Here is a 444655-nt window from a genome sequence, read left to right on the forward strand (position 1 = left end):
ATTCTCCGAATTAGATTACAAGTTTTTCAAGCCTCATTCAGGTTTGTCTATGCTAAAAAAAAGTTAAACCACCTTTGAAAAATAGGGAAAACAGATTCTATAAGGTAGACCTCTGTGTATACAGTGATGACATGGGGTTTGAACCCTGAGTCTACATCTCCTGTGTGGTGTTAGGCAAATCACTGAACCGCTCTGAGACCTTACAAAGCTTTCTTGATTAAATTAGAAAATGAACATTGAGTCCCTTTGAGACCTAGGAATTTGGGTATAAACGTGAGTTATTGGTACCTTTTTCCAAACCAGTGACTATTTGTGATACCTGATGACTTTTAAATAGTTCAACTGTTTATACTTTATTATTTGTACTTTATTATTTTGATAGTATATTATTTATCCGCTGATTTTTTAAATCAGCATATTACCATAGACTTTCTGAGGCTCTCTCAGAAATATTTGTATTTTTCAGCTATGGGGCCATCCAAAAGTGATTTTTAACTTATCAACTTATAATGTTCTTGCCCTTTTTGCAACTGTCTTAGGTAGCTTGAGTATTCTTGTCTGGGAAATCCTATGGACAGAGGAGCCTGGTAGGTCCATGGGGAACCTAGTCCATGGGGTCACACAGAGTCTGACATGTCTGACTCAACTTAGCACACACACTCACAGAACAGAAAAAGTTTGTTTGCTGAGAAAAAGAATATAGAGACAAGACCTGAAAGGCAAACAGAAAGAAAGTCTAAATTTTTGTTTCTTGCCATCCTTCTGTTCCATGAGTCACCCTATATCCTTATTTTTTAACTCCCCTTTTATTATTCAAATGATCTTGATTTGCTTTCTGATCTTTGCAATAGAGAACTCAACTAACCAACACTACAGCATATAAATTTGACTCTTTAATATTAAAAAATAATAATAACAGATTTTTGGAGGCTTTTATGCAGTATCAGCCAGTAAAGATTCTGCCTGCAATGCAGGAGACCTGGGTTCCATCCCTGGGTTGGGAAGATTCCCTGGAGAAGAAAATGGCAACTCACTCCAGCATTGCCTGGAGAATGCCATGGACAGAGGAGCCTGGCAGGCTACAGTCCATGGGGTTGAAAAAAGTTGAACAGGACTGAGTGACTAACACTTTCACTTTAAGTGAATTAACTGTTTAATAGCCATTTAGGGGTTCTTGCCTGGAGAATCCCAGGCATGGGGGAGCCTGGTGGGCTGCCGTCTATGAGGTCGCACAGAGTCGGACACGACTGAATCGACTTAGCAGCAGCAGTAGGGTTCCTCTACCTTTGCCTTCATCTTAGGCATAACAGCACTTTCTTTTCATAGAACACGTACTTTATTTTCCTAATCACAAAAGAAATACTTCTTGTAATAAATTCACATACTATAAGAACATAGAAAGCTAGGTTTTCCCTCTCCATTTGTTTTCACTCCCCAGAAGTAGCATCAAGGTTTACAGTTTCCTATGCATTCTTCATAACATTCACAATTATATAAATATGTGGTTATGATTTTCTTTTACAATATAACTTAGTGTTTCTGGATGGCTGGGCAACATTTTTCCCACTGAAAAAATATGACATAAATATCATGCTAGTCACTCCCTATCTCCATATATTAGTTTTTGCCCTTTCTCTCTGCCTGCTCTGTGCCCCAGCAGGTTGCCCCACTCACGCTCCATCACGGCTGACTGTGTCCAACCCAAGGGAGGTACCAGAAAGAGATGAGAGCCTAAGGGGAAAGAAGTAAATCAGAGTATTCCTTCCCTGCTTTCCCTCGCTTCAGCTCTCTTTTACAGTACAGGCAGCCCCTCCATATCCACAGGTTCCTCATCCCTGTGAATACAGAGAACCAGCTGTAAGCGACAAGAGCATCTGCAGATTTTGGTAAGTTTAGGGGGTCCTGAAACCAGTCCCCCATGGATACGGAGGGACAACTGTCACAGATTCCCTCATGGGCTATAGTTTCTCGGAGTGGCCCTGCCTCTATGTTCCAAATTTCACCACACTCCTTTTATTATTTTTTATTTTAGTTTTTAATCAAAGTAAAGTTGATTTAGGGCTTCCCTGGTGACTCAGACAGTCAAGAGTCTGCCTCCAGTGCAGGAAACCAGAGTTCAATCCCTGGGTCAGGAAGAGTCCCTGGAGGAGGGCATGGCAACCCACTCCAGCATTCTTGCCTAGAGAATCCATGGACAGAGGAGCCTGGTGGGCTACGCTCCACGGGGTCGCAAAGCACTAACACTTTCACTTTCATAGTTGTTCACAATGTGGTGCCTATCTCTGTTGTACAGCAAAGTGACTGAGTCCTACATATTAGGCATTCTTTTCTTTTTTTTTTGTTTTTTTTGGCTGTAACCTGTGGCTTTGGGGAGGGGTCTTAGTTTCCCGACCAGGGATGGAAGCTACGCCCCCTGCATTGGCAGCTCAGAGTCTTAACCACTGGACCACCAGATAAGTCCTCGCTGTTTATACTCTCCATCATGGTTTATCACAGGATTTTGACTATAGCTCCCTGTGCTATACAGTAGGACCTTGTTGTTTAATCTATCCTATATGTAATAGTTTGTTCGTGCTCACTCTTCGGGACCCGATCTCCGTACAGAGATAGGCACAACATTGTAAACAACTATGAAAAGTGTTAGTTGCTCAGTCATGTCTAGCGCTTTGCGACCCCATGCAGTGTAGCCCGCCAGGCTCCTCTGTCCATGGGATTCTCCAGGCAAGAATACTGGTCAAGGTGAAGTCGCTCAGTCGTGTCCAACTCTTTGTGACCCCGTGCAGTGTAGCCCGCCAGGCTCCTCCGTCCATGGGATTCTTCAGGCAAGAGTACTGGAGTGGGTTGCCATTTCCTTCTGCAGGGGATCTTCCCGACCCAGGGATTGAACCCAGGTCTCCCGCATTGGAGGCAGACACTTTAACCTCTGAGTCACCAGGGAAGCTTAAGCGTTGCCATTTCCTCCTCCAGGGATTTTCCTGACCCAGAGATCAAACCCACCTCTCCTGAGTCTACTGAATAGCAGGCGGATTCTTTACTGCTTAGCCACCTAAGAAACCCACATGTAATAGTTTACCTCTATTAATTCCAAATTCCTAGCCCTTTCCTCTCCCCCCTCCCCCTTGGCAGTCCTTAGTCCTCAGTCAGTTGCTTAGTCGCGACCAACTCTTAGAGACCCCATGGACTGTAGCCCACCAGGCTCCTCTGTCCGTGGGATTTTTCAGGCAAGAATACTGGAGTGGGTTGCCATTTCTTCCTCCAGGGGATCTTCCTGACCCAGGGATCGAAACCTCATCTCCCGAATGCCCTGCATTGACAGGCGGATCTTCACCACTGAGCCACCTGGGAAGCCCAATATATAATAGCTTACATCTGCTAATCCCAAACTCCTAGTCCTTTCCTCCCCCACTCCCTCCCCCTTGGCAACCGCAAGTCTGTCCTCTATGTCTGTTTCTGGGAGAATGTTCTCTCCCTTGTGCCTTAAGCCCTAGAATGTAGTAACTTTCCACTGTTGCTAGTCTTGTAGGTTCGTCCTCCTCCCTTTGTTTGTTTAACACTGCCCAACCTTTGTAAGTAAACTCTTCCTTAAAAGCTCTTCACTGAACCGTCTAGGCTGAGTCCTGTTTCCTTCTGGGACCCTCTCTTATACAAATGTTTTGCTAAGGTGATACATGTAGCCGTCACTCATCCTATGGACAAGTCATGATTTATTTAACCCTTCCTTTATTGATGGACATTTATCATAGTTTCTTTTTTTTTTAATATTTATTTTTGGCTGTGCTGGGTCTTTGTTGTTGCGCACAGGCTTTCTCTAGTTGCAGTGAGCAGGGGCTACTCTTCATTGTGATACACGGGCTTCTTGTTGCAGTGGCTTCTCTTGTCAGGCTCCAGTAGTTCAGCACACAGGCTCATTAACTGTGGCATTCGGGCTTGGTTGCCCCACAGCATGTGGAATTTTCCTAGACCAGGGATTGGACCTGCGTCCCCCACAATCGCAGGTGGATTCTTATCCACTGTGCCACCAGGCAAGTCCCTGCCATATTTTCAATTGCACTGCTTACTACAAACAATGGTGCAGTGACCATCCTTGTGTGTGGGTATGTGTATATGTGTGTGGGTATGTGTATATGTGTGTGGGTATGTGTATATGTGTGTGGGTATGTGTATATGTGTGTGGGTATGTGTATATGTGTGTGGGTATGTGTATATGTATGTATACCCTTGGTGAGTATGTTTGTAAGAGAGATTCTTAAAATTGGAATTACTGCAACAAAAGACATACTAACTTTATACTTGATAAATATTTTCTCTCCCTCCTGGGCAGAGAGTCAACAATTTCCTCTCCCTAGAGCATACTTATATTTAATGAGCAACAAACAAGCGATAGCTATGATGAATGAAAAAGTAAGGCTCTGGTAAAACACGCATGTTTAGATCATTAGTCCAAAAGAAATCGTGGATATTTTTAAACCTAAAAATAAAGTAAGTCTTTGTAAAGGAGTTTCTGAATCCTACAGCTATTCAGACAATGTAATCCTTCAATCAGCTTTATTTCAAGGAAAGAGAACAATTTCTGACTGTTTGAACTAATCTAACCAGAAAAAGTTCCAGTAGTCCCTAAGTGTATTAGATTAAGCACATGATTAAGAATAAAATCCAAAGAACTTTCTGATGGTAAGTTTCAGAGTACATTCACATAATGTGCTACTTCCATTTGGAGCCCAGATAACAAGGTGTTTGCTGCTACATTCTGGGATTAAATTTACAAGATTTAATATCTCAAAAGCAGACATAGATTCAAGAAGTCAAGACAGTCATTGAGCACTGTATGTAATAAGTTAAAAATAATCTAAATTTCCACCAGTCTGGAAATGGTTAAATGTCAGTGCATCCATACTATACAATTTTATGCTGCAGTTTTAAGATACACTTCCTCAGGATGGGGGTTTGGGAGAGAATGTATACATGTATATTTATATGTATGGCTGAATCCCTCTTCTGTTTACCTGAAACTATCACAACATTATTAATCAGCTGTACCCCAATACAAAATAAAAAGTTCAAAAATACAAACATAAAACACACTTCCTTGATTATGAGCAAACTGAGCACCTTTCATGTATTTAAGGTGACTTTTGTTTTGGTTTCCAACCCCTCCTATATACTCCTGTATGGATTATCTGCTCATTATTTCCTTTGTGTATGGGCTTCCCTGGTGGCTGAGATGGTAAAGAATCTATCTACAATACAAGACACCTGGGTTTGATCCCTGGGTCAGGAAGATCCCCTGAGAAGGGAACTGCTATCCACCCCAGTATTCTTGCCTGGAGAATTCCATGGACAGAGGAGCCTGGCAGGCTATATTCCATGGGGTGGCAAAGAGTCAGACACGACTGAGCGACTGAGCACACACACACACATAATCCCTTAAGTAACAGCAATTCCCTAAATTAAAAGTGAGCCACAATTCAAAATTAATTTTGAAAAGAGATTTTTAAAAAGAGGTCTCTAGTTCAGTAGATGGTTTGACTGAAAGCTGACTCAGCCTGAAAGAGAAGCCACTCTGTCAGAATAAATGGACAGTGGAGTGACATAGGACATGGGGGAATAAAGGGAAGCAAACATTTGGTGGATGGGTCTTTCTCATTGCTGCTGAAGGATGTGGTAGGCCAGGGGGAAATCCTTTAGTGAGAAGCATTCTGGAAGGTCCATACATGCTTTCTGGAGAAGAAAACGGAAGAAGTCCCCTTGAATCCATTGACCACAAAGGTCCATGAATTAATAAATGAGGGATGTCATGGTTAGTTTTACGGGTCAACCTGGCTAGGTTCTGGTGCCCAGTTGTTTGGTCAAACCAGTTTAAATGTTGATATGAAACTCTGTTTTAGATGTGATTTATATTTAAATTGATAGACTTTAAGTAAACCAGATTACTCTCTGTAATATGAGTTACAGAATTGTGATTCTTATAATAGTGTTTTTGTAAACAAAGTTGATTTAAATTAAAAAAATTTTAAAAAAAAGTTGTTGGTTTACTGCCCACTTCCAGAACTGTCCCTTGCAGGTAATAGGAGCTCAATAAACATCTGTTGAATGAATCTGTTAATGTAGTGAATTAGTCACATTCTCATTAAGACTCTTCTCGCATCTATTCAGTCATGATGCATTATTCATTCAGAATACATCTAAATTAAATCTACTTCTTGAGTGATTGAGTTTTCTGAGTTCCATACGTGATTGGGTCTGTTTCTTTTCTTAGGCTGTCCTTGTCCTTGCTGGTATCAGAGTTAAGTCGGGCTGATGAAATGAATCACATAGCTTTCCATTTCATTCTGTGCTCTGGAAAGGCTTAGAGAGCATGGGAATTATCTGTTCCTAGACTATTTGGGAGAACTCATTGTAAAACATTTAGGCTGTGTGCCTTTTTGGTGGGTATTTCTTAGACAACCATTCCGTGTCCTCTGTGGTTATTGGCCTGGTCAGGTTTTCTACTTCTTGAGGATTTGGTTTTTAAAATTTAGGTAGTCTTCAATAATTGTTCACTTTATTAAATGTATCGCTATACAGAACACAGACACGACTTAGCATGCACGCACACTCACAGCCTCCTCTGCTATCAACATCTACCAGATATGGTGGTATTACAATGGTGCACCTGCATTGACACTTTGTGTAGTCACTGAGTCCTGTCCAGCTGTTTTGTGATACAATGGATTGTAGCCTGCCGGGCTCCTCTGTCCATGGATTTTTCCAGGCAAGAACACTGCAGTGGAAGATCTCCTCCTCCAGGGGATCTTCCCGACCCAGGGATCAATCCCGATGCAAGGGTCTCTTACATCTCCAACACTGGTCTTTGTTGTCGTTCAGTTCAATCATAATCTAGTCAGATTATTTTTTAAGTCTTTTATTAAGAGACTCCAAGTTAACTACTTATTTTCCTATTGATGAATATTTCTAATGTGTTTCTGATTGTTTTTTTTACTTTTACTATGCTGTTCTGAATCCACCTACAATGGGGGAGACCTGGGTTTGATCCCTGGGTTGGGAAGATCCCCTGGAGGAGGGTGTGGCAACTCACTCCAGTATTCTTGCCTGGAGAATCCCATGGACAGAGGAGCCTGGCAGGCTACAATCCATGGGGTCACAAGGAGTCAGACATGACTGAGCGACTAAGCACAGCACAGCACCTGCTGCTGTGAACACTCTTGGCCAAGTCTTGTTGACTCACTATGCTAAGAGTTTCTTCAAAGTACATGCCTCTGAGTAGAATCCTAGGCCCTAGATTACATGCATTAAGAACCCTTCTATTTTTTTAACTGATTTTTTAAGAAATCACCAATTGCTCTCTAAAGTATCAGGACTTCCCTGGTGGTCCACTGGCTAAGATGCAGTGCTCCCAATGCAGGCAGCCAGGGTTTAATCCCTGGTCAGGAAACTAGATCCCGCATGATGTAACTAAAGAGGCTACATGTCGCAACTAAGACCTGACACAGCCAAATGTTTTTTAAAAAGTAGACATAATACCAATTTATATTCTTTCCAGGGGGCACATAATAGTTCCAACTATAATTCCATACTCTCACCAGCAATTGGTTTCTTCACTTTTGTATTTATTTTTGCCAAACTGGCTGAAAAATTGAATCACTTGTTTTTATTTTCCTTTTTATGATTCCTAATAAAGTTCATCATTTTTGTGAATTTTTTTTTATTTTTTGCCTCTTTTTCCGCAATAGGTTATTCATATTTTATTGATTTGTGGGAGTTGTTTATAAAATCTGGATACTAATCCTTATGTTACAAATGTCTCCTTTTACAGTTTAACTTGTTACAATCAATTTTTATGATATCTTTTAATAAACAGACTTTTTTTCATTTTACTGTAGTTGAAATGATCAACTTCTTCCTTTGTAGTTTGGGTTTTGGGCTTTCTCTCACCTTAAAAGGCATAACCATAAAATTTTTTTTTTCTTCTAAAAATTGCTTTTCACTTTGGGTTCTTATCTGGAATTCATTTTGAGTATATGATCTGAGCTAGAGGTTTAATTATGTATAATGAGCTGTCAGCATCGCTGATATGAGTTCATCTTTTCCCTACAGATCCTGCATATCAGTTTTATGTAAGTCATTGTTTTCGTAGATAGATTCTGCCTGACCAAGATATCACCTCACTCTGATCCAGCTACTGGGGAACGTAGCTTAGCACAAAAACCAGATGAGTTTACTAATACTGAACCACAGAATTATATAACCTTAACCATCCAGGTCCAGCCGTACCATGGGGGCAGGTTTTATCACATGGATGGCATCCTATCTTGCAAGAAATAGAACTGTGCTTTCTTGAGCTGACTGGGCTCCTAAAGAGGAAGGAGAATGAAGCCAATGATGCCCTATTCATTATTCCAGAATTTACCAATCAGATTAAGTCACCCTCTCCAAAGACACAGGAGATGTCCTAAACTTCTTGCCACCTAAGATGTATTCATGCCCTAGTGTCACCGTAACAAAGCACCACAAATACAGTTGCTGGAAACACACATTCATTCTCTTAAAGCTCTGGAGGTCAAAAGTGCAAAATCCATTTCACAGAGCTAAAGTCAAGGTGTTGGTTGGGCTGGCTCCTTGCGGAGGCCCTCAGGGGAGAATCTGCATTCTTGCCTTTTTCAGCTTCCGTAACCACCTCTTTTTCTTGACTCAGGGCCTCTTCCTCCATCTCCAAAGCTCATTACTCCCGCTTCTGTCATCCCACCGCCTTCTTCTCTGACTCTGATCCGTCTCGTACCCATCTTACAAGCACCCCTGTGACTACCTTGGGACACCCAGGTAATCCAGAACCACCTCCCTACCTCAGGATCCTTAACTCAAGCACATCTAGAGCGTCCTTTTTTGCTGTAGAAGGTAACACATTCACAGGGTGTGGGGGCCAGGATGTGGACATGCTTTGTTGTCGTTTGGTCGCTAAGTTGTGTCTGACTCTTGCGATCCCAGGGACTGCAGTCCACCAGGCTCCTATGCCCTTGGGATTTCCCAGGCAAGGAGACTGGAGTGGGGAGCCATTTCCGACTCCAGTGGACATGTTTGGGAACCATTATTCAGTCTGTGACAGAAGTTTCATTTCCCGCTTATGCCAACTAACTTTGTTTGCTCCCAGGGACACTGGTAGGAAAGAGATTTTGCTCATGAAAAGTTCCAAAAGAGTTCTCTATTAATTAAATTAATGGTTTAGTGCCATTCAGTATCCAAGGCTAAGTTTTCATTCATTTTTCTATTACTTTTCATTATGCCTATCCATGCAGTCCATATAGCATATCAGAGGATTATCAATGAGATTAAGTAAGTAAAGTCACTCAGTCGTGTCTGACTCTTTGTGACCCTGTGGACTGCAGCCCACCAGGCTCCTCAGTCCATGGGATTCTCCAGGCAAGAATACTGAAGTGGGTTGCCATTTCCTTCTCCAGGGGATCTTCCCAGCCCAGGGATCGAACCCAGGTCTCCCGCATTGTAGACAGACGCTTTACTGTCTGAGCCACCAAGGAAGTCCTCAATGAGATTAAATAACAAAATTATACTAGTCTAATAATAACATGCAAAAGGAAACTTGGAAATAATCATCAGGGAAATGCAATCAAAACCACAATGAAATATCACCTCACACCTGTTAGAACAGCTTTTACCAAAAAGACAAAAAGTAACAAGCATTGGTGAGGATATAGAAGAATTCAAACCCTTATGAACGGTTGGTATGAATGTAAACTGGTACAGCCACTATGGGAAACAGTATGGAAGTTCCTCAAGAAGTTAAAAATAAAGCTAGCATATGATCTAGTAATTTTATTCAGGTATTTATCTGAAGGAAACAAAACACTAACCCGAAAAGATATATGCACTTCATGTTTACTGCAATATTATTGACAACAGCCGAGACATGGGAGCAACATAAGGGTCCACCAACGGATGAATGAATTTTTTAAAATGGAAGATAAACAGACTATTAAGCTAAGTGAAATAAGCCAGACAAATACCATATGATCTCACTCACATGTAGAATTGTTTTTAATGAATTTATAGACAGAAGAGACTGGTGGTTGCCAAGGTGGGGGGTTCGGTGAAAGGTGTGAAGATAGTCAAAGTTACAATCTTCCAAAGATAAGTCTTCAGGGTGTGTATGTGACACAGTGACTATAGTTAATAATTGTTGCTGTTTAGTTGATAGGTCGTGTCCAGTTCTTTTGTATCCCCGTGGACGGTAGCCTGCCAGGCTCCTCTGTCTGTGGGATTTCCCAGGCAAGAATACTGGAGTGGGTTGCCTTCTCCAGGGGATCTTCTCGACCCGGGGATCTTCTCGACCCAGGGATAGAACCCGTGTCTCCTGCATTGTCAGGCGGATTCTTTACCACTGAGTTGCCAGGGAAACCCATAGTTAACACTGTATAGCATATTTGAAAGCTGCTAAGAGAATAGATCTTAAATGTTTCATCTTGAGAAAAAAAAATTTGCAACTACGTGTGGCAATGGATGTTAGCTAGACTTATTGTGGTGTTCATTTCACAATATATACAGGTATCACATCATTAGGTTGTACACCTGAAACTAATATGTCATATTAATTATACCTCAATAAAATAAGAACATCGAAGTTTTTCTTATAACCAAGTTTTTCATAGTCTTTCTTCTCAGAGCCATGATTTTAATAAACCAAGACCTAAAAAAAAAAAAAAAGAAGAAAGAAACTTCAATACAATAACATAATGCCAATAATGTTGAGGGGGGAAAAAATTTTAACATAAACCTCTTCCCTTTACTAAATTTCTTGGAAGAAATTAACATCCAAAAAATGAAATCAAAATCATAAGATATTAAAGTTCAAAGAAAGTAAAGCTCAGTATAAAATTATCTTGCCTTTATGAGTTAAAATTCAAAGAGATTAAAGTCCAAAATTCATCCCCCCCATCTTGCTGTTCTCCTCTCAGCTGGAGAGGATTTCAATGCCTGAGTGGAGTCAGAGATCATCTAGCAATTTAACAATTCATTGACCAGAGACATATTAATACCTGAATGTTTCGATATTCACTTACATAACAAACACCAGCCACAGGTGTTCGTTTCTGCAAAAATCCCCCAGTCAATAATGTGTTAAGCTGCATCTCTTTGGAACGGGGACAGTTCTTACAGGGCCTCTCAATGAGAAGATAATAACAATACCAGCCGAGTCTGTGATGTACCTTTCTTCCCTAAAGATAGATTTAGTAGAACGTACAGAAGGCCCCAGGTGGTGCTAGTGGTGGAGGATCCGCCCGCCAACTGCCAGTGCAGGAGGCGTAAGAGACATAGTTTCGATCCCTGGGTAGGAAGACTCCCTGGAGGAGGGCATGGCAACCCACTCCAGCATTCTTGCCTGGAGAATCCCAGGCACAGAGGAACCTGGTGGGCTACTGTCTAGAGGGTCACAAAGAGTCGAACATGACTGAAGCAACTTGGCATGCACGCACAAAAGGACTACGGTACTAGCTCCACACCCACCCTATTCAGAAAACAAGCCACTTCCTCGCAGGTATCTCAAAAAAAAGACATACCCAGAACCAGTTCTCCGGATTGTCAAAGACTGCTGGAGAGATTGCAGCTTCACTGAGTTGCTGGTTAATTGATACCAAGAGTCCAGATGCTGTGGTGAGTGCATCCAAATCTATTCAGGAGAAATCTCCTAGCGACAGGTTCATTTCTGCCGTAAGCACCTTGCATGCACATATGTGGAAGCTCCACCTATGTACACGGTCTCCTCTCTCCAGCCAGGTATTCGAGGTGATGTTGTCTTGCAAAGTTTAGAAATGTGCAGGAGCAACACCTCAGTCATCAGATTTTATTGAAGCAGCGGTTCTTTCCCACTCAGATATTCAAAACCTTTTCATTTTCACAGCCTTTTTCAACTTGAGGTGCCTGCACCACAGGGCTGAGGGGAAGGTGAACCCTGTCTAACAGAGCTCCCACAGTAACCAGTGAACAGTTCTCTTCCTGCACTGCAATGGCTCTTTCCATAGCCTCTTTTTGTGGAATCCTTAGGGGCCTCCCCAGACTCAGTGGGTAAAGAATCCCCCTGCAATGCAGGGGACACAGGAGACATGGGTTCGATCCCTGCATTGGGAAGATCCCCTGGAGGAGGGCATGGCTACCCACTCCAGTATTCTTGCCTGGAGAATCCCATGGACAGAGGAGTCTGGCAGACTACAGTCCATGGGGTCCCAAAGAGTCAGGCACGATGGAGTGACTACACAGGTAAACCATTACCTGGGGAGGATTTTTCTATCGTATCTAAATAACTAGTTTCTACTAGCCTTGAGGACAAAAATAGAGGGAATAATTCTTGGGCCACAGGAATTCAAACTAGGTCCATCCACCCCGCCCTCTTTTGCCCTTGAAGATGGTTCAAAACAACATAAAAGCAGAATTTAAAGTAGAGTTGTTTGTTTATCTTACCTGCCTAGGCCTAGCACTAGCACATTGAAAACTAATCTCTCACTAATGCTCTGTAGTCCAGAGAGAAGCCAGCTGCCCCGCAGTTTAAAAAATGGCAAATATTTTCCCACTCCTTTAATATCTAAAAGGACAGTGTATGAAGGGACTGTTTCTTTCTCCTTATAATTGAATCCTTGCCCCAGCTGTAACTGCTTATTAAGGCCTCTTCAGCTAGCTGGCCCCTGCTAAGTTCCTCTCCTGGTTCCTGTGCCCCTGCCAAGGCCACTTACAACCTCTGAGTGCCTTTTCCAAGGTCTTTTTCCCCAGCCACAGCTCTTAAAAGCCAACTGCACCATCAGAAAAAAAAACAACTACCTGGTCCAATATATGCCTACACAAACTGCCAAGAGCAAAATGTCCTTGGAGAACAGACTAGTGACAGCCAAGGGTGAGGGAGTTGGGGGAAGGATGGAGTAGAAGGTTAGGGTTAGCAGATGTAAGCTTATATATATATATGGAATTGAATGGAAAACCAACAAGGTCCTACTGCATAGCACAGGGAACTATATTCAGTATCCTATGATAAACCACAATGGAAAAGAATATAAATAAAGAATGTATAGGGACTTCCCTGGCAATCCAGCGGTTAAAAGACTTTGCCTTCCAATGAAGGAAGCTTGGGTTCTCTCCCTCGTAGAGGAGTAAAGATCCCACATGCCTCACAGCAAAAAAGGAAAACATAAAACAGAAGCAATATTGTAACAAATTCAATAAAGACTTTAAAAATATGGCCCATATAAAAATCTTATGTACATATATATATGTATACATATTTGTTGCTGTTGTTCAGTTGCTAAGTCAGGTCCGGCTCTTTGGGACCCCATGGACTGCAGGACTCCAGGCTTCCCTGTCCTTCACTGTCTCCTGGAGTTTGCCCAAACTTATGTCCATTGAGTGAGGGATGCCATTCAACCATTTCATCCTCTGTCACCTCCTTCTCCTCCTACTTTCAATCTTTCCCAGCATGAGGGTCTCTTCCAATGAGTCAGCTCTTCACATCAGGTGACCAAGGTGTGTGTGCGTAACTGAATCATTTTGCTGTAGAAAGGTAATGAAACACCAACACTGTAAATCAATGTTCAATTAAAACAAACAATCATGATGTCCTGCACACACTCAAGAATGAGACCCCAGGACCAACACCAATCTTTAGCCACTCCGGAAGCCTTGATCACTCCACGTGTTTTCATTTGCTTCTCCCTGACTGTTCTTATTTCTCACATATCAGTTTTCTAGTCAGTGCCTCAAACGTGGGAACACTGAAGGGGCATCCAGTAGAAAGCACCCTTCCTCCTTTTCTGAGTTAAACGCAAATTTAAAAAATGAGATAACAGAATGGAAGAAAACCAAATGACCACTTAACTCCTGATAAAGCTGGGTTGCAGGATTCGGTTTACTATGAGAGAAGAGCTTCCTGACGCCAAGTCCTAGAGCAGGATCCAGCAACTCTGATTAAAGTACACTTGTCTTGATGGGGATGGGAGGGTCAGCTGCTCCCAGAGCAGACCTCATGCTGGCTGGTGCTGAAGAGGGAAGGGGACCAGAATGAGCTGAGCAAGCTCACTTTACTCCCCACAAATGTGCCAATTAAACCATGCCCTCCTTCAGTTCAGGGCAGAGTTAAGAAAGGGACCCCCCAAACGCCAGGTGTCACACTAATGCAACTCCCTTCACCCACAAGGCTGTGTTTAAATTTTCTTTTAAATAGTAAAATATAAACATGTATGACTTGGGTGGAAAAAAAAAAAAAACAAGATGGCAGAAGCTGCTACATGGTGGGCTGGGGATGCTACAGTTATAATCTGGAAGTCTAAAGTTTAGATTTCTCTGGCAGCATACGGAAATGATTTCCTACTCTTTCAAATAGTTTTCTGTGCCTTTATGAAAACACTTGCACTTAAAACACAATTCACAATTTGTAGCAACATTTAAATACAAGTTTTGCAACCCAATGTTCATTGCAGCACTATTCACAACAGCCAGGACATGGGAGAAACCTAAATGTCCATCAGCAGAGGAGTGGATAAAGAAGATGTGGTCCATATATACAGTGGAATATTACTCAGCCCTAAAAAGGAATGGAATTGGGTCATTTGTAGAGACATGGGTGGACCTAGAGACTGTCATACAAAGTGGAGAAAGAAAGAAAAACACATATCCTATACTAATACATGTATGCGGAATCTAGAAAAATGGTATGCAGTTCAGTTCAGTCCTTCAGTCGTGTCCAACTCTTTGACACCCCATGGACCACAGCATGCCAGGCTTCTCTGTCCATCACCAACTCCTGGAGCCTACTCAAACTCATCGAGTCGGTGATGCCATCCAACCGTCTCATCCTCTGTCGTCCCCTTCTCCTGCCGCCTTCAATCTCTCCCAGCATCAGGGTCTTTTCAAACGAGTCAGTTCTTCATATCAGGTGGCCAAAGTATTGGGGTTTCAGCTTCAGCATCAGTCCTTCCAATGAACATTCAGGACTGAATTCCTTTAGGATGGACTAGTTGGATCTGCTTGCAGTCCAAGGGACTCTCAAGAGTCTTCTCCAACACCACAGTTCAAAAGCATCAATTTTTCGGTGCCCAGTTTTCTTTAGAGTCCAACTCGTACATCCATACACAAAAAATGGTATAGATGATCTTATTTGCAAAGTAGAAATAGAGACAAAGGCATTGAGAACAAACACATGGACACTAAGGGACGAAGGGGATGGGGGGATGAATTGGGAGACTGGGCTGACACACATACGCTGCTATGTATAAAACTGAGAACTAAAGAGAACCTACTTTACAGAACAGGGAGCTCTACTTGGTGCTCTGTGGTGACCTAAATGGGAGGGAAGGAAATTCCAAAAAGACGGGCTATATATATATTTATAGCTGATTCATTCTGCCATACAGCAGGGGAAAAAAATATTGTAAAGCAACTACAATCCAAAACAAATTAATTTTAAGAAAGATTTAAATACAAGTTTTTCTCAGTTACAGACACAAATGTTTTTAGCCTTCTCAGCTTCCCTCCATTACCTCTCCTGTCCTTTCTTTTTGCACCCACCACGAAGTGATGAGGGTACACTGCAATGCCTGCTTTGACAAAACCAACTACAGTCACTCCCCACTTCCAGATTTGAATGAAGTGGCCACACCACATGCTGTGAAGTTAATTTCCCAAATGGTCACAGAGTGGCCAGATTCTGCCACCTGGGAGATCAGAGGACTTAAGTCTTCCTAGGGTGAACTTTGGCCAAGGGAAAGGGAAGTGGTAGGAAGCCGGCTAACAGATGCCCTCTCCTTGCTCTTTTTCTTGGACTCCCCTGAGGAGTAGCTTCTTCCTGCAACCTTTCTGAAGAATTCCTGAGTCCTGAGCAAACACCCAGAATGAAAGACCTGCTATTCAAAGACTGCTTTGCATCCTCCCATCCGTTTCCCCTCACTCTGACCACCTGAAACCACTCAGGCTGTTTAGGGTCATCTTGCTCTTGCCTTTGCCCAGAGGACTAGCCTCGGCTTCCTGCAACCAGTCTGCCACAGATCCAGTGCTTAATGAGCGTTCCTTAGGGAAGCAAAGAGAAGACTGTTGTTGCTGCTGTTGTTTAGCTGTTAAGTCATGTCCAACTCTTTGCAAGCCCATGGACTATAGCCCACCAGGCTCCTCTGTTCATGGGATTTTCCAGGCAAGAATACTGGAATGGGTTGCCATTTCCTTCTCCAAGGAATCTTCCCAAATCAGGGATTGAACTCACATCTCCTGCATTGCAGGGGAATTCTTTACCACCCAGCCACCTGGGAAGCCCTATAGAGATGACATTACATATTACAGAGAAAACCTTCCTTTGAAATATTCCTTGAGTTTCTTTCCTCAAAAACTCCACAGCTTAGGGTTTACCCATTTCTACTTCCTCTTCTCTTCAAGATACTAATAATATTTTCTTCCTCATTCTCTGGTGGGTAAAACAATTCGGTCTCCTCTCAGCATTTTAATTCTCCTCACTGCCAATCACCCTGCTTACTTCAACAAAGGCCCTCTAGTGAGCAGAGTACACAAAGCATTCATTCTTCCTTGTGGACAAGAAGCGAGGTATTGCCAGGACACCCTTTTAAAACATTTTCCCCACGTCACACAGGCATAAAGCAAAATTCCAAGCCAGCAAAGAGCGGAGGGAAGATAAATCTATGTCAGAGTGAAGCCAGCGTGGGTCTAGGTAGGGACCAGTTTGCAGTGGTGTCCGGTGAAGGGAAAACTTCAGATCAGGAGCATCACTCTTGATGCAGAGCAGACGTGACCTCAAATGGGTTCAAGTGAGGCCACACCACCTGTGAGCAGGAGGTGGGAAAGGCTTTTCAGTAATATTACTGGCAGTGGGCACGGTTTAATTTAATACTCAGTAAGTCTTATACTCAACAAACATCATGGGACTTCCCTAGTGAGAATTCGCCTGCCAGTGCAGGGGACACGGGTTCGATTCCTGGTCTGGGAGGATTCCACAAGCCGAGGGGCAGCTAAGTCCATGAGCCACAACTACTGAGCCCATGTCCTGCAACTACTGAAGCCCGCGCACCCTAGAGCCCGTGCTCTGCAACTAGAGAAGCCACCACAATGAGAAGCACGCCCATGGCAACTCGAGAGTAGCCCCAACTTGCCGCTACTAGAAAATGCTTGCTCCCAGCAATGAAGACACAAATAAATAAACTAAAATAAAATAAACATCCTGTTAAGTTTGCAGCCACAGAACTGATCCCAGTGGCAATGATTTTGAAAATGGACAAATAGATATCCTGCCCACAGTTGAAGGTTGAGGGACCAGGAAACCAAGTAGTTCCCTACTCAATATTTTCTCGTTATGCTTAAGAATAATACATTTTCTATTGCCCCTGTAACAAATTACCACCAACTTGGTGGCTGGAAACAACACAGATTTAGTCTCTTGTTAGCAGTCTGACACCCATCTCATTGGGCTGACATCAAGGTGTTGATGGGGGAAATCCTCATTTTTAAAAATAAAATGATTATTTATTTAACGTGGCTGTACCGGGTCTTAGTTGCGGTATGCAGGATCTTTAGTTGCAGCATGCAAACTCTTAGTTGAGGCACATGAGATCTAATTCCGAGACCAGGACTGGAACCTGGGCCCCCTGTATTGGGAGCGTGGAGTCTTATCCACTGGACTACCAGGGAAGTCCCGAGAATTCCTTTTTCTTACCTTTTCCAGCTTCCAGAGACTGCTGCATTCCTTGGCTCATGACCCTTCCTCCATCCTCACAGCCAATGAGAGCAAATTGAATCCTCTCATCACTTCACTCTGACCTCGTCTGCCTTCCTCTTCCACTTTTTGGGACCCTTGTGATGACACTGGGTCCACCTGGATCACCCAAAATAATCTTCCTACTTGAAGGTCAGCAAAATAGCAAACTTAATTCCATCTTCAACCTGATCTCCCTTTTGCCATGTGACGAAACATAGGCACAGAATCTGGGGGTTAGGACATGTGCATCTTTGGGGAGTCACCGCTCTACTTACCACGTGGTGAGAAGTACTGTGGAGAAAAACAGAGCAAGGATGCGAAAGAGGGAGGGACCACTCTTTCACTGTCATGTTACCTCTGACCACAGCTGAAAAGGTTCTGTTTTTCCTTTAAGGATTCATTTGATCATACTGAGCTCACCTGTAAAATCCAAGCTCTTCTCCCCATCTCAAGATCCATAATACTAATCATGAAACATGAAGACCCTTTTACCACTTAAGGTAACATGTTTATAGGTTCCAAGGGTTAGAATATATTTTCATGCATGCCAAGTCTGCATTTGCAATTCTTTGCAACCCTATGGACTGTAGTCTGACAGGCTCCATCCATGGGATTCTCCAGTCATGAATACTGGAATAGTTGCCATGCCCTCCTCCAGAGGGTATTCCCAACCCAGGGATAGAACCCAAGTCTCTTATGTCTCCTGCAGGCAGGTTCTTTACCACTAGCACCACCTGGGAAACCCATAGACCAACGATTATTCTCCATGCCACATCTTATCTGTGATGGAATTTTCTAGGTTTGTCAATGACTCTGAAATTTCCAGCTTGTGCTGCAAAGGGTCAAAAGCACTTAGAGAGAATTCAATGGGTAGGTACGACTATTTCAATATAATCAAAAAACAGAAGTTAAAATTTCTTACTATTAGCTCCCTAGAATGCAAAAACGTGTGCATCTTGACTCAGAAGTGAAGGAGCAGTATGCCTCCATTGATACCAAGGTACAACAGAGTTGTATTAGCTCAAGGAATCTTCTAGTGTTGCCTCTGTGTAGCCAGCACATTTTGTCACACCAAGCCCCCAGCAACAACTGATCCACCTCTTTATTTCTGCTTTCTGAGAAAGTTACCTAAGTGGAACCATATGATCTGCAGAGCGTATTTGGATCTGGCTCCTTTCACATAGTAAAATGCATTTGAGATTCACCCATGTTATCGTATCTATCAATAGTTTTTCCATTTTTATTGCTGAGTAGTATTTCATTGCATACATGTGCCACAGTGTATCCATTCAATTGCTGATGGACATTTGGGTTTCCAGTTTGGGTGATTATGAATGAAGCTGCAATAAACAATCATGTACAGTCTTTCTGTGTGAACTTAAGTGTTCATTTCGCTTGGGTGAACACCTAGGATTACTGGGTTATATGGTAAGTGTATGTTCACCTTTATAAGAAACTGCCAAATTCTTTCCCAAAGTGACTGTACTGTTTTGCCCTCCTACTAGGAATGTATGGCTCCAGTTGTTCAACACCCCTGCCAGCATGTAGTACTGTCAGTTTTTTGTTTTGTGTCAGTTTGATTTGGATTGGGTTTATAGCTGTTCTAACAGCCGTGTAGTATTATTTCACTGTGGTTTTAATTTACAATTTCATTATTACTAATGATGTCCAACCAGTCCATTCTGAAGGAGATCAGCCCTGGGATTTCTTTGGAAGGAATGGTCCTGAAGCTGAAACTCCAGTACTTTGGCCACCTCATGCAAAGAGTTGACTCATTGGAAAAGACTCTGATGCTGGGAGGGATTGGGGGCAGGAGGAGAAGGGGACGACCGAGGATGAGATGGCTGGATGGCATCACTGACTCGATGGACGTGAGTCTGAGTGAACTCCGGGAGTTGGTGATGGACAGGGAGGCCTGGCGTCCTGCAATTCATGGGGTCGCAGAGTCGGACACGACTGAGTGACTGAACTGAACTAATGATGTTGAGAATATTTTCATACATTTATTCACCATTCATGAAGTACCTGTTCAAAATCTTTTGCCCAGTTTTAATTGCATTGTTTTCCTTTTGGAAGTTTTTAAAGTTCTCATATATTATACATATGTCTTCTGTCAGGTATGTGATTTGAAAATATTTCTATTAGCTTGTGGCTTGTCTTTTCATTCTCTTAACAGTGTCTTTCACACAATAAAAGTTGTTAATTTTTATGAAGTTCAACTGTGAATTTTTTCCTTCATGGATCATTCCTTCAGTGTCATATTTAAGAATTCTTTCCCTCATCCAAAGTCACAGTGATTTTCCACCTATGTTTTCTTTAGAAGTTTTATAGTTTTAAATTTTACATTTAGATTTGTGATCCATTTTGAGGTGATTTTTGCACAAGATAAAAGGTATTATTGGTTGCAGGGTTTTCTTCCTCCTTCTCGACTTCCTCTTCCTCCTTCCCCATTTCCTTCACCCTCATCTTTTTTTTCCCATATGGTTGTTACTTGTTCCAACACCACTGCAAAGACCATCCTTCCTACATAAAACTGGATTTCCTTTTTGGTTAAAAACAGGTTGACAATACATGGATGGATATATTTCTGGACTGTGTATTCTGTCCCACTGGTCTTTGTGTCTATCCTTTTAATATACATCACTCTCCCAATTACTCTAGCTTTGGTTAACAGGTAAATCTATTTCTTTTAATCCAAAAATCTCCACCACTTGAAACATGTCATCTTGAGCAAGTTACACAACTTCTCAGAACTACAGTTTTCTTAACTGTAAAAACAGGATCTTCGCAGGAGCTCTGTGAAACTGACAAGGCATGGTGGGCAAGGTGGTGGATGTTGCTCATTTTGTTTGTCCAGCTCTCCTCCTTTCTTCCAGGGTCAGCCCCTCCGCCTTTTATGGAACAGCTCTTCCTACTCACTTTAGAATACATACCCCAAGCATAGTAACACCAGCCTATACATCATGTTTCCCAATCATCTTCCTCCATGCCTTAGTGCCTTTGTGGATTCTGTTCAGCCCTATGGACTATCCTTCTACATTTTTGTTTGTTGGGTTTTGACCAGGCAAATTCCTACCAATCCTCCAATACATAAAATCACATTTCCTTAGCCAAACCTTTGCAGTTATCTTTTCCCATTGTATATGCTCACAGAAGGTTGTTCAAATCTATTTTATTGTTCATAATTCATTATACTGTGGTTTCACACACACAGTTCAGTTCAGTCGCTCAGTCGTGTCCAGCTCTTTGTGACCCCATGAATTGCAGCATGCCAGGCCTCCCTGTCCATCACCAACTTCTGGAGTTCACTCAAACTCATGTCCATCGAGTCAGTGATGCCATCCAGCCATCTCATCCTCTGTCATCCCCTTCTCCTCCTGCCCCCAATCCCTCCCAGCATCAGGGTCTTTTCCAATGAGTCAACTCTTCGCATGAGGTGGCCAAAGTATTGGAGTTTTAACTGTAGCATCAGTCCTTCCAAAGAACACCCAGGGCTGATCTGCTTTAGAATGGACTGGCTGGATCTCCTTGCAGTCCAAGGGACTCTCAAGAGTCTTCTCCAACACCACAGTTCAAAAGCATCAATTCTTTGGCGCTCAGCTTTCTTCACAGTCCAACTCTCACATCCATACATGACCACTGGAAAAACCATAGCCTTGACTAGACGGACGTTTGTTGGCAAAGTAATGTCTCTGCTTTTCAATATGCTATCTAGGTTGGTCATAACTTTCCTTCCAAGGAGTAAGCGTCTTTTAATTTCATGGCTGCAATCACCATCTGGAGTGATTTTGGAGCCCAAAAAAATAAAGTCTGACACTGTTTCCTCCTCTATTTCCCATGAAGTGATGGGATCAGATGCCATGATGTTAGTTTTCTGAATGTTAAGCTTTAAGCCAACTTCTACACTCTCCTCTTTCACCTTCATCAAGAGGCTTTTTAGTTCCTCTTCACTTTCTGCCATAAGGGTGGTGTCATCTGCATATCTGAGGTTATTGATATTTCTCCCTGCAATCTTGATTCCAGCTTGTGCTTCTTCCAGCCCAGTGTTTCTCATGATGTACTCTTCCCACACACACACACACACACAAACACCATACACCTCTGAGTTCCTGGAGGGCTTAAATAATGTGTTTGTGTGTGTGTGTTACCTAATGCCTAGCATACAGTAGGTGCTCAACACATTTTCTTAAAGATTTATGCATTTATTTATGGCTGCGCTGGGTCTCTGTTGCTGCGTGGGCTTTCTCTAGCTGTAGTGAATGGGGGCTACTCTCCAGCTGTGGTGTGCAGGCTTCTCATTGCAGTGACTTCTCTTGTTGCAGAGCACAGGCTTTAGGGTGCATGGGCTCCAGTACCTGCAATGCATGGGCTTAACAGTTGTGGCTGCTGGGCTCTAGAGAACTGGTTACATAGCTGTGGCCCACAGATCTAGCTGTCCCATGGCACGTGCAATCCTCCCAAACTAGGGATGGAACCTGTGTCTCCGGCATTGCCAGGCGGGTTCTCTACCACTGAGTCACCAGGGGAGCCCTCAATACGTTTTTATTGCAACCTAAAAGGAAAGGAAAATAAGAAAACTGACATAACAGAACTCCTTCTCAGATAGATATTTGCCTGAACTTTGTACGAATGGGCCTCCTTGCACCATGTGTGAGCACCATGGACGTGTTATTTTAGCTCTGTTAATGACTCAGTCATATGGCCACAGAATAGATTATGCCAAGCACTAATGCAGCTATATCACACCAGCATGGCCTGGTTCTCATGGTGGCTCAGCCGGTTAAGAATCTGCCTGCAATGCAGGAGACCTGGGTTTGACCCCTGGGTTGGGAAGATCCCCTGGAAAAAGGAATGGTAACCCACTCCAGTATCCTTGCCTGGAGAATCCCATGGAGAGAGGAGCCTGGTGGGGTGGCAAAGAGTTGGACACAACTGAGGGACCCGACTGAAGCACTTTCATTGTGCTTAGGAATGAGGCACTGGCCCCAGGAAGCAGGTCTAACACACCAGCCATGAAGAAAACATGCTTCAAATTCTGAGCATGGGCCACGTTGTATCAGATTATTAAGCAGTGTTACAATACGTCCCCCTCATTTTTGAATTGTTCTCCCTGTTCCTCAAGTAAAGAATAATGTGTAGCCTCCAACCAGAACAGAACCAAGGAAAACAAATACAATGCTCCAGCTACTAAAACTGAATGCAGGAATGTCTATGAATATACTATGCAAATTAAGAGAGAGCAAGGACTGATGGGAATAGATGCAGAGGCGGAACAGGGAACAGGTAGGGGAGGGATATATTTTGAAAAGTTGCCACCCACTCTTTGGGACCCCATGGACTATACAGTCCATGGAATTCTCCAGGCCAGAATACTGGAGTGGGTAGCCATTCCCTTCTCCAGGGCACCTTCCCAACCCAGGGATCGAACCCAGGTCTCCTGAATTGCAGGCAAATTCTTTACCAGCTGAGCCACAAGGGGTTTGGTTGCCAGAGAAGTCAGCTGTGTGACCAGACGGTTGGAACCTTCAGTCACACTCCCCTGACCTATGGGGGGAGGGGAGAGGATCCCCTCTAACCCTCCAACCCCAGACTGAATCAATCATCAGTGGCCAATCATGTAATCAATCATGCCCTTGTAATGAGGTCTCCATAAAACCCCCAAAAGATAGGATTCAGAGACCATCCGGGTTGGTGAACACATGGAGATTTGGGGAGAGGAGCATGCTGGCAGAGGGTGTGGAAACTCCACCCCCTTTCCCCGACCTTGTCCCCTCTCTTCCATTCGGCTGATCCTGAGTTATATCCTTTTATAATAAACAGGCAACCTGGTAAGTGAACTGTTTCCCTGAGTTCTGTGAGCCGCTCTAGCAAATTAATGGAACCCAAGATGGAGTAGGAGGAGAAGGGGACAACAGAGGATAAGATGTTTGGATGGCATCACCGACTCGATGGACACGAGTTTGGGTAAACTCCGGGAACTGGTGATGGACAGGGAGGCCTGGCATGCTGCAATCCATGGGGTTGCAAAGAGTTGGACACGACTGAGCAACTGAACTGAATATGGGATAAGACAGATGTCCTCTCCTTGCTCTTTTTCCTGGACTCCCCTGAGGAGTAGCTTCTTCCTGCATCCTTTCTGAAGAATTCCTGCTGCTGCTACTGCTGCTGCTGCTAAGTCGCTTCAGTCGTGTCCGACTCCATGTGACCCCAAAGACGGCAGCCCACCAGGCTCCCCCATCCCTGGGATTCTCTAGGCAAGAATACTGGAGTGGGTTGCCATTTCTTTCTCCAATGTATGAAAGTGAAAAGTCAAAGTGAAGTCGCTCAGTCGTGTCCGACTCTTTGCGACCCCATGGACTGCAGCCTACCAGGCTCCTCCATCCATGGGATTTTCCAGGCAAGAGTATTGGAGTGGGGTGCCATTGCCTTCTCCAGAAGAATTCCTGAGTCCTCAGCAAACCACCCCTAGTGAAAGACCTGCTCTTCAAAGACTGCTTTGCATCCTCCCATTCCTTTGCCCTCACTCTGACCACCGAAACCACTCAGGCTGTTTAGGGTTATCTTGCTCTTGCCTTTGCCTAGAGGACCAGCTCAGGGCTTCCTGCAACCAGTCTGCCACACATCCAGTGCTTACTGAGTGTTCCTTAGGGAAGCAAAGAGAAGACTGTTGTTGCTGTTGTTTAGAAACTAAGTCGTGTCCAGTTCTTTGAAATCCCACGGACTGCAGCCCACCAGACTCTTCTATCCATGGGATTTTCCAGGCAAGAATACTGGAGTGGGTTGCCATTTCCTTCTCCAGGGATCTTCCCAACTCAGGAATGGAAACTGTGTCCTGCATTGGCAGGCAGATTCTTTACCACTGAGTCACCAGAGAAGCCCTTAATAATATTAATTATATTATTACATGATGCTATAATGTTAGTAAATTATATACAATGCACAATAATGTGTCGTACACTATATATTTAAATCAGAGTGAAAGTGTGTCCAACTCTTTATGACCCCGTGGACTGTAGTTCGCCAGGCTCCTCTGTTCATGGGATTTCCCAGACAAGAATACTGGAGTGGGTTGCCATTTCCTCCTCTGGGGAATTCTCCCAACCCAGGGATCAAACCTACGTCTCCTGCATTGGCAGGCAGATTCTTTACCAATGAGCCACCTGGGAAGCTCAGAGACAGGCCCACAGTTCTTCCTATCTCAAGTCAATCAATCAAGCAGCCAACCAATCTCCTTGTTTGGGCCCTTCTCTGGTTCTCCTACCTTCATCCCTTAAGAAGGGGCTTCCAGATCTTAAAATGTCCAGTGGTAAGTGCCCCTCAAAGTGTCTACTAATCATAGCCAAGCAGCATCCCTGGTTTTCCTTCTTCCCAAAGCCGCTTTCTAAAGTGATACCATTCTTTCCATCTTGCCGGAGGAAAGACAGGTACAGAGAAACAGCGGTATTCCTGTAGACATTCCAAGCTTTGTTTCTGTGTCCAGTGAAACAATTATCAAGGATTCAGGAATATCATTTTTCCGTAGGCAGCAAGATACTGCTGGCCAGAAATATTAAATCACAAGACCGTCTTCCAATCTGGCAGAAAGTGAAAGAGAATGATTGGGGATCACGTGTCACCCTGAGCCAGTTGGCCTTGTTCATATTGAGATTATTTACAAGAACAACAAAAAAAACCTCTAAAGACAGCCTAAGAGTCAGCAGGACCTAAATTTGAGCTTTTTTCAGCGGTTTAATGTGACCTCGAGCCATAGCTCCCAGAATCCGCTTTCTCATCGATTAAGCTACTTCTCAGAATTTCATCAGGATTAAAAGAAATCATGAAGATAAGTGTCTTAACACACAGTTTCATAAATGTTGGCCACTCTTATTATTTATTTAACTTTAGAGAGAAAACATCTGCTTATCAGACTACTGGGGGCTTTTTCCTGCACGCAGGCTGTAGCAAAATGAAACCCAGGCACTTTAGGGAGGTGTAAAACAAAACCTAACATTTGAACTCGTTTTTAATATTTCTTCCCACTGTAAACTGGGAATAATCCTATGTGACTATTAAAGTTGCGTTGGTAGAAAAAAGTATGGAAGTTCGCAACAAATGGTCCAGGCTATAGCCTAATATTTATTCAGTTGCTTGCATTTTAGGTGTATTTTTTCCAAACGAGGGGAAAGAGTGGTGAGACGTAATTCATGAGCAAGAATTTTCAGGTATACTGGGCACACCAGCCCTTCCACATGCAGGGGGAGAAAGGCTGAAGGCCACTGCCTTAAGGGACCTTGGCATTTGCAGTTGTGTTATGACTTCTAATTCCCTGTTCACGTCAGATTTAGAAGGAACTTTGGAAATGCCAACCCATTTTTAAGGAAACAGAGATTGTGATGTTGTTAGCACATCTGGTTCAGAGGAAAGCTGTGTTATTATATAGCTATATTCTCATGTTTATAATCCATGTAAACAATAGTTAAACGTCCTCTAATCTAAGAGGTGTGAAATTACCTACCCAACCTCAAGGCGAAAAGTTTACATGATGAGGCAGCTGCTACTGTGTGATTACATGAAGCTCAGAGTAAGTTAAGAAAATATAAATTTCCCCCTTTAGAAACTTTTAGCACACAAAATTATCTTTTCTCAGCAAAGTACTCCAAGACGTATTTTTAAAATACTGTTTACAGTTGCTATCCAGTAGTGGATACATTTTGAATCCTGGTTAGACAATCACATGTAACAAAAGTTCCCTTCCTTGAAAATGTCTGCAGGAGTTCTGAAAAGGTGGTCTAACTTCACTTTACTGTAACACTGATACTGTTTTCCCATTCCAGTTTTCACTTGTTTCTTTTTAAGACACGGAATAGTACCCATCTTCTCAATCTCCCAAGCTTTCAGGCTACTGGACAAGAGCAGAATGCAAATGACTCAATAACTACCTATTTAAGTAACAACTATATAACTGGAGTTGAGCAGAAGTGTCCTGGGAAAAAAGCAAAACCAATGATCCTATGTAAGATCGACGTGTATTCCCCTCATTCAGAAGCTCTCCCCATAATCTTTTTTTTTCTCCCCATAATCTGTCCCCACCTGCCAAGCCAAGTTTATCTCTTTGTATGCCCCGGAACCCCCGCCTCCCCAAATCCATCTCTCTCATAGCTACCAATCAGAATCGATTCCTTCCTCAAAACTCCTCAAGGACTTCTATATCAGTTAAGCTTTGCATTTGGCAGCTAGTAACAGAGCCCAGAAATAAGAGTGGCTTAAACAAGATAAAAGCTTCTTTTCTTTTAAAGGAATTCTGGAGATAAGCGAAGCAGAGCTGGTATGGCATCGCCTAGAGTTCCTGTATCTTTCTGCTCCACAATGCACCTTCTATCCTCAGGAACAAAGGATGCCTCAAGTTGCATCCATCTTATCCACCTTCTAGGCAGCCAGAAGGCGACAGATAGGCAATATGTCAAACTTCTTTTCAAACACCTTCAGGGCCTAACACAGTCCAGCATACTTCATGAGCCCTCTTTAAATAACTGCCCGATCCACAAATGAATTAATTTGGCAGCAGTACAGAAGTAGGAGGATTTATCAGTTATAAAACTTCGGTAGATTGTAACAGTATACCCAGGGCACCATATTAGAAACTATAAGGTATAATTGTAACTCTTTATAATGCTTTAAAATCTCTCTATAACTGGTTTACCACATTACCTAAAATCCCCAGGTAGAGAATTATTCTAGGTTTTTCTTTATTTTTGTAATTGAAGTATAGTTCATTTACAGTGTTATGTTAGTTTCAAGTCAACAGCAAAGTGATTCAGATATGTATGTTTCTGTTGATGTTTAGTCACCAAATCGTGTCTCTTTTTCAACCCATGGACTATAGCCCACCAGGCTCCTGTGCGTGTGTGTCAAAGTGAAAGTGTTAGTTGCTCAGTCATGTCAGACTCTTTGGGACCCCATGGACTGTAGCCCGCCAGGCTCCTGTGTCCATGGGATTCTCCAGCCAAGAATACTGAAGTAGGCTGCCATTTCTTTCTCCAGTGGATCATCCCAACCCACAGATCGAAGCTGGGTCTCCTGCATTGTAGGCAGAATCTTTACTATCTGAGCCACCAGGGAAGCTCAATGTAGAGGAAGAGAGAGAGAGATTTATACTGTTAAGACACTATAATTCCAGTATAATCCACTGTATTATGCTGACGGAGCTGGGAGAGTTCAAAGAAGTATAAGTCAACTTCTAACAGGGGCTTCCCAGGTGGCGCTAGTGGTAAAAAACCTGCCTGCCAACATAGGCAACATAAGAGACGGGGTTTGATCCTTGGGTTGGGAAGATGCCCTGGAGGAGGGCATGGCAACCCACTCCAGTATTCATGCCTGGAGAATCCCATGGACAGAGGAGCCTAGTGGGCTACGGTCCATAGGGTTGTAAAGAGTCAAACATGACTGAATCGACTTAGCACACCTGCACAACTTTTAACACACGGAAGCTTACAGCATACACACAAACACACACACACACACACGTACTCAACACTATCCACGGAAGCTTACAGCACGCACACACACACACACACACACACACACACTCAACACTATCCAGCAGCCTAGAAATGCCAAGGCCAGGAGACATTGCAGAGAAGGATAAAAGTCTACAAACACCTTTTGGTAAATTTGTGACTCAAGTGATTTGTCAGTGCCCTAAAAAGGCCAGAGCAGTTGAGGAAAAGGAGAAAGCCAGCCCCAGAGCTGGTCAGAGAAGTTGCCTGGTGACTGTGCTGAAGGGCCCAGGTTCCCTGAGTGCAGCAGGGGAGACTGGGGGGCTCCAGAAAACTGGTGACAGGCGACCCCAGAGACGAGCATAAAGTACAAGTAAAAACCATCTTTTGCACACTGCAGACCAAGCATAGTGCAGGTGTTATACAGGAAGGGCTGGGTCCAGGAGCTCTGGGTTTCAGCCCTGCCTCAGCCACCAGCTGACTGGGTAAACTTGGGCCACTGACAACCTCTCTGGACCTCGGTGTTCTCAGAGAAGTATGGGCTAGACAAGCTAAGCATTAATGAGCATTGCTTGATACTAACATTAGCATATTATATGATAATAATACAACTTGATACTGACACCTGTGCTTCAATCAATCCAGAAGAGGTTATTTAAGTATGAGAATGGGGACTTCCCTGGTGATCCAGTGGCTAAGACTGCGCATCCAAGGCAGCAGGCCTGGGAAAAAAGATTCCACATGCTGCAACTAAAGATTCCACATGCTGCAATGAAGATCGAAGATTCTGCGTGCCACAGCTAAGACCTGGGGCAGCCAAATAAATATTTTTTTTAAAGAAAGAAAGTACAAGAGTGAATAAAGGAGTGAGAGTAGGTTAGACCTGGGAAAACAGGAGATGGGGCCACTGTGTGGAAGAAATGCGGCACACCAGAGGAACCTCTTCTGCTCTGTTCCGAAGAGCTGGAGACGCTGTTCTAGAGGGGCGCTTAGAACATACTCTAGTGAGCACAGGAAGGCCTTTTCTCATGTGCAAGGCTTGTAGCATTGTAGCATTATAGAAGGCTGTAGAATAATAATGTAGAAAAATAGCATTGTAGAATAATGCTTGTAGCCTTATTCCAGAATAAAAATATAATCCTAAAATAGCAAACACACACACAGCGATTATTTTTACGTGGGCCTTGTTCTAAGTCCTTCGCATTATTTTTTTTCACAGAAAGGTGTTAAAATCATCGATAGAGAGGAAAAGCAAGAAACAGAATTAAGGTACATCACCGGTTTGGCTCAGGGCCTGGCACTCAGCAGGTACAAATCATGGTTTTACACTGTTGACAGACAAAAGGTCTTATGGAGACAGTCCCCTTCTCCTACCACATAATTCCACTCTACATTCTGCAGTGTCCTTGGTCTCCATTTACATACAACTCACATTCCCACGGTTGCACGTTTCCATCGGAAGATGCTAATGGGATTCACAGCTCTTCTCATGTATATAACCCCAACCCTGGGCCCCAGGCCTCTAGAGCCAGGGAAGGATGAGCTAGAGATAAGAGTTTTGTTCCCTCCTTCTCACTTTCCATCAGCAGTTCTCTCTTTTGAGTGAAGATGTGTTTTATTTTATTTCACTGGCAGAGAGGAGGAAGAGAGGTAAAAAGCCGAAGAGAGGAAGGAAACAGAAGACAAGCTGTAGGAGGTATTTCAGGTTTGGGTTTTGGCTGCAGCTAACACTTAGGGCTATTATTTTTCAGAAATATGGAAGCCTAACACCAAAGACTGAAGCAGAAACGACTGTGATTGGGGCTGTTACTTAGATTAGTTCCAAAAGAACCCAAGTTGGGAGCTGAGATCATGAATAAACTGTGAGGAATCCATTTGCTAATACCTGTGAAAGCGTAATGGCCACAGACCAATGCTAGGTTATTAGACCAGTTTAACCAGCAGAGGTCTCTGTTTTACTGATCTTCAATTGAAGGCAGGGCAGGGGAACCAATCCCGGGAGTTGTCCATTTTTATTATCCCTCTTTTGAAGTCTCTTTTCAAAAACAAATATATAAATAAGGAATCACTTGGCCAAAGTATTTGTGAACACTGGATCTGGTTGCTCAGTCCAGATGAGCAACAAGATAAATAAATAAAATGCTGGCATATGGAATCATTGAAGAAGTGATTCCATGTTCATCCTTAGCTGTTCACTAGCTTAGAAGCTTCACACCAAATGTACCAGCAGAGGGTAAAGCATGGATTAGCCCATAAAACACGCACAACTCATCGTGACAATGAAGAGAATGCAAGCTGAACCCCCAGAAGGTGGAGCGGAAGGGGGTCAGTTAGTTGATCACCCAACACCAGGCCATAGCACTTGCTTGGGTCCTCTTTCAAAACCAGAAACAAATCGGTTGTGACCAGCATGTGCTCTGATGGTATGAGGACTTCACATCTCTTTTACTTACTGACATCAAAGCTTTAAAACCTTGTTTACATTGTGTGTGTTGAGCAGTGGGCTTCCCCAGTGGCTCAATAGTAAAGAATCTGCCTGCAGTACAGGAGACCTGGGTTCAATCCCTGGGTCCAGAAGATCCCCTGGAAGAGCATGGCAACTTCCTCCAGTATTCCTGCCTGGAGAATTCCATGAATAGAAGAGTCTGGTGAGTTACGGTCTGCAGGGTCGCAAAGTCAGACATGACTGAAGTGACTTAGCAAGCATGCTGAACACCCTCTCAAATAAATACAAAGGTGTGAGCCTGCAATTTTTTCCCCCCACACTTACTGGAACAATCCCAGTAGGAGACTAAGGGTTTTGACTAGAATGAGACAAAAGGAAGAAGTGAGAGAGTTTCACTGAAGCTTAAATGAAGTCTCTCTTCTGTTATCCAATGGTTCTCCATCGCTCTTGATGTAAAGTCCAAAATTAAAAGGCCATCACCATGTGGACTTGCCTATCACTCCAGTCCAAGCCCTTAGCCCTGCCGTCCCATTGGCTACATACTTGCCACAAACACCTTCTTTCACATCATCAAAAGCCTTCCTGGATTTGGGGCCTTGGGCAGGGCTCTGCCTGGACCACTCTTCTTTCAGCTGGCCCCCACCACTAGGTGAGACCCTGTGTTCCAAACAGCATCCTACAGGGCAGCCACTAAACACAGGGGGCTGCAGAAGCACACACAGAGGGATGGATTTCTAAAGGCTTGTTTCTTTTTGGCGAATACAAGGTGGCCTGGGGAAAGTGTATGGACTTCTGCTTCCAGTCTGATCCCTCAACTGGACACCTCTGTGCGGAGCTCAGAAGCTCTGAAGTCCCTTCATAGCACTTATTGTTCAGAACACTCACAGGTAACTGTGGTTGCGATTCCTTGTCCTAGCTTCCTCTAGCTTCATGAAGGTGAGGCTCCTATCTGTCATGTTGAAGACACAAAGCTTGGCCCTTAAAAGAGGCTCCATGATACTCAGCCAGCAGTGAAGCAGTGTTTGGAACCACCAAGCAACCATTACATTGTACCTTCACATGCCTTTTTCTGCTAAAATAATAAGTGTTCAGTGTTCAGGGGACTTCCAGCCCAGGGGAAGCAGGTTCCATCTTGGGTAGAGGAACTAAGATCCTGCATGCTGCACCACAACGAAGACCAGATGCAGCCAAATAAATTAACTAATTTTAAAAAATACTCTCTTTTGCTATATTTAAAATGGATAACCAACAAGGACCTACTGTAGAGCACATGGAACTCTGCTCGACGTTATGTGGCAGCCTGGATGGGAGCGGAGTTTGGAGGAGAATGGATACATGTGTATATGTGGCTGAGTCCCTTCACTATTCTCCTAAAACTATCACAACATTGTTTGTTAATCAGCTATACCCCAATACAAAATAAAAAGGTTAAACAAATAAATAAATAAATGTTCAGTGTTCAGCCTGCACTCTTGAACTACCATTTTCCTTCGACTCCGGTGAATATATGGTTTGTGGCCAAAAAATCAAGAATGTAGCTTCCTGGAAAATAACCTGATCCACAGGGATGGAAAGCGTGATCTGGACTAGGAAACAGGAATCTCTGAATTGTAAGCCAGAAGGAACCTATAAATCATCATGTTTAACTTTTCCACTTGACAGGAAGTCATGGATTCAACTGTCCTCATCTGTCTAATGAAGACTGAACTCGGTGATCTCCCACCCCGGGTATTGTGAGATTTCTAAGTTCTGCCCCAGGTCAGTCCCACGGAGAGTGACAGCTTAAGACTGGTCTACTCACTTGAAATTTAAAACGATCTCCCCAGCACTAGGTGCTAAGTAACTAAACTACGGCAGGGAGTTGATCTGTTGAATTTCAGACAGAATCCATAACTGCCAAAGTTCAAGGAATGTGAGGTTTGGGATAATATTACCAGTGGGATCCCATGTGGCAAAAAGATGGAATAGGCTCAATTTTCCATGGCTTGTTAAGTTACCCCTGAGTTAATAGGAATGATATTTATACCTCGCTGATGTGCCCTGGAAGCAAAACCATATACCCAAACTCACACACTTCTCATAACTCATTCACGGATTTAACAATATCTGAAACTAAATAGAAAAATGGAGAAGACACGAACTCTAGAAATGCCTTGTTCCCTGCTAATGTCTGAAAAGAGACTGTATGAGACAAAGAGAAACTTTCTTTTTTTTTTACAAATTTACTCCACATTCAAGAATTATAAGGAGTTATTTTTCAAATTGGCAATCTCTTCATGTTTTTGCTCTTGTTAAAATCCATTCTAAAAAATACAACCAATAATGAAACGTCCACAGCAAAATCACTTCATAATTCTCATTCTCAAAAACTGAAGAGGTAATCTTCCATAGACATGAGTCTATCACGTGTGCGTGTCTGTGCGTCAGTGGCTCAGTCGTGTCCGACTCTTTGCAACCCCTTGGACTGTAGCCCCCCAGGCTCCTCTGTCCATGGGGATTCTCCAGGCAAGAATACTTGAGTGGGCTGCCATTCCCCTCTCCAGGGGATCTTCCCAACCCAGGGATCAAACCCTGGTCTCCTGCATTACAGGCAGATTTTTTACTGTCTGAGCTACCAGGTATTTAAAAAATATTTTTACAAAAATGGGATTATACTATAAATATTTTTCTGTGCCAGGTTTAATATTATAAACTTTCCCTATTCATACAAACAAAGCTACCTGGGGTGTTTTAGTAGCTGTAATCTGTGTCTTTTTTGTATATTCTACAGTTGGTTCAATCAAATAATCAATCTTGCAATCCTATATCAAAGGGGAGGTTGTTTGGTTGTTTACTTTTTTGGTTTCCTTTTGAAGCTTAATATAGAACTTAACAACAATCATTCTGGTAAATATATACTTAGTCACACATGGCATGTGTGCTAAGTTGCTTCAGTCATGTCCCACTCTTTGTGACCCTATGGACTGTAGCCCGCCAGGCTCCTCTGTCCATGGGATTCTCCAGGCAAGAACACTGGAGTGGGTTGCCACGCCCTCCTCCACGGGATCTTCCTGACCCAGCGATCGAACCCAAGTCTCCTATGCCCCCCACATTGGCAGGCAGTTTCCTCACCAGTGTACCCCCGGGAAGCCCATATTTAGTCACACATATGATTATTTCTATAAAGTAAATGTGTAGAACTGCTGAATCAAAGACTACACCTACAGTAGATAACATAAAATGCAATATGTATGTGTGTACATGTGTGTGTAGGAAGGATTTAACCCTTTATTCACATGATTAGCTAAAACCTAGTATTTATTCCATAATATTCTCTACTGGTGGTGCTAGTGGTAAAGAACCTGCCTGCCAATGCAGGAGACATAAGAGATCTGGGTTTGATCCCTGGGTTGAGAAGGTCCCCTGGAGAAGGGCATGGCAACCCACTCCAGGATTCTTGCCTGGAGAATCCATGGACAGAGGAGCCAGGCAGGCTATGGTCCACAGGGTCACACAGAGTCAGACACGACTGAAGTGATTTAGCACAGCACAGCACATTCTCTTCTGATTTGACATTTCATATTTATCATGTAATGAATTCTGCTTGAACCTTTTTACAACAATCGAGAAAATAAAGGGAAAGCCAGAATAAGGCAACAATTTTGAAGAAACTCAGATTATCCAATGATATACAGCCATTAAAACCAGGAATGAGGAATTCCCTGGTGGTTTAATGATTAGGACTCTGTGCTCTCACTGCCCAGGGCTGCAGGTTCAGTCCCTGGCTGGGGAACTAAGATCCTGCAAGCTACATGGTGGTATGTCCAAAAAAAAAAAAAAAGCAAGAATGAATGAAATGTGTTGACAAAGGTCATTGCACCTACTTCTATGGGCAAAGTAAGGTGATGCCAAAAGCCAAAAATTAGATGGTTTGGATGAGAGGGATTTCTCACTCAACTTGAAAGGTGGTCATGGCTTCCACAAATGCAAATTCCTTGCTTGTTGATCTTCAGTGAAGCTGGGAAAAAAATCACTCAGCTTTGGACAAAAGGGAGGGAAGCAAACGTCAAAATCTCAAGCAAGAATAATGGTCAACTTTGCATCTAAGATGCTAACTGTAACTCTATTTACCCAAACTTACCTATTCTGTATATGACATATGCTAACAGTCTCAATTACAACTGAGCATGTCTTTTAAGAGTCTCTTGTATTTCCTTTTCTGAAAATTGTGGTCACATACTTTGCTTACTTTTCTACTTCGTTTGCTTTTTCTTGTTGATTTGTAGAAATTATTTATCAGGGAAACAAGGTCTTTGATATACAGGCTGCCAACATTTTTTCCAGTTTGCATTGTCTTTTGTATGGGTGTGAGTGTTACTGACTTAGTACCACAAACAAATCTATACCAGGTCCTTTCCAAGATAATAAATGATGACCCTAAATGGAGGATCCTGGTAGGCAGCAGGGGGTCGCTAAGAGTCGGACACGAGTGAGCGACGTCACTTTCCCTTTTCACTTTCATGCACTGGAGAAGGAAATGGCAACCCACTCCAGTGTTCTTGCCTGGAGAATCCCAGGGACAGGGGAGCCTGGTGGGCTTCCGTCTATGGGGTCGCACAGAGTCAGACACGACTGACGCGACTTAGCAGCAGCAGCAAACCTCCCCAGTGGCTTAGACAGTAAAGAATCTGCCTGCAGTGAGGGAGACCCAGGTTCAACCCCTGGGTCAGGAAGATCCCCTGGAGAAGGGAATGGCTATCCATTCCAGTATTCTTTTTCTTTAAGTTCTACCACTTTATTGCTACCAACCCATCTCCCTCCACCCTCACGCACACATGCTCAGTCATGTAACCCCATGGACTGCAGCCCGCCAGGCTCCTCCGTCCATGGACTTTTCCAGGCCAGAATATTGGAGTGGGTTGCCATTTCCTTCTCCCACTCCAGTATTCTTGCATGGAGAATTCCATGGACAGAGGAGCCTGGCAGGCTATAGTCCATGGGGTCACAAACAGTTGGACATGACTTAAGTGACTAACACACTTTTCAAACTAAACAAATGCCTTTTTGTTTTGTTTTGGCCTGGCCTCGGTTCGGTTCCTGGTTTGAAGGATCTCACTCATCCCGTCAGGGACTGAACACAGGCTATGGCAGTGAAAGCTAACTCTAACCACTAGGCTACCAGGGAACTCCCACATTAAACTCTACCGTTTCAACAAGTTTTTGCAATATATTCATTTTGTTCATTAAATTACCACCCTCCTCTAAAATCATTTGTTCTTCTTAAGGGTAACAATAGCAGTCATTAAAAATGAGAAAATAAATTGACAAGGTTAGTATAGTGCTGGTTGTGGTTACTTGAGAATCCAAAATAAGAACTGGGTATCCTGGGGAATTCCTTGGTGGTCCAGTGGTAGGATTCCAAGCTTCCACTGCAGGGGGCATGCGTTTGATCCCTGGTCAAGGAACTAAGATGCTGCATGCCACATGGTATGGACCACAAAAAAAAAACCAAACAAACAAACAAAAAAACTGGCTCTCCTTATTAATTGTATATATTAATACAATGATTATTATTTATTATATACCAGGTATTGTGCTAAATACTGCACACACATTATGCCACCAAACAGTATTAATAATCCTTTGAGAGAACTATAAGCATCCTCATTATATAGCTAAAGAAATAGAAACTATAAAACGTCAAAGTATTAGTCACTCAGTCGTGATCAACTCTTTGTGACTCCATGGACTGTAGCCTGCCAGGCTCCTCTGGCCATGGAATTCTCCAGGCAAGAATACTGGAGTGGGTTGCCATCCCTTTCTCCAGGGGATCCTTCTAACCCAGGGATTAAACCCAGGTCTCCTGCATTGCAGGCGGATTCTTTACCACCTGACCCACCAGGGAAGGTGAAATTACTTCCAAAATGGCCTTGCAGGGAGTAAGTTGGGTAACTCTACCCTGAAGAGTCTCATTTCAGAGCCTCAAAAAAGATGGGATCCAGAATCTTATGAGATTCTTTTAGGTGGGACACGGATGAGCTTAAAATTTCTTCCAGGGGCCTCCCTGGTGGCTCAGCAGTCAAGAATCTGCCTGCCAATGCAGGAGACATGGGTTCCACCCCTGGTCTGGTAACACCCCACATGCCGGGGAACAGCTAAGCCCATGCACAACAACTACTGAGCCTACACCCTAGAGCCGGGGACCGTAACTACTGAAACCCAAATGGTCTGTGGCCTGTGCTCTGAAACAGAAGTCAGCGCAATGAGAAGTCTCTGGAATGAGAAGCCTGTGCACAACCAGAGAGTCATCCCCTATCACCACTAGAGAAAATCCCACGCAGCTACAAAGACCCAGCACAGCCAAATTAAATAATTAAAAAAAAAAAATTAAAAAACAACTAACTTAAAAAAAAATAAAATTCTTCCAGGATGGTGGTCTCTCCTTATCCAGATTTTCAATGTTCTCAGTTTCAGTTAATTTCAGTTAACTGGGGTCCAGATATAGTCCATGAAAAACTCTGGCAGTAATTCACAGATTTAAATTGCAGAACCTTCTGAGTACCATGATGAAATCTCTCAATGGTCTGGGCCCCATCCCGCCCAGGACAAAAATCATCCCACTGTCTAGCATAGCTACTCCTTAGTTTAGGAAAAAACCGTGTATACAGGGTTCAGAAGTATCTTCAGACTCAGACATCCACTAGGATAAGGGGGGACCACTGGAGTTGCATATTTATTTACTATTATAGTTAATTATTGGAGTAGGAAATGGCAGCCCACTCCAGTATTGTTGTCTGGAAAAGCCCATGGACAGAGGAGGCTGGCAGGCTACAATCCATGGAGTTGCAAAGAGTCAGACAGACTGAGAGGGAGCGTGCACACACAGTTAATTACAATGTAACATAAGACTTCCCATCTTAACCACTTTTAAGCATATAGTTCAGTGAAGTCCATTCACACTGATGTGCAGCTATCACCACCAAGTCACTGTCTTTTGACCTTCTATGGTGAGCTTTCCACACAGAACACTTTTATGTCACTGGATTTCTGAATAAGAAGGCAAAGCCAGAATAATGTAATGATTTTGGGGAAACTCAGGTTATAGATTTTATATGTTATGTCATACTTAGAAAGACAATCCTCATTCCAAGATTATATTTTAAAAATTCTCTGAGATCTCTTCTGGTATGTCTATGGCTTCATTAAAAAAAAAAAAATCACTTTTTAATCCTTCAGGAATTTATCTGGTATGAAGCGAGAGAAAAAGATCCCACTTTATTTATATTTTAACGCAATAAGAATTATATTTGCAACTAGACAAAATTCATTTTAAATCCATTGGGTGGGGGAGAAAAGGCAAGGAAAAGAAGCCAGGAAAATTCTGGGAAAAAAAAAAAAAAGAAGTATAAAGGTACTGGTTGGGGTGTGGAGGATTAGTGTTATGAGTAATTGTAACTATTCTAAATTTACAGCAATTAAAGTAAAATAGTTCTCAGTGTTTAAACTGATTGAACTATGGAATGAAATAGAATGAGAAGAACTTAGAATATAGTGCAAAGGTATAAATTTTTTGCCATCTTTATCATGTTGAGTATTCCTACCCCAAAATATGGCACATCTTTTCATTTGTTCAAATCTTCTGATAGAGATACAATCTTAGAATGAGAACACTTTCAGCTCCCCACCATCCTCCTCTCTGCTGATAAGGGCTAGAGAAAAGTTACTAATGGAGATTTCATTTGGAGTCTAAATGTTTTTTTTCAGAGTCATTTCTAACATATTGAATTTCTCAGGTTCTCTACATAATGTGGAAAGCTGTGATCAAGTCTGATTTCTTCAGACAGTGCATGCTCAGTCGTGTCTGACTCTTCCGGCCCCCATGGACTATAGCCCACCAGGATCCTCCGTCCATAGGATTTTCCAGGCCAGAATGCGGGAGTGGGTTGCCATTTCTTCCTCCAGGGGACCTCCCAGGGATTAAACCTGAGGCTCCTGAATCTCCTGCACTGGCAGGTGGATTCTTTTAGCACTGAGCCACAGAATTGTACCATATTTCCACAGTCTGGGCTCAAAACCAATACTATGCATTAGAGATTAAACAGTAGGTGTCGGGTGCTGGCAGATTTCTTTAACGGTCCCTGAAGCCACTCTGGGCCTTGATTTAACTTGGGAAGTGAAAATGACAGCTAGATATTACCACCTACTCCTCAGAATTAACAGCCAAAGATCTCAAAGATGGGGCTTCAAGTTACCAGGAGTGTTGGTCTAGAACAGCAATGTCCAAATGAAAACATGATGAGTCACATCTATAAACTAAAACTGTCGGGTATCCACACACAAAAAAGGTAAAAAGAAAGAGATGAAATTAAATTTAATATTTTAACTCAATAACCAAAAATATGATTATTTCAACATGCAATAAATATAAAAATTATTAATGAGATATTTAACACTTTTTATACTAATTCTTGGAAGCCCTGAGTGTATTTCACATTTATAGCACACCTCAACTTGGACTAGTCACATTCACGTGCTCAACAACCACATATGGCTTTTGGCTACCACATGGATAACATAACACTAGAAGATGGTAAGGAGGGAGTTCCCTGGTGGTCCAGAGGTTAAGATTTTCCCTTTCAACGCAGGGGTGCAGGTTCCATCTCTGATTGGGGAGCTAAGACCCACATGCCTTTTGGCCATAAAACAAAAGCAACATTGTGACAAATCCAAAAAAAACCTTTTAAAACGGTCCATACTTGAAAAAAAAAGAAGAAAGAAAATGGTAATGAATGAGAAAAATTGCTTAATTTAGTAGAAATCCAGAAACTCTAAGATGGGAAATACACTATCTCAAAGGTCTGGAACAGACTTAAAAAATCACTAGTTAGTCCTAATATTCACTTGCTATTTGAATCTTTGCCGCGATGTCCCTATTAAGGGGCCATGGAGACTAGTGCTTGACCAGTACTTCCAGGAAGGAGATCACTGCTTTCTAACGCTAACCTGTCTATTGGGGTGAGGTGGGGGGAGGAATTTTAATATCAAAAATTCCTTGCTAAGGGCACAAGGAGATTGGTTGATGGTGGTCTGAAGAGCTCAGGTGGTTTGGGCTAACCTTAAGGGGTCAGTGAGGTTAGGAAGTACTGGGGAAGTTTAGTAGTTAAAAAAAAAAATGGACTGTAGGTTGGACAGAATAGGAACTGTTATACTGAAGGCTGGGGCTGGATAGCTGGTGAAAATCATCAGGTACACTGCCACAGAAATAACAGGGAAAACAACTGTATATATGCTAACTTCATTCATCTGAAAATACAGTAATTTGGAGAATAACCCGAATTATCATAAACTTTCAAAATTTTCACAATAAAACACAACTGGGATATAAATTAATGAAGGAGATCATTTGTATTAGACCTGTATTACAAATAACAGTATCCTACATGGTAAAGAAAGAATTCCCTTCAGATTCAAAAACCAAAAGCCATTTCAGTTTCAATCTCTATCTCGATTACAACATTTTCCTTATTCAAAAACACCCTAGAAATGAGAGACAGAAAGCAATTTCCCCCCCACAAATTCAGTAAAAAATGACACTGCTTGAATCTTGAGGGATTCCGACTGGATGACCTTTGAAATAATACATTTTTGCTATAGACGTACTTCTTCGGTTTCTTACCACTGCCCACCCGCCCACCCAGCCTCCTAGGAAATGAAACGGTCTACTTTTCCCGGCCACCTTCACCTCCCCGTTCCCCGCCCTTCCCGATGCTTCCCCAAGGCAGGGGAAAGGTGCGTCTTCTCTAGGGCTCCTGCCAGCGCCTCCCAGTCCCACTGGCCAGCAGCCGGGGAAACGACGCGCCCTGGACATCCATTAACGTTTTTATACTACACTGTGCCCCGCAGCCCGAGCGTCTCCAGATTGTTTACAGCGGCCCCACGCCCCCCGACCCGCGCGCACACTGTCAACCGCTCTTAGGAGGAAAATTTGGGACTAGAAATTCGGCCCACCAACCCACCTCGGTCCCGCCTACACAAAACCGGCTACAACACCCCACCTCCGGCCGCCGAAGTAGCTTTCATCACACGATCTGGGGTGCAGTATTTTTTTTTTCCCCCGAGAAAACAGGCGTCCCAAGGAAAAAAAAATTCAAACTACCCTCGCGGGCCAATGGGAAAGAAGAGAGAGGAGGGAGGAGCCAGCGGGGCGGGGCGGGCGCCAGGGCTGGTACCGCAGGGGATGCGTAAAAACACGGCGGGCGCACGGTTTGGGGTTTTTTTTTTTTTTCCTCCAAAACTAGCTAAAAGCCCGAGACTCCGCCCGAAGCTGCAGCCTCTCGGATCCACCTTAAATCTTCAGTGGACTCGGCGCCGGGGTCAGTGGGCGCAGCCAATGCCAATCAAGTTTACAACCACCAGCACAGGAGGGAGGAAAAAAAAAAAGAGGAAAAAAAAATAATCTGCAAGTTCTCGGGTCTGCACACACACTCGCAGGGAGGCACGCACACATGTCCACAAGCACACAAAAGACAGGAGCGGGTGGGGGCCGGGTGCCAAAGAGGGAAGGGGGACGTATCCGCAGATCTCTCGCTCGACGCGAAGCGCCCGTGGCCCCGTGCGCTCGGGGAAGGCGCGCGGGAAGCGCGGCCCGGCCCGAGCGCCATGATGGTGGCCGCGGTTCGGAGCCCATTTTTTCTGGCGGGGGAGCTGCAATGATGCAATCCCCCGGCCCCGCGGTCCCCCGGCTGCGCGCCCTTCTCCCGGCCTTTTCTTCGCCTTCCTTTTGAGGCGCGTCGATGTTTCGCGCCCAGCCCGCCTCTACTCCTTTTTGTACTTTTCACTTACTGATTCCTGCCTCCCTCTTATGTGTGTTCCCACGCGCGACAGGCCCAGTACGCGGAGAGCACCACCATCCCCTGCCCCCCGCTCCACGGGGCCTCGAATTGACGTGTGAAGGCTACACTTTCGGTTCTGCGGGGTCCGGGCTGGCGCTGACCCCACCCTGCCCCACCCCCACGCAAGCTGAGATACAAGCGGTGCCACCGCCCCCATGCCGACACCCGGGGGAAGGGAGGGTCAAGCGTGACCGTGGACCCTCTTGCCCTCCCCCACTGCGCAGGATTTTTACCTTAATTTTGGCCGGGAGGGAGGGGAGCGAGCATAGGGTGTGGCCCAGGTGAAAGACTTGGCAAACTTAAAAAACCTCAGAGTCTGGAAAACAGATAGCAGATCCTAGGTGAGCTTTTAAAACACTTTTCTTCCCAATCAGAAAAAGCTTCAGAAGAACAAGTGTCTACGCTAACAAGGGTGAAGACGAAATGGCGAAGGCAACGTTCCTCGGCATCCGGGAAAGGTCCCGGCGCGCGGCCGGTGGGCGCACCGTGGCCTGAAAGGCCGCGCGCGCCCCGCTCCCCTTCTGTAGATTTCCACGGTCCCCTTCGTCTCCAATCACGCCCCTGGACCCACAGTTTCCTAGTTTTTCCCTGCCCTGCCCTGATCCCCTTCACTGGGCAGCGGGGATGGGACCGGGGGACTTGGCAGAGCGGGTGTAAGCGAGGAAGCGACCCCCGCGAGCGGCAGCGGCGCTCGGCCCCTTTAGCGCGCGGCTGCTGCCCTCCTGGGCCGCCGGCGAGCCGAGAAGCCTTTCGAAATGCGCGGGGCTGCGGATCATTGGAGCCCGGGGTGGGGGTGGGAGCGGACTGCTGCCTTGGAGGGTCCACGAATTCGGAAAGGTTCTCCCATCCGCTCACATCTCCCCAGCGCCCTGGAGTTGACGGGGTACTGATAGGCAGGGTCTGATTGTGGAGAGGAAGGGGGGTTTTCGCTTCTTTCTGAGCCCAGAGGGGAGATGATGAGAGAGGCAAGTTTCGGAGAAACTGCCCAGCCCAGCTGCGCGGGCCGAGGCGTAGCAGCCCTTCACGGCCTGCGGGTGCCCGGGGCGCGGGAACTGCGCGCAGCGATCCGGGAGGTGCGGGAGCCACCGGTAGCAGATGAGGAGCTAGACTTGATAGTCTTTTCTTGCCGAGGCTCCGGTCAGCCCGACCCCGCAACTGCCGCGGCGGGCGATCGTAGGGCTGCGGCTCAGGGCGGAGAGACTACGGCGCGGTGGCCCGAGTAGCGGGGTGGGGGGGTGCCTGGGCCGACGGCCGCATCCCCTCGGAGCGACGCCCGCGGCGGGCCAGGCAGTCCGGGGTCGGGGAGAGGACGGTCAGAATCTCAGGGACACGTTCAGAGACTTGACGCAGAACGGGCGAAGGACCGACACGATGACTTTAGGGGCTGCGTTCCTGTGAACGTGCCTGGCGCGGCGAGCATCCACTTCTTTCTGGCCCTGTACTCCTAAAACGCACTCTCTAAAAATTCGGATTAACGATGCCTCTTGGGGAAAGAAACGGGGGTGGGGGGGCAGAAGCAGCTTTTAGAAGAGGATTTTTGCCCCTCATCTGTTAGAAACACGTTTTAAAGTACTCTTTTTGGCTCAGAGAGACTTTATTTCATTATTTCCTGACTCTCCACTCCTTCCTCCCCATTTTGAATTGTTTTTCTTGCTTTCTCAGTCTCTTCCTGAAAAACACCCTGCCTTCGTGTTTTGAATAGAATCACAAAAACACCTTTAGTCTTTAATTAAAATAATACCCCAACTTGGAAGATGTGGCCCAGCCACCAAAGGACCTATTTTTCCCTTCCCGGCAGTCGCAGACAGACAATCCTTTTTTTTTTTTTTTTTTTGGATAAGCAATTTCGGGTCAAAATAAGCTGAAATTATCTTAATTTATTGCCCCCTTTGAGGTGCAATAAATTAAATGCAACTATTCAAGAGAAACTATTTAATCCAAATCCAGATTTTTGCGATTTAACCATTTGCAGATTCCTAGAAAAAATAATTTACTTTTACACCTTAGCCACATTTTCTAAGAGAATTTTAAATTAGAGGGATCATCTTAGTAAATTTTACTTTAAGATGCTGTTTAACTTTTTTTCTTATTTAAATAAAAAATAACTTTGCTATGTGGATATGGGACCCCCAAACCCTCAGATTGGGTATTCAGATTAACCAGTTTTAGGTTGTATAGAGTGTAACCAGGAAATGTAGAAGTTGAGGAATTGGTGTGTGATGGCCAGTTCAATTTGAAGGATACCTGTTCTATCTAAATTAGTGTGGAATGCACACCCCCTTCTAAAGGACCTAAATACCTGAATATTTTGGAAGAGAGGTGTAGCTTAAGAGCGTCTGAACAACTGCTGTAGCTCCTTACAACATTCTGTGTGTGTAAATACAGAATTTAGAGAAGTCACCATGTTAGTTTCATTTTCAATCCTGCAAGTGTGTGATCAGTCTACACTTATGTAAGAATTTTTGGTTTTGACACATTCATATTCTAGAAGATATAAATATTACCATCTTATTAATATGAAAATGTGACTTTCCCACTTTCCACTTCTAAAGTTTTGTCCACCCATATAGAACTAAGTGGAAAAGCGTGACTACTACATTCGGTCCTACATAAACATCATCTGAGTGGTAGGCCTGAGTTATCTAGGTATTTGCCACTTCGTATTACATTTGTGGAAATGACTAGAATGCTAAGTCGAACACCTCAAGCTTAGTAAGGTATATTTACATACAGTTCAACTCAACGAATAGCTCTGGAAGTTTTCTTTATTGATTACTTGATGTGTAACAATAATTGGCATCTTTTTCACACATTACAAAAAATTATACTTGGCTCAGTATGCAACCTTTTAAGCATAGCCATATTATTTAACAGAAGAACAGAAGAAGGGGAAAAACCTACTCTACCCGATACAGCATTTACAAATGCACAAAACATGCCACTTTGGCTTGTATATTGTCTAGATTAAAAAAAAAAAAATCTCTTTTTAACATAAATAAGTTAGTATAATTTTCAGTGTCTTTACAGAGTTATGTACACAGGTACACTTCAAATGGTTTTGTTTCATACACATACACAGGCAATGTAAAAATACTGTTTAAAGATGTAGTATCCATTTCGCCAACCCACGGGTGCTTTTCTCTATATGCACTTTCCTTTAAAAATACCACTATCCTTTGGACAAATTAAGAAACAGAATGAGAAGCTGTAAATTAAAAATTATTTCATTATTTTTTATGTTACTTACAGATCTTTAAAAATATCCAAGGATTTAGAATTATTTTGTCTGTGTCTACACACACCCTGAAGTGAAAAGAAAATTAAGAAATGTTCTCAAAATTCTGATAAAAATTAAATGGTCAATTCTGTGCATTCAGAACACTCCCCACATACATGCCAGAGTGCCCAGAGGTACCCGGAGTGATTACCAGACTGATGAATACTGGTAAATTCCAATTGTAAGGGAGACTAGTGGGGAGCACTAAGCTTTTTGTTGTTGTTGTTGTTGTTTTTAAAAAAAAAGCCATTTGCTACCATATAACGGAATCATCAGAGCTCCCAAATGAGAAAAAAAACTTCATGTAAAAATAAATAGCAATTATCTGCAGCCAGTGTTCAAATTTGGGTGATTTTTTAAATGAAGTATCCATTTTCATTGAAAGGGACATTACATCTTTAAAGAAAATAATTCAAACCCTTCCCCTAAACTGCTTCTCTTCATGCAAGCCAAATATTTTTGTCCTTGCTCTAAATCGAAGCAAGCTCTTAATACCCACCCCATGCCAATTCCTCAGTACCCCCCGGCCCTCCCTTCCCCAAAGTTTATGTGCTACATAAAAAGTAAAAACTATATACACAGGTAGTACAATGAAGCAAATAAGGAAAAACCTAATTGCACAATGCTACATCCAACGCTTTTAGAGGCAGATGATTTAAGAGTGCCTAAAACTTTAGTGTTATTAAGTCTGTTGCTGTTCAGTGCTTGTAAAGGATGTCCATTCTTGGAGTCAGCGATATGTATTCCAAATTTTTAATTTATATCTTCCTTGCTTCATCAAGCAGTGATGTATCTGATAAACAAGGAAACATACTCTTAGTTCTGCAAAAGAAACAAGGAGAAAGAATTAGAAGAAAAGGCACTAGAAAAACATTGCCAATATATTACCGGAATTATTCTGTTAGTTTTAGCTAGGAAATACCTGAGCAATGGGAAAGAACGAACATACTAAAAGCTGGTGACTAGAGTCATCTCCATCCAACATTTCTCTCACTGGCTTCTCACTCTCCCCTGTGCTATAGGCTTTTGTCTAGAACAGCAGTATTCAGCAGAGGGTCATTTTGCTGCCTGCCCTCGCCACCCTCCCACACCCAGGGGGACATTTGGCAATGGCTGGAGACATTTTTGGTTGTCACACTGGGTATGACTGGAGAGGTTTCTACTGGCATGTGCTTCAAGAGATCAGGGATGCTGCCAGAACATTCTACAATGCCCGGGACAGCCTCCCTCAACAAAGAATTATTCGGCCCCAAATGTCAGCAGTGCAGAGGTTGAGAAACCCTGGTCTAGAGAATTGGGGTCAAAGATACTGAGAAAGAACAGACATGGAAAAATTCAGAAACCAATAACACTTAAGAGTAGCAGAATTTTCTGTCTGAAAAATAATTGGCAATGATATTTATAAAGGCTCTCCAAAGAAAATTCTATTCACTTTTTTTTTTTTTCTCAAAATCTTCTAGTCTTAGTCATATGTAGAAACATACACACGAATGCTTATGAATAGGTCCTTACTACGATTTCCTGTATTCTCTGAACTGGCAATATTTACTAACAAGTGCTTCTCGGTAGGTGAGAATGGAGCCAGATCAAAATTCAACAGGTCTGATTTGCTCATCTGACGACTTATGCCACAAGTCACAAACCAAGAGCCGCAGGTGTTAGGGTTACTTCAGAAATCATTTTCATCCAATTTACCTACTTCATATATATAAGCTGTGATGTAGAGGTTTCATAGCACTGTTTTATATACGCTCTGAAAAATATCACGTATATGTAGCCAAGTCCTATATATGACACTGATTTAAAAACACAACAAACTTGAACCTCACCTTCATCCTTCTTTAAAATTTTTACAAATGAGGATTTTAAAAGTTAGTGTAAACATTTCTTAGGATCTCTTTATATGCTAGGCTAGTGAGAGTGGAGAGAGAAAGAAGGACATAGTTATTCTAAGTTTACAAACTATGAATATGTGTAGTTTGATCCTTAAGACCAATCCATGTAAAGCTGGGGGCTGATTATTCAAATTAGCTTTTCATGTTGATCATATTTTAGTAAATGGCAAAAATCTCCACTTCTAATGTTGGGGGTACACCTACCCCTGCCAGCCCCGATAACTACTCTCCATTTCCTCTACAAGCACCCAGCTTCTCCTGTTATAGCATGATTAGCATACGCATGCTGACGTGTTCCTGGATTGCTTACTCTGGCAGAGTCACTTCTGCTTTGCAACTTCAGTGTTATCAGAAATTCCGCAGGGACCTTAGTATTTTTGAGCCTTCCATTTCAGTTTTATTTTTTTAAACACACAGGTTCCTTCTCCATCCTCCAAACTTATCAGAAGCCAGAGAGTGTGAGAGCATATGAAAATGATAAAGACAAAAGCAAGTCATATATTTCTGTCACATTTATAAATATTTGATTATCCAGATATGAACCACTTTTTCAGTGAGGAAAAGTGCCTCACTTTTCCCTCAAAGTTTTAATTAAATCATTTATTTGCCATTTTTGCCCATGTAGAGCTCAAAATCTGTTACTGAGTCAACATGGTCCTCTGGGAGATGAATTCTCATGAAGTGGGATGGAGGCAGACCCCTGCTCTTGGTCAGATGGAAAAAGAACCTATTGTTCTGGACATGTTTTGATGGCACCTTCAGGGAACTGACCTTCCTACTCACGGAGCCTTGGTTACAAGAACTTGCCTGGGACACTTGCTCTGATCAGTTGGTGCTTCAAAGGAAAATAATCTCAGGAGGTGAAAACTGGGAAGAACTATAGTACCTCCCCACTGATTCCCAGTCTTCCCCATTCCTACCTTTTTGTCCTCCCAAAGCATAAAACAAAAGCCCCCAAGTTTTCATCTGCCAGCCCCCACTGAGATCGGGTTATCTTGGGGCTTGAAAGCCCACGAGTTCCTGCAACCCAACTGGGGTGTCACTTATTTGCTCCAAGTCATCAACCCACCGAGTGGTTTACGTCTGACGCCTTCTGAGGCCAGGCTTCTTGGGCGTCTGCTCCACTGAACCGGCGTTGGGGGAACCGTCTGAAACATTTTCTTCTGTTCTGTTGGCTCTTTTGTTTTGAGGAGAGGAATCTAAGGGCAAGAGGGAATTTTAAAAAAGAACACACACAAACAATCTTTATTAGAAAAAAACAATGGCCGACAGAAGTGAGCCCAAGAGTCAAGGGACAAAAAACCCACTACCTCCACCCACAATCTTGGGTCCGTCATTCCCAGTGGCCTTTAAGGGCACAAAATGAAGTTGTTTTCACATAACAGAAAGTGTATTTTCTACGCTTCAAAGCTCTCTCTCCAAAGCGAAGAAGGAGGCAGTTGATAAACATCCCAACGTTGTCACATACCTACCGCTGTCTAGCTGGGAGGAGCCGCGATGTTTTCAGTTAGAGAAATGATCAGATAACACAATCTCAAGCTTCTGATTTAAAAGTCATAAACAGACAAGCAGGCAACTAAATAAATAGCATGTACTCATGTACCTCAAAGTAGGAAAGTGCGCTCCCCCCACCTCCGCCCCAAAAGCTAAGTCAGAACGCGCTGAAAAGAAAGCTGCGGTTAAAGACCCTCAAGCAGGGAAAGGAGCGCGGCAGACAGAGACAGACATTTTAGGCATCGGAAAGGGGCATTACCATCTGCGGCAGGTCGCTTCCTTATCCCAGGGCACTGCTCCGCTAACCCGGTCTGGCTGTCCGGGGCATCAGTCTTCTGATCGACCAAATGCGTGTCCTCTGGGTTTGCCTGAGACCCAAGTAAAGGCACCGCCGGGCGGGCCCCGCTGGCATCCTGGCCTTCCTGCGCCGGCACCTTGCAGGCGCCTTTGGGTGGCCGCGGGGGTCTGTAGTAGAACTCGGGCAGGTTGCCCTTTTCTACCTCCTGCCACTCGTACTTGCCCTCCAGGGGCTTGTGATTCTGAAAATCAAAATTCCACTTGCGCTGGCTGGCCTCTTCCATGTCTCTGCAATGCTTCTCCAAGTCCCGGGTTAACTCTTCGTGATTGACCGGGCCAAAGAGGTTTCTGCAAGCCGAGGGCTTGGGGTACTCCGCCTGTCTGGCGTCCATCCGCTCCAGGCTCGGGCTCCCGTTAGACACTCGCACGTTTGACATCTTCCTCCCAGGGGGTGGGGTGGGGGTGGGGGGTCTCGGCGACTGAGGCTCTTGCGCGCGCTCTCTCTCTCTCGCCAAACAAAACCGAACAAAACAAAACGCCCCGACCCAGCCCGAGCCCCTCTTTATAAGCCCTGCGCCGGCCCCTGGAGCCAAGAGAAACAAACGCGAGCCGAGTCAGCGCCCGAGCGTCTAGGCGCGCACGGGGCTGGGGGAGGGGGCGAGGGGCAGCCCCCCGGGGCCAGGCAGCCCCGATCCCGGCCGATCAAGCGGGAGGGCGGGGAGCGGAGGGGAGGGGAGCCGAGCGCCGCCGAGACAGGAGGGGGCAGAGCCGCTCCGAGTCCGGGCCGCCGCGAGCCCGCGGGTCCCGCCGCCCGAGCGCCCTCTCCAAACCTTGCGGGCGTCGCGGAGTCGCGGAGCGGCGAGAGAGTGAGCCCAGAGGAAAGCGGGGAGGAAGGAAAAAAAACACCCCCGAAAAGACGAGCCCCCTTTTTGGAGTTGCCCAATATGGCGGTGGAAGGGAGGCTGACGAAGGAGAAGATGATTGACACCGCGAGTCTATTTAAACAGAGGAGGAGATCATTGGTCGCGGCGCCGGGAGCCGCCCCGCCGAGGCTGGCGAGCTCGGCCTTAAGGTGGCCCCGCCGCGCCTCCCCGCCTCCCGAGCGCGCCGCCGCCGCCGCCGAGCGCGCGGCCGGGACCCGGGGCTGGTCGCGTGACTGCGGGAGGCGCACGGCTTGCCAGCAGACCTGCTCCGGCTGGCCTAGGAGAAATTACAAATAAGACAAACGAGCTCGCCAAACGGCCGGGGAGCCGGGGAGGGGCCTGGGCAGCGGGGCCGGCCGGCGGGTGTTCTGATCCCGGGCGCTGCGCGGACCCGCGCGCCACTGCTCGGGAGCCCCGACCTCCCCGGCTCCTCGCCCGGGAAAGCGGGGGAGAGTTCCAAGGTGCTCGGCCGCCGGTGGTGGTACCCTTGGCTGGCGATCTTGTTTTCGCTGCACTCGCCGAGCGGGGGATGGGGGGACGCAGGGTGGGAGCTCGGCCCCCTAGCTGGGCTCTCCCCCGGGGGCCCCCAATCGCTCACACGGCGGGGGAGGCGGGGAGCCCCTCGGCCTGGGTGCCTTAAGCTGGGGGTGAGCAGTGGTTAGTTCAGCCTTAACCTAGAAGTCTGCTATTTCTAGGGGAGGTTAGGGGCTTAGGAGAGAAGCCTAGGAGGACGTCTTTCTGTAAATTATCCTGGAATAGATGCAGTCTTTATTATGTATTTTGAACCCAAGGTTTCTCTCAATAAAAAATAAGAAAGGATTGCAAGATCAAAAAGTCAACTGATCTCCCAAGTCCCTAATAAACTTTGTAGCTGTCTCAGACACATTTAGTTAAAAAAAAAAAAAGCGAGGTTAGATCCCTGGCCCAGGTTCTTGCCTCCCAAGTACAGTTCACTGACGTGGGCTGCGTGTGGGAACTCGTCTCCTCTTTGTATTTTTCAATTCTTTGCCGGGTTGTAGCAGTTTCCTCTACCTGAGTCCAGCCGCCAAACACAACAGCTTCTTCCTTCCTCCACCCTTTTCTCCCACCAGACTCAACTTCTTGGAACCCACCCAGAACACCATTCAGATGCAAGTGAGTGACGCTTTTAAAGGGCGGCGGATCTTCTAAGAGTGAAAGGAATCGGAAAGTCCGGATTGCGAAGTGATTTCTAAAGCAACCACAACCGTGTCCTCACGTCTGAGATTGTTCGGTTGGTCAGAAAGTTCGTTCAGAGTTTTCCGGGAGATCCTACGGAAAAGCCCAAACGAGCTTTTTGGTCAACCCAGTATTTCGGCATTTCTCTGCTCCCCTTTGCAACTTGACATTTACCTAACTGTGCTCCTGAGCAAGGTGATGGAAGTTAAAACAGGATGGACAGGCTGTTATATCTGAAACAAAGGGTCTTTAACTGCCCTCCCTATCCTCCTTTTGTTCTGGATCAAAGTTACACATTTTACTGGAAAGTAATCTCCGGTTCTAACAGTGCCCAACAGCAATTGTGCACAACAGTTTTCTTAGGCATCTATGCTACAGGTGAGTTTGACATTTAACTTTTCTTAACCCACATAGTATTTGCCCACTTTGTGTGCCTTCCTTGCTTCAGACATTCCAGAATGTAGGAGTTAGGAGGAACCTTGGAAACCTTGTGGTTCAACCTTCTCTTTTAACCATTGAGGAAACTGAGACTCAAGAGAGGTTTCTCTGGGTATCACCCAGAGTGATTCTCCTATCTATAGTTTGCAGGTCCTCCTCTCCTATAAATGATTCAAAATGGCTCCTTCTCATGCTCTGGGCTGCTTGCAGCTGCTTCCTTGATGTGGCCTGTGGTCCCTGATATTTAAATAGGACTGTCACTGGCCTTTGGTATGACCTTGCACTTAATATGACTAAAATGCAGATTCCAAAGGGGCAGGGTGAGACCCAGAGAGCAGCGAGCGAGACAGTGCTTTCAAAGGCCAGACTTCCTACCTGATGGAGAGGAAATATTTCATCTGGCATCTAAGTAAAAGGTCTCATCTTCTTTCTTTATTTTTTAGGTCGAATGCCCCCACTTAATTTACTGAATTGGAGAAGATGGAGAAGAGGGACAGAAAAATTAGGGTAGGTCTCAATACCCTACTCCTGAAATTATAGATTATTGTTGTTGAAATCTTTACACAGTTGTTGGACTACACCAAAATTCTGTATTCTATATGAACATAAATTCAGATGCATAAGTACACAACTACCACATTTATGTAAATGGAGACATTCTAGAGTATTACACCTTGCCACAGATGTTTGATTTTATTCGTGGAATTAATATCTTCCAGAAAAGTAAAAAATGGATATTTTCATCCCCTACGCACCCTGAATATTTCTTTAACTAGTATGTAGGACCACCATTTTGTCGCTTTGTTAATCTTGAAAACCAAACGAGTCACAGTGACGCCACCTTAAGACGTCTGGCTGCCAGCAGAAAGGCTGTGCTTACTCCGACCTTGCTATGATCTAAAGTGTTTTGCTTACAGTCGAGGCACCGGAGAACTGCGGGGCAAATAGTGAGAGGGCAGGCGTCTGCTGTAGTAGCGACGAAGCGTGAAAAAAATACGACAGAGTCCCCGAGGGAAGAGAACCCGGAGCTGTGAGCGCCATCCTCCTGTGGAAAGTAGGCGGCGGCTTTAAAAGACTGAGCCCGGGAGAATTTCCAATAAACAGCCTAAAGGCGGAGCCTGGGGAGAAGACAGAAAGTTACACTCGCGCTGCTCTGAAAAAGGGGGCTCGGCTGCCCCCAAGACCCAGAATCTCGTCCTGGGTGATGTTTTTGTTGTCAGTTTCCCTCTTGGTAGTTTTCTCCTTAGAGCTGAGAAGTGGCCCATAAGCCACCCAAGATTTGTGTGTGTCCTTTAACAGCTTAGGAGGGAGACGAAGACCAATTTTACTTAAAAGAAAACACCTGTGTGGTAGCCGAATGTCCCGGCGGAGCGGCTGAGCAATCTCGCCTCCCAGGTGCAGTTCCTCGCAGGGGGAAGTCAAGCAGCCCCCAAAACTTCTGCGAAGGCGCACGCTTCCTGGCCCCATTGCCCCTCCCACCTTGAGCACAAGATTTTAATCCTTCCTCGAGGATGTTTACGGTGAGGCGACGCTCGCTCAATTTCAGTATGCTCCTAAACCGACATATTTTTAGAGTTTGGAAATTTCACAGTCTGTTTCTGACCCTTTTTATTCAATTTAATAAATACTTATTGAGCATCTTATATTAATTTGCTTATTCTTTCTTTCTACAAATATTTATTGAGTGCCTTGATATCCGAGACTCTGGGAATACAGAGGTAAACAAGATTTACACTAGGATGACCGCTTACACTCTAGTAGGGGAGAGGAGACCGAAAATACACAATAATACATGGGTGAAATATACATACCGCGGAAGGAAGTGATACATGCTATGGAGAATAACACGAGGAGGGGGAAAGAGAGCGTTGTGAGGTCCCAGTGTGACTAGTGTGGTCCAGGAAGCCTTCATTGAGAGAGTGCCCTTGGAGAGATGCTCTGAGGACTCCAGAGAGAGCAGCCATGTAGTGTCCCCATAAAGGGAACAGCAGAGGACTTCCCTGGTGGTCCAGCGGTTAAGACTTCTCCTTCCAATGCAGGGGGTGGGGGTTCCATCCCTGGTGGGAGAGCCAAGATCCTACGTGCCTCCTGACAAAAATAATAACACTAAAACATAGAAGCAATATTGTAACAAATTCAAAAGACTTTTTTAAAAAATGTTTAAAACTGGAGGATGGAGAGGAACAGCAAACACAAAAGTTCTGAAGTGTGATTTTGTCTTCAAGGAACAACCGGGAGAGGAGGGAGTAACAGCAGCAGCACCTGCTCAAACAAAGCAAGGTAGGCCTATGCAGGATTTTAATCCACGAATGAAGGGCAGGGGAGGCCACTGAAGCAGTAGGAGGTTCTAAGCACTGGAATGATGTCCTCTCACCATGGGTAAGGTATTCCCCAAGGTGGTATTCTCAGCAGTGTGGAGAATGGAAGGATGAGGAAGTCACAATTCTTGCCTTTTAGGGAGTATTCATCCTAGAAGGCTTCCCTGGTGGCTCAGATGGTAAAGAATCTGCAATGCAGGGGACCGGGGTTCAATTTCTGGGTCAGGAAGATCCCTTGGAGAAGGGAATGGCTACCCACTCCAGTATTCTTCCTTGGAGAATCCCAAGGACAGAGAAGCCTGGAGGGCTACTGTCCATGGGGCCACAAAGAGTCAGACACGACTGAGCGACTAACACTTTCATCTTAGATAAGGAGACCACCCTCTGCACAGAAACTCCATAGATGGAAAGCAAAATATGGAAGAACTTTGTTCAAAGATGGAGTACAAAGGAGAGAGAAAGAGGAAGTTGTCAAAGAGGTGATATGAGTCAGATCTTGAAGAATGAGAAAGTGCCCTTGGAGAGATGCTCTGAGGACTCCAGAGAGAGCATGAAAATTATAAAGATGTATTGGCAGGGGTGGTAATTGGGGATTGGGATCAGACAGTGGCAGGCATGGGGGTAACATGCTAGTGAAAAAGTCTGCTTTATTCAGTAAGCAAAGGAGCTTTTGGTGAAGAGAATAACATGATCACTGTTCAAACATGTTTCCTGACCAAGAGCAAGCCTGTGCCCTGAGAAACAGAGTCTAGGGACAGAGCCAAATGAAAGCTGGGTGGATAGTCCCATTATGGTCCTAATCGAAAGGGAACTGAGTTTTGCACAGAGCACAGATGTAAGGCAAAACGGTAGAAGCGTGAGCCACGAGACCAGAGAAAGGGCTTGGAACAGAGAACAGGAGGCTGTCTGGTGTGAGCTACCGAGTTACAAAGGCGTAGCTGCAGATACTTTGTATGCAGTGATCACCACCTTGACCAGGAGTGGAGGTAACAGTTAAGGGACCCAAGCTGGATAGATGTGGAGTCTAGAAATAGAGACAGATGTACAGAACAAACTAACAAGGGGGTGGGGGGTGGGATGAATTGGGAGATTGGGATTGATATATATATACTATTGATACCATATATAAAATAGATAACTAATAAGAACCTACCTATAGCTTAGGGAGCCCTACTCAGTGCTCTGTGGTGACCTAAATGGCAAAGAAATCCAAAAAAGAGGGGATATGTGTATACGTGTAGCTGATTCCGTTTGCTGCACAGTTGAAGACAACATTGTAAAGCAACTATACACCAATAAAATTTTTAAGTTGTTTATTTATTTGGCTGTGCAGGGTCTCAGTTGTGATACTAGGGAATCTTTGATCTTTAGTTGCAGCCCTCAGGATCTAGTTCTCTGACCAGAGATTGAACCTGGGCCCTCTGCATTGGGAGCATGGAGTCTTAGCCCAAGGACCACCAAGGAAGTACCTCTAATAAAAATTAATTTAAAAAATTTGGGACTATGCACTCCCAATGCAGGGGGCCCAGGTTCGATCCCTGGTCTGGGAACTAGACCCCAAATGCCACAACTAACAGTTTGTATATACAACTGAAAGTTCTCTTGGGCCACATCAATACATGTTTTTTTAATTAATTAAAAAATTAAAAGGCCCCAAGCTGTCTTGGACAGTCAGATGTTTGGGTTCAGAAATGGCATCTGACAGCAGAGTATAGGGTGGTTGTGATGAGCATGGAGGCACTGACATAGGGAGGTGACTTTGAAGGCTGATTGCAGTTGCTCAAGCAAGAGGTGTGTGTGTGCCAAGTCGCTTCAGTCGTGTATGACTCTTTGTGACCCTATGGGCTGTAGCCCACAAGGCTCCTCTGTCCTGGGATTCTCCAGGCAAGAATATTGAAGTGGGGCTGCCATGCCCTCCTCCAGGGGATCTTCCTAACCCAGGGACTGAACCCACGTCTCTTGCATCTCCTGCACTGGCAGGTGGATTCTTTACCACTAGTGCCACCTGGGCAGCCCTAAGCAAGAGATACAAGGGCCTTAAGCTGTGGCGCAGAGGAAGGAATGGAAAACAAGGAGTGAATGTGGGTTTGCTTAGGTAGTCAGAACAGATACGAGGGCTGGTGAAAGATGGAGAAATGGGGGATGACTTTAAGGGTAATTGAGAGAATGGTGCCATTAAATAAGAGAAGGAGCACAAAGGGAGGAGGCAGCAGAGACGGCTTGCTGCCCACCAAATTCCATTCTCTCCTTCCTCAGTATCAGAATTGTAACCAGGCATACAGCTGCCCAGCTACGTTAAATTTCCCACCCTCCTTTGTAGCTGGATGTGGTCTGACGGTAGGCATTTTCCAGCAGAATGTAGGAAAAAGTGATATGTGTCTTCCAGCCTAGTGTATAAAACCTATCACATGACCCCTCCCCTTCTGCTTCTCTCTCCCCCTCCCATGGACTGTTAAGGTGAATATTACTGCAACCTTGGAAGCCACACGTTAAAGATGATAGAGCCGCCATCAATGACTTGACCCAAGAGAAGAAAATGAATTTCTACTTTGTCGAACCATGTTAGTTTGGGTCGATGTTATAACATTTTATAGTCAGTCTTAACTAATACAGGAGGGCAGAAAGAGAAGGGGGGTAACAGAGGATGGAATGGTTGGATAGTATCACTGACTCAATGGACATGAGTTTGAGCAAACTCCAGGAGATAGTGAAGGACAGGGAAACCTGGTGTGCTGCGGTGCATGGGTCGCAAAGAGTCGGACATGACTTAGCGACTGAACAACAATAACAACTAATACAAATGGGAAAGTCTGGGAGACAAAGAATAGGGAAGATTGAGAATTTGATTTGTTACAGTCAGTATATATATTGAAATGAACTATATCCTTGAGGGAAAAAAGAATAAGAGGTTATGTTCCTTAAGAGGGGATTCCCTGGTGGTCCAGTGGTTAAGAATCTGCCTGCCAATGCAGGGGACATGGGTTCAATCCCTGGTCCAGGAAGATCCCACAGGCCTTGGGGCAACTAAGACCATGTGCCACAACTACTGATCCTATGTGCTGCAACTACTGAAGCCCACATGCCTAGAGCCCACGCTCTGCAACTCGAGAGTAGCCCCCATTTGCCGCAACTAGAGAAAACCATCACACAGCCATGGGGATTCAACTCAACCAAATAATAATAGTTAACTTTTAAAAACAGGCATTATGATCCCTGCCCCACACAAAATTGGGTAACACAGATAATACTGGAGACATGAATCTGGCACCTAATGTAAAGGTATGGTACGGTTGGCAGGACTCTCTGAGACCTGTCTGTATTTACAAATGTGCCAAAAGAAATCATATGACCAGGTCAGATCCCACAAGAAATTTTCAAAAGTATGGGAAAAGTATATGCGGAATGTTCTCCATATTTTTCATCACAGTTGACCTGTGCAACACTCTTTGCTTCACTGCCCCACGCAACCTTCTCAGAGAGTTTGCTCCCTTAGCCTTTTCTGCTAAGGGGTTATATGACATTACTCCCATTTTGCTTCTTGAAGATAACCAGAGAGGGGAGAGTCGGTAGCTATCTGATTTGAACTTGGCTGACCAAATCTTCTCTCCTGGATATTCGAAACCAGGTCTCAAAAACTTCAATTAGTAAACTATAAGTTAGAGATGCATAAGGTAATACAGATTCAGAATTGAAAGCACAGTTTTAATAAAGCTATCTTTGGCCCATATGTGATGGAGATGGAGATAAAGATTGCCTGCAGTGTCAGAAGAAAGAAAGGGACATTCAAAGTGAGGAGGAGAGCACAAATTTTCACATTTATTTACTTATTTGGCTGTACTGGATCTTCATGTGGCATGAAGGCTCTTTAGTTGTGGCATGTGGGATCTAGCTCCCTGACCAAGGGTTGAACCCCAGGGCCCTTTGCATTAGCAGTGCAGAGTCCTAGCCACTGGATCACCAGGGAAGTCCTGAGACCCCGGGTTTTAGAGAGACAAATAACACTGAGCACCCTAAACTCTCCAGTTTCTGGATCCTGTAACTCGGGAGGTCCAATTACTTGGATTTCAGTTCCGTGGGACAGCCTGTGTCTGTAAAACAATTCCATTTTGCTCCAAGCTAGTTTGTTACTGGTTTCTATTAGTAGAACCCAAGACATCCCTGATTAATACTTTACATATTTGAAAGCAGCTTCTTTGATTTCATCACATTTTACCCTCATAAGACCACCATGGCAAGATAAATGCCATTATCCTCTCTTGCAGATGAGGCCCGGAGATTAAGAAGACTGAGTGTTCCAAAGCCACAAAAAGGTGCAGGCAAGGCGCTAGGACCAGTGTGCCTGCCCTTTGGAAGTTGAGTCCAGAGTCCACTGTGATGACCCTTGTAGATGATGCAATGACTTAGTGAGTTTGTAAATTATATCACTGAAGTTTCATTGGCTTAGTTCACCTACTGTTCATCAATAGAAGGCTCTGGAGAAAAGGAGATTCGAATTTCTGAAAAGAAAAATAGCATCTTTGAAAGAAACGACTCAAAAAGGTTTAAAACTGAGCTAGGTCAGACTTTAGAGGAAAAAAAATTCATGAGGCATTTTTAATTAGAGAAAAAAATTCTCATTTTTAAGTAAAATATAGTAAGAAAATGCAGTATTGCTGGTTTCATAAGAAGGGGAAATGGCAAACTCTGGTTTCACGACCTTAAGTTCCATGATTGAAACATAAATGGACAACTTCTGTGAGTAGAATATGGAATTTGGAACAAAAAACATATTCACCACCAACTCACCATTTTCAACTACATTCATTGAGATGATATGAAGGAGAAAACCTCTCTCAATGACCACCTCAGTCTTCAATTTACACAAACAGACAGCTAAAAAAATACTGGAAAGTGCTCATTTTCTGTTCCTGACCACTCTCTGAATAACTGTTCACATGAATATTTGTTCATTCCTTCATTCATTAAATTTTTAATGAGCTCTTACCAGATGCCAGACCCTCTGGGGACATAGCAGAAAACAAAGACAGCCAAGGTCCTGCTTAATGGAATGGAGTTAATACTCAAGTGTGGAAGGCAGGCAATACACAAATAAGTAAGCATAGGGCGTCATGCCATTAAAGATGCTCAACTAGTGTCACTGAGGGTGCAGAGAGTGATGAAGACAGGTGCTATATTAGGAAGGACTCTTTGATTAAATGACATTTGAAGAGAGACCTCAATGAAATGAGGGCATGGACTACATAATTTTCTGTGTTCCAGGCAGAGGAAATAGCAAATCCAAGAGCCCCGGGGAATGTGCCTGGGATGCTAAAGAACAATAAAGGGACTTGCAAGTTAGAGTATATAGGGGCTGGGAGGTAGGAGATGAGATCAGAAAAAAACTAGGGGCCTGGATCATGTATACTTTATAAGATATGATAAAGACTTTCAATATTATTCCAATTGAGGTAAGCCATCTTTGAGAGGGGAGTTTTGATTTGACTTTGGCTAATTTTGATCACTTTGCTGTGTGGGAAGTTCTTCAAAGAAGCCTGAGAGAAGTAGGGAGACCACTGCAGTAATCCAAAGAGGTCATGCTGGTTCAGACGAGGGTGGTAGCAATGTATGTGGAAAAAAGGCTAGAGTTATGATATGTGGGTTTTAAAATTTTTATCTTATTTTTAGTTGGAGGATAATTATTTTACAACATTGTAAAATATTGTTTCTGCCATTTATCAACGTGAATCTGCCATAGGTATACATATATCCTCACCCCACCCCCACCCGCTTTGAGCCACCTACCCTCCTCCCTTCCGATCTCACCCCTCTAGTTTGTGACAGAGCACTGGCTTTGGGTTTCCTTCATCACACAGCAAATTCCTGCTGGCTATCTATTTAACATATGGTGATGCGTATGTTTCCATGCTACTCTCTCAAATCACTCCCCCCCTCCTTCTACCACTGTGTCCAAAAGTCTGTCCTTTATGTCGTCTCCTTTGCTGCCCTGCAAATAGGATGGTCAGTACCGTCTTTTTAGATTCTATATATATGCGTTAATATATAATATTTGTGTTTCTCTTTCTGACTTACTTCCCTCTGTATAATAGGTTCTAGGTTCATCTACCTCTTTGGAACTGATTCAAATGTGTTCCTTTTTATAGCTGAGTAATATTCCATTGTGTGTATGTATTACAACTTCTATATCCATTCATCTGTCAATGGACAGACATGTTTTTAACGATATAGCCAGAAAACTTTGCCAAATGATTGAAAATGTAGAGTGTATGGGAAAGAAAAGTCCATAATGACCCCTAGGCTTTTTGGCCTAAGCAACTGAAGAAGGTTTGGCCATATACTGAAATGGGGTTGACTGAGGGAGGAACAAATTTTGTTTCGAGTGTGCTAAGTGTGAGACAGACATGCCAAGTGGAGACATTGAATAAGCAGCTGTATATACCAGTCTGGAAGTCAGGCGAGAGAGGTTTGTGTTGGAGACACAAATTTGTAAATTTTCAGCATTTAGATGATATTAAAGCCTTGGGACTAGATAAGATCATGAAGGGAGCGAGTTTAGATAGAGAAGAGGCCTGAGCATTACAACTTTTAGAAATAAAAATGATGGGAAGTCTCTAAACAGAAGAGAATATAAAGGAGCCACTGATGGAGTGCAGGAGAGCCAAGAGAGAGGTGACTCAGAAGCCAAGTAAAACAAAGTGTTTCAAGGACGAGAGAGATCGAATGGTTCAAATGTTGCTGGTAAGTCAAGTAAGATGAGGACTGAAAACTGACTATTGGATTTGGTCACGAAGGTCATTGGTGATCTTGATAAGAATAGCTCTGGCCAAGTGGAGGATATGAAAGCCTGGCAGGAGTAGACTAAAAGGTAAGTCATGTAATGTCCCTGCATGCTGTATACCCACATGAACAAAATATGCACACACATACCTCATCTGAATAGAGGGTGGCTAGGTTCTAATAGCAGGAGGCCAGTGTGGCAGCAGGCCTGGGATGGGGCCTGGGCACTGGCAGATAGGGGGCTAAGCATGTAAAGAAGGTGCCACCCACTGACCACCTTTGCTTGTTTCACCGTATGGTTTCACATCCTATCATTCCTTCAGTGTGTTTTCTTAACTTTCCAGAGAATTGTCATGTTGATAAATTACCTTAAACTTCTTGGAAAGGAATTGCTTTTGGAGGCTGTGCTAAGAGAATTAGCACTGAATGAGCTGTGCTTGTGAATCTCATATTTCACCCGGCTAATGTTCTGCTTAGAAAATCATCGCTTTATTGTAAATTCTTAGCATAATAAAAGGACATCGAGTTGTGTTTCTATTCTTGACAAAAAGCCTTTTCTGACGTTGTCATAATGGTATTTTTCTCCGAACCTCAATAATCTGCTTAAGATCTTCCTGTGTCAGTGAACCAATTACATCTCTAGTATCTAATGCAATTTGCAATTTGTTGCCTTTTTCCTTAACTTGGGATTTGATTTTCTGACCTAAATGTTTCAGAGTGGTTTTCCATCTGGCTTCCTTCACCAAAGAAACAGAAACATCCAGAATAGTTAGGCCCTCTGTCGCCACATGAGGACAGAAGAGGGTAAGTAATAAGAATTCCCCCGCAGAGCATTCATGAAGCAGGAATGTAACTGACCTGCTGAGCTGTTGAAACAGCACAGGAGGGCAGCACAAGGCCAGAACTCTCGGCCCCAATCTGGCAAATAGTCCAGACCGTAAGCATACTTACAGCCTACGTTTCTAAATGCATACAGCAGAGTTTTAAACCCCACCAAATTTAACCGAAATGTAAATCTGCATAGACTCTACCTATTGAACGTTTTCAGATCATTTTCATAAATTCAGTTCAGTTCAGTTCAGTCGCTCAGTCGTGTTCGACTCTTTGGGACCTCATGAACTGCAGCACGCCAGGCCTCCCTGTCCATCACCAACTCCCGGAGTTCACTCAAACTCACGTCCATCGAGTCGGTGATGCCATCCAGCCATCTCATCCTCAGTCGTCCCCTTCTCCTCCTGCCCTCAATCTCTCCCAGCATCAGAGTCTTTTCCAATGAGTCAACTCTTCGCATGAGGTGGCCAAAGTACTGGAGTTTCAGCTTCAGCATCATTCCCTCCAAATTTAACTGAACTGTAAATCTGCATAGACTCTACTTATTGAACATTTTCAGATCATTTTCATACATTACTCACATAATAATTTGAATTTAACGTTAATGTAGTTTATCACAGCAGAGTGTTTTTAATAATTGTCTGCACGGTCAAAATAAGTATTATAGCTCTTAACAAGTGAGTAAGTAGAAATGAAGGAAAAGGTGGGGACTTCCCTGGTGGTCCAGTGGCGAAAACTCTGCGCTCCCAATGTGGGGAGCCCAGGGTTTAATCCCTAGTCTGGGAACCAGATCCCACATACTACAACTGAGGGTTTGCATGTTGCAACTGAAGATCTGGTGTGCAGCAACAAAGATCAAAGATCCCACATGCAACATTTAAGACCCGGCTCAGCCAAATAAGTAAATAAATACATATTTTAAAAAAGATAAAAGGAATTTGTCTCTGGTCACATGCAACTGGTGAAAAATAATCCAAGCCTGATCCTTTTCCACTAAACTACTCTTCAGACAGACACACCCTCATCCCTCTAAACACATATAGACACATACACTGCCTCCATGACATATTCACCTTGACTTCAGATATAAATATATGGCTTTCTCTTTCCTCAGGATTGCTTTGGTAATTCTGGGTCTTTTATGGTTTCATGTAAATTTTGAAATTATTTGTTCTAGTTCTGTGAAAAATGTCATGGATAACTTGATAGGGAATCACATTAAATCTACAGATTGCTTTGGATAGTATGGCCATTCTTAACAATATCTTTCAATCCAAGAGCATGAGACACTGGAGCAGACTTTTAATTTCGATGAAACTGCTTTCAGTTGGAATCAAATGTCCTCAATGACCTATATGTCCAAGGAGAAAGCACACGTCCCCCGGTTAAAGGTTCTAAAGCAGCACTGTCTGGCAGAAATATGAGAAATGTGCAATTTTAAACTTTCAAGCAGCTATATTTTCAAAAAGTAAAGTAAAAAGAAACAGGTGAACTATTTCAACATATAATCAATATAAAAACTATTAATTAGATATTCAACATTATTTTTTTATAGCAAATTTGGAAAACTCAGCAGTGGCCACAGGACTGGAAAAGGTCAGTTTTCATTCCAATCCCAAAGAAAAGCAATGCAAAGAATGCTCAAACTACTGCAAAACTGCACCCATCTCACACACTAGTAAAGTAATGCTCAAAATTCTCCAAGCCAGACTTCAGCAATACGTGAACCGCGAACTTCAAGATGTTCAAGCTGGTTTTAGAAAAGGCAGAGGAACCAGAGATCAAATTGCCAACATCCGCTGGATCATCGAAAAAGGAAGAGACTTCCAGAAAAACATCTACTTCTGCTTTATTGACTATGCCAAAGCGTTTGACTGTGAGGATCACAATAAACTGTGGAAAATTCTGAAAGAGATGGGAATACCAGACCACCTGACCTGCCTCTTGAGAAACCTGTATGCAGGTCAGGAAGCAATAGTTAGAACTGGACATGGAACAACAGACTGGTTCCAAATAGGAAAAGGAGTACGTCAAGGTTGTATATTTTCACCCTGTTTATTTAACTTATATGCAGAGTACATCATGAGGAACGCTGGGTTGGAGGAAGCACAACATGAAATCAAGATTGCCAGGAGAAATATCAGTAACCTCAGATATGCAGATGACACCACCCTTATGGCAGAAAGTGAAGAGGAACTAAAAAGCCTCTTGATGAAAGTGAAAGAGAGTGAAAAAGTTGGCTTAAAGCTCAATTTTCAGAAAATGAAGATCATGGCATCCGGTCCCATCACTTCATGGCAAATAGATGGGGAAACAATGGAAACAGTGTCAGACTTTATTTTTTGGGCTCCAAAATCACTGCAGATGGTGACTGCAGCCATGAAATTAAAAGACGCTTACTCCTTGGAAGGAAAGTTATGACCAACCTAGATAGCATATTCAAAAGCAGAGACATTACTTTGCCAACATAGGTCCATCTAGTCAAGGCTACGGTTTTTCCAGTAGTGTAGTCATGTATGGATGTGAGAGTTGGACTGTGAAGAAAGCTGAGCACCGAAGAATTGATGCTTTTGAACTGTGGTGTTGGAGAAGACTCTTGAGGGTCCCTTGGACTGCAAGGAGATCCAACCAGTCCTTTCTGAAGGAGATCAGCCCTGGGTATTCTTTGGAAGGACTTATGCTAAAGCTGAAACTCCAATACTTTGGCCACCTCATGCGAAGAGTTGACTCATTGGAAAAGATTCTGATGCTGGGAGGGATTGGGGGCAGGAGGAGAAGGGGACGACAGAGGATAAGATGGCTGGATGGCATCACCGACTCAATGGATGTGAGTCTGAGTGAACTCCAGGATTTGGTGATGGACAGGGAGGCCTGGCATGCTGCAGTTCATGGGGTGGCAAAGAGTCGGACACAACTGAGCAACTGAACTGAAGTCTTTGAAGTTTGGTATGTATCTTATACTTACATCACATCTCAGTTTGGATTGGTACATTTAAATGCTCAAGAATGGAACTTCCCTGGTGGTCCAGTAGTTAAGACTTCACTTTCCAATACTGCAGGTGCAGGTTTGATCCCCGGTTGGAGAGGTAAGATCCCACATGCCTTGAAGCCAAAAAACCAGAACATAAACAACAGAAGCAGTATTATAACAAATTCAATAAAGGCTTAAAAAATGGTCCACATTAAAAAACATCTTAAAAAACGCTCAACAGCCTCACATAGACAAAACAGACAATACAGCTCTAAAAGATTACTGTGATGTTGAGAACACCAGAGGAGATTTAATTGTGATGGTATTTTTCATTAGCCTAGTAACTTTTATGGTCCTCAGGTAACAAAACTGCATAGGTTTTGAGTGGTCTGTTCCTAAGCTTGTATTTTCTGTAAGTCCTGTTATTTCTAGTGTGCTGTTTAAAAAAAAAACTTTTTTTTTTTTGTCTGTATATACATACTTTCCTACCCTTCCTCCCAGCTAGAGGTAGTCATATGACATAGTTCTGAGCAATGAGATGTGAGAGGAAGTCTGTTAAGTCATATGGGAAAGATTTTTCACTCTGATAACGGAGGACACAAAGAGAAAGCATTTTTCTCTTTTCTTTTTTCCCTCCCTCTATCCCTTCCTTTCTCTTTGAACATTTCATATGAGAACATGATGTTCGGTGCTACGGCAGCCATCCTGAGACTGTGACAGAAGACTACTAAGTTGAGGATGGCAGAACAGAAAGATGCAAATGCAATAAAGAAGCCAGCCGGGCAAAGATGAGGATGGCAGAGAGCCTAGGGTGGAGTTCTCTAGCTGTCGCAAGAGTATTGTAGCAGAGATGATGTCCTTAATGGGCACTGCTAAATATTCACAACCAAAGTTCACCCTTTTTTCTCCCATATGCCCCTACCCCCCTTGCTAATGATTCCCTTCCATCTGACTGCAGTATTCTTTCTTCAGGTGTGACAAGTGTACTAGAATTACTCCCAACACTTGAAAGAGTGCAGGGCTAGAAGCTGCAGCACAGATCTCTGGCAGTCCCTTGTTCACCAATAAAGATTCACGCACAAACACTGCAATTTGGCTGTAACATGTTTAGTACTTTTAAAATCTTTAAAATTATGTCATGAAAAAAATTCTATCACTCAGTTAATAAGTAAGATTGAAAGTGAAAGTCGCTCAGTTGTGTCTGACTTTTGCGGCCCCGTGGACTATAAAGATCATGGAATTCTCCAGGCCAGAATACTGGAGTGGGTAGCTGTTCCCTTCTCCAGAGGATCTTCCCAACCCAGGAATCGAACCCAGGTCTCCTGCACTGCAGGCAGATTCCTTACCAGCTGAGCCACAAGGGAAGCAATAAGTAAGATTATATTGTATTGATTCAACAAATTTGGGGTAATTGGGAATGCATAGACAATTCCTAGTTCAGCAGTTCCTTATGTTGGGGTCACAATAATTTAAGAACCCATATTTACATAAATGTGACTACAAAAGGCAGCAGTTTTCTCACTGCCTTACAATGTCAGGGTAATTACAGTAGAGCATGCTCAGAATGCTGCTAAATAAATAATATGGATAGCTTTTTTTTATTTCATGGATAACGTTTTTAGCTACTGACTGTGGAAATTCTGGAAGTCTATTTCCTGAGTTGCATGACAAACTGAATGGGTAACCAATTCACTGGTGAGTTTCTTTTACTCATTAAAAGATTTTTTTTCAGTGAACAAAGATAAAAGTTTTATTTGACCAGTTACTGGTCTTACACTAACGTTTTCATCACATGTAAATGAACCAGTAGTCTCAAAGGATTGGTAGCTCTGTATCAACTCTTCATCCAATTTCCATTCTCTATTTCCATTAGCACCATCTCATCATGTGCAATAAAAGCATTGTTTCTTTTACAGTTGTTGACTGCCTTGACAAAGTAAGCAGTGTTTATGAGTCAGTCTTAATCACCTTAATAAGTGAACAAAGAATCAATTCAGCTTATCTACATTTCTTTTCCTTCATGGAAAAAAGTCAATTCAATCCTGCTTAGAAAACTGGCTATCACCTTACCTCAACCAAATGAGTGCAACCTTAGATAATGGAGCAGGACTTTTAAGTTCCTTCTGACTTTGGTACCAATTGTTGCCTTAAAAGCATCCAAATTGCTACATTTACTACATTTTACTATCACGTCAAATATGAGAAAAATCTAGAGGTTAACTTTTTAAGGTTAAGGCTCTCTGAGAACCATGGTGGAAGTGCCCAGAGCCTGAAAATTTGGCCCCATTTGCACACATGTACATACTTTTCCCTTACTTAATTTCACGACCTAAAAATCTCACCTTCCTTTTGTAGAAAGTTTCTATTACAAATTAAAGTCTTCAAATTCATTATTTGAAACCTAACAAATAGTCCCATTAAAAGTCCAAATTGTAAACATCAAACTCAAAGATACAGATGCTATTATCCAACTCAAAGATACAGATCTAGGTTTAGCTGAATCTACCAGCAACTGAAGGCCGTTTAGAGCACATTAAAATTCACCATTAGGAACTCTTCCATCAAAAATACGTTAAAAAAATTTTTACTTGCCTTGTTTTCAAACGGATCTAGCCATATCTATAATATAACCAAAGTTTCACCAGATATTATCATCTTGTATCATAGCCTTCTAACCCATTTGAAACTGATTTTGAAGGGAACTTAAAGCCATTTTTTAAAAATTTGCTTGTTGGTTGGTGCTTTTTCCGGCTATTGCTTCTAGAGTCACCAATTTTTAGTTTCAAAATTTGCATGGCTGCCTTCTTGACTCTGCTGCAAGAGATTCTTAATCATGGAGGTATTGCTCGAAATTTAAGTAAGATGGGCCTAAGCGTTAGGGTTATTTGCATCTTTTCCATTACAGAGTCCATATTTTTAACAAGTACCTAAATTCCATCTCCGCTTTGGGCCTTAGAGTTGCTGCTTACCAATTCTTAGTTATTTAAGAGTGGCGCTATCACGTTCATTACCTTCAGTACACGACAGATCTGACAAGAGAACGGTTTCTGAGTGTTCAAGAGCTTTCATTACCGCTCGTATTTTCCCTGGTTTCAGGCTTACACTTAACCTGTCCTGGTATCAACCTCCCATCCGTGTCCCCGGCTTACAACTACACCCCAGAACGTGTCCTTACACGCCAGGATCTCGAGGCGGGACCCAGCGGCCGTCCGAGGTAGTAAACAAAACCTAGCGCATGCGCAGTGGCGACAGGCGTGTAACCTGGTTTGCTAGCAGCCAATAGGATTTTTCGTACAGTAAAAAGTGGAAAAACAAGAATCTCCACACCGCTCTAAGGTGATACAGTGTGTTGGCTTCTTCTGTTTTTACATACTTCTGACTTTTGTTTCTGAGGAACTTGTGGGGCCTTCGAGGCGTCGCAAGAAGCCCTTCCTAGAAGGGAAAACAGCCGCTGGCGTGTTGCCTACTTCTAGCCTCGTTTGTTCTCGCCGTGGAGTCTTGATATTTTTAATTTGATTACAGCATTAAATCACTGCACTTGGTGGAGGGGAGGGGAGAAGAGAAAAAACTCTACGCTCCGGTCTGGCTCAAACATCGCGAGATTTGCCTGCGCGAAGAGCAACCCCGCCCCCCACAACTGTATGAGGTTGCGCATGCGCCTGACTAATTTTTTTTTTTTTTTTTTAAGCGCGGAAACGTTTTGAAACTTTTTGGTGAATAACAGTCAAGCTAGTTTGACCCTCGAGAAAGGTCGGAGGATAATTTACGTTGGCGCGATGGATTCAAGCACACAACACTACTTTGCTCGAGATTTTGCAGTAACTACTCCACATGCTCGTACGGTGGTTCCTCTTTTCCTTACTGTGCGTCTGCCGTGAATTCTCTGAGAATTCAGCGAATCGAATAATAAAGGAGTGGACATGGGAGAGTCGTTCAGGCTTGAAAACCAGAGTGATGGGCTTTATGTATTTGGAAAGATAACCCTGGGTGCGACAGAAGGAATAAATTTTTAAGGACCGTGAAAAAAAAATTTTTTTTTTTCCTGGAGACCAAGAGGGATTGTGAAGTAAGGTAATGCAGAGGGAAGGAGAAGATGGGGAAATAGAAGCGGTGAAGGAAGGCAGTAACTACACAGCCCAGTGGAGAGGGAAAACTAGGAAACAGAGCTCTTGGTAGTAGAGGAGTGTTCCCCAACACTACTTTTTTTTTTTTTTTTTGCACCAGGGACTAGTGTGGAAGACAGTTATTCCATGGTGGGTGGGGGACAGGGGATGGTTTCAGGATGAGTCAAGCTCATTACATTTATTGTGAACTTTATTTCTATCATGATGGCATCAGCTCCACCTGAGATCATCGGGCATTAGAGCCTGAAGGTTGGGAACTCCTGCAGTAGAGAACGTTTCCCACCAGATAGTGTAAAGATGTTCGTGTTTCTAAACAGAAAGACAGAAATGCCCCCATACTTAGTTCCTCTTGAGTACGGTGGAAGTCCCTAAGTGAGTGGGCCAAGGAGGATTCTAGAAGCCAGAGTCCTGAACAAGGACTGAGGTTGGGATGAGGAAGTAGAGGAGTTTGGAATTCTGGGAGCATCTTGGGAGAACTGACTAATCTGACTTCTTTCTCTCTCAGGATACGTGGGGCACCTGGGCGAGCATTCAGTTTCTTCCTGCAGTGTCCTGGCCCTGCGGGTCCCTTCAGCCACACCTCAGGCAGGATGCAGTGTGGATTTCATGGAGTGGAATAGTGGAACTGAGCTATCAAGACACCAGCTTGTTACAAAAGTACATACATTCTGCTTTTTAGCCTCCAGAGTCACTTGGTATGAGAGTCCATCTTGATATTGGCAGCAATCTCTAGTCAACTTTTGATTTTGAATATATTTTGATTTTTTATGTACTGTCTGGAATACAAGGCAGAGGAACGATGCACTATGTGATTTTAGTCGACCAGCAAAGGAATTGCTTGTAGGTAAGCAATATAGCTTCATCTGTAAGAAACACTCAGTATAGAAAGCCACAGGACTTAAGTTAGCAGTGAAGGAGAAGGATCCAGGTATCAATCAATAGAATGGAAATGCTTCAGTAAGAAAGGTCCAGTCCTGGTAGTCCCCTATCAGGAAGTTCTCCCTAGAGCAGTTCACTTCATTTTGGCAGCCTATAGTATAGCCTAGGAAACGGCAACCCACTCCAGTATTCTTGCCTGGAGAATTCCATGGACAAAGGAGCCTGGCAGGCTACTGTCCATGGGGTGACAGAGTTAGACATGACTGAGCAGTTAACACTAGTGTAACCTAGTAACTGAGCCACATGTGTGTCATTTGTGAAAATGTTCTGGAAAAAAAAAAATCTACGCATGCAATAGAATAGGGTTTCTGCATTGATGCCTTCATATTTTGGTTTTAGGGAGTGGGATCATCTAACTGTAAGAAGTGAGATCTCTTAGTACGGTGTTGCAGAAAGGGTATAGAATTGAGAATCAGACCTGGAGTTTAATGCTAAGGTATGACAGTCTCTCTGTGTGACCTCTCTGAGTCTCGATTTTCCTGTGTGTCAAATTAGAACAGTAGTGTCTTCTTCATAGGATGACTGTAAAGATGAAACAAAATATTGTTGACAACTGCATGAGTTACTAGCATAACTTATAGTGTATATTTAACAAATAAGAGTTTCTGCCTTGAGCTTCTCACCATTTATGCCTGCCATCTCCTCACCAAAATGTGCATGCTCAATGTAGCATCTGTATTCAAAGAACCTGAGGCTAGATTCTTTACCTTGCCTGCACATTAGAATCATCTGGGGAGCTTTAGAAAGTCCTAGTGTCCAGGCTTCACCTTCAACAATTCAATCAGAATCTCTGGAAGTAGAACCCAGATATCAGTATTTTGTTAAAGCTCCTCATTCTGCTGCCAAGGTTGAGAACCACTGCTCTGACTACACAAGTGGTGCTGTCGGTACTTTCAAATGAGAATAGTGAGAATCAAGGCTGTGTTTGTCGCCTTTCAGTGAGTAGAGAATCACTTGGACAGGGAAGGATGGCATGTGTGGGTCACAAATTTGAATTTATAAGAGAAAGGGCACTTTCTTTAGGTTTCTAGGGAAATAAGTAATTCAGAAGTTGAAACCACCATACTACTGCTGTTATTGATGCCAGGATATTGTGGTTATTGGCAGGCTCGGCAGTGGAGAGTTCATGGAATTAAAAAAAAAATACACACTAAGACGTCAGTCATTTCCTCTGCCAGTCGCTTCCTCCCCTTCCTTGTCCTTTCTCTTTATAATATTTGCCAATCTGTTAGAGAGTGTTGAGGGGGAAGCACAAGAGCTCTGCTCCATCGCCATGCCTCCAGCTGATTTGATCCACTTTATATCTGACTTTGTTGTTGCTCAGTCGTGTCTGACTCTTTGCAACCCCATGAGCTATAGCAAGCCAGGCTTCCCTGTACTTCACTATCTCCTGGAGTTTGCTCAAGCTCATGTCCATTGAGTCAGTGATACCATCCAACCATCTCATCCTCCATCGCCTTCTTCTTCCCTCAGTCTTTCCCAGCATCAGGGTCTTTTTCCAATGAGTCGCTTTTTGCATCAGGTGACCAAAGTATTGGAGCTTCAGCATCAGTTCTTTCAATGGATGTTCAGGGTTGATTTCCTTTAGGATTGACTAGTTTGATCTCCTTGCTCTCCTTGAGCTGAGTCAAACTGACTGCCTCCTAAGAATTTGGATCAGAATATTGAGAGACTGGGTCATATATTTTCTCCTCAGCTTTATGGAAGTATGACTGACAAATAAAGGTATACAATGTGATGTGATATATGTACATTGTAATGTACATTGTGATGACCACAGTCAAGCTAAATAATATCCCATCTCACATAGTTACCATTTTTGCATGTGTAGTGAGAACACTTGAACTCTCTCTCAGTAAATTTCAGGTATACGCTGTTATTAACTATAGTCAGCATGATATATGTATATAAGGTCTCGAAAACTTGTTTATCTTATAATTGAAACTTTGTACCCTTGACCAGTATCTCTCCCTGTAGCGAAATCCCGCAGCCCTGTAACCACTATTCTACTCACTGTTACTATGAATTTAACTTTTTTAGATTCCACGTATGAGTGAGATCATGCAGTATCTGTCTTCCTATGTCTGGCTTATCAAAATTTTCTTTTTTAAGGTTGAATAATACTCCAGTGTGTGTGGGTGTGAGGCGGGGGGGGGCGGTTTGGGTGGGTATTTGTATATCACATTTTCTTTACTCATTCATCTGTCAACAGACATGTTGTTTCCACATATCTTGGCTATTGTGAATGATGCTTCTATGAACATGGGAATGCAAACATCTCTTCTAGACAGTGATTTTTATTTCCTTTAGGTATATACACAGAAGTGGACTTTCCAGGTGTCTAGTGGTAAAGAATCTGCCTGCCAACGCAGGAGACATAGGTTTGATCCCTGGGTCGGGAAGATCCCCTGGAGGAGGGCATGGCAGCCCACTCCAGGATTCTTGCCTGGAAAATTCCCTGGACAAAGGAGCCTGAGGGGTTCCAGTTTATGGAGCTGCAAAGAGTCGGACACGACTGAGCGACTAGACAACAGTATACCCAGAAGTAGGCTTGCTGCATCATATTGTAGTTCTGTTTTAATTGAGACTGGTTCATTTAGACAGAAGCATTGAAGTTGTAAGGTCGTGTAACTTGCAGAGAGCTAAGACCACCATTTGTGCATCAGTAATCAGAACAAGCTGATTGCAAAAGAGAAGCAGGTGAATGCTGCTAATTAAGAGAGAGAAAATGGGAGAGAATAGGTCTTGTAGCCTCAAGAGAGAAAGAGATGGAGTCGGTGGCTATCTCAGCTCTGACAGCTTTCTGTCCCTTACTTCAGTCCCATCTTTGGTCTCACTGCCACTTCCTGTTCTTGAGTTCCCTGCAGTTCTTCTTCAGTCTTTATAATAAATCCACCTCCACCCGAGTGGCTTTCTTTTTTCCCCTTAGATAGCTCTCTAATGTGGCTAGTTGTGTTCTCCGTTTCCTCCTGCTCTTGGATTAATAAAACCACAATTTACCACAACAGGAACACACACATATGCAGCAGGGACACTTACTTAACTCACTATTGCTCAAATATGTCAAGAAAAAGTAGTTCTCGTTGCTTTCTAGAGTTTTCATGTAGGTATGTTATCTATTATTGCATAACAAAACTCCCCCAAACTTAGGAACTTAATAATAAGCATTATCTTATCATTTTTGTGGGTGAGGAATATGGGAACAGCTTAACCAGGTAGTTCTGGCCTGGGATCTCACAAAGTTGCAGTCAGGATGTTGTTTGTGACTTCCCTAGTGGTACAGTGGATAAGAATCCACCTGCCAGTGCAGGGAACATGAGTTCAATCCCTGGTCCAGGAAGATTCCAGAACGTAGAGTACGTGTGTGCTTAGTCACTTCAGTCATGTCCAACTCTCTGTGACCCCGTGGACTATGACCAGCCAGCCTCCTCTGTCCATGGGATTCTCCAGGCAGGAATACTGGAGTGGGTTGCCATATCCTTCTTCAGTGATAAAGTATGAAGTGAGTGAAGTGAAGTCGCTCAGTCATGTCTGACTCTGCAGCTCCATGGACTGCAGCCTACCAGGCTCCTCCATCCATGGGATTCTCCAGGCAACAGTGCTGGAGTGGGGTCCCATTGCCTTCTCCACTGCAGCGTGGAGTAACTAAGCCTGTATGCCACAACCACTGAGCTTGCACACCCTAGAGCCTGTGCTCTACATAAGAGAAGCCACTGCAGTGAGAAGCCTTTGCACTACAACTGGAAATTAGCCCTCCCTTGCTGCAACTAGGGAAAGCCCATGTGCAGCAGTGAAGACCCAGCAGAACAATGACAGCAAAAGGTGTCGTCTGGACTGCAGTCGCTTGACTAGGGCTGGAGGATCTGATACCGGGGTGGCTCACTGCCCGGTTGCTATTTGGCGCTGGTTGGTGAGAGGCCTCAGTTTTTCATGCATGGACCTCCTTACAGTACAGCATTGGTGTCCTCATGACATGGTGGCTGGCTTCCCCAAGAATGAGTAATTCAAGAGGGAGAGAGCCAGGCAGAAACTGTCTTTCTGATGATGTAGCCACAAAAGTTACAGAGAATCACTTCTAACACATCGTTTTAACTGGAAACAGGTTGTAAGGATGGCCCATGTTCAAGAGAAATATTGTTAGTTGTCACCATTTGAAGGGAGGCGTATCGAAGAATTTGTGGACATATTTTAAAGCCACCCCAACTGTTTGATTTGAAAAACCAACTAAGTGTCCAGTTCAGTCTCAAATATAGTTCAATCAGATTTCATTATTTAAGTGGTTTCTTTAAGTAGCATAAGTCTCCTTTGGATAAAAATGTGTCCTATTTCATAATGTTTCCTAAGGAGGTCCCGACATCTTCTCTGATGATAATGTCCATTTGTATGAAGGGTGGGGAGGGGTAACATACATTCCTGTGGACTCATGAGTAAGGGGTATTCCCTGGCTTCATCCTGGACCTAGTGTGTGCACCGGCAGGGTTCTTGCATGATGCCCCTTGCTGGCCTGATCACTGGGGAACCTGCTGGCCTGTGATGCTGAAACCTGGATCTCATGAATTCATGGCCCGTTTTTGGCTTCAGGCAAATCTCCCAGGGAGGAACAGGCTCTCCCCCTTAGAGACTCTGCTTCTCCTTGGCTCTTGCTATCGAGTCGCTTCACCTGACCACAGCAGGCCCTATGGCTGTTAGTTTAGCATCCATGCTTCAAAGGAACAGGAAACGCTTGGGATGGTCAGCTGCTCTGTATGTCTGTGTACGCTGTAGAAAAGTTGCCGTTGGCCCAAATGGCCATGCAGAGTTCAGAATGAGGTGTGAGGGGCCTTGGCAGCTGTTTCCAGAGGGGAGCAAAAGCAGAGATCTCTTGCCCTGAGTGCTCCTCTCAACCTGGAGGTAACTTACTGTGGTATGCAGAATTAGGACACCTATAGATATTTACCCTAGTACTCAGATCCTGTGAATATGTTACCTTCCAGAGTAAAAGGGACTTTGTAGATATGACTAAGTTAAGGCCTTGCGAGAGGAGGTTATCCTGGATTATCTCGTGGATCCAGCCTAGTGACTTTCCGATCTGAGATCAGAGTCACAGGGAGTGACTCTGGAATGGCTAAAGTTACTCTCCATTACTCTCTGACTGTGGAGTAATGGTTAAAGAGATACAGGATGGTTGGTTTTGAAGATGGAGTAAGGGAGTTACAAGCCAAAGGATGGAAACAGATTCTCTCTCTGTAGTCTCCGGAAGAGAACACAGCCCTGCTGTCACCATATCTGAGCCCTAAGACTGATGTTGGATTTCTGACCTACGATACCATAAGACAATAGAGTTGTGCTATTTGAAGCCATTGTTTCCAGTAATTTGAAAGAGTCACCAAGAGAAAATGAATACTTCCATATCCTTCTTTGGCCTAGGAGTCAGGTCCAGTGACTGGCTGCTTTATTCTCCTTTATCTCTTTCTCTCTGAACCTGAGATCTAGAGGGAGAGACTCTTACTCTCTGTGTGGCGTGTCCTTGTCCACCACAGAGCAGAATTTATTACTTTCCATTTTTACTCAGACAACAGGGTTGAAAGTACAGTGCGGTAAACACCCACAGACTCTTCACCTATATTCGCCCGCTGTTACTTTCCCTTTCTGATTATGTATGTGCATATTATTTCTTGTTTAACTATGTGTGGGTAACTTGAATTCATCTTGACCCTTCATCCTTAATTCTTCAACGTCTCCTAAGAATAAGAAAATCCACCCATTAACTACAATTCCTTTCTCACACCTAATAGAAATAATGATTTCATGACACCACCTAATACAAATCACAAGACGAATTTCCCCAATTGTCCCCAAAATATTTTAGAGCTATTTTATGTATTATATATTTTATATTTTAACTGTTTACATATTTTAACTCTCCCTCAGTCAGGATCTCATCAAATTACGTGCTTTGCAATTGGTTTTCTTTAGTCTCTTTAATCTGTCACAGCTCACCCTTCTTACTTTAAAACAATGACCTTCTGATAAGTCCAGACTAGTTCTCTTACAGAATATTCTATATTCTCAATTTGGTTGATTTTTTTCTTATAATGTCTTTGATTTGTTTCTCCAACCACTGCTTTTCCCACTCGCCTCCCCTCCCTGAGAGGCACACTGTATAGAGGTTTGATTATATTCAGATAAATGTTTTTAGAAAGAATACTTCATTAGTAATGTTGGGTAGGTTACATTGCTTTATGTTAGGCACTAATTTCAGGTTGTCCTGTTATAAGTCTGTTCATTCACATCTGACTCTGCGAACCTATCTATGGACTGTGGCCCACCAGTGTTAGTGATGCTAAATTTGGTTACTTGGTTAAGATGATGACCCCCCTCTTCCAGTCTCACCATTGAAAGTTTGTAAATAATCTACAAACAACCTGTTCCCAACAACTTTTCATCTCATAGTTGTGGTCCTTGCCTGAATCATTACACTGGGGCCTGCAAAAGTGGTGTTCTAACTATTATATTCTGCATTTATTAGCTGGCATTCTTTTGTAAGTAGAGCTTTCCTTTAAGAGAACTGTTTTAATGAATCTCAGTGCACAATCGGATAGTGGTTTGCTTTCAGCTTTGTTTAAAGCAGTTGGAGAGCTTTTGTTTTTTAAAAGGATGTGTTAACTCAAGTTAACTAATATCTCAATAGCATCCTCAATGTTTCCAGTTGTTTCTTTGCTTGGCTCCCAGGAGTTTTTTAAAATCCAAGCAATTCACCATGGTAGGATTTGAGGTAAGGTGGCTGAGAGGTTCACCAGTCTGTGGTATAAGGGAAGAAAAACTTCTAGATGGGAATCAAGAACCAGCATGATATTTCGACTGCAGCAGTTCACAGGAAGATCAGTTTGTGGAAGTTAAGGATCTAAAAATTAATTCCCATAGAACTGGCTTCAGACTCTGGGACCCTTTGGAAAATGTTTGCCTGCCCCAGTCTGAAGGCCTACTCTATGGTACCAGACAATCTGAGCAAAGTCTTCTATATTTGGTTGATGACAAATAAAGGAATTTTGAGAATGGCTTTCAAAACAGTAGCTTGGATTTCAAGCCTATTGTCTTGCTGCACACTCCTGTTTTAAATTTCGGAAGCTGAATATTTATTCCTTCTTTTTTCCTCATCACTTTGATAACTCTGAAGAGTGCCACATTCTCTATCCCCAAGGCCAATTGATTCCCCAGGCAGGCAGAGGAGAAAAAAAAAATCACATAAGTTATTTTCAAAATATGACCCCAGTTACACAAATATTACAGGATTTTATGGGTTTGGATGGAAGACAACTGTCTGTTTTTTTCAAAAAGGCTGGGAATAAGTTTGGTGATTATAAATATTTTTAATAGAATTAGTATATTACATAGCATTTTATAGTATTAATATTTCAGATTATGATTCCTTATGAAATCATTTTTATTTTATCATTAAGCTATGATGTACATGTGCAGTCATTCTAAAAAGAATGAATAATTTGATCTTTTTTTGCTCTCAAATGATTTAAAGCAGTCTTTCTGATTTCTTCTCTCAAAGGCCTATAGTACTGAATCACATCAGTCATATTAATAAGTTATTTTAAATGAATCCATTATTTATGATATAGAATAGTATAGTATAGTGTACCTGCTCTGCAGTCAGACTAAACAGTCCCAAGTCCTAGCTCCTGTACTAACTAGTGGTTGTGGGCATGTTACTTCTCCTCCCCGAGTTTCCTTGTCTGTAAAGCAGGAATGTTAATAACAGTACCTTCCTTATGGTTGGATGTGCTCAGTTGTGCAGTTGTGTCCAACTCTTTGCGGCCCCATGGATTGTAGCCCGCCAGGCTCCTCTGTCCATGGGGATTCTCCAGGCAAGAATACTGGAGTGGGTTGCCATGCCCTCCTCCAGGGGATCTTCTTGACCCAGGGATCCAACCCAGGTCTCCTGCACTGCAGGTGGAATTTCTACCGTCTGAGCCACCATAATTTGCTGAGAAACAATACATCACCCCAATCCCAGTATTTCTTTTTAACCAGTGTGATGACTGTTTTATTAAAAATACAATAATTTCTTTTATCAAGTTAGGCCAAACCTCCAAAAAGTCTATTAAATAAGAAAAATACAGTTAAGTTTTTCTCTGGTTGGATAGGAGGGTTAAATGAGATCATGGCTCATGGTATATAATTAGCTGGTTCTGTTGCTGTTATTATTATTCTTATTATTCACTCAAAGAAGAGAGATGATATTAAGTTACCATCTGACTAACTTTCTTAAGAATCTCTTCAAACACATGTCCAGCTTTCCTGATAAATTAATTTTCTGAAAGGGGCCAGTGTTAGAATTAACAGAGTTGAATTTCTCTGAGCCTTATATAGAAAAACTAGAATTAACTTGATTCTTATCCTAGAATAAAAGAAGTAAAAATGTCTTACGCTATGGACATTAAGCCAGGAAAGAGCTTAAATTTTGTGAAATTATACTGGAGCTTCTCCATGCTACCTCTTTTCTTAACAGAATTTGCATTACTGCACATTGAAAGTCAGTATTTCTACCTGAACCCCCCCTCCCCATAGAAATACAGTATTCAGAATTGCCATTCTTAGAATTCTGAGTTAGAAACAAACAGGTTATGTGTATGTCTAAAGAGACAAATGTATAGATTCAGTTCCTAACTTGGGATAGTCCAAATGTTATGCAAGGGATTGACCTTATTATTCAAATTTATGTTTATTTAAAATAATCCAGCAAGTCACATTAAACAATATTTATCTTTTCTCCTGTAAACTCATAAAGCATTCACAGTTGTTCCTAGTTCAGGTGTAGGTCTAGTGTATCTCCCACTTAAGACTGTTAGATCTAGATGAATGGCCTCATAAAAGTCAGAAGCCGCAATCTGAGAAGTATGTTTCCTGTCTTCTTCCACCCCCACCCCCCACCCCCACCCTGCCTTCTGATGGCATGCCACAGTCGTTCTGTGAAGCTGGCGTTTTCATTCTGTTGCACCTAAATAGATTTTTAAGGAAAGAAGCAATGAAGGATGGAGGGAGTTACCGTCACAGTGTCCATACTAATTCCTAGAATCCTTTCAAGATTTAGGGTCAGCAGCAATTCAGTAAAGAAGGGGCCCATTAGGTAAATTTGGCTCTGAAATGCTAATTGAAAGTCCTCCTCTGCAATTCAGTTCTGTTCCCTCTTCCTTTCTTTAGTCAGCAGGGTCCCATGGTGACTGGTTCTGAACGCAGTCATCCCCTTCAGCAGTTACCTAGCACCATGGCAACCGGGACGTCAGCGAGGCAGGAAAGACCCTGCACAAAACAGCTCCTACCAGACTCGCTCTCTGCCTCTTAACTCAGCCCTGCCTGAGGCCTAGGGATGGGGCTGAAGACATCTGAACATGCACACTCAAGAAACCTACATATTTCTGTGGTTGTGCCTGTGAGCATAGATATATGGGCATATGGCAAACTGTGTAATGAGAATTTCCTCTCCACCCTCAAAACATGGAGCATGTTTAAAGGGTGTGGATGGATGGTGGGATGGGGGTGGGAAGATAGACATTTGATGATATGTAAAAATTATATTTGTGTTTATAAATAACAGTAAGTTGACAGTAGGGGAAGTTGGAGTCCTACTTATATATGGCCAGGTGTATATTTAGACACAAAACCTCAGGGAAATATTTTTTAAATGGTTCTATTTACTCGAGAGTGAAATAGACAAATGAGCGCTGAGGGGTTATAATGCTGTCCGTGGTGCTGAACACTTGATTTTTGTCAGATGTGCCAAGGTGGCTCCGGAGGGAGCTTAGGGAGCACCTTGCCAACTTAGAGTACAGACGACAAGAAAGAAAGGGAGGGCCTGGGGAGAAAGCATCCTTTCCTTCCCTTCCAAGCAATTCTGCATGTCCAGGATAAAACGTTCAGATGAGAAATAAAAGAGATAGTGGAGAAGGCTAGAGGTTTGGATGGTTGAATCTTCCCCTTTTCATATGGAGATTTTTGGTTAGAGCCAATCAGGTGGGAGATTTCTGCCTCTGTGCTCCTGAAAGGAAAAGTGAGGGGGAAGGGAGAGAAGCTGGCCACATTCTCCTCGTGAGCCACATGATCCATTTCCCATGTGACACATTCCAGAGCCCAGGAAAGGAGAAGGGAGGGGCACCAGGAGAGTGGGGCTGGGGGCGGGAAGATGGTTTAACAGTCAACCCTGCACAGCGTCATCTTGTCTTCCTACCAGGAAGCAGGCTGTGAGCCAAGGGGAAGGCAGAGGACAGATATGACTGTGTTCCCAAGCTTCTGTGGTGGTTTATGGCATCCTCCAAACTCCTCTACAAGCGTTGAACCTGACCAAGAAGACCCAAGGAGACCGTCTCTGAAATCAAGTCCAGATGGAGGTATGTGCTAGAGACCCCGCGGTTTCGTGGCTGAAATTTGGCTCAGAGGATATGATACCTTCTGTTTTCCAGGCCATTTGGAGATTTTGTCTCGGCTTACATGCGGGTTAGGGGCTTTTGATTTGTCACAGGTCCAGAAAAGATGCCTAGGTAGTTCTGTAAAATGCATAATTCACCACAATAACTGCCTGTTGAAGAAAAATGAGATGGACATTGTATACAGTGAAAATGAATAAAACAAAGCATTCATTGCTGAAAGAGATTTTTTTTCTTTGAATCCTGGAAAGAGGGAAAAAATAATGTTACTGACACCAGCCAGATTTCATATGTCACTACAATCAAATCCTGTTTCATGCTTTTTCAGCTGCTTATTCTGTGTCCATGTTCCCAGAGGTTATTGGCTGTGGCTGAGGGAGCCTGAGTGGGCTAGCATGCTGTTTCTTTGTGCTGTGTGATCATCTTCCTTTTCATGTCCCTGATACCAGGAGTGCTTGTGATTGTTTTCAGCTCTCTGTTAGGGATGGTAGGCTGTCCACCAAATCTCGTATCTTTTAGAATAGCTACCAAGAAGGCTCCCAGGAAGTTCTCAAAGGAATCTTCCAGAGTTACAGGCTAAAAGAATCTGCCATGCACTCAAATCTTGATTCCTTTGGTTATTTCTACCCAGCACAAAGAAAGGAACTAGCAAATTTACATTTTATTTTGTCTTTATTTAACAAATACTTATAAAGTTCTTGCTATGTGTAAGGCATCATTCCAAGCACACTCAGTTATTTAATCTGTATAATAACCTTCTGTGGGAATTATTATTAGTACCCACATTTTGGAGATGAAGAAACTAAGGCACAGAGAAGTTAAGGAACTTTCCCAAGGTCACACAGCTATCAAATAGGAGAAATGGGGTTTGGAGTGAAAAAACTTGACATCAGAGTCCATGCTGTTAACCACTGAACTATGTTGCTTCCCTGCTTCTTTTATTTCAAATGATGTCAACAGTTGGTTTGGCTACAAATTGTGTTCAGCTGACACTACTAGAACGTTGAATTGGCTTGCCTGGCTAAAACAGATCCCCAGTGAAGTCTATATTTAATTTTTAATTATCCCACTAGTCACATTCTGTACCCCCAAATAACTCAGTAAAGTAATTGCCTGTTCTTCTCTTCCCTTGTGCTGTATAGATATCTGGTAGTAAAACACTGTGTTGCTATGGTGACCAAATGATATCTAAAGGGAAAAAAGAAATCTAAAATTACATCATGGTTGATTTTTTTTTTTTTTAACTAAATCCAGAAACATTCTTCCATCCTCAGGACCTAGTAACAAGACCAGCTTAACCATATATCTTTAACAGTACTTACTTGGTTTTCAAAATAAAATAAATAAAAACTTCTAAAATTATAAACAGAAACTATGTTTTATCAAACTGACTAGATTTATTGCTTTAAAATAACATTATCATACTTTAAAACAGGGAATAGACCTCTCTTTTACAAATTATCTTAGGTTTTATGGGAAAAAGAGGGATTTTTTTTAAACTTCTGGAAGTATCTGAAATATAAGGTTTGCTTCCTCTTGGTCTGTGTCATTCCCCTTCTGGCCCCTGATAAGAAAAGATGACATCTCATTCTTATATGCTGTGGGAAAACTGAGAGAAATTACTGGGTGGGTCAAAGATATAGAGAGAAAGAAAAGGGGGTAGGAATTAAAAATTTGTGAAATTCCTTAGTATAAGATGTTTCCCTTCAAGCTTTCACTGAAAAACGCTTTGAGAGGAGGGTGTCTCCCTGACACCCTGAACTTTATTGAACTTTAGTTCTTAGATTAAGCCTTTGATCCTTGCTGAAATCTACATTTCCCTGGAACAAGTACACTTAACACTATCGTAGTCATCTGAAGTCAGCTTCTGGACAGAAGGGACCCACTTCTTCCATCTCTGGATATCTAGCACTTAGCACCTGGCCTGTTTATGGTATCGTCTCAATATGCACTTGTGAATGAAGAGTGGGAAGACTGAAGACTCTGACAGCATTCTGGGGTCCCATATCTATTTTGTTTTGCTTGCTTTTATGGGGAAAGGTATTGAGGAGGTTAAAGTGTAGTAGGAGAGAACATGGCAACAGTCAATGTCTGAAATTTACATATGCTAGTCAGACCAACCCTGGAGCAGACTAGAGTTCAAGAAAGATCCATAAATTTTTTTCCTGCTGATTACCAGTCCCCCTGACATTTTATTTACATTTAAAATGTAGTTCTCTGGATATTTGTATTTACATCTAGATGGAGGCACCCTGAATAGTCTCATTTTCCTCTGATGTTTTTTTGGCCTGGCATCATCTCCCAAGTTGAGATAGTTCACTTTGAGAATGCCTTGAGAAGATCAGTTCCTGCCCCAGGCCGTCCTGTCCTAACCAACCATCCCTCCCACTCCCTAGGACATTGCACCAAGATCCCATCCCACCGGACTACAGGACTCCTCCCTAGAGAACCATGGAAGCTTCAGAGTCAGAATGGATTGAGCCAGACTGCCTTTTCCATACTGTGGTGATTAGGACCTGAGTACAAGAGACTGTCTCAGAGCATCTTTAAAGGTTGCTTGGGATTTGAATTTATCAGGTTAATGACTAGGCTTAAAATAGTTACCCCTCCTGATAGCATAAACAAATATAACCCATTCTATTTTTTTCCCCAGCTTTGCTGGTGGCTCAGCGGCAGTGAGCCAATGCCAGTGCAGAAGCTGCAAGTTCGATCCCTGGGTTGGGGAGATCCCCTGAAGACGGAACTACAACCCACACCAGTATTCTTGCCTGGGAAATCCCATGGACAGAGAAGCCTGGCAGGCTACAGTCCATGGGGTCGCAAAAGAGTCAGACATGACTTAGGACTAAACAACAATTCTTCTTCCATCTGATTAAGGAACGTTAAGAACATTAAGAGTGGGGTTTGTGGATAAGGTGTGTGTCCTTTAATCCTGTCTACTCATCCGCCCAGCCTTCAGTATGGCCTGGAGTGAATGAGTTGTGGAAAAGAAACAGCCCGGCTGGAAACACTGTACAGCTGGGCCGTTGCTGCTTGCCCACTGCACACTTGCTGGCCTCCTCAGATGAGCAGGGCTGTGCCCACAAGAGGCTTGGATCTAGAAGCCTCTCCGGGCTTCCACTCGTCCCTCTCAAATCTGAAAGGGGACAGTCCTCTCAACCAGCTAAACAGGAGCAGACAAAGAGAAAGTGGAGAGGCTCCCCTGGAGGAGAGACCTTGCTAAGAACACTTTCAGCTTGGAGGCTGGGGATGAAAGAAGAACTATGAAGAGGAATAGTGAGGGTGCGTGAAGCTTGTGAAAGTGATACCTGGGTCCTGCCTTTCACTCACAGTAACTTCCAGCTGCTAGTCCGCCCTGCCCTTAGCAGATCCTTTCCTAGGATGTGTATGTGAGGAGGTAGAAGGAATAGAGACAAGGATCAGTGTATGGGTGCAATTTCTCCTCTGAGTCCAGACAAACAGTGGGTTGAGATGAGAGGACAGTTTAAAAAGCAAAAGGACAGTTACCATCATGAATATATTTCCCTGTTTGTAGCGTCATTTTTCCTGGGCCAAACTTGGAAAACGCTCATCTCTCAGAGCCTGTCATTCAGCATATTTCCAAGGCACTGAATGACTGTCATGTTTAATCTTCATGGAAGCTCTCTGATATGTGTTACTAGACCCAATTTCTGATCAGGAAACTGAAGCTCAGGGTAACTAATCTGCCCAAAGCCACACACAGCAAATAAAGCCAGCATCTGAATCCAGGTCTTTCTGGTTCCACTGTGTCCCAAAGGAAAATTCTTTCCTCTGTATTCTTTTAAAAATATTTTTTTTAATATTCTAGTAATAACAAATACAATTCTAGAAAATTTGGAAAATATAAAGACATATAAAAGAATAATGAAAATAAAAATCAGTTGTGGTCTGGCCACCTAGAAACAACTTATTTTAAAATTTTGGTGTTTTTCTTCTGTCTTTTTCAGTGCATATAGTGATAACAGAAGTAAACATTTGTTAAGCTCTGGCTTTGTTCTGGACATTGTTCTTAGCTCCTTTCTGTGTCATTTTTTTTTTCTCGCAACAAATCAATAACGTGTGGAGACTGATATTATTCTAATTTTACTGGTAAAGACAGTAAGCACATAGATGTTAAGTAACTTATACAAGAAACAGGTGATTTGAAACCCAGGCAGGTTGGCTCGAGAGCACAGTTTCTCAGCCCCAGCACTGATCTGCATCTTGGATCAGACAGCTCTGTGTTGGGAATGGAGCATCGGTCCTCTTTACTGTAGTATGTTTAATAGCATCCCTGGCCTCTCCCTACGAGATATCAACACTTTCCTCCCTGAGTTCTGAAAATCAAGAGCGTCCCAGTATTGCCAGATGTCCCCTGGGAAGCAAAAGGGCCTCTGGACCACTAGTCTAAGAACGTGTGCTTTGAACCATGTATGGTGGTTGAGATAACATAGCCTCTTCATATTTTAAGTGCGTTTCGAGTATTTTCTTCTACATGTCAAGAAAGAAATACACCTTTGAATTTGGATACAGGCTATGAAACCTGCCTGGGATGTCAGTGGCTTCAAAGAGCATAGGTAGGAAATTAGTTACTTCCAGAAAAATGCTCATTAGCGGACTTTTGTCACAGGTCTATCTTATCCCACCATTGCCCAGTGTGGAGAATGTGTTTCTCTCTCGTAACTTTTTCCGTGGTTCTGTGCACCTTTAGCCTTCAGGAATTGGGATTTCAAGCATACGCTTATGGTATAGCAGGGCAGTGCTTATCCAAAGTGTCAAAATATGTCCCAATCAAAGGGTGTCTGTGGCAAATAATTTCTGGCTAAATAAAATACCAAAGTTTGCTGGTTATTCATTTTTTTTAAAACTTATTATAATAAATTTAAGGATGTCAACATAATTATTTTCTTTTCTACATGACTACATGACTTCTTGGCTTGAAGATTGTGGTCTGAGTGCCAAGTGTTGCACATAATTCTGGATGTGTCTGTAGGAGTATATCTCATGTATGGACTCAATGTCACACCTACCTCCGAAGAGGAAGTTGAAAATTGCTGGTGTTGGTGATTTCGGTCAGTCGTTGCTTATATGCAGAGCGGATTAAAATAAGCACTGAGAAGTGATAGCAGTAGCATTTTGACTGATAAAATGTCTAAAAATATATGGCACTAAGATATGTTATTAACCATGTGAAACATATGCAAATATGTGTTCAACCATATTTTTAATCACATCTGACTACATACATAGTTGCATAATTTGTCCATGAAAAATACATGTGCTGCACATTCAAATCTAGCTTCTCCGTGAGCTTGAGGGTCGCTTTCTTGGAAAACCATGATTGAGGACAGTGGTGCAGATCAAAATTTACCCAGAGTGTTGATGTGAACTTGATGTGAGAAAAAGAGAAGTTTTTGGTAACTCGCTATTGAGTGCTTATACTCTATTCTTAATGAATCCTTCTCCTTTTCAAAAGGCTGTAGATCGCATCCACTGTTCAGCTCTTTGCTTTGAGTGTCATGAATCTGGTCTTTGCCTCCCGACATCTCTCCTATTTCAGTCTCATAACTAAAGATGTTGATACTGAAATCAGAGATTGGAAATGAAATTGAACATTTCCCTACAAAACTTGAATTCAACGAGCACACAGCAGCTGTTCAAACAATGTTTGTTGTAATAAACTGAGTTTACTGAGGTGCAAATTCCTTGGCCAAATTATTTTCTTCAAAACTTGAAAGATCCCATTCTAGGAAGAGAGGTGGAAAAATTGGTAGAGGACAGTTAGGGTTTCTAGCAAATACTTCTCCTCCCTAAGAAGTCTGGTGTTACCTGGGATGGGAAGCAAACACAGGTGGCAGGTTTTCTTAGACCAGACCGCTTCTGGTGAGGGATCTTCTGTAGGAGATTGTTGGCACATCCAGGGTAACTACTGAGGAGGGCTTGGCTGACCCCTCATTGCAATTCCTCTCTCCTTTGGAGACCAAGACTAGTGACCTCAGACTGGACCCCAGCATCCCTTAACAGATTCCCTTTCCTCCCATCAAAGTGCACTTTCAGGAGGAGCTCTCCACCAGCTGAGAGTGGTGGCTTATAAGTTAAATGAGTGTGTGTTGCTCATTATGATGTCTGCCTGTCAGTTTTAGTACATACAGCGAACATGACCTTAGAAATCATCTGGACCAACTCATTTTTGTTGCAGACATGGAAACAGAGATGCAGGGAGATTAATTTACTTGAAGTCCTTACACTGATATAAAAATAAGATCTGGGTCTCTTGATTTGCTGTTCAGTGCTTATAATCAGAATTATAGCTTGGGTTTCTCAGCCTACAGTCTAACATTAAAGGTGAAGTAGAAAGTACTACATTCTTTAAGCTTTTGGGGGTTTCTAATATCCTAGATACTGGTAGGGTGGTAGAAGGTGATAGAATGGCTGGTATGAGTTTCATTCTTCACACTCGGTTTTATAACAAATCTATATTGAATGTTTCTGTTGCTGCTGTCACAAATGAACACAAACTTGGCCACCACAAGTGCAGCCATTGATTACGTAACAGTTCTGCAGATCAGAAGTCTGGGTGGGCTTGACTGGTTTCTCCGCTTAGAGTCTCACAAGGCTTCAGGGTGTTGACAGGACAGCACTCTTTGTAGAGGTTCCGGGGCTGATCCCCCTTCCAAGCTCGTATCTGTGGTTGGTAGCATCCCGTGCCTCGTCCTTGTAGGACCAAGGGCACGTTTCCTTGATGGCTGTCAGTTGGGGGCCACCCGTAGCTCCCCAAGGCTTCCCCCTGGTTCTTGCATGTGGGTCCCTCCACCTCAGAGCCAGAACAGCATACCAGTTCCTTCTCACTCTTGGAATCTGTCTCTGGCCTCTATTGTAGCTCTCTGCTGTCAGCTGAGAAAGTTCTATCTCTGAAAGGGCTCATTAGTTTGGGCCCCCTGGCTAATTCCAGGTCATCTTCCCATTTTAAATTGCACAGCCATAATTGTATATGTAGAGTCCCTTTTGCTATTTAGTCTGACATATTGACAGGAGTGAAAGTATGGACGTCCTGGTAGGGGGTGGCATTCTGTCTATATGTTGTCTGAGTGTGTGCTAAGTTGCGTCAGTTATTTCCAACTCTGTGTGACCCCGTGGACTGTACATGTTATTACCTTCAAATAATGGCAAGGCTCCATCCTACCAGGACAATGGGAAAGTTGGTGACAAACATTACTAGGATTCTTATCCTCTTTCTAGGACTCGGGGCTCTTACACACTACAAAAAGATAGGGTGGCCCCTCTTGGCTTGGATCCCCTCTGATTATAGTAGAGATGTAATTGTGGCCTGAACTGGTGTGTGTGCTTGAAGGCTGGTGAAGCTGCCGCATCAGTATAGCCCCCACCCCACCCCTGACCTGGAGCAGTGGCCTCTTTTCCGGCTGGGGAGCTCCATTGCTTGAACCCACCTCCCTACCTGCAAACCTCCATCTCCACCTGTCCCTTACTTGGAGCACAGTGAGGAAGTGAGGCAAGGGTCCCAGGCCTGCCTTTTCTTTTTAATTGCTTTATTTACATGCCATAAAATTCACTTGTTTTAAGGGTACAATTCAGTGATTTTTGTTAACATTTACAGAATTGTACAACCATCATATAATCCAATTTCACAACCTTTTCATCATCCTCAGAAGGTCCCTTGTGCTCATCCAGGGCTCCCCTTTGCAGGACTCCAGGGGGCACAGCCACACTCCTGTTTCAGAGGTCCTGGTTTCTCTCTCCTCCCCTGTACAGAAATAACAGAAATTCCACCCCTCCCCCACCAACCAGAGAACCCAGCACCCAGAGAGCAAAAGCCAAGGAAACAGGCTTGTCTCAGGCCTGGTAAGACGACTCTCCTCCAAGACAAGAGAGTGCTTAGCCCTGGGTCCATTCTCAGCAGAGGACAGGAAAAAAGTCCCTGCAAGGAGCACAGTGCACGCACATCAGCATCTCAGTGACTTGACCTCTCTCTATACCAGGCAGCGGGGTCTTCCGGTTGCACGTACCCGTGGGCAGCCATTGCCCCTGTGGAGCAATGACCTTCAGAGGCGTGTCAGACCTCTCTCCTCCCTGATTCCTTACCTCTCTTTGCTCACAGAGCACCTGATGGGCACATAGTGGGGAGTGGGGAGGGAGAACGGGGAGCCCCTCTGTGGTACCAGAGTGAAAGGAAGTGCCCAGAAGTACTCTGCCCCTCCAGGCCCCGCTTACTCCTTTCTGTCTTCCCTGCCCCCATGTGATGGGGCAAAGAATTCTGAGTCAGCTTAAGAACAACAGCCAGTCACAAGAGCAACCCAAAGAGCCTGAAACGTTCGGGATCTGAAAGGAAGCTGGGGATCCAGTGGGGACTGGATTTCCTTGGCCTGTGTTCTGTCTGCAGCAGGAGGCCTGGCGAGTCTACTGCAGAGGACCCTGGCCTCTGTCCCTGCTTCTCCTGCCTCCATGGCTTCCCCAGATTCGAAGCCCAAGAAAGGGCTTGCTGCCAAGCTCTTACAATAGCTCTTTTCCTTCATACAACTTTTAACAACTTACTGTCCTTTTAGGGGGTTGTGCTAGGTTTTCGTTGCTGTCTTCCTCTAGTCTTGGAGAGTGGGGGCTACTCTCTGGTTGGGGTGCACGGGCTTCTTGTTGCAATGGTTTCTCTTGTTGGGGAGCACGGGCTTTAGGGAGTGCGGGCTTCAATAGATTTAGCACGGGGGCTCAGTAGTTACAGTGCACGAGCTTAGCTGCCTCGCGGCATATGGGATCTTCCCGTGCATGCATGGTAAGTCGCTTGAGTCGTGTCTGACTCTTGGCAATCCTATGGACTATAATCTGCCAGGCTCTTCTGTCCATGGGATTCTTCAAGCAAGAATACTGGAGTGTGTTGCTGTGCCCTCCTCCAGGGGATCTCCCTGACCCAGGGATCGAAGGTGAGTCTCTTAGTTTTCTGCATTGGCAGATGGATCCTTAAGCACTGGACCCCCAGGGAAGCCTGCAACTTACGGTCTTTATTTGTGCTTATTTCTTACTCTTCTCTCCACCCCTCCACAGCTAATTAGGCTATGACCTTCATGAGAGCAGGGACGCAGTTTTGTTTGCCATTGTATATCCGTCCAGTTCTTAGCACAGTACATTCTGTTGCATGGTATGGTCTTACAATATGTTTATGGAACGATGAATGAATTAATAAAAATGGGCAAAGAATCCGAAGAGACATTTCTCCAAACTTATATGTCCAGGTGCCACCTGAGTAGCTCTGCTTGAATATCCAATAGGAATTTAATTCAGCCAAAACAGAATTGCTGATTTCCAGTTCCCCAGACTTTTTCTTTCTGCGTCTGAGATCCTCAAACTTAGGAAACATCTCCATCCCCTACCCCGTCACACGCCAGCAAATCTTGGTGGCTCTTTCTCCAATATGTTTTCAATATCCATCTACTTTTTTCCACTTACACTGCTACTGCCCTGGTCATCATGTACCTAGGTAATTGTAAGAGCCTCTTAACTGTTCTCCTCCTCTACTCTCAGCTACCCACACAGCAACTAAAGTTGTATTTTTGAAACACAAATCAGGTAATACTCATTCATCCATTGCTTAAAGCCTGCAGTGGATTTCACTGGAATAACACCTGTGCCCTACAGTGCTATATGTGACCTAATCCCTGCCTACATTTCTGATTATATCAGGTACCATTTTCTTTCTTGAGCTATGTGAAGCACTTAGCTCAGTTGGTAAGTCATCTGCCTGCAATGTAGGAGACCTGGGTTCGATTCCTTGGTCGGGAAGATCCCCTGGAGAAGGAAATGGCAACCCACTACGGTATTCTTGTCTGGAGAATCCCGCAGACAGAGGAGCCTGACGGGCTACAGTCCATGGGATTGCAAGAGTTGGACACGACGTAGCGACTAAACCACCACCACCACCATTTTCTTCCACATTCATATACTCCAGCCTCATAACAAGCTTGTTCCTGCCCCAGGACCTTTGGACTCATTCTTCCTTCTGCCTAGAATGCATTCTGATTTCCACATGGCTGGCTTCCTATAAATGGGATTTTAGCTCTAGTATCATTTCAGAGAATCCTTCTCTGATGACTATCTGAAATAAGACCCTGCATTTAGAGGCAAATAACAGAAAACTAGAGCCCCTTGGACTGTAAGGAGATCCAACCAGTCCATCCTAAAGGAGATCAGTCCTGGATGTTCATTGGAAGGACTGATGTTGAAGCTGAAACTCCAATATTTTGGCCACCTGATGTGAAGAGCTGACTCATTTGAAAAGACCCTGATGCTGGGAAAGATTGAAGGCAGGAGGAGAAGGGGATGACAGGATGAGATGGTTAGATGGCATCACTGACTCAATGGACATGAGTTTGGGTAAACTCTGGGAGTTGGTCGTGGACAGGGAGGCCTGGCATGCTATGGTTCACGGGGTCGCAGAGTCGGACACGACTGAGGAACTGAACTGAACAGAAAACTCAAAAGGGCTTAAGACATCAAAGACTACTTAATAAGTACTGTGGAGGCAGGTGTTCTGGCAGCTCCATAATGTCAGAGCATTGGGTGGTATCTTTGGGAGTCCTAGGACTTCCCTTGACCTCATAAGATACCACCAGTTGCACTGATATCATTATGTGACAGTTTACAAAGGCAGAAAGTGAGGGATAGCCAGGCTCATAAGAAAGAACCCTCCCAACATGCCCTTTTCCTTTTATTAAGAAAGATTTTTTCACGAGCCTCCCAGCACCCTACAAGGAGGCTTTCTCTTGTCTCAGTGGCCAGAGAAGATGATGTTGATATGACCACCCCTAGCTGCAAGGGTTGGTGGAAGGTGATTATCTTTGCTTGTCAGCTTCTGGAGACACGAGGGCAGGGGAGGTGTTGGGAATGGCCACTGGGTGACCAGCCAACCACCCTCTTGCCATCCCTTTCCTGTCCATTCTGGACCTTCATTCTGCTTTGTTTTTCTCCACGGCACTAACCATTTATTAATTGTGTACTTTTTCTTATTTAGCTATGTAATATCATTTCTCCCAGCAGAGGAGAGCTCTAGTTTACTTCTCTATTTCCAGCACTTAGCCCAGTCCTGGCTTCTCCTAGATGATAAAAACTATCAGATAAACATGTGATTGAGGACTGCTGTGTATACACTGTCATAGCAAAGTGTTCATCTCGTGGGGTAAAGTTTATTGCTGTTTGTTTCTTTTGCATTTTATCTGACCACAGACTTTGTGAGAACAGTAGAGAGACAGGAAGTGTTATTCAAACTTCCACATAGATCCCGACTAAGTGGCAGTTGGGGTGGGAAATACTGGATCATGTCCCTGATACATTCCCCCAAAGAGGAGCTGGTATGACCTAACATTTCCTCCTGCAGCTAGGTCTACAGAGAGTCTGGGGAGGATTGCCACTTGTGATCAACATAATCCTCCACGTGGGTGAAGCCTGGGCTCCTTTCTGTTGGACTTCTGTGGGTCAAGTATCTCTCCAGTGCCAGCCATACCCACACAAAACTGTCAAGTCAGTGAAGTTTATCTTCTTCAGCTTCAGTCTTTCACCCTCCACCCTCCCTTCCCACAATATAACACCCTATCTTCATTCTCTCTAGATCCTGACTGTTCCTTATGGCGTTTGCTTTTTGGCATCTCCTGTTTTCATTTTCACTAAGATCATAGCTCTCCGAGATAGAAGGGGTCTCAGATATCACCACTGTTCTACTGATAATGTATTCTAAAATTTACTCTTTAAGAAGCATTTACATTTTAAATGGAACTTTGGTGCTCACTTCAGCAGCATGTATACTAAAATGGGACTTGGACCCTAAAAGAATGTTGCTCTAATGGTGAGGGAAGCAGAGGGGATAGAAGCCCTCCTGATTTCTGGAAATCACACCAAGGATGCTGACTCTGTATATTTCTAATATTTTCAAATTTATGTGAAAAACAGAAAAAAAGGTAAAGGCGATAAAAGAAGAATGGTGGTGGTGGTGGTTTAGTTGCTGAGCTGTATCCGACTCTGGTGACCCCATGAACTGTAGCCCAACCAGGCTCCTCTGTGCCTGGGATTTTCCAGGCAAGAACGCTGGAGTGGGTTGCCACTTCTCCGAAAGAAGAATACAGTTCCTTAAATCTAGATATCTAGAATTTCTCACCAGCAATGTCGTTATCTGGGGATATTTTGTGATGTTGTGTGTGTGTTTAGTCGCTCAGTCGTGTCTGCCTCGTTGCAACCCCGTGGACTGTAGCCCACCTGGCTCCTCTGTCCCTGGGATTCTCCAGGCAAGAATACTGGAGTGGGTTGCCATGCCCTTCTCCAGGGGATCTTGCCAACCCAGGAATCAAACCCAGGTCTCCTGCATTTGTGATGTTAGAAGAGGCTTTTTTGAAAACCCTTTCCTGTTCAAAAAAAATCATGCTCTCCTTGAAAGCAGGACAGATATTCAAACCAAGAGAAAATGTGTCTCATCTGATCTCAGAAAACTGCTTGATCTCAGTTGGGAAACAGAGTGAAAGGCACAGACCTGGAAATATTATGAAGAAATACTTATATATATTGTATAACCAGAGGAAAGAGAGAAGGGCATTAGGGAAAATTTCAAGCTTAAAAGTCACAATGCCAGGAGTCTCAGATGGTGGAGAAGAAACTTGGCTTTCACTGGAATTATGAGGTTCTTTTGCAATTATTCAGAATTATCTAAAGGAAATAATTTAAGCAGGATAGAGTCTGTATGCTTTTGAGGAAGACCCAGTCAATCCAGTTAGATTATCAATATATATTTTGGTTCAGGGTATAAGAAAAAATTTCATCTGGCAAAAAGAAAGTGAAGTCACTCAGTCATGTCCAACTCTTTGTGACCCTGTGGATTGTAGCCTACCGGGCTCCTCTGTCCATGGGGTTCTCCAGGCAAGAATACTGGAGTGGGTTGTACATTTCCTTCTCCAGGGGATCTTCCCGATCCAGGGATCAAACCCAGGTCTCCCATATTGCAGGCAGATGCTTTACCCTCTGAGCCACCAGGGAAGCCCTAATCTGAAAATATGTCACACACACACACACACAAATCCCCAACATAAAGAAACTTGGAGAAAGATTATGTTTATTTGTTTGGACCTCAGTGACTTTCCCCTTAAAAGCAGTGCTGTCAGTGATGAGGTATTCAGGCCCTTGACAAAAGCCATTCATCCTTAATCCTAAATTATGTGACCAATGTTAGTAATATGACTCTAGGGTGTGATGTGTGCTGTGGTTACTAAAATTTGCTTGTCATATGGCTTAGAAGACTTTTATGGGCTAACAGTAGGGCTAATATTTTCAGCACTTGCTATGTGTCAGACACCAAGCTAGGTGTGTTTTAGAACTATAGTAGGATAACACTTACTGAGGGTGTTGTACCAGACAGATTGACTTGTAATAACTCATTTAACTCCTGAGCATATATTATCTCATTTAATCCTCACAATAATCAAATGAAATAGGGGCTAATTGTCCTCATTTTCTGGGCTTCCCAGGTGGCACAGTGGTAAAGAATCCACTGGCCAATGCAGGAAATGCAAGGGATGCAGGTTCAATCCCTGGGTGGGGAAGATCCCCTGGAGTAGGAAACGGCAACCCACTCCAGTATTCTTGTCTGGAAAATTCCATTGACAGAGAAAACTGGTGGGCTACAGCCCATGGGGTCACAAAAACATGACTGAACAGATTCTCATTTTACAGATGAGAATACTGGAATCAAGAGGGTTGGATAACTTGTTTTGGGTCACACAACTAGATAATGAGTGACAGAGATGGTAGTCCTGCTTCAGTCTGCTTCAAAGCCTGTACACATAACCACTTTGCAATAGTCCTATATTGTGAGCTGAAAAATGAGTGTCTCTCAGCAGAAGATTATGTTCTAGGTGTGTAGGTTTGTCAGATTTAGGTAATAAAAATATAGGATGGGACATAGTTGTGTTAAAAAATTATCTGTTATTTATCTGAAATTCATGCTTAACTGGGCTTCCTGTGTTTCATCTGGCAACCCTGTCTGCGTGGCTCATTATGAGAACATGTATTCTCTCTTTCCTCCACCACAGTCATACTGGTAGCTACCTAGGCCTTACGTAGTTCTATAAAGTGCTTAGCTCAGTGTCCACACCAGAGCCATAGCTCAGAGCCAAGAAGCGAGATAGGAACTCAGGAAGCTTCCAAAGAGCCTGTGTGACCTCCTTAGCCGTTCGTAAATTCAGGGATGTATGTAAGTTCAGGGCGTTCGGATAGGTTGGTCTGTGAACTGCCCTGCTGGCTCTGCAGGGAAAGAGCCTATTGGTGGTGCTTGTCAGTCTCGTGGTGTGACTGTTCCTACCTTGGCTGATTCATGATGCCAACATGATGTCATTGAACTTGGAATTGGGAAGGAATGTGCTCTGAGGAGCCCCATGCAAACTAGTCCCAGCCCATCTCCGTTCCAATCTTATTTCATATGTAGGCAAATCAAGCGTACAAAACAGTGAAAGGTTTAAGGAAAATATCTACCACCATCATATTTCTTAAATTACAACAGTTAAAATTTAAAAGAGAATGTCCTACTTGGGGTGATACTGAATTGTTCAGATTTTTTCTACACTTCGATTCAAACTGAAGTCTAGAGTTCTGCTTTCATTCTACATTTACAAGGCAGCAGTCAGTCATCTAATAATGAGTTTTCAACACTCTCACATTCTTTATTCTGAAGAAAGGCTGTGTTTCCAGACCAGCATGTCTGCTGCACTTCTGATGCTAAGCCTCCCTGCAGTATATAGTGGGAGTGATTTTTTCCCCCAAAATGTTCACTGTGTCACATATTTCTGAGCTAACATATTGAACAGATGTATCTGTGGGTTGCAAGAGTCTGTGGGGGAATTTTATATTCGTGTTTGATTGAGAAGTCTGTGTACAGCCAGTCTGACCCTCCAAATTTAGATCCAGCCCATTGTGGCTCCCCTGGGAGATGAAGTGCCTGCTGCTGCTGCTACTGCTGCTAAGTCGCTTCAGTCGTGTCCAACTCTGTGCGACCCTATAGACGGCAGCCCACCAGGCTCCCCCCTCCCTGGGATTCTCCAGGCAAGGACACTGGAGTGGGCTGCCATTTCCTTCTCCAATGCCCGAAAGTGAAAAGTGAAAGTGAATGAAGTGCCAGTGGTGGTTAAAAGCGTGGGCTTTGGAGCAAGGCAGTCTTGGGTGACCACTTTGCAATTGTATGACCTTGGGGAAGAACTTCAGTTTTTTCATTTGAAAAATAGGGCTAATAACATTACCTCTTGCTCTGGAAGGTCTCTGCATGTGAAATACCTGAAAGATAAAAAGCACACACACACACAAAGTGCTAACTCTTGGTGGTATTGATGCTACTATCACGCCTGTCTTCATTGCAGTTACTCTCACTGCTTATTAGCCACAGGCTGTATGGCTAATTCTACAGAAAATGTTTCCATTCATTTTTTTTCCCAACCAAATCATATATAAATTCAACATAAAATTCTAATTTGCCATAGTCTTCCTATATTATGGGAATATCTCTGAATCTGTGTAATTTCAGGAGGGAAAAATAAATCAGTTGTTAGGGTTTCCCGAGTCTGGAAGAAACCTACCCAGCAATGATTCACTTATCTGGGAATAGCCTCTGGCAAACTGTGAAGTTTATCATCTGTGCCCCTCTGATTCTTTTTTGTGGTCCTCTCATTAGTATCTAATCATTCATATACCCATCGAAATACAGTCTTCCAAAGGTTAAAGTCATGGTTCTCATTCATCATGATTCTCATTCAAGCATAGAAATGAACATAATGTCAAAAATTCATTAACTTATTACTGAAGGAACCAATGAGATAATAAGGTTGCTTCCAAGAGCATTTGAATAAATGGATATTTATAGGGATTTGGGGGGGAGTGTTCCTGTTTGTTTGTTTCTGTAAATAATGTGAGCATAAGATTGCTAGGAGGCGCAAAACTGGTTATTGTCCTGCTGCTGCTAAGTCGCTTCAGTCGTGTTCGACTCTGTGCAGCCCCATAGACAGCAGCCCACCAGGCTCCCCCATCCCTGGGATTCTCCAGGCAAGAACACTGGAGTGGGTTGCCATTTCCTTCTCCAGTGCATGAAAGTGAAAAGTGAAAGTGAAGTTGCTCAGTCGTGTCTGACTCTTAGCGACCCCATGGACTGCAGCCTACCAGGCTCCTCGGTCCATGGGATTTTCTAGGCAAGAGCACTGGAGTGGGGTGCCATTGCCTTCTCCAGGGCAATAAATCTATAACCTTTGGGGTTATTTTTTCTACTAAACAAATTTGCATGTTTACATGTAATGTCTGGGTGCTAGTCATTTGTAAATAGCAAAATCAAGAACAGATACATTCTTCCAGAGAATTAAATAATCCTTGGGGAAGCCCATGTAACAGTGTCCTAGCATGATATTAAAAAATTATGCTATGCTCTCTGTGCCTTATTTTCAAATAATGGATAATTTTTCTTAACATATCTACCCATTTATTTATTCAGTAAACCTTTATTAATATCTATGTGCTGCAGGGATTTAGAAGTAAAGACACAGTCCCTGTCCTTAAGGAATTCATAACCCAACAGGGGAAGACAGCACTCAAAATAAAAATTACAGTATGAAGTGACAGACATATTTTATATATAGACACAAGGCCCCATCATTACAGAGGTCGCTCACTCCCTAACTCTATATCATGTCAGCTCATCCACCATTTTCCCAACCTGTATATTAAAACACATCTCTTAGAGCCCAACAGATGAATAATTCCTCTCTTAGATAATACACAGATAAAGGAATATATTAATAGGGACCCTCTGTCTCAACTCGATCTGGTGTGTCATGTGGTAGTCTCAGGGCTGGTTGGGAAGAGACAGGATGAGCTGGAAAGAGGTGAAGACGGCTTTCCTGTTGCTGCTAAAATTACTGAATATGGATGACCCAGACACAACTACTAATTACGCAGCCTCTGTATTTCAGAAATACTCCCTTAAAGATATATTTATTTCCAAATTAATGGAGCAGGGGAGAGCTTTCTTAACATTTACTTTAGAATTCTAGAATTTAGTTATAATATGGCAGACCATGTTTTCTGCGAGTAGGCTGTCTGAGGTCGCCTAAACTGCCTTTACTCGCCCTTAAACGAGTTGACCTGGGTGCCTTTAGTTTCACCTGCCCTGCTCTTGTCAGGGGCCATGTTTCCCCCTGTCACCATGGTAACCAGCGTCCCAGCTCTCTGAGAACACACAGTGAGTTTTATATCTCTGCTTTTAATTCTCCTAGCAGAGCCACCTAGAGTAGGAGGCCTGTATTTCAGCTCTCTGTCTTTATGAAGTCAATTCATTCAATAGCTAATAAGCGATTATTAATGTAAAGAACTTCAGTGGAAGCTGTGGAGCATGGACAAAGAATAACGCCCTTTTCCCAGGACCCCATAGTTAATGGGAGAAGACAGAAACGTGGAAGCAATTCTAAAACAGTGACTGTTAATCCGGGCTGCACATTGGGATCACCTGGGGAACTCTTGAAACCTCCCGATGCCCAGGCTGCACCCCAGAGCAATTAAACCGGCATCCCTAGAGAAGGACCCTGGCATCAGCATTTTGTAAAGCTCCCTGGGAACGTCCAGCATGGCTCTAAAGCGAAACAAACCGGGAAAAGGAGTCACAAAATGCTCTATGAAAGAGGGAACCACAGCCATTCTGCATATGTTAATATTCTCATCCACCGGGTGACTACATTTCAGCCCATGAATGCGGAAAATGTAACTTCTCATTGTAACCACAGGAAAAATATAGGTCAGTTTAATTGTAGGGCAGAGACTATATGGTCTGAGCAGTATGGTCTGCAGAAAACTATACCTCTAAGGGTCTCTTGGACCAGGAGATCCAACCAGTCCATCCTAAAGGAGATCAGTCCTGAGTGTTCATTGGAAGGACTGATGCTTAAGCTGAAACTCCAATACTGTGGCCACCTGATGCTAAGAGCTGACTCATTGGAAAATACTCTGATGCTGGGAAAGATTGAAGGCAGGAGGAGAAGGGGATGACAGAGGATGAGATGGTTGGATGGCATCACTGACTCAATGGACATAAGTTTGGGTAAGCTCTGGGAGTTGGTGATGGACAGGGAGGTCTGGTGTGCTGCACTCCATGGGGTCGCAAAGAGTCAGACACGACTGAGCAACTGAGCTGAACTGAAGGGGAAAAGGGCCCCCTAAAGGTCAGCCCTAGAAGGATGACCCCCAAGTTATTCCACATGCTATCTCTCTCCCTTGGAATGTTTGGGACTTTTTTTTTTTTTTTTTTTCTTTTTTAAACCCTTATCTTCCTGAAGAAGGGACCTTCATCCTCCAGGCCCCTGGCTCACACCTTGGTCTCCTCTGTGAAGCCTTTCCTTTCCTTCCCTTTTCCAAGCACAATTGGGTCCCTGTTTTTCTCTGCCACTTAGCTCCTTATCTGTCAATTTTAATTATTATAGACTTTAGTTATAATATGGCAGACAGCTTATTTATATATTTACCCTTTTACTGGCCTTACTTTTCGTTGGTTTTCCTGGCACCTAGCATAGTTTCTTGGTGTACTGACTGAGTAAACAGAAGTGCAGCACTTTTAGGTCCAATCAGAAAAGTCATGCCTTCAATCAGGTGAGACCTAGACTCAACAACTCCTCAGGCTGTCGTCTCCCATTTCCTTTTCTTATTTGGCCACACCCCACAGCTTGTGGGATCTTAGTTCCCTGGTGAGGGATCAAACATGCTTCCCCTGCAGTGGAAGTGTGGAGTCTTAACCACTGGATCACAGGGGAAGCCCCTCCCTTGTCCCGTTTCCAGGAGGGTATGTGTGTGTGTGGGGGGCGGTGTGTGGGGGGCGGTGTGTGTGTATGGTGGGGGTCGGACACACTTGTAAAGCTGCAGGAGGAAGGGACAGAAGAAGGCCCCTGCAGTGCATCAGTGGTGGTGGTGGTGATTTTGAGTTTGATCTGCAGAGCTTTGCTATAAGAGGAAGAAAGAAGCAGAAGGAAGTTCAGAGGCTTCCAGGTGTGTGTGGAACTACGGGAAAGTGCCCATGCCACCAGCTCCTGTTCTATTTCGGCCACAGGCATTCCCCCACAAATTCAGAACTGCCCTTTCTCTCTGGGAATGTTGCTTGTCTCTTGTATTTTTAAGCTTTCAGTTCAGTTCAGTTGCTCAGTCGTGTCCGACTCTGCGACCCCATGGACTACAGCACACCAGGCTTCCCTGTCCATCACCAACTCCCGGAGTTTTACTCAAACTCACGTCCATCTAGTCAGTGATGCCATGCAACCATCTCATCCTCTGTCATCCACTCCTCCTCCTGCCTTCAATCTTTCCCAGCAATCAGGGTCTTTTCCAAAGAATTATTTCTTCGTATCAGGTGGCCAAAGTATTGGAGTTTCAGCTTCAGTATCAGTCCTTTTAAACTTAAAACCTTAAAAAAAAAAAATTTAGGTTTTTTTTTTCTTTTTTCAATGTTGTAGCTTTTGCACACATAAAGGTGAAAAGATGATTTTGATTTTATAAGGATGACACACATGCATTACGGATTTTCAAGGACAGTGCTAATTTTAGATCTGATGTCCTGTTTTCAGACTGTGTCCTAATTTTTTATATGGGAAGTATGGTTGCTAGTCTTACAACTTACTATCAACCAGCCAGGCATGCTTAAAGGTCTTTTAATTATTAAAATAATTAATTACTTTATGTTTCTCTTTAAGAAATTAAGTAGGGCTGCTTCATGGACAAAAAAAGCCTTGAAGGGAACATGGACCTGGCCATTGGTACATCACCCTGAGCTTCAGACTTTTGTTGAATGGGGTTTCTTGGTGAGGACAATATATATTAACATCCTCTCCCTACCACAGATCACTGCAAATATACTTCAAGGCAAAAGGGGTCATTAGGAACTGTCCTTTGACCCCACAGAAACATTTCTTGGTGAGGTATAGTGACAGCTGCCCCCGAGGAAGGGCAAGAGGCAGAGCCTGTTGCTGGGGCACCCTCCCCTGTGCCCCAGACCTGGTTATTATGGATTCAGTTGCTGTGCTTTCTCTTTCTGCTTACGAGATTCAGACCAAATTAAACCTTAAAGATGACCGCAGCCAAAGTCACCTCAATTTTAATTGAATGGCTCACAATGATACAGTGTTTTCCCCTGTTAAAAAGTGTAACTTTTTTCCCCTAACTGAATAGTAGTAAGAAAAAGTTAAAATAAAGTCTGGGTAAAGTTAGAGTTGATTGCTTATAATTATCTGAATGCCATAAGGTTTCTAGCAACCTGGTTTTACATTCATTAGGGGACATCTTGTACATTCTCAGTCAGTGTCTTTTTATGAAACAGTAACAAAAGTAGCATCAAATATGTCATCGACAGGTGGCACATCGTCTTTTGGGGAAAAATAGGCTGTGTTTTTGTGTCATTAAATGAGGAGCTACTTCTGGCTCACCCGAAAGTGTTACTTTTGCTCCATGTACTTCCACGATGCTTCTGTAATGGGAATTCTGCACTAAGTGAGGGGTCCTTCCCAGTAGCCAGCCAGTCTGCATTCAGATTCCCGTTAGCTATTTCCATAGCTGACATCTGTGTTTCCATCTGCCCAAGTTTTCCTCCCTTGCAGCCTCACTACTTTAGTGTTAGGACATTCAGGAACTTCTCATATGCTTCCCAGAATTCCATCAGTTCTTCATTTGGGAGTAAACCCTAAAAGTGAGCTAGATCTGAGATCCCTACCCCTCTGCGATCCCCAGCGCGTGAAGGGAACAAGGGTCAGTGAGGACTGGGGCTTGCAGTGTGTTCTACCACATTTGACGAAGGTCAGGAGAGAGGAGAGGCCAGGGAGACCCTGAGCTGGGCTCAGGTGAAACAGCCCTAAAATGAAAGAGAAACAGAGCCAGAGCTTTTTCTGGGTAGTAGTCATGTTTTCCTACCAACGCACAAGTCCTCCTTGACAAATGACAACTGACCTAAGCATCCTAAATCATTGTTAGCCTTAGGAATCAATCCTTGTAACACCGTTTTAACAGGAGGCCTCATTCTTCTTTCCTTATCCAGAACTAAGAGGGGAAAAATGAATATGGTTTTTGCTCACAGAATGGATAACAGCAAGCCACCGTTGGTTGTTCCTACACTGCTGGTGCCGCTTCACAACCACAGCTGCGCAGAGACAGCCACCCCTCTGCCGAGCCGAGACCTGACCGAGCTCTCCCCAGAGCACAGCTGGAGGAGCAACGGAACAGACTCACAGTATGGCCCGAGCCCCGGGGAGGTGGCCGCAGCCAGCACTTTCTTTGGGGCCCTGTGGCTGCTTTCTGTCTTTGGCAATTCCCTGGTGTGTCTGGTCATCCACCGCAGTAGGAGAACTCAGTCCACCACCAACTACTTTGTGGTGTCCCTGGCATGCGCCGACCTCCTGGTCAGCGTGGCCAGCACGCCTTTCGTCCTGCTGCAGTTCTCCACCGGCCGCTGGATGCTGGGCAGCGCCACGTGCAGGGCCGTGCGCTACTTTCAGTATCTCACCCCGGGAGTCCAGATCTACGTGCTCCTGTCCATCTGCATAGACCGGTTCTACACCATCGTCTACCCACTGAGCTTCAAGGTGTCCAGAGAGAAAGCCAAGAAGATGATCGCCGCATCCTGGATCTTCGAGGCGACCTTTGTGACCCCCGTGTTGTTCTTCTACGGCTCCAGCTGGGACAACCACTGCAACTATTTCCTTCCCTCCTCTTGGGAAGGAACCGCCTATACTGTCATCCATTTCTTGGTGAGCTTTGTGATCCCGTGCATCCTCATAATCTTATTTTACCAGAAGGTCATAAAATACATTTGGAGAATCGGCACTGATGGCCGGACAGTGAGGCGGACCATGAACATTGTCCCAAGGACAAAAGTGAAAACAATCAAGATGTTCCTCATTTTAAATCTGCTATTTTTGCTCTCCTGGCTGCCTTTTCATGTCGCTCAGCTGTGGCACCCCCATGAGCGAGACTATAAGAAAAGTTCCCTTGTGTTCACTGCTATCACGTGGATATCCTTTAGTTCCTCAGCCTCTAAACCTACTCTGTATTCCATTTATAATGCCAATTTTAGGAGAGGCATGAAAGAGACTTTCTGCATGTCCTCAATGAAGTGCTACCGAAGCAATGCCTATACTATCACAACCAGTTCAAGAATGGCCAAAAAAAACTATGTCGGCATCTCAGAAATCCCTCCATCGGCCAAAACTATAACCAAAGACTCAATCTATGATTCGTTTGACAGGGAAGCCAAGGAAAAAAAGCTTGCTTGGCCCATTAATTCAAATCCACCAAATACTTTTGTCTGATTTCTCAGAATTCTTTCAGTTATTATTATGCACCAGAGGTTAAAAATTTAACTATAAAAACAAGCTGTATATGTATTTTTTCAATCAATTTTCTGAGGGAAATGTTTTATTATACAGAATGCATTCGCTATTGATTTTAGTTTTTGTCTTTTTTAATTTAGTTGCTTTTGTTTTAGAGGAAGCTTTTCACCTTGAGCTTATTTATGGTCAACAGTCCCTTTACTATATTAGTTACATGCATTAAAAAAAAAAAAAAAGAATGCTTTCTGACTTTTTATTTACTATTTGGTCCAAAAAGCATAAACTGTTTTGATTGATGATTTAACCTGATTTTATTGTTTCCTTTTTCTCCTCCTTACTGAATTTTTGTTAACTATAGGCTTCTGTTCCAAATCAAATCTCCTGTGTGACACATTTCAGAGACTTGTATTTCTTCTGCTGAGCAACACTTAGGAAGTGTTAATATTTTATATGTTTTTACATTACCTTCTGTCCAGATCTGTTAATGGAGAGCACTCCATATGTTGGAATATACTAGAACTTGCCTGGGTAGCCTTCTGTGATTGAATTTTAATGAAGATGCTTAGGGAAAGAAAGCTTATTGGTTGGCCTAATTTCTGTCTCTTTCTGTCTCTCATTCTCATTCGGTCTTAAAACCAGCTGATGATGCCTTGAAGCATTTGAAGTTGCTGTGCTGTGGGCCTCACATCCAGGCCCATCTAGGCTGTGTCTAGGATGCTTACCTCCCTTCTGAGTCAAATTCAAGCAATGCGCAGGGAACCTGGCTGGGCAAGCCCAGAAGCTGCCAAAGGGAGTCATGCAGACGCCATTTCTCTGCGCTCTGCCTTTCAGGCAGACACCTTCGGCTGCCTGGCGCGGCCCCCAGCCTCTGGGACAGCAAGGGCAAGGAGCAGTTTTTTCTTTCTCCTGAACATGTAGACATGAGGCCGCTTCTCCAGCCAGTACTTCCTGTCCCTCATCTCTCTCTCAGGACACATGGTCATACCCTCGCCAAGCTCACGCTCTTCTGTGGCCGAGGTAACTTGAGATTTTCTTCTCTGGTTGTCGGGTCTCCATTATTTCAAATCCAGGACGAGCACATTTTTAAAATGTTTTGTTTAAACAATAACAGGTTTACAAACAAGATTGGTGTGCATGTTTACATCCTAGTTAACAAGAATTGCAAATAATAACATCCGTAGTTCAGCAACTTTACCTGCATTGTCTCATGTTATCCTCTTAAAAAAGTCTGTGATGTTCTTATAACCATCTCTGTTTTCTAGACGAGGAGATCGGACGTCAGCGTTATGGGACTTGCTTAAGTCAGAGCGTGGCTGAACTGGTTTTTAGCTGCAGGTCTGTGGCTCTTTCCTTGACATGACAGGTGTCTCTCTAGGGAACGCTTGAGTAGTCAAGCCCATCCAGACCTCTGTGGGCCTAACAGCTGCTGCCTGGGTAGAAATCTGAGGTCTAGGAGAGCATGATGTTCTTAACAGGAGAGCCTAGAAATTTGGTGAGCTGCCCCCCCCCCTTTTCCTTGGCTGTGGCTAGGTTCCTGGGCTTGTGGTGCTGAACATCTGAGATTGGAAACAAACTGGCATATCCTGTCTCGCAGACACAGGGAAGCAAGACACAATTGGGCTTGGTTTTGGGGGGCAAAGAATGAGATAAAATATTCTATCTACAAAACATAGAACTGATGTTTTCAAGTGGAGGTGCTGCCTTCGATCAACCAGGTCAAAAGATACAAAGAATACCTTGTATTTTTTCTTCCTTTTCTTTCTCCTCCACATATGATATTCAAAAATGACAAAGTGAGTCAGAGCTTGATGTCACTTGGCCCTTGACTTTTATGATTCATGGTTGTTAAAAAATAGAAGAGACCCTGCAGTACTTTTATTTATTTTTAAAAGTCAAATTGTAAAAAAATAAAATTTGATTTACGTTAATTTTATTTATGTATATGTTTTTGGTCTCGGTTAAGCTGAAAATGACTAGATGATTACTAAACTCTATTCTGCCTTTAATGTTCTGTGAGTTACCCCAGTGGGTGGAAATTCAGTGACAGGATCTTATGCAAAGTCTTACTGAGATTAGTTTTTTAGAAAAAAATCCCCCCAAATAATAACAAATAGAGTTAATTAAATCACAAAAGCAAGAGCTCTAAAGGCTCAAGACCTATGATAATCCAGCTATATTTTCTCAGCATGTTGTTAATTCACTGTACTTTTTTAGCTTAATATTTAGGATTCCTGTTGTCTCACTTGATCCTGAATTCGGAGGAAACTGGATGTAATATACAGATTAATAAAGATTTTCATAAATCCCAGCAACACAAGGGCTTCCCAGGTGGCACTAGTGGTAAAGAACTCGCCTGCCAGTGCAGACTTGAGAGACGCAGGTTCGATCCCTGGATTGGGAAGTTTCCCCTGGAGGAGGGCATGGCATCCCACTCCAGTATTCTTGCCCGGAGAATCCTATGGACGGAGGAACCTGGAGGGCTACAGTCCATAGAGTTGCATGGAGTGGGACACAAATGAAGCAACTTAGCATGCATGCACTCAGCAATACAAGAACAACATTCACCATAACTCAGATTTACCCGCCAAGCACCAGTCACCGAGAGGCAGGCTATTGTGGGGAGTAAGAAAACGACGCCAGTCTCCTTACCAGGCACATGATGAGTGAATATGGATTCATATGGCCTCAAAACAGGAATTCAAGGAAGCTAATGATGGGGAGCAAGGTTCCGAGGAGAGCAATTCCCTGGAGCCAATTCCAGGTGCCCATAAACTGTCAGAGGAAGGGGCAGGGCTGCAGCCTTTGAGGTAGGATTTGAATTTCTCCTTCTAATCTTCAGTGAAAGTGGTAGTCCCACCAGCCTGCTGCTACGAGTCCATCAGCTTTCCCATGGACCTTCCCTCACAGGTTTCCCCAGGGTGCCTGGAACCAGGGCTGGAGCTCTGGCCAGTGCTCTCAGCAAGGACAATTTTACCCCCTGGGCCTCCACCAAGCACGTGGGGAGCAGAGTCAGTTGCCAGATAAGGTCAGCACTTCTGTCCCTCCTGGTGGGCATAGTGCCTCCATTCACCCTCCAGCCTTGCTGCCACCTGCCAAACTCGCTTTGAAGCAACAGAAGCAAGATCTGTTAGAGCTTCTGGACCAGAGTCAGCTTCCAGGTTATGCTCCTCTAAGAAAACCACATGTGAAAAAAAGCAAAGAATTAGACTTGTAGAGTAGAAGGAATGGGACATTGGGAGACCTAACCCAACCCCCCCCCCATTGTTTAGAAGAGAAAATTAAGTCCCAAAGAGGTCAAATTAGGGGGAAACTACAATGCCTTCTGCCAACCAGTCCAACATTCTTTAAATTCACCATCCTGCTGGCTGTGGCATGATGCGTTCATTGGAGAAAAAAAAAATCTTCACTGTGTTGGGAAGAATATGAAGAGAATAAACAATTCCCCACTGTTCAGTGAACCTGCTGATTCTCTGGAACAGAGATGACCTTTGTGTGCTAAGTTGCTTTTGTCGTGTCCAGCTCTGTGCGATCCTATGGACTGTAGCCTGCTAGGCTCTTCTGTCTGTGGGGTTCTCCAGGCAAGAATACTGGAGTGGGTTGCCATGCCCTCCTCCTGGGGATCTTCCCAACCCAGGGATCGAACCCGCATCTCTTAACGTTTCCAGCATTGGCAGGTGGGTTCTTTAGTACTAGCACCAACCTTAGAGAGCTGTGATTCAGTTCAGCTCAGTTGCTCAGTTGTGTCCGACTCTGCGACCCCATGGACTACAGCACACTAGGCTTCCCTATCCATCACCAACTCCCGGAGCCTACTCAAACTAATGTCCATCGCTTAGGGCCATGGAAAACTTGGTCCCACCGTTTTACAGATTGACCACTTGGTGGCACTGTGGCCAGTGGGCAGAGCCCAGCAGCTCTTCACAGGACCCGTCACTCTGGCGATTTTGGGGAAAGTCCTGATCTCCTAGCAACAAAGCAGTAAGAATTGCTGAGCACCCAGAAGCAGCTGCAGATTAACTAATCAGTCAGTGTGTTCAAAATACAAAGCATCTAAACGCTGCAGGAAATGCCAAACTAATTAATACCCTTTATAGGCGTGAAGTCTTGTCAAAATATTATTTTAAACTCATTTTACAAATGGCGGCATTTTCGAAAACCTCATTGTCTCGCAGCGGCACCACCCACACTCATCAGGGACCTCTCTCTCTTTTTCTTTTATCATTTGCGAATTCATGGATTCCACAGCAGTATAACCTAGACTTTCTCTAAAAGTAAATGTTCTTGTGCTCCTGGTAAGTAGGCAGTTAAATTTATTTTAGGTTAAATTTATTTTCAGCCTGTCTCACTTCCCATAGAACCTCTTTAATTTTTTGAGCCCCTACAATCTGGGCCGTTCTGAACTTTTTGCTCAGCTGGACATTGCTGTTCAAAAGCTGTCTTCTCAGAAGACGCCTCCTTATTATTTTATTTTAATGGAAGTATAGTTGATTTACAATGTTGTATTAGTTTCAGGTGTACAGTAAACTGGATATGTATGTATTCTCTTTAAGATTCTTTTTCATTATAGGATAAGTTATTGTAAGATATTGCATATATCTTACATATATATCGGCCATACAGTAGGTCCTTATTGTTTTATATATAGTACTGTGTATCTGTTAATCCCAAATTCCTAATTTATCCCTCCTCCTCCTTTCCCCTTTGGTAACCATGAATTTGTTTTCTATGTCTGTGAATCTATTTCTGGGGGTTTTTTAACTTAAAAATTTTTTATTAATAATTCCATTTCACTTATTGGATTAAACTCAGTTTATTTTACTTGTTTTATTAATTTTTGTTGTAGTTGCTTTACAATGTTGTTTTTATTTTATATTGGAGTTGATTTACAGTGTTGCATTAGTTTCTGCTGTACAGCAAAGTGATTCACTGATACATATATTTATTGTTTCAGATTCTTTTCCCATATAGGTTGTTACAGAATACTGAGTACAGTTCCCTGTGCTACACAGTAGGACCTTGTTGTTTGTCTATCTTGTATATAGTAGGTTGCATCTGCTAGTCCCAAACTCATTTATCCCGCCCCATCCCACCATTCCCTTTTGGTAACCGTTAAAGTTTGTTGTCTGAGTCTGCTTTTGTTTGTCAACACGTTCATCTGTATCTTTTTTGTAGAGTCTACATATAACTGTTATTATATGATAATTATCTTTTTCTGTCTGGCTTACTAGAAGCAGCTTCGTTAAAAGTATTGCTTTAAATACTAATCAACCCTAATGAGCCATGGAATTAGGATTCACCTATAATTTGAAGAATGTGTGATTTTAGTTCTGCAGGAAAATGACCCCCAGAAATGCTGGGCTCTGGTGACGAGTGCATGTGTAATGTATCTGGCTTCAGGATTGTGATGCCAGTCTGGAAGCTTGAGAACATCATCTGGTTTCAGCGGCAGGCAGTCACTAGAGCAGTTCCAGCTATTTGCCCACAGCAGGTAGACATGAGATGAAGGGGGTTTTGAATGAATACTCTCTGTTCTGTTTCCCTGTGATCTCTCCCAAAGAACAGTCTCTTTAAGGAGACTGTGGTCTGCTAGTAGGACCCTAAGTGTGCCAGACAGACCTTGGCTAGGATAAAGTAAAGAAAAGAAAGAAAGTGAAGTTGCTCAGTCATGTCCAACTCTTTGTGACCCGTGGACTGTAGCCCGCCAAGCTCCTCCAACCATGGGATTCTCCATGGCTAGGATAACTAGGCAGCAAAAAGGTAGATGCGAAGAGTTATAAGGTAGAGAGATTGGAGGGGCACACTGGTGACCCTTGTGTTCTTGAGAAGAACGGATTTATGCGCTGTTCATCCGCTCAGATTCATTTAAACTTCTGGGCTATCTGATTCTCCAGGCAGATGCACTGTACTTGAATGACCCTTTAAAAATTAGTAGAAATTGGGCACAGGACTCCAGTGACACCTCCAGACAGCAACATTTTCCTTAATCACAAGTATGATGGTTGTTTTCAAGGGCTCTTGAATCAGCTTCTGTGTTGAAGCTCAGGTTCTGCTTACCACCTATTAACCAGCAAATTATTCTCAAACCCCAGCATCTCTGTTTTTAAAATGGGGTGAAATAAATGTCTACCTGTATTATGGTTCTCTGGGAAAAACAGAACTGATAGGACATAGATGACAGATAGATGGATAGATGACAATATGTTAAGAAATTGACTCTTGTGAGTAAGGGGGTTGGCAAGCTGGAAGTTTGTATGGTGGGCCAGCAGTCTGGAAAATCAGGTAGCTGCTGTAGTTTTGAGTTTGAAATCTGTAGGGCAGGCTATTAGGCAGAATTAATGCTACAACCTTGAGGCAGAATTTCTTCTTAGGGAAACCATTTTTTGCTCGTAAGGCCGTTAACCAATTAGATAACCATATTATCAAAGATAATCTTCTTTAAGTCAATTGATTGCAGATCAAAGGGCAACTACAAAATACCTTCACTACAACACCTAGATTACTGTTTAATTAAGTAACTGAGTGCTCCAGCCTAATAGAATAATTGTAGTAATAAAATGAGCCCAAATCCCTGTCAATCATTCATTCAGTGCATTACTAAACACATGGGAAGCCTTAAAAAAAGGTTTATTGTTATTTCAATTTAAGTCATTGCTAACCCAATGGATGTTTCCATTTTCAAGTTATTTAGTACCTATTGCTATGTGCTAACTCTTGGAGAAACAGGTTTTTAATACCATTCTCAGATTGTGGCATTATTTTCCTTCTATAACTGTTTTTTTTTTTTTTTTTTTTTTTTTTAGCCTTGCTAGGATTTTGCACACTGAAGGTGGAAAGAATTGGGAGAAGGAACTTGAATGGAAAGCAGGGAGGTGGGAGAGCTACTTCTATTCACTCACCCCAAAGGGGATTTTTTCCGCCATAGAACTATTTCTTAAGAAAGTACTTGTGTGTGTGCTCAGTCGTGTCTGACTTTTTGCAACCCTGTGGACTGTAGCCTTCCAGGTTCCTAAATCCATGGGATTTTTCAGGCAAGAATACTGGAGTGGGTTGCCACTTCCTCCTCCTTCGGGACCCAGGGATAGAACCTGAGTATCCTATGTCTCTTGCATTGCAGGCAGATTCTTTACCGCTGAGCCACCAGGGAAGCTCTATTTCTTAATAAGTCATGGTCTAAATTCAGGTTATGAGAACACTTGAGAATGTAGACTTTCATCATCATTCTTGAGTTGGGATTTCCACATATACAACAGAAAGAACTGACAAAGGGAAATTAGTTTCAACTGTTATTCATTGTAGTAGAACATGAAAAACCCCTGAAACAGGACTTAAGGCGCTCTTGGCCATAGTTAATTGTAGGCAACTGTAGATAAAAACATGTAACCATTGTATATTTTCAGTGGAACTGTAAGTGAATCACACTGTAATTAGAAAAACAAATTTAAATGAAATCAAGTGAAATTTAAGGTGGTGTTTTTTTGTTTTTTAAGCTATTTAGTAACTGGAGTGAAAGGGCAAAAAAACACAGTGAAAAGCCAGAGATTGAAACTTATCAACACCAATATTGTAAGGAACTTTTAGGTTTATTTTGAAGAAAAATTTAAACCAGCAAAATGATTTGTGGCTTTTTTTTTTTTTAAGAAAAGATATTTGAGTATGTATACTATTGGAAGGACAAAGGGGCAAAATACTAAAAGAATATGTTTTGTGGTTTAAAGGAACTCTGAACTAAACAAGACCACATATTAAAACTCAGTGTAATTCCACAGACTAGGTAGAGATCTCTAGTAGCATCTGTTTCTGTTCTGTTTATCTGAGCTGTCACACCTTCTGGAAGGTGAAAGTGAGACTTTGCCCTTTGGCAGCCAGGATTGCCCACAGGCTGGATGGACCACAGGCTGGAGGGACGGCATTCACTACCTGGCCTCAGGGAACTGCTGATGATCTTAGTGTGATTGTCCCAACCTGGCTTTACCCATCCCAGAATAAATTCCACAGACTAAAGTTGACTCTCCTCTCCCTAGTCATCCTCATAGGAGATTGAAGTATATTAACCAGAAGCTAATATATTCATTTACAAGGGAGTATAGTCCTTTCCAATGATCAGAAAGCTTAGATGACTTATTCAGGGCACATTCTTACTAATTTTGGAATTACTGGGAACCTGGAGGTATAACTGTAAGTTGCTTGATGAATAAGGGATCTGAAAAAAAGAGGAGTGTGGTCATTGTTTTTGTTTACTGTTATTTTGAAAGATATTTGAAACTAGCCTATTTTTATAAACTATGAAATCTGCATTTATATGAAAAAAATGAAAAAATTATATTAGTTATTATTGCATATGTTTGTGGCTCCATTGCTAGTTGTGTCCGACTCTTTGCAGCCCCATGGATTGTAACCTGTTAGGCTCCTTTGTCCATGGAATTTTCCAGGCAAGAATACTGGGGTGGGTTGCCATTTCCTACTTCAGGGGATTTTCCTGACCCAGGGATCGAACCTGCATCTCTTAGGTCTCCTTCATTGGCAGGTGGGTTCTTTACCACTAGCGCCACCTGGGAAGCCCCTATTAGTGCATATTACCCCCAAATTTGGCAGATTAAAATAATAGACATTGTTTAATCTCGTAACTTCTTGGGTCAGGAGTCTGGACATAGCTTTGATTCCCAAGGCTGTCGTTGGATTCCCAAGGCTGCAATCAGTGTTGGCCAGGGCTAGGGTCTCATCTGAAGGTCCAGTGGATGTAGAATCTTGCTTCCAAGCTCATGTGACTGATCTTGGAATTCAGTTCATTAAGGGCCTGAGGTTTGAGCGACATCATTATTTACTTTTCATCATAAACCCTATAACTTTTGTGAAATAAGTAAGCATGGTCTTTATTCCACTGAAGTGACAAAATCCAGAATTCACTATGGGCTTTTGGCCTGTTGATTCTGCACACAAGAAGTAGAAATAATCCGAACTATTATCCAAGGCTACCTAGTGGAGACGCAGGTGTCATCACTTCTAGTCTGCTGACTTGATTGGGTTTAGGGCTGTAAAGCGCTTGTCAGACATTATTTTCCTCTCAGGAAAGGGGCACTGAGGCACAGCAGGATTGAACTGGGCTCTGCTGGATCTCAGAATATTTTCGCTGCTCAAATATTTACCCTCCTGCAGAGTCAAAATAGTGCAAAGCCACAGCTTATTACCAAACTGCAGCCTAACCCTCAGCCCAGGAGCAGTGTCACAGTTGGTAAGTTAGTTCTATCACTTTGACCCTAAGGCTTGCTTTAAGAAAGAATTCAGCTGATTTGCCTCCTAGTCATTTCCAGAATTCAGCTGGGTATTTCTCTGCAACCCAGAACAGTTTCTGAGTCACAACCATCATCCATCTGTCTTGTAAGCTGAATCTGATATGGACACCAAGCTGCCTACAGACTTAGAGTCCTTTTAAGCTCCATGTGTCCTCCAGTCATGTAGTTTGGGGGCCTCAAATGTGCCTGCTCTGATCAGGGCCATTCCAGCCTACACCAGCCCTTTTTCAGTGGTGTGGTAAAAACCCACTCTCTGGCAGGGGAGGGAAATCCCTGATTTCTGTGGTGTCGATATTCCCAGAGTTACGGATTAAAAGCTGCCCATCTGATGTCACTCAGCATGCAGTGAGGTTGGATGCACACTACTGGCTTTCCTCTGGGGCCAGCAACACACCAGCCGCAGCACACAGTTGTTTTACACGTTTTATAAAAGGTACCCTCCTTTTATAAGGAGAAATTAAGAAAGGCTCCTCTCTGGGCAGACCTACACCACCTGTATGCCCTGGTGAGCAATGGCAGGTACCCTTTCCTGCACACGTGGCTTATTGAAGGGAAGGTGATTTTAGGCCCATCACTTCTTCAACTGTGTGCCCTTGTGCAGTCCACATTCAGTAGCAGTCCTGGCTTCAATCCATGTTACTCTGTGATTAAGTCAAGTGGATGGAATAAGGGAAAAATGAACCAGGTTACCTAGCAGCCTGAAAACCTGCTTTATGCAGGTGGTTACTGCCAGGTAATTACTGCCAGGTTACTGCCATTAATTGTTTTATAGTCTCATCAGTTTAGTCGCTCAGTCGTGTCCAACTCTTTGCAACCCCATGGACTACAGCACACCATGAAGGCTATTATTGCTAAAAAGAACTTCCAGCTACACCATTCCAGGGATAGACATAATGATATAACTAAAAAGGCTTCAGAAACATAATACATACAACACTACATATTTAGATTCTAGTCCATTAAATATGTTTATCTTTAACGAATGACATTTTAACAACAGTCAAACCCAGTCACACTTAATGTAGTTCTTTACTAAAGAAGCAGTTCCTCATAACTCTATTTAGCTTATCAATTACTCTGGAAAGTCATCCCCTTTTTTATAGATGAGGAAACAGTCTGACAGATTAAATAATTCAAGGTGACTCAGAAAATGGATTCAAGACCAGTTCTGCCTAAATCTCTTTTTACTATGCTTATACAGACACACCCCAGTACTATGAAACAGACAACCTGAGATAGCTGTGGTGAAGATATTTTATTTTTCATAAAAATATAATTGTACAATGCTCTTCAGAAAAAGGATGCCTTCAATGCCCCCAAATACCATGTGGTTTAGAAGTAAATTTCCTCTCTTTTAAAACTAAAAGTGTAATTAATAATATGCAACTGATTTTCTGATATATCACATTTATGTTTTTCATTTTTATTAGCCTTTAACTAAAGTGAGACCAGTTTAAATCTATACTTTTTATAATGAGTCAAATCAAGCCTATTACAATTCAAAGATGATAAAATGCTAAATGGTGATGCTGATAAATACTGTCAATTAGCTGGTAAAGAGTGATATGAATTTGCTGCAGCAAGATAAGATTCTGATTCATATATATTAGAAAGATTTTAGATAAAATAGAAAAAAATTTAAGAACGTCAACTATATCCTAAAATTTGACCTAGTCAAACTTATTCCATGTTATACTCAGTTGCTCTAATACACAGCAGGTCTGTGCTAAATTAATGACAGAATATGACAGGCCTAAATACATAAATATATTTCCCTCCTTACCTTCCTTTGGGAAAAAGGAAAAGTGCTCTGTCTACTCAGAGGGGCCTGAGCTCACTGACTCCCCCCTCTTTTGTTCTCTTTCCATCTGTCTGTTGTCCTTACAGGTAAGTAAGAGATGCCAGGATTTCAGCTTGCTGCCCCCTAACTGGAATGGGGCAAGAAATGCTCCAGCTGTCTTCATCAGTGATGTTTATTAACATGCTTCAGGTGGCCCAGGCGTGCAGCCTGCACAGTACCCAAAGCAATCAGAGCAATCTTATTTAAGACCAACGAACTTTCTCTTGGTTTGATCTACTGCAAGATACCAAATAGACCGGTTTCAGAATAAACTCAAAGAAATTATAATTTACTTTCACCCAAAATTACACATCCTCTCAGTTCAGTGAGGACAAAGTCAGTGCTCTTTCTTGTGAAGGGCAGCAGGGGAACAGCTTAAAGGAGCCAGTAATTTAAAATCACAACCAGAGAAGAAACACTTGGAGCACAATGGAGACATCCCATAGAAGAGCCACATTCATTTGGAATGTTTGCTTTGAAAACAACTCTTCTGGGGAATTCAAAAGGTACTGAACAAAGCAACAGAGAGTTAAGTCTTGGGTTGTTTTGCAAAATAAAAATATACATTTGAGTAGACCAAATGGCAAAAACATAACCCATTACAATCTGAACACTGTATTTAAAACACTTATATTCTGAATATTAACTATCTATATTTATGATCCAAAAAAGACATTAAATACTCTTAAACCCCTAGTCCTCCAGAACAGAGAGACCCAACAGACTGGGCTAGTGGTTTATCAGCTGTCACAAAGGACTGGACTTGGGATCTGAGTCTGTGACCTACGCACAAGAGAGCTTTAGAACTCAGGGAGGCACTTAATTCCAACGCATGGCCTCAGAGAAGGGACGGAAGTACCTTGTCACCTGAAACTATGTGGTCCGTCTCATGTTCCACCTCACAGACAAGCTAGACTAGAATGCCTCCTCCTAAACTATTTTGTGACAAAACACATTTCATTTGGAAACCAAATGTTTGCTTCATCAAACCAAAGAACAATTACAATTTAGCAGCAACGGAGACCACAACCTCCTTATTTAACTATGCGAAAGAAAAGAGAGAGTATTAAAGTGTCTCAGTGGGGACGTCAAAAGATTCCCAGGTCTGAGTGTATCATATGAGTGTGATTCCTCAACCATCATTCCATTTGGTAGCCAGGAAGAAAGCAAAGGCAGCTGTGATGGGAATCGGAGAAAATGCCTCTGCCCTCGCCCCTCCCACCAGGCCCCGGCTGGCAGTGCTGGGTAAGACTCTGGCTCCAGCGCTTCACTCCGGAGCGGAGGCAGGGCCAGGGCCGAACCGGATGCACACCCGCAGTGTATTTCTCTCTGGCTCAGAATACATTCATAAGGAAACTCAAGTCAGGGAAGAAACTGTGTTCTGGTTATAGCTAAAGCCATTTGACCCACCAGCAATGTGTCCCTCATTTGGTTCTGGATCTCCTGAGGCAGAAATGCCCATCTCAGCAGCTAATTTCATCCCACTGTCTTTAGAAAAATTCTCCAAATTAGTTGACTACGCAACGAAATGTATGTGAACATTCACTCCTGCCCTCCCTCATATACATATAGAAACACATACAATAGAAACACATACATACATACATACATACATACTCTGGGTTGTCAAGATGATAGATGCTGCTGAAATGCCTAACAGGTTATTTCTTGTTTCAAAATTAAAAGTTTGACTGATTATTCTCCAAGTATGGATCAGGCCCTAATAAACTTGTATAAATACAGTTTGAAAAGACAGCAATTAAAGTTTTAAATAGAAGCTATCTTAAGGACTTTCTCAATGGATTTTGTTAATGTGTACATTATTTAAAACAGGCATATCATTATGGATTACAAAAATAGAAATGTATATATTTGTTACTATATATTCACAGCTTATGCTGGAATGGCTCACAGGAGAAGTCATGGTTCATGCAGAAAATAAACATGACTCAAGTAAATATAAAGAAATCAGATTAGGTCCATAAAAGGCTGAGGACTTAGTAGTCAATCATCAGCCCATTTGGTTTCTCTTTGTAGGGCAATCAAAAACATGAAAGGAAATGACACCCACACACACATACAAATACAATTACATGAAGTACATGGAAAGAATATAAATTAACCAGTAAAGCAATGTGGAGTTGAGGTGCAAAAATACAATCTTCACTCACTCTTTCTTTTCTTGTGCTTTCAAGCATTGCAACGTGGCAATACCAACCAGAACGAGTCTGAATGTCTGTAAATTTTCTAAGTGTTGAAAATCAAAGCAAAATTCTTTGAGATCTATGATCACACATTTTGGTAGAAACTGCAGATTTACAGAGATGACTGGGGCAGTAGGTAGAAAATGGAGCCAAGAAGCACAATCTTGCCTATTCATCCTCCATAGGGTCAGAATATTGGCTTCAGTCACTGACTCATCATTTTATATGATCTTCACCCTGAAAAGTAAAGTTAGTAATATAAGAATGTTTTTAAAGATAAAGAGGTTTGGTTAACCTGTTTTAAAATGAATTTTTTAATACTTAGTATCTACAGGATGACTATTTTTAAGTATAGACTGAAAGAAAACTGAACTGAGTGGCTTTTTTCCCATTAATTCAATTTAGATTAAGGCAAATATTACTTCATATAATAAAAGTGATCAAAAAGCCAATCCTTCAACTTCATAAAAAATTCTAAAAATAATTTTATTTATTTATTTTTGGCTATGCTGGGTCTATGTTACTGTGCGTGCTTTTCTCTAGTTGTGGTGAGCAGGGGCTATTCTTTGTTGCAGTGCACAAGAGTCTCATTATGGTAGCTTCTCTTGGGGAGCATGGGCTCTGCGGAGATCGGGCTTTAGCTACTGTGGCTCCTGGGCTCCAGGGCACAGGCTCAACAGTTACAGCCCAGAGGCTAAGTTACTCCACAGTATGTGGGATCTTCTCAGATCAGGGATTGAACTCACGTCTCAGATTCTTTACCAGTGAGCCACCAGAGAGGCTCTCATAACAATTGTTTTAAAGGATAAAAAATTTATAACATTTCCTTATAAAAAGCAATCACAACGATGAAGAAATCAACACATGACACCTTCATTCTAAAACATAGCCTCATCAACAAATGGTGCTGAGACAACTGTATCTTCACATGCGAAAGAATTAAGCTGGACTTCTATCTTATACCACATATAAATATTAACTCAATAGATCAATGATATGTAAGACCTAAAAGCATAAAGCTCTTAGAAGAAAACGTTGGGGCAAATTTTCACAACCTTGGATTTGGCAGTGAATTGTTAGAATGGGTACCCAAAGCATAAACAACAAAATTAAAAACAGATAAAATGGGCTTCCTCAAAATTAAAGTCTTTTGTGCACCAAAGGACACTATCAAGAAAGTGAAAAGACAACCTATAGTATAGGAGAAATATCTGTAATCATATATCTGATAAAGGTCTAGAATCCAGAATATAAAAAGAATTCCTACAACTCAATAACAAAATGAAAAACAACTCAACTAAAACATGGGCAAGGGACATTTTAAACAGACGCTTTTTTCAAAGATATACAAATGGCCAGCAAGCACATGAAAAGTTGCTCAGCATCGTTAAGGAAAAATGGAAATCAAAACCACAATCAGATGCCACTTCACCAGGAAGGCTACATTTTTCAAAAATGGAAAATAAAAAGTGTTGACAAGATGCAGAGAAATGGGAAACTTCATACACTGTGGTGGTAATGTAAAACATTTCAGCTGCTGTGGGAAATAATTTGTAGTTCTTCTAAAAAATACAGAATTACCATATGACCCGGCAGTTCTGCTTCTGGTATACACCCAAAACAATTGAAAACAGGCACTCAAATGTATACTTATACACGCATGTTTGTAGTATCACTGTTTGCAACAGCCAGAGGTAGAAACAAATATCTATCAATGGATAAATGGATAAATAAACTGTGGTATACATGTGTAAGAGAATATTATGCAGTCATAAAATGGAATGAGATACTGATACATGCTACAAAGTGGATGAACCTTGAAGACATTATGCTAGGTCATTCAAGAAGCCAGACACAAAAAAGTCACACACTGTATGAGTCCATTTATACAGAATATCCTAGAACAGGTAAATCCACAGAGACAGAAGGCAGATTCATAGTTACCAGGGCCTGGAGGGAGGGTGATAGCGAGTAACCACTAATGAGTTCAGAGTTTTCTTTTGGGGCGATACAATGTTTTTTAAATAGACAGAGGTGGTTGCTGTACAACACTGTGAAAATCCCAAATGCCTCTCACCTGTTACTTTAGAATGATTAATTTTATGTTATGTGAATTTCTCCCTAACTAACTAAAAAAAAATCCTTATGGTGATAGGCTACTGAAAAGATAGAGCCTGAGCTAGGTGAGGACAGATTCTACCACTATAGCTGTGTGACCCTGGGCACCTTACCAAGCTCCTGTACTATTTCTTTATCTATAAAATAATAAGTACAGTTATACTTAACACAGTGATTGGAGGAAATAAGATAAATATAAGTGAATGTACTTTGTAAATCAAAATCAAAATAAAAGGTATTGTTACTATTAACAATAACTAGGGGATTCCCTGGTGGTCCAGTGGTTCAAACTTGGCATTTTCACTGCTGTGGGCCTGGGTTCAATCTCTGATTGGGGAACTATGATCCCACAAGCTGTGCAGTGAGGCCAATAATAATAATGACAACTAGACTTCCTTGGTGGCTCAGACGGTAAAGCATCTGTCTACAATGTGAGAGACCTGGGTTCGATCCCTGGGTTGCGAAGACTCCTTGGAGAAGGAAATGACAACCCACTTCAGTATTTCTTGCCTTGAAAATCCCATGGATGGAGGAACTTGGTGCAGGCAAGGGGGTCGCAAAGAGTTGGGCATGACTGAGTGACTTCACTTTCACTTTTCACTAGAATGGTACACTCTCATTTATCGACTTTTTTAAATTGCCATGAATTTATCAGCTGCTCTTTATAGACCCCATGTATAACACATTTCAATATTTAGAATATAATGCCATTTCACTTGGTTACCAGTGTATTACAAATGACATCGCCATTTTATTTGAAAACACACAGCAAGGGAAGTGGTCAACAGAAAGCCTACTTTGAGTCACTCCTCTGAAGATAAACTCTTCCATGTACCGTACTCACAGGAGTTGCTGTTAGCGTCTGTCTTCCCAGCTTTCATGTGCCTGCTTGAGTTCTGCTGAGATTTGCTCTGCTCTTCTCCAGTGAGTAGGGCCTTTATTTCAGAAGGGATTTTACCTTGGTCCATTGCCATGCACCACTGCTTGTACTGAAATATGTAAAATATAATTGAGTAAAATTCTAAAAATCCTAGACAGAACAACTCCCATAACTAGAGGTCAAACTGGCTGCTGGGAACCCCACCTGCTACTGCATTCCTATTCGTGACCTAGGACACGGATGAGGCCTGCTATCTTCAGAAAGGAGGGTGAAAAACGACCACTGAATCTCTCTGTGATGTGCTGGAGTACTGCTCAGATGTAAAAGGCCCCTCTGGCTAAAATACCACCTCCCTGTGGAGTGCCACCGGAGAAGGCGATAGCACCCCACTCCAGTACTCTTGCCTGGAGAATCCCAGCAATGGGGGAGCCTGGTAGGCTGCAGTCCATGGGGTCGCTAAGAGTCAGACACGACTGAGCAACTTCACTTTCACTTTTCACTTTCATGCATCGGAGAAGGAAATGGCAACCCACTCCAGTGTTCTTGCCTGGAGAATCCCAGGGACGGGGGAGCCTGGTGGGCTGCTGTCTATGGGGTCACACAGAGTCGGACACGACTGAAGCGACTTAGCAGCAGCAGCAGCAGTAGAGTGCCACGCATCAAAATTCATCTCTTTGTGCTGACTGTCACATTATTATTTCCACTCCTAAAGTAAGTAAATTTGTAATTTCCTTTCTCTAGTTCATAAATATTCACTAAACATCTATTTTCTACCAAAGTGTATACTATAGACTTTGGGGGTATAAAAGATCAATCAATCCAAAGATTATGTCCTCCAGTGGCTTACACTGCAGGAGGTAAAAAATAATTTATAAGTTAAATTCAGCAAATTAAAAAAAAGTCTCCTGAATAGTGTGCATCTGGACTCTCTCCATGCCCCAACTTGACCTTCTAAAAAGCTGGGGCAGCCTGTCCCCATGTTAACGATCATGTTAGTATTCTCTCTCTTTTCCAACCTATCACCTCCTCCCCTGAGCTTACAGTACTATCGAGGTTTCCATTCTCTTGAAATCTGAATTAATGAATAAAAGCAGGCCTAACAGTATCGTACAATGCATACTGTTACATATTGTTATACTGCTTTTTCCACTTAGCAATATACTGTGTCTTTCCATATCAGTACACACATATGTGCACTGTGATTTTCATGGGCTGCAAAGTAGTCCAATATATGAATGCAGGATAATTTATTTAACCAATCCTGACTGTTGAGCATTTGGGTTATTCTCCTTTTTGTTTCGTATCATAAATAATCCCTTAGTGAAATAGTCACTTTCCACTCGTACCAGGTATATATAAAAACTGAGTATTTCCCTATGTTCTAGCTAATAAATATTCTCTCTCATGCTCGTCAACTGGATAGCTGAAAACTTGTATCTTCAGGTTTTAATACAATTTAGGTTGATTGTTTCATACATTTACTGACAGGCTTTCTTACCATTTCCAGTTCCTCTCTAAGAGCACAAATGGCTCTTTCCCGGCTGGATACCAATTCTTCCAAATACTGATACCGCAGTTTTTTCCTGGCCCGGCATTCTCTTGCACTCTGCCGGCTCCTCTCGAGTTTTGCCTTCAAGTCAATTTTGGCTGGCTTTCGACCACGTTTGCCGGGCTTCTTCACTTTACCTCCAACCACCTTCAGCAAGAGAAAGAAGTAGTCATTTTTTTCCTTAGTTCTGAGTCTAGGAAAGTGACTGTGGCTGCATATTAGCAAGGAAAACATTTACAAATAAATAAATAGACCCCACAGAACTAAGAAAGCACAATCCCATCAAATGCCTTGTGATTCTTTGCTTCATATTTTTTTCTGATACTTTTTCACACCAAGAATAGTGAAGAAACAGTGTACGTGCTCATTATTTCTTCTAAACTTTTTTTCATAATAAACTTTACATAGCTTTATAGTAAACTTTGGGCTTCTCTGGTGGCACAGACAGTAAAGAATCTGCCAGCAATGTGGGAGATATGGGTTCGATCTCTGGGTTGGGAAGATCCCCTGGAGGAGGTCATGGCAACCCACTTCAGTATTCTTGCCTGCCGAATTCCCCTGGACAGGGGAGCCTGGCAGGCTGTAGTCCATGGGGCTGCAAAGAGTCGGACACGACTAAGCAACTGAGCACACATTCATAGTACACTTTATGAACCATAAGCAGCTGGATAACAAAAAACTGCCATTAAATATTTTGTTCACAACTTATTTTTATTAAGAAAGTAAACAAAAATCAGTATTGAAAATTGTAAGTTCAGTATGATCTCAATCTTACAAAACAATACACAGAAGAAAGGATCTTAACCAAAGGTCAGTGAGGACTTCTCCGATTGTGACTAGAAAAAGCTTCTTTCTCATCTGTATTTTTAATTAATTATTTTCAGTATTTATAGTTAGAAAAATATAAAATTTCTATTTAAAATTGGGTGTCTATATGAATAAGTATGTATCCTAAGCAATTTGGCTCTCAATTCCCTCTTCAAATTTGTTGAGCCCAAAGGAACACACAGGAAGACCCTGACATTTTCAGGATAATTCTCTCCTGCCATTAGCAGCCTATAATTATAACCCTGGGACTATCTCAGGAGATTCTGCCTGCTCCCACTGGTGTCATCGACATCCTCTCAATACCCCTGCTATTTGGTTACCTGCACAGGCATGGTTTTTTGGTGACTGGCAAAGTAATCTAATCTTCTTCATTGTTTAGCTTTGGAGCTTCCCCAAGTTATTACACAAGATATAACTATGAGATAAAGGTAATGAATTTGAAAATACATGAACCTGAACTTATACATCAAATGAATTTCCTTTAAAGGAGTCACTTTGAAAGGTGTCCATTTATTCCAATGAATAAGCTTTCTTGAAAGCTGCTTTTGGAGCCAGTTTCTTATAGGCCACAACACAAGGCACCATATTACTTTCAAGTAATACATTATTCTTTAAATTCCCAAGCAATCTGATTGTTCACTTTGTTTATCCAATGAGGTTCCAAATGATGTCTAGTTCTTTCTGAAGATTACCCTCAGAGAATAAAAATGTCACAACTTCAGTATACTGAAAGGAATATTACTGAGGCATTAAAAGTTAAAGAGTTAAGCCGCTCAGTCATGTCTAACTCTTTGCGACCCCGTGAACTGTAGCCCAGCAGGCTCCTCCATCCATGGGATTCTCCAGGCAAGAATACTGGGGTGGGTTGCCATTTCCTTCTCCAGGGGATCTTCCCAATCCAGGGATCGAACCCAGGTCTCCCGCATTGCAGGCAGATGCTTTAAAGGCAATTTTAAAAGAGAAGATGAAAAACTCAAACACTGGCAAACCATTGAACTACATGTAAAAGTCTTAACTAGGTAACAAAACTTAAAGGATCAATCTTCATTTGGATATTAAAACTCTGATTTGTTTTTATGCTTGAAATCACCATTAATACTATACACCAACAATGCCCAGTACCTTGCAAAGATCAGATCATTGCTTGGTATCATGGTTAGGTCAGGAAAACCAAACTTCATATGTGAATCAGCTACATTTACCAAATCCTGTCATAATATGACAGCTAACCATTGCATCCGCATTTTATAGAGTGGCTCTGAAATGAGACTGAATACTCTGAGGCTCTTGGGAAAAAAAAAATCTTTCCTTCCTACCACCATCTTAAAAGCTAACTGCTTCAGTACTACTCCCAAATTAGTTTGAACTTTTCAAAAACTGCTCTTTTAATGCTTTCCTATTCTGCATCATCACGCTTTTAAAATTTCAGTATAATAATATACATGCCTGGGACGTTTCCTTCAGGGTCAAGTATACAATTAGCAATTGCAGGGTAACTAGTTGATCCAAGTATTACTATGGGCTAAATTTTAAATTATGCTTATCAGCTGTACAATTTTAATAAAGTATTTTGAAATCACCCTTCATTAAAACAAAGTATATCTGCTATTGATAGTTTTTAAATAGCAATATGCTGCTAAGTCGCTTCAGTTGTGTCTGACTCTGTGTGACCCCACAGATGGCAGCCCACCAGGCTCCCCCATCCCTGGGATTTTCCAGGCAAGAGTACTGGAGTGGGTTGCCATTTCCTTCTCCAATGCATGAAAGTGAAAAGTGAAAGTGAAGTCGCTCAGTCGTGTCCAACTCTTAGCGACCCCATGGACTAGCCTAACGGGCTCCTCCATCCATGGGATTTTCCAGACAAGAGTACTGGAGTGGGTCACCGTTGCCTTCTCCCAAAAAGCAATATATTTACAGCCTAAACCCATGTCCTTAGTTAAATAAATGGTAATCACATCTATTCTTTATGTAGTAAAATGAGTCATTGATCACACACCATTACAAACCAGTACCTTCATATATTGCTGTTTTTAGTTAATTAATTCAGGAATGGAATTCAGGAATGGCACCTTTGAGAAGTCAGAAGGACATAGTGTACTGCACAAACTTCACTGATTTTTTTTTACACAAACTTAGTATAGTCATAAAAATCAAACAAAAGGTATAACCCTTTGTTTAGTTTTCACAGAAGTAAAACATTTAAACTGCAACTATTTCCTTTTTTTTAAATTAGAAAGGCACAGTAAATAAACCCAGGGTTCCTGCACTTTACATCATCTGTAAAATTACATTTAAGACCACATAACCACCACTTCTCTAGCTTAATTTTTCCTCAGTAATAAACTGAAATTTTGGCTCTTGGTGCCAGCTAAAATCTGATTAGTGTACCAGTTTTCAAGAGAGTCAAGCACATCACAGGATTATTGTAAATCTTAAGTAAAATAATGTATGAAAGCACTTTGTTTTAAAAAGGAGGGGATTACTATCATACAAACGCAGGTTAGTATAATAGTTGCCTTAACAACTGAACTTTAGGTTATTTCATAAGCCGTAAACCTTGGGGGATGGATAAGGGAAGTTAATTAGAAATAAGGAACCAGGAACTAAAACTGAAATCAACCCCACGAATTCCTTAAATATGTCTGAAACAAAAGTTATTCTTATCAATGTTTCTTAAAATTTTCATAAACTCAAAGGCAACCACATACTCTCGTTCTGTGAGGAAGCGCATTAATGTGGCTAAATAAAAGTACTAATTTTTGTGCACAACACCAACTCCAAAGAAAACTATTAAAATAACTCCCCAATTTAACTTTTTTTTCTGTTCTAATTTTACTTCTACTAACATAGGGCCACATAAAAGTTTAAACAGCTGTTTTAATTAAAACAGTGTACTTTATCCACCATCCACTTTACCTCCTTTTCCTCCCCAAGGCACATTTGTTAGCTCAGGACAGAAGGTCCTAGGGGAAACACTCACAGGGCCTGTGTCCCTAACACCCAGCATTAAGAAAAGCAACCTGCTAGCCAATGCTTTTTCTTGCTCTGCACAGCAAACTTACTTCACAAAGGCAGGATATTAGGGATGTTAGATTTCAGTTGCGTGTTGCATGCGCTCAGTCATGTCTGACTCTTTGCAACCTCACACACTGTAGCCCGCCAGGCTCCTCTGTCCATGGAATTTTCCAGGCAACAGTACTGGAGTGGGTTGCCATGCCCTTCCCCAGGGGATCTTCCCGGCTCAGAGACTGAACCCACATCTCTTGTGTCGCCTGCACTGCCAGGCAGGTTCTTTACCACGTAGGGTTTCACAATGAGCTCACAATAAATGTTTAATAAATATGACAGATAAAACACAAAAGACAGACTTCCCTGGCGGTCCAGTGGTTAAGACTTCACACTTGCAATGCAGGGCGTGAGGGTCTGATCCCTGGTCAGGGAACTAACATCCCACATGCCATGCAGCCAAAAAAATATATTAAAAAATAAATAAAAATTTTAAAAAACCACAGAAGACATTCCTAAGTAACCAATGAGTCATAGAAGAGATCACAAGGGAAATCAGAAAAATACTTTGAGATGAATGAACAGGAAAATACAACATATCAAAACTTATAAGATACAGCTAAAGCAGTGCTCAGAAGTAGCTACAAACACCTAAATTAAGAAAGATTTTAAAGTCAATAACCTAACTTTTTACCCTAAGAAACTAGCAAAAAGAAGAGCAAATTAAACTGAAAACAAGCTGATGGAAAGAAATAATAAATATCAGAGTAGATATAAATAAAATAGAGAATGAAAAAACAATAGAAAAAACAATCAATAAAACCAAAAGTTGGTGCTTCACAAAGACTAACGAAATTGACAAACCTTTAGCTAGACTGATTGAAGCAAGAGAAAACGTTCAAAACCCTAAACTCAAAACCGAAAGAAAAGATATCACTATTACCTTTACCAAAGTAAAAATGATTACAAGAGAAGACTATGAAAAATTGTATGCCAAAAAACCAGATAACCTAGTTGAAATGGACAAATTTCTAGAAAGATACAATGTAGCAAGAGTGACTCAAGAAAGAATAAAAAATCTTAAAAGACTTATGACAAATAGAGAGACTGAAAGAGTAATCAAAAAATTTCCCATAAGGAAAAGTCCAGGTCCAGGTGACTTCATTGGTAAATTACCAAGCATTTAAAGAATTAACACTAATTCTTTACAAACCCTTCCAAAAAAACAAGAGGAAAGAACATACCAAGTTCATCCAATGAGCCAAAATTAGCATGATACAAAAAACCAAGATATAAGAAAACTACAGACCAACATGTCTTAAGAATATAGATGGAAAAATCTTCAATAAAATACTAGCAAACCAAATCTAACAGCATATAAAGAGGATTATATCCCATAATTGGGTGATTTATTCCAGGAATAAAGGTTGGTTTAACAACTAAAAATGAATTAGTGTAATATACCATATCAATAGGAGAAAAGACAAAAAATACATGTTCATCTCAACAGACTCAGTAAAAGCACTTGACAAATACAACACCCTTGTATTATTTAAAAAAACAAACCTTCAAAAAACTAGGAATAGAAGGGAACTTCAACCTAGTCAAGGGCATCTATGAAACAAACACCCACAGCCAACATCATGTAAAGGTGAAAGACTGAATTCTTTCTCCAAAGATCGGAAACAAAACAAGGATTCTGTCCTCTCCAGTCACTTCTATTCAACATTGTGTTGGAGGTTCTAGCCACAGCAATCAAGAAAAAGAAAGAAGGCATTCAGATTATAAAGGAAAATAAAATTATTTCTATTTGAGGATGATATGATCTTATATACAGAAAATTCTAAGGAATCTGCAAAAAAACTATTAGAACTCATGAGTTGAACAAGGTTGCAAGATACAAGATCAATATAAAATATCAGTTGTGTTTCTATACACAATGAACAAGCTGCAAATGAAATTATGGAAATATCCCATTTAGAATAGTATCAAAAATAATAAAATATTTAGGAAAAATTTAATAAAAGAACTGCAAGACTTATATACTGAAAACCACAAAAATCATTGTAAGAAATTAAATAAGATATAATAAAAAGACATTCCATGTTAATGGATTGCTAGACTTAATACGTTAAAATGAGTACTCCCCAAACTGAGCTACAGATTCAACACAATTTCTATCAAAATTCCAGCTGACTTTTGCATAAATTGACAAGATAATCCTAAACTTCATACGGAAACACAATGGACCCAAAATAGCCAAAGCAATCTTTTAAAAGAACAAAGGCAGAGGACTCCCACTTTCTGATTTCGAAACTTATTAGAAAACAATAGGAATCAAGATAGCGTGGTACTGGCATAAGGACAGACATACAGATCAATGGGAAAGAACTGTAGATCACATATAAGAGACATACCCGGAATACAACACTCACACTCAACAATAAAAAGATAAATAATCCAATTAGTGAAGTGAAGTGAAAGTCACTCAGTCGTGTCCAACTCTTTGCGACCCCATGGACTAAAATTCTCCAGGCCAGAATACTGGAGTGGGTAGCCTTTCCCTTCTCCAGGAGATCTTCCCAACCCAGGGATCGAACCCAGGTCTCCGGCATTGCGGGCAGATTCTTTACCAGCTGAGCTACAAGGGAGGCCCAATTAGAATGTGGGCAAAATATTTGAACAGACAGTTCTCCAAAGATATATGCCAATAAACATATGAAAAAATGCTTAATGTCATTAGGGAAATGTGAATCAAAATCATGAGATACCTCTTTAAACCCACTAGGATGGCTGCTGCCACTGCGCAATCAAAAAGATAGCCAAGAACAAGTATTGGTATAGATGTGGAGAAATGGAACCTTCCTACATGGTTAATGGGGATGTAAAATGGTGGCCACTTTGGAAAACAGTTTGCCAGTTCCTCCAAAATATTAAACACAGAATTACCATATGACTCAGCAATTCTATGTCTTGTTATCTCCAAAAGAAATGAAAACATACATCCACATAAGAAATTGTACACAGATGCTCAGGGCACCATTATTCATGAGGGTAAAAAATGGAAACCAACCAAATGTGCAAAGGTTGATGAATGGGTAACAAAATGCAGTGGATCCAAACAGTGGAACATTGTTCAGCCATACAAGGGAATGAAGTACTGATACACGGTAAAACATGACTGAACCTTGAAAACATGCCAAGAGAAAGAAGTGGAAATACAAAAGGGTGTATGATTCCATTTATACAGACTGTCTAGAACAGGCAATGGGTCAGTGGTTGCTTAAGGCTGAGAAGGGGAGGGAGAGAATAGGGAGTGACTGCTAAAGGGCTTTTTGTTTGTTTTTTAAATGAATAGATTGTTTTTAAGATCTGTTTTAGGTTTACAAGAAAAGTCAGCAAAGGACAGAGAGTTCCTATATATCCTCTCTCTCTCTGCCCACACAGTTTCCTCTATTAACATCCTGCATTAGCATGGTGCATTTGTTACAACCGATGAGCCTCATGTTAGTATGTATTAATAAGTAAAGTCCATAGCTTACTTAAGAGTTCACTCTCTGAGTTGTATAATTCTGTGGGTTCTGGCAAATGCATCACGTCATGTATCTGCCATTGCAATATCATACAGAATATTTCCACTGCCTGAAAAATCTCTTGCACTCTACCTAGTCCTCCCTCCTTGCCCTGAAACCTTGGCAAGCACTGACCTTTGTTATTATCTAAAGTTTTGCCTTTTCCAGAATGTCATGTAGTGCAGTCATATAGTATGTAGTATGTAACCTTATTCAAACTGGCTTCTTTCACTTAGCAATATGCATTTAAGTTCCTTCACACCTTTTTGGAGCTTAATAATGTGTTTCTTTTTAATCACTAAATAATGAGTAACACTCCATTATATGGATATACCTCAGTTTATTTATAAGGGATTCTTTGGGGGTGATGAAAATGTTCTAGAGTTATCAATAGACAGTGGTGATTGCTGCAAACTCTGAATACACTAAAAAAAAAATCACAAAATTGTATACTTGTAAAGGATGAATTTTATAGTACAGGCTATTTTTAAAAATGACATGAAACTTAGAGAACAGAAAATAGCAGCAAAGGAAAAAGAAAGGTGCCACAGAGGCACAAGCAGATGAGGAGGAAAAAAAACATGACGGGGATGGAGGGTTTGAGCATAAAGCTCCTAATTTATGAGTTTAAAAAGGCTGAAAAATAAGATAAAACTACTGCATTTAGGCAAGAGGGAGGGCCTGATGCCACCGGCTCTCCAGTCAGTGGGTTTAATTTCCGTGGAAAGAGGAGGCGTGATTTAGGTGCAAGTTCTTCAGGGGCTTTTTCAAAAGAGGAAGACTCCAGCGTCCAGAGGAAGTCCTATTCCAAAGATTTTTGTATCATTTTACTTTCAGTGTTTTCAGAACAAGCAACAAAGACAAATTCAGAGCCAGCTCAAGGTGTGCAGGGAGACAGCACTCATTCTCTCTGCCGACAAGCCCTAACCCTAACCCTCTACCTGGCAGCTCACATTATTTCTCACCCCTGGAGGGGAAGACTGTCATCCTCACCTTTTTCAGGTAAGGAGGGGGAAATTCATTTCTTTATTATTCAATAACCATTTATTGAGCACTCATTTTGCCCCAAACACTGGTAAACCCTAGAAATGTTAATACAAGACAATAGGGTCCTTACCTTTAATGTATTTTGACTCGTGAAATGCAGCAGACATTATAAAGGGCAGCATATCAGAATACACAGAGGTGCTGCTGGTAAGGGGATGCGCGTGCATGCGTGCATGTGCGAGCGCACGCAGGCACACACACAACACGCACGGTGATCTCTTTATTTCATGGATGACCTAATTTTTTTTATTTTTTGTTGAAGGATAATTGCTTTACAGAACTTTGTTGTTTTCTGGCAACCTCAACCCGATCAGCCATAGGTACACATATATCCTCTCCCTTTTGAACCTCCCTCCCATCTCCCTCCCCATCCCACCCCTCAAGGCTCATACAGAGCCCCTGTTTGAGTTTCTTAGCCATACAGCAAATTCCCATTGGCTATCTGTTTTACATATGGTATTGTAAGCTTCCATGTTACTCTTTCCACACATCTCACCCTCTCCTCCCCTCTCCGCATGTCCATAAGTCTATTCTCTATGTCTGTCTGTCCATTGCTGCCCTGTTAGTAAATTCTTCAGTACCACTTTTCTATTCCATATATATGCATTAGAATATGATATTTAACTTTCTCTGACTCACTTCACTCTGTATAATAGGTTCTAGGTTCAGTCACCTCATTAGAACTGACTCAAAGGTGTTCCCTTTTATGGCTGAGAAATATTCCATTGTGTATATGTACCACAACTTCTTTATCCATTCACCTGCTGATGGACATCTAGGTTGCTTCCATGTTCTAGCTATTGTAAACAGTGCTTCAGTGAACAATGGGATACATGCGTCTTTTTCAATTTTGGTTTCCTCAGGGTATATGCCTAGGAGTGGGATTGCTGGGTCATATGGTGGTTTTATTCCTAGTTTTTTAAAGAATCTCCATACCGTCTTTCCGGAGAAGGAAATGGCAACCCACTCCAGTACTCTTGCCTGGAAAATCCCATGGACGGAGGAGGCTGGTGGGCTGCAGTCCATGGAGTCGCTAAGAGTTGGACACGACTGAGCGACTTCACTTTCACTTTTCACTTTCATGCATTGGAGAAGGAAATGGCAACCCACTCCAGTGTTCTTGCCTGGAGAATCCCACGGATGGGGGATCCTGGTGGGCTGCTGTCTATGTGGTCGCACGGAGTCGGACACGACTGAAGCGACTTAGCAGGAGCAGCAGCAGCAGCAGCATACAGTCTTTCATAGTGGCTGTATCAATTTACATTCCCATGCAAGAGCGTTCCCTTTTCTCCACACCCTCTCCAGCATTTACTGTTTGTAGACTTTTCGACGATGGTCATTCTGACTGGTGTGAGGTAATATTTCATTGTGGTTTTGATTTGCATTTTCCTAATAATGAACAATACTGAGCATCTTTTCATGTGTTTGTTAGCCATCTGTTTGTCTTCTTTGGAGAAATGTCTGTCTAGGTCTTTTTCCCACTTTTTGACTGGGTTGTTTGTTTTTCTGGTATTGAGTTGTAAGAGCTGCTTGTATATTTTGGAAATTAATCCTTTGTCAGTTGTTTCATTTGCTATTATTATCTCCCAGTCTGAGGGTTGTCTTTTCACCTTGCCTATAGTTTCCTTTGCTGTGCAAAAACTTTTTAAGTTTAATCAGGTCCTACTTGTTCACTTTTTATTTCCATTACTCTAGGAGGTGGGTCATAGAGGATCTTGCTTTGATTTATGTCATCTAGTGTTCTGCCTATGTTTTCTTCTAAGAGTTTTATAGTTTCTGGTCTTACATTTAGGTCTTTAATCCATTTTATCTTTGTGTATTGTGTTAGGAAGTGTTCTAATTTCATTCTTTTACATGTAGCTCTCTAGTTTTCCCAGCACCATTTATTGAAGAGGTTGTCTTTGCCCCATTGTATATTCTTGCCTCCTTTGTCAAATATAAGGTACCCATAGGTGCATGGGTTTATTTCTGGGCTTTCTATCTTGCTCCATTGCATGGATGACCTAATTTTAGTTCAAAGATTTTCAACATCAGAGCAGAGCCTAGAACCCAAGTCCCCTGATTCGCATCATAGCAGCTTGTCACAAGATGACTATCATCAAGCATGACTATGTCCCTTCTGGATTCCCAGGTAGGACTCACTAACCTGAACACATAATTCCCTAAAGAGACTATACAACTGACAGATGCTTTATATGCACTGCTATATTAATGCTAAATAGTCACTCATTTAATGACTGGATTCATTTAATCCAACTCACTAGTCACTTGATGGGGGGCAGTGGTGAGGAGGTTAACTAACAAATGTTTTCACTTTATGCTTCTGTGAAATTTCCCTCAACTCTCCATGCCCACTCACTGAAGTCATGCCAATTCACTCCTTTACAAAGTCCTTGGTTTAGTTCTTTTCTATTCCTCCTACATCACTGCCCTACTTACAGACTATTCCCACAGGTTCCTGGCAGGTCTCTCTCCCATGTCTCCATGTCTGTCCTGAACGTCCTCGGTTGATCTAGCTTACAAAGAACTTCCAAATTAACTTTTATTTCCCGCTTATTAAAATAACTTTAGTGTGTTTTTCTTTATTGTGAAAAACTAATACCTAGTCATTACAGAATGAATAAACTTTAAGGGCCCCTAGATCTTCAAAACCCAGATAATCACAATGGTGTGATCACTCACCTAGAGCCAGACATCCTGGAAGTGAAGTCAAGTGGGCCTTAGGAAGTATCACTACAAACAAAGCTAGTGGAGGTGATGGAATTCAAGTTGAGCTATTTCAAATCCTAAAAGAGGATGCTGTGAAAGTGCTGCACTCATATGCCAGCAAATGTGGAAAACTCAGCAGTGGCCACAGGACTGGAAAAGGTCAGTTTTCATTCCAATCCCAAAGAAAGGCAACGCCAAAGAATGCTCAAACTACCACACAATTGCACTCATTTCACATGCTAGTAAAGTAATGCTCAAAATTCTCCAAGCCAGGCTTCAGCAATACGTGAACTGTGAACTTCCTGATGTTCAAGCTGGTTTTAGAAAAGGCAGAGGAACCAGAGATCAAATTGCCAACATTCCCTGGATCATGGAAAACGCAAGAGAGTTCCAGAAAAACATCTATTTCTGCTTTATTGACTATGCCAAAGCCTTTGACTGTGTGGATCACAATAAACTGTGGAAAATTCTGAAAGAGATGGGAATATCAGACCACCTGACCTGCCTCTTGAGAAACCTGTATGCAGGTCAGGAAGTAACAGTTAGAACTGGACATGGAACAATAGACTGGTTCCAAATAGGAAAAGGAGTCCATCAAGGCTGTATATTGTCACCCTGCTTATTTAACTTATATGCAGAGTACATCATGAGAAGCGCTGGGCTGGATGAAGCACAAGCTGGAATCAAGATTGCCAGGAGAAATATCAATAACCTCAGATATGCAGATGACACCACCCTTATGGCAGAAACTGAAGAGGAACTAAAGAGCCTCTTGATGAAAGGGAAAGAGGAGAGTGAAAAAGTTGGCTTAAAGCTTAACATTCAGAAAAACTAAGATCATGGCATCCCGTCCCATCACTTCATCACGAATAGATGGGAAACAGTAGAAACAGCGTCAGACTTTATTTTGGGGGGCTCCAAAATCACTGTAGATGGTGACTGCAGCCATGAAATTAAAAGACGCTTACTCCTTGGAAGGAAAGTTATAACCAACCTAGACAGCATATTCAAAAGCAGAGACATTATTACTTTGTCAACAAAGGTCCGTCTAGTGAAGGCTATGGTTTTTCCAGTAGTCATGTATGGATGTGAGAGTTGGACTATAAAGAAAGCTAAGTGCCAAAGAATTGATGCTTTTGAACTGTGGTGTTGGAGAAGACTCTTGAGAGTCCCCTGGACTGCAAGGAGATCCAACCAGTCCATGCTAAAGGAGATCAGTCCTGGGTGTTCATTGGAAGGGCTGATGTTGAAGCTGAAACTCCAATATTTTGGCCACCTGATGCGAAGAGGTGACTCATCTGAAAAGACCCTGATGTTGGAAAAGATTGAAGGCAGGAGGAGAAGGGGACAACAGAGGATGAGATGGTTAGATAGCATCACCGACTCAATGGACATGGGTTTAGGTGGACTCCGGCAGTTGGTGATAGACAGGAAGGCCTGGCGTGCTGCTGTTCATGGGGTCACAAAGAGTCGGACACGACTGAGCGACTGAACTGAACTGAGGCTGTGTCTCTTTGCAGCTCAAGAGAAGACCTCTGGCTCAGCTCTGCTTACTAGGTCACCAAATCCAGTTTCCTGTGTCTGCTGTAACAATTACCACAAACTTGGTGGCTGAAAACAACAGACATGTATTCTCTCTGTTCCTGGCAGGACTGCACTCCCTCTAGAGGCCCTAGGGGAGAAGTCATCCTTTGCCGCTTGCAGGAGCCGCTGCTGGCCGTGAGCATTCCCTCATCTGCGGCCACATTGGTCCAATCACTGCCTCTGCGGTCACACTGCCTCCTCATTTGTCTCTCAAATCTCCCTTGGCCTCACTCTTAGGAGGACATTTATCACTGGATATACAGCTCACTCAGAGAATCCAAGGTAAACTCATCCTCTCAAATCCTTAACTAAATCACATTTGGGGCCATGTAGTATTCCCTCTTTATCCATATAAGGTGATATCCACAGGTTCCAGGGGTTAGCACATGGATATATCTTTGTAGAGGCCATTCTTCAGCATACTACACCCAGGCTCCCACTCACCAAGCCATTTTTCTCTTTCATTTACCCCAGCAAGTCATGCCAGTGTCCCTAGGGACCTCATCCTGCCCCCTGCATTCCTACTTGTCCTCACCAATTCTCTAAATGTTCCCTCTTCACACCGCCCACTCCCACCCCACCATCCAAACCAGCAAATACTAAGCTTTCTTTGGTTATAGTCAGCCCTGGCCCTCTTTCTGCAAAGCTCTTGCTGACAATCACCTCTGTCCATACATTACTTTTCTTCTCCATATTTGTGGAACATACAGTCGATATCACAGTTGTATGTTACAGTGGCCTCACAGATTTAAGTTCTGTCGCCTTCAAGCGATGTGAGCACCTTGGGCAGAGAAGCTGTGCTCTTTGTTTCTTCTCCAGTCCCCACTGCATCTGGCCCGGAGCCAGACATTTATTCAAAGACTGATGACTGAATGAATAAATGCAAAGAAAAATTAACAATATTTTGCAATTTAATTTAAGTTGGCATTACTATGACCACCACTACCGCCAGCTTATAAAAGTTGTAAAAATTTTTTAAAAAAAGAGAAAAAAGAAAACCAAACCACTCTCATAAGGGATATAAAATCTGAAAAACCAATCAATAACTCTTATTATTTTACCACCCCTCTTTCACTTATTTCCATCCTCATGCTCTAATTCTTAAGGCAACTCATAAAAGTACCAAGCTGTTAAGTGTATAAGAACTACTGTATTTACATGAAGTGGTATCATCAGCCCCAGCTAAGAAGGAAAACAGCAGGAAAGCCTGTTTCACTTTTCTTTTGAAAACATAAAGTGAAACCTTATCTGCCATCGATTAAAGAAAAATAAGACAGATATGACTGTGGCCAGCCACTGTGCTTTACCACTTTAAAGAAAAAAAACAAGCAGCTACACTTTCATTTGGGGTTAAGGCTCCTTTAACTTCCTTCACAGCTGTTGTTCAGGCTTTTTCTCTTTTATTTACCAGCTCTTCAGAAAGAGAGAAAGTCTAATCCCATCTTCCTGCTGCTAACCTCTCTGCCAGGTTTTCTAGTCAACGGAGGAATAACAAGATAAAGCAGGCATTTGTGACTGAGTGTTCACCCCTGCCTCTCCTAGCCTAACCCTTAATCCTCCCCTCCCCTTGCTGTTAACTGTTTGAAGCTAAATGTAATACGATTATACATATATTTTAGCAATCCCCAAAACTATTATAGACTGACTCAGTAACAGTGGTCTGCAGGCATATCTCATTTCATTGTGCTTCACTTTACTCCATTTTTTTTTTTTTTTCCACAAATTGAAGGTTTATGGCAACTCGGCATTGTCAGATGATGGTTAGCATTTTTGAGCAATGATGTACTTTTTTTTTTTTTTAAGAGATCATGCTATTGTATACTTAACAGCCTACCATCTAGTGTAGACATAACCTTTATTCTCATTGGGAAACCAAAAAATCCCCGAGGCTTGCTTTACCGTGGTATTCGCTTCACTGCAGTAGTCTGTAAGTGAACCTACAGTGCGTCTGAGTCGGCCTGCACGCTGCTTTCAACTCTCTTTGCCTCCTTCCCACCCACTTTTCCTCAACCACTACATTTCAGCTTCGGCGCCATAACTCTGTTGAAGCTTCTCTTGCTAGGTTCAAAAGCCACCTCCTGTTTTTGAAATTCAGTGGATACTTTTCCCCTACTTCCTTTAGATGGAATAATAACCCCCTTTTTTGTGTGTGTGTGTGGATCTCCTATATCACCAACCGCTTCTTTTCAGTTTATTTTGTTGAATCCTATTCCTCCACCTCTTCTGATCATTTTAGAGTCGGCCAGGGTTCTGTCTTTTTAGCTCTCTCTGTCTACCTTCTTCATCCTTCAAGGATTTTATGCATGCTGCATACACCTATATGCTAACAGTCTCTAGCATCGTCTTTAGCTCAAGTCTTTCTTGTAAGCAGTGTAACCAAGCTGGTGAGGAGTCACACAGAACAAGCATTTATTTTGAACCCCTTATGAACCATGTTTTTTTTTTTCTAATACATATACATTTAATTCTTACACTAACTCAATAAGGTTAACAGATCTATCTTAAAGGTAAAGAAATTCAGTTCTGATAACCTGTTCAACATAAATCATAGCCATATTTTCATTATCAGTCTCCCAAGGCAAAAGTCTCCCAAAATAACAGCAAAAATAAACAAACGGCACTAATCAAACTTTAGAGCTTTTGCACAGCAAAGGAAACGAAAAAAAAAAAAAAAGACAACCTTCAGAATGGGAGAAAATACTTGTTAACAATGTAAATGACAAGGGGTTACTATCCAAAATATACAAACAGTTCATATAACTCAGTATCAAAAGGTAAACAATAAGTGGGCTGAAGACCTAAAGGACACATAGATAGCCAAGAGGCACATGAAAAGACGCTCAACATTGCTAATTGTTAAAGAAATGCAAATCAAAACCACAATGAGGTGTTTACCTCACACCTGGCAGAATGGCTATCATAAAAATGTCTACAAGTAATAAATACTGGAGAGGGTGTAGGAAAAAAGGGAACCCTCTCACACTGTTGGCGGGAAGGTAAATTGGTACAGTTACTATGGAAAATAGTATGGTAGTTCCTTAAAAAAACAAAAGTAGAGCTACCATATGATCTGGCAATCCCATTCCTGGGTATATATTCAGAAAAGAGGAAAACTCTAACTCAAAAAGATACATGCATCCCAATGATCATAGCAGTACTATGAAAGTCCATAACCAAGACATGGAAATAACTCAAGTGCCCCTCAACAGACTATTGGTTTAAGAAGATATAGTGTGTGTGTGTGTGTGTGAGTGTGTGTGTGTGTGTTTGTATATATAATGGAATATATGTGTGTTATGTATATGTATAGTATGTATATATAATGGAATATTACTCAGTTATAAAAAAGAAGGAAATATTGCCATTTGCAGCAACATGGATGGACCTAGAGAATATTATACTTAGTGAAGTAAGTCAGAGAAAGACAAGTATTATATGATATTACTTAATGTAGAATCTAAAAAATAAGACCAATTAGCCTATATACAAAACAAACAAACAAACACAGACTCACTGACAGAAAACAAACTTATGATTTACCAAAGGGAAAAGGGAGGTGGGTAGGGATAAATTAGGACTATGGGATTAACAGACACACACTGACTGTAGCCCACCAGGCTCCTCTGTCCATGGGGATTCTCCAGGCAAGAATACTAGAGTGGGTTGCCATGCCCTCCTTCAGAGGATCTTCCCCACCCAGAGATCAAACTCAGGTCTCCCACATTGCAGGCCACCTGATTCTTTACCATCTGAGCCACCAGGGAAGCCCAGGAATACTGGAGTGGGTAGCCTATCCCTTCTCCAGCGGATCTTCCTGACCTAGTAATGGAAACGGGGTCTCCTGCATTGCAGGTGGATTAAAATAGATAAGCAACAAAGATTTACTGTATAGCACAGGGAACCATATGCAATATCTTGTAATAACCTATAATGGAAAATACTCTGAAAAAATATATATAGCTGAATCACTTTGCTGTATACCTGAAACTAGTGCACTATTGTCAATCAACTATACTTCAATTTAAAAAATAATAATCTGTCCAAAATCATAATAGCTTGAAAGTGGTAGAAATCAGACTTCCCAAATTTCTTAGCTTAACTTGCCAAGCAAATCCTGATCGGGCTCCTGGTTATCTTTCCATCCTTGTCTCTGCCCACATCTCTACTTGTGCCTTATGCTCCGCTCAGGGATCAGCAAACTTCAGCCCAGCTGGCCAGCTAAAGTCAGCAACTGCCTGTTCTGGGAAATAAAGTTTTATCAGAACACCGCCACACACATTCATTATGTTCCGCCTATGGCTGCTTTCATGTCTCAATGGCAGAGTTGAGTAATTACAACAGCGATCACATAGCCCACAAGTATTTACTATCTGGTCCTTTACAGAAAATCTCCCAACTCCTGCTCCAGCTTGTACCAAAATACTTATTTTCCAGTGAAATATGCTTTAGTATAGGATATGCCCTCTTTCCCATTTTCTGGGGCACTTCTATTCTTCTTGACAGACTCATGCCTCCTGTGTGAACCCATGTCTGACACACCCAGATAGGCATCCATTCTTGGTGACCCCAAAGCACTTTGCTGTCACTGCTCTCATTTCTCACCTCACCACACGGTAGTTATTTTTCTGTATGTTTATCTAGGCCACTGAAACATCAACTCCTGAGAATAATTATAAACTCTTACTCATCTCTGTATCTCTACTGTCTAGCACAATGTCTCGTACATATTAGGTGTCCAACAAATGTTTGATGAGGAATGGAGAAATGAATAAATGAACAAACTTTTGTGAAAATCTTAAAGCACAAAACATTCTGAATAAGGTTATTGAAACTTCAATTTCAACTGATATCTGTAGAGGTACCCCAATGTACATGGGACCTAGACAGGAAAAGGGGGCACATTTAAAATGTTAACGAACTGTCTAGTTTGGCAAAGGAGCTGGCTCTTCTGCCTTGGTCTTGTTGAAAGCATGGATGGAGCAGGAGGATAGAAAAGGTAGAAAGTGTCTGAGCTCTGTCACTGCCCAGGAAGGGTAGTTCCAGCTGTAGCAAAGGATGGCTAAGGGGCCAAGAAGAGGGACCTTAGGGGCCAAAGGACAGCTCTGGTTTGGTTTATTCACTAAGTCGTATCTGACTCTTGTGACCCCATGGACTGCAGCCTACCAGTCTCCTCTGTCCACGGGATTTTCCCTGCAAGAACACTGGAGCAGGTTGCCATTTCCTTCTCTAGAGTACCTTGCTGACCCAGGGATCGAAACTGGGTTTCCTGCATTGCAGGCAGATTCCTTACCAACTGAGTTCTGGGAATGTAAAAAAGATTTTTTGGCCAAGTAAAAATTTTTGTGAGAACCAGCACTACTCAGAACAACTGAATGGAACAAAGACCTAAGGGGTAAGGAAGGTATAAGGCATTTTAAGATAATTGTGTGGAGCTCAGGTGGAAAGGAAGTATGCAGGAGAACAGCAGCTCATATCAGTATACTAAGGCAAGAGAGGGACTCTCTCACCAGTCCCTCAAGTGGAAACTGATGCCCTAAACATCATATAGGGCATTATATATTATAGCTAGGCTATACAGAAATGTCATCTTTTACCAGCTTTGTCTGTGGCAGGAACACATCTGATCTAGGGTATTTCAAGTCACTCATTCATTTGATAAACGTGAAAGTCAAATATAAAATTGGAAATAAGAACTCTCTATGATCAAAGCCCCTGAAAATGACTCCTTTCAATTTTCTTTAATTGAATGCAGCACGTTAGGGAGAAGAGGCTTTCATAAAAAGAAACACTTTTCTCCAGTGGTGCACACATAGGTGGGCTCAAGAGACTACCATTCGCACACAATCTGACAGGTAAGGGCCATTTCATGTCCCATTCCATTGTCCCTGTCCCATTTGGGGGCATTGCTAAGAAAGGAGGGTAGTATGGGAGAAACACAGCTCCAAATAGCATGAAAAAGCACACACCTAGTGACTACAGTGAGCATCTCGGGCGCCTGCTGTACTGTGCAAAAGACCAAGGACATCACTGCCAGGTAATATAACAATGATAACATTTCTGGGTACCTAGTAAGGGCTTCCCTGGTGGCTCAGAGGTTAAAGCGTCTGCCTCCAATGTGGGAGACTCGGGTTCGATCCCTGGGTCAGGAAGATCCCCTGGAGAAGGAAATGGCAACCCACTCCAGATCCCTGGGTCGGGAAGATCCCCTGAAGAAGGAAATGGCAACCCACTCCAGTATTCTTGCCTGGAGAATCCCACGGACTGAGGAGCCTGGTGGCTGCAGTCCACGGGGTCACAGAGTCGGACATGACTGAGTGACTTTACTTACTTACTTAGTATGTGTTTACTCTGTACTTGATGCTTCATATGCGTCACCTCTGATCCTCAACAAAGCCTGGGAAGAAGGCACTGACCATTTAACAGATAAAAGAGAAGCTCAAAAAGGTTAACTCAGCCAAGATTTTTTTTTTCCTTCCCAACTAGGTTAAGTAGAGATCTGCTCAATCAGAATTTGAGATCTGCTACTCAGCGCTTCCCCAAGCCCCCCGTCTTAGTTACCCACTCTGTCTCTTGCTTTCTTTTTCCCGTTTGCTGTAGTCTGTATACTCTGGCTCAGCACAGCACATTGATGAATATTAATAAATCCCAGCTACACCTCGAGCAGTCTCCTTAATGCCTCTCTGTTCCAATTCAGCTTAGTCTTTGTGAACCAGCACTCTATGATGTAATGTACCAGGCACATTGCTAGACGCTTGGGAGGCAAAGCTGCACCCGCCATTCCAATCTGTCTCCTCTGACTCCAGGAAACCAGAGAGCAGAACATGGAGTGCTCTTGCAAACTTACTCATCACCACTGATGAAAACAACTCAGAATACAGAATCTTTATAAAGAGAGGTCGTCACAGCGTCATTCTATTTCCTGGCCTGTTCATTCAAACACTGCTTCTCTCTGACTGCTGATCCTGCCCCCTCTGTCCTCATCCTGCTGCCCTGGCCTTTCTGTTAGTCGGTTTGTCATCTTTTATGCTCTCACCGGCACAACCACACTTCCAAGCCCCAACCCTCAGCTTCCCCATACAGCTTCCTTCAGAACCTCAGACTCCATCACCCATACATAATGGGAGGGAAAATGTGTTGTGTGTGTGAGCCTGTATGGATATACTGGGAGAACAATATAACTTTGCAGGACTGTAACAATTAGAGCACAGGGAAAGGCAGGATTGGGAGCCTTTTAAAAAGGCCGTTTCATACCGCCTGACTCCTCAAAGAGTAGTCCAATCTTGCAGTACATGGCATTTAAATATTACTCATCCATAGCTTCGACATGTATTCAAAGTGAAAGCAGTGCATTCACAGAAGCAATATCCATCCACAGACATCTGAAATGGATTTCCTTTTCCAAAATCATTAAAGAATACAGAAACTGCTGGTTTCTAAATACTGTCACAAAAACAATGAACTAGTAAAGAATGAGAACTGAATTCATTTTGCTTACCTATGAACCATCTAAGAAGTTACTTGCGAATAGTTATGAATAGTCTACTTACAAAATTTAACCTCACTCTTTTAGGCAAAACCATAACACCATACCCTCCACTACAGCTTGCTTGTTTTAGAAATAAGTTCTATGTGATTTTATAGGCAGGTAAAATAACTCAAAATCCTATGTTTTTTTTCTTGAATTTATTTGAGATTACTGAAGACTTTGAGAAAGTTATTAAATATTACAAAGGTTTGAAAAAGAAACAACCAAAAGGTGTGTAGAATATACCATGAGAGTCTCCAACCAAGGAGACTAAAGACTATGTTAATTTGGCATCCTTTCCCAGCCAGCCGAATCTAGGAAAGACAATGGATACAGTATTCAGAATTAATTCCAAAATTGACACTGAAAGATCAAGCTAGCAAAGACTGTTACGGAAAATTACCTTCTGATTTTTCTAGAAAAGTTGCAGAACTCCCTCCTTCTTACTTGGAAATCCCACTTCCTATTCGGAAGGCTTTACCCCTTTCCAAGTAAAAGTTCCTAGAGGTGAGTCCTACTTCCAGAGCAGTGCCCTGGGCTGTCCCTGCTGTCACTTTTCTCAGAGCCTCCCACAGGAATAGGAAGAGGAGATAATGGAGAATAACACAAGCAGCACAGAGAAGATGGAGATTTTTTTCAGCCTCTCTAAGGATGTGTGAAACAAAAACTTAATAGCAGCAAAGTGTTACTGGTTAGGTGGAGGGGGAAAGGGTACCCAAACGAAGGAAAAAGCTCTCAAAAGCAGCATGCCAGAGATGGTGGAAAGTAAAGCAGAGGGAAGGAGTATCTGCTTTGAAAACTGTCAAATTCTAGAGTCTGATGCCTTAAAAAAAAAAAAAAAGGCCAACTTTCTAAACATTCTAAAACATCGATAAGCTGATGATCAATTAACTGAGCATCACTATCTTCATGACACATAACTAGATGACACTAACGTGGAAAGACAGGAAGGTTATAAACAAACTGTATGAATTAACCAATAATGAATATTGTTTGTTATCTTAACGTCGCAGGGATAAGTGACCAGGATGAGCGAAGAGGGAGTGGGGATAGAGTAACAAGAAGGAATTCACTTCTTTTCTTGAAGAAGGCTTTCTAGAGGTTAGATTCCAGGCTTTGGACGAATAGCAACAGGAGATTAGCAGAGTGTTCCAACCAACCACAGGAAAATAGCTCAGAGGGGGAGTGAACTGATTATATGAATGGGGCATTGAGTAAGGGAGCCTGAGAGAAGAAAAGGGGATGGTCTAGGGGAACAGGGCCGGTTCAGGGTGCCCTAATTTAGGTCTCCGATGTGGAAAAAGGCTGGTTGGGGGCAACGGAAGGCAAAAAGAAAAAGCACAGTAGTTTCTTCACTTATCTCGGGAGCACTAGGGTCTGCACCACCTGGAAAAGCTGACCAACAAGCTTGCCCTGAGTGTGATCTTTCCGGAGTGGGCCCTTGTAGGAAGAACGCAGCCCGCTGTTCCCTCAATTCTTGTCTGGATACCTGGGGTCATAGCTGGAGGCGCAGGGGTGTCTAAGGCAGACGTCTGTTGGGTGCTGGGTGGACTACGGGGCTGAGGCTCAGCGGCGGGACGGGCACTTAGCGACAAGCAGGCGGCGGCGGCAGCGGAGCGTGCAAAACCCAGGACTTACCTTACTGTCATCCATCTCGGCAGACAGGCCGGCCCTCCCCCGGCTCAGCCGGCCTGGTCCGGCCCGGCCCCGCCCCAGGGGAAGAAGGGGATATGGTTCTGACCGCCTCCTCTCGCCTAACAGTTCGGTTCCCTGATGCCACAGTCACGGGGACGAGGGACCAGTTCAGGAATGGCAGAGCGGACCCTGGAGGCGGCCCAGAACGCCTCCCTTCGCTGCCGCCGCCCCCTCCTCCTCCCCCTCCATGACAGGCTCTGGCTGTGTTTACAGACGCCCTGGAGAGCAGCCCGGACCGGAGGGTGGGCTGGAGCGCGTCTCGCGGATTGGCCCGCTCGGCTGCCGTAGCACCCTAGCATTCTGGGGATTGTAGTTTCCCTCACCGAGGTCTCTGCGCGGTGGACTGGAAAGGAAACTACAATGTCCACAGAGCCTCAGCCAGGCGGCGTCCGTTTTTCTGCCGGGGAGCGCCGAGGGGGCGGAGCTGAAGCTAGGTTTCCCACAGTGCGCGCTCAGAGACGTTTGGGTCGGTGGTTTCCAGCGGCCTGGAGACGGGGTGGCGACCGTTGGGGCCTGGCAGAGGCAACCCTGAAAGACGGTCCCTGGGAGTAGGCCCTCTTCACGGACCCTGAGAAGACCATGAAGATTGTTTATTTTAAAAATTCAGAAACAACACCCCCCCCAAAAAAAACCACAAAGAATGTGAAATCGTAGATGCTTCTAGAAACCATTTGACAGTTCCTCCCAGTGTTAGACCATAAGTAACTGAAGTCACTCAGTCGTGTCCGACTCTTTGTGACCCCGTGGACTGCAGCCCTCCAGGCTCCTCAGTCCATGGGCTTCTCCAGGCAAGAAGACTGGAGTGGGTTGCCATTTCCTTCTCCAGGGGATCTTCCCAACCCAGGGATCAAACCCGGGTCTCCCGCGTTGGAAGCAGACGCTTTAACCTCTGAGCCACCAGGGAAGCGCTAACCATATGGCCAAAAATTCCACCAGAAATTACACTGTTTGTCCCCGCAAAAACTTGCGCAGTAATGTTCAGTCCTAGAAGCGTTATTCATAGTAGTCAACGAATGGAAACAACCCAAATGTTCAACGGTGGATGAACTGATAGACCCATCCTGGTATTTATATAAAAAGGAATATTACTCATGATGAATGAGGTTCTGATACCTGCTGCAATGTGGATGAGCCTTGAAAATACACTTAAGAGTAAAAGAAGACACAAAAGATCGCATATGGTGGATTCCATTTAAACGAACTGTTCAGAATGGGTACCTTTAAAACAACAAAAAGTTGGTGAGTGGTTGGCAGGGGCTGGGGTTGGGGAATATAGTGGAAGTGGGGGGTGGAGGCCAGAATGGGGTGTATTGATGGGTATTGGGTTTCTTTTGAGGTGGTGAAACTGTTCTAAAATTGAGTTAGTGATAGCTGCGCAACTTGGAGAAGGCAATGGCAGCCCACTCCAATACTCTTGCCTGGAAACTCCCATGGATGGAGGAGCCTGGTACGCTGCAGTCCGTGGGGTCGCGAAGAGTCTGACATGACTGGGCGACTTCCCTTTCACTTTTCACTTTCATGCATTGGAGAAGGAAATGGCAACCCACTCCAGTGTTCTTGCCTGGAGAATCCCAGGGACGGGGGAGCCTGGTGGGCTGCCGTCTATGGGGTCACACAGAGTCTGACACGACTGAAGCGACTTAGCAGCAGCAACAGCAGCACAACTCTGACCATACTAAAAACTATTGAATTGTATACTTTAAGTGAATATCATGGTATAGAATTTCATCTCAATAATAAATAAGGAGGTATGTTTTGGCGTTGTCCACTTTTAGTAAAGTCAGTGGGCTTGTTTTGAACGGTGTTAGGCCATTGAGAACTTGACAAAAATGGTGCCTTCATTAATGTTCTGAAGAGTCCTTTGACTCTCTCTTCAGACTCCTACTAAGTGCTTTGCCAAGTCTTTCCTGTATTCAAATTGAGGTAGAGTTACCAAATTTAGCAATAAATATACGGGACACTCACATCTGAATTTCAGATAAATACCTGTTTAGTATAAGTATGACCATGCAATATTTGAGACGCACTTTTACTTTAAAAAAGTATTCTTTGCTTGTCTGAAAGTCAGACTCAACTGGGTGGTTTTTTTTTTTTAACTTTTTCTTTTGTATTGGGGTATAGCTGATTAACAGTGATGTGAACTAGTTTCAGATGCACAGCAAAGGGACGCAGCCGTACATATACATGTGTCCATTCTCTTCCACACTCCCCTCCCATCCAGGCTGCCACATAACACTGAGCAGAGTTCCCTGTGTTCTACAGCAGGTCTTTGTTGTTATCCACTTTAAATAAAGCAGTGTGTACATGTCCACCCCCAGCTCCCTAACTATCCCCCCCGCCCCCACCCACCGTAACCATAAGTTCTTTCTCTAAGTCTGTGAGAAAGTGTCTTCTATTTTATCCGACAACTTCAAATTGAGGAAGAATAAAAATAGAAAAGCAGAATCATCTCCATCAAATCTATGTAATGCTGCAGAGGAACTAAAGCAGGTCAGTTCCTCAAAGGTAAATGCCACCTAACAGGTCATGACGTGGGGTTGCCTGGCATGCTGCAGTCCATGGGCTTATGAGGTGAGGTCTGCCCAGCCGGGGGTCGTCTGTCACCCGCAGACCATATTCCAGGTAGAGACTCCAGCCACATCCTCTCTGACAGTTCAGGGAGTGCAAGTCTGTGCTCCTTCAGGTTCTCTTCCTCTTCCCTCACCTACTACTCCTTTGGTCTGAGTCCCTTTGCGCCTCCTTCTAGCCTCTTCAGCGCCCAGTAAGGCCTCAGTCCTTGTCCCCAGCTACCCCCTTGCCCTGCTAAGCCCCCTTTTTGGAGTGGAGCTGCCATTCTTCCAGATTAGTCCTTTGTCACACTCCCTGCATCCCTGCTGACAATCGCCAGCTCCTCAGGAAGGAGGACTAAAGACCTTTTGAGCCAGGTAGTGGAAATTTGAACATTCCCAGGGAAGTAGTGTGTAGACCAGATTCAGAAGGGGGAGGGAGATTCTCTAGGGAGGGAGAGAGGAACTAGATGGAGAAGGTCTTGGGGTGGTTAGTTGAATATTTAACTTTTTTTTTTTTTTGCCTGGGCCAGGTCTTAGTTGCAGTATGTGGGATCTATTTCCCCAACCAGGGATTGAACCTGGGCTCCCTGCATTGGGAGCGTGGAGTCCTAGCCATTGGACCACCAGGGAAGTCCCCAGACACAGCTTTTAAAGAGATGGAACAAATATATGAAATCTCTTGGTGGAGGTATGGTGTATTGTTTCCTTCATATTTCTGTATGTTTGAAATATTACACAGTTAGAATAGGACTTTAAATTTTAAAAATCTATAAACACACTTTAGAAAGTGTGGAAATATGTTAAATTATTTACTAAAAACTTAATTTATAAAAAATCTCAGGAGACTTCCCTGGCACTCCAGTGGTTAAGACTGCACCTTCCAATGCAGGGGATGTGGTTCAATCCTTTGGGAAGCTAGGATCCCACATGCCTTGAGGCCCAAAACACCAGAACTTGAAACAGGAGCAATACTGTAATAAATTCAGTATCAGTGGTCCACATCGGGAATTTGCTGTATGACTCAGGGAACTCATGGAGAAGGAAATGGCAGCCCACTCCAGTATTCTTGGCTGGAGAATTCCGTGGACAGAGTCTGTAGCCTGGTGGACTACAGTTCATGGGGTCGCAAAGAGTCGAACACAACTGAGGCGACTTAGCACGCAGGGAACTCAAACTGGGGCTCTGTAACAACCTAGAAATGTGGGATAGGGTTGGAGGTGGGAGGAGGCTCAAGAGAGAGCGGACATGTATACCTATGGCTGATCTGTATTAATGTATGGCAGAAACCAACACAATACTGTAATTATCCTTCAGTTTAAAATAAATTAAAAAAAATAAAGATGAAAAAAAAAGGTCCACATCAAAAAAATCTTTAAAAAAACTCTGAATTGTATCAAAAACTCTGAATTGTATCATAAGATAAGACTTGGTAAAGAAAATAATACTTTGGCCACCTAATGTGAGCAGCCAACTCATTTGGAAGAGACCCTGATGCTAGGAAAGACTGAAGGCAGAAGAGGGCGACAGAGGATGAGATGGTTGGATGGCATCACTGATTCAGTGGACATGAACATGGGCAAACTCTGGGAGATCGTAAGGGACAGGGAAGCCTGGCATGCTGCAGTCCATGGGGTCGCAAAGAGTTGGACATGACTGAGTGACTGAACAACAAAGGGAATAAAATGTTATGAAGGAGTGCTGTGTTAAAATATGTTAATCATTTGCTGAGAAATACCCAGAATTTGTAACAAAGAGGTGAGGAAGGACAAAAGAAATTATTTGCTTCTGTACATTTTAATCCTCAAGGAGTCTATAATCCAGGAAGGAGAAAGTCACACACACACAGGAGACTAGGAACAATCACTGAACGGTACAGACCAAGTTTAATGTCTCTGTGTTAAGTTGTTCAGGGTGGGTAGGTAGAGCCAAGCATCAGGCTGATTCAGAGGAAAGGAAAAGTGAACGGAACACTTTTTATTTTTTTAAGGAGTGGGAGGAAGCTTAGATGAAGACTCTAATCTCAGGGTCCTGGGCATATTTTGTATCCATGCTTTGCAATCTTTTTGTCCTATATTGCCTTCTCAAAAGGAACCTGTTTAGCATGCAGTTCCTTTAAAACAAGCATATAATTTTCTCCTCCCTGCCCTCCCCATCCCTACCTCCCCAGCACACATACAGTGCAACGCTTTTTCATGTACTCTCAGAAAAGTGAAAGTCACTCAGTCATGTCCGACTCTTTGCGACTCCACGGGCTATACAGTCCATGGAATTTTCCAGGCCAGAATACTGGAGTGGGTTCTCCAGGGGATCCTCCCAACCCAGGGATCAAACCTAGGTCTCCTGCGTTGCAAGCGGATTCTTTACTATCTGAGCCATCAGGGAGGCCCATCAGACAATCCACATAGAGGCACTGATGGCCTGTGGCATATCTTCTCTGTTGCTTCTGGGGAGTTCCTTGTAGTGAATTCCTAAGCACCAGGGCACACACCCACTCCCACTCGATCTGCATGCCTTCCATGTCCTCATCTCTCTCTTTCTCCTGTTCCCATTACTGCTTGGCTAAAAGAGCACAGGTGTCCAAACAGAGTCAAGATGATCTTGTTACTCCCTGGGCCACATGGGCCTGCTTGGCACATAGCCCCTGGGGAACGTCAGAGAGAAAGGAAGCTCATTAAAATAGCTTGTTGGCCTCCAACTGGCTTTCCATTAAGCTTGACACATGAGTCTAAGAATTTAAAAATTCTCCAGCCCTTTCCTAACAGTCAATGGTAATAAAAATTGATTGATTCAATTCTGTCATGCAAGTTGGTGCTAGACCCATTTCCAATCTAGAAATAGTAATAATGAACGCCAAAACCTGCCCAGAAAGAAGCAAAGGTGGCTGTGAAATCTACCATGGTAACCTCTGACCCACCTTAACACACACCATACATTTGGGGAAGTAGGTATCCTGGAGTCACCCTAGAAGTGACCCATCATTACTTCTCTGTCCCTGGCCTGTCTTTTCAAAGAGTTGTTTGTCTGTGGCTGAGTGATCAAGATTTTCAAAACTCAGCAGAGTTATATGGTGAATTTGTGGATAGTCTCAAATATGATACAGAGACCCAGAAAGAAAAGGAGGAAAACTATTCAAAGAAAAAAAAAACAAACCACTGATTGAAGAGAGGCAGGGGGTGGCATGAGATTAAATGAGGAGGGTAAAGGAACAAAAATTAACCTTATTTAGAAACCACAAACAAGGGTAACAGTGCGATATTCTGCCCTCAGGAATGCCATGGCTACGTTGATATGTAAATCTGGCACTAGAACAACAGAGTGTTATTGCCGCTGATATGGTACTCTTCAGAGGTACAGAGAAAAAGTGGGTGGTTCATGTGAAATTCATGAAATGCTTGAGGTGAACTCACTGTTGAAGTATTAGTCTTCTGTTTTGTTTGGTGTGTGGTTTTCTTTTTCCCCAATGTATTTTATAGATAAGTATTCCTCTGTGCTTTTTGTTTCTGAAAAGTTTGACTTTATTGTCATGAAGCTATAAAATATTCCATCTCAAAAGTTTGGTTTTGTTCTAAAGGCATTTTGCGAAATGCCCCCCTCCCTTTTGCCCACACGGACAAATATGCCTACATTTGCATACAGCACAGTACCTACTTACTCTCTTCACTGGCTAGAAAGTCCAAAAGAAAGAGCCTAAAGGAACATTTTCAGAATGAGTACATAATTCAGCTTCTAGCTTGTTAGCAGGAGCAGAAGAAATAAGGCCAAGAAGGACTAAAAAGTCTCTTGATGAGGAAAGAAAAAAAGCTCTGATCAGCATAAAAATAAGGAAGAGAAAATGAAGCTCAAGGAACCAAAACCTTCCCTGCTCAAACTTTCCCTTACCTCTTCCCCTTCACCAACGTACTGAAACTGTCACCTCCAACTCAACAACTTTTCTCAGTATCGTCCCAGCTACCGTTTCTATTGAAAATAACTAAATCTTATAATACTCTCAGGCAGGAAAGAATAAAGTGTGCCTATGTGTGCAGAAAAAAATGGAAAATATACTTATTTGGCCAATAAGCAGCTCTTTAAGACTAAGCTACCCCTTCTAAGAGATGACTTGCTAAGCATCACTATTAGTCATTGACACTTTAGTATGAATGTGCTGCTGCTGCTTTTTTTTTTTTTTTTTTTGTCTCATACTTGCTACCTAACGATTAGGTTTAGATTTGGGAGAAAAGAGGAATATGTATACAGTTTTGAAGAATAGGCGTTGTAAGAAGGGGAGAGATCTGGGTAGATCTGATTGCTGTGTGCTATGGCTTTGAGCTTTGAAAGAGCAGCCAAGTAGACCCTGGATGCCTATGGAGGTTAGGACAGAGACAGATGAAGAGCCAACAGTTAATGACCAGGTACCTTCTTTCACAAATCCCCTGAGGATTTACCCAACAGACACACATAAGACAAGCACATTTTATTCTACTGATTCAAACCTGAAGATGCTTAAACTTACCATGGCACTTGTGATAGAGTAAGTAAAAAACAAAACAAAAAAACTCAGCCTGCATTTTTGCTTAGAAACTTTTTTTTAACAAAAATACCCTCCATCAAAGTTCGCTTTTGAGGTTGTTTCCAGTGTAAGTTTTAGTAAACCCTGAGTTGTTTGCTGAATGGAAATCTGACCGGGCTCCTCTTCCAGGTCTTGCATTTTTAAGGAACAAAAGATTGGAATCCTGGCTAATCCAGAAGGAAGCTTGGTTGTGGTACCTGTGACTTCAGAAGGACAGCAGGGGACCCATCTCTTATTTTACAAAGTGACTTCTCCAAATTTTGCTTCAGTTTTCTCCATTTCTAAGAGACGGAAAAAAAAAAAAGCAATCAAATTTACCCCTGGGGCCTATCAGACTTACTTTAAAAAAAATAGAATTTCAAAATAATTTGTTTCTTTTTGGCTGTGCTGGCTCTTCCTTGCTGTGTGCGGGCTTTCTCTAGCGAGCAGGGGTTCTTCTGTAGTGTGTGAGCTGCTCATTTCGCTGGCTGCTCTCATAGAGCACAGGCTCTATAGCGCGGGCTCAGTAGCTGTGGCACACGAGCTCTGTTGCCCCGCAGCACGTGGGATCGTCCCCGACAAGTGATCAACCCAGTGTCCCTTGTATTGCACGCTGGACCACGAGGGAAGCCTCCAGACTTACTTATGGCCCTCCAGATGTTTTTAAAAGCCACAAACTATTTATGAGGATTTAAGTATTGATATTTCCTGTCTCTCAGTATTATCTACTGCTGGAAGTAAATACCTTTGACTCTTTCTATCATTTCTCCTAACATTACAGATATTGTAATTTTTCTATTTGGTATCACATATCTTCCTTTGGGCTTCCCAGGTGGCACTAGTGGTAAAGAACCCGCCTGCCAATGCAGGAGACACAAGAGATGCAGGTTTGATCCCTGGGTCAGGAAGATCCCCTGGAGGAGGGCATGGCAACCCACTCCAGTGTTCTTGCCTGGAGAATCCCATGGACAGAGGAGTCTGGTGGGCTACAGTCCATGGGGTCCCAAAGAGTCAGACAGGACTGAAGCAACTTAGCATCATGCATCTTCATTTATTTTTGACTCATTTACATGTTTAAGAATTTTTTACAGCATATTTTCAATTCCTTTAAAGCCTTCCTTATCTACACAAGAAGTCTTCCATTCCAGGATTTACCTTTAAACCTTTTCACTTGTGCATAAGGTTGTTTCCAAAAACATTTTAGACTGAATATGGTTAATGTCAATTTTCTCTGGTCAATGCAGTGTTACTTGAATGGGACGGCACCTAATTTTGTGAGAATATTAGGGGACTTCCCTGGTGGTCCAGTGGCTAAGACTCTGAGCTCCCAGTGCATGGGGCACAGATTCCAATCCCTGGTCAGGGAACTAGATCCCACATGCTGCAAATAAAGAGTTCACATGTCACAGCTAAGACCCAGTGCAGCCAAATAATTAAATAAAAATAAATATAACCAAGAAAATAAAAATAGAATATTTTAAATATACATATAAAATAGTAGTAGTAGTAATACCACTTGGTTTCCAAAACTATTTTCATGAAATTTGTCTCAGAGGAATTAAAGGATTGCCACATGGAAGCTGACTGACGTGCTAATGGTGTTCCTGTCACCCAACTGCAGTCTTTTGGTAGAATAGAATGACTGTCCTTAAAAATTAGCATCATTCTGCTGAGTAGCCATTTCTATCTCGGTCATTCATAAATATGTCTGAGTCATTAAAGCCTATCGTTCTGCTTGCTGTGTGAAATAATTCTTTTAAAATATGTACTGTAAGTATATCTCAAATTTCAAAGGACATCCTTTGATCCTTATTTTGTAAAAAACAAAAAACAAAAAACCATGGTGATTCTGCCTTCACTGTTTCTGGGCTTGAGTCATACCATCGGTTGCATGACTGGCTAATTTTGTCATAGGACTCATTTTAGAGTGTGGTATAGGAACTTCCCCGGCGGTCCAGTGGTTAAGACTCCTCGCTCCCAATGCAAGGGACACAGGTTTGATCCCTGTTCAGGGAACCAAGGTCCAGCATGCCACATGGCACAGCCAAAACAAACAAACAAAAAAAAAAAACACAAACACAAAATGAAGATCGAGTGCAATGTAGGCATGCAAGAGTCTTAAAATTTGGTGCTGCCCCTTTCCTGACCCTCCTGATGTCCTCACAGTGACAAGAGTCAAGGCATGAACAGCAGCCCCCTCCTTCCACTCGTCACCAGTAGTCCATACAGGTCGTTTCAGATTTTACAGATTTACTGTACATTTCAGCTCTCTCCTCTAGATGTTTCTCTACAGGAGAAGAGAAAGTAATTTTTGTCCTAAGTGACGCTGCCTTCCTCAGACCAGCCTGCCAGCAAGGCCAGCAAGATGGCCTCGCCCAGGCAGATGCACACGCCGTCAGGGGTTGTGCACGGAATGTCCGTCCTTTGCTGCAATGTCTGGCGCCTCTGGCCTCAGCGTGGACTCTGACCCTCTCCTCTGTGCCTCACCCTTTCCCCTTTCTCACATGGTTCCTGCCTGGTGTTCTGTTCTTGCTGTTTCATGTTTTCAGACAGCGAGTCCTGAGAAGGCGTTATCCTTTCCCTACACCTGTAGGATTGTCTCCAGTTTGTTTTGTCTTGGAAAACTCCAGGCCTTCTGCTGTGTTGCCCTCCGGTTGCCTCCTTTCCCGCTCAGCTTGGAAGGTGTCTGTTGATCAGCTCTGTTCTGGCTACTGCAGGTAAGACTCAAATATAGGCGGCTCCGTTCCTGCCCGGTCACAGCTCCCAGACAGGGTCACACCTCCTTCGTAGTAACCCCTAGCCTCCCAGCCCTCCCGCATATCCACCACAGAGGCCTGGAGGTAAGGTGGGAGTGATCCTGGCTGCACTGGCCGAGTTTTCTGCCCAACAGTTGCGTTTCCTCCCCACCTCCCATCCTTCTCTCACACTTCTTTTCTCCCTAGTTTCTACACCTACATCAAGATCCACTTCTCTCCTGGCCACTGAAGCAACGCTTGACATCCAGTCCAGCTCTGCCCTCCTTCAGGTTGGGGAAGAGCTAACTGGGCATCTCTCCAGGTGCTGGCAGAACAGCTCAGGCAATCAAAGGGCTAAGGTACCCACGTTGCCAGGCTTTGAAGAGGCAGTTTGTTGGGGGCAGGGTTGGGAGTAGGGAGGGGGGATGAGGCTGGTGATGGAACTTCTCAAGGGAGCTGCCTGCCCAGATTTCCCTCTTGAATGTTTCCAGCTAACAGGTGGTCCCTCCACTGGAAGTAAATTCCTGAGTATTTTTATCCAACACCCCATAAACAAAATGGCAATGCTACTGGCTATGTCATACAACCGGGCGTATTGAATCATGTCCCCATTCATCAATTTGCCAAACAAAGCAGGTTGCTATCTGAGCTTGTTTGGAGAGAGGCTAACTATGGGAAGGAAGAAAAATTCAGGCATCTGCCTACAGGTACACTGTCAAGATTTAAATAATACATGTGCTTGGTGGTATCCAACTCTGTGACCCCACGAACTATAGCCCACCAGGTTCCTCTGTCCATGGGATTTTCCAGGCAAGAATACTAGAGTGGGTTGCCATTTCCTTCTCTAGGGAAATGATACATACAGGTTGACTTGGTGCATTTTTAAGTGACCCCTTCCCTACATAAGATGCACTGGCAGCATGATTGACACTCGAGTCATTGTTATGGGAACCGCACTATAATGCCTTGGGGAGGCCTGTTGCACTGGAACTGAGGTAGGGAGGAGCTGAAACCCAAGAGAGATGCAGAGTGTATCCAGAGGATAACTGATTTATTTTTTTAAGGCATTTTACTTTTTAAAGTCTTTACTGAATTTGTTAAAATACTGCTTCTGTTTTATATTTCAGCGTTTCTTTTGGCATGTGGAATCTTAGCTCCCTGACCAGGGATCACACCCGTATCCCCTGCATTGGAAGGTTAAAGTCTTAACCATTGGACCGTCCATGTTTTATAAATCCATCCATTCATTTAAAAACACATCAAGCAACTCCTTCTCATCAGGCCTTGTGCTGTATGCTAGACACACCAAGATTCACGAGGCTTACACATTGATGGGGGATTCTCTACGTATGTGCAAGATAGTGTGTTAAGTGTGATAATAAAGGCACACATAAAATGTAGAGGGGATCTAGGGCGTGTCTTTCCTGAAGAGCTCTTTTCTGAGCCAAGTCTCAAAGGATGAGTATAAAGCAAGAAAAGATACATTTTCAAAGGCATTGTGGTGTGGAATTACAATGGGGAACCCACACATAATTTGGTGTGAGTATAATTCAGGCTTCTTAGGAGCTGGGAAGAGCAGTGTCAAGAGCTCGGGGCAAATGTATACAGGAGCTAGATGATGAAGCACAGTGAATGTCTAGCTTGGGAGTAGGGACTTAATTTGAAGGTGCTTGGGAGCCTCTGGGCTTCCCAGGTGGCGCTAGTGGTAAAGAAAGTGAAGTCGCTCAGTCGCGTCCAGCTCTTTGTGACCCCATGGACTGTAGCCCACCAGGCTCCTCCGTCCATGGGATTTTCCAGGCAAGAGTACTGGAGTGGGGTGTCATTGCCTTCTCCAGGAGACCTTCCTGACCCACGGATTGAACCCGGGTCTCCCACATCGCAGGCAGACGCTTTACCGTCTGAGCCACCAGGGAAGTGCTAGTGGTAAAGAAGCTGCCTGCCAATGCCAGAGACATAGGAGACTGGTGGGGAAGATCCCCTGGGGGAGGGCATGGCAACCCACTCCAGTACTCTCGCCTGGAGAATCCCACGGACAGAGGAGCCTGGCAGGCTACAGTCCATGGGGTCACAGAGACTAAAGCAATTTAGCACAGGAGCCGCTGAGAGTTGAAGCAGGAGAGTGACAAATACGGGGGAACTGACTGTTTCACATGCAGCTGGCAGCTCCTCAGTATCTGTCATTTTATGATATTAAAAAAAAGTAATTTTATTAACTTTGGCTGTGCTGAGTCTTTGTTGCTGTGCAGGCTTCTCCCTAGTTGTAGTGAGTGGGGACTGTTCTTCGTCGGAGTGCACGGGCTCTTCATTCCAGCGGCTTCTCTGGTGGAGCACGGGCTCCAGGCCCATGGGCTGCGGTGGCTGCAGTTCCCGGACTCTAGAGCACAGGCTCAGTAGTTGTGGTTCGTGGGCTTCGTTGCGCCGCAGCCTGTGGGATCTTCCCAGATCAGGAATCTAACTCATGTCTCCTGCATTGGCAGGCAGATTCTTTACCACTGAGCCACCCCCGCACTTTTTTTTTTTTTTTTAATATTTATTTATTTGGCTGCACCAGGTTTTACTTGCTGCACACAAGATCTTTGATCTTTGTTGTGGCATGAGGGATATTTAGTTGCGGCTTGCAAACTCTTAGTTGTGGCATGTAGGATCTAGTTCCCTTCCCAGTTAGATCAAATTTGGGTCCCCTGCATTGGAAATTCAGAGTCTTAGCTACTGGACCACCAGGAAAGTTCCTATTTTATAATATTTTATTATATTATGTCATACTTGTAATATATGTATTACACCAGATGTATATCGCCAGGAAGAAATGGATGGGCAGATAGAGAGAATGCTAGACAGAGAAGCTGAATTTAGAATCTTTCATTTATTCAATCGAGTTGAAAATATATTATTTAAGAGAGGTGAAAAACTAAAACTCTGTGTTGTCCACAGAAACTTTCCTTAAACAGATGGAATTTCTCTTTTTCATTTGTAAAAGTTTTTAAAAAAAAAAAAAGGAGCTTTTTATTTCAAAATTAGTATTCGCCCATGGTTAAAATATCCCAACAGCAAAGAAGATTGTAAGGTAAAAAGTAAAATTTCCAGACACACTTTCTAGAGTTAACCACCGTCCAGCCTTCCAGAAATGTTGAACACACTACAAAGAATAGAAGTACCTCCCTCTCATTTTCACATAGATGGTGCTGAATTACACTGCACATTTTTCCATTAACAACCTGTACTGGGCATGATTCCGTTGTCATTGTTATGTGGAACTCTCTCCTTCCTTCAGTCTTGGTTTTCTTTCTTTTCTTTCAGAATCTACTTTTTGTTTTACTCTTTATTTTTACTAGCTAAGCAATAAAAAAATACACAACTTTGATTATACATCTTTCTGTTCTCGTGTGACTGTTGTCTGTGGGACAGATTCCTAGAAGAAGAACCTCTAGATTAAGTATATAAACCCTTGAATTTTGGCAGGTTACTGACAAGGTTTCCTCAGAAAGAGTTACAAACCATTTATTTCCACCAGAAATTTCCATTTCCTGTATGTTTCCTCACCACACAACATGGTTTGTTATCACACTTTTAAAGTTTTGCCAACTCAATATACTAAAAATTGGTATCTTGTTTTTCTAGAGCATCTTTAGGTGTATAACTTGAAGGGAGATACAGACTTCCCATGTGTTACCATGCCTTAATTTGCACTTACTGAATTAGCAATGAGATTGGATATTCTTTGTGTATGTGGTGGGGCTTTCATATTTTGTTTTCTGAACTTCCAGTTCATATTCTTTTATAGGTGGTTGGTCTTTTTCTTCAGATTTCTAAAAACTCTATATGTATATTCAAGAAATTATTGCTGATATCATATATGCTAATCATTTTTTTGCCCAGATTGTTGCCTTTGACTTTGTAGGTTGTATTTTTAATTCTATTTTTCAGTAGTCACATTTATTCATCATTTCTTTATGACTTCTAGATTTTATGTCATAGTTAGGAAAAGCTTTCTCCATGACAAGATTATACAAAAATTCATTGTTTTATTCTAGTACTTTTTGCAATTTCACTTTTATATTTAAACCTTTTCTCCACCTTGGATTTATTTTTGATGTACAGAGAAAAATGGAGCTCTGCTTTTATTATTTTTCTAAAAGACTGACCACTTATCCCAATGGTGATTATTGAATATTTTCCCTACTCATTTGGAATGCTCCCTTTATCATAAAAGTTATTTCATTTGCACATGGGTTCATATCTGGACTGTCTACCTTTTTCCATTGACCTGCCTATTTCAGCACTGTACTGTTCATTGATGTGGTTTAGAATGCATTTTTTAAAAATCTAGTGGCTTTAAGGCAGTAAAAGTATTCTATATGATATTATTATTATGGCTGTATGTCATTATATATTTGTCCAAACTCGTATGATGTGCCCCACCAAGAGGGAACCCTAAGGTAAAGTATGGATGTTGAGTGATTGTGGTGCGTCAAGGTAGGTTCATTCCTGGTTAAAAAAAGAGAAAGAACCATTACAGTGAGCAGTGTGGATAATGGGGGAGGCTATGCATGTGTGGCGTGGTAATAAATGGGAAGTCTGTATCTCCCTTCAAGTTATACACCTAAAGTTGCTCTAGAAAAATAAAAAATAAAATCAAAGAATTTAAAAACGAACAGCACTAACTTCCTTTCATTACTCTATTCTCATCCTTTTTAAAAAAATTTTTCGTTGAAGTACAGTTTTACAATATTGTGTTAATTTTTTCTGTACTATATCTTCTTTTTCATGTTCTTTTCCATTGTGATTTGTCACAGGACATTGAATACAGTTCCCTGTGTTATATAGTAGGGCCATGTCGTTTTTCATCCTGTATGTAGTAGTTTGCCTCTGCTAATCCCAAGCTCCCAATCCTTCCCTCCCCTCCTCCTCTCCTCCTCGGTGACCACAAGTCTATTCTCTATATCTGTGAATCTGTTTTTGTTTCACAATATGTTGATTTGTATTGTGTTTTAGACTTCACATTTAAGTGGTACCATGGGGTATTTGTGGAAACTTCTAAAAGAGATGGGAATACCAGACCACCTGACCTGCCTCTTGAGAAACCTGTATGCAGGTCAGGAAGTAACAGTTGGAACTGGACATGGAACAACAGACTGGTTCCAAATAGGAAAATGAGTACAGCAAGGCTGTATATTGTCACCCTGCTTATTTAACTTATATGCAGAGTATATCATGAGAAACGCTGGGCTAGAAGAAACACAAGCTGGAATCAAGTTTGCCAGGAGAAATATCAATAACCTCAGATATGCAGATGACACCACCTTTATGGCAGAAAGTAAAGAGGAACTAAAAAGCCTCTTGATGAAAGGGAAAGAGGAGAATGAAAAAGTTGGCTTAAAGCTCAACATTCAGAAAACAATGATCGTGGCATCTGGTCCCATCACTTCATGGCAAACAGATGGGGAAACAGTGGAAACAATGTCAGACTTAATTTTGGGGGGCTCCAAAATCACTGCAGATGGTGATTGCAGCCATGAAATTAAGAGACGCTTACTCCTTGGAAGGAAAGTTATGATCAACCTAGATAGCATATTCAAAAGCAGAGACATTACTTTGCCAACAAAGGTCCATCTAGTCAAGGCTATGGTTTTTCCTGTGGTCATGTATGGATGTGAGAGTTGGACTGTGAAGAAGGCTGACAGCTGAAGAATTGATGCTTTTGAACTGTGGTGTTGGAGAAGACTCTTGAGAGTCTCTTGGACTGCAAGGAGATCCAACCAGTCCATTCTAAAGGAGATCAGTCCTGGGTGTTCTTTGGAAGGAATGATGCTAAAGCTGAAACTCCAGTACTTTGGCCACCTCATGCGAAGAGAGTTGACTCATTGGAAAAGACTCTGATGCTGGGAGGGATTGGGGGCAGGAGGAGAAGGGGACGACAGAGGATGAGATGGCTGGATGGCATCACCGACTCAATGGATTTGAGTTTGAGTGAACTCCGGGAGTTGGTGACGGACAGAGAGGCCTGGCGTGCTGCAATTCATGGGGTCACAAAGAGTCGGACACTACTGAGCAACTAAACTGAACTGAACTGATGGGGTACTTGTCTTTCTGTTTTTGACATACTTCACTTAGTATGATAAGTGCTAGGGCCATCCGTATTGCTGCAAATAGCATTATTTCATTCTTTTTGATGGGTGAGTGAGATTTCATTGTATATGCACCCCATCTTCTTTATCCACTCATCTGTCAATGGACATTTAGGTTGCTTCCATGTCTTGGCCATGGTAAACAGTGCTGTGATGAACATAGGGGTACATTTTCAAATGTATCTTTTTGAATTATAGTTTTGTCTGGGTGCATGCCCAGGAATGGGATTGCTGGATCATATGGCAACTCTATTTTTAATTTTTTGAGGAACCTCCACCCTGTTCTCCACAGTGGCTATACCAATTTACATTCCCACCAACAGTGTAGGAGGGTTCCCTTTTCTCTGTACCCTCTCCAGCACTTGTTATTTGTAGACTTCTTAAGGATGGTCATTCTGACTCATGTGAAGTGGTGCCTCACTGTAGTTTCGATTTGCATTTCTCTAATAATTAGCAAAGTTGAGCATCTTTCACATGCTTTTTGACCATCTGTCTGTTTTCTTTAGAGAAATGTCTGTTGAAGTCTTCTGCCCATTTGTCAATTGGGCTGTTTGTTTTTTTGTTGTTGTTGTGTGAGCTGCTTGTATATTTTGTAAGTTAAGCCCTTGTTGGTTGCATCGTTTATTAGTACAAATATTTTCTCCCACCCCATAGGCTGTCTTTTTGTTTTGTTTATGGTTTCCTTTGCTGTGCCAGCACTAGTTAGTTTGATTAGGTCCTGTTTGGTTTTTTTTTGTTTTTATTTCTATTGCCCTGGGAGACTGACCTAAGAAAACATTGGTATGATTTATGTTAGAGAATGTTTTGTGTCTTCATCCTTATATTTCCAGATGATCTGTTCTCAAGTGCCAATAAAAGATGTAATGGTATGCTCTGTTTGTGTACAGTAACAATGGTGGATAACATAATTTAATGAGTCAATAACCACTACGATTTTTTATTGTTGTTTTCATTTCCAGTATTGCAGTGTGAACAACATTGATTCATATCTGTTTTTCTGATGTGTTTGTATGTATTATAATTTCTTCTTGTGCTTCCCCAAATAAACTTTTGGCTCGAGACTGTTTAACAATGTCCCAGTGTTTACTCAGTCACTATGCTGAACTTTTTTAAACGCACAAAAAACAAGCAGTGCCTGTTGAAAGGTGAAAACCCAAGGCGTGTGCTAGAAGGTGGGTAAAGAAAGCTCATGTCCATCCTGCCTCTCCGCATATAGCCCCAAGTAAATGCGGGGTCCCAGAATTAGCCTTTGCTAGCTTTTCCTCCAAGCCAGGTATCTCCCATCTATGTAATATTTAAAGATGTATCATTTCATTCTTAGAAAAAAGAGTTACCAAGATTATTAAGGAAACCTTTGGAATCTTAGTAGCTGTAGCCATGGTAGCTGGCTTCTAACCCTTGTGTGGTTTACCGGAGGCCCATCTGCTCTCTCCCCATGCCTTCCCCTTCTTGAAGTCCTTCAGCACTCAGAAGTTCTGTTAAAACCTCTATGAATCACAAGTGGAGGGTTTATAAGTGAAAAGCCAGAAAATTCAGAAATTACAGGCAGAGGCAAGTGACACAGTGGCTCATTGGCAAGCTCTGTCCTTCCCCATCATCATTTTCACCACCACCCCCTCTCCCCGACAGGATTTGAAAGTTCAGTGCTAGACATCCCATCTATAGGGACCTGCCAAGAGAATTTCTCAGTTAGGCTCCCAACTTGTAACTCTCCATCTTGAAGTTGCAGGTGAGTACTAGAAAACCTGGGGAAACAGGAACTGATGGACTCCCTCATAAAACATAAGAAGGGGTTTTGACTGGTTTACATGATCATAGTCCAGTGGTGCAGTCGTAAAGAATCCGCCTGCAATGCAGGAGACGCAAGAGACACAGGTTGGAACCCTGGATGGAGAAGATCCCTTAGAGAAGGAAATGGCAACCCACTCCAGTATTCTGGCCTGAAAAATTCCACGAACAGAGAAGCCTGCCAGGCTATGGTCCATGGGGTTGCAGAGTCCGACACGACTGAGCGATTGAGCATGCAAGAGAACAGTCCAGAGCCCATTACCCTATGAAGACTTAGAATCTTCCTTTGATGACCTTCTACGCGGTGACCTCAGATAGACCTCCTGTATTGGGGTAGAGACTGAACTAAGTGATCTTCGAGTTGGGCTGTGTATGAGTCATGGAAAGCTTCCCCGAGGAAGCTGAGCTAAATCTAAAATGAGATGCAATGAGGCACAACAGCGAGAGGAGAAGAGAAAGCGGCATTCCAGGTGGAGGAAAAAGTATAAGCAAAGGCATGGTGATGTGATGATACTGCGTAGCAGGAGCTACAGAGAATTTAGTACCATATTTTCGCAGCATCAAATGCCAGGTAAGACACGGCAGGGGTGATGTTGGGAAAGAAGTAGGGACTAGCCAAATTCTAGAGGTCCTGGTGTACCATGATCAGAAGCTTGGGTTTTAGCTTACAAATGTTTGAAGGGCTTTTGAACAAATGAATGACCTATAGTAACTGGGATAACTCCCTATATAAATATACTGATGAGCTTAGCGAAAAAGTATACAAGGCAATTTTGTACTTGGCCTAATTAGTGAATGCTGGTGAGATTCTTGTCATTTATATGCTATGAGATCATCATATTTGTTCTTTCTTAAAATTTTTATTTATTTATTTATGGATGTCCTGGGTTTTTGTTGCTGTGCAAAGGGTTTCTCTAGCTGTGGTGCGTGGGCTTCTCATTGCAGAACATGGACTCTAAGGCATGTGGGCTCAGTGGTTGTGACACATAAGCTTAATTGCCCCGAGGTATGTGGAATCTTTCCAGACCAGGGATTGAACCCTTGTCCTCTGCATTGCCAGCCAGATTCTTTACCACTGGACCACCAAGGAAGTCCCATACCTATTCTTAGATTGATAAAATGTAGTCTCCACCTTAGCTTCTCAACCTGGATTATGACATAATTGGACTTATGTATTGGAAAGATCTTTCTGCTAGTGTTGCAAGAGACCATTTTAGGAATGTTGGGACTGAAAGGAGAGAAGTAAAGTACTGTTGGAATTGCCTAGGTAAACCATGTCTAGGCTTGAACGAGGGTTGTAGTTAGATACAACCTTTGACAGAATCAACAGATTTGCTGAAAAAGTTGGTTTACTATAATGTGACAGGGCTTCCGTAGTGGCTCAGACAGTAAAAGTATCTGCCTGCAATGAAAGGAGACTTGGGTTCGATCCCTGGGTCCAGAAGATCCCTGGAGAAGGGATTGGCAACCCACTCCAGTAGTCCTGCCTGGAGAATCCCATGGAAATGGAGCCTGGCAGGCCACAGTCCATGGGGTTGCAAGAGTCAGACACGACTTAGCAACTAACACACACACAATGTGGCAGCAATGAAAAATATACTTCTCACGAACAGTCACAATGGACTGATAACCTCAGCTTCTCTGCTCTGAAATTCAAGTCTGCTTTTTACTGAGGTCATGCTTCTCAAAGGCTGCTTCATGACTGAATGTGGTGGGGCCAGGAGGTGGGTACGGGGGGTGGCAATGCTGAGAAGACCCATTCCTGGGAAATGTGGGACTTCTCTCTTGGGCAGTGTCAGTTCCAGGATGTTTCATCAGCTTTGCTAGACTTTCTTAGACCTGCACTGCAGTCTAAGATTCTTCCACTCCACCAACTTTCTCCCTTCCCCTCCACTCCCCTCCCCTCCTCTCCTCTCCCTTCCTCCCTCCCTCTGCCCCTCTCTTCCTTCCTCCTCCTTCCATGACTCATAAGGGTCAGACCTGCATCACGGTCTGATGGCTCTCCCAGAGAATCTGAACTAAGTGGGGAAGCTTCTGGGCTCTGGACCCACAATAACCTGGGTGTGAATCTGGCCCCACCATCCCTAGATACATGAGTTCAAGCAAGTAATTAATCTCTTGAAAGTGTCAGTCTTCTCATCTGTAAAATCATGATACTTATTGTGAGGATTAAATCAGTAAGGCTTATAAATTACTTACCACAGTATCTGGCACATGATAAGTACCTGGTAAATGTTAGCCATTCTTATTATTAGATATGGAGGATGAAAGAGAGAAGGAAATCAGGGGCAATTCTTAGGTTCTGTTTACAACATATACCCCAGTGGCTCAGTGGTAAAAGAATCTGCCTGCAATGCAAGAGTTGCAGAAGACCTGGGTTTGATCCCTGGGTTGGGAAGATCCCCTAGAGGAGGGCATGGCAACCCATTCCAGTATTCTTGCCTGGAGAAGCCCATGGACAGAGGAGCCTGGCAGGCTACAGTCCATGGGGACACCACTGAGCGACTAAGCATGCATGCATATCAAATGAAATGCTTTTGGTACAACAATTTAGCTGTTAACTATGAGACAGCAAGCCCACTGCAAAATGTGACTTCACATGTGATCCTCTCCATTCCCAAACACGCTTACAAGAGCTTAAGGCAGAACCAAAATCCAAATCATAGACTGGAATATGGAGATAAAACTAACAAAACCGAATGGAAAGAGAACATGTAAATGCCTGAACAAGGTTTTAGGAAATCTGGGCTATAAACCCGGGACAAGGGAAATTGCACTGAACAGTGGTTTATATGAAAAATACCACGGATTTTAGGTGAACTGCCATCTCTCTGGAGCCAACAATGCAGTTTTTTGGCTTGTAGAGAAATGGGTGTGGTCTCAGGCTGCATAGTAGAAGTACAATACCCAATAGTGGGTAACCTCAGGTTCCTCATCTGCAAGTTTAGGGGCCTGGATGAGATGATTTGAGAGTCCCATACAACTTGTGATTTGTGAGTCTGTGACTTAATGTCCTAAACTTGAATTCCTGCATTTTGGGGAAGTGACTATAGAAAAGATATACAGCCTTGATGAAAACAAATAATTCATTTCTCTGCGTAACTCTACAGCCCCAGGGCTCTCCAGTGGGAAAAAAAATCTTTCTGCATGCTGATGTCCCCCACAGAGCCCTCCTGAAGCACACGTGGCAGTGGAACAAAATTGCATACATCTGTTTCGCACCAGGTCAAGCTTTGCACAAAACTCTTTCTCTTGAGGTGGCAAGCTTGAGCAACCAGTTTTTCCTGAAGTTTGCCTGATAAATATGTGTATGATGAGCTGTGCTGTCATTCTTCTATCTTGCCATAGCCTTGAAGGGCCCCTCCCAAGCTGACTGGCTGCTTATTGACATGGGTAATCAAGGATTTCAGACTCAGAGACCAAGGTCAACATGAAACCATGACAGAAAGGACTAGCGATCCCTAGGACACAGGCCCCCTTACTAGGCTCTGCTGCCTTGGGGCTGAGGGAGGGAGGGGGTGGGGGTCCCAGCCCAACAGGCAGCCTGAGATGGTTTTGTGAACAACCAGTGGGCTTGTTCCCTCTGTCTCTTGCTGCCATTCTCTTCTGAGTCCCCTCATCTTACACTTTCCAGCATTTAAAACATCTTTGGAGACAGACGGCAGAAGAGAGCAATCATGGGAAAAGCAAAGCTTTAATAAAAATAGAATTCCAAATGTCTCAGCAGGGCTCTCTTTGTCTAACTCCAAGAGATTTAGAGAGTGGATCAAACAACCTGCATCTCCTTGTTCTGCAGTTACCCAGGTGTGAGCCCCCGGGTGAGCCTCTCAACACCCCTGGGTCCCTGTCTACTCACTTGAAAAGTGAGGCTGAATCCCACCTGGCTACTTTGGAGAGTGGAGGAGTCATTTTAGGCAACCCTGGTTCACAGAGGACCCCTGACTGAGGCCTAGGACATACACTGAGTGGGGAAGGAACTGTGTATAGGCTTGGCGGTGAACCTTGTGAAGCCTGTTAGAAGGACCCTAGAACTTGAGTGTTTGAAGGACAATAACCAAGAATCAAAATCCCCAGACTGATGGGTTCCTGCATCACGTAAGTCCCTCCCAGGTATGGGCTGAGTTGCTCCAAGTCTCACTTTCTTCATTCTGCCAGGCAGAAGAGGTCACTGAGAGTGGGGCGGTGGCCAAAAAGATCATGTTTTGGAAACAGAGGTAGCAGAAAGGCCAGAAGAGGAGTAGCCCCTGAAAATAGCAACAACTGACCACACTGTTCTCTTTCTAGATCGGAGGGGACCAAGGGGCCAGGTAGCTACAGCATCTCTGGCTGCCTGAGTACCTGCCTCCCATCAGCAGCACAGCCACCAACTTGGGCCAGGAAAGAAAACCTTGGACAAAAAGGGGTAAGTCCAGGAAATGCCAAATTAGTTGGACTTTTACAGATCTTTGTGGGATCCTTAGACATTTATATTCTCAGGGGAGAGACCTTCCTTTTTTATTCTTGTATAATAGGCAAAACCTAACACTTACCTTTGTAACCATCTTTGAAAGTGTAATTCAGTGGGGAGACATATTTGATGACTTCAGTTCTATGCCGATGTACAATAGATTGTGTACTCTCTGCTGTCAAAGGTCCTTACTGGCCTGCGGAGTCAGACAGTAGGGTCCCATTGGTTAAGGTAGGTTTGTCTCCTGCAATAGGGAAACACCCTCAGTATACCACATACACCATGGAAAATTATCCAGAGGTTGTTTTTCGTTGATACAGGTGAGATCTCACTCACCGTTATGTCCCTTTAATTTGTATCTCTGTCTTGGCCCTAAGAACTTGTCCAGACCCGTGGCTTTGCCCTTGGGCCTGTTTTCTTTTCTTCGGCTACATTTTTGTTCTCAGCAGACTCCTGGCTTTTTCTGACTATGAAAAACCTATTCTTCCTGGGATCTGACTTGTCTGCTCCTTCTTAGCTATGGGTCTTGCATAGCTTTGGCATCAGATGCAATGCTCAGCCTCAGCTCTTTACCTGAGCTCCAATCCCACGTCCCTGACTGCCTACTGGTCATTTCCTGTGGAATGTACCACTCATCATCCTGCCAAACAGATTGCGACAGATTGTCCAAAGCGGCCTTCATTTTTTTTGCCACAAACCAGCTGTTCCCGTAACCTCTCAGCCCTTGTCAATAATAGGCTAAGTCATTCAAGCAAGAAGCAAAGTCCTCTTTGATCTAATCTCCTTTCATTGCCCTCAGTCATTCAGTCCCCAAGAACAATCAGATTTTCTTCCAAATATTGATCATTGTTTCTATTCTTCTCTCCCTCCCTTGTCCCATGCCCATTTCTAGGTCATCACCAACTCTAATATCATCTACCACTCATGTCCACTCTTTCCTAATTCAATTCCCTGTGCCAGGCCAATGCCAGACCTGTCTTTATTCATTAAGTCACAGCTGTTAACCTTTAAACTCTTCCCTATTCCTATCCTATGCTGCTGCTGCTAAGTCACTTCAGTCGTGTCCAACTCTGTGCGACCCCATAGACGGCAGCCCACCAGGCTCCCCTGTCCCTGGGATTCTCCAGGCAAGAACACTGGAATGGGTTGCCATTTCCTTCTCCAATGCATGAAAGTGAAAAGTGAAAGTGAAGTAGCTCAGTCATGTCTGACTCTTAGCGACCCCATGGACTGCAGCCTACCAGGCTCCTCCATCCATGGGATTTTCCAGGCAAGAGTACTGGAGTGGGGTGTCATTGCCTTCTCCAATTCCTATCCTATATGCTTGCCCTTATCAGGCTGTTGTGTGTGTGTGTGCATGCGCTCAGTTTTGTCTGACTCTTTTGTGACCCTATGGCTACCTTTTGTAGCCTGTCAGGCTCCTCTGTCCACAGAATTCTCCAGGCAAGAAGCCATTTCCTCATCCAGGGGATCTTCCCGACCTAGGTATCGAATGGGCAGGTGGATTCTTAACCACTGAGCCACCTGGGAAGCCCCTGTGTGCATGCTAAATCACTTCAGTTGCATCTGACTCTTTGCAACCCTATGGACTGTAGCCTGCCAGGCTCCTCTGTCCATTGATTCTCCAGGCAAGAGTAAGTACTTCAGTGGGTTATCATGCCCTCCTCCATGGGATCTTCCCAATCCAGGGACTGAACTCACGTCTCCTGCAGCTCCTGCATTACAGACAGATTCTTTACCTGTGATCCACCGGGGAAACCCCTTTCAGGTTGTTAAAATTTCCTTTAATTTTACCCCATTCTAGATAATCGCTTTGCCAGGCAGTTATTATATATTGTAATGGAAAGTTTAATGGACTTGGGATTAGTGGATCTGCTTTCAAACCCCCGCTCTGTACTCAGCAGAACCACTTGGAGGAATTCACTAACTCCTGGAGCCTTGGGTCCCCATCTGCACAGAGGGGAGAACTGTGCCCGTGCCCTATGGAATTTCACAAGGATTTAATGAGATGATGTGTGTAGAGGCAGGTTTGCATTGTGCTCAGAAAGCACGTTTGAGCTGACTGCCTTGATTCAAATCCAGGCTTTATCACACAGTAACTATGTGACCTGGAGCAAGTTCCTTCACCTGTCTGTGCTTCATCTTTTTCATCTGTAAAATGAAGATACAACCAGTGCAATACTTCATAAAACTATAGTGACAATTCAGTGAGATAATGAATATAAAGTGCTTAACATAGCGCCTGACGTAACAAAACCTCTAATGGGTATAAGCTGTTATTATGTGCCAGAGACCTAGCACAGAGCTTGACACCTGATCAGCACTTAATAAATGTTTGCTAGATTTGTTGATGAATTCATCTTATGCCTATGATCTCATTTCCTACTGATTCTTGCTATGGATGTTCTTGTGCCCCTTGTCCTCCAGACAGGCCGACTACCTTGGCTTTTCATGAATATGTCTCCCACTTTTCTTGCCTTTGGTTATGGTACATCTCTTTTCTAGATTGTCATAATTTCTCTTCCCTGCCTATCCAAAGTCTCCCTATTCTCTAAAGTCCATCCTGAATCCTGCCTCCACGAAACTTGCCCTCATCACTTCTGTACAAATTGATTTCTCACTTTTCTAAACCAGGGACCCTCAGTTTAGCATCTGGTACACTCTTAGATGGGCTTCCAAGATGGCTTAGTGGTAAAGAACCCACCTGCCAATGCGGGAGATGTGAGTTCGATCCCTGGGTCGGGAAGGTCCCCCAGAGAAGGAAATAACAACATGCTGCCGTGTTCTTGCCTGGAGAATCCATGGGTAGAGGAGCCTGGCGGTCTACAGTCCGTGGGGAGCAAAAGAGTCTGACGTGCTTTAGCGACTACACAACAACAACAACATTCTTAGGGGCTTTTTCTTGTGTATTTGCTTTATGACTTCAACTAGTTTGGAAAATATTCCTCAGTCTAGCATTGTTTCAGAATACAGAGTAAGTGTAGTGAATATTTGAACTACTAGATGACCTTATCAACTCAGACTATCTCTTCGGATAATATGGTTTTTCAGATTGTATTGAGGGTGGAATTTGGAGAATGGGACACATGCTTAGTTGTCTGAGGGTAAGAAAGGATCTGGAATTCTGAAAAAGTTTATCTTATCAACAGAATGGCACATGAGGGTGGACAGACGAATAGGGGTAGAGGTAAGAGGCTCCTAGTAGATGAGATGGGCCTATGGCCTCTGGGCCAGAGCGTTGGGGAAATTCTTGAGCCCAGGTGAGGCAGACCATGGCTGACACAGACAAGAAAGTGTCCCCAATTCAAATCTGGTTCTTGCTGTGACAGGTTTTGCCTTGAACCAGTTTCTCAAGCTTCTTACATCTTTGCACAACATTTGCCCTATTGAGAAACTGGTTTTGCATGAAACCTCCCATGGCTCGGAGCAAGTCTCCATGACGGTGTTTGCATACCGTGGGGGTTTTACTCCTCCCCTATGTGCCAATAAGGGTGAAGCGGCCTTCAGATGACGTGATATGTAGTCCATCACTGCATACTCCAAAACCAAGAATCTTTGAACTATGTGAAAGGCTCATACCAGGATTTCACAATGACAGAGGAGGCCAGGAAAGACTAGTCTAGAAGGCAAGATTAAGAACATTGTCTTTGCCCAAGCTCTCATGAAGCCGTCTCTGAGTACTACAGCCACATTGATCTCTCCTGTCTCTGGTTCCTGTACTACTGGGTTGGCCAAAAAAAGTTCCTACAGGTTTTTCCATATGATGGTATAGAAAAACCTGAGCAAACCTTTTTGCCAACCCAATACATATTGTCTAGACTACACAGTTCAGTCCTGGTTGTCTATTGTCTTCTAAAAATTGCTTTGTGTGTTAACAGTGAATTTCCTGAGAATACAGACTACCTCTTGTACTTTTTTGCTGGCCAGTTTTTGATACAGTTTAACCCAGTATGGGCATGAGAAGATTCTCTGCAATAAGTGTTGATGAATTTGTTTTTGGAAATGCAAATTCATTAAAAAAAAAATGGTTTCACCGAGGAAAATTAGAAGACCTGTTTTTTCTTCTTCTTTTTTTGGATGCCGTGGCATGTGGAATCTTAGTTCTCCAACCAGTTAGGAGAGAAAGATGCTCCCCTCCCACCCTCCCCAGTGCCTGAGACCCCATCCTAATTGCCCTTTCCCTTCCCAACCATGAAGGTCATACAGTGAGAGAGGGGAGGAGCATCAGAGACTGGCTGACTCGGATCCTTTATTTTGTAGATGAGAAAACTTGGGGCTCAGGGAAGAGCAGTTGAGGGTGGTGGAGAGAGGATGTGTAAGCTTTGGAGGCAGGCAGAACTGGATTCGAATCCCAGCACTGTCCCTCTTTAGCTGTGATTGTGAGTGTCTCTTCACGTCTTAGAGACTCAATTCCTCATCTTTAAAATGAGGATAACGATGCCTCCCTATGGTGTGAGAATTAAGTGAGATAGTATATGTAAACACAGTGCTTGGGAATAGAGATGCTCAGGACTTGTAGGCACTCTCTTGAATGTCCTGCCCAAAGTCATCAAACAATTCAGTGCTTGCCTCTTCTGATATTCAAGCTTAATATCCTTTCGGTTACATACTAAGACTAGCCTCTTCGCCCCTAGAAAATTAAGATCAATTATTAAAATTTTAAAAAATTACTTTCACTGGAGATTTGGACCCATTTATTTTGAGCTCATTTACATGCCAATAATACTTTGGCCACCTTACTCATTGGAAAAGATCCTGATGGTGGGAAAAATTGAAGGCAGGAGGAAAAGGGGACGACAGAGGATGAGATGGTTGGATGGCATCACCAACTTGATGGATAAGAGTTTGAGCAAGCTCTGGGAGTTGGTGATGGACAGGGAAGCCTGGTGTGCTGCAGTCTACGGGGTCACAAAGAGTCAGACATAACTGATAGACTGAACTGAAATGACAAGCCCACAAAGGTCCATATAGTCAAAGCTATGGTTTTTCGAGTAGTCCTGTATGGATGTTAGAGTTGGACCATAAAGAAGGATAAGCACCAAAGAATGAATACTTTTGAACTGTGATTCTGGAGAAGACTTTTGAGAGTCCCTTGGACAGTAAAGAGATTAAACCAGTCCATCCTAGAGGAAATCAGTTCTGAATATTCATTCGAAGGACTGATGCTGAAGCTCCAATACTTTGGCCACCTAACGCAAAGAGCCGACTCATTGGAAAAGGCCCTGATGCTGGGAAAGATTGAGGGCATAAGGAGAAGGGGCCAACAGAGGACGAGATGGTTGGATGATATCACAGACTCAATGGACGTACATTTGAGCAAACTCTGGGAGATAGTGAAGGACAGGGAAGCCTGGCATGCTGCAGTCCACGGGGTCGCAAAGAGTGGGACAAGACTTAGCAAATGAACAACAACATATACAGTAGAGACAGAAGAACTTAAAAGACAGGAATACTCAATTTCAGAGTGAAATTCAAAGGTATTGAGGTTTTAGCCATTTTCAACTATAGTGTTTGAACTCCTGGTGCTCCTAAAATAGGACTGATGGCCTTTTACCCCTTTAAACAAAAAAAATTCCAGCCTCTGATATATTTACATGCTTTGCTTTGCAACTTGATATTTTTCACCTGTCTTTTTTAAGCCATAGTCTGCTGTCCATTCATCATCAATTGGAGCTAAAGTGAAACACTTTAGCTCAACACTGCTGTTGAAGTTCTTCTAGAGAAATAAAAAATGTGTCAGAAATAAAATGGATATCACTTATGAAAATTAAAGATTGGGAGTTCCTTGGTGGTCCAGTTGTTGAGACCTCACCTTCCAATGCAATTGGTTGGGGAGTTAAGATCCCACTTACCTCATGGCCAAAAAAACCTAAGACATAAAACAGAAGCAATATTGTAGCAAATTCAATAAAGACTTTTAAAAAATGATCCACATTTTTAAAAAAATCTCCAAAAAATTAAGGATTGAGCATAAACTTTTTTTCCATGCTGGAGAATATTCACTGGGATCAGTATTTCTTTGAAAAATTTTAGTTAGCTACTATTTATTGTGTTTGGCTGCAAATATATCTTTCAGTGTGGAGCTGAATCAGGAGTAGACCAGAAGAAAAATCTTAGTGTGAAATACCTCCTAACTGTGACTATTACAATCTCCAGTTGTGGTTGCCAGCCCATCATTTGACGAATCAATTAGGCCCTGCAAGGCAGAGGGAAAAAGCAGGGGCAAACCTCCCTGAAATTTCCTTTTGGTCAGCAGAATAATGGCCTCTCAAAGTCGTGTCCTAATGCTCAGAACCTGTGAATATCAGGCCACATAGCAAGGGAGAATTCCAGTTGCTAATAAGCAGATTTAACAATGCAGGAGTATGCTGGGTTGTCCAGGTGAGCCCAGTGTAATCACAAGGCTCCTTAGTAGGGGAAGAGCAGGAAGAGGAGAACCAGGGGAGAAGGCTGAGGATGTGAGAGGAACTCAATCTACTGCTGCTGGTTTTAAAGATGGAAGAAGGGACCAGGAGCTGGAAAGGACAAGAAAATGCATTTCCCCTGGAATCTCCAGATGGGAACACAGCCCTGCCGACACCTTGACTTTGGCCTACTGACACCCACTTTAGAATTCTAGCACTATAAGATAATAAAGAGGCTTCCGTCGTAGGTCAGTTGGTAAAGAGTCTGCCTGCAATGCAGGGAGACGTGGGTTTGATCCCTGGGTGGGGAAGTCCCCTGGAGGAGGGAATGACAACCCACTCCAGTTTTCTTGTCTGGAGAATCCCATGGACAGAGGAGCCCAGCATGCTACAGTCTATGGGGTCACAAGAGTCGGACTTGACTGAGTGAACAAAGATATTAAATCTGTGTTGTTTTCAGACACTGTTTGTGGTTATTTGTTTACAGCAGCAATAGAAAACTAACAGTCTCTCCAAACAAAGGCCATCTTGCCCCAAAGAGCCTGCCTTGCTGTTGTTTAGTCGCTAAGTCATGTCTGACTCTTTGTGACCCCATGGACTGCAGCACTCCAGGCCTCCCCGTCCTCCACTGTCTCCCGGAGTTTGCTCAAGTTCATGTCAGATCCTGCCCGGCATTCTGGAATTTCTCACAATCACGGGCAACAAAATTCCAAAGAGATTGAGACAGAGGGAGAGGCCGAAGACCAAGGTCAAGGGGGCAAATGGGTCAGCAGTTGGTAGAGCGTGCTTCTCATGTTTGGCATCATAAAGGAAGGAGAAGACGTATAAATACAACTTATAACCTACAGGAAAGATAGGACTAAGAGCCATACTTGGTATTTATGTCACATTTTATAATGTGTAAAGAGTTTCACTTAATGTTTCCATTTAATCCTCCCATCAGTTCTATGAGGTCGAAGTTTTTATTTTCTGTTTTGTAAACAAAGCTGAAGCTTAGAAAACTAATTTTTCTTTTTTCTTTTTTTGGCCGCACCACATGGCTCCTGGAATCTTAGTTCCCCAACCAGGGGTCGAACCCGGGCCCTCACCAGTGGAAGTATGGAGTCCTAGCCACTGGACTGCCAGGGAATTTCCTAGAGTTACTTTTTATAAAATCAGATAATAGTTAAGTAGAAGAGTCAAGAGTCACAGATTTGATTCCAAAATCCAGATGTGTCACTACTTTGACATGTCTTACCCAGAGAGCCATTCAACAAGGAAGTCAGTTCTTACAGAGATTGCTCATCACTCAAGGTCATTTCTCTAATAAATGGAGGCCATGGGGAGAGGGGCAGATAATACTTTGCAGTGGGTATCCACTCTTCATAGCTCCGCTTATAAATATAATCTTCCTAGAACGTACCTGTTGTCAAAAACATCACTCGGCAGTGGTGGCTACTTGCTGAATATTTTAAATTCACTGACCACCATGAACCTAAATTTCACATGTCTAGATTATAGCTCAACCCCACCTCCCCCACCTCAATCTGACCTCCACCCTGACTTTCCTATTTCTTTTAAGGGTTTCATCATTAACCCAGTCATCTAGATTCAACATCTATAAAAACAATAACAGCTAACCCTTACTGGGAATACATTCCAGTGATTGTGCTAAGCATTTTAGATGTCATCCACTGAGTCCTCCCAACAATCCTATGAGGAAGGTACAATTGTTAACCCTATTTTACAGACAAGGAAATTGAAGTTTATATAAATTGCCCAAGGTGACACCTTACCATCATCTTTAGTGACTTATCTTCTTCACCCTTCAGAGCTCATGAGTCACCAAGTCCTCTTAATCCTCCCTCTGAACTATTTCTTGTATTTGTTGCTTGCTTTCCATGTCCATTGCCCTGGTACCAGCCTTGGCTCTTTTTGACTCACGTCTGACTTGTCACTATAGCTCAGTATGGGCTCTCTAGCTCTATGGTCTCCTTGCTTAGATCTTTCTAACATGCTTTTGTCAGATTAAACCACCTAAAATCCAACTTTTATCCCATCCATTTCTCAGTTCAAACTTTTAAATTGGAGAGGATACATCCAAATATTCCCAAAGGTTATCCTTGGACAGTGTGATGGTGGCAATATTTTTTTGAAAAATCAAATAACTTCATTATATTAAAGTTAAAAGAAAAAAATGGTTAAAAACTATAGGTTGAAATCACAGGGCAAGATACATAATAAAGATGAGCAAACACTGTACCCTTTAACTGTGTAGGTCAGACTTCATTTGTTCCAGCATCGAAGACTTCTCACTGATCATTCCAAATACATAATTCCATTTTTTACAGGCAAATCTTTGCATTTTAAAAAAGTTACCGAAACTACTTACTGTTTCCATAATTTATAAATTTCATTTCTACTGGCAAAACAACAAATGGATATGGCAAAAGAAAAGCTGAATCAAAATACCAACAAAGGATATAACAATAAAAAACTGTCTGAGACTAAATGATGAGAATGAGATGCTTATAAAAATTAACTAGTACAATGACTGGGCTGAGCAGGCACTCAGTAAATATTTGTTACCAATCCCTGGTAAAGAGAGCAAATGAGTACTCCTTAACTAGTAAGTTTAAGATGAGTTAACTAGTTCAATAACCAAGGAGCAGTGAAAGGCACTTCAGATTATTACTTATATATATTTGCAACTCATCTTCTTTATTAAGTGGCAATCTGTCATAACTTATAATGCCATTATAAGCGTTGAGGGAAGTTTTTCAAGGAATCAGAGACCTTTAATGCTTTGCTTTTCAATAGAAAATTATGATATTTGTATTGTTGTTAATAATGAAAAGTGAGAAATCTAACAACTTGTGTGTGCGTGCGTGTTCAGTCATGTCTGACTCTTTGTGACTCCACAGACAGTAGCCTGCCAACCTCCTCTGTCCATGGGATTTTCCAGGCAAGAATACTGGAGTGGGTTGTCATTTCCTCCAGCAGGGGATCTTCCCAACCCAGGAATGGAACTTGACTCTTCTATGTCTCCTGCACTGCCAAGCAGATTCTTCACCACTGCGCCACCTGGGAAGCCCAACATAGTTGACCTCAGAATATTTTAGCATTCTATACAATAAAAAGAAAAAAGCTTACAAAATGCTAAAATTGTATGTCAACATGTTGAGTAGTGTTTGCTCAAGTTCCATACTTGAAGTAAAATCTTAAGGATCAAACTCTCCAAATGTTAAGGCATAATGTGACCCAACCCACAGCAGTGAATATATTTTTCTATGTCAGTTAAACGGTTCTCAGTTAAATGTCAACCCCCCTCCCCACAAAAAAAAAAAAAAACAAACCCAACAACAACTTTTGTCTCTCTCCCAAGCATAACCATTGAATAAGGTGATTTACATTTTCTTCTTTACCCTTTTTTTATAATCAACAGACTTTTAGCAATGGACATATATTGCTTTATAATAGAAAATAAGGCCGATAAAGCATAATTTTGATTCTTGAGAGTCCCTTGAACAGCAAAGAGATCAAACCAGTTAATCTTAAAGGAAATCAACCTTGAATACTCATTGGAAGGACTGATGCTAAAGCTGAAGCTCCAAGATTTTGGCCACCTGGTGTGAACAACCAACTCATTGGAAAAGACCCTGATACTGGGAAAGATTGAGGGTATGAGGAGAATGGGGCGACGGAGGATGAGATGGTTGGATGGCATCACTGATTCAATGGACACGAGCTTTGGCAACTCCAGGAGATGGTGAGGGACAGGGAAGCCTGGTGTGCTCCAGTCCATGGGGTTGCAAAGAGTCAGACATGACTAGGCAACCGAACAGCAACAATGAAGCAAAATTTTAGAAAAGGAACCAGATTATTGATCATTCTCTGCTACTTAAAATAGAAAAGCTAATTTTTTTGATCCAGGCCCTGTTGCAATCTGGCCCCCGAATGCTTTCCAGGCTTATTATTTATGTACTGTTGAATACAAATGTTCTGCTTCAGTTAAACTATTTTAAACACCTTTTCCCTGCTGTGTCTCCAACTGTGTGTTTTCTCTTCCTGGAATGGGCTTCCCCTTCTCTTTTAATATCCCAGTTAACACTATTGTTCAAGATCTAAGTCTGTTCAATGTGCAGCCTTTCCTAAAAAGGAAGAAGTCAGTCTGTAGTGAGTATCTGCCCTGTGGATTATGCAGTGTGCTTGGTGTCTTCCTTGGTATTCATTTGAACCTCACAACAGCTCTGGAGAGTTGGTATGAATAACCGATGGTACCTGAATAAGCGATTTTTAGATGGGTTTTTCCATTTTACAAGTAAGCGAGTGTAGGTCTTAATGTGCTCCCTGGTTTTCTGGACTGACAAATGACAATGTTCAATAATAATGTATTATTATAAATGTAAGCAATACCTTTAGGAACAGTCTTTAGTAATTGAACCTCTTGCTCAACAGTGGTTAAATAGCAAGATAGAATATTCTGCTTGTGTTGTCATGTCCAACTCTTTTGTGACACCCATGGACTGCAGCCCACCAGACTCCTCTATCCATGGGAATTCCCAGGCAAGAATACCGGAGTAGGTTGCCATTTCCTCCTCCAGGGAATCTTCCCCACCCAGGGGTCAAACCCACGTCTCCTGTGTCTCCCATGTTGGTAGGCAGATTCTTTATCACTGAGCCACCTGGGAAGCCCAAGGATATTCTTATTAAATAGCCAAATACCATTTTGATTAAAAAGTACTTTTAAAAATTTGTGTAAAGCCAGAGTTTAATGTATTGAAGAAAAAGGTCTAATTCTCTTCAGATCATTGAGTTTTAGGACCATCTCAAATCACGACTATAAAGAAACTAAAAATTAAATGGAATGTAAAAATAAACTAGTATCACCATGTTAATCCAATATGGAAACAACCAGCTCCTTTGTACAAGGTATATACTGGGTTTTTAACCCTCGTAACAACAGTGGAGGAAATTGAGGAGGTCAGTAGGATCTTTGTGGGACTGAAATGTTCTCCATCTGCCTGAAGCTGGGTAGGATGCTTTTCACTTCCTTTTAACAGTTTCTATTGCCTAAGAATGCACCACTAGTTAGGGACGAAACTGGGATTAGAAGTTTCTGAAATGATAATTTCTATTTCACTGTTTCCACTTCCTTCCTTCCTTCTCTTTCCCTGGTGAACTCACTGCCATCTTGCCTCTGCGAGATCGTCTTTGGTGAAACCATCCTCTTCAGAGTCACTTATCTGCTAAGTCAAAGGAAGACTTTTTTTTTAACCGTATCTTTTTAAGCTATTAACTCACTGGAAACACACTCTTTCCTTTCTTGAGATGCTCTCTTCTTAGCTTTCTGTAACAGCCACACCCACTGCTTTTCTTTCTACTTTTCTGCGTCTCTACACTCTTGATTCAATCCTGGGATTACTCATTTTAAAAATCCTTGCCAAATTGATAAATGAAAAATCATCCAGTTTTTGTAACTTGCTGTGTCTGTTTACATATCTGCTACACAAAGATCAGATATACACTGATAACAGTGTTGTTGCTATTTGTTGGTTAGATGTCTTAATTTGACGTTGAGGTTTTTCATCTCTTTCAGAGCTGGGACTGTATGATTTTGAACTTGTTCACCTCCCTCCTTTCTGCCATTTCCTTAAGAATGAGCAGGTATTGGGTGGGCCAAACAGTTCACTCAGGTTTTTCTGTAGTCTCTTGTTTAATTTAACTGAGTGAGATTGAACACTTAATTCCCACTAGACTTTTTCAAGTACGATATGTGGTCCAGATTTTTCTGATGTGGAGCACAGAGCTCTGTACTGGATGAAAGTAAACCTGTTTCTAATCCCAGTTTCATCCCTAACTAGCTGTGCATTCTTGGGCAAGCCACTTAATCTCTCTGGACCTTCGATTTCTTATATATAAAGTGAGTGGGATGGTATCAGGTAATGACCTAGGTATCTACTAACTTTCATATCACATAGGTACAATTTTCTTCCCAGAACTTCCTTCAGAGGCAAACTCAGAATATTCTCTCCTAATTCTGACAGAATTGTGTCTCCTCCAAGATAATATCACCTCTTTGAGGCAGAACCTGCTTCCTTCCAGAACTATAATTCATTTGTGCAGGGCAACGAACCCTAGGACAATAGTAGCAGCTACTGTTCAAAAAGACACAGCCAAGACTTAAAGGTAAAGTAGGTCTTATTTAAATGTATACCGATAAAACGCTTTGAAAATCTGTTGAAAGTTAGGGACCACAGGAAAACATACATAAACATATAGTACACAATTTTAGGGGGCTCCTAGACCTTCTGAGGACTTCCCTGGTGGCTCAGACGGTAAAGCGTCTGTCTACACTGCGGGAGACCTGGGTTCGATCCCTGGGTCGGGATGATCCGCTGGAGAAGGAAATGGCAATCCACTCCAGTACTATTGCCTGGAAAATTCCATGGACAGAGGAGCTTAGTAGGCTACAGTCCATGGGGTGGCAAAGAGTCGGAAGTCCATCCATGTACTCTGTAAGAATCCATGAACCCTAAGCTAAGAGTATTTGATTTGGGAACATTAAAGGGATCCCTGCAGATTAACAAAATTATCAAAAATGCTTACTTCCCATTGGAAAAGGGAGCTGTAAAATGAAAAAAATATGTACAGAATATTATTGAAACTCTTTGCAAAACTAAACTATTATGCTTACTTGTAAATATCTTCTTCACAAATCAGGTCCTGTGCTAACCTGCTTAAATCTCCCACAGCAGAATGCAAATTCCTTTCTGTGCATTATAAAGGCCTGTATGGTCTGGGCCCTAGTTTTGTACTTTTGAGTGCCACTGACCTCCCTTATGCTCTGGAAACATTACCAGCTCTCTACAAGTCACACTGTTTTTGCTGAACAGTCTCAGAGTGACCTGCTGCCTCTGCTCAGACCACATTCCTGGTGGCTATCCTTCAGGCTTCAAGTGTCCCCTCCTCCTAAATGCCTCTCCCAATTACCTTTAACTCCTCTTCAACATGCGCTATCACAATATCCAATTTCTCCTGTAGAACTGGTCTTGTTACAGCCCTGGCTGTTTTTGTCTTCTTTTCCCATTAGAATGTTAGTTCCTTGAGAGATGGAACCTTGCCTCTCTTATTTATTCCCAGAGCCAAGGACAGATTAAAACCTTCAGGGGGTCTAAGCACTAAAGATGATGGTGCTCCTCTTCCATCTTTAATTCTAGCTAAAATATTTGATGCACCTCCCTCATGTTAAACTCTAACTAGAACCAGTACTAAACTGTATATTTACATGTACTGCAACAAAGACAGCTTCTTCCCAAATGATCTGATTCTAAGACCTCAGAGCCTCTGCTTTGCTGGTGTCCTAGCCTGCCTTTGGGAAATCAAGCACTCACTCAATCCTTTAAACATACTGGATGCAGTTTTAGGTTAAGTTGGCTATGCTTACCAAAAATACCTTGCTGGGATTCTGATAGAAACTGTGAAATCTATAAGTCAATTCTGGAAGAACTGACATATTTACTCTATTGGGTCTCCCAAGCCATGAATATAGCAAGTCACTCCAATTACTTAGGTCTTCTTTAATGTCATTCATCAGTATTTTATAATTTTCAGCATACAGATCCTGCACGTGGTTTGTTATATTTAAACCTAAATAGTTCACATTCTTTGCAGCAATTGTAAATGGTACTATTTAAAATATCTTTGTTGTTGGCATGCATAGAAGCTCTCTCAGTAGAACAAGAAGGCAAATACTCTTTAGTGAAGTAAACTTGTTCAGTGTTTATTTGCTGGACTAGTAACAAGCTATGTATTGAACCATTCATGTACCTCTTTAACGTGCTTCTACATTTCAAATTTGGCCTAATTCTTAATTGCTACACCCCAGTCCCTACTATTATTAGAGGGGTCTACTCATCCCTCACCTGAATACCTTTTATGCAATCCATCTCCTTGTCTGCTCCACCATTTCCTATCTATAATAGTCCCTCTGCTGAACCCTCTTACACCAAACTAAATCCTAACGATCCTTCCAGCATGAAGTCAAAGAGCTTAAGAAGATGCTTTCCCTGACAACCCAGCCAACATCACTCCTTTTCTCTGCTGGACTCTACTTTTTTTTTTTTTACTTAAAAAATTTATTTATTTATGTTAATTTGAGGACAATATCTTTACAATATTGTGGTGGTTTTTTGCCATACAACGACATGAAGAGTTCACTGGACTCTTTAAACCAATATTGTATGCCACTCAATCATTAATTTGGTTTTTAATTGGTTTTAATTTGTGTTGTTTCCCTAATTAGATGGTATAGAGCGGGAGACTCCCATAATAGCACACACATGGAAGGTGCTCCAATTTAATTGCGTCAATGAAGAAAGAGGAGAGAGAGGTTTCAAGATGTGTCAGAATAAGGCGACTGGAGCTGCAGCAGGTAAAGAGGTCTTTCATCCAGGCAGGATCCATCTTTTCATCCAATAGATCCAGGATCTAGTCTAGGACAAGGATTCTCTCTCTTTTCCTTCCTTCTTCCGAATCTCAGCTCCTCAACTAAGCAGACTGGAGATGCAGATCCTCTCCAACGCTCTCTTCAGTAACTGTTCTGAAAACAGCAGGCAGTCGAATTTTAGGTTTCCCGTGAGAGCGTAGGTTAGTAATAACTTTGGAGCTGCAGTAACATCCCCCGGCCACCAGAGGACAGCGTGCCGCGGAAGAGATCTTCTCGCCCCTGCAGAAGGCTTAACGAGGTCAAAGGCATAGGCAGAAAGTCGGCTCTGCATCTGTGGCCTTCAGCTTCTTTAACTGCCTCAAGGGCTCCCTCGCGCTCCCCTCTCTAGATGGACTCCTTTTCCTCTTCAAAAAGATGGGCCGGAAGTTCCTAGAGGCTTACTCTAATACTGACCTTAAATGATTATAGAAACGAATGGGCTTTAGCTGCAGGATTTAAAGGCAAAAAAGAAGTATGACAAGTTCGCTTTTCTAACAATCCTCATCCCCCCCGCCCCCAACATGCTTCTCAGTTATTTTGGCAATCCAAAAAAAACCACAAAAAACAAAAAACAAAAAACCCACAGAAAACAAGACGACAAAAAGCCTCAGGCAATGTCCAAACGGACATTTCCCAACAAAGATGTCTTCGGGGAACCAACGTCCCAAATCTAGTTCATTGCAAATGGAATATTTTATTCTTACACACAAATTCTGGCTCATGAAGCAGTCCACTCGGAGTGTGCTTTTCCGTCATTAATCACATCTCTGTTATGTGATATCCACGTGAGTACTTCTCAGTAGAAGCAGCTTCATGCTCAAATGCTCAAAGAACACTAGAATAAAGCTCCGATTGTCCTACTCAGTGATTCCAAATCCTCGTGTGTCACCAGCTCAGGTCTCTATTTCCCAAAGTGTGTAATGCCGTTTCAAAACAAAGCTATTTCAATCCCAATTTTAAAAGGCACGAAGTGTGTAAAGTAAAATCAACGGGGGTCTTGCACCTCCCAAAAGGTGAACCTCTGGTCTGACTTACAGACGATTCTGTGCTGCCCAAGCACAGGGCACACAGTGCTTGAAAAGGACACACTTTTCAAGAGCATGTTAGGCTACTCGTGCTCGTTACTTTTACAAATGTAAATAGAAATAAGTAAAGAGAAGCACAGTAAAATCATAAATGTTAGGAGCATTCTGGTGGGGGCTTTCTATGACAAACAGAGGGAGAGCTGACTGCCTGACCACCTGAGCGTGATTTTTCTTAAATTATCTGTAACTTATCTCTCCTAGAGCCCGCAGTGTCCTGCATTTTGGACTCGTCACTTTTAAAAGATTGTAATTCTCTCAAATCATTGTTTGCTTTTCTTCACCCTGGGGAGGCAGCTGGAAACAGCCCAAAGAGGAGGAAAAGGCTCTGCGCCTCGCTGGGGCGGGAACCCTGAAATACCTGTTGGGGCGCAGCCCTACGCGGCCGAGACCCGGCTCGAGGGTCGGGGATCGGGGGCCCCGGGGGCAGCCGGCGCGAGAGCGCGGAAGGAGGAGGCCGCGGGGCCGCCTCCCCCGGCCACCCGGCTCCTCCCAGCGGCGCCCGCGGAACCTGCCCCGGAGTCGCCGGGCCCCGGAACGGAACGTGACCCGACCCCTCCCCGAGCGGCCGCGACCAGGCGCCGAGCCGCGCTCCGGGTTCGGGCGGGCGCACGGCCCCGCCCGTCGCCCACCGCCCTGCCCTCGCCTGTCTCCTCCTTTCCCCCGGGCTCCGCTGAGTTCATTCACTGGGATTGGTTTCAAGTGACGCCATCTCTTTATTTTTAAACCAATGACCTCATCCGCGCTTGAAGTTTCCTGACCAGCGACTCTTTCTCTTTCCCCCCAACCCCCCACCCCACCCCACCCCCGCCTTTCCCCCTCTTTCTGGGTATCTCTGTTTGGGGCGGGGGGGCTCTGATCAGTTTTCCAAACAACTATCATCACCTCTCCCGACCCCCTCCGCGTCCCCCCCCACCTCCCCAGGTTCCTCGCCCCTTTCAACACTGTTTTTTCAAGGCTGATCGGGGGGTTAGTGGGGGGGGGGGAAAGAGTGAAGAAAAGTTGCAAACGTCTCCTCGCTTCCTAAGCCTCCCGCCCCCACCCGCCCCTCCGAGCAGGAGAAGATAATATAGTGAAAAGAAGAGGAGGCGGAGGAGAGCGCGACGGGACGGACGCGGGCGGGAGCGCAGCAAGCCCTCCCGGCTCCGCCGCGGCGCCTCGCGGGTCCGGGAGGCGAGGGGGCCCCGCGGGGAGACGCCGTGACAACTTTCGTTTCCCCCCGCCCCCCCGAGGGAGCCGCGAGGTCTGCGGCCCCGAAAGTAAGTGGGCGCGCGGACGGCGGGGCGGGTGGGCGCGGGGCCGGGCTCCCGCCGCGCCGGCAGCATGGACGCCGGTCCGCGCGTCCCGCCGGCGCTGCCCTCCGGGCGGCCGGGCCCGGGGTCGAGGGCGGGGTGGGGGCGATCGCTGCCCCGAGGGGCGAGCGCGTGGGAAGCGGAGGCGCAAGGGGTGTGTGTTTTGGGGGGGGGGCCGGCCCGGCCCGCGCGGGGTCGGGGCGGCGGCGGCGGGTGCGCGGGCTCGGGCCGAGCGGACCGGGCGGCCGGCTGCCGCCGCCAGGAGCCGCCGCCGGACGCGGTCCCTTCGCGGGCCAAGCTGCTCACTTCCAGGCGCGACTGTTACACAACTCGCCTGCCAAGAGGGGCCCCGGCCTGACTGTCCCCATTATCCCCAGCTCGCCTTCCATGTGAGCGGCTGGGCCACCTGAGTGGTGACCCGGCTGCGCTCTTCAACCCACTCGCTTCCTCCGGGGACCCCCCCTCCCCCCGAGGCCGGGTGTTGGGGGACCCGGTGCGCCAGGGACTTTTTTTTAATTTACACCAACCGTAAAACGTGAGAAAGGAAGAAGCCCCGGGAGATGAGCGAAGGTCTGTGTATATCATGTGCAGTTTCATGGAATGAAACACAGGGGAGGAAAATATTTATGCAAAACGGAAGTTTTCAGGTGCAGCTGCGTTTATTTCCTTGTAATTACAACAGCAACTACACGGTTATTGTGTTTTCTCACTTGAGAAAACTACAAATAGATATTTAAATGAATGGATCCTGCAAAATCCTAAGGAAACGTATCAAACCTCAACTTCAACCGTCCTAAATAATAATCCTAGGAGTCTCAACTCGTTTGGAGAAAGCACACCTCCAATCAGACCGTGATGAATAAAGTGGAGAGAGGAAAAACCTGTTACATAATCTCATTTGCCGTGGGGTTGCAGTACCGGCCCCTGAAATCAAGGGGAAGTGAGTTAAGATGCAGGGTTTTTAAACCTCTCTGAAGGTTTTATTTACCCACTCTCCCGGCTGCCTCTTGTGCTTTAAAAGATTATAAGTAAATACTCTGCTCTTACAAGGGAACCAAACCTATCAAACCTGTTTAGAAAATGACCAGGTATGTTTCTTTCCTTTTTCCTGTGTGTGTGTGTGAAATTTACCATCCATGAAAGACCTTATGACTAGTATTTGGGGAACCTAGACTGTCAGAAAATGCGTCTTTAAGCCACTCATCTTTTGAGCGCACATAGGTGACAACTGTTTTCCTCAGAGGATTTATACTATTCTGAACTCCATCAAGAAAAGATATTTTTGAAGTTAAGGTAAATTTTTAAAAGAAGGAAAGAATTCTTACCTGTTGAATCAGTCATTTGTGAATTATTTATTTTTCCTTGAGAAATGGTGTGTATGGGTGGACAAACAGCTTGGGAGGCCGTAGTTAATTGAGACTTGTGCTGCAGCCTGGAGAAGGTACATTGAAAAACTAAGAATTTGGGGCTTTGTCGGGGTATATTAGTCAAAGTGTGACTAGGCATCCTGAGTTTGTTTTTATACTTTAAGTAAAGTTCTGGAACTTAACTGAGTTTGATGACTGTGAAATCTTGTTTAAAAAAGTTTCGGGGAGTTAACATTTAACATCCTATAGAAAAACTTGGCCTAAAAGACACCAGCCCCAAAGTTGGCTTTTAGGTAAAATAATTTGTACTTCCCAAAGTTCTTTATGAGGGGGAACCGCAAAAATGAGTTTATTCTCAATTCTGCTGGTAATATGGTGATTAGCATGAAAAAGAGTAGGTTCAATCTCTATATAAATGTGCATTTGAATGTAAAATAATTGAATACCTGTAAAGTGAAAATAGTCATGTAAAATTGAGGATCAGGGATCTCTTTGGCCAAGAGCTCAATGGCAGAAGCTGAAAAGTGGAAAAAAGAGAAGAACCTGTTAACCTAGTTCTTCTCCTTTTTCTTAAACATTAGAAACTCATTTGTGGAGGTGAGGCAGCAGCAATCAAGTGTGAGATTGTGCAGAATTTAGGCTGGGGTCAGGAAAAGGGGCCAGGGTTGATGTATGAGTTTGTTTTGATGCTCTTTTCTATAAATGCCCGTATTGAGAATTTAATTTCATAGTTTTTGGCCTGTGGGATTATATATTGACAAAGATGACTTGCATAGCTGTTTAATGTTTTTCTATTTTTCAGCCAATCATAATAACCCACTAATATAAATTTGCTAGAATTACCAGTGTAATTTATCCTAGAAACCCAACTTTTCCTGGAGTAGCTTTAAAAAAAAAAAAAAAGAGTCTTCTATCCAGTGTTATTTGAACTGAAAATTTCATTAGACATTTAGTGTTATTACAATGCTTTTCATTCTCAAGCAAATGGTACTTTAAATTAAAGAAGTAAATTAATATAGAGTAAGCTGATTTGGATCAGAAGCCCAGGAACAGGGAGGAAATAAATCAGAGGAAACAGAAACCAGATTTTATGATAGTTTTCAACAGATTGAAAAAATGAGTTAAAGACTTCATAGGAAAAACCTCTGTTGATATTTGATTGGCTTTTTGAAAAAACTGCATCAGAATTTAAAATTGAGACAGATATTCCACCATCGTAAAAGAAAATGTTACTAACAGTGATGGCTTAAGCAAAAACTTTAAGTAAATCTTGCCTAAAGCCACATGGTATATTCCAAAGCCAGATGTCAGATTTTTTTCTGATTTTCTTGTGTTGTGGATAATCTGATATTTTTGTACATTTCATTTAGCCCAAATAACCAGGGTTTAGTTGGCTTTGTGAAGGGATGGCCAGATTTAAAGAAGCAGGCTCAAGCTTTAAGAAGAGGCCAGTCTCGTAAACAAGCTGACTGAAAAGTTTGAAATCTGATCAAATAAGTGACTAGAGGAACCAGGAGTGGCTCAGAAAGGAGGGTCTAAGGCAGATTACCAAGGACAGGTACAAAGCAATAAGGAAAGCTTGCCAGGGCTATGATCAGGAAAGAAGGAAATGGGATCCATCTTGACATGAAAGGAAAAAGGCATAAAAAGAAAAAATACCCTTCAGTACCTCAGCAACAGGAAGAAAATAATGAAACTCCAACTTCCTTCTTGACTGGGGTTAGATACTTCACTTGAAGGTATCACCAAAAAAGTCACAAGATTTTTTTTTTGTAATTACATACAAAAATTAATCTTGGGGGAGGGATGGATAAAGTGAATTATGAGCAGTTATAATTACATATATGAGAATGTAAAGCTTGAAGTTGCCAAAAATAAATTTAAACTAGAGCGGAACCACTGCAATTTCAGTTGAGTTATTGGAAAGGGAGGGTTAGGTTATAAAAAGGTGAAACTATTAACTCAATTGATTTCTGGATTAATTATAGGTATGAGTCAGTCAAGCAGAGCATTTATTAGTGGTAGACCATGTATAGGTCCTGAGGTGGATACCGAAACTTAAGGGCACGGGTCCATGCCCTTAATGAGGATTATGAGAATTTTAAGGGAGCTATATACATATGCAAAGATAAACAGTTATCAGACAGCAGACAAGGGCGGCATTCATGGTATGAAGGAGAAGGAGACTGGAGGAATGGGAGATCTTTTTCATAGAGGAGGTAGAATTTGACCCTGACCTCAAAGGACGGTTAACCTGTATATGGAGTGAAGGAAGGGGAGGGGCAGGGGGTGGCCATTCAGCCATCCCTTCATTCAGCAGATCTGTTTGGAACCTCTATGTGTGCTTGGCACTGTTCTCTGAACCCGGCAAAGAGTGGAAAGTAAGATAAGGTTTTTGCCCTTATGGAATTTACATTCTAGTGGGAGAAGGGCAATAAACAAGTAAACACTTCATGGAAAATCTGATGTCAGAGAGTGATGTCTTGTGAAAAATAGGAATGATCAGAGACAAGGAAATTACAGAGTGCTAGTTACAGCCCTACTTATTCTGTGAATGACCTGTTTTGCCTGTGATATGCCTGGTGAAATGTTAATGATTTAACTTTTTAATATTTATTTGCAGCCCAAGTCAATTTGAATAGACATCTACACAGCCATTGACTCTATCTTTAACCAATTTTTAAAAAGAAACCTACATAATATTTTATAGATTGAAGCATGCAGGCTTTGCGTTTTCAACTCCTCGTTAACAATTTTTATGCAATTCTGCTGCTGTCGTCTGCTAGGAACCTCATGTTTTTGCAGTGAGGTTAATGTCATTCTTTCCAGTTTACTTAGAGTTGTGATGTACTGGCCTGTGTACTTAGGTATATTCTCCATTAGGAACAGTAATCACAACAGGGATATAAAGGGAAGCTAAACTCCAAGGACAGTTTGTTTTGATGATACCTTGTAGGAGAGCACACAAAACTGAAGGTGGACAGAAAGTAAAAGTCGGCTCTTCAGCTTAGTTACCAGAAAATGAGGTCCAGGGTGACATTCCCTCCAGGTCTCGTCTGCATGGTACATTTGGCATTTGGGCTGCGTTGTGCTCTGTGAACTTAATCATTCTCCTTACAGGTTGGTAGGGAACTTAGTGGTCTCACTGGAAATATTATCTTAAACTTCTGCAGATAGTAGACCTGATACAAAAGTGTCAGTCTTGAAATGGGGAAGTCTGGACTCTGCAGTTGTCTGACTGCCAGGTTTTGTTGTTATTGACAAGATGTCCTTTATAGCGTCAGCTAAAAAATTCCTTAGTGACTCTTCATGTTTTGGAACACACTTATGAAGTACTTCTTAAGCATTCTTTAAGAAATGTGTTCTCTCCTTCTCCACTTTTTCTGTAGTTTTAAACGTAAAACAAACAAATAAACACAACAACAAAAAAACCTTATAGGTGGAATTGAGGTAAAGGATCCCCAAAATGATTTATGTGCCTATGGAACCACATCTCTTAACATTTTCTATATGCATCTGACCAGTTTTCATCTGCAGTTCATTCTGACACACTTGGGATAGGCCTATGGAAAAGAAAACGATTTTCAGAGGAGGTGGGAGATTCTTTAGCCTTTCCTTGATTTCCTTCTGAATACTCCATTTATTTTTATTTTTTCTAATTTTTTATTTTATGTTGGAGTATAGTTGACTAACAATGTTGTGACAGTTTCAGGTGAACCGTGAAAGGACTCAGCCATACATATAAATGTGTCCATTCTCCCCCAGACTTCCCTCCCTTCCAGGTTGCCATATAACATTGAGCAGAGTTCCCCGTGCTCTACACTAGGTCATTGTTGATTATTCATTTAAAATATAGCAGTGTGTACATGCCGATCTTCAACTAAATACTCCATTTAGAAAAGAATTGTAGATGTAAATGCTCTGAGTCTGTGATGTACATGATAAAAGCTAATGTGATATGTAATCTTGAAAAGTATTTGGGAAGGACAATAGAATTCATATGTTTTAATGTCTGGATGAGGGGTGGGCCAAATTGCAGGTTTTGCACTATAAATTGTCATGTATGTGGCAAGGTATTAATAGTAAATTTGTCCATTCTTCCCCTTAAAATTAATGGGGAAAGTAATATGTAGAGAAGTATATGCCGCTTATTGTTTCACTGAATAATTTTACGCAAAAATACTACAGCCCATATCCTTATATGTGCCTAGTAGAATTGACTTTTTTGACAAATGTTTGCTGAATAAATTGAATTGTCACAGGTAGTTTATTCTGATGATATTTGCATTGTATTTCTAGCTTAGAGCACTGTTTTTTTTTTTTTTTTTTACAATTATCTTTTTATGTTTAATTAATTTATTTTGGATGTGCCTTGTGGGATCTTAGTTCCCTGACCATGGATCAAACCTGTGCCCCCGGTGTTGGGAGCATAGAGTATTAAAACCACGGGACCACCAGGGAAGTCCTGGAGCCCTGATTTTCGAGCTCTGAGTTGAACCCCGCAGGGGGCTGCCATCCAGCCTTTTGGTTATGGGGCCTGTTTGAGTGGTGCCTTCACTCTGGAGCCCAGGCCCTGACCTTCCCTCCGGCTTGCCTGGCCATGGGGATGGGCCGACCCCATCTTTTCCTGCAGTTTCTGCCTTTCCTGATCAGCTGAGTGGGCCTCTTCGGGTCACTTCTCAGAGTACTGAAGTGTCCCCAGTTTGGCCTTTTTTGTGGTGGGTGTCTCTTGTCATTTTTCTCTGTTGTTTTGTTGGAGAAGAAGCACATTTCCCTGGAGAATAGTTCTTGACTTGATTTTGTAAACTGTGCATGTATATAGAGCATGGTGTTATTTCTACCTCCTTCTTGTCTTTAGCTGAAAATCTTGTATTACTTGTAACTGAATTGTTGAGAATATTTTGATCCTACAGAACAACTAAAAACTAATGAAGACTCTTTTTTTGGGAGACAGTCGGGAAGTTAGAACATGGAGTATGTTTTATGTTGAAGGGGGCATGGCAACCCTCTCCAGTATTCTTGCCTGGAGAATCCCATGGACAGAGGAGCCTGGTGAGCTACGGTCCTTGGGGTCGCAAAGAGTCAGACAAGACTGAAGCGACTTAGCATCGCATGTTTTAGGTGATATTTAAGAACTATAAAGTTCATTTCTATGTTAATGGTATTGGAGTTATGTTGAATTCCATCTGTTAAAAAGATACATATGGGAGTTATAGACAAAATGAAATGATGCCTAATACTTGTTTTTAAAAACATCAGAATAGGCATACACACACATAGGAAATGAAATAATATTAGCAATTTTTTGGTAATTTTTAAGAGTACATGAGTGTTTGTTACAATTTTCTATACTTCTATGTGTATTTGGAAATATCTGTAATAATTAGAATATACACATTACCGATTATAACTGTCAAAGTCTAAATCAGTAAAGTTATGTGGTTGGACATTTGAGTTAATTGACTAATCAGAAAATCTCCACCTTGCATTTTCTGTGAGTTCTGCATTTAGCAAAAAAATTTAAGAATACAGAATTTTTTAGAAATATAGTCACAAGGTTAAAACTCTTAACTTTGAGATCTTATAACAATAACAGTATACCTGTACTGTATCAACTGTTTTGACATATTTTGTCTTTTATCCTCAGAACAAGACATGAATAACCCATTTCTCAGATGAAGAAACTGAGACCTTAGATTAATTTATCCAACTCCCAAAGCAAGTGGACCTGGAGCCAAGACCTTCTGACTCATTCTCAGGTGCCTATTCTCTTATATACACACGCATATAAGCACTCTTTTTTTTGTGTGGTGTTGAAAACCAAAGGTTTTCTAACATTTTGGTGTTGGGACACTTTTGCATTATTGATGCCCCAAAGATCTTTTGTTTATGTGGACTATATCAATATTTAACATATTAGAAATTAAAAGTCTGAAATGTTTTAAAATACTTATTCACTTAAAAATGATAAACTCATGAAAGGGTAACATGAATAACATATTTTAATGAAAAAATATTCCAAAGCAAAAATACAGTGAGAAGTGTGAGATGGTTTTATGTTTTGCCACTCTTTAATGCATTGCTTAATAGAAGACCACTGGAGTTTCATAACTGCTTTTGCATTCAGCCTATTGTGATATGTGGCTTTGTTTGAAATATATGAAGAAACCCCATTTATACACAGATACATAGTAGAGAAAAGGTGGGGCATTTTAGTGTCTTTTGCATGTAATTGTGTGTGTTCTTTAATATATCGAGACTCAGCAAATGGTAGATTCTTTTTTTTTCTCCCTTTGCCTCTTTTTTTTTTTTTTTAGAAAGGTGTTCTTAAGAGTTAGTTGTGTTGAATCTGAACATTGTCAATGAATTTTTTGTGCTACTCCGTCATGGAAAAATCTACTGGTCCATCTTGCACTTTGGACGGATCTTTGACCAGCTTGTGATTGTTATAACATTGTACACTGGTCATCTAAAAAATAGTCGTTGAGTTCTACAGATCTTTCAAATGTTGACACATTTGGTTACACAATATTCATCAAATCACATTCATTAATGCAACCATTAATCTCGTCCAAAAAGTCTTTAGAATTGAGGCGCAGTCAAGATTTTGGTATCCAGTTCAAGTTTTCCAAAATTCTAATTTTTTCTTGAAAGCTCAAATTTTATCATCAGCAACAGGTATTGTCAGTTTTTTCCTTGAAGCGTCAGGCTCACTGTATCTACTTTAGAGAAAATGTCTGCCAAGTACCTAAGTCTGAATAACTATATATAATAATAAGTTGTCTGCCAGCCATTCTTTCAGCAGAAATGGTATTCTGTGGAAAAGTGTATAGTTCAGCTCACAACTCAATTGCATAAATGCTTTTCCTTAAGATGGCCATTGTATTAGGTATGTAGAAATGCTTTTTGTACATATTAGATATGATGAAATGCTCCCATTTCATCACACGGATTATTAAAAAGATCAAGTTCTCAAGAGCAAGATTTAATAATTAATAACTTTTACTATTTTATCAAGGACATTGTTAAGTGAAACTGGCTTTTTAAAAATGATTGATAGGAGAAAGAGTAACATGGAAACGTATATTACCATTTGTAAAATAGATAGCCAATGGGAATTTGCTATATGGCTAAGGAAACTCAAATAGGGGCTCTGTATCAACCTAGACACGTGGGATGGGGAAGGAGATGGGAGGGAGATTCAAAAGGAGGGGATATATGTATACCTATGGCTGATTCACGTTGAGGTTTGACAGAAAACAACAAAATTCTGTAAAGCAACTATCCTTCAATAAAAAATAAATTATTAAAAAAAAGATTGATAGGGACTTTGCTGGTGGTCCAGTGGCTCAGATTCTGTGTTCCCAATTCAGGGAGCCCAGGTTCCATCCCAGGTCAGAGAACTAGATCCCATATGCCATTCCTGCATGCTGCAACTAAGACCCTGGTGCAGCCAAATAAATACTATAAAATCAATATTTTAAAAAGTGATTGACAGACAGTGAAGAATGTAATTCCTGCTAGTACAGTTTGGATCCTTGCCATAATTGATGCTAAAGTGCCAGCAGTTTTGCCCTTCATTGCTTTTGTACCATCAGAGGAAATATCAGCATCATAGTTTCAGGGTAAATCATGAAAATTTGAAATCGCTGATATAAACTGGTGCCTTGTTCTAACATATTTTTAGAGTAGTCTAACACAGACAATCTGTAGCAATAAAATAATGTTTCCATCTTAGCTGATTAACTTGTTGGGAAGAAGGAAATATGCTATTGTGTGGGATGAGCCATGTGGTCCTGAAACCACAAGGATAGAAGATTAAGTAACCTCGGAGAGTGGTGGGTAAAGGGTAGACACAAAGGAAGTCTATAAAAGTGCTTTTGTGTGTGTGCTCAATTGTGTCTGACTCTTTGCAGTCTTATGGACTGTAGCCTGCCAGACTCCTCTGTACGTGAGATTCTCCAGGCAAGAATACTGGAACGTGTTGCCATTTTCTCCTCTAGGAATCCCCCGACTCAGGGTTCGAACCAGCATCTCCTGTGTCTCTTGCACAGCCACCTGGGAAGCCCCAATTTGCTTTATAGCTTACCAAAAAAAAAAAAAAGAGAGCATTGGTTCTGTTTTTTTTTTTTTAAGTTAAAAAAAGCATGGAGCCCACATACATCATTCATATAAATCTATATATTCATACTCATTTTTATCTGTGCTCAAACTGAAGGTACTCAGCCATTTTATTCCTTGAATGACAGTAGGGGAGAGATGGTAGCACACTTGAGAGAAGAGATGTTTGTGGCTGTTGTGTGTTTCTTTCAACCAGGGAGGCTGTGAGTGGAGTAGATGTTAGTGATCACAGAGCTGGTATAGGCAGAACGGAACTGGCTGTGGGCAGAGTGGAGATGAGCGGAGATGAGTGGGAGCCAGAGGAATATTGTGGGGTGAATACAGAAAAAAGGGACCTAGGAAAGTACAGAGGTGGGTGCAACTGGGGTCATGGAGGTAAACATATTTGACAGAGTTCCATCAAAATACAGTTAAAATAACTCTTGAAATAGCTGTACTGGGCAGTCTGACTTTTAATGTCTTATCAGTATTCAAATTCTATTATTATAATCTCTAGAGGAGAAAACAGCAATGCCATAAATTATGTGTAGTGCTGGTAAGTCTCCAGGCTTCTGTTACAAGCATCCATATGTGAAAATATTGACTCAGCCACTTTGGGGGCTGTAAATTAAAGAATGAAATTTTAATATTTAATCTTTTACTAACAGTTATGATTAAGGGCTTTCCTGGCAGCTCAGTGGTAAAGAATCTGCCTGTGATGCAGGAGACCTGGGTTCGATCGCTGGGTTGGGAAGATTCCCTGGAGGAAGGCATGGCAACCCACACCAGTATTCTTGCCTGGAGAATCCCATGGACAGAGGAGCCTGGCAGGCTGCAGTCCATGGGGTCACAAAGAGTTGGACACAACTGAAGCAACTGAAGCAGCAGTTATGATTAAAGGAGCAGAAGAGTTTAGTTCAGATAGATCTTATTCATTAGTTTGTTATTTACGTGATACTCATTTCCAAAAAGGATTTGAGATGGCAGAAAGAAGGATCAAAGTCATAATCAAGAAAAAATATGATTCAAAGTCATGTTTCTTTCCCTTACATTTTGTCTACTGATGTTTATTTTAATAGGATCATTGTTGAGATGTGCTGTAACTATAAAGTAATTGAACTGGTCTCTATCATGTGTGGCTTCTCAGGTGGTGCTAGTGGTAAAGAACTCTTTTGCCAATGCAGGAGACAAAATGAGATGCGAGTTCGATCCCTGAGTCAGGAAGATCCCCTGGAGAGACCACTGGCAACCCACTCCAGTATTCTTGCCTGGAGAATCCCATAGACAGAGAGCCTGGTGGGCTGCAGTTCATAGGGTTGCAAGGAGTTGGACATGTCTGAAGTGACTTAGTATGCATGCATGATGTTAATTATGCCAGAGAAATATAATATTGTCTTTTTTTAGGGGCATGTAAATGAGCAGAATACACCTTTTTAATGGGAGTGATGTGGCAGGAAAATTACAATAGGGCACAAAAGATTTTGTTTTATCATTTTTTTAAAAATTTTGGCTGTGCCTGCTGCTTGTTGGATCTTTGTTGCCTGACTGGGGATCGAACCCAGGGCCCCTGGCAATGAAAGCGCTCATCATAACCACTGGAACGCCAGGGAACTGCCCAGAAAAAAATTTTTTCAAAAAAATTCAGTACTGCTTTCAGCAGTAGTTAATAGAAAGCCATCAGTTCAGTTCAGTTCAGTTGCTCAGTCATGTCAGACTCTGCGACCCCATAAATCGCAGGCACGCCAGGCCTCCCTGTCCATCACCAACTCCCGGAGTTCACTCAAACTCACGTCCATTGAGTCGGTGATGCCATCCAGCCATCTCATCCTCTGTCGTCCCCTTCTCCTCCTGCCCCCAATCCCTCCCAGCATCAGAGTCTTTTCCAGTGATTCAACTCTTTGTATGAGGTGGCCAGAGTATTGGAGTTTCAGCTGTAGCATCATTCCTCCAAAGAACACACAGGGCTGGTCTCCTCTAGAATGGACTGGTTGGATATCCTTGCAGTCCAAGGGAATCTCAAGAGTCTTCTCCAACACCACAGTTCAAAAGCATCAATTCTTCGGTCCTCAGCCTTCTTCACAGTCCAACTCTCTCATCCATACATGACTACTGGAAAAACCATAGCCTTGACTAGACGGACCTTTGTTGGCAAACTAATGTCTCTGCTTTTCAATATGCTATCTAGGTTGGTCATAACTTTTCTTCCAAGGAGTAAGCGTCTTTTAATTTCATGGCTGCAGTCACCATCTGCAGTGATTTTGGAGTCCAAAAAAATGAAGTCTGACACTGTTTCCACTTTTTCCCCATCTATTTGCCATGAAGTGATGGGACCGGATGCCATGATCTTCATTTTCTGAATGTTGAGCTTTAAGCCAACTTTTTCGCTCTCCTCTTTCACTTTCACCAAGAGGCTTTTTAGCTGCTCTTCACTTTCTGCCATAAGGGTGGTGTCATCTGCATATCTGAGGTTATTGATATTTCTCCCAGCAATCTTGATTCCAGCTTGTGCTTCCTCCAGCCCAGCGTTTCTCATGATATACTCTGCATATAAGTTAAAATAAGCAGGGTGACAATATACAGCCTTGACGTACTCCTTTTCCTATTTGGAACCAGTCTGTTGTTCCATGTCCAGTTCTGTTGCTTCCTGACCTGCATACAGATTTCTCAAGAGGCAGGTCAGGTGGTCTGATATTCCCATCTCTTTCAGAACTTTCCACAGTTTCTTGTGATCCACACAGTCAAAGGCCTTGGCATAGTCAATAAAGAGGCTTAAACCTTAAGCCATTTATTACTGTGTGGTTCAGAAAAGTTCAGGGAATTTCAAAGGTAGGCGGTCTCAGGCAATTCAGCTGCTCCGCAGTGCCCTCAGCCAGGTGGTCAGCCATCTTGTGCGTGTTTACTTACAGCAGGTCACAAAATGGCTGCCTCAGTTGTTGGCATCACATGTCTTTCTGAGGCAAGAAGGAGGGAGTAGACAAGAGCCAGCAGTTCCTACTCCAGTGCTTGCCTGACGGAGAACACAATCTTTCCCAGAAGCTTCCATTCCCTTTATCTATGGTGTCTCGTTTGCTTGAATCGTTGTCTGTGTCTGTCCAACAGGAGTGGGTACGGGGGGTGGTGTGACGCACATCGTGTATCGTTTCCTAGGCTTAGATACGCGGCTCGCTGTCCAGGAGGAACCGGGACTCTTAGCAAGTGTGAGGGGAGGAGATGTCTCTTGGGTGATTGGCTGTGTGTCTGCCTCAGATAAGCAGAAAAGAAAGCACAGAGAGCAGCCAGCAGCCTGCTACAGCACCTTTCCTGGAGTCTAGAGACTATCCTGTGTGTGTTTCCTTCTTGCTCACAGATGGCCTTTTCTTTCTTATTCTAGTGGAAGGTTACAGACTTGAATCCCAGCTCGTTGTGGAGCTAATTTAGAGATAGTTAGGTCTTAGCTTCCTCAGCTGTAAAATAAGAATATCGTATTTGATGATCTTGGAGGTGCCTTCTGGTTCAGACACTCTTGTCTCTCCTTGCGTTCCTGTCTTTTGATCATTTCACATTTATATCTTTTTTTAATCAAAAAATGGACAGTATTAGAGGATATAAAAGTGTATGGTGTCTTACAGTCATCTTGATAGCTAGGCAGTATGTCTAATAACAATCTTGATGGTATAGAAGGTTAAAGCTAAAATTAGGTTTTGGCTTTTTGGCAGTTAAGTAATGTGATATTATTTATGCCCCAGATTTCCACCGAAGGTGGAAAACTAATTGCATTTTTATTTTAGTAGGGGATATATCCATATAGGTTCAGAATCTGTACTCAACATAGCCCCAGTACCATGTCTTAAATTTAAGCACTAGTGGTTAAAACCTGGTAGAATACCCCCTTTTGCTTGTTGGGCATTTGTTCTTATTTGTTAATCTTGTTTGCACTGCATATTTGCCTTAGTTAAAATTAGAGGACAACTAAAGGAGAGTGATTCCCTTCATTCATGGTAGCAACTTGACTTGAACGAGAAAGAACCTTTGTCTCATCTTGAGGTAGATTCTACTGTGTTTCAGAGGGAGTGACAGTCTGGCTCTTCCTATAGAAGAATTCCATCAAGATTTTATGAATTTGAATATACTGTGAATTGAAAATCACATTCTCAGCTCTAGAAACTTGCAAAGCAATTAAACACTGCTTATAGAATAGGGTTTTGAAATGTTAACCTAAAAATGTATTAATCTTCTGTTTAGCAGAAATCTTATAGAAGGATCGCAATGTGGTTTATTGTGGTTTATCAGTATTGGGAGACCCTGAAGATAAGCATTATTAACTCTGGCACTTAAAGGAGCCAGAAGTCATTTGCAGTTTGGAAGGTATTTTCAAGAATAAAATGGGTGTAGGTATATGTATTTAACAGCTGCTTTAAACAACTTTAGGGACAGACAGCATCTAATTTCATTACTCCAGAATATCCAAATATCAGAAACCTTTCCTTCCACTGAAACTCTTTTAACTATGTAATTAAAGCAATTGTTTTCATTTTTCATTTTGTGGATGACTAAGAGCCTCATTAATGTAAATATTCAGGAAGCTTGATTTTATAGCTTCTTGGCTTTATAACCAACAATAAAAATCATGTACAGTGGAAAACCCCTTCTTCTCTTGACTGCAATCTCAACTGAAAGATAAACTCAAGCAATTTTTTCTGGCAGTGGAGTGACCTGTGTGACTGGCTCTTTAGATGTTGCCAGTGGCCATCTCATTAGAGGATGTAATTAACAGGACGTTAATTTAAGGCAATACAGTATTTGCTGGTGGGGTGGATTTCCAGTTACCAAGTGTTAATCAGTGTGGTATCCAGTAACAGGAAGTAGTAGTTTTATACAAGTTCTTAGTAAAAATTATCGTGAAGTCAGTGGAGGTATTTTATTATACAAATGACCTTGGTTCATGTATGGAAATGAGCACTCTGACTTCTGGGTCCAGTAGACTTTTTGGTGGACAAAAGATTCATTCTTTTTGCCAGTGGTCGTTGGCATGTCTCTGTCATTGGCATGAACAAGTCTTACTGAGCAACTTCTGAGAGTGAGGTATTAGAAGAGATGCAAAGAAATATATGTAGCCTGTGGCCTTCGTCATCAGGGAGTTTATATCAATACTTGTTGCCAGGATCTCTTGAAAAGAAAAACAGCCATTTTCTTTTGTTGTTGTTGTTTTCTTTTTTAAAAAATTGTAGTAAAGGCAATGTAAAATTTATCATTGTAACCATTTTCAGATGTATAGTTCAATATTGTTTTGTATATACGCATTGTGGTGAAACAGATCTTTAGAACTTTTTACTTTTTACTTCAGCATCTGAAACTCTACACAGTAGAGTAGTTGAAATCGCCTTTCTCCCTCCCTCAGCCTCCGATGAGCCCCATTCTGTGGTCTGTTTCCATGCATTTGACTATCTTGGATAACCTCATATGAATGGAATCATAAGCATTTATCTGTTTGTGACATGTTTTACTTAGTGTGCTGTCATCAGGGTTCATCCATGTTGTCGCATGTGACAGGATCCCCTTCCTTTTTAAAGCTGAATCGTATTGTATTATTGTACGTGTAATCATGTTTTGTTTATTCATCTGTTGATAGACCTTTGGGTTACTTTTGGCTGTTGTGAATGTGCTGCTGGGAATACGTGTGTACGAATATCTCCTGGAGACTGTTTTCAGTTCTGTTGGATAAATACCCAGAAGTGGAGTTCCTGGGTCATATGGTAGTTCTAATTTTTAATTTTTTGGATAAGTGCCATACTGTGCTGTATAGCATTTATACCGTTTCATGGGCTTCCCTGGTGGCTCAGCTGGTAAAGAATCTGCCTGCAATGCGGGAGACCTGGGTTCAGTCCCTGGGTTGGGAAGATCCCCTGGAGAAGGGAAAGACTACCCACTCCAGTAGTCTGGTCTGGAGAATTCCATGGACTGTGTATCCATGGAGTCACAAAGAGTCGGACATGACTGAGCGACTTTAAGTATACCATTTCATAATCCTACTAACAGTACCCAAAGGTGGTACTTTCTCCACATCCTTGCCAGCGCTTATTTTCTGTTTATTTTGTTTTTTTTTTTTTTAATAGTGGCTGTTCTAAAGGTGTGAGGTGATAGCTCCTTGTGGTTTTGATTTGCATTTCTTAGATGATTAGTAATGACGGGCATCTTTTCATCTACTTGTTGACCATTTGTGTATCATCTTTGGGGTAATGTCTCAATCCTTTGCCCATTTTTGGGTCATTTATTTAATTTTTTATTGTTGACTTGTAAGGTGCCATTTTCTTTTAAAAAATATGAATTAGCAGAGTAGAACTCTCATAGATCAGGTGCAGGGTGCAGAAATGCAGTGAGTGGAGTGGGGTAACAGCAGAGAGATTCACCTATCTCTAACCATTATTAGTGCAGTCTGTTCTTTTTTTTTTTAATATTTAGTTTTTGTTTGGCTGCACCAGTTCTTAGTTGTGGCACATGGAATGTGGCATGTGGGATCTAGTTCCCTGATTAGGGATCGAACTCCGGCTCTCTGCATTGGGAGCAAGGAGCCTTAGCTACTGAACCACCAGGGAAGTCTCAGTGCAGCTTGTTTAATTGAGAGCTTTTACTCCCAACGAGGATTTGAGGCCTCAGATTCATCCTCCTCTTCCTCGCCATCCTCCTCCTCATTACCTGTAAAACTAGGGGATGGACAAGATGATTACTGAGGTATCTTCCAGCTCTAAAATACTGAGTTTTGAGAGAACTGCCTTTTACCAACTGACCTCTAGGTAGAGATCTCCAATTTCCTTGGAACCTCATTAACATCTGACTTCTAGACTAAGAAATCTTTGATGGCTAGTAAGAAGCTCTCCTCCAAAGGCCCATTAGATCTTTGCTAACTTTTAATCTTGCTCCTTCGGGTCTTTATAGCGTGGTGTCACCCCCAGATTCTGGGCCTACAGGTCAGTTCGTTACCTGCTGCCGCACGCAAGTCCTTCTGTGGGCATGTGGCAGGGTGCTCAGGCTTGGACTTTGCCCTGAGATATACAGTGTTGTTGTTTTTTAAGCCTGCTCACAGGCATGAGGAAATAGAAGCCAAAGTTCATTGGACAGTGTATTTGTTGTTGTTTTGATCCCATAGAGCAGGCAGAACTAGTCCAAATCTGGTGAATTCTCATTTTGGTAAAACTAGCGATATTTCTGTGTTAAGTGCTAGATTTAAAGAAATATTACCCAACTGATTTGTTTATTCTTTGTCTGTGGTTTTCACAGTGATACTTTGGTAATAGTTAAAAAAAAAAAAAGCGGCAATGTTGATTGTGGTGGTTGATGTTGAAGATTACCATAGACTCTGATATGACTTGCTTAGGATTACTTTTAGGTTTCAAGTGCGTGGTATTTAAAAAATATTTTGTATCTAATAGATACTCTCTGGTAGATATCCAGTCTTCAGGGAGCTGATCTTAGTTATTAATATATGGAGTCATGTTATTGCCACAAGACACTGTGACTTAAAATACTAATGGCAACAGTGTCCTATGAGGTAATAAGGTAAACAGGCAGAGTTCAGTAAACCACACAGGAACGGGTGAGGAACATGCGTGGTGACTCAGGAAGAGTGAGGTGCTGATAGTGCTTGAGTAGAACCCAAGATATCTAGCCCAGCAGTGTCTTTGCCCTCGAACACCTGTGGCATCTCCTTTGCCTTCTGGCTTGTTGTCAGGTCTTGGTGGAACATTACCAGCCCCTTCTTTTGCCCAAAATACTAAATATAGGTCTGTGAGTGGGGGAGGTAACACAGGGACCGAGACAGCTTCAGGGAGCTATGTTGTGAGAAGCTACAGAAATGTTCAGAGCCAGCCAGTGTCATTCTTCTTCTTTTTTTAATGTTTATTATTTATTTATTTGGCTGCATCAGGTTTTAGTTGTGGCGTGTGTGCTAAGTTGCTTCAGTTGTATCTGACTCTTCCCGACCCTATGGACTATAGCCCACCAGGCTCCTCTGTCCATGGGATTCTCCAGGCAAGAATACTGGAGTGGGCTGCCATGCCCTCCTCCAGGGGATCTTCCCGGCTCAGGGATTGAACTCATATCTCTTATGTCTCCTGCATTGGCAGGGCTCTTTAGCACCAGCGCCATCTGAGAAGCCCTTATTTGTGGCACGTGGCATCTTTAGTTATGGCATTCAAGCTCTTAGTTGAGACATGTGGGATCCAGTTCCCTGAGCAGGGATAAACCTAGACTCTCTGCACCGGGAACAGAGTTTAGTCACTGGACCACCAGGGAAGTGTGCTGGTGTTCCTCTTAATCCCGATTATACAGTCTGCTCAAGGGTTGAAAATGCATTTTGTAACATTATGATGATTTCATAGCAAAAGTTTATCGAGGCCCTGAGGGGCTTGTCATCACCATCCCTCTGATCATGTCATTGAATTGTGAAAAAACATAACCACCAGAAAACAGGTAAAGTGAAAAGACAAAACTAACGTGGGTTTTAATTAGTAGTCTAGAATCCGTTAACATCATCATTTTCAAAAGGGTGTAAGGCTTTCCCTCCAAATAGTAGCATTTCATGAATTTTATAATATATAAAACTCTCACATGTTTTCATTATTCATCCATTTATTTCTGTTGCATGGGAAATGTAACTTATTTCTATATACTTTGGTTTCTGGTTTCTTAAAGTATAAAATGTTACTGTTACTGCCACATCAATATCATTTATTTAAAAAAGCATTTGATGGTAAATCTGTTTTTTTTTTTTTTTATTTAGAGCATAGTTGGTTTACAGTGTTGTTAGTTTCTGCCGTGCACTGAAGTGAGTCAGCCACAGGTATACATATATCCACTCTTTTTTGGATTTCCTTCCCGTTTAGGTCACCACAGAGCATTGAGTTCCCTGTGCTATGCACTTAGTTCGCATCAGTATCTTTTGTAATGGAAGTTCTTTTTCCTTCTAGATGTTTCAGAATCCACATACTAAACATCAGAGCGATGCATGTGGCTCTAGGACTGTGATTTGGTCTCCCATTTCTCTGATCTGCTTTGTATTTGGTGGGGAAAGGCATTATTAGGAAGTGTGCCTGAAGGGATCATACAGTTTTGGCTAGATGGTAGCATTTAGACTATCATCAGACTTCATTTATCCATGTAATGTCTAATCTATTATTAGAATAATGATTTGATCATTAAGTAAACTTTTCTAATTGAATAGGGAATATATGTATAAAAATGTTTTGATAGGTGTAAATCTGTTAATATAATTCATCTCATTAACTGTAAAAAGGTAGAAACATCATGACTATGTCAGTCGATTCAGAGAAACCATTTGTTAAAACCTATTTCATCATAAAAGAACTCTTAACAAACAAGAATAGGGACTTCCTAAACATGAGCCAAATTCTGATGAGGATACAGAGTGAATGGAACTTCCCTGTGTTGCTGGTGGGGGTACAAAATGGTAGGCTTCTCCGGTGGCTCAGTAGGGTAAAGAATCTGCCTGAAATGCGGGAGTTCCGGGTTCATCCCCTGGGTGGGGAAAATTGCCGAGGGAAAGGAAATAGCTACCCAAATCAGAATTTTTGCCTGGAACATCCCATGGACAGAGGACCCTGGTGGGCTGTGGGGTCATAAGAGTCGGACAGGACTTAGTGACTAAACCACCGCCACCACAAATGGTCCACTATTGCAGAAAGCAGTTGAGCAGTTTCTCATAAAGATAAGCACACACTTACCACGTGACTCATCAGTCCTTCTCCTAGGTATTTACTTAAGAAAAATGAAAACTTGGGTTCACACAAAAACCTGTACACAAATGTTTATGCAGCTTTAGGAATAATCACCCCAAACTAGAAAGAACCCAAATATCCTACAACTAATGAATGAATATATACTTGGTGGTACATCCCTGCTAACAAACTACTGGTATGTGTAACAACAGGCATGAATTTTAAAGGCAGCATGTTGAGTAAGAGAAGCCACTGTCAAAAGGTAATAAGCTATATGATTCAACTTAAGTCATATTCTAGAAAGGAAAGCTATAGGCATTGGAGAACAAGTCAGTTGTGGCCAGGGTTTAGGGTGGGGAGAAGGTGCTGATTACAAAGGAGTGGCATGAGGATATTTTCTGGGCAAATGGAAGTGTTGTGTCTTGGTTGTGGTGAGGGTTACATTTTACATCTGGTTAAAAACTCATCAGAACTATATACCAAAAAAACATGAATTTTGCTTTTTATAAATTAAAAGTAATATTTTTGAAAAAGTAAGTTTAGATACTAGGTCAAATCTATGAATTCTGTATTTCTGTGTAACAGTAGTAACCAGAAAGTGAAATTTTAAGAAAGATGACATGTATAGTAAGAGCAAAAAAATATCAAAACCTAGCACTAAATCTAATGAAAGATGTGTAAAATGATTATATAAGATGATTCTAAAATTTATATGGAAACACAGATGGCAGGAATAGTCAAAGTAATAACACTGATGATAAACAAAACTGCTGAATCTATATTGTTGGATAGTGGCTCAGATGGTAAAGCGTCTGCCTACAGTGTGGAAGACCTGGGTTCGATCCCTGGGTCAGGAAGATCCTCTGGAGGTGGAAATGGCAACCCACTCCAGTACTGTTACCTGGAAAATCCCATGGACGGAGGAGCGTAGTAGTAGCTACAGTGCATGGGGTCGCAAAGAGTCAGTCACGACTGAGCGACTTCACTTTACTATGCAGTGTAGAATAAGCAAATGGGTCAATGGAATAGAACAGAAGCCAGAAGCAGATCCACGTCTTTTTTTTTTTTTTACACATGTATATAAAAGTATGTGTGTGCATTTGTGAAACTGAAAGTGATGTTTGCTCAGTTGTGTCCAACTCTTTGCAACCCAATGAACTGTTAGCCTACCAAGCTCCTCTATCCATGGAATTCTCTAGGCAAGGATACTGGAGTGGGTTGCCTTTTCCTCCTCCAGGGGATCTTCCCAACCCAGGGATTGAACTCTGGATCTCTTGCATTGCAGGCAGATTCTTTCCCGTCTGAGCCACCAGGGAAGCTCTTGTAAGTAATGTGTGTGTGTATGTGTGTATACACATACATGCACATAGACACAATTTATGATTAAGATGACATTATACAGGAATCTGGAAAGAAAAATCTTTTCAATAAATGATCCTAAACTGTTTATCCATATTAAAAACAACTGATTTTAACCCCTATCTCATATCAGACTCACAGAAAAACTCCAACTGAATTGTAGATCTAAATACAGGAAGTCAAATAGAAAGGTTCTCAAGGTGCTCAACATAATAGTCACCAAAGAATGCTGAATAAAACTATAGTTACCACTACACAGTGAACAAAATAGCTAAAATTTAAAAACAAATAACCAACACTGTATTGTAAAGCAATTATCCTTCAATTAAAAAAAAAACCAAATATAGCAACAAAAAGCTTGAAAATATCAAGTGTCAGCAAGGATATGGAGCAAGAACTCTCAAACACTGATGGTGGGAATCATGAATTAGTACAACTGTTTTGAAAATTGGTGGTACTGTGTTACAGCTGAAATTTGCACTGTGCCTCTGACCCAACAAATTCAGTCCTAGTTGTATACCCAACAAACATGTGCTTATGTTCACCAAAAGCAAGGATGTTCATAGCGTAATTCATAATTACTCCAAACTGGAGATGACCCAAATAGTCCATCAGTATAAGAATGGAGAAATACATTGTTGTGTATTCAATGAAATAACATAAAATAGGAAAAGCTATTGCTATTGACAACACCAAGGGCTCAAATACAATGTTGAAGAAAAGAGTTCAGACACAAAAGAGTTCAAAAACAAGCGAAACTACTGTATTGATAGGGGTCAGGATAGTGGTTACCTTTAGGATGGGAGATTAGTTGATGGGATGGGATATGAGGCCAGCTTCTAGAGTTTTCTACGTGATCAGGATGGTAGTTCCATGAGTATGTTAAAGTTCTTTATACATTCTTGACTTTTATGCTTTATAGAAATATGTTATATTTGAACTTAAAAAGTTTATGAAAAGAAATATTTTGAGTTAACCATAGAAGTGAATGGCATCCAAGATTGTATTAGGTTTTTTTTTGCATTGGTAAAGTTCATATTATCAGTGTTGTAAGACAGAAAATTATGTGTATCTACAGATACAAATAAATAGAGAGAGCTCCATAAATAAATACAGAGAACAGGCTTAAATTCTTTCCTAACTAAATCAAGACATTCCTAGGCTTCTTGAGTTTTTTTTTTTTGTTGCTTTTGTTGCTAGGGATAAATCCATTCTTCCTGTATCCCTGGGTTTTTTTCTCTTCAGAAAAGAATACACTGTTGGAAACTATTCTATATCAGTACCTATAGATAGACATTTTTCTTTTTTAGAGCCCTGTGAAATATAATATGTTTAGCCTATCTATCACTCATTGACATTGAGGTTGTTTCTGACTTTTTATAATCACAAACATGTTTCAATGAACAATATTTCACATAAAATGTACTTGAGCAAGTATATTTATATAGGATAATTTATTGAAAGTAGAAGTTTTGGATCTTACAGTATGTACGTGTGCATGCTCAGCTGCTTTAGTCATGTCTGACTCTTTGCAACCCTGTGGACTGTAGCCCGCCAGGCTCCTCTGTCCTTGGATTCTCCAGGCAAGAATACTGGAGTGGGCTGCCATGTCCTCCTCTAGGGGATCTTCCCAATCCAGGGATTGAACCCAAGTCTCTTATGTCTCCTGCATTGGCAGGTGGGTTTTTCACCACTAGTGCTGCCTAAATTATTTTAAACTTTTTGTTCGGAAATAATTTTACACTTAAAAGGTAACAGTTTGCTCTCTCTGCTTTGTCACTTGCTGTCTCTCTTTACATATATATGTGATACATTTTTCCATTTGCAGATAACTTGCACACATCTTGGCCCTCTGTCCCCAAGCACGTCCCTGGGTCTCCAAAGAACAAGAACATTCTTTTACCCCCAGTAGAGCTGTCAAGCCCAGTAAACGAGCATGGACTTCATGCCTCTGTCCAGTCCATTTCTGTCCCTGTTGTGTCCAGTCCAGCAAGATTTCCATAGTGTGGTCTCCCTCGTCAAGCCCAGTGAACGAGCGTGGACTTCATGCCTCTGTCCAGTCCGTTTCTGTCCCTGTTGTGTCCATCAGTCCGGCAAGATTTCCATAGCGTGGTCTCCCTCGAGTACAGGACGCAGTGGAGCATCAGATGCTGTGTTTACTTGTCACTTATCTTTTTCGTTTCCTTTTATTTGGTGTAGTCCCCTTGGCCTTTCTTTGTCTTTTTTAAAAAATAACTTTATTGGGATATAATTCACATGCCATAAAATTTATGTTTCCAAAGAACTTGAGATAAATCTCACAACTATAAAATTTATACTTTTAAAGAATACAAATCAGTGTTTTAGTATAGTGACAGAACTGTGTGACTGTCACCACTATCTAACCGTAGAACGTTTTTATCATCCTCAAATAATCCCTTCCCATATTAGCAGTCACTCACCATCACCCTCCTCCCCACCTTTTGTGCCTGGTTCCCTTCTCTTAGCTTAGTGTTTTCCAAGTGTATCCATGTTGCTGCTGCTGCTGCTGCTAAGTCGCTTCAGTCGTGTCCGACTCTGTGCGACCCCAGAGACAGCAGTCCACCAGGCTCCCCCATCCCTGGGATTCTCCAGGCAAGAACACTGGAGTAGGTTGCCATTTCCTTCTCCAATGCATGAAAGTGAAAAGTGAAAGTGAAGCTAGCTGCTCAGTGTCCAACTCTTCGTGACCCCGTGGACTGCAGCCTACCAGCCTCCTCCGTCCATGGGATTTTCCAGGCAAGAGTACTGGAGTAGGGTGCCATCGCCTTCTCCGATCCATGTTGCAGTTGATATCAAATCCATTCCTTTCAATGACCGAGTCATATTCCACTGTATGGATATAGACATATAGACTATGTTTTGCATATCCATTCTAGTCCATGGGGTCGCAGAGAGTTAGACGTGATGGAGTGACTAACACACACACACATTCATCAGCTGAAGCACTGTGGGGCTGTTATAAACAATGCTGCCATGAACAGTCTTGTACAGGATTGCGCGTACTCTCATATCTAAATTTTGACCTAGGCTTCATATGTCACGGTAGACTCTCTAGATCTTTCTTGGCCATTGTTTCCTCTAGAGTTTGAGATGGATTATGAGTAGTTTCCATATCCAAAACCTGCCGATAAGGAGGGCTGACTGTATCTGTTGTACAACATCATTTCATTTAAGGGACTTGAGCATCCTAGGATTTTGGTATCCACGGGGACTCCTGGAACCACTCCCTGTGTTTACTGAGGGATGCCTGTAGTCAGAGAAACAATTGCTAGGGGGACGTGGACTGGGCAGTTTTGTTTTTTCAAGTGGTCTATAGACTGAAAAGCCTGAGGACCGTAGGCCTAGACAGCTAACTTTTCTTGTCTGTGACTATTTAGATTGCCCAGCCCCTGAGTGCTTATGGCCTTTCATCTACCTTGCTGGACCTTCCAGTAAAATGGACTAATTTTAATAAATTCCTCTTTTTTATTCTTCCTGCTTACACTCTGCGGGTGGACAGAATGCTGCTGGACAGAAGTCAGGTCAGTGTTATCTTGTCAGATAACCGTCAGAGTTGTAAAGCGGGTACCTCCCATTCATTCTTCTCTATGTTTGTATTTGTGTTGGGAAAGGGGACTGTTTGCACCTGGGGTCTGAAGGAAGATGAACCACCTCTTCCCTCCCCGCTTCCCCTCTACTAGGTCAATACCACAGTGAGAACCAGCAGCCTGTCTGCCTGCTGAAGATGAGTTTGTTTATATTTCCTGGCAGGAAGCAGCCAGTCTCAGGGACCAGCTGAAAAGAGGTTGCCTGCAGAATTCGTAGAAGGGTCTTCTGGCTAGTGACGTCCCTGCTCCCCCCAGACTTCCTGGGGCCACGGGTTGTTCGTGAATACAGCTTGTGTAGCATCATCAAAACTGGGGTAGGGGAGCGTCCAGAGTAAATATGTACTGGTGGGATCCATCGCTGCCTCCTCGCTGACCCCCAGACGTCATCCCTGCAAGTCCTCCCATCTCCTCCTCTTGGAGCACCCCCATCCTGCTGAGCCTGGCAGTTATTAATACCCGTGTACAAATTTTCTTTCTATGGCGTTGCGTTTAATTGTGTCCTCCCAAGGTACCTGAGCAAAGAGGCTCACACAGACTGGGTGTTCAAAAACTTGTTCTGTGAATGAGCCTTGGGGAGACCTGCTGTTCAAAGGGGACAGTCCTAAGCACTTCCTCATCTAGTTTCTTCTATTGTTTATTAATCAGCTATATCATGAATAAAAACGCTGGACTCTTGGTTGAATGCCACTTTTTTTTTTTTTAAGAAACTGCTGGCAAACCTTGAGATGGGTGGGGATATCCTTTATTTACTGTAATATGGATGGTTTGGCTGGAGGCCCAATTCTTGGTGTCCATCATCAGCTTATTTAATGAAGTTTTGCAGGATTGGACTAGAGGGAAGAGTTACAAAAGACTGTCTCCACTTGTAGTGGTGACTTGCCCTTAGTAATGGGAAATTCCTGGGCGGAGATGTTTAACCTGCACTTACTCGTTTACAGGTGAACACTGAATTTACCTTGTCTCCTCCCAAACTTTAAAAACCTTTTTTGGATATATCTACATCTGAAAAAAACAGGGGAAAAGATTGGAAACTGGGTTGCTTCAGCCATAAGCTGTTTGGTTAAGCCACAGTGGGATTCTGTGTCTCAGCACATCCTCAGGGCCTTCTGTTGGGAGTCATAGTGACGTGTACTCCTTTACTATTACTGGAATTCAAGACTCTGTGGCACTGACAGCTTGATCTATTACTGATAATATATCCAGAACATCATGCCTCCAGCAGATGTTATAAAACACATACCTCAAGAAGTAGGTCAGATGAATGACAGCACTGTGCACATCACCATGTTTCTCCTGTGTTCTCTTTTAGACTCTGCCTTCCAAACGGTCTGTCTTTTGTGACCCCCTAGGAGGAGGTCAAGAATTCACCTTTAAGTGTTTGTGTAAAAAATACTGATGCCTACGCCCTTCTTCCTAGAGGTTCTGATTTATCGGTCTGAGGTACTTCGGGATAATTAAGAGTTGCCCAGGTGGCTTGGAGAAGGAAGTAGCAACCCACTCCAGTATTCCTGCCTGGAGAATCCCATGGACAGAGAAGCCTGGTGGGCTGCAGTCCATGGGGTTGCAAAGAGTCGTACATGACTGAGCACGTGCACACACACACACACACACACACACACACACAGGTGACTTCATGTTGCAGCCAAGGTTCAGAACTACTGTATTAACCAAAATACTACTCTCATTGATACTGTTTTAAGTTGTTAGCTTTTTAGTGAATGTTCCAATGTACAAATATGGTTCTTCTGCATATTGTGTTCTCACAGTGACTCCATGACGCAGACAGACTTCCGCTTCCAGGGTTCCTCTTTCTTCCCTAGTGTTCTGTGAGGCCTTGTTGCCTCACTGTCTTATTCTCCACTCTGTACATGGCTGTTTGTGGGACAGGCTGTCCCTGTGGTGAGACCACTTCTCTTCACAGCCACCGACGTCAAGCGTTTAAACGGGGTGTGTTGTTCATCTTTTGAAATCTGTTGTTCCCTTTCTGCTTTCTTTTGGTTGCAGCATGAGGCATTCAGGATTTTAGTTCCCCTCCCAGGGATCAAACCCATGTTCCCCTGCATTGGGAGTGTGGAATCTTAACCACTGGGCCACCAGAGAAGCCTCTGAAATCTGTTGCTTTCTGTGCCTTTCAGGAGCCCATTAAAATTTGCAAAATGTTTGGTAAGCTTTGTAGCGTTGTGGAAGGCTCTGTCATAGAAACTCAGGTTTCTGTTCTACCACTGATGAATTGTGTGACTTTGGGCAAAATACTTCATATCTTGTAAAAGGGATATTATTAACCTACCGGAAGTCCCACATCAGATTAAATGGAGGTCCTGCTTCTTCTGTGAGAGTGGAATGGTCTGGCCGACTGCTTGTTCCTCCTTTATCAGCTGCTACTATTGCCATTATATACACTTCGAACACAGCTTTCACACCTTTATGCCATCCAGGTGCTGCCACTAAGTTGCTTCAGTCGTGTCCGACTCTGTGCGACCCCATAGACGGCAGCCCACCAGGCTCCGCTGTCCCTGGAATTCTCCAGGCAAGAACATTGGAGTGGGTTAACATTTCCTTCTCCAATGCATGAAAGTGAAGTCGCTCAGTCGTGTCCGACTCTTCGAGACCCCATGGACTGCAGCCTACCAGGCTCCTCCGTCCATGGGATTCTCCAGGCAAGAGTACTGGAGTGGGTTGCCATTGCCCTCTCCACCATCCAGGTGAGAGAGACTGAAAATCAATTCAGTTCACTCATTCTTGTCCAACTCTTTGTGAACCCATGGGCTGCAGTACACCAGGCTTCCCTGTCCATCACCCACTCCCAGAGCTTGTTCAAACTCATGTCTGTCGAGTCGGTGATACCATCCAACCATCTTATCCTCTGTCGTCCCCTTCTCCTCCTGCCTTCAGTCTTTTCCAGCATCAGGGTCTTTTCCAATGAGTCAGTTCTTTACATCAGGTGGCCAAAGTATTGGAGTTTCAGCCTCAACATCAGTCCTTCCAATGAATATTCAGGACTGATTTCCTTTAGGATGGACTGGTTGGGTCTCCTTTGCAGTCCAAGGAACTCTCAAGAGTCTTCTCCAACACCACAGTTCAAAAGCATCAATTCTTCGGCACTCAGTAGGTCTTGACAACTTATTGAATGTGAACGTTGACTGCACTATTCTTCGTCCTCTGTGATGCTTACAGGTGTTAATAGAAATTGTGATAGGTTTCTTTAAACTCATTTAGTAATCTGGACAACGGGATAAAACAGTAGAGCTTTATGAACATTATTCTTAGGATATATGCCATGGACTGCATTGTAGAGGAGATGATGAAATTGGATATTTTAAGTCATTGAACTACTTAATGGAGAATCCTATAGTCTGCTTTATATTAAAATCACTTGTGGCAAGTCTACTATATTTGTAATCATTTTGCTTTTAACTTTAGTTTTGAGCATGTGGCCTTTGATGCTGCAGGTCACTTGGAAAAGGAGCTTAGCCCCGTACTAAAACATATATGCTCAGGCTGCTTTGTCTGCGATACATTCGAATGCCATTTGCCTTAGAACACTGTTGTCATAGAGATAGGTAATTACATTTTGAAAATCTCTTTCATTTTTGCATACTAATAAGTTGCTGTTGGATATATCCCATGATTCTGTTAATTACTTTGGTTAATGATGCCTACAAAATAATTTTCACTTAGGTAGTATAGAGAATGGATTCCCAGGTAGCTCAGTGGTAAAAATTCAGGATCCCTGGGTCAGGAAGATCCCCTGGAGAAGGAAATGGCAACCCACTCCAGTATTCTTGCCTGGAGAATTCCATGGACAGAGAAGCCTGGTGGGCTACAGTTCATGGGGTCGCAGAGTCAGACACAACTTAGTAACTGAACAACAACAACAGTCTAAATCATCAGGGCATTTAAGGGCTAATGAAAATGTAAGATCCCAGAGTAATCATCTCTACTCAGGATGACCACGTATGAAACACCACACTGGAAATATTTTACCTCTCTCCTCCAAAATAAAACTATTTTACAGTAGTAAATAACCAAAAGATTTTAAAGGTTGACCAGATACCCGAGTCCATGGATGACTACCTCAAAGCAGTCTTGAGCACTTAGGTTTACTCATTATAACAGCAACACACACAGGGCCTTGGCAGATGCTCCCGAAAAAAGAAAATGAATTAATGATAATGGGTAAACTTTAGAAAGGAAGAGGCTTCGTTTTAATCAGGAAGAGAGAAAGAAAGGTGACTATGAGGAAGAGAGGGAGAGAGGGAAACGTCAAGGCTTCTGAGAACATATAAGGGCACAGACGATGCTGTTGGTGATGATGTAAGAGTCAAATAATAGGGAAGAGCTAGAAGGAGGAAAGGACGAAGTGGAGAAAGGAACTGTGGGATGAGGTAGGCTCAGTCTGACTCCCGTCTGGGGAGCATCTGCACTGCTCTGCGGTCTCCTCCTGGGCTGTGATTCTTCAGCCCAGATCCTAGTCCCGTCACCCGCTTTGTCCTGCAGCGCAGGAGACACGAGCTCAATCCCTGGGTCGGGAAGATCCCCTAGAGGAGGAAATGACAACCCACTCCAGTATTCTTGCTTGGGAAATCCAGTGCACAGAGGAGTCTGGCAGGCTACAGTCCATGGGGTCGCAAAGAGTTGGACTTGACTGAGGAACTGAGAACAAGCAGCTTCCTGATACTGCAGCTCCCCTGGCTTCAGGAGGGGAAGCAAGAAGACAGATTCAATGACTCAGATTAGCCCAGGAGCCTGGCGGGATGCTGCTGCCCCTTCCCCGGCCTCCTTCCCTCTCATTCTTCCTTACCTGGTAGCCTAACGGCCCCAGAGGGGAATCCTGCAAACTCAGAGGCTGGCAGAGAAGCGGGAGTCATTGTCTCGGAACCAACCTTGGAAATCCCCCACCACAGAGGAAATTCTCTGCTCACCATTCTGTTTGTGGAGCCATTGTCCAGGGCTTACCCGTTGTAACTTCTGTGTTGTGGGATGTAAAGTAGCTCCTCAACACGACTGCTTAGGGATCACATCAACCCCAATGCCGTGTCCTTGTCAGGGCCGCTTACTTAAGGCCTGAGATGCACTGATGGTGACCTCATCATCCTGTTGCTCAGTTGAGTCTGACTCTTTGCCACCCCATGGACTATAGCCCACCAGGCTTCTCTGTCCATGGAATTTTCCAGGCAAGAATACTGGAGCAGGTTGCCATTCTCTTCTCCAGGGGATCTTCCTGACCCAGGGATTGAACCCATATCTCCTGCTTTGGCAGGCGGATTTTTATCACTGAGCCACTTGGGAATCCTCGATCTTATCATGTTCTTAGTGAAATAATCCTTCAGTGTTACATGATCACAGGCGAGGAAACAATAGGCTGGAAGATCTCTCTCTCTCTTTTTTTTTTGGAGGATATATCTCTTGTTATGACATTTTTGCATCTAGGTAAAGGAGCTGAAATTAGGAACAAAGTCTCCTGAGTTCTGGTCCACAGGTTGTTTTTTTCTTAATAAAAAAATTTTTGCACCCTAAAGCCCACTTGCTTCTGAGCTTCTAGGGTTAGTTTTGGCATCCAGGGGAAAAGAAACTGAGCTGGCTTAGAATGGAGATGGTTGGCATGGAGAGACAGACAGGAGCCTGTGATGGAGGGTCTTGTGATTGTCCAGCTTTGCAGCTCCGGTTTTCACTGTCGGTGGAGCTGAGCCGGGGGCCGGCAGCTCCCCCCGGCCTGGCCAGTGTCCCGTTTTTGAGGCCCCAGGGTTATTTTTAGCTTTGGGGCCTTAGAAGCAGGTGTGGTCCAGGCTTGAAGGCCGCGTCTGGAATCTGTTCAAGTCTTGTGCACGTCTGTTTTGGAGCTGAGGACAGTGATGGGGCCGCTCAGAGACTTTGTTAGAAGAATTTGTGCTTTTCCACCGAGAGGAGTAAAAGTCACATTGTGTTTCATTTGTGATGCTTTAAGTAGATTTGTTTTGGAAACTTTATAAATTAAAATACAGGTTAAGAGTGTCAGGGAATATATTAATTTTAAAGAGAAAGCTAGCTATGAATCCTTTGTATACAGAAAAAACCTGTATTGAGAGTCACACCACAGCTGACTTTTTTTTTTTTTAATATTGTTGGTCTTTTGAAAAACTCTTTGTATTGGAGTATAGCTGATTATACTCCAATAATATTTATGCATTATGTTACAACAATGTTGTGATGGTTTTGGGTGGACAGCAAAGGGATTCAGCCATAGATATGTTGCTTTTGTTCAGTTGTAAAGTCATGTCTGACTCTTTGTGACCCCATGGATTGCAGCATGGCAGCCTCCTCTGTCCTTCACTGTCTCTCAGGGTTTGCTCAAATTCATGTTCATTGAGTTGGTGATGCCATCCAACCATCTCATCCCCTGTTGCCCCCTTCTCCTCTTGCCCTCAGTCTTTCCCAGCATCAGGGTCTTTTCCAGTGAGTCGGCTCTTTGCATCAGGTGGCCGAAGTATTGGCGCTTTAGCATGAGTCCTTCTAATTGAATATGCAGGGTTGATTTCCCTTTAGGATTGACTGGTTTGATTTCTTTGCTGTCCAGGGGACTCTCAAGAGTCTTTGCATCACCACAGTTCAAAAGCACAGCCATACATGTTTGTGTATCCATTCTCCCCGAGACTTCCCTCCCATCCACGCTGCCGCATAATGTTGAGCAGAGTTCTGTGCTCTACAGCAGGACCTTGTTTGTCATCCATTTTAAATATATCAGCTGACCTCTTTTGAAAGTCCAGTGTTATAGTCACAAGTATGTGATTAAAAATTTAATTTTATTCACACCCCAGCATTATTAAATAATCCTTTGTAAGTCCTTTTGTGAAGTAGAGATTCAGCTTTTTACCTTGAGGGTAAACCTCAGTTTTCCTGTATCATTTATTCATCTTCTGTTTCTCCCAGACCGCCAGTTTTCTTGACAGCGCTGTTAAGGAGGACTAGATCCACTGAGGACCCAGGTCTGCATGGATGTCATGCCTTTTTTCTAATTTTTTTCATGCATTTTCCAGAAAGAAAAAATGGGAAAGAAAAGAATGTAATACATATTACATTTACTTCATCCAAGCAAAACTATTATGACATTTTTAATATATGTGTTTGCATGTTTATGGATATATGCACCCTGCATATATATGGGTGTTTGAGGTTCTGCTTTATCCACTGTTCTATACTTTGATTTTACTCTCTTTACGTATCATGATCTTCTCTCATTGTTGGTTGTTTACTTTGATCATAATGGTGGTAGTTTAGTCACTAAGCCATGCCTGACTCTTGTGACACTATGGACTGTAGCCCACTAGGCTCCTCTGTCCCTGTGATTCCCCAGGCAAGAATACTGCAGTGGGTTGCCATTTCCTTCTCCAGGCATCATCCCAGTCCAGGAATCGAACATGGGTCTCCTGCTTCACAGATAGATTCTTTACCGACTGAGCGACGAGGGCTTTTTGTCAGGAACACACACCTTTTATGTATGTAGTGGAATTTTGTTGTTAAGGGGAGGGTGAGCTAACTGGTGCATGAATAAAGATGATAAGTTTGTATTAGTGTGACCAACCCCGTGCCTACAGAAGTCTGGCTTACAAAGGCCTTGTGTGCATATTTGATATACCTCTGACAAGGAGAGCTCCTTGAAAACATTTTTCTTTATTTTAATGTGAAGCTCCTTTAAATGATTTCCTTGTTGTATGTGAAGTTGTTCAGTCGTGTCCGACTCTTTGCGACCCCATGGACTGTAGCCGACCACACTCCTCCATCCATGGGATTTTCCAGGCAAGAGTGCTGGAGTGGGTTGCCATTTCCTTCTCCAGAGGATCTTCCTGACCCAGGGATTAAACCTGGGTCTCCCTGCATTGTAGGCAGACGCTTTACCGTCTGAGCCACCAGAGAAGTCCTTGTTGTATAGCTGTATTCAAACATGCATCTTGTTTAACATGTCTTTGATGTTTTTACTACATTCTGTGCTATAAAGCCAAGATTCTCTTACTAGATACTACATATCTGTGGAGCTGGAGAATTGTATTAAATTAGCATTAAGAGTCGGAGAAGGCCATGGCACCCCACTCCAGTACTCTTGCCTGGAAAATCCCATGGATGGAGGAGGCTGGTGGGCTGCAGTCCATGGAGTCGCTAGGAGTTGGACACCACTGAGCGACTTCACTTTCACTTTTCACTTACATGCATCGGAGAAGAAAATGGCAACCCACTCCAATGTTCTTGCCTAGAGAATCCCAGGGACAGGGGAGCCTGTTGGGCTGCCATCTATGGGGTGGCACAGAGTCGGACACGACTGAAGTGACTTAGCAGCAGCAGCAGCAGCATTAAGAGTAATCTTTCTTGTTTAGTTTAGTCCCTCAGTTGTGTCAGACTCTTTGTGACCCCATGGACTGCAGTATGCCAGGCTTCCCTGTCCATCACCAACTCCCGGAGCTTGCTCAAACTCATGTTCATAGAGTCGGTGTTGCCAGCCAACCATCTCATCCTCTGTCCTCCCCTTCTCCTCCCGCCTTCAATCTTTCCCAGCATCAGAGTCTTTTCCAATGAGTCAGTTCTTCACATTGCACGGCCAAAGTATTGGAGTTTCAGCTTCAGCATCAGTCCTTCCAGTGAACACCCAGGACTGATCTCCTTTAGGATGGACTGGTTGGATCTCCTTGCAGTCCAAGGGACTCTCAAGAGTCTTCTCCAACACCACAGTTCAAAAGCATCAATTCTTTGGCACTCAGCTTTCTTTATAGTCCAACTCTCACATCCATACATGACTACTAGAAAAACCATAGCTTTGACTAGATGGACCTATGGCAAAGTAATGTCTCTGCTTTTTAATATGCTGTCTAAGTTGGTCATAACTTTTCTTCCAAGGAGCAAGCATCTTTTAATTTCATGGCTGCAGTCACCATCTGCAGTGATTTTGGAGCCCAAGAAAATAAACTCTGTCACTGTTTCCATTGTTTCCCCATCTGTTTGCCATGAAGTGATGGGACTGGATGCCATGATCTTTCTTATTACAGTGTTTCTTTTCATTTCTTCGCCAGATAATGCCCTAATATAGGAACCACAGCTTCTTCCTTTGTAGTTTTAAAGAAGGAACTATACTAAACTTTTTGTATATAAACTTTATATATATATATCTTATGTACATGTATCTTTTATATATATATGTGTCTTATATATCCGTGTATGTATATATATCTTCTTGTGTATATATATATGTATATATATACATATATCTTTTTTTAATGCTTAAGTTAGAAGTTCAAGTGGCTAAAAATGCTTCATTTCTAAAAGATATAACATAGTTCTGAAGAAAGACTGAACACCTGCCACATCTTTTCCTGGCGTTTACCCCATTCAGCATTACTCTGGTCAACATATATGCATTGGCCTCAAGCCCTGACATAGAGAACTAGTCTCCCAGGCATCCATGTAGCCGTCACTCACTCCCTCATGGTCTTTACTCAACCATCAGAGCAAGGCCTTCTCTGACTACTCTGTTTAAACTTTAACCGCACCCGCTTCCTTCCCTACTTAATTTTTTCTCCATAGCATTGATCACCATCTTTCATATGATGTTTTGTTGTTGTTTATTATGCATTTCTCATAATTAAATCAGAGGCTCCAGGAGGATAAGAGTTTTTGCCTCATTCATTTTTGCTGCATTTCCACACCGATGCCTGGCACCTATTAGGTACCCAGTAACCATTTGTGAATTGACTGAATGAGTTGCAGTGGTCTGGACAGATGCTCAGGAAAACCAAGATGTACTAATGACTCCCCATCTTATGTTCTGAGTCTCCTTTCCTGGCTGCAGCCCACCTTTATTGCAAATATCCTTCCAAAATGAGTTCTCCTTAGCTCTCAGATTAAATCAACCTCTGGGGGCTTCCCTGGTGGCTCAGTGGTAAAGAATCTGCCTGCTAATGCAAAGGACATGGGTTCTATCCCTGGTCCAGGAGGATCCCATACGCCTCAGGGCAGCTAAGCCCATGTGCCAGAACTATTGAGCCTGTGTTCTAGAGCCCAGGAGCTGCAACTGCTGAGTCCTGAAACTCTAGAGCTCGTGCTCCGCAAAAACAGAAGCTGCCACAATGAGAGGCCGGCACACCACAACTGGAGAGAAGCCCCCACTCACCGCAACTAGAGAGAAGCCCGAGAGCAGCAATGAAGACCCAGCACAGCCAAAAATAAACAAACAGTAAAGCAGCCTAAGGCCACATTTCTCTTGCTCAGCCAGTCCATCCAAGCATCCTTCATTCTCACTCCCTCAGGACCATCACTTCCAGTGGGGGACAGTCCTCGTTTTCAGGCAGGGCCCTGGGTGGAAGCATTAAATGCAGAAGGCGAATGCGGGAGCCCTGTGGCAGGAGTGTGTCTGGGATGGATACCTAGTGTGGCCGCGGGAGAGAGGAGGGGAGCTCAGGTGGTCAGGGAGGCGGGAAGCTAGTGGAACAGGCGACCGTGAACAGGAGGCTTCCATTGAGCCAGTGCCAGGAGTACGGTGGTCTTCATCAGTAGGACCTGGGTGAAGGCTTGTCACAGATCTGGACTCTGCCTGTGGGGGCCCGCATCTGAAGCAGAGGCCTTGGATTTAGTCTTGGCAGGATGGCTACTCTTCCAGCCTTTATCTGTGGATCCTTATTACTCAGTCGCTCAGTCATGTCCAACTTTCTGCGACCTCATGGACTGCAGCCCACCAGGCCTCTCTGTCCTCCCCTGTCTCCCGAGGTTTGCTCAAACTCACGTCCATTGAGTCGGTGATGCCTGTAAACATCCTTGAGATGCGTATAAACAGCTTGAGCCTCTCCAAGCATGGGTTCTTCCTTCTGCGCTGGGAGTTGCTGCAAGGTGGTTGGATTTTACGGTGCTGACAAGTGTGGTCTCCATGCCTAGTTCTGTCTAGACAGTGATTCAGGCAACCTTTAACCCATTATAGCCACCGCTAGTCAGGTTGGGACCTCTGCCTTGGGGTAAGAAAATACAGTCAAGGCAGGAATAGGTGACTGAAAGACACGTTAAGCTCATACTGCCTTCTTGGTTTTGCTGAGCACAGATTTTTGGTTTATTTTTGTTTCTCTGTTGAATATAATTTACTAGACCTCAGAATTTCTATCAGGGTTAACCCACAGCACATGAGGCAGACTAGCTTTAACCAATATAGAGCTAAGATGGCTGGAGTCCAGGACGGTCTTGCTTCCAGACATCATGGGCTGCTTTTTCCCCTTTTGAGTTTTTTCACTTTTTTTTTTTTTTTTTTTAATGAGGGGTGGGATGGCATGGGAGGTGGGAAGGAGGCTTAATAGGGATGGGACATATGTATACCTATGGCTAATTAATGTTGTTGTGTGGCAGACACCAACAATATTGTAAAGCAATTATCCTCCAATTAAAAATAAATAAATTTAAAAGAAAGGTCTATGTGAGGACTTTCCTGGCAGTTTGTTGGCTAAGACTCCTAGCTTCCAACACAGGGGGCCCGGGTTCAATCCCTGCTTAGGGAACTAGATCCCACGTGCTGCAAGAACCCACATGCCACAACGAAGACCCAGTGCAGCGAAATAAATAAATAAATAATTTTTTTAAAAAAAAGAGGAAGGTGAAATTCTTAAAAAATTCTGTTTGTAAATCGCTGCTGAAAGTCTATTTGTATCTTGTTGCCTATTTCTTTAGTTTTGTTGGAGGAAAAAAAATTAAGACCAGTTTGTAGTTTAATAACAGTAAACTTCTCACCTGATTTTATCCTTTCCATAATTTCTCTGAGAATCTGAACTTGAGCACAAGTCCACTGAGCAAGACTCAGTCTGGGGTTTGCTAAATACACTTGGGCTGCTGTGTTCCATCTGAAAATTTTTATTCCTGTTGACGTCTTAAAGAGATTTAGGATAAGATGAGCTTTTTGGTGTTGCAACAATCAAATACTGTGTTATCATCTTTTATTCATTTTTAAAAGAGGTTTTCCTTCTTAATGATGTATTTTTCTTTTATTATTTGGCTGCATCTGCTCTTAGTTGGGCACGTGGGATCTTTGACCTTCATGTGGGATATTTTAGCTGTGGTATGACCACAGCTGACCAGGGTGGTATGACCAGCTGTGGTATGACCAGTTCCCTGACCAGGGATGAAACGAGCCCCCTGCATTGGGAGCACAAAGTCTTAGCCACCGGGCCACGAGGGAAGTCCTGTGTGTATCTTTTAAATCCTTAGTCGCTTAGTGCTCAGTTGCTCAGTCGTGGCCAACTCTTTGCGACCCTTTGGACTGTAGCCTGCCAGGCTCCTCTGTCCATGCACTTTCCCAGGCAAGAATACTGGAGTGGGTTGCCATTTCCTTCTTCAGGGGATCTTCCCGACCCAGGGATCGAACTAGTGTCTCCAGTGTCTCCTTTATTGCAGGCAGATTCTTTACCTGCTGAGCCATCAGGGAAGCCCTTTTGAATCCTAATTGACACCAAAGATTTTGAGAGCAAACCAGTTACAAATGTGTTCCTGATCTCAGAGTGTTGACATTCTTCAGAAAGAGCAGCAAACGCAATATTGTTGGTTTCTGCCATACATCAACATAAATTAGCCATAGGTATACATATGTCCCCTCCCTCCTGAATGTCCCTCCCATCTCCCACCCCTCATGAAAATTTTGAACTTAGAGTTGTAGCACAGGGTAAAGACTTCCCCAGAATTCTGTAGCTGCAAGTAAATGAGGTTGAAGGCTACTGTTACCCCTCCCTCCACACCCCCTTGGCAGCCTCAGCCTCTTCTTAGTCACCTGGGATCACAGAAAATCAGACGTGCCCGTAAAGGTGCCGTCAGAGAGCTCTAATTGGCTGCAGTACAACTTGAAAGGTGTAACTTATCCTCAGTTCACCTTCATTCTTTGTTTCTGTTACGTCCTCATGTCAGGGCTGCTTTGACCAGACCTCTTCCTGGTAAGGAAAAGGGTCTTTTTCTGTCTTGGACTGCAGACTGTGGTCATTGTGTCTGGAGTGACTGTTTTCTTCCTGGTGGACCAGTTGGCCGCAAGCTGCCTTCAGCTTCAGTGATTTGGGCTTTTGGCTGAAGGGAAACAAACACAAGAGCTTTCTAACTCCGTTTTCACATTTTTGCCATCTTCTCTCTCCTTCGTGCCTGGATCTGCTAACCCAGATACTGCTTTGTCCCGAGTGACTTGCACCATTGAGAGGAGCCAGTCCGGCTCCGAGGCTCGGACCATTGTCCATCTGCTCCCTTTCTCGGGTTTCCACCTCCTGTGCTGCCCGGGCTCCCGCATGGACCAGACGCATCACTCCGTCTCATCGCAGCTTTGCTGCGGGAGCGGATTCTTAGGAAAATGGGGTTACCCGGGAGTAGGAGCCCTGGGAGGGGGACGGGAGTCAGGCTGTCTGAGCAGAGGTCCTGCCATGGCTGTGAACTGTGTCCCCCGCCAGGCAGGACGCGATTCAGAAACTCCCTGGGTAGGTGCTTTGCAAACAGACGTTGGTTGGTCAATGAGGACAAATGCTCTGCTCTGATTTCTTCACTTGTAGTAGAGATGACTTTTGTGCTTGACTGCCATTTAGGCTGTACTAAAAGCAATGCATTCTTGTAATGAAGATGAGAAACGGAGAAACCATGTATTACGTGGAGCTGATTTGTAAGATGTGAGGGTGGACGAGGTGGTTCCTCAGGTGCCTTCTGACTCCATGTGTGTCTTACTCTTGTGAGAAGGGGCACAGCCTGGCTGAAGCTGGACGAGAGGAACATGGAGTTTCTCTGTTTTTATCTGCTGAGGGATGTCTTTCACATTCCAGCTGCAAGGCACCTGTGTTCACCATTGGCATCTTTGCAGCATTCTCCTTCCTTCCTCTGTGTGGTGACGGGTTGCTTTCTGACTTAATCACTTGAGATTACTGAGATAATTTCATCCTCAAAACAAACTCTGTGGGGTGACAGAGCCGATGTTATATATCTGTATTTTGTATATGAGGAGAATGTGGTTGAGAGGTTAATATGATTTGTCCGAAGTTAAGGGCGAGACCTCTCCTCTCTCCATCCCACCTCTTCCTGCTTCTCCAGGCTTCAGTTCCTATTGGGTTGGCTAAAAAGTTTGTCGATCTTTTTAAGATCTTATGGAAAAACCCGAACGATCCTCTGGCCAGCCCAATAATTTGTAAGTCTGAGATTGGGAAACAGGACTCAGTGATGATTGAGAGGTTCTCAGTGCTCTCAGGACCCTTCATCATGTCCTACTCTCTGCAACCACGTGGACTGTAGCCTGCCAGGCTCCCTGTCCATGGGATTCTGCAGGCAAGAACACTGGGGTGGGTTACCATTTCCTCTTCCAGGGGATCTTCGCAACCCAGGGATTGAACCCATGTCTGTTAAGTCTCCGGCATGGGCAGATGGATTCTTTACCGCAAGCCCCACCTGGGAAGCCCTGAGGGGTTCTACTATCATTTAATCAAATATGAATTATTCAGTATCTTAAGTCATTTTTGGAACAGAATTTTACTTACTTTTAACAGTGTTAATTGAATATCTTATGTGCACAGCACTGTGGAGGTGAGAAATATAATACAAACACCTGCTGTCAGATAGTTTATCCTCTAGAAGTTGAATGCCAACAGTGGATGTCTCATTTAACGTAGCAGAGCATTTCCTATAAGCAGAGATGGACTGGGGAGATAGGAACATGAGGATAGTGAAGGTCAGGGTGAGGTCTAAGCGGTGGGCACAAAACTCCATTTAGTGTTAATAGGAAAAGGTCTGTCTTAGGAATTTAGGAAGAGTAGGGAGGCAGTCAGAAGGCAATGGCAACCCACTCCAGTATTCTTGCCTGGAGAGTCCCATGGATGGAGGAGCCTGGTGGGCTGCAGTCCATGGGGTCGCTAGGAGTCGGACACGACTGAGCGACTTCACTTTCACTTTCCACTTTCATGCATTGGAGAAGGAAATGCCAACCCACTCCAGGGTTCTTGCCTGGAGAATCCCAGGGATGGGGGAGCCTGGTGTGCTGCCGTCTATGGGGTTGCAGAGTCGGACACAACTGAAGTGACTTAGCAGCAGCAGCAGAGACAGTCAGGGACAGGGAAGCCTGGCGTGCTGCAGTCCATGGGTTCACAAAGAGTTGGACACGACTGAGTGACTGAACGACGAAAGGATAGGAAGTGTCAGGGCCACTGTTCAGAACTCTGTCTGCCTGGGTTGTTAGGTTTAGAGTCCACAGTGAAGCTGTGAGGTTTCCTGAGGCTGGGAGTCCATGAGATTCGTAAAAACAAGGTACAAGAAAAGGAGAACTGCGAGGTGCTGGGAGGGCACCAGGCCAGCGTCTTAGCTGTGGGTCTGCCGGGAGAGAAGCGAGAACATCACAGACCCCGGCAACAAGTTCAGCACTTGGTGTGACAAGCATATAGGTCATTCTGTCCCCCGTCTGCCTTAATAGGTGGCCAAAATTTACAGAACCTCCCGGGTTACTGCCTCTTCTCCCAGAGGGCAGTGTAACGGAATCTTCACAGCACACACACCCCCATTATCAGAAGAGCCTTTTTGTCCTGATAACACGGGATTGCTAACCTGATCCCTGGTTGCTCTTCTTTGTGCTCTTTTCAAGAAATAAGCAAATAAATGAAGGAACCCCATCTGGAATAAAGATACCCGAAGTGGCGTTTTATAGCTCTTTTTAATTTCATACCATAAGTCCATCAGTTCTGGGCCCCCAGGTGGTTACAATTCATGACTGTGTCTTCTTTTGTCATCCCTGAGTTTTTATATTTTGAGGTGAAAGTGAATTATCGTTAAGTATGTTTTCTGAAGCCATACCTACTTGTCCTTTGTTTGTTTGTTCACATGAAACAGTGCGTCAAGTATGGAATTAGATTAATGGAGTAAATATTATGAATCATACAGTCCCTCTAATCCGCTGCTCTTTCTCTCTCTGACCCCCGTGTTTTGTTTCCCGTCTGTCATTCTCTCTCGGTGTAGGCTTTTCAGCCCCGTGGCAAGCTGTTGGAGCGAGGGAACAGAGGTAAAGAATGATGTAATGCACTGGCCGCCCCAAAGCATCTTTTGTTGGAATGGTTATTCCAGTCATCTCTTTATGAATCAAATGTGAGGGGCTGCTTTGTGGACGGAGGCCTTTGCGAGAACACATCAACGGGAAAGAGAAAGAGACATTCACTTGGAGGGCTCTCGCCGAAAATGGGTTTAACTCTGCTCTATCCAGTCACCACCAGCCTGACCTCACACACTTCAGTACAATGGAGTGGCTGAGCCTTTGAGCACACCACCATTACATCATCGTGGCAAATTAAAGGAAGAGGTGGGAAAAGAGGACTTATTGTTGTCATGGCCCATGAGATGATTGGAACTCAAATTGTTACTGAGAGGCTGGTGGCTCTGCTGGAAAGTGGAACGGAAAAAGTGCTGCTAATTGATAGCCGGCCATTCGTGGAATACAATACGTCCCACATTTTGGAGGCCATTAATATCAACTGCTCCAAGCTTATGAAGCGAAGGTTGCAACAGGACAAAGTGTTAATTACGGAGCTCATCCAGCACTCGGCCAAACATAAGGTACATGCTTGCTTTTTTTCTTTTCCTTTTGAAAATAAATGAACATAGTGAATGGGGATCTATTTTAAATGAAGCCCCCTTTTTCAGGAGAGAACGTAATTTGGGGAAGTTTTGGTTGCTTTTTTTAAACTTTGGTACCTTATGATATCTCGAAATAATTCACTAATTCTAAATAGTGTCCCTGCTCAGAATTTTCCTGAACTGTACAGAAAGGTGTAACCTGTTTTAATTTGATCACGTGCTGTGTTTTCCTATTAATGTTAAAACAATTGTTTTATTAATTCAGTCACAAATAAGTTATGTTTAATACAATATTTTAATACTCAATTAGTAATTACATATAAATGTAATATTACATATGTGTTATTAACAATTAATACCTGAGCAATTGAGCATGCACAGCACATTGTTTTTTGTTGTTTACAAACATAATGAAAGGGAGTCATTGTTTTCAAGTGCCCTGGGAAAAGAAGTAGAAACTAATTATTTTAGAAGTACTTTTCATTTGTGGGAAGGTAATGATCAGAAGTTAAGGATCTTCAAGGCAAGTTTTTCTTAGGATACCAGAATTTCACGTTGTGATAGGCAAGGTGATTTCTTTTGTTCAGGAATAAAAATGAATTCATGCTTTAGCTCTACTAAACAACTGGTGTGTTACTATGCAGAAACCACTGTTTCTTCAGCTCAAGAGTCATTATGTTTGTGTTGCGTGCTGCTGTGTTGTGCATGCTTTTCATTCCCTTTTTACAGTGTTATGGATTTAAAGCTAAGGAGTTGTGAGCACAGTTACACAGAAGCATCATCAAGTTTGCCTTATGAAAGCTGATTTTCGCAAGCATTTAAACCATTTGTATGTCTGGTTTATCCAGTACATTGACCAGGTCTCATTTTTATTCAAATATTTTTAAATATATTTTAAAAACTTTTTAAAATTGGAGGATAATTGCCTTACAGTGTGCTGTTTCTGCCGTACACCAACATGAATCAGCTATAAGTCTACCTATGTCCCCTCCCTCTGATATTCAGGTTATGAATGAAGACAGGAAGCAGTTCACTTGCCCCAGTGGCAGCGATTTGGAGACTGTTCCTCACCCTCCTTCCTCACAGCCTCACGTTTACGTTGTAGGTCGACCTTGACTGCAGTCAGAAGGTTGTCGTGTACGATCAGAGCTCCCAGGATGTGGCCTCTCTGGCTTCAGACTGTTTTCTCACTGTCCTCCTGGGTAAACTGGAGAAGAGCTTCAGCTCTGTGCACCTGCTTGCAGGTAAGGCTTGGGGCAGGAGCGAGAGGACTCAGGATCTCACGAATCCTGTAAGCGGGCAGGATTCCACAGTGAGCTCAAAGCACTGATGGATGAAGCTTTGAGGTCATCACATTAAATGATTTTTTTGTAGCTTTTGACTGAATACGGTTGTTCTTCCCCATTGGCCAGTGCATTTTTTATTTCGCTCAAATGCCTCTTCATTCGCTGTTTATTAGCCAGAAGGCCACGCAGATCTGTGTGCCCGTACAGATGGCTCAAAGCCAGCTGCTTCTATCTGGGACTTTTTCTTTCACCTGCAGTCTGTGAACACAGCATAATCTGCATCTCAGCTTCCACCCCAAGGCAAGAACCCGACCAGTGCTCAATGTGAACCTTGGTTAAACTGGACTCTGGGTGATAAGATCGCCTGTCCTGGACATGTTGTACAACAAGATAGGAAGAGAATGTGCATAGAATATTTCTTCTAATAATTAGGGGGAGTATTTTCAAACTAATTTACGTATTTTTGTGTGGTTTGTTTTCACAACTAAGTCTCAACTTGCAAATGCTAAGCAACCAGATGACTTTATAAAGTACATGGTAAAGGCTGTTTTATATCTGCCCTCAAGGAGGGTGGTGTGGGAGTTCTGTCTCATTGAATTCCAAAGCCGACTGTTCATCCTTGGCTTCCCCTGTTTGGCAGATGGACCTAAGCCCTTCCACTCACATGGTCTCCCAGAGCGGGGAATAGAGTTTGACAGTGCGTGGTAACCTCTGCCACAAAGCTGCTATGTGTACATTGGGTTCTACCACAGTGATCGGCAAGCGTACCTTCAAAAATCTGACCCAAGGAAAACAAAATATTGACAGAAACGGTCACTTTCACACCTTTTGTCTCTTGTTGCACGGAGGTTGCGTTGACCTTGATGATGTTGGCAATTATGTGTTAGAGGTACAGGTATTTCAGTTGTCAGAAGAATCATCAGTTACTGGTGTGTTATCACTTTTAAACTCTCTGAAGGTTTAAATAAGATTTCCGCGTCTCCAGTTCTCTCTCACCAGCTTTTGCTGCTGTTCTTAAGAGTAAGCGTAGTTTACCTGTCACTTTCAGGTCATCTGTTGCCACGTGTTTCCTCTATGCTGTGATTCTTTCCTTAAGTGAAGCCAGCGTGTCTCAGAATGTAGCTCTCAGAACTCTGTAATGGAGAATTCACAGCAGTATGAATGGTAGGCGCACTCTTACTGGGAGTGTAATTGTGTTAAATCTGACAATTGTTACTTGTTCAGTCACTAAGTCTTGTCCGACTCTGCAACCCCCATGAACCGCAGCACACCAGGCTTCTGGGTCCTTCACTATCTCCCACAGTTTGCGCAAACTCATGTCCATTGAGTCAGTGATGCCATCCAACCATCTCATCCTCTGTCATCCCCTTCTCCTCCTGCCTTCAATTTTTCCCAGCACCAGGGTTTTTTCCAGTGAGTCGGCTCTTCACATCAAGTGGCCAAATTATTGGAGCTTCAGCTTAAGCATCACTCCTTCCAGTGACTATTCAGGGTTGATTTCCTTTAGGATTGACTGGTTTGATCTCCTTTCTGTCCAAGGGACTCTCAAGAGTCTTCTCTAGCACCACAGTTGGAAAGCATCAGTTCTTCGGCACTCAGCCTTCTTACTGTTACTAGAGTTCCACTGACCTCAGTTGCTGAGTTTAGGACTGCAGTTCATGCTTCCTGGGGCCACTATGTGGGACTTTACCTCGGAATCATATCATCAGTACCAAGGTTTTTCTTAAACAGGGCACACCTGGAAAGTGATTATCCCACCTGGCTCTTGTTTCAGATATTTTTCCCTGCGGGCCTCTGACCTGACAACTCGGCTGGGCAGATGCTCCCGGAGGAATGAGCTCATGTCGAGTTTTAGTTGCTCAAGTAGCTTCCTCCCCTTTCTCCAGGAATATGCCCTTGTTACCTGGAAGGTTCTTATGAGCCACATTCTTACCAGCTTTGGGAGGGGCATTCGTTGGAAAGCAAGGAAGTAAAAGGACTCATTCCGATCATCTAGATCAGCCCTAGGGACCCTTGGGCCAGTGCTGGGTCAGAACCCTCAGCGTCTCCCCTTTGCACAGGGATGTGTCCTAGGCCTAAACGGAGGCTCACTGAGGCAGCTCCAGGAACCACACATGTGTATCTCCGTGTCACCATCCACACCCCAGAATCCGGTATTTCTCTTAGCTTCAAAGGTGGCTTCAATGACTGAATGGCCTTCTCTGGGAGTTTCTGAGCAGCCGGATTTCTTAGGACACCTCAGAGAGGGTTCTGGATGATTAAAGGCCTCCCCAGCCATCCAAAGGCCTCTGGCCAGTTGGACATTTTCTTGGTTAGTGTATCTGTTCCTCAGAGTAGACAGAAGAATGTAGTTAGTGGGAGACTGGTGGGGAAGGCCGGGCTGTCAGTTCTTGGCTCTTTTTTTTTTTTTTGCCAAGGTCCAGATGGTCAGAGGACATCCCAGGGATATGGGGTAGAAGGACACACCCACACATGTTTCTTCAATAATTTTGTTTGGAAGGGAAATAACTGACAAGCACACTAGCGCCCCACAGGTGCTGCGGGAAATGACAGGGTCGCTGGAGACAGTTTTCACTACAAACTGCCCCTTGATGCTTTCAGCAGTTAGGTATGCTTGTTGGCTCCATGGGGATTTGATAATGGAAAGACAAAGTGGCTTCTTGCAGTAATCTCTCCATCACGTTAGAGCTTTTAGCTATTCTGAGATTGTTCAGAAAGAAAGTATCAGACACGTGAAATGGCTTTTTATAGTCATTATATATGAGGAGAGGAATTGTGACCATTCACAATTGCTCCATTCTCCTTTTTGGGGCCACCTTACTCAGAGAGTCATGACTCTGGAGAAAGGGAACAAGAGGACCTCCCCAAGGAGCTGGTAGAAGAAGTATCTTAACAAGCTCTTTCCCTCAAGCAAGAGGAGACCCAGACTTACCTGTGGGACCTAGTTACATGGACATTAACAGTGAGGTCTTCCTGACAGTGGAAGCAATACTGGGGTTCTGGGCTTAATTTTTCCGTATGGAACAGCAGGTCTGGCCCTGGGATGGGCTAGCTTGGTAAACTTTAGCTTCTCTGCCAGGGAAAGGGGTTCTGTTAAGCCACTTTAACAGCTGATTATCAGTAAGACTTTCCAATCCTGAAACTTTGACCTGATTCTGCAGTGAACTCAGCCTGTATTGACTACATCTGTGGGCCTGCTTGGCCAGGGACCTTGACCCTGGCCTGATCAACTTTCCCTCCTTTTAAGCCCAGCCAGTACTCTAAACCAAGTGATTAATATTTGATAGACATCTGCCACATGCACATCTTTGATTATTTTCTTAAAATCTCCTTTAAACCTGTGTTGTCACGTATCTTTTTCATCTGTTAGCCTAACTCCCCTACCAGATTCTCTTTTTCCTAACTCCCCTACCGGTTTCTCTTTTTCAAGCTAAGGACGTTGTCCTTGTTCATCTTGTGTTCCCCACAAGGCCAAGCACTTTTTCAGTTTTCAATAAATATCTGATATATAAATTAGCTCACAGCTCACAGGTAGGTTTAGACTGTTTGTATTCCATACGACTTATTTTTTTAGTTTAGAATAAGTCATTACATTAAACAATGATGAAACTAATCGGAAAGTGTAGCAAGAATTTGAAGTACTTTGAAATAAATGATAGGCAAGTTGTCTTCATTCAGGTAAAGCAAAAATATAGTTTCTCTGGTGGTCCAGTAGTTAAGAATCCGCCTGCCAACACAGGGGACACAGGTTTGATCCCTTACTCGGGAAGATCCCGTTTGCCATAGAGCAGCTAAACCCACACACCACAACTATTGAGCCTGTTCTCTAGAGCCCACATGCATCAGCTACCGAAGTCTGCGCAGCCCGGAGCCCGTGCTCCACAACAAAAGAAGCCACAGCAACGAGAAGCCGGCACACCACAACTGTCTGCAATTAGAGAAAGCCCTCGTGCAGCAACAGAGACTCAGTGCAGCAGAATAATAATTAATAAATAAGTCTTTTAAGAAATACACAGCTGTACGGGAAAGGCATCTAATACAAAAATGTTTCCATCGTTTAAGTAGATTTCAGCATGGCTTTAAGATCTAATAAAAACCCTGGTACAATTGAGCAGTACTGAAATAATGAACTGTGGCAAGGAACTGACAGCTCTAGAAAACCTAACGCCACTCACAGGAGGAGGCACGGCCTCGAATCCATATGAATTGAGGCTGGTTGAAGCAAATGTTTATATGAAGTCAATTCATTATTTAGCCACTAGTAAGTTCATAGCTCAGTCGGTAAAGAATCTGTCTGCAGTGCAGGAGACCTGGGTTCGATCCCTGGGTTGGGAAGATCCTCTGGAGAAGGAAATGGCAATCTACTCCAGTATTCTTGCCTGGAAAATCCCATGGACAGAGGAGCCTGGTGGGCTACAGTCCATGGGGCCACAAGAGTCGAACACGACTTAGTGACTAAACCAAACCACAAGTTTCCCAATGGGCTTCCCTGGTGGCTCGGTGGTAAAGAATCCACCTGCCAATGCAGGAGACATGGGTTCAATCCCTGGGTTGGGAAGATCCCTTGGAGAAGGAATAGCAACCCACTCCAGTACTCTTGCCTGGGAAATCCATGGACAGAGGAGCCTGGCTGGCTACAGCCCATGAGGTCACAGAAGAGTCGGACACAACTTAGTGACTAAACTATAAAGTCTTCCAGTAACCAAGCCAGATTAAACCATAGCATTATTTCACCCCTCAGAGGATTAAAGCATTTATTTTACTGTGAGTTGTAGCCTCATCTTAGCCAAAAAGAATGAACTTGGATCCCTTTGGAAAGTTCTTCCTCATCACTGATGGGTATAAACAGTTGCCAATATTGACTTATTGATCAACTTTTTTGGTCTTGTTAACTTCCAGGAAACTCTGTAAAAGCTAATCTTGTTTCTTGGCGTTTAATTATTCATCATATTACTTAATTCTACTTGCCTTTGTCTATTATATTTCTAAGGGTGCCAGATTGAAAATAAGTATATTAGGAAAAAAAAGAAAAGCCTCTGAATTTGGACATTTTTGTGTGTGCTAACATAATGGAGAATAAATGGGTTAATTTTCTAGAAATAAAGATCAACCTACAGATAAAAATGCTCTTCTATTATTTCCTTCTCTTTCTTTGCTCTTGTAACTCTGGGTAAGAGCAAAAGGGACCCACAGCAGTTGGTTCGTTCTCCAGCACTCATTTCGTCCCCCCTCCCCCCAAACTTTAAACTTTGAATTTTTGTATTAGGGTATAACTGATTAACAATGTTGTGGTAGTTTCAGGTGAACAGTGAAGGGGCTCAGTCATACATATACGTGTATCCATTCTTCCCCAATGGAGAAGGGAATGGCAACCCATTCCAGTACTCTTGCCTGGAGAATTCCATGGACAGAGGAGCCTGTATAGTCCATGGGGTGGCAAAGAGTCAGACACGACTGAGCGACACACACACACACCCACTCTCCCCTAAACCCCCTCCCATCTATGCTGCCCCATAACATTGAGCAGAGGTCCATGCAGCCCTCATTTCTGTCCTGTGATGAGGCACAGCGTAGTCTTGAAGCAAAAAAAACCCTGGAGCTGAATCACAGATCTCAGCCCTTTCATTTATAAATGAGGAATGACTCTCCCTGGACTTCTAAGGTGGTGCTAGAAGTAAAGAATCTGCCTGCCAATGCGGGAGATGCGAGTTCGATCCCTAAGTCAGGAAGACCCCCTGGAGAAGGGAATGGCAGCCCACTCCAGTATTCTTGCCTGGAGACTGCCATGGACAGAGGAGCCTGGTGGGCTACAATCCATTGGTTTGCAGAAGAGTCAGACACAACTGAGCAACTAACACTACTAATGACTCTCTCCAGCTCTCCCCAAGCTCTGTGCCCAGTCTTCTGGAATTCCTTGAGGAGGCTGGACTGAGAATCAGGGGTGCCCACTTCAGGTCAAGTCTGTGCTTTCTTTTCGTGGTAGCCTTCCCTTAGCTTCTTTGTGGACTTCAGAGTCATATTCTTACTTCACGTTGTATGAAAGAAGCAACATATAAAAATACACTGTATATAACATTTTAAAGCATTAATCTTTTTCAGTCAGGGGGAATCATCAAATAAAAGTCTATTCTGTTCTGAGCTGAATTATGACTCTGGGTAACAATAGAAGATACTCACCAGGGGGATCAGTGTCAAGTGTGGTGCTAAGGGTTTTTAGAAACATTTCGTCTCTGAACACAGCTAAGGTCTTCGATGAATGTCTGCTAAAGGCCAAGTATGTATTTCTTTGTTCTGATTCAGAGTTGCTAGTGTGGTTAGAGCTGGGAGTGAATAAAAATGTGCTTGACTCTTCACTCACTTCCAGTTTAACGGGAATCTAGACTCAGCAGTTCTGTGTACAAAATGTGCAGCTTTCTACTGCCATTCCACCCTGAACGTGTCCGATCCCATCTGATTTGGGAAGCTAAGCAGGGTCGGGCCTGGTTAGGCCTTTGATGGGAGAAATGTGCTGCTTTGGTTCAGTGGCACCGGTCACCGTCCTGCCACGTGGAAGCAGGGCAGGAGCTGACCCTCCCGCTTACACATTTGCTGGTGCCACCGTCTGTTGTCTTATCCCACGGGGCGTTTCTTCTGTCCCCGTGTCTAGGGAGGGGAAGTCTTCAATCATTGCATTTTCGATCCTGCTGTAGCTGGTGAAACAGATTGGTGTTAATGGGGTCTAGTCAAAGTACCGCAGTAAGTCAGGAATTGCCTCTTCTCATGTTTAAAAAGCTGCGGTGACCAAGAGCCACTGAAAACAGACTAAAACTCGGTTCCATTTCGCCCTGGTTGCCGTCTATTTGCTGGCTCCGTTTCTCAGTTTGCATGCGCTTATCCAGACTAGAGCCCCTTTTCTCCAGTTGCTACCTGCCGGTACGGTAACAAGACAGCTGTGTCACTCCCTAAGTGACCCGGACCTCAGACGTCATGCCCGGGGCTGCTTCTGTTCAACAGCTGGACTGCAGACCATGCTAGAGATGGTTCTTCACCGTGACACCTTGCACAAGCCACCCAGAGGCCCCGTGGGTGACAACAGTGACATCAGTCTTCCCCTGACCTGATCATGTCATTTGTGTCTTATCCATTCAGCCAGCCTCTCAGTGTCCAAGGGCTTCCTTGTGTGGGCCCTGGGCTGCGCCTGGGGGACGGGGTGCTGGGAAAGCACACCGCTCACCCCCGTACCTAAGAATGCAGAGTTAATTTGGAGTCCCACATTCGAAGTGGACAAAACAGAGGTGCGGTTGACAGTGTGCCAGCTGGTGAAGGGCGTGACTGGGTGTCGCCTGCCGGGCTTGGGGAAGAGTTGGTGACAGCGGTGGAATTTTGATCAGACCTTGAAAGATGAGTAAGATTTGGGGGCGAGGGGGAGGGACCTCGGTGGACTAACTGAAAGGAAGGGAAACGTGATTACAGATGTTAAGAGTGAACATTGATTTTAAGAGTAGGGAGGAGACAGAATAGACTTTTTGTGACGGAGAGGAAGGGGAATTGAGTGGAAATACGGTCAGGCTGGGGTGGCCTGGGATGCCTTGGAGACTCAGTGACACCCGTTACCTCTCAGCCACCAGAGCTTTCTTCTGGCCTCTTTGCTCTGTACTTCTGCTACCAACTCCAGCCAACACTACCTCTCCACACCTGCCCAAGGGCCTCCTTAGTGCTCACACACCCTGTCCACCGTCTCCCCCCACCCCATTACTCACTCTCTTACCAGCGTTACGTCTCTGTTTTATATTATTAATGTAACCCTGCTTTTATCACCCCCTGGCTTAATACACACCAGCACTTAGGGGGTAAATTCCATAATCTTTCCCTGACTCCGGGGCCCTGCAGTGGCAGCTTCTGCCCGCCTTCACACCTTCGTCTCAGGCCCTTGTCCGTCCTCAGGTTGCTCTGTGTGTGTATTTTAGTTCTTTGGGTCTCGGGTGCCCTAGCCTTGCAGCCCTGAGGCGCCCCTCTCTGCCCTGATGTGCCCCCCTCTCCCTCATATCTGGGTCAATCTCCCACTTGACTCACGGCAGCCCTCCAACCTTCCCTGGTCCCCAGACAGAGGTGCATGTCCTCTGTCACACACACTCCTCTGGCCACGCACTGTAGTCAGCTAATTGCTCATCTGATTGATTGGCTGAAGTTTGTCCCACCAAAGTGTCCATTCCAGAGACAGCCCTTGGCATGATCGCCAGGGTCCTGTCAACCCAGCCTCGAGTCCGTCTCTCAACCAAGTGCAGATGCCAGTGGCCTCTGGTGTTGTCTGGCTGACAGTCGGGGGCCCCTTACCTCCCTGATGCTCCACCACGTCCATGGGGAGGCTGCGCACTTGGCCCCAGAGGAGGACGGCTGCTAGAGCGGACACAGCAAAGTGGGCTCACGGGAGGGCTGCTCAGGGTGGGTGTGGGTTAGAAGCCTGAGCTTCACGGGGGAAAGGCCATTTGGGCTCTGAGGATCCCTTCTCTGGAGACCAGACTCCTGTTCCCAGAGCATTGTCTCCTGATGGGGGTGAGGGGTCTCAGGAGGCCCTGCCTGCTGGTGGTGACCCTGGGCACAGACAGCAGCCACTTTGTCCTCAGCGGGGGTCAGTCTGTCCTTGGTCCAGCTTGTCTCCTGAGGGCTGTTGCCCATGGTCCCCTGAGCCCTGGAAGTCACGGGGTCTGAAGGCCTGAGCCTGTCTCTTGAGGGAAGTTCCCTAGACAGGACAGAAGCACCTGAGGACTCACCGGGGATTCTGGATGATGCAGGCAGCATTTACCAGGTCTCCCTCCTTTTTTTTTTTTGACATCAGAGAAATGTTCTGCTTGCTCTCAGCTGCCTCACTCACCCTGAGGGTCCTCTGGGGCTTCAGAGGAGGAGTAGGAAGAGGTTCTGGCTCCCACCCAGGCCCACAGAGCTCTCGGCGCTGAGTGGAATCAGGAAATCCTTTTGAACACCAAGCATACACAAGATTTATGTCCATCAACAGCTATTCATTGTAACAAGAAAGGATTCAGTAAACATTTAGTTATATGCTAAGCATTGTGCGAAATCCGGAGATGATTGCAAACAAGTGTGAGACACAATTCTTACACACAGTTCGCAGCGTGTTATAGCTGGAGAGATAGGAGGGCACCACAAACACGGAATGAGAATTCACAGTGACCGGGTCAGTGGAAAATACTGCCATGTGATGGCTGTATATACATTCATATATATGTATATGTGTATGCTTCCCAGTGGTAAAAAATCTGCCTGCCAAGCAGAAGAGCGAGTTCAATGCTTAGGTCAGGAATTCCCTGGAGGAGGGCATGGCAACCCACTCCTATATTTTTGCCTGGAGAATCCCATGGATAGAGGAGACTGGTGGGCTGCAGTCCATGGGATCGCGAAGGAGTCGGATATGACTGAGTGACTAAACAACAAACAACGAATATGTATTTTTGGTCACACTGCACGGCTTGTGGGATCCTAGATCCCCGATCAGGGATGGAACCCGTGCTCCCTGAGGTGGAAGCGTGGGGCTGTAACCACCGGCTTGTCAGGGTAGTACTGTGGCTGTGTATTTTAAAGAAGTTCTAAGTTGGCAAGACCATATTTAGATACACTGATCAGGGAAGATTTTTGTTGTTGTTTTTTAATACAGCAGAATTTTAAGAACGCAACAGAGTACTAGAATTGAAACTAGAGAGCAGCTCCATGGTAAGAGAGGATTGTATCATGAAGCTTGTTTTGGTGGTGAGTCAGTGTGGGTGATAAGAAGGTAAAGTGTATATTCTCTTGGTCACGGTAAGAAAACCATGGCATATGCAGCTGGAGAAGAGCTGTGATCCGTGCCAGCCTCTGGTTCATAAGGACTGAATGGCCAGATGAGACCACACAGGTGTGCTGGGGAAACAGGAGGAAGACGATTGGACCTGGGATGTGGTGGGTGGAGCAGGGACAGTGAAGGTGGACAGAAGAGCGGGGTCAGATGATGAAGGGGCTTGAGTGGCTAACCAGGAATTTTGGGTTGCATTCTCTGGGCATTTGGGAGCACAGGTTACATCAGAACTATTTTAGGAGCTTAATTGGGCAACAGAGTGGAAGCCAGTTGGGGAAAGGACAGGTGGATCAAAGAGAGCTGTTCCTGAATTTATCCAGTGATGCAGCTCAGAGCTCACGGGCAGGGGTGTGGTAGGGGAGATGATGAGGCAGGGACAGACAGACAGACGTCGCAAAGGCAAATTCGAGTGTTGCCATGCCAGGAGGGTGCTGCTAACGCGACTGGGAGAATGGGGCCGACAGGTACAGGGATAGAGAGTGAAAGAGAACCAGACATTGGCTTGGAATTTATTTTTAAAATGTCAATAAGTCTTTCAAGTGCAAATGCCCAAAAGAGGGTTGAAAATGTTAGATTGGAATTTGGGACCTCAAGTTCCCAAATGCAACCTTGGAAGTCTTGACTTCCAGGTGAACTACAGAGTGGCCCATTCGGTAAGGAATCCATCTGCAATGCAGGAGACCCGGATTCGATCCCTGGGTTGAGAAAATCCCCTGGAGAAGGAAATAGCAACCCACTCCGGTATTCTGGCCTGGAGAATCCCAGGGACAGGAGCCTGGCAGGCTACAGTCCCTGGGTTCGCAAAGAGTCAGACACAACTGAGTAACTAAACCACCACCACCAGAGCAAAGATGATCTCCTGAACCACCTCAGAGGCCTTCTACATCCTGCCTCTTCAGGAAGCCCCCGGCGGCTGCTCGCTGGGCTGTGTCTTCAAGTCACCGGAGGACTCAGCGGGTGGCCCCTTTGACCCTCTCTTCTGCTTACAGTGCTCACTGCCTTCACTCGGGTGGGTTCTGGCCATAATTCCTTTTGATTGGTTGTTCTGGCTGTACTCTTCAGAACAATCTTTGTGTGAAGGGATTTATTAAGAGTCCTGCCTAGCTCTGTGTGTGTGTGTTTTAAGAGAAAGAGTCTCTGGGCATTGTTACATATCACCAGTGTGAAAGCCCAGGGACTTCCCTGGTGGTCCAGTGATTAAGACTCTGTGCTTCCAATACAGAGGGTGCAGGTTCAAGCCCTGGTCTGGGAACTAAGATGCCACATGCTGCTCTGCATGGCCAAAAAATAAATAAATAATAACTTTAAAAACATCAATAAAAGAGTTAAAAAAAAATGTCAGTCAACATCTTCTGAGAACTCTTTTACTAAACAACACTTCAGGATTTTGCCAGTTGAATCGATCTAGATAACACTATCTTAAGGAATGCAACTTTTAGAAATTATGAGTCATAAGAACTCTGATAAGTTACATTCTTTTAGTATTTAGTGATTTTTTTTTAATGCTAGTATTTTGCAAAATTTTAAGTCATTTATTGTGTTGGATAATGATGTTAATCCACAACTGGAATGTCCCATCCCTGCCGTGCCGGGTGATTGGTGACTTCATACGGAGGGAGCTTGGAAGTGTCATTTATGGGGCAGGTTTCATGAGATGGAGGCTACTTCTCAGGCTTCCTGGAGGGAAGATCTTCACAGAAATGCATGTCTGCCCCCTTCCTCTCGAGGGAGTGGAAGGGTGGAATAAGAGTTTAAAATAAATGCTCCACATCATTTGGAATTTTTTTTCTCTTCTGTGCTGCTCAGCAGACAGTTAACTAGGTAGGATATAGTTGCTGCTGATGCTGCTAAGAAAAGTGTGCCAGGCTCTCTGCCCTCCTATGTGGCTGGGTTTCCCTACACCAACCTTTGTACACTGGAAAACACTGGAAAAGTACAGTTACTTTTTTTTTTTTCACCCACACAGCTTAGTTCCCTGACCAGGGATCAAATCCATGCCCCCTCCAATGGAAGCCTGGAGTCCTAACTACTGGACCACCAGGGTATTCCCACAGTTACATATTTTTGCTTGCTTTCTTTGCAGATACGTAATTACATTGCGTTTCTTCTTCTTTTCATTTTATGTAACTAGTTTCAGCTCTCCATATATACGGTCTGCAGACCCCAGGAGAATTGTGACCATCCTTGAATATTTTTAAATGGTTAAAGAATAAAGTTGGCTGAAGCAGACACTTCAGACTAAAAGTGCAAAGTAATTATTCTTAAGAGCAGTTAACATGCTGGGTCGGCCAAAAACGTCATTTGGGTTTTTCCATGACAGTGTACAGAAAAGCCTGAACAAACGTTTTGGCCAACCCAGTACTTCCAAGATACACATCTCAACATTTCAGTGTTTGATATTAGGGTTGTCTCCTTTGCGCAGTAGCAAAGCCCAGATTTTACTTTCAGTATGGAAAGAGCTGTTGTGTACAGACACAGGAATACTCCATTTCATTCCTTCACATACATTCCAGAATAAGTAGATGAATGGGTCATATTTATGCCACAGAAAAGGGAACTTTGTTTTGCAAAAGGATTGAACTACATGAAAACTATATTGAAAACCTACGAGACTATGTAAACTGTGAAAATGATTTAATGAGTGGAACTTAAATTTGCATGTGACTTTTTAGAAGAATGTGTTTCATGAAGTGGAGATTTGTGTAAACAGATTTCTGTATATAGCCATGGACTTCATCCCCAGTGTGGGAAGGGGTTGCCTTGAATCCCACTTCACAGTTTGGGTAGCTGTCAGAGGGTTAAGAATCTGCCTGCAGTTCAGGAGCTGCAGGAGATACAGGTTCAATCTCTGGGTCAGGAAGATCCCTTGCAGGAGGGCATGGCAACCCACTCCAGCATTCTTGCCTAGAGAAGCTCATGGACAGAGGAGCCTGGTGGGCAATAGTCCACGGGGTCTCAAGGAGTTGGACACGACTGAAGTGACTTAGTGCACACAGCTGATAAAGCTCTTAGATCTGCTGCCTGTTTGAACTGAAGCATAAGTGGGCAGCCTTCTATTTCTTCCTGCAGTGAAATGTCTTCAGAATCATGGAGTTGATGTTTATCTCTGGTTTGACTTCAAGGATAGGGATGCATTTTTAGAACTTGAATCTGAAAATTAACATCACTCATCTGTAGTACAGTGCTACATTTGTTGATTATGGAAATATACTTTTAAGAAACACCGCTGTGATTTATAACTGCCAGGGTCAGAAGAAAGAGAAAGATGACCAATTAGAATTGTTTAGTGGTGTTTCTTTACGTATATTTTCTTTTACTTGGCAGTTTTTCTCCCTATGAAAATGGGATGGTGGTTAACATTGGCTCCTATAGAAAATTATATTTATGGCTGGAATTATGAAGGAGGTGTTCTTAAGAAGTGTTTTCTTGGCTGAGCGAGAAGAAAGCAACATACAAATCATGAATGCCTTTAAGCTGTACCAAATGTTTTCTCTTTCCAAAGTAATATGTATGTTTTTATTTATAGACATGCATTCTCCTGGTGAAGTAGTGGACAACAGACAGAATATGGATTTTTAACATTGCAATCTGTTTGGCTATCTGTCCAGAGCTGTAGAGGCCAGTGCTGTCTGTGTGTCTGTCTGCTGGTCTCCCTACCTCCGTTTCTCTACAGGCCAGGGTGTCTGCATATGTGTCTTCCTTCCTTTTAAAAACAAGCATTCACAAGAGGCCCTAGTGGGTGCAACGTTCCGAGATTCAGGTCTGTCTTAGGGAAGAACATATGGGTTGTCTGACTTTCTATTTTCTCCATTCCTAGACGATAAGCAGCATAAAATCCAGGGATGGGAGAAATTTGGCCAGATTGGACGGTTGAGTCAAACCTTTGACAACTTTAAAAATTATTTTAAAACTGTTTTCAAGAGCGTGACAGTTTTCCAGTTCTGGTCTCACAGTAAACAAAGGGATCCTGAGCCGACACTGTGCCTTCTTGGCATAATAGACTCTAACTTGGGATCCGGGGACCAGAGTCAGGAGCGAGGGCCGAGACGTCTCTCTACTCTGCGTCTGTCATCCCCTTGTCACAGAGAGTTCACGTAGATGAATTGTACTGTTCTCCCTGTGTGGATCTAGTTAATAGAGGAAGAGGGACATTTTAGACATATTTCAAAACTGAGTTGCTGATGAAGCCACAGATAGTTTCTCGAGGGTTTGGGTAGATCAGGAGGTGTCTCATCTGTGATTAATTAATGAAATGAAACCAGGGTCACTGGAGTCCAGCAATGAATGAAAGGTCAGCGAATGGAAAAAACTGTCAATAAAGGCGGATGTCAGCAGAGTGGAACATTGTCAGAGATAAAGATCAGGGGAAATGCACTCTTTGCCAAGGTAGACTCCTGTGGAAGTGACCAGGAGTCCTGGTTTGGGACATTTCAAGCCAGACTGAGCACTGAGTTCAATGAAATTTGTTAAATATTTTAAGGCTGTTTGGGTTTGTGCTGCTAGAGATTAGTTGTAAAAATTTGTTTAAAAAAAGGGGGGGTTCTGTTTGCTTTATGATGTGTTTTACCACGTTATTCCTGTTTTGTTTGGCTCTGGGGGGGGGTTGTTCTGATGCTAAATTGTGGTTTGTTTTCTTTCTATTTTCTGTATTAGAATTTTCTAGCACCGCACTCACATTTTACTTTTTTAGACCCACTGAAGTTAGAAGTGATTTAGGATAGCATGAATGATAGAGCTGGACTTGGAACAGCCCAGGCTGGCCACTCTCACTCTACCATTGTTAGAGACTCTATCCCCTCTGAACGTAGTTTGTTGGAGGGAACGGGCTGAAAGTCACCAAGACGCAGGACAGCCTCACCACCAGTTCACAGACTGTGACCGTGAGCCAGCCGCTAGCCCCAGTCCATCCTTGGTTTTGCTACTGGTCTCATGCGCCTCGAGCTTACAGAGCTCTTGCGTCTCTGGTCAAGCTACTTTCTCTGTTCTCTGCCTCATCAGCGCTTCTGAGCCACGTGGCTTAGGGGGAAGCACGGCTCTTCTGTCTGTTTGGGAGAGGCCTTGGCCATTTCCAGCCTAGTGAAACGACGCTGAAATGAGGCAGGACCCCAGAGATGTCAGCAGATACGTTGCTCACATTCTAGGCAACATGGCACTTAATTCCATGGCATTTTAGAAATGTGGTCTAATGCAGCCAATGAGAGTACAGTCTGAAGCTGGGCTGCCAGAGCTCACATCCCAGCCCTGTTGGTTATCAGTCTGTGCCTTTCTGAACCTCAGTTACCTTATCTGTGAAATGGGAATAACCCAGGCACCTCCTTCAAGGGGTTGTAACGATCAAACAAAACTTGTAAAGTGCTTAGAGCAATGCTTGTCACATAGTACATGTTCAGTAACTCTAGGATGACTTATTTGTAAATATGATGACTTATAAGTTTAAAATGGAATTCCTTCGATGGTCCGGTTTCTGTTTTCTGAGAACACTTCGTAGACTCCCGTTTTGTTGGATTTAAATGAGAGAGACCATCCCCTGAACTGTTCTGGAGCCAGAATAGGAAAAAAAAAATATGACAGCAGTTTCTTAGAGAAATACCAGAACCACAAAAGTCACTGGAAGTTAAAATTTAAACCCATTCAATTAAATTGTAATCAGAATTGCGGCTGTCAGTTACTGTGTTGGGTAAGCAAGCGTAAGATAGGCCAAGAATGTTGAGATTCTTTAATGTTTGTTTTTACAAGAATTACTTGAGGGGAAAAAAACTCACCTTAAATGATTGTATTATGCCATTAAGAGACTGAAAAGGACAAAACATAAATAGAAGCAAAATTATAAATCCTGAATCATGAGAGGCATATACATATGCCTGTATTAAAGGGAAGAAAGTGGACATGTTAGTTGCTCAAGTTGTGTCCAACTCTTTGCGACCCTATGGACTGTAGCCCACCAGCCTCCCCTGTCCATGAGATTCTCCAGGCAGGAATACTGGAGTGGATAGTCATTCTCTCTTCCAGGGGATCTTCCAGACCTGGAGATGGAACCTGGGTCTCCAGCATTGCAAGCAGATTCTTTGTCATCTTACCAGGAAATGCCTGTATTAACTGATCCCTTTTTGAGATAGCTGGTGGGTTATACTCGTAAGTGTGGAAATTCCAATTTACTCTATTTCAGTAGTTGCAACGGCCTTAACTTGATGTTTCCTGTGAGTTCCACCAGCTATTAAAAGATATAAAATGGGAGGGGAAATTCCATGGTCAAATAAGTTTGGGAAGCTTGAATTAAACGAAAGCAAACCAGTTTCCTTAGAGGTTTTTAGGCTCCTCAGAGAGCTTTTAATATGTGAGCTGTGAGTCTCCTAGGGAGAAATGCCGTGTGGTGTTTCAGGTCCCAGTGCCCCGTCTGCCAGCTTCCTGCTGGAGGTCAGTGCTCCAGAGCCGACTCTGGGAGATGCAGCCTTCGGAGCACTGCTGCTTTCGCTCTGTCTGAGGCGGGTCCTGCTGAGGAATAGCCGCAGACTAGCGATGGGGGAAGGCCACAGAGGAGGCTGGGGACTGGGTGTCTGATGCCTGTGCCGTGGGGCGCTTCCTCTGCAGGCACAAGCTCTCAGGCATCCTGACTGGCCCCATCCTCTCCATCCTCTGACAGCTCTGTGAGGGGGTCTGATCACTGCTCCCAGTTTAGGAACAGGAAAACTAACAGCCAGAGGGCGTCATTCACTTGTGCAGACCTGACAACCAGAACATGGTGAAGCCAGGACGAGAACTCAGTACAGCGGCCTGTGTTCTTCTTCCCTCTGATGTTCGGTCATGTGTGTGTGTGGTTCATATGCCCTGTGTTGTGGTTTGTATGCCCTGTGTGTGTGTGTGTGTGTGGTTTGTATGCCGTGTGTGTGTGTGTGTGTGTGGTTTGTATGCCGTGTGTGTGTGTGTGTGTGGTTTGTATGCCCTGTGTGTGTGTGTGTGTGTGGTTTGTATGCCGTGTGTGTGTGTGTGTGTGTGTGTGTGGTTTGTATGCCGTGTGTGTGTGTGTGTGTGGTTTGTATGCCCTGTGTGTGTGTGTGTGTGTGGTTTGTATGCCCTGTGTGTGTGTGTGTGTGTGGTTCGTATGCCCTGTGTTGTGGTTTGTATGCCCTGTGTGTGTGTGTGTGGTTTGTATGCCCTGTGTGTGTGTGTGTGTGTGTGGTTTGTATGCCGTGTGTGTGTGTGTGTGTGTGGTTTGTATGCCCTGTGTGTGTGTGTGTGTGGTTTGTATGCCCTGTGTGTGTGTGTGTGGTTTGTATGCCCTGTGTGTGTGTGTGTGTGTGTGGTTTGTATGCCGTGTGTGTGTGCTTGTGTGGTTTGTATGCCCTGTGTGTGTGTGTGTGTGGTTTGTATGCCCTGTGTGTGTGGTTTGAATGTCGTGTGTGCTTGTGTGCTTTGTATGCCCTGTGTGTATGTGTGGTTTGTATGCTGTTTGTGTGTGTGTGTGGTTCGTATGCCCTGTGTGTGTGTGTGGTTTGTATACCCTGTGTGTGTACATAGACTGTGTGGGATAGGCTGGTGGTGGTGAGAGAACAGCATGTAAGTTGACAGTGAGTTTTGTGTGGCTGGAAGGATGTTTGGAAAGGGCAAGACATGAAATCTTCACTCTGAGCAGGTGCAGACCCTGAGGACCCCGTCGGTTCCACGAAGGAAGTAGGGTTTCTGTAATGGAACCTCCTACTCTGTCTCCCATGTTCCCATAAGAGCTTTACAAGCAAACTGCTTATGAATAAAAACAGTCCAGACCCCTGGGTTGGAGGCTCGGGACGGACACTTACATTTGGCAAGTGCAAGTTATTGGCACTAACTTGCTGCCATCCAGCTGGCTGCACTGTGCATGCCACGGTAAGCACAGATGATGCACACGGGTGTCCAGAGGGTCCTGCTGACCCTTGCCCTGAACAACACGGGATAAAAAAGGGTATACTTCTCCTTCTGCAGGTGCAGGTGTCAGCTCCCTGCACTGGTGCAGCTGATGAGGGTGTATTTCGTATGTATCCAGAAGGGAGGGAAAGGTGTGTAGAATGTAGCTCAAGGAGATGGAGGTAAATATTTAATGAGATTTGCAGGTCCCTTTTAAGGCTTGTTTAAAGAGGTAAGAGTGGGACTGCTCTATCTTCTCAACAAGTGAATTGTTTTTTAATTTAATAGTATTAAAACTGTACACGCTGCTATACTTAAAATGCATCACCAACAAGGACCTTACTCTATAGCACAGGGCACACTGCTCAATGTCATGTGGCAGCCTGGATGGGAGGGGAGTTTGGGGGAGAATAGATATGTGTGTACCTATGGCTGAGTGCCTTTGGTGGCTACCTGAAACTATCACAACATTGTTAATCTGCTGTACTCCTGTACAAAATTAAAAATTGTTTAAATATACGCACACAGACATTCACATATTCTGAGTCTCTTTGGTTCCTGAGTTTGTACATAGTGAGGGCTGGATAGGGAGGGACTTATCTGAAAATGTATCAAAATGTATTCAGTTCCTGGGTTTGGATTTGCATCACAAAGAGTATTTAGATTGGAAAAACCAGTGAAGACCTTATTCATCTTTTCTTTTCCCAGAGAAGGTGAGTGTCTCCTTAGCCAGTGGGTTTCTTGTCGTTAACAGTAGCAAGATTGTGACCTAATAAAGGTCATGAATGGGTCATTATAAGGACAGGACTAGAAAAAAACAGAATTCCTCCAAGTCCAGGAATCTTCCCCCAAGGCCTCTGTATGTACCCTGAGCAGTTAGGGTCTGTCAGCCCTTGTTTATAGTGAGCGCCCAGCAAAGGAACAGGAGACCCCGGAATCGCGAGTAATTATGAAACCCTCGATAGGGAGAATATTTGTAAGAGTAGAGGGTGTATGTGGTATCTTTGAAATTAAATATTTACATAGTAGGAAGATTTTAAAAGTTCATTCTGAAAGAAACTTAAGTTGATCAACTGTGTTTTGAAGAAATAACACCTGGCCTCAGTTGAGGATTTGTTATATCCCCGTTTTACTTCTGCTTGGTTATTTGCTGCTTACTTTCCGTCCTCTTTAAGTTACACAGAAAAGGGCGGGGGACTTTCAGGGCCTGGGCCCCTTTGGAGGCCCTGCAAGCCAGGGCTGTTGCTGGCCTGTACCCCAGAGCAAGCAGCTGTAGCCAGGGATCCGTGTACGGCAGGATCCACCTGCATTTGTGGGATTTGCTTTTTCTTTTCAGACAGCTTTATTTGATTGGTTACCAGAAGGCTGATTTTCATCTCTGTGCATGGCATAACTTTACCATGTCTATCCTTAGGTGGGTTTGCCGAGTTCTCCCGCTGTTTCCCTGGCCTCTGTGAAGGAAAGTCCACTCTAGTCCCCACCTGCATCTCTCAGCCTTGCTTACCTGTTGCCAACATCGGGCCAACCCGAATTCTGCCCAATCTCTATCTTGGCTGCCAGCGAGATGTCCTCAACAAGGTGGGTGCTTTGAAAATATCCTTCATTGCAGGATTTCTTGACAGCAGCTGGAGAGGCACCGGTGGGCCATCCTTTCAGATACGAATGTTCTCAAAGCAGCTCCCCAGCCAGCAGCCCAGCAGACTTACCTCCTCTCCCGTGCCGTCGGCTGTGATGTTCTGTTTGCCGTCGGAGACCTAAGCCATTGTCAGGTGTGCTGTTCTTACAGGTCCAAGAGAGCTGCAACAGGACAGGGATTTTCAGAAGTTTCGCCCCATTTTCTTAGATGTTCTGTTACAGTAGCCGGGCACACTCAGGAAGGCCAATGCCATCTAGATTATTTCACACTTAGAAACGTGTGCATTCGCTGCATCAACTGGAAAAGAGCTCAGAGTGGCTTGGATTGAGGAAGAGTTCATGATGACTTTCCCCTTCCAGAGGGGCAGGGGAGGGGGTCAAAAGATGGTGAGGACCAGCGCTTAGAGGATGCAGTGGCGGATCCCCTGCCTGAGGTTCCTTGACGCAGTTTGGTGGAGACAGAAGAGGGAAGAACATGAATCCTGGATGTAAAGGATGTGGGCTGTCCTGAGCCAGGTGCGCCCAGCAGAGGAGCCATGTTGATTGGCTGAGGCCGTTGTACTTACCGGTACACACATAACAGCAGTAAACTAAGGTCTGTCTGTCTCCACAGTCTATATGCTCTTAACCAGTGTTGCTAGAACACAGGCCCCTAATTGCCTGGAAAGTGATCTGTCTCTCAACCTCTTACTTGGTGGTGGTTTAGTCGCTAAGTCGTGTCTGACTCTTGCGACCCTATGGACTGTAGCCCGCCAGGCTCCTCTGTCCATGGGATTTTTCCAGGCAAGAATGCTGGAGTGGGTTGCCATTTCCTTCTCCAGGGGGTCTTCCCAACCCAGGGATTGAACCTCGGTCTCCTACATTGCAAGCAGATTCTTTATCTACTGAGCTACCAGGAGGCCCTAAATGTCTTATTTACACCACCTCTAATTGAAAAAGCATTCAGAGATCTTAATTCAGCTGCTGGTGATTTACAAGCACTGCTTTCTTATGTGAAAATAAATTTCTCCTTGAGTAGCTGAAAGAATTGGATTGGCTATAAAAATAAACTTCCAGGCGGGCTTGCTTTAGCACGTGGAAAGCAAAAACATCCTATCATTGGGCAGGAAGGAGGCATTCTTTTCACTACTTTTTTTTTTTTTTTTCTCTTAAAACCCCTGCATCTTCAAAATTTTGCCTGGACATCATTGTTAATACATCTGCTCTTACCATGAGGCATTTGAAATTTGATAACGCATACTTGCACTGAGCCTTTCTGGTGGGGTCATGATGTCTTTGAGCATGTGATTCTTATTAGTCCTCTTTGAGAAATAAGCAAAGTATGTCACAGCGTGCATGCTAAGTCACTTCAGTTGTGTCCTACTCTTTGCGGCCCCATGGTCTGTAGCCAACCAGGCTTCTCAGTCCATGGGCTTCTCCAGGCAAGAATACTGGAGTGGGTTGCCTTTTTAGTCAGACTTAGAAGATGAAGTCTTTGAGAACAAACACCACAAAACCACTAATGTTATTAGTTGTCTTATTTATTTATTTTTAACAGAGTGCCACCTAAGTATCTTAAAAGCATGTCATAGTAATTTTCTTAGGAGGATAATAGTGTTTAACATTTAAAATGCTAGCCTCAAAAAAAAAGAAAAGAAAGTGCTATACTCTTTATGTTATTGCATTTAACTCTCATAATAGGATTTAGAGGCAGGTTGGCCCTGAGTTGTATGATTTGCTTACCCACAGTTTTGTGACTAGAACGTCATTGACTTCAGAGTTAGTCAGTGGCCGAGATCTTTCTCAAACCTAGTCCACTCTGGCTCTGAGTCCTATGTTTACAGAACACCAGAAATCCTCATCTCCTGCAAATGGAAATCTCCATAACAGGCTGTTTACAAAGGACTGAGATTCTAATGGTCTATAGAATTTAATTGAAATTTGTTTCCCCTGCTTTTTCTACAGCGTAGTCTATACCAGAACCATCCCATAGAAGTAGAATGCAAGCCACACATATAATCCAAAATGTTCCAATAGCCCTTTTTTTAAGAAGTTAAAAAAAAAAAGTGAAACTAATTTTTAAAATATGTCTATCTACTTTTTATCTTATGACCGCACCACTTGACATGCAGGATCTCAGTTCCCCCAACCAGGGTTGAGCCCCTGCCCCCTGCATTGGGAGCGCAGTCTTAACCACGCGACCACCGGGGAAGTCCCGTGAAATCAATTTTAATAACATTTATCACCCGGTATCAAGAGTATTATTTCAACCTGCGATCAATATAAAACTTACAGGCGCGTTACGTATTTCGTTACTGGGTCTTGGAAAGCTCGTGTGTGTGCTGTGGCCGCTGCTGCTCTTGCTGTGGATGAGCCACACGAGCCAGCTCCCCCCTCAGACCCTGCAGGCCCATGCTGTGAGCGTGTGACCGTTTTCACTTCTGTCTCAGAGACCTGGCTCTTCTGTAGGAGGCCGTAGGCAGGCATCGGTAGTGAAAAGAACACCCTTCCCCTCACACGTGTGCTTTGTTCCGACACTCTCCTCCTCTCTGGTCTTTGTGCTGGAGTTTGAACAGGAATGGCAGTTGTACTAAAGCAGTTTGCAGCTGCCCAGTTCTTATCTGACTGACTGAGCTTGGAATCAGAGTCCTGTAGTTAAAATGTTCAAGACAAAAGTTCGTGATGCTTTCTCCTCCCTTATCAGTTAAAATTCGAAGTGGACTTCTGTTTCGCCCTTACACACGGGATGTGTGATGGAGTTACCTACTGTGCATTGTTCTTGAGCCTGAACCTGTTCAGCTTCTTCACCCCTCAACTCTACCCCTCTTTCCCCGTTTTAAACAGGCTGCTGCCAGCCTTCTTTGGGCAGCGTCTCTTTGTTAATATTTATTTATTTGGCTGCACCAGGCGTTAGTAGCAGCATGCGGGATCTAGTTCCCTGACCAGGGATTGAACCCAGGGCCCCCCACTTGGAGCCTTAGCCGCTGGCCCAGCAGGGGCATCCCTGGGTAGCGTCTCATTTCAGTCTCCGGTGTACAGAGCTGGCTCTCCTGTGCTGCCAGCACCAGGGCTGCTGCCGCTTCCCCTGGTGTTTCCATCTGAGAGTTAGGCAGGAGCCTGGTACCCTGTAGCCAGATACCGCTTTCAGGTTTCTCTGTGATCTAGGAAGACAAAGGGTCATGTCGTCAAAGCAGGCAGTAAAAATGTTTATTGTGTCCACTGTGTGTAGAATGCCATGTAGAGTGCAGGTTGGATAGACAAGACCTGTTCATGAGTCAGTGATTCATGAGACAGGTGACTTAGGGCTTGAGTGAGGGCTGGCTTTGCACGGGGTGGATTTGCATCCCAGCCGGTTGGCCTCACCAGGCAGAGCACCTGAGCCAGGTGACGGAATCCGCTTCTTCCCCTGCAAACTGAAATGACTCCTGCCTCCTCCTAGTGTTCACGTGAGGCTCCAGTGACAAGGCATTATGCCAGGCACTGAGCACAGTTCCTGGTTTATAGGGGACTCTGATGTTGTCACCAGTGGGTGGAGTATACCAAGGTCTAGCGTGGGTGGCAGATACAGTGGGTATGGCTGGTTGAGGAGGGCTCACTGGAGGAAGTAGGTCAATGCTGAAGGCAAAAGGAGTGGCGAAAACAAACTTATTCAATTGGCTTCAGAAAGAAAGATTACAGTCCCTTTAGAGTTGCAGTGCCTGCATGATTTAATGAGACCTCTGTCCTCAGCCTAAGTCAACATGGGAAACTTGACCAAATAGAGCAGTTTAATTAAGCTATATATTAAATCTATAGTCCATACAGTACTCCACAGTCTATGTCACAAGAGCACAGAGCCCACGTTTAGAAATTAGTCCAACTATTGGGGAAAGTTTATTTCATGATTTAAGAGAAAGAAACTTAAACGGGAAAAAAGTAGTGACTGCAAACCATAGTAGTAAAATGATTATTTTTTTGACTCACAAAAAATTATTTTTGAACATTTTCTTAATTGTGCTTTGAAACTAGAATCTTTTATTAGGGGGTCATCTTTGCTGCTTTACAGCTGAACTCTTTTTTTATACCCAACCTGCGACATTCAATGTAATTTCCCTTTGTTGTTTAGTCACTAAGTCGTGTCCAGCTGTCTTTGTGACCCTGTGGACTGTAGCCTGCCAGGCTCCTTCGTCCTTGGGACTTCCTGGGCAAGAACACTGGATTGGGTTGCCATTTCCTTCTCCAAGGGATCTCCCCCACCCAGGGGTCGAACCCACGTCTCCTACATTGACAGGCGAGAAAACAGGGAAGCCTGTAATTTCCCTAGTGAAGGCCAATTAGGAGGAGGGACAGTTTGAATTAGTGAAAAATATACATTACAAGCTTTGGGGGTTGAGGCGTGGGCAACAACTTTATTGAGATATAATTCATACACCCTATGATTTACAGACTATTTTTTATTGAGATATAACTGACGTATAATATTATATTAGTTTCAGCTATACAACATAATGATTAAATATTTGTATAAACTGCTAAATGATCACAATAAATCTAGCTAACATACACCACCATACATTGTTACATGTTTCTTCACTCTGTTAACCACTTTCAAATATATAATTCAGTATTATTATCTATATCAGTATACTGTACAGTACTTCTCCATGACTTATTTATAACTGGAAGCTTGTACCTTTTGACCACCTTTCACCCTCCCCTCCACCGCCTCTGGTGGCCACCAATCTCTTGTCTGTATTTATGAATTCGATATTTGTTTGCTTTTCAGATTCTGCATGTAATGAAAGCATATGGTGTATTTGTGTTTCTCTGTCTGACCTACTTCACTCACCATAAAGCCCTCAAGGTTCATCTGTGCTGCCACAGATAGCAAGGTTTCCTTCTGTTTGAAGGCTGAATAATATTCCACTGTATAATAATACCATGTCTTCTTTATCCCTTCATCTGCCAGTGGCCACTTGGGCTGTTTCCATGTCTTGACTTTTGTGAATTGTGCTGCAGTGAACACAGGGTTGCATGTGTCTTTTGGAGTTAGTATTTTTGTTTCCTTCAGGTAAAGACCCAGAAGTGGAATTGCGGAGAAGGCAATGGCACCGCACTCCAGTGTTCTTGCCTGGAGAATCCCAGGGATGGGGGAGCTTGGTGGGCTGCCGTCTATGGGGTCGCACAGAGTCGGACACGACTGAAGCGACTTAGCAGCAGCAGCAGCAGCAGCAGCAGCAGCATGGTAGTTCTAGACATCCCTGGTGGCTCAGATGGTAAAAAACCACCTGCAATGCAGGAGACCCAGAGTTGATCTCTGTGTCAGGAAAATCCCCTCTGGGAGGAATATCTACCCACTCCAGTATTCTTGTCTGGAGAATCCCACAGACAGGGTTGAAAAGAATCAGACATGACTGAGCGACTAAGCACGTGGTAGTTCTATTTTTAATTTTTTAAGGAACCTCCGTACCGTTTTCCATAGTAGCTACACCAGTTTACATTCCCACTAACTGTTTTAAAAATAAGATTAGGTGGGACTTCCTAGTGGTCCAGTGGTTAAGACTCCATACTTCCACTGCAGGGGGCCCAGGTTTGATCCCTGGTTGGGGAACCAAGATCCTGCATGTCGTGTGGTACAGCCAAAAAAATTTTTTTTAAATTTAAAAAATAAGAGAAAGTAAGGGAACTAACATTTAATGAGACTTGTATATTGTGCATAAGTCACTTCATCCTCATAACAGCTTTACAAAATAGTCATCATCAGCTCTGTTTTACAGGTAAGGAAACTAAAGCTGAGGGAGGTTAGTGAGATCATTCGGATAATGAACAGTCCCACGCTGAGCCTGCTCTCAGTTTCCTGGGCCTGGTAACTGTGTGCTGGCAGAAGGGATGGTGGTAGAGGAAGTTTATTAGAGTTTGCTTCTAGAGGTTTCCATTATCTCAGAGTAGTAGGAACCAAGATCATCCACGAGCAGAGAGAGAGGGCGAGGGAGGGCGTGTGGAGAGTTGGAAGAGAAAGGGCAAGGGGTGGAATGGCATCCAGGGAAGAGGCCAGGAGAAGACTGAGGGAATACTGTGCCTGCCGATGCGTGGGACCCAAGGGGGCCCCTTGGCAGCGCGGCTGTGTTGCTCTCGGGCCCGTCCGGCTGCCCAGTGCAGATGCAGGCTCAGGGACGAGACAGATTTATCCAGACTTATTGTGATCTTGCCAAGTGAGTGCAAAGGAGTGACAGAGGGACACCGGAATTGAGGGTGAGGGACTTCCCTGGCAGCCCAGCAGCTAAGACTCTGTGCTTCCCTGCAGGGGTGCACGGGCACCATCCCTGATCAGAGAACTTAGGATCCTGCACTCGGTGTGGCTAAAAAAAATACTAAAAAGTTGAGGTTGAAAGTGAGGGAGGGATTCTAACTGTCTCTTGAGCAGTGCAGGGGTTAATCCTCTTATTGTTTATGGCCAGCCCTCCCCATCTGCAGGGTCTCTGCGTCCTCCAGTTCAGCACCAGCAGATTCTCTAATACTGCAGTGCTTGCGTGCATGCTAAGTCACTTCAGTCATGTCTGACTCTTTGTACCCCCATGGACTGTAGCCCACCAGGCTTCTCTGTCCATGGGATTCTCCAGGCAAGAATACTGGAGATGCCCTCCTCCAGGGGATCTTCCCCACCCAGGATTGAACCCATGTCTCTTAGGTCTCCTGCATTGGCAGGTGGGTTCTTTACCGCTGAGCCACCTAGGGAGCCCAATGCTGTAGTACTTACTGTTGAAAAATATCCATGTGTAAATGGGCCTGCGCAGTTCAAACCTGAGTTGTTCAAGGGTTAACTGTGTCATGACTGATGATAGAATTTAAGTTGGGCCCAGAAGGAAGGATAGACGTTATAAGATGGAAGGACAGAGGAGAGACGGTAGGAGCAACAGATTGTAGGTCCTGAGGGGACTGAGGGACTCCAGCCATGGTGGTGGAGGAAAGTAAGCTGGCGGGAAGGAGGCGCAGTCCTGCAGTGGGTTGTGTGTGGTTGTGGTTATTAGTAACAGCAGAGACCAGACCAGGCCCCGGGGAGGGAGTGGTCAAGGTGAGGTGCTCAGAGAACTCAGAGGCCAGGGTGTCAGAAGGGTATCTGAAAGGCCAGAGAAGACAGATTACGTTATCCGTAGGAAACATGTATTAGCTAACTGAGCACAGAGTTGAGCTAAATATTAAACAGAGTAAGATGACTGCTCTCTGGAAGCCTATGTTTAACTAGGGGACAAAGGACTGTTGCGTTGTGTATGCTTTCCACAACACATGGAAACAAAACTGAGTGAGTGACATGAATTCCTCATCAGTTCAGTTCAGTCACTCAGTTGTGTCTGATTCTTTGCGACTCATGGACTGCAGCACGCCAGGCTTCCCTGTCCCTCACCAACTCCTGGAGCTTGCTCAAACTCATGTCCATTGAGTTGATGATGCCATCCAACCCTCTCATCCCCTGTTGTCCCCTTAGGAAATCACATTCATCTCTGAGTAAAAATCATCATTAGTCTGTAATATGTACACACTCTTCACACTTGTGGTTCCATCCCAGTTCTGCTCTCAGGAACTGTGACATAGGACACACTCTTGAGCACTTACATGCCCGGCCATAAATACAGTCGGGAGAGAAGGGAACAGAACAGTCATGTGACTCCTCAGCTAACAGCAGCTGCTGACCCTCCGTTTGGCTGCCCAGGTGGAGACGGGTGGAAGCCCCCCTCCCGGCCACAGTGGGCCCTGGGCTGCAGTGGGCTCTGGATTGTCACAGGGCTACTTGCCCCATTTGAATAGTCTGCTCACCAGGAGGCAATTGTGTTTGTTCTCAGACTGTTTAGGCCAGTGTACTTGTTGTTATAATGATGTACATTCATGAAAGTATCACATATATGAATGAAATATGAATGGGGAAAAAGAACTATTTGTCTATGCTCTGAGCTAAATGTTTTCAAAAGATTCAGGAAAAACAAATTGCTCTATGTATTTTTTCTGTCTTAAGAGATGGGGAAAGGCAGCTGTAGATCTAAAATATTCTGTCCTGATTTATTAGTTTACTAGTTCTTGCTCTTTAAAGAATGGAAACTATAAGTGGTAGATGCATTTGGTTATAATTTTCTAAAGAACTCCAGTCAGCTAAGCTATTGAAAAAACAAAAACAAACCCAAAACACCAAGGTCCTGCATCAGAAGTTAGTAAATTAATGTACATGTATTTGCATTAAAATGTTTTATGTATATGTAACATCTTTAGTGATTTCCTCCTTTAACTCAGTTTTACTGACGTAGTAACTGCCACTTTTTTTTCTCATTTCATTTTGCATGTAAGTTGTTATCACTCCATTTCAACACAATAATGTCCCCTTCGCCCTTAGAAAGTGTTAGTCACTCAGTCATGTCTGACTCTTTGTGACCCCGTGGACTGTAGTCCACCAGGCTCCTCTATCCATGGAATTCTCCAAGCAGGAATACTGGAGTGGGTAGCCTGTCCCTTCTCCAGGGGATCTTCCTGACCCAGGAATTGAACCTGGGTCTCCTGCATTGCAGGCGGATTCTTTACTGTCTGAGCCACCAGGGAAGCGTGTCTCCCTTACGTCAGTTATAAATAAAGCTACTGCTTACATGCATCTTTTATGCATACTGTCTTATACATGGAGAATATTGTTGAGTATAAACTATTGTGGGCTTGGATGACTGTTTCCTACATGAGGTCTGAACTGCCCCCTTTTCATGTTTCAGCCATGGCCATTGGGCACCCGGCAGCAGCCTGCCTGAGGCTGGGAGACGTGCATGCCGGCAGCAGGGCCACGCTGTGATGCCCGTGGCTGCAACCGAGGCAACAGTTGGGAAAAAAGGGTCAAAGTGCAACTGATGAGTCTCCTTCAATAGCTTTCTAGTGTCCTGAGTTACTCCAAGAGTCTGTTCAGAGAGAACCATGCCCAGATGGGTGTTCCTGTACTTTCTAACTGGTTAGAGTTTAAAAGGGTAAAAAAAGATGAAACTATATTACTTCACTTGGTTAAACAATAAAAATCTGTGTGTAGGCTACTTTACTTTATTGCTCCATCTTTGTTGTTGAGTCGCTCAGTCGTGTCTGACTCTTTGTGACCCCATGGACTGCAGCACGCCAGGCTTTCCTGTCCTTCACCATCTCCTGTAGCTTGCTCAAACTCACATCCATTGAATCGGTGATGTGATCCAACTATCTCATTTTCTGTCGTCCCCTTCTCCTCCTGCCTTCAATCTTTCCCAGCATTCGGGTCTTTTCTAATGAGTCAGCTCTTCATATCAGCTGGTCAAAGTATTGAAGCTTAAGAGTCAGCATTAGTCCATCTAATTTGCTCTCAAAAGAACTTCAGTGGAGTGCAGCAATAAAGAAGACATACTCTAGAGATGAATATAATTGGATTTGACTTTTGACACTGGACTACTTGGTAGCTGTGTAACTTTGGAAACATGTAAACTTTCTAAGTCTTAGTGTCTTCATTTTTAAAATGAGGATAATGATAGTACCCAAGTCAAAGGGTGGTCGTGAGGATTCTGTGAGATGATCCATTTGAAAGTTTAGCACAGGGGCTTCCCTGGTGGTCTAATGGTGCGGAATCTGCCCGCCAACACAAGGAACCCAGATTCGATCTCCCGTCCAGGAATATCCCACATGCCGCGGAGCGGCTGAGCCCGTGCTCCACAACTCCTGAGCCAGTGCCTTAGCGCCCACAAGCCGCACCTGCTGAAGCCCATGTGCCTAGAGCCTGGCTTTGCAACAAGAGAAGCCGCCGCAGTGAGAAGCCCGCACACCGCAAGGAAGAGTAGCCCCTGCTCACCGCAGCTGGAGAAAGCCTGTGCAGCAACAAAGACCCAGGGCAGCCAAAAATAAATCAATCAAAAAAATAACAAAGTTTAGCACAGTACCAGGTACATAGTAGGCATTCAACATGTTGGATGTTGTTGTATACGTACCATGCTCCATAATAGTGTATTGTTAATAGGCTTATAACAAAGGTGTCCTACAGATTTTTTTTTTTAATTTAGGTTAAGTGATTATTTCTATAGAGTGTGAAAGTTGTTCAGTCATGTCTGACTTGTTGCCACCCCATGGACTACACAGTCCGTGGAATTCTCCAGGCCAGAATACTGGAGTGGGTAGCCTTTCCCTTCTCCAGGGGATCTTCCCAACCCAGGGATTGAACCCACATGGCAGGTGGATTCTTTACCAGCTGAGCCACAAGGGAAGTCCTGTGGCTGCTTGTCAGAAGTGTGCGTGGTTCCCATCTTTCTGTGGGGAAATCGTACGTGACGCTTGCCCTGACTCATTACAGCTCAGTGTTGTCCTCGCTGAGCACTGCCTGTGGTTTTGTGATTGTATAGAGTGGGTGACATTGCCTACGTCAGCCTCTCTCCTCAGAAACGCCTGTGTCTTTACTGTTGGACTACTTTTCATTTAATAAAGCTTTGTAGTACTGTTGACAGAAAGGAGGAGGATATTTTAAAAGGTTCCTTTCTTTAAGGAGCAGTGGTGAGAAAGGCCCAAAAGGCTTTTATCTCCAGCTCCTTGGTCGGGAACACTGTGGTGATCAGGTGGTGGTAGAAAGCCTTTGCTCATGTACAGATGTCGCCATAGTAGATGCTGAGATCGTCACAGCCTGACTCTTAGCCCCATGGGAGCCCCTGAGACCTTCAGAAGATGAGGGTCAATCACTTTGAGGTCGCTTAGCTCCAAAAACTACTTCTTGATGTTGTTATCTCCCAGTTGAGAGGGCTTCATCCCTGATCTGGATTTGCTCAGTCTGCCTTTTATGTAAAACAGAATATATTCGTTGTGCCAAATGTGGTAAATGGAGGGATTAGGGAGTTGGCAGGAGGCTAAAATAGGAAGAAAACCACCAAATTCAAGACCATGGCTGAAAATGATCTAACAAAAAGATCTGTAGAGGAGGTCGCATTCCTAGAAAAGAAGTGACATGGTTGCTGAGAAGAGAATGATTTCAGGCTGGATACGTTTCCTGAGAGGCAGCAGTGGATGACTAAATGAAACGGTTCCTGTAGGCTTGACTGGAAGATGGCAGACAGGGATGGTAGTTGAACAAACACATACCAACCGCAACTACGTCCCTGGTGCTAAAGGTAGAAAAACAAGCAAGATTTAGTCCAAGATCTCAGTACCTAATAGGATAGACAAGAATTATCTGCTACTGATAACACAGTATGCTCTGTATTTTACTAATAGCATGTCCAAAGTCCTTTGGGCAAGCAGAGAACGGAATGGTTAATTATGCACCAGTAGAAGGGTTCATAGGAAGGTTAAAGCAGAAAAGTGGTAGTCATCAGGAAGAACAGGGCCTGCTCAGAACTGGTGTGAACAACATTGAGGAAGGCTGGGTGCACATGTTATGTTGGGTATTCGAAGGTTGTATGGGACAGGAGCGGGCAGTGAGATATGGTGAAGATAAGTGTGCATAAAACATAGCCCCTGTTTGGTTACAAGAAAGGATACTGTAGCTGTTGTTCAGTTCAGGTTTGGAGAGGAGAACACTGCAAATTTAAGAGATCCGCCGCTCTCGTGGTGTGGGCTGCTGGCTGAGCAGCGACTGGGAATAGAGAGAAGGGGTGATGTGAGGGGTTGATGCTTCAAGGGATTGACAGCATTTGGAGGGGAGTGGTGAGGAAGATAAACGGGATGAAAGGATCCCATTTTTTAGCTCAAGTGTCTGGGTGGATATTATTACCAAAACCCAATTTTGGATTACAGAGAGGAAACAAGAATTTGAAGCAGAGAAGGGAGAAAGAGAATGTGCTGTTTCTGAGTCTGAAAGTTTTGAGGGACATCCGAATAGAGATATCTAGGAAGCAGCTGGAAATATGGATCAAAAATTAAAGTGTTTGTGTGTATATGTGTATTTATTTAAGAGTCATCAGCATGTAGAGACATGGAAATAGCCTTCAGAGAGAGCATTTAGAGCCAAGAGATGGCCCAGGACTGTGTCTTAGAGAACAGCCACCATGTTCAGTTTGGGGAGAAAATGTTCTCATTGTGTGTGCATATGTTCTGAAGTCAGTACAAAACAAATAAAAATATTCTAGTATACTTCCAAATCTTGTAAATCAATGCACTTATTCATGCATTTTGGGGATTACATCTAACATGGTCATAATAAATTTACATAGATGCCAAAGAGGGGGAAGTCAGTAAACTGTCATGGTTTCATTTCGTATTCTTTGTTCCACTTCTCTAGTAACGAAGATAATAGAGTTGACCATATTAGTGATGTGTGATTTTTTTAAATAGCCTTTTATGCCCTTAAAAAGTTCTTCTTTAAAGCCTTGATTTAAAAAAAAGTCTTGATAAATTTAAAGAAACTTAAGTCATATCAAGCATCTTTTCCGACCATAATGCTATAAGATTAGAAATCAACTACAAGAAAAAGCTACAAAAAACAAACGTGGAGTCTAAACAATATGCTACTAAACAACCAATGGATCATTGAAGAAGTCAGAGAAAAGTAATAAGAACCCATAGATAAGTGAAAATGAAAGCAGCGATCCAAAACCTACGGAATATAACAAAAGCAGCTTTAAGAGAGAAATGCATAGTGATGCAAGCTTATAGAAAACAGAAAGTCTCAGATAGCAACCTTATGCCTAGAGAAAGCAGAACAAACAAAACCCAAAGTTAGTAGAAGGAAATAAATCATAAGGATCAGAGAGGAAATAAATGAAAGTGAAAGTTGATCAGTTGTGTCCGACTCTTTGTGACCTTATGGGCTATACAGTCCACGGAAGTTTCTAAGTCAGAATATTGGAGTGGGTAGCCTTTCCCTTCTCCAGGGGATCTTCCTAACCCAGGGATCAAACCCAGGTCTCCTGTATTGCAGGCGGAGTCTTTACCGGCTGAGCCACACAGGAAGCCCAATAAATGAAATAGAGGCTAAAAAACAATAGAAAAGATGAATGAAAGCTGGTTCTTTGAAAAGATAAACAAAATTGATAAACCTTTAGCTAGACTCACCAAGAAAAAAAGGAAGTGAGTTCAAACCAATAAAATCAGAAGTGACAAAGGAGAAGGTACAACTGATGCCACAGAAATAAGATCATAAGAGACTAGTGTGAGCAACTGTACGCCAACAAAGTGGGCAACCTGCAAGAAATGGACAATTCTTAGAAAGGTGCAATCTCCCAAGACTGAACTGGAAAGAAACAGAAAATATAAACAAATCAATTACCAGTACTAAAAACTGAATCGGTAAAAACTCCCAACAAACAAAAGGGTGGGACCAGGTAACTGTATAGGTGAATTCTAACAAACATTTAGAGAAGAGTTAACACCTATCCTGAAACTGTTTCAGAAACTGCAGAGGAAGGAAGACTTCTGAACTCATTCTATGTGTCCGCCACCATCACCCTGATACCGAAACCAGACAAAGATATCACACACGAAAACTTACAGTGTTTGTGTCAATTATCACTGATGAACATGGATGCAAAAATCCTCAACAAAATACTAGCAGACCAACTCCAGCAATACAGACACCATGATCAAGTGGGATTTATCCCAAGGATGCAAAGATTTTTCAGTATCTGCAGATATCATATATACCACATTCACCAACTGAAGAATAAAAATCACATGAGTGTCTCATATATAGAAAAAGCTTTTGATAAAATTCAGCATCAATTTATGGGTAAAAAAAAAAAAAACTCTTCTGAAAGTAGGCATACAAAAAAGTTGAAAAATGAAGCAAATTCCCTAGCAGTCCAGTGGTTAGGACTCTGCAGTTCCATTTCAGGGGGCACAGGTTTGATCCCTGGTCAAGAAATGTGGGATCCACCCCCCACATGCCACAGCACAACCAAAAAAAAAGGGGGGGGGGTTGTTGAAAGTGAGCATAGAGAGACCATACCTCACCATAATAAAGGCCATATATGACAACTCCCCCACCTAACATTATAGTCAACAGTGAAAGGCTGAGAGCATGTCCTCGAAGATCAGGAAGAAGACAAGAATGCCCAGTCTTGCCATTTTTATTCAACATAGTTTTGGAAGTCCTAGCCACAGAAATCAAAGAAGAAAAATAAAAGGAATTCAAATAGGAAAATAAGTAAATCTGTCATTGTTTGCAGATGACATGATGCTATAGATACAAAAGCCTAAAGATGCTACTAGAAAACTACTAGAGCTCATCAGTGAATTCAGTAAAGTTGCTGGATACAAAGTTAATATACAGACATAGGTTGCATTTCTATACTCTAACAACAGAGTATCAGAAAGAGAAATTAAGAAAATAGTACCAATAACCATTGCATTAAAAAGAATAAAAGACCCAGGAATAAACCTACCTAAGGAGGGGAAAGACCTGTATTCTGAAAACTGTAAGATGCTGATGAAAGAAATCACACAGCAAAAATGGAAAGATATACCATGTTCTTGGATTGGAAGAATCAGTATCGTTAAAATGAGTATACTACCCAAGGCAATCTATAGATGCAGTGCAATTCCTGTCAAATTACCAATGGCATTTTTCACAGAACTTGGACAAAAAAAATTAAATTTGTATAGAGACACAGAAGACCCAGAATAACCAAGACAATCTTGTGAAAGAAGAATGAAGTTGGAGGAATCGTACACCCTTACTTCAGACTATACTACAAATTTACAGTAATCAAAACAGTAGGGCACAAAAACATCAATGGAATGGGGTAGAAAGCTCAGAAATAAACCCACACACTTATGGTCAATTAATCTATGACCAAGGAGGCAAGAATATATAATGGAGGAAAGACAGTCTCTTCAGGAAACAGTGCTGGGAAAACTAGACAGCTTCATGTAAAAGAACGAAATCAGAATGTTTTCTAACACCATATACAAAAATAACTCAAAATGGGTTAAAGAACTAAATTTAAGACTGAAAACCATAAAAGTCCTAGAGGAGAACATAGGCAGAACACACTTGGACATAAAGTATTGTTTTGGAACCATCTTCTGGAGTAATGGAAAATAAAAACGAACAAACGGGACCTAATTAAACTTTTAAAAGCTTCTGCACAGCAAAGGAAACCATAAACAAAATGAAAAGACAACCTATAGACTGGAGAAAATATTTGCAAATGATGCTACCGACAGGGAATTAATTTCTAAAATATACAAACAGCTCATATAGCTTAATATCAAAAAAAAACCCAATAAAAAAATAGCTGTAAGACCTAAGCAGACATTTCTCTAAAGACTTACAGATGGCCAACAGGTATATGGAGAGATGTTCATATTGCTAATCATTAGAGAAATGCAAATCAAAACAACAAGGTATCACCTCACGCCAGTCAGGATGGACATCATTAAAGAGTCTACAAATAATACCTGCTGGAGAGGGTGTGGAGAAAAGAGAACTCTCTTAACACTGTTGCTGAGAAGGTAAATTGTTATAGCCAGTATGGAGAACAGTATTGCAGTTCCTTAAAAAAGCTAACCATATGATCCTGCAGTCCCACTCCTGGGCATATATCTGAAGAAAACTATAAATAGAAAAGATACATTCACCGTAATATTCACTGTAGCATTATTGACAATAGCCAAAACATGGAAGCAACCCAAGTGCCCTTCAACAGATGAGTGGATAAAGATGTGATGTATATATCTATAATGCTTATGTATGTATATACATATACATATACGTACACAATGGAATACTGCTCAACCATAAAAAGAATGAAATAATGCTATTTTCAGCAATATGGATGGACCTAGGCATTATCATACTAAATGAAGTCAGAGAAAGACGTATCATCTGATATCGCTTATATGTAGAATCTTAAGAAAAATGATCCAGATGAACCTATATGCAAAACAGAAACAGACTCACAGGTGAAGAAAACAAACTTTTGGTTCCCAGAGGTGAAAGCTGGGAGGGAGAGGATAAATTCGGAATTGGGGTTTAACATGTAAGTATGTAAAATAGATAAATAACAAGGACCTGCTGTATAGCACAGGGAACTAAATTCAGTATTCTGTAATAAACTATAAAAAAAAAGAATATGTAATATGTATAACTGAATCCTTTTGCTGTACACTTGAAACTAACACAACATTATAAATTAACTATACTTCAGTTTTTAAAAATTCTCCTTTAAACTTGTCTTCACGTGTCATTGTGCTAGGTTTTTGGATTTTACCGACTGAATGAAATCTGATCGCTTCAAGGAAACTAGTCATTTTAATCATCGTGTTAAGTTTTTCTCTTTAAAAATGATCATGCTATTACGTTATGTCACTTTAACTGTTCTTTCCTTCCTTAGGAGCTGATGCAACAGAATGGGATTGGTTATGTGTTAAATGCCAGCAACACCTGCCCCAAGCCTGACTTTATCCCCGAATCTCATTTCCTGCGAGTGCCTGTGAATGATAGCTTTTGTGAGAAAATTTTGCCGTGGTTGGACAAATCAGTGGATTTTATTGGTAAGTAGCTCAAGTCATATTACAAATCCTTTGGGTTATAGTCTCATGTATGAGTATACCCCTTCCTCCCCTTTTCTCTCATTAGAGAAAAGGAACCTACTTCCCAGATTTTTCGAAAGTCTGAAAACAAGCATGATGCTGCTTATCTCATTCAGGGGCCAGGTGATGTGTGTGCGCCGTGTGTCCCTGAGGGACTGGCCTTGTGACAGCTTAGCTAACTCAAACATTCCCAGGGTTAAGCCTGATGGGATCTGGGATTACAGATTTGCGAGTGTTTGAAAATGGGTTAAACTTTTTTAGGATTAAACTTGCCACCCACTTCATCAGATCCTATAAAAGACTTTTGGAAACTCTGGTGGCATTCCTTAACCTGTTTCTGCTTTGCTGCTGTGCTTTCCCCAGAGAACAGCCAAGTCCTGTGGAAACTAATCCCATTACATTCAAAGTTTTTATGTCACAAGATTCCTAAGCCTCCGTCTGTGTGCCAGCAATTTCAAGTATTAATAGTATTGGGTCTAATGAAATTCCAACACACACACTCACATTCGTGTGATCGTTCCTTGGCGATGACTGTGACAGGGTCTGGTCTGGATGGTACTTTGTTCTGCTCACTGGGCCGTCAGCCCTGGAGCCTCCCCAACTCCCAGCTTCTGGCACTGCTATGACGTTTTTGGTGCCTTGAAATCAGGTCTGATAGGAAATAAGTGACGTTTACTCGAAATGTGGTTTTGGTGGAAAATGGCTAAAGCAACGAGATGGGTTCCTTGCTCCTGGGCAGCACGATGAGGTGTGACTCTTGATGTCCATGTGAGGAGTTTTCAACAATGTAACTGTGTAAATGAAGCCCCTTGCTCTATCCTTTCATCTGTGAGAGGAATTTTCTAAACAGTGACTTTGGAACTTTGGGTAATTCTGAAACAGATCCCCCTTTTGTCAAGTCTTCAGATTGCCAAGACTTCTCCTCTTTAATAGGCATGCATCCTGTGAAACACCAGAAGGTAAATGGCTTAGATAATTTGCATAAAAATCATCACAAACAAAACTCCCATAATTAATTTTTCCCACCATTCTACTTCTAGGAAGTATTCAGAGTATCATTCAGTGTTTGCCTCTTTGAAAGATGACGATTATAGTTAATGTTCCCATTAAGCATCACATTGATCCGGAGATAATTGGCTCTGATTTCAGCTAAAAGTACGGTTTCAGAGTCTAAATTCAGAAGAAAACCTGATTCTGTTAAGTCATGACAGTGTCTAAGCTTTAGGAGGGTAGGTAACAAAGAGAGGACTTTGCTTCCAGCTTACTTTTCTTCGACTTCATGGGAGCTATTGGCCACTTTTAATTCATACAAAAGGAACTTTACTATGTTCCAAGTTGGTGAGATACATACCCAAATATATATTGTAATTGTATATCTGAAGATATTTTTACTTACCAGTAGTTCACTTGCTTGGCCCTATTTACTGTTAGGCTCACCACCCTTTTCCCGCCCAGACCCAGACCATCCAGTGCAATACCTCCAGCCCACTGTGGAATTCAGCCTGTGTTCACTAGAGGTGTTCATCTCCTCCAGGCCATTTAAAGCCTTGGTTAGTCATGGCAGAGAATATAAAGATGTACCCTCATACTAGGACTTACTAACTTACAGGCTCGTACTTTTTATTATTCAGATTAAATTTCAGTTAAGTTCCTGGGTTTGTTGGAAAGGCTCAGGTTTGAGTGTTGCCTTTGCTTTTAGGAGAGGGAGGCAGAGGTGAGCACAATTGCCTGTCTGTGCTTGGGACCCTGACCAGGCCCCCAGCCCAGCTGGCTGTTGGTACAGACTCCTGCCCCACTTCACCCACAGCAAACTCAGGGCTTTTGTAAGCAATACAGGGAGGTAATTAAGAGGATATACTTTGGAGCCAGACTGTATTTGAATCCTGCCTCCCTTGGTTATCAGTTAAGTAATTCTGGGTGAGTTACTGAAAATTCTCTGTTCCTTAGTCTGCTGATCTGATAACTGAAGACAATGTATTTATCTTATAAGGTATATTGTATATCTGTATATACCTTATAAGGATATGGTATGGATTAAAATAGATAATACATATAAACACTTTGCATGGTGCCCGACTTGTAACTGGGTCTTAAATAGTAGCTGAACTAAAAAATTATCTGAGAAGCCTTTTTTTTTTCCTTAGAGGTGTCCTCTGTCACCTCAGTTATTACTTCCTCCATTTTCACCTTTGTAACTTCTCCCCTTCATCCATTTCATTTGCTATCTTTTTTTAAATTAGTTCATTTTTCAATTGGATAATTCCTTTACAGAATTGTGTAGGTTTCTGCCAGATAACAACATGAATCAGACGTAGGTGTATATATATAGGTCCCCTCCCTCTTGAACTTCCCCCACCTCCTCTTTTCTAACCTAGAATTGATAAAAAAAAAAATAGGCAAAATTGAAATATATCTTTTTCTTATCCTTGGATTGTTGTAGTGGCAACCTGCTTTTAATTTCCAGTTTTCCCCATCCATGCCTTCTTATTGCCCCTATTCAGCACCTGCAGAGGCTACTTAAGTGTCTCGGGTCCTTCGCCCGAGTTTCCTAGACTCTCCAGCGGCTGCTCCCCACCTCTGAACCTCCTTTCCAGTCCCTTCCCACCCAGCACGCACCAGGCAGGCCTCTTTTCTGAGCAGTGGTCCAGCCCCACTGTGGCTCTTTGTTGAATGTTTTCCTTCTCTCCTCCAGGTCTGTGGGCATTCCTTCCTTTGCCTTAAGAGACTCAGCTTAGCACACAGTTCTGACAAGAAATGTATTCTAATGAGCTCCACTTCAGTATAATCACTTTTTAATTAGATTTTTAAAATACACCATCCAAACAGTTGTAACTGTAAAAGCAGTATAAGTACCACACAGAAAATTTGAAAAACAGAGAAAAGGAAACCTATACCCTCAACATCCTAACGCATCTGTTATCATCATTGCTTTATATCCTTCTGGCCTTTTTCAATGTTTTTATAAAGATTACCTTTTAAAATATGTATCGGCCAGCCAGCCTGTGTACACAGGGTGTATACTGTGTGCTCAGTGTTCAGGACTTTGAGAGAGTGTTAGAAGCAAAACCCTTCTCGGCCCTTCGAGTCTAGTTCTGAGATAATTATTAAAAATCAGAGAATACTGTCAACATTAAAAAATATTTCAAGCCAGCCTATTTCCTGTAAGAATTTGAAGCAGCTTACAGGAAGAGGTTGGGATCAGAAGGTAACACACATTCACCCCTATTACCATTAAAATGGGATGGAAGATCAAGAACCAAGTAATACGTGGCTGGCAAAGGTACAGTAAAATCCAAATCACAGTTCCTTATTGAAATTGAGTGAAAACCTTGGCTTTGAGCTTCTCAGTAGCCAAAGTGAAAAAGGAAGTACTAAGAGCAGTCTAGGCTAAATACTGCCTGGGAAAGAGGAGGAAGAGAGCTGTGGAGGCCCAGGAAGTCATGGACTTTGTGGACATGAGTTTATATACCATTATGTTGTCTAGCGTGTCCTTATTTCTTTGTTTCAGTGTTGTCTTGTATCCCTTTGTTATTGTTTTATTGTGTTTGATTTCACTATTTAAAGGGGAGCTGCTTGATTGTTCCTGTACTACCTCAAAGCCCTTCAGTGTTCTGTACATAACAAATAATGCATCATGTACGTTAGCTGTTTGTAATGTGTATAACAGAGGTGGTGAGACTGGAGTAGCCTTGTATTATTCAACTGCCAGAGCAGAGTCTCTGGGATACCTGTTAATTACAAGAATATTAACATAAGGCTTGATAAACTTTTGATAATCAGTGAAAACAGGAATGAAAAGAGAAGTTGATGGCAGCAGGTAAGCACACAGGAAAACTGTTCAGAACTGAGGCAGTCATAGTACCGACTGAAACGGTGGCTGCTTCCAGGCTCTGGGGTAACTTCATCCTTACCCACGAGAAAGCTTTTAAAGCTCATCTACAGTGAGAGGTGGCAGGACTGTGTGATTGAATTTACTTGGTTCTTGGTTCTAACAGAGTCCTACCATGTTATGGGCAATTAGCATGAGGCAGTGTGATAGTATGATCTCAGGGAAGAGGTCAAAGTTCCCTTGGTCCACATTAAAGTGACCTACTAAACCTGATTCATGGTGCACACATGGTTTCTCCCTTGAGTTCAGCAAATAAAGTTCAGGAGCCACTTTATGTCATAGCAAAGTCTCCTGGAGAAAAATGGGGAAACTATTTTTTCTGTGAGGAAGATGGGTTCTGAGCTGGCGTTTGAAGTTCTTGATGTGGCATCTTTTTACATTGTGATGTAGTCTCACTGTGACTAGGTCTCTCCCCTCCCCACCACCCTGCTTTTTACACAGTAATGTGTATCACATATGTTTAAAATGAAAAAGTGCTTTTAAAATTTAATCTCATGTTTAAATCATTATGTCATACACCTAAAATACAATGTTATATGTCAATTGATTCCTCAAAACTGGAAGAAGGTCTCATGTAATTAGCAAAAAGCTAAAGGGTCAGACAACATGGGTAAACAAAATATTAGCTAAAATCTTAGGATTTTGGATGTTATTTTCTTTTATACTATTCTGTATTTCTGAAGTTTTCTATGCCAAGCAAGTAGAATCATGTGATCACAGTGTATGACTCATACTCAGAGTAGTTAAAGTAATACATAATGTAAAAAGTGCAGTGAAATGTATTGAATGAGAAGCAACCTGGATTAGGGACAAATTGCTTATTAACACATGTGGGGACTTTCTCTGTTCTCTATGAAAATGGTGGGGAAATCGTGTTCCCCTACCTCCTTAAAAGAGTATTGAAAGGAAAAATAGATAAGTATCAAGAAGAGGGGCTTTACTTTGCATCGGCAGGTGAAGGGCATTGTGTGAGTAAATGGAAACACCGTTTCACTGCTGAACAAAGTTGTTAGTGAACTTTTCTGAATTTGACTCCTACAGAGAAAGCAAAAGCCTCCAATGGATGTGTCCTCGTGCACTGCTTGGCGGGGATCTCCCGTTCCGCCACCATCGCCATCGCCTACATTATGAAGAGGATGGATATGTCCTTGGATGAAGCTTACAGGTGAGGGCAGGAACACACCCTATGCAAGTGGCTTCTCCTTTGACCTGAATCATGAGATATGAGAATGGGTGACCAGGATTATTTTAGTTAACACTGTACAGGTGACTTGATTTTTAAATGTTTAAAGATTGGAGAAAAATGTATTTTTATAATTTAGCACTAATTCTGCCCTCCCATGTGTGAAGTGCATTCTCAGCTGCTTTATTAAGTTTGAAAAAAGTGAAAGATGCTCAGTCATGCCCAACTCTTTGCGACCTCATGGACTCTAGGCCGCCAGGCAAGAATACTGGAGTGGGTTGCCATTCCCTTCTCCAGAGGATCTTCATGACCCAGGGATTGAACCTAGGTCTCCTGCACTGCAGGCAGATTCTTTACCATCTGAGCCACCTGGGAAGCCCTGAGTTTTTTAAGAAACAGCAAATCTAGAGATCTTTCCCTAGTTGGAAAAATATCATTTGTTCTAATTTACACATGAGAAAAAATGCTCCAAGAGAATACTCATTATAGAATTCCTACTGTGCTTCAGACTCTCTCGCTTTCACTGAGGATAAAGTCCAGTATATGTAAGTATCAAACCAAACAACTGTCAAACTCCATTCACAATCTAGACTTGCCCAGTTTTTTTGAATATTTATTGAAGTATAGTTGATTTACAGTGTTGGTAATTTCTACTGTGTGGCAAAGTGATTCAGCTATGCAGGCACATATTTTTTTTGTATTCTTTTCCATTATGGTTTATCCCACGATGTTGAATATAGTAGGACCTTGTTGTTCATCCAGCCTATATATAATAGTTGGCACCAGCTAATCCCAAGCTCCGTTCCCTCCCCGACTCTCCTCCCCCTTGGCAGTCACGGGTTTGTTCTTATGTCTGTTTCTGTTTCATAGATATGTTCGTGTTTTAGATACCACGTAGAAGTGATACATATGGTATTTCCCTTTCTCTTTCTGACTGCACTTGGTATGATAATCTTGAGGGCCACCCATGTTGCTGCTTCTGGCATTATTTTATTCTTTTTCATGGCTGAGTAATATTTGTTTGTGTGTGTGTGCACACATCTTCTCTATCCATTCATCTGTTGGTGAACATTTAGGTTTCCGTCCTGACTACTGTGAATAGTGCTGCTATGAACATTGATGTGAATGTATTTTTTGAAATTATACTTTTGTCCGAGTATATGCCCAAGAGTGGGATGCTGGATCATATGGCAACTCTATTGTTAGTTTTTTGAGGAACTTTTATACTATTTTCCATAGTGGCTGTACCAATTTACCTTCCCATCAACAGTGTAAGAAGGTTCCCTTTTCTCCATAACCTCTCCAACATGTATTATTTGTAGACTTTTCAGTGATGGTCATTCTGATTTGTGGGAGGTGATATCTTACTGTAGTTTTGATTTGCATGTCTCTAATTAGCGATGACAGACATCTTTTTCACGTCCCTGTTGGCCGTCTGTATGTCGTCTTTGGTGAAATATTTATTTAGGTCTTCCGCCCATTTTTTGATTGGGTTGTTTGTATATTTTAGAAATTAAGCCCTTGTCAGTCACATCATTTGCAAATATTTTCTCTCATTCCTTGGTTGTCTTTTTGTTTTATGGTTTACTTTGCTGTGCAAAAGCTCCTAAGATTGATTGGTCCCATTTGTTTATTTTGGTTTTTATTTCTATTACCTTGGGAGACAGTCTTAAGAAAACATCAGTACAATTTATGTCAGAGAATGTTTTGCCTATGTTTTCTGTTAGTTATATGGTGTCATGTCTTATATTTAAGTCTTAAAGCCATTTTGAGTTTATTTTTTCATGTATGATGTGAGGGTGTATTCTAACCTCATTGATTTGCATGTGGCTGTCCAGACTTGCCCAGATTTTGCAGTGTATACTTTTGACTGGGTTGTCCCCAATCTCATTCTCCAGACAGAAGGCAGCCAATGACAGCAGCACCAAGGACTGGGGTTCTGTTGAAGGATGTTTGAAGCAGAGCCCTCTGTGTATCTTGTTGGATAGAGGTGGATTATCTCCATGTGATAATGGATCAATAAATATACGCACACAGAACCAGACCTGTTGTAACAATAGGATTTTTTCCTCAACTTGGAAAATTTGGAACAAAGAAATGAGCTACTCGAACAGCTTCTCACTGGAGGAAGAAAGTGGGGAGGCAGGTCCTCCCCTCGGGCTTAGCCCTCTAAGGTCCTCCTGAACGCCACACAAGCCAGCAGGAAAGGCACCCTCATATCCTCATGGGGGTCTTAGCATGAAGACCCTGTATTTACACTTGTCACAGTTGAGTCAGTTATTTCTGGCTTTGTTAATTTGCTTTAGGTTACATATTTCTAAGGAGTTTATTTTTGAGTTTTCTCTTTCCTTCCTTATTCAACTTCTTAGGGTGGTTTCACTGCTGCATCTTCTGAGGCATGTCCGTGAGAATCAGGGGCCACTAAAGAACGTATCTACCACTTCTGAGTCTGTTTCTGCCACGAAATGGAAAAGCTGTTTACTACTAGTTTTGATCCCTTGGTGACTCTTTTAACAAGGTGGTTACAGGAATGAATCCAGATGTTAGACCTGGTTTTGAATCCCAGCCCCATACTTTAATAACTGTGTGACTGGGGCAGTTCACATAAGGACTATGTGTACCTCTGTGATGGTAGGTAGTTTTGAGGGCTAATTGAGCTAATACTCTTGTTAGTGCATTAACATCATGCTTAGCAGAAGTCCACTGTGTGACTCGTTATTCTGTCCCATTAAATACAAAGAGCAGGGAACTGGAAAGTGTGTGCTTTGATGCTCTGGCCGTCTGATAGCCTGTCTCTTTTGGTCATTAATTAAAAATGTGAAATGTCTCGAAGTCACTGTGGGGACTGTGACATTGGAAAGTTGAAGGTGGCATGGCTGTTAAGCTGTACTTCTGATGGGAACACCAGTGCAGGGGCTGGGTGGGGGTGAGGGTGTCCCAGGTGGTGAGGAGAGAATCATCTGTTACCAGCTGCACGGGAAACACTGCGCATGCTGAAGTCGCTCAGTCGTGTCTGACTCTTTGTGACCCCGTGGACTACAGCCCACCAGGCTCCTCCTTCCACGGGGATTCTCCAGGCAAGAATACTGGAGTGGGTTGCCATACCCTCCTCCAGGGGATTGTCCCAACCCAGGGATCGAACCCAGGTCTCCTGCATTGCAGGCGGATTCTTTACCAGCTGAACTAACCAGGGAAGCCCACTGGAAGCCTTAAGTCCTTGAAAACGGGGCTGGGCTCCCTGCTTTCTAACATCCTCAGGGTCGTCTGTAAAGCTCCCCAAGGCAGAGGCCCTCACCTGCCCCACCCACTCCCTGAACTTCTAAACCAGCCATCTTCCAAAGGTCTTGGGAGGACCTCTCTGATAATTCCGTCTCACCTCTTCACTTACTCTAGCTTAATCACTTTAACAGGTCAGCTGTCAGATTCAAGCCTTTTTGGTTTTTCCCTCTCCTCACAGATTTGTGAAAGAAAAAAGACCTACTATATCTCCCAACTTCAATTTCCTGGGCCAGCTCCTGGACTACGAGAAGAGGATTAAGAGCCAGACCGGGGCCGCTGGGCCCAAGAGCAAACTGAAGCTGCTGCCCCTGGAGAAGCCAAGCGAGCCAGTCGCTGGGCCCGGCCCCGTGGAGGGTGCACAGGGGAGCCAGCTGCCCCCAGGGCCGCCCCCCGGCCGCCCGGCTCCTGCTCCCTCCGAGGGGGCAGGGCCCCGGCCTGCGCCCCCCAGCACGGCCCCCGACGACGGCCCCCTGGTCCAGGCCCTCAACGGGCTCCACCTGACCCCAGACAGGCTGGAGGACAGCGGCCGCCTGAAGCGCTCCTTCTCGCTGGACATCAAGTCGGTGTCCCCGACGCCCGGCGGGCTCTCATCCCCCGAGGCCGCCCTGGAGCTCTACAAGCCCGCTGCCTCCAGCCTGGAAGGCGCGGGCAAGCCCTGCCAGTTCTCTCCGGTGCAGGAGGTGTCGGAGCAGACGCCGGAGGCCAGCCCGGACCGGGAGGAGGCCCCGCCGCACCGGCCCTCTGACGGCAGCGGCCAGGGTGCACGGCCCCGGCCGGGGAGGCCCCTGTGGTCGCCCCTGCACCGCAGCGGGAGCGTGGAGGACCGCGGGCAGCCCCGCTTCCTCTTCGGCCTCTCGGCCAGCCAGCAGCACCTGGCCACGTCGGCCACGGGGCTGGGCCTGGAAGGCTGGCACTCGGACCTCCTGGCCCCCCAGACCTCCGCGCCGGCCCTGACCAAGAGCTGGTATTTCGCGCCAGAGCCCCCACACTTCTACTCGGCCTCGGCCGTCTACGGGGGCCGCGCGGGCCACCCTGCCTTCAGCTGCAGCCAGCTGCCCACGTGCGGCGGGGACCCTGGGCACTCGGTGCGCCGGCGCCACAAGCCCGGCGACAGGGCCGACTCCCGGCGCAGCTGGCATGAGGAGAGCCCCTTCGAGAAGCAGTTCAAGCGTCGAAGCTGCCAGATGGAGTTCGGTGAGAGCATCAGGTCCGAGAACCGGTCGCGGGAGGAACTGGGCAAGGTGGGCAGCCAGTCAAGCTTTTCAGGCAGCATGGAAATCATCGAGGTCTCCTGAGCAGGAGGACACTTGTGACTCCCGTGGACAGGGCTTGTCTTGTTCACGAAAACTAATTCCCTGTAAATCTGAAATATATATATGTACATATATATTTTTGGAAAATGGAGCTATGGTGTAAAAACAACACATGGATCCACACCATTCTTTTTTTTTTTTTAACATCTGCAGTTGAGAGAGCAGCTAATACTTCTCTCAACACAAATGGAAGGGCCCAGGCCAGCTTTCCGCCAGACACGTCACAGTTCTATGCAATGGATTGCACATCCTCCCCTTCTTACTAGATTGAGTTCTACTTGGAGTTGGAGGACGGAAGCCCCCACCGTTCTCTTGTTGTGCTACAAAGAGATCTCAGATCCTAGTCCTGTCTGGTCCCTTCCGAAGTGCACCTTAGCGCTGAGACTGAGCCAGCCTGTGGGTCGGGCGGGGAGACCCCGTTAGGAACAAAACCTAATGGTAAATCAACAAGGAACCATCAGGTCCAAAGCTGAGGCACAGATCCAAGCGCACCCGCCAGCCGCTGAGCTGGCCAGCGTCATTCTGCTGACTGACCATTAGGGGGCCTTGCCAAGACCTACTTTAGAGCAACCCCAGTACCTCAGACAGAAAGTCGGGGCTTTCACCACTACCAGGCCTGGTGGCCCGGTTACTAGGCATTGTGAACAGGTAGGTAGCTAGTCACACCTTTCGACCAGTTTAGACGATCTCTGCAGGCATTTCCAGTTAGGCCTGGATGGAAGTGGTCCAGCTCCTCTTCTCAGCTTTGTGAAGAAGGAAGACAAAGCTATCTGAGATCAACTGAACAGCCAGGAATCTGGCAGCATGGTGATTTAAGCTAATGTTGGGAGGCTAAATGAGTCTACCTCCCTCTTTCTAAATCAAAAGAACTGTTCAAGATGGGCTTGTTAATCCTGGGAAGTAAAGGTTAACCTGGTTTCAAGCCAGATGTGAATTTATTTGGTAGCAGAGAAGCACCCCCTTCAAGGTCTCAGCCAAACTAGGTATTTTCTATTTTGGTTTCACTGCACAGAGGTATTTTGTGAAAATGGAACAATAAAGTGGAATTTTATTGCAAACGACAAGAGGCAGAAAATTGTGGAAGGACAAGATCAAACTACTGAGGAGCAGCTGCTGCTGCTAAGTCGGCTATTATTTTCTCAGTGGTTTTTTTTTACCCCCTTAGCATGTGACGAAGGTGGTATTTTCTACGATTTCCTTAGGCTTTCATACCGCTAGGGCTGAGAGGCTTTCGTAAGCCAGGAATGCTCAGAACTAAACGGTATAGAAAGGTGAGGAGGAGGCGGACAAATTTTGTTTCATCGCAAGCAGAGTGGAAAGACACACCCACACTATTCTCAAACTACCCGCAGCATTTTTTAGTAGAAGGGACACCAAAATGGAGCGGGACCAAGTGGTCTCAGTCCATACCTACAATCACTGTATGGAATCAACCCTGGCAGCTGAAACTAGGTGATTAGAACAAGTAAGCAAGTGATAGTACTTACCTGCTTTTAAACTTCCTGGCTTGAGTTTCGTCAGCTATAGTCTGGTCCTGTTTTGAAGCCTTAATTCACGTCAGCAGCTTTTTTTTTTTTTTTTTAAGGGTGGTGGGTGGGTGTTCGTGTTGTTCTTTACTGTAAGTGTAGCTAGTTGCTGACTCATATCTCAGGTTTTTCTACGTGTGAGAAATGGACAGTCCTTTGAGTCGGATGTGACTTCATGTTTCTTATGGTGACTGCTAAAACCAGCATAGAATGACATGATTCAAAACTGACTTGATCGTGACAATTCTGAGCTTCATAGAACATAACTGGTTATGCACAAATAATGGGTTGTGATATGGGTGTAAAATGAAGTGAGTAAACTGTAGGGAGTGCATTGTTGCCATACTGGAAAGGTTCTGTTAAGTTTAGCTTTTCTCTATACATGCAAATTCTGGGTGTAATCAGACCCAACTGTCAAGGTTTCACACATTGATTTTTGATGTGTTACGTACACACGCACCAACCATGTAACAGCTCCCAGCTTCCAGAGTCTGGTCACAACTGTGGAACATTTTTGAGAAGTGAAAGCAATGGCTCCAGTGCTGTCTGTTTCAGGAGGGCTGTGGGATTTGGTTTTAATGAGATCTTTGGGCTGAACTGGCCTTCCAACCTTCGGGATTTCTCTTGGCCATGGTCCCCTTCCTTCCTGTGACCAATGTGGTCCTATGCTGCAGCTTTTAGTTCTTGGTCACTAATGTCAAATAATCAGCCCTCAGAATGGAGACTTCCCAGCTGAGGAGACAGCCTCTCAGGTCAGCCCTGGAGCCACATGGGTGGCCATGGGCCCCGAGTAGCTGGTTCTCTGCACCGTGAATCGGAGAGGGAGTGCTGGAGCCTACCAGATGATACAGAACGGTGATATCAAACAGCAGAACTAGACTTCGATGTGAGAAATGCTGGAAAATGGTTTAGGACATTTGTAAAGTTGGGTGGGAAGACTGTATAAATGTTTAATATGAATATAGTGTTCTTTTGGAGTAAGGCAAGCTGTTGAATGGTTACAATTGTGCATTTCTCATTCTGATGTGTCATGAATGTTAATATGATGAAATAAAATAAAAACTGGTACCTGTTTATACATAAACATGAGAAGGGACCTCTCTCTGCAGCATGTTCAAGGGGTTAGGGAGGCCGTGGTGGGGCCTGGCCTGCAGAGGGTTCAGCTCAAGGCGAAACGCTGAGTCTTCAGCCTGTGTCACAGGCTCCACCTTGCACAGGGAACGAGCGTCAGAGCTAACAGTCTACTGCCGTCATCTTCATCCTCTCATGGGTACATCAGATGCACACTATAGCATAGAAACCTCAAAGGTAAACATTTGCTGACTGGCTGAATCCAGAATGGTGCAGGGTAGGAAGAAAAAAGACAAACATTCATGGTCCATTTTGTACAGTTTTAGAATTCTTGTAGGAAAAACCGAGGGAAAGTAGTTATTTCAAGATCTGTTCTCCATCCTCGTCATGCACGTCCTAATGACCTCTCCACTTCTAAGTGATGACACGGCATGACAACTCATGAGACAAGAAGCTCAACCTCATTTTCTTTGTTAGTTAAAAGAAAAAAGATGATGCATTAAAGGAATAAAGCATTTACCTTCAGTGCAAGCAGACAGGATACTGATGACACTGGTAATCGCAGGTGACATCATTTCAGTTGGTTGTGAAAGGCTTCTGAGTTGAAGTCAGATTTAAGAAAATTTAAAAGAAAGAAGGATTGGATGGAGTGAGTGAAGACCAGAAAGCTGTCTTGGCTAGGACCTTGCCAAAAAGTGGAGGTGGGTGTGGCACAGAAGAACAGAAAGACAAAGTGTTAGTCGTTCAGTTGGGTCCGACTATTTGTGACCCCACGGACTGTAGCCCGCCAGGCTCCTCTGTCCATGGGAGTCTCCATGCAAAAACACTGGAGTGGTTGCCATGCCTTCCCTACCCAAGGATCAAACCCAGGTCTCCTGCATTGCAGGCAGATTCTTTACTGTCTGAGCCACCAGGGAAGGCGTAGGAATAAATCTGCCTTAAGATGTAAGGTGGCAGGAGGGAGAACATGCCTCGGTGAGAGGCTTTGAATGGGAACTTGTAGGGGTTCGAAGGCCCTAAGGTCAAGCCAGTTACGACTTAGACAGACTTGAGGGCCTCTTGGGGACCACCAGCTGTAGCAGGCTGGCATCGAAGGGCTAGTTTGGGTGTGACATGACCAGACCAGGGCTCAGGCTAAGGGGAAGCAGGGTGGGTGCAGATGTGAAGGGTCAGGCGTACACAATGGGACAAGGGGACAAGGGGACAAGAACTTCATCATCAGGACCCTCACCGTCATTTTATCGTAGATGCTCCTGTCTGGTGGTTTTCCTTTTCTGACACTAAGCAGAAATGTTTTCGGTCTAGTAAACAAAATTTGACTTCCCTGGTGGCTCAGATGGTAAAGCGTCTGCCTACAGTGCAGGAGACCCAGGTTCAATCCCTGGGTTGGGAAGATCTCTTGGAGAAGGGAATGGCAACCCACTCCGGTATTCTTGCCTGGAAAATCCCATGGATGGAGGAGCCTGGTAGGCTACAGTCAAAATTTAGGTCTAGGGGCTTTTTCTCTATAAATATTACTCTTCTCCTTCTCTCAATGAAAGAGGAAAGTGAGTTATTTCTTGCATTGTGTGTGGCTCATTCATCCTTGTACAGCAAAATTATACTTGGTTATTATCTTTGAAATGTTGCAAAAATCAACCATGAGAATTACCACAGCACCAACTTGGAAGAAGTCTGCAAGTCAGTCATATTGTTGCAGTTTATGTACACAGATACCAAGCTGGTTATCTATACCAAAGGAATGAAACTTGTTTTTATTCCTTTGGTTCTGGCTAACACACTGGAGTTGGTTCAAAATGCTTTCTTGTAGGACATGCAGAGTATGACTTTGGAGGAGGGTGTCACAAGCAAACAGGATAACTGGGATAGGGTTAATAGCTCAGTGGTGGCCTAGCTTCTCTGGTCAGGGGAAGTATGACAGTTTCAAAGACGTATTAAAAGCTTTTAGCATAAATCTTGCTTCACTATATAATAAAAGGTAGCAACAGGAATTTGCCTTGATTGCTGAAGAAAATTAATTGAATCATCAATAAGTTCCATCCTGTCTTATGTTGACACTGATGACCCTGAACAAACTCCTTAGAGTAATGGACACACACACATAGCCAGCCCACCACATGAGTACTGCTTATACTAATAAGCAACTAGATTTAGTTGCCAAAACAGTTTTAACATTATGGTTTGAAGCATGGGAATAATTAAGTTTTCTGGTTACCCTTTCCTTCTGTAGTCCCAACATCTGCATGGGAGGTACATGCCTTGTGTGTGTGCAAGAAATTCAGTGTTACCAACCACAAACCAGAACACAACAATGACATGTCTTAGGCACTGTGTAGCTCTTAACAAAGGAATGAAAGTCAGGGTGAGGGGAAAGCAAAATTATTTCTCTCAGAATTAAGAAAACACCTACACCTAAAAACTCCACAAGAAAACATTTCCCTTCTCTCTACTCTGCCCTTCAGTTTTTAGCATCAATATTTTAAGTAATTTCCGACTGCGTACTACATATCCAGGTTTAGCTGAGAGGTAAACAAAATAGGAAGATAAAATTTTCAATTACTCTAGGAAACAGCAAACCCATTACATTCCCAAAATCTGTTCAAGAAAGTAAAGTATTGAGGAGGAAAAAGTGAAATGTTACCAGTCAGCGTTCAATCCATGAAGAACCGTTAGGAATGAAATAGAAAAAGGAGGTTGTTCAAGAGACTTACCTTACGCAATTAATTACAGGAGCTGGTCAGAGTCCTGGTTCAGCTGTTTCTTTGGTCGGGAAAGCAGCTGGAGAGGGATGGGCAGTGGGGGATGGATGGATGGGGTGATGGGGATGGATAGGCAGTGGAGATGGGTGGTGGTGGACGGAGGGATGGAGGGATGGGCGGTGGGGGATGGATGGGTGGGTGGTGGGGATGGATGGATGGGTGGTGGAGGATGGAGGGATGGGTGGTGGGGATGAATGGATGGCCAGTGGAGGATGAAGGGATGGGCAGTGGGGGATGGAGGGATGGACAGTGGGGGATGGAGGGATGGATGGGCAGTGGGGCATGGAGGGATGGGTGATGGGGATGGAGGGATGGGTGGTGGAGGATGGAAGAATGGGTGGTGGGGGAGAGCCAGGACACCTGAAGCCTGCAACCAGCTAGAATCAGCATCTGGCTCCACCAGAACCCACGCTGGCCTCGTCCCTTCTCTAAGCCCTCATCCTTCGTGCTGCAGAAGACCTAAGGAGACGGTGGTATTCATGCAGGCAGAGTTCTGGGGAGCTGGCCCAGCTGCTGCCCACACCATAGGTGCAACAGACCCCTGAAAATGTGCACAAGATGCAACAGGGCTGACCGACAGCGACTTTCATCAAGCACGCATGCATGTTGCTTTACTTCCACTAGCAAATCTCATGCAAATTCCTCTTGTGGCCAACCCTAATCAAAAAGGGACAGGGAAGGGAATTCCGGGAAACGTAATCCAATTTGGCCAAAGTGGACACCACTGCAAAACCACCACATACCATAAATATTAACTAGAATTATTTCAAAACACATCAGATCTGCCTATTGTTCTTACTGCCTCTTCCCAGTAATAAGTAGCCTGTGGACCCAAATCTAAGTTAATACCATGTTTTGTCTAGCATCTTTATAAGAAGGAAAAGAACTGGATGGAGGGGTGGCTGGCAGAGTTTTGCACGCTGTGCTAGGTTGCCTTTTTGCCACATACAAACCATCTCAGCTGCAACGGAACAGTGAGAAAGCGCTGTCCTCATAGGCCTAGTGACATAGTTTGTCACTGTGTTATGTGCTTTTATTTATAAATTGTATTAAGTGCAGTGAGGATAGTGGGACCTCACCCCTGAGCTGTTCTTACAGTTTGGTAGACAACCAGCCCTTCCTTCTTTGAAGGCTACAAGCTACCTGATGTTCAGAACCAAGTTCTGATATCACAGGAACTCAAAAGACAAAGATGGTGAGGGCTGAAAAATGCCACGTTCTGTCAGTCTAGTGGAAGGGAAGATGAGAATGCCTTGTATTATTTTTTTCAGCTTTTCTGCCAGTTTGAAGTTAAAAAATAAAAGTGAAGTTAGGAAAAAGGGGGTGTTTATGTAGCCACATCAGATACTAAAAGGTATTATGAAATTTTAATATTAAAAGTATGTGTGTGGGGGGGAAAACCATGAAAGAGTATGAAGACAGATCAATGGATTCAAATAAAGTCCAACACCAGATTCTCCATTATGCGAAAATTTAATACACGAGAGGAACACTGCAACGTGGCGGTGGGGCGGGGGGGGGGGCATTATTTAACAAACACTGTGGCCTCCCCATCCATGACGTTTCCTAGAATAACCTTAGCTACTCAGCAGGCTTCTAAAATTACAGAACATCTTTCCTGATGTGAACTCTGATGAACTGCTCTAGAAATGGTTTAAAGCCCCAGTAAAATCCTGACCGTCAAAGGCATTTATAAGGACAAGCTTCTCAGGGCCCCCGAGTCGGTGCTCTGGGACAACCTAGAGGGACAGGGTGAGGAGGGAGGTGGGAAGGGGGTTCAGGAGGCGGGGGGACCGCAAGTATACCTGTGGCTGATTCAGATTGATGTATGGCAAAAACCACCACAATATTGTGAAGTAATTACCCTCCAATTAAAATAAATAATTAAAAAAAAAAAAAACAGGAGGGAATGCAACTTGGAAAAAGAAGGAAAAGCAGAGCTTCTTTCACCAGAATGGCCCCCAAACCTCTGACCTCTGAAAGTCTAGCTCCCCACGCCCAGGGCAGGGCTTCCAACCCCTCCCTGGCTCCCTCAGGCCACTTCACCTTCCTGGGCTGGGTGTCTGTCTCCCCACTTTCCTCATGGTGCAAAGAAGCGGTTCCCAGAAGGGTGCTCTCCGAGGAAGGCAGACCCCATCTTGGCCTCTTCATTTGGCTCTGGGTTCCAACCTGTCTTTCCGGCTCCGAAAGAGTGAACCATCTTCATATGTTTGGGGCCTTAGAGAATTCTAGACGCTGTTGACTTTTACATCATGTCTAAAATTTTAGAAAATTATATTTTCCATTGAGCTTGGAGTGTTTACACTTAAGCCATCATGCAGTTGTTGTATGCTCTACATTTTACTCTGGGTTCTAAGAACCTTACAGGATAGTGTCTGATCAAACTCAATCAAAATCTGATTAGAAGAATCAGATGACGTTTACCTGAGAGATGCTAAATTAAGTGGGATCAATTGTAACCTTATAAACATACTAAAGGCTGTCTGGACACATAAAAAGTCACCCTCTGAGGCTTGGAGAAACCTCAGGAGCCCCGTGGGCCCCCGTGACCTCTCTCTATCCCCGGCTCCTGGTCTCTGTCTGCCGGCCTGGGTCGGTCCTACATTCCATTTCTTAGCTTCTGCAGTCTTCTCTTCCACTAGAACCTTTATAACGTGCAAAGTACTGTGCTAAGAACTTCTGTGGCTCCTCAAATTGCTTCATTTCCTAAACTCCCAGAGAAACTCAGCAGCGCTTGAGTTGTTTTTTCTCTTCAGAAAAGAAGGGCAGGGACTACACAGCCCTTTTTGTATGCAGACACAGTGTCTGGCCCAGGCAGTGGGCCCCGTGGATGCCTGCTGGGTGCGCGCTCTTCCCCTCTGCTCCACGCGTCTGCGAAACTAGTAAAGCAACGTTGGCTAAAACCTGCTTCAGAAACTGGAGTCCTGCCAACGCTGATGTAACAAGAGGAAATCTAAACTGTGTTTGCATCAAGGAAACCCATTATCAGTGGGAGACAAACCCAACCAGGCTGTGGAAAGGGAGGCTTCGGTTTCCAGTGACGACATGGCAGGGACACCCTGAGCTGACACAGGAGCGATGCCAGCACCCTGCCAGGCCGGATCGAGGCTGGCTGCGATGGAAACACGACACGCACACCTGGATTAAGTTAGCTCTTTATGTTTGCAACCCGGACAGCCTGTGGAGAAAAATGTCACAGAGACATCAGGGACACAGGGCTTCCTCAGATCTTCCCCCTTCTCTTCATAGTTTCAGTCTGCAAGCTAGGTTAGATAATATACACTGTCAATTTTTTAAAAAGCAAACTAAATTAAAAAATAATAATTCCCAAGGCAGGGTTCTGTATAGAATTCCTAAGAGTTCAAATAATCCCACTTCGGAGACCATGGAGGGCAGGTTGGTTGGCTTTGCAGGGGAGAGTGCATCAAGGGGAGGGCTGGGGCATCACAGGTCTCCAGGGCAACGGACTGCCTCCCACGCCCTCGGGGAGCACCACACTCCCCTGACCTAGGTCACTTCCCGTGTCTCTAGTTCCAAAGGCCCCGCGGCCCTGGTGGTACCGGGGACATGGCTACAGCCTGAGCTCGCGGTCGGGCTTCACACTGAAGGGCTCCAGGCGCTCGGCCTCGGGCAGCAGGCTGTTGAGGCGCTCCAGCAGCGGTACCGTCTGGTCGATGCCCATCTGGATGCGTCTCAAGATGGCTGACATCTCGTTGACCTTCTGGATCTGCTCGGCGTATTTGGCGTACCTTTTCTGGCGCTCCTGCATAAAGCTAAAGAGGGTTTCTACAGACAGATCCATCTGCAGGGGCGAGAGAAATGAGACACGTTCAGTCCCCTGGAAACAAGTCCCGGCGAGAGGATGGTGGTGGGGGTGGGGGGCGGGGTGGGTGGTGTGATGAGCAACAGGTGTGGACCACGGGCCACGTGGGGGACGACCAGCGTTCCGGGAAGTGGAAGCGTGGGGGACGAAAACCTTGCCGAATGTGGCTGGAACCCTCTGCAGGGGGTAAGAGGTGAAGGCCTCCAGCTCCATTTCTGGGTGTATAAGCCACTTAGTCCTAGGTGAGGCCCAGGGAGTTTCTAGCTCTTTTTCTCTATAGAAAGAATCCTGGGCTGGGAAATCAGGCAGATGGGGTTTGACTCTGGCTCTGCCGTTTGTATAGATGGAGAAGCTCTATAAGTCAGCAAAAACAAGACTGGGAGCTGACTGTGGCTCAGATCATGAACTCCTTATTGCGAAATTCAGACTTAAATTGAAGAAAGTAGGGAAAACCACTAGACTATTCAGGTATGACCTAAATCAAATCCCTTATGGTTATACACTGGAAGTGAGAAATAGATTCAAGGGATTAGATCTGATAGACAGAATGCCTGAAGAATTATGGACAGAGGGTCGTGACATTGTACAGGAGGCAGAGATCAAAACCATCACCAAGAAAAAGAAATGCGAAAAGGCAAAATGGCTGTCTGAGGAGGCCTTACAATAGTTGAGAAGCAAAAGGCAAAGGAGAAAAGATATATCCATCTGAATGCAGAGTTCCAAAGAAAAGCAAGGAGAAGTAAGAAAACCTTCCTAAGTGAACAATGCAAAGTAATAGAGGAAAACAACAGAATGGAAAGACTTACAGTGATCTCTTCAAGAAAATTAGAGATACCAAGGGAACATTTCATGCACAGATGGGCACAATAAAGGACACAAACATTATGGACCTAAGAGAAGCAGAAGATATTAAGAAGAGGTGGCAAGAATACACAGAAGAACTATACAAAAAAGATCTTAATGACCCAGATAACCACGATGGTGTTATCACTCACCTAGAGCCAGACATCTTAGAGTGTGAAGTTAAGTGGGCCTTTGGAAGCATCACTATGAACAAAGCTACTGGAGGTGATGGAATTCCAGCTGAGCTATTTCAAATCCTAAAAGATGATGCTGTGAAAAGTGCTGCACTCAATCTTCCAGCTAATATGGAAAACTCAGCAGTGGCCAGAGGACAAGAAAAGATCAGTTTTCCTTCCAATCCCAAAGAAGGGCAATACCAAAGAATGTTCATACTACCGCACAAATGCATTCATTTCACACGCTAGCAAAGTAATGCTTAAAATTCTCCAAGCCAGGCTTCAACAGTACGTGAACCAACAAGCTGGATTTAGAAAAGGCAGAGGAACCAGAGATCAAATTGCCAACATCCACTGGATCACAGAAAAAGCAAGAGAATTCCAGAAAAACATCTACTTCTGCTTCATTGACTACATTAAAGCCTTTGACTGTGTGGATCACAACAAACTGTGGAAAATTCTTCAAGAGATGGGAATACCAGAACACCTTACCTGCCTCCTGTGAAACTGTATGCAGGTCAAGAAGTAACAGTTAGAACTGGACATGGAACAATGGACTGGTTCAAAATTAGGAAAGGAGTACGTCAAGGCTGTATACTGTCACCCTGATTATTTAACTTTTTTGCAGAGTACATCATGTGAAATGCCGGGATGGATGAAGCACAAGCTAGAATCAAGATTGCCGGGAAAAATATCAATAACCTCAGCTATCTAGATGATACCACCCTTATGGCAGAAAGCAAACAGGAACTAAAGACCCTCTTAATGAGGGTGAAAGAGGAGAGTGAAAAAGTTGGCTTAAAACTCAACATTCAAAAAACAAAGATCATGGCATCTGGTCCCATCACTTTATGGCAAATAGATGGGAAAACAATGCAAACAGTGAGGGACTTTATTTTTTGGGCTCCAAAATCACTGCAGATAGTGAATGCAGCCATGAAATGAAAAGATACTTGTTCCTTGAAAGAAAAGCTATGACAAACCTAGACAGCGTATTAAAAAAGAGACATTAGTTTGCCGACAAAGGTTCTCTCGTCAAAGCTATGGTTTTTCCAGTAGTCATGTATGGATGTGAGACTTGGACCATAAAGAAGGCTGAGCGCGTCAGAATTGATGCTTTTGAGCTGTGGTGTCAGAGAAGACTCTTGAGAGGCCCTTGAACTGCAAGGAGATCCAACCAGTCCATCCTAAAGGAAATCAGTCCTGAATATTCATTGGAAAGACTGATGCTGAAGCTGAAGCTCCGATATTTTGGCCACCTGATGCGAAGAGCCAACTGATTAGAAAAGACCCTGATGCTGGGAAAGACTGAAAGCATGAGGAGAAGGGGACGACAGAGGACGAGATGGTTGGATGGCATCGCTGACTCAATGGACATGAGTTTGAGCAAGCTCCGGGAGACAGTGAAGGACAGAAAAGTCTGGTGTGCTGCAGTCCATGGGGCAGCAAAGAGTGAGACACAACTGAGTGACTGAACAACACCTGCCACTTGAGTTGCTAATGCCCATCCTTCCTGTCTCAGGTTTCTCATCTGCAAAAATCAGGGGACTGACGGCAGATGTGTAGGGCTGTTGGGAGGACAAAATGAGATGAGGTGTGCTAACACACCAGCTCCAATACTTTGGCCACCTGCTGTGAAGAGCTGACACATTGGAAAAGACCCTGATGCTGGGAAAGACTGAAGGCAAAAGGCAAAGGGGGTGGCAGAGGATGGGATGATTAGATAGCATCACTGACTCAATGGACATGAATTTGAGCAAACTCTGGGAGATAATGGTGGCTTCCCAGATGGTGCAGTAGTAAAGAACCCGCCTGCTAATGCAGAAGACATAAGAAACATGGGTTTGATCCCTGGGTCGGGAAGATCCCCTGGAGGAGGACATGGCAACTCACTCCAGTATTCTTGCCAGGAGAATCCTGTGCACAGAGGATCCTGGTGGGCTACAGTCCACAGGGTTGCAGGGAGTCAGAGATAGCTGAAGCGACTTAGCAGACACGTACCCATGCATGGGAGATAGCGGAGGACAGGGGAGCCTGGAGGGCTGCAGTCCTTGGGGTCACAAGGAGTCAGACATGACAGGGACTGAACACCACCACCACCCCAGCTCAGGACTCGGCCTGGTACTAAGGAGTCTTAAAATTCGCTTGGTCCTCCGTCCTTGCTGCGGAGCACGGCCAATCTACATGAGTTGCCTGGAGGGAGTGGCACTCTCTGCCAGAACCACAAATGTCAGCCAAGCCAAGTCAGCACCACGAGAGGTAAATAGGACTGTTCCATGCACCCTCCCTCCAGTCAAACAGACTTGGGGTTCTGGGCTCCCCTTCTGGGATCTCTTTTCCTCCCTTGATGGGGTTGTTTGGAACCGATCATCTGGATAAAAACAGGGAGAGTGTACCACCAGAGTGTCAGATGCCCGTACCCTTCCTCTGCACGGGCCCACATCCACTCCCTCTCTGCCTGCTGCTATTCCCTGACCAGGGAAGAAACAATCACACCACCAAGACTCAAGTTTCTGTCTCAAAGCTCAGATGCTCCCTCAGTCCTTCCTTCTTGTGTCTCCCAGAAGCAAGGCCCTTCCTAGCCCTGGTATCAGGCAAAGAGCTGGCAGGCGCTCAACGCTTGTTTCCGCAGAGCCTGCGAGCATGGTGTGATAAAGACAAGCACAAAACACTCTAAGCTCTAAGAGGGCCTGGCCTTCACTCTCTTACCACTGCTCCTGACCACTAAGCCCTAATCCCTACTCCAGTATGTACCCATGAGCCCCAGGTACAGACTTCCTCTCGCATATCTGACGCAGCTTTAGGCACTGTCAGTATCTAATACAATTCGGAACCTTTACCTTTTTTTTTAACCCTTTTTGTTCTGTATTGGAGTACAGCTGACTGACAATGTGGTGACAGTTTCAGGTGCACAGCAGAGGGACTCTGCCCTGAATCTTACCATCTGGACAAACTGGAACAAGTTTACCTTTCCCATTTTTATTCTAGCATGGAAATTCCAACGAGGAAGCGTAAGTACAATATACAGAGACAGCAGACATTTATTGCCACACATCATGTGGGGTCCTAGCGATACAGATATTGAGAATCAACTGTTTCCACCCACACAGCAGACTGTGTACATTAACATGACTTTTCTCTTCCACTTTCTTTGTTAACATGACTTTACTATTCTAGGAAACTCAGGCCCAGAAGGAGAAATGTTGCACATAACCTTGTTTCAGGAACTGTCAGCAAAACCATTTAAGTTCAAGAAAAAAAACTATTAGATTTTTCCAATAGACAGAGAATGACTAGTCCCCATGACTCTTGCCTCAAAACCCTGGCCTTGCTGTGACCATGTGACTAAGGACTAGTCAGCGGCACGTACAGGAGGAAGTCTCTCGTGGAGCTTCCACGCGTCTTCCTTAAAAGTTAGCAGGCCTGCTCCTCCTCTTCTCCTTCATCGCTTCCCTCCCTCTGCTGATGCTCAAAGGCAGATGCAGTCCTCGTGGGTCACAAGAATAACAAAGGTCCAATCCTTGGGTTGGCACAGCGGTAAACCAGATGAAGTCTATGAGTCTTTTGCCCAATGCAACTTGTACCAGGAGTGGGAAAGAACAACAAATTTCCATTCTGTATGAGCCACTGTAATTCCAGGTCTCGGTAAACCAGTGGGATTTAATGTTACACTCATAGAATGAATGTGATAGAGTCTCTACCCTCAGAAGTTGCTGTTTACTCTAAAATTCACACTTTAAAACTTGCCCAACATATTCACACATTGTCACTGGCAGCAGTATACTCCAAAAGGCAGGTGAAAAAGGAGGCAAGATTATTTGAACAAGTACAAGCTTTACTAAGACATGAGACATCTGTAGAAGGGGCTCAGACTCATTCCAAATACCTGATGTGGATTTGCCCATCTGGCTGGTCCATTGCCAGCAATGGGTCCAAGACATTAGCGAATCCAAGCAGCAATATGCAAAAAGGACAGTCTATCATTACCCAGTGGGGCTTATCTAAAGGATGTGAACTTTCTCAGCATCTGAAAATCAAAGTTTGTCATTTTGATATAATAAAAGTTAAAAATCACAATCATTTCAAATCAGTGAAGAAAAAGCACTTGACAAATTCAATTATAAAACATTTCAGCAAATTAGGAACAGACGGAAACTCCCTCAGTCTGACAAAGGTGTCTATGAAAAACCAACACTTGACATCATAGTTAGTGGCAGACAACACTTTTGTCCCTAAGAGCAGGAGTAAGGCAAGGACTCTTTCCCCCTCTCACCACTTCTCTTCAACATTGTGCTGGAGATCCTAGCCAGCGCAATAAGACAACCGAAGGAAATAAAAGGCACAAGCACTGGAGAGGAATAAATAAAGTGGTCTTAATCTACAAACGACATGCTGGTGTGCCTAGAAAATCCTATGGAAACTTAGACCTAAGACCTAATAAAACCAAGTGAATTCAGCAGGGTTGCAAGATACACAGTTAATATACAAAAATCAATTACATTTCTACATATTTGCAGTGAACAACCCAACAATGGAATGAAAAAATATATATGAAACTTAACAACTGCATGAACACCAACTTAGAGAAAATGTCAAAAAAAACCCATGTATAAGACCTGAACACTGATATTACAAAATCCTGCTGTGAAAAATTAAAAGAGATCTCAAAAAATGGAGAGGTATATACCATGTTCATGGAAGATTAAATATCAAGATGTCAATTTTTACCAAATCGATTTATAGATTCATTTGTAATCTAAATCAAAATTCTAGATGGCTTTTGTGAAGGGGGGGGTTAGGGATTTGATTGGCTGATTGTACTAAATAGAATGGTCAAAAGAAGTGTGAAAAAGAACCAAGTGTGGGAAGCTCCCTGATGTACTGTGGTTAGGACTCCAGGCTTTCACTGCAGCGGCTCAGAGTCAATCCCTGGTTGGGGGACTGAGATTCCACAAGCTGTGCAAGGTGTGGCAAAAAAGAAAAAGGCACAAAAGGACAAAGTTTGAAAGACTTATAGTACTTGTTTCAAGACCTAATATAAACCTACAGTACTCAGAATAGTGTGATAGTGGCACGGAGACAGGCATCTATACACCAGTGTAACTGAACCGAGTACAGAAATAGATCTAAACATATGTGGTTAATGGCTTTTTTTTTAACCAAAGTTTCCAAGGTAATATATTAGAGAAAAGAAAGTTTTTCAGCAATTTATAGAACAACTAGATATCTATGCAGAAAAAAAACCCTGAACCCCCACATCTCACTCCCTTCACAAAGATTAGCATGAAACTAATTACAGACCTAAACACAGAATCTAAAACTATACAACTTTTAGAAGAAAACACAGGAGAAAAACCTTTGCTATCCTATAGAAAACAAAGATTTCTTAGGTCTGAAAAACATTAACTATAAAACAAAAAATGGTTAAACTGATCATCAAAATTTAAAACTTGTCTTTGAAAGACAGCATTAAGAAAATGATAAGGCAAGACACAGACACAGACTAAGGTATTATATATATATATGTGTGTGTGTGTATATATATATATATACACACACACATTCAGAATATATAAAGACCTCTTACAACTCAATATTAAGGAAAAAAAAATCCAAGTTTTTTTTTTTTTCCCCAGGAGAACTGACCTGGGCCTCTGTCTCATTAAAACATTCATTGAATTTCTAAAGAAAATCTGCTTTTAAGATCTTTTTGCATGCATGCTTAATCACTTAGTTGTAACCGATTCTTTGAGACCCTTTGGACTGTAGCCTGCCGTTCAGGCAAGAATACTGGAATGGGTGGCCATTTCCTTCTCCAGGGGATTTTCCCAACCCAGGGATCAAACCCACATCTCCTGAGTCTCCTACATTGCAGGCAGATCCTCTACCCCTGAGCCATCAGGGAAGCCCTGAAAAGGAGAATCAAGATCCCTTCCAGGAAAGTAAGCCTCCAACTGATCAGCTGAATGTCAACTAAATTTATTATGAAGGAAAGGAGGGGAGCCACTGGAAATGGTCTGGGAGCCCAGGGAAAAGGTTGCCGGAGGTGAGCCTGAAGTAGAATCTGGATCTCTTGGGTAAAAAAGTAAACCTTGCCTGAAGATAGAACCCATGGGCACCGCTAAGTAAGCTGGACTACAGATCAGGAAGAAGAGTAGCTAGATATTAACCAGCATTTTCCACAGAACGCCCGGGGGAAGCCCTGACACAGTGTGGAAAGGAAGACATCGTGGTCAGTGGCCATATCACTGTGAGGACACTGCAGGCTTTTTGTCCATGATCAAGATGACCCCGGATGCCACCCCTGTCTCTACATAGCTACTGCTCCCAGGTGAGAAGTGGCTACTCACGACACCAGTGCCCACGGGGCTGAACACTTCACTGGGCAGGGACCGGTTTCACAGATGCTCCCGTCCTTGCTGAGCTGGGGTGGCAGAAAAGCACTCGGTGGGTTTCAGATCCATTGGCTTAAACCCTCAATAGCTGACCTCCTAAGGTTTTGCCAGAGCTTTCACCTAAGGTGTGAACTGACCATCCAGACCCTGCAAAATGACCTGCTCAGACCTCTGAGGCATTTCTGAGCTGGAGCTAAGTGACTCACAAGTCACTCTGAGATCAGTGGGCTTCTCAGAAGGGGGGCAGGGGCTTCAGTAGAAGCAACAAAATAAAGGATTACTGTGAGCATGTCACCATTCTAGCTTTGCGGCTGACTGTATATAGCCTGCAGCTGAAGACAGTGCTGTCAGACAAAACTGGGTCAAAATCTCGGCTGTGAATATGATTGATCATCTTTGTGACCTTGAACCAATTACTTAACCTCTTTGAGCTTCAGTTTCTTCACCCTTAAGCTAGGCATAATGGTAGGGCTTACCTCATGTGATTAATGTGAGGAATAATGAGATAACATGCACAAAACACAAAGAAGAGCCCCAGATAAACACATTACCAAAAACCTGAGAACTGAAAGAGAAACTATGTCTAGAAACCTCTTTTACGCGAAAAATGGAAAAGCAAGATTAAGTAAGTATGGGCACAGAAAATGGTGACCTTTGAAGATATCCACAGAGGCGCATGTATCTCTGTTTTATAAAGGCCCTGGTGGCGCAGTGGCTAAGGCTCTGTGCTCCCAATGCAGGAGGCCTGAGTTTGAGCCCTCATCAAGGAACTGATCCCACATGTTGCAACTAAGAGTTCTCAGGCTGCAACTAAGACCCAGTACAGCCAAATACATAAAGAAATAAAAACATTAAAAAAAGGAATTTCAAAGGCGGGTGAGCAATTTTTATGCCTCATCACTATTACACTATCTTCAATGTTTACACAATCACTCAGAGGACAATCTACCATTATGCTTTTTGCTGGTAAGTTTTATTTTTGTTCTGAACTTCTGCTAAATCTTACAACTTCTGAAAATCTTACAACACAATTACATTACTTACTGCCAAGTTCCCTTACAGAAACATTTCACACTATGTAATAACTGAAATCGTTATTTACCTACAAGTCCTGCCGTATGCTTTTGATTTATATGTTCAGTCATGAGAATGGGTTACTATTACCACTGTTAGGTGCTACCAACATGGTAAAATAAAAATATATACATATACTTGCATGTATATATACATTTTTCAAAAAAATATTTTGAAAGCAAGCAGAAGAGCTTCAATAGACAATATCCTCTCTAGCGAGAGTACACGGCTTCAAAAATTATTTTTTAAAATTTCCTGATACTGGTTTGGGAAAGGTAGGTCATCCTATGGAAGATGTCTAAATGCTTCATGGAAATTCCCTTTCAAAGTAAAGGTAACCTTGTCAAAGATTAACATACTGAAGGATACATACTTCAAGAGTAAATAGCTCTAAGTTAGAAAAAAGATACATGACAACAGCAAGAGCTTCAGAAAGAAGAGTGTACATCTTCTAAATTCTAAAACCCTAAGCTGTAGACAGGTTCAAGATGGTAAAAAGCAAACTTAACCTTTTCACAGATCAAAAGAAAATGAGTAGACAAACTGTGTTTCACAGTTAACAAAATTCAACTCTATACAATCAACAGATTATTGCTTTTCCTCCTCTTCTTAAGTTACTTAAGTCTTTTTTAAAAACTGGGACTCACCTGGTGGTCCTGTGGTTAGGAATCTGCCTTGCAATGCAGGAGACACAGGTTCGATCCCTGGTCAGGGAACTAAGATCCCACATGCCTCGGAGCAAGTAAGCCCACGCATGGCAACTAGTGAGTCTGTGCACCCCCAGCACAAGATCACACATGATGCAACTAAGACCCAATGCAGCCTCAATAAATATTTTTTAAAAGAGATTGCTCAAGAACTTGAGACTCTATTTTAAAAAGTCACTCATTTTTCCCATCCTTTAAAAGTAACGTTCAGCTTTTAATATGATATCGCAGTTAACTTAAGCTTCAAGGTCAATTTTTATTTGGTCTCAAATAGTCTCGGAGAAGGCAATGGCACCCCACTCTAGTACTCTTGCCTGGAAAATCCCATGGATGGAGGAGCCTGGTGGGCTGCAGTCCATGGGGTAGCTGAGAGTTGGACACGACTCAGTGACTTCACTTTCACTTTTCACTTTCATGCATTGGAGAAGGAAATGGCAACCCACTCCAGTGTTCTTGCTTGGAGAATCCCAGGGACGGGGGAGCCTGGTGGGCTGCTGTCTATGGGGTCGCACAGAGTCGGACACGACTGAAGCGACTTAGCAGCAGCAGCAGCAGCAGTCCACTTTCTCTGCATTCATTCTACCTTTAAATTCTGGTTTCCCAAGTTGATCAATTTAAGAATATGGGGGTTGGGAGCTGGAGGCCACGATGGGCGGAGGCCAGGAACCAAGGGCTTTCTGCCCTCTCCTCACATTTCAAATCCAGTCCCAGCTTTGTTCCTTTGTATAGATATAGCACCCCCAAGTGTGATGAATACACAGGGGTACACAACTCTGCTCTTTTATTATAATTTTTGTTTCTAGCTAGAGGGGTTAAATGGAAAACTGAGAATTCATTCTAGTTTACATATATCCAAATAATGAATTCTCAGGTCTATAACAATCTATAGGGATGTGGCCAAGCCTCTAATGTCTTTTTGGAGATGGGCGTATCACTGATTTTTAGCAATGCAGGCTCACCCCCCAATCCTTGACTTGGCTAATAATTCACTACCATAGAAAGATAGAAGTCAGAAGGCTTGAATTTAAAGCCTACTATTTGTGTGAGCCTGAGTTTCTAATTCTTAAAAATGGGAATAGTAATACCCGTCCATCCATTCACCTATTATTTTACAGTAGTGTTATGAAGATTACAAATGAGATGATATATTGAAAATGACCTAAAAAGAGACCAGACCTATAAAAATGTAAAGTTATATTATTATAAGAAGTACAATTGGATGGCCAAATCTGTTTGGAGATCTGTTTTTCGTAAGTACTAACATAAAACTAAGAAATTCCCCAATTATATGATCACATTCAAAAGAAACTGCTTCAGTGCTTTATAAAAAGTTTCACTCTTTCTCCCATTCTGAATCTCAGAATTACCAATTGTGATTAGAGAGCAGTTGACATAACCAAGTAAATTAGTACTGTCCCAAGGGCAAAATCTGGGGCTGCAAAAATACAGCTTGAAATTCTGTCCAGTGGGCGGGCACACAGAAAGGCGCTCAACATCTTCAGTCATTAGGAAAATGAAGATCAAAACCACCAACAGCTACAACTTGACACTCACTAGGATGGCTGAAATAAAAAGCTAGGCAGTAAGCGCTGGTGAGGACGCGGAGAAACTGGGATCCTCGTGCACAGCTGGTGGGAACGTGAATGGTACAGCACACTTCAGTTTCTCCAAGAATTAAACACAGGGTAACCATTAAATACCACACAACCCAGCAATTTTACTCTTCGATATATATACTCAAGAGAACTGAAATGTCTATTCACAGAAAAACCTGCAAGCAAATGTTCATGACAACATTATTTCGTAATAGTCACAAAGCAGTAACAACGCAAATGCCCATCAACTGGGAAATGGACAAACCAAATTGTGATATATCCATACAACAGAGTAGTGCTTAGTCAGAAAGGGAAGTGACACTGATATAAGCCACACCACGGATGAACTCTGAAAACGCTATATTAAGTGAAAAAGCCAGACACAACAGGCCACACCATATGATTCCATGTATGTGAAATGCCCAGAAAAGGCGACTAGAGAGACAGAAAGGATATTAGTGGTTGCCAGGGGTGGGAGAATGGGGTGTGGGGAGTGATGGCTAATTTATACAGTGCTTATTTTGGGGGGTGATAAAATGTTCTGGAATTAGATAGTGATACTGGCTGCCCAAGTTTGTGAATACATCAAAAACCACTGAAGTGTATCCTATAAAACAATGAGAGGTACCTCAAACTCACGTTCTTGATCATTGCCTGGAACCTTCCTTCAGTTCAGTCCCTCAGTCGTGTCCAACTCTTTGCAACCTCATGAACCGCAGCACGCCAGGCCTCCCTGTCCATCATCAACTCCCAGAGTCCACCCAAACCCATGTCCATTGAGTTGGTGATGCCATCCAACCATCTCATCCTTTGTCGTCCCCTTCTCCTCCTGCCCTCAATCTTTCCCAGCATCAGGGTCTTTTCCAATGAGTCAGTTCTTCACATCAGGTGGCCAAAGTATTGGAGTTTCAGCCTCAACATCCGTCTTTCCAATGAATACTCAGGGCTGATTTCCTTTAGGATTTGTTCTTTTTTAAAATTTTTTAATTTATTTTTTAGCCATGCCACATGGCATGCAGGATCTCAGTTCCCCAATGAGGGGTGGAACCCACACCCCCTGCAGTGGCCGTGCCAAGTCTCTAACCACCAAGCCACCAGGGAAGTCGCATTCCTGACTTGTCCCTGCACTGACCCCATAATGGCCACTTTCCTACTGTCACTCTGACTGGAAGCATCCTCCAGAGGTCTTTCTTCAGCTCTAAGAACCTGACGCTGTGGCTTCACTGCTCGAGCTTTCACATATCTGCTACCTCCTGATTTTGCCTGTGACCCATATGATCAGCTCTCTCCGCTTAAGCAAATGGACTGCCCCTTGCCGTCAACCAAAGTTTGACCCATTCTAGCCCACCATCATCCATCCATTCTCATGGGGATTCAGATTATAAAAGTGAGGGTTTCCTAGGCTGCAACAAAAACTCTCCTGAGGCAACTCTATGGTTTCTGGATTTCTGACCCTTCTCCAGACAACCATCCACAAAGAGGACCAGGAGCTCTCTGCGGGAATCTTGTCCGGGGTGCCGCCCTCTCGCACAACAGACAGATGACAGGCAGATGTTTTCATCAATTATGCCACAGGCTCGATGAGATCAATTACCACACACTAGATGTTCTGAAGTGACTGTTTCCAAAGGCAATCGCTTATGGTGACAGCTTCTAAGAGTAAACTCTTGCCACGTATTCTCATATCACACCTTTGATCTGTAAGTCAGTCAAGCAGGGAAATCCTTCCCTGGCAGATCTGTCTACAAGGTCTACCAAAAACAGGAACTAGAAGCCATACTAGCTGGACTGTTTCTTTCAGTCATCTTGTACATCATATTAGATAACTAGGAAGGCAGAACACAGTGTATAATTTAGTAATTCCCCAGGTATTTTAATGAATGTAATAAAATCTTATAATAACAGGGACTTCCCTGGTGGTTCAGTGTTGAAGAATCCACCTTGCAGTGCAGGGAACACGGGTTCGATCCCTGGTTGGGGAACTAAGATTCCACACTCTGCAGAGCAGCTAAGCCCACACACTGCAATTACGGAGTCTGAGCATCACAACTAGAGAATCCACGCACCGCATGATGCAACTAAGACCTGACGCCGCCAAATAAATAAAAGTATTTTTAAAAATAAAATAATGCTTAACAGTTACAACTACTGTCCACTCTGGATGCATGCTCCGTTGCTTCAGTCATGTCCGACTTTGCACCCCATGGACTGTAGCCCCCTATGCTCCTCTGTCCATGGGGATTCTCCAGGCAAGAAAACTGGAGTGGGTTGCCATGCCCTCCTCCAGGGGATCTTCCAGACACAGGGATCTAACTGACGTCTCTTAAGTCTCCTGAAGTGGCAGGTGGGTTCTTTACCACTAGCACCACCTGGGTGAGTACCAGTTAAATGTCAGGCACTGTACTATATACCACAGATCCATTATCTTTATTTCTCACAAAAGGCCTATAGGAAAATACTCTTCTACTAGAGCTGCAGAATCAGGGGTCAGAGATCATAAAATGTATCCAGGGTCACACAGCTCATCCTAGCAGTGAAGTCAGAATTCAAACCTATGGTTTTTAGCCTAATCTCCCCCTATCTTTTCCTCAGAGCCCATTCATCAAATGTCGATTCACTTCAGTGAAATATATACTATGTTGGGCCACGTGTTCGGGACCTTTTTGATATCCCTGACAGATGCGTTAATATGGCAATTTTCACAGTTTTCCAGCAGAGTGAAAGGACACTTTTGTTCCTAACTTAAGCACCACCATTTCTTTTTTTAATAACCAGGAGAACAAGCTGCCAGACCTAACATGAACATTCACAAAACAAAAACCAAGAGGAGACCAAAGGGAATACACTATTTATTAGCAGATAAACTTGAGTGACATTTTCTCTGGCAAAGTCTGTTACATTTTGTACTCTGACATTCACTTATACAAGCACTTCACAATCCTTGACTTCACCCGGGGGCTCAGAACATGGAGGTTTAGCACAGCAGGGGGCCTCAGAGATCATTTCGTCCCACCCTTCCTCACTTTACAGAAGGAGGCCACCCCAGAGAGGGTCAGTCCACATGGCAGGGACTGCCGGCGCCAGGGCTGGACTCCAGATCTGATCGAAGGGCCGCCCCATTACACTACCACCAGCTTTTCCACAGCGAGCTCTACCTGGTCAAACGGACTGTCAGTGTATGTCACAATCGTGACCTAAAACAGAAGTTTTCCAGACTCACAGACACAGAGGACAGACTTCGGTGGCCAGGAGGGGAAGGGGAAGGATGGGTTGTGAGTTTGGGGTTAGCATATGCAAACTAGTACATACAGGACGGATAAGCAACGTGGTGCTACTGTATAGCACTGGGGGCTATATTTAATATCCTGGCATAAACCATGATGGAAAAGAATACAGAAAAAGAGTATATGTGTGTAACGGACTCACTCTGCTGCAGAGCAGACACAAGACCGCAAACCAACTATGATGATGTGCGTGCTTGCTCTATACTTCCATCACAAAGAAATACATATATAAATAAATAAAAGCGTCTCAAGACACCATTTCTGGCCAAAAGGAAAATAAAAGCCTATCGTGAATTGACGTCAAAATCAAATGACAGGGTCCAATCAGTCAAGTGTCTCCAAGTCCACTAGGAAAAGGAACATGCTCAGGTGGCCCCAACCTGCAGCTAGGAGGGTATCACTCACAGTGGTGTGCAGTCTCTGTGTCCTTCTGGAATCACAGAAGCCTCCTCCTGCTCCTGAGTAGTCGGCCATTTCCTGTTGTGCAGGGGACAAACAATGGGCAGACGGTTGCCAGTGTTTTCATTAATTACACCACAGGCTGAATGGCATCGATTACCACATAATGGACATTTCACAGTGACCCTGCTTCCTTTGTTCAAACAATGTATCTAAATGTCTCAGCAAAGGAACCCATTCTATTTGGGTCTTTAAGAGAATGAAAAGACAGGAATCTCAGGAATAATTGCATCACTTTGCCCCAGTAATGATTTTATGACTTATCCAACTTCCTTTGTGCCTTCTTACCCTTGGAGGTGTTGTGTCCAGGCAGGATGGGAGGGAAGAAACCTCAAAACCTTTAAGTGGGTCTCAAAGCTCGATACATCAGTGTCAGGCAGATCACCCCGCACCCTGCTGCCCTGCCCTGGAAATGGGCTAGAAAGTGACACTGAAAGGCAGCCGAAAAGGAAGAGAAGCACATCAGGGTCAAAATCAAAGCTCAAGGGCAGAAACGCCGCTCCTCCCTCCCCGCTGGGAGACTTTCCCTGGACTCCACAAAAGATACTAGTTCAGGGCCCATAAACATCCTAGAACAGGGGTCCCCAACCCCCAGGCCCCAGAGCGGTATTGGTCCATGGCCTGTTAGGAAGGGGCCTCACAGCAGGAGATGAGCAGTGGGCAGGCAGGCAAGCTAGCAGAGCTTCATCTGTGTTAACAGCCGCTCCCCATCACTCACATTACTGCCTGGGCCCCACCTCCTATCAGATCAGGGGTGGCATAATAAACTTGAATCACCCTGAAACCATCTGGCTCTCCCCTGCCCCCTGGTCCATGGGAAAATTGTCTTCCACAAAAGCAGTCCCTGATGCCAAAAAGGTTGGGGACCACAGTCCCAGAGGATCTTCTGCCTCCCTGGGAAGTCCCTGTTCTGCTTTCTCTCTCATTAAAGCCCCACTTTCCGCAACCCTCCCGAGTGGGAGAGGGGGCAGCACGAAACCACCGTCCAGCCTCCCTGATGGCGTCCCTCTGTCCACCTTCACTTCTGCCATAGTCCTCTGGGATACTGGTAAAAACCCCTTTCTCAAAAAAGTGACTGATCAGGAGCATGGAAAAGTTAGCCTTAAATTGGCAGAGCTGGCACCTTCGAGATGGATACATGGGGTCTTCAGGGTTATTTTCTTAAGTGTGGCTGCATCCCATAAGGACTGCGTTTGAAATAAAAAAGTGTGCTGTGAAACCATGGGGAGAATACTAGAAAGGAATATGGGATCAGGGAAAGAGAGCATTAAGTTTGATCAAGGAGAGGAGTTGGGGGGTAAAAAGCCTTTGGATAAAGTAAAGAGAGGGACTTCCCTGGCGGTCCAGTAATCAAGACTTTATTTCCAGTGCAGGGGGTGTGGGTTCAATCCCTGGTCGGGGAGCTAAGATTCCACTTGCCTAGTGGTCAAAAAACCACAATATAAGACAGAAGCAATAGTGTAACAAAGACTTTAAAAATAGTCCATATAAAAAAGATCTTAAAAAAAAAAAAAAAGAAACAGAAAAAGACAGTAGGAAAAGCAAGGGCCCTGGAGTCTTTCATGTGGGTTTCAGATTTGGATTTGAGTGTCCAGCTCCACCATTTAACAACCATATGCCGTTAAATGGTTTGCCTTTCAGGTCTCTGAACCCTGGTTTGTAGCTATCAGAAGTCTATGACAAGGTACATCAAATGCCTGCTCTAGACCTGGCGCATGGGAAACACGTACAAGAAATTACAGTGGTCTTACTGTTACTACTCTTACTCCCACATTAGGAGAAGAGCTGAAGGAGCCCTGGTAATAGACAGAAGTGGGAGGACGTGAAGAAAATCTGGCAGGCACACGGTAACCTGGACTCCCCTTCCCAGTGTCCAAGATTATAGGGAAATAAAAGTAAGTTTGTATGACCCAAGTAATACATTCACTATTTTAAAACCTGAGCTAAGACAACCAACCAGTGTAAAACTGGGTTAATAATGTGTTCTATAATCCCCTCACTTATGCAAACTGGACATGAATATAACCCTTTCTCTGACTTAGAGAACAGACTTTGGAGGTAGTGTGCAGGTAAATATTTTACACCTAACATCCTCTATACTATGCTTGGGGAAAGAACCAGAGATACCCAAGATGAGACAGTGATGATGCTGATGATAATGTTTACACTAACATAATCTAGTCGACCTCAAGTGACACCAGAGTCTGTGCTCTTAAACACTGTGCCAGGTGACATCTCCTGATATGCAAGCGCCTGGCATGGAGTCCAGAGGCCCATGTCATTGACACCTCAACTCCCCTACACAGACTCATGCCGTGAACACTTCCTCGGCACAAGGGGAAAAATGAGGCAGAGACCCCTTGTCCGGGCAGAGCAGGAGTGTTTTTAGACAGGCTGTTGGCATATCCAGAGAAGAATGGAGATGCACTGGGCAGAGACAGGAACAGAGTCCAGCAGAAGGGAGCACACAGATGGCATGGAGTGAGAATGGAGACCAGAGGAACACCCAAAGCGAGTGGATTCTGTGGCACACAACTGTGACAATTACAAGACGGAAACGCAGGTATGTGGTGACAGGGAGTCTTGGTCCCAGAAAAGGTGGAAGAGAAAATGGCTGATTAAAGACTGAAATAATGCCATCTGCAGCAACACAGATGGACACAGAGGTTATCAAACTAAGTAAAGTTGGACAAAGAAAGATTAAATATACACACTACAATATATAAAGTAGATACACCTACTGTATAGCACCGGGGACTATACTCAATATTCTGTAATAACCTATTAGGGAAAAGAGTAGGAAAAAGAATATATATGTATGTATATGTATGTACAACGGAATCACTTTGCTGTGCACTTGAAATTACTACAACATTGTTATCAACTATATTTTGATAAAAAATTTAAAAAAAAGAAAACAGCTGAGGTGTGCTAGGATGCTTCCCTGACAGCTCAGTTGGTAAAGAATCCACCTGCAATGCAGGAGACCTGGGTTTGTTCCCTGGGTTGGAAAGATCCCCTGGAGAAGGGGAAGGCTATCTAATCCAGTATTCTGGCCTAGAGAATTCCACAGACTGTATAGTTCTTGGGGTTATGACTTTCACTTTCACTTTGTGCCAGGATGTGGGAATAAATCCCTACTAAACGCTATTTTAATTGTGCCACTAATGCTCATTCTTCTACAGTAACATCCTATAAGAACCCCACTGGTGGTCTTGCTGCATTTTAAAGAAATGACTTTTACTCACTAAAAGAATTCTTTCATTTACACAGCTCCTTAGATTCCTGCAGAGAGCTTGCATCTTCACTGTCCCATTTGCTCTGGAATGCAAGTTGCCTTAATTTTCTGCAACAGCAGCTCTAGCAATGGTTGGATACGTCCCTGGACAAATGTCAAGCTCTCTACTCATGTGCAGAATGAGCCCTGGGGAGTGAGGCCAGGACAGCATCTAAAATCTCATGATACTGGGATTACCCTGGTGGTCCAGTGGTTAAGACTCTGCACTCCCACTACAGGGCACATGGGTTCGATCCCTGGTCAGGAAACTAAGATCCCATGTGCCACATGGCGAGGCTGAAAGAAAATAAAATGATGGAGCATTTAAAAAATTAAATTAAAAATATAAAAATCTCACAATACCAAAATACAGTCTGTCAACAAGGGCAGAAAAAAGTTAACTGTTGTCTCAAGCTCTATGGACACTTCCTCAAGAAAACCTTTGGGAATCCTTGAGCCCTGAAAGAATGAGAGATGTTTTTAAAAGGAGTTTGGCTCTGGAAGTGTCCTCCCAAGAAACAATAGAGACAGCAAATGAGCCTTTGGTTCAGGACATCCCAACCAGTGTGATAAAGAACAGACTGTTAATAGTGGATAGACTTAGGTACTGTGATTGTCATTGGTCGAAACACTTTTGATCACTTTTAGGTATAGACAGTTGCGAGGAAGAGCCCTCCTGGCTTGCTCTGTGCTAGCCAAGAGGTCACTATATCAATGGTTCTCTCCTAATAAGACCTTCTGGGCCTACCCTACCTAAAATTTACACCCTACTGACATTTCAAATCCTTTTTCTTGCTTTCTATTTTGATTCTCGGCATTTTTCTTACATGTGATACGTAAAACTACATTTTTCATCTTGTTTATTATCTGTTTCCTCAATGGAACGTTCAGGTCTATGAGGAAGGGAGTCTGTCTCTTTTATTCAGCGACACATCCTTACCACCTGGAGCAGAGCCTGGCCCAGAGCTGAATGAGTTCAGAAATGAAGTGAACATGTAGAGGTACACGCACAGAACATTCTGAAAAGCATATTCTATGGCAGTGAGTGAAAAAGCAGCAGCCAAGGAGACAGAACCCTAATAAGGCTCATATAAATGAGAAAGAGAGAAGAGAATTACTCTAAGTTGGGGGGAAAAATGCACGTTCAAGACAGAGATTTACTAAAAAAGAAAACAAACCGAACCAGGCTAAAAGCAAATATTGGTCCTCTCATCACTAAAGTTAGCAACCATGGCCAACTGTCATATTTCCTTCTGATCTTTTTAAAAAAGAGATTTAACATATCTGAAATCCTATTAACTATATAATGTGTATTATTTTTTTCCACTTAATGATTTAACTGTTTGCTTAATATCACTTGATTTTCACTGACAGGAGGACCTAAATCAAGTGAAATTTTCTTGGGACCTCGGGGCCTTGCACCAACCCCTGTGAGTCTCAAAGTCAGAATGAAGATGCATTTTAGAATTATAAGTTCAAAGATGGCACAGAGGGGCTTCCCTGGTGGCTCAGTGGTAAAGAATCCACCTGCTAGTGCAGGAGACACGGGTTCAATCCCTGGTCTGGGAAGATCCCACACGCCACAGAGCAACTAAACCCATGCACCACAACTATTAAGCCTGTGCTCCAGAGCCCAGGAACTGCAGCTACTCAAGCCCAAGCGTTCTGGAGCCTGTGATCTGGAACAAGAGAAGCCACTGCGTCGAGAAGCCCGCACACGGTAAAGAAGAGCAGCCCCCGCTCACTGCAACGAGAGAAAAGCTCACACAGCAACAAAGACCCAGCACAGTCAAAAGTCAACCAAACCACCCTGGGCACACGACAGACTACATTTCCCAGCCTCCTCTGGAGTCGGCTGTGGCCATGTGACTGACTTCCAGCCAGAGTGACCTGCAACATTTCCAGGTCTGATCCAGGAGAACCTCGCATCTGTGCTACTCCACTGTTTTCCCCTCCTGCCAACTGGAATGCTATCAGCAATGTGGCCTTTGGATATGGCAGGGCCATAAAATGGGAGAAGCCTTGAATTCCTCACTCAATGGAGGAGTCACCTGCTAATCAGAAACATCCATCCTGAATATGAGCAAAAAATAAACTTCAGCGGCATTTGAGCCATTACACATTCTTGAGTCTATTTATAGCTGCAGTCTAGCCTACATTTACCTAATGCGTGTGCTGTGTGCTTAATCGCTCAGTCGTGTCCGTCTCTTTGTGACCCTTTGGACTGTAGCCTTCCAGGCTCGTCTCTCCATGGGATTTTCCAGGCAAGAATACTGGAGTAGGCTGCCACTCCCTCCTCCAGGGGATCTTCCTGACTCACATCTCCCATGTCTCCTGCGCTGGCAGGCAGGTTCTTTACCCCACTGAGCCATCAGGACATTTACCTAACAGAACTCTCATAACCTTTATTTTCTGTAACATAATAAGAAAGCTTATCAGTCACTATGACAAACACATTGACACAGGTGAAGAATATACTAACTTGTTCATTTAACAAGCATTTATTAAATGTCTACCATGTGCCAGGCATGTGCTGAGCATCGCAGCAACATTCAAATGTATTAACACATTATTGATCGGGAGATTTTTGCAGAAACTAATGCCTGTGGCTGATGATTTATTTTGCAAGTGAAGACTGAAAGTCTCCAGTCAGTAATGTTTGGGTAACAAAAGACCTATTTATACATCTCTGGCCAATAATGTGTTACACTTCCTTATTTTTCTTCATGAAAGAGGCACAGGAAGGGACTGTCTTTCCCTGGTCCTACTTCCAGTTCTGTTACCATGTGCCCGGAATACTGCTCACCTGCTGGCTTACAGACTGCAGTTCCTCTGGCTTTCCTCATGAGAGAGGTGGCTGAGGGGCCTCCAATACCACCCATCCTCACAGGCTGGAACACGAGCTGGGGGAGAGTGGAGTGGGGCTCCAGCGCCTGGCCCGTGAGGCCTGTGCTAGGAAAGCTGGCCGAGCAGGCTGTCCAGGGGCACGACTAGGGCCGCTGACCTGGAGGCAAACAGGGCTGCTGCTCACACATGCTTCACATCAGGATCCAGAGCCTGAATGGAGGGGAATCTCAAAGCAGTCGCATAATTGGGTTTTGCTCGGGCCTCGCCAAAGCACACAGGCCCACATTTCCAAGAGGCGAGTAATAAACTCGATTGGGCCTTCGTCCAGGATTTCTGCCTTTTGGCAGGCCAGCGCTGGTGCAGAGGAAGTAAGGGGCCAGGTCTGAGGAAGTGCTGTACAGCGTCCCTTACAGCCAGATACACCAGAATGTGCCCAATCCCTTAGCTGGATTTCCTGCCATGCAGGGGACCAGCTGTGTTTCTTACTGGCAAGAAAGGCTGCCCAAAGGACAAGAAGGGGGCACAACTCTGTCCCAAGGGCTCAACCTGAAATTCACACTAGGGTAGCTTGTTAGACAGAAAGGAAATCTGGAACGTTCCAGAAATGCCTCGCCCTCAGCCTTTCAGCAAAAAGAAACCCAACATTTCAATGCTCTTGTCAAAATTTATAGCTTTAACCAATGCTGCCAAACCCATTTTATAATGTGAAGTCGAGCAAGCAGTGACCAATGCCAGGATATGTTTAAAAGCAGCAACAGGAATCTAACAGTGTTGTCATTGGGGGGACATTTGGTTCAAGGCGGCAGGCAAAGAGTAATATCCTCACCTGGCCAGCGGCTCACACAAGGCAGGCTTCTTGCTGAAGGGGCTCAGAGTGAATGCTAACACCAATTCGGACATGGATTCTCTGTGCAAACTGTGAGAAACTCACTTAACCTTGGTCAGCCTCTCCCCCAGCCCCATGGGAGGAAACATGGTACAGGAAGTCAGGTCAAATACTTGGAAAATGGCTCCAGCTGGGTCTCAAACATTACAGTATTGTCAACTGAAAGAAATCCCTGCCCAAGAACAGCAGCTCATTCCTTCCAACACTAGTTGAGAGCCTACAGCATGAAAAAGGAATAAAAACCCAATGATAAAGTTCTGTGGAAGTGGAATGTAAGTAGTAGGGTAAAACAAAAAAAGAGGAGGGGAAATCAGAAAGATTCATCTTCTATTGTCTTAGTTATTAACTTGGAGAAAAAGCTTGGACAAATCCCCAGTAAACTCAGGGACCCTTGGTTTTCAGTGTGCCATGAAAGGGCTGAATTAGAGAAATCTGAGGGTGTCTTTATAATCCCACCTAATCATGTGGCCTAAGTGTCCATCTGAAAATGCTTCATTTGGATTAACGTTAAGAGAGCATGCTTTCAACACAGGTAACGATGAAACACACCGAGGCTACCAGAAGCAAGCAAGTACACAGAAACTGTAAAAAGTTAACCTAGTGGCTTCAGCTCAGCTAGGAAGGTATTCTAAACCACGAACACATTCCCTCACTGACAGCAACTAGACTGGGGCAGAAACAAGATCCAGGTCAGTGACTGTGAGCCACTCAGCTGTCTCAACTATATCTTCCTTGGGGTTCCTTCCAGGTCCTTGCCACTGGCCTTCCTCCCCACGACCCCGGCCCCTGCAGAAAGCCCTTACATTAGGGGGATGCATGTTCCTTTCTTCCTTACCTTTCAGTAACCCCGATTTCAATGGAAGATGTGACCTAAAACTGAAAGTGTCTGCCTGCCAACCTGAATCCTTAACTAGAAATGATGAGATACCAACAGAAATCACTGGAACGATCAGAGGCGAGATATTCACAGCTTAGAGGCCGAGGACCACTCACGTGCCACGTCCAGCTTCACATTTCCCATGGTCCACACTACACAGGCACCGGTTTATTTTTTACAGAGCAGAATCAACAGTTAAATTAACTACAAAGACTCCAGACAGCACATGTCTGTGGCATGAAGGAAATCAGGCAGGGCTTGCAGACTGGGTTAAAAATGATCAGCTATGCCTCTGTGTAGTTCTTTGTGATACTCAGGTTGTTGACAGTAATTTAAGATGAGTCAATATTTAGGCTGCTGCTGGTATCAGGAAAGTTCACACAGGCCAATTCAGAGCAGTAAGGTTAGGCTTTTCTCTCTCAGTCATTATTTTCTGTTGTTATTTTTTTTCTATTAGTCATTATTTTTATTCAAAACAATAACAAGAGCTAATACCACAGTGTTTATTATATGGCAGACATGGTCCCACACTTTACACAGAGTAACTCATTTAACCCTCACCAGAATCTTTCTGAGGCAGACAACTACTTTTATACTCACGTAACAGAAGAGGCAACAGGCTTAGAAGAATCAAGTCGCAGGACTTCCCTGGTGGTCCAGCGGCCAAGATTCCACACTCGCCGTGCAAGGGGAAAACCATCCCTGGTTGGGGAACTAGATCTCATGCACGTGTCAGAGCTGAGAGTTTGCATGTCACAACTAAAGATACCACGTGTCTCAACTAAGAGACATGTCTCAACTGGGCACAGCCAATTTAAAAATAAGAAGAATCAAGTAACTTGCTCGAGGTCACACAGCTCATTAAAGGCAGTGGCAGGGTGTGAACGCGGGAATGAGGCTCTGGAGTTCGCACTTAGAACCATCACACAGAACTGCTCACAAAATCAAGGCCCGAGTTCTTCCCACCTCCGCTGAGCCCTCAGTAACTCCTGGATTCACAGCGGTGCTCCTACTCAACAGTCACTCTCAACAAACCCTCTCCTTCAGAAAAAATACACAGGCTCCTCAGGTGTGGCTGGTCTGTGCCCGGCACCCTCTTTTTAAAAACCTGCCTAGTTCCCCCCGTTCTTTCAAAACAAATGCCCCCAGGGCTCTTGCTACCTCAGGGGCCTCACTCTCAGAATTCACCTTCTATCCTTTATCCACCACCTCTTCTCTCCTAACTCTTCACCCTCAACCCACTAGCCTGTTCTAATGTACTACCTACAAAAAAAAAAAAAAAACCCAAAAAACCCAAATTTCATTTGATTTTCATTCACTTTTAATTCCATAATATCAATTTCTGCATCTGCGTAACAAGGGCCTTGGACCAGAAGCTCTCTCAGGTCCTTCCAGTTCTGACACCTGCTTCTTACTGGAGAGATTTCCTGGAACAAGTTTAGTTTCTCCACTGTCCCCCTGAAGCCCCGAGGTTAACCTTCTTCTGAGACTCTCAGCTGGTCCCATAGCTGGCAACACTCCCCTCTCTCCATTCATTTCCCAAATCCCAGTTTTCCTAGAAGACGTGGAAAACGTCTCACCCAATCCAGAAAATTAGAATCTTGAACTCTCCCAGGCCTTCGGCTGTGAACCACAACTGAGTACTCCACATCGACGGCACCAATCTTTCATCTTCGTTCCCTCGCCTAGATGAAGCTCTCAGCGAGCAGGGACCATATTACGCTTCTCTATCACCCTTAAAGCCCCTCACTCTAGGTCAGTTGACAATAGCTGCTTGGCCATGCTGGCTGGCTGGCTGAGGGTCATCCTGAAGCTACTAGGGAAACTAATGGTCAGTGGACAAGACTCGATGGTGTGAAGGAAGACACCCCTAGCTTTCACTCCTCTCTGATAAAACAAATTCCCATCAACTTTTAATTCAAGAGCATCATCCAAATTTAGTAATAGGAAAGCCCGGCTAAATTCTTGGTTTTCTTCTCTCTGAATCAGCAATGGTTACAGCCACATTTCCGTCTGAGCCAAACGGAAGTGATCCCAAGCGCTGCAGCTTTCAGAGCTTCTGGCTGATCCAGGTTCTACTTCCACTAATACACATTCTCCACAGTTATTAGGTTCCTTGACTTTTCCACACATATAGCATTATGTTACTTCCTTACACTTGCAACCCAATTTCCAGGAAACATCTGGAATAATACAAGCGAGCTGGTGTTTGATCAAAACGACATCCTCTGCTTTATTCCTTTGGAAGTGACTAATTTCAACCCTGGGGTTTGAAGTGAGTGCACACAGACACATGTGTTTCAGGAGTTTGCACCAAGAGAGATGACACGTCTCCGTTGAAAGCCTGCAAACTGTGCTCACCTCTCTGGCCCTAAGAGAGCTAACGAGGCACTGCTCATACCGGGCCTGCTCTCTCTGCTTGGCAACAATTCTGGCCACTACTGATGGCTCAAAGTGAATTCCAAGGCTCCTCAAACGCAGAATTTTAAACTTAGTTTAACTGTTTTTTAATGAACGCTCCACAGCACTGGTGCTCAACCCTGGGTACTTGTGAGAATTATCCAGAGGGTGTTCATGAACACCAAGGCCTGGCTTTCTCCCTCCCCCACCCACCTCCCTTCAACAGTTTCCATCGAACTGGTTTGGAGTGAAATCAACATGTCACTTAAAAGCATCTCAGCTATATTGCATGAATGAAGGTGATATTTTAAGTATGATAATGGTACTCTGGCTGTGTTTTCAAAAAGGAGTTTTTGTCAATGGAAAAATTGGTTTTAAAAAAAAATCTCCATGTAGTTAATGGTATTGCACCAATGTGAATTTCCTGGTTTTGTCATTGTGCTAAGGCTTTGTAAGATGCTCACTTTAGAAAAAGTAATGAGAGGCATATAAGGGATCCTCTGAATTATGTTTTGAACTGTTCTCTAAGTCTGAAAGTAATTCAAATTAAACAGTTTTTTAAAGGGGTCCTCTGTTTTTAAAGACATATATGCTTAAATATTCATGAATGAAATAATATGCCTGAGATTTCCTGCAAAACAGACCAGTTGGGGAGGTGGAAGGGAGTGAGTGGGGGTGTGGATGAAACAGGGGTCTTCACAAGTTGATGCCTGTAGTAGCCGGACAGGACAGGACAGTAGCAGTGAGGAGAGGAAAGGCCCCAGTATTTGTCTGCTTCAGTGTCTGTGTAAAGGTTTCCACCATATATACTGGAGTGAAAATTCCCAGGTGATTCTAACACTCACTCGGGCCCAAGAAACCACTCCGGAGTTGAGAGTGTGGTATGATGAACTCTGTCTGTCTGGTTCTATCAACTACAAAATACTCTGCCCGGATCTTTGACAGTGAGCTAGTCACTTAATCTTTCTGTACCACATTTTCCTAAACCATGAAGTGACGGGTATGGAGTAGAGGACCCTACCAAAAAGAAGACAGGAAACAGTAAAATGTTGATTTATTCTAAAATCTGAAAATTAATGACATAGTTAATTTCTAACACAGTCAAAAATGGTAAGGTCTTACGTCTACAGAAGCACTTCCCAAAGAAGGCTCTAAAAAACACCACTCCTGGGACTTCCCTGGTGGTCTGGTGGTTAAGAATTTGCCTTCCAATAGAGGAGACTCAGGTTCAATCCTTGGTCAAGGAACTAAAATCCCATTATCATGCAGGGCAATTGGTCCCACATATTGCAGTGAGGAGCCTTCATGCCGGAATGAAGATCCTCCAAGATGCAACTAAGACCCAACGCAACCAAATAAATACTGTTGTTGTTTTGAGGGAGAGAGAGAGAAATCAGAGGGTATGTGTACTGTGAAGATGCCAAAGATCAACTTAAAAAAAAAAAAGACTATTCATATAAGATGTTAACAGATGCTACCCAAGATAAGGGTTCCAAAATCAAATAAGTTTGAAAAGTGCTTATGTTTTTTACTATAACACTGCTAAGAACTTTTAATAAGATAATATGCATTGGGAAGGGATGGAGCCAAAGCAAAAACAATACCCAGTTGTGGATGTGACTGGTGATAGACGCAAGGTCCGATGCTGTAAAGAGCAATATTGCATAGGAACCTGGAATCTCAGGTCTATGAATCAAAGCAAATTGGAAGTGGTCAAACAGGAGATGGCAAGAGTGAACATGGACATTCTAGGAATCAGCGAACTAAAATGGACTGGAATGGGTGAATTTAACTCAGATGACCATTATATCTACTACTGCAGGCAGGAATCCCTCAGAAGAAATGGAGTAGCCATCACGGTCAACAAAAGAGTCCGAAATGCAGTACTTGGATGCAATCTCAAAAATGACAGAATGATCTCTGTTTGTTTCCAAGGCAAACCATTCAATATCACAGTAATCCAAGTCTATGCCCCAACCAGTAATGCTGAAGAAGCTGAAGTTGAACAGTTCTATGAAGACCTACAAGACCTTTTAGAACTAACATCCAAAAAAGATGTCCTTTTCATTATAGGGGACTGGAATGCTAAAGTAGGAAGTCAAGAAACACCTGGAAAAACAGGCAAATTTGGCCTTGGAATGTGGAATGAAGCAGGGCACAGACTAATAGAGTTTTGCCAAGATAATGCACTGGTCATAGCAAACACTCTCTTCCAACAACACAAGAGAAGACTCTACACATGGACATCACCAGATGGTCAACACCGAAATCAGACTGATTATATTCTCTGCAGCCAAAGATGGAGAAGCTCTATACAGTCAACAAAAACAAGACCAGGAGCTGACTGTGACTCAAATCATGAACTCCTTATTACCAAATTCAGATTTAAATTGAAGAAAGTAGGGAAAACCGCTAGACCATTCAGGTATGACCTCAATCAAATCCCTTATGATTATACAGTGGAAGTGAGAAATAGATTTAAGGGCCTAGATCTGATAGATAGAGTGCGTGATGAACTATGGACAGAGGTTTGTGAGATTGTACAGGAGACAGGGATCAAGACCATCCCCATGGAAAAGAAAAAATGGCTGTCTGGGGAAGCCTTACAAATAGCTGTGAAAAGAAGAGAAGAGAAAAGCCAAGGAGAAAAGGAAAGATATAAGCATCTGAATGCAGAGTTCCAAAGAATAGCAAGGAGAGATAAGAAAGCCTTCTTCAGCGATCAATGCAAAGAAATGGAGGAAAAGAACAGAATGGGAAAGACTAGAGATCTCTTCAAGAAAATTAGAGATACCAAGGGAACATTTCATGCAAATATGGGCTCGATAACGGACAGAAATGGTATGGACCTAACAGAAGCAGAAGATATTAAGAAGAGGTGGCAAGAATACACAGAAGAACTGTACAAAAAGGATCTTCATGACCCAGATAATCACGATGGTGTGATCACTCACCTAGAACCAGACATCTTGGAATGTGAAGTCAAGCAGGCCTTAGAAAGCATCACTACGAACAAAGCTAGTGGAGGTGATGGAATTCCAGCTGAGCTGTTTCAAATTCTGAAAGATGATGCTGTGAAAGTGCTGTACTCAATATGCCAGCAAATGTGGAAAACTCAGCAGTGGCCACAGGACTGGAAAAGGTCAGTTTTCATTCCAATTCCAAAGAAAGGCAATGCAAAAGAATGGTCAAACTACCACACAATTGCACTCATCTCACACGCTAGTAAAGTAATGCTCAAAATTCTCCAAGCCAGGCTTCAGCAATACGTGAACCGTGAACTCCCTGATGTTCAAGCTGGTTTTAGAAAAGGCAGAGGAACCAGAGATCAAATTGCCAACATCCGCTGGATCATGGAAAAAACAAAAGAGTTCCAGAAAAACATCTATTTCTGCTTTATTGACTATGCCAAAGCTTTTGACTGTGTGGATCACAAGAAACTGTGGAAAATTCTGAAAGAGATGGGAATACCAGACCACCTAACCTGCCTCTTGAGAAATCTGTATGCAGGTCAGGAAACAAGAGTTAGAACTGGACATGGAACAACAGACTGGTTCCAAATAGGAAAAGGAGTACGTCAAGGCTGTATATTGTCACCCTGCTTATTTAACTTATATGCAGAGTACATCAGGAGAAACGCTGGACTGGAAGAAACACAAGCTAGAATCAAGATTGCCGGGAGAAATATCAATAACCTCAGATATGCAGATGACACCACCCTTGTGGCAGAAAGTGAAGAGGAACTAAAAAAACCTCTTGATGAAAGTAAAAGAGGAGAGTGAAAAAGCTGGCTTAAAGCTCAACATTCAGAAAACGAAGATCATGGCATCCGGTCCCATCACTTCACGGGAAATAGATGGAGAAACAGTGGAAACAGTGTCAGACTTTATTTTGGGGGGCTCCAAAATCACTGCAGATGGTGACTGCAGCCATGAAATTAAAAGACGCTTACTCCTTGGAAAAAAAGTTATGACCAACCTAGATAGCATATTCAAAACCAGAGACATTATTTTGCCAACAAAGGTCTGTCTAGTCAAGGCTATGGTTTTTCCAGTGGTCATGTATGGATGTGAGAGTTGGACTGTGAAGAAAGCTGAGTGCTGAAGAATTGATGCTTTTGAACTATGGTGTTGGAGAAGACTCTTGAGAGTCCCTTGGACTGCAAGGAGATCCAACCAGTCCATTCTGAAGGAGATCAGCCCTGGGATTTCTTTGGAAGGAATGATGCTAAAGCTGAAACTCCAGTACTTTGGCCACCTCATGTGAAGAGCTGACTCATTGGAAAAGACTCTGATGCTGGGAGGGATTGGGGGCAGGAGGAGAAGGGGACAGCAGAGGATGAGATGGCTGGATGGTATCACTGACTTGATGGACGTAAGTCTGAGTGAACTCCGGGAGTTGGTGATGGACAGGGAGGCCTGGCGTGCTGCAATTCATGGGGTCACAAAGAGTTGGACATGACTGAGCAACTGAACTGAACTGATGCATTGGGACTTTCTGAGGATGGTAATAAAATATGCAAGAAGCCTGGCCTTCTTTGTATGGAACCAGTTTTACAGAACTTATCTTGGAAAACAATGCTCTAGATGAGTGGTTCCCAAATCCCATGTAATGGAGAATTGCCTTTGTATCATTCAATAAGTTGATTAAAATAATGATTCACAGACCACATGCTAGGCCTACTGGAGAGGAGAGAATTCAACACTAAAACAAAAAAATCCAAGTGATTCTAATGCATAGTCCTGTTTGGAACTTCCAAGTTCTGCCGACCATAATGTAGTAAAATAAGTCTAATATCGAAAAGGCCACATGCAAGCTGATCAATAAAAAAGGTCATATTTAATACTTTTCCATATAAAAGTCATCAGTCTATAAGAAAAGCATACATGCACACAACATTCCATGGAGAGTAAACAGTAAAATAATGGAGGTGTCGGCACATTTACATCTATCAACAGAGCTAACGACTACTTTGTCCCCTCAAGGATGCAGTGCTTCCGTTACTAACTGATCAATCTGCAGTGATTCTCCACGTTCTCCCTGTGTGTTTCCTCCTGTCCATCTTCTCCTGCTAGAATCAATGACCAGGACCAATTTGGTAAATGCCAGGAAATGCCATTCACACAGGCGGTTTCTCCAAGTTACAGCTCCTTACCTTTTCTTTATATGACATCACTTCAAGGTATCAGAAGAGAAATTCCTTCTTGATTGAAAATTTTTGTAAACATACTTACTTATACCTTGGTGCTCCCAGAGCTGTGTGATGTGCTGGCCCAGTCAATGATATATTTAAATGTTTGAAAGAAGAATCCACTTATTGTTATTCATAATTACTTAACATGTGTACCACATACTCTTTCATTTACTAAGTACTTTCACGTGAATTATCTTGTGTCTTTCTTCACAAAAACCCTGTGGGTTAAGCAGGCACAACTGTTTTTATCTAACCAATAAGAATCACTGAGCTCTTCCTGCTGACACAGTGAAAAATATAATTGAGGAAGATGTCAGATGCTTTGCTCCCAAAGAACTGATACTCGACTGGAGTATCAGCTCTCAGTATCAGCATATAAAACATAAACCACACACAGGAAAGAGCTGAAGTGTCAGTCAAAGCAAATTAGTGTGGCAGGACTTCACACACACTAACAACAGCTAACACACACTGACAACAGCTAACACACACTGACAACAGCTAACACACACTGACAACAGCTAACACACACTGACAACAGCTAACACACACTGACAACAGCTAACACACACTGACAACAGCTAACACACACTGACAACAGCTAACACACACTGACAACAGCTAACACACACTGACAACAGCTAACACACACTGACAACAGCTAACACACACTGACAACAGCTAACACACACTGACAACAGCTAACACACACTGACAACAGCTAACACACACTGACAACAGCTAACACACACTGACAACAGCTAACACACACTGACAACAGCTAACACACACTGACAACAGCTAACACACACTGACAACAGCTAACACACACTGACAACAGCTAACACACACTGACAACAGCTAACACACACTGACAACAGCTAACACACACTGACAACAGCTAACACATACTGACAACAGCTAACACATACTGACAACAGCTAACACATACTGACAACAGCTAACACATACTGACAACAGCTAACACATACTGACAACAGCTAACACATACTGACAACAGCTAACACATACTGACAACAGCTAACACATACTGACAACAGCTAACACATACTGACAACAGCTAACACATACTGACAACAGCTAACACATACTGACAACAGCTAACACATACTGACAACAGCTAACACATACTAACAACAGCTAACACATACTGACAACAGCTAACACATACTGACAACAGCTAACACATACTGAGCAATTTAATCTTCACTCAACCCTTCTGGAAGGTTATTACTATTAGACCCATTTTTCTTATGAGGAAACTGAGACCAAGAGAAGGGAGGTAACCTTCCCAAGCAAATAAATGGAGAACCAGGATTCAAACTTCAGATTAGTCTACTCTACAGATCACTCTTTTCTATCACCACAGTTTACTGCTGGGAAAGACAATGTTCCCAAAGTCATGGGGACAAATGTCAAGACATCGAAACAGAAAACGACTACCTCCCAAAAAACTGGGGTCAGTGGTGCTACACCCCAGGAGAAGAGGACCCAGGAGTCACAGGGAATCACAAGACTGAGTCAGCCATGCTACTTTCTCGCGATCCATTACCTCTTTGATTCGTTTCACCAAAGCGTTCTGGTCGAAAGCCACGGCCTCAGCGCACTGATGGAGGTGGTCCTGGTAGCGGAGACAGAGCTGTAGCACTTGCTGCGAGTCCAGTTTCTCCAGTTTGGCGTTTGTTGGGGAAGTCTGGCCACTCAACAGCCCTTCAAAGCAGAAAAACAGAAATAAAAATGAAATGAAAAATTACTAGTAAACTTGTGAATAAAGTAGTTTAAGAACAAGTTCATGGAAGATAGAGTAAGAGGTTTAAACTTAACCTTGCATCTATTGTCGTGTGCTAGTGACAATCACAGCAACTATCATTTACGGAGCGTCTAGTAGGAACCAAGCACTTGGCAAAGTGCCTCCTGGGCATTATTTTTCAGACTTATAATTGCCCAGGAAAGTAAATGACCATTAGCTGCATTTTACAAGTGAGGAACCCAAGATACAGAGAGGTTAAGTAACTTACCTAAAGTCACACAGTAAGTGGTTTCTATAAGACACAGCACCTGACATTACGGCACTACTTTAAGATATTAAGAATATAAATCCCTTCTTGACCAAAAGAACTTAAAACGGTTGTCTGAGAAACAGAAGAAAATATATATAAGGAAACTGTTAGGAGGAAATACAAACATGAAGACATTTAAAACCTGAGCAGGATGTCCACTAACATGCCATGAACCTCATCCTTTACATTTTCTTCCAACATCAGTTTAGCTGGATAACTATTAATCCCTTATAATTCCCTTAAATTTGAACAGGACATTATTTTTCAAAGCCTTTCACACAGAATTACCTTACCTTTCTTTAAGGTGTATAGACCAGAATAACATTTACAAAACACGAAATATCAGTTAAAGAGCTTAAATGACATACTAAGGGTCACACAACAAAGTCCTGACCAGAACTCAAGTCCCCTGATTTCTGATCAAGTGCCTCCTTCCAACTCAAAGGTTCACAAACTTTTTGGTGTCAGGACACTTTGATCCTCCCAGAAATTATCGAGGACCCCAAAGCACTTGTGTATGTAGTTTAAAGCAATATTCAAAGCTGTTAAAAATTAAAACTGAGCAGAGGGAGGAGAAGGTGAGAATGGAGAGTAGCACTGAAACATATGCATTACCGTATGTAAAACAGATAGCCAGTTAGAAGTTGCTGGTGTAACTCAGGGAGCTCAATCTGGTGCTCTGTGACAACCCAGAGGGGTGGGATGGGGTGGGAGAAAAGAGGGAGGGGACATATGTATACCTATGGCTGATTCATGTTGCTGTATGGCAGAAACCAACACAACATCGTAAAGCAAATGTCCTCCGATTAAAAAATGAAAAAACAAAACAAAACAGGAAATCCTTGAACACTTATCATTTTTAAAAATAATATTACTCAGCTATTAAAAAGAATGCATTTGAATCAGTTCTAATGAGGTGGATGAAACTGGAGCCTATTATACAGAGTGAAATAAGTCAGAAAGAAAAACACCAATACAGTATATTAATGCATATATATGGAATTTAGAAAGATGGTAATGATGACCCTATATGCAAGACAGCAAAAGAGACACAAATATAAAGAACAGACTTTTGGACTCTGTGGGAGAAGGTGAGGGTAGGATGATTTGGGAGAACAGCACTGAAACATGTATATTAACATACGTGAAGAGAGCACCAGTCCAAGTTCGATGCATGAAACAGGGCACTCAAAGTCAGTGCACCAGGACACCCTGAGGGATGGGATGGGGAGGGAGCTGGGAGGGGGGTTCAGGATGCGGGACCCATGTCCACCCGTGGCTAATTCACATCAATGTATGGCAAAAACCACTACAGTACTGTAAAGTAATTAGCCTCCAGTTAAAATAAATAAATTAATAATAATAATAACAACCCCATATGTGTTAATGTAAAGAACGTATTTTAAAGGATATAACTACTTTCTCAAACAAAGAAGTGAGAAGAGCGGCATTTATTTACATTTTTGTAAGTCTTTTCACTGTCTTGGCTTCATAGCAAACAGCTAGAGTCTCAGACCTGCTTCTGCATTTAATATGTTGCTATTTTACATCATGAAGCCTCTGAAAAACTCTACTGTACACTTTTGTAAGAGGATGAGAGTAATTAACAATCATCTAAGTATTACTGTGAAAGTGGTTTTGACCTCTGAGAATTTCTACTGGGAGCCTGGGGATCTCACGGACCCCCTTCCACTCCCAGAGTGGTACACTCACACCAGAGCCAATGGCACAGCGCAGATCCGAAATAAACATGACAAGCACACGCACTGGGCACTGTCAGGATGGACTCGCGCACCCAAGCTTGTCTTGGGAAGCCTTCCCCACTGCTGCCTCCCAACCACCAATGTCAAACCCACTGGTTCTGAGGAACTGGGGCGTAAGCCAAGTTCTTCATCCCCTAAAGAAGCTGGAGGCTGGCTGACCCGATGGAGCTGTTCCAGAGACTTCTCTCAGCTCCTCCTCTGGCCTGACAGCAGAGTGCGCGCTGTACCCCGCAGGGCCCTGCTCCCCCACCTCCACTGCCAACCCTGGCACAGGACAGCCTGGAGCTCCTCAGAGCCTGCCTCCCCATAGGAGCTTTTGACAGGGCTGACTTTGGCAGCAAGAAGGATTTATGTTTTAGATCTGACGTTTTTATTGAGGTCCTGTGTACAAGATCTTGTGTATTCCTTTACCTAGCTTCTCCCAAAGGCAACATTTTGCGAAGCTATAATACAGTATCACAGTCAGGACACTGACATGGGTGGGACCCACTGATCTGCTCAGATATCCCCACTTTACCTGGACGTGTGTTTAGCTCTGTCCAGTTTTTTCATATGCGTAGGTTTGGGTATCACTACCACAGTCAGATATGGAGCCATTCCAACACCACAAGTTCTGTTGCTTTTTATAACCACAACTACCCCTCTTCTATCCTCAGCTCCAACAAACACTAATCTGTTCACCATTTCTAAAATTTTGCCATTTCAAAAATGTTCAAAAAGGGAAAAATCCAAAATGTAACCATTTAGGATTGACTTTTTTCACTTAACATAATCCCTCAGAGATTCATTTACTTGTTGCATGTATCAGTAGTTTGTTCATTTTAATTTCTGAGTAGTCCTCCATGGTATGTATCACCCAGAGTTTGGTTAACTATTCACCTGTTGAAAAGGACATTTGGGTTGTTTCCAGTTTGGGGCTATGACAAAACAAAGATGCTATGGACAGTCGCCACATGGGTTTTTCTGTAAACATAGATTTTCATTTCTCCGGGATGAATGCCCAAGAGTACAACTGCAAAACAGAACAAAGGATACAGTCAGCAAAGACAAGAAGACCGGGAGATGACTGTGGCTCAGATCATGAATGCCTTATTGCAAAATTCAGACTTAAATTGAAGAAAGTAGGGAAAACCACTAGACCATTCAGGTATGACCTAAATCAAATCCCTTACACTTATACAGTAGAAGTGAGAAATAGATTCAAGGGATTAGATCTGACAGACAGAGTGCCTGAAGAACTATGAACAGAGGTTCATAACACTGTACAGAAGGTGGTGATCAAAACCATCTGCAAGAAGAAATGCAAAAAGGCTAACTGGTTGTCTGATGAGGCCTTACAAATAGCTGAGAAAAGAAGAGAAGCGAAAGAAAGAGGAGAAAAGGAAAGATATACCCATCTGAATGCAGCATTCCAAAGAATAGCAAGGAGACATAGAAAGCCTTCCTGTGAACAACGTAAAGAAATAGAGGAAAACAACAGAATGGGAAAGACTAGAGATCTCTTCAAGAAAATCAGAGATACCAAGGGAACATTTCATCCAAAGATGGGCACAATAAAGGACAGAAATGGTGTGGACCTAACAGAAGCAGAAGATGTTAAGAAGAGGCGGCAAGAATACACAGAAGAACTATACAAAAAAAAACTCTTAAATGACCCACATAACCATAATGGTGTGGTCACTCACCTAGACTAGTCATCTTGGAGTGAGAAGTCAAGTGGGTCTTAGGAAGCATCACTGCAAACAAAGCTAGTGGAGTTGATGGAATTCCAACCGAACTATGTCAAATCCTACAAGACAATGCTGTGAAAGTGCTGCGCTCAACATGCCAGGAAATATGGAACACTCAGCAGTGGCCACAGGACTGGAAAAGATGTTTTCATTTCAATCCCAAAGAAAGTCAATGCCAAAGAACGTTCAAACTACTACAAAATTGCTCTCACTTCACGTTAGCAAAATTCTCCAAGCCAGGCTTCAACAGTACATGAACCAAGAATTTCCAGATGTTTAAGCTACATTTAGAGAAGACAGTGGAATCAGGAACCAGTGGAATTGCCAACATCTGTTAAATCATCACAAAAGCAAGAGAATTCCGGAAAAACATCTACTTCTGCTTTACTGACTACACTAACACCTTTGACTGTGGGAATCACAGCAAACTGTGGAAAACTCTTTAAAGAGATAGGAATACCAGATCACCTGACCTGCCTCCTGCAAAACCTGTATGTAGGTCAAGAAGCAACAGATAGAACTGGACATGAACAATGGACCTGTTCAAAATTGAGAAAGGAGTACGTCAAGGCTGTATATTGTCACTGTTTATTTAACTTCTATGCAGAGTACATCATGTGAAATGCCAGGCTGGATGAAGCACGAAATGGAATCAAGATTCTCAGGAGAAATATCAATAACCTCTGATATGCAAATGACACCACCCTTATGGCAGAAAGTGAAGAAGAACTAAAGGGCCTCTCGATGAAAGTGAAAGAGGAGAGTGAAAAAGCTGGCTTAAAACTCAACATTCAAAATACAAAGATCATGGCATCCAGTCCCATCACTTCATGGCAAATAGATGGGGAAACAGTGGAACAGTGACAGACTTTATTTTCTGGGGCTCCAAAATCACTGCGGATGGTGACTGCAGCCATGAAATTAAAAGACACTCCTTGGAAGAAAAGTTATGACCCAGCTAGATAGCATATTCAAAAGCAGAGATGTTACTTTGCCGACTAAGATCCATCAAGGCTATGGTTTTTCCTGTGGTCATGTATGGATGTGAGACTTGGACCATAAGGAAGGCTGAGTGCTGCAGAATTGATGCTTTTGAACTGCAGTGCTACAGAAGACTCTTGAGAGGCCCTTGGACTGCAGGGAGACCACACCAGACAATCCTAAAGGAAATCAGTCTTGAATATTCATTGGAAGGACTGATGCTGAAACTGAAGCTCCAATAGTTTGGCCACCTGATGCAAACAGCCAACTTATTTCAAAGACCCTGATGCTGGGAAAGGCAGGAGGAGAAGGAGACGACAGAGGATGAGAAGGTGGGATGGCATCACTGACTCAATGTACATGAGTTTGAGCAAGCTCCTAGAGATGGTGAAGGACAGGGATGCCTGGCATACTGTAATCCATGGGGTCGCAAAGAGTCAGACACGACTAAGCAACTGGACAGCAGTAACAGTTGCTGGGTTGCATGACAACTGCATGTTCAGTTTTATAAGTAACTGCCAAACATTTTTCTAGAGTGTCCATCCTGAGAAAATGTGGGGTTTTTCAGACCACTCAAATCTCCTAACAAAGTTATCAATGGCTACGCCACTACTGACAAAGAATACAGTTCCAGGAACACAGACTTGGGAAGAAAGGCACCTAGAGCATTTTGTTGTCAATCTAGGATTGAAGTCATAAAAAGACTGAAGACAAACTGTGAGAAGAGGAATTAAATGATTCTGTGCCATCAAAAGTGGGCCAAGATTTAAAAAAAAAAAAAAAAAGTGGGCCACGATAACACAAAGACCATAAAGGAAACATTGATATATCCAAAAGATAAAAATCAAGATTCCTCATGGCAAAAAGCAGGGTAAGCTAAAACAAAACAAAAAACCTGCGAGAAATATTTGCTACATGTATCATAAACGGTAAGCTTCCTATTAGATAAAGAGCTCCTAGAAACTGGCAAGCAAAAAATCAGCAAAAGCAAGTCAGACAAAGGATATGAATGGCATTTCACAAAAGAGTAAATACCAATGCCACAACAATAAGATGCAGAAGTTCACTAATAATAAGAAAAATAGAAAAGAAGACTTCACTGGAAGTGCATTCTTCTCTCAAACTGGTAAAAATCCAAAAGTGTGATTAAAAACTCTGTGGGTAGAACTATGAGGAAACAGGCATTGCTGACTTGTATGTAAGCTGCTAATGTCATCATAGAGGGTGATTTGGCAAAGATATCAATTTATGCAATTATAAATGCATAAAGCCATTAATGCAGCAATTTCTCTACTAGGAATTTATATGTTAGCACACATGCTAAACGATGTATCATTATTTAAATGATTAGTCATTGTAGTAGTGACTATAATAATAAAAGGAGAGCGAATACCTCAATATCCATCAAGGGAGCTCGCTATCAGTATCAATCAAGGTACATCCATAAATGGTATTACATGGCCACGGAAAAGAATGAAGATGGTCTATACGTGTGTGTGTTAGTCACTCAGTCATGTCCAACTCTTTGTGACCTCAGGGACTGCAGCCCACTAGGCTCCTCTGTCCATGGAATTCTCCAGGCAAGAATACTGGAGTGGGTAGCTGCTTCTTTTCCAGGGGATTTTCCAAACCCAGGCATTGAACCCATATCTCCTGCACTGCAGGCAGATTCTTTACCATCTGAGCCACTAGGGAAACCCAAGGCTGGTACATATTCACATGGAAAAATCTCCCAAGGATATGAAGTTATAAAAGAAAGGTATATAGAAAATAAAAAAAATGCATTGCCTTGGTGAATTTATCATGTTCAAATTGTCTTATTAATATAGTAAAAGTTTTTCTAGCATATCTTGGCTTTTTCAGGTGATATCTTTAAAAAGACTTTTTTCTTTTATGTATGATGTCTATAGTACTTATTTTATACCTCTATTGTATTTATAAGACTCTCTTAGACAATTAAATGTAAGTGGTAATTGCTGGAATCTCAGTCAAGCTTTTGAACTAAAATGTAAAGATTTAAGTATTTGCTGTTCATTGTGTAATTGCTATTGGTAGTTATTAAATAGTCTTTACCATATTTAAATAGTTTAATTATCAAGAATGGGGGACTTCTCTGGTGGTCCAGTGGTTTTGATTTCAGGCTAACAATGCAAGAGGCCCGGGTTCAATACCTGGTCAGAGAACTAGATCCCACATGCTGCAACTAAGATCCTGTGCAGCCAAATTAATTAATTAATTATTTTTAAAAAGAGAGAGGAAATCTTCAGGGGGAGAAAGGCTTCTCTGGGTCCCTGTTCTGCGTTCCCATATATACTTCAGAGTGAGGCCTGCTCTCAGCCTGCACCTGCTCCTCCAAGGTGAGTGAGGAAGATTCCAGAGCCTGCCCTGAAGAGTGGCAGGGAAGAGAGCTCCAGCCAGTACTGGCCCATAGCACCAGAGGCTGAAACAGAGAGCCTCCAAACCAGCGACGGATCTTCAATCAAAACCCTGACCCTTCTTCCTACAAAAATGGGAGAGGTGGGGGGAAGGTTCGCTAAGTCTAGAAGGCACCCTAAGGTGTTCAAAGGAAGCCGCTCAGCAACTCCAAGGTTAGAGAGATTACACTTGAAGGGACTTCCCTGCTGGTCCCGTGGTTAAGACTCCATACTTCTAAAGCAGGGGGTATGGCTTCTATAGTCAAAAAATAAATAAATAAATAAAATAAAATTTAAAAAAGAAAAAGAAATCACTCTTATTAACTGCAACTGTACCCTCCCCTAAATACCTAAAAACAAAGCCCAGGTACACAGGTCTATTATCAGAACGTGCTTCTTAGACTCACAGGAATCTGAAAATCGGCCCATAAATCCAGTTCCAGGACACCAAAGGAGCAAGACAAAAAGAGGAAAAAAAAAAAAAAAGATGGGCCACTTTTTCTACTCCTGAAGTTACAGAGCTCCAACAAGACAGGCTGGTCCTACAGGCAATGAGAATAAAGTTTTCCCAGGTTCTCAAGTGTCAGGAACTCAGCTCCCCCATTCTGATGCCTGAAGCACCCCTATATCTTCTGATGAAAGGAGGAGAGCAGACAGAAAGCTGGGTACATTCAGAGATGGTAAATTTTTTTCTTTTGCAGGAGACCATATATTGCCTGCCCTCCAAGAGGTTTTTATTTGGAACACATGTTCATTTTTAAAAATTGTTGATGCTTTAACTATGTGCTCTCCTGCTCTGTCATCCTCTACCTGAACACAGCCAACCAGCATCCCTCATTCACATTACCTGCCTGGCCTCTGAGGGCCTCTAGGCTTATACCTCTATTTTGAGTCTTACTTACCAACTCTAGTGATAACCTAAACCCTTAGCTTAGGTAACAGACAATGAACCCTATATACCCTTGAAATGATCTTTTGTATAGTTTTATAAATGCTCTTTATGGTTAAGTCTTTTTTTCCTTTTTTACATTTTATTACATAAATTTTCAAATATACAGAAAAGAAAAACTATATACCCAAATACGATCTAGAATCAGCCACTGACATTTTATCACATCTATTAATACTTCATCCTTTCGTTGTCTTTTCCTAAGCTGTTAAAAAATTAGCAGTCATGACACTTCATCCCTGATATTCTATTCTTTTACGATTTATGGTTAGTTTTTCATGTTAAACAAAAGTTTCTAAATTATGTCTTCCTTACTGTGTTAGGGAACAGGGCCATTACCCTCAGCTTTCTAACTCTTCTTTAGCTTAACACAGTGATGTACACAACGTAGATGTTTATTGACCTAAAGACGTGATTTAATAGATTCCATATTTGCAAACGGTAAATACTGAGGCATACCCCAAGATCCTGTTGAAACCACTCTGTTTACCCAGGAATGAAGAGTGGGCTCTGGGGAATGGGTGAGGACCACGTCTGAGTATTACACAGATACAGCAACTTGCCATTTGTACCTACCTCTCTTTGTAAAGTGTTGAGTGGAAAAACCATCAGGGTTAGAAATTTGGAAAAGATTTTTGCTGAGACATCTTTTTCTTTCTGAAATGTCAGGTAGGAAAAAAAAGTTTTTCTAAAAGTATAGTACAGAGCCATATGGCTATTAACCTATGCTATTACTAAGCTGAATTCCTTAACTTTTAAAAACTTAGTTACTTTCAGGAGTAGAAATCAGTATTATGAGTAATAGCACTCAAATTTGGGAAATAGTATAACAAGCGTCATTTTCTTCTGCAGAACCAGAAAGCAGAAGCTATGTAACTTTGACAACAGCTATTGTGAAGGTACAACTAAGCAACAGATTATAAAAAAAAAGAAATCACCTCCCCACAAAATCAAGGATTTTTTACTCTATTGGTCACAGAATATTTCAAAGTCAGAAGTACATAAGCCATGTGTATTATTTACCTAAACTCTAGATCCCAAAGGCATTCAGGTCTACAAACACCTGCCCATTTAAACAGCACCTTATGATGTACGTTAGTGATCGATTCTTTTGCGGTATTCAGAAAAGCGTGCCCTCCATGACTGGTTCCCTGAGGACTTTTTATGTCCACCTCAGAGGCACACCAATCTCACTCAGGAGAAGCAGCCACCCAGAATGGCTACCATTATTGTTTTGGTTAATCCATGCGGCAGAAGAGACTGCAAGTGTAGACAGCCCCAGTGTAACAGCCAATCTATCACAGCTTTCAGTGTGGAGAGAATGCTCCCTCCTAATCATTTCTACCAGAGGCTTTAACTACCAGAGGGCCAAGAAAGAACTTCCTCATTGAGAGAGTGCTACATACAGACTGAATGTCCGTATCCCCCAAAATACATGTGCTGAGACCTAATGTGAGAGTATGAGGAGGCAGGGCCTTTGGGGGTGATTAGGTCATAAGGCTGGAGCCATCACGAATGGGCTTAGTGCCCTCATAAAAGAAACCCCAGAGGGTACACTGATTCATTCATCATGTAGGGCACAGTAGAGACTGCCGGTTGTGAATGGAAGTGGTCCCTCACCAACACTGAATCTGCCAGCACTTTGATTGCAGACTTCTCGGCCCCCAGAACTGGGAGAAATAATTTTCTGCTGATTGAAGACATCCAGTCCATGATATTTTGTTACAGAAGCCCAAATGGACCAAGACGGGGAACATAGGGAAGGCTGATTTGAGTCCCATTATTTATGAACTGTGTAAACTTCGACAATTTACCTTATACCTCTGAGCCTCAGTTTTCTCATGTAAAATTGGGATAATAATCACTTCCCTTTCAGGATTTACCTAGCATACAGTAGGATCCTGGTAAATATCTGTTCCCTATCATCTTCCCTGTCCTAAGACTCAGGAAGTAAAGGGGTACTCAGGCTTGGGGGGAATCAGCAGTCGGGCACAGAAAGCATTTCACCCCTCCAGGTTCAGGCACCTATCTGTCCACGGTCAATGCCCTGGTTTATGGTACTAAAGAAACAAGAACAGAGAATCTCAACAACCCAAAGCAGATACAAGTTTTCCAAGCACGATCAGTACCTACAAATGAGAAACCTCACTATCTTCAAGGAATCCTATCCACTAATATGAACTTAACTTAGCTTTTTACAATCTCCTCCCCTTTTTCCTCCCAAAGAGCTAAGTAAAGGTTCAACTCATTATCCTTCTTCAATAGTCTCCAGGCTCAAAGCCTTGTACTCTTGTTGAACTTACAGGGCAAGGAAGGCAGGCAGCTTGACAGAATGAAGAAAGTATAAGCTTTAGAATCAGACTGACCTGGGAATTTGAATCCAGGAATTGCTGTTTACCACCTGTGTCATGGGAGGGTGGATGCTTAACTTCCCTGAACTCAAACCCTTCACCTGCAAATTAAATACTACCTACATTAAAGGAGTACTGAGAAAATTATACCAAGGTAAGCTGAGAACCGAAGAATTGATGCTTTTGAACTGTGGTGTTGGAGAAGACTCTTGAGAGTCCCTTGGACTGCAAAGAGATCCAACCAGTCCATTCTAAAGGAGATCAGCCCTGGTTGTTCTTTGAAAGGAATGATGCTAAAGCTGAAACTCCAATACTTTGGCCACCTCATGCGAAGAGTTGACTCATTGGAAAAGACTCTGATGCTGGGAGGCATTGGGGGCAGGAGGAGAAGGGGACGACCGAGGATGAGATGGCTGGATGGCATCACCGACTCGATGGATGTAAGTTTGAGTGAACTCCGGGAGTTGGTGATGGACAGGGAGGCCTGGCGTGCTGCGATTCATGGGGTCGCAAAGAGTGGGACATGACTGAGCGACTGAACTGAACTGATGCCTGCCATAGTGTAAGGTACAGAGTAGGCACTCAATTCATGTTAATTTTCTCAATGTCCTCAAGTCCCCAACTACCAACTGTTGCTGTAATCAAATAAGCAGGGCCAATCCTACCATATACGAATATCTGCTAGCACTGCCTTCTACATATACTATATACATCAGGACTGTGGGAAATAACAAAAAAGTGATCTCCCTCCTCAGGCAGATTACCAGAAGCAGCAGGACTTAAATACAAAAAACACAGAGGTGAACAGGGACTCAAGTGAAAAGTAACAACAAAAGCCAGTTCAAAAATGGGCAAAGGACTTAAGCAGACATTTCACCAAAGATACAAGGATGTCACTAAAGCACATTAAAGATGCTCATTATCACTACTCATTAGGGAAATGCAAAAAAAAAAAAAAACAAAAAACCCACAATGAGATCCACTTGTAACTGACATAGCAGCTATTATCCAAATAATAGAAAATAATAAGTTCTGATGAGGATGTAAAATGTTTTGAAAACAATGTTTGAAAACATTGCTGAAACTGAAACCCTTAGGGGTTGCTGGAGAGAATGTACAATGGCACCCCACTGTGGAAGACAATACGGTAGTTCCTTTAAAAATTAAACAGAGAGGATTCTGGGAAGATAGTAGAATGGGATGCACCAGGAATCCGTCTCTCCACCTAGACAACAACTGCACTGGCAGAATCTGTCTGATACAACTATTTTGGAACTCTGGAGTCTACTGAAGGCTTCAGCTTCCAGGGGAAGGTCTGGATGGTAAACTGTGCTTGATTTCAGTCACTTTCAGCCTTTTAGCACAGCAACATCTTACCATCCCCAAACCCCTGCGGCAGGCAGCGGTGAACAACTTACACACAGCTTGTAGGAGCCAGGGTGGGCAATAAGGAGCCGGTCCCTCCGAACACCAGGGGTCCAGGTTCTGATCACAAAGGGGCAGACAAGGAGGCAGTCGCCACTCGTGGAGCACACCCCGCACTGTTGCAAGGCCTCTCACCCTCCAGCTGAAGTGATTTCTGGGGACTTAAAGTGCTGGCACCTTTTCTCTTCCCTTTCATTTTTCTTTTTTCCCCTTTTGGAGCTAGATATTAAACATGAGAGCATCTGGAGCTAGACACTGGCCATGAGAACAATCAAAAGCAACCACATATATGGGAGAAATCAGAAATTCACTGTGTCTGCCCAGGAAAGGTGCAGGCTTAGAAAAGATCTGGGAAGCCCTGCTCCTCAGCAGAGAGACAGCACAGTAGCAGAATACAAAGTTAACACACAAAAATCAGATGCATTTCTATATACTAACAATGAACAATCCAAAAAGGAAATTAAGAAAACAATTACATTTACTGAAGTATGAAAAAAGGACACTTAGGAATTAACCAAGGAGACGAAGGATCTGTACAATGAACACTGCAAAACACAGGTGGAAGAAGTAGAAAAAGACATAAATAAGTAGAAAGACAACTCATCTTTCACGATCTAAAAGACAAGATGATTAAGGCATCAATACTACTTAAAGTGATCTACAGAGTCAATGCAGTGCCTACTAAAGTTCCAACAGTTTTTGCAGAAATAGAAAAGCACATCCTAAAATTTACATGGAATCTCAAAGAAACCTCAATAAGCAAAACAATCCTAAAAAAGAAGAGCAAAAGTGGAAGACTCATACTCTGCGATTTCAAAACTTACTAAAAAGCTACAGTAAGCAAAACAATGTGCTACTGGCATAAACAGACATATAGATCCATGGAACAGGATAAAAGTCAAAGTGTTCGTCCCTCAGTCTTGCCTGACTCTCTGTGACCCCATGGACTGCAGCCCACCAGGCTCCTCTGTCCATGGAATTCTCCAGGCAAGAATACTGGAGTGGCTTGCCATTTCCTTCTCCAGGGGAACTTTCTGACCCAGGGACTGAACCTGGGTCTTCCGCATTGCAGGCAGACCGTTCACTGACTGAGCCACCAGGGAAGTCCTATGGAATAGAAGAGAGAGCCCGGAAACAAATCCTCACGTATGTGGTCAAATGGTTCCCTACAGTGGTGTGAAGACCGTGGACGGGGAAAAGAACCATCTTTTTAGGAAACGGTGATAAGAAAACTGGATATTCAGGTGCAAAAGAATGAAGCTGAATTCTTATCTAACACCACCTACAAAAATTAATTCAAAATGGATCAGATTTAACTATAAAACTCTTCGAGGAATGACAGAAGCTTCACAGCATTGGATTTGGCAATGATTTCTTGGCTATGACATGAAAGATACAGACAACAAAAGATAAAATAGACAAGCTGGATTTCATGGAAATTTAAAAATTTTATGCAACAAAAGGCACTAACAACAGAGTAAAAAGGGAGCCTACAGAATGGGAGACAATATACACTAATCATATACATCTGATAGGGCTTCCCTGGTGGCTCAGAGGTTAAAGCGTCTGCCTCCAATGCGGGAGACCCAGGTTCGATCCCTGGGTTGGGAAGACCCCCTGGAGAAGGAAATGGCAACCCACTCCAGTATTCTTGCCTGGAGAATTCCATGGACTGAGGAGCCTGGCGGGCTGCAGTCCACGGGTCACAAAGAGTCGGACACGATTGAGTGACTTTACTTACTTACTTACATACATCTGATAAGGGGCTAACATTTAGAATACATTAAAAAAAGACTCCTAAAACTCACATTAAAAACGAAACAGCTTGGTTCAAAAATGGTCAAAAGACGTGACTAGATATTTCTCCAAAGAAGATAGATATAAATAGCCAATAAACACATGAAACGGTCAAAATCACTAATCATATGGGACATGCAAATTAAAACTGCAATAAGATACTACCTCCCAGTCATTCGTAAGGCTACCATCAAAAAAGCAGAAAACAATAAAGAGTTGCTGAGAACATGGAGGAATTGGAATCCTCCAAAGTGTTTTTTGCATTGCTGATGGGAATTTAAAATGTGTAGTACAGTCACTGTGGAAAATAGCATGGTAGTTCTTCAAAAAATTACTGTATGATTATCAGCAATTCCATTTCTGAGTATATACCTCAAAGAACTGAAAGCCAGGACTGAAAGTGATATTTGTACACTCATGTTCACAGCAGCATTATTCATCAGAGTTAAGAAACGGAAGCAACTCAAGCATCCATCAATAGGCTAATGGATATGCAGAAAGTGGTATATACATACAATGTTATATCATTCAGCCTAAAAAGGAAGGAAACTCTGACTTATGCTACAACATGGATAAACCCTGAGAACATTATGCTAATGAAATAAGCCAGACACAAAAGGGCAAATATTGTATGATTCCACTTACATGAGGTACATAGAACAGTCAAATTCATAGAGAAAGAAAGAAGAATAATGGTTGCCAGTGGCTAAGAGAGGAGATGATAGGAAGTGACCCTTTAATGGGTACAGAATTTCAATTTTGGATGATGAAGTTATAGAGATGGATGGTGGTGACGTTGCATGATAATATGAACGTACTTCAGTTCAGTTCAGTCGCTCAGTCACGTCCGACTCTTTGCGACCCCATGAATCGCAGCATGCCAGGCCTCCCTGTACATCACCAACTCCCAGAGTTCACTCAGACTCACGTCCATCAAGTCAGTGATGCCATCCAGCCACCTCATCCTCTGTTGTCCCCTTCTCCTCCTGCCCCCAATGCCTCCCAGCATCAGAGACTTTTCCAATGAGTCAACTCTTCGCATCAGGTGGCCAAAGTACTGGAGTTTCAGCTTTAGCATCATTCCCTCCAAAGAAATCCCAGGGCTGATCTCCTTCAGAATGGACTGGTTGGATCTCCTTGCAGTCCAAGGGAATCTCAAGAGTCTTCTCCAACACCATAGTTCAAAAGCATCAATTCTTCAGCACTCAGCCTTCTTCACAGTCCAATTCTCACATCCAGACATGACCACAGGAAAAACCATAGCCTTGACTAGACAGACCTTTGTTGGCAAAGTAATGTCTCTGGTTTTGAATATGCTATCTAGGTTGGTCATAACTTTTCTTCCAAGGAGTAAGCGTCTTTTAATTTCATGGCTGCAGTCACCATCTGCAGTGATTTTGGAGTCCAAAAATATAAAGTCTGACATTGTTTCCACTTTTTCCCCATCTATTTCCCATGAAGTGATGGGACCAGATGCCATGATCTTCATTTTCTGAATGTTGAGCTTTAAGCCAACTTCTTCACTCTCCTCTTTCACTTTCATCAAGAGGCTTTTTAGTTCCTCTTCACTTTCTGCCACAAGGGTGGTGTCATCTGCATATCTGAGGTTATTGGTATTTCTCCCGGAAATCCTGATTCCAGTTGTGCTTCTTCCAGTCCAGCATTTCTCATGATGTACTTGGCATATAAGTTAAATAAGCAGGGTGATAATACACAGCTTTGACGTACTCCTTTTCCTATTTGAAACCAGTCTGTTGTTCCATGTCCAGTTCTAACTGTTGCTGCCTGACCTGCATGTAGGTTTCTCAAGAGGCAGGTCAGGTGCTCTGGTATTCCCATCTCTTTCAGAATTTTCCACAGTTTATTGTGATCCACACTGTCAAAGGCTTTGGCATAGTCAATAAAGCAGAAATAGATGTTTTTCTGGAACTTTCTTGCTTTTTTGATGAATGTACTTACTGCCACTGAAATGCACACTCAAAAAGGGTAAAGATGGTAAATTTTGTTCCTGTATATTCCAAAAAAAGTCAAGTAGGTTGATTTTCACTTTCGCTCAACAAAAATATTTCACAATACCTAATAAAGTGGCCAAAAATGTGTGGCCAATAGGGAATAAAAGGAAAACTATAAAAGGATAAACCAAGGGAAAACATCTAAGTCTCATTTCCTTCTCTGAAAATTGAGTGAGTTGAACCATGTTTGCCTCCAAGTCTAAACTTCAAAAATTCCAAGTTTTCTCTGACTTCCCTGGTGGCTCAGATGGTAAAGCTTCTGTCTACAATGTGGGAGACCCGGGTTCAGTCCCTGGGTTGGGAAGATCCCCTGGAGAAGGAAATGGCAATCTACTCCAGTACTATTGCCTGGAGAATTCCATGGACAGAGGAGCCTGGTAGGCTACAGTCCACGGGGTCACAAAGAGTCGGACACGACTAAGTGACTTCACTTTCACTTTCACTTTCTGCAGAGAAAGACAAAGTATTATTCTAGAGTGCTATACCATGTTTCTTTTTTTTTTTTTAAGACTAATTTAGAATTATCTGCAGAAAGGAATATATTTAAATTCAGAAGACTCTTACTCTGAGTATGAAAATAAAAGATAATGAAGGGGGAGAAGGGACACATGCATATATATGTCTGAGTCCCTTTGCTGTCCACCTGAAACTATCACAATACTGCTGATCGATTACACACCAATATAAAATAAAAAGTTAAAACAATAATTAGAGAAATGCAGTCTAAAGAGTTGACTCATTGGAAAAGACTCTGATGCTGGGAGGGATTGGGGGCAGGAGGAGAAGGGGACGACCGAGGATGAGATGGCTGGATGGCATCACCGACTTGATGGATGTGAGTTTGAGTGAACTCTGGGAGTTGGTGATGGACAGGGAGGCCTGGCGTGCCGCGGTTCATGGGGTCGCAAAAAGTTGGACACGACTGAGCGACTGAACTGAACTGAACTGATGAACATACATAGTTCAGATGCCACAGGTTTTCAGTATCTCTCATTGAATGAATGCAGAAAGCCCATTCTGCCTCCCTCCTCTGAAGAATGAATGCCAGCCTGTAAACTGGGTACCTGGGTCCTCCGTGCAACTTGGCAACAAGCATCCACCACGCCCAGGTGTTCTCCACTTACTGAAATATCAATACCCTCAAAATGTAGCTTTCCAGACAAAGTAAGGATAGCTTTTTTTTGAGCACCTAGGGCTTCTTCCCTTTCTGAAAGAGTTTGCTTTAAGGAACAAAGTGTTCTAACACTTGATTCCACTGACACTTAGTTTGAGGTGTGTGTACATAGCTCCTCACAGTACAGACTCTGCAAGGGTCTTTACAGAGTCAACAGCAAGCACGTTGGGGACCTGAATTTTTTTTTTTTAAGGTTTTCAGAAAGGTGAATCACAGATTTGCTTTATATAAAAACAAATGAAGTACTAAGAAAAGGATGCAATGAAAAAGATATTGGAAATATTAATGTGAGGACTTCTTTGTTCAAAGGAGTCATCTTTCTTGTCGGTGTTAACTCATGGCTTCCTTGAAAGATTACACACTCTGTCCCATGGATTAGGGGACACATTGAATAAATTGTTTACACTGAACACAACACCCTGAACGGACAGAATGTTCTCACACTCACTAGTAGCTTAAAATGCTCGGGCAATACTGTTATAAATTAACAGCTAATTTCTAAGTATGAGATGGATTTTAGAGAAAAACTGATTTTTTTCCACACATGAGGCCTACTAATAAGGAAAACAATCTTGATTTCTACTCAGCTTATATACAATCAACAGGAAACAAGAGTATTTTTTTTCTTAACACAGTTAAGACCCAAGCAGCTGGCAATAGGGCAAAGTGTCACACGTGAGAGCCTAGTCACCTATTATATCCAAACTGAAGAGCCAAAAAGCCTCTTTTTTTCCCCACCTGCCCTGCAGCCAGAACACAAACTCAATGGCTGAAATTCCATCCATCTGTCCATCCGCTCAAGCTACTAAATAGGGAGCAAATGTTGCGAAATAGGGGCCTTCCAAGAGGTGCATTCTCCGGTTTCTGGAGAATCAGTGTCTCTGAGGAAGCAACAGAAGCAGAAAGCGTGGCAAAGCCCAGTTCCCGAGGCCAGCCGTCACTGCCTGCGGCACAAGGTGTGTCAAGCGCTTGGTCATGACACCCACAGTGACCTCACCGGGTCAGTTCTGTGGCCTGATTTTGGCCATCTGCTTGAGTAGGTTGTTCAAAATCTGATTCTCGAGTTCTTCAGGAGATTCTGTAAACCAGTCACTGTCCTTTCGGTAAATTCTTTCTCGGCTTAAATCAGATGGAAAATCTGACTGATACACTTAACTTCAATTACTGTCAGTAAAAGAGGGGTAAGACTATGTACCTTGAAGGCAGCCGAGAGGATTAAACGAGATATGTGAAAGCCCTTTATAACCACGTAGTATCAAAATTTACTAAAACTTAACTACATGGCAGGCACTGTATAAAGCATTAAATTTCAAGAAAAACAACAGTTAACATTAATGATGGCACTCTCTTAGCCAAGCACTGTGCTAAACATATTATGTTTTAATTGTCAGAATGACCTTAGGAGACAGATTTTAGTACCTTCTCTACTAAGAAAGTAAATAAACAGTAATAATGATCATGACAACAAACCACAGTGATGGGATTAACAAAGAAGAAATACTGTAAATTAATGATTTTTGGTGACAGAAATAGTACTGTAATTTAAAGGAGATAATAGCCAAACCAAGAGAGCCGTAGAGCTGCCAGTTCTTGAAATTCTAGTGTCCTCAATTTGGCAACTCACTTGAGGAATTAATTTAAAATACCATTTTCCTTCTGATTTATGCTTAAGGCAGTTTTGCTTATTTGAAACTTGGTTATAGTTTGGAGTCAAAATGTTTTCAGCAGCAACGTAGCTCATTTATAACTAAATCTTACTCTTCAAGGGGCTCGAGCTCTGGTGGAAGATTCATTTTTGGCAGTTATCACAGCATTGTTTTTGTGTATTGTTAATGACCTTCTTGCTTTCTTTCCAGTAACTGGGTAAGGTCCTTGAGGAAGGAATCGTGTACTTTTGTCTCTGAAATTCAGACCCAAGGCACATAGGTGGCTCACAGATATATACAAAGCAGTACTCCATAGATTTCTGCTGTTTCATATACTGAGGAACGCTCACTTTTGTATGAATTCTGCAAACAAGGGCCTTGGCTGAAGCTCCCAAATTCTAGAGGCTTGCGGGCTTGGTCACTCCGTTCCATTTCCTCAAAGCAAAGTTCTGATTTAAATTTATTTTTCCCTAGAGGGGTGGAGTGGGAGGAAGGAGGCAGGCTCAAGAGGGAGAGGATGTATATATATAGTTATGACTGATTTGTGTTGTTGCACAGCAGAAACCAACAGAACACTGTAAAGCAATTATCCTCCAATTAAAAATAAATAAAATTTTAAAATTAATACACTATTCAGTTAAAAAAAAAAACAAACTTTCAAGTGTGCTTGCCAGAAAAAAAAAAAGAAAGAAAATTATTTCTCATGACAGCAAGAGACGCACATTCTGTTCATATCTCTCCAAAGACATGAACTCATTCCTGCCTCTAAAGTAAACTTACGTCACCCGTATTGAAAGATATAGGCTCCTCTTGTGCAAGCAGCACAGGAGACCTTAATCTGTAAATCACTTGACTGTGGTCTTTTGAAAACTAGGCAAAGGCAGGTCTATGGAACTACAGATAAAAGTGATACCAAAGGTCAACAAAACCGCAGATTAAACTCTGTTCTCCTCCCCTAGCAACTACTGAAACACACACACACTCTGGCCTGTCATCACTCACTCAAAGCTTGATTGATCTCGTGTAATTAAACCATGTACTCAACAAGTCCCCTCCTTGGTCTCCTGACCCTTGGACTCAAGTTCACTAAGGTGACATATCTGGATCCCAGTGTGACCACAAATGCCAGGTCACTATGACAGGGCTCGGAGTGCGCGTTTCCACATTCTAAGCTCATCAAACCATGTGCGTCACTCCCTTTGTGGTAGAAGACACCCAAGTTATAAAAATTCAGACTTTCCCCGCTACCTCTAAAGCACACAGCTGTGAAAACATCCTTCTTTATGGAACGTATCAGCTGACAGCATTCAGAAAAAAAAAAAAAAAAGTATTCATTTGTGACTTTTTCTCACCCTATGCTTCAGTTTCCCCAGAGACAGGAAGGAGCCCCATAGGGCACTAGGGAGAGATGGGCTATCATAGGAAGGAAATCCTTGGTGTGTCCAAACCACGGATCGAGGAGCTGGGGTTATCAAATGGGAAGCAAGCAGAAGCAACACATGTCCGATAACCATGCCACACTACCAATATGATATCCCAACTGGGTAAGCCAAAGATGTGAACATCCTTTAACAGAAATACATCTGATTTTATGATATAATTAATGAAATATGATGGCAAAATTAATAGAAATGTTACAGAGACAGACTTGCAAACTGGTTTAAATATACAGGTTTGAGAATTAGACCCGAGTTTAAAACTGGCACTACCTTTAATAGCTATGTGACAGAAAAAGTCTTTAAACCTCTCTGAGCCTCATCATTCTCATTTGCCAAATAAGGAAAATGCCCACTCGAAGAGGTTAGACAGGTTTTAAAGGAAGTAATACATGTAACACCTTTGTGGGAAAGAAAGAGAAAGATAAAAGTTGCTATTATTAGTAGCAGAAAAGTAAGACTATATAAACCAAAACCTCTGCTCATATGCAACTTAGAAATAATAATAAAACGAATATCCCTATAGACACTTTGGAACTTTTCTATCAAGTATAAAAATATGTGGAAGGTTTTTCTAGCTTACCTGTGCTCACATATGTAATTTTCACTACAAAGTCAAGATAAAGCTAAATTATATCCTGGAAAGAAACAAGACAAAAAGTAGGTCAAACATATGCTTGTTTTCATATCCGTTATAGTAGAAGCTAACAAATAAATAAAGGAGAAGAATTTCCAGCAATACTTTTAGGGAGGCTTTCATTAAAAAACAAATGGTAAGTGAAAGTTACAGAAAATCAAACTTGGGCTTAAGTGACAGAACCACATTCAACTAACTCATCAAAGTTGAGCAATAAGGGAACAGATTGCCTTATGTTGCAACAATCTGCTTGGAATTAGATATTTAGCAAGTCAAACCTGTAAGTCTACTTCAATGAGATAGTCTACAAAATACACTCAATTTAAGGACTCTGCAAGTACAAGACTGGATGATAAAACTTTAAAACTCCCTCCCAATTCTAAAATTCTACAAACCTTGACGCTACAATACACAAGAAACTCTCCGGTATCCATGGTCAGGTAGAGTTCACCTCTAAAACTGCAAGTCATTCAGCTGCGTCTGACTCTTTGCAACCCCACGGACTGTAGCCCACCAGGCTCCTCTGTCCATGGAATTCTCCAGGCAAGAAAGGATTGCCATCTCCTTCTCCAGGGAGTTCACCTCTAAAATCATCCCTAATAAGAGAAAGATTCAATTAAAGATTTGCCACTCAATTCAAAGGGCTTCTCTGGTGGCTCAGTGGTGAAGAATCCACCTTCCAATGCAGGAGGCAGAATTCGATCCCTAGGTCAGGAGGATCCCCTGGAGAAGGAAATAGCAACCCACTCCGGTGTTCTTGGGGTTGCAAAGAGTCACACACAGTGACTTAACTCAATTCAAATATAAGAGAAGCTAAATTAATAGATCTCATGACCCCCCTGTTTCCTCTCTCAACTGATTCTTTTTCTTTTGTATGGATGCCTTTCTTATAATCTCTTTCTTCAGTCTAACTCCACACACACATGCTGACCTTTTCTAGAAGTCTATCGCAAAGAAACAACCTGAAATGCATCAGATTTTTATACCAAGACTGTTTACTGCTGCATTATTTTAACATCAAAGATGTCCTCTAAGGGTAGAATGCTTAAGTTATAACATTAATACAAAGAAACGTTATGCAGCTACTAAAATAGTGTTTTAAAATAATAGTCAATGACAGGAAATGCCACAATATAGTCTTAAGTGAAACTATGATATAAAATAAATTTAGCATGATTCTAATTGTAGAGTAAATGTATATCACATATATGTTTACAATACAAGGAAATACATAATAAAACGTTAACAATGGCTATGTCTAGGTGGTGGAATTTTTAATCTTATTTTTTGTAACTTCTGTTTTCTGAACTGTCCAAAATACCTATGTATTCACTTTATGATCATAAAAAGAAACATTAATTGTTAAAAATAAACGTGAGCAAAGTAACCTGTTATGGTTACCTGATTCTATAACTCTGAGAGTGAAAACAGTTCCTTTAAAAGGAGAAAGGCTGATATAAAAAAAACAAGTTTGCATGTGTTGACTCATGTTTGAGCTGGTTGCTAAGCACAGAGCTGTCTTTAAATGAATCAGTAAACAAGGAACAGCTGGGACAATATCTAGTGTGCCTGAGGATGCAGAACAACAGGAACTCTAATACACAGCTAGTAAGGATATAAATCGACACCATCTTTGAAGAGTTGACTGTGTCTAGTAAAGTTGAAAATACTGTGCCCTTCAGTTCAGTTCAGTCACTCAGCTGTGTCCGACTCTTTGTGACCCCAAGGACTGCAGCACACCAGGCTTCCCTGTCCATTACCAACTCCCAGAGCTTGCTCAAACTCATGTCCATCAAGGCAGTGATGCCATCCAACCATCTCATCCTCCGTCTTCCCCTTCTCCTCCCGACTTCAATCTTTCCCAGCATCAGGGTCTTTTCCAATGAGTCAGTTCTTTGAATCAGGTGGCCAAAGTACTCAGCTTCAACTTCAGCATCAGTCTTTCCAGTGAATATTCAGGACTGATTTTATTTAGGATTGATTGGTTGGATCTCCTTGCAGTCCAAGGGACTCTCAAGAGTCTTCTTCAACACCACAGTTTAAAAGCATCAATTCTTCGGCGCTCAGCCTTCTTCACAGTCCAACTCTCACATCCATACATGACCACAGGAAAAACCATAGCCTTGACTAGACGGACCTTAGTCGGCAAAGTAATGTCTCTGCTTTTGAACATACTATCTAGGTTGGTCATAACTTTTCTTCCAAGGAGTAAGCATCTTTTAATTTCATGGCTGCAGTCACCATCTGATTTTGGAGCCCCCCAAAATAAAGTCTCTGTTTCCACTGTTTCCCCATCTATTCGCCATGAAGTGATGGACTGGATGCCATGATCTTAGTTTTCTGAATGTTGAGCTTTAAGCCAACTTTTTCACTCTCTTCTTTCACTTTCATCAAGAGGTTCTTTAGATCTTCTTCGCTTTCTGCCATAAGGGTGGTGTCATCTGCATATCTGAGGTTATTGATATTTCTCCCTGCAATCTTGATTCCAGCTTGTCCTTCATCCAGCCTGGCATTTCACATGATGCACTGTGAATAAAAGTTAAATAAGCAGGGTGACAATATATAGCCTTGACCTACTCCTTTCCTGATTTGGAACCAGTCTGTTGTTCCATGTCCAGTTCTAACTGCTGCTTCCTAACCTGCACACAGGTTTTTCAGGAGGCAGGTCAGGTGGTCTGGTATTACCATCTCTCGAAGAATTTTCCACAGCTTGTTGTGATCCACACAGTCAAAGGCTTTGGCATAGTCAATAAAGCAGAAATAGATGTTTTTCTGGAACTCTCTTGCTTTTTTGATAATCCAATGGATATTGGCAATTTGATCTCTGGTTCCTCTGCCTTTTCTAAATCCAGCTTGAACATCTGGAAGTTCAAGGTTCATGTACTGTTGAAGTCTGGCTTGGAGGATTTTGAGCATTACTTTGCTAGCATGTGAGATGAGTACAACTGTGCAGTAGTTTGAGGATTCTTTGGCATTGCCTTTCTTTGGGATTGGAATAAAAATTGACCTTTTCCAGTCCTGTGGCCACTGCTGAGTTTTCTAAATTTGCATATTGAGTGCAGCACTTTCACAGCATCATCTTTTAGGATTTGAAATAGCTCAACTGGAATTCCATCACCTCCACTAGCTTTGTTTATCATGATGCTTCCTAAGGCCCACTTGACTTTGCATTCCAGGATGTCTGGCTCTAGGTGAGTGATCATACCACTGTGATTATCTGGGTCATGAAGATATTTTTTGTATAGTTCTTCTGTGTCTTCTTGCCACTTCTTCTTAATATCTTCTGCTTCTGTTAGGTCCATACCATTTCTGTCCTTTATTGTGCCCATCTTTGCATGAAATGTTCCCTTGGTATCTCTAATTTTCTTGAAGATATCTCTTGTCTTTCCCATTCTATCATGTTACTCTATTTCTTTGCATTAATTGCTGAGGAAGGCTTTCTTATCTCTCCTTGCTATTCTTTGGAACTCTGCATTCAAATAGGTATATCTTTCCTTTTCTCCTTTGTTTTTCCGCTTCTCTTCTATTCACAGCTATTAGTAAGGAACCATTTTGCCTTTTTACATTTCTTTTACCTTGGGAGTGGTCTTGATCTCTTCATCCTGTACAATGTCACGAACCTCTGTCCACAGTTCTTTAGGCACTCTGTCTATCAGATCTAATCCCTTGAATCTGTATATATATAGTCGTAAGGGATTTGATTTAGGTCATACCTGAATGGTCTAGTGGTTTTCCCTACTTTCTTCAATTTAAGTCTGAATTTGGCAATAAGGAGTTCATGATTTACTAGATAGCAATTTATTCCTAGCTACATACCCTAGAGAAAACTCTCGGACTTCCTTGGTGGTCCAGGTGGTTAAGAATCTGCCTGCCAATGCAGGGGTAGAGGTTCAATCCCTGATCCAAGGAAGATTCCACATACCTCAGGGAAACTAAGCCCATGTACCCCAACTACTAGGACCGAGCTCTAGAGCCCACAAGCCACAATTACTGAGCCTGCATGCCACAACTATGGAAGCCTGAGCAGCCTAGAGCCCACGCTCTGCAACAAGAGAAGCTGCCACAGTGAGAAGCCTGAGCACCACAACTCGAAAGCAGTGCCCTGCCCACTTGCTGCAACTAGAGAAAGCCTTTGCACAGCAACGAAGACCCAGTGCAGCCAAAAACAAGATAAATACATTTTTTTAAAAAAGAAAACTCTCATACATGTGCACAAAGAGACGTACAGGGTGCCCTCAGAAAAACTGTTTAATAGTTTAAAAGAAGTCTGAAACTCTAACATTAACAGGACAATGGATAAACTGTGAAATATTGGAATACTATGCAGCAGTGTAAAAGTAAGAGATATCAACATAGACAAATATAAAAAATATAAACCAAAAAAAAGTTATAAAAGTATATGAAGGAAACATATGATAAAATGCACTTCATATAGACACAACACATTAAAGAATATATTAGATACTGTCTAGAGACACATATTTGGTAAAAAGTAAAGCAATGGAAAAAATTCATGGGCATGATAAACACCAATCAGATCAATGATTCCTTGCAAAGAGAGAATATTAAGGAAGGTTACAAGCGACAGCGAGGGAGGCTTTAAGTTCATTTGAAATATTTTTCTCCTGGGGGGGGAGGGAAAGAGATCTGAAGCAAATATATCAAAATATTAAAGTCTGACAAAGTTGGTAAATAAAGACTCAGGTGTTTGATATTTTTGCTACATGCTAAGATATTTCAAATGAAAAAAAAAATTTAGGTAGCAGCTGGCAATCTCTACTAAGGGCAAGGCTCTTTATCCACATCCTTAAACTCTTTTGGGTGTGAAAATTAATAAAGAGAAACCTCACTAATATGAAGTTGGGAGGGGGAATTCTCAAGTGGTACCACTTGACATCAATCACAAGAACTGTCAATTTCAGATCTCAGCTCAAGAATCACCAACAGCAAAGAGTCATTCATTATAGGACCAGACAGGAAAAGAGGTACATTGCACCTCCTACAAGAAATTAACTACCCCAGCAATTCAACCAGTGAGAAATCATCATCACCCTGAACTCTCATTTTTCTCCAATGGACTTTCATTCAAAACAACCCCTTCCAACTTCCTTCTTTTTCTCTCTACAACGTAACATTTTCCCCTCACCTTTATTTATTAGACCTGCTTATGGTTTTTGCAGTGGCTTGCTTGTCCTGAATTCCAATTCCCTACTATTCCTGAATAAACCCATTTTGGGGGTTAAATACCTGACTTTTATTTTTAAGGTCAACATTACTTGGTGTCAGAAGTGGGATCCAGAAATGAAGCCCCCAAAAACCTCTGAGGCTGGTAAGTGAACAGAGCTAACTGGGCCCACTAGTTTCTTACCAACCTTGGAGTTTCAGGGCCAAATTCAAGTTTAAGGTTCAAATACAAGTTCTCTTGGATTTTGAGCTTTGCTGTCTTTGCATTTTCAGTTCTCCAAGCTTTCTTTGGAATCTGTTTATAGGCCTTGTCTTTTCTGAGACTACTATTGGGCTTTTGGCCCAATTCCTTTAGGAACGGGGCTGTTTCTATTGGAACTATGCTGGCTTTTGATCCAATTCCTCTTGGAATTAGGCTTTTCTTATTGAAGCTGGTGTTTAGGAATTTTTCTTTTTGCTCTAGAGAAAAACATCTAAGAAATCAGATCCCAGTCATCAAAATGCTTTGAGGGTGCCTCCTCTTTGGCAACCTTAATCAGTTTTATGTTTTAAAACTACAGTCCTGCCTCATGCACATTTCTAATTAAATGGAACAACTTAATCTGGAAGTATTAATAACTGAGAACAAAAATGGCCATCTTAGAGAACTTCCAAACTCCCCAGACTTACTTTTCTTAAAACAGAATTGGACAGTCATGGCTCTAAAATGGTTAAAAATGAATGAGATGCCTATTTTGACTGGTATTTTGAGGATTTCAAATGCTATCAAGGGCCTAAAACTGCCTCTCTGCAAAATGCAAATTATAAATTAACTGAGACAAACAATTAAAGAAGGGAAAAGGTTTCTGAGGTCCCTCTTTCACCTCCCCTGCTTTCTCTGCCTCCACCTCCAGGGCCCTCATGCCCCTTTCCTTCTGCACCACCTCCACCTCCTCCACACCCTGTTTCCAAATTCTAATTCTTTCACCACACCTCCCCTTGAGCCTCTCTCCATTTCCTTCCCTTCTGAGCCTATCAGAATGTGCCCCTTTAACTCTTCTGAGGATCCAAATAAATCCCAAATATCTTCTGTTCCCTGGGCGAAGGCCAAATTGCAAGCCATAGTCAAAGCGTTTCCTAAAGTAACCAAGAGGCTGAGACCTCTTGGAATAGTTTTATCCTGAAATTACTTTCTCCCAAAAGAGGAAAGTAATTCTAGAATTTGACAGTAACAATCAATATAGCCAACCAAATGAACTAAATGATCCTTTTTTTATTTGCTCCATTTCTGATGGCACTACAGTGGAATTTAGGGACACGAATCAATTGTCCCTAATGGATCAGCTGCTATCCTCCTTACGGGAAAAATCACCAACTAATATTGGCAGAATTTACAGTTCATCTCCTATCAAGATCCAAAGAGATCCCTCAAAACCCCTCCCAGAATTAACCAATATCTTGAAGAAAAAAAAATAAGACCATTTAATACATCAAGCCCATAATAGAGAATTATAAGGCCCAGGGCCACAATAGTATCAATACTAGCCCCTGTAATACCCCTATTTCACCTGTGAAAAAACCCAATGGCCAAGGATGGAGGTTTGTGCAGAACTTATGAGCAAGAAACAATATGGTTATCCCCTGACAGCTGGTTGCTCTTAGCCTGAACAGGCTACTGACATCCATTCCACTGAAAGCTTATTTTCCATTCCAACTGATTTATGCAGTGCAGTCTTTAGTGTTCCAGCTGATAAGGCTAACCAATGCCTTTTTGCTTTCCCTTGACAAGAAAGGCAGTACCCCAGGTTATGCCCCAAGGTTTTACAAAGTCCCTCTTATTTTTCACAAATCTTGAAAGCTGATTTAGATGATATAGTTTTTTGCAGACTCGACTTTGTTACAATACACAGATTATTTGCTTCTCTGCTCCCCTTCTCAAACCTCTTCACAAGAAGACAGCATCCACCTGTTAAAACTTTTGGCACTGGTGGTCCAGTGGTTAAGAACCCACATGCCAATGCAGGGGACACAGGTTCCATCTCTGGCCTGGAAGATTCCACACGCTGTGCAGCAACTGAGCCAACGCGCCACAACTATTGAAACCTGCAGTCTAGAGCCCATGCTCCTCAACAAGAGAAGCCACTGCATGAGAAACCCACACCACAACTAGAGAACAGCCTCCCAAGCAGCAACCAAGACCCAGTACAGCCAAAAATAAATTTTAAGAATTTTGTTTAAAAACTTTTGCTTCCTACAGCTGTGACTCAATTTCTGTTTTGTAAATAAGTTCATTTGTACCATGTTTTAAAATTCCACATATAAATGATATCATATGGAATTTTTCTTTCTCTTAGTTTTCTGAAGTGAAATCGCTCAGTCATGTCCGACTCTTTGTGACCCCATGGACTGTAGCCTGTCAGGCTGCTCTGTCCATGGCATTTTCCAGGCAAGAGTGCTGGAGTGGATTGCCATTTCCTTCTCCAGGGGATCTTCCCGACCCAGGAATCGAACCCGGGTCTGCCGCACTGCAGGCAGATGGTTTACCATCTGAGCCACCAGGGAAGCCCTCTTAGTTTTCAATCAGCTTTAAAATTTCATGACAATACCTATTACTGCCTGTGATTACGTTTAGTGCAAACTTATGGTTACTATGAGGGAAGACAGACAGGGATAAACTGAGAGATTGCAAATGCAAAGTGAAGTCACTCAGTCGTGTCCAACTCTTTGCAACCCTATGCACTGTAACCCAACAGGGTCCCCTGTCCATGGGATTTCCCAGGCAAGAATACTGGAGTAGGTTGCATTTCATTCTCCAGGGGATCTTCCAGACCCTGGGATCGAACCCAGGTCTCCCACATTGAAGGAAAATTCTTTACCATCTGAGCCACCAAGGAATCCCAACTGAGAGACTGGAACTGACATACACACACTACTATATACAAAACAGATCACTAATATGGACCTACTGTACAGAACAGGGAATTCAACAGTCTATAATGACCTATATGGGAAAAAACAATCTAAAAAAGAGTGGATATATGTATAACAGATACTCTCTGTTATACACTTGAAACTAACAACATTGTAAATCAATTATACTCCAATGAAAATTATTTAAAAAACAACAACAACAACTTTTGACTTTGAGGGGGCTTAAAGTCTCCAAAGAAAAATAACAGTTTGCTCAAACTCAGTTTCAATATTTAAGGCACTAGATCTCAGAACAAGGACTACATTTGGATCCACGGTTAGTCGAATGCACTGATAGCGCTATTGAGACTCAACAGGCAAAATCTGTGAGGACTCTTCAAATACTTTGACTAAAAACATTACCACTGGACCTTCTAAATTTCAGATTCACAACTTCTGGAACTAAAAAGCTCTTACCTTTTGATAGAATCATGAGACATCCAACGCATCTAGCCCCTGCCCCTTTTGATATGCAGCTGATAAAAGGAGATATACTTCAATACTATAAAGGTTTAATTGGTTCTATTAAAAATAACCATCTTTGGGGGACTTCCCTGGTGGTCCAGCCACTAAGACTTCGTGCTCCCAATGCAGGGGGCCTGGGTTCAAGCCCTGGTTAGCGAAGTAGATCTTACATGCCACAGTGAGCAGTTTTCATGCTATAGCAAAGATGGAAGGACCCATGTGCTGCAACTAAGATCCAGTGCACCCAAATGAATAATTTTTTCTTAATAACCATCTTGGGTAGAGTAATATTTTCATAGCATGCTCTCAGGAGATGAAGATCTTAAACATCACATCTCGTAACCTGGAATTTTGTATACTGAAAAAGACACCTCTAGAAAGATTTTCTTCAACCTTGCTGGAAAGGTAAGGTTCATCAGGGTTTGGTGCTTTCTTTAAAATGTGTCACGTGAATTCAAGACGACACAAAAGTTGGTTAGCAGTACCTGAGAGAGTCTTTAAGTGAAAGTATTAGCCGCTTAGTCGTGTCCAACTCTTTATGACCCCATGCACTATAGCCCGCCACGCTCCGCTGTCCATGGAATTCTCTGGGCAAGAATACTAGAGTGAGTAAGCCATTCCCTTCTCCATGGAATAGGGGCGTTTAGGAATATGTGAAATTGATCATCAGGTTGCCCCCATTCCCAAGGCTGCAGAGTATTCTGGGAAGATGGAGGCGGGGGTGTCACATACCCCACACAGTCTGCAGTGTTATCTCCAGGTGCCTGCAAATCCTAACAAAAAGGATGTTTTGCGTTTGCTATTACTGGGTTGCGGGGATGTCTTCACTCATACTTGCTGCAGCCCTCTACCGAGCCAAAACAGCCACAGGGTCCATTCTTCCCTGAAAATGAGTCAAGGCAATTACACAACCCCTTCCCCAGGGATCTGCACACAACAGGCTCACAGGGAGTGTGGGAAGAGCCCCAGGGACCTCTCTCTCCTTCAGCAGTTCAAGTTCCAACGCTGATGCCTTCTGACAAAACAAACATGGCTTTTCCATCATAGTAATGTTTCTGTAACAAGTAACTCAGTCTCCCACTCCTTCTCCAGCGTATTTTTTCCCCCTCATTCTTTACCCTTTGCCCGAAATCCCTCCTCTCCACTATGTTGTACTATTTGTTTGGAAAAAAAAATTTTTTTTCGGAGCTGCTTCTTGCCAAGTGTGACATCAACTCATTCTTATTTAGTGATGTCCACTGAGAACTCGCTCTTCCTAAACGTTTACTCTGAAGCAAGATTACTCACTGCATTTTGTTTGCCCTGTCGCTGTTGCTGATGCATTGGCTATCTTCTGAAGCAAATGACATAACACCTCATTTCTATGACCTGAGGCACTGTGCTTGTATACAGATTTTCTTCTAACAGCTTCAGGAAGACAAAATATAGCCTCTGTTACTAAGATGGTAAAAGAGAACTTGATAAGGTAACATGATCATTTTAACCTCCCTGAAAACAATACCACTGCTTTCAGTAACAAGAAAGAACTATCAATATTAAAGAAAATGCGAGCCCCAAAAGTCTATTCCAGGTAAAGAATTTTTGTTACTTAGGGGGGAAAAGAGCAAAACTGGATATTCTTTAAAACAGTAAGATATGCAGACACAGAGAACAGACTATGGACACAGAGTGGGAAGGAAAGGGTGAGACGAATTAAGAGCGTAGCATTGATACGCATACGCTATCATACGTAAAACAGATAGCTAATGGGAAGCTGCTCTATAACTCAAGGAGCTCAATTTGGTGCTTTGTGACAACTTAGAAGGGTTCGCGGGGGAGGAGGGCGATCCAAAAGAGGGGATATGGGTATTGTTCAGTCACTCATGTCTGACTCTCTGCAGTCCCCATGGACTGCAGCACACTAGGCTTGCCTGTTCTTCACTGTCTCCAGGAGTTTGTTCAAACTCATGTCCATTGAGTCAATGATGCCATCCAACCATCTTATCCTCTGTTGCCCCCTTCTCCTCCTGCCCTCAATCTTTCCCAGCATCAGGATCTTTTCTAATGAGTCAGCTTTTCACATCAGGTGGCCAAAGTATTGGAGCTTCAGCATCAGGATATAGATATACTGATGGCTGATTCATGTTCTTGTATGGCAGAAACCAACACAATATTTAAAGCAATTATCTTCCAATTAAAAATAAATTAAAAAATAATAAGACAGATGTATTATACTACTTCCTGCTCAACATCACTCTGGCAAGGCACTACTTAATGCACAATTTTGAAAAGCCAACAATTTTATTTGTTTTAATTATTATATTCTACACAAAATTGGGCTTCCCAGGTGGCACTAGTGGTAAAGAACCTATCTGCCAATGCAGAAGACTTAAGAGATGTGGGTTCAATCTCTAAGTCGGGAAGATCCCCTGGAGAAGGAAACGGCAACTGACTCCAATATTCCTGCCTGGAGAGTCCCACGGACAGAGGAGCTTGGCAGCCTACAGTCCATAGGGTTGCACTGAGTCGGACATGACTGAAGTGACTTAGGACATACATAACACACACATGAAATAAGCTACAGTTCAGAATTATTTTCAGTTAGTTTGCTGGAAAAGTCGGTGCTGGTATTCCTAAAGTGTGTCCAACTGTGATGGAACTACTGAGCTATGTAAGGTACTAATCGTCCCTCATGAAATCGTTCTTAAAACCCTTCCCATTCCATCCATTGGTTAATTAAAAGATACGATTGGAAACAACATTAATTCCCTCGCTCTCCTTCCTTCGGGGAATATGAGCAGCTAACCTCACTTAATTATCAGAAGACAGACGTGAACTCCCAGTGTGGATTGGCCCCGGGCACGACTGCCAATTCTGTCACATTCCAGGACTTGCTGACTAGGATGGCGCAGAGGAACCTAATCCACACACAAAACGTGTGATGACACTCACATTTTCCTGGTGCATTGTCTAGGGTATCAAGGCATTTGTTCCAAGGCACTCGGATGTACTTTCAGAGGGGTCCCTCATAGCTCAGAAGGCTAGATAGACAGCTAGATCTCCCTGGGGTTTCCAGCCCTTGGAGATGCCAGGTTTCAAATAAAAAACAGGAGAGGAACGAGGAAGTATATACCTTCCCGGGGAACTGCAACTATTTAACAGAAACAAGCGCAAAAGGTTTATAGAGAAAAAGAAAATCATAGCTTTGCGAATGTGTGTGTGCTCGTGTGTGTGTGTGTGTGCGTGTGTGTGTGAAGTCAGCCAGAAAAACACAAAGGAAAAGGCCTTGAGAGTTGTAATTATAGAAGATTGTTCAGGTGACTTCATCCCACCCACATGCTTTTTATTTTCCAAAACTATGACGAGTGCTTTTTAAGTTAGTGCTCCGGAAAGGCTGCAGCTGTTCGGCGCGGATTTCAATGCTCAGTGAAGAATAATATTTTATCAACACAAAGGTTAATGGCTTCTAAATAAGGGCGGCAATTTCCAACCTGAGCACTGTAAATTCTCACTCTGTTTGAAGACACAGACCCAGAAGAGTGACTTGGTCCTTGGCCTGAGCAGTAAAATAATAACCTCAACAGTCATAATCCCCCCAACTCCTACCCAAGATTTTTAGCTTGTCTTTTACAAAACGTCACATCTGTGTTTACGCACATCAGGCTGGAGGCATTTGCCTTGACTGAACTCAATGGACCCACAGCCAATCAAGTCAGGAAAACCGAGCAGATTTTGTTTTTGTTTTGGCTGTGCCATGCAGCATGTGGGATTTTTAGTTTCACAATCAGGGATCAAACCTGCGCTCCCTGCAGTAGAAGCACAGAGTCTTGACCACTGGACCACCGGGGAAGTCCAAACAGAGCAAACTTTGAAAGACACCTGCTCCTCCACTCCCTCCTACACCCCCCACACTACCACCTCCTTCTAAAGTGTCTTCTCCAGGACCAGAGGGGGTGCTAGAATGGTGCTCAGCCAGGGAGCGTTCTGTGTGCAGCACCAAAATGCCTCCTGGCTGTGGTTTTGCAGGGCCAATTTAAAAGAGGAATTTCCCTTCCCAATTCTGTCATTTCACTCTCTTCCGGTCAAGCGACCCTACAGGTGTTTTCCCTTTCATTTATTTCCTGCACCTAATCTGTCAGGTCCTGTCATTGCTTCCTTGAAAACGTCTCTCAAATTCGTTCTTCCTTCCACTGTCCCCATCCCAGTCTGGACTTTCCTCAGCTCCTCAAAACTAGAATACTACAGCAGCATCGTAACTGGTGTGTCCATCTCTGGTTACTGCCATACTTAGCATCCAAAACACACAGCTCTCAACCTGTCAACACCCTGTTCCCTACTCCAACGAATATAAAACACCAACTGCTTCTTACAGCATCACCTCCAAATTCCTTTCTCAAATGCATTTCAAGAGCACCCATGATCTGCCCATGGTTTCGCTTTCAGACCTTACTTCTTACTCCTCCTTAGGATGTGTGTACCTTTCTCTTTGCTCAAACGTTTCTTTCACTGTCTCCACTCCAGCTCCCTAAAAGCAGCAGACTCAGGCCCACTTTGCTCACACTACCCACCCACCCAGGAATTCCTCCCACCCCACTCCCCCGCCCAACACCAGCCAAAACATCCCACCACAGTTCTGCCTGTTCCCATAGGTGCGGCTCAATTAATAACTCCTCTGCATGCCTGTTTCCCAGGACCATGGCCTACCGTGTCCAAAAGTGTGATCAAAAGAACCGGGTCTTTGGATTGTGACAGACCTAAGTTTCGATCTCTGTGGAAAATTGATCAAGTTGTCTAATTTCTCTTTCTCATAGCTCAACTTTCTTACCTACAAAATGATGACACCAATGCTTCTTTCATAAGACTGTTTCGCAGATTTTAAAAAAACCCAAAACATTCTGCATGGAGAGCAACTAGTGTAGCTGAGTACATGGTACAGGCATTCCACAAATGGTAGGTATTATAACACCACACCATACTATATGAGTAACTATGCTTCTACGATTCTAGGCTCTAAGTCAATAATTGTGCTTTGCTTTTTCTACTTTATTGTTAAACTATCCAGGAGCAAAACTGTCACATCCAATTGCATTTCACTTATTTAGTAATTTCAACTCCCTAGAAAGCAAAGAAAACAAGGAAAAACAAATAAAACGGCTTACAGATTGCTCAAACAGTTATTATAAATCCCCCACATTAATGCCTATGTTTTTTATTAACAGGAAGCCCTTCAGATGGCCCCTGAGGGCCTATTGATTTTTATTTTGGTTTCCAAGCTGACAGTAGCAATTAAGAGGTGGCTGCTATTTATCAGCAAAGAAGATAACAGAAAAAGTATAAAAAGTAAACATACACACCTGATCTGTATAAAATGGTAAACAAAATCAAGTCTAGCAACCAAAGCTTCTGTTCTAATTCGGGTATTTAGCATGTATTGTCTCAGAGATAAAGAATCTCAGAGATAAATTTCTGTTAAAAAATACAGAAACATACAAAATTAAAATGATGGTTGTCTAAGTCTAATGATCACAACTGTTAAAAAGTTAAAAGAATGTTTTGCATGACTAAAGCAATTGTTTCAAGTCCCTGATACGTACCAAGTAAATATAACACATAAGCCATGCTGCTTACATAGATTAATCCTCCTTTAGCCCCCAGGCATCGATATTAACTGGGGCTCAGAGAGGTTAAGTGCCTTTCCCAAGATCACATGGCATGTGTGACAATTTCCACCCCTCAGCTAACTCCAAAGCTGGCGTTCTTCTTCCATCATGCCACACTGCTCCTCCATGCTCTTGTGAATTGTAAGAAGTGATCCTAAGTTATGCGAGAAGATCCTTTCAGTTCTGCTTATACAAATCTAGAAATGGAGAGTTCATGACTTTGTGAGACAGCTTAGCAGTTATGAGCACAGCCAAATCTAGGTTATGAACAGCTGTTTCACTACTTTTTAGCTACACAATACTGAACAAACCAGTTTCATTGAACAGGTTTCCTTACCTGTAAAATGCAACTAAAATGTACTCATATGACAAGGTTGCTGTGAGGATTAAATGTGAGAGGCTGCACGAAAAGTGCTTAGCTCACAGCCTGATGTACTGCAACTGTTCAATAAAGAAAGTCCTTTACATCAAACCAAACTCCACCTCCCAATCACTTCTCCCCTTTGACCTCAGTTCTGATCACTGGGACTTCACAAAAGATCTAATCACACATCTGCTCAGCAGCCATTTAGTATTAAAAGCGAGTAGGGATTTCCCTGGCAGTTCTGTGCCCGCTCCTAATGCAGGGGTCACAGGTTTGACCCCTGGTCAGGGAACTAAGATCCCACAAGCCGCACTGTGCAGCCTAAAAAAATAAAAGACCACAGCAACTATACTTCAATTTAAAAAAATGTTTTTAAGTCATTTTTAAAAATTAATTTTTAAAAAATATTAGAAGAGATATATTCCCCTAATTCATTTATTTTCCAACCTAAAAACTCATATCTGCTTCAAGACTTCTTTACATGACAAGGTTTCCAAACAATGCCCTTCTGAGTGTTTACTCAGGATATACCTTAGCTTATAAATAAACACCTTAAATGCAACACCCAGAACACTCTCGCAGGTACAGTACTCAGCCAGAGACTATCACTTCCACGTCCAGATCTTGCTCTTGCTAGAAACCCCTACTGAACTGCCGTTGAGCCAGTTTTCCCACACCCTGTCCTTATGCAACTGACTGTTTTTCATCTAAATGCAGGACTTGACATTTATTGCTTTTAAATGTCATTGTGGTTTCAGCCCATCTTTCAAATCTGCTGAGATCATTTCGAACCCTCGATCCCTGGATCTGTCCTCCCTCATGTTAGATATTCCTTCTAACATTTTATCATCTGCAAGTGTGATTAATACGCTCCTACCTCTTTATTTAAGGTCAGTCGACAAATCTTTACTGAGTTATACAGTATGCCCAGAGTCCTTTGATAGGAGCTAAATAACTGATACAATGTTGAATAAGAAAGAAAGTCAGAACCTTGTGGCATCTTATTTGCAATCTTCTTGTGCACTTACCTTGAAAATGTTTAGTTTGCAAAAGACAAGGCTGATAAAGGCACAATAGTCCATATTTTCAAAGGCAGCGAGCTCTGCAGGTACAAAGAGTTCCCATCGGATAGAATCTTACAGTGACCAAATTTTTGATTTATCTTCCCTCTTTCAATTGCCCCATCTTCCTTCATTCCTCCACGTTTTAGTAAAAATACTTTTTTCTATGTCTAAGCTTCCAGCACCTCTTCTGTTCTAAAGAATTATAGATGGGGCTACAGTCCATAAGGTTGCAAAGAGTTGGACACAACTGAAGCAACTTAGCACGCACACACTAGTTAGAAAAGACCCTGATGCTGGGAAAGACTGAGAGCAAGAGGAGAAGAGGGCAACATAGAATGAGGTGGTTGCCAGGGCTGGTGCACTGGGATGACCCAGAGGGATGGTATGGGGAGGGAGGCTGGAGGGGGGTTCAGGATGGGGAACACATGTACACCCGTGGCGGATTCATGTCAATGTATGGCAAAACCAATACAATATTGTAAGGTAATTAGCCTCCAATTAAAATAAATAAATGTATACTTAAAAAATAATTTTAAAAAATTAAAAAAAAGAATGAGGTGGTCAGATGGCATCACCGGCTCAATGGACGTGAGTCTGAGCAAACTCCAAGAGACAGTGAAGGACAGGGAAGCCTAGTATCCTGCAGTCCATGGGGTCACTAAGAGTAGGACACGACTTAGCAACTAAACAACAACAAAATCTTCATGTCGAGCCCAGGAGTTCAGATCTGACTCTGGCTGTCAGTATAGAGCAACCCAATCCTTTAAGCAGGAATCACATAACTTGAGCTAGGTTTAAAAAAGATTCTCGCACGAGGTGTACGTAATTAATTAGAAAGAATTTAAAATGCTCATTTAAAATGGATTTGTTTGAATGGGCCTAGGGGAAACTATCTGGCTGGGGATAGTTAGCTAGTGGCTCAGATGGTAAACAATATGCCTGCGATCCAGGAGACACAGCTTCGAGCCTTGGGTCAGGACAATCCCCTGGAGAAGGGCATGGCAACCCACTCCAGCATTCTTGCCTGGAGAATCCCATGGACAGAGGAGGCTGGTACACTACTGTCCATGGGGTCACAAAAAGTTGGACATGACTGACTGACTAACAAAAACATACTTTCTCTGTTGTTTTCAATTTTTTAATTAATTTATTTGTTTGGCTGCGCCGAGTCCTGGCTGGGGTACACGGGATCTTTGTCTGCATTGTGGCATGCAGACTCTGTGTCACCTGCCGCAACTAAAAGCTCGCAAATGCTGCAGCTAAGATGTCATGTGCTGCGACTAACATGCCTTCTCTTTGAACCTGCAATATGTGTCTCAGCAACCTGCATCCCGTCCCCGTGCTGGAAAGAGTAAGTCATTGAGTGTTTTCAAAACAAGAGGAGGGATCAAACAAAGCCAAAATAAAGATGGCCCAGATCTGCAGCTTCTTGCCAGGATTTGCTATAAGTCGGAGGAGGGCTGGCTTCAACTTGCTAGAAGAAAGGCTTAGTTGTCTAACCAAAGGGAGTTAGGCTCATATCTGGGAACTTTTTTTTTTTCCATCTCACACTTCTAATGTGTGGGACTGCCTTGATATTGTGTTTCCATCTCTTCCAGTACATTGGCAGGAAATGGAAAGAACAGCAGAAAGATAAAGCCCATCTGGCCACAATGTTAATGTTAGTCTTCCTCTCTGGTCCTTGGACCAGACTTCCAAATGATGCATACCTTCTCTTATATGTGCCACTCATGACCCCGGTTTCCCTTCTATAGTTACTCACACCTTGCCTCTTTTCCTTACTGCATTACTGTGGAATAGCCGTCACAGTGGTTTTAGTAATACCCTTATCTACTACTGCTCAACAACCACATCCAAAGAAAACAGTAGATGTCATGATGAAACATTTTAACTTCTTTAGTGACAGATATATTTCTTTTGCTTTTGAATATTAACTATCCCTGGTTAGCAGTTACTCTTCGTTGATTTCATGTCATCTAAATTAGTGGCAGCCATCGACACTACTAGCCTATTCAGGTTTGGGGCAAGTCTTAAAATACGATTTTTTTCTCCCCTCAATGGTACATACAATTCTTATCTCTCTGGTGACTCTCACTATGTGTTTGGAAAGCATGATCCTCAATGTGGTTTAAAGTCTCAGGAAAAACACCTCAACAATTTAAATGAGTACTGTAATAATATACATAGGATTACGCATAGGATATCATAATAAATACTGCACCAGTGATATATATAATAAAACACGGCGCTAAGAAAAAGATACCAAAATGAGACTCGATAAATTTTACAATATTGAACATTACCTCTCATTAATTACATGTAAGGTGGAAGTCTCTTCATCCCAAGGAACACTAAATAGAAATTAGAAAATAAAAAAATATATATATCCTTAACAGATGGCAAGAGTTCTGTGTCTGTTGACTGTAATATAGCTTCAGCTCCTCTCTGGCTCTCTGAGGTGGGTCCCATCCTGTTAAGATTTTTCAATGACTTGAATGAGCTCCTGCAAAGTCTGTTAATCGTGGGGATCCAAAAATAGCCTCAAGAAGTCAGAGACACAGCTACATCTGACACTGAACTATGCATGCCTGTAAAGCCTTTCACTGAAGGCTCAAATGGCTATCTGGAGAAATACGGAAAGAGGGAGGTATGGCTTCATATTAGCACATTTGAAAGAGGCCTTAAGATTTGAGATGATTCGGTGTGACTCCACTGCATGAGGCTGCCACAAGCGCAACTTCAAACTTGGGCTGTCTTAAAAGAAACACAGTATGCAGAGCAGGCAGTAGGCTGGCCCTTACCACTCTATTCAGTGCTGGGGGTCACACTCCAAAAGGGAAAATGGATGTCTGAGTTTCAGTTCAGAGGGCTGGAAGAGGCAGTGCCATTTTATACAAGGAACTGAAACTGTTTTGTCTAGAGAAGAGCCTGGTCTATAATTTTTAAATGAGCATGTATGACTTTTATGGTCAGACTGAAAGACATTTCCACTTTGGGTTAAAAAATATGTAAATAATGCCCTGTGTTAAAGAGGATATTATGAAACTAACATGTCCAGGCCCTGCTGGTTTTACTATAAATTAGCTTACTAAATCTTTGGAAAACAATCCTGCCATACGTTGTGACAGATGTGAAATTGCTGTTATAGTGTCTTCATAGATAAAACATGGTAGATTCATACGATGGAATACTGATCAGCAACAAAAAAGGAACAAAATACTGATATAACCATATGAATGAATCTCAGAAGCATTATTATTAAGTGAAAGAAAAAAAAAAAATCCCTGACTCAGGGATTTTCCTGGTGGTCCAATGGCTAAGACTCCATGCTCACAATGCCAGGGGCCTGGGTTTGATCCCTGGTCAGGGAGCTAGATCCTACATCCTACATCTAACAGCGTGCATGCCGCTACTAAAGATCCCACATCGTGGTAGTTTAGTCACTAATCTGGACGAATTTTGCAGCTCTATGGACTGTAGACCACCAGGCTCCTCTGTCCATGGGATTCTTCAGGCAAGAAAACTGGAGCAGATTGCCATTTCCTTCTTCAGGGGATTTTCCTGACCCAGAGATCAAACCTATGTCTCCTGCATTGCAGGCAGATTCTTTACCCACTGAGCCAGCAGGGAACCCCTTAAGACTCGGTGCAGACAATTAAAAAAAAAAAAAGCAGCAGCAGCCAGACTCAAAAGGCTGCATACCATATAATTCCATTTAAACAATATTCTACAAAAGGCAAAACTACAGGGGTAGAACTACTACGGTAGTCAGGGGAAGAGTAAGACTGACTGCGAAGCAGTATGGGAGGAGTTTGGGAGAGTGATAAAGCTGGTTCATACCTTGATTGTTCGGGTGGCTATACAACTGTATAGATACATCAACACACTCAGAACTGTATTTTAACATCAGTAAATTTTACCGAATTTATATCTTAATTGAAAGAAAAAGGGGGGAAAAAAAGAGAAAATCTTGAAGGCAGCCAGTAAAAAGAAATACACTACAGAGAGAAGAACAATAAAAATTTGTCTTTTAAAAAGTAAGAAAAAAGACTTGTTCAGACCAACAAAAACTGAAAAAGCATATTTCCAACAGATCCATACTATGAGAAACGCCAAGGGGACGTTCTTCAGGCAAAAGTAATGTGATATCAAACAGAAACTTAGACCAATACAAAGAATTAAAAGTTCTCCAGAAATGGCTGAGATGAAGGTAATATGAACCACCTTTTCTCTTATTTTTAATGGCTCTCAATAATGATCGTCTAAAGCAGGGGTCAATAAACTACGGTATAAGGGCCAAATCGCACCCTCTTCCTGCTTTTGTAAGTAAAGTTGCACTGGAACACAGTAACACCCATTCCTTTATGTATTGTCTATAGCTGCTTTCATGACAGAGTTGGGCAGTTGAGACAAAGACCAGATGGCCTACAATGCTGAAAATACTTACTATCAGGCCCTTTATAGAAAAAAGTTTGCCACCCCTGGTCTAAAACAAAAATAGCAATGTATCATGGGTTTACAGCATACGTAAAAGAAAAACGTATAACAACAATAGCACAAAATGTGAAGAGGAAACAAGTATAAATACCTTCCTGTGATAAAAACTCTACACTTTGTGTGAAGCAGTGATTAATTAAAGACGTGCATTATAAACCCAAAGGCAACCACACAAAAAGCTTCTAAGGTTTCAATGATATGCCAACAGCGGAGATAAAAACTGGGTCATAACAAGATGTGATTAATGCTAAAGTAGAGAGGAAAAGAGGGGGAAAGGATCAAAGAATAAGTTGAGTAAATAGAAAACAGAAAGGTGAAGAGTTTAATCCAGTCATGCTGAAATTGCATCAAATATAAGAAGGTTAAAGATATTATTTAAAAGACAGAGATTTTTCAACATGAGTAAGAAAGCAAGGCTCTTTTCAACATGAATAAGAAAGCGATAAGAAATTTAAGAACAGAGTTAGATTAAAAGCAAATGAATGGGCCAGGCATGATTTCTTACTATAGTTAAGTGAGGTGATCAACAAGTCCTCTCCATAAAAAGCAACTACAAAGCTGGACAAATTTTTAAAAAACAATCACTTTGGAGCTTGAGAAATCAACCAAAGGCGTACAATAATCTGAGAAGCATTTATGCCTAAAAACAGAAGAACGTGGTCGAGAACAGTGGGAATCTGTGGCATTCTAACCTGGAGCTTCTCCTATCCCTCCTGCCTCAGTTGAAGCAGATGTTGTCCCAGAATGGGGCAGGTTGAGAATAAGCAACTATTCTGTTGCAGGAGAAAGAGGTTCATTTGATTTGGAGCAGCAGGTAACACCTATGCCCAGTGACGGTGTCAGCAGAATTCACAATCTCAGAGATGGGCAGGTGGGAAGGGCTAAAAGCTCTACCAGCCCAAGGTAATGGTCATGACAGCACATGTGCTCAGCTGCGTCTTAGTCTTTGAGACCCCATGGACTGTAGCCGGGCAGGCTCCTCTATCCATGGGATTTCCCAGGCAAGAATATTGGAGCTGGTTGCCGCTTCCTTCTCCAGGGGATCTTCTTATCCTAGGGATCAAGCCCACATCTCTTGCATCTCCTGCACTGGCAAGCGGATTCTTTACCATTGAGACACCTGGGAAGCCCTGTGGTCATGACTGGATCAAGTTTATTCCTGGCTAAGGCTGCATGCATTTATAGCAAAGATCCAAGAGGGTCTCAGTTCAGTTCAGTTACTCAGTCGTGTCGACCCCATGAATTGCAGCACGCCAGGCTTCCCTGTCCATCAACTCCCAGAGTCCAGCCAAACCCATGTCCATTGAGTCGGTGATGCCATCCAACCATCACATCCTCTGTCATCCCCTTCTCCTCCTGCCCTCAATCTTTCCCAGCATCAGAGTCTTTTCAAATGAGTCCATTCTTCGCATCAGGTGGCCAAAGTATTGGAGTTTCACCCTCAACATCAGTTCTTCCAGTGAAAATCCAGGACTGATCTCCTTTAGGATGGACTGGTTGGATCTCCTCACAGTCCAAGGGACTCTAAAGAGTCTTCTCCAACACCACAGTTCAAAAGTATCAATTCTTCGGTGCTCAGCCTTCTTCACAGTCCAACTCTCACATCCATACATGACCACAGGAAAAACCACAGCCTTGACTAGACGGACCTTTGTTGGCAAAGTAATGTCTCTGCTTTTTAATATGCTGTCTAGATCGGTCATAACTTAACTTCCAAGGAGTAAGCGTCTTTTAATTTCATGGCTGCAATCACCATCTGCAGTGATTTTGGAGCCCAGAAAAATAAAGTCAAGAGGGTCTAACCAGTCACAAACTCTTGGCTGAAAGTGAGGCTGTGTGTATGCCAAGAGGAAAGGTGAAAAGACCCAATGCAAAAGATGGGAGAGTCTTGAAAATGACTTGAACTTTGAATGTGCTACTTACCCACACTTCATGGCAAATAGATGGGGAAACAGTGGAAACGGTGGCTGACTTTATTTTGGGGGGCTGACTTCATTTTTTTGGGTTGTCAAAACAGTCAAATATGCCAGATGACAAAAACCTTACTGGATCAAGGTGGCTGAATATAATCTCTCTAATCGCTGGCTGACTAGCAAGCCTTGGAAACATAAGGACAATCCCTGGGAAAGCAGACTTAAAAACACATTTAAAAAGAAGCAGAAATATCAGTGGCTACAAATCACAGGGAAGAGAGAGTTTACAGGTTTTGCAAACATATTACTAACCAAAGAAACAGTGAACAAAGAAAAAGCAATAATATGATATGTTAATTACCCTGAATGTGGTGATTATTTCATAGTGAATATGTATACCTAATTAAATTATATACTTCAAATATACACAATATTTAATTGTTATATATTCAATTTAAAAAACAAAACAAAAATCTTGAGGAGATCAGAACCCAGAGCTGCTTCAATATCTCATCAAAAATGTCCAGTTCTCACAAAAAAAAATATTAAGACAGAAGAAACAGCAAAGTGTGACTTACACTCAAGAAAAGGACATCATTCCAGGATGTCTGGCTCTAGGTGAGTGATCACACCATCGTGATTATCTGGGTTGTGAAGCTCTTTTTTGTACAGTTCTTCTGTGTATTCTTGCCATCTCTTCTTAATATTTTCTGCTTCTGTTAGGTCCATACCATTTCTGTCCTTTATTGAGCTCATCTTTGCATGAAATGTTCCCTTGGTATCTCTAATTTTCTTGAAGAGATCTCTAGTCTTTCCCATTCTATTACTTTCCTCTATTTCTTTGCACTGATCACTGAAGAAGGCCTTCTGATCTCTCCTTGCTATTCTTTGGAACTCTGCATTCAAATGGGTATATCTTTCTTTTCCCTCCTCTGCTTTTGGCTTCTCTTCTTTTCACAGCTATTTGTAAGGCCTCCTTAGATAGCCATTTTGCTTTTTGGCATTACTTTTTCTTGGGGATGGTCTTGATCCCCGTCTCCTGTATAATGAGATGAACTTCCATCCATAGTTCTTTAGGCACTCTGTCAGAACCAAACCCGTTGAATCTATTTCTCACTTCCACTGTACAATCGTAAGGGATTTGATTTAGGTCATACCTGAATGGTCTAGTGGTTTTCCCTACTTTCTTCAATTTAAGTCTGAATTTGGCAATAAGGAGTTCATGATCTGAGCCACAGTCAGCTCCTGGTCTTGTTTTTGCTGACTGTATCGAGCTTCTCCATCTTTCACTGCAAAGAATATAATCAATCAGATTTCGGTGTTGACGATCTGGTGATGTCCATGCGTAGAGTCTTCTCTTGTATTGCGGGAAGAGGGTGTTTGCTCTGACCAGGGAGTTCTCTTGGCAAAACTCTATTAGCCTCTGCCCTGCTTCATTCTGTACTCCAAAGCCAAATTTGTCTGTTACTCCAGGTGTTTCTTAACTTCCTACTTTTGCATTCCAGGGTAGGAATTCTCTTCAGGGTTTAAAAAAAAGTGACAACAATTGGTAACTTGAAGTCACCAGAAGAAATGAGGAACACCAAAAATAGTAAATGTGTGGGTTATATAAAAGATTATATATATATATATATGTTTTTACTCATTTATTCTAACTTCCTTGTATACTGTACAGAGGACTGTAGTGGAGAATGGTTATATTAAAACCAGATAAAACAGACTTTAAGGCAAAAAGTATTAATAGAGAAAAAGAACATTTCATAATGATAGAGTGACTACATTAGTAAGATATAATTATAAATGTATTTCACACCTAAAAATGCAGCAATAAAACAGAAACAGGAAAACAACAGAGAAAATCAGTAATATATGACTTACTTCACTTTATAGATCAACAAAACCGATAAAACTGTAGCCAGGATGACCAAGGAAAAAGGAGAAACAACTCAAATGATGAAAATCAGCAATGTAAGAGGAACATCACTACTGACCTTATAGAAATTTAGAGGATTAAAAGGGACTATGAAAAACTTTATGCCAATAAATTAGATAAGTGACAGAAATTTCTAGAAAGACCAAAAGTACTAAAACTGACTCAAGAAGAAAATAGAAATCTGAATAGATAGATCTATACCAAGTAAAGAAAATATCAGGCCCACGGGCTTCACTATGAAAAGTATTTAAAGATAAAATAAAACCAATCCTTCATAAACTCTTACAGAGAAGGAAGGAGGAAGTACTTCCCAACTGATTTCACGAATCCAGTGTTTCCTCATAGCAAAGGAATCACAAGAGGAAGAAAAAAACTAGAAATGAATCCCTTATTTATGCTAGGTTCCTAAGCTCTGATGTCCAGATATATCCATGTAGATTTTCCTCTTAAACATCTAGAGCACAGAAGCATAAATATTTGAAAGTATGCTTTACTGATAATTTAAAATTTTTTCCCAAGGTTATAAGTATGCTAAGTTGCTTCAGTCGTGTCCGACTCTGTGCAACCCCGTAGATGGCAGCCCACCAGGCTCCCCCATCCCTGGGATTCTCCAGGCAAGAACACTGGAGTGGGTTGCCATTTCCTTCTCCAGTGCATGAAAGTGAAAAGTGAAAGTGAAGTCGCTCAGTCGTGTCCGACTCCTAGCAACCCCATGGACTGCAGCCTACCAGGCTCCTCCATCCATGGGTGCCATTGCCTTCTCCAACGTTATAAATATAGAGGTGGCCAAAAAGTTTGATTGGACTTTTCCACAACATCTTACAGAAAAACCAGAACAAACTTTGTGGCCAACCCAATAATATATAAGATTCTCACACTGACAATTATACCCAACAGCTCTACAAACACGAGATGTTCCTCCGCTGTTGTTCTGGGCCCACAGGGAACCTGAGTAAAGATGATGAAAACACATAACCAAGGCTCATAGGCAGAGTGCTATAAGAAATCATTTTTTTATTGAAAAGGAACAAAGGGATTGAGGGCAAATCCCTGGGAAGTCTCATTAGATTACTGTGAACATTCTGCAAAGGGGCACTGAGGGTATTAAACTGCAGTCTGAAGAGCCAAAATGCAAGTGACCTTAAAGGCCAAGACACTGAACAATTTTATGTATTAGTTACAATATGTCTACAGGGGTTAAAATGGACTAAGGGTCTTCAAAAGCTCTACTTCCCTGTCTTCAAGGGAACTCACTCTTGACTTAAGCCATCCTAGTAGAAGTTCATCCTAAAAATTCTACAATGTAGGAGACTGTAAAACTTCCAATATCTGAACTCTCAGAACAACACCTAGTTCAAACATGGAATGGCAATCTTTTGTAAGCCATCATTATATTTTTAAACTTTAAATATTTTAAATACCTTTAAGAAAAGTTGTATAAAGTATAGGATTCCTATCTGCCCTTTAGAGCTTCCTCTAATATTAACACAGTACATAACCATAGTACAATGATCAAAACCAGGAAATTAACAATGGTATAATACAATCAACTAAACTACACATCTTACTCACATTCCCATTTTTTTTTTTTTGCTAATGTCCTTTTCTGTTCTGGGATCCAATTCAGGACCCAACATTACTAGGTCTCCTTAATTTCCTCCAGTTCAGTTCAGTTCAGTTGCTCAGTCGTGTTCAAGCCTTTGCGACCCCATGGACTGCAGCATGCTATGCCTCCCTGTCCATCACCATCTCCCAGAGATCACTCAAACTCATGTCCATTGAGTTGGTGATGCTATCCAACCATCTCATCCTCTGTCGTCCCCTTCTCCTCCAGCCCTCAAGCTTTCCCAGAATCAGGGTCTTTTCAAATGAGTCAGCCCTTCACATCAGGTGGCCAAAGTATTGGAGTTTCAGCTTCAACATCAGTACTTCCTATGAACACTCAGGACTGCTCTCCTTTAGGATGGACTGGTTGGATCTCTTTGCAGTCCAAGGGACTCTCAAGAGTCTTCTCCAACACCACAGTTCAAAAGCATCAATTCTCTGGTGCTCAGCTTTATCAGTTTCCTCCAATCTATGACAATTCTCCAGTCACTCCTGTCCTTCATGACTTTTGACTTCTATGAAGAACAGTAGACAGTTACTTTATAGAGTGTCCCTAACATATTTTCCTTGTTTAATAATACTATTAACAAGAATCTTTTATTGAGGGTTTACTAAATATCAGGCACAATGTTGAGCCCTCTATCATCTTTTTTTTTTTTTTGAGGATTCATTGTTTTTTATTTTTTATTTATTTATTTATTTTTAAGATTTAAAATGTTTTATTTTTTTTTTTTTTTAATTTTAAAATCTTTAATTCTTACATGCGTTCCCAAACATGAACCCCCCTCCCACCACCCTCCCCATAACATCTCTCTGGGTCATCCCCATGCACCAGCTCCAAGCATGCTGTATCCTGCATCAGACATAGACTGGCGATTCAATTCTTACATGATAGTATACATGTTAGAATGTCATTCTCCCAAATCATCCCACCCTCTCCCTCTCCCTCTGAGTCCAAAAGTCCATTATACACATCTGTGTCTCTTTCCCTGTCTTGCATACAGGGTCGTCATTGCCATCTTCCTAAATTCCATATATATGTGTTAGTATACTGTATTGGTGTTTTTCTTTCTGGCTTACTTCACTCTGTATAATCGGCTCCAGTTTCATCCATCTCATCAGAACTGATTCAAATGAATTCTTTTTAACGGCTGAGTAATACTCCATTGTGTATATGTACCACAGCTTTCTTATCCATTCATCTGCTGATGGACATCTAGGTTGTTTCCATGTCCTAGCTATTATAAACAGTGCTGCGATGAACATTGGGGTACAGGTGTCTCTTTCAATTCTGGTTTCCTCGGTGTGTATAAATAAGTGTTTTTAACAGACTTTAGAGCAGAAGCATTTTAAAAATCAAAGAGTAATCACCTTTAACTCACCTTTCTCCAAGCGCTAGTGTTTTGTAAATTACAAAGCATAACCAAACAGATTATTATTCCCCTACTGCAATATCCTTTGATGTTCCCTACCCTGCTAGAAAATATTAAGCCCAAGTACAAGCCTCAGATTCAGAGCCCTTAAGTTGTTAATCCACCTCAATCTTTACAGCCCACATTTTCCTACCCATGAACCCTGGTTCATAGCTTTCTTCATTTATACCTGCCCTCCTTTTTCATCTCAAATACCTTTTCTTGAAGACACCTTTCATCACTGTCCCTAGCTCCCAAGAGCTACTGATCCACTGAAATCCCACAGAATTTAATGACTACACTAGTCATTTGCTACATATACACCACCCTGAGCTATAGGTGTATGTTTTTGCAGACTGTCTCCCAAATCAGGCTTTTTGAGAGCAGGATGTGTGGCTTCCTTTACCTTTGACATCCCCTATATATACTACCTTAGGGGCTTCCCAAGTGGAACTAGTCGTAAAGAATCCGCCTGTCAATGCAGGAGACCTAGGAGACACGGGTTTGACCCTGGGTCAGAAGATCCCCTGGAGGTGGGCACAGCAACCCACTCCAACAGTCCTGCCTGGAGAATCCCATGGATGGATGAGCCTGGTGGGCTATGGTTCATACAACCGCAAAGAGTCAGACATGACTGAAGAGACTTAGCACATACCACCTCAATGCTTAACATCATTTACTGAATACCTACCAATTGCCAAGCTTTTGGTGGTGGTTTAGTCGCTAACTCATGTCCGACTCTTGCAACCCCATGAACTGTAGCCTGCCAGGCTCCTCTGTCCATAGCATTTTCCAGGCAAGAACACTGGAGTGGATTGCCATTTCCTTCTCCAGGGGATCTTCCCAACCCAGGAATCAAACCCGGGTCTCCGGCATTGCAGGCAGGTTCTTTACTGACTGAGCTATGAGGGAAGCCCAAAGTTTTTGGGAACCACTGAGAAATTAGAGACGATTAAGACACAATCCTAATTCTTCAGAAATTTTTGATGTAATAAATTTTTCTTTGAGTACAGTGACAGACTGAACGTGGAATTTCTCTCCAGAAACTTAAGGTCACTGAAAGGTTCCTGCAGTAGTAACTTTTTTCCTTTTCTGTCCCGATAAGCAGTAAAACAACTAATTATAGATTACTGATGTGTCACAGAACATGTATATTCTCCAGCCAGCCTGTGCTCGAAGCAAGCCGTAACCTGGTTTTATGAGAAATCCAGAGGAGATACACACTAAACTTAATTAACCAAAGCAAACATTGCCACAGGTTGTAGCAAGGGTTAACCAGCTCGCCAACCGTTTTAGTTTAGTGACATCTAGCGGCAAAAGTGTCAAAAACAACACTGCTATAAATTAAACCACATTACAGGGAAGCCATCTTATGAAAACAAGTAGCAAAATATGAGAAAGAACTATGATACCTACCAGCATTAAAAAACATTTTAATGTCTCTTTGGCCTATTTAATTACTAACCCGTCTCATTGGAATCTATCATTCTTTCCTTCTCTTGAAGCTATGCGTGGGTGCTCACTCAGCTGGACCTCGTGGACTGCTGCCCGCTGGGCTCCCCTGTCCATGGATTTTTCCAGGCGAGAATACTAGATAGGGTGGGTTGCCATTCCTCCTGCAGGGGATCTTCCTGACCCAAAGATCAAGCCCGTGGCTCCTGCATCTCCTGCACTGCAGGCAGGTTCTTTATCACTGATCCATCCGGAAAGCCCATTCTTGCAGCTGCTTAAATATTAATTTTGACATAAAATTTACGGAAATAAATGATACTAATATTTTAAGTTAGAGAAAAGCCCTCAATTTAAAAGACTGAATGAAGAACAAAGAAATCCCCAATGGTTGTATGTCTGTTCCAAAAATCTGGGAAATCAAAACTGCATTTTTATTTCTACACATTTGTCTATTGACAATTTCATATGTAAGTAAACATGTTTAGAAACTTTTATTACTTATTTTCATCTGCCTATATAAGGTAAATAATTATCCAAACTCATTTTTTAAAATATCACTTTGCATTTCACTGAATTTCTATGAAACTGAATTTTGGTAGAGATAAAAAAACTTAAACATTATAAAAGATCTGTGACTTTTAACAGATTTTTCTACAAACAATGAATTACCAATGAATTTTAAATTTAATGCACAAGTATTAAATGTGAATCATTGTTTTAATAATTGATTTCATCCAAAAATAGTAAAAAACCTAGTAACATTTTCCAAAATACCTTTTTGATAACCACATCTCTTTAAAAAAAAAAAAGATGTCTAAATCATTTAATTGAATGATCTATTAGTTTTTGTGATTTCAAGGAGGACTCAAGGTCATAAACTTTGGCTCCTTGTTTTCCAAAGTGTTGCTTATGAACCCATTTCAGAATCCCTAGCTCAACACACAGATGGTTGTCTTACATCTGAACCTACTGATTCAGACTCCCTTGAGTTTTGGGGCCCTAAAATCAGCAATTTTTAAAATGCTTCTCCAGGTGGCTTTATTATGCATAATAAAGTTCTGGAAATAATTACTATCAAGACAACAAATATAAATTTCTCTAAGTTGTTCTGATTCTAGTCAAACTTTCTGGCCTCTTTCAGACGCAATAAGTTGTTCCATCCTTAGGTTCTCTGATGGTTCCACTCATTAGGTTCACTTTATTTACACCACTTACCATGTGGGTCACAATTTATCTGTTAACAATATATTGAGTTGACCCAAGAGTGTGTTCATGATTTTCTGTAAGATGTAACGGAAAGACCCCTGTGAATTTTTTTGGCTAATCCAATAGTTTCCCTCTATTGGGATTGATATATATACACTATTGATACTATGTATAAAATAGATAACTAATAGGAACCTACTGTATATCACAGGGAACTCTCCTCAATGCTCCCTGGAGACCTAAGTGGGAAGGAAATCCAAAAAAATGAGGATATGTGTATATGTATAGCTGATTCACTTTGCTGTACAGTAGAAACAACATTGAAAAGCAACTATACTACAATAAAATATTTTTTAAAAGACAAGAACAACATAAATATGTATCTTTATAAAACTATATATATATATATGTAAATATATATTTCCCTCACTAAACCTGTGAGCTCTTCATGGGAAGGAGTTATGGTTTTTGTTTTTGTGTGTCTAGCCCAACAATATCTGATGATATTCATTAAGCAAGAGCTTAATGAATTTGGTTAAATGAATAAGCAAACATATGAAGCATACAGTTCTAAAAAAAAAGCATGTGGCTTCCACTTGTGCTCAGAGTGAGGAACCTTATGTAGTACCAATTCCAAATATGATTAAATTAACATCAAAGTAATGTCTAATAATCAGGTAAAATTTAGGGGCTGGGAGAAATCGAATTTTTTCAAAATTCTGCAAATACCTTTTAAACTTTGACTTTCCTGAAAAACTATTTCAGTCTTAAATGCCAGAGTGTTTTAAAATAGAAGAATTTTTATATGTGATTTTTGGAAAAAAAGAAAAATTGAAAATGACTAACAAAATTTTACACTGTTCAGCCTTAGACTTTCTCTAGGCTGTCACTGAACAGAAACTACTGACCAAACTAGAACCCTGAAAGAAAATATATACTGTACACCCATCTTCAGTGCCATATTCCAGGGTAAAAGGCTGACTCAGGCAGGAAAAGTTATTGCTTAGAAAGATAGATCCTTCGTTGTTCAGTCGCTAAGTTGTGTCCAACTCTCTGCGCCCCCATGGACTGCAGCCTGCCAGGCCTCCCTGTTCTTCATCATCTCCCAAAGCCAAAAGATATATCCTTGGGTTCCAGCTAAAGTAAAATAAACCATGTATATTTTGCTTCAAATCATTACATAACACAAATTAAAAGTTTAAAGAAATAGAACAGAATGAACAGTCAGTACATAAACTATCTAATAATTATTCCAGTAAATCATTGTCATACGGCTTAAAATTAAAATCAGAATTTAATCCACATACATTTGGGTAACCTGCATACATTGGCTAAGAACAGAAAATTCAAGCAGTATGTCTGAGATGTAATTTTAGTCAAGAACTCTTTAGGCATCTTTTATTTCTCTTTAGTAAGTTAGCCAAAAAAGTTCATTCGGGAAAAATGTGAGTGAACCTTTTGGCCAACCAATATTTACTTGAAAGATTTTAAACCATGAATCCCCTCCTTGACCCTGTCTTCTCAAGGCGGCTACCTTCCATTCATTTCTGGAAGCACAGCTAAAGTGTTACTTCCTCTGTGAAGCCTACCCTAAATTCCCAGGTCAAATTAACGAGTCTCTCCTCCATGCCTACCTAGTCTGTTGGGTCCTGGCCAGTATTACACATACTATAACACTATGAGCTATTCACCTGCCGAAACAACTAACAAAACGACACGCTCTCAAAGGGCAGCAGCTGTGTCTTATACTCTTAGTACCTCCGCTCTCTGGAGGACTACTAGAACCTGGACAGGAGTTTACCAGGATTTTCCAGAGATGAATGCCCAGTGTAGTCATCAAAAGCTGTGGGCAAGAGGGGCTTAAGCAAAATGAAGAAGTGGCAACTGACAGAAAAACACGGATTAAAAAGCATCTTTGGGGAGGATTTCTGCTTCTGCCCATGAAGGATTACCTGCTATTATGCCTTCCATAGACAGTTAGAAAACCAGAGAAAATACACAAAACACTCTTTTCAGATATTGTGTAACAGGCAGTGCGCTACTGTGCGCCCCGTGAGAAGGGAGATAAGTGGGCTCTATTACTTCCCCGGCTTCCTGCTGGAAGGCAGCTCCCAGGATGCAAACCAGGGAGGAAGAGCAGCCACAGTGAGCTGAAGAGGGACAGAGCCTGCCAGGATGAAGATGTCTAGCACTTACACGACAGAAGATGGGAGGGGAGGGTATTCCATGAGCACACTCTGGAAGAGTGCACAGGGCACCCCCAAACACTTGGCACTAACCTAACAATTTATGGGCTGAAATTTCACAAGGTTGGAGAAAGGCCCAGGACAGCAGTAAGCCAAATAATTTCTGAAACTCACATAGGTCTCAGAGTAGTTCATGTTCCCAGCAACCAGAGTGGGAAGACGTCATAATACACCAGGCAGTAGGCAGCATGATCAGAAGGGTACTGCCTTATGAGGGAGGCTTAATAAGCCAGGCTAGGCTGCTCTAGATGAGCCTTAACCAAACTCAAAAGCAAGCCTAGAAAGAACCAAACTGATGACAACTAATGCCAGAACCAAGTCCAACATCCTTTAAAGGAATCAAAATCCAGCATCTAAAGACAAGATTTACAATGTTTGGCATATGGTAAAAAAAATTTCCAGGCATGAAAAAAGTAGGAAAATGGGAAAATGTGACATGGGAAAGCTCATTCGTTTAGGAAAAAAGAAAGATCCAGAAATGATAGACTGACAAGAGTTAAGAGTTAATATAAAAATATCTGATATGTTCAAAAGAGAGACAAATGAACATAAGCACGATAAAGAAATGGGAGTTTTTTTTTTAATAGGGGGAAGTGAAATCAAAAGCTGAAAAACACAATTATCTGAAATTAAATACATTTCCCCTCATAGCTCAGTCGGTAAAGAATCTACATGCAATGCATGCGACCTGGGTTCGATTCCTGGATTAGGAATATCCCGTGGAGAAGGAAATGGGAACCCACTCCAATATTCTTGCCTGGAGAATCCCCTGGGCTGAAGAGCCTGGCAGGCTACAGTCCATGGAGTCGCAACAGTCAGACACGCAACAGTCAGACTAAATCACCACCACCACCAAAAATACATTGGATTAAGGGCAGCACAGACACAACAGAAAAAAAGACCACTGAACCTGGAAACATAGCAATAAAAGCTATCCAAAGCAGGACAGAAAGAAAAACAACTAAAAAACCAAAAATGGTGCTTCGGTGTGAGAAAACACCAAAACTAGTCAAACACAGAAACTGGGAGAGGCAAGAACAGGAAAAATACTGAAGAAATAATGGCCAAAGTATTTGCTAAAAAGCTATAAACCTACAGGTCAAAGACCATGTGGAGCCCATAAGCATGAACTCATCCTTTTCAATATATATCTGCTCAGTTCAGTTGCTCAACTGTGTCTGACTCTTTGTGACCCCATGGACTGCAGCACGCCAGGCTTCCCTGTCCATCACCAACTCCTGGAGCTTGCTCAAACTCATGTCCATTGAGTCGGTGATGCCATCCAACCATCTCATCCTCTGACGTTCCTTTCTCCTCCTGCCTTCAATCTTTCCCAGCATCAGGGTCTTTTCATATGAGTCAGTTCTTTGCATTAGGTGGTGAAAGTATTGGGAGTTTCAGCTTCAGCATCAGTCCTTCCAATGAATATTCAGGGCTGATTTTATTTAGGATTGACTGATTTGATCTCTTTACAGTCCAAGGGACTCTCAAGAGTCTTCTCCAACACCACAGTTCAAAAGCATCAATTCTTCAGCACTCGGCTTTCTTTGCAGTCCAACTCTCACACCCATACACGACTACTGGAAAAACCACAGTCTTGACTAGACAGACCTTTGTTGGCAAAGTAATGTCTCTGCTTTTGAATATGCTGTCTAGGTTGGTCATAGCTTTTCTTCCAGGGAGCAAGCGTCTTTTAATTTCATGGCTGCAGTCACCATCTGCAGTGATTTTGGAGCCCAAGAAAATAAACTGTCACTGTTTCCATTGTTTCCCCATTTATTTGCCATGAAGTGATGAGACCAGATGCCCTGATCTTAGTTTTTTGAATGTTGAGTTTTAAGCAAACTTTTTCCCTCTCCTCTTTCAATATATATAAGTAAATATAAAAATAAATACTGATGTTAATGTGTGAGTTTGTATATATACACATGTGTATATTTCCTGCTTAAACACTGAGAAGGTATGGAAGTGGTTTCTAAACACCCCTCTCCACTGAAAGAACAGCACTCCTAAAGAAATACTCAATTCTAGCACTGGGGCCAGAGAAGAACAAAGTAACTCTAGAACATTATAATGTGCCAGAAATTAAAAATATGCTCAAAGAATAACGAGAGCACATGAAAAGAACACAGGAAGCTGAACTGACAGTATTTCAACTGGCCAAATTTGGAGCATTTTGAGATTGAAAACGAATAGTCGTCCCTTGGCGTCCATGGAGGCACTAATTCCAGGACTCTGACAGTTACCAAGTCCCTGGATGCTCAAGTCATTTATATAAACTGGTGTAATATTTGTACATAACCTACGCAGTGCTCCCATATACTTTAAAACATCTCTAGATTACTTATAGTAGCTAATACAATGCAAATACTATGGAAATTGATGCAAACGCTATGTAAGTAGTTGCTGGTACTCAGAAAAATTCAAGTTTTGTTTTCTGGAACTTTCTGGAATTTTTTTCCTGAATATTTTCAGTCTGCCCTTGGGTGAATCTGTGGGTGCAGAACCCACAGATATGGAAGGCTGAATGTAATGACTTTAACAGATCATAACCCACTGAATAAAATAGGAATTCACTGTTCCACTTAAATAAATGAATAAATACTGGGGAGAAGAGAAGGGTCTTCCTTACAGTAAAACCAATAAATGTAGAAGGAATGATAAAGTCAGAAAACCCCTATTTGGAAACCATCACTGTATAATGAATTCAAGCAAGAAATATCAATGAATATTATAACTGGTGAAAGAAATGGTCTTGAAGAACAAAATTACACAGTCTCACAATATCTCCTCAAAAACACAGTCATCATAAAAAAAAAGGAAAAAACCTTATAACAATAATGAGCAAAACTAACATTCTTATATAAATAAAAACAGAAAGAATTTGCGTCCAGCTGACCTGCACTGTAAGAAATGCTACAAGAAGGTCTTCAAACTAAGAACAAATTTCATCAATGGAAGCTTCAGTCTACAGGAAGGGACTAAGAATTCCTGAAATGATAAGCACACAAGTAAATATTCTATATATAGGTTTCCTTCTCTTAATTTCTTTAAAAGATATTATTTAAGGGTCTTAAGACACAGACACACCTTCTTAGAGACTTCACAGAAAGAAACAAGAACGGATACAAGCACAGAGATTTACTGGAGTGAGGAACAAAGTGAGGTTGCTCTCACAAATCTTCTCTATGGCTTAGAGTGACCATCTCCTGGTACGTCCCACTCTTCTGAATAAGACTCACACTTCACTGGTTAACAGCCATGTTTAAAAAGTTAACTGAAGCGCTATTACACATACAATGTAACAGGTAATAAAGGAATGAATTATCAACCTTTCCAAGATAGTACCTGGGGGGGGAAACTATACTCTTAGGATCAACCATGGGTCTGGAGGTCACCGTTAAGCCACTCAGAGAAGACTGTGGCTCTGATTAAGACTCACCCCTGGTTGCCTCCTTTGTCACTCTACTTTCCAATGCGGAGGGAGGTAAGGCCTGGCAGGTGGCAGAGGCAGGTCTCTGATGAATGCCAGGGCCAACCTCCTTTATTATTTTATTTGTCAGGCTAATAGGTGGGTGAGTGAGAAAGACATGAATAAACTGGTCATTTGAACTCCAGCTCCCTCGTGTTCTTCATACCAACATTTTCCATCAATTCATGCTTCTCCCACCCACCGTCTTCCACTTAAAACTTCAAGCACTATCTCTCTACATTACACATGATTTCAGAACCTTCACTGATGTTTTGCGAGATTTTGCTCCACCAAGGAAAGCCTCAGGCTCTTTTTAATTGTCAAAACCTCCTTCATGTATTGCTAAGTCGCTTCAGTCATGTCCGACTCTGTGCGACTCCATAGAAGGCAGCCCACCTGGCTCCCCCATCCCTGGGATTCTCCAGGCAAGAACACTGGAGTGGGCTGCTATTTCCTTCGCCAATGCATGAAAGTGAAAAGTGAAAGTGAAGTCGCTCAGTCGTGTCCGACTCTTAGCGACCCCATGGACTGCAGCCTACCAGGCTCCTCTGTCCATAGTATTTTCCAGGCAAGAGTACTGGAGTGGGGTGCCATTGCTTTCTCCACCTTCATGTATATCATCTTCTTAACAACCAAGCACAGAACCCCCAACAGATTTGCTTAGTACCACTGAAGCTTTTACACTAATATGTTGATAATAAGACTGTCCCCTTCCTAGGCAACAAGACAATATTATGTTTGTATCCAAGGTCAGTTGCAAAAACATCATACGTGTACGCACCATCATGTCCTCACTCCCATGCGCATATATTTATCACCAGGAGTGAACAGTCTTATAACTTTGATATGCAAAACATCAATATTGCATTTCTCTTGTATTTCATTTCTGCAGAATGACATAAAAAACAGTGCAACTCATTAAAAAATAGGAGTGGTTGAACTTTAAGTACGAAATCCTCTGGGAATCTAATTTGCATCAAATCTACATTTTACTTTTGTGCTCTGTTACAGTCATTTGTTGCTACTCTCTAATTTTTTAATTTCTGCTTTTCTCTTAAGTGTGTTACATTTCAAAATAAGCTGCTACTTCAGAGACTTCTAGGAAAGAAAGGAAATTCTTTAGGCTTAAAAGAGGAACCTTGCTAATGTAATGTTACTTGGCGTTTGTGTGGACCATAAATTATACCCTGGGATGTTTACCCAAAAGGGTTAAGAACAAAGAATCTGCTTGCTTATAAAGAAAAAAACAAAAACGCACACATTACCTCAGTCAGAGAAATCGCCCTAAACTCGCCCAGACACAGCCTCCGCAGATCACCCACCAGCATTAGCACTGTATCATATGACATTACAGAACAATACTGAACTCTGTGCAGGGCTTGAATATATTGTTTTGAAAGAATACACTGTCATTAACTTGAATAAAGCTTTCTGAAATAAAACCTGTGGGCACAGCCCTCACTGTGTGGCCCTTTTACTACTTTGAGAAACAGCCTCATCCCGAAAGCAGTAGAGGAGGGAAAAAAGAGATTAGGAATAAAGGCAACTGTGATGAGTCACCCCGGCCCAGTCCTGTAGGCAGATGCCGGGCTTTATACCAGCCATCATCAAAGCAGAAGGCTCAGGACTTCCTTCCCTGGTGGTCCAGCGTTCAAGAAACCACCTTCCAATGCAAGGGACGTGGGTTCCATCCCTGGTCGGGGGAACTAAGATCCCACATGCCATGGGCCAACTAAACCTGCACACTGCAACTAAGACTCGACACAGCCAAAAATAATAAGTAAATAATTTTTTTTAAAAAAAGGCAGGAAGCTCTGTAAGGAACAAGGCACCTGAAAATCCAAACCAGCTGACATCCATCACGCTATTTCCCTTTACAGCCTCGTGATTTTTACCATGGGTTTCCCTAGAATTGGAAACTGAGTTGTCTTTTTTTTTTTCTTTTTTGAAGTATAACTAACTTCTAATACTATACTTGTTTCAGGTGTACAACAGCAATTTGATATTTGTATACCTTACAAAAAGATGACCATGATAAATCTAGGTACCATCTATCAACACAGAGAGGTATTACAGTATTACCAATTATATTCCTGCTGCTGTGCTTTACATCCTGGGACTTGTCTATTTTATAACTGCAAGTCTGTACCTCCCCCACAACTCCCCTCCCCTCTGGCAACCACTAATGCATTCTCTGCATCTGAGTCTGAAACTGAGTCTTATTCCACGTACAAAATAGTTAAAACTCGATATCCAGATGCCAACTTGAGATGGCAGTTCTCTAGGCCATGAACTGAAGCTCTCTAAATGCCAATGTTTAATCTAGAAAGCGGAAAGAACACAGGACATCCCTGGCGGTCAGGTGGTTAGGATGCCGCCCTCCCAGTGCAGGGGGCTCAGGGTTCAATTTCTGGTCAGGGAACCAGATCCCACATACCGCCGAGGAAAATTCTGCATGCTGCAACTAAGACCCACTGCAGAAAAAGAAAGGAAGGAGGGAAAGAAAGAAGAGAAGGGAAGGAGGGAAAGGAGGAAGCGAGGAAAGAAAGAAGGGAGGAAGTGGGGAAAGAAAAAAAGGTCACACATGGTATGGGAGGTGAGGATTAGCTACAATTACTGTTAATATCTTGACTATACTTAATATTTCCACTCAATCGTCCCCCTGGCCTACCTTTTCTAATCACTGTCCAAGACGTTTCTTCTTCACAAGTGAAGATGAGCAGTAACTTAAATATTCACTGGCTTTTTTTGTTTCCCGGCAGCCTGGCCACTACCTCTTGTTGCCATTTCTGTTTTCACATCGCTCTCAGCACTCTCATAAAGTGATTTTTCTACCTTCAGTAGCCAAATCCCAAGATTCCTCTTAACTACAAGCTACTTTTCGTGAGCTTTCCTCTCTCCGGCACCTGTTCTCAATGATCTCAACAACCAAGGTTCAAAGAGGTGAAAAGCAAAGCCAGGGCAACACAGCCAGTTGGTAGCCAAGTCCCACTTAAAATCCAGGTTATGGAAGCGTTGCAAACTGTTGGTGAGAATATAATTTGGTGCAGCCACTGTGGGAAAACAGTATGGAGGTTCCTTAAAATACTAAAAATAGTACTACCATACGATCCAGCAATCCCACTCCTGGGCATATATTCAGAAAAAACAAACACTAAATTGAAAAGATACATGCACCCCAATGCTCACAGCAGCATGATTTACAAGTAACATGATATGGAAACAACCAAGTGCTCATCAACAGATTACCGGATTAAGATGTGGTAATATATATACAATGGAATATTAGCCTTAGAAATGAATTAAATACCGCCATTTGCAGCAATGTGGATGGACCTGGAGAATATTATGCTTCATGACAGAAGTCAGACAGAGAAAAGACAAACACTCTATATCACATCGCATATATGCAGAATCTAAAAAATAGTAAAAATGAAGTATATGCAAAACAGAAGCAGACTTACAGATGTAGAAAAAAAACAACTTGTAGTTACTAAAGAGGAGAGGAAGTGGGGAGGGACAAATTAGAGGCATGAAATTAACACATGCAAACTATTACACGTGAAAAGATAAGCCACATGGATACACTGTATAGCACAGGAAATTATGCCCATTATATTGAAATAACCTATAATGGAACATAATCTACAAAATACTGAATCATTATGCTGTACATCTGAAACTAACAGACTACTGCAAATGAACTACACTTGGATAAAAGATAATAAAATCCAGGGAGCAATGCAACCACATCCAGCTGTGTTGCATTAACTGCAGTGCACTATTCACTCCCAGAGTTCCCAGGGACGATTTTAAATCTGAGGTTAACTTGCCTCAACACTAAACCTTCTTGTAGATGCTTCCCATACTAGTCAACTTATCATAAAGTATGAGTTAGTTCCAATGCTCAAAGAAGAAACAGTAATTCCAGAAAAATATTACATATATCTCAAAGTTCTGGGGTTTTTTGTTTTTTCTTTTAGTTTTTTGTTTGCTTTCAGAATTTCCCTAAAGAGTTGACTCACTGGAAAAGACCCTAATGCGGGGAAGGATTGGGGGCAGGAGGAGAAGGGGACAACAGAGGATGAGGTGGCTAGATGGCATCACCGACTCGATGGACATGAGTCTGAGTGAATTCCGGGAGTTGGTGATGGACAGGGAGGCCTGGCGTGCTGCGATTCATGGGGTTAAAAAGAGTTGGACACGACTGAGCGACTGAACCGAACTGAAAGTGGGATGGGGGCTTCCCTGGTGGCTCAGACAGTAAAAGAATCTGCCTGTAATGCAGGAGACCCAGGTTTGATCCCTGGGTTTGGAAGATACCCCTGGAGAAGGGAATGGCTCCGCACTTCAGTATTCTTGCCTAGAGAATCCCATTGACAGAGGAGCCTGGTGGGCTAGAGTGCAATGAGTCACAAAGAGTCAGACACAACTGCATGACTAACACTTTCACTTCTTAAAGTGGGGTCAAAAATAGATCACACAGGCCTCATCCAGTTCTATACATGTAAGATGTTTTCTATATTATACTATACCAGGTTAAGTAAACCAGGGTAGGTCAACTAAATCATTTATAGTTCCTCATTTTTTGTGAGGAGAGGAAGACAGAAAGACTTTGGGAGGAGAGGGGCATAGTTAACAGGAAGCAGAGACATGATCAGGGTGACTACGAGCAGCACTACTTACAACTCCAGAGGCGATCAAGGACAGAATACAAGTGTCCTCCTCCAAGTTTCTAAAGATAAAGGTGTATCTTTTAAATCTGATTGCACAAGGATCTATGAAGATGGAAAATTCATTAATGCTGGCTTCTTTGGAGAATCACATATTCCTTAAAACAACAGAAACTAATGAGAAGGTGGGTAACAGGATACAACAAGCTGTGTAAGAACCAGACGAGTTTACTGAAGTCTAACACAGAGGCCTGCGGGGAAAGACTGAAAGCTTGTATTTCCTCATCTGTAAAGCAGATGAAGCACTGGGAAGAATGAGATGGTACATGGACCATTTATAAAGCACCATTTGGGTTTATTCTTGTTTTTTAAGAACAGCGTGGAATAGTGTAACTAGTAGATTTGACATCAGTGATACAGGTTGAAGTTCAGCCTCTATCTGCTAGTTGTCTGATCAGGCACAAATCATTCAAACATATGTAATGATGTAAGAACTAAAGAGTTAATATCTGTTGTGTAGGGGAAGGAAACTTTTAATATAAATAGTTCTATAAATGTAAGATGTTTTCTATTATACTGGACCAGGTAAGTAAATCAGGGAAGGTCAACTAAATCATTTATCGTTCCTCATTTTTTGTGAGGAGAGGAAAACAGAAAGAGTGATTCTTACAGCAGAAATCCCATTCAGTTAAGAGAAAAATCATTGGTCTTTGGGACACCCACATATACTTTGTAAGTGTGCTAGGTGCTCAGTCGTGTCTGACTCTTTGTGACCCATGGACTCTAGCCAACCAGGCTCCTCTGTTCATGGAATTCTCCAGGCAAGAATTCTGGGGTGGGTTGCCATGCCCTTCTCCAAGGGGTCTTCCCAGTCTTTCCCAGGTCTCCCATATCGCAAGCAGATCCTTCACAATCTGAGCCACCAGGGAAGCCCAGAGAGACCTAGAGATATCAACTAAGTATAACTGTTCTGTTGTGTCAGTTAGGATCTCTGTTATTTTACTGACTTTCTGTCTGGAAGGTCTGTCCCCTGATGTCAGTGGGGGACTTACTATATTCAATATCCTGTAATAACCTATAATGGAAAAGAATCTGAAAAAGAATATATCACACACAAACACATAACTGAATCACTTTGCAGTATACCTGAAATTAACACAATCTGGTAAATCAACTATATGTAAATAAATTTTCTTTAATGCAAACCCTTACCTTTCAAAAGTGGCTGGAAGGTTGGAATCTCTTGCAACTTGATGACATCAGGATCGTTGCTGACGTTCCTTGAGGCCTGGGAGCCTTGAGCTACAACCACAATATCGTCCATCTTGGCTCTATGCTTAGCTGGAGACGGAGTCACTGAAAATAAAGTTACATCGCTCAGGAGTTGCATGTTATTTAGCCACCTCTGTCTCAACAAGGCTGTTTTCACTGTAGTCATTAAAAAGGACATTCTTACACACAAAAAAATGCTAACCGTACTTACCCTGTGGTGGGGGCTGGGGTAGGGGAGACGAATTACAGAGGACCTCTGTTTTCTATGGTGTTAAAAAATCCTCAAACTTTACAGGAACATACGCCATCCATTGGAGAAGGAAATGGCAACCCACTCCAGTATTCCTGCCTGGAGAATTCTATGGACCAAAGAGCCTAGTGGGCTACAGTCCATGGGGTCGCAAAGAGTCAGACACGAATAAGCAACCAACACACATGTGCCATCTATAAAAGTGCTTCTGTAACTAAAAGTTTATTCAACACACAAAATAAGCAGATTGTTTTTAATTTTTGTTTCTTTGATCCTCCTGATGTTTATCCCTATTTCCCAGTGAGAAAATAAGGGTACAAGATTTAGCTGGCTTCCCTGGTGGCTCAGAGGTTAAAGCGTCAGCCTCCAATGCGGGAGACCGGGGTTTGATCCCTGGGTCAGGAAGATCCCCTGGAGAAGGAAATGGCAACCCACTCCAGTATTCTTGCCTGGAGAATCCCATGGATTGAGGAGCCTGGTGGGCTGCAGTCCATGGGGTCACAAAGAGTCGGACACGACTGAGTGACTTTACTTACTTACTCAAGGTCAACAGTGCTAGAGACAGAGTTAAGAAGGAAATGGGAAGTAAATGGATTATTGGTATACATGGCCCATCCCTGCCATGCTGGGGGTTCCAAAGCTGTAGCCACCCTACCACAGTAAGCCTGGTATGTTGAACAGATCCTAGTTAACGGCAAAAAAACAAAAAAACACCCTGATTCTCGACCCTAGATGACCACACCAGCCCCCTCGCCCCTTAAAGTCACAGGGCAGAAAGAACCAGTGGGACAACAGCAGGCTGAGCCAAAATTAAGAAATTTGAAGGACTGCTAAAGAGGCAGATCAATTTCAGGTTTCTAGGCAAATGTAAGCCATTTAGAAGGAAGTGATTTAAGGACGCCCCAGACCAAGACATCCTACGTTCCCAAACATCTGGTTGGGGCAAGAATGAATCTTTATTGTTTTACACTCTAGAAGGTAGTATTTGCAGGCTTACCATAATCATGTCTCAAAGGTTGATCCAAACATGCCATAGAACCATCCTGCCTCCTGCAGGCTGAAGTCTCTGGAGACTTGGCCTTCACTCTTAGAATCTCAGCTGCTTTCACTGCTCTTCAAGAAATCTCTTAGCCTCTTTTGGTAATTTACCTAATGTTTTTACAAACCTCAAGCCAGAAATCTTTCCTGGGACAAAGTGATTCCTCCATCCCCAGACTCCAGAGGATAACAGACTTCACTAGATTCTAGGTAGCCTCTACTGCTGCTGCTGCTGCTGCTAAGTCACTTCAGTCATGTCCGACTCTGTGCGACCCCACAGACGGCAGCCCACCAGGCTCCTCCGTCCATGGGATTTTCCAGGCAAGAGTACTGGAGTGGGGTGCCATTGCCTTCTCCGAGGCAGCCTCTACTACTTGTCTGTAAAATGGGGCTACTGAGAGGATTAAACATGAACACATGTGACGCACGTAGCCTATACTATTTGGCAGTATTGGTTAGTATGCTCTGGTACTGGTCAGAACCCATGCTGTTGGTTAGAAGGCGAACAAGCCTATTAACACACTTCTTGCAAAACATGATTCTGGCCTGACACAGAGGCAAGAGAGTAAAGGATAACAATTATTACCGTATTTGTTATAAGATACTGCATTCTGGATATTCCAAAGAAATAAAAATGTAGCCATAGATACTGTTCACAATTAAAAGCTATCTCAACCTAGCCCCCAGAATGGTCTGAACTAGCCTTGAAGGTCACATTTCAGTGTGGAATACCTCTAGCTCTGTTAACTTCTACATTTCTGAATTACACGTCCTATCAAGGTCAGAGCAGTCCTATTTATGACCAGAACTCTTTTTAGGCCCCAGTTATAAGCCAGTATGGATTAACCACTCCAGAGCTTATTATCCAGGGCAGCCCCAGTGGTCCTAGGGTTTAGTGTGTAGCAAATAAAAAAATAAAGGCAAAAACGATCCTCAATTAAGCATCAGCTGTTTGAGCGCTCACTACAGGAACAAAAATCGTCCCATTGCTACATTAAACTCGAAGATAAATCTAAAAAATACGGATGCGGAAAGAGTAGGGCAAAACATCAGAACTTGCCTTCATGGCCAACTTCTATATGAGAAAGGGAGCCGAGACACCTTCCGATGGGAAGATGCAGTTTCTGGACATGTTCGCACGCAAGGGTTCAAAGCGATTGTACACCTGTCACACGCCTCTTCTCAAAAGGAATTTCTAGGACCCACTTTTAAGGACGAATCTGTTCTTTGAGGTTCTATGACCCATCCACTGTGCGACCCCAATCTCACCCTGCCAGGCATGAATACTAAAGCCAAATATTAATTAGATCGTCTTTCAAGGAGTAAGCTGCAGCTGAGACGAATAGCTGTTCTGAAAATAAAAAATGGGCTTGGGCGCCCACGCTGGTTTAGCTTGCAATCACAGCACTGGTTTCCATCGGGGGAATTAAGGCTAGGACAGATGATGACTTTTTTTTTTTTTTTTTTTTTGCTTTTTTAAGAAAAAAGCACGGCGAGGGCTTTCTGTGCGTTCCTGTCCGCCGGCCTCAGTCCCCAGCAGGCTGGGAAGGCAGCCCGCCCGGCATGCAAGCAGGGCTGGCTGGAGAAGGGTGGAAGTAGTTAGGACACCGACCTGAGGAGTTCAGATCGTTGGGTCGGCTCTCGGCCTCGGAGCTCTGCTCACTGCCCATGATGCCGGCAGCGGTGGCAGCAGAGGAACGACGGAACGGGCGGCGACCGCTCAGGCGGAGGGGCGACAGAGCAGGGACCGGGGGACCGAGATGCAGAGGCTACACCGGCTGCGATGTGGGGATGGCGCGCCCAGCCCACGCGGGGGCGCGGACGGTGGGGGACGAAGAGGCCCTATTTGGGGAAAGGCTTGCAGGGAAGCACCGCGGGGATGCACGCCGCTCGCCCGCCCGCCTTCTTTGGGGAAACCAAAGGCAAGGAGGCGGGTGAACGCCGCGAATCAGCCACGCCTGCGACCCACGGGCGGCGCCGCAATCACTCACTCGCTCCAGGGGCCGCAGGTTCGTTCCTTCCGCGACGCGGATTGGCAGCGACGGCTGCGCTCGGCGGTCAGTTCCGGGTTAGAGTGCCCCGCCCCCTGCCCGAGGGACTGCAGGGAGACTCAAGCTACCTAGTACGGCAGGCGCAGCCTTAAAGGGCCAGTTCGCCTCAAATGCAGAGCGGCTCCTAAGATTGAGTTGGTTCCTATGGTAGTGATGCGAGTCACCTTTAAGCATCATCTACACGCTAGGCAAGTTACCTCTATAGTTAGAAATTTACTAATAGGTTTTCGAGGGGGTTGTTTTTACCTCAGTTTGCGGTTTTTGTTTTTTTTTTTAACGTATTGCTCTTTTTCATTTTTTAAAATGACATTTGTTTATATTTATGTTTGGCTGTGCTGGAGGGCTTTCTCTAGCTGTGTGGTACAGCGGCTACTCTTTACTAAGGGGCCTGCTGGGTTTCTCATTGAGGTGACTTCTCTTGTTGCACAGCTTGGGCTCTAGATCACTGGTTCAGTAGTTGTGGTGGTGTCCTACATGTAAGATCTTCCCAGACCAGGGATTGAACCCCTGTCCCCTTGCATTGATTGGCAGATTCTTTACCGCTAAGCCACTGTGCTATGCTTAGTCACTCAGCCCTGAACGACTCTTTGAGACCCCATGGACTGTAACACACCAGGCTCCTCTGTCCATGGGGATTCTCCAGGCAAGAATACTGGAATGGGTTCCCATGCCTTCCTCCAGGGCATCTTCCCAACCCATTGATCTAGCCTAGGTTTCCTGCACTGAAGGCGGATTCTTTACCATCGCAGCCACTAGGGAAGCCCTTTTGATATTTTTAAAAATTGAGGTGTAATTGACATACAACATTATATTAGTTTCATATGTATGACTCAATATTTGCATATGTATGCTGCAAAATTTTAAATCCTCTTTTACAGATGGAAAAAGAGAGGTGCTGGATAGACTTAGGTTTGGAATCCACAATATCAAAGCACAAAGTTCCTATTTTAGTTCCCAAAGCTGGGAGTTTGGCAGTGGCAACCATACAAAAAAAAATGAGAAACACTAGATGGTGAAGGAAGGAGCTGGAAATGAGAGAAGAATGAATAGAAAATGCTGATTCTTGTGTTAGGGTGTTTGTGCATCTTCAAAAGAAAGTGGATGCCCCAAGTCTACTTTCTGGGAACCTTGACATTTACCCACAGGCATTCTGAAAGGAGAAAAGGCAAGAAGGAAGTAGAGATAATGTGTAACAGAGACTGTCAACTTTGGCAGGTCAAGGATGTCAAGGTAGCAATGCTTTCCCATTCAGGAGTTGGGTGGCTATGGCATTTTCAGAACTTTACAGATCATATTGTTTGTTTCACGAAATTTTAGCTAATGCCCTGAGTTTTCAAATCAACTATGATTTCATTATACATGTATTTACAAATTGAGTCAAAATCTAATTTTTTTAATTTTTAAAAACTTTTTATTTTATATTGGTGTATAAGCCAATTGGGCTTCCCAGGTGGCACAAGTGATAAAGAACCCGCCTGCCAATACAGAAGACGTAAAAGCTGCGGGTTTATCCCTGGGTTGGGAAGATCCCTGAAGGAGGAGCATGGCAACCCACTCCAGTATTCTTGCCTGGAGAATCCCATGGACAGAGATGCCTGATGGGCTATAGTGCATAGGGTTGCAAAGAGTCAGACACAAGTGAAGTGACTTGGGCGATTAACAATGTTTTGATAGTTTCAGATGGACAGCAAAAGTACTCAGCCGTATATATACGTGTATCCATTCTCCCCTGCAAACTCCCTTCTCCTCCAGACTGTCACATAACATTGAGAAGAGCTCCCTGTGCTGTACAGTAGGCCCTTTTTAGTTACCCATTGTAAATATAGCAGTATGTGCATGTCAATCCCAAACTCCCTAACTATCCCTTCCCCCCTGGCAACCATAAATTCATTCTCTAGGTCTGAGAGTCTGTATCTATTTTGTAAATAAGTTCATTTATGTTGAAATGATAAAAGTATCAAAGAAGTATATTAAAGAAATGATGAATGTATCTTTTCTTTTTAGATTCTGCATATAAGAGATATCATATGATATTTCTCTTTTCCTGCCTGACTTACTTCACTCAGTATGACAATCTCTAGGTCCATCTATGATGCTGCAATAGGCATTATTTCATTCTTTTTATTGGCTTAGTAATATTCCATTGTTTTATATTTTTTATATATTTTAAGCTCATCTGATGCCCATAAACAGATAACCTCTTCCTTCCTTCCTGGTAACTAGGTCATAAGTGGTGAAACTAGGATTTAGGACTCATGCTCTTTCCTTTGCTCACCATTACAATACAATCATCCCTTGAGATTTATATAAACCACCAGGCTGATGGAACTGAAAGGGGTCTTGCCTGGGAAATTCCATGGACAGAGGAGCTTGGCAGGCTACAGTCCATACAGGTCCCAAAAGAGTCAGACACCACTTAGTGGCTAAACAACAGCAACAATGCATGTGGGATCTTTAGTTCCCTGACCAGGGGTTGAGACCACGCCCACTACATTGGAAGGCAAAGTCTTAACCACAGGACCACCAGGGAAATCCTAAAGGGTTTATTCTTGATCATACAACTCGTGAGTGATAAAACCAGGGTTCAGGTTTTATAAAACTCATTATGCCTCTATTTACTCCAGACTAGCTCCTTCTCCTGTGTCTTTATGCTGCCGGGCACTCCATGCCAGAAGCCTTGGAGGCTCCCAAGCCAGAAATCTGGTTAACCTCACCACCATATCCAACCTGTCACCACATCTGTAAAGCCTCTCTCCTTAATTTATCTTTTGTCTCCATGCACAGTTCAGGGCTTCCTGACTTCTTTCATTCCTTGGAAGGCAGGAGGCCTCTGGCCTCACTTCCTTCAATGCATCATTCATGTGACTGGCACAGAGAATTTTCTAGAATATTAGTCAGGTCTCTGAACCTGTCACTGCCCTGCTAAAAACCTTCAATATTCCTCATGGCTTCAGGATAAAGTTTCAAATTTAGCATATGAGAACCTCATTGCTCTGACCTCAGCCTCTTGTTCTATTCCTTTCTATACAGTCAAACTTCATGCTGATCAGGATGAAATTCCCTGAATAATCAGGCTGTGTTTTCTCTGTCCAGAATATTCAGCTTTTCTCTGTCTATCTCATTAACTGAACTTTATCCTTCAAGGTTTAACTTAGAGTTGAAAACTTCTGTCCACACAAAACCCTGAACACAGGTGTTTATGGCAGCTTTATTCATAAGCGCTAAAATTTGGAAGCCACCAATGTATCCTTCCCAATGGGCTTCCCTGGTGGCTCAGACGGTAAAGTGTCTGCCTGCAATGCAGGAGACCCAGGTTTGATTCCTGGGTCGGGAAGATCCCCTGGAGAAGGAAATGGCAATCCACTCCAGCACTCTTGCCTGGAAAATCCCATGGACAGAGGAGCCTGATAGGCTACAGTCTATGGGATCACAAAGATTCGGACACGACTGAGAGAAGCTTTTAATGTATCCTTGGTAAGTCACTTCAGTCGTGTCTGACTCTTTGCAAACCCATGGACTCCAGCCTGCCAGGTTCCTCTGTCCATGGGATTCTCCAGGCAAGAATACTGGGGTGGGTTGTCATTTCCTTCTCCAGGGGATCTTCCCCACCCAGGGACTGAACCCACAGCTCTTATGTCTTCTGCATTCGCAGGCGGGTTCTTTACCACTAGAGCCACCTGGGAAGCCCAGGGTATCCTTAGGTGGGTATATAAACAACCTCTGATCTAGACATTGGAAGAGAAAGATGAAGAGACACAGAGGAACCTCAAACACATATCAGAAAGTGAAAGAAGCCAGTCTGAAAGGCTGCATGCTGTATTCCAAGTACATGACATTCTAGAAAAGACAAAAATTTGGAGATAGTAAAAAAGACTTGTGTTTGCCAGGGTTTAGGAAAAGGGGAAGAGATGAATAGGCTGCACACAGAGGATTTGGGGGGCAGTGAAAATACTCTGTAGAAAATTGCAATGGTGGATACATATCATTATGTGCTTGTCCAAGTCTACAGAATGCACAACGCTAGGAATGAACCTAAGGTCAACTATAGACTCGGAAGGATTTTGATGGGTGAGTCTAGGTTCATTGTACATGCATGTGTGTGAGCTCCGTTGCGCGGTTCTGTCTGACTTTGCAGCCCGATGGGCTATATAGCATGCCAGGCTCCTCTGTCTACAGGATTTTTCAGGCAAGAGTACTGGAGTGGGTTACCGTTTCCTACTCCAGGGGATCTTCTCAATCCAGGGATCGAAACTGTGTCCCTTGCATGTCCTGCATTGGCAGGTGGATTCTTTACAGAGCCACTTGGGAAACCTGTGTAACAAATAAACCTCTCTTCTACAGGATGTTGGTAATAGAGCAGGCCATGCATGGGTGGGGGCGGGGCCTATGGGAAATCGCTGTACCTTCTTCTTAATTTTGCTATGAACCTAAAGTTGCTCTTTTAATACTGTTCACGGGGTTCTTATTTTCTTGGGCTCCAAAATCACTGCAGATGGTGACTGCAGCCATGAAATTAAAAGATGCTTGCTCCTTAGAAGAAAGGTTATGACAAACCTAGACAGCATATTGAAAAGCAGAGACATTACTTTGCCGACAAAGGCCCATATAGTCAAAGCTATGGTTTTTCCAGTAGTCACGTATGGATATGAGAGTTGGAACATAAGGAAGGCTAAACACCGAAGAACTGATGCTTTTGAATTGTAGTGTTGGAGAAGATTCTTGAGAGTCCCTTGGACTGCAAGGAGATCAAACCAGTCCATCCTAAAGGAAATCAATCCTGAATATTCATTGGAAGGACTGATGCTGAAGCTGAAGCTCCAATACTTTGGCCACCTGATGTGGAGAGCTGGCTCATTGGAATAGACTCTGATTCTGGGAAAGGTTGAGGACAGGAGGAGAAGAGAGCGACAGAGATGGTTGGATGGCATCACTGACGCAATGGACATGAGTTTGAGCAAGTTCGGGAGATGGTGAAGGACAGGGAAGCCTTGCATGCTGCAGTCCGTGAGGTTGCAAAGAGTCCGCCATGATTTAGCAACCAAACAACAAAGGTGCTCTTAAAACACAAAGTCTTAACAATTATTGAACTTATGCACCTCCTCCCAGAAGTCCAGATTAGACGTCCCCCTCGTGAGCTTCCTTAGCTAGCTTTTTCTATTACAACGTGTAGTCTTTACACAATCATTAATTTACCTGTGTTTCTCCTCACTGAACTATAACTGAACTAAAAGGTAGGTGTGTAGCTGAGCAGGACCCTCTGCGGCCTTCCCAGGACAGGCCCCTCCCCAACATCCTCTGTGGTAATTCAGGCATATTTCATGAGGTTTTCAGATGCTAAAAACCACCACCAATTTCTTCCAAATGGAAGAAATTAACTACTTGATGATAGTAAGCAAATAGCTCTTAATCCTTTTGGCACCTAAGGACTGATAATGTTACCTCACCATCAACCAATCAGAGAAATATGCCCAAACGATCACACACCCTGGGACCCTCCATCACCTGGCCTTTAAAAATGCTTTGCTGAAATCCTCTGGGGAGTTAGGGAATTTTGGCGGGGGGCAGGGGGCACAAGCCACCTGTTTTCCTAGCGTGGCTCTGCCATACACCTTTCTCTGCTCCACACTCCAAACTCTGATATTTTGCTTTGTTTGGTCTCACTGTGCGTCAGGCACATGAACTTGTGTTTGTTAACAGATCCGTGTCTTATTGGTCTTTAATTTCCCAGTGCAGGTGCTTAATGTATATTTTCTGACTAAAACACCTTTAAAAAAGTCTGCCTCCTCATAAATGGAGAGAGGTATGTATTGGCAGAAGAGGATTAAGACTCTCTTTGTATACAGTGGAATATTGTATATGTGTATCAGTCCCTCAGTTGTGTCCGACTCTTTGCAACCCCATGGACTGTAGCTCGCCAGGCTTCTCTGCTGATGGAATTCTCCAGACCAGAATACTGGAGAGGGTTGCCATTCTCTTCTCCAGGGGATCTTCCCAATCCAGGGATCGAACCTGGGTGTCCTGCATTGCAGGCAGATTCTTTACCATATGAGCCACCAGGAAGCCATTACTCAGCCATAAAAAGGAACAAAATTGTTTTTTGTAGAGACCTAGATGGACCTAGAGACTGTTATACACAGTGAAGTAAGTCAGAAAGAGAAAAATATCATATATTATTGCATACATATGAAATCTAGAAAAATAGTATGGTGGTTTAGTTGCTAAGTCATGTTCAACTCTTGCAAAGCCATGGACTGTAGCCTGCCAGGCTTCTCTGTCCATGGGATTCTCCAGGCAAAAATACTGAAGTGAGTTGCCATTTCCTTCTCCAGGGGACCTTCCTGACCCAGGAATCGAACTCGGGTCTCCTGATCTTATTTACAGGGCAGGAATAGAGACACAGACATAGAGAACAAATGTATGGACACCAAGGGTGAAGGAAGGGGTGGGATAAATTAGGAGATTGGGATTGACACATATACACTATTGATGGGTGTGTGTGTGTGTGTGTGTGTGTGTGCGTTGCTCAGTCAAGTTTGACTCTGTGACCCCATCGACTGTAGCTCTCCAGGATCCTCTGTCCATGGATTTCTCTAGGCAAGAATACTGGAGTGGGTTGCCATTCCTTTGTCCACACTACTGATACTATTTATAAAACAGATAACTAATGAGACCTACTATATAGCTCAGGGAACTCTACTCATGCTCTGTGATGACCTGAATGGGAAGGAAGTCCAAATAAAAGGGGATATATGTATACACACAACTGATTCACTTTGCTGTACAGCAGAAACTATCACAACATTGTAAAGCAACTATAGTCGAATAAAAATTATTTTCAAAACAAGAATCTTTTCAGCAATGAGGTGGCATTTCTAATTTAAACTCCTGCTAACTGCTACTGCTAAGTCACTTCAGTCGTGTCTGACTCTGTGCGACCCCATAGACAGCAGCCCACCAGGCTCCCCCGTCCCTGGGATTCTCCAGGCAAGAACACTGGAGTGGGGTGCCATTGCCTTCTCCGATTTAATCTCCTGGTCTGTAACAATAGAAAATTTGTCCTTAATCATTATTTTCATCAATGTCTTCTGTTCACTGTCATAACTGAAAAACCACTTAACAATTACCATTCGTTGTGTCCAAGCCTTGAATCTGAAGTTTCTTTTTTTTTTTTTTTCACAAAAGTTTATTCTTAAATGTACAATAGCTTCCAAGACAACACGTCATTCTAGCTATAGGTGGCAACAGATATTATGGCAGGGAATCCAGGTGATTAAACAGGAATGGAACTAAAGGTCATCATTGTCTCTGGCATAAGGAACAGCTTACTTTTTGCCAGATTTCTCAGTTCCACTGGTGTCCAGGGGCCCTTTCCCCTCGGCCTTTGCTTTTAGCTCCTCGAGTTTCTTCTGCTCCTCCTTCTGCTTCTGCTTCTGCTTGAATGCCTTATCTTCCTCATCCATCTCCTTGGCTTGCTTTGTGGGCTGCTTCAGGGCTTCTTCTTGCCACCTTCGTGGCCCGACATGGCACCTGCTGCCCCTTCCCCTGAATCTGAAGTTTCTAAGTGGGGAAAGAAAGATCTACTTAGCTCCTAGAGTGGATCATCTGTGAAAGGAGAGTCCAAGAGTGTGACCTTGCTAGGTACCGGACCCACGTCTATATCATCTATGGAGATAAAATGTACTGAGCACATTAGTCACTGATTGCAATAGGAAAATTGCTCCAATGATAATTCACTCTGGAGTTTCCTTTGGTAACCTTTCAAAACAAATATTTGCAATGTTATTGAAATTCAAGAGCAGGTCATCCTTTGGATACAACTAGTCGAGTTAGTTTCACACAATGGACCATTGTTCACAGGCATCTCTAGTACCACATGCCTCCAGTAGCTATTGGTTAAAACTAGAGCTGTGGTTCTTAGGCCTAGAGTAACAATCTACAGCTGCACGGTGCCTTAGGCTTGAAAGCTCTTTCCTATTTCGAAGTAGAGATACTGTGAAAGGTTAGAACCTCAGCAAGTTAAGTGTCAAAGGTTTAGTAACATTGTGCTTGTTCTCCTGTATATGGGGGTGGGTGGAACGAGCATTGATTTAGAAACACACTTATAAAATCTATAACCTAGTCCTTCTTTTCCACTCATGCAATCAACAAATACATTTTTGTTAAATATTTACTATATGTGTAAGATATTTACCTGTTATATGTGCCAGTGTGTGAGTGCAGGCTCAGTCACTCAGTCATGTTTGGCTCTTTGCAAAACCCATGGACTATAGTCCTGTAGCCAGGCTCCTCTGTCCATGGGATTCTCCAGGCAAGAATACTGGAGCGAGTTGCCATTTCCTTCTCCAGAGGATCTTTCCCACCAAGGGATGGAGCCAGAGTCTCTTATGTCTCCTACACTGGCAGGCAGGTTCTTTACCAGTGTACCACCTGGGAAGCCTTCATTATGTGCCAGGTACTATGCTAAATATTAGGGGTGACATTTTAACAGCAGACACCATTGTTTTCAATAATAGATACCGTGTGGATCACAACTAACTGTGGAAAACTCTTAAAGAGATGGGAATATCAGACCACCTTACCTGTCTCCTGAGAAAGCCATATGCGGGTCAAGTAACAATAGTCAGACCCTTACAAGGATCAACTAACTGATTCAAAATTGGGAAAGGAGTATGAGAAGGCTGTATATTGTCACTCTGTTTATTTAACTTATATGTAGAGTACATCATGCAAAATGTGGATGACTCAAACTGTAATCAAGATTGCTGTGAGAAATATCAACAGCCTCAGATATGCAGATGATACAACTCTAATGGCAGAAAGTGAGGAGGAACTGAAAAACCTCTTGATGAGGGTGAAAGAGAAGAGTGAAAAGCTGGCAAAAAACTAAGATCTTGGCATCTGGTCCCATCACTTCATGGCAAATAGAAGGGGAAAATGTAGAAGTAGTGACAGATTTTATTTTCTTGGGCTCCAAAATCACTGCAGACGGTGACTGTAGCCATGAAATTAAAAGATGGAAGCTTTTAGCTTCTTGGAAGGAAAGCTATGACAAACCTAGATGGCATATTAAAAAGCAAAGACATCACTTTGCCAACAAAGGTCCGTATAGTCAAAGCTATGGTTTTTTCCAGTGGTCACGTGTTGGAGTATAAGAAAGACTAAGCACTGAAGAACTGATGCTTTCAAATTGTGGCGCTGGAGAAGACTCTTGAGAGTCCCTTGGACTGCAAGGATATCAAACAGGTCAATCCTGTTTTCCTGTTCAGGAAATCAATCCTGAACATTCATTGGAAAGACTGATGCTGAAGCTGAAGCTCCAATGCTTTGGCCACCTGATTCGAAGAGCTGACTCATTGAAATAGAACCTGATGCTGGGAAAGATTGAAGGCAGGAGGAGAAGAGGGAGGGCGACAGAGGACTAGATGGTTGGATGACATCACTGACTCAATGGACATGAGTTTGAGCAAACTTGGGGAGATAGTGAAGGACGTGAACCCTGGTATGCTGCAGTTCATGGGGTCACAAAGAGTCAGACACGACTTAGCGAGTGAAAAACAACCATTGTTTTCATCATTATTATTCATACCTATAAACAATAAATCCTGCCAAATCCCAATGCCTTCCTGGGGTCTTGATTTGCACATAAGCTCAAGTATTGCCAACCTAATGAAGAACTCTCCATGCTTTGAATGATTGAATAGGATTCTCTCAACTATGCCGCATATAGAAGGCACTGCAAACTCTTGAATGTGAAGAACGTTTGATCAGAGGTTGCCTCTGGGGAGGAGAACTAGATTGGGACACAGGGTGAGAGGCAGGGTTTTCACTCCACAGGTGTATCTGGATTCAGCACAGTTCAGTATCAGACCACCAAAACAAGGCAAATAATCTCAATAAAGTCACACAATTTTTTTTTTGGTTTGTTTTTTTTTGGTTTCCTATAAAAGTTATGTTTGGGCAAGGCCAGGTGGCTCAGTGGTAAAGAATCCGCCTGGTGTGGGGGGGGGTTGCGGGGTGGAGGGGGAAGATCCCCTGGAGAAGGAAATGGCAACCTATTCCAGAATTCTTGCCTGGAGAATGCCAGGGACAGAGAAGCCTGGTGGGCTACAGTCACAGGGTTGCAAAGAGTCAGACAGGGTTTATTGACTAAACAATAACAATCATCATAACATTTAGCAAGTCATAGCAGTAACCTCAAGGATCACTGATGACAAATCACAACCCTAATAAACATAATAATAATGAAAAAGTTTCAACTATTGGGAGAATCACCAAAAGGTGACACAGAGATAAAGATACTGTGGGAAACCTGGCACCAATAGACTCAGTCCAGGCAAGATTGCCACAAACCTTCAGTTGTTTTGTTTTTTTTTTTTTAATGCAAAATCTGCTAAGTGCAATCAAAGGAGGTATGTTTGATCATATTTTGTATTGCTTGACTTCCATCATGGCTTATTTGCCCTGTTCTCAGGGAATCCGAAGATGCAGACCCTCAAGCATACACCAGGGTTGAGCCCCCCGTCCTGGCTGCACGCACAGCCTGGACCCCGGGCATCGATGGGTGAGTGGGGAGGTGTGGGAGGGGCTCCCGGCTCTCCGCAGGGCCCAGGGGACCTTTCCAGGTTGCCGGGAAGCAGCTCCGGGTTGCAGGGCGGGAACGTGCCCTTCCCCCTCCGGCAAACTTTCGGCCGCCGCAACGGAAGCAGGAACTCGGGAACCACAAACCCGAGGCTAAGCGGGAGCCCCGGAGCCCTGGAGCCCTTCGCAGACCCGCCGCTGCTTCCCGGAACGTGCGGGGCTGCCCTGAAGCTGGAGGGCAGCAAGACCTCGGCCTCCCGTTGCCAGGTAAAGGCTCTTCTCCATCGTTCCCTCGCCCCCAGCCCCCGCGGACAGCATCACCACCTGACCACCTTTCCCGGAGCGAGGTTCCCCCGCCCCTCCGGGAGCTCGGGCCACCGGGCTGGAGCGGGGAGGGGCTGAGCGGATGCTGGTGACCCCTGTATCCTCGAGGGGGTCTCCGGGCAAGCCAGCTGCTGCGGCAGAAGAATCATTTCGTGAGCCCCGTACACTTCCTCAAGGAAAGGGCAAATTCCCCTTGTTCTCTTGTATTCTTTGTCTCCTGTGTTCATCCAACCTGCGGATTGTCTAATACTCTGTAAGGTGTGTGTGTGTGCAGTTATAAACACTTTGATAAATTAAGTTAGATTATGCTGCGAGAAAAAATGATTTACAATATTTGACCGAGTGATTGCTGGTAAGATCCCATGACTCTCCTCAGCAGGTATGAAAGTTCAGGTGCGGCTTCTTCCCACCTGTATCCCTTTCCCACTGGTTTTCAACAGAATTCAACTTCACTTTGAACCTTTTTTTTTGTTTAATTATATGCTTGTTTTGATCTTTTTATTGCGGTAAAATACACATAACAAGGGCTTCCCTGGTGGCTCAGACGGTAAAGAACCTCCGGCAATGCGGGAGACCTGGGTTGGATCCCTGGGTCAGGAAGATCCCCTGGAGGAAGTCATGGCAACCCACATCAGTATTCTTGCCTGGAGAATCTCATGGACAGAGGAGCCTGGCAGGTTAAAGTCCTTGGGGGCGGCAAAGAGTTGGACAGGGCTGAGCGACTTTCACTCACTCCCTAACAGGGAACAAAATGTATCATTTTGATCATTCTTAAGGGTAGAGTTTAGTGGCTTTAAGTACATTCCCATTATTGGGTAACCATCACTACTGTGGTGACCCAAGGATGAAAGAGCAGAAAAAAACCAAGGAGGGTCTTGGAATGCAGGAACAGAAAAACCAGACCCTTATCGTCCTTCCCTCCCGCATGATAACTATTAATGAATGTCAGATCTTCCTGAGCAGTATAACCTGGCCCCCCTCCTACCCAGAGGGAGAAGGTATTTGCCTTACTCTCCCTTCTACCCAGTATACGTGACTCATCCAAAGAGCAAATGACCCACAAGACCCCATCCCACTCCTTGTATGCTGGGTATAAAGTGGACTAAGGACCCCTGTTCAACATGGGTTCTCCCTTGAGCTGGCCTGCTGTTCTAACAGCGTCTCCCAATCTAATAAACTTTATTTCCCTCTCATTCTGTCTCATGTCTGAAAATTCTTTTCCAACCCAAGCGCAAACCACAACTACCCATTTTCAGTGTATCTGGGGCACCCCCAAACAGAAACTCTGTACCTGTTAAACAATAGCTCCCCCTCCCTCCTCCACCAACCTCTGGTAACTTCAATTCTGCTTTATCTCTATGACTTTGCCTTTTCTAGATACTTGGTGCGTTAGTGTTAGTAGTCCCTTAATCATGTCCAATTCTTTGCCACCCCATGGACTGTAGCCCACCTGGCTCTCTGTCCATGGGGTTCTCCAGGCAGGAATCCGGGAGTGGGTTGCCATTCCCTTCTCCAGGGGATCTTCCCAACGCAGGGACTGAACCTGGGTCTCCTGTGTTACAGGTGGATTCTTTACCATCTGAGCCACTAGGGAAGCCAGATACTTAGTATAAGTGCATACATTCAGCATTGGTCCTTTTGTGTCCATTTTATTTCGGTTAGCATAAAGCTTTCAGGAGGTAGCCTGTATTAGAATTTCATTCCTTTTTGTAGCTGAATAATATTCTACTGCACGTGTATGCCACATATAAAAATCTGTTCCTCTTTGGACCTTCAAGGCCTAAATAATAAATGGATTGGAAAAATTAATTTACCTAGTAATGGTCAGGTATTGTTAATGAGATAAGCTCTTCATTCATGCTTGCAGGCACAGAAAAGATACTGGTACTAGAAGCCCAGCTTTCCTCGTGCATCCCACATTACAGTTCGTTTCATTGCAGCAACTTCAGGAGAGACTCTTGGAATCCATTCAAAGCCAAATGTGTGCCTGGTTTTTGTTATTTTTGTTTCTGTTGGTTTTTTTTTTTTTTCCTTCCAGTGACTAGAAAAGATTTGCAAAGTGTGGTAGCATACAAAGTAACTTGTGCCAGGATTCTTACCCTGGGTTGGGGGGAGTCCATGGACAGCATTCAGAAAATCTGTGAACTTGGGTGGAAAAGTTTATTTTGCTAACCTCTAAATGCAGTGTCGTATTTCCATTAAGAGGCATGTAGGCAAAAGCCGCAGTGGGATTAGTGGTAGGGTAGCTCTGATTTGCCTCTGGCAGAAGTGGTGCTTATTTCTGTATTGCATTCCATACTGAATATGTCTCAAAATCATTACATTCAACACTACTTCAAAATTATGGCAGTGATAAAATGAAACAAAATTGGGTCATTTGTGTCAATGTGGACGGACCTGGGTAGAGTCTGTCATACAGAATGAAGTAAGTCAGAAAGAAAAATATCGTATGTGAATTAATACATATGTATGGAATCTAAAAAGATGGTACGGACGCGCCTGTCTGCAAGGCAGGAATAGTGATGCAGGTGTAGGGAACCGACACGTGGACACAGTGGGGGAAAGGGAATGTGAGACGAATTGGGAGAATAGATTGACATATATACACTACCCGGTGGAAAACAGAGAGCCAGTGGGAAGCTGCTATATAGCACAGCGAGCTCAGCTCGGCGGTCTGTGATCGTCTACAGGGGTGGGGTGGGAAGGAGGCTCAAGAGGGAGGGGATATATGTATACTTAGAACTGATTGACTTCATTGTACAGCAGAAACTAGAACATTGTAAAACAATTATACTCCATTAAAAATTAATTTTAAAATGGGTCATTCAAAAAATTATGGCAGTGATTAGATGTACCACTTGTCATTTATCACACAGTTATTTTTTTTTTTAACTGAAAGTGACGCTAATGGGATTTAGCTTCTAAAATTCATGTAAGGATTAAATGACATAATGTACGTGATGTGCTTACATAAAGAAATAGTGTTATTTTCATTTTGCTGTTTTGGGAAGTTAGATATAACTGTTAGCAAGGAAAGTATTGTGCTTTGTTACCATATAATATTTTTTTTAACTATGTTTATTTTCTTACTAACTAAAATCTACCTGTTTATATTAGGGTACACTCTTGTATTTTACAGCTCTATAGGTTTTGACAAATATAATGGTATGTTTTCATCATTCAGTTCAGTTCAGTTGCTCAGTCGTGTCTGACTCTGAGACCCCATGAATCTTAGCACGCCAGGCCTCCCTGGCTATCACCATCTCCCGGAGTTCACTCAAACTCACGTCCATTGAGTCCGTGATGCCATCCAGCCATCTCATCCTCTGTCGTCCCCTTTTCCTCCTGCCCCCAATCCCTCCCAGCATCAGAGTCTTTTCCAATGAGTCAACTCTTTGCATAAGGTGGCCAAAATATTGGAGTTTCAGCTTCAGCATTATTCCTTCCAAAGAACACCCAAGACTGATCTCCTTTAGAATGGACTGGTTGGATCTCCTTGCAGTCCAAGGGACTCTCAAGAGTCTTTCTTCTCCAACACCATAGTTCAAAAGCATCAATTCTTCGGCACTCAGCTTTCTTCACAGTCCAACTCTCACATTCATACATGACCACTGGAAAAACCAACTCTCACATTCATACATGACCGCTGGAAAAACCATAGCCTTGACTAGACGGACCTTTGTTGGCAAAGTAATGTCTCTGCTCTTCAATACAGAGTCATATAAAATAGTTTCACTGCTTTCAAAATCCTTTGTACTCCACCCTTTCCTCCAGACAACGACTGATCTTTTAATGTCAATGTTGTTTTGCCTTTTGCAGAATGTCATAGAGTTGGAATCAGATACCAGCTTCTTTCACTTAAAGTGAAATTGTTAGTCACTCAGTCCTGTCTGACTCTTTGTGACCCCACGGACCGTAGCCCACCAGGCTCCTCTATACATGGAATTTTCCAGGCAAGAATACTGGAGTGGGTTGCCATTTCCTTCTTTCACCAAATGATATACAATTGAGGTTCCTCTTTTTGTGGCTTGATAACTCATTTCCTGCTGAATAATATTTAACTGTAGGGATATACCAGAGTTTGTTTATCCCTTGACCTAGTAAGGGACATCTTGGCTATTTCTAGTTTTTTTGCCAATTATAAAAAAACTATTATAAATATTTGTTTGTGGGTTTTTGTCAGGATTTAGTATTAACTTTTTTTTAAATTTTAGCCATTCTTGTGTCGTGATATCTCATTTTTTTTTAAAGTAAATTTATTTATTTATTTATTTTGGTTGTGCTGGGTCTTCGTTGCTGCGTGAGGTTTTCTCCAGTTACGGTGAATGAGGGCTACTCTCTAGATGTTGTGTGCAGGCTTCTCATTGAGGGGGCTTCTGTTGTGGAGCGCAGGCTCTAGACTGCATGGGCTTCAGTAGTTGTGGCTCCGGGGTCTAGAACACAAGCTCAGTAGTTGTGCTGCATGGCCTTATTTGCTCCACAACATGTGGAATCTTTGCAGAACAGAGACTGAACCCTGGTCTCCTGCACTGCCAGGTGGATTCTTTACCACTGAGCCACTAGGAAAGCCTGCATCTCGTTCTTTTAATTTGCAATTCCCTAATGACAGTGAGGTTGAGCACCTTTTTATATGCTACTTTGGGGAGGTGTCCAGATTTTTGCCCACTTTTAATTGGGTTGTTTGTTTTCTTTTTGTTAAGTTTTAAGAGTTCTTTGTGTATTTTAGCTGCCAGTTAGTTATCAAATATGTGTTTTGAAAATACTTTCTCCTAGCCTGTGGCTTAGCTATTCATTTTCTTAACAGTGTCTTGCACAGAGCAGAAGTTTTTAATTTTGATGAAATCCAACCTACCAATTTTTTCTTTCACAGATTGTGCTAGTGGTGTTGTATCTAGAAACTCATCATCCAGTCTAAGGTCACAGAGCCTTTATTCTATGTTACATGGAGTTTTATAGCTTTGCATTTTACAGTTAGGTCTGTGATCCATTTTGAGTTAATTTTTGTGAAAGGCATAAGGTCAGTGGCTAGATTTTTTTTTCTTTTTGTCCGATTGTCCAGCACCATTTTTGAGAAGACTATCCTTTGTCTGTTGAATTGCCTTATTCCTTTGTCAAAGATCAGTTGACTGTATTTGTTCAGGTCAATTTCTGGGCTCACTATTCTGTCCCGTTGATTTATTTGTCTATTCTTGAGCCAATAGCACCTTGTCTTGATTACTGGTGGTTTATGGTTAAGTGTTGAAGTGTCACTCCTCCAGCTTTGTTATTCTTCAGTATTGTATTGACTGTTCTGGGCCTTTCTGCATTTCCATGTAAACTTTAAGATTGGCTCATTGAGGGAATTCCCTGGTGGTCCAGTAGTTAAGACTCTGCGCTCTCACAGCCAAGGGCTAGGATTCCATCCCTGGTTGGGGAACTAAATCTCACAAGCCACACAATGCAGCCAAAAAATAAAATAAATTAAAATAAATTAGTTTGTTGAGATCTATAAAATAATGTACTGGGATTTTGATTGAAATGGCATTGAATGTGTAGACCAAGTTGGAAGAACGGACATCCTAACAATATTGAGTAGTGCTGTTGATGCACATGGAATATCTCTTGATTTCTTAGTTCATTCTTGATATCTTTCATCAGATTTGTAAAGGCACTTAAAAAAAAACTCTTCAATGATTACATTTCAATAGGACTATATTCCTTTGTAATCCTATATATTTCATTTTATACTTTTTAAAACATGTGTTTTATACATTTTAAAACATGTCAGAAGAGAACCTAAGCATCACCAGAGTACCAAAGGGTGCATGACTGAAAGGTTACCAAAGGCTTCATGACCTAAAAAGAAAACTTAATTGGTAATTCTGATCTAGGCTATCATTAGTGAACAATTTGTATTCTGGAAATGAGGATAGTTTCTGGTATAGCATTGCCAGTTTAACTTTTTTTTTTTCTTCCTGGAAGAACCAGCTCACCCATGGAGTTGGGATTAATACATAATAGGACTTTTGTGTTTTTAAGGATGTCAAAAAGAACTCTTGCCCTTACACTTTCCTTCAACTAAGCTAGATGAAGCTAGATCATCCTGCTGACATGCTAATTCATAGAATAAGATTATTAGCATTAACCTGCCTCTGGTGTGATACTTAAAAGGAGACAGCAATAAAAAAAAGGCAGCCTCAGTTTCCTCATCTGTAAAATGAGGAAAATAATAGCTTTTTTGCAGAGCTGGTGTAAGAATTAACTAGGATAATGTATATAAATTTTAGCACATTGCCTTCCACTCAGTAGGTGATTTAAAATGTTAATTGTTATTACTGAGAGAGAAAATATGTCCAAACCAATGATCAGCGATCATTTACCGCTTCATCAATGACTGCAGATTTTATGTCTCTTCCCCTCTTGTTAGGAGAGGCAGGAAGAGGAAGGATTCTAAAGCTGAAAGGCAGACTACTATGATATTTTACTCCTCTTTCTTAGACATTTGTCAGATTTTAATAATTAATAGGATAGCAATGGGTTGGCCAGATAATTCATTAGGGTTTTCCTGTACAATCCTATAGAAAAACCTCAATGCACTTTTTTGGCCAACCCAATATATGTGTGTGTGCTTACTAGCTTTTTGCCAAGTTTTTAATGAAAGGTTGTCTCAAATCTATTAAAAGTGAGATGAATACAAAAAATACTTGTTTATTTCTGGCCTTTTATGAATTGTGAGTCATTTACATTGATTTGAAGGAAATGAAATGTAGCTTCTCTAGGTTCATTCAAAGAAACAAAACTCATTGATGATTTCCTATTTTTGTCCTAGAGAATTCCATCGTCTGTACTATCTTCTTGAAGCAGACTCAAGCAGGAGGGAGAATTTATCTGACCTTTGAAGACTAAGACTAAGCTGAAATTTAACATGTTCTTCCAGGGAAGATGGATCTTGACTTACACTTTTGTAATAATTTGTTTCCTGACACTAAGACTGTCCACCAGTCAGAACTGCCTCACTGAAAGCCTTGAAGATGTGGTCATTGACATCCAGTCGTCTCTTTCCAAGGGAATCAGAGGCAGTGAGCCCATACATACATTAACTCATCAGGACTGCATTAATTCTTGCTGCTCAACAAAAAATATATCAGGTAAGTAACAATGCCTTGATGACTCTCTATTCCACGTGTTTTGTGATGTAAGTACCTGGTCGATGAGGCTGAATAGTTTGTACTAGGGATTCTCAGAAAAATGGGTGGCACAGTCACTCGGGAGTGTTCCACGGTGTGCTCTCCTCTCGCCTAAGCTGAGTCAAAGTTGCCTATGAGTGTATATGTATTATTAGATATCTGGGTAGAAAAAGGTTGAAAACCACTGGTGTCTAACAGGCATCTAAGATAGTAAAACCAAAAATCCTGTCTAGATGCTTGGCTATCATTATCGTGGAATATTGGAAACACAGTGGGACTTTCGTTTTATTTGTCTATTTACGGACTGTGCTGGGTCTTCACTGCTGCTCGGGCTCTTCTCTAGTTGTGGTGAGCGGGGCTAACTCACTAGTTTTGGTGCGTGGGCTTCTCATTGTGGTGGCTTCTCTTGTTGCCGAGCGTGGCCTCTAGGGCCCACAGGCTTCAGTAGCTGGGGGACCTGGGCTTAGTAGTTGTGGTGTCCGGGCTCTAGAGCATAGAGCAGAGGCTCAGTAGATGTGGCACACGAACTTAGTTGCTTCACGGTATGTGGGATCTTCCTGGACCAGGGATCAAACCCATGTAAGTATTCTGCATTGGCAGATCCTCTGCTGCTAAGGCACTGGGGAAACCCCAGTGTGACTTTAGAAAGAACGTTTAGGGACTTTCCCCACGATCCAGTGGTTGAGAATCAGCCTGCTAATGCAGGGGACATGGGTTCGATCCCTGGTCTGGGAAGATGCCACATGCTGTGGAGCAATGACACCCATGCTCCAGGGCCCACAAGCTGCAACTACTGAGCCTGTGCACGGCAACTGCTGAAGCCCACACGCTCTAGAGCCCGTGTCCCACAGCAAGAGAAGCCACCACAACGGGAAACCGGTGAACCTTAGCTAGAGAGTAGCTCCTGCTCGCTGCAACTAGAGAAAACCCGTGAGCAGCAGCAAAGACTCAGCACAGCCAATAACTAAATAAAATTAAAGTCACACTGTATTCTAAAATAATAATAATAAAATAATAAATGAATAATTTTTAAAAAAGAAAGAACATTTAAACAGAAAGGGAGTTGAGACAAAAAATAAAAACTTTAAGTCATCTCATAGGAAAATCAGCATTTGCATTTTAAGTGGAAGCACAAAATTTCCATTTCCCCTCCCTTTCCTGAAGCTGGTGGCATAGGTGAGTCAGCAAGCCACTGACCGCTCATTGCAGCTTCTAGGACTCTAAGAGGTACAGGAAGGGGCTTGGAGTGACCCATTTGCAATACACAAAAGAAAACTGAGGCCCACAGGCTTGAACCACGTCCTTGGACATTTCAGGTTCCAAACATATGACCTGAAAACAGAAGTATATATATAAGTGAAAACAGTGATCATGTTTTAGTTCCTTATGATCCTGTCCTAATTCCCTAATTGGAAAAAAAAAGCACCTAAATTTATTGAGCATCTAATGGCTTGCTGGTGCTGGAGATAAACCATTAATAAGATCGAAAAGGCCCATCGTCAAGGACCCTAGGAGAGCTAGTGAACACTGGACTCATGATCCTTACTTGATTTATCAGCCAACAAAATCATATGCTTTCTCTTAGATCTTTATTTCCTTTTCATTGTGTAATGATTGTGGTATGGTAATATAAATATATATGGACATGAAATTGAAGGACACAAATTTTGCATATTTATTTCTAGTCTTTGTCCCTGATTCCTGGCACAGAGCTCCTAAAACCCTGGCAATTCCCTGAGCAAAGGAGCTTCTATTATTCATAATGAGCCCCATTCCACCATACCTGAGCTTATGCTAATGAGGTGCCTCTTAGTGGGGTCCTAGATAGATGGGGTTCCTTGGTGGTTCTAGTGGTAAAGAACTGGGTTGGGAAGGTCCCCTGGAGAAGGGAATGGCAACCCACTCCAGTGTTCTTGCCTGGAGAATCCCATGGACAGAGGAGCCTGGCAGGCTAGAGTCCACGGGGTCACAAAGAGTTGGACACGACTGAAGTGACTAAGCCCAGCACAGATAGCTTTGGGAGGGTCACTAGTCACCAGAAAGACCAAGCTTTGCTTAGAAACTTGAAACTTTCAGTCTTCCCACCTGCCTCCAGGTAAGGGAAGTGGGGTGGAGACTGAATTCAGTCACAATGGTCAATGACTTAATCATTTTGCCTACATAATAAAACTGCCATGAAAACCCTTAAGTGGTGAGTTCAGGGAGCTTCCAAGTTGGTGAACACATCCATGTGTCGGGAGGCACCCCAGCCCCACCAGGGACGGAGGCTCCTGCACTCGGGATCCTCCCAGACCTCACCCTGTGTAACTCTTCATCTGGCTGTTCATTTGTATCCTTTATAATAAAGTGTAACAGTAAGTGCTGCATTTTCCTCAGTTCTGTGAGTAGCCCTAGCAAATTATTGAGCCTGGGATGGGAGGTGGTAGCCTAGCTGGGCGTATGTGTGAGTGACCTGGGGCGTCTTGTGACTGTGCTTTGTGACTGGCGTCTGAGTGGGAACAGTCTTTTGGGACTGAGCCTTAGACCTGTGGGGTCTGACACTCCAGGCAATTAGTATCAGAATCGAGTTGAGTTGTAAGACACCCCATTGGTGTTAGAGAACCAGAGAATTCACGTAGAAAGGACACCATATATTTGCTGTCATGCATGCCTGTTAAGTTGCTCAGTTGTACCCGACTGTTTTGCGACCCCATGGACTATAGCCCACCAGGCTCCTCTATCCATGGGATTTCCCAGGCAAGAATACTGGAGTGAGTTGCCATTTCCTCCACCAGGGGATCTTCCCCACCCTGGGATCAAACCTGCATCTCTGTGTCTCCTGTACTGGCAGGTGGGTTTTTACTACTGCGCCGCCTGGAAAGCACCTATATTTGCTGTCAGGAGGAAACAAATCCTTCAGTGATCTCAAATTGACAAGCCTGCTTTTGGACGCTTTATAGAGAAGTAATTGATAGAGCTCTCATTTAAACTTGTAGTTTTTCTCTAAATGTTGATACCAACATTTATGTGAAATAGAAACACAGCCTGCAAACAGGACTGAATGCCACATGGGCGTTTTCTGGCCGCACAGGACACCTGGCCTTTCTCTTCAGTTCCTTGAGGGGTGTTCAGTAAGAAATTAGGGTTTAAGACTTGGTCCTACAAGCAGAAACACTGTCGCTGCTTTACTGTGCATGCGTGCGTACCCAGTTGCTCAGTCATATCTGACTTTTTGTGACCTCGTGGACTGTAGCCCCCCAAGCTCCTCAGTCCATGGGTTTCTCCAGGCAAGAATACTGGAGTAGGTTGCCATGCCCTATGCAGAGAGCATTGGTTTTTAACTGTTTGGGGCTCAAAAAAAAAAAAAAAACAAACAGTTTGATAATTTGCCCATAGCCACAGACTCTAGAAAAATGCCCACAGAAACAAAGGACACAAAATTCTGTGTACAATGTGGACTCTATCAGTTCAGTTCAGTTTAGTCGCTCAGTCGTGTCCGACTCTTTGCGACCCCAAGAATCGCAGCATGCCAGCCTCCCTGTCCATCACCAACTCCCAGAGTTCACTCAGACTCACATCCATCGAGTCAGGGATGCCACCAGCCATCTCATCCTCGGTCGTCCCCTTCTTCTCCTGCCCCCAATCCCTCCCAGCATCAGAGTCTTTTCCAGTGAGTCAACTCTTCGCATGAGGTGGCCAAAGTACTGGAGTTTCAGCTTCAGCATCATTCCTTCCAAAGAAATCCCAGGGCTGATCTCCTATAGAATGGACGGGTTGGATCTCCTTGCAGTTCATAGTCAAGGCTATGGTTTTTCCTGTGGTCATGTATGGATGTGAGAGTTGGACTGTGAAGAAGGCTGAGCGCCGAAGAATTGATGCTTTTGAACTGTGAACCCTATGGACCCTCCGTATTACCTAAGTGACACCGTAAATGGTACTGCAGGATTATCACATTGCGAGGAGAAGAAAAGTCGGAGTAACTGGAGTGCCTTTATTGTTATCTGAGTAGTGGAGAGACGACAGGATAAAAACCCCTGCAGAAGCGAACTCAGTCTGATTTCCCATTGAGGGAATCAAGGGTGATCTCTGACCTCTGCCTGATTGGGAGACAAACAAAAATGATAACCAAGAGCGGAAATTTGAAGACCCAGAAGAAGAATGGTACTGATTAAAGTAAAGCTTTGCAGATTCATTCATTCATTGGAAGGAGGCATGATATATATAAGGTTAAATTTACTGTTTCTACTCCCCTCAAGAAAACCAGAACTGATGGCTTCCTAGGCATCTAAGATGCCTCCAGGATGCAAGAGACTTGTAAAATCATTAGGGTTCAATCCATTTCCTGAAGTCCAACTCAGTGCTGAATTGTAGAGTCAGTATTTCTATGTATATTTTTGATAAATATTTTGGCAAATGGAAGGCTTCTTTCTAAAGAATTTAATGTACTTTTAAAAATGGGTTTTGCCAGCATCTTTAACTACTGTGATGATCTCAATTGGTAAGTATCACATTATACTTGAAAATGTGTCTTATTTCCAAATCTCTTTTGATATTGATTTCTAACATCATTCCACAGTGACAAGAGAGCAGATTCTGTATGATTTCAATGCCTTTAGACCACGAAGGTTTTGCACCTTGATATGTTCCAGTGTCTCCTGGTTTATAGTCTATGGAAACTTGAATAGGACTTTGTATCCTGCTATTGTGTGAAAACTGTATAAATCTTTATTTAGGTTGAATTGTTTTTTTCAAGTCTACGGTAACCTTCTACTGTTCTACTTCTTCTATTAATTTTTGAGAGCCTGATATTGAAACTCCAACTAAAAATCTTTATCTACTTAAAAACATAATGGTAATATATAGTAGAACTGTATGTAACTGTGTTATATATTTTCCAAGTCTCTTGTTAATGTGTTATTGTACTTTCATAATTTAAAAAAATGTATTTTGCCAGGACTTCCCTCGTAGCCAAGTGATTGACTCAGCTTCAAATGTAGGAGGCAGGGATTCAATCTCTAGTTGGGAAACTAAGATCTCACATGCTGCGCAGCCAAAAAATTTTTTAATTAAAAAAAATTTAATATGCTTTGCCAATGTTACCTCCATTCAGAGTTTTAAACCCAAGGTCTTTAAAAATTGTTTTCCGTGATTAAACTAAGGAAAAGGAAATGACTCAGCAGCCAGCAGGCAGCAAACAAAAAGGGTTTTGTGTTGGCTACCAGAATAAATGAAGTTTTCCTGCTCTCCATACTCTTTGGAAAATCCTGTTTCAAAATAGTTACTTGTGAAACCTTTCATTACAGGGGACAAAGCATGTAACTTGATGATCTTCGACACTCAAAAAAAAATTAAACTACCCAACTGCTACCTGTTCTTCTGTCCCAGTGAGGAAGCCTGTCCTCTGAAGCCAGCAAAGGGACTTATGAGTTACAGGATAATTCGAGGTAATAAGAACCTTGTTCTTTGTCTTTTGTGATTGGAATTATTTAAGGATATGGTTCACTTAGAAAGGTTTTCTACCAAAGAGTTGAAGAAAAACTACCAAAGGGGATCACAAATACAGAGGCACATCAGAAAAATCTCATGATTTAAATTTCAGTTGATTCAGCCCAACATCTTATCTTCTCTTCAGTGAAAGACTTATGAATGATAGTGTTTTGTTTTGCTTTTGTTTCTGTTTTTCTTTGTAAGATAAAAGACACACAGACCTTTCTTGAAAACATTTTGAAACACCTCTGTAAACTATGCCAGCAACACTGGAGTAAGTATGCAGGTCTCCAGGGTGACTATTTTGAAAGAGTTAAGACCTGTGTAAATACAGTATATACAATTCCATTTGTTATTAGGTACTATTTTATTATCACATTCGCTGAAATCAGACTTACTGGATTTTGTTATCCAGACCTGAAAAGAAGTGCATTTAAGAAGTTCTTGAGAATCTGCCATGTGCCAAGTTTTGTGCAAGGCATTGGAGATACAGTCTCTATGCTTGGAAATTACGTATTTGCTCAGAATACAGAAAATAACCAAGTGAAAATAATATAATCGTTTGGATCTGTCTTGGTGAGACTTTGGCTTGTTAATTTCTCAGGATGCGATGCTTTCAAGTTTCCTTTAAGTTTTAGAAAGTTTTTATCCTTATACCCTTAGGTAGAAACAATATCATGTTTTTTTCATTTATTCAAGAAGCAACAAATTTTACTTAGCATCTCTTATGTGCAAGCATTTTTAATACCCTAAGGATACAAAGATATGATATTAAACATGAAAAACAGGGTTCTCACTTCTGGCACTAATGTTTTAGGAGAGAGAGACAATAACCTTAATAAATAAATAAGTTAAAAAAATAGAGTCACCATGGACATAGAGAGCAGACTTGTGGTTGCTAGGGAGTATGGCTTTGGGGGAGGGATGGAGTTGGAGTTTGGGGCTAGCACATGTAAGCTATTGTATATAGAGTGGATATACAGCATAAGGCCCTATATACAACGCACTACTTTAACCGTTTTAAGAGCAGAGTCCTGCTGTATAGCACAGAGAACTATATTCAGTATCCTATGAAAATTCATAATGGTAAAGAATGTAAAAAAGAATGTATTATAAAAGAATATAAAATGTATAAAAGGTTATACATTTTATATAAAAAATTATAAAGAATATAAAATGTATATATAAATGAATATAAAAATGTATCCTAAAAGAATATAAAAAAGAATGTATTGTATTCAAAATTTAACCACTTTGCTGTACAGAAGAAATTAACACAACATAGTAAATCAACTATACTTCAATAAGAAATTTTAAATTAAAAAATAGTACTTAGTTAAAGAGAGAGCTAGTAGAAAGCGTCTGTGTAGCACAAGGAGCTCAGCCTGGTGCTCTCTGATGACCTAGAAGGGTGGGATTGGGGTGGGTGGGAGGGAGGCTCAACTAGAAGGATATATATCAATATATACTTATAGCTGTTTTGCAGCAGAAGCTGACACAGCATTGTAAAGCAGTTAGCCTCCATTAAAAAAAATAACAGTGATCATGAAAAAAATGAAACAGGGCCTTTATATAAGAATACATTTTCAATGCAGAGAAACTGAAAACATAAAATTCCCATTAAAAAAAATAGAGTCACAAGAGCAGATAATTAAGCTAAGACAATGTAATAGATTATCACTGAGTGGACCGTCTCGATTAGGTGCTCCGGAGACACATCTGCGAAGCTGTAAGCCGTAAGCCGAGGTCTGAACACTGAGGAGCCAGATGTGAGGAAACAGTGGGAAGACCTTCCAGGCCGAGGAAACAACCTGATCCAGGATCTTAAGGCAGAATGGTTTGGGAGTGTTTGTTCAAACACTGCGCTCTCAGTGGCTGACTCACAGTGAAGCATGCAAAGAGTGATATGCAAGAAGGGAGGAAAGTGGGGCGAGCCCATCAAGCTTGTTAGAGGGTGGGGAGTTTTCATTTAGAGGCGTGATAAGAAGCCATTGGGAGTTTTTCGGGAGGCGTGTAACATGCTGGGTTTTTGTTTTGTTTTGATTAATTTTTATTGGAGTGTAGTTCCTTTGGTTTCCCTGGTGGCTCAGTGGTCAAGAATCGCCTGCCAATGCAAGAGACACAGGTTCAGTCCCTGAGTTGAGAAGACCCCTTGTTAAGGAAAGGGCCATCCTCTCCAGTATTCTTGCCTGTAGAATTCCAGGGGCAGAGGAGTCTGGTGGGCTAGAGTCCATGGGGTTGCAAAGAGTTGGACGTGGCTTAGTGACTAAACAAAAACATAGTTGCTTTACAATGTTGTGTTGGTTTCTGCTGTACAGCAAAGTGAATCAGCTATAGGGATACATGTAGCCCTTCTTTTTGGATTTCCTTCCCATTCAGATCACCGCAGAGCTTTGAGTAGAGCTCCCTGTGGTCTACAGTAGGTTCGCGTTAGTTATCTATTTAATACATAGTATCAATAGTGTGTATATGTTAACCCCAGTCTCCCAGTTCATCTCCCCTGCATAACGTGCTGTTTTAAAGGTGATTTCTCAAAACTCACCCTGACTGCTCTGTTCGGAATGGACAAGCATGAATCAGCAGCAAGAGGGCAAGTGGGAAGGCTGGTGTGGAGGTGGGATGAAGATCATAGTGGAAGGCCATGGCCTTGGGGACCAGGGAGGCGGTGGAGAGATGGAGGGAAGTAAACTGTGGGCCATTTCAGAGGTAGTGTTGGCAGGGCTTACTGGTTGACGTGGATGTAGGGAATGAGGAAAAGAGAAGAGTGAAGCTGAATCCTAGTTCTTTTTTTCTTTTAATTTACCTATTTTTGGCTGTGCTGGGTCTTCGCTGCTGCGCGTGGGCTTTCTCTCATTGCAAAAAGTGGGGACTACTCTCTAGTTGCAATGCATGGGTTTCTAATCACAGTGGCTTCTCTTGTTCTGGAGCACAGGCCCTAGGGCATGTGGTCCCAGTAGCTGTGGCTCCCGAGCTCCAGAGCGCAGGCTTAGTAGTTGTGATGCATGGGCTCAGTTGCTCCTTGGCATGTGGGATCTTCCTGGACCAGGGATCGAACCCATGTCCTCTCATTGGCAGGTGAATTCTCTACCACTGGACCACCAGGGAAGCCCCGAGTTGTAGTTCTTGACTTGAGCATCTAGCTGGACAGTAGTGCTGTCTGCTGAACTAGGGAAGATTTGAAGAGAAGCGGTTTGGAGGTTGGAGGGAGAGCGCAATGCAGATTTTCTGGGGCATGGTGCTGCCCAGGGCGCCCGGACACTGACCTTGCTTTGTCCCCTGGATGAGGCTGTGTCTGAGTTTTGTTCATGAATAAGGGAAGCTTGATATATCCAACATGCCTTTGAATAGGAGCATAAAGCTCAGATTGCTTGTGTAAACTCTTCCTACATGGTGAGAGAATCCCAGGTCCTGAAAGATTGGCAGATAAGGTACAGAGTTTCAGTTGTGCTCTGGAGGTGGATAAGGGTGATGGTTGTGCAACCATGTGAGTACGCTCAATGCCACAGGACTGTTCTCCTAAAAAGGGTTTAAGTACTATGTTGTATGAAGTGTATTTTACGACAGTTGTGACATATGATAACAGAACAAATTAGGTTTCTCAGAACATCCAGGATCTTACCTTGCATGGAAAGAGTCTTGTTGCCTCCTGCACTTTCTGGGCTTCACTCTGGGCAGGGTGGCTACCCCTAACTGTTTGGCTTCTTCGTGTCTATATATAATCCTGAATGAAAACACCGGGACCACCAGTAATGTATGGATATAGCTGATCCTCTTTTTTCATCACCTGGAACACTGCAGAGCCTGTTGAACACCTGGGGATAGTATCTAGCAGGATCTGAACATGTTGGTTTGAGTTTCCAAAGGTGGCAGGGCACAGGACACTAATTGGAATGTTGGTTTTTCTCTTTCAAGAGCTCCCATCAGTTGGAAGCTGGGCCATCACATCCCTCTCTCTGATCCCTTCTCGCTACCTCGTCCTCATTGTGCCCTTTCTTCCTCTGTCATCTTTCTCTCTCTCATCTATTTCATGATTAACACAGAATATTAAAGAAATGATGGAATATTCTAGAAATTATAATGCAATCCAGTAATTCTATACTTCCATAATGCCTATCAGTTTAGTTCAGTTCAGTTGCTCAGTTGGGTCCAACTCTTTGCAACCCCATGGACTGCAGCACGCCAGGCCTCCCTGTCCATCACCAACTCCCGAAGCTTGCTCAAACTCATGTTCATCGAGTTAGTGATGCCATCCAACCATCTAATCCTCTGTCGTCCCCTTCTCCTCCCACCTTCAATCTTTCCCACCATCAGGGTCTTTTCCAATGAGTCAGTTCTTCACATCAAGTGGCCAAAGTATTGGAGTTTCAGTTTCAGCATCAGTCCTTCCAATGAATATTCAGGATTGATTTCCTTTAGGTTGGACTGGTTGGATCTTGCAGTCCAAGGGACTCTCAAAAGTCTTCTCCAACACCACAGTGCAAAAGTATCAATTCTTTGGTGCTCAGCTTTCTTTATAGTCCAACTCTCACATCTATACATGACTACTGGAAAAACCATAGCTTTGACTAGATGGACCTTTGTTGGCAAAGTAATGTCTCTGCTTTTTAATATGCTGTCTAGGTTGATCATAGCTTTTCTTCCAAGGAGTAAGCATCTTTTAATTTCATGGCTGCAGTCACCATCTGCAGTGATTTTGGAGTCCCAAAACGTAAAGTCTGTCACTGTTTCCAGTTTCCCCATCTATTTACCATGAAGTGATGGGACCGGATGCCATGATCTTAGTCTTCTGAATGTTGAATTTTAAGCCAACTTTTTCACTCTCCTCTTTCACTTTCATCAGAAGGCTCTTTAGTTCTTCTTTGCTTTCTGCCATAAGGGTGATGTCATCTGCATATCTGAGGTTATTGATATTTCTCCCAGCGATATTGATCCCAGCTTGTGCTTCATCCAGTCCAGCATTTCTCGTGATGTGCTCTGCATAGAAGTTAAATAAGCAGGGTGACAACATACAGCCTTGATGTCCTCCTTTCCCGATTTGGAACCAATCTGTCATTATATGTCCATGCTCCATGTCTGTTGCTTCCTGACCTGCATACAGATTTCTCAGGAAGCAGGTCAGGTGGTCTGGTATTCCCTTCTCTTGAAGGATTTTCCACAGTTTGTGGTGATCCACACAATCAAAGGCTTTGGCATAGTCAATAAAGCAGAAGTAGATGTTTTTCTGGAACTTTCTTACTTTTTTGATAATACAATGGATGTTGGCAATTTGATCTCTGGTTCCTCTACCTTTTCTAAATCCAGCTTGAACATCTGGAATTTCACAGTTCACGTACTGTTGAAGCCTGGCTTGGAGAATTTTCAGCATTACTTTGCTAGTGTGTGAGATGAGTGCAATTGTGTGGTAGTTTGAACATTCTTTGGCATTGCCTTTCTTTGGAATTGGAATGAAAACTGACCTTTTCCAGTCCTATGGCCACTGCTGAGTTTTCCAAATTTGCTGGCGTATTGAGTGCAGCACTTTCACAGCATCATCTTTTAGGACCTGAAAGAGGTCAACTGGAATTCCATCACCTCCACTAGCTTTGTTTGTAGTGATGCTTTGTAAGACCCGCTTGACTTCACATTCCAGGATGTCTGGCTCTAGTGAGTGATCACATCATCATGATTATCTGGATCGTCAAGATTCTTTTTTGTACAGTTCTTCTGTGTATTCTTGTCACTTCTTCTTAATATCTTCTGCTTCTGTTAGGTCCATACCATTTCTGTCCTTTATTGAGCCCATCTTTGCATGAAATGTTCCCTTGGTATCTCTAATATTCTTGAAGAGATCTCTAGTCTTTCCCATTCTATTGTTTTCCTCTATTTCTTTGCATTGATCATTGATCCATAAAATCTATAACAAAGAAAAAGGCATTGGTGTGAAACTTATTAGTGTGTAATTAGTTTTAAAAGTGAAAGTAGTACTCTGGGAGTGACTGTTAAAGGAAATTGGTTTAAAAGTTTCTACAGCTTAGATGTCCAAATGCTAGGGAATGGTAGGGTATAAAACAGGATGTATCCACCTGAGGAAATTGATGCAGATATTAAAGAATAAGTTTGAGATGTAGAAGTAAAAGGTCACCTAAATTCCAGGTGAAAAACACCCGATTGTTCTTAAGTTACATGAAAAAAGTTTTAGTTTTAAGGTATACATAAATATTAATAGTTGTTGGGACATCATGATGGACATGATAGTGGAATTTATTTTATAACTTCCATAATACTTCTGTCATGTTGTTGCTTTGATGTTACATATATTAGAGACAGAGAGCAGTGGTAAAGATTTTCTCCACTGGAAGTGGGAGAGAAAGCTTGGCTCTTGCAGAAACCATTTTTTTAAGGGCCAGTGTGAAGGTGGTGGTTTAGTCGCTAAGCCGTGTCCAACTCCTGCGACACCATGGACTCTAGCCTGCCAGGCTCCTCTGTCCATGGGATTTTTCAAGCCATACTGGAGTGGGTTCAGTGTGAAAGTGAAAGTGAAGTCGCTCAGTCGTGTCCGACTCTTTGCAACCCTATGGACTGTGTCCATGGGATTTTCCAGGCAAGCGTACTGGAGTGGGTTGCCATTTCCTTCTCCAGGGCATCTTCATGACCCAGGGATCGAACCCTAGTCTCCCTCATCGTAGGCAAACACTTAACCGCCTGAGCCACCAGTGTGAAGGTGATGAAGTGAAATTAGAATCCAACAGTTCCTGTGGCAGCCACCAGGGGGCACCACCAGCCCAGAGCAGGTTGATACCTAGGGACAAACTGTCACCTACGCCGGACTGGGTGTCCTGTCTGTATTCACAGATGTTTACAAATTGTGTTTGTAATACTATTTCTGAATCTGCCCATGTTGCTGGATTGAGATTACCCCATAAAAATGAATTATCTGCCTCTTGGTTCGAGTGAAATCCAGTAGATATTTTTGGCGGTTTGTTTAGAGATGAACTCAATTTCCTGTGATTAATATTTACAGACCAAAGGTTCGAAAGATGATAATGCACTCTGTTCATTCTGTAAAACCATTGCAGCTGGACATTATTTCATGTCAGTTTGTTTGTTTTTGCAGCTTGGTGGTCTGTCATGCCACCAAGGACTAGAATAGACTAGAATAGGGGAATTCAGAAATAGAATAAACTGAGAGTCTGTTGGCTCAGCTGGTCTCCACGTTAATAGTCAATACTTAAATTGTTTTATCTAGTCAAGTCGCTCGCATATGAAACTCAAAAGACGGGCTGAATACACAGGGCTGTTTCCCAGCACCTTCTGTAGCTCATGTCTATGTGACTGAGAGAAAACACCACACCCCAATGGCAAACATCAGAGGGTGAGGTAAATGGAACAGGTGTGGAGGATCCCAGCGTGGTTCTAGGACCTTAGCCAATAGATGAATCTTATCAAGAAATGGGACTAGCCCTCGCTTTGTTTTATTTATAACCTTGCATTCTTGAGAAAGGAAACAGCTGTTTTGGTCATTCTTGTCAATGGGCTTAACTTCTGAGTTCACATACATCACAGAGCATTTACTTAGCCTTTTTTTTTTTTTAATTTTAAAGTGAAATATGATGAGTCCTGCTCTTTTTAAAAATATCTGACACAGCCTAAAAATACAGATGCTGTTTATCTCACGGTGACACTATGCCTGCCAATGTCATATCACCTGCAGCAGAAACTCTTTTCTTCAGCTTTGTTGGAAGAATTTCAGGCATCAGCATTCTATTTGAGAGTGTCCCAGAGCAGGTGCCCACAAACTTTTTTCTGTCAGGGGCCAAATAATAAGTGTTTTAGGCTTTTCAGGCAAGTCTTTTAGGCTCAGTGGGCCATATGCAATCTGTCAGACATCCTCACCTCTGTCCTTGTAGTAGAGACAGCCATAGACAATATGTAAACAAATGAGCATGCTTGCGTGCCAATAAAACTTTATTTATGGAAACTGAAATGTAAATTTCATATAATTTTCATGTGTTACAAAATATCCTTTTTGATTTTTTTTTTCAATCATTTCAGAATGTAGAAGCCATTCTTAGCTTGCAAGCCTTATAAAGAGAGGTGGCAGGGACTTCTCTGGTGGTCCAGTGGCTAAGACTCTGCAATTCCAATGCAGGGGGCCTGGGTTTGATCCCTGTCAGGGAACTAGATCCAACATGCTGCAACTAAGATTTCGAGTGCTGCAACTGAAGACCCCAAATTGCTGCAACTAAGACCCAGCGCAGGCAAATCAATAAAAAAAAAAACTAGAGAGAGAGAGATGGCAGGCTTTTTTGGCTCTCAGGCCATAATTTGCTGACCCCTGTCCTAGATGCATTAATAAGTGACAGTTCTAAAGGACCTCAAATGGTGACGTTTAGAGAGTAGTCAAAGATGTCACAAGTGTGAATGTGCCTCTGGATCTATTTGTTAGGAGAGAGGAGAGTGAGGAGTTTAGAATTGGTATTGAGGGAAGTTGAAGAGGGGAAAGAGAACAGAGGAGAATGAACCAGTGAATTCTAGAAAATTCCTTTGCTTCCTTCCTTGTGTTTCTGCAGTTCTTACTGAAGTGTAATGATTAGCCCAGTAGCAGAGTGAGCACATGCTAAGTTGCCTCTGTTGTGTGCACAACTTTGCAACCCTATGGACTGTAGCCTGCCAGGCTTCTGTATCCATGGAATTCTCTAGGCAAGAATACTGGAGTGGGTTGCCATGCCTTCCTCCAGGGGATCTTCCCAACCCAGGAACCGAAGTCTCATGTCTCCTCCAATGGCAGGCGAGTTCTTTATCACTAATGCCACCTGGGAAATCCTAAGTAGCAGAATAATATGGTGCAATTCAACTGGCCTTTCCCTGCCCCAGATTGCTTTAACTGGCCTTTTCAGTTTGAGTTTTCATAAACAGCATGTGTGACAAAGAGCAAAATTCTAACCTTTCTCAAGCAGGAGGAGCATCTGAGGCTAGTTCCTCCTCTGCAGGAGTTGGGACTGTGATTGTCTGCTTTTTATGTCAGTCACATGGCCAGCATGACTTCAGATACTGGTCCATCGTCTTCAGAACCTGAGATACTGGCTATATAATTTTAATCTTCAAGAGTCAAAACGATCACTGGTGGTCCAGTGAGCAAGACTTCACACTTAGGGATATGGGTTCCATTCCTGGCTGGAGAACTAAGATCCAAGCAAGAATACTGGAGTGGGTTGCTATTTCCTCCTCTAGGGGATCTTCCTGACCCAGAGACTGAACCCCTGTCTCCTGCATTGCAGGCAGATTCTTTACTGCTGTGCCACCTGGGAAGCCCTTGCTGCCCCCACTGAACTCCTCTTAGCATCTTTGCTGGCCCCTCCCACCTCCTCCTTCCTCTAGAAGGAAGGTGCCATCACTCTAGAAATCAACCTGTGTGCCATCACTCTAAAAATAAACCAGAGCTTCTGCAGGAGAGGCCAGGTCCTTGCACCATGAAATACTGGGCTTCCCTGACTGCTCGGTGGTAAAAAATCCACCTGCAATGCAGAAGCCTCAGGTTTGATCCCTGGATCTGAAAGATCCCCTGGAGGAGGGCATGGCAACCCACCCCAGTATTCTTGCCTGGAGAATCCCATGGACAGAGGAGCCTGACGGGCTACAGCCCATAGGGTCACAAAGAGTCTGGTACGACTGAAGTGACTTAGCCCCCATGCACATACCATGAAATACCAGGTAGCAATAGTCTGAGGTCTTATTGAATAAGCTGATGACATTTGTCCCTTCTGTCCTCCCTTCATATGAAAATGTCGAAGTCTTCTTATTATTTTCTTTCCATTTTCAGATTTCCCATCTTTGGCCAGAACTGATTTGCCAAGCCCAGGGGTAGCCCAGGAAAGCTCCATCTTCTCTGGTGGATCTTCCCATGCCATCACTGTCACTCCCCAGCCTCCAACCGGTGACTCAGAGCCCACGGTCTTATGGAGAGATTCATTTTCTCAGACGTCTGGATCCTCGGATCACTTGGAGAAACTACTCAAGATTGATCTGGAGAGTCCACCGTCATCTGATTATAAAGAAGAAGGCCACTCTCAGACGTCACAGTCTTCCTCAGGACCAGCAATAGCTAATCTGCTGCCTGAAAACGTGACAGCATTCCCCTCTACAATGGCGGTGTCTTCTCTGCACACCATCCTGGCCACTCCGAAGTCTCTCTCTGCATCCCTCCCTGCCACCAACACGGCAGTGATGCCACCTCTGACTTGGCAGCCTCGGAGAGCCACCTCCGCCCCAGCCATAGCCACGATCACTAGCACGACCACAACTGCAGTTTCGACTTCCCTCTCCAGGGCATCCACGGACTCACGAGGCCCACCCACCACGGTGCCCTTTCGAGACATCGCCAATCTGACTTGGAGCGCGGAGGATGCCGGGGAGTCTGTTACATTTCCTTTGTCAAATGTGGATTCTCCTGCTACAAATATGACAGCTTCCCAAGAGAATGGGAAGGCCAGTGCAGGCGACCCCTCCCTGAGCAATGCCCCAGGAACCCAGCAAGGCCTTACCATTGAGCAGTGGCTCCTGATTGGGACTGTGCTCTTCGGGGTCCTCTTTCTTGCCATAGGCCTGGCCCTGTTGGGCAGAATGCTCCTAGAATCCCTCCGCAGAAGACGTTACTCGAGGTTAGATTATTTAATCAATGGCATCTATGTTGACATCTAAAGAGAACAATAGCTGTCTCTTAATTCGTGTAGTTACTGCTAGCCTCACTGCAGCAAGTTTCTGGGGACTTACTGATCTTCGCAGGATTTTTCAAGTGTTTTGAAGACAGGCAGATGCCTCTTACTGCGTTCTTTTTGCTTGTTCTTTAGAGAGAAAGGGGGCAAAGAAACAAATGGGGTGGCCTGAGTGATCTGTCTCTAAACCATTAGATGAAAACAAAGCTCTCCCTAAAGCAATAAAGAATAATTGCCACATAAATTGGAAAGCGACTGGCTTTTTTACAGAGAAAAAGGGTTAGGATTCCTAGGCTCCATTTCACTAATGTTTCTGGTTCCCGATAAAGTTGACTGTGTATGATATTAATTCTAATGGATTTACTTTCCTTTTTATAAGAATTCCAATAAAACTTATTCCAGATGTAGTTCCTTCCAATTAAGTATTTGAATAAATCTTTTGGTACTCAGTAATGTTCCTGTAAATGACACATCCCGTTGGATAACTTTAAATTTATTCCCACCAGCAAAATGATTAAATGATGAAAATATGTGTTCTAAGTTAAAATGACAACCCCCTCCCCCTCGCCTTTTCCCATCAGTGAGCAAAAGGGTGTCCTTAGGGAGAATTCTAGCAGAATATTAGCCTGCATGGAGACAATGATAAGTGAGTTCTGATACATGGCCAAATCTACTTTGGGTCTGTTCTAGCTAACTTTTTTTTTTTTTTTTTCAAAGAAATAAAATACACAGGCATTTTCTAAACTTAAGTAAGTTTAAAATGTAACAGTATGATTTATAATTCCTTATCTAAACTGGACCAATAGTCAATTTTGGCCTTATTTGGAATAACAATGGAAATAACAGATAACACTTAAAATGACAGGCATTCCCCATTTTATTGTTCTTCACTTTATCCCACGTTGCAGTGTGCACACTGCACACTGCATTTTTTGCAAATTGAAGATTTATGACAACCCTGCTTCAAGCAAGTCTGTGGGCACCATTTTTCAACAGCATTCATTCAGTTCCTGTTTCTGTGTCACATTTTTGTTAATTCTCATGATATTTCGGGCTTTTTCATAATTATTGTATTGGTTCTCAGGATCTGTAATTAATGATCTTTGATATTACTGCTATGAATTGCTGAAGGCTCAGATGATGATTAGCATTCTTTTAGCAATATTTTAATATTAAGGTGTATACTTTTTTTTTTAAGACAGTGCTATTGCACTTAGTACTCAGTATGGTGTAAACATAACTGTAGGCTTTGGGAAACAAAAGAATTTGTGTGACTCACTTTCTTGCCGTAGTCACTTTACCGCAGTGATCTGGTACCGAACCCAGAGCATCTCTGAGGTCTGCCTGCATTATTGAATGATTTTATTGTTGTTCAGTTGCTAAGTCATATCGGACTCTTTTGTGAACCCGTGGACTATAGCATACCAGGCTTCTCTGTCCTCAGCTAGCTCCTGGAGTTTGCTCAAATTCACGTCCATTGAGTCGGTGATGCTATCTAACCATCTCATCTTCCCCTTCTCCTTTTGCCTTCAATCTATCTTTCCCAGCATCAGGGTCTTTTCCAACAAGTCAGCCCTTCACTTCAGGTGGCCCAAGTATTGGAGCTTCAGCTTCAGCAATAGTCCTTCCAGTGAATATTCAGGGTTGATTTCCTTTAGCGTCGACTGGTTGGATCTCCTTGCAGTCCAAGGGACTCTCAAGAGTCTTCTTCAGCACCACAGTCTGAAAGCATGAATTCCTTGGCTCTCTTCTTTATGCTCCAGCTCTCACATCCACACATGATTACTGGAAAAATTATAGCTTTGACTTTACGGACCTTTGATTAGTATGCTGCAATTTTTATTGATTAGTTATGACAGCGTCTGAAGTGAAACCGGGGTAACCTGGAATCCAGGAGGCTGCCTGGGTCACTTTGACACCTCACCTCTCTGAACTTTAATTTACTACCTTGCAAAGCAAGAGATTTTGGTCCCTTCCTGGTGTCGTCAGGGTGTCGTCAGTTAAAAGTGGGATTCATGTAAGAATTTATACAGTGACCGCTAGAGGGCAGTAGCTGGTTAATAAGTAGAGCCCAGGAAGGCAAATGTAGACAAAGACAGAAGCAGGCTTGGCTTTTCTCCTCCCTGCTTCCCATCCCCTTGCCTGGTACCCCCTCCCCCTCCTTCCTGGTTTACACTAAGCTCATAAAGCTCATTAAGAGGAAAGCTGGCCTATTGAAAATACTACTTTTCATATATTTTCCAACTTAACAGCTTGACACAAATCTCCAAGGGGTTTACATAAGCTTTAAGTAGGTTGAATAAATAAAACCTTGACTCAATTTAATTTAACAAGTATTTATTGAATATCCACATGTACACTAGAATCAGATTAGTAACTAAGTGCCTTGGAATTTGAACGTTTCTCTTTTTGTTAACAGAATTGGGTAGTGAAAATAAGGCTTTCGATGGCTTTTATAAAGGCCTCCTCCTGGTTCTTCTGCAGTTCTCCACCCAGCTTGCAGTCTTTCTTGTGATGGAGAACCTGAATTGGGAACCTGGACAAGAGATGCTATGGGCCACACCTCTGGTTGTGACTGTGAGGGTTCGGACTGTAGGGGAACTGCTGAGCTGAGACGTGCTTTCCTGGGAGAAAGAATAGCTCTTCTGACATCATTCTCTGCTTATTAGCCCATCACTGTGGGTGAGATGCTGCACTGGGCAGTCAAAGAGGGGAAAAGCCTGCATCTCTTTCCTTGGAAATACCTTTCAGAGTGACTGGCCTATCCAAGCTAAATTTAGTGAACTAAATTTATTTACCTCTTCTTTTGGTTCAAACGAAGGAAAGTGACAGCCTAGAACAGATGAGAAGACTAGGAAAGTCCCCCAGCTCAAAGATATCCTCTCTCCATATTTCCTCAAGTGACTCACCTAGGTTAAAAAGCAAACTCACAAAAGCGAACGACCAGGGCTTTTCTGGTGGCTCGGTGGTAAGAACCCACCTGCCAATGCAGGGGTCCTGGGTTCCATCCCTAGTCTGGAAAGATCCCGCATGCCACGCAGCAACTAATCTGGTGCACCATGACTACTCAGCCTGTGCGCTGGAGCCCAGCTGCTGAAGCCTGGGCATCCTAGAGCTCATGCTTTGCAACAAGAGAAGCCGCTACAGTGAGGAGCCCACATTCCACAAGCAGAGAGTAGTCCCCACTCGCCACAGCTGGGGAAAGGTCCACGTAGCAACGAAGACCCAGCACAGCCATAAATAAATAAACATAGCAACGAAGACCCAGCACAGCCATAAATAAACAAGCAACAATTATTTTAAAAAGAAAGCTAAAAGAGGATAAAGGAATAAAGGATAAACCTGAAGGATAAAGCCTATGAAGCTTATTGACTCTGGATGAATACCCCTATGTTCTTATTTCTCAGTTCCCCCTGGCCTGAGTGAGGCAGCCTTGAAATCTTTGGCTTCCAGACTGTGGGGGGCACTGTGGATTTTCCTTGCAGCAGGCAGCCCAGCTCCACTTTTGCCTCATTTGTTTATTGGTTGGAAGTGCCAGATTCTTTCCCCACCCCTCCTGCAGTTAGGGATAGGCCTGTGACCCTTCTAGCTGAAAGGAAACCTACTGGGGGCTTCTAGGAAAGGTTACCCTCCTTGGTAAGTGAGGCCTGCACAAGGTAAAGAGCCCCTATTTCCTGCTTGGAATGATGCTTATGTGAGGACTTACTGCTTGGAGCTACTGCAGCCGTTCTGCCACCATGAGGAAGAAATCCCTAACAAGCTGACAGTGAAGAGTGGAATGTGGAAAGAGTCTGGTCCTTGATAAGTTGGTGAAGCAACAGCTCCAACCTGTAACTGCCCACTTCCAATCTTATTCTTTGAAAATAAATCTCTAATATGATTGAGGGCAGGAGGCAAAGGGGACAACAGAGGATGAGATGATTGGATGGCAGCACCGACTCGATGGACATGAGTTTGGGTAAACTCCAGGAGCTGGTGATGGACAGGGAGGCCTGGTGTGCTGAGGTTCATGGGGTCGCAAAGAGTTGGACATAACTGAGCGACTGAACTGAACTGATGTGTACAACTTCCAGTCAAATATTCCATTACTTATTAATAAGGATAGCAAACACTCACAAGATACTTATACTGTATGCCAGGTACCCTTTTACGTATATTAACTCACTTTGTTCCTGTAACAACCTCATGAGGAATTTTTATCCTCATTTTGCAGATGAGGAAGCTGAGGCACAGAAAGGCTTAACTGATTTGCCTGAGCTTACTTGCTGGGTGAGGTCTTCCCTGGTGGTTCAGACTGTAAAGAATCTGCCTGCAATGCAGGAGATCTGGGTTTGATCCCTGGGTTGGGAAGATCCTCTGGAGAAGGGAATGGCAACCCATTTCAGTATTCTTGCCTGAGTGGAGAATTCCATGGACAGAGGAACCTGGCCCACCACAGTCCACGGGGTCACAAAGAGTCGGGCACAACTGATCGACTAAGACAAGGATAACTTGCTGGGTGATCTGGCTCCAGAGTTCCCACTCTTAGAGCCTTATAACTGGAAAGATAAGCAGTGTAACAACAACAACAAAAGAAGTTTGCAGGAGATCAGACATATTTTAGATAACAGCTTTCAAGTAGTATTGAACCAAATAAAAGATACCATGAGCCGGAGCATGGAAATTGAGATCAGAGGTCTCATTCTGGAGCAGGCTTCTCAGCTGCTGTTGTCCTATTTTCCTGATTGGTCACTGGCCATCTGTGCCAAAGTTAGTGGTCACTCTTTGTAGAGAATCCATCATGTCTATGTTCTCGCATCTGGGTTAACACCAGCCACCCAGTCTCCCTTGTACTGAGCAGCTCCGAGTCATACTTGGGTTCTTCCTGTCCCTCAGCCTCCAGAGCCAGTGTTTACCATGTGTTATCTATTCCTTTTCAAAAATGCTTCTCAAAGTCGACCCTTCCCACTGCCGCCTCCTGGTTGGTCTCCCTAACCTGTTTCTCCTTCCTCTGCTCCCAAATTACGTAATCTCTTGGTTCAACCTCTAGTTCCCTTAAAAGCACAACATCGTACATTACACCTCTGTGTCTCATTACCTGTACGGGCGGTCCCCCACTGAATGTAGGCTAACAAGGCTCCCATGTTCTAGCCCCAACCTAACTGTCCTCTGGCTGCCTTCCCTCCCATGAAACCTGGGCTCCAGATACACACACCTTCTCACTATTTCACAAAAGTGCCAAGCACTTCATGAGACATCCTATTCCCTCTGCTTGTAAATAGGCCCCCTTCACCTGGCAAATTTCCACTCTTCTTTCAAGACTCAACTCAAACATCACCTCCACCGCAGTCTTCCCAGCATCCCCCAGGAGAGGTATTCTTCCTCCTGGATTTCTGGCACGGTTCTCGATATATACCATCAGCAGGACATTCCCATGGTCTCTTAGGGTGTATCAGTTTATATATAATATTATGTGTTTGAGAGCAATACTCCTCTGGTTCTTTTATATTCATTGTGTGCCTGGAACTCACTACACCCAATAAATGATCATGAGTGAATTTTAAAACCTGTTCGTTGAAGTTCATGCCTTTCAGCAACCGGCAGTAATGTAATCGACTGGATGTGTAACAGCTTCTATATCACGAAGAGAAAATCCAGCAGGACCGCACTCCTATGCATAGTTTTTAGGAGAATGGAATACAAATCCAGGTGTACAGTGATGAAATGTGTACTCTTATTTTAATGAAGACCATGTGCGGAGGAATCAGTAGATAAGCATTTTGATTCTGTTTATTTCTCTTCTTAGGGTTAAAGTAGTACAGTTTATTTAGCCTTCAGAGAAGGTGAGCTGCCAGAATGGGTTTTTGTGGGTGCTTTTATATTTTCGGTTAATTTTTCAAAGTTTATTTTATTTAGGAATAGTTGGTGTACAGTGTTGTGGCACCTGCTCATCTCCATGTTTGTGAGTCTGTTTCTGTCTCATAGATAAGTTCATTTATGTCATATTTTAAATTTCACATATAAGTGATGTCATTTGATATTTGTCTTTCTGACTCACTTTACTTAGTATGATCATGTCTAGGTCCATCCATGTTGCTGAAAATAGCATTACTGCCTTCTTTTTGGCTGAGTAATATTCCTTTGTGTGTGTGTGTGTGTCTGTGTGTGTGTGTGTGTGTGTGTGTCTGTGTATACCATGTCTTTATCCGTTCATCTGTTGGTGGACATTTAGGTTGCTTCCATGTCTTGGCCATTGTGAATAATGCTGCTATGACCATAAGCATGCATGTATATTTTTGAATTATAAGTTTGTCCGGATATCTGCCGAGGAGTGAGACTGTTGGATCATTTGGCAGCTTTATTTTTAGCTTTCTGAAGAATCTCCATACTCTTTTCCATAGTGGCTACATTTTTGTTTAATTTTAAGGCAACTTTTAAAGCACATTTATTGCCAAAATAAAGCCCAGAATCTAAGTTATCTGTCCCCAGATTATAATGTTGGTTAGCAAAAGAGTCCAAACCTTCTAATTCATATTCTTTCCACCAAGCTGTCCTACTGTGAGCAGGACTGTGTCTCTATTGAAATAGCACATCTTGTAATACACATACCCAGACATTGGGGAAGCAGGTGTTTAATTTTGAGTTTCAATCTCATTATATCTTATGTAATTTATAATATCTTTAGTAAACATTTTGTTTTTGGCTGTCCCTCATGGGCTTCCCTGGTGGCTCAGATGGTAAAGAATCTGCCTGCAATGAAGGGCAAGATGCCCTGAAGAAGGGCATGGCAATCCACTCCGGTATTCTTGCCTGGAGAATCCCATGGACAGAGGAGCCTGGCGGGCTACAGTCCATGGGGGTCGCAAAGAGTTGGACACGACTGAGCAATCCAGCATGTGCACATATGTAGCATGTGGGACCTTGGTTCCCCAACCAGGAATTGAACCCGGGCCCCTTGCAGTGGAAGCGCAGAGTCTTAACCACTGGACTAACAAGGAAATCCCAGTAAACCTTTGTTTTTCATCTGTTCTCAATGAGAAATGTCCATTTACAATTGAATATTCGAAAATGAGGATGCAGAGGACTGGTTAAAGTCTAAATTCTGTGTCAGTGCTTATATGCAACTGCTGTCTTTGTTAAGAGCCAGCAGCATGATTCTGTAACATTATATTTGTGTTCACCTTTTTATATGGACAGTCTGTTTTCGCAGCAATGCTGAGAAATACTGGAAAACCAGCACTCCATCTCACTCTTCTTATCTACTAGCGTCACTTATTGTTTGCCACCTGTGGCTGGCGCTCACGCCTATTTTTTTCTCATCAGTCCTGACTACAGTGCAGTGAGGGATAAGAAAGATACCGCTCAGAGAATGGAAGGCCTTGCCCAGTCTCCTCTGCCTCTCCATCCCTGCTTTTGATGTTGTGACAAGTATTGCCAGCTCGTGCGTTGAATAAGTTGCCAGTAAATGTCTGTTAGATTGAACCTCTTCTAGACTTGTTATTGTTTTTGATCTAGGTGTGTGTGTGTGTGTGTGTGTGTGTGTGTGTGTGTGTGTGCATGCTCAGTTGTGGTCTTGTCTGACTCTTTGCGACCCCATAAACGATAGCCTGCCAGGCTCCGCTGTCCATGGGATTTCCAGGCAAGAATACTGGAGTGGGTACCCATTCCCTTCTCCAGGGGTTCTTCCCGACCCAGGAAGGAATCCCAAGTCTCTTGCATCTCCTGCATTGGCAGGCGGATTCTTTACGCTTGTGCCACCTTAGTGTTGGGCCTGTTCTCGCAGTCGCTGAAAACTCACTCCCAGCATCAGAGGTAAAAGGAACCAGCCATCACAACACATACCTGATCACACACATTTGCAGACATTTGATTTTATGGGCCACACTTCATGGTATGTAAGATCTTAGTTCCCTGACCAGGGATGGAACCTGCACCCCCTGCAGAGGAAGCATAGTCTTAACCACCAGACCACCAGTGAATCCCCTTGATGCATTTTTATACATAATAATAATAAAAAAAAACAAAACCTAAGAAATCTAAAATGATAATATAAAAAAATAGAAGTAGGCACTAGCATATAAGAAGTGAGGGAATGAAGGGGACTTCCCTGGTGGTCCAATGGTTAAGGCTCTACCTTCCCAATGCAGGGGGCTTGGGTTCGATCCCTGATCAGGGGATGAGATCCCACCTGCTGCAACTAAGATGTGGCTAGGGAGACAATGAGGGTGCATAGGTGAACGAGAGGATTCCAGATGAACCATTAGCCCACAAATGATGTCATTGTTTAATATTTAATGAAACTATGAAAGTGAAAAGTGAAAGTGGTTCAGTCGTGTTTGACTATATAGTCCATGGAATTCTCCAGGCCAGAATACTGGGGTGGATAGCCTTTCCCTTCTCCAGGGGATCTTCCTGACCCAGGAATCGAACCAGGGTCTTCTGCATTGCAGGCAGATTCTTTGCCAGCTGAGCTATCAGGGAAGCACTGATGAAACTATACATGGTGCAAAGTTTATCAGCCTCAGCCCATGTCCATAACAAAGCACTCACAGTGTCCCTTGCTGGGCCCACCAGGTGCGGCAGCATACAGACCAAACACTGCTGCCACACAGCCTCCTTTTTGCATGCCCCCAGGTGAAGAGGAGCAGGGGCTGTTGCATTTTGGGGAGCTGGCATGGAACTACAATTATCCAGTCCCTCCTGCCCCTGCCTTCCAGGCAGCCCTTCTCGAAACTCAAGTCAGTTTTCTGAGCATCTTGGCTTTCTTCTCATCTCCTTCAGTCAACATCATCAGCAATCTTTGGCCTTGAAGCGGGGCAGAGGAGAGGGGAAGCCAAAAGCTGCTCTTTTTTTAAAAAAAAAAAAAGGAAAGCCTTTGCATTAGGAGGACTTTGTCCTGCAAGGGCAGGTTACACTCCTCCGCCCCCATCACCCCACCCAGCCGCAATAACACAATATACACTTGGCTGGATTTATGGCCTCCCTCGCTCCCCCCTTGCCGGGGAGAGAAAGGGCACAGCTTTGAGAAAAACAAGTATCAAGGGTTGATGTGTGTGCTGAACTTTAAAATGCTAAATGACGGTGAAAAATATTTTGGAAAAGAAACGATCTTCCAAATTGTGCTACATAGTAAAGTTAATGGAGGCCATATGGCGTCTACTAAGACTTAGAAAAACAAACCAAAAACAATACTTTAGCACCCGCCAGGCTGAAATGTGATCTACTTCTTAATATTCACTCAACCCAGAGTAAAATGCTTTAAAATGGTAATGATCCCAAAGTGCAGGCTGAGCTCGGTGGATAAACAACAGACCTCAAACAACAGTGGGGGTGGGGAGGGAAGGGGTGTTCTGTTCTGATCCCAGCTCCAGCAAATCAGCCAAAGGGCTTAATCTTCTGGTTCCTTCTCAATTTTCTCAGCTCTAAAATGGGACTAGCAGGACTTCACAAAGGGTTTTTATAAGTCATACTAGGACGACTGTAAAGCGCTTCACAAATGTTGAAGAACTGATGCTTTTTTCATAACTGGGTTTTGTAACATCCTTCATTACCCATTCGGTGGTGTGGAAATAAGCTGAGGAGCCAAATGAGCACAGAGGCTATTTATGTGGAGCTTGCTGTGGGGAGGGAGGCAGCCACCGCCGCTTGCATTAGGCAGAGCCTCAGGGCAGAGAGGGGAGGGGGGAAGTTTCATAATGAGAAAAAGGGAAGGCTTTGGAGGTGCCCTGGCTGGAGGTCCTTGGCATGGGGAGGGTGGACTTGGGCTACCAAAAAGTGAGGCATCCTGTGTGATTGGTTTGGGGGGCATCTTCGGCTTTCTCAGGTTGGTTCTGGGGCTGCTGAGTTGGAAGCTGACTGGTTTGGTCTTCCCAGCTAGTTGTGGTAAAAGTTGTGAGTCAGAGTTCTATTGTCTTAGACAGTTTGGCCATTGTCTATTTGTATGTTCGGTCTCAGTGAAGAATAGAAGGTGAGAGAGTCTGATCACCCCAGATCAAAACTAGACACCTGCCTAGTAGCCTAGGGAATAACTTGTACTTTTTATACCTTTTCTTCACTTTTAGAAGCAGCAGATTTAGAAGACAGACTGATGAGCCAACAATTTCACTCTGCGAAATCAATGGGCACCATGTCTGGGTGAACAATGAGAGGGGTGGGGAGGGAGGATGGGTGGGTGGTGATTCTAGTCCTCCCCCCAAAACACCCCAGGGACCTGAGCCGAGTCAGGTAACCTCTCAGGGCTTCAGTTTTCATGTGAATAGGGAGAGAATTCCTATCTGTCTAGCCTATCTCATTGTTGGGTTTTGAGAATAAGTGGCTTCATGTTTGTAAAAGAATCCCATAAAGCAGGTATTTAAAACTCTGTAAAGGAGGTATTTTATAAGGCATTTTAGAAGTTTGAGAAGGAAGACTGTAGCTTAAGCCTTTGAAGTTTCACTGCATGGGCTGGAGTCTTGAAAATTTTCTGTGTGTCCTGTGGGAAGACAGACTAACTCACACTCCCCACCTGTCCCACCTCTGCCTCTGTTAGGGCTGCCTTGTCCCCACACCTCTGTGCCTCCATTTTCTTTTTTCTTTTTGCCACGCCATTCGACTTCCAGGATCTTGGTTCCCTGACCAGGGACTGAACTGGTGCTCTCTTCTTTGGCAGCTTGGAGTCCTAACCACTCGGACCACCAGGGAATTCCCTGCACCTCCATTTTCCATCTTTGTGAGTAGGGTCACTAGAAACTTAAAAATTTCTTTAGTTCCTTGCAGGCAGTTTGCATGTTCGACTTGTACCCCCACTGATTCATCTATCTGTTCAAAAAGAATGGGTGTCTTGTTGTAAGGTTTTGGGTTTTTTTTTTTAATCTTTCTTTCCGCTCTGCTGGGTCTTTGGACTTCCCTGGTGGCTCAGACGGTAAAGCGTCTGTCTATAATGCGGGAGACCCGGGTTCGAGCCCTGGGTTGGGAAGATCCCCTGGAGAAGGAAATGGCAATCCACTCCAGTATGATTGCCTGGAAAATCCCATGGACAGAGGAGGTATGGGGGCTGCAGTCTGTGGGGTCGCACGGGGTCGCACAGAGTCGGACACGACTGAGCGACTTCACTTCACTTCACTGCTGGGTCTTCACTGCTACGTGAGGGATTTCTCTAGTTGCGGTGCTTGGGCTTCTCCTTGCGGTGGCTTCTCTTTGCACAACTTGGGCTCTAGGGTGTACAGGGTTCCACGCTAGTTCTGGTGCATGGGCTTAGTTGCCCCTCAGCGTGTGGGATCTTCCCAGGCCAGGAGTTGAACCCCTGTCTGCTGCACTGGCAGGCGGATTCTTAACCACTATACCACCCAAGAAGACCTTGTTGTTAGTTTTAAATGAAGTAATAAATCTTTAATTTGTCATTAAAATTTCTAACATAATATTGGTAGTTATAACCAATATAAACAAAATCTCTATAGCTCGACAGTAGTTAAGAGTGCAAAGGTACCCTGAGACCAAAATATCCATTAACTACTGTTTTAGATAATCTTATCCTTTTTTTTTTTTCATCTAATGATTCTACACCTAGGATTCCATTTAAGGACATAGAATTGCACATAAAAATTTTTGCAGTTTGTTTCTTGCAGCACATTTATTGGTAGAATCAACCTAAGACTCTGGATATGATTAGTTTATCTGAATATGATTAAATAATTCATAGTACATTTATAAGGTAAGTATTATATAGTTAGTGAACATGCAAAGAATTTTAATGATACAGATAACTAATTTTCATAAAGGTGCCAAGAATATACAATGGGAAAAGGTCTATCTCTTCAATAAATGGTGTTGGAAAAATTGAATATCCACATGCAAAAGAATGAAATTGGACCCTCATCTTATACTGTAAAAGAAAATCAACACAAAATGGATTAAGGACTTAAATTTAAGATGTGAAGCCATAAAACTCCTAGAAGAAAACACAGGCAGTAAACTCTTTGATATCAGTCTCAGCAATATCTTTTTTGATCTGTCTCCTCAGGCAAGGGCAAGAAAAGCAAAAATAAATAAGTGGGACTACATCAAACTAAAAAGCTTTTGCATTTTTTCAACTAAATGAAAAGGCAGTCTACTGAATGGGAATATAATATTTGCAAATGATATATCCAATAAGGGGATAATATTCAAAATAGTCAAAGAATTCATACAACTCAAAATTTTAAAAATAAGCAATCAGATTTAAAAAAATGGGTAGAGAACCTGAATAGACATTTTTCCAAAGAAGATAAACAGATGGTCAACAGGCACATGAAAATATGCTCAGTATCACTAATTAGGGAAATGCAAATAAAAACTGCAATGAAGTATCAGCCCACACCAGTTAGGGAATTTATTATCGGAAAGACAAGTGATAAGTGCTAGTAAGGATGTACAGAGAAAAAGGAATCTTTGTACACTGTTGGTGGGAATGTAGACTGGTACAGACATAATGGAAACTTGTGTGGAAGTTTCTCAAAAAATTAAAAATAAAACTGCCATTTGATGTAGCAATTCCGCTTCTAGGTTTTCATCCAAAGGAAGTGAAATCACAGTCTTAAAGAGATATCTGTACCCCCATGTTCATTACAGCATTATTTCCAAAAGCCAAGATATGGAGACAATTAAATGTCCATCTACAGATGTATGGAAAAAGAAGATGTGGTATCTATTAACACCTATCTATCCATTCATCTATAATAAAATATTACATAAGCTTAGAAAAAAAGGATATTCTGCTATCTGCAACAGCAAAGATGAACCTGGAAGATATTGTGCTTGAAATAAGTCAGATAGAGAAAGACAAATACTGTATGCTATCTCTTATATATGGACCCTTAAAAAACAGAGTTGAACTCATAGAAACAGAGCAGAATGGTAGTGCCAGAAGTTGGGGGCACTGGGGGAACAGGGAGATGTTGGTCAAAGGGTACAAATTTCAGGGAATTCCCTGGCAATTTAGTGGTGGACTCCATAATTCCACTTCAGAGGGCATGGGTTTGATCCCTGGTCCAGAAATGATAATCTGAGCAAGCTGAGTGGTGTGACCAAAAAAGCCGGTTGGGGCTGGGGAGTGGGAAGAGGGAGGAACAAATTTCAAATCTAGGATGGATACATTCTGAAAATCTAATGTGTAGCGTAGTGACTATGATGAATGACATTTGTACTCTTGGGGACTCCCCTGGTGATCCAGTAGCTAAGACTCTGTTCCCAATGCAGGGGGCCAGGGTTGGATCCCTGGTCAAGAAACTATAGATATAATATGCCACAGCTAATAAATCCTATGTCCCAAGGAAAGAACCTACCTGCCACAACGAAGATCGAAGATCTTGTATGCTACAACTAAATTTGTACTCTTGAAATTTGCTAGGACAGTGAGTCTTAAGCATTCTCACATACATTCAAAAAGGTAACTGGGAAGTGGGGAGTATGTAAATTAACTTGATCGTAGTAATATTTTTTAAAATATTTGTTTGTGTACATTGGGTCTCAATTGCGGCACAGGGGATCTTGCCTTGCGGTGTGGGAACCCTCTAGTTGTGGCTCGCGGGCTCACTAATTGCAGCCCACAGGCTTAGTAACTCTAAGGCATGTGGAATTTTTAGTTCCCTGACCAGGGATGGAACCTGAGTCCCTGCATTAATAAGGCAGACTCTTAACCACTGGACCACCAGGGAAACTCAGTTTGTAGTGATAATTTTACAATGTGTAACTATGTGAAAGCATCATATTGTACATTTTAAATATAATTTTATTTGTTAATTGTCCCTCAAGAAATCTGGGAAAGATAATGTTAATGACATGGGTAAATGCTAGCAGGAAAATATTAAATGAAATATAAAACTATATTAGGTATAATCCCGATTTTGTATATATGTTGTTTTATGGGTGTGTAAAGGCTTAAAGACCATTTACCAGATACACCAAACTTAACAGTGATTATCCATCTTTGGGTCATTGGACTTAAGGTGATTTTGTTTCATTACATTTACCTGTATTTTACAAATTTCTATAAGAAATGAAAAATATCATGTTATGATTCAGTTCAGTCACTCAGTTGTGTCCGACTCTTTGTGACCCCATGACTGCCGCACGCCAGGCTTCCCTGTCCATCACCAACTCCCGGAGCTTGCTCAAACTCATGTCCATCGAGTCGGTGATGCCATCCAATCATCTCATCCTCTGTCGTCCCCTTCTCCTGCCTTCAATCTTTCCTAGCATCAGGGTCTTTTCCAGGGATTTGGCTCTTCACATCAGGTGGCCAAAGTATTGGAGTTTCAGTTTCAGCTTCAGCATCAGTCCTTCCAATATTCAGGACTTATTTTCTTTAGGACGGACTGGCTGGATCTCCTTGCAGTGCAAGGGACTCTCAAGAGTCTTCTCCAACACCACACTTCAAAAGCATCTATTCTTCGGCTCTTAGCTTTCTTTATAGTCCAACTCTCACATATGTTCATGACTACTGGAAAAACCATAGCTTTGGCTAGATGGATCTTTGTCGGCAAAGTAATGTCTCTACTTTTTAATTTGCTGTCTAGGTTGATCATAGCTTTTCTTACAAGGAGCAATTGTCTTTTAATTTCATGGCTGCAGTCACCATCTGCAGTGATTTTGGGCCCCCTAAAATAAAGTCTGACACTGTTTCCATTGTTTCCCCACCCATTTGCCATGAAGTGATTGGACCAGATGCCATGATCTTAGTTTTCTGAATGTTAAATTTTAAGCCAACTTTTTGACTCTCCTCTTTCACTTTCATCAAGAGGCTCTTTAGCTTTTCTTCACTTTCTGCCTCAAGTGTGGTGTCATCTGCATATCTGAGGTTATAATGTTGTTATAATTATAACAACATAATTTTAAAATGCAGAAGTTATTTTTAAAAACACTTATAGCATCACATTTATATTTTTAATACAGAAGCATCTAACCTTCCCAAAGGATAGGGATCCATAATTTACATTTTTGGGAGAAGAAGCATTTGCTACAATAAGCATGAAAGTGTGTATGTGTGTGTATGTGTGTGTATGTGTATGTATGTGTGTTAGTCGCCTAGTTGAGTCTGACTCACTGAGACGCCATGTACTGTAGCCCACCAGGCTTTTCTATCCATGGAATTTTCCAGGCAAGAATCCTGGAGTGGGTTGCCATTCCCTTTTCTAGGGGAATCTTCCTGACCCAGGGATTGAACTTGCTCCTGCATTGCAGGCAGTTTCTTTACCACTGAGCCAAAAGCATATATAACTACAGATTAAATCTATAATCGTGTGCCTGGAGTCTGAAAAGTCATCTTTTTCATAAAACACCTCTTTTTGTAAACTGCCATGGGATAGTCCAGAAATCAGTCACACCAGGGGGAACGGGCAGAGGTCATTGACCTCAGTATAGATGTATGACTAAGGACACAGGCTTTGGAGAAAATGCCAAGATGAAAAGATAAGCCTGAGAGGAAGAGATAGATGGACTCTCACTTCTGTAAGCCAAGTCCCTGTAGAATCTGAGAGTCAGCCAGAGCTGGGGTGGGGCAGGCAGCAGCAGGTGATTGGAAGAAGACCAAAGAAGCCATTGGCAACAGGGAGATATGGTGATAGGGCGTCAGGCATCGATCCCAGGGGTGAGCTGAGGCATTTAAGGAGCCAGTGCTACGGTCCCCAATTCAAGGGGCCGGGGATAAAAGTGGGAAAGCCTGGTTTCAGAGAAACACTTGAAAGACCTCACTCAGACATACAAAGTTCAGCCAAGTGACCTGGATCTAATTTCTGTTTCACAGGGTTATTGTGGGGTTAGATGAAATATGGCAGGTGAAATATTCAGCAGACAGCCCCCATAGTACAACTAAGTCCAAGGCACATTACTGTTTATATTAATTATTGTTGTTATATTTATGATTGTTGTTGTTCTGCCTTCCTTGACTCTCATAAAATGGGCTTGGGCATATGCGAGTAAGAATCATGGTTTCTCTGGTGACACTTTGCCTAACAGACAAAGCCTAGACATTCTTCACTAAAAACCACTTGGGTGCGGACTTTCCTGGTAGTCCAGTGGGTAAGAAGCTGCCTGCCAAGGCAGGGCACCCAGGTTCGATCCTGGTCCACGAAGATCCCATGTGTCATGGGATCCTAAACTCATGAGCTGCAACAAGAGAAGCCACCACAATGAGATACCCTTGCAGCCCACGTGCAGCCACAAAGATCCCCTGCAGCCAATAATAATAATAAAATAAATACAAATAAAAATTTAAAAAGTACCATCTAGGTGGCGTCCAGACAGGAACCAAGGTCACGGGTGATTCATAGTGACATCGCTGGCTATCAGTCTTCTCATATGGAGCGTCAGCACCGTCTCTGCATCACACCCGTATACACAGCCACAAAATGAAGTGTTACCGCCTTCATCATTGCATCTCTGGAACGGGAGGGAGCCAAAGCAGCATTCACTTTCTTCTCTTAAGCTTTAAGTTATAATGCTGACAAACATCATGCCTTTTTGGATTAAGAAACAGAATTACACATGTAAGTTATGAATCATACCTTAATCCAGTTGACTAGCCCTTGTATAACCTTTTTTGAGGTGTTATAAATGTTTACCTTCAAATTTCCAACATTATAAGATAGAACCATAACAAAGGAAAAAAAGGGGGAATTTCCCCTACCAATTTCTATGCCCTTCACTCAAAGTTAAGAAGATAAGCCCCCACCTTTTGCTGTTACCTGTATCAGCAGGTAAGATAGATAGGCCCCCACCTTTTGCTGTTACCTGTATCAGATTCTGCTCCCCAGCCTTGTTTTCTTAGAGGTTCAAGCTCAAATCCATGCAAGTTTGGACCCATTTTAAAATAGGACTTGTTGTTTAGTCACCAAGTTGTGGCCGACTCTTTGCAACCCTTTGGACTGTAGCCTCCCAGGCTCCTCTGTCCATGGGATTCTCCAGTCAAGAGTACTGGAATGGGTTGCCATTTCTTCCTCCAGAGGATCTTCCTGACCCAAGGATCCAACCCCTATCTGCTGCACTGGCGGATGGATTCTTTGCCACTGAGCCACCAGGACTCAGGAAGCTAGTAATTTCTGCTTGGGCCCAGTGTTATGAACTTTACACCCTAGCAAAATTATAAAACCTACAGTAATTAGTTTTCTTTTTTTTTCCTTGCCCAGCATCCCTTTTACTTCTTGGGTAACACTATCCTTTTTATTTTTTTGGCGAGCTTAGGGGATCAGAGAGGGTGGGGTCAGAGGGTCAATGCCTCCTTGGCCCCATATAGACTTGGTGGAACTCTCACAGTACTCTGCTTATGAAACAGAAGACTTTTCAGACTCCAGATATTATATGATTAGACATTTAAGCAGAGGCTGTATTCACCATGCCCTGAGATTCTGATTCAACAGGGGCAGAAGTATCATTATTTTTTAAGTTCCCCAGACTGTCCTAGTATGCAGAAGACATGTTGACATCCACTAGACAGGGCAATCAAGCTGTGACAGTGAGACCCTGGGATTGCCTATCTCTCACCAACTCAAGGGACTCTCCTACCCCCTGCCCATTCTCTGTCTTCTCGCTGGTGAATTTCCATCTGGCTTATCCATGTTATAAAGTAGAGAGTTGTGCTGTAAAGTTCTACGGAATTAAGATTTTTAGTTTTTAAAAAAACTCTCCAGAGTTGGTGAATCACTTGTGACATTTTTATTATTCTCAGACCCGACTTGGGTTTCTGTTAGCCTAAACAGACTCTGCAGTTTCCAAACATGGCATATTTGTGTTAATGGGAAAGTTATTCTGCCAGCTTGGCGAGAAGACTAGTGATGAGAAGCAGCAAAGGCAGTTCGGAGTCTGTTTCCAGGTTGTTATGGGCATCTTCTGCTAGGAAACCTCTCCTATAGTGGAGACAGACCTGAGATGCAATAATATTAAGACCAGCCTTGTGAGTATGTGAAAGGGCATACTCCTGGACTTATAGAGCTACATAGACACTAGAATTATGATTCAGATACTGATATAGGACTCCTCTTGTCCTATCTCCAAAACATATATTTTAAATTCTTTAAATCAAGATTTGGTGGTCCAGTGGCTAAGACTCCATGCTCCCTATGCAGGGGGCCTGGGTTCAGTCCCTGGTCAGGAAACCAGATCCCACATGCTGCATGTAACTAAAGATCCCACACGCCGCAACTAAGACCCAGCACAGTCAAATAAATAATTAAAATATCAATAAATCAAGACTTTAAAAGATAATGGACACATGGATTTGTTTGAGCCCGTGCTCTGGAATGCACACACTGTGCCCAGTTTTGTCTCACAGAGATTCCCCCGTAACAAATTAGACCATGGTCTTCACTGGGGAACATGGTTCACTATCTCCCTGGCAGCAGCAGCTGGAAATGCCTGCTCGCACGTTTCATGCTCACTGATCCATCGGCTACCAAGGCGCAGGGCAGAAAGTATTTAATTCCACATCCCGAGGTTCACCTCCCACCTGCTTTCCAGTTCAGTGGCAGAGATGCCTGTTGTACATTTCTCTGAGTACCTAAAAGCCAGTGATCTCTAGCCAAGCTGCCTTTGTATTGGTTAAATCCAAAGGGACCTGAGCCGGTTTTCCTTGCTTCATGCATCCATTTACCAAGCAGCGATGGAGCCCCTTCTCTGTGTCAGGCATACCAGAGATTCAAACGCAATGAATGAGGACTTCCCTGGAGGGCCAACGGTTAAGACTGCACTTCCACTGCAGGGGCGCGGGTTCAAGCCCTGTTGGGGGGCTTAAGATCCAGCGTGCCTTGTGGTGTGGCCAGAACACCGCCCCCCAAAATGAAAAAAACACAATGAATGAACAATTACAACAAATTGTGCCATACATGACCCTAGAGGGAGGAGCAAAGCCGTGCAGAGAGACAGTTTTCTTAGAAAATTAAAGACTTTTATTTGAACACAGGAAGCATGTTCAAGTTGGGTCTTGAAGAGTATAGGGGAGTTCCCCTAAGAGAAAAGTGGAGAATGGTATTCTAGGCAGAAAGAATACGATATACAAAGGCATATGAGTTTAAAAAAAGAAAAAAGAAAGAAAGAAAAAGCAGGGCAACTTTGAGAATAGTGAGAAATTCAATATCACTAGAGCAATGCGTTTTGTTGTTTAGTCGCTAAGTCGTGTCCAGCTCTTTCGCAACCCCATGGCCTGTGGCCCACCAGGCTCGTCTGGCCATGGGATTTCCCAGGCAAGAATACGGGAGTGGGTTGCCATGCCCTCCTCCAGGAAATCTTCCCCACCAGGGATCGAACCTGAGTCTCCTGCATCTGCTGAATGGGCAGGCAGATTCTTTACCACTGAGCCACATGGAAAGCCCCAGAGCAATGGGTATGTGGGAATAAAACTGTACATAAGGTTAGCAAGGTAGTTTTGGGTGAGGCGTTTTTGTAGGCCTTGCTTGAAAGTTTAGATTTTGTGCTATGAGTACACAGGAAAAAAATGATTTCCAAGCATGACATGTTTATCTACCAGCCGTGGAAGAAAAAGACTAAAGATGAGAGGCAGAAAAGCCAGCTTCAAGACTCTTTCTAGAGTTGTGATTCTCAACCAGAGGAGATTTTTGCCCCCACCCCATTCCGGGGCACATTTGGCAGTATCTAGAGACACGTGTTATTTCATAACCGGAGAGTATATCATGGGTTGAGGCCAATGGTACAGCTCACATTTTACAGTGTACAGGGCAATAAAGAGCCCCAATAAAGAACTCTCCATTTTACACATGGTAGTGTATATACATCAGTCCCAAGCTCCCAGTTCATCCTACCCCTCCTCCCTGCTCCTCGTGTCCACCTGTCCATTCTGTCTGTGTCTCTATTTCTGCCCTGCAAATACGTTCATCTGAACCATTTTTCTAGATTCCACATATATGTGTTAATAATAGGTAGCTAGTGGGAAGCTGCTATATAGCATAGGGAACTCAGCTTGGTGCTCTGTGATAACCTAGATGGGTGGGATGGGGGTGGGAGGGAGGTCCAAGAGGGAGGGGATATATGTATACTGTACTGTTCATTGTACAGCAGAAACTGACCGATATTGTAAAGGAACTATAACCCAATTAAAAAAAAATTCCAGTGAACCGGTGAAGTTGCTCATCTGTGTCCAACTCTTTGCAACCTGTAGCCTACCAGGCTCCTCCATCCATGGAATTGTCCAGGCAAGAGTACTGGAGTGGGTTGCCATTTCCTCCTCCAGAGGATCTTCCTAACCCATGGATCGAACCCAGGTCTCCCTCATTGCAGGCAGACGCTTTACGGTCTGAGCCACCAGGGAAGCCCAATTATCTAGCCTCAAATGACAACAGCCCCGAAGGTAAGAAACCCTGATCTAGGGTTTAGTAAACAGTTTCTGCTTTTGGTGGCTTAGTGTCCATGCCCTATTCTTCTTTGGAAAAGCAACTTGACTTTCCATTTAAATGTTCCCTTTTCTCCATAAAACTACATATACTGCAGGGGAGGCTGATGTCCACGTTCCAGTCTGCAGGAAGAGCAGAGAGTTCACGGCCAGCAGTTGTTTTGTTCTTAGGGAGATGATCTAGAACTTGTAGAACATCATTTTCCCTGCTGAACTCAGTCACAGGTGAAAGAGAAGCTGGGACATGGCCGTGTTCTCAGCTAAAACTGGAGCAAGGGATGGTTCTGTTAAGTGGAAAAAGGGAAGTGGGGCAATTGAGTCACACCTAGATTGATTTGATGTTTGGTCCAGGGCCATGACTTAACATAGGCCCATGTGGTATAAAAATACATGAAAAAGACATTTTCTGGGAGCTTCTGGGAAAGAGGCTAGGAAAATTCAAATCAACCTAAAAATAAGAGTGTGCTGATATTTTTCCTTAACCTTATTAGAGCTCTTCTTCCTACCTTCCTGCATTTTTTATTTCCCTCTGTTTCCACACTGCCCTATTTCTATCACATTCTCCCTGTCATTATGGATGGGTATTAGGCATTTTCTGTCTCCTTTTCCTCTAGCCCCATAACTAGTCACTCTTGAATTCAAAATTCTGTTTTCTAACATCTCTCCCCTCCCTTCTAAAAACAACTCTAATATATAATCCATAGGTATACAATACACCCATTTCAAGTGGATAATTCTATGGTTTTTCCGTTATTCACAAATATGTGCAACCATCACCATAGTCAATTTTTAAACATCTTATCATCACCGGATTGAACCCATGCCCTCTGGCTGTCACCTCCATATGTCCCCGGCATCCTCAGCCTTGTTCTCTGTGTTAAGTTGCTTCAGTCCTGCCCAACTCTTTGTGACACCATGGACTATAGCCAGCCAACTTCCTCTGTCCATGGGATTCTCCAGGCAAGAATACTGGAGTGGGCTGCCATTTCCTTCTCCAGGGATCCTCCTGACCCGGGGACTGAGCCCGCGTCTCTTACATCTCCTGCACTGGCAGGCAGGCTCTTTACCGAATTCGCTTCCAATCCCTGTAGATCTCCCTGCTGTGGAAATGTCATGTGAATGGAATCATAAGATGCACAGCCTTTTGCGTGGCTTCTTCCATTTAGTAAGTTTTCAAGATTTATCCACGTTGTAGCATGTGAAACCCAAGTAAGATGGCAGGTGTTGCAAGAGGGCATCAGAGGGCAGACACACTGAAACCATACTCACAGAAAACTAGCCAATCTAATCACACTAGGACCACAGCCTTGTCTAACTCAATGAAACCAAGCCATGCCTGTGGGGCAACCCAAGACGGGCGGGTCATGGTGGAGAGGTCTGACGGAATGTGGTCCACTGGAGAAGGAAATGGAAAGCCACTTCAGTATTCTTGCCTTGAGAACCCCATGAACAGTATGAAAAGGCAAAATGATAGGATACTGAAAGAGAAACTCCCCAGGTCATTAGGGGCCCAAAATGCAACTGGAGATCAGTGGAGAAATTACTCCAGAAAGAATGAAGGGATGGAGCCAAAGCAAAAACAATACCCAGCTATGGATGTGACTGGTGATAGAAGCAAGGTCCGATGCTGTAAAGAGCAATATTGCATAGGAACCTGGAATGTCAGGTCCATGAATCAAGGCAAATTGGAAGTGGTCAAACAAGAGATGGCAAGGGTTAACGTCGACATTCTAGGAATCGGTGAACTAAAATGGACTGGAATGGGTGAATTTAACTCAGATGACCATTATATCTACTACTGCGGGCAGGAATCCCTCAGAAGAAATGGAGTAGCCATCATGGTCAACAAAAGAGTCCGAAATGCAGTACTTGGATGCAATCTCAAAAACGACAGAATGATCTCTGTTTGTTTCCAAGGCAAACCATTCAATGTCACAGTTATCCAAGTCTATGCCCCAACCAGTAACGCTGAAGAAGCTGAAGTTGAACGGTTTTATGAAGACCTACAAGACCTTTTAGAACTAACACCCAAAAAAGATGTCCTTTTCATTATAGGGGACTGGAATGCAAAAGTAGGAAGTCAAGAAACACCTGGAGTAACAGGCAAATGTGGCCTTGGAATGTGGAATGAAGCAGGGCAAAGACTAACAGAGTTTTGCCAAGAAAATGCACTGGTCATAGCACACACCCTCTTCCAACAACACAAGAGAAGACTCTACACATGGACATCACCAGATGGTCAACACTGAAATCAGATTGATTATATTTTTTGCAGCCAAAGATGGAGAAGCTCTATACAGTCAACAAAAACAAGACCAGGAGCTGACTGTGACTCAGATCATGAATGCCTTATGATCAAATTCAGACTGAAATTGAAGAAAGTAGGGAGAACCGCTAGACCATTCAGGTATGACCTCAATCAAATCCCTTATGATTATACAGTGGAAGTGAGAAATAGATTTAAGGGCCTAGATCTGATAGATAGAGTGCGTGATGAACTATGGACTGAGGTTCGTGACACTGTACAGGAGACAGGGATCAAGACCATCCCCATGGAAAAGAAATGCAAAAAAGCAAAATGGCTGTCTGGGGAGGCCTTACAAATAGCTGTGAAAAGAAGAGAGGCAAAAAGCCAAGGAGAAGAGGAAAGATATAAGCATCTGAATGCAGAGTTCCAAAGAATAGCAAGAAGAGATAAGAAAGCCTTCTTCAGCGATCAATGCAAAGAAATAGAGGAAAAGAACAGAATGGGAACGACTAGAGATCTCTTCAAGAAAATTAGAGATACCAAAGGAACAAAGATGGGCTCCATAAAGGACAGAAATTCTATGGATCTAACAGAAGCAGAAGATATTAAGAAGAGGTGGCAGGAATACATGGAAGAACTGTACAAAAAAGATCTTCACGACCCAGATAATCATGATGATGTGATCACTAATCTAGAGCCAGACATCCTGAAATGTGAAGTCAAGTGGGCCTTAGGAAGCATCACTACGAACAAAGCTAGTGGAGGTGATGGCATTCCAGTTGAGCTATTTCAAATCCTGAAAGATGATGCTGTGAAAGTGCTGCACTCAATATGCCAGCAAATTTGGAAATCCAAATTTGGAAAACTCAGTGGCCACAGGACTGGAAAAGGTCAGTTTTAATTCCAATTCCAAAGAAAGGCAATGCAAAAGAATGGTCAAACTACCACACAATTGCACTCATCTCACACGCTAGTAAAGTAATGCTCAAAATTCTCCAAGCCAGGCTTCAGCAATACGTGAACCGTGAACTCCCTGATGTTCAAGCTGGTTTTAGAAAAGACAGAGGAACCAGAGATCAAATTGCCAACATCCGCTGGATCATGGGAAAAGCAAGAGAGTTCCAGAAAAACATCTATTTCTGCCTTATTGACTATGCCTTCTGCCTTATTGACTGTGTGGATCACAATAAACGGTGGAAAATTCTGAAAGAGATGGGAATACCAGACCACCTGACCTGCCTCTTGAGAAATCTGTATGCAGGTCAGGAAGCAACAGTTAGAACTGGACATGGAACAACAGACTGGTTCCAAATAGGAAAAGGAGTACGTCAAGGCTGTATACTGTCACCCTGCTTATTTAACTTCTATGCAGAGTACATCATGAGAAACGCTGGACTGGAAGAAACACAAGCTGGAATCAAGATTGCCGGGAGAAATATCAATAACCTCAGATATGCAGATGATACCACCCTTATGTCAGAAAGTGAAGAGGAGCTAAAAAGCCTCTTTATGAAAGTGAAAGAGGAGAGGGAAAAAGTTGACTTAAAACTCAACATTCAGAAAATGAAGATCATGGCATCCGGTCCCATCACTTCATGGGAAATAGATGGGGAAACAGTGGAAGCAGTGTCAGACTTTATATTTTTGGGCTCCAAAATCACTGCAGATGGTGACTGCAGCCATGAAACTAAAAGACGCTTACTCCTTGGAAGAAAAGTTATGACCAACCTAGATAGCATATTCAAAAGCAGAGACATTACTTTGCCGACTAAGGTCCATCTAGTCAAGGCTATGGTTTTTCCTGTAGTCATGTATGGATGTGAGAGTTGGACTGTGAAGAAGGCTGAGTGCTGAAGAATAGATGCTTTTGAACTGTGGTGTTGGAGAAGACTCTTGAGAGTCCGTTGGACTGCAAGGAGATCCAACCAGTCCATTCTGCAGGAGATCAACCCTGGGATTTCTTTGGAAGGAATGATGCTAAAGCTGAAGCTCCAGTACTTTGGTCACCTCATGCGGAGAGTTGACTCATTGGAAAAGACTCTGATGCTGGGAGGGATTGGGGGCGAGAGGAGAAGGGGACGACTGAGGATGAGATGGCTGGATGGCATCACGGACTCGATGGATGTGAGTCTGAGTGAACTCCGGGAGATGGTGATGGACAGGGAGGCCTGTTGTGCTGCGATTCATGGGGTCACAAAGAGTCGGACACGACTGAGCGACTGAACTGAACTGAATATTTGTTTATGGACAGACCATGAATTTGAGCAAATTCTGGGAGCTAGTGAATGACAGGGGAGCCTGGCGTGCTGCAATCCATGGGGTCACAAAGAATCAGATGCAACTTGGCGACCGAACAATGACAATAACAAAGAGACAGACCATTTGTTTAACCATTTGTCAGCTGATGAGCATTTGGGTTGTTTCCATCTTTTGTCTATTTTGAATAATGTGACTATAAAATTTTGACCTTGGCCTTGAACTTGAGCAGGCCAAACCCGTTGCCCCCTCAGTGTTTGACTTGCTGTGCTCAGCCTGCAGCATGCCTGCCCTGGGTGTTTGCCTGCTTTTCCTTCCCTTCGTTTGCATCTCCCCTCCAATGTCACCTCCCCAGAGGGGCCGTTTGTAATCATTCTATCTACATTTTAAGTATTATCCACCAGCATTCTCTGTCTCATTTCTCTGTTGTTTTTTTTTTTTTTCTCTCTCTCTGCCCTTCCTGGAAGTTATCATATTTGCCATATTTGCTTTGGATCTTTCTAAAGTAAAGAATATAGATGAAGGTCCTTTAGTCCATGTATCCCCAGTCTCATTCCCTTTCTCCCTCTACCAAAGGAAACCAACTCTGGCCTCTCTGACTTCACATGTTCTTCTTCTCACGTTTTTGTACTTCTATTACATATTGTTGTTGGTTAGTCACTAAGTTGTGTCCGACTCTTTTGTGACCCCATTGACTGTAGCCCCGCCAGTCTCCTCTGTCCATGGGATTTCCTGGGCAAGAATTTTGGAGTGGGTTGCCATTTCCTTCTTCAGGGGATCTTCCCGACCCAGGGATCGAAAGTGAGTTTTCTCCGTTGCATGTGGATTCTTTACCACTGAGCTACCAGGGAAGATCTTCTACTACATATACGTAGGTGTAAACATCTGCCTCCTTTACTTCTCTACAAATATAAGTATTTGTATACAGTTATCTATCATACTGCATGTATCTCTCCACAATACACATACATGAGCCTGTACATACATACTTACATGTATATATGTATATATAGTTCCTTCATTTTTATGGCTTCATGATATTTTAGCCAATGAAAATATCTCAGTTTATCTGGCCATTTATTAATGAACATTCAGGTTTCCCCGCTATATATTGTGAACAATTCTGCAAGACAATATCTGTGCACGTCCTTTTGTACACATGTTGGAAGACTTTCTGTATGGTGTAAACCTGGGTCATGTGGGCATTGTGGGTTGCATGGTATCTCCATTTGCCCCTCAGAGCCACTCTCTCCTTCACTTGCACTGACCTCTATGGATTGCACCAGTGAATTTCCTTTTCTTTTCGGCTTTCTGTTGGCCATTTGGCCAGTGGGCAGTATCATCAGGAAAGCAGGGTGGGTGAAGAGCAAAGTGAGATCTGAGCATTTATCCTCCTGGCTCCCCTCCTGCTGGATGTCTGTAAATGGACAGCATTCCCCTTCCTGAGGCTCCCCTAGGCCGCTGACCCTTGGGGTCTGGATCTGGTGATACTCCTTTCTTTGCCCCTGCAGGCCTAAGGGCAGCAATGAAGTTCCCCAAATTCCCCACTGTTACTACCCTACTATTGCTTTTTAAAGTTTCCATTAACCCTATTCATGTGTCTGTAAATAATCTTTTTTTTTTTTTTTGGATTTGAAGTCCTTTCTGCAGTTCTAGATGGATGTAGTTTTCATTTTTCCTGCTTGTCTAATTTATTCTTATGTTAAATGTATCTTGTTAAATGGCCTGTGTGTCTTGGTTCTGAGAAGTATACATTTCTGAGGAGTATACATAATGCCTGTAAGTTTACTGTAGATATAAAACTGCCATTAAAATTTAAATATCCATATTTTCATTAGAGAAAAATTTCTTAGCAGTGAAAATGATGGTGGTACCCAGCTAGATTAATTAATAGGGATCAAGGGCTTCCATTCTCCACCCACTCCAATGTGAAAATCTGAGGTTCCTTTATCGACTTTGAAGTATCTGCTACCATCTGCAGACATCCTAAGGGAAATTGGCACAAAATAAATAGATCCATGCTATTTTTAACTCCAATGGGGGGGAAAAAAGCACAGAGAAATTAGGTTTCTCTATGTGAAAACAGGAAGAGAAATGTTTCTCAGAACTCTGCCTAAGCAATGAGAAAAAAATTAGTCCTTAACCTCATTCATGGTCACCCCAAATACAATGATACAGTTATCTGTGTCTGACTAACATATACCCAGGACCCGAAATATCCTGGATCTTATGGCCTTCAAAATTCTTTTTTTTTTTTTTTTTTCCTTTCCTTTGATTTGGGCCTTTAAGCTTTTTTTTTTTTTTTTTTTTTTAATGAATCCGTGAGGAGCACTTCAACTGCATTTGTAACAAATAATCAGATTTCCTAAGAGGTCAGGATGCATTATGTGGCAAGTAACAGAATGCTTGAGAATAATACCTTAGATCCTTGCCACTCAAAAGTGTGGTCCTTGAGGCATCACTTGGACGTTTAATGGAACTGCAGAAGCTAGGCTCCACCCCAGTCCTACTAAATCAGAAGGTGCATTTTACCAAGACCCCAGATGACTCATATGCACATTAAAGTTTGAGAAGCACTTGCTCAGACCAAAGAGGGGCTTATTATTTCTCGTAGCAGACGTCTGGAGATAGATAATTCTGGGGTTTGTGAATTCACTTGCAGAATGATGTTGCTGATAACCCACATGCTTTCCAACTTTCTGCTTTCACATCTTCCACGTGTTTGCTATTGTCCTTGGATATAACCCTTCATTGTAACAGAATGGCTGCTGCAGCTCCATCACACCCTCATTGAAAAGTAATCTCTCCTTGTGCTTTTTTTTTTTTAAAGAAAAAAAATATTTCCCAGGAGTTCCGCACCAGGCTTCTCCTTTGTTTCACTGGCCAGAGCAGAATGATCAACTAATCACTGGTAGTGGGCAAAGCGATTAATGTGGTGGCTTAGCTCAATCATGGCTTACCCCTGGAGATAGGGGAACTTTTCTCATCTGGACACCTGAACCGAATTGGGGTTCTGTTATCAAGGAGCATTCATCCGTGTCAGGTAAGTATCTTGTTCTTGTTGATTGTCACAAGTTGTCTCCAACTCTTTTGAGACCCCATGAACCGTAACATCGCCAGGCTCCTCTGTCCATGGGATCCCCAGGCGAGAATACTAGAGTGGGTTGCTATTCTCTCCTCCAGGTGAATTTCCAGACCCAGGGATCGAACCCACATCTCTTGCATTGGCAGGTGGATACTTTACCACTGAGCCTATATTTCAGGGAAGCAAGTAGTATTAGTAGGCAGAAGTAACATGAGTTAATGAAGTGATGGAGGCATATAGGGAAAGTTCTAAACACAGAGCTTTTCCTTGTAAATACTGAGGAGTGGTCGATAAAATCAAATCTGTATTATGTAACACATTTGAAAAACAACAACTGGATCTGGTGATCATAAAGTTACAAATAATCCTGACGATCAGTAAAGTGGGGGATGTGAGTAGAAGAAAGATTACAGGACATTAAAGAGAGAATGAAGGGTGAGGAAATAAAAGTAGCTGCTGTAAACAATTTAAAAAGTTTGCAAAAGAGAGTTCCCTGTGGCCAAGTGGTTAGGATTCTGGACTTTCACTCTCATGGTCCAGGTTCAATCCTTGGTCAGGGAGCTGAGATCCTGCGAGCCATGTGGCATGGCCAAAAATAAAAGGTTTGCAAGGAAAAGAGAGAGGAGTAGAGTGATAGTCAAGGAGTAACTGTCCATCCCTGCTATTAAGGGAAGGTGCTCTTGTCTGTCCCCTGCCCCCGCAACCCCCATAGCAGAGATCTGACAATGTGGAGAGAAAAATGAGTCCGTGAAAATGATGGAGATTGTTAGCAAAGACAGAGGTCTTGCTAAGTCTTGGCTCGCAGGAGACCTTGCTGGCCTCTGTGAAAGGACAGGCCTCTTGAGGAAAGAGACATGGAGTGGATGCTAGGGCGGTGGTCCTCATGGTGTTGTCCCCGGGTTTGCAGCACCTCCTGGGAACTTAGAAGGGCAAATTCACTGGCCACACCTCAGACCCACCCACTCAGAATCTTCAGGGATGGGCTCAGCCATCTCTGTGTTAACAAGCTCCACAGCTGAGTCTGATGCACGCTCAGAGTTTGAGAACCACTGTGCCAGGAAATTGTTTATACATTATCTGCCTTCTGCGTGCCTCTGCAACTGAACTATTTGAGGTCTTCTTGTCGGGAAATGTTTCCCTCTTTGTTCTTCACTGCTCACTCCAGCCAGGTATACCTGTGGGCCCAGGTAGACACACTCTGAGATGCTTTTACCCCTGAGGAGGGTGTGCAGAACTCCCTAGATAGACTAGGAAGTCTTCCATGTAGCATCTTTGTTTCTATTCCAGCGGGGCTGGTTATCCATGTTTCCTTTATTCTTAATCAGGCTCTTCTCGTGTTCAGAGAGAAAAGCCCACTGATTGTGTTATGTGCGTCTCGGTTCCGTGAATGAGTCTCCATTGCTAAACCATGAAAGTCTGTACTCCTGAGAACGGAAGGTCAAGGCTCCTGTGAGTTTGCCTCTGCCCACTTCTTGACTATCTGCCAAGTCAGATCACACCCCACTTATAGCCTTTTAATGATGCCCTTGTGCCTATGGGACAAAAGTCACACACTTTTTTTCTTTTTGGCCCCACCATGCTGCATGTGCGATCTTAGTTCCCTGACCGGGGATTGAACCTGCACCTCCTGCAGTGCAAGCATGGATCATGAGGGGGACCTCTTCTGTTTGGCAAGAAGTATGTGGAAGGAACTGAGAAAATTTTTTACAGAATTCTAGTACCATTTGATCTGCTCGTAGACCTTTATAACCTGCCTACCATAAGCCAGGAACTCTACTAGGAATAGGGATAAAAAGATGCCTTACAGAGGAGTAAAATATATTCTGGAAGAGATGACCAACAACACAGATAATTTAAATGCAGTAATTTTTTTTTTTTTTTTGGCAGCACCAGATCTTAGTTGCAGCCTGCAGGATCTTTAGTTGTAGCATACAAACTCTTAGTTGCAGCATGTGGGATCTGGTTTCCTGACCAGGGATTGAACCCAGGCCCCCTGCGTTGGGAGTGAGGAGTCTTAGCCTCTAGACCACCAGGGAAGTCCCTAAATACAGTAAATGTAAATGCTATCACAAAAATCTGGGGGGAGTGATGTAGAAGGACAAAGAAAAGACGTTTAAGTCAAGGAAGGTTTCCTGGAGAAACTGGTTTAGTTCAGTTCAGTCTCTCAGTCTTGTCTGACTCTTTGTGACCCCGTAGACTGCAGCACACCAGGCTTCCTTCTCCATCACCAACTCTTGGAGCTTGCTCAGGTTCATGTCCATCGAGTTGGTGATGCCATCCAACCATCTCATTCTCTGTTGTCCCCTTCTCCTCACACCTTCAATCTTTCCCAGCATCGGGGTCTTTTCCAATGAGTTTGTTCTCATCAGGTGGCCAAAGTATTGGAGCTTCAACTTCAGCATCAGTCCTTCCAATGAATATTCAGGATTGATTTCCTTTAGAATGGACCAGTTTGATCTTCTTGCTGTCCAAGGGACTCTCAAGAGTCTTCTCCAACACCACAGTTCAAAAGCATCAATTTTGAAACTTGTACCTATACTTTAGAACATAATCTTGAAGGAAAAGTAGAAAGTAGCTAAGGAAAAACAAAAGGTAGAGGTATGTGTTTCTGACTAAAGGATAACGTTGTTGAAGATAGGGAGTAAAATCAAGACAACAGAGGCCGGAAACAGAGATTCTCTGAAGCTGGAGTGGGGAGTGGCAGGTCAGAGAGCTGATGAAGGAGCTAGAGGGTGACCAGCCGTCTGGCTTTCCCCAGAACTCAGTTTCAGCACAGAAAGTCCCCGGTGCCTTTCTGGGCAAACCAGGGTGGGTGTTTACAGTAGGATGGGAGCCAGAAAGCAGAAGATCATGAAAAGTAATTCACACTTGATCCATCAGGATGGAACAGTCACTGAAGGCAAGAGGATAAACTTGGGAACATCTTATGGGGGCTTGGACAGTAAAGAATCTGCCTGTAAGGCAGGAGACCTGGGTTCAATCCTGGGTCAGGAAGATCCCCTGGAGAAGTGAATGGCCACCCACTCCAGTATTCTTGCCTGGAGAATCCCATGGACAGAGGAGCCTGGCAGGCTATAGCCTATGGGGTCACAGAGAGTTGTCCATGACTGAGTGACTGTCACTTTACAGGGCTGCATTCACAAGAACAGGGCCCAAGTGGGCTGACCCTCCACAGGGAAGGGAAAGTAAAGTCAAGATTCCCGGCTTTTGCTGTCCCACACAAGTGGGAAAATTAACACACACATAAAAGGCATTGTTAAAGACAAGCAAGGAAAGTCAGGAACCCAGGGAGGGAGCATAAGACTCGAATTCTGGAGTTGGGCGTTTGTTGTTTCCACTTACTCAGACACTCTGTGTGAGCTTCAGTTTCTACATCTATGAAATGGGATAATACCTACCTCCTTGTTTGGTTTTGATGATCAAACAAGAGAGTGTGTATGAAAAGGTTTGGTAAGCTATAAAGCGCTATATGAGTATTACTAATATGACTACTATGATACTCACAATGTGTCCAACCACATCAACCCTGAGAGTGTGATTTTGGTTGTAATTGCCCTGCCTTGCTTCCTGCTGTTCCCCAGCACTGAGTCACCATCAACAACTCTTGTAAGTCAGCCGGCTTCAGAGGGGTTGAGAGTTGATGGGGAGAACTGCTGAAGAAGAGGCAATTCAGATTCTTTCTGTTCTTCCTCTAACCATAAACATTCAAACCTGGTAAAGTGCAGTTAAAAAGAACAAGAATGGAATTCAAAAAGATACAGACACCCCAATGTTCATAGCCCCACTATTTATAATAGCCAAGATACGGAAGCAACCCAAGTGTCCATCAACAGTTGAATGCATAAAGATATGGTATATAGAATGGATGAAGATCTGTGACAATCTAGAAGGATGGGGTGGGGGGGGCAAGATGGGAGGGAGGCTTGGGAAGGAGGGGACACGGGTATACCTATGGATGATTCTTGTTGATAGATGACAGAAAACCACAAAATTCTGTAAAGCAATTATCCTTCAATTAAAAAAAATGTGATATATATAGACAATGAAATACTACTCAGCCATTAAAAAGAATGAAATTTTGCCATTTGCAGCAACATACGTAGACTTGGAGGGCGTTATGCTAAGTGAAAGCTCAGAGAAAGACGAATACTATATGTATCACTTGTATGTGGAATATAAAAAATACAACAGACTGGTGAATGTAACAAAAAGGAAGTAGGCTCACAGAGACAGAGAACAAATTAGTGGTTAGCAGTGTGGAGAGGGAAAAAGGGAGGTGCAGCATAGGGGTAGGTGAGTGAGACGTGCAAACTTAGGTATGAAATAAACTACAAGGATATCTTGTATAACTCAGGAGATACAGCCAATATTTTATAATAACCACAAATAGAATGTAACCTTTAAAAATTGTGAATCACTACATGGTACACCTGTAACTTGTATAATTTTATACAGCAACTATGCATGCTAAGTCACTTCAGTCGTGTCTGACTCTTTGTGACTCTGTGGACTATAGCCCACTATGTTCCTCTCTCCATGGGATGCTCCAGGCAAGAATACCAGAGTGGGTTGCCATGCCTTCCTCCAGGGACTCTTCCCGCCTCAGGGACTGAACCCACGTCTCTTTATGTCTCCTGCATTGGCTGACAGGTTCTTTACCACTAGTGCCACCTGGAAAGCCCACAGCAACTATACTTCAATTAAAAAAATAGAGCAAGAGTGGGGTGTGGAGAGAGAAAGGAATGGAAGAGATTTGCTCTAGATCTCTAAATACCATTCTAAGGGTTGATATCAAGTTGACATCAAGTCAGATCACACTGTTCTTATGGCCTTTTAATTATTCCCTTGTGCCTATGCGACAAAGTTCACTTTTTTTTTTGCCGCACTGTGCAGCATGTGGAATATTAGTTCCCCAAGCACAGCTCGAACCCATGCCCCCTTCAGTGGAAGCACAGGGTCTTAGCTGCTGGACCATGAGGGAAGTCCCTCATTTCTTGATCTGGCCCCTATTTACCTCTCCAGGTTCTCTTTAGTCCTTCCTCCGTGTACTACATTCCAACCACAACCAACTTTAAACACAGTGAAATCCCTCCTAGTTTCTTCTGACTTGTGCTGTCCTTGTGCCGTCCCTCTCCCTGATTTTCCTCCTTGACTTCCAGTATGAGTTCACATGCTTCCTCCAGCGAGAAGTCCTCCTTGGTTTCCCCAGGCAAAGTCAAGCGTCAGTGGGCCTGTATGACCTTCGGTGCTCTGCTAGTAGAGGGGAGGGTATGGAATGCTAGGTAGCAGATGAGAGCATTGTGTTTTATGCTGGGGAGCAGATGAGAGCCCTGCATCTCCTGTCACTCTGACTTTTACACCCAGATGAACCATCTGTGGCAAGGCACAAGAGATACCCTGGAGTGGGTTGTGAAAAGCCATAAGCTAGCTATAAAGAAGTGGCTATATAGCCACATAAAGAAGTGGCTATATAGATTCTGGAGCCAAATGACCTGGTGTCAGGACCTTGGAACCAAACTCTTGGTCTCTCAGTACGCACATATGTAAAATGGGAATGACAATATCAGTAATCATATCATAGGGCAGTTATGGGGATAAAGTGAATTCATGCACTAAAAAAACACAGAGAACAGCACCTGCCACATACTTGTTAGCTCCTGCTATTAGTCTCACTCTCTCTTCCTTGTGAAATGGGGATAAAACTCATTGGAGAGAGTGGATATCAGAATTACTCAGGATAAGCAGAAGTGCTTGGCTTAGAGAAGATGCTTGATAAATATGTTACTTGCCCTTTTGGATCTTGCCATTTGTATTACAATGTTTTATTTCAACCACTAAAATCTCTTAGCTTTTCCAGGAAGAGAGAGCTTCATCCGTCATTGTGTTCTTAGTATCTGATGCACACTAGGTGCTCAAGAAATGTTTGGCCAATGAATTGATAAAAATAAATGGGAAAACTCAAAAGAGTTAGCTTTAATGGCCTCTTAGCTATATCCAGAAAGGTCACAAAATAGTAATTTAATCCCTAAAAATCTGTGTCTTTATAAATCTGTGTGCAAATCATAGTTTGAATATGTACTTTTTGTTTGTTTTTTTAAATTTTTATAATATTGTATTGGTTTCTGACATACAGCAACATGCATCAGCCGTAGTTATACATAGCTCCCCTCTCTCTGGAGCCACCCTCCCCTCTCCCATCCCACTCCTCTAGGTTATCACAGAACACCAGACTGGGCTCTGTGTATTATACAGCAACTTCTCACCAGTTACCCATTTTGCACATGATAGTATATATATGTCGATGCTACTTTCTCCATTTGTCCCATGCTCTCCCTCCCCTACTGTGTCTGCAAGTGTCTTCTCTATATCTGGGTCTCTATTCCTTCCCTGCAAATAGGTTCATCAATACCATTTTCTAGACTCCATTTATACATGTTAATATATGATATTTGTTTTTCTCTTTCTGACTTACTTCACTCCGTGTAACAGGCTCTAGGTTCATCCACTTCATTGGAACTGACTCTAATTTGCTCCTTTTTATGGCTGAGTAATATTCCGCTGTATGTATGCACTACATCTTCTTTATCCGTTCATCTGTCGATGGACGTGTAGGTTTCTTCCATGCTCTGGCTATTGTAAACAGTGCTGCAATGACCGTTGGGGTGCATGTGTCCTTTAGAATTCTGGTTTTCTCAGGTATATGTCCAGTAGTGGGGTTGCTGGGTCATATGGTAGATTTTGAATATGAGTTTTAAATTGTGTTTCGTGTTTGTGTTTGTTGGTATCTTGTTCCTCCTGTGTCTTCTCTATATTCATTTCGGGCAGGGTTTCTCAAGCCAGCAGTAACAATTCTTTGTTGTGGAGACTGTCCTGTGACCGTAGATATTTAGCAACATCGCTGGCTTCTACCCACGAAATGCCGGTAGCATCTGCCACCCTTAGTTTTGACAACCTACAATGTCTCTACGCAGTGCTAAAAGTTTGGGGGAGGGCGAGTGGAACCTATTTCCTTTCCCCGCTGTTGAGAAGGACTGATCTTGGGAAAATTTTCAGATATAGCAAATTTTGGTAGCCTGATTTTTCTCTCTTTATCTCTAAGGCAAAAAGCTGGTTGATATCCCTCCAAAGGCGATGGATTCTAACAATGATGAAGGAGAATTTGTCCTTCCCTGAAGACAGAATTCTTCCCCCTTCTCACTCTCAGAAATGGCACAAAGGCAGACAGGAGGTTGGGAGCATGTTTTATTTACCCAGACATATGCCCCCCAAAATAGCAAGTACATATTTCTTTCACTTCAGTTTGTGGGAAAACTGCAAGAATGCAGTGTTTTACAATTCAGATTAAAGTGAAAAACACATCAGGCTGTCTGATTTTTCTGGGAGCCAGAAGAAGGAGAGGGGCTTCATTCTGAAATAGTTGCACAAAACACTTTTCAGCATCAGAAAAAATTTTTTACAGCATGAAAGAAAAATGCGCATGTTGAGAAAGAACATGAATGCTAAAAACACATTGTTCCTATAAATCCTTGACTCTGAGACACAGTTCATACTGCTGCATAACTAATAGTGCCATTTTAAAGCTATTTAAGCCGGGAAATTTGTTATCAGGTGACTCATATGTGTGGGGAAATCCAGTTCACTTGTGCCAGAGATGAAAGCAAGCGATTAGGTATTTAAATGTTGAGATTCCATTCAGTCTCGTAAATGAAGTGCAGTAATCTTGGATGAGGAGAAAAGAAA

General features: G+C 42.9%; 6 protein-coding genes, 2 long non-coding RNA genes and 2 other non-coding genes across 20 annotated transcripts; 7 read left to right on the plus strand and 3 right to left on the minus strand.

Moving 5' to 3' along the window:
• On the minus strand, window positions 44283–49489 carry CDKN1B (cyclin dependent kinase inhibitor 1B). Its single transcript, XM_005680816.3, has 3 exons — window positions 48461–49489; window positions 47777–47906; window positions 44283–45634 (listed from the first exon to the last, which is right to left on the minus strand). Exons 1-2 carry the CDS (start codon window positions 48933–48935, stop codon window positions 47785–47787), a joined length of 597 nt encoding a protein of 198 aa, XP_005680873.2. The 5' UTR covers window positions 48936–49489; the 3' UTR covers window positions 44283–45634; window positions 47777–47784.
• Window positions 49644–52693, plus strand: LOC102175559. Of its 2 annotated transcripts, XR_310033.3 has the most exons (4): window positions 49644–49882; window positions 50513–50996; window positions 51500–51563; window positions 51974–52693. It is a non-coding gene; the product is annotated as an uncharacterized LOC102175559 (long non-coding RNA). The 2 variants fall into 2 exon arrangements; XR_001295732.2 differs by lacking the exon at window positions 49644–49882 and having other exon boundaries at window positions 49897–50996.
• GPR19 (G protein-coupled receptor 19) lies at window positions 67345–102028 on the plus strand. 6 transcript variants are annotated; one of them, XR_001918106.1, is made up of 5 exons: window positions 67348–68021; window positions 68580–68918; window positions 79233–79389; window positions 81822–81977; window positions 82079–83267. XR_001918106.1 is itself a non-coding variant. In XM_005680817.3 (4 exons), exon 4 carries the CDS (start codon window positions 100518–100520, stop codon window positions 101769–101771), a length of 1254 nt encoding a protein of 417 aa, XP_005680874.1. In that variant the 5' UTR covers window positions 67345–68021; window positions 68580–68918; window positions 79233–79389; window positions 100502–100517; the 3' UTR covers window positions 101772–102028. The 6 variants fall into 6 exon arrangements, 3 of the variants coding, with proteins under 3 accessions (XP_005680874.1, XP_017903953.1, XP_005680875.1); XM_005680817.3 differs by lacking the exons at window positions 81822–81977; window positions 82079–83267 and adding an exon at window positions 100502–102028 and having other exon boundaries at window positions 67345–68021; XM_018048464.1 differs by lacking the exons at window positions 81822–81977; window positions 82079–83267 and adding an exon at window positions 100502–102007 and having other exon boundaries at window positions 67345–68021; window positions 68580–68769.
• CREBL2 (cAMP responsive element binding protein like 2) lies at window positions 112319–141892 on the minus strand. Its single transcript, XM_005680820.3, has 4 exons — window positions 141583–141892; window positions 119623–119820; window positions 118089–118233; window positions 112319–115363 (listed from the first exon to the last, which is right to left on the minus strand). The coding sequence occupies exons 1-4, from the start codon at window positions 141595–141597 to the stop codon at window positions 115359–115361; spliced, it is 363 nt and encodes a 120-aa protein (XP_005680877.1). The 5' UTR covers window positions 141598–141892; the 3' UTR covers window positions 112319–115358.
• LOC102176676 lies at window positions 151229–152615 on the plus strand. Its single transcript, XR_310034.3, has 3 exons — window positions 151229–151433; window positions 151659–151810; window positions 152579–152615. It is a non-coding gene; the product is annotated as an uncharacterized LOC102176676 (long non-coding RNA).
• DUSP16 (dual specificity phosphatase 16) lies at window positions 163700–271108 on the plus strand. 4 transcript variants are annotated; one of them, XM_018048468.1, is made up of 8 exons: window positions 163700–163766; window positions 188071–188182; window positions 221149–221739; window positions 222866–223004; window positions 242165–242328; window positions 258636–258795; window positions 263765–263888; window positions 267364–271108. In XM_018048468.1, the coding sequence occupies exons 3-8, from the start codon at window positions 221512–221514 to the stop codon at window positions 268478–268480; spliced, it is 1932 nt and encodes a 643-aa protein (XP_017903957.1). In that variant the 5' UTR covers window positions 163700–163766; window positions 188071–188182; window positions 221149–221511; the 3' UTR covers window positions 268481–271108. The 4 variants fall into 4 exon arrangements, with proteins under 4 accessions (XP_017903957.1, XP_017903954.1, XP_017903955.1 ...); XM_018048465.1 differs by lacking the exon at window positions 163700–163766 and adding an exon at window positions 180579–181023; XM_018048466.1 differs by lacking the exon at window positions 163700–163766 and adding an exon at window positions 182030–182144.
• On the plus strand, window positions 272417–272488 carry TRNAC-ACA. Its single transcript has one exon. It is a non-coding gene; the product is annotated as a tRNA-Cys (tRNA).
• BORCS5 (BLOC-1 related complex subunit 5) lies at window positions 276994–374796 on the minus strand. Of its 2 annotated transcripts, none has more exons than XM_018048469.1 (4): window positions 374713–374796; window positions 371374–371517; window positions 309265–309422; window positions 276994–277656 (listed from the first exon to the last, which is right to left on the minus strand). In XM_018048469.1, coding segments are annotated over exons 1-4 (534 nt in total). In that variant the 5' UTR covers window positions 374714–374796; the 3' UTR covers window positions 276994–277425. The 2 variants fall into 2 exon arrangements, with proteins under 2 accessions (XP_017903958.1, XP_005680878.1); XM_005680821.3 differs by having other exon boundaries at window positions 374334–374777.
• On the plus strand, window positions 322925–322996 carry TRNAW-CCA. Its single transcript has one exon. It is a non-coding gene; the product is annotated as a tRNA-Trp (tRNA).
• Window positions 385375–409446, plus strand: MANSC1 (MANSC domain containing 1). Its single transcript, XM_005680822.3, has 4 exons — window positions 385375–385617; window positions 392483–392801; window positions 398123–398263; window positions 408106–409446. Exons 2-4 carry the CDS (start codon window positions 392579–392581, stop codon window positions 408981–408983), a joined length of 1242 nt encoding a protein of 413 aa, XP_005680879.2. The 5' UTR covers window positions 385375–385617; window positions 392483–392578; the 3' UTR covers window positions 408984–409446.

Source organism: Capra hircus, chromosome 5 (assembly GCF_001704415.2).
Source record: "Capra hircus breed San Clemente chromosome 5, ASM170441v1, whole genome shotgun sequence".
NCBI classification, from domain to species: Eukaryota; Metazoa; Chordata; class Mammalia; order Artiodactyla; family Bovidae; genus Capra; species Capra hircus.

Excerpts from the sequence above, each read along its gene's own strand:
- DUSP16 (XM_018048468.1), top strand. The coding sequence starts at position 221,512 with ATGGCCCATGAGATGATTGGAACTCAAATTGTTACTGAGAGGCTGGTG. Across the intron at positions 242,329-258,635 it reads AGCGAGATGTCCTCAACAAG|GAGCTGATGCAACAGAATGG; the intron begins GTGGGTGCTTTG and ends TTCCTTCCTTAG. Across the intron at positions 263,889-267,363 it reads TCCTTGGATGAAGCTTACAG|ATTTGTGAAAGAAAAAAGAC; the intron begins GTGAGGGCAGGA and ends CTCTCCTCACAG.
- GPR19 (XM_005680817.3), top strand. The coding sequence starts at position 100,518 with ATGAATATGGTTTTTGCTCACAGAATGGATAACAGCAAGCCACCGTTG.
- CDKN1B (XM_005680816.3), bottom strand. The coding sequence starts at position 48,935 with ATGTCAAACGTGCGAGTGTCTAACGGGAGCCCGAGCCTGGAGCGGATG. Across the intron at positions 47,907-48,460 it reads GAAGCGACCTGCCGCAGATG|ATTCCTCTCCTCAAAACAAA; the intron begins GTAATGCCCCTT and ends TCTTGCCCTTAG.
- MANSC1 (XM_005680822.3), top strand. The coding sequence starts at position 392,579 with ATGTTCTTCCAGGGAAGATGGATCTTGACTTACACTTTTGTAATAATT. Across the intron at positions 392,802-398,122 it reads CTCAACAAAAAATATATCAG|GGGACAAAGCATGTAACTTG; the intron begins GTAAGTAACAAT and ends CTTTCATTACAG. Across the intron at positions 398,264-408,105 it reads GAGTTACAGGATAATTCGAG|ATTTCCCATCTTTGGCCAGA; the intron begins GTAATAAGAACC and ends TTCCATTTTCAG.
- BORCS5 (XM_005680821.3), bottom strand. The coding sequence starts at position 374,391 with ATGGGCAGTGAGCAGAGCTCCGAGGCCGAGAGCCGACCCAACGATCTG. Across the intron at positions 309,423-371,373 it reads CTTCCAGCCACTTTTGAAAG|GGCTGTTGAGTGGCCAGACT; the intron begins GTAAGGGTTTGC and ends TCTGCTTTGAAG. Across the intron at positions 277,657-309,264 it reads TGGTGAAACGAATCAAAGAG|ATGGATCTGTCTGTAGAAAC; the intron begins GTAATGGATCGC and ends TCGCCCCTGCAG.
- CREBL2 (XM_005680820.3), bottom strand. Across the intron at positions 118,234-119,622 it reads TTAGAGAGGAACTGGAAATG|TACAAGCAGTGGTGCATGGC; the intron begins GTAAGAAAGCCT and ends TACATATTTCAG.